The sequence below is a fragment of the Symphalangus syndactylus genome, chromosome 12 (assembly GCF_028878055.3).
Source record: "Symphalangus syndactylus isolate Jambi chromosome 12, NHGRI_mSymSyn1-v2.1_pri, whole genome shotgun sequence".
Lineage (NCBI taxonomy): Eukaryota > Metazoa > Chordata > Mammalia > Primates > Hylobatidae > Symphalangus > Symphalangus syndactylus.
This window is the reverse complement of record NC_072441.2, coordinates 141,673,200-142,132,913: the sequence shown is the minus strand read 5'-3', so window position 1 is coordinate 142,132,913 and position 459,714 is coordinate 141,673,200. Positions and strand designations below refer to the sequence as shown.

Genomic DNA, 459,714 nt, shown 5'->3' with positions numbered 1-459,714 from the left:
GTTAATTCCCACACTACAGTCTGAATTTTTACTAAGTTCAGCACTTTGGCTTCTGCAAAACTTAAGGCTCTATTTATATAACCAATTCTACATATTTGAATCAAACAAAATTATAAATTCTTCACTTGTGCTTATGTGTATATCAGTAGTAATCAACATCACAAGAATCCATTGATATTTTCACTATATTGAAAAATGGGGCTGGGCACGATGGCTCATGCCTGTGATCCCAGCACTTTGGGAGGCCGAGATGGACAGATCACTTGAGGTCAGGAGCTCGAGACCAGCCTGGCCAACATGGTGAAACCCCATCTCTACTAAAAATACAAAAATTAGCTGGGCGTGGTGGTGGGTACCTTTAATCCCAGCTGCTCCAGAGGCTGATGCAGGAAAATCACCTGAACCTGGGACGCAGAGGTTGCAGTGAGCCGAGATCAGGCCACTACACTGTCCAGCCAGGGCAACAGAGTGAGATTCTGTCTCAAAAAAAAAAAAAAAAAAAAAAAAGGAAAGAAATGGGCATGTATATCAGTATATATAGGAACAGCATATGATAGAGTTTATTTGTTTTTTTCTTTATATTTTGTTTGTTTTGAGACAGAGTCTCACTGTTGCTCAGGCTGGAGTGCAGCAGTGCGATCTTGGCTCACTACAACCTCCGCCTCCTGGGTTCTAGTGATTCTTCTGCCTCAGCCTCCCGAGTAGCTGGGATTACAGATGTACGCCACCACACCTGGCTAATTTTTGTATTTTCAGTAGAGACGGGGTTTTGCCATGTTGGCCAGGCTGTTCTTGAACTCCTGACCTCAAGTGATCTGCCCACCTCAGCCTCCCAAGTGTTGGGATTACAGGTGTGAACCACCATGCCTGGCCAATATTTCTTTTTTTGAGATAGAGTCTTGCTCTTGCCCAGGCTGGAGTGCAGTGGCTCGATCTTGGCTCACTGCAACCTCTGCCTCCTGGGTTCAAGTGATTCTCCTGCCTCAGCCTCCTGAGTAGCTGGGATTACAGGTGTGCACCACCATGCCCGGCTAATTTTTGTATTTGGTGGGGGTTTCACTATGTTGGGCAGGCTGGTCTCGAACTCCTGACCTCAGGTGATCTGCCTGCCTCAGCCTCCCAAAGTGCTGGGATTACAGGCATGAGCCACCACACCTGGCCTATTTATATTTCTTTGCATATGAATGCCAGGTCATAAAGTTATTTTTTAATTGGGAGAAAAAGCTTAAATCTATGAAACTTCTTTTACTTGGTAGGTTATATATGTCATCAGTTTAGGAACAAGACAACGGTACAACAGCAATCTCCCCATGCTTCACTTCATTAACAGAACTGCCCCTTCTCCACAAGTTTTAGCTAGGCAGTGTCTCCCTTGGTTAAAAAATGTATTTTCAGGCCGGGCGCGGTGGCTCATGCTTGTAATCCCAGCACTTTGGGAGGCTGAGGCGGGTGGATCACGAGGTCAGGAGATCGAGACCACAGTGAAACCCCGTCTCTACTAAAAATATAAAAAAATTAGCCGGGCGTGGTGGCGGGCGCCTGTAGTCCCAGCTACTCGGAGAGGCTGAGGCAGGAGAATGGCGTGAACCTGGGAGGCGGAGCTTGCAGTGAGCCGAGATTGCGCCACTGCACTCCAGCCTGGGCGACAGAGCGAGACTCCGTCTTAAAAAAAAAAAAAAAAAAAGTGTCTTTTCCAGGCTAACTTGTAGTTAGGAGTGACCATGGGACGAAGTTTTGACCAATGGCATGGAAGCAGACATGAGTTTACATCTCCCAGGCTACATTCCTAAAAGGAAAATGCATGCTGCTGAGCTCCTGTTTTCCCTTTTTCATCTGATCTGGAGCATGAACGTGGTCATGGCAAACCAGTTTTGTCCATGTGGGAAAGGGCAGCATACCAGAAGCACATTAACCTCACGGACAGAGCCACCTGTCTCTCCTGGTCTGCCTACTAGCTCAGACCTTCACATAAGAGAGGAACTTTAATCTTTTTTTCTTTTCTTTTTTTTTTAAAAAAAGAAAATACATGCTTTAATTTTTCTGTGATTACAAACACAACTGAATATCAAATGCACAAAGTAAGAATTATATGGGGAAAAAAATGAGATACGTTCATATATAGATCACCTTTTCAAGGCTATTTCCATCCAGAATAACCTTGGTTTGCCACGGCCAATAGAAAGAAGTCACAAAATCGCCTTTAGTCAAATTTGTGTGTTTGCTTTCTTCTATAATTCCAATACCTCCACCATCAAAGACTTGAGATAGCTGTCAAGGTGTTATATAATCAGTGCCAGTGTCTTCATTCTACAACGAAGCCTGTCACTTCACACTTGGAAGATTGCACAGCGGCCAGGCAGAGGCGCTCCTCACTTCCCAGACGGGGCAGCCGGGCAGAGGCGCTAAGAGAGGAACTTTCATTTTATTTAAGCCTTTTTTTTCCTCTTCATTAAAGTAGACAAACCAGTATCCTAACGAATACACCGGTAATGCCCACTGTCACATTACCACTAAATGGAACTGGAACTTCTCATCACAACAAAAAAGGTTATCAATATTGGAAGGTTAGAAAACACATTTGTGTTGTTGTGTGTTGTTGTTTTCGTTTTGAGATGGAGTTTCGCTCGTTGCCCAGGCTGGAGTGCAGTGGTGCGATCTCCGCTCACTGCAACCTCCGTCTCTCAGGTTCAAGCGATTCTCCTGCCTCAGCCTTTCAAGTAGCTGGGACTACCGGCATGTGCCACCACGCCCGGCTAATTTTGTATGTTTAGTAGAGTCGGGTTTAACCATGTCGGCCAGGCTGGTCTCAAACTTCTGACCTCAGGTAATCTTCCTGCCTCAGCTCCCAAAGTGCTGGGATTATAGGCGTGAGCCACCACACCCCTCCAACAAACAAATAAATTTGGCCAGCCGCGCTGGCTCACGCCTGTAATCCCAGCACTTTGGGAGGCCGAGGCAGGTGGATCACGAGGTCAAGAGTTGGAGACCAGCCTGACCAAGATGGTGAAACTCCGTCTTAACTAAAAATACAAAAATTAGCCGGGCGTGGTGGCTTGCGCCTGTAGTCCCAGCTACTCGGGGAGGCTGAGGGAGCAGAAGGAATTGCTTCAACCTGGGAGGCAGAGGTTGTAGTGAGCCGAGATCACGCCACTGCACTCCAGCCTGGGCGACAGCGAGACTCCGTCTCAAAAAAAAAAAAAAAGTGAGTCCATCTAAGCTTGTTAGATGCAGAATAAGTTTATAAGAATTTTAAGCAATTTTCTACAAGAGCAATAACCAATTAGGGAATATAATTAAAAGGATAGGACATTATTCACTGTAGCAATAAAAACTGTTTAGTAGGCCAGGCACAGTGGCTCACACCTGTAATCCCAGCACTTTGGGAGGTCAAGGAGGGCAGATTGCCAGAAGTCCAGGAGTTTGAGATCAGCCTGGGAAACATGGCGAAACCCCCTCTCTACAAAAGATATGCAAATTAGCTGGGTGTGGTGGTGCGAACCTGTAGTCCCAGCTACTCTGGAGGCTGAGGCAGAAGGATTACCTGAGCCCTGGAGGCAGAGGGTGAAGGTTGTAGTGAGGACAGTTCTCACCAGTACACTCCATCCTGGGCGACAAAGCGAGACCCTGTCTTTAAAAAAAAAAAAAAAGAAAAGTAGTTATTAAATAATACACAAGACCCTTGTTTATTTTAGTAGATGGTGTTGGGAAACTGACTTTTTACATGAAAGAAACAGAATCCCTCACTAGCATTATGTCCAAAGGTGGACTCTGGATATTGACCTAAGATCTAATTGTGGAAGGCAAAATTACAAAATAGAAAACGTAGGAGAACGTTGTTGTGATGTACGCACGGGGATAAATAAGCTTCTTAAATAAAATCCCCAAAGCACAAACCATACCAGGAAAACAAAAAAGATTGATTTTATTATATCAGAATGTTCAATGAAGGATAGGGAGGACATAAAGGACAGAGTGAAGACGCTTGGAATGTTTAAAACCACCAAAGGATTTATATGTAAAATATACAAGAAACGGGCTGGGCATGGTGGCTCACGCCTGTAATCCCAGCACTTTGGGAGGCTGAGGTGGGTGGATCACCTGAGGTCAGGAGTTCGAGACCAGCCTGGCCAACATGGTGAAACCCTGTCTCTACTAAAAATACAAAAATTATCCGGGCGTGGTGGCACACACCTGTAATCCCAGCTACTGGGGAGGCTGAGGCAGAAGAATTGCTTGAGCCCAGGAGGCAAAGTGGGGATGCAGTGAGCCGAGATCGTTCCAATGCACTCCAGCCTGGGCGACAGAGCGAGACTCTGTTCTCAAAAAAATATATATACATATGAAATATATATACGAAATATATATACAAAATATATATATACGAAATATATATACGAAATATATATGAATATATATTCATATGTATGAAATAAGATATATGAAATATATAATATATATTATACAAAAAACGCCTGAATCATAAAGATGAACAAAGGATAATGAACAGATAGTTCATAGAAGAACAGCCCAAAAGGATAACAAGTGTATCAAGAGAGACTTTTTAAAGAGCTATCACTGTACACCCTTAAGATTAACCAGAATTGGGAAAATAAAATGCCACGTGTTGGTAATGTAGGAGTGTAAAAACTGCACACAGGGCAAGAGTTGATGCAGACCTGCATATCCATTCTGGAAAGCAATCTTCAACATTATCAAGTTAAAGAAGTTTAATAGCTTTATAGTAAGAGATTCCCCCCCCATTAAGTAAAAGATGAACATTATCAAATGCCTTTTTTCTGTGTCTATGTAATCATATAACTTATCTTTAGTCATTTAGCGAAAAACATTGGTGGATTTTTCTGGTATTGAACAATCCTTGCATTTCCTTAAGTCCTAATTGATCACGATGTATTATATAAATAACATTAACACATGTATATGCATGTCACATGTATATATGTATACACACGTATATACACACGATTGGGTTAAATAACCTTTATCAATAACATTCCCTTCTGATCCTAGTTTTTCTTTTAATTATAAATGTGTTGAACTTAAATGCTTTTTTTTGCATACATTGTAATAGTCAAATCTTAATTTTTCTGCCTTGATGATACTGATTTTAGATGCAAAAAAAAAAAACAAAACTAAGGCCGGGCACGGTGGCTCACGCCTGTAACCCCAGCGCTTTGGGAGGCCGAGGCAGGCGGATCACGAGGTCAGGAGATCGAGACCATTCTGGCTAACACGGTGAAACCCCGTCTCTACTTAAAAATACAAAAAAATTAGCCAGACGTGGTGGCGGGCGCCTGTCGTCCCAGCTACTCCAGAGGCTGAGGCAGGAGAATGGCGTGAACCCGGAAGGCGGAGCTTGCAGTGAGCCGAGCTTGCGCCACTGCACTCCAGCCTGGGAGACAGAGCGAGACTCTGTCTCAAAAAAAAAAAAAACCTATTAGCGAGCCAACCTAATTCGTGTGTGTGTGTGTATTTCACACAAGTGAAATCTTAATTTTATTTCTCTTGATTCTGGTGTTTTGTCCCCTAAGGGGAGGTCTTTGCCATTTTTATTTACTTAATGCCCATTGGTCTACTCAAGTTTTTAATGTCTTGCCAATTTGCATTTTAACTTCCTCATTTTCATCTATATGTTCAGGTTTATAACATATAGTTCATACTTATTTCCTTTTTAAATTTTGTATTGTGTTTGCATCTTCTCATTTTCCTGGTCATTCTTAACCTTTTCAAAGAACCAGCATTTGGCTATGTCAGTCTTCATTTCATGTATTTCCAATTTTATTAATACTTTTCTTCTCTTTTCTTGTTTTTTTTTCCAGTTGTTCATTCTTTAAATGATTGAATGATTGCTTCATTCATTGTTAATCTTTCTTGTTTCCTGAAAATGATTTAAAATCTACTTTTTCATCTCAGTACTGCTTTAGGTGTGTTTCCCGATTCAGACATAATGACATGATCATCAGTCTAAAAGTGTTTTCCCATTTCCTTTTTTAACCCAAGTGTTTGTCCACCCTCCTTTGCCTGCTAGCAGCCTTGTTAGTTTTCAGGCTGTGTTTGAGGTATACTAATACTCATCATATTTACTTTTTTTGTTTCATTGTTCTTTACCTGTATATCCCACCTTTTTTCTTTTTTGCATTGGATTGTTTTATCAGATACTGTAAATATTGCTCCCCCAGTTTCTCTTGGTTAATATTTGCCTGTTTTTTTCCCCATCTTTTTTGTCCTATAATTGTTAGATTGTTTAAAAATGTTTATATTGAGAGTCTTTGTTATTTTTTATTCATTTATATGTCATTATAGACTCTTAGGTTCCCATCTTATTCAGTAGGTTGTATTCTGATGCTCATTTATTTTGATACTCAAATTGTCATATATTTGACCAATGGAAGCCCCTTCTAGCTGGCTTTTATGTCCTTCTGACATGTTCCTGTCCGTTTTTCAGCATTTCTTAAGATATTCCACGATTTTGTGGTACTTTTTTGGAATCAGCCATCTCTCTATAGAGCCATAATGCCTTAGCACTTGGCGTGCTCGCTGTGAGTTTATTCCACTTTTCCAATTTCAGTTCAACACCTCAGGATTCTCTGCAGCCTTCTCTCCCTTTCCACATTCATAATACTTTCTCAAAAAGTGTGAAACCTGGCTCCCATTATCCTCAGTATATGTACTTATTTTCTCAAAGAGGAACTTGTTTGCACAGTGTAATTAACCTCCCAACCCTTCCAGCCACCCACTGCCCTTCTTACCCTGCTGCTGGGTGGTAGCTGCCTCACCAGGAGACCCCTCACCACGTGCACATGCGTCCATGGTTTGAGGAGGCCTTCACCTCCTCAGAGGCCACTGTCTCCATGCAGGGAGGGCAGTGGAGATTGGAAGGAAGAGACGAGAGTCTGGTGTTAAGTTCATATGTAAACACCTTAAACTTAATTACGGCTAATAGAACTTATTTCTGCTGTTTAGTTTTGTGGGTTTTTTTTTTTTTTTCACAATTTCTGTTTACTTAACTTTTTGGTTTATCCCCTTGCTTCCCACTGAGTAACAAATTTTCTTCTACCTGTTTAAAAAAGTAATACTTTCTACCTTTATTGATATTACTTTTTTTTTTTTTTTTTAATTTGAGACAGAGTCTCGCTCTGTCCACCAGGCTGGAGTACAATGCTGCGGTCTCAGCTCACTGCAACCTCCGCCTCCCGGGTTCAAACGATTCTCCTGCCTCAGCCTGCCAAGTAGCTGGGACTACAGGCACATGCCACCATGCCCGGATAATTTTTGTATTTTTAGTAGAGACGGGGTTTCACCATATTGGTCACACTGGTCTCAAACTCCTGACCTCGTGATCCACCTGCCTCATCCTTTCAAAGTGCTGGGATTACAAGCCTGAGCCACTGCACCAGGCCAAAATGCAAAGCTAGTCAAGCGTGGTTGTTGGGGGGAGACAATGGTAAATCAGCTTCACAATAACCCACAACACTCGGACCAACATATTACTCCTAGTACTAATCATGTTTGTTTACCCCTGTTGGTTTCTTTAACTTACCATCTAAATCTTCTCCTAGTAAGACTTTGTTAGACTTTTATGTTCCTTTGGTCTTGCCCACTCTTACTTACTATGTTAATTATTTTATTATAACTTAACAGGTTTTTTTCCTTTTTGTTAGTCCTGTTTCAGACTACAAACTTTGCCAGGGTATTCTGAGGCACTGACTACTCCCAGATCATGTAGCTCGCGTAAGATGTTTTAATATCTGTGCTGTATTAGAGGTAAGAGTGTTGCAAAACAGACGTTACGGGTCTAGCCTCATGAACTTGCAAGCGGGTTGAGGACAAAAGGCTGAGTGCTGCACAGTGGCTGAAAGCACAGAAATTGTCAACAGCCCCCATATAGAGCCCCAGGTTTCAGAGGGCGAGGATTCCGGGCTCCTAGGATCCACTTGAAGACAGGGGCGTGACCTGGGGAAAAGCTTCGACTGCTCCAACAGGACGGCACTTTCTTTTAATGCTTTATTTAACCAACTAATAAATGCCAAGAAAAATCGTGACTGGCCTGTCATCCCAGCACTTTGGGAGGCCGAGGTGGGTGAATCACCTGAGGTCAGGAGTTCAAGACCAGCCTGGCCAACATGGTGAAACCCCATCTCTACTAAAAATGCAAAAATTAGCCGGGTGTGGTGGTGCATGCCTGTAATCCCAGCTACTGGGGAGGCTGAGGTAGGAGAACTGCTTGAATCTGGGAGGCGGAGCTTGCAGTGATCACACCACTGCATTCCAGCCTGGGCAACAGAGCAAGACTCTATCTCAAAAAAAAAAGAAAAAGAAAAATCATGATTGCCAGTGTTCCCAGGATTCAGCTCCCCATTTAAGAGCAAAACTCCAACTAAAATATATATATGTATATATATATATAGATGTCCTTCAGTGGGTTGTAGCTGAGATAAACAAGATGGAGAAAAGAGGCCCAGAGGAAAAGGGAAGCCTCCCTTTTTTACTACAAAGCCAGTAAGTGGTCGGGTCTTGTGGTTCCTTCCCAAATCCTTTGAAGCTATTCCCGATGCACCAACCTCACCAAGGCCTTATCGCCTTCCACCCAGCTATTCTGTGCAGTCTGGCCTGTACCCAGCTCCACTGTTCTGTTGCCTGAGCTGCCAATGGCTTCCACTGTGTGTAGGCCAACTCGTTTTTCATCTGGCCACTCTCTGGAGTGCCCTCCGCTCCACAGAGCCTGTCTGCTATGGCTGTGTTTGGGCTGCAACGCTGCCCCCCACCTCCACCCGTCAACTGAGCAAACCTGTGCCCTTAGCTTGGAGGACACTCCTTGGCAGATTCAAGCCCTCCCTTTTCTAAACTTACTTCTTTCACCCTCACTCAGGACGGGACATGTGCTGGCTCCTATTCATGTGGCATTGACTATGAGCTTCTAGGCCAGAGGTTCTAAAGCGAGGCCCAGGACCAGCGCGTCAGCATCTCCTGGGAACCTGTTAGAAAGGCAAATTCTTATGTCCTCCCCCTTCCCCAGCCCTACTGAATTAGAAACCCAGCAACCTGTTTGAAGAAGTCTCTCGTGCTGAGGTTGGAGACTGCTGCAGAGTAAGGCTCCGCCGGGCCTGAGTTCTCCTCTGTCGCCATCTGTGTAGATTAAATTACTTCATCTCACTATGCCTCGGCTCTCTATCTGTAAAAACAGCCATTGCTGCCCTCCTGCAGCAGGGTTTTGTGCCCAGGGCCCTAGAGGGAGCATGAGCTCAGTGGTCCTTCCCTCCTCCCTGCCTTGGGAGTGCTAGGCTGTGCACCAGCCCTCCCAAGCCACATGCCCAGCAAAGTGCTCTGTGAACTAGGTACAGTCAACATATTTGGGGGCATGTGGCCAACTTCTACTATTTGGGAACCCCAAAGGGAAGATGAGTGGTCAAAATTTCTAAAGCCATACCCTGGACTTTAGGACACTCTGTGTCCCCCCAGCTTGGTCACAGGTGGACATGATCATTTTTGTGTTAACAAAATATATGGGAAGAAGGGACATCAACCCTCCTCCCTTAAAGCCAGCAGGGGTACTGGGGTGGTGCACTCCCACCCACCAGTGGCAGGCAGGGCTTGCATGTGCTGATGCCAGGCCCAAAACTTCCTTGCCAGAGGCCATGACCTCACAGGGCTGCCCGGGGGGTGGGAGCTGTGCATAGGTCCGAGATGTAGCGTGAAGCAGCACACCCAAAAGACACAGTGCACAGTTAAATACCATGTTTAATCATCCCACAATGGACAGTAGTGCAGTAGTAGAAATTGTAAGTGTCTCTTTAAAAAGTCACTCCCCCAAAGTTTCCATTCCCCAACACCCAGATAACCATGGTGGAAAAGAGCCAAGGCGAGGGGGACTCAGGAAGTCTTGGTTCCAAGGAGCTGAAAGTCTTTCCAAGTCAAAGTTGCCTTGTGAGCAGCCAAGAGCCCAATGAGTTGATGCATACGCGCTCACTCTAACACGCACACATGCAAGGGACACAGAGAGAAAACACACAGATGGAGGGACAAAGGGGACTAAGGTGGGGCCGTCGCACACATGCGCTCTCATGCCACAACATTCCAGTCCATCTGGGGCTATCTCCTCTGGGGACAGGGAGCGGTGGCCTGAGCCCCGAAGCAGCAGGTGCCGGTCAGATGGAGAGGAGGGAGGCCGTCTGTCCAGCCTGGCTGCTCTGACAAGGGCCCTGGCAGCGAGAGAGGCCACCCGCCATCCCTGACACAGTCAATCCTCCCTAATCTCGGGCCGGATGGGAGAAGGGAGTGGGGCTCCAGTGTTAAGGGGGGCCAGATATCATTTATATGCTATCATCTCAGCATCTGTGGTGAGGGGAGGGGTGCCACTTCCTCTTTGCCTAGCGAGAGGGTGTACTCTACCCCAGAGAAGGAAACGCCATGCCCACAGTGCTTGGTTTTGCACTCAGGTGTGCGGGCAGCACAGCAGGCCTCGCCCTGCAGCACTCCGGGCACAGTGACCCTGCCCACCGAGGAGCTGCAGAGGCCAGGAGCTGGCCCTCGGGGGAGGGGAGGAGTTTGCAAAAAAAGGAGGCCCTGAGGTGAGGATATCTGGGGGCCCACCAGACAGGTTTAAAGAGGAAACCTCTTCATTCACAGCTTCGTTCAGGGATTCCTGGAGGATGTCTCTGGATTCAAGTCCCAGGGGTTCTGGTTGGGGCTGTCAGGGTGAAATGACCAGCAGATGCTGGGACAGCAGCTGCCCACAGACTCGGGAGGTAGGAGGACTGGCCAGGCAGTGTGTTGGGCCCTGCCCTGAGGAGACAGACCAGGTGGCTACAGGATCTCCTCCCGCGGGCTCCTGGCCTTCAGAGGGGTCTGCCCGTTGGGTACAGAGCCATTCTGACCATGCAGGAGTTTGCCCTTCTCTCGGTCTGGCCATGTAAAGATGGCGTCGTCGCTGTCCAGCTCTGACTCGGAGTGCATCAGGCTGCTACTTAGCACCAGGCCTTTCTGTTTGATGCCTGCAGGGAAAACAAGGAACCCAGCATCAGGAGACTGGCCTCCAGGCTGGAGCCACCCCCCACACCTTACCCAGCCTGAGGAGCCAAGGAACAGGGCAAGTCACAGGCTCCTCTCCAGGCTGGGAGGTACAGATGGGAAGGAAGCTTCCCTAGTCCTTCTCCCAGGCCCAACTGGCTCGAACAGTCCACTAAGGGGTGTCACAGAGTATGGATGAGAGCACACCTGGGGTCTCCTGCTGGTTCTTCATCTCCAGTATCCATGAGCTTTGGTTCAGGCCACCCAGTGACATTCTCTTTTCTTTACCTTTCAAATTTGGAATATTTTATCATCTCCCTCTATGGGTGGAGTAACATGGTAGGCAGGAAAGCACAAAGAACTCAGGCTCTGGAGAATGAGCTTTTAGCTGCATCCTAGGTCAGCAGGGCCGCTGAGTCCTGGCACAGCAGGAGTGTGCCATTTCAGTCCATGTAGACATTTGCTCTGTGGGCTCCTGTTTGCTCTGGCTTCACTGGATGCTAGCGTGGCAGGGCAGGTGCATGCTTGGAGAGGTCTCTCCTGCTGGGAGAGCCTGACTGAAATGGGGACTCTCAGAAGCAGTCCCAAGCAGCCAAATCACAGAACACACAAAGCAAGAACTGTAGGAAGCACCTGGGGTCGAAGAAGACACCTGCGATTCTGCAAGCCATGGCAGTCCCTTCACTACTTATCCCTATAGATGCCAAGAGGCCACAGACATGAAATGTGGTCTGATAAGAAGAGCTCCAACAGCAAAGATGGCTGCCCTCCGGCTACTGCAAAAACTCCTGCCCAGGCCCAGGAGCTAACCTCCCTCCTTTCTAAAAAACATAACCAGGCCAGGCGCGGTGGCTCACGCTTGTAATCCCAGCACTTTGGGAGGCCGAGGCAGGCGGATCACGAGGTCAGGAGATCGAGACCACAGTGAAACCCTGTCTCTACTAAAAATACAAAAAATTAGCCGGGTGTGGTGGCGGGCGCCTGTAGTCCCAGCTACTCGGAGAGGCTGAGGCAGGAGAATGGCGTGAACCCGGGAGGCGGAGTTTGCAGTGAGCTGAGATTGCGCCACTGCACTCCAGCCTGGGCGACAGAGCGAGACTCCGTCTCAAAAAAAAAAAACAAAACACATAACCAGTCAGGTGAGGGGTGGACATCTTAGGGAGAGGGGAGAGCCCTCTCCAGCACCACAATCTCATCATCCAATAATCATTCTCCCTTCTCCAGGGAGAAAGATCCAGATCTCCCTCACATTACTGAAAGTGTCTTGAGAGGATTCCCAGCCATTCAGCCCTTCCTGGCCACACCTGACTTAAGGCTGGGAGTGCCCCGAGCTCTCCAGGCTGAGCGCATCCAGACCCTGATGCGCCTGCCATTCAGGAACACATGTGCCCCGAGGACCTTGCGCATGTGCAGCTGTGCCTGTGCCACATGCTCTGGGGCTTGGGCAGGGAGCGTCCTCACCCGCGTCGGTGTCAGGTTACAGTTCTGGGTCTTGACTGAACCTCTCCTACTGAGTCTTCGGGCAGCGGAGCAGCAGGGCCACAGAAGAACACTGACCGCTGGGACATCTCTAGTGTGGTGGGGACAGTGGAAAAGGCCCAGGGAAGGGCCCAGGTCCTCCAAAGGCCCTCGCTCGCCCCTTGAAATACCCACCCGTTCACAGCTGCCTCCTTCCCAAAGCCCCTCTGGCTATAGCAGTGAGGACAGGAGCCTAGGTTCAACCTAATATACTTCAATAGAAAGGTTTAGGAAAAAAAAATCAATAGAATAGAAAACAAAAACAAAAACAAAACAACAACAACAAGAGAAAACAAAGCCATAGCTGCTGAATGTAAAGGGGGCCTCCTGAGGGGGGCAGCTCTACACTTAACCAGGTGGCACTGCTCTCCTTCCTCAGCTACTGCTCATCCTCAGCCTAAACTGGCTCCTGGCAAACGGTCCGTCCAGGCTCCTGCGCACACACATCCTCTTTCCCCGCCATAGGCCCACTCAATTTACCCTTCTTCCAGCTAAACTTCTTCAGTTCCATACCTGACACCATATGGTCTTGAATCTCATTCTCCTCGTCCTCCTAGTGACTCTACTCTAGGCTGGACCTGCTAACCCACTGAGCCCAGAACAAGAACCAGTTTGTCCGGCCTGCTCAGACCCACACCGAACCTGAGCAGGCTCTCCCAGCTCCCTTCGGTAGACACTGCCCACAAGAGACCAGTCCTGCTGCCCTCACCTGGTTGCATATTGTTGGTTTTGGTCACCTAGATGCCACTGGAACACCCTGTGGCTCTCCCCTCTCCCTAAGATGTCCGCTGTGCTGGGCTCAGGCTCCCATCCAATCTCGCCTCTGCAGCGCGGCACTTCTCCGGGCCATCACCCCTTGTTCCTCCCCTCCTGCCTCAGAAGAGGCATCTGAACTCCATGCTCCCTTTCTCTCCTCTCTTCCCTTCTCCCTCCTTCCTCCTCAGTCAGGAAGCGCCTCTCCAACACACCACTCCTCTACCCGCATTCGACATTGCCACCCACAGATCTGTTCATGAGCCCTTCCCCGAGGAAGAGGAGGCCCTTGCCCTCTGCCTGCCATCCTGCTTCTCTAGCTTTCACTGCTCAGCTTCTAAAAGGATTTTTAAATATTCAGGGCCTTCATCTCCTCACTTCACTTCCGAAATCACCTGCGCTTTCACTTCCACTGTCAACCCCCACTCTACCGCAGCTCTCTGCTGGGCCAGGAGCTTCTCTGGTGCTATCAATTCTGATTCTTCGGCCTCTGCAGCAGCAAACACTGATGGCTGCCCCCTAATGAATCCCCTCCTCCCTCCTGGATGGTCCTTCTTGGGGTCCTCAACCCTAGGCCTCTTCTTTTGTCCCTCAATGTTCCCCCATAAGGGACGTGACCCTTTGTGGTGCTGATCCTCACCAGCAGATGGGAGATTCCTATTTCTACAGTTCCAGGTCTGACTCTTCTGCTGAGTTCCATTTAATTCATCTTCTCTTACCCAGTCACTGCATCAGAGGTTCTGATTCTGTCAACAGCACTATCATTCTCTATCTCTCGGTTGGAAGTCGGCCCTGACCTTGCCAGGCCTAGCTATAACCCACTGACACCACACTGTGTGAACCACTGTCAGCTCCTCCTTGGACCAAAAATCTCCTTGCTGGTCTCCCCACTTGTAGCCACTCCCCTTCAATTATTATATGCTGTCACCAGACTGATTTTCCTAAACCAGCATATCCAAGACTTTGCTCCCCAGCATCACCAGGAGAAATGCTTAACTCTGCAGGCTGGTAGTCAAACTTTCACAATTTGGGCCTTGTCAATCTTTCCCTCTCATTTCCTCCACTCCACTCAACTGTCTTGAACCAAACACTTGATCTCCTCCAACACTTCTTCTCCAGTCTCTCTCATCTCAGGGACACCACCACCACCCAACCCTCAGTGCTGAAGCTGTGGGCCATCCTTCTTTTCTCCCTTCTCCCACACCCCTCGGCCAGCAGACCACTAACCTCATCAAGTCTTCCTCAAAAATGTATCTAGAATCTATCTGCCTCTTAACCCCAAGGACATTCTATCTAGCCTTTCCCCCTCCAACCCCTGCATCTGTCAGCCACAGTTATCTTTTTTTTTTTTTTTGAGACAGAGTCTTGCTTTATTGCCTAGGTTGGAGTGGTCTCAGCTCACTGAAACCTCCACACCCCCAGGTTCTAGCAATTCTCCTGCCTCGGCCTCCCAAGTAGCTGGGATTACAGGCACCCGCCACCACGCCCAGCTACACAGTTGTCTTTTTAAAATATAAACCAAGACCGGGTGCCATGGCTCACACCTATAATCCCAGCACTTTAGGGGGCCAAGGCAGGCGGATCACTTAAGCCCAGGAGTTCAACAACAGCCTAGGCAACATGACAAAACCCCGTCTCTACCAAAAATACAAAAAAAAAAAAAAACCTGGGGATGGTGGCGCATGCCTGTGGTCCCAGCTACTTAGGAAGCTGAGGCGGAAGGATCACCTGAGCCCCAGAGGTCAAGACTGCAGTGGGCCTTGATCGCACCACTGCACTCCTGCCTGGGTGGTAAGAGCGAGACTCTGTCTCAAATAATAATAATAATAAATGTAAACCAAATCCCACCATTCATCCCCTTAACAAGCTATCAGTGGCTCCCCATTGTGCTCAAGAGGAGTCCTCAGCAGGGCCCCTGCTCATCCATTAAGCCTTGGGTCACTCACCCCTTACTCCATGGGAAGGTGAACCTGTCCAGCATGTCACCTTCTTCTACCTCCTCAAATGCTCTCTGCCCCTTCCAGCAGCTGGGTCTGCACCAGTTTTGTTCCTTTGCCTGGAATGCTATTTCCTGCAGCTTTATCTGGCTAGCTCCCACTTATCCAGGTCTCAGCTTAAGTGTTTTTCTTCATAAAGGCCTTTTATAAGCATATTTTATGTACTTGCGAGTTTGCTTAATGTCTGTCTGACATAAGCTACACAAGAGTGAAGTGTGTCCATTTGATTCACCACAATATAAGCAGTGTCTGGCACAGGGCCTGGCACACAGTGGTCCCGCTCCATACCCAAAGATGAATGAGACACAGCCCCTGCCCTCAGGGATTTCACTGATGGGTGGGGAGACAGGTAAACATAACTAATCATGAGACGGCGAGAGAAGTGCCGACCCAGGCATGTGGGAGAAAGGTGAGCACAACTTGAGGAGGTTAAGGGAGGGATAAGAAAGAGCTCTCTAGGGCTGGGTATGGTGGCGCATGCCTGTAGTCCCAGCTGCTTTGGGAGGCTAAAGCAGGAGGACCACTTGAGCCCAGGAGTTGGAGGTTGCAGTGAGCTATGACTACACCACTGCACTCCAGCCTGGGTGACAGAGCAAGGCCTTGTCTCCACATTTGAAAAGAAGAAAGAGATTACTGGATGAACCAGCAGAACTTTTTTAGAAAAGAGGGAGATCAGCAAAGAGAAAGATTCTAGAAAAGCAAACTGATGTAAGCTCACAAAGGCCACATCTACCAGACCAAAAGTTCTAGCTTTTTGTGCTAGAAATAGTAAGTCATTGAAGAATGTCAAGGGGTGAAAAACATGATCAGAGTAACATGATAAAAACCCTGGCTGCAGTGTGAGGGGTGGGTTTTGCACATTTCACCTCCAGACCCTCATTCTCAATATTCCTGGGTGAAATGCTCCACCCACCCTCACTGCTCTGGTTTCCTGGGCTCATTTTAAGCCCCACCACCTCCAATCTCCATCTTGACAGTGCTGGTGGATTGAGCTGTTGGTGCAGAGTCCAGACTGCTGTGAGCCTGTTCTTTTCTGCTACTGTGTGTCTTTTCTCCCTCACTAGACTGAGGGCACAGCCTGTGTCTGATGACTCCCTGTACCCCACAGCCTCTCCCTAACACAAAGCTTAAGCATGAAAGGTGTTTAAGAAATGCTTTATATAAAAATAGTTCTACTTGCAGAGTGTTTAGGAATTGCTTTATAGAGTCTAGCTCTCATAAACCAGTGATACCTGTCCCATAGCATCCATGATGAGTGAAACCTTCGCCAGGTGACCCAGCCCAGCCGAGGAAGGAAGGCCCACTACCTGCCCTGATCTCCCAGTGCCATCACTCAAAGTCATCTTAGTGTTTGTGCGAGGAAATGCCCTTCTATCTGCCCTAAGACACTGACAGAAGCTGAGGACTTGCCAAATAATAAAGATAGGAAGACAGGAGAACAAGGCTGGCTGAAAGGTGGTCAGCTGGCAGACACGGGCCTGGGTCTCATCTCTGCCCATAAAGGACAGACTGGTCAGCAGTAAGAGTCAAGTCCAAGGTCCCTGACCCTGACTATCCGGGGCAGTTGGAAAAGTGGAACTCCAGGTGGGAAACATGAGGAGAATGCCCAGGCAAAGGAAAACAAGAGGCCCTGCACCCTCGCCAAGCGGAAGTAGCACGCGAAGTGGGTCCTGGAGGCATTTTGTTCAGTGCAGCTCAGGACAAATCTGACCCTCAGTCTTCATCAGGCAAAAGGGAACAAAATGCTTTGCAAGCACAGTGGGCTGTTAGTGACACACTCAGGAGGGGCTAGTGACAGTGGCCTTCCACAGAGAGTGCACAGACCTAGAAGCTCTGGCGCCAGGGCCCCTACCTGCTCGGGAGGTTGGCTTCAGCTCCAGGCTTTCCTGATCTGTGGCATCCAGGATCTTGTACTTGCTTTTCCTCTTGGGTTTTCCTTTTTGCCTAAAAAACACAACCCCCACCCTTGCTCAGGAAAGAGGTTCTCTAGGAGGATGAGGATGAGGGCCAGATGTGCATGCAGGGCCCTATTTTGGTGGGGCACCTACTGGGAGGGGTATCCTCTCCTCATTTCTCAGCCAGGAAAGGTGGCAACTGTGATTTGTTCCTCAAATGTTCCTCAGCAATTCTGGAGAAGGGCAAGGGAGCTATGATCACCTTGGCACGGACTCACCATCCCACAGGGGCAATGAACGACAGATTGGTTAAAAACATAAAGAAAACAAAATCCTCTGCTTGAAGGGTGTGAGAGGAGAGAGGCATTACATTAGCAAAGTTGGTAATGGTGGTTGTCTTAGACTGGTGGGAATTTTTAAAAATCCCTTTCGTTCTAAGTCTTATAAGAGGTTATACTGGAAGTTGAATCTCCGCTCTGTCACCATTAACTGGTCCTCAGACAGTGACGTACGTTTCCTGAGCCTAAGTTTTTTTATCAGTAAAATGGGAAAAGGTTATGTGTATTAAAAACGATATTACCTATAAAAATATTATGGCACACGGTATACACAGAAATAATATTATTAATAATGAAAACATAAAATAAATGTAACCATTCCATCTTAGAAGACTCAATAGGAAGACTCAAATGAAAAAACACAGGACGCCTGAGCCTGGCTAGCCTAAGTGCATACCTGTGTGGAAACATGCACACTCACGAATCCCGACTAGAAAGGAAGGCAGAATTAAAAACTCGCGGGCTATGCTGGTGAGGCTACGGTGTGGTGCACTAAAGAAAACGCACCTTACAGATGTGATCCAGGTCTGTACCCCTGGCCCTCACACTCACCTCCCCGCCTTGCCCTGCTCCCGCCCAGCCATGTTTCCCAGGTTCCAAATCACTGCAGTGGCTGCCACTCACTGGAGGAGTGTGCCTCTGCCCTCAGGAGAGTCTCAGGGTGAGCAAAGCTGCCCATGCATGCCTTAGGTGGGTCAGAACTCTCTAATGCTGACTGAGGACCCAGCCCAGTCCTTCCACGTGGAAGGTGCCAAATACCTCTCTGAGGAACGAATGTATGACAAGAAGCCCGAATGAATTTCAAAGGAAAATCCATCTTACCTCTTACAACAACAGATCACAGTCCAAGACAGGATTCCCAAGGCAACAACAATGACAAAGGTAGCAATGATAACATATAACACGCTCCACTCTGCCAAGAAAATCAAAATGGTGAGGGCTGTGGAGGGAGAGGCTGGGAGGGAGGTCTGGGCTGCTCCCAGCTTGGGCAGGTGTGGCTTCACTCTGGACACAAGAATGCCCCAGGCTCCCCAGGAAGGTGAGACCTTGGAGTTAAGGGCAGCTGAAGCTTTAAACCTTTTGAAATGTCCCTGCTTTCCAGTCCCTGCTCCAGGCAAGCCCTGAGACCCTGCAGCAGTGGTGCAGGCTGGAAAGAGCTTTAAGAGGGAAACGAGGGCTTCCATTAGGCTACAGCATGGAGGCACTCCAAAAGACAGGAGGCTTTTCAGCTGGTGGGATTTAGGCTGTAACAGGCACTGGATCTGAGTTAAGCCTGGTTCTTCTTCCACGACTGCTTCAGGGCTTTCCTCTAACCTTGAGCAAGTGTGGAGGAAGGAAGTAAAAGTCCTCTGCAAACAGAAAATACACAAAGTTCTTCTCCTTGCCTGCTCATCTGCTTCAGAAACACCAACACCCACCCACTCAGCGCAGAACCACATTCAGCGCCAAACAGGCTGGCACTGTGCCACATAGAAAACTCACCACAGTTGCTGTCTCCATCCCTCAGCTGCACCTTGATGAAATTCTCCATCCAAAAAGGGTCACAGATACAGCGTTTGGTGAACGAGTCACAGTGGCCATGGTCGGAACAGTTCAGCTGACATGCTGAGAGTGGCAGCAAAGGGAAGAAAGTCAACAAGAGTCAGCTAGGGGTGACAAGCAGCACCTAGAGCCCATGAGGGCACCAAAGCACCCCAGATTAATGCTATGTGGTGAAATGTCCTCGAGACCCACCTTGGGCATGGTGCCTGCCTTTCTCATCTCGACTGGACAAAACTAGAGCAGTCAGAAGGCCACTAGAAAGACATTCCCAGCCTGTCTTCACTTGTTGTTTGTCTATATCAGCAATTCTTAATCTTTTATGTCCCACACATCCCCTTCTCAGAATTGCAAAAATAAAATACCTATAGTACTTCAAAAGGAAGGCAATCATTATATTAAACGTTTTTGAAATATTTAAGAAGACAGGCTGGGCATGGTAGCTCACGCCTATAATCCCAGAACTTTGGGAAGCCGAGGCGGGCAGATCACTTGAAGTCAGGAGTTCGAGACCAGCCTGGACAACATGGCGAAACCCCATCTCTACTAAAAATATAAAAATCAGCTGGGCGTGGTGGTGCATGCCTATAATCCCAGCTATTTGGGAGGCTGAGGCAGAAGAATCACTTGAACCCGGGAGGCGGAGGTTGCAGTGAGCTGAGATCACACCACTGCACTGCAGCCTGGGCGACAGAGCAAGACTCTGTCTCAAAATAAATAAATAAATAAGCATTAAAGAACAAGAGCTAGAAGTGGGTTTAAGAACTATCACAATTTTGAAGTAGTGATAAGTAAAAATGACATCACGTAATGTGATAGGAAATCATTTGCGATTTCTATTGCCTCAAAGCCACAGGTTCTGTTGATGCTACTGTAGTTTGTTGCCTACATTGATCATTGAAGGAAACAGTGAGTTTCAGCCAGAGGTTAGTGAAAACAAAGATGTAATTTTTCCCCACTCAAGCTCACAGCCTTCTGAACGCGATCTCAGGGGCCCACGGGCCCCAAGTTAAGAACCAAGTTAAGTGATGAATCAGGACTCTTTCATGATAATAGTAGTGCAAGAAAATGATTATCTCCATCTTCCCAGAGAAAAGGAGATGAAGGCCAAGGACAGAAAGGACCAACGGGTGAGCTGCAGGCACTGGGTAGGCTCTTGCTCCCAACTTCCCAGAATTACTCACTGACAGTGTTGATTTCCAGGGCTCTGAATATCAAAAAGTCTGCCTTTTGCTTCCGCAGCTCACTCTTGAGCATCGCTGCCACCTCATGGCCTTTGAAGATCTGGTGGGGAGGCTCGTTTTGAACAAAAAATACCATTTTGGTGCTGCAGAGACATGCAACAGTACTAATGAGCTGAAGCGGTCCATACCTGCAGCAACAGCTACCATTTACTAAGTACCTTCTGTTTGCAACAGACACTGTGCTAAGTATTACATGCATTCTGTCACTACAAGCCAGTGAGAAAGGTGTTATCAGGGTCATCTCCATTTTACAGAGAACAACACTGGGGCTTTCTAAGAGGGGTTAAGTAACTTGCCCAAGGTCACACAGTTGATTATGGCAGAGCCAGATCCCAACCCTGTTATGTCTGACTACAAAGTCTGTACTTTTTAAAATGCCCTAAGCTGCCCCAGCTAACAAAAGAACCCATTCCTCCAGCAAGAAGACCCATACCCTCCATCTAACTGGAGGATGAGACAAATGGGGATTTGGTATGGCTACATCCCTGCTGTCCGCCTTTTTCCAGCTAAGACTGCTGGGTTTGTGACTGGTTTACTTGAAAGACAAACTACAATGCTTTGTTAACGTAAATTGCTGGACAGCATCAAAGATTATCCATAGGTCACAACATAGCCAAAACAATTATGATGACAACAAAAAGACCTTATACTGTAGTATGGCTGCTATGAAATTACTCCATGCCCAGAATCTGTTTGCTGACTGTCAATTTCTGTCCAAGATAGGCCACATGTGAACTCACATCTGGGTAGTACCAAGTCTGTTCTATGCCTTAGCCTTAATTTTTAGTAGCTTGCCCCTTGAGCCCCATGTGAGTTTTACAATTAGAACCTTCTAAATCAGTGAGTCACACTGGTTTACAGGTGTGACCAAGATATTGATCCCCTCAGCATGCAGTGTGGCTGGGTGGGACCTGGGTATCCTAGAGGCCCTGGACCAGTTGCTTCCAGTACAAGCAGCCTTCTCTGTTTATCCCAAGGTGCCCTATAAATGGTATCATTTTCTAGGCATGCATGACATAAAAGTCTGAGAAGTACTGCCATAGACTTTCTAAAAGCTGGCTGCACAATAGGATTAACAATGTGGCATTATCAATTCCAGAAACAAACAAAAAAAACCTTTGCCATGAAGGATGTGTGGTCCGTTGCCCATTATCTTCTCCCAGTTACCTAATTCATGCTTACAGTTTCAATTTTGGTCTATATATCAATAACCCTCAGATCTTTATCTCCCTTCCCCACATCTCTCCTGAGCGACCAGTCTATATCTGCAAATACTTGTGTGAATATCTACCCCAGAGCTTTAACAGATACCTCAAATCCAAGTCTCAAAATCAACTCATAACCGTTAATTGAACACTATGTGTGAGGGACTATACAAACATTAACTTATTTAATCCTCATAACAATCCTATAAATAGGTACTAGTATTTTCACAGATAGTAAAACAGGTTCAGAGAGGTGAAGTAACTTTCCCACAGAGCTAACTGTGGGGCAGGGCTCAGAAGCTGGGTCTAATATAAGGGCCATGTTCTTTCCCACTGTAAAATACTATTTTCTTCCAACCACATGTTCTTCCTGAATTCCTTAACTAAGTCAATCCAGTCCAAGCCAGAAGCTCAGGGAAACCCAGAAGCTTCTCTCTTGCTCATGCCCCATATGCAGTGCTGGTGAATCTGAGCAACCCTGTCAACAGTGCTCCTACCAGCACTCTTGCTAACATCTTTTCACTGCTTGACAGCCAATTCCCGCCAACTTGGATCAATCAAGCAGCCATTTGCCCTGTTTCTACTCCCAGGCTGCTGAGTATACTTATCCCTAATAGTGCTGTCTCTGACCTAGTGAGCCCTGACTGTAGATTAAATTCACCTGGGGAGCTTTTCCATTCCAGATACCCAGGCCCCACTCCAGACCAACTGAACTATAATCTCTGGGGCTAAGGCTTGGGCAGTGCTATATTCAGACAATCTCCACAAGATTCTATTGTGTGGCTGGAGTTGGGAACCACTGCTCTCACCTCATGTTTCCAACTTGGCTGGTCCCTCAGATCTGCCTCCATTTATAACCCATCCCCTATCTCCACCACCTCCTTTTCCTCTCAGTCTATACAAATGCTCACAAATTTCCTATTTTAAAAAGATGTTCATGTTCCACAAGGACCACAATGAAAAAAAATTTTTTAAAGATATTCTTTCAATCCTACCTCCCATATTATTTTCAGCACCAACTTCCTCAAAAAGGTGTTATACTGACCATCTCTGTATCCTCAAACCATGAAATCTGTCCTCTGCCCCCCAACATCTAAGTAAAATGCTCTCACTATAGTTGTGCTGATCTACTAATCACAAACCCATAGGCCTACTTTGTGTTCTCAACACACCTCCATCCCTGCAGCTTCTGAATCCTTTGGAAGCACCCCTTTTGCAGATCACCCCTTAACTTCCAGCAGACCACTCTCATTTGGTTTTCCTCCCAATTGATTGCTGTTTCTTAGTTTCTTTTGCTACCTCTTCTTTCTCTGCCTCCTCCTTAAATAATGATGCCCTTCAGAGTTGTGTCCTCATCCATCTTAGCTCTCTCCTAGTGAGACTCACCCGTTCTCGTGGCTTTGGCCCCTGCTTGTATGCGGTAACTCCTATCTCGGGCTCTTCCTTCCACAAGTTCCAGCCTTTACTTGTGGCTATCTGACGGAACATCTCCTGACGCAGTCCGTAAGACACCCCAAATTCAATCATCCAAACTGGTTCCACCTGCCTTCCCAATCTCAGTTAATGACTTGAACCATCTATCCAGACATCCAAACCGAAAGCCTCACATTTGATATCTCACTCACCTTCACTCCTAAAGGGCCAAGTCCTGTTGAATTACCACTGAATTTCTTTTAATTTCTTCTCCTCTTCTTCCACTATCTTAATTCAAGTTTTATTACCTTTTTACTGGACTAGTCCAGAAGCTTCCTGATTGGTCTCCCAGCCTTTGGTCTCTCCCTGTTTTAGACTAGCTTCCACACTACTGATCTTTCTTTTAAAAAAAATCAAATTATGGTATTTCCTTGCTTTTAAAAACAAAACAAAAACTTCACACACATAAAACAAACCAACTTGGATCTGCCTACCCAAACTATTAAAACTAAGATCCTCAGCCTGCATATAACTGTTCTCAATCTCCACTACCAGTCTTGTCTTCTACCACATCTTGGGGCCACTAAGCTTGAACCAAGTGACTTCTTCTGGAAGAAACGGTGTACTTTCATACCACAGGGCCATTGCTCAATGCTGTTCCCCTGTTCTGAATTTCCTCCCCGTCCTCCCATGCCTGGTCAATACAAGTTTCCTTTTCTCTTTTTTTTTTTTCCTCGAGACAGTCTCACTCTGTCTTCCAGGCTGGAGTGCAGTGGTGTGATCAGAGCTCACTGCAGCCTCAAACCCCTGGGCTCAAGTAATTCTCCTGCCTCAGCTTCCCAAATAGCTTGGACTACAGGCGCACTGCACTGCATCTGGCTAATTTTTAAATCTTCTGTAGAGGTGGGATCTTGTTATGTTGCCCAGGTTGAAGTTTTCTTTCTTCTAGAAAAATCTTTGGATTACCCCTACCCCAACTCTCCTAGAAGAATTCATTGTCCTTTCCATAGTGTTCCACAATGCCACTTCTTGTATCAAACCCACCCTGTATTAATGTTCTATATTTACTTATCTCCTCTACTAGACTGTGGTTGTCAAAATAGTGGACCTCCTATACCCTGGAGCCCTGCTGAAGTGTCTAGTACAGTGCATGTCACCTGCACTAGAAGACAGAAGTCTACTGAAGAAAAGGCATCATGAGTGTTTCTGGTCAGAAAGCCCACCCTTCTCTATCTAACCACACTATTTCTCAGCTTACTCAAGAAGCCCGGGGGCCCCTGGTCTTTCCTTTGCTCCCCCCATTCATTGCCCAGCTACCTCTGCTCCGTGTACGGCTGAATCTTTTGCACAATGATGTCGGAATCCAGCACCCCCAGGAGGACCCCAATCTGGCGGATGAACATCCCCTTCAGCCTCTCAGTTAGCTGACTGACGTTGATATCCAAGATGATCTCCACCAGGTTGTTTTTCCTGGGATCTGGAAAGCATGTGGATCAGTCATGGCTTTAGAAGTAGGAGAGTACACACAGACCTGCCACTGTGCATTTGCTTTGGCACAGGAGAGAAAGGAGTGAGAACATTCAGATGTCCTTCAAATGGAAAGGGACAATAGTGAATTCCTGATCGGGCAATCTGGGGCTGGCTTAGAAAACTTCTAAAGCACTCCTGGTCTCTATACCAACCTTAGAATTCCCACACATGTGCTGGGGATAAGGCTGAAGCAGTGATGTAATGAGGGGTGGGGAGTAATGACGGGAGTGGGGAAGACAGAAACACTTAAACATTTGTTTTAAAAGCCTCTGCGCAACTGGCAGTGCTAAGCAATCCAGACCAAGTGGGGTATTAAGCAATCTCTCCTGACTCACATCTGATTTTCAGTGCCTCGCTGTATTTTGTGCACAACAATGGAAGGAAAAGTGTCCATCTCAACAATCTCCTCAATAATGGGAATGCATCTGTCCCTCCAGGTTTAAATACAGTTAACAAAAGAAAATCCAGTCAGCCAAAACACAAGGATTTCCTTAGAGCCACATCACAGCTGCACTATCTTTGTATAACTCTAAAACAGTGAGGCTATCATGTTTTACTTTTGAATATGTCCGAAAGACGTTCTACATTTGGAATTTCAAACTGATTGTTTGGAATGCCTTATTTACATACTTGAATGCACCATTTGCCTGTTCTGATGTATAATTTGCATAATTAGTAGACTATCTGTGATCTGACTTTAAACACCGAAGAGATTTTATAGTGTCTCAGCTACTGTCCTTCCTAGAGGCAGGACAAGGACTGGAAGACCTCCCAAGATCCCTTCCTGTCTAAAACATCCATATATGAGGTTGGCCTAGATAATAAAGACTAGGTTTAAAGTTAATACCATTTCATCAGAAGCTCAGGAATTTATAAAGCTCTATCCCACCTCCACATTCAGTGCCTCCCTATCACCAAATTAACCTCAAAGCAAAACAAAAACATGGTTCTATTTAAGAAGAAAATTTTTATTTCTGCAAAGCTGAAAAATGTAAAGAGCACTATTACTTTACCTTCCCTGGACTGTCAGATAAGGCCTGAGGCTCAACTTACAAAAATAAATTGTTTTCTGCATCTGGATGCTGATGAGACATCATGACTCAAGCTATTCCCATGCTCAGATTCCCAAGCACCCTGAGCCCTCTCTCATCAGTCACGAGGAGGGGAGAAAGTGCTGGACTAGGAGCACAAAGGCCTGGCTCTGACACAACTGCTGTGTGACACTGAGCAAGTCCTGCCCTCTCTGAGTTTGTTTCTCCATCTGAGATGAATAGGGGGAGGTCTGTATTTCTGCATGGGTAGGAGGTATTGTTGGAACAGACGGTCTCTATGGAGTTTTCAGCTTGGGGTTTCTCGATTATTTTTAAAGCTGGACATGCCATCTGGCTCTGTCCATGCTGGGGGGAAAGGGGTCTCAGGATAGAGGCCTTGACTGGCTGATTCAGCAATTCTACTCAGCCTCATCACTAAATGAACTCACCAGGTTTCACCTCCACAGTGGTCCGGTCTGTGTCACTCTCACCCTTTGCATCAGTCACTTTCAGGTGAAACGTGTAGGTTCCCTCAACCAGGTTTGAAAGAAAAAGGATAGGGTGATGGTCAGAGTGATTTAACACCTCCTGTAGGGTTGAACAACATGGCTATGTTACAGAACAAAATACCATTCCTTTCCTGGAGTCAGTTGCTGCTTTCACCGTAACTAGGCCCTTCAGGACTGAACTGTTTCAACCTTGGGCAGTTCCTGATCCAGAACAGCACTGCAGCCTACAACTGCTAGGATCAGGGAAGGGAAACCCATTCTGTGCTATACTAGCTTACAGAATGACCCTAAGCAAGTCACTTAACCTCCCTAGATTTCAGAGAACAATCTGGGTTTGATATAAGGGGCCACTTGATTAAAGCATATACGGGAATGCGTGGCTCCTCCTCCTCCCCACTCCTGTGTAGCTCTCCAGCTCCTCGCACACTTACCCCTGCTGCTGGGCTCCCCTCATCTCGAGTCCAGAGGTAGCTGACTATTCCCTTGTCATCTGAGGACTTAGAGCCATCCAGCTCTGCTGTGCTCGTCGGTAAGGTAATCACCACATTCCCAGTTATCTTGGCTATAGGTGGTTTGTTTATTTCTAATAAAAAGAAATCATTGACATAATGTGACATTCTGGAAAAGAAGAAATGTTTCTTCATGATGCTTATGGGGAAATTAAAACATCAAGAGTACCTTAACTAGAGAACCTTTTTAAGTGGCTGTCCCTATCACCAACCAACAGTGTAGATGAAAGCTACCAGCGCTGCAGTCCTGAGGTTACAGTCCTACCCAGAGAAATGTTTTCCTAACACTGTACAACAGAGGGGACGAGCGTGCTTTCCTCCCATATTCTCCCAGCAGCCTTCCCAAATGGAATCCATTTCTCTGCTTTGGAGGTATGTGATGATCAGAAATAATGGCCCAAACTGGCTTAAAACCTTGGAGTTTAGGTTTCACCTAGCTGATCTTGCAAATTCTCCTTCAAAATATCTTAAAATGTTATTCTCTGAATGTCTTTTTGGATGCCTTCCTTGGAACTTCACAAGAGAAAACAAAGAGCTACCTCTCTTATTCGGAGCCCCATGTGAAGCTTTGTATATTCAGATGTCTATGCAGTATTTAATCAGCTTGATATCTTATGTCTGGAGGTCTGCATATCTGATGGTTTTTCCTGCTATCAACTTAGGGCCCTCTCCCACAGCCCTCACTGGTCACCGTGCCTGTAAACTAGAGCAAGGCCTCTGGCTGGCCTCAGCTCAAAGGCTCAGGGCAAGCATAGTCAGCTGTAGTGCGGCCGTCATTCTCAGGCCTGACAGCAGGTGTCACTGTAGCTAACAGGAGTCACGACCCAGGTCTCAGCAATGCAGGGGCAAAATAAAAATGCAAAGAATAGAACCCTTAATTCTTTCCCTATTCAATTGAGAAAGAAAGTAAGGAGGGAAGGAGGGAGGACTGAAAAGAAAGTAAGAGGATGGCAGGGAAGGGAAGATGTAGGCAGGAGGAGGGAGGGAAGTTAAAATTCACCTTACAGTCCAATTAAAGGCTGTTTTAGAAAAGAAAATAACATTTGCCCTCACCCCAACCCTCTTCTCCACCTCTTGCTGTCTCTAATCAATTTCTGCACCCAAACATGACAGGATAAATTCTTCAGCTATCTGACCCTAAGAGGCTGCTACACAAACCGGAGGCAGAGAGGTACCTTCTTTGACAATGACATTCACAGAGCTCTGGCTTTGCAGGTTCCTCTCATCTTTGACCGTCAAGGTGAACACATAGGTCCCCACTTGCAGCCCAGTCACAGTGGCAACACTGCTGTTAGCATTCTCGAGCTGCACCCCATCAGGTCCCCTGCAAAAAGAGAAACCAGAGGGTGGAGTTGTACCTGTCTGCTGCTGTCCTGTCCCTAACTTAGCAGGAGGAGACAATGACTCCCTCAGCAAAGACACGAACTACTGTTACCCAGAACTCGACAAGACATGTTTAAAAATATTTCAATTGGACAAAGTGTCATTTGGCCTCAAAATACAGGCTGCCTGCTGGTCAGAAAATTCAAATAGCTTTCAAACACCTCTAGCCTTATCCTTTATATGAACCTCTAGAACACTTGAACTCTTTACCATTCTAGTTTGTAAAAGGAAGAAGGTCCTCTGAGCAAGTCTCTGATCAAAAGAATGATTTAAGAGTGATGTTCTAAAAAGCATTTCTGGCCCAGTAGTTGGTTTGACTCTTGCCAGCAAGGAAGCAAAATGCATTTCTTAATCACGTGCCCAAATCCCTCCTGATGAAAAGTCAAGGAAAGGAAATGGGGCAAGACTGCAGAGGAACTCTCAGGACAAAAACATCTTGTTTGTAGCAACTCTATAAGCAAAGTTCCCTTCAGCTCCTGGACAGGGGCCATCAAGCCCCTAGGATACCCTACATCCCTTCTTCCCCCTTGTGGCCTCAGAGAGTTGCCTGCAGCAGCCAAGGGAGCTCTGTGCCAACACTGAGGCTGCACACAGCCAGAGAGCCCTCTGCTCAAGGATCAAAATGCCCCAGAGCTTTTAACTACAGGAAAGCCAGAGAAATCTGCAGACATCCAGGATTTACTTTGTTTTGCCTTTTAAAGTTACATCCTCTGATCCTGGTAGCTCCTCCTGAAGCACAGTCTCCTTCAAGAAGCTATGCTAAGCATTATCTCTGCTGTAAACACTAATAAAACTCAGCTAAAAGGTCTATCAGCCATATCTTCAATAAACAATTATAATTAAAAACATCCTGGGCTGGGTAAGATTATGTTCTACAAAAGATAAAAACAAGAGCTGAGGGAAATAATTTCTAGATTCCAACTCAGCAATCTAAAAAGCAAGTCATTTGTATAGTCAAATTAAAGCTCTTTTCCACCCATCTCCAATGCCTTTGTCAAACAAACAAACAAACAAACACAAAACAAAAAAACCCAGACTGTCCTATGGTTGCTACCTTTGGAAACAGAGAATACTTTTAACTCTTCTTAGAATTCTTTTGCTGCTTGTGGGATCCTGCATATAATTTCAGTTGCATTAGTTATGGTTTAAAGGAGCTAAAAGAAACTATAGGAACTAAGAATGGTTCAGTTAGGTAATTTCAGTGTAATTAGAATTATTTTGATTACTGCCTTTGGCCTCTGGCTAACTTAATTGGTAAATGGTGTCTTCAAGAAAACAATAACAGAGTAATGCTTTCATTTTATGGATGTATTTTCAATTTCTCTTAATAGCTGCTCTGCCCCATCCCCCGTGCCAGCCTTACCCAGTTAATTCTGAGCAACAGTATTTTTCTGCTCCATTACCCCTTCCATCCTGCCTCTCAAGTGTAATTAAACTCTGCATTTCAGCAGATGGATTGTACCTGCAAAAGCACCAGGATCACACAGTACTACCTGGGGACTAGTTGATGGCAAGCATTCTTTTTTTCTTACAAAAATTGTTTATAATATCATTTTCTTGGAGTTGAAGTTTGGAATTGCAAACATTTCTTCCTCAGTCACCCCACTGGATAAGCCAATAAGAGCAACTCAACTCATAATAGCAAATAAAACCTTGCTCTTCCAAGGTCTGGAGGCTTTGCAAAAATAAGGATTTTGTGTCAATACTCACTGTGTTTTTTCCCAGAGATATGAGGTAATCTTCTGATCATCTGAGCTCTTGCTGCCATCCAGGGTTGTGCTATCCACAGGAAGGGTCAGCTCTTTATCTGGGCCTGCATCTGCCTGAGGAGGCTTATTGTTTTCTGGAAGACAAAGAGTTAGAGGTCAAAAGCAGCCAGTCCAGGTGGGAAAGGAGAGGAACCAATTGGGACACATGTTCTGGAAGCCATGGACTCTGCCTCTCAGGCCACAGAACTGTCAGATACTGTGGGAGATGTGGTTACCATCAGGGAGCACACAATAAAGAACATAAGACTGAAACATATCAAGCAATTCTGACAGAAACAGACAACATAATGAAGTTATAATGCCATACTAAACTTGAACTCTAATGCTAAGGGAGTTCAAATGAAAGGATTTGAGTGACAAGACAGGGCTGTCCTGAGGAAGTCAGTTTTAAGCAGGCCCTTAAAGGACGTGGTATTGGGTTGGTGCAAAAGTAATTGCTATTGAAAGGAATGGCAAAAACAGCAATTACTTTTTAGGATTTGGGATGGCATAAACTCTGTTTCCTATGTCTCCTTGAAGGGACCAACAACAAGCCAAGGGAAGAGCACAAGCTGAGGCTGGGAAGTATCCTTCATCTCTAGCTATGAAGAAAGCACAAGGGGAAGGGACAATAGAAGTCACCAGAGGCTCTATGGATCGGTGCCTTCTGCTTCTACCCTCATACAGCTCAGAACCCAACCCTCTTTTCTCCCAAGGTTAAATGGACCCACCAATAGAAGAGCCTGAACCACATGGCTGGAGCTTACCAGGCTGCACAATAACAGTCACTTGAGCAGTGGCCTGCTGTCCTATTGTGTCAGTCACTGTGAGTTGGTAAGTGTAGTCTCCTTCTTGCATCGCAGAGAGCTGTAAGGTTGGTGTTCTAACACCCTACAAATACAAATACAGAAGTGGAAAAGTGGACTGCAGGAATCACAACATCACACAATAATTCCTACTCTGGTAAAAAGGATTTAGTTTTCTAAACCTAAGACCTAAGATGGTACTGGGCTATTACATCCCAGTTCAGCACATGAGTGAATGTGGAGTCAGATATCATGAGGCACCTTGCTAAGGGTTTCCCCCTTCAAGGAAACAACCCTCTCTGACACAGCAGCAGTTTCAAATAAAGCCAGAACTCTCATAAGAGAGGGCAGTATCGGGAAATGTGCAGAGATTACCAAGGCCAGTCTCTATGACTCAAACCAGAAAGAATACCGTGAACAAACAATAAATGACCCAGTTTTAAAGACACTGTTTAAAAAGATCCTCTTCCTACTGAGGCTACACAGTGCTCCTAACAAAGCTGTCTCAGTGAAACACGGCAGCAGCTCAAGATGCTGTATAACACCATACTGTCTCCTTCAGGTCTGTACAGGTTCTGCAACAACCTAACACAACATTTAAACAAAAGCCAGGTAAAACGGAGGCTTTAAGGGGGGCCTGAAATTTAGAAATATAGAATCTTGAGTATCGGGACATTATAAATAATCTTGGGCAAACTTCCAATGCAGGAACTTCCTGTAGAGCAGTAGGCAAAAACTAGTAGCCCATGGGCTGAATCCAGCTTGCAAACATTTTGTTTGGCCTGTAGTGTCTCTCATATTGGAAATTTTCACGTAAAGGTCTCAATTTCTTTCTTCTCTTGAAAAGCTGGGCTATCAAGCAATGTTGGGACCATCCTTCCATGTGGCAACAACCAGCTGGACCTTAAGAGTAGATGACTCCTTTAGTCAGGGCTTAAGTTCAGCACAGCCACCATCCAGTTTTCTTTCTTTATGTTACCTGCCTGGTGACAGATCTAGTCTCTCTTCTTAAGCATCTCTAGAGAGAAGACACTCACCATCTAGTCAATCTACTCTAAGCTGTTAGAGAGCTCACTAAGATTTGCACCCTTGTAGCTTCGACATAGCTTGACTCTCTGGAGTCATCCAGAACAACTAACATTTCTCAGCCTTTTCCTCTAATACTAAACATTTAAGATAAAAATCTTTTTTTTTTTTTTTTTGAGATGGAGTCTTGCTGTGTCACCCAGGCTGGAGTACAATGGTGCGATCTCAGCTCACTGCAACCTCCACCTCCTAGGTTCAAGGGATTCTCCTGCCTCAGCCTCCCAAGTAGCTGGGATTACAGGCGCACGCCACTACGCTCGGCTAACTTTTTTATCTTTAGTAGAGACAGGGTTTCACAATGTTGGCCAGGCTTGTCTCGAACTCCTGACCTCATGATCTGCCCGCCTCAGCTTCCCAAAGTGCTGGGATTACAGGCGTGAGCCACCACACCTGGCCAAGATAAAGATTTTTGCTACCACGTTAATCAAAGGCCCCTAAAGCTTTCTCAGTTTGTTTGGAGGTTTCTAAAAATGCAGTCCAGCAGCTCTACTTCTCTTGGGCAAGAAAAAACAGGAACCATTCCCTCCTACCTGCATCTCCACCACTTTCCCTTTGCTGCTTGGGCTGAGTGACCACTCATAGCTGGTGATGCCATGATCATCAGTGCTCTGGTTCCCAAAGAGGGTGATGGAGTTTTGGGGCAGGGTGATCACTTGGTTGGGGCCTGCGTTGGCCACAGGGGGGTAATCCACAGCTTTGTTCACTGTCAGGTTTGCAGTAGTAGAGTTGGTGGCTCCATCAGAGTCTACTACAGTCAAACTATCACGGCAGAGAGAGGAGTGTGATCAGGGACGGGTTTAAGGAAAGAGGAATAAACACAGAAGACTGAAAATTAAGGCTAAGAAATACCAATGTGGCAAGGTTGCCTATTCTTATCCACTTCTATTGGAAAAGCAGAAAGTACTACTAGAAGCTAACACTGACTGAAGTTTTATGATGTGCTAGGCACTGCTCCAAGTTCTTTATATCTCATTAAATCCTCACAACAATTCTATAAAGTATTATCTTCATTTTACTCCTCACATACATAAGGAAAAAGGCAGAGAGGCCAGGTGCGTTGGCACACACCTGTAATCCTAGCACTTTGGGAGGCCAAGGCGTGTGGATCACCTGAGGTTGGGAGTTTGAGACCAGCCTGGCCAACATGGTGAAACCCCATCTCTACTAAAAATACAAAAATTAGCCAGGCATGGTAGTGCAGGCCTATAATCCAGCTACTTGGGAAGCTGAGGCAGAAGAATTGCTTGAACCCAGGAAGCGGACGTTGCAGTGAGCTGTGATTGCACCACTGCACTCCAGCCTGGGCGACAGAGGGAAACTTCATTAAAAAAAAAAAAAAGGAAGGAAGGAGGGATGGAGGGATGGAGGGATGGAGGGAGGGAGGGCGGGAAGGAAGGAAGGAAGGAAGGAAGGAAGGAAGGAAGGAAGGAAGGAAGGAAGCAAGCAAGCTTGCCCAAGGTCATACAGCTTGAGAGCAGTGGGGTCAGGTTCTGATCCAGGCAATATGTCTCCAGTGCCATTTTGTTCTGCTGCTGCCTGCACGCATCTGTGTCCTGGGATCTTTATAAGCATTGTCTGATATGGCCCTCATAACAACCATATAGAGTAGGCATCATTGATTCCACTTTTATAAGAGGCTTAGAGAGGCCAAGTAACCCACCCAAGGGCTATATAGTGAGCCAAGATGCACACTCAGTCCTCTGATTCCAAAGCTCAGAAACCAAATCTTAAGAAGAGGTAATTCTTGGTCCCTATTCCCAATTCCCTACACTATGTAGTGCAAGCTCTGTCTGCAGCAGGCTGTTTTCCCATCATCCTGTTCCAGCTGTTTACATATCACAAGGATGGACATCCTAGGCAGACAGCCTGCGGGACGAACCAGGAGGGCTGGCTCCAGTAAGGCAGGAGCTTGAGATGAAAATGAATTCTCCTACGCAACAGTCCCACAATTTGTGCCAGTGAGACACAGGATTTGCACAAAAAAAAAAAAAAAAAAAAAAATGTTCATTTATAAGATCAGGCTTTTACCTAAATGATGCCTTCCAGCTGAACAGCCTAAAGCTTCTCATGCCACCTCAAAATGTGAGCATAAGCAAGCAAGGAGATTTGGGATCTTTCCATTTTGCTGACAGAAAGAGGAAAAGCATAGAAAAGACATGTAGTTTGTTTAAATCTCACCACCAGCCACAGACAGGGCCAGACGTCAGTGAGGTTTTATCCTGCAATCTCACCTTTTACCTACGGTGTGAAGGGGATTTTTGGTATTACAGCCTTTAGGAAAAAAGCACAAAAACCTCAGACACACAAACATGTACCTATCAGCAGATATCTGAAAAAGAAAAATTTACAGAAGTTTTGCCTCTTTTCCTAGTTTCTCTGTTGTTTTCACAGGTTTGCAGTTTTTTGTTTTTTGTTTTCAGACGGAGTCTCGCTCTGTTGCCCAGGCTGGAGTGCAGGGGCGCGATCTCGGCTCACTGCAAGCTCCGCCTACTGGGTTCAGATCATTCTCCTGCCTCAGCCTCCTGAGTAGCTGGGACTACAGCTACCTGCCACCATGCCCAGCTAATTTTTTTGTATTTTTAGTAGAGATGGGGTTTCACCGTGGTCTCGATCTCCTGACCTCGTGATCCGCCCACCTCAGCCTCCCAAAGTGATGGGATTACAGGCGTGAGCCACTGTGCCCAGCCTGTTTTTTGTTTTTAACATATGCCGTTTGTCTCCTATGTCAGGACAAAAGCACCTTATAGACAGACAGCAAAATGGCAGCTGCCCATTTTCTCTTTCACCTCAAACAGTCCCTGGCTTACCTGCAAAGATCCTGAAACCAAACAGCAGCTGACTACAGGGCTGAGGAAAAAGGCTACAGCCACGTAAAAGTAAGAGAGATGAAAAGGTGAGTGAATTACAACCTCAATGCTAATCAAATCCAATCATATCATTTCATGGATTTTTTTTTAAATGAGGGCTAGGAAAAAAAAAATCACTCTCATACCCCATCCACTAAAAAACCTGTAGGTTACTCTTGTGGTTAAAAGCTTAGACTCTAGAGTTAGACTGTTTGTGTGACCTTGGGCAAGTTACTTAACCTCTTTGTGCCAAAATTTCCTAATCTGTAAAATGAGGATAACCATAATACCTGTTATAAGAATGAAATGCAATACTGCCAGCAAAGAGCTCAGAATAATAGTAAATGTTCAAGAAATATCAGCTATCATTGTTACTATTTTTTAAAAGGATCAACCTGGCCCAAGCTGAATTCTGTAAATAGAAAAATTCCTACATTAGAAATCTAAGGTGAAAACCAGCTCAAATTTCCATTTTAAGCGAAGTAGAAGGCTCCAATCTTGTTGTACTGGCAGCTACTTTTCATTCACCCGAAGGGTTGAATCAATGGAAATCCTGCTAAGTCAGAAGTTGCATATTGATTTATATGGTAGGTATTGTGCTAGGATACTCATTTCTGTGTCTCTGGCACCATCTAAAATTTGGTTAATCTCAGATTCATGGGAAGACAGATAGACATGAATAAACTGTCACACTATGGTAAATGCCACGTAGAGGCCCTGGGTGCAACAGGGAAAGAGGAGAGCCATATTCTCTCCTGTCTGGAGGGATCTCAGAGAACCTCATGGAAATTGAGGAGGTTCTTAAGGATGGGCAAAATTTGAACAGATTGAGAAGGGAATTAAAGGAAGTATGAACAAAATACATGGATCAAGTCAAGGAGTAAAGTAGAATGAACCCTGACTTCAGGATTAGAAAATCTGCATTTAGGGCCGGGCGCGGTGGCTCACGCCTGTAATCCCAGCACTTTGGGAGGCTGAGGTGGACCTCGGATCACGAGGTCAGGAGATCGAGACCATCCTGGCTAACACGGTGAAACCCCATCTCTACTAAAAACACAAAAAAATTAGCCAGGAGTGGTGGTGGGTGCCTGTAGTCCCAGCTACTCGGGAGGCTGAGGCAGGAGAATGGCATGAACCCAGGAGGCAGAGCTTGCTGTGAGCCGAAATCGTGCCACTGCACTCCAGCCTGGACAACAGAGCAAGACTCCGTCTCAAAAAAAGAAAATCTGCATTTAAGTTCCAGCTGTGAGACCTCAGAGAACTGTCATTTTTCTTAGCTGTCAAATGAAGATAGTATCATCTATATATCATGTTTGTATGATACTCATATATTAATACAAGTGCTTTTTAACATACAAGGAATTACGCAAATATAAGGAGGATTACTCTAGAGTCAGCTTCAAAGCTTTAGTAATCACTCTAGAATATCAATACTAGCTCCCCAAAAGTACTTTCTTTGAATCATATTCCCGAAAAGCCCCAGCAGAAAATGAAAACCACTAGTCAAACATAAACATTATGAGATATCATAAGCTGAGGAAGCATTTTCCAAAGGGAAGAAAAAAATGAGAGTAGGTCCTTCAGATTTTGCCTGAGAAAAGGCAAAGGAAGATAGGCCTTTTCATTTAACAACAGAAATCCTAAAAAAAATTTTTGGAGACCTGCCAGATAAGGCTTGAGAAAGATTAACTGTGGCAGATCCTGATCTACTGTACAAGAAACTTTGCCCTAAAAAGTTACCATTGTTGTAATCACAATCACCATAGGGCTCAGAGAACCAATGGAACCAAAAGCTGTATTATCAACCAACTCCACAGTGAATTTGATATTTGTCAAAGTTACTCATATAAGAATGTAAAACCCATGAGAGGAAAAAAAATGGCCTTTGGTAAACTTGAAGCTGAAGCCTAATTTACCTGAAAGTGTAGTTCCCAGGGACAAGTTTACTTAGTTTTAATATGGCTGTATCTTCAGAAATCTTCTCTTCTCTCAGAGGCCCCTTAAGTTCTTCCCAATGGTACTGAACGATTTTATCATCATCAGTGCTTTCTTGACCATAAAGAAACATCAGTTACAACATGAGAACGCTTGGTCTTAGCACTTATCCAGTTTACACAAACCAGGACAACTACCCAGAGATTTAAAGCTAGGAAAACTTCATGAAATTACAGACTATCTCTCCAGAATGTTGCTTCCCTAGGAATACTGGGTCATTCTGCCTCTCTATGTATATTCCAAGGACTCCAACACAGGCAACCTCTGGTTAAAATACTACTGTATGAAGAAAGGAAAAGCAATAATTCTTAAACACATGAAAAAATACCCAACCTCACTTAAAAGAAATGCAAATTAATTTACACTTCAGATAGCATTTTTTTAACCTATAAAATTGGTAAAGACCAAAATTTCATAACACATTATATTGATAAAGGTCTGGAGAAAGAGGAACTCTCATTAGTCATGGTATAAGCATAAACTGACACAACCTCTATAATGAGTAATTTGGCAATATTTATCTCTGCCCCTGCAATTCTTCTATGAATTTATCCTACAAATATACTTGTACATGTGTTAAACATCATGTTTACAAGATTATTCATGGTAACATTGTTTGTAATAGCAAAAGAATGAAAGTAATCTAAATGGTCATCAATAGAGATGGACTGAAAACAAGTAAAAACTCGTACAATGAAATTATACATCTATATGATGGAATGCTACTTAATCTTTTTTAAAAAAAAGAATAAGCATCTTATGTGTTAAGAAAAATTCTCCAGGCCAGGCATGGTGGCTCACGCCTGTAATCCCAGCACTTTGGGAGTCTGAGGCGGGCGGATCCCCTGAGGTCAGGAGTTCAAGACCAGCCTGACCAACATGGAGAAGCCCCATCTCTATTAAAAATACAAAATTAGCCAGGCTTGGTGGTGCGTGCCTGTAATCCCAGCTACTCGGGAGGCTGAGGCAGGAGAATTGCTTGAACCCAGGAGGTGGAGGTTGCGGTGAGCCAAGATTGTGCCATTGCACTCCAGCCTGGGCAAGAAGACCGAAACTCTATCTCAAAAAAAAAAGAAAAATTCTCCAACATACAAAAACAAGCATCACACATAACAGCACATATAATGTTCTTTTATTTGTGTAAACACAAGACAGAAGGACTATATATGTATTTTCTTATATATGTATAAAATATCTCTAAAAGGATATACAAAATAATAATACCACTGGCTGTCTGGAGGAAAACTGGACACTTAGCACACATGGATATTATGATTCTTTTCACTGTATACATTTGCATATTATTTAACTTTCATCTATTCAAAACTGTAAAATAAAACAGTACAATGTGAGCCCTTTCTACCACTCTCTATCACAAGGCCTTCTTCCTGTTCTCTCTCTTCCCTCTTGGCCTACTATCATCCTCCTAGCCTCCTCCTCTTGCCAGCACCATCAACATCAAATGCTTAACCTTGTTAGAGGGTCCTCTGCTAAAGCTGTAACTGCCTCTGCCAAAAATCATCATTGGTACCAAGATAGGGTACAGGACCTTAACTGGTCTCAAAAAATCAAAACAAAACAAAACAAAACAAAAAAACAAGCAAATACTGGTGAGAGGATAGGTCTGAAACCTCCTGCACCATACAGCCACGATTAAGGGCAAAGACCCAAAAATCCTCTCATGTCACTCACTGGATGACACTACTCTGAAGAGTAAAATGTTAAGGAGCCCAGACCAGGGTGTGGAGTGCATTCTGTGGGTGTCTCCAGGAGGCGGCCGATGAGAATCTTGTTAGGCAAGTGATGGCTGGGTAAAAGCTCCTCAGTCAGGCCTTCCAGTTACTTACCTTGCTATGTTTGGAAGGAACTCTGGTTCCATGAATGAAAAAGGCAACTCCAACTAAGCAAATCTGAAAACCAGTGAGTTTCAACTAAAATCATGCTAATTACATGCATAATTTCAGTTTCTTACCATCTCAAAGTGGAAATATTACTTCAAATAGGCTACCTGGGGATTTTAAAGAAGGCCTGTCTGGTGTGTTGCTTTTCAGTCAGTTGCTTCAGATGGTTGGCCTTCCCCTAACATGGTCAAGATGACTGGCCTAAACAGAATGCAGACATAGCTGGCCCCAAATCTTCTACTAGAGTTTTCTACCACAGTACATGGTGAATGTTCTTCTAAAACATCATACTTAGACAAGTACTCACGACTGCCATCAATGACTGTAGAAGTGGTTGGCAAAGAGATCTCCTGGAACTGAGGTGACACGATAGCAACGGGGGGCCGATTCTTACGGGGCTCTGCAAGAAAGTGACCCAAAAGAAATTGGGAAAGGGGCTTCAGAAATTACAGGAGCAGGCTGTATCTGAGAGGATTATAAATCAATTTCCATTACATCAGTGGTCCCTAACCTTTTTGGCACCAGGGACCAGTTTTGTGGAAGACAATTTTTCCATGAACAGGGGGTGGGGATTGGCGGCTGGGGTGCAGTGCGTGGTTTTGGATGAAACTTCCACCTCAGACCATCAGGGATTAGATCCTCAAAAGGAGTGTACAACCTAGATCCCTTGCGTGTGCAGTTCACAATACGGTTCATCCTCCTGTGAGAATCTAATGCCATCACTGATCTGACAGGAGGCAGAGCTCAGGCAGTAGTGCTCACTCACCTGCCATTTACCTCCTGCTGTGCAGCCCAGTTCCTAACAGGCCACGGACCGACAGTGGTCCATGGCTTGGGGGTTGGGGACCCCTGCATTACATAATTAATGATTAAAGCATCAACACAGGAGAGTTACAAGACCAGATTGCCATTCTAACGTAAGACACTTGGGAGTATAAAAGCCTCTTCCAAATCTGACCATTCCTAAGACCATGCCCTGTGTATTCTTTCAATGCTCATGTGCTATCTAGTTGATGAAAAGTACTATAGCAGCAAGTGGACTCCTTTCAGCCAAGCCTGACTACAGGCAGACAACGAACAAGCTGTGGGCAATAAACGCCTTGGCAATCAAACCATCCCTTGGCACAGACTGTGCTGAAAAGCTGATGGGTGGTTTCTCAACCATCCTAGAGCTCACTGCACGTGAACTAACTATGGGTTAAGTGATGGGAAGGTCACAAACCACTCTGGTCCACCCAAATGACTGTGTGCTACAAATCCATGGCCTTTTCTTTGCTAAATGACCATTGGTCTTGATGCTGACCACATTTTTAAGAAGGTGAAAGGATTATCTTGGCTACAAAGTAAAAGGAATGAAAAGAAAATCTATTACCAACACAGAAAAGAGCATTGAGAATTTATGCTGTATATGTACCACTGTTGATATGGTCTGGCTGTGTCTCCACCCAAATCTCATCTTGAATTATAACTCCCACAATTCCCACGTCATGGGAGGAACCTGGTGGGAGGTGATTAAATTATGGGGGCAGGTCTTTCCTGCGCTGTGTTCATGATAGTGAATCAGTCTCACGAGATCTGATGGTGTTAAAAACAGGAGTTACTCTGCACAAGCTCTCTTTTTGCCTGCTGCCATCCATGTAAGACGTGACTTGCTTCTCCTTGCCTTCCGCCATGATTGTGAGGCCTCCCCAGCCAGGTGGGACTCTTAAGTCCATTAAACCTCATTCTTTTGTAAATTGCCCAGTCTCAGGTATGTCTTTATCAGCAGCGTGAAAACGTACTAATACAGTAAATTGGTACCAGTAGAGTGGGGTGCTGCTGAAAAGATACCCAAAAATGTGGAAGCAACTTTGCAACTGGGTAACAGGCAGAGGTTCAAGCAGTTTGGAGGGCTCAGAAGAAGACAGGAAAATGTGGGAAAGTTTGGAACTTCCTAGAGACTTGTTGACTGGTTTTGCCTAAAATGCTATAGCAATATGGACAATAAAGTTCAGGTTGAAGTGGTCTCAGATGGAAATGAGGAAATTGTTGGGAACTGGAGCAAAGGTGACTCTTGCTATGTTTTCGCAAAGAGACTGGCAGCATTTTACCCCGGCCCTAGAGATTTGCAGAACTTTGAACTTGAGAGAGATGATTTAGGGATCTGGCAGAAGAAATTTCTAAAGAGCAAAGCATTCAAGAGGTGACTTGGGTGCTGTTAAAGGTATTCAGTTTTATAAGGGAAGTAGTGCACAAAAGTTCAGAAAATTTGCAGCCTGACAATGCAATAGAAAACAAAATCCCATTTTCTAAGGAGAAATTCAAGCTGGCTTCACAAATTTGCATCAGTAATGAGGAGCTGAAAGTTAATCCCCAAGAAAATGGGGAAAATGTCTCTAGGGCATGTGAGAGGCCTTTACAGCAGCCCCTCACAGGGGCTGGAGGCCTGGAGGCCTAGGAGGGAAAAATGGTTTCGTGGGCCAGGCCCAGGTTCTCAGTGCTGTGTGCAGCCCAGGGACTTGGTGCCCTGCATCCCAGCTGCTCCAGCCACGGCTGAAAAGGGCCAACATAGAGCTCGGGCTGTGGCTTCAGAGGGTGCAAGCCTCAAGTCTTGGCAGTTTCCATGTGGTGTTGAGCCTGCAAGTACACAGAAGTCAAAAATTGAGGTTTGGGAACTTCCGCCTAGATTTCAGAGTATGTATGGAAACACCTGGATGTCCAGGCAGATGTCTGCTGCAGGGGCGGGGCTCTCATGGAGAACCTCTGCTAGGGCAGTGCAGAAGGAAAATGTGGGGTTGGAGGCCCACACAGTCCCTACTGGGCAACTGCCTAGTGGAGTTGTGAGAAGAGGGCCACTGTCCTCCAGACCCCAGAAAGGTAAATCCACTGACAGCTTGCACTGTGCACCTGGAAAAGCCGCAGACACTCAATGCCAGGCTGTGAAAGCAGCTGAGAGGGAGGCTGTACCCTGCAAAGCCACAGGAGTAGAGCTGCCCAAGACCATAGCACCACACCTCTTGCATCAGCATGACCTAGATGTGAGACATGGAGTCAAAGGAGATCATTTTGGAGTTTTAAGACTTGACTGCCCTGCTGGATTTTGCACTTACATGGGGCCTGTAACCCCTTTGTTTTGGCCAATTTCTCCCATTTGGAACGGCTATGTTTACCCAAGCCTGTACCCCCATTGTACCTAGGAAGTAACTAACTTGCTTTTATTTTACAGGCTCACAGGCAGAAGGGACTTGCCTTGTCTCAGATGAGACATTGGACTGTGGACTTTTGAGTTAATGCTGAAACGAGTTAAGACTTTGGGGGACTGTTGGGAAGGCATGATTGGTTTTGAAATGTGAGGACATGAGATTTGGGAGGGGACAGGGGTGGAATGATACAGTTTGGCTGTGTCCCCACCCAAATCTCATCTTGAATTGTAACTCCCACAATTCCCACATGTCGTGGGAGGAACCCAGTGGGAGGAACCTGGTGGGAGGTGATTGAATTATGGGGGCAGGTCTTTCCTATGCTGTTCTTGTGATAGTGAATGAGTCTCATGAGAGTTGATGGTTTTAAAAATGGAAGTTTCCTTGCACAAACTTTCTTTTTGCCTGCTGTCATCTACATAAGACGTGACTTGCTCCTCCTTGCCTTCCACCATGATTGTGAGGCCTCCCCAGCCACATGGAACTGTAAGTCCATTAAACCTCGTTCTTTTGTAAATTGCCCAGTCTCAGGTATGTCTTTATTGGCACCATGAAAATGTACTAATACAACTGTCCATCTTCTCTTAAATTTCTCTGAAAATGCAAAATAAGATTCCTTCCTACTCCACTGTGATCTACCTACAGTGGTTCATTTTAAAAGAATGACAGGATTTTGTTACCAAGGTGAAAGAGACTGGTAGTGTTTAAATGAGGAACTCTGTGTACAAAGGCCCGCATCTCTGGAAAGAGATCAGAAAGAGCTGGTCACTTGGCTGGTTCTCCTTCTGCATGCTTCTCCTAGGCTCTTGGCTTCCCTGTGTCTGTTAATTACAACTCATGGTCCCTCTCAGCATGGCCCACTTGAAGAAGTAGTTCTCAGTAGATAACTTATTGCTTAGGCCATACTGCACTATGGGCCATGTGTCCAGCTCAGCATTCCAACTAGAGCACTGTTGGAACAAAGTCTGTATTTTGCTGTTATAACTATTCACCACATTGAACTAGGAATTGTTGAATAAATATATTACAAAAAAAAATGAGAATCAAAAACCCCAAATCAAATGTCTGTCTCCTCAGGAGTCCTGCAGAGGGAAGAAGGGAGACACAGCCAGGGCTGAAAACATACCTGGCTTGACTGTCACGTTCACATAGCCTTCACCATGGGCATTTTGACCCTCTACAATCACTTTGAATTCATACAGGCCTGGAGTGAGCTGCAGAAGTGAGAGAAGATCTCTTAGACAATCACAAAGAGCAGGAATTACATTTAAAATAAGATATATCTGAACTTTCCCAAGCTGAATTTTTCACTCTTTCCTTCCCCTGTTTCCAAAATGGAAAAGGTAAAGTAGCCTGTAATCCTAGCAATCTGGGAGGAGGCGGGTGGGATCACTTGAGTTCACGAGTTCAAGACCAGCCTGGACAATATGCCAAAACCCCATCTCTACCAAAAATACAAAAATTAGCCAGGTGTGGTGGCACACACCTGTAGTCCCAGCTACTTAGTAGGCTGAGGTGAAAGGATGGCTTGAGCCCGGGAAGTGGAGATTTCAGTGAGCCGAGATCATGTCACTGCACTCCAGCAAGAAAAGTAAACTAGCTGAAGAGATAAACAATGAACTGGAAAAAGAAAAAAAAAACAAAACCTTTTTAATGTGAATCTTATGACTAGCTGACTCTAGAACAACAGAAGGGATTTCAAATATCTCTGTACTCCCATTTTCTTTTCAGAAGAACATTAAGGGCCCCAATATCCCACTCCACAGAGTTACGAAATTAAAATAATCATCACTTCAAAGAAAAACATTTTGTAAAGATACTAAATAGTTCCCAAATATCTGAATATTTTTCCCTTCTGATTTTTACTAATTTATAAACTTAATATAAAAGAAAAAACAAAAAAGTACCCAGCATATCACTATCATAATACATCAACTCATCAAATTTCTCCATTTCCTTCCAATCCTTGACCACATATTAAAATAATAGTTGTGTACGGCTCATTCGTTTAACAAACATTTACTGAAACCAAATCATGTACCAGTCATTGCCCTAGGCTTGTAGTTTGGATACGAATAAGGTAAGATCTCTATCTTCAAGGAGCTCATATTTCAGTGGTATTCAAAGTTCTAGCTAAAATCAAGGTATCAAACTTTCTATTGTTCTTTCTTCCATTCATTTAGCACGAACATCTTCCCTACTATAATACACTCTTTTTTTTTTTTTTTTTTGAGAGAGAGTCTCACCCTGTTGCCCAGGATGGAGAGCATTGATGCAATCTTGACTCACTGCAACTGCTGCCTCCTGGGTTCAAGTGATTCTCATGCCTTCGCCTCCCAAGTAGCTGGGACTACAGGCCTGCACTACCATTCCCAGCTAATTTTTTTATTTTTAGTAGAGACGGGGTTTTGCCATGTTGGCCAGGCTGGTCTTGAACTCCTGACCTCAGGTGATTCACCCACCTCGGCCTCCCAAAGTGCTGGGATTACAGGCTTGAGCCACCGCACCCAGCCACAATCTTTTTAATATTTATTTTAACGATCACGGAGCAGTAGATGAATAAATGTGTCAAATTTCACATAAGCATTTCAAATTGTTGGATACTTGGGTTGTTTCCAAATTTTTACTATTATGACTAATGCTGTAATGAACATCTTCCAGGCAAATTTTTTTTTTCTTTCTTTCTTTCTTTTGAAGTATTTTCTTTGGGTAAATACTAATCGAGCCACAAGTAGCATCTTTGGCTACTTCCTCTTTATAACACTCTTCTTGGCTTTTACTTCTGTGCTTACACTTCATTTCCTTTAGTTTCCTCTACCCTCCATCCCTTAAATGATGGGTGTTCCCAGGATTCCAACCTCAGCCTGCTTATTTCTTCACTCTGCACACTCTCCCTGGTTGATTTTATGTAATGCTGTGGCTTCAAAAATCATCTATTTGAGGTTGATGTGCAAATATATCTCTCCAGCCCATACTTGTCTTTTGACCTCCAGTCCCTTTCCCCCAGCTACTAACTGGACAACTCAATTCAAATGTCTCACAGGTACCTCAAACTCACTCTGTCCAAAAATGAATTAATCATCTGCAAACTTCTCCTTAAAACTTGCTTCTCCTTCTGTGCTCCTCATTTCAATGAACATCCACCCAGGTACCTAAGCCAAAAAGCTAGAATTATCCTAGACTTCTCTTCCCCAACATCCCCAACCAGTTCATCAATCATCAAATTTTATCAAGTCCAACTCCATATTATTTTTCCAATCTACTCACATGTCTCCATCCACACTGCCATCATCTTAGTTCTTAACCACTTGTCATAGCACAATTATTAAAGGCATGGCCTTTAGAGATGGAAAGCTCCAGTTTAGACCTACCATTTAATACCTTTGTAAACTTGGCCAAATCACCTCATTTCTCCAGTTTTTAGTTTTGTCATTTGTAAAAAAGATAGTAATACCTACATCCTGGGATTGTTACAAAGATTAAAAGAAATAAGTGTATAAGATAATCAGCACTGGGTATGGCACATGGTATGCATTCAATAGGTGGTTTTTATTTTTATTTTTTGAGACATAGTCTCACTTTTTTGCTCAGGCTGGAGTGCAGTAGCATGATCATGGCTCACTGCAACCTCTACCTCCTGGGCTCAAGCAATCCTCCCACCTCACCCTCCTGAGTAGCTGGGACCACAGACACGTGCCACCACACCCGACTAATTTTTGTATTTTTTGTGGAGTTAGAGTTTCACCATGTTGTCCAGGCTGGTGGTTTTCAATTTTACTTATTTAGCTCTTTTACTCAGGCTACTATCATTTTACACCTAAATTTTTCAACAGATTGCTCACTGACCTCTATAGTTTGAGTCTTATCTCCTCCAATCTGTAGTCAGGTGATTTTTCTGATCTGAAGATCTAAACATGTGTTTCTCTTGCTTAAAGCCTTTCAAGGGCTCCATATTCCTTCTGGATGAGATTCAAAGTCCTTAATCCGGCATATAAGGCTTTTGCTCCATCTGGCCCCTGCATCTTTCCAACTTAGTCAGAACCACATATAAATTCCCCTTTCCCCACATTTTCTCTCTCATTTTTTTGGCCCAGTGGACATGTTGCTTCTTCTGCTTGAGGTATTATCCCTTCACCCTTTACCTAGTAAGTCAGTCACTCTAAGAAATCCACTCTACCTTTCCAAGGCTTCAATGACCCTCTGCACTGACCTAGTGTGCCACCTGTTATAATTACCTGCTTCCTATCAGTATCACCTACTAGACTCTATTGTTCTTGCACATTAAAATTATGACTAATTCACTGGTAAATCCCCAATGCCCCCCACATAACCAGTGTACAATAAATAGATGTAGAATGAATGACTAAATGAGACTGCTGGGCCAAAGAATACACACTTTTTTCTTAGAGAAAGGATCTCACTTTGTCGCCTAGGCTTTAGTGCAGTGGTATGATCATAGCTCACTGCAGCCTTAAACTCCTGGGTTCAAGTGATCCTCCCACCTCCGCCTCCTGACCAGCTGGGACTACAGGTATGAACCACCACACCCAGCTAATTTTTTATTTTTTGTAGAGACAGGGTCTCGCCATGTTTCCCAGTCTCGTCTCAAACTCGTGGCCTTGAGCAGTCCTCTCACCCCACCCTCAGCCTCCCAAAGTGCTTGGATTACAGGTGGGAGCCACTGCGCCCAGCTAAATACAAACATTTTAGAGCTGTCAATAACTGTACTTAAGCTGGGCATGGTGGCTCATGCCTGTAATCCCAGCACTTTGGAAGGCTGAGATGGGAGGACCGCTTGAGGCCAAGTGTTCAAGACCAGCCTGAGCAATATGACGAGACTCTATCTCTACAAAAAGTACAAAACTTAGCCGGGTATAATGGCATGACCCTGCAGTCTCAGCTACTCAGGAGGCTGAGGTGGGAGGATTGCTTGAGCCTGGGAAGTCAAGACTGCAGTAAGCCGTGATCACACCACTGCACTTCGGCCTGGGTGACAGAGCAAGACCCTGTCTCAAACAAACAAACAAACAAACAAAAAAACCTATACTGAATCCCACAAAGGCTGAGTCAATGTATGCAGTCATGTGGCCACAAATAACCTAGCTTATCCCAAATTCTAAAATCCTTAAGTTAGCCTTAAAAGCTGTTTAGTGTATATTTTCAGCCACCACTACCACGCTGGTACAGTCTTCTTACCATAAATGAAACTTTGAGAATCATAAACTAACAAATACTGGATGTCAGCCAGTCAGATTTTTGGAGGACTCATTTCTAAAAGAGTGCTTACAACTTAAGTGTAGACAGAAAATTGTAAGATATTCATTTTAGAAAACAGTCAACTCCTCTACCTTTGCCCTGCAAGTGAAAGGAGGCAAATTCACCTTCGATAGCTTGAGGATCTGGGAATGTTTCCCTTCCATTTCTCCACTGTAGTCTCTAGGATGAGTAATCAGCTGCCAGTTGTAGGTGTAGGTTTCTCCTATAGAAGGGCAGTTACAAAAATCATGAAAACACACACCTACACACAAAGAGGACAGCCACATAGCCTGCCAATAACAAATCTCTTCTGATCTTGACAAGGCTTTAGTTTTTAAGATTTCACCCCAAAGCCTGTAGGGAAACCAAACCATCTGCTGAAAGAAAGAGCAAAGTCTGCTGACTCAGCTACAGTTAGGGCTTCTTCCAACTCTCTCCCAACAATGCTTATTCCTGCCCTATACCGACCCTCTCAGGGCCAATCCTCCCTAAAAAATACCAGGTTGTTCATGGTGTGGCATACCACTGAAAATACATGTCCTACCAACCATTACAGATGAACTCATTGGGAACAAAGGCCATTTTCTTGAAAAACTTCTTTTGCAACAAAGAACAGCAATGACTTCTAAATAACATGGTTCAAAAATAGCTTTTTACAGAGTGCTAACAATGCTCGTCTCACTGAGGTCATCACACCCTGGTGAGTTAAAAGAGCTACTTCATTCCTGCTGAGCTAAATAACACACTGCAGAAGATGGTAGGGGATGGCCCATTTAAAACAGGCCCAGTGAAATTAATTAAAATCAAATGAAGCATTAAATGGTCTCCATTTGCAGGTCAGACTATATCACTAGGAAGGGCAAGGGTAGAATCCTATCTAAATGGCATCCCTCCCCAGAAAAAGTAGTCTTAAATTTTTTTGGATCAAAATGCATTTCTGGTTAGGGAAGGGAGGACTTTGGTAGGAAGGTTTAGTTTGTTATTAACCAAAAGTAAAAAAGAAAAAGGGGGAAAGAAAAAAACCTGAAATGCTTAGCAGAAAGTGGTCACCTTTTTCTTATCTCATGAGTTCAAATGTTAAAATCAGTACACAGAACCTAATTCCAAGATATCCTTCATCTGAAGACAAATTTTATTTTATAATTCTGGGAAACAAGATCTTCCTTCCTTCCTTCCTCCCTCCTCCAAAACAAGAACTTTTTTGGCCAGTTGTCAGCGCCAACAGCCCTCACAAATGTATATAGTATGTAGTAGTTAGGTTACAAGAGGAGACGGAAAGAAGCAGCACAAGCAGGACTTGCACTCAGAGACATTTCTTCCAACTGTAGCTGGAAATTCTTTTCCACATAGAAAACAGTTTGGGAACAGATAATTTTATAATAGCTAAGGCTAGCAACGTGAATTTCAAAACAGGACAATATTCCTAGGACAGAAAAGCTCAGGGGATGAATTATATACCTCATAGGCAGAAATATGTTCAAAGGTAGGAACAACTGAGTGTAACTCTATTAGAAAGAGTGCTGGTTGCAGTGATTGAGGACAGTCGTTTGTTTGTTTTATTGACTGACTGATTGATTGAGATGAAGTCTTGCTGTTGCCCAGGCTGGAGTGCAGTGGTGCAATTTCAGCTCACTGCAACCTCTGCCTCCCGGGTTCAAGTGATCCTTCTGCCTCAGCCTCCCAGGTGGCTAGGATTACAGGCATGCACCACCATGCCTGGCTAATTTTTGTATTTTTAGTATAAACAGAGTTTCACCATGTTGGCCAAGCTGGTCTCAAACTCCTGACCTCAAGTCAGGATCTGCCTGCCTCAGCCTCCCATAGTGCTGGGATTACAGGCATGAGCCACTGTGCCCAGACCTTTTTTTTTGAGACAGAGTCTTGTTCTGTCACCCAGGCTGGAGTGCAATGGCACAATCTTGGCTCACCACAACCTCCGCCTCCTGGGTTCAAGCAATTCTCCTGCCTCAGCCTCTCAAGTAGCTGGGATTACAGGTGCCCACCACCACACCCAGCTAATTTTTTTGTATTTTTGGTAGAGATGGGGTTTCACCATGTTGGCCAGGCTGGTCTTGAACTCCTGACCTCAGGTGATCCACCCACCTCAGCCTCCCAAAGTGCCAGGATTACAAGTGTGAGCCACCATGCCCAGCCAAAGAATCTATTTCTAAACTAATGTGTTTTGAAACACTGATCTACAAGATGATAGTAACCCACAGAAATGTACATGAAAATATGGGTTAGGAAAGAAAATACAGTAGAGCTAAACATGTCTTTCACAAAGAATGGTAGTAGTCAACAGCTCAAGGTAGTCCCTCACCTCCAACTTCAAAGGCCACTAAACCCCCATTCACCTTAACTTGTCACCAGAGGAAGAAAGGAAAAAACTTCTCTAGAGGAATGTGAAATGAATTGATAAGGAAACCTCAATTCGAGAGCAGAAATATAGAACAGACCGGGCGTTTTGCTTCTGGAAAAGTACTTTTTGCATTAATATGCTATTTGGTATTAGGCCTAGAAATTAAGAATACTGTATTGGAGATGTGTGTACCTAAAATGGAAGGACCCCATCCTAAATAGGGAAGGACATTCTACTTGACTAACCATTTAATGAGAATAACATAAACCCAACTCACTCAATTTCTATCAAAGTATGTACCACTCATGTCATAAATAGTGTTAAGAGAACCCATATGTGTTTATAAGTCAAACTTCGGTATATTAACATATACTTCAAAGGTGAAAGTAATGTTCATATTACAAAAGTTTTCTTAAATAATGAATTAATCATCCATACTTTATATATTTTATAAACCTGAATTTTGTATATCACATTAGGCTTATCTTTTTCTTCCCCCAGGGGCAGGGTTCTCATTATGGGAAACAATGGTCCTTACAACGGTCCTGTGAGGATAGGATATAACCTGGGTATGCACAAATATTTATGGAATATGAGAGGTACTATATAATGTAGGGTTTGAGATCATAGGCTTTGATGTCAAGCTTGGGTTCAAATCCCAGCTGAGCCACTCATTCTCTGTGTGAATCTAAGTAAATGACTTCTCTTAATTTCCATTTCTTTCTCAGTAAAATGGGGATAATAATTCCTACCTCATAAGATTACTTTAACAGAAAAATGAGATAGTAGATAAGTTACCAGTTAGTGCCTAGCACATAGCTGAGGCTTATTAATACAGAACATATTTATTAGGTTGTATTATATCCATTTTAAGAGAAAGAAACTGAGACTCAGATTAATCTGTTTATTCTGGCCAAACAACCAGTAAATAGCAGATGTAGAACTTGGAAAGAAGTTATTCAAGATGACTGCTAATATAAATTTGTAACTTAAAAAATTACATATTTTCCTGACAGGAAGTCAGAGGGAAAAAGATAAGGGCCAGGAGTGGTAGTGTATGCCTGTAGTTCCAGCTACTAGGAAGACTAAGGTGGGAGGATCTCCTGAGCCCAGGAGTTTGAGACCAGCCTGGACAACACAGCAAGACTCCATCTCTTGCAAAAACAAAAACGTTTATCCAAATGTAAGGGGATGTTTACCTTTAGGTGGTTCTTGGAGAACATATGCATTTAATTGAACTTCATTCTTAGGCAAGGTTATCTGGACACTCTCTCCAGCAGATACCACCAGTTCCTTTATAACTGGAAACAAAGTAAATATACCAGAGATAAGAAACAGATCCAGACTGTCTTACTTCTCTCCTTTTGTGATCAAACTCCTTTCATGATCAATATTCATCTACTGCCATCAATTACTAACCTTTTTTCTACTCTCTAATTGCTTGAAATTTGATTCTGTCCCCACTTTTCCATTGAAAAGGATCTTTCAAAACTACTTCTTAGTAAATCTAATAGCTGTACCCTAATACCCTCATTCTTCATCTCACATCTCAGTGGCTTCTACTACTGCTAACTGCCTCCATCTTAAAACTCTTGGGTATCATGACACCATATTATTCTATTTTTCCTCCTTTCTCTCTTTTCCTCCATTGTATTTTTACTACAGTGTGTCCCTAAGCCCTCCTTATATACTACATTCCGCAGAGTTCAAATTCTGTTTCAAGTATCACGTTTATGCTAACAAATAACTTTCTAATAAGATACATATATAAAGTTTCTAGAAGGGAAGGCAAATGGTTACAAATCTGCCTTACTTTCTTTCCATTCCAATTGCTACACGATTCATTGTTCACACTAGATTATTCCAAGAATTTTTTTTTTCTTTTTGAGTCAGGGCCTCACTCTGTTGCTCAGGACAGAGTACAGTGGTGTAATCATACCTCACTGCAGCCTCAAATGCCTGGGCTCAAGTGATCTCCCCACCTCAACCTCCCAAGTAGCTGGGACTACAGGCATGCACCACCACGCCCAGCTTGCTTATTCCAAGAATCTTATTTTATCTTCCCTCTGCTAGCTCTCTCTACTCCAATCTATTCTGTCTTCCTAAAACAACCAACACCATTAGTCTTTCCAAAATACTCACCCACTATGTTACTCTTCTATTTAAGACTCCTGCTCCCATATCATATTTAAGGACAAACTTCCAACCTGCCATTAGAGAACCATCATCTGATCTCACTGTCTTATCCTTCCTATCTAATTTTGCCTCTAGTTACATTGATTTTCCCTCTTGTGTTCCACAAAGCCATGGTCTACTCTCAGGGACTTTGCTAAAGTTATTTCTTTCAATTGGGGTGTTTGCCTTGCTTTATTCTAAATACAGCATTTTGTTTCTAGCTTAAACTCTGTCTCCTGTCCAAGAAATCTTCCCAGACCATTTCAGTTCAAATTGATCTAATCTTGAAGTATGCTAGCATTTTTGGAACACTCAAGTCAGCAAAGAGCTATATACTGTCTTTATACTATTCACCAGCTATTTCACATATGTCAGAGTTTCTCAAGCTCAGCACTCCTGATATTTTGGACCAGGTAATTCTTTGTCATGGAGGGAAATGTCCTGAGCACTGTAAGGTGTTTAACAGTATCACTGACCCATACTCACCAGATGTCAGTAGCATCACTCTCTCCCCCCAACTAAAAATGTTTGCAGACCATTGAAAGCCACCGATTATATAAATCTTATTTCTCTGACAATAAATGTTCATTTGCTATGAGACTTCGAAACTAGGAGAGCTTAAAGCAAACAATAGGCTAGTCCACTCATATTTCAAGCCTGAGAGGCGAGAAGGGCTTCCTAGACAAATATGAAACTTGAGATTTATCTGCCTCTGCATGGGAACATTGCACTTGGGGAGAAATGAAACCATCCTTAATGGAAGCTTCAGCATTTGGAGGGCCCAGGAGATGGAATAAGAACTCTCTGAAGTGACTTTCAAAAAAAGAAAAGAAAGAAACATGATACTCAGAGAAAGTATAATGAACCAAAAAATGGCTATTCAATACAGTTCAACCCAAACCCTTCACAATTAAACCAAAAATTACAGGCATCTTGACTGAATACAAAAATTACTTTGGTGCCCCAGGATTGAACCCCTAAAATTTCATGTTATATTACTACCAAAGGACACCCTGGAAAATTAAAAATTGGCAAAAATTCATTTTCACTGACTTTGCTTTTACCCTCTTGATTTCTTCAGGGGATAAAGACCAACTTAGTTTCTTGATTAACCAGTTCTTCCCAATACCTTAGAACAGCACTGTGAAGCACAGATTTATTTATACACTATGTATAAATCTACTTCTTATGAATGGCTTTAAAAATAAAGATGCTTCTCCAGGACACTGGTCTGAGCAAAAAAAAAATTCTTGAGTAATACCCCACAAGGACAGGCAACCAAAGCAAAAATGGACAAACGGGATAACATCAAGTTTAAAAGCTTCTACACAGCAAAGGAAACAATCAACAAAGTGAAGAGACAACCCACAGAACAGGAGAAAGTAACTGCAAACTCCCCATTTGACAAGGGATTAATAACCAGAATATATAAGGAGTTCAAACAACTCCACAGGAAAAAATTTAATAATCCCATTTAAAAATGGGCAAAAGATTTGAATAGAGATTTCTCAAAAGAAGACATACAAATGGCAAACAGGCATATGAAAAGGTTCTCGACATCACTGATCATCAGAGAAATGCAAATAAAAACTACAATGAGGTATCATCTCACCCCAGTTAAAATGGCTTTTATCCAAAAGACAAGCAATAACAAATGCTGGTGAGGATGTGGAGAAAAGGGGAACCCTCGTACACTACTGGTGGGAATGTAAATTAGTTCAACCACTATGGAGAACAGTTTGGAGGTTCCTCAAAAAAATAAAAATAGAGCTACCATATGATTCAGTAATCCCACTGCTGGGTTTATACCCAAAAGAAAGGAAATCAGTGTATCGAAGAGATATCTGCACTCCCATGTTTGCAGCACTGTTCACAACAGCCAAACTTTGGAAGCAACCTAAGTGTCCATCAACAGATGAATGAAAAAAGAAAATGTGGTGCTTATATACAATGGAGTACTACTCAGCCATAAAAAAGAATGAAATTTTGTCATTTGCAACAACAGGGATGGAACTGGAGGTCATTATGTTAAGTGAATAAGCCAGGCACAGACAAACACTGCTTGTTCTCACTTACTTGTGGAATCTAAAAATCAAAACAACTGAACTCATGGAGATAGACAGTAATGGTTAGATAGATGGATGGTTACCAGAGGCTGCGAAGGGTAGTGTGGGGGTAAGAGGGAGGGGGATAGTTAATGAGTACAAAAAAAAAAAAAAGCTAGAAAGAACAAATAAGACCTAGTATTTGATAGCACAACAGGCTGACTATAGTCAATAATATTTTAATTGTACATTTTAAAATAACTAAAATAATATAACTGGATTGTTTGTAACACAAAGGATAAAGGCTTGAAGGGATGGATACTCCATTTTACATGATGTGATTATTACACATTGCATGTCTGCATCAAAACATCTCATTTATGCCATAAATGTATACAACTACTATATATCCACAAAAATTAAAAGTTTTAAAAATAAATAAAAATAAAAGTAAAGATGCTATAAAAATGAGAGACCTACAACGAGACTTTCAGAAGGTAAGCAAGTACACTGATCCAAATCTTATCTTCCCAGTGGGCTCTGATTGATCAGTTGAACATTATACTTAAAATGGAATCACGTGCCTTTAAGTCACAGTGGAATCTGGATCTGTGAAAATTAGCCTCGTAAACTTCCATAAGCTGGAGGCTTGCTGAGGAAAGGCTCTAGAGCCCCCAGTCCATGACTGCAGGGGCACTGACAGAGTTATTTTTTCTCTAACACACAGTATTCAAGTTATGCCTCCCTTCCTTCTTTCCTCTAAAAGGGAATACTTTGATCAAATGTTCTACTTTTTCCTTCTACTCCAAGAGCAAAGGTCCTTACCTGGGTATGGTGCTGAGGTGCTCTGGAAAGAGGCCTGCGGGGTAGGGGTAGCATAACTGAAGGAGGGAGCCACTGGCTGGGGGACAGCAATCTGGGTTTTCTCAGAACTTTTTACTTGTTGAGTGCTGGGCGTAGTAGCAAGACCCTCTGATATTTCAGGTTGCATTGATACATTCTTTGGCCCACCAGACAGCTCTGCAGTCAGGTCTGTGGTTAGGGGACTGGAAATTGTAATCGCCTTGTGGACCTAAAGAAATAAAAAAACTAATTTCAGTAGGTAAAAGTTACACAATTTTTCAGGTTATGTCTCATGAAACAATCGTCTATTAAATGTTTTCTTGAAAAATGCAAAAATGTCAAAAATATTAAAGAAAATAATCTCACCACCCAAATAAAAGTGGTGTTAAATGTTGAGATAAATCTTGAGTTTTTTCCTAGCCAAAAAGTTTTGTTTAAAACAAAATAGTAATTTTCTGCATTCTAAGTGTGCTGGAAAAGCAAAACAATGTATACTTCTACCCTGTTAACATTTCTATTCAATCTTTCTACAAATACTTATTGAGCACCTATTATGAAATAGCCCTTGTGGATCCAAAATATAAATAAAACTAATCGTTGAGCACTGAAAGCATAATAAGCCAAAATAGTAAATACACCAGCTAAGCATGGTGGCTCACGCCTGTACTCCCAACAACTTTGGGAGGCCAAGACAGGAGACCACTTGAATCCAGGAGTTCAAGACGAGCCTTGGCAATATGGCAAGACCCTGTCTCTACAAAACATAAAAAATTAGGTGGGCATGGTGGCCATGCCTGTGATCCCAGCTACGTGGGAGGCTGAAGTGGGAGAATCGCTTGAGCCTGGGAGGTCAAGGCTGCAGTGAACTGTGATCATGCCACTGTACTCTAGCTTGGGTGACAGAATGAGACCTTGTCTCAAAAAGAAAAAAAAAAAGTAAATATACCAATAAATGTTTATGATGAGGCAAAAAAAAAAAACACAAGCTAAAGTTACTTAATCCATCTCCCTTTGAGGGAGAAAGGGTATGGAAAAGAATGATTTTTTATTATTATTAAAGAAAAAGGCTTCCTGAAGGAGAAGAGCCCTAAGCTGAGTTTTAGAGGATAAACAGTTGTTTACTAGACAAAAGGCAGAGGGCAGAGAACGAGTGTAGGCACAAGAAATGAAATTAACATGGTCTGTATTGGGAACTGACAGCCATAAGCAAAGTGAGAGGCAAAAGTAATAGAAGATGAGCTGAAAAGACAGAGGCAAAGACTAGATGGAAAAAAGCATTACATATTTTAAGAAACTAAGTAATGGTAAGCAATTTAAAGGTTGTATGCAAGGAAGTAACAAGGTTGGGTTTCTGTCTTCCAAGTCATTTCTTAGCGTATGGGTTTGAAGAAGTAAGGCAATAGCAGGAATATCACTTAGAAGAGTACAGCTTTCATCCAAATGGGAAATAATGAGTGGCTAAACAAGGGTGGTGGTATGGATTTTTTGAAAATCAAATTCGGCCGGGTGTGATGTCTCACACTTGTAATCCCAGCACTTTGGGAGGCCGAGGCGGGTGGAACATTTGAGGTCAGGAGTTTGAGACCAGCCTGACCAACATGGTGAAACCCCATCTCTACTAAAAATACAAATTTAGCTGGGCATGGTGGTACATGCCTGTAGTCCCAGCTACTTGGGAGGCTGAGGCACGAGAATCACTTGAACCCAAGAGGAGGAGGAGGCTGCAGCGAGCCGATATCATGCCACTGTACATCAGCCTGGGTGACAAAGTGAAAGTCTGTCTCAAAAAAAAAAAAAAATCGAATTGGTTGAAATATAATTCACATAAAATAAACTACACACATTTCAAGTATATAAGGTCAATGTTTTGACAAATAAATATACCCATGTAACCACAATTAAGAGAGAGAACATTTCTATCAGCCCCCAAAATTCATTCACGCCCCTTTATAATAAATCCCTGTCTCCATCTCTAGGCTCAGGCAACCACTGATTTGTTTGCTGTCAAAGTGAGATTAGTTTGGGTTTTCTTGTATTTCATATAAAAGGAGGCATATACATACTATTTTTGTTTCTGGCTTTCACTCAACATGTTTTTGAAACTCATTCATGATATTGTGCATATCAGTAGTACATTCTTTTTTATTACTGAGTTTTCCATTATAGAAATACACAAAAATTTGTTTTACATTTATCTACTGATGGAATTTTCAGTTGTTTTCTGTTCTTAGTTATAAAAGCTGCTATGAATGTTTAAGTATACATGTTTCTGTAAACATGTGTTTTAATTTATCTTAAGTAAATACTTAGGAGAATTGCAGGTTATACGTAAGTATATGTTTAACTTTGTAACAAACTATGAACTGTTACCCAAAGTGGCTGTACATTTTATATTTCTATCAGCAACATACGAGAGTTCCAGTTGCTCTACACCTTCACCAACACTTGGTACTCCTGGTCTTTTTTTTTTTTTTTTTGTCATTCTAGTGGTTATAAAGTGATATATCACTGATGACTTTCCTGATGACTAATAATATGGAGCATATTTTCATGTGCTTGTTGACCATTTTTTCTTTGAAGAGGCAAAGAGGTAAAGTTCATCCAAATTTTTACCCCCCCTTTTTAAAGCTTTATTAAGGTATAATTAATTTTAAAGCTTTATTAAGGTATAATTGACATACAGTAAATTGAACATACATAAAATGTACAATTTGATAAATTCTGATGTATGTATACACATTTGAAACCATCAGTACAATCAAGCTAATGCATATCCATCACTTCCAAAGATTCCTCATGCTCCTTTGGAATGCCTTCTCCTCCCCACCCTAAGCAACCATTCTCTGCTTTCTGTTTCTTTTTTTTTTTTTTTTGAGACAGAGTCTCGCTCTGTCGCCCAGGCTGGAGTGCAGTGGCGTGATCTCGGCTCACTGCAAGCTCCGCCCCCCAGGTTCATGCCATTCTCCTGTCTCAGCCTCCTGAGTAGCTGGGACTACAGGCCCCCGACACCATGCCCAGCTAATTTTTTGTATTTTTGGTAGAGATGGGGTTTCGCCATGTTAGCCAGGATGGTCTCAATCTCCTGACCTCATGATCCGCCCGCACTGGCCTCCCAAAGCGCTGGGATTACAGGTGTGAGCCACCACGCCCGGTCTGCCTTCTGTTTCTACAGTTTGCATTTCCTAAAAGGTTCTATAAATGGAATCACAAAGTAAGTACCCTTTTTTTTGAGAGGGGCAGTCTGGCTTATTTCAGTCAGCAAAAATTATTTTGTATGAATAACAAAATATACATAAAATGTTATATACACAAAATGTTTTGTGTATCAATAATTCATTCCTTAGCATTGCTAAGTAGTTTTCTGCTTTATAAATATACTATAATTTGTTTATTCATTCACCTATAGATGAACGTTTGGGTTTATTCTAGCTTTTGGCTATTACAAATCAAGCCGCTATATAACCACTCATCTACAAGTCTTTTTTTTTTTTTTTTTTTTTTTTGAGATGGAGTTTCGCTCTTGTTGCCCAGGCTGGAGTGCAGTGGCATGATCTCAGTTCACCACAACCTCCGCCTCCCAGGTTCAAGCGATTCTCCTGCCTCAGCCTCCCGAGTAGCTGGGATTACAGGCATGTGCCACCACGCCCAGCTAGTTTTATATTTTTAGTAAAGACTGGGTTTCTCCATGTTGGTCAGGCTGGTCTCAAACTCCAGACCTCAAGTGATCTACCCACCTCGGCCTCCCAAAGTGCTGGGATTACAGGCGTGAGCCACCGCGCCCAGCCTCTGCAAGTCTTTATATGGACATGTCCTTTTATTTCTCTTAGGTAAATACTTATAAATAGAACCCCCGATCAATGTACCTTTAACTTTTTCAAGAAACTGCCAAACCATTTTCCTAAGTTGTTATGACATAATATAGTACCACCACCAGTGTATTTCAGTTATCATACAATCTTGACAGAATTTGGTGTGGAAATCTTTTTAATTTTAGCCATTCTAGAGATATGTAGTGGTATCACTGTGATTGTAATTTACATTTTCCTAGTGATTAGTGATGTTGAACATCTTTTTATGTATTTATCGGACACCTGTATAACCTCTTTGGTGGACTATCTGTTCAAATCTTTTGCCTGCTTTTTAAAATGGGTTACTAGTTTTCTAATCAAGTTATAAGAGCTCATTTATTTCTATAAATGAGTCCTTTGTCAGACATATAATTTGCAAATGTTTTCTCAGTCTGTACCTTGCTTTTTCATTTTGTTAGTGTTAGCTTTTCATTAACAAAAATTCGTGATTTTGATAAGCTCCAATTTATCATTTGTTTCTTTTACAGTTCATGCTTTCAGTGACATGGCTAAGAAATCTTTGCCAAAGCAAGACCACAAAAATGTTCTCTTGGGTTCTCTTCCGTAAGTTTTATAGATTTTACTCTTAAATTTAGATCTATGATCCATTTTGAGTTGATTTTCCTCTAGAGGTAAGGGTCAAGGTTCATGTTTTTACGTATCATTATCTAATTGTTCTAGCACTATTTGTTGAAAAGATTATCCCTTCCCCACTGAACTGCACTGGCACAACAATGGACCATATATGTGTGGGTCTATTTCTGGACTCTATATTATGTTCCATTAACTTAGTCTAGTTTTATACCAACACCACTGCCTTGATTACTGTGGCTATATAGTATGTCTTCTAGCTAGATAGTTTAAGTCCTCCAACTTTATTGTTCTTTTTCAAAATCATTTTGATCATTCTAGATCCCAATCTGTATAACATGGTTATATTTGTTTCCTAGAGCTGCCATAATGAATTACTATAAACTTTGTGGCTTAAAACAATAGAAATTCATTCTCTCACAGTTCTGGAGGCCAGAAGTCTGAAATCAAGGTGTTGGCAGGGCCATACTGCCTCTGAAGGCCCTAGAGGAGAATCTTTCTTTGCCTTTTCTAGCTCCCAGAGGCTCTTAGCATTCCTCGGCTTGTGGCAACATTACTCTTCATGTGGCCTTCTTCCGTGTCTGTGTAGATGGATCCAAAGCTCCCTTTCCTTTCTCTTGTATAAAGACACCAGTCATTATACTAAGGGCCCACCCTAAATACAGGATGATTTCATCTGGAGATTCTCAATTAATTACATCTGCCAAGACCCTATTCCCAAATAAGGTCACATGCTGAGGTTCCAGATGGACATGAATAGGGGGAGGGGAGGACATCATTACTTATTTCTCAAATTCTTCTCAGCAGACTTTTGTAGTTTTCAGTATATAGTTTTTGCACACATTTTTTTAAGTTTATGCCTAAGTATTTCATGGCTTTGGGTATTACACATTTTTTAAAACTTCAAGCTAGGTATGGTGGTGCACACCTAGAGTTCCAGCTACTTGAGAGGCTGAGGGAGGATTGCTTGAACCCAGAAGTTCAAGGCCAGCCTAGGCAACATAGTGGGACCCCCATCTCTAAAATAAATAAATAATAAAACTTCAATTCCCAATTATTCATTGCTAATATAGAAACACAAGTGATTTCTGTATATTGACCTTATATCCTGCAATCTTGCTAACTTTACTTAATAGTTCCAGTGGCTTTTATGCAGATTCTTTAGAATTTTCTAGAAATAATCCAATCATCTGTGAATAAAGGCAGTTTTGCTTCTTCATTTCCAATCTCTATTTCTTTCCTTTCTTTTTCTTGCATTATAATTGGCTAGGACTTCTACTACAACGTTGACCAAAAGTGGTTAGAGCCACTTCCCTATTTGTTAAGTAACTGTCATCTCATTTTCCTTTAAACCTTTGAACACGATTTAAGTTTTTAATCATATTTTTTTTTTTTTTTTTTTTTTTTTGAGACGGAGTCTCGCTCTTTCACCCAGGCTGGAGTGCAGTGGCGCGATCTCGGCTCACTGCAGGCTCCGCCCCCCGGGGTTCACGCCATTCTCCTGCCTCAGCCTCCCGCGTAGCTGGGACGACAGGCACCCGCCACCTCGCCCAGCTAATTTTTTTTTTGTATTTTTAGTAGAGACGGGGTTTCACCGTGTTAGCCAGGATGGTCTCGATCTCCTGACCTTGTGATCCGCCCGCCTCGGCCTCCCAAAGTGCTGGGATTACAGGCGTGAGCCACCGCGCCCGGCCTAATCATATTTTTTTTTAACAGCTACTTTGAAGTCTCTGCTAAATCTAACAGCTGGGCCTATTCAGAAATCATTTCTATTAATGACTTTTTTTTCCCTGAGCACGGGTTGCACCTTCCTGATTTTTCCTTGCATGTCTCATAATATCTGGTTGAAAACTAGAGGCTTCAGATGATCTACTGGAGTAGCTATCAATCGTTTTATTTATCTGATGGGTTGTTGATTGTTCTTAATAACTTGCCTATAATTAAACTGCAGAATCTAATTCTCCCATACTACGTTGCGACTGATGGTCTGCTCAGTTTTTTTTTCTTGTTTTTATTTTAGCCTGACTTTCTAGGGCAGCCTATGCCTGCATCGTTTAGTAGTCAGACAATGATCCGGGCAGGGGTTGCTCATAGACCTCAAACCCATAAAGCTTTGCCATCTGCCAGTCTATCTGTGTATTGACTGAGGAATGCATTCAAAGTTACAGCCAGTTCTCAAGTCCCCCCTTAATTTTTACTTTTTATTGGGTTCCCTTGGGTCCCTCCTGCACATGCAGGTAACTTCCCAATCAGCCAGAGATATGTGGAGATCTTATCTTAGCCCTTCTATGGCTCTCTTATTTTCAAGATCTTCCCATTTAGTTTCTGGCAGGTTCACCACCTACTCCAACAGGCACTGCAACCTTCAGCTAGCAAAGCTGTGGATTCTCTCCATTCATTCTCAACCAAGTTTGCCACTTTTAGTTGGCAAAGCTGTGAGTTTTCACCTGTCCCACATTAAGTCTACCCCGGCAGAAAATTTGCTAGTGTTTTTTTTTTTTTTCCTTTTCAATTGAGATGGGGTCTCACTATGTTGAGTTCCAGGCTGGTTGGAACTGCTGGGCTCAAGCAGTCCTCCCACCTCAGCCTCCCCTGTAGCTGAAATTACAGGCATGTGCCATTGCACTCTGGCTCCTTAAGATGCTAGTTTTCATGTTCGGCCACACACTGGTAAAACTACAATTCTTGTCACCAGAGCTGAGTAACGGAGGTAAGGACAGACGGGAAACACTCCAAGAAGACCACAGACTTCCACTGTACCTACTCAAAGTATTGCCAGCCTTTTAAGAATAAATTCTTAGGCTGGGATGTGTGGTTCAAGCAAGCGCTTTGAGATGCCAAGGCAGGAGGATTGCTTGAGCCCAGGAGTTTTTCAAGAACCTAGGCAACATAGTGAGACCCCGTGTCTATAAAAAATAGAAAAAGTTAGCTGGGCGTGGTGGTGCACACTTGTAATCCCAGCTACTTGGGAGGCTGAGGTGGGAGGATGGCTCGTGCCTGGGAAGTCAAGGCTGCAGTGAGCCATGATCACACCAACCTGGATGACAGAGTAAGACCCTGTCTCAAGAAAAAAAAAAAAGAATAAATTTTTCTCAATTTGTTTCTGCTTCTATTTTATTTCTAGATATGTTAAAAATATTTGATTTTAACAATTTTGCCCAGTTTTATACTTGTTTTTTACATGAAAACTACAGATCCCTTCTTGCTGCCATTTTGCAAGCCCTCTTGTTTCTATTTTCCCATTTTTAACATTTCTTTTTTGAAATTCCTCATCTGTGTACTCATTGAAACTATTTTCTGGCCTGATACAGTAGCTCACACCTGTAATCCTAGCACACTGGGAGGCCAAGGTGGGAGGATTGCTCAAGGCCAGAAGTTCAAGACCAGCCTGCACAACATGGCAAGACCCCATTTCTACAAAAAAAAAAAAAAAATTATAATTAGCTGGGAGTGGTGGCACACCCCTGTAGGCCTAGCTACATAGGAAGCTGGGTTGGCAGGATCACTTGAGCCCACGAGTTTGAGGCTGCAGTAAGCCAAGATAGCACTACTGTACTCCAGCCTGGGCAAAAGAATGAGACCCAAAAAAAACAAAAACAAAACAAATATTTTCCTTTAATTATCTGAACATACATATGATAGCTACTTTGAAGTCTGACTACTAACTCCAACATCTGAGTCAACTTGGAGCCACTTTCTACTGACTGCCTTTTTTTCCCTGCATATGGATCACCCTTTCCTGTTCCTGTGAATGTCTGGTAATTTTTGGTTTAACATTGGACATTCTGATACATGCAGTGACTCTGGATTCTACTGTGTTTTCCTTGGGATTATTGGGGGAGGTTTTCCTAGTAGACAAATAACCTCCCTGGACTGAACTGTAGACTTTGCTCCTTACAGTGTTCAACAACTGATATCTCTGTGTAGTTCTCACAGCTTTTTTTTTTTCTTTTTTTTAAGACAGTCTTGCTCTGTTGCTCAGGCTGGAGTACAATGGTGTGATCTTCTCAGCTCACTGCAACCTCTGCCTCCTGGCTTCAAGTGATTCTCGTGCCTCAGCCTCCCTAGCAGCTGGAATTACAGGCATGCACCACCACACCCAGCTAATTTTTGTATTTTTAGTAGAGACGGGGTTTCACCATGTTGGCCAGGCTGGTCTCTAACTCCTGGCCTCAAGTGATCCACCTGCCTTGGCCTCTCAAAGTGCTGGCATAAGGCACTACGCCCGGCCTGGCTACTACAGGTCTGCCTGTGTAACTGATAATTGACCAAGAATTTGGCCAGAGATTTTACTTAGATTTGGGGCCTGTTCTCATTGTACTTTCTCTGTTTCTGGGGATTCCTCCCTAACTTTTCAGCCTTAAGATTATGTCCACTGATACCTCAAATCCATAAGACTTCATATATCTGCCACCTGGTTCCCCATGGTTGGAGAATGCATTCAATTTTAAAAAGCAGCAGACTCACGAAGTTCACCTTGTGTAGATTCTGTCTTTCAAAGACAGAACTCTAATCTCTGCCTCCCTAATCTCTGCCTGCTTTTTCACCAGGCCTCATGGAGTCTGCCCATGCAGGTGTAGTTTAGAGGTACATCCAGGGATTTTAGCAGACTTTACAGTCAGGTTATGGGGTTCCCCCTTTTCTGTGGTTTTCTTACTTTCAAGCCCTCCTGCTAAATTTTCAGATGTTTTTTCTATCATGAACTCTGTTTTTGCCACCATAAGAAAGTAAGGCTGGAGTTTTCCACTGCCACTTTCCTCTGCTGTGGGAGTTGTTGAATGCCCTCAGGAAAAAAATTTTTTTTAAGCTGCAAATTCACAATTCTTATCACTCTCAGTTGCCATTTTTCAAAAGTAAGTGCTCCTCTAGCTTCTAGCTGCTTTTGGAACCTTTCCAGTTCCTTTCAATACATTTGTTTACAGATTTTCTAATACTGTCGGTGGGAAGGTTTCAGAGACTACTTCACTCTGCCACCATTACTGGAAATTCCTCCTGTGGGATGGATTTTAAAATATTAAGAATCTAATATTTGTGGAGCTGTAATAGATCTGGGGTTTGGGGAAGAGTCTGAGATGACACCCATGTTTCTAGCCTGAGTGAGGGACTGACTACAGTAGTGTCAAAAACGAAATAGACTACAGAAGAGCAACTTTAAGGAAATTACAGGAAAGTTATGTTTTAGACAAACTGAAGCTAAAATACCTCTGGGAAATTCAAACAGAAACTAAGACTTGGAATCATGCTCCTAAAGCCATGGGAGTGGATGAACTATGACAGGAAGAACACGTAAATAAAAGAAATAGTAATTAAAAAATAGAACATTTAGGAATACAAAGGCTGTAAGCTGATAAAATGAGCAACAAAATTGACTAAGAAGGAATCATCAGGAAGAAGGAAAAGGACCAGGAATGTGTGGTCCCCACAAGAAAGAAGGGACAATTGCAACCAGTATGAAATAATGCAGATAGGGCCAATCAAATAAAGACTGAAAAGAATACACTGCAATCGGCAACTGAGAAGTCACTGGTGACCCTGGCAAGAGTAGCTTCAGTGGAAACCAAATTCCACAGGGCTGAGGATTAGAGGTAAGTGAATAAAGAAGAGACAGCAAGTGTAGACTACCTTTGATATTTCTAGATAAAAAGGAAGAGAGACAAATGAATGGTAGCTAAAGATGCAAGGAGATAAGATCAAGGACATATTTGCAAGTATCAAGTTTGAACAATGAGCATCAAGTTCTGAGACTGAAAATTTGATGATAGAGTTGACTATTATGCAAATATTTAGGAGAGCATCTGGGTCGAAACTTGGGAAGTAAATATCAGAGAAGGCTTTCAAAAAGAAGTAAAGCCTGGGAAGACTAAGTAGTAGTTAGGTAGGTGAACGCCACAAGGTAAAAAAACAAAACAAAAACAAAAACAAAACATTGTGGACTTTCTGTTCCAGTCAAGAAGAAGTAACAGCAAGAAGATTCATCCTTCTGAAAAAAATCTAAAAACCAGACAGAATATATTAAACAATGGCTTTCAAGACACCAGACATCAGGTGATAAAAAACAGTGATCCCTAAGAAATGAAAAACAAGTAAGGTGAACCCTATGATTGCCCCAGCTTACTGTCTAGAAAATGTTTTTGGGCCATGGCACAGGAAGAAGAAATCCAAGCACAGACCAGCAGTCTTTCTGAGTTGAAGAGCTGAGCTGGAAGTCTGGGAAAGAAGAGTGCTATACAGAGACAGAACTCTGAAAATTTGAAAGAGACCCCCTTAAGTACTCAAGGGAATACAGATAATCAGACGTATATGGAGAAACTAGAGGGTCAGGGAAAAACTAACCTGTATTCTTTGTTTTGTTTCTTTGGGTTTTTTTTTTTAGATGGAGTCTCACTCTGTCACCCAGGCTGGGGTGCAGTGGTGCAATCTCTACTCACTGTAATCTCTGCCTCCCAGGTTCAAGCGATTCTCCTGCCTCAGCCTCCCAAATAGCTGAGATTACAGGCACCTGCCACTGTGCCCAGCTAATTTTTGTATTTTGAGTAGAGAAAGGGTTTCACCATGTTGGCCAGGTTGGTCTCGAACTCCTGACCTTAAGTGATCTGCCCGCCTCAGCCTCCCGAAGTGCTGGGATTACAGGCATGAGCCACCATGCCTGGCTTTCGTTTGTTTCTGAGACAGGGTCTCGCTGTATCACCCAGGCTGGAGTGCAGTGACACGATCTTGGCTCACTGCAGCCTCGACCTCCCAGGCTGAAGCAATCCTCCTACCTCAGCCCCCCAAGTAGCTTTTTGTACTTTTTGCAGAGATGAGGTTTTGCCATGTTGCCTAGGCTGCCCTGTAGTTCTCATGATTACAGAGAAAAGTACTCAAGTTTAGATGGGTAAGAAATAGTACCTATTCCAAAAAGCTAGAATGGAAAACTTTGTAATTCATAGGGCATCAGTTAAAGTACTAATAAAAGTCTTGCTTTAGTAGGGTAGAAAAATTAACCCTAGACTAAATGCAGCTCTGGACTCACATGACAAAGCTTAAAAGCAAGACTCAAAAGTATCACTGTTTGCAAATAATTTAACCACAGCCCAGAACAAAGCTCAAGAATACTCATAGTGATACAAAAATAACCAACACCCCAGTAGCTAAAATTTACAATGTCTAGCATTTAATCCGAAATAACCAGACATGCAAAGAAGCAGGAAAATAAATACTATAATGAGGAAAAAAATGTAAATCAATTAAAACTGATCCAGAAGTAACAGAGATGACAGAACTGGTAGATAGGGATATTAAAATAAGTATTATGATTATATTTCTATGTTTCAGAAGTTATAGGAAAGGTTATAAGACATAAAAAAGACCTCATATCAAACTTTTAATATAAATATTACAATGTTTGATATTAAAGAAAATACACTTGATATGTTTTGGCTCTGTGTCCCCACCCAAATCTCATGTTGAATTGTAATTTCCAATGTTGTGGGAGGGACATAGTGGGAGGTGACCGGATCATGAGGGTGGATTTCCCCTTCCTGTTCTCATGATAGTGAGTGAGTTCTCATGAGATCTGATGGGAACTCAAGTGGCACTTCCCACTTGACTCTCTCTCTTTCCTGCATGTGAAGATTGTGCCTGCTTCCCCTTTGCCTTCCACCATGATTGTAAGTTTCCTGAGGCTTCCCAGCCATGCTTCCTGTACAGCCTGCAGAACTGTGAGTTAATTAAACCTCTTTTCTTCATAAATTACCCAGTCTCACATAGTTCTTTATAGTAATGTGAGAACAGACTAATGCAACACTGTAGGAATTTAATGGCAGATTAAACAATGCAGAAGAAAAGATTAGTAACCTTAAAGAATTTCAATAGAAACTATTCAAAATGAAACACAGAGATGAAAAAAGACTGAAAATAAATGAATAGGGCATCAGCAAACTGTATCACTGTTATACACTGTTATATCACTGTTATACACTGTTATATCACTGAAATAAATTCAAGTGGTCCCAAAGGGAGAGGGACAGAAAAATATTTGAATAATCGTCAATAATTTCCCAAATTTGAAGAAAACTATAAACCCACATTCTAATCCAGATTAAAGTTCAACAAGCCCCAAGCACATGAAACATAAAATTACGCCATAGAATAACATAATCAAATCACTTAAAAAAGTGGTAAGGAGAAAATTATATAAGCAGCCAGAGAAAAAAGAAACATCATATATGTGGAACAAAGATAAAAACTAGAGCAGATATCTCAACTGAAACAATGCAAGCTAGAAGACATTGACATGGTATCTTTAAAGTACTGAAAGCAAAAAAATAAACCTGTCAACTTAGATTTGTTTAAACAGGGAAAATATTAAATGTAATATTTAAAAAAAGGATTAGTGCAGAAATCAATAAAATAGAAAACAGAAAAACAATAGAGAAAAACGAATAAAACCAAACATGGTTGTTTGAGAAACACTAACTAGTCTAATCAGGATAAATGAGAGAGGAAGAGCCAAAGCTAGAGCAGGAGACAAGAAGACACAAATTACCAATATCAGGAACGAGACAGACGATGTAACTAAAGGTTCTACAGATGTTAAAAGGACAGTAAAAGACTACAATGAACTTTATGTGAATAAATTTGACTAATGGCATGAAATGCATAAATTCCTTGAAAGATACAATCTGCCAAAGCTCACTCAAGAAGAAAGAGACAGCCTACATAGCAATGTATCTGTCACATAAATTGAATTTCTAGTTTAAAACTTTTCACAAAGAAAATTCAAAGTACAGATGGTTCACTGGAGAATTATATTTAACATTTAAGGAATAAATAATGCCAATTCTACACAAACCCTCCAGAAAACTGAAGAAAAGGAAAAACTTCTCAACTCATTCTATGAGGCCAGCCGATAAACAGATGTAAAAATTCATGACAAAAATTTGATAAATCAAATATAAAAATACATCAAAATAATAATGTCATGACCAAGCTGGGCACGGTGGCTCACGTCTGTAATCCCAGCACTTTGGGAAGCTGAGGCAGGTGGATCACAAGGTCAGGAGTTCAAGACCAGCCTGACCAATATGGTGAAACCCCATCTCTACTAAAAATATAAAAATTAGCTCAGTGTGGTGGCATGCCCCTGTAGTCCCAGCTACTCAGGAGGCTGAGGCAGAAGAATCGCTTGAACCCAGGAGGTGGAGGTTGCAGTGAGCCAAGATCAAGCCACTGCATTCCAGCCTGGGTGACAGAGCAACACTCTGTCTCAAAAAATAATTAATTAATTAATTAATAATAATAATATCATGACCAAGCGGGGTTTACTCCAGGAATGTAAGGTTGGTTTAACATTTGAAATCAATCATATTATTCACCATATTAACATATTAAAAACAAAAAAAAAATCATCTCAATAGATGCAGAAAAAGCATTTGACAAAATCCATCAACTATTCCTGATAAAAACTCACATCAAACTAGGAATAGAAAGAAGTTCCCTAAACCTGATGAAAGGTATCTTCAAAAAACTTACAGCTAACATCAGACTTATAGCTGACTTACAGACTTGCTGCTTTCAAAAAACCTACAGCTAACATGTAGACTTTCACCACTTGGATTCAACATCGTATTGGAGGCCCAGCATGGCGGCTCACACCTGTAATCCCAGCACATTGGGAGGCTAAGGCAGGAAGACTGCTTGAAGCCAGGAGTTCCACACCAGCCCGGACAACAAAGCAAGAGCCCATCTCTACAAAAAGAAAAAATATATAAAAAACATTGTAGTGGAAGTTCTAGCCAGGGCAATAAGGCAAGAAAAAGAAATAAGAGGCATCCAGGTTGGAGAAGAAGTAAAGCTGTCTTTATTTATAGACGACATGATTATATATAGATAAAATCCTATGGAATCTATAAAAAATGCTAACAGAATGAATAAATAAGTTTAGCAAGATTACAAGATACAAGACCAATATACCAAAAGTAATTGTATTCCTATATATGAGCAACAAACAATCAGACACTGGGTTCTTTAAAAACACCAAATATAATAGCATCAAATATATGAAATACACAAATATATACACCTACTATGTACGTACCCACTAAAAAATTTTTTAATGAAATATGGATCTGACAAAAGATGTGCAAGATCTCTGTTGGAGGAGGAGGTGCAACAAAATAAAAATAAAGATGTGCAAGATCTGTACACTAGCTGGGTGCCAGTGTACAGATCCTGCACATTTTTAGATTTTTTTAGAATTACAGATAAACCTGACAAAAGAGTACAAGATCTGTACACCGGTGCCCAGCTGGTATACATATCTTTCTTGCACATCTTTCATCAGATTTATCCGTAATCCTAGCACTTTGGGAGGCCGAGGCAGGTGGATCGCTTAAACTCAGGAGTTGGTGACCAGCCTGGGCAACATGGTGAAGCAACAACTCTAAAAAAAATTAGCCAGATGTAGGAGTACACATTTGTAGTCCCAGCTAGTTGGGGGGCTGAGGCAGGAAGATCACTTGAGCCCAGGAGGTCAAGGCTGCAGAGAGCCGAGATCACGCCACTGCACTCCAGCCTGGGTGACAAAGTGAGACCCTATCTCAAACAGACAAACAAAAAGATCTGTACACCAAAACTACATCACTGAGAAAAATTATAGATTAATTAAATGGAGAGATACACTGCTCATGGGCCTGAAAATGGAACATTATTATTAGGCTGTTGAGTGTCTCCAAATTGATCTACACTCCCAATACAATCCCAATGAAAATTCCAGAAGACTTTTTAAAAAGAAACTGACAAGATAATTCTAAAATTTATATGGACATGCAAAAAACCTAAAATGGGCAATTTTGATCAAGAACAAAGATTTAAACATCATCTGATTTAAACATATATTACAGCCAGGCGCAATGGCTCACACCTGTAATCCCAGCACTTTGGGAGGCCGAGGCAGGTGGATCACGAGGTCAGAAGTTCAAGACCAGCCTGGCCAACATAATGAAAACCCATCTCTACTAAAAAATACAAAAAATTAGCCGGGCATGGTGGTGGGCACCTGTCATCCCAGCTACTCGGGAGGCTGAGGCAGGAGAATCGCTTGAACCTGGGAGGCGGAGGTTGCAGTAAGCTAAGATCACGCCATTGCAGTCCAGCCCAGGCAACAGTGCGAGACTCTGTCTCAAAAATAAATAAATAAAAATAAAAAATAAAATAAACATATATTACAAAGCTAGAGTTAGGCCGGGCGTGGTGGCTCACGCCTATAATCCCAGCAGCTTGGGAGGCTGAGGTAGGTGGATTGCTTGAGTCCAGGAGTTTGAGACCAGCCTGGGCAACATGGTGAAACCCCATCTCTGCTAAAATAACAAAGGGAAAAAGAAAAACTAGCAGGCATGGTGGTGCATGCCTATAGTCCTAGCTACTTAGGAGGCTGAAGTGGGAGAATCACCTGAGCCCGGAAGGTCAAGGCTGCAGTGGGCCAAGACTGTACTACTGCACTGCAACTGAGCAACCACAGTGAGACCCTGTCTCAAAAAAGAAAGCTACAGTTATCAAGACAGCGTGGAACTCATGTCAATACAGGCAAACAGATAAATGGGACCAAACAGTGAAGAGAAGTAGACCTATAAACATATGCTTAATTGATTTTCAACAAAGGTAAAATGGCAATTCAGTGTAGAAAGGATGGAAAAAATATGGTCCTAAAACAACTGGATACTCGTATGCCAAAAAAAAATTCCATCCACAGCTCTCACAATGTACGAAATAACCCTAGACCTAAATGTAAAACCTAAACTTATGAAACTTTTATAGCCGGGCACGGTGGCTCATGCCTGTAATCCCAGCACTTTGAGAGGCCGAGGCAGGCGGATTGCCTGAGGTCAGGAGTTTGAGACCAGCCTGGCCAACATGGTGAAACCCCATCTCTACTAAAAATACAAAAATTAACCAGGCATGGTGGTGCACACCTGTAGTCCCAGCTACTTGGGAGGCTGAGGCAGAAAAATCTCTTGAACCTGGGAGATAGAGGTTGCAGTGAGCCAAGATCATGGCACTGCACTCCAGCCCAGGTGAGACTCTGCCTCAAAAATTAAAAAATAAATAAAATTATGAATCTTTTAAAAGAAAACTTAGGAGAAAATCTTTCTCAGATACAACACCAAAAACACAATCCATAATAGAAATATTAATAAGTCAGACTTCATCAAAATTAATATCTGCTCTTTCAAAGACACTGCTAAGAGAATGAAAAGATAAGTTACAGACTGGGAGAGAATATTTGCAAATCACATATCTGAGAAACAGCATGTATGCAGAAAATATATATGTAAGAAAATAACACAGTTTTTTTGTTTGTTTGGTTTTTGTCTGTTTGTTTGTTGTTGTTAAGATAGGGTCTCACTCTGTCACCCAGGCTAGAGTGTAGTGGCATGATCAAAGCTCACTGCAGCCTCAACCTCCCAGGCTCAAGCAATTCTCCTGCCTCAGCCTCCTGAATAACTGGGACTACAAGTGTGCACCACCACACCCAGATAATTTTTTCCACTTTTTAAAAATGGGGAAAAATATTAACACTCTACAAAAAACAAAACATGAATGGCAAATAAGCTCACAAAAAACATTCAACATTAGTCATTAGGAAAATGCAAATCAAAACCACAATGAGATTCAATTAAACACGTATTACAACATATAAAATTAAAAAGATTCACCATACCAAGTGCTAGCAAGAATGTGGAGCAACTGGAAATTTGATACATTAATCACAGAAACGTAAAATGGTACAACCACTTTGGAAAACACTTGGGCAGTTTGATAAAAAGTTAAATATACCCATACAATATAGGCCGGGTACGGTGGCTCACGCCTGTAATCCCAACACTTTGGGAGGCCGAAGTGGGTATATCACTTAAGGTCAGGGGTTCGAGACCAGCCTGGCCAACATGGTGAAACCCTGTCTCTACTAAAAATACAAAATTAGCCGGGGATGGTGGCAGGTGCCCGTAATCCCAGCTACTCAGGAGACTGAGGCAGGAGAATCTCTTAAACCCAGGAAGCGGAAGTTGCAGTGAGCTGAGATGGTGCCAGTGCACTCTAGCCTGGGTGACACAGTGAGACTCTGTCTCAAAAAAATAAAAAATAAAATAAAACATACAATGTAACCCAGCTATTCTACTCCCACATATTTACCCAGGAGAAATTAAAATATATGCTATACAAAGACTTGTACACAAATGTTCCTAGCGTCTTAATCTGTAATAACCAAAATCTGGAAGCAATCCAATATCCATTAACAGGTAAATGGATAAACAAATTATATCTATACAATGGAATACTACTTAGGAATTTTCAAAAGCCAGCCACTAGGGGCTGGGTGCAGTGGCTCATGTCTGTAATCCAACCACTTTGGGAGGCCGAGGTGGGCAGATCACCTGAGGTCCGGAGTTTGAGACCAGCCTGGCCAACATGGTGAAAACCTGTCTCTACTTAAAAAAATACAAAAATTAGCTGGGCATGGTGGCGCATGCCTGTAGTCCCAGCTACTCGGGAGGTTGAGGCACAAGAATCACTCGAACCCTGGAGGTCGAGGTTGCGGAGAGCAGAAATAGTGCCACTGCACTCCAGCCTGAGCAACAGAGCGAGATTGTGTCTCAAAAAAAAAAAAAAAAAAAAAGCAGCTACTGGCATATGTTATGACATGAATGGACATAAAAACATTATATGCTAAGTAAAAGAAGCTAAACACAAAAGACTACATATTCCATGATTCCATATTAATGCAAAGTCTAGAAAATGCAAATTTATAGAGACAGCAGATCAATGGATGCCTAGGACTAGGGGTGGGAATAGAGATGGCACACAGGAACTTTTGGATAAATGGGGAGAAGGGAAGTTTTGGGGGGTGATAGAAATGTTATCAAACTGTACTGCAGGAAAAAGGCAAAAAAAAAAAAAAAGAAATGTTATCAAACTGGATTGTAATAATGATTTACAACTCTATGCATTTACTAAAACCACTGAATTGTATGCTTAAAAGGAATGTTTTCTTATATAAATTATACCTCAATAAAGTTGTTAAAAAGAAATACGTATGTAATGTATGATTCAATTGATTTAAAAATTACAGAAAATCTATAATGACTAAAGGCAGATCAATTTTCTAGAGGGGGGGTGAGAGGGACAGATTATAAAGTGGCAGAAGAAATTTTGGAGTTGATACATATATTCGTTATCTTTCTATGGTGATGGTTTTATAGACATAGAGATGGATATAAATAAACTAACCAAATTGTACACTTTAAACATGTACAGTTTATGATATGACAATTATACTTCAAAAAAGCTGCTTTCTAAAAGTATGGCACCCACAGAAGAACAAGTATTCCATGTGGGTGGAGTGGAAAGGAGAAAGGAGTAACAAAAGAGCCATTCATGCACCCAAAAGCGTATTTATAACGATTGCACAATGTCCATTTTCCCCTCATTAGACAGATTGCTTTCATTTTTTTCATAAAATAAGTATAATCTCACCATTGTGTGCAAAGTTTTATTTAGAAACTATTGCTTTAGACAGATTCCCAGAAGTAGAGGAACAGTGTGACTATTTTAAAGTTAGGCAGACAGATTTTCATTTATTAAAATAATTTGTTTTAAAGAAAAAGCTTGTTTATCATTTTAAAAAACTTATGTACTGTATTTTTAAGGAAACAGAAACAGGAGACATGGAACAAATTATTTTATTTGAGAAACTATGAAGTAGGCTGGGCGCGGTGGCTCACGCCTGTAATCCCAGCACTTTGGGAGGCCAAGGCAGGTGGATCACCTGAGGTCAGGAGTTCGAGACCAGCCTGGCCAACATGATGAAACCCTGTCTCTACAAAAATACAAAAATTAGCTGGGTATGATGACGGGTGCCTGTAATCCCAGCTACTCGGGAGGCTGAGGCAGGAGAATCACTGGAACCCAGGAGGCGGAGGTTGCAGTGAGCCGAGATTGCACCACTGCACTCCAGCCTGAGAAATAAGAGCGAAACTCTATCTCGGGACAAAAAAAAAAAAGAAACTATGAAGTAATACTAAAAATTTTTAGGGCATAATAAAGGCTTGGGTGGAATTTCCTTGAGCAATTTTTTCTGGCACTGGATAGAAATCATAAAAACTAAACCAATTCTGAACAAACCTGTTTCTTCTTCAAGAAGTCTTATTCATAATGATGAAAGGTTATCAATTAATATTCTCTTTCTCCATCTCTCCAATTCTCTTCTCTTTTTCCTTCTCCCTTCCTCTCTGCCTCCACTCTGAGGCTACCCTCTCCAAATCAAGTAAGCCAGGCCCAGCAATTAATGTCATAATTAAAGATAACAAAAGAAAACTCTCCATCACTATCTATTCCATTTTGAGTAGGAGTCTGTAAGGCCACACACAGGATGTTCACACTTACCTGGTTACATAATCACAATCCACATAGGGGTCCTCCTTGGTAAGGCACATGCTATCCTAGTTTCTACTTAATATTAAATAACAATTTATAAAAATTCAGCTTTCAATACATTTTGATTTGAGACACAATGGTATTGAAATAAAAACCCACCACTGTCACTAATAAAAATCCTACCAATGGAAAGGAATGTCTTCCTGCAGTGGCATTAGTTGGGTCTTCTTCCTGCATTAGTGGGATCTAGTGACACACCACATCCCAATTCTCAGCAACTAAAGCTGAGACTGGAGAATATGGCAGGGTTTATCCTTATAGAAACTGATTTAAAAGTTAGTCTTCTGAGAGTCTCCTTAGAGAAACTAAGACCATCCACTAAACAGCAAAGAGAGGGATGACACCTGTGCTGTTAACAAGAGATGGTCAAGTTCTGCCAGTTAGTAAGGAGTTGTTAAGGGACCCACACCAAAATCCCCATCAACTCTTGCTTTGTAGGTGCTACAGACTGAATGTCTGTGTTCTCCCAAAATTCGTACGTTGAAATCTAGCTAACCCCCCAAAGTGATAGTATTAGGAGGTAGAGCCTTTGGAAGGTAATTAGATCATGAAGTTGGAGCCCTTGTGAATGGGATTAGTGCTCTTAGAAAACGGACCAGAGAGAGTCTGTCTTCCTCTTCCACCATGTGAGAACATAGCTAGAATGCAGTGTCTATGCAGATGGCCCCTCACTAGACACCAAATCAGCCAGCACCTTCAGTTGGGATTTCCCAGCCTCCAGAACAGTGAGAAATAAATTTCTGTTGTTTATAAACCACCCAGTTCATGGTATTCTATTATAGCAGCCTGAATGAATTAAGACAATAAATTAGCTTACAAAGTAGCCAATAAACACAATTTCAAACTCACTGCACATACTAAAAACTAGATAAGTAGATTAAAGAACCAGAACTATTAGATTAGGGGAGAAAATGGGTAGCTATGAAGGGAAAAAAATAAGGAAGGGGTGTGTGGTCCAAGAACTAACACAACAAAAACAAGCAAACAAGTAAAAACAAGTAAAAAAAAAAAAAAAAAAAAAAAAAAAAACCCTGAAAAACAAACCCAAAACAACAACAACAAAACACGAAGGGAAATAGCACTACTTAGGTTTCTGTCATCAGTTACGTAAGGTTATCCCTCTGTGGCTGCCCACACCCCACACCTCTATCTTCTGATAAGAGGTAAGCTCAGGCCTCACATGGAGCCAGCACAAGAGTTCTCAGTAAAAGAAGGCAGCAGACGGCTATCTGGGTGCTTGGCTCATTTATCCTCTAAGTCATTTATTTGTTCCACAGAAAGCCACTGGCTTGCTAAGGGTCAAAATGCCGTGTGTGATTATTGACTGGAAACAGGGAGATGATGCTGTTAGAGAGAAGAACACTTCAGTCTTCCTACAGCCAAATCTTACATGCAGGGATACCTAAGTGGACTTTCATTTCCTGCACTCAAATAAAGAACTTTTTTCTCTGGCACATAGCAGGATTGGCAGCAATTAATTGTCAGAACTGCTTAAGCTGTACACGTTCTTATAATGTACACAATTAATTGGCTGAACTGCTTATACTGTACACGTTCCAGGACCCAATCAACAAGCCTCTGTGCTCCTCCTGCCAACAATTCAGAGGTTCATGGTGCAGAAAGGGTGCAATACTTAAACTAAGCAGGACAGGCTTCTCCCTCTTTAAGTTGAGAAACGGAAATAAATTGATGACATTCCTTTCTACTTTTGGAATTGCAAAAGGTCCACAATATCTGCCTTTGGATTCAATATATGTATATTTCCAAAAGAGTGAAAAATGCAGACTGACAATCCAAATGCCTTTGCAGCTCTGCAGGTAGGCAAGACAAAAGCAATTTATGATACAATTTCTCTCCACTTTGGATGCAGAGTTGCTTGACCTACCTTAGTGAAAACAGCACAAACTAGAAACTGGTGCTGCTAGCCAGTCATCCCTAATTAGAATGAGATCTGCAGTGCGTACTTTTCTCTTCCCTTCCCTAGTGCATTAAGCAGAAGTTTGAACTCTCAAGTTCTCTCCCAAAAGAAATGCCAAGGCAATTCTAAATGCACAAGGCAATCTTACCACCTTTCCAGAGCTATACATGGCCTTCAGGGTAAGAAGCTAGCTCCTAAGCATGATATATAAGGTCAAATATAACTTATCTGGATCTGAAGATTTCACTTTGCCCCATTTTTTTTTTTAGCAATACTTGCAGTTCTCAATATGTAATGCCAACCTTTGTAATGCCTCCATGCAACACTGCATGCAGTAAAAGGCCACTCCCACTCCTGAGGTTCATAGTTCAAATTCAATATTCCTCCTCTCATGTCTACCCACTCTCCATATTAGACCACAAAGGTCTTGAAATCCTACTCACTAGCAGCAATTTCTTGCCACTTCCCACTAATGGTAAACTAGAAGAAAGAATTCTCTATAGTCAACACATCCTCAGGATCTTCCTTCCAGCATACACCTGGATTCTGTAAGACCCAAGTCTGAATTTTCACCATCCTCCAGGAGACTGTCAGATCTAAAGGTACCATATTTCTAACTTGTCCATTTCTAATTTCACTGGCCATAATTATCCTATAGTATGCTGGAGCTATTTTCTTTGCTGCCCCTTCCCAACGTCCTCTGCAAACCATTATTCTTCTACCTCCCTGTAAAAACCTCTTCTCCTTTGCCATCTTGCTGCCACTTCAACTCTTATTGCAGCTATCATCTCCCAATTTACTCGTCACTCTTCCTATTTTACTGGTGACTTTAACATCTGGCTTTCAAAAGTCCTCCTCATCCCAAGTCTTACCTGAACAGTAAGAAAGTTAAGAGGACAGGCCAGGCGTGGTGGCTCACACCTGTAATCCCAGCGCTTTGGGAGGCCGAGGCAGGCAGATCACCTGAGGTCAGGAGTTCGAGACCAGCCTGACCAACGTGGAGAAACCCTGTCTCTACTAAAAATACAAAACATTAGCTGAGCGTGATGGCACATGCCTGTAGTCCCAGCTACTCGGGAGGCTGAGGCAGTAAAAATCACTTGAACCTGGAGGCAGAGGTTGCAGCGAGCCAAGATGGCGCCACTGCACTCCAGCCTGGCAATAGAGTGAGACTCTGTCTCCAAAAAAAAAAAACAATAGTAATAGTAATTCACAGGATTTGTTGTATAGATTAAGAGTTAATACATGTAAAGGGTTCTGAATGGTAACTGGCATATAGTAAATGCTCAGTAAACATCAGTTATTGCTGCTACCATCATCATCATCACCATCACCATCACCATCATTAAAGACTACCTCAATGTCCACATGGGTAACTCATTTAACATGTTCTTTGAGCTTGCTGGGTTCTTTGAGCTCCTTGCCTCCAATAAACTTCTCCACTCTACCCCAGCAATCCTTTTCCACAGCTCACCCTAGATTCTGCCATCAGAACTTTTCCACCTCCAAAATCTTAAATTCAAATATTACATACTCTGACCACCACCTCCTATCCTTCCAGCACTCACAATTGCCCATTCCTCCGACATCTGCTTCCCATCATGGTAACCTCTAAATGCCAAACTTGTCTACTTCTGTAGCGCCTTGCTATCTTTGCCTCTTTTTATACTTTCTCATACTATCTCTCATCCACTCTTTTTACAACAACCTCGATTTCCATACCTCATTTTCCTTCTGTACAAACTACCTAGCAAAGTTCCTATCTTGGATGAATCAAATTATCAGGCTTTTCTTGACAGAGTTGCTGAGAGCTACTGAGGAGAATCACACAACTGTAAAGATCAATACCACTGTTATAAATGCATGGTCTCCACCTTCAAGGCTACCCAGCAATATTTCTATTTCCTTACCTAGTTTGCCATCTTCTGTCCTTCACGACGGCTATTTTAGACCTTTACCCCACTCCCTAAACCTCTGATTTTCCTGTCTATTACCCACTCCCCCTAATCCCATCTACCTCTACCTCTGTTTCTACTCTCCATAAATGATCTATCACACTTAAGAAAAAACAGGACTGAGATGAAAACTACAATTTCCTTCTACCCAGTATATAAACCCACCATAGCTGTGTCCTACCCAATCCTTTCTCTCTGTCCCAATGAAGGAGGTATCCTGCTTAAGACTAATACTGTACTCTGTGCTCAGTATTCTAACCCTCCTGCCCTATAAGGCAGTGGGTCTGGTGCCTGGGCAGCAGCATTGGTACACTCCAGGAACTTTTTGGAAATGCAAATTCTCAGAACATACTCCAGACCTACTGAGTCAGAAACTATGGAGTTGGGGCCCAGCAATCTTTTTTATTTCCATCTCTTCAGAGCAAGAAACAAAGACCAATTTATTTTTAACAAGGCCTTCAAGTGAGTCCGATGCATGCTAAAGTTTGAGAACCACAGCTCTAAGGGATTATTCATTATTTATCCCTTTTCCTGTCTTTAATCTCCTTTTTTAGTACAATGGTTCTCTTGCCTGAAGAGCCTCCTATTTTACTAGGCCATATACAGTTGGCCCTTAAACAATACAGGCTTGAACTGTGCAGGTCCACTTATATGTGAACTTTCTCGTGCCTCTGCCACCCGAGACAGCAAGACCAACTACTCCTCTTCCTCAGCCTACTCAACGTGAAGACAACAAGGATGCCTGTAAGATGATCCACTTCCACTTAATGAATACTAAATATATTTTCCCTTGTGATTTTCTTTTTTCTTTTTCTTTTTTTTTTTTTAGACAGAGTCTTGCTCTGTCACCCAGGCTGGAGTGCAGTGGTGCAATCTCGGCTCACTGCAGCTTCCACCTCCTGGTTCAAGCGATTCTCATGCCTCAGCCTCCCAGGTAGCTGGGATTACAGGTGTGCACCACCTCGCCTGGCTAATTTTTGTATTTTTAGTAGAGGCGGGGTTTCACCATGTTGGCCAGGCTGGTCTTGAACTCCTGACCTCAAGTGATACACCTGCCTCAGCCTATCCCAGTGCTGACATTACAGGCATAAGCTGCCGTGCCCGGCCCCTTATGATTTTCTTTCTTTCTTTTTTTTTGAGACAGAGTCTTGCTCTGTTGCCCAGGCTGGAGTACAGTGGTGCAATCTTGGCTCACTGCAAGCTCCACCTCCCAGGTTCACGCCATTCTCCTGCCTCAGCCTCCCAAGCAGCTGGGACTACAGGCGCCTGCCATCACGCCCGGCTAACTTTTTGTATTTTTAGTAGAGACAAGGTTTCACCATGTTAGCCAGGATGGTCTCGATCTGACCTTGTGATCCGCCCGCCTTAGCCTCCCAAAGTGCTGGGATTACAGGCTTAAGCCATCGCACCCAGCCAATTTTCTTGACATTTTCTTTTACCTTGTTTAAGAATACAGTATATAATGCATATGACATACACAATATGTGTTAATCGACAGTTTATCTTAGTGGTAAGGCTTCCAGTCAACAGTAGGCTTTTAATAGCTACATTTTGGGGGATTCAGAAGTTTACGCAAATTCCCAACTGCACAAAGGGTTGACATTCCTAACCCCCACACTGTTCAAGGGTCAACTGTATATTCTCGCCCTTTCCAGTCTATTCACCACATAGCCACTATCTGATTATGTCATTCTCTACTTAAAACTCCCTAATGGCTTCCCACTGATCTTCAGATAAAAACCAGTATTTTAATAAGGCCTCAAGGTTCTGCACACCTCTCAAGACTTCTCTTCACCACCAGCTCTCTTTCTCCATTTGCCCAGCAACACCAGTCTCTCCCAATTTCTTGAGCATGCCATACTCTAGGGCACCTAACAGACTTTGAAATTGTTATTTCCTCTGCTTGAAATACTCTTTTTCCCTGTTTCTTTTCTGCATTCCTACTTCAAATATCAGCTTAAACTTTCTTTCTTTAAAGTGGCCTAACCTGACACCTTAGTTTGTATTAGGTGCCTGTTGGATGCTTTCACAGCACTCTGTATTTACCCTCTCGTTACCCACATCAAGCTTATAATTATTATAATAATTTAATTATTAGAAATGTAATATTCCTTGCCAGAGTATAAGCCTTGTTAGGTCAGAAATCATATTCATCTTATTTATCGTAATATTCCCAGTACCCAGCTTAGTGTAGTACCACTGTGGGTCTGTCCAGAATGTTTTTTTACCACCATTAACCCTAACCCAGTACAATCCTACACATCCTTCAAGAAATGTTAAACATCTCTGAGAAGTCTTACCTGGACATACACACCACCTGCCTGCTCAAGTGAATCACTTCTTCTTTGTGTTCTTACTGTACTGTGTACATAAGTATGTTAATGCAATAATTATACACCACTGTAAATACCTATCTTTATGTATCAGTCTCCACTAGTTTATAAACTCCCTGAGGTCATGAACCATTCTTATTCACCTTTGTATCTCTAAGGCTTAGAAAAGTGCCTGACATTGATAGTAGGTAGCCATAAATGTTTATGGGCATATTAAATCTAGGATTGTTCTCTAATACTGCACTAAAAAGTTTTTTTCTTAATATTAAATCTGGGTTCCAATTCTAGCTATGCTGCATGATCATTGGCAAACTGTTTAACCTCTCTGGGCCTCAGTTTTCTCACCAGGTAAACAGGGCTAATAATGCCTACTTGGAAATATTGCTATGAAAATTAAACAAAATGACACAGTGCAACAATTAGTACACAGAGCGCCTGGCATGTGGTAGCCCACTCTGGCTTCAACTTGGTAGAGACAACTAGGACAAAACAAATACAAAAATAAGTCACAGCAATCAAGGAAGACTGAGCAGAGAGTGAGTCATTCCTTTTAATCATTTACCCAAGGAGATCAACAATAAAGAAACATAATAAGCAGAATAAACTCTACTGGTGGTATCTCCCTTGGCATATACAGCTTGGTGAGAATTCACTCCAGAGACCTCTTGGCTAATGGCCACACCCTGCTCCACAGCCCAGCAGGTCAGATCTTGATCTGCAGTACCAAGCATGGTTAATTCTGACTGGAATGGAAACTACCTCATAAAGAATGTGTTTACAGGCGAGAGATGGAGGAGGAGAACTTGACTGTAACCACATCAATCAGCTGTTTTGCAATTTGGCAGAAAATACTGCAGAATGGTTGGTGGTACTAACAGCCACACAACTGTACTTACCTGTAGCCAAGAACCAGCTTAGACTAGATAATGAGCAGCTTTCTGCATTTACCAAAACAATGGTCAGACCTACATAGAATGAACATCTCTAGGGTCAAATTACCTTTTGTACATCTGGGCAGCAGCAACGAAGCTGACACCAAGCAGCTTTATACATACACTCCTCAGCCTATGAGCACCGCCCGCAAGCATCAGCTTCATTGCTCATGTATACCAAATGTAAGAGCAGATTTAACCATTTCTCTGCTCCTTATTCATAGCATGCTTACCTCTGCAGAGCCACTGGTAGTCACATCACCTAATTCGTTGGAGTCATTCACTTTAGAATGCTGTGTCACTATAGGTGTAACTACTTCACTGGGACTACCTCTCTTCTGAAGCTTCCTGATTAAGTTCTGCTGGTCACTGGAAGATACAGCAGGTCTGAGTGCAGCTCTGGGTGGGCTCTGCCTCCAAGATGCCCAGTTCCAACCTAGCCCCAGAAGATGTGGTACATCATCCTCAGGTAGAAAGCCCAAATCATCTGCAGTTTGGAATTTTTTTAAAAACACCAGCATGGAATTGAAGGAGTGTGTCCTAAAAGCCCGGCAGCTCTGGGGCCTGCTGCAGTCTGCCTGAATGCACATCCCTTCTAGCCACCAAAAGACATGGCAAGCAGAGTCCTGGCAGCAGGCAGCCCAACACGACTGGAGAGAGGGGGTTCCTTCAAGAAGCCAGAGGTGATTTTCTCCCCCAGATCTCAGGCCAACTCCAAATTGTGTCTTCCCCTGCTGGCACCTGCTCTCACTGGCATCTAAAAACAAAGAATGAAAACATTTTCAGACGAAATAAAAACAGAGACTACTGCTCCATAAAGAGCCCTGAGTACCAACATTTGAGGCTATTTTGAAGATGAGTTTTTAAGAGGGTGAGAAAGCCATCTAGTGAGTGGAACAAAGGAAGTGAAACAGAGTGTTTTATGTCTTTGGATATTTTAGGTTCTAGAAATACTGCTCCACATTCATTAATGGTTCTCCTTCTCAATGAGTTCCTGCCATGGAGACCTTTTACACAGAATTTCAGTTCATAAACAGGAAAAAAAAAACAAAAACAAAAACAAAAAAGAGGTATTCTGGTGGAAGCATATGCAGGGAAGTGGCAAGCTGGGAGGAAGAGGGCAGAGTCCCAATAGCTGATGACCTCCCACTCACCTCCAAGGTATTTCTCAGGGACAATGTGAGAACTGTGGGACCAGAAGAACAGTTTCCCCAGCAAACTGGCAGCAACACAGACTGAGTACTCTGAACCTCATGCAGGTTATAGGCACATTCATCTTTAACCAATCATTTGCCAAAGTCAAATGGTTTTGCATATCATAGTATCAGCCAGAGTAGTAGTCAAGATTACCAAAAATTTTAATCATGAGAGCAATTCCGCTAGAAAGAACTTCCTAATGACAAGTCATGTCATGATAAGAAATAATGGAACATAAGTACAACAGTGACATGCTATGGGTAAACTAGATAATACGGTCCAAAATTTTGGCTAATGTTGCTTATGGATAAACTTTGGACTGTTTTAATTATTTCAAGTATGGCATTGACTTTTCTGAAATAGTATCTCACCTCTGTTTTCTTAGATGAAGTCAAAACTTGTTCTAAATGGAAGTGATTATGTGAGTTCATTTTAAGGTACTGCCTCTATAGGTGTCTATTACTAGCTATCTTCAGGGTTATATAGAAACAGAACTAGGGTGAGGCAAGAGAGGTGCCTCAGGCACAAAATTTAAGGAGATGCTCACTTTCAGAGTCATTACAGTGCAGGGTTGGCTCACAGGACCTTCATAGTGAGTGTCTCTTTAAATTCTGTGCTCTGGGCACCTCTCTTCTTACCCTAGTCCTGGCCTTGGGGTAACAACATAAAATATATGTTAGAATTACATAGAAAAAATATGCAATAGAATCAAAACACTGAAGATATGGATAATCATGTCTGCATGTACACACAACTGAAAAGAGCTCTAACGAAAGCAACTGACAATCAGCCAAAGCCAATCTGACTCCCACAGAATACTTACTAAATGTCCAACAGACTAAATGTGGAAACTAATCAAAGACAAAAGGAAGATAAAGGCAAGCTTCTAGAGTATTGAGTCAGGGGCACTATGGAAGCCAGCACTGGCACCAACCTAACACCAGACCAGGCAATTTAGAAGGCCACAGAAAATAGAACTCCCTTAAAAAAAAAGATGAAGAAATAGCAACTATGAAAAAAAAAATCAAGCTATCAAGAGATACAGAAATACCCCCTCATTTTTATTTACCCTTCCACACAGGCACCAATAGTAAGAATCTCAGTAACAGCTGAGTGAACAGACTTTGTTGAAATCAAATTGTTTTATCAGTAACTACTATTTTTACCTTTATATCAACTTTCCCTCATTCTTCTCATAACAATTTTCTCATACTTAAGAAGTCAACACAGATGAAAATTACCTGTACTTTTTTGTAAGCTGATATATTATTTAATTTTTAAAAATGCAATGCAACTTCCACTTCTGCTCTTGAAGAAGGAATTGCTATGGGGCTTGCCTTCCCACCATGAATAACTAGAAAACTAGACAAAATATATAAAGCAACTGTTTCCAGACACTGGACAACAGGCACTGCAAGACTACAATCCCTGAGAGAAAGGAAACAAACCAGGTGAGCTCTATGAATCCCTTGGCTTTCTGCTGGAGGCATGCTCCAGACTGTGGCACAGGCAAGGAGAAGGCAAGCATAACAGGGCAGTTGCTAAATTGAGGAGACAGAGTTCAGGGTGACTGGTAGCTAGAATGTTTTAACAAAGTACCAGAAAGTAGGAAGCTACACAGAGAAAGAGCTCCAGAAATCTGAACAGTAGTCACCTTCAGTTTTGGCTGAACACTGATTTACTAAGGTATAGGTTGAAACTGCATGAGGGAAATCAGAAAATATTTTGAACTGAATGAAAATAATACAATATATAAAAATTTGTGGGATGCAGTTAAAGCAATGTCTTGAGGAACATTCATAATTTTAAATGCTTATTTCAGAGAACAAAAGTCTATAAAATCAATGATTTAGAGAGACACATGGAGAAAACAACATGTGATGACAGAGGCAGAGATTGGAGTAATACGGCTGCAAGCCAAGGAAGGCCAAGGATTGACAGCAACCACTAGAAGCTAGGGGTAGGCAAGGAAGGAATTCTACCTCCAGTCTCCAAAGATATCAACCCTTCTAACACCTTGATTTTGGATTTCTAGCCTCCAGAACTATTAGCATACACAGGGTTCTCTGCTCTTATCTGGGAGACAGTTCAGGAGACAGATGGCCCAGATCCAGGGATCACTGACATGTGGGGATGTGGCTGTGGCCCGTACCCAGGTTGAACGGAGATACCCTAACACACTTAACAGGACCTGTACAGCCATGTGATGCTGGAAAACTATGGGAATCTTGTGTCTGTGGGCTTCTCTCTTTCAAACCAAAACTAATCACCCAACTGCAGCAAGGAGCCTGGATGGAGGCATCAGAATTGCGTCAGGTACCTCTGCAGTTCAGGAGTACTAGTTTGAAACAAAGATCTTAACCCTAAAGCAAAATACTCTGAAGTTCTGCAAAAGCAAACAAAAAGCGTCATGATAGAAAGAGGCCTGGATTGAGAGGGAGGAGGTTCCACAGAGATGCGGTGCTATACATGCAAAGAATGTGGGAAAGTACAATTCGAATACAACTCTTCCTCTTTTAGCCACCAGAGCAATCATACTAGTGAGAAACGCCATAAATATAAGGAATGTGGAATAGTCTTTATGAGCAGACTATCCTACTATCACCCCTTTCAAGTCATCATAAACTCACATAGGCGAGCAACTTTATAGATGTATTGAATGTGGCAAATTCCTCAAGCACTCAACATTTATTAATCATCAGAGAATTTATTCTAGAGAGAAATACCAATAAACGTGAAAAAGCTTTCAGAAAAAAACAGCCCTTTTTTTTTTTTTTTTGAGAGGGAGTCTCACTTTGTCACTGCAGAGCAAGGCGTGAGCCACCGCGCCTGGCCAAAACTGTCCTTTCAAGTCATCAGAGAATTCATACAGTCAGGAACTCTGCAAACACGACTGCGGGAAACGGTTCAGAAGGCAGTCCTTACTCATGAGGAGAGAAAACACAGTGGAGATAGGCCTTTTAAAAACATTTATTTATTTATTTATTTAGAGACAGGGTCCCACTCTATTGCCCAGGCTGGAGAGCAGTGGCACATCACGACTCGATGCAGCCTTGACCTTCAGGCCCAAGCGAACCTCCTGACTCAGCCTCCCAAGATGCTAGGACTACGGGTGAGCATCACTGTGTCTGGCTAATTTTTTAACTTTTTGTCAGAGATGGGGTCTCCCTATGTTGCTCAGGCTGCTCTTGAACTCCTGGGCTCAAGCAATCCCCTGACCTTCGCTTCCCAAAGTGTTGGGATTACAGGTGTGAGTCATTGTGCCTGGCTGAAAAAAAAGCCTTTTAAATGTAAGGAATGTGGGAAAGCTTTCAGAGATAACTCAACTTTGTTGGAGTATCAGAAAAACCATCTTAGTGAAAAAGTACATTGGTGTAATAAATACAGAAAAGCCTTTAGTAAGAGCTTGACTCTTAGTCATCAAAGATTTCATACAGGAGAGAAACTCTATCACCATATTAAATGTGAAATCTTTTTCAGGTATAGAAAGATATGCTGGGCAAATCTCCTTTGCTGGGCATCAGAAAACTCATAGTGGAAATAAACCCTATCAGGGCAATGACTGTAGGAAAGCCTTTACAAAGAGCTCAACTCTTATTGGACATCAAGGAATTCATACTGGGGGGGAAAAAAAACAAAAAACCTTTCACTATAAGAAATGTGGGAAAGCCTTCGGGCACAGCCAAGGCCTTGCTGAAAATCAGAAAATCCATATCTTATGAATGTAATGAATGCGGGAAGCTTTTCCCCAAAGTTCAGCCCTTAAACAACATAAGAAAATTTATAACAAAGTCATCAAGCCAGGCATGGTGGCTCATGCCTATAATCCCAACACTTTGGGAAGATGAGGTGGGAGGACCACTTGAGCCCATGAGTTCAAGACCAGACTGGGCAACATAGTGAGACACCATCTCTACGAAAGATAAAAATTACTAAAAATTAAAATTTTTAAAAAGAATGGGTCATTAAATGTAGTGTGGTAAACATGCAAAAGTAGTTTATGTCTTCTGACCATCAAAGAGGAGATATTTAATAAGTGCACCTCTATCTAGAAACCTTCTCACTTGTAAGGATGTTCACCGTAGTATGGTTTGTATTAGTGAAATAGCTGAAGAACCTAAATGTCTGTCAATATGGAAACAGTTGCTGCAGAATACTATGTATCATTTGAAAGAAATGGCACAGAATTTTATATACAGCCATAGAAATATCTCCCTTGATAACTTAAGTGGAAAAAGCAAGTTGCAGAAAATCTATATATTATGTTCTTATTTATATTTTTAACAATGAAGCTATTTTTGTTTGTCCACATGTATTACCTGGATTCAAAAAGATCTAAGCCAGGCGTAGTGGCTCATGCCTGTAATCCCAGCACTTTGGGAGGCTGAGGAAGATGGATCACTTGAGGTCAGGAGTTCGAGACCAGCCTGGCCAACATGGCAAAACCTTGTCTACTAAAAAGACAAAAATTAGCCAGGTGTGGTGGTGCACATCTGTAATCCCAGCTACTCAGGAGGCTGAGGCAGGAGAATTGCTGCAAATGGGAGGGGGAGGTTGCAGTGAGCCAAGATCATGCCACTGCACTCCAGCCTGGACAACAGAGCAAGACTCTGTCTTGAAAAAAATAAAATAAAATAAAATAAAAAGATCTGGAAAAATAAAAGCCAAACTTTGACAAAAAAAAAAAAAAATCAATGATCTTTGCTTCCATCATAAAATCTGGGGAAAAAAAGAGTAAATTAAACCCCAAAGTAAGTAAAGGAAAGAAATGATAAAGAGAAGAGAAACAAAAAACAATAGAGAAAAATCAATGAAACAAAAGTCTGGTTGTTCAAAAAATCAATAAAGCCGATAAATCTCTAGTCAGACTGACCACAGGCAAAAAAAGGAGTAGTCAAAAGTTACCAGAATCAAGAATGAAAGAAAGGACCAGGTGCAGTGGCTCATGCCTGTAATCCCAGCACTTTGGAAGGCTAAGGCAGGCAGATCACTTGAGGTCAGGAGTTCGAGATGAGCCTGGCCAGCATGGTGAAACCCCATCTCTACTAAAAATACAAAAATTAACTGGGCATGGTGGCATGCACCTGTAATTCTAGCTACTTGGGAGGCTGAGGCAGGAGAATCGCTTGAACCCAGGAGGTGGAGGTTGCAGTGAGCCGAGATTGCACCACTGTACTCCAGCCTGGGCAACAGGACGAGACTCCAACTCAAAAAAAGAAAAAAAAAAAAGAATGAAAGAAGGGATATTACTACAGATTCAATAAACCAGGGGCTATACACTATAGCCCAGGGGCCAATTTAGGCTGCTGCCTATTTTTGTAAATAAATTTTTATTGGAACTCATTTATGTATGTGTTATCTATAGTTGCCTTTGCTCTACCATGGCAGAGTTAAGTAGTTGTCATAGAACTTACAGCCTACAAAGCCTAAAATATTTACTATCTGGCCCCTTAAGAAAAAGCTTGTCAACCTCTGGTCTAAGAGAATGTACCTTTGTTTGATTCACTATTTACTACTGAGTAGAGCTTAAATTTAGATGTTAACTTATAGAATATAAGTTACAAATGATAAGTTACAAATGATTTTGATTTTTTTATATATATATATATAAATCATATCTATCTAACATATATATATATATATTTCTGTCCAGTATAAAATATAACCCCTGGCTGCACATGATGGCTCACTCCCATAATCCCAGCACTTTGGAAAGCTGAGACAGGAGAATTGTTTGAGCTCAGAAGTTTGAGACCAGCCCAGGCAACATAGTGAGACCTTGTCTTTACTAAAAAATTTAAAAAATCAGTCAGGTGTGGTGGTGTGCACTTGTAGTCTCAGCTACTCAGGGGGCTGACGCAGTAGGATTGCTTGAGCTTGGGAGATACTGGCTGCATTAAGCTATGATAATGCCATCACACTCCAGCCTGGGAGACAGTAAGATCCTGTCTCAAAAAATAAAACAAAACAAAAATAATATACATAACTTCCAATGTTTTAGTTTTAGTGTTCTGTAAGATATTAATATTTCACATCTAACTTACAAACTTATTTCATCATTCTTTTCCTGACAACATAAATCTGTGTTTCTTAAAAGCAGTTTTACTGCCCACTGATTCCCTCATTCATGAGTTAAATCTCTGACAGACGTTTCCTTTGTATTTGTGAAAGTGATGTCTTTAACATTTTGAAATTTATATACTCAAACACACAAGGTTCACACTCATTTACAGAGGCCACAAAACATAGGAGAATTACCAAATTTCAGAGAAAGAAATATTTTAAAAATATATTTAGTTCAATTCCCATCTAGAGCTAAAATCCCCTCTAAAACAATTCAAAGTATTTTCCAGCCTTTTTTTTTTTTTTTTTTGAGACGGAGTCTTGCTCTGTTGCCCAGGCTGGAGTGCAGTGGCGCGATCTCGGCTCACTGCAAGCTCCACCTCTTGGGTTCACGCCATTCTCCTGCCTCAGCCTCTGGAGTAGCTGGGACTACAGGCGCCCGCCACCACGCCCGGCTAATTTTTTGTATTTTTTAGTAGCGACGGGGTTTCACTGTGTTAGCCAGGAAGGTCTTGATCTCATGACCTCGTGATCCGCCCACCTTGGCCTCCCAAAGTGCTGGGATTACAGGCATGGGCCACAGCGCCCAGCCTTTTTCCAGCCTTTTAAATTACCTCCTGTAGTTGAGAATTCATTAACAACGCAGGCAATTCTAAATTTATATATTCTAGTCTATTAGTTCTTCCTGGGGTAATGGTTAAGTGAATTACGGCATAGCAACTTAACGACTATCATTAAAAGATCATTATAAAGACCAGGTGGCAAGATGGAAAATTGTTTACAATGTAACCCTAAGAGTAAAAAGCTAAATATAAAAGTGCACACATAGTCGGGTTGACAACCAAAATGTCTATAAATGGGCAAGAAATGAAAGTAAACACATAAGAAATCAACAAACATTTACTGTGTTGGAAAGTATCATCGATGCTGGGATAAAAAAAAAAACTTACAAAATGGGCATAATGCCCCCACTTAAAAGGCACAGAGTGGCAACCTGGATAAAAAACAAGACCCAATGGCATTCTGTCTTCTCACTTCTCACTTGTAAGGATGAGCGACACATAACGACACTCATAGGCTCAAAATAAAGGGATGGAGGAAAGTCTACCAAGCAAATGGAAAACCGAAAAAAGTAGGAGTTGCAATCCTAATTTCAGACAAAATAGATTTTAAACCAACAAAGATCAAAAAAGACAAAGAAAGGCATTACAAAATGGTAAAGGGTTCAATTCAACAAGAAAACCTAACCATCCTAAATATATATGGACCCAACACAGGAGGACCCAGATTCATAAAGCAAGTTCTTAGAGACCTACGAAGAAATGTAGACTCCCACACAATAATAGTGGGAGACTTAAACACTCCACTGACAGTATTAGACAGATCACTGAGGCAGAAAATTAACAAAGATATTCAGGACCTGATCTCAGCATTGGACCAAAGGGATCTGACAGACCTCTACAGAACTCTTCAACCAAAAACAACAGAATATACATTCTTCTTATAGACACATGGCACATACTCTAAAATTGACCACTTAATTGGACATAAAACAATCCTCAGCAAATACAAAAGAACCAAAATTAAGGCCGGGCGCGGTGGCTCACACCTGTAATCTCAACACTTTGGGAGGCTGAGGCGGGTGGATCACCTGAGGTCAGGAGTTCGAGGCCAGCCTGGCCAACATGGTGAAACCCCGTCTCTATTAAAAATACAAAATTAGCCAGGCGTGGTGGCACACACCTGTAATCCCAGCTACTTGGGAGGCTGAGATAGGAGAATTCCTTGAACCTGGGAGGCAGAGGTTGTAGTGAGCCAAGATCTGCCATTGCACTCCAGCCTGGGCAAAAAGAGTGAAACTCATCACCAAAAAAAAAAAAAACAAACAAAAAAAAATTGTATCAAACACACTCTTAGACCATAACACAATGAAAATATAAGTCAGGCTGGGCGCAGTGGCTCACGCTTGTAATCCCAGCACTTTGGGAGGCCGAGGCGGGCGGATCACGAGGTCAGGAGATCGAGACCATGGTGAAACCCCGTCTCTACTAAAAATACAAAAGATTAGCTGGGCGTGGTGGCAGGCACCTGTAGTCCCAGCTACTCGGAGAGGCTGAGGCAGAAGAATGGCGTGAACCCGGGAGGTGGAGCTTGCAGTGAGCCGAGATTGTGCCACTGCACTCCAGCCTGGGCGACAGAGCGAGACTCCGTCTCAAAAAAAAAAAAAAAAAAAGAAAATATAAGTCAAAACTAAGAAAATCACTCAAAACCATGCAATTACATGAATTACATGAAAATTAAACAACATGCTCCTGAATGACTTTTGGGTAAATAATGAAATTAAGGCAGAAATCAAGAAGTTATTTGAAATAGCGAGAACAAAGATACAACATACCAGAATCTCTGGGACACAGCTAAGGCAGTGTTAAAAGGGAAATTCATAGCACTAAATACCCACATCAAAAGGTTAGAAAGATCTCAAATTAACAACCTAACATCACAACTGAAAGAGAAGCAAGAACAAATCAAACCCAAAGCTAGTAGAAGACAAGAAATAACCAAAATCGGAGGTGAATTGAAGGAAATCAAGACACAAAAAAAATTCAAAAGATCAACAAATCCAGGAGCTGGTTTTTTGAAAAAATTAATAAGATAGGCCACTAACTAAACTAATAAAGAAGAAAAAGAGAGGATATCCAAATAAACACAATTAGAAATGATGAAGAGGATGTTACACTGACCCCCCAGAAATAAAAATAACCATTAGAAGCTACTTGAACACCTCTATGCATACAAACTAGAAAACCTGGAAGAGATGGATAAATTCCTGGACACATACACTCTCCCAAGATTGAACCAAGAAGAAACTGATTCCCTGAACAGACCAATAATGAGCTCTAAAACTGCATCAGTAATAAATAGCCTACCAACCAAAAAAAGCCCAAGACCAGATGGATTCCCAGCTGAATTCCACGAGATGTACAAAGAAGAGCTGGTACCTTCCTATTAAAACTATTCCAAAAAATGGAAGAGGAGGAACTTCTCCCCAACTCAATCTATGAGGCCAGCATCATCCTGATACCAAAACTGGGCAAAGACACAACTAAGAAAGAAAACTTCAGGCCAATATCCTTGATGCATATCAACACAAAAATCCTCAACAAAATACTTGCAAACTGAATCCAGCAGCACATCAAAAAGCTAATCCACCACAATCAAGTGGGCTTCATCCCCAGGATGCAAGTTTGGGTCAACATACACAAATCAATAAATGTGATTCATCACATAAAAAGAACTAAAGACAAAAACCACAGGATTATCTCAATAGGTACAGAAAAGGCTTTCAATAAAATTCAACATCCCTTCATGTTAAAAACTCTCAATAAACTAGATATTGAAGGAACATACCTCAAAGTAATAAGAACCATTTATGACAAACCCACAGCCAACAAACATCATACTGAATGGGCAAAAGCTGGAAGCATTCCATTTGAAAACCAGCACGAGACAAGGATTCCCTCTTTTACCAATCTTATTCAACACAGTATTAGAAATCCTAGACATAGCAATAAGCTAAGAGAAAGAAATAAAGGGCATTCAAATAGGAGGCGAGAAAGTCCAACTATCCCTGTTTGCATTCAACATGATTCTATATCTAGAAAACTGCATAGTCTCAGCCCAAAATCTCCTTCAACTGATAAACAACTTCAGCAAAGTTTCAAGAGACAAAATCAATGTACAAAAATCACTAGCATTCCTACACACCAACACCACTCAAGCCAAGAGCCAAATCAGGAAGGCAATCCCATTTGCAATTGCCACAAAAAGAATAAAATACCTAGGAATACAGGTATTCCAGAGAGAGGTGAAAGAGCTCTACAATGAGAATTATAAAACACTGCTGAAAAAAATCAGAGAAGACACAAATAAATGGAAAAACATGCCATGCTCATGAATAGGAAGAATCAGTATCATTAAAATGGTCATACTACCCAAATCAATTTACAGACTCAATGCTATACCTATCAAACTACCAATGACATTCTTCACAGAACTAGGAAAAAAAACTATTTTAAAATTCATTATGGAACCAAAAAAGAGCCCAAATAGCCCATACAATGCTAAGCCAAAAGACCAAAGCTGGTGGCACCACATCACCCGACTTCTAACTATACTAGGGCTACAGCAACCAAAACAGCACGGTAATGGTACAAAAATTGGCACATAGACCAATGGAACAGAAGAGAGAGCCCAGAAACAAAGCTACACACCTACAAACATCTGAGTTTTGACAAAGCTGACAAAAACAAGCAATGAGGAAAAGACACCTTACTCAATAAATGGTGCTGGGATAACTGGCTAGCCATATGCAGAAGATTAAAACTGGACCCCCTTCCTTATACCATATACAAAAATCAAATCAAGATGGATTAAAGACCTAAATGTAAAACCCAAAACTATAAAAACCCTGGAAGACAATGACAACCTAGGCAATACCATCCTAGGAACATAGAAACAGACACAGATTTCATGACAAAGACACCAAAAGCAATCACAACAAAAGCCAAAATTGACAAATGGGATCTAATTAAACTTAAGAGCTTCTGAACAGCAAAAGAAACTATCAACAGAGTAAAGAGACAATCTACAGAATGGGAGAAAATACTTGCAAACTATGCATCTGACAAAAGTCTAATATCCAGCATTTATAAGGAACTTAAACAAATTTACAAGAGAAAAACAACCTCAATAAAAAGTGGGCAAAGGACATTAACACACACTTTTCAAAAGAAGACATACAGGCAACCAACAAGCATATTTTAAAAAGTTCAATATCACTGATCATTAGAGAAATGCAAATCAAAACCACAATGAGATACTATCTCACACCAGTCAGAATGGCTATTATCAAAAAGCCAAAAAATAACAGATGCTGGCAAGATTGCGGAGAAAAGGAACATTTATACACTGCTGGTGGGAGTATAAATTAGTTCAACCATTGCGGAAAGCAGTATGGCAATTCCTCAAAGAGCTAAAAGTAGAACTACCATCAGTTCAACAATCCTATTACTGGGTATATACCCAGAGGAACAGAAATCATTCCACCATAAGACATATGCATGTGAGTGTTCATTACAGCACTATTCACAGCAGCAAAGACATGGAATCAACCTAAATGTTCATCAGTGACAGATTGGATAAAGAAAATGTGGTACATATATACCATGGAATACTATGCAACCATAAAAAAAGAGATCATGTCTTTTGCGGGAACATGGATAGACCTGGAGGTTATTATCTTTAGCAAACTAAACGCAGGAACAGAAAACCAAATTCTCACTTATGAGTGGGAGCTAAATGATAAGAACTCATGAACACAAAGAAAGGAACAACAGACACTGGAATCTACTTGAGGGTAGAGGTGAGAGGAGGAAGAGGAGCAGAAAAAAATAACTGTTGGGTACTAGGCTTAATACCTAGGTGATGAAATAATCTATATAACAAACCCCTGTGACACGAGTTTACTTATATAACAAACCTTCAGATGTGCCTCCGAACCTAAAATAAAAGTTAAAAAATTGGCCAGGCACAGTAGCTCACGCCTGTAATCCCAGCACTTTGGGAGGCCGAGGTGGGTGGATTACTTGATGTTAGGAGTTTGAGACCAGCCTGGCCAACATGGTGAAACCTTGTCTCTACTAAAAATACAAATATTAGCCAGGCGTGATTACACCTGTAATCCCAGCTACTCGGGAGGCTGAGGCAGGAGAATTGCTTGAACCCAGGAGGCGGAGGTTGCAGTGAGCCAAGATCAAGAGCAAGACTCTGTCTCCAAAAAAAAAAAAAAAAAAAGGCTTGCTTGCTCAAATTCTCCTTACAGTTTTACTAATGTCAGAGGATGATGAGTTATGGGGCTATTTCTTACTTAAAATGAATTATGTGGCATATTTGGTGTAGCCCATCTGAATGTCCTAAAATTATCTCCATTTAACAGATAGAGAGACAGGTACAAACCAGGCAAATCTGGTGTCCTTGGAACATGAAATTTTGAGAGGAAAATAAATCAAAACAGGTAGGAGGTAGAAACTAGAATACTCAAACAAAGGCCCAGAGGCTTAGAAAGAACATGGTAAGAATTAAAAGTGATTGTAAGCTATATTTGTTTTAAAAAAAAAAATTAAAAGTGATTCAGTACAGTGAAATATAGTTTTTTTTTTTCCCTGTATAACTTCAACCATATGATGGCTTCTAATTCTATGTAAACTTCCACTGCTCTCAAATGTGGATCCACATTTCCAGCCCAGGCTGCTTCCCTGCTGCCTTTCAGTGACAATTAAAACACCCAAATTATTTATCTTCCTGTTACATGAAATAAAAGTAAAACCACTTAACAGAGCAGACCTTGATTATATGGTGCTTAGGTGACCTTCCTGAACCTCACACAGTGGCCTTCAAAATTCTGTGTGGCATGGCCTGACCTCTGTCCCAGACATCTCTTATCATTCTCCAGACCAGGATCTATGTGCTCAAACCAGACCAGTGAAAAGAACTCTTTTCAAAGTTCTTTTTAAAAAGAACTTTGCTCTGTCTTTCTTCCCACAGGAAACTAAAACTATGAGCATAGATGAGATTATTCGGAAGAGAAAGAGAAGATATGTTTCAGATTCATCTTCGTATCTGTCCTTATTCAGCTCCAATTCTATAGTCCATCACTTCAACCTCTCCAGTACTGATATTCTCCACTCCTTTGCCCTGGCTATCTGGGAAAATGGCAATCATGGATGAATCTGTTCTGAGAGCTGGGAAAAAAATGATCCAACTTCACAGACTGATCTCACTCTAAGTAAATGGTCTCCATTCTTTTTTTTTTTTTTTTTTTTGAGACGGAGTCTCACTCTGTCACCCAGGCTGGAGTGCAGTGGCGCGATCTCGGCTCACTTCAAGCTCCGCCTCCCGGGTTCACACCATTCTCCTGCCTCAGCCTCCAGAGTAGCTGGGACTACAGGCGCCCGCCACCACGCCTGGCTAATTTTTTCTATTTTTTTAGTAGAGACGGGGTTTCACCGTGTTAGCCAGGATGGTCTTGATCTCCTGACCTTGTGATCCACCCACCTCGGCCTCCCAAAGTGCTGGGATTACAGGCGTGAGCCACCGCGCCTGGCCATGGTCTCCATTCTTATCAGCAGTGGGCTTCCTGGCCATTCTCCGCGTTTCTACCTTCATTATTTATTTCATTTCCCACAGTAGCCACCCTCAAATCTTTTTTCTTTTTTTTTTTTTTTGAGACGGAGTCTCACTCTGTCACCCAGGCTGGAGTGCAGTGGCACGATCTTGGCTCACTGCAACCTCTGCCACCCGGGTTCAAGTGATTCTTCTGCCTCAGCCTCCCAAGTAGCTGGGACTACAGGCATGTGCCACCACGCCTGGCTAATTTTTGTATTTTTAGTAGAGATTCGGTTTCACCATATTGGCCAGGCTGGTCTCAAACTCCTGACCTCATGATCCGCCCACCTCGGCCTCCCAAAGTGCTAGGATTACAGGCATGAGCCACTGCACCCGGCCTCTTTTTTTTCTTTAAGACAGGGTCTCATCCTGTCACCCACACTGAAGTACAGCAGTGCAATCACAGCTCACTGCAGCCTCAAATTCCTAGGCTCAAGCAACCCTCCCACTTAGCCTCCCAAATAGCTGGGACTACACATGTGTGCCACTATACCCAGCTATTTTTTTATGTTTTTTTTTTTTTTTTTTTGTAGAGATGAGGTCTCACTATGTTGCCTAGGCTGGTCTTGAACTTCTGCCCTTTAATAGTTCTGCTGCTTCAAGCATGAGCAACCTCAATGACTTCCATTCTTTTCAAAATTGAAGCACCCCTACTTCCCTCCTAGCTATTATCCTCATCCTCTTATTCATTCATCCATTCAACAAGTATTTTTGAGCACCTGCTGCATGCTGGGCATTACTTTGGTAGAGTTTATAACTTAGATGGGGGAGACAGAGATTAAAAGACAATAAATATATAGGATTGGAGACTAATATAAATGCTCTGAAGAAAAGAAATTCAGCCTATATAAAATAAAGGTAGCTAAACTTGGAATTTATTGTACAAATAAACTAGCACTATGTGACACGATATCAAACACATTCATTGCATACTGTTTGAGATAGAAAATAATTGGAAACAACTTAAACATTCATCAGTTGATAACTGGTTAAATAAATTATAGAAGGCTGGGTGCAGTGGCTCACTCCTGTAATCCCAGCACTTTGGGAGGCTGAGGCGGGTGGATCATTTGAGGTCAGGAGTTCAAGACCAGCGTGGCCAACACAGTGAAACCCCGTTTCTACTAAAAATACAAAAAGTTAGCTGGGCAGGTGCATGCCTGTAATCCCAGCAACTGGGGGAGGCTGAGGCAAGAGAATCACTTGAACCCGGAAGACGGAGGTTGCAGTGAGCCGAGATTGCACCACTACACTCCAGCCTGGGCGAGAGAGCGAGATTCAGTCTCAAAAACAATAAATAAAGCCGGGCGCAGGGGCTCACGCCTGTAATCCCAGTACTTCGGGAGGCCGAGGCGGGGGGATCACGAGGTCAGGAGATCGAGACCATCCTGGCTAACATGGTGAAACCCTGTCTCTACTAAAAATACAAAAAATTAGCTGGGCATGGTGGCGGGCGCCTGTAGTCCCAGCTACTCTGGAAGCTGAGGCGGGAGAATGGCGTGAACCCAGGAGGCGGAGCTTGCAGTGGGCCGAGATCTCACCACTGCACTCCAGCCTGGCGAGACTCCGTCTCAAAAAAAAAATAATAAAATAAATAAAAATAAATAAATAAACAGGCCAAGGGCGGTGGCTCACGCCTGTAATCCCAGCACTTTGGGAGGCCAAGGCGGGCGGATCACGAGGTCAGGAGATTGAGACCATCCTGGCTAACACGGTGAAGCCCCATCTCTACTAAAAAATACAAAAAATTAGCCAGGCATGGTGGCGGGCGCCTGAAGTCCCAGCTACCTGGGAGGCTAAGGCAAGAGAATGGCATGAACTCGGGAGGTGGAGCTTGCAGTGAGCCGAGATCGCACCACTGCACTCCAGCCTCGGCGACAGAGCGAGACTCTGTCTTAAAAATAAAAAATAAATAAAGAAGGAAGGAAGATCCATGCAACTGCTAAAATAAATAAGGCCACTCTGTATAGTTCTAACATAGAATGATATCCAGGATACGTTATGTGGGGAGGAAAAAGGTTCAGAGCAGTATGTGTAGCAAGCTACAATTTGTTGCGGGGGGGGAGAAAAAAATATATATATATGCACATATAGGCTATTTTTGGAAGAATATTCATGAAACTTTAGGAGGGGAAGCTAGGTGACTGAAGATGAAAGTAGGAGACTTATTTGTTCTTTATCCATTTATCTATTTATTTGTTTGTTTATTTATTTATTTTTGAGACAGAGTCTCACTCTATCACCCAGGTTGGAGGGCAGTGGCACTATCTTGGCTCACTGCAACCTCCGCCTCCCAGGTTCAAGCAATTCTCCTGCCTCAGCCTCTTGAGTAGCTGGGATTACAGGCGTGCACCACCATGCCCAGCTAATTTTTGTATTTTTAGTAGAGACAGGGTTTCACCATGTTGGTCAGGCTGGTCTCGAACTCCTGACCTTGTGATTCGCCTTCCTTGGCCTCTCAAAGTGCTGGGATTACAGGCGTGAGCCACTGTGCCCAGCCTATCCTTTTATATCTTTTGAATTTGTACAACGTACCTGTATTATTTTCTTTTGAAAAATAAGTTTTAAAAATTTAAACAAAAATTTCAATGACTTCCCAGGCCTCTTAGAATGAAAACCAAAATCTTTAACATAACTTAAAAAGATCTTGCTGGGCCGGGCACAGTGGCTCACACCTGTAATCCCAGCACTTTGGGAGGCCGAGGTGGGCGGATCATGAGGTCAGGAGATTGAGATCATCCTGGCTAACACGGTGAAACCCCATCTCTCCTGTAAATACAAAAAAATTAGCCATGTGTGGTGGCAGGCACCTGTAGTCCCAGCTACTCGGGAGGCTGAGGCAGGAGAATCGCTTGAATCTGGGAGGCAAAGGTTGCAGTGAGCTGAGATCGCACCACTGCACTCCAGCCTGGCAAGAGTGAAACTCCATATCAAAAAAAAAAAAAGATCTTGTATGGTTTGGATCCTACCTACCTTTCTAGCTCCAGCTTGTATCACACATTCCCTTCTTCCCTATGTTCCAATCCACTAGCCTTCTTCCACCTCTGAAATGGACCATTCTCCCTCCCCTTACTGTGCCTTTGACATGCTGCCTCCTCTACCTAGAACTCTCTTGACTCCTTTCTCCATCCAGTTAACTCCTCACATGAGGTTTCAGCTCAACAACCACTGGCTCCATGTCTTTGCCCCTCACTACACTGTAACCTCCAGGACTATGTTTGGTTTTCTGTCTTCTTTTATTCTTTTACCCCTGCATCTCTAATTCTAGCATAGAGTTTGGAATATTACATTGTAGGTGCTCAAAAAATCTTTTTCAACAAATGCATAAATAAATGCATGTGTGTATATGAATGAAGTACTGAAAGAATGAATGAACAAACGAAATGTGAGGAAACCAGATGGCCTGGTATCAGGCGGGTCATACTGAAGACATCCAGGTTGATGATGGGACTTTGAAAGGAGATGAGGCCCATATGCTACAATAAATGAGGGTGGTAAATGACGGCTGGTAGATGAGTAATGATTACGGGTAGAACGTGGTATAAATCTCAAAGAGCAGAAGTTTTTGCATGAAAGTGGAGGAGGAATATTCAAGAAGTGACAGTGAAGAGTGTTAAAGACATTAACCCTACCTCCCAACTCAGAGATACATGGAATATGAGAGAATGAATGGCTATGGCCTGCATGCCAGAGGAAAAACAGTGTCTTTTTCTAAGAGAAAGCCAGTCTCAAAATATTCTATCTAATGTCTTAACTAATAAGTCTAAGTATAGTTGCGGTTTATTAACTCAATGGATTCTAGTCACAGTTTAAAAGTCGGGAGGGGAGGGAGAGTTAAGTGCAAGTGAGTCAAAAAGCACCAAGTTACACAAGAATGTCAAATGAGACTGACAAATCATAATGGTTAAGGCACTTTATAGCAAGAAAAAGAAGAGGATGGAAAACTAAGAGGAACTAATGACAGGATGACTACCTATTCGTCCTTGGTATAAAATGGCAAAAAGCTCTGAGGCAAATCATGGGGCAAGTCTTACCAATTGAACTTGGTGGAAACAGATTTAGACTCGGGGAAATAGTCACAGGGACTAACGGATTACTAGGTCAAAGAAAAAATAACAAAAAATTATATTCCCTGGTTGTTGCTAGCAGCTCTGGTAAAATTCAGACCTTTGAAATAGGAGACAAAAGCAGGGGAGAAAGTTGTAAGACTGGTTTGTCCTGAAAATGCCTTCTTTTGTGTCCATGGTTCCCTCAAGAATGTCACATAAGCTATACAATTATCGGGGTATGAAAAAGAAATGTTTCGTAACCCCAACATTGTCCAAGCTTTGTCAGGTGACCCTGGAATCCTCTGTTAGAGACCTCATCCATTACTCTAAGGCTCAAGCGAACATGTTCAATGAGGGAAGAAAGAACTTGAAGAGTCATACAGAATGTCCCCAACTCTCCCTACTTGACTGTACCTCTTAACTGTTTTATTCCTAAATTAATGCTAGAACTTAGTACTGGGTGAGATCTCTGACTTCGGCAATTTATCTGACAAACTGGATCCTTTGCCTTATCTCAAGGGAGTAGAGCCTAGGAAAAGATGGTGAGAAGCACATCTTTTTAAAAAATGTTTTATTGATAAAGTTTGTACATATTTATGGGATACCTGTGAGTGTTTGTAACATGCATAGAATGTATAGTGATCAAGTCAGGGTATTTAGGATATCCATCACCACAAGCATTTATCATTTCTATGTGTTAAGAACATTTCAAGGCCTCATTTCTAGTTATTTTTAAATACAATACATCATTGTTAACTATAGTCACCCTACTCTACTATGGAACATTAGAATTTGTTCCTTCTATCTAGCTGTGTGTATATACTCATTAATCAACCTCTCCTCATCCCCCCACTTGCCCTACAACCACATCCTTCCCAGCTTCGGGTAATTATCATTCTACTCCCTATCTTCATGAGATCAACTTTTTTAGCTCCCCCATTTGAGTAAGTATATGCAATATTTGCCTATGTCCGGCTTATTTCACTTAACATAATGACCTCTAGTTCTATCTATGTTGCTGTAAAATACACGATTTCATTCTTTTTTAAGGCCAAATAGTATTTTTCACTGCATAAATATACAACATTTTATTTGTCCATTCATCTGTTGACAGACACTTGTTAATTCCATATCTTTGCTATTGTGAACAGTCCCGCAATAAACACGGGAGTGCACATATCCCTTTAATATACTAGTTTTCTTTCCTTTAGATAAATAATACCCAGTAGTGGGATTGCTGGATCATATAGTAGTTCTATCTTTAGTTTGTTAAGAAATCTCCATACCACTTTACATAATGGCTGTACTACTTAACATTCCCACCAATAGTATATGAGAGTTCTCTTTTTTCCACATACTCGCCAGCATGTTCTTTTTTGCCTTTTTGATAATAGCCATTCTAACCGGGGTAAGATGATATCTCATTGGGGTTTTGATTTGCCTTTCCCTAATAATTAGTGATGTTGAACATTTTTTCACATATCTGTTAGTCATTTTTATGTCTGGATATATAGATCCTTTGCCCACTTTTTAATGGGGCTGTGTAGGTTTTTTTGCTGTTGAGTTGTTGGAATTGTGTATTATGGATATTAGCCCCTTGTCACAAGACAGGTATTTTGCAAATATTTTCTCCCATTCAACGGGTTCTCTCTTTACTTTGTTGTTTCATTTGCTGTGCAGAAGCTTTTTAGCTTAATATAATCCCATTTGTCTACTTTTAGTTTTGCAGCCTGTGCTTTTAGGGTCTTAGCCATAAAATCTTTGCCTAGACCAATATGTGTGAGTGTTTCCCCTATGTTTCTTCCCAGTAGTTTTATAGTTCTAGGTCTCACATTTAAGTCTTTAATCCATTTTGAGTTGATTTTTGTATATGATGAGAGACAGGGGCTCTAGTTTCGTTCTTCTGTGTATGAATATCCAGTTTTCCCAGGACCATTTGTTGAACAAGATATCCTTTCCCCAGTGTGTATCATTGGCACCTCTGTCAAAAATCAATTGGCTATTAATACGTGGGTTTATTTCTGAGTTCTCTGTTCTGTCCTATTAGTCTATGTGACTGTCTGTTTTTATACCAATACCATGCTGTCTGTTGTTTTGGTTACTAGAATTTTATATACAAATATATATATATGTATATATTAAAAACCCACATATATATGTACATATATACATATGTGTATATGTGTGTGTATATATATATGTATATATGTACATATGTGTGTGTGTATATATATGTTTGTGGGGTTTTAGAGACAGGATCTCGCTTTGTTCCCCAGGCTGGAGCGCAGTGGTCCAATCTTAGCTCACTGCAGCCTCAACCTCCTGGGCTTAAACAGTCCTCCCGCCTCAGCCTCCCAAATAGCTGGGACCACATATACATACCATCACCCTTGTCTAATTTTTAAAATTTTTTGTAGAGATGAGGTCTCACTAAGTTGCTCAGGCATGAGCCGCTGTGTCCAGACTATAATACATTTTGAAGTCAGGAAGTGTGATGCCTCCAGCTTTATTCTTTTTGTTCAAATTGCTTTGGTTATTAGGGGTCTTTGTGGTTCCATAAAAATTTTAGAGGCTGGGTCATGAGATCATGCCTATAATCTCAACACTTTGGGAGGTCAAGGCAGAAGGATTGCAGGAGGGTCACATGAGGCCAGGAGTTAAAGACCAGCCTGGGCAATATAGCAAGATCCTGTCTCTGCAAAAAATTTAAAAAATTATTCAGGCGTGGCGGCATGCACCTATAGTCCCAGCCACTCAGGAGGCTGAGGTGGGAGAATTGCTTAAGCCCAGGAGGTTGAGGCTGTTCCTTCTATGCCTAACTTGTTGGGCATTTTTATCATGAAGGGATACTGAATTTCATGTATATACACAAAAATTTCCAAAAGCATTTGTGGAAACAAAGGTTGTTGAATTTTATCAGTTGCTTTTTCTCTGCCTATTGAGATAATCACATGGTTTTTATCCTCCATTCTGTTGACATGACGTATCATTTTATTTATTTGCATTTGTTGAACCATCCTTGCATCCCTGGGATAAATCCCACTTGATCGTGAAGTATTTTCTTGATGTGCTGTTGAATTTGTTTTGCTAATATTATGTTGAGGATTTCTGCATCTATATTTATTGGGGATATTGGCCTGTAGTTTTCTTTTTTTGTTGTGTCTCTGCCTAGTTTTGGTATCAGGGTAATGCTGGCTTCATAGAATTATGAAGAATTCTATGAATTAGAGGGAGTTTCTGCCTCTTCTATTTCTTGGACTAGTTTGAGAAGAACCGGTATTAGTTCTTGCTTATTAGTCTGGTAGAATTTGACAGTAAAGCCATCAGGTCTAGGCTTTTTTGGTTGAGAGACTTTTTATTATTGATTCAATCTTGTGATTTGTTATTGGTCTGTTCAGGTTTTCCATTTCTTCCTTATTCAATCTTGGTAGGTTTTATGTGTCCAGGGATTCATCAATTTCCTCTAGGTTTTCCTGTTTGTTCATTTATGGTTCATGTTCTCTGATATCTTTTGCATTTCTGTGATATCAGTTGTAAGGTCTCCTTTTCATTCCTGATTTTGGCTCTTTTTTTCTTGGTTAGTCTAGCTAGTGGTTTATTGATTTTGTTTATCTTCTCATTAAACCAACTTTTCATTTCTTTTTTTTATTTTTTAGTCTATATTTTGTTTATTTCTGCTCTGATCTTTATTATTTCCTTCCTTCTACTAATTTTGGGTTTGGTTTGTCCTTGCTTTCCTAGTTCCTTAAGGTCCATCATTAGGTTATTTGAAATCTTTCTACTTTTTTGATGTAGGTGTTTATTGTTGTAAACTTCCCTCTTAGCACTGCTTTTGCTGTATCCCATAGTTTTTGGTATGTTTTTTTCCATTTACATATAAGAAATTTTTTTTCTTTTTTTCTTTTTAGAGACAGGGTCTAACTCTGTCACCCAGGTGGAGCAAAGTGGCACAATCATGGCTCACTGCTACTTCAAACACCTGGGCTCAAGTGATTCTCTTGTCTCAGCCCCCTGAGTAGCTAGGACTACAGGCATGTGCCACCACACCTGGCTAATTATTTTTGTAGAGACAGAGTCTCAATATGTTGTCCAGACTCATCTTGAACTCCTGGTCTCGAGTGATCCTCCTGCCTCAGCCTCCCAAAATGTTTCAAGAAATTTATCTCTTCCTAATTTTTTCATTGATCCAGTGGTCACTCAGGTGCATGTTGTTTAATTTCCATGTATTTGTATAGTTTCTAAGTTCCTCTTGTTATGGATTTATTTTATTCAATTGTGGGCTGAGAAGATACTTGATATGATTTTGATTTTTAAAAATGTGTTGAGGTTTCATGGTCTGACATATGGTCTATCCTAGAGAATGTTCCATGTGTTGATGGGAATGTGTATTTTGCAGTTGTTAGATGAAATGTTCTGTAAATGTGAGATCCATTTGATCTAAAGCATAATTTAAATCCAGTGTTTTTTGTTGATTTTTCTGTTAAGATAATCTGTCTATTGTTGACAGTGGGGTGTTGAAGTCCCCAACTATTATTGTATTAGAGTCTACCTCTCTCTTTAGGTCTAATATTTGCTTTACATATTTCGGTGCTCTGGTGTTGGGTGTATATATATTTAGAATTGTTATATCCTATTGCTGAATGGATCCCTTTATCATTATATAATGACCTTGTCTCTTTTTACTAGTTTTGACTTAAAGTCTGTTTTACCTGATACAAGTAAAGCTATTCCTGCTCACCTTTGGTTTCCATTTGCATGGAGTATTTTTTTCCATCCCTTTACTTTCAGTCTATAGTTATCTTTACAAGTAAAGTGAGTTTCTTGTAGGCAGCATATAGTTGGGTCAAGTTTTCTTATCTATTCTGACAGTCTGTTGTTGTTGTTATTGTTGTTGTTATTTGGTAGAGATGAGGTCTCACTATGTTGCCCAGGCTGGTCTCAAACTCCCAGGCTCAAGTAATCCTTCCCACCTTGGCCTCCCGAAGTACTGGGACTAAAAGAATGTGCCCACATGACTGGCCCAGTCCATATCCTTTAAGTGGAAAATTTAATCTGTTTACATTCAAGGTAATTATTGATATGTGAGAACTTACTACTGTCATTTTGTTAACTGCCTTCTGGTAATTTTCATATCTTTTGTTCCTTTTTGTTATGGTTTGATGATAAAATGAGTGAGTCCTTTCTCTTTCTCATCTGTGTGCTTGCTCTACTAGTTAGTTGTATACTTTCACGAGTTTTCATGATGGTAGCTATTATCCTTTCACTTCCAAATGTAGGACTCCCTTAATCTTTTCTGGTAGGACTGGTTTAGTGGTGATGAATCATCTGTTTTTCCCTGTCTGGGAAAGTCTTCATTTCTCCTTCATTTATGAAAGATAACTTCACTAGGTATAGTATCCTTAACTGGCAGGTTTGTTTTTTTCCTTCAGCACTTTGAATATATCATCTCATTCTCTCCTGGCTTGCAAGGTTTCTGCTGAGAAATCTGCCGTTAGTCTGATCAGGAGTCCTTTAGATGTGAATAGATGCTTTTCTCTTGCTGTGTTTAGAATTCTTTTTGTCTTTACTTCTGACAGTTTGACTATCATGTGCCAAGGAGATCTTTGTGGGTTGTATCTGGGAATCTCTGAGCTTCCTGTATCTGGATGTCTAAATCTCTTCTTAAATTTGGGAAGTTTAAAGCTATTATTTTGTTTAATCAGTTTTCTATGCCATTAAACTTCTCTTCACCTTCTGGGATACCCAAGACTCAGATTTTTGGTCACTTTATGTTATCCTATATGTCACAATGGCTTTTTTTTTTTTTTTTAAATCTAACTGGGTTATTTTTAAAGACCTGTCTTCAAGTTCTGAAATTTTTTTTTTGAGACAGGGTCTCATTGTCACTCAGGCTGGAGTGCAGTGGCACAATCACAGTTCGCTGCACCCTCGGCCTCACAGGTTCAAGCAGTCCTCCCACCTCAGCCTCCTGTGTAGCTGCGACTACAGGCATGCACCACCGCACCCAGCCTTTTTTTTTTTTTTTTTTTGCAAAGTCAGGGCTTCACTATATTGCCCATCTAACTCCTGGACTCAAGCAATCTGCTTGTTTCAGCCTCCCAAAATGCTAGAATTACAGCCATGAACCACTGCACCCAGCCCAAGTTCTGAAATTCTTTCTTCTGCTTTATCATCTAGTTTATTGCTAAAGCTCTCAATTGTCTTTTTTATTTCATTCACTAAGTTCTTCAGTTCTAGGATTTTTGTTTGTTTCTTTTTTATGCTACCTCTTTGGTGAATTTCTCATTCATATCCTAAATTGTTTTTCTGATTTCTTTGTGTTGTTTATCTGTGTTCCCATGCATATCACTGAGCCTCTTTAATATCATGATTTTGAATTTTCAGGCAGTTCATAAATTTTTCACTGAAGTCTGTTATTGGAGAATTATTGTGTTCTTTTGGAGATACCATATTTCCTTGCCTTTTCATGTTTCTTGAGTCCTTTTGTTGATAACTGCATATCAAGTTTAACAGTCACTTCTAATTTTTTGTATTGGCTTTCACAGGGAAAGATTTTTTCTTACAGATATATCTACAGTGTTGGTTGGGTAGCGCACTTTGGCTTTGATTATGGGTGCATGCGGCAGTGCAGTCTCCATATGATTTCTTCAGCAACCAACACCATGAGTGGCATCTGTGATTTTCTCAGTGGCTTAGGCTACAGTTGTTAGTGGGCAGCATACTTGACTGGCATGGCAACAGCAGCAGCAGTGGGCAGGGAAAGGCTGTCCTCAGGGTGCGTGAAAGTGTGCAGCAGCCCTACTTGTGGGAGACAAGGGGGAGGCAGGGCTGCTGTCTGTAATAGTCACCCCAGGCAGGTAGGTTTCAGGCTCCAGGGAGCATAAACTTCAGCTTCTGGCAGCAGCAGTGGCTGTAGCAGCTGGCAAGGAGATCCTGTCCTCATGGCACATGAAAGTACATGGCAGCCTGCTGCTGAAGGGGATGGGGTTGCTGCTAGTGGCGGTGGCCCCAGGCAGGCAGGTTTCATATTCTGGGGAGCTTGCACTTTGGCACCCTTTGTCCTGGCAGCAGCCTCCCTGATACACTGCACTGCCCTTTCCCTGGTATGCAGAGCATTGTGTGGACCCTGTGGTTCCTCTGGGCCCAACCAGTGTCTTGCTGCTAGAGCCCTCTAGGCAGATGTGAGGGAATGTCAGGGGGGCTCCAGGGATGTAGAGAGGCAGGGACTATTGGGCCCCAGGGCAGGATACAGTTTGGTGAGAGCTGGACTCTCAAAATGGTGCTGTGTCCCACTAGGGACCTGGGGGATGCATGAGACTCAGTGTGCATTCCCTCTCTGGAGCAATGCCATCACACAGACTCCAGGGATCTCCCTCTGCCAGTATCAGGGCCCACAAGGGTCAAAGCGCTCTCTCGTGGCTAGGATTACAGGAGGTGGTGAGAACGTGGACTGTTGGGGATTGCTCACTTATTCTGTCTCCACGCTGGGAAGCCCCTCTGGCTCTCAGCCAATCTTGCCTGAGTTGTCCACCTCGCTTCCCTCTCCCTCAGTGCCTCATGTGTTTTCTGTCACTTCTCTACTGAATTCTATATCTGTAGTCGGTCATCTTGAAAGACTCAGGCCCTTATATCTTTGACAATGACTACAAGTAAAAAATGTGAGGCCTACACCCATCGTCTGGGAGGTGAGGAGCGCCTCTGCCAGGCCACCCATCGTCTGGGAGGTGAGGAGCGCCTCTGCCCGGCCACCCATCATCTGGAAAGTGAGGAGCGCCTCTGCCCGGCTGCCCCATCTGGGAAGTGAGGAGTGCCTCTGCCCGGACACCCATCGTCTGGGAGATGAGGAGCGCCTCTGCCCGGCCGCCCATCGTCTGGGAAGTGAGGAGCGCCTCTGCCTGGCCACCCATCGTCTGGGAAGTGAGGAGTGCCTCTGCCCGGCCACCCATCGTCTGGGAAGTGAGGAGCGCCTCTGCCCGGCCACCTATCGTCTGGGAAGAAGTGAGGAGCGTCTCTGCCTGGCCGCCCCGTCTGGGAAGTGAGGAGCCCCTCTGCCCGGCCGCCCCGTGTCTGGATAGAAGTGAGGAGCTCCTCTGCCTGGCCGCTCCGTCTGGGAGGTCTACCACGGAGGCCAGAAGCAATGTGGGGGCTGGACGTGGTGGCTCACGCCTGTGGTCCCGGCACTCTAGGGGGCGAGGCGGGTTGATCACTTCGGACTAGGAGTTCGGGACCAGTCTGGCCAACTTGGCGAAACATGAAGAATACAACAGACAAACCAACCAACCAACTCAATGACAACAAAACAGGTCTACCCTGGAGTCATACTCTAATTTTTTCTATTTTCCTCCCTTTCTGATCCTTTATCCCACTTTCTTTTTCTTCCTCTTCCTTCTCCCTCTTCTTTGTCAAATAGAGGATTGAGTTATTATCACTGATCCATATAAAGTCCCTCTCTCATTTATTTTAACTCCCACCCCCATTTCTATTCCCCGACTTCCCATGTGCAACCTTCCTAATATGTTTGATACGCATCTTTTTGTTTGTATGTATTTTTAGAAAATGTTTATTGTTTTTGTATGCAAAAAAAATTAATAAAAAAAAAAAAAAAAAAAAAAAAAAATGTGAGGCCTAGGAAAAGCTAGCTCCTATAAAAGAAATGTGAGGCCCAGGGGAGGTTAGCGGGCTATAGTGTTGGTAATAAAACTAATCTCAATGGTTTCCAATAAGAGGAAGAGGTAGGCCTGGCGCGGTTGCTCAGACCTGTAATCCCAGCACTTTGGGAGGCCAAGGCAGGCGGATCACTTGAGGTCAGGAGTTCAAGACCAGCCTGGCCAACATGGTGAAACCCCAACTCTACAAAAATACAAAAATTAGCCAGGCGTGGTGATAGGCACCAAGTAGCTGAGGCAGGAGAATCATTGAACACAGGAGGCAGAGGTTGCAGTCATCAAGATTGTGCCACTACACTCCAGCCTGGGCGACAGAGTGAGACTCCGTCTCAAAAAAAAAAAAAGAGGAAGAGGTACTCTGATCTCTCAGTTCATATGTTTAATTCGTGGGATTCTGACTGAGTTTTTAAAAATTAAATGTTATTTAATGTTGTTACATCATGTGTTCAATAATAAAAATACGAAAAGAAAAAAACAGTTCTTTTTCATCCATTCCCTGAATCATAGTTCTTTGTCTTAGGTGGTTAAAAGACGGTTAACGTCTTAAATGATTCTAGTTTCAGCTCTAGGTCCATCATTTACCAGATAGTTAACCTTTGAATAATAATTTAACCTAAGATTAAATTTTCAGTGTTGATACTCTTGGGACAAAGAGTTCATGAAAGGAGGAAGCAGAAAGGCATTGGTAGAGTCAATATTGGATTCTAGAAGTAACTGGGATAAAAGGTAAGATGAAAATATACTCCAATTTTAGATCAGTTCCTCTCCCTGCCCACGCTGCCATACCCTGGCTCTGCTCCCAGGGCCCAGGCAAAAGCAATATTAAATCTTTACAAAAAATGGCTTACAGTTGGTAGAACCTTAGACTGAAAATCTTTTGGGAAAGTCTGGAATGCACTGTTGGTAGGAGCATGTAGAAAGCTTACCCAGGGTGAGAACAGTGGAGCAAAGCCAATCCCCCTTTTTCTAAAATCATAGCAAAGCAGAGAAAGCAGTGTTCCCATATGTACTACCTGGAGGATCCCCAAAACAGGAGGCTCTGGAACTAGCAATGCTTACTTACATCACCACCTCTTAAAAGACAGAATTCTAATATATCTGGCACAAAATCTAGACCAGGTTTCATAATTCCAAGTAGCAGAGTGGAAAAGTCTACAGGATATATGAATTATTGCCAGAAGGAAATTCATTAAATACTTTTAGAAAGCTGTGAACAACTCTGGAAATATTTAAAGACAGTGTTGTTGCCTCTGGCATTCTTAAATCTCAGGTAATAAGCTTGGCTTCTCAAGCAAACTTGAAAACTGCCCTGGTTAGCAACCAAGTAGGGAGCAGAGACAGAACGTCCCCTCTTTCAGGAGTCATACTGTTAAAGTGTCCAGAAATGTACATTCTAACTAAATTCATCAGACTGTATCCCAAAGGAAAGGCTGTGATGGTGGAAATAAGACTAGAGAGAATGAGCTACCAGTGTTATTTCAAAAAAGAAAAAAAAAAAGCAGTTGATAAATTCTTTTCTTGGGTGGGGTTTTTGCTGCAGAAAAAAATACATGGTTAGAGTATTTTGTAGACAAAATTTGCAATTAATATTTACAGTCATTGAAGCTAAAATTCTTTTCTTGAAATCTCGCAATTTTCTAATATGGTCAAGACTTCATTCAAAGCCTTCCCTTGATAATTATACCTATAAATGAACTATTATCAAGGAGAAAGGCACAGCCTTAAATTTGTTTCTTTATTCAGTAATTGAACTATGGCTCTACACCATCTGTCTCTCTACAGCTATCATCAAAAGTATGCATTCTCTCAGAAGCAGTGGGTCTCAGCCAAGATGGCTGCCACATGAAAGTGAGATAAGCAGGCACATTATCAATCCCAAAAACAACTCACAGGAACCATTCAAAAACAAACCTCCTCAGGGGGCACCCTCCACCTTCCTTTTGACTGTCAGCATGTCTGTCACCTGCACACTCACTAATAAACAAATACAAAAAAATGGTTCCACTTTACTCTCCACATCAGTTCTACCCTGCAGGGGTTAGCACACCAGAAACAAGGCAGAGGAGGTAACTAAACCCTTTGAAGGACACAATCAGGTATTACGAAGTTTGAAAAAAGCCAGGGTAATAACCATTGCCCTCTCTCCTCCTTTTCAAAAGGGGTAACATTTTTTTCCTCAACTACACACAGGTTGGATTGAAAGGTGGCAGCTGCCTCACAAAGCAGTCCTTTGAAAATAATTACTATTCAGTGCCTTTGCTACGTGCCTAGCTTTGTTAAGAGTAGTTTTTTAAAATGTATGGTGTAGATGATTTGCTGAAACTACACTAACTGCTACACAAGAATTAATACGCTTTGTGTACATATTCTGACTTCTTTCCCTTCACTGTGGTATTTCCATTTTTCCTAAAGATCATTATGAACAAAAACAAACTCCTCATGGAACTACTTGCCCAACAGATACATATCAGCTACTATTCACGTTAACTCTTGATTATCTGCTAGATGGAAAACAAGCTTCCAAGGACTCAATCACAAAACCTGAATCTTGCAGCACTTTGCTGGTTAAGAATGCTTAAAACAGCAAGTCTTTTTCTATAACACTGTCACTAAAAAGCCTCAAAGATACTGGATTGTGACAAACTGTTGAAAAGAATAACAATCGGCAGCCGGGTGCAGTGGCTCATGCCTGTAATCCCAGCACTTTGGGAGGCCGAGGCGGGTGGATCACGAGGTCAGGAGATTGAGACCTTCCTGGCTAACACAGTGAAACCCCGTCTCTACTAAAAATACAAAAAATTAGCCAGGTGTGGTGGCAGGCACCTGTAATCCCAGCTACTCCGGAAGCTGAGGCAGGAGAATGGTGTGAACCTGGGAGGCGGAGCTTGCAGTGAGCTGAGATCGCGCCACTACACTCCAGCCTGAGTGACAGAGCGAGACTCTATCTCAAAAAAAAAAAAAAAAAAAAAGAATAACAATCACAAGGTCAGGAGTTCAAGACCAGCCTGACCAACATGGTGGTCAAAAAATCAGCCGGGCGTGGTGGCATGTGCCTGTAATCCCAGCTACTCAGGAGGCTGAGATAGGAAAATCGCTTGAACCCAGGAGATGGAGGTTGCAGTGAGCCAAGATCGCACCACTGCACTCCAGCCTGGACGACACAGCAAGACTCCGTCTCAAAAAAAAAAAACAAAAAACCAAAAAAAAAGAATAACAGTACCCAGTACCAGAACATCTCCCTAGAAGAGGGCAATATTTATAGACAAAAGAGTAGGGGAAAGTCCTTTTACTCTACCTACTTAAAACAGAATACCTATACTTTACAGGCTAAAGAAAATATGAAAACCACCCTCATTTAGTCTAGGTGAGAAAATAAATTCATTCCCCAAGGTAATGTTTGTACATGTCCCTCATAACACTGAGCTGAAATTTGTTTTCAAACAAAATCCCCTATCAAGATCAACAGCCCTATTCCACAATTGCTCTCATCTATCTTTTGGCCTCCACCTCAAAAATCTGTGGTTAAAGCTTTAGTTCCTAAAGCTGAGATTCCTGCATTTGAATCTCAACCCAGTCACTTCCTAACTGTGTCATCTTGGGTCAAATTCCTTAGTTTTTTTTAATGTGTAAAACAGGAATAATTTTAACAGTACCTACCCTACAGAGTTATTAAAGATATAAAGGAGAAAATATATGCAAAGTACTTAACACGAGCCTGGCATATAGTATTAAAAAGCTCAGTATATATTAGTTGCCATTATTTTTGTTGTTGTTATTATACTTCATTTTAGCTCAGCCACCACTTTTTCCAGGAAGGCTTCTCCCACGAAACCTTCACCCCAAGGTGCCTCTCTTCTGTGCATCCTACATATACCTCTATCACAGCATTTCTCTCACCAGATCATATTTGTTTGTCTACCTCACATACTCTGCTCTCTTTAAGTGCTGGGGTTGTATATTGTATGTGAAGGCCCAGAAAGATGCTTAGCACATAGTAGACATTCAAGGAGCTTTCTTGTTAATTTTAAAAGTTCACCCAATATTTAAATAAATTTGTGGGATTTTTTCTATACTAACAAGATCAAGCAAAAGATGTCAGCTCCAATATGGAATATCTTGAGTTATAGTCATTTGAATCAGATCCTTAATTTTAATTTATTTCCTTGGCTGAAAGAAAGAAGAGGCAAGAGAGAAAAGTAAAGTTCCTGGTTCACTAATAAATTAGAATGAGCTTTTCCAATTAAACTGGGGAGTGCACTGAATAGGAAATATGAGAGATGTGCAAAGAAAGAAACTGAAGAAAAGCAGAGTGGATAAAAAAGAGATAACCGAATAATACAACCAGCTGGGAAACAGCCTTTCCTGTCTAAACTCTAAACTAGAAAATCCTTTCAAATCCGAAAGAAATCTTTCCTCATGAAAGGACAAACCAAATTTCAGCACCCTGAGCTATCTATTTCAGACCATTCGACTTCACTCAAAGGTGACATAAGCCTTCACCATGAAAATTTCTGAACAAAGCAACAGTGGAGAATAGGTTCCCAGTTCACCTAGGCAAAGAGCCATGCATCACTGATGACATCTAGATCCATTCACCTTCCCTTGTCCTGAGTAATGATGAAAAAGGAAAAACAGAAAAAGATACCTCAAAGTTCTGGTCACCTAGGTGAAAACAGGGAAACCACTCTGTCACAATTCTAATGCCTTTAACTTCTACCTGAAACAACTTAGTAAGTCAAAAGTTTGCATTAATTGGATACAGGTGCTACTCCATTTCAAAAGACCCATCTGCCAAGGTTTAGCCCAAAGGCATTTTTCACAGCCAAGTATTAACCAAATCACTGGTGTAGCTGAAAATAGCTCTCCTACCATAAAGTCACCTGTTCAGAAACAATCCAGTCATCAAGGGCTTTATAATATTTAAAGGCAGATTGAAGGTAAACGATTAAGCTATGCACTTAAAAAAAAAAAAAAACTGTAACTAGGGGTTACACTGCTGCATATGATGTACTCAGAATCTCCTGCTTCGCTTTTTCTCCCACCACCTTATGACTAAAAGACTCTGGAGAATGCTGTCAGCAAGGAGAGCACGCCTCCAAGCCACAGCTTGAAGGAGCCCACACCTCTCTATGTAATACTGTCTTTGTACTTCAAAAAGCACAGGTATTAAATTATAACAGATAAACTTTGGCCTATACATAAAAGTGGTTCTAAAAAGAAAGAATTGCTTTCTAAAAAGAAAAGCACCTAGATATGATGTCGTGAATCTAGCAATTCCCTGTGTAGCCCACTTGTAGATGGTATTGTTAAGAATCTGTAGTTCATTGCCATCTCTCATTGCAGTTATTACTGGCTGATAAATTATTTGCATTCAGCACAATCATACCAACCTCCCTTGGAAACCCACACAAAGAACCCTGAATCAGAACACTATTTTGTTTTTTGGGGTTTTTCCTTTCCTTTCCTTTTTTTTTTTTTTCTGGCTTGTTTTGCTGTTTTTAAAGAGAAGGTCATTTAGAGGGCCACAGCAGAAGTACGTAAATTAAACAGAATAGTAGGCTTGGGAGGAAGTAAGGAAATAATATAGCTAGCCATGAAGTGTTATTTCAGCAGATATGGCCAATAGAGGAAAAGTTTGTATCAATTTATCCATTGAAACTCTCTCTTTTTGGAGCATTATGTAAGCGCCATAAAAAAAAAAAAAAAAAAAAAAAAAAAAAAAAAAAAAAAAAAAACCTGCAGTGGGCTGAACTGGGACATGTGAGGACTCAATACAACCAAGCTTCAGATACTTAAATATCTCGAACCACTTTTTGCTTATAGCAAATAAAATGCAGAGCTACAGATGCTTTCTCATCTGTGTGTAAATGAAAGCAAAACTGTGTGAGTAGTTAGTATTCTTAGAATTTTTGAGAGCCAGTTTATTTAAATTAAATCAAAGCCAATCTGTATCTGTACAGAAATAATTTCTTAGGGCTCTTATTCTCTAGACTTACAGAGCTGTACAAACTCTTCCCTCTATCCCTCCCTCTAAGATAAAAAAGTGAAAAGAGCTCTGCGGGTTAAAAGCCACTTCAGATGAATCTGGGAGGAGGAGGTTCAAAGGGATCAGAATATCCCATGTCTTACCAGCCTGCTATAAAACAGGGTTCAGCTATTCTCTGCCCCATTCTTTGTGTTCCCACAGCTCATCTTGGAATTGATCATGCTTCTTTATGTTTCTACATCTATCTCTGCCTCCATAGTGTGACCTCTCTGATGGCAGGAACTGGGTTTTATTTAGCCTGGTACATTATTTGTTGACCTAAAATGTGTGTATCTATAGTATATATATATATATATATATATATAATACCTAGATATTAATTATCATTAATAATGTGAATTAAGCATCCTAGAGAAGGTACAAAAATGCAGTTAGGCCAGGCACAGTGGCTCACACCTGTAATTTCAGCACTTTGGGAGGCCGAGCCTGGTGCATTGACTGAGGTTAGGAGTTCAAAACCACCCTGGCCAACACAGTGAAACCCCATCTCTACTATAAATACAAAAATCAGCCAGGCGTGGTGGCGCGTACCTATAGTCCCAGCTACTCAGGAGGCTGAGGCAGGAGAATCACTTGTACCTGGGAGGTGGAGGCTGCAGTGAGCTGAGATCATGCCACTGCACTCCAGCCTGGGCAACAGAGTGAAACTATGTCTCCAAAAAAAAAAAAAAAATGCAGTTAGCTTATTTTAAGGCACTGACTGAATGTGAGATAACACATATAAAGGGCCAGAGACCACAAATACTAGAAGAATGTAATCTAAGTCAACACCATAATGTGGCACTGACGTTCAGGTAATTTCATATTGTTTGGTTTATTTATTGCAATCATGTGGCTTTTAATAGATTTCATTTTTCTGACATGTTTTTACTTTTCTGACATGTTTTTACATGTGTTTTTTTCTTATACCTCCATTTTCAAGTTAATTGTAAGTCACACTCTACTGACAGAAATGAAAATTTGGGCAAATTGGTCAACACTCCTGACTCCCAAATTATCTAGTATAGACTATCTCTAACTGCACGGAAACTGGCGTTTCCTTATCCTCATCTGTATAATGGCAACATTTCTCTGCTGCTTCAAAAAATGGTATTAATTCTAGGCAGGAAAATAAGAACACCCAAATGTTCTTCAGTGTCTCTTTCTTTCACACACACACACTCCCCACAGGGACACAGGAAAGCCCTGGAAACATATCGTACACATACAGCCTTCACTCTCCACCACTTCCTCTCCACTGACAGAGGCAGCCATGCTGCCAAGGTAGCAACCCCCACATGAAATACAAAAGAGTGGAGGCGAAACAGCTCAATCAAAACAGCTTGGGAACGGAAAGGAGGGTATGCTTGTCAGAGAAAGTCTCCAGGGATAGGCCAGAAAACTTTTGTTTCTGCCTTGAACATCCTGAGCAAATAACCCTGTTCCAGGTCTGCAGACCTCAGCTCAGAGGCCAACTCCTCCCTTTAACCTTTCACAGAAGGCGTAACAGGAAAACTCGCTGTTATTTGAAAAGTCCGTTGTGAGAAATGTCAGAGTGCAGCTTATAAGCACACCCTGGGGAGCACAGCTGAGAGCAATTTTGAAAACCAAGCAGTTAGAAACTGATGAAGTAGAATGCACAGGTAGAAGGCAGCTTGGCACTGCTTCAGCATATGGGGCTGCTTGCTTCAGGCCAGATGCCACAGACTGACCCAGCAGGATGCAGATTACTCAGCTTTCTGAGATGGAAGCTGGCTCTTCAGCTTTTCTCTGCAAGGCTGCTTCATTTATTCTGATTAAGATTCATTCACTCTAGCCACCCCACTGCCATAAGCCTCCAGCTGACTCAGGTTGCCCTCAGTTAAGGACAATAAACATTGAGCTGTATCAAAAACAAACAAACAAAAAACAGAGGAGCCATTTCTTAACAGGCAGGATGGCAGTCCTCTTGAAATTGTGAACTTGAATCTGAAATTAAGGCTACAGAAGTGAAACTGAATCAATGTTAACCCCCGACTCCATCTCCCAGCTCTGGTAATATTAGTCATTCCCCTTATTACCTAAAAGTGAAAGAATTCATAAGCATATATTTATTTCAAACTCAAATGTGCTGCTGGATTAGAATCAAAACATAATGTTAAGCCAGTTGGAAGAAAGAGAGCATTCCTAAAAATCCTGTCATCTGCTGAGAGAGTTTAAAAAGGGGAACTGAAGTGAGATGCACTGGGCACCCATCTTTAGGGGCAGAGTCTGCAGTGGGTAGAGTTCCAGATAGGCCTTGGCTGGCATTCCTCCCTGCTTCTGTTTCCCTTTGGACAGCGTCTGTGATGGCTAACTCACCATTCAGGGACATTCGTAATTCTTTCTCTTCTTAGGGCATTTTATAGTTTCTTTTTGTGATTGGCCAGGGAAGTTCAAGATTTACATAATTGGTGCTTGCTTCATGCTAAGCATTGGAATGGTTCACCTGAGATCCTGAGTAACAAACCTGATGCCAAAAGGGCAGGAGCACCCTAATGCAGAAGACTTTTAAGTGCTGATGGGCTGGGTGTATCTAACGCCCATGAAATCACCACAGGAACACACTTCCAACTTGGGGGCAAAGGCTGCAGCTATAGCACTCTTTCCACATTTCCAAATAACCACTCTAACTGCTTATTTAGGAAATGCGGATTATTAAAGGTGAGACAGAGAGAGCACTGGATAGAAAGGAAAACTGGAGATATACCATCTTGTGGACGGGAACTTCACCTACGTAATTCTTGGCAGAAGGTTTTTCTATTAAGACCAGCTTGAGACATCAAATTGTCTAGTCTCTTACATTCCCAGGATTCTGCAAGGAAGACTAGGCCTCTATTGTCATGGCATGACCTTGGGACCCTAGGGAACCCTCAAACTCCTTGAAGGGAATCTTGATGTCAGCAATGCCATCACTCTCAAAGGGAATTTCTGTTCCCTAAGAATGGCAAAGGTATTAACAGACCGCAAGCTTCATGAGGGCAGAAACCGTATCTGTCTTGCTCACCAATGTATTCATTTTCCTTTTTTTTTTTTCTTGAGACAGTCTCACTCTGTGGCCCGGGCTAGAGTGCAACAGCGTGATCACGGCTCACTGCAGCCTTGACTTCCTGGGCTCAAGCGATCCTCTTACCTCAGTCTCTCAAGTAGCTGGGACCACAGATGCACACCATCAAGCACAGCTAACTTTGTATTATTTTTTTGTTACAGGGTCTCACTATGTTGTCCAGACTGGTCTCAAATTCCTGGCCTCAAACGATCCACCTGCCTCGGCCTCCCAAACTGCTGGGATTACAAGCATGAGCCACTGCGCCTGGCCTTACCACTGCATTTCTAATCCCTAGGATAGCAGGCACCTGATAAATATGTTTTGAAGGAAGGAAGCACAGGACAAACTCTGCAAGCTACTTCTTTTTTTTTTTTTTTTTTTTGAGATGGAATCTAACTCTGTCATGCAGGCTAGAGTGCAACGGTGCAATCTTGGCACACCGCAACCTCTCCCTCCTGGGTTCAAGTGATTCTCCTGCCTCAGCCTCCTGAGTAGCTGGGATTACAGACATGTACCACCACACCTGGCTAACTTTTGTATTTTTAGTAGAGACACGATTTCACCACGTTGGCCAGGCTGGTCTTGAACTCCTGACCTCAGGTGATCCACCGGCCTCGGCCTCCCAAAGTGCTGGGATTATAGGCGTGAGCCACGGCGCCCAGCCTACAAGCTACTTCTAACCCAAAACCCAAAAGTGTTGTTGAATCAGCCCCAGTCAAAACACTGTCCTGACCAAAGACAGAGCCGACCTGGCCTACCACAAGGCCTTGCCAAGCAGGGGCACATATCAGCTTTGGGGGAAGTGAACTAGGGCAGAGAGCAAGGTGGAGTCGTGGCAGCAGAACAGAGTCCTCTTCCAGAGGAAATGTTTCCTTAGCTGGGGGAAGAAACAAGTGGCCCATCATGCTCCTCAGTGGCATATTACAATCATGGTAAATGCACAATACAATTCATTCTGTCATGGGCTTCAATTAGTCTCAGACCTGTAAAGCTGTATGAATGAAGGCCTACTTTCCCCAACAATACAGAAAGGCCAGCTGCCTACCTCATACTTAATAATGTGCAGACAAAGCTCCCACTGGACAGAGGTTTAAGAAGCCAGCAGAGAGCTCAACCCTCCTGCCTGCTGGGTCATCTGGAGGCTAGACAAGAATTTAACCATATTAAACTTTTACGTTATTGCTAACAATTGCTGAGTTTTATTTATGTACCTGGGAGTAGGCTAAGCCCTTTGCATGAATATTTTATTTAATACTCACAATCCTGTTAAGAGGTGCTGTCATTTCCATTTTATAGATGAAGAACCTGATGGAAAGTAGGTTTCAGTAACAGCACCCAGTACATAATAAAACCAGGACTGAGACTTGTCTGACACCCAAGTCCATGCTCCACGCCCTTGGCCACTCTGTCTCCTATCTCTTGCTCAGTTGATGAAAAGGCAGGTGGTCAAGACCAATTCTTACAACTTCTCTCTGGAACTTATCCAGTACTATCTGGAGTCGAAAGTGGCTGGATCTTAACCACATGGGCTTTTCTTAGGAAAGCTGTTGGAAGAAGGATCAGAAAGAAAGTTCAAAAGGCAGGTCCTCAAATCAATGGAGGCTATCCATTCTGACCCAAACCCTTCACTACTGTTCATCTGAAAATAGGTGTCCATAGGGAAGAGCTGAGGCTTTAAAAAAATACAGAAGTGTCCAAACACTAACCACACACATAGTTCTTGACTATGTTCCTGACAGTTCCACACAATGCCTTGAATTAGAAGCTGTTCCAATTACTGAGATTTTTATAAAATCTCCAAAATAAGCCAAAAGGCTATGCTTTGGCCCTGCAATTGTTGTTTGTTTTTATAAACTCCTCTGCTGTTTTATTATTTCCTCCCTTAAGGAATTCCTGAGGAGAATAAATTTAAGATAGTTTTTAAATTGAGTTGGATTTACTGCCCAATTATGCTAATTTTCTCATCTCTCTTCATTTTGTCACACAAATGGGGAAGTAAGTTTATATGTGCACAGGTCTTCTAAAGGGCAAAAAGAACCCACCAAAATTATGGTTTTCCAAGATAGTAGGATTTAAGATGATTATCTTTCACTAAAGTGTTTAAGCAAGACACAATGATTTAATTTCACAGAGAGAGAGACCAACTTTAGCAAATTCTGATTGGCCTTACTTATGTCAATTAAATCATGATATAACAAGATCCCATAGACTTGCTCAATGCTAGCTGAATTTTAGAATCAAAAACCTTGCATGGTTTGTGTTAACAGCCAGAAAACTCTACCTTCCCCCAACTGACATGTACTCAAGTCATTATCCTACAGTCTGAGGAGACAGATTTAGGATTAATAATTTATTACCTTCCTGTACTGCAATGTAGTTAAGAATATAGGACAATTTGGCAGGAGAAAGTTCCTGTTGAAGACTCATTGCTGTAAGATATATTCCATTAGTCATCTGCCTCAATTTGGGTGCCCAGCAGATACATGAAGAGCAGAGATATAATGCCACCTAAAAAGTCTCCTGAGGCTGGGCGCGGTGGCTCACGCTTGTAATCCCAGCACTTTGGGAGGCCGAGGCGGGCGGATCACGAGGTCAGGAGATCGAGACCATGGTGAAACCCCGTCTCTACTAAAAATACAAAAAATTAGCCGGGCGTGGTGGCGGGCGCCTGTAGTCCCAGCTACTCGGAGAGGCTGAGGCAGGAGAATGGCGTGAACCCGGGAGGCGGAGCTTGCAGTGAGCCGAGATTGTGCCACTGCACTCCAGCCTGGGTGACAGAGCGAGACTCCGTCTCAAAAAAAAAAAAAAAAAAAAAGTCTCCTGAAAATGCTTTTCCCCTGAAGATTAAGACCAATGCACATTCAAAATATACCATTCTCTTAAAGGAAAAAGACACCACTAGCTCTGACTGGTACAACAGAGGCTACAGCCCTCAAAGTAAGGGCAAAGGAGGCAAGTGAAGGCAAGGCCTACAGGTACCTTTTGCCTGCCAGGGACACTTACTTGGGTTCAGGAATACAGGCAGGTATGAGAACAACAACAACAAAAAAAGGCAACTAGTGGTAAAGAGACTTCTTGCTAAGGCAGGAGGTGATTTTTGTCCCATCTGCAGTCTCTGTAGAGGTTGAGGGTGATAATTAATCTCTCCCACCCAGAGTTTGGGAATAATTAAAATATAAAGCATGGCAGTTAGGTGCAGATGAAGATCAAAATATTATCTCTATAGTAAGTGATAAGGATGACTGGAGAACATGGCTGAGATGTGTAATCACAAATGGCCTTTCTTATACTTTCCTATACTGAATTAAACTTACCTAACTGGACAAAATGCAGGCTGACCTGCCATGCGCAGACCGGCTAGAGCATGGAAGTGGAACAAGACATAAAAATCCTGAAGACTGGCCACTCCATACAATGGGATTCTTTTCTAATCTCATCAATCAGAAAAATCACTCTGCCACTCACGGAGTGAGTCAGAGGAAAGGCAGAGTATATAGCAAAAATTACTCCCCAGAACTTGTTCCCTCCTGGGGAGTGAAGTGCCCACTTAACAGGCTGAGGTTGAAAAACAGAGCAGGAAAGAATGATGTTCCCTAACATGTATATTCCAAGGTACATTATCTTTAATCCAACAAACCTTTATTGCTACCTACTACAGCAGGTATAGTGCTAGATGCTAGAGATGTAACTATGAGTAAAATAGTTTCATGGAGTAGACAGACACAAAAACAACTAATCAAAGTAGACTTCTGCTCGAAGCCATAATGGAGTAGCTGATATCAGACTCACCGTCCTGCCGTAAACAACTACAAAACTGGACAGAAGATACAATCCAACTGTTTTTAGTCAGGAGATAACAGGCAGGGCAAGGTTGCAATCCTGAGAAGGGAAACCTGAAGTAAGCCCCGTAACTGCCCAGCTGTATGTTAAGGGACAATTTCCCAACCATGACGTAGGAAGCTGGAACCCAAACAGAACACATGGGTCTCACTGAGCCCAGGAAGCAGAGATGTGAGTTTGGCTAGAAGTTGAGGGCTGAGAATTTGAGAGGAAGGAGCTGTGAAGGAAGGGGGCCCCAGAAGTCCAGTGGGAGGATCCCCTGCCAGTCTGTGGCTAGACTGTAAAGGCATGCGGCAAGACCACATGATGTTTATGCTACAAGGCTGAGCATAAACATGGTAGATGCTACAGGGCTGAGAGGGAGACTCACTAGAGGTCAAGCAGTGCCCTCTAGGGGGGCAAGAGGAGTGTGCTGGAACTCTGGCTCTGCCAGAGTGAAGAGTGAAACAATCACGTTAATGCCATATACCAGCAGAGACACCAGAAAGGCTTACCTTAGGAGTAAGGACCACACTCTAGGGCAAAACCTACTCTGAACCTCTCCTCACAAAGCCTAAGGCCACACAGAGTATAACATGGTATAATCATAGAGACATGCACAGACATTATGAGAACATTAGAGAAGTCCACACCAGGGGTCTCAGGAAAAGCATGAGAAAGGAGCTTATGTTTACCTGAATTGGAATACATCAGGCAGAATGGTAATGCCATATGCAGAGAAATGGAGCCCTCTACACAGATATGTGAGATGAACTGTGACACGCATGTGAAGGACAGAAAAGAATAGAGAATGACTCAGGCAGCCGGGTGCGGTGGCTCACACCTGTAACCCCAGCACTTTGGGAGGGTGAGGCAGGCGGATCATTTGAGGTCAGGAGTTTGAGACCAGCCTGGCCAACATGGTGAAACCCTGTCTGTAGTAAAAATACAAAAATTAGCTGGGCGTGGTGGCGAGTGCCTGTAATCCCAGCTACTCAGGAGGCTGAGGCAGGAGAATCGCTTGAACCTGAGAGGCAGAGGTTGCAGTGAGCCAAGATCGTGCCACTGCACTCCAGCCTGGGCGACAAAGCAAGACTCTGCCTTGAAAAAAAAAAAATAGACTCAGGGATTTCTACCTCAGAATATGGCTAGAGGTGGTCTTTTCATGGTTATAGGGAATAAAGGAGAAGAAAGGGGGTAAAAGATCACAGGTTCAGTTTTGCTATACTAAGTTAGAGGTAGCCGTGAGACATCTTGGCTGGAGATGTGCAACATACAGATGGCTAAGTGGTCTGGAGCTCAGGAATAGTTATAAATTTGGAAGTAGTGAGCACATAGGTTACAAGTGAGGAAATGAATGAGACTGCCCAGGGAGACCACAAGTGGGACAAAAAAGCGTGAAACAGAACCCTGACAAACAAAAGATGTAAGGGAGAGAAGGGAGTGGGGGAAAAATAATTAGAAAGTGCTGTGCATTGGCTAGGAGGAGGACAAAACAAAGCATGGTGTAACTTAAGGCAAGTGAGGAAACGGTCTCAAGAAGGTAATCAATGGTGTCAAATGCAGCAGAGATGTCAAGTAAGGTAAGAAGTAAAGGCGTCCAACTAGGAAGGTCACTAGTTACCCTGGCAAAAGCCAAGGTTTGGGCAGAAGCCAGATCTTACTGAACTCAGAAGAGGACGAAGGTGGGAGAATGGAAATAGCAAATGTGGTCTACTCTTTCAGAAAGCTTCACTGACTGCAAAGATCAAGTCAGGGAACTGAACGGCAATCTTTCACGAAGAACAGTGCCTGCCTCAATAAATATTTATTGACTGAGTAAGTAATTTTAAAAATGAACAAAAGAATGAAGAAATCTATACCCATCTAGTTGTTTCCCTAGTCCTTGTCTCTTACTGTGTCAGTTTGTCCATCTATAAACCGAATATGTATTAGGCCCAAGCCAAGTTCCATTTCCTCCATGAAGCTTTACTTGATTTTTCTAACCTTCGACAACCTTCCCTACTATAATAAAAAAGATGAACAATAACAAGTGTTGGCAAGGATGTAGAGAAACTGGAACCCCCATACTTTACTGGTGGAAATGTAAAATGGTGCAGCTGCTGTAGAAAACAGTTTCTCAAAAAAGTTAAACCAAGAGTTACCATATCATCCAGCAATTCCATTCCTATGTATAAATATATATAAAGGTGAAATTTTATATATAAATTTATATACATATATAAATAATGGAATTGCTGGATCATATATACATTATTACATATTTATATATAAATAGTGGAATTGCTGGATCATATATATTATTACATATATTATATATATGATCCAGCAATTCCACTATTTATATATGTAATTATACATATATAATTACATATATAATTATACATATATGTGATTATATATAATCCAGCAATTCCACTATTTATATACAAATTTATTTCATATATATTTATATATAAATTGCATATATATTTTAATATAGTGCAATTGGATATATACATATAGTGGAGTGGAATTACATATATATGGTTTTATATATATATATATATATATATATACACACACACATGACCCAGCAATTGTACTATTTGTATGTAAATACATGTATTTATATATACAGATACCCAAGAAAATTAAAAACATATGTTCACACAAAAATGTATACATAAATGTTAAGAGCAACATTGTTCATAATAGCCAAAAAGTAGAAACAACGCAACGTCCATCAACTGATGAATGGATAAACAAAAGTGACATATCCATAAAATAGAATATTATTAAGCCATAAAAAGAAACGAAGTACTGATACCTGCTAGGATATGGATGAACCTTGGAAATATTATGCTAAATGAAATAAGCCAGACGCAAAAGGCCACGTATTGTACGATTCCATTTATGAAATGTCCAGAATAGGCAAATCCATAGAGTCAGAAAGTAGATTTGTGGTTTCTAGTAGCTGGGGGAGGAGAGGATAGGGAGTGACTGCTAATGGGTACAGGGCTTCTTCTAGGGGTGAGAAAAAAAGTTCTGGAATTAGATAGTGGTATATCTCAATTTTAAAAAACTTCTTGGCCAGGTGCAGTGGCTCACACCTGTAATCCCAGCACTCTAGGAGGCCAAGGTTGGTAGAATGCTCAAGGCCAGGAGTTTGACACCAGCCTGGCCAACATAACAAAACCCCATCTCTACTAAAAATACAAAAATTAGCCAGGTGTGGTGGCGCACCCCTGGAGTCCCAGCTACTCAGGAGGCTGGGGTACGAGAATTGCTTCAACCCCGGAGGCTGAGGTTGCAGTGAGCTGAGATCGTACCACTGCAGTCCAGCCTAGGCAACAGAGTGTGACTCTGTCTCAAAAAAACAAAAAACAAAAAACTTCCTCTAATCTCTTTACTACAGAACACCTAAATTCTACCCATCTATTTAGGACTACCTCTACTTGTTTGTATTGACTGAAATTACCGAGAGGTTCCTTGAAGACAGAGTCTCATCAACTTTCTCCTGGACTATTTCATTAACACCCTAAAGGATACCCTAACCTCTAACCCTGACCTCCCTCCCTTTTCCATCCACCTCCATCTCCACAGTTAACATTCTTCTACACTCCTGCAAAAATTATTCAGAAATTTACCAGTATTATAGTATATTTAATACAGTATTAATAGTTTTATATTTAATACTAGCATTAAAGTATTATAGTGTTTGCATTAAGAGGTGCACAAGACAAATCCCTGGGGCATGAAAAGAAAATATTAGAACTCTTCATATTTGCTTCTGTCGATCCCTTTAACATTTTGTTTTTGGCATCTCTTACACATACATAAGACATTAGTACAAAATTACGTGTTATAATGTATAAATTTATATACGGGGTACATTCTCAATTTTTCAATGGATTAAAGTGCATCATGAAAAAAATTTATAGACCATCTACCTAAAAAGATTAAAATTGAAGCTTCTTAGCATAGCATACAAGATCCTTTGTGACCTAGCCACCACCTACCTCTTCTGGAGCTGCCATACTAGCTTTGCTCTTTATATTCCAGTAGTGCTAAACTGCTTGTGGAGTTTCTTCTATATACTAGGCTGTTTCACTTCTGTGCCTTTGCTCTTGCATTCCCATTGCATGGGAATACCCTTTGAATCCTTCAAATTCAACCTTCACAACTCTGTTCAGGCATCAGCTTCTCTAGAAGATGCCTCTCTAGAAAGAACTTAGGGCACCCTCTTTGCCTCCGAGCTAAATGCTTCTCCTGTGGTTCCAGTAGCACTCTGTGCGTTGCATCTCTTTTTCTTTTTTTTTTTTTTTAAGAGACAGGGTCTCCCTCTGTCACCCACACTGGAGAACAGTGACATGATCATAGTTCACTGCAGTCTTGAACTCCCAGGCTCAGGTAATCCTCTCAACTCAGCCTTTCAAGCAGCTAGGGACTACAGGTGCCCACCACCACCGGCTAATTTTTTTTATTTTTGTAGAGATGAGGTCTCACTATGTTGTCCAGGTTGGTCTTGAACTCCTGGCCTTGGGTGATCCTCCTGCCTCAGCCTCTCAAAGTGCTAGGATAAGCCAATGCACCTGGCCTCTACCTTTTCACTTGCTACTGGTAATTATTCCAGAGAAAGGATTGTATTGTACTAATCTTTGTTATCCTGGTGCCTAGTCTAGAAGCAGACTCCTAGTAAGTTCTCAAAAAATGGTTCTGAATTGAATAATTTTTCTCTGTACTCAAAATACATATTAACTAACTATAATCTCCTTCCCAGAGGTAGGGAAATGTCAGTACAAGTTTTCATAGCCAATTGTTAGCTTTGGGCCTAAGGACATTAGCTTCAGTGATTCTCCTCGTTTTAGATTTCTAAGGCCAATTAGGTCCTTGCAATTAGGTTTGTAACTTCAAGGTTACAAACATGCACACATAACTCTTCAGATGTATACATTCTTTCTTTGTATGTGTTAATATATTTGTTAAGATTTTAGTCAATCTTGTTGGTCTCAAAGGCATTGGTCTCCTTAAAGTGCCTTTCCATATCTCTGCTCTGATTTTGTTGTTTTTAAAGCTTAATTCTCAAAGAACAATTCCCTTATTGGTAATTTATTAATTTATTCAGTCAACAAATATTTTATGCATCTACTATGTGCCAAGCTCTTGGTACCCGCTAAGAATATCCAGCATAACTAAAAGAGGCAACATGTCTGCTCTCAAGAAACTGACAATCTATTGTAGGAATTTCCAAAACTCCTGGGATCACTTCCTATTTGTCTCCAGATGAGAATCCCCAGGTCCAAAACGCTATTTTTCAAGCCACTTAACAATAAAATTAAACAGAAAAATAGCCATTCAATGGCACACAAGGAAAACACAGACAGACCATCTTTTATCAAATTGTAATCAACACTTTCTAACAGCAGGGCTTCAGCACTGAACCCAAAAGCGGAAATGAAAAAGCTCACCATGTATAAGTTAACAGTTGCCCGGGGCTCTACCGAAGATGGAGCAAACTCCTAAGTGGGAAGCGGGAGTGGAGGATAACTGCAGAGCTGCCTTAATTTGGTTAGTTTTTCAGAAGCAATCCATGAGCTAAATAACAGCAGGAATCAAGAATGTATTTTATCTGGAAAAAATGTAAAGACTCAGGCAAACACTGAGTAAACTCATGAGTAGAGAAATACTGACTCAGGCTCCCACCAATAGGTTTTTGCTGTTATTATTTTGTTGTTGCTTTTCCAAGTAGGTTGTTTTCCCCCTTATATAAAAAGGTATACAAGTATACCAAATAAAGGCCTGGAAAACACAGAAAAATATAAAGAGATAATAATTCCTCTAGTCAAAAAAATACATAAATATTTAGTTGTACATCTTATTTCAGACTGTTTTCTATTATATAATTTTTTCTTCTTTTCACAAAATTGACACCATATTGAATATGTAGTTGCATAACTTGATTTTATCATTTAATATTAGGAGCATTTTCCCGTGTACTTTTTTTTAAAATTATTAAAACATTTTAATTCTCAAGAGACAGGGCCTCACTATGTTGCCGGCTGGTCTCAAACCCCTAGGCTCAAGCAATCCTCCCATCTTAGCCCCTGAGTAGCTGGGACTAGAGACGTGTGCCACCACACCCAGCTTTTCTTTTAAAATATGAATTTTAGGACTGGATAGTATCCCACCATGTGGAGATGCAAAGATTTCACCACTCTCCTATAATTAAGCAGGTTTTAGCAATATTTTGCAGCACAGAATAAATGAGTGTTGATGGGTGCTCTCATTCACAACTATCTAAATGTATCCTTCAGATAAATTCTTAAATGAAGAATTAAGTCGAAAAATATGAATTTTTTTAGGGCTCTTGATATTTATGCCAAGAAGTTCTCTGTTCAAACTCCTCAGCACTATATGAGGACAACCACATCACCTCTTGGCAGCACTACATATTTTTACTTTAATCTTCATCAATATGATAGATTTAAAAGGACATCTCATTTTAATCTGTCATTTTGATTGGCAATGAGAATGAACATTTTAAATATATTCATTTTAATTTCTTATCTATGGCACTCTGTTTATGCCTTTTATTTATTTGTTCTTTTTTCCTTTTAGATGGAGTCTCACTCTGTTGGCCAGGCTGGAATGCTGTGGTGCGGTCTTGGTTCACTGCAACCTTGGCCTCCCAGGTTCAAGCGATTCTCCTGCCTCAGCCTCCTGAGTAGCTGGGATTACATGTGCACGCCATCACACACAGCTAATTTTTTGTATTTTTAGTAGAGATGGCGTTTCCCTATGTTGGTCAGGGTGGTCTTGAACTCCTAACCTCAGGTGATCTACCCACCTCAGCCTCCCAAGGTGCTGGGATTACAGGCATGAGCCACCATGCCCAGCCCTATTTATTTTTTCTATTAGGATATTCCTTTAAAAAAAAAATGGGAAGGAGCTCCAATTAAATCAAAGTATGTAACAAATATGTCTGTCACATGTTGCTTGCATGTTCCCTCAATTTGAACATACATGGCTCTTGATCTTTTAATTTCCATGATAAAAGCTCCAAATTTTTCTAAAATAGAACTGGCATAACCTAATCCCCACCAGAACTACTCCTAACACCACCACCTTTGCACTTCTATACTTAATTAGGGTGCTGTTTTTAAGCACCAAGCTCAAGGTTACTAAAGACTTGCACAATGAGCCTACAATGCTGTGTTTAACCAAGTGCTAGATTGGAAAGCACAGAAAGACTTGGAATTGCTTCTTCATCCTCTATATTTTAAATCCCTCAAATAGCAAGCTGCTTACCATGGTACTGGGTAAAAAAAAAATTGCCGCCGGGCATGGTGGCTCATGCCTGTAATCCCACTTTGGGAGGCCTAGATGGGCAGATAACGAGGTCAAGAGATGGAGACCATCCTGGCCAACACGGTGAAACCCAGTCTCTACTAAAGATACAAAAATTAGCTGGGTGTGGTGGCACGTGCCTGTAGTTCCACCTACTCGGGAGGCTGATGCAGGAGAATCACGTGAACCTGGGAGATGGAGGTTGCAGTGAGCAGAGATCTTACTGCACCACTGCACTCCAGTCGGGTGACAGAGTGAGACTCCGTTTCAAAAAAAAAAAAAAAAAAATTGCCTTTGGTCCTCCAAAACATCACCTGTGGTTGGAAGGCAGAGTACCAGAAGAGAAACAGTATGAGCTCTACAGTGGACAAACCTGGATTTAGAATCCTAGCTCCATCATGTTCTTGCTGTGTGACCTCGGCCAAGTCATTTTGCGTCCCTAGGCCTCAATTTCCTTATCTATAAAATGAGGAGAAAACTATCTATTTTGGGGTTATCATGAAGATTAAATGAGATAAGGTATGTAATGTTTATAATTAGGAGTCTGGTATGTGGTAGGTGTGCTTCAAAAAATGTGATTTACACCAGGCATGGTGGTTGGTGCCTGCGATCCCAGCTATTCAGTAGGCCAAGGTTGGAGGATCGACTGAAGCCAGGAGTTCAAGACCAACCTGGGCAAAACAGCAAGACTCCATCTCTTAAAAAAAATGTAAAAATTAGCCAGGCAGGCCGGGCGCGGTGGCTCACGCTTGTAATCCCAGCACTTTGGGAGGCCGAGGCGGGTGGATCACGAGGTCAGGAGATCGAGACCACGGTGAAACCCCGTCTCTACTAAAAATACAAAAAATTAGCCGGGCGTGGTGGCAGGCGCCTGTAGTCCCAGCTACTCGGAGAGGCTGAGGCAGGAGAATGGCTTGAACCCGGGAGGCGGAGCTTGCAGTGAGCCGAGATTGCGCCACTGCACTCCAGCCTGGGCGACAGAGCGAGACTCCGTCTCAAAAAAAAAAAAAAAAAAAAAAAAATTAGCCAGGCAGACGGGTGCAGTTGCTCATGTCTGTAATCTCAGCACTTTGGGAGGCCGAGGCATGCAGATCACTTGAGGTCAGGAGTTTGAGACCAGTGTGGCCAACATGGCAAAACCCTACCTCTACTAAAATATAAAAATTATAAAATATAAAAATTAGCCGGGTGTGGTGGTGTGCGCCTGTAATACCAGCTACTCGGGACACTGAGGCAGGAGAATCGCTTGAACCCAGGAGGCAGTTTGCAGTGAGCTGAGATTGTGCCACCACACTCCAGCCTAGGTGATGGAGTAACACTGTCTTAAAAGAAAAAAAAAAAAATTAGCCAGGCATACTAGCTCATGCCTGGAGGCTGAAGCAAGAGGACAGCTTGAGCCTAGGAGTTTGAGGCTGCAGGCAGCTATGATCACACCATCGCACTCCAGCCTGGGTGACAAGACCCCATCTCTTTTTTTTAAAGAAGTGATTTTTCCCTACTCTGATGGTGCTAAATCAATTACTTATTTAATTCTAATGATCTTATATAAAATGTTGACCTGAAATAGTCAGCTGTCCCAGCAAAGCATCATCTGGGGTAAAAAAAAAACATGTAGATCAGCTTTCTGTCAAGTACAACTTCCACTGCTATAATTATGCAATCATCAACCATCACTGCAAGACAACAAAAACCCCAAAGCTGATGTTCCTGAAATTGCTAAATACAATAATTACTAGGGTCTCAAAATCATGACCACCAATTCCTTTAGGAAAGCAACAGAAATCTTTGTAATTATAAGGGAAAAAGGCTGATTAGTTATCCCAGACGGTGGTCTCTACAGCAGAAGGTTTTTGGTCACTGGCCAGGATGGCAGCATACTCAGAAAGCTTTCTCAAATTGCTGTTTTCTCACACTCATACTATGAAAGCACAATATCAACAAAAGAACTTAAAAGAAAGAAAGAAAGAAAGAAAGAAGGAAAGAAAGAAAGGGCATTCTCCTTTGAAATTTAGCCTTCTTGGCACTGATTCCTGGCAAGAAACTTTACCCTGGTGAAATAATCTCTAGGAGGAAAGCATAGTCTACAAAATCTATCAACATAGCCCCTTCCTATGGAAAAAGTAAGGAGCGCATTTTTCCCATAAGTGTAGATTCCTTTAGGAAAGGAAAGGAAGCTCAAGACCAGCCTGGGCAAATAGCAAGACTAAGCACCCATGCTGAGTGCTGTGCTACATGCTTTAATTATACTATCCCTCAAATCAAACCATGAGGTAGATATAACCCTTCCTCAAAGATAATAGGTAATTTGCTCAAGGTTTTATAGTCATTAAGTGGAAATACGCAGTTGACTTTTATCAAGTCTTAAAACGGTTGTGCCAATTCTCCCTTATGAAAAAGAATCCAATTTAAATTCTGGTTCCAAAACAAAACAAATAAATAAACCCAACAGACTGAGTATTCACCAAAAGGATGACCATTTCTGTTAATTAGCAGATTGCTTTTCTGCCTCCTAATAGTCCTTAAAATGAACTGAGGGACTCACATAAAGTGCCCTTTTCCAAAAAAAAATCTTAAATCTATAAAGAAAATGGTACCTGTTGACAACCACAGAACGCTGAAGCAAAAGCAAGTATAAAACAGGTACAGGCTTCTCAACCACTTCGCAGATGTCTGCCAATAATATCCTGATAAAATCCAGGAAGCAGGATTTGGCTTGACTCCCAGCCTCTTCTCCATGGCCCTCCAGACAGGCAGAACCAGTACACTAGAAGGACAGAAAGAGAAGAAATTACATGCCAAGTAATTAATAATTAATTCCTGGAAATGTGGAATGCTAGAAAATATGACAGATTAGGGGAAAGAAAAATTTCAAGTTTGTCTTTAATGGCTCAACCCTGCCTATAAATTTTAAACCTGGGCTTTGAGGTAGCCTGTAATTATCACAATAACAACACAGCAAGGGATATCAAATGAATCCACTGAAAACTGAAACTTTATATTTCTTTTTTTTTTTTTAATCTAACAGTAAATCACCTATGTGGTAGAATGGAAACAGCACCAGCCCGCAGACAAGAAGATCTGAGTTTTAGTTGCAGCTCTGCTACTAACAGCTTTGTGACTTCGACCAAACACACTTTCTTACTTTTGAGGAGAAGAGGTTGCACCCTCAGAGGTAAAGTAACCTGAGGGTTATGTCTGGCCCAGTATTTTTAAAATTTCTGAATGCAAATGTCTTTAGGCAGGGCTTGCACTCTCCAGTCTGCTACTGTCCCCGCCCACCACTATTATCGTGAAAATCTATTCAATTTACACCTCAATGCTACCCACCCCAATCCCTGCATTCAACAAATATTTATGTCAGGCACTATGCTGGCTACTCCAGAATCTAGGGGCTGGATTATTTAGGTCTCTTCCAGCAGAAAAACTCATTTACCATAAATGTCTTCCCTCATATAAAACTTTGCTATATTGTCTAAATTAGTACGTAAATATTGGCAACATTATGAGGGTTGACTGAGTTCTGAAGAAGCAATTCAAAAACTTCTGTCCAACTATGTACCTGTCATCTACATCCAGCAAATGACACAGGCTGCCAACCCCTAACTCCTGTCCACAGCCAGCATACAGGGAAATCAGCATTTCCTGGGCTGGATACCAATGCTGACTAATACCAGGAAACAGACACAGACATACACACAGCTGCAAAACTAAGGTGCAGCCCACCCAAGAAAAGGCTTTCGCAGAACCACACTCATCTGAAGGACTGCATCGTTCTCATTCACTTCCATCCATTCCTATTTCTAGTTGTTTTGTAGTTGTATTTCAGGGAGCAGGGGGCAGAAAGGAGGTGTGTGGGCCAGAGACATGTTCAAGAGATTATGAAATGGAGCCTAAGTTAGAAAGTACATCCAGCAACTTCTCTAGCCTCCCAAGACGGAACGAGTGAGTATGCATGTGTGCGTGTATGTGTGTGTATGAATCTTACCCAACACATTTCTGCCTACCACAAAAGGATTTAAAACTCAAGGTGACTCAACAGCTGTCATCAATAGCCTGACAGGTGGGTGGGAGAAGCAGAAAAGAAATGAATAGCTTTTGAAAAATGGAGTAATAAACACCATTGGACTAACAAGCTGATTAGAAGTGCCATGTCTAACAAATCCTGTGTAAGAGAAAGGCAGAGTTAATTTCATTTGAACTCCTAACCAGTCATTCCTCTGAAACCTATAATTGCCTAAGGGCACAAATCACTGCTAGGGTCCAGTTAAAGGCTTGCTGACCAAACGCAAGAACAACAACACATAACCAAGATCCAAATAGTTCGTTATTGAATCAAAGGGTAACAACCCAGGGAGAGAACACACACCCCCACAATACTTGACAAATGAAAATCTAGAAAAGCTCACAATAGTTCTGGCATTTAGGGCGTTACAAGTACACCCAAAATAAAAGCACTCTGTCGCAGCAGCTGTTCAGACAGAGCAGGGGGTAACGTTTACTTAGTACTTCAGGTTGATGGGGGATGTATCATAGTTCAGTCTGTCAACTACATACGTGGAACTCCATTTATGTACAGAGCGATAAGATATGTTTGAACGATGGCGCACGTCTGAAACAGCCTATTCAGCTGGTATGAGTAATCGAGAATAAAGCTCTTTTTTAAAAAGTCTCAGATACTTGGGAAAGTTACAGAACAGACTGCCATGAATAGCTTTGCTTGTATTTGCAGACACTGTTTTCCAAATAGCTGGAAAAATGAACAGATTGTTCTGGGAGGTCGTCTTTCCAATTTGTTCCTAGTTTTCAGTCTGTTAATCACAGGAGAGAGCACAAGGAGAGTCAGCTAATGCTCTTCACTAACTGCAACTACTGTCAGCTGGACACAACCACGATGAGACCAGAAGCCAAAGAGTTCCTGGAATCCCGCCAGAGGTTATCAATTTTGACTTCCTTCATTTCACCTTTGTGCTCACTGCAGCCACTACAGGACCCTCTGTGGGGCATAATTTTCAAAATCCTGGATGAGGCAGGTTTCACATTATCATGGACACATCGTGCTCAACCCCGTCCCCTCTTCATTCTGCATCAACTTTCTATCTTGGTGGGGAGACCAAACATCAGAGACAGCAATTAAAGGCTAGGCTGCAGAGGTCGAAGGTGGAAGAAGGACGGCAGCGCCCCGAACCCTGGCTGTCTGCCTGGCTGTCAGGGGATGGAGGGAGCTGCATGCCTAGGCCCAGGCCCGACAGAAGCGGGGTTCAGCCTGGGACCCAAGCTGAGCACCTGCAAGGACAGAAGCAGCTGGCTGCCCTGGCCGAGCCAGGGGCGCCACCTCCGGACCCAACATCCGGCCAGCGCACCCGCTGGCATCGCCCGTCCCGCTTGCCCCTCCCCTGAGCCCATGGTCCTCGGCCTGGCAGCCAGCCGCCGCCGGCCACCTACCGGGGCTCAGGGCCACATAGCGGGGCCCCGGCTTTCGGCGGCCTCCGCCTCCTCCTGGTCCATGGGCTCGGGGACCCCCAACCTTCGCTCCCCTCACCCGGAGGAGGAGGAAGAGGAAGAAGGTAGTGCGGGCTCCCCACCCGGACAGCTACCTCTCGCCTCAGCCTCCCTGGACAGCGACGGCGGCCGGAAACGCCGCCTCCTCCCACCTCCCCGGGACCAACCCGGAAACACACTCTCCATGCTAACCAAGCCCTCCCGCCCCTCCCCCGGGAAGCGCAATGCCGGCCGCGAGCCCAAGGGGGGAGGACGGGCAGTGCTGGGCGGGTAAAACTACGCACAAGCGAAGGAATCTGGGCCCCCAGCCTCTCGCCGCCCGCTCTCCAGAGGCAGTCTGCACCTTGCCTCCTTCACGCGAGCCCCAGGCCCCAGACTCGGGCAATACCCACAAGCAAGATGGCGGCAACGGCGGCACCCCCTACTGCTTAGCGCCCTGACTTGCCATTGGCCAGAGCCCGGAGTGAAGCAGCCGCGGATTGGTCAAGAACGGTGCGGGGGTGGGGGTGGAGCTGCAGCAGCCTGGAGCCAGGAGTGGGCAACGCGGCGTGAGCAGCGGCCCGAGGCTCCCGGAGCATCGCGCTGGGAGAAGACTTCGCCGCTCGGGGCCGCAGCCTGGTGAGCTCAGCCCCCTTCGGGCCCTCCCCTGCATCCCAGCCGGGGCCTCTCCGAGCCGGCGCTGATCGATGCCGACACACCCGGGGGACCCTATCGCGACTCCATCGCGCCATATCGCGACACCATCGTGCCCTGTCGAGACTCCATTTTGTCACAGCCCTTTTCAATATATATCTTTTTTTTTTAATTTGCCCTGTCATCTTTGGGGGCTGTCTCCCATGTCGTGATTTTGACGTGATCTCTCCGTGACATCACCGCGCCATCGTGAAGTGTGATCTCATCGCCGCCCTGTCGTGACTTCATCAATGTCGTGTTGTGACCTGGCTGCGGCGGGACAGGTGGTGACCGCCAGGAACCCTCCTCCCCTTCTCATCTCCCCATCTCAGCAGCCCCGCTTCGATTATCCGGCTTTTGGATTCTCCGTTGTCCTGGGAACTATCCAGGACCCCCTCTTGCTTCTCCAGCCCCTGCCGGCATCCACAGGCTGGTAGCGGGACGGGGAGGGCGAGAAGAGGGAGCGCAAGGGGTTAATTCTGCTGCTGCCGCTGCTGCTGCTGCTGCTGCTGCTGCTGCCGCTGCCGCTGCCGCTGCTGCTGCTGCCGCTGCCGCTGCTGCTGCTGCTGCTGCTGCTGCTGCTGCTGCTGCTGCAGCCTCTACCCGAGGGAGGGAAAGGAGAGGAGGCAAGGAGCCTGCGGGGGCGACTGAGAGCCCTGGCTGGAGGGGTGGGGTCCCCAAAGGGGCCTCCAAGCCTTCCCTGTGGAGCATCTTGTATTCTCACTTCTGAAGCGTATCTCTGCCTCTGAAGAAGGGAGGGGAAAGGAAGCCTAGGGTGTCCTTTTCTCCCATGTCAGCCTGAGTCCGGATAATCGAACTTCACCCATGTATGTCTCCATTCCTCCCTGTCTGTCCTCACCACTCACTCCCTCTGTGTCCCTGTGGAGGGAGATAAAACCCAGCCTCTGGTGCCAGGGGTACAGCTGAGCAGTGGGGCCAGCCCCCGCCCACCCCCAGGAGACTGGTGAGGAGAGCTGTCCAGCTGAGCAGCAGCATGCATGGTCCTTCTTTCCCGCTTTCTGGAGGTGACCTTGGACCAGGGTCCCTTCTTTATCCCTAAGGATTTGCAGATCCAGCCCCTTAAAGGGGCTTCCCCGGGGGAGGTCAGTCCTGAGGAGCCCACCCCTCCAGATCCTCTCCTCCCCTCCCTCCGTGCTAATCCCTCCCTCCCTCCATCCTCCACTCTCACCCCCACCCCACCCCCGTCCCTCCTCTGCAGAGGGATGCTCAGTCCCTCTTGTGTTCACAGTTGGGCAAGGCGAGCATCATGGCCTCGGATTGCGAGCCAGCTCTGAACCAGGCAGAAGGCCGAAACCCCACCCTGGAGCGCTACCTGGGAGCCCTCCGTGAGGCCAAGAATGACAGCGAGCAGTTTGCAGCCCTGCTGCTAGTAAGGAACTGGCTGAAAATTGGGAGGTGGGAAGGGCTGGGTGGTTGGGCCCCCAAGGAATGGGGTCAGTGAGTCCCCGAGGATATGTACGCAGTGCTAGCAACCCTGGAGGCACCAAAGAAGGCCCAAGACCCCTACCTTTGTGCTCTTTTTTGCTCCCCCTGAGAATGGGGGCAAAGGGGAGAATGGGACTGAATAAGGCTGTGGCACTAGGGGCTGCCTGGGTCTGTTTTCTGGGGCGTCCCAGAGCAGATGGGAGCTGACTCATAGGGTAACAGCAGCAGGTAGTAACTAATGCAGAGTACTTGAGGGCCGGGGATGGTTGTTCTGGGCCTGGAGAGAGTAGCAGGCCTAGAAGTGGCTGGGGAGGGTCCTAGGGGAAGGCCAGGATGGCAGTAGGTAGGTTAAGGAATGGGAGCTAGTTCGGGGCTTAGCCTTTTTGGAGGAACCCAAGCTGGGGACAGCAGAGCAGAAGCTGCAGTGCTAGGAAGGGGGGGTTGTGTGGGGGGGGTGAAGGGAGGAGGGAGTACAGCTGCTGCTTGTTTGCCATGGCAACAAGGAGAAGGCTCTGGAGTGAAGGGCTCACACTGCAGCAGAGGAGGTGTTTAGGTGAAATGTTTTGACAGGCGGAGCGGCGAGACACAGGAGCCATTTCCCCTGAGAAGGTGGCAGAAATGGATCAGGGACTTCTCTGGAGGGAGCAATTAAGGAAGGACTTTAAATCCTTGGGAGATCTTAACCACTGAGTTCTAAGCCCCTTGCATCCCAGGTTGTGGGCATTTAGACATCAGGAAGAACTTCTCAACCGGCCAGGTGTTGAAATGCTCAAATGAATGGTTGAGGAAGACTAGACCTCACTTCCATGGGACAGTCACAGATGAGAGGGATCCCAGAGGTCACATTTATCTGCCTCTAAGGAGAAAAAAGGAGCTGGATGAAATGACCCCAGACGAGTCCTGTTGCATAACCTCATCTTGCTAGTCCTCAGTGCCCCGGGATGCAGGAGAGGGACAGTCTTTGCCACTTCTTCCTTTCATCCTGATGATAGCACATACCCCCTATAGGTGACCAAGGCAGTCAAAGCAGGTGACATAGATGCCAAAACTCGGCGGCGGATCTTCGATGCTGTCGGCTTCACCTTCCCCAATCGTCTCCTGACCACCAAGGAGGCGCCTGATGGCTGCCCTGACCATGTTCTGCGGGCTTTGGGCGTGGCCCTGCTGGCCTGCTTCTGCAGTGACCCCGAACTGGCCGCCCATCCCCAAGTCCTGAACAAGATTCCCATTCTTAGCACCTTCCTCACAGCCCGGGGGGACCCGGACGATGCTGCCCGCCGCTCCATGATTGATGACACCTACCAGTGCCTGACAGCTGTAGCAGGCACACCCAGAGGGCCTCGGCACCTCATTGCTGGCGGCACTGTGTCTGCCCTATGCCAGGCATACCTGGGGCACGGCTATGGCTTTGACCAGGCCCTGGCACTCCTGGTGGGGCTGCTGGCGGCTGCCGAGACACAGTGCTGGAAGGAGGCAGAGCCCGATCTGCTGGCCGTGTTGCGGGGCCTCAGTGAGGATTTCCAGAAAGCTGAGGATGCCAGCAAGTTTGAGCTCTGCCAGCTGCTGCCCCTCTTTTTGCCCCCGACAACCGTGCCCCCTGAATGCTACCGGGATCTGCAGGCCGGGCTGGCACGCATCCTGGGAAGCAAGCTGAGCTCCTGGCAGCGCAACCCTGCACTGAAGCTGGCAGCCCGCCTGGCACACGCCTGCGGCTCTGACTGGATCCCGGCGGGCAGCTCCGGGAGCAAGTTCCTGGCCCTGCTGGTGAATCTGGCGTGCGTGGAAGTGCGGCTGGCACTGGAGGAGACGGGCACGGAGGTGAAAGAGGATGTGGTGACCGCCTGCTATGCCCTCATGGAGTTGGGGATCCAGGAATGCACTCGCTGTGAGCAGTCACTGCTTAAGGAGCCACAGAAGGTGCAGCTCGTGAGCGTCATGAAGGAGGCCATAGGGGCTGTTATCCACTATCTGCTACAGGTGAGGGTGCAGTGACCCACAGAGGGGGCCCAGTATGGGGGGAGCCAGTGCTGGAGCTGGGAGGCAAGGGGAAGGAGAATAATGGGGAGACAGCGAAGCTGCATGTCCACACAAGCTGATACTGTAGCCAGCACTCCAAGGAGTAGCGTGCGGCCCAACCTCCCTCTCTCTCCCTCCCTCCACACAAGCACCATACCACACACCATATGTGCACTCACATCACAGTACACACACACACGCACACACACAACACAGTAACCTCCCACTCAAACGCTCCCCCCAATACACACACACTACACGCCACACACCTCTCCCCAACACATGCACACAAGATTGAAGCAGTCTGTTCTGCTCACTCCATAGCATTGTTTTATACACGCACACACCCGAACTTCTAGTGGTGCAGGGGAGAGAAGCAGGGCTGCCTGGTTCCCGGCCTCTGTAGAGGTCTGGCTAGATCAGTTCGCCTGCCTCCCCTACATCCCCTCCTGCCTCCCCGCCTCAGAGGCCAGCTGTCCTGTCCCACAGGGATTCAGTCGTGACTCTGGTCTCTTTAATGGCCTGCTTCAGCCACCGAGCTCACCAACCATATATTCCATGGACCACGCTAAGCTCATGTCTTTTTTCTGACTTAGCCCAAAAGAGAGCATCCCCTCACTCCCACCATTGGGAGCAGTTACACAGTAGCCAGGAACCTGCCCTCCTGCCCCAGGTCAGAGCTGCTGTAAAGGGTGTTTCACTTCGCTTTTGACCTGTGAATTTCCTTCTAGCCTTGAGACACTCCAGAGGTGGGGAGTTAGGGAGATGTGACCGGAGCCTCAGCAAGTACGGGGGCAGGTCACTCAATTCACTCAGGCCCAGTTCACTCAGCAGACGTGCGTGGAGGGCCTGGCTCACTCTGTGCCAGTCCCTTGTGTGCGTCCCTACCACATGCTGGGTGCTGGGTTCGTGGGTCAGAATAAAGGTTGGGGCCTGCCTTGGAAAGGCTCACAGGCCAGAATTTCCTTCTAGTTGTATTATTTCTAGCTGGCTGGCCTCTGGCAAGGCAGGGAGGGTCCCTGGTCCTGCTCCATCTCAAGGGGGTCCTGTGGCAACAGGTGGGGTCAGAGAAGCAGAAGGAGCCCTTTGTGTTTGCCTCGGTGCGGATCCTGGGTGCCTGGCTGGCCGAGGAGACCTCATCCTTGCGTAAGGAGGTGTGCCAGCTGCTGCCCTTCCTCGTCCGCTATGCCAAGACCCTCTACGAGGAGGCCGAGGAGGCCAATGACCTTTCCCAGCAGGTGGCCAACCTGGCCATCTCCCCAACCACCCCAGGGCCCACCTGGCCAGGAGACGCTCTCCGGTGAGTCTGTAGTTACAGTCTGTCCAGCTAGATGATTCTACCGAAAAGCGTTAACACAAGGACACCCCTCCCCACCAACTGAGCTGTGCCAGGCTTCCTGATTGGGCCATGAGATTTCCCTTAGGGTTATTTCTGTTTTGGGGGGCTTATTCCCACAGGACTCCTCGGCTGCCAGGTGTCACTTGCCAACCCCAGATTTCTCAGTTAAAAGAGAACTTATACTTATTGAGCACCTACTACGAGCCAGGTATTTTGCCATACCCTTTACCAAAACGATCTCATTTGGTCCACGTGGTAAATCTAACAGAAGTCTCATTCACATATGAAAGATTAGGAAACTGAGGCTCATAGAGATTAAAGTCACTTGCCCACAGTCACACGTTGTGGCAGAGCCCAAGTTTGGTCCTAGGTTGTGCGACTCTGAAGCTTGTACTTTTTCTGTGGTACCTGCGAGGATGTGTCCTTCTCTCCTACTTCCATTTCTCTTAGGCAAGGTGCCCTGAAAAGGGAATCTATGTGCCTTCATCTCTCCCAATCCCACACACGTCTGTCCCTTCCACATCCCCAGGCTCCTCCTGCCTGGCTGGTGCCACCTGACGGTTGAAGATGGGCCCCGGGAGATCCTGATCAAGGAAGGGGCCCCCTCGCTTCTGTGCAAGTATTTCCTGCAGCAGTGGGAACTCACATCCCCCGGCCACGACACCTCGGTGCTGCCCGACAGCGTGGAGATTGGCCTGCAGACCTGCTGCCACATCTTCCTCAACCTCGTGGTCACCGCACCGGGGCTGATCAAGTGAGGGGCTCGGGAGAGGTGGGGGAGGAGGCCGGAGGAGGCAAAGGAGGCTGCCCAATTGCCTCAATTCTCAGTCTCCTACTTTGCCCCCCCATGCCCATGGATTTGTTAGTGGTAGCATGGGGGTCTCAGAGTAGACATAGCCAGCCCCACAGAAGGATTCGGCATGTCTGGAACCCCCAGGTACTATCTCAGCATGTCTGCTTGCTCCAATCTCTGCCCTCCAGATGCTATGTTTGGGACCCAAAGTTAATTATTCACCCTAGTGCCTAATTTCTTGCCAAGGGCTTGATTTGGCTGTACTAGACCCCTACCTACCTCCATCCTTCCCCCCTTTCTTTTCCAGGCGTGACGCCTGCTTCACATCTCTCATGAACACCCTCATGACTTCGCTACCAGCCCTAGTGCAGCAACAGGGAAGGCTGCTTTTGGCTGCTAATGTGGCCACCCTGGGGCTCCTCATGGCCCGGCTCCTTAGCACCTCTCCAGGTAAGAACTGGGGATCCAGTCCTAATGGGTGAGGGCAGAAGACCTGGGTGGACCTCCTGTGTTTGGGGCAAAAGTCACCATTTTCAGAAGATGGTTTTGCAGCATTTTCTAAGCAAGAGGAAATCTTTGCAGTGTATCTCCATCCCCCACCCCCACCGTTCTTCCCAAAATGCTAACATTCTCTTTCTTCTGAAGACTTTTAAGGCAAAGTCTGGTGGGTGTTAAGTACAGACCTGCTCACAGGCACAGGCATAGGCACCTGGAATCCCTGGCAGCCAGAGGAATCTGAATCCAGTGTTTTCAAGGTGGAGCCGCCCCCACCCAGGCCTTGAGTCAGAAACCTGACTTCCTTCCATTGATGTTTTTCTCTGCTCTGCTCGGTACCTCACCCCCGTCAGTGACAGGCTTCAGCACTTGGTGTCCCTCTATGCACACCTTCTCCCTCGCTCTGCCTCACTCTGGCTGTTTGCAGGGGGAGGGACGTCCCCTCCAGCCCCTGGCAGCCCTCTGTGTCTCCCACTTTGGCCGTGGGTGTCTGCTTGGGTCCCTCTGTCCCTGCCTGTTCCCTGTGCCCCATCTGTCAGGTTGGAGGAGCTGAGCAGATGCCTGGGAACAGGGCGTAACGTGCCCGTACCCTCCACTGCCTCTGTGTTCCTTTTGAGGGGTTCCCAGCAGGGTACCCAGTCATGGGAAGGGGTGCACATCCCTGTACACCAGGAGCCCACTCTGCACTCTCCGTCCCAGGCTGCATCTCTACAGCCCCCAATTTCATGGTCCCAGTTCTGGCTCACCCTCAAATACCACCAGGTTAGGTTGACAGCTTCCTGGAGAGCACCTGCAGTGTGAGGGTCACCCCCTGAACAGCCCGTAAGCAAAGCAGGGTCACTTGCTCATGTTCCTCTCTGGCGCCCTCTTCTGGCCCAAGGATCAAATGGTGAAACTCCCTTAACCTGTGTCTGAGCTCTGTGTCCAGAACCCTGAGGGGTTGGTTCTCTCTCCCATCTGACCCTGTGACTCACCCCCACCTCCTGTGCCAGTAGAGGTCTTGGTGGTTGAGTGTACCAAGATGATCACATTTAATTCTCACAACAAATTTCTGAGATGAGCACTACTGGTCCATTTTACAAGTAAAGAAACAGACCCAGAAAAGTTAATTATCCAAGGTCACACAGTGAGCATGTAAGGCAGGGTTTGAATGCAGGCAGTCTGATTCCAGGCTGTGCCCTGGCTCCTGCATGTGTCTACACAGAGGGCTAGGGAAGGGTCTGGCACAGCAGCTGGCCTGTCCGATTCATGCCCCCACTCCTTCCGTTACCTTGCAGCTCTTCAGGGAACACCAGCATCCCGAGGGTTCTTCGCAGCTGCCATCCTCTTCCTATCGCAGTCCCACGTGGCGCGGGCCACCCCGGGCTCAGACCAGGCAGTGCTAGCCCTGTCCCCTGAGTATGAGGGCATCTGGGCCGACCTGCAGGAGCTCTGGTTCCTGGGCATGCAGGCCTTCACTGGCTGTGTGCCGCTGCTGCCCTGGCTGGCCCCCGCTGCCCTGCGCTCCCGCTGGCCACAGGAGCTGCTCCAGCTGCTAGGCAGTGTCAGCCCCAACTCTGTCAAGCCCGAGATGGTGGCTGCCTATCAGGGTGTCCTGGTGGAGTTGGCGCGGGCCAACCGGCTGTGCCGGGAGGCCATGAGGCTGCAGGCGGGCGAGGAGACGGCCAGCCACTACCGCATGGCTGCCTTGGAGCAGTGCCTGTCAGAGCCCTGAGGGGTGTCCACTGGGGACAGACCCAGGGGCGGGCAGAGAGGGAAGGAGGGAGGAGGCATCTTCCCTGAAGCCCCCAAACTGGCCCCCGCCTCCCCAGCCTTCCCCCGCAAAACACCCCAGCTTTCTGGCTTTTCTGAGGGCAAGGGCATGGTGCCCACCCCTCAAGTGTAAGGCACTGCGTTCCGCCCCTCAGGCCCCCATGGGGGCAGGGATCGGCTTGGAAATCAACGTGGTTGTCCCCGCCAGGCCGGGGAAGGTTGGAGCAGCCCCCAGGGAGGGGGGCACTAGGTGTCATTGTGCCCGACGTCTGGCTCCCCTGCAGGAGGGAGGCTCCAGGGTAGGACAGGGCTGGCAGGAGGAGACTGCCTCAGCCCATGTGCCCTGCCGGCCAGGGCGTGGGCTCCCCTCGGCTGTGGTGCCTCCTCTGGCCCCCCAGGTCCACGTCCTTTAAATTGGCCCTTTGGCTCTTGCCCTTGGCTCCCTTGGGCAGAGAGCAGGCTTAGGCCATTGATATCGCAGTTCTTCCTATCAACTTCAGTGACCCAGAGTCTGAACTGCCCCCATCCTAGGGCAACCTGGGGCAGACAGGCCTGGTGTGGGGGTGGGGAAACCTCCTTCCACCTGAGCTTGCTTGAAGGGACCCAGGAGTCTTTGGGCCCAGATCTTTAAACCTTTGTGTCGTGTTGCAGCAGAGTGACGATGGGGGTTGGGGGATTATTTATTTTGCCTGTCCTTATCCCTGCTTGGACACCTGAGCATCTGATTCCTGTTCCCCTGGTGCCATCTGGCCTGGCTGGAGCCAGGAACAGGAGGGACACTTCCCCAGAATCCGCATGTTTCCCCAGTGATTGCACCCCCCTGCCACCGTGGTGCCTGGCTTTAACTCCCACCCCTGCTATGACTCCTCTCTGCAGAGACGCGACTGGCGGCTCCAGCAGGGACTACCTTTCTTATAAACCCAGGGGGACCGCGCACACACACACACACACACTTGATCCCTTGCTTCCCTCCCCACTTCCCTCCCCCAGTGCGTTCTGTGATCGCCAAGTTCAAAGCTGTGCACATGTGGACACTCAATAAATGTTCATTGGTGACAAGAAGCCTCCTGCGTGGTCTGCCCTGCACCTGCTCTCTCCCTTCCAGGCTCCATCAGTTCATAGCTACCAGGTGCGGAACACGCCCTGCTAAACACATCATGAGTCTTACCTCATTCAGCCCTTCCAAGAATCCTCTGAAGGGTTCTGATTTTACAGACACAGCAACTTTGGCACGGATGAGTGATTGGCTCAAGGTGTTGCCGCTAGTCAGTGCCAGAGCCAGGACTCCACACAGGCCGTCCGACTCCCCAGCCCACATCTTTCACTTGTACAGCAGGTTGCCAAACTCATGTTGACGTGGCCAGGCCTTGTGGGGGCTCTGATGCTCTCAAGTACAGATGAAGCACTCCACCCCGCCCCCCATGTCACTGGGTTGCTGCCAAGTGGCCCTGCCATATCCTCCCATTTTTAAAGAAGTCGGAAGTCCTAATTTGTATGTGAAACCCAACTTTTGAATGTCAGTAACTATCTTTAATTAAATAACTACTGATCCAACAAAACATGCAGTCCAAATGTAGCTTCCAGGTTACCAGCTGTTGATCCTGTATGCCAAATGAGAAGCCAGAGGGCCTGCGAGCTTCAGCAGATGAGCCAAGTACCCACTATGGGTACTTCACCAGTCCTGAGCCAAAGCTGTGAGGTTAGAGCCAGACAGGCCCCAGACCCATACCCTCTGCAACCTCCTTCACCTAGGCCCTCAAACCTATAAGCATGTGCTGAGCATAGCCTACATGCCCACCTGTGGTTGGCTATGCATAGACAGGAATATTTGTTTATTGACTGGATGTACTGAAAGCCATCTTCTTAGCATGGATTCTCTGGGGTAAATATGAAAAGACATAGAGGCTAGGTGTGGTGGCTAACGCCTGTAATCCCAATACTTTGGGAGTCTGAGGTGGGAGGATCACTTGAGCCCAGGAATTCAAGATCAGCCTGGGCAACACAGTGAGACCCCATCTCTACAAAAGAAAAACAATTAGCCGGGCATGGTGCCTTGTGCCTGTAGTCCCTGCTACTCCCGAGACTGAGACGAGAGGATCTCTTGAGCCCAGGGGTTTGAGGTTATAGTGAGCTATGATCACACCACTGCATTCCAGCCTGGAAGACAGGGTGAGATCCTGTCTCAAAAAAAAAAAAAAAAAAAAAAAAAAATAGTGTAAGCAGTGGCTTCTATGTAGGTCCAAACACAGTGTGGCTGGAGTATGAGAGCCCCTCAGACTGGCCAAACAATTACAGGAAAACTTACAGCAACTATGTGCTCTGAGACTTCAGGGTGAGGAGGGGCTTGCCAGGCAGACACGAAAAGGAACAGCAAGGTCTGAAGGCATGCAAGCTTGAGAACTGCGAGTAGTTTCTCATTCCATGGTGTATAGAGTGTGAAGTGTGGAGTGGTGGAAGATGAGGTTGAACCAGCAGGCATGGACCAGATCCTACTGTGCTGTGCTCAGAAGCTTAGACGTAGAATCATGCTGAGAGATCAAATTGCAGTTTTGTTTTTTTTAGAAACAGGGTCTCACTCTGTTGCCCAGCCTGATCTCGAAACTCATGGCCTCAAGTAATCCTTCTGCCTCAGCCTCCCAAAGTGCTGGGATTGTAGGCATGAGCCACCATCCCTGGCTAGACTGCACATTTTTTAGCAGTTTGCATTTTGGGAAGATGATGCACCGCAAAAGGAATGGCTGAGCCGGAGAGCTCAGAGGGGAGGTGCTAAGTCTGAACTAAGCCAGTGGCAATGAGGCTGGAGAAGATATAGGTAGGAGTTAATAGGACTTGGTGATTAACTGGAAGTGAAGAGGGGTAAAAAGAAGGGCGGGTAGAACCAAGGATGACTCCCAGATTCCTGATCTGAGAGACTGAGTGGATAATGGGGCATTCATTGTCACTGGGAACACTGGGACACAGACAGATTTGTGCATACCATACACAACTCAGCTTGGTAAATGGCGAATTTGTGCTGCTCATGGAATATCCAAGGGGTAGTTGCTTTCTGTGGTCTGGAGCTCAGGGAGAGTCTGGGCGAGTGACAGATTTGGGAGCTGTCAGTATAGAAGGTCCCTAAAGTCATGGGAGGAACTGAGATCATCTGGGGAAGTGAAAAGAGAAGAGAAAGGTCCCAAAGAAAGTGACAGCCACCCATGGTCCCTGCTGTCAGGGTGCTCTCCCTCCCACAGTGGAGAAGTCAAACCCTGCAAAGCTTCCTAATACAAGGCAGACAGAGTTCTGTGCTTAAATGAGGTATGGTCAGAGAGTTCTGGCTTGCTCTTGGTATTTCGGCGGAGTGGGGAAAAGGGAGATCTGAGCTGCAGTTGTGAGATCTAACCACGAGATGGCGCCTTGGTATCTCCTTGTGCCAGATTTCCCTACCCTGCCAACACTCGGCCTGGCCGGGAGCAAGAGGTGATCACAGGCTGGGAGGATGAGGGTGGCTGTGTCAACAATAAATGAGGCAGATCAGAGTTTTTTCTTAACATAAAATCCAAATGCAAGCTCACTTTTTGAAAAGAGAAGGAGCCTTAGAGAAGAGCAGTATGCCAAGTGTGCCAAATGGGAGTCCATGTATGTTTGAATGTGCAACCCTGTATGTCAATATATGTCCTATGTTCCTATGTATGCTTATCAATATATGTCCTCTGCCCCATGTGTACTTGTGTTTCCCATGAGTGTCTCTGTGCAAGTTGTGTGCCCCATGTTCCCAAGGCTGTCTGCATGTGTACCCCACTGCACCCCAGGCCTTCACATGTGTGCATGTGTCCCAGGGAGCAGACAACCAGAAATCTCCACCTCCATGCCTCAAGAGTGAGGAGTCCCTTGGCACTGAAAAGTAGTCCTGAGTCTGAAATCATGGGACTATGATGTTTTAGGAGCCTCAAAGCAGCAGCAGACCATGGAGAACATCCCTCTCCCCAGTAGCCATAATCAAAATCACTCATTTATCAGATGATCTCTTCAGATTATACCTGGGTTCTGTATGTAGATACCCAGGATCATGTTCACATAGAGCCTTCCTAAAGGATCCCTTAATAGGCCAATGGGATTCATAACATCATCCATTGATTTGTTTATCATTTACAGTATTTAATAAGCATTCATCGATTACCTGCCATGCACCAAGCACAGCGCTAGATACATTTTCTGTTTCTCTTTTAATCTTGCGAAGCAGTTCCTGAAAGAGGAAAAGAAAGTCACAACTGCAGAGTCTGGAATGCTCATTAGAATGTTTGAAATTTTTTTTCCCCCGAAGATGGGTCATGGGGAGCCCTAGGAAAGTTTTCAGTAGGGAGGTAACATGGTCCAGTCACTCTTGTGGAAGTTGGAAATGGATCAGAAGAGATATGAATAAAGTCAGGAGACCAGTTAGTTGTTGCAATGGCCTAGATAGTGGTTCTCAAACTTTAGTGTGCCTCTGAGTCACCTTAAGGACTTATTAATAACACAGGTTGCTGGGCTCCTCCCCCGGAGTTACTGACTCAGAAGGTCATGAGTGGGATCCAAGAATTGGGACTTCTAGCAAGCTCCCAGATATTGTTGGTGATGCTGGTCCAGGAACCACTCTTTGGCTGTGTTGCCCAGGCTGGTCTCAAACTCCTGGGCTCAAGGGACCACACTTTGAGAGCCACTGGTCTATGAGTAAGAGTAAGGTAGTTTAAGGTGCTGAGACAGGGTGCCATGTGCCCTCTGGGATACCTGCCTCAATTCTCCACCACATACCTTCTGTGGGTGGATGTTTAAGGGTTAGAGATGGCAACACTCCATAAGGATTAGCTTGTGGGGGTTAAGGAAAGGTCCTAGGCTCTTCTGGGATGACTAGCAAGTTTTGAACTTGAAAGAGAGTGGTGTCATTTATGAAACTACAGAGCAAAGGAGGAGAAGCAGGTTGGGGTTGGTGGTGGGGATAGAGGAGATGTTGAGTTCAATGTTGGACTTGGAAAATTTCAGATGGCTGCAATGAGATGTCTGGAGAAAATACGCAGCTGGCAGCTGTGTCTATGGGTCTGGATCTCTCACTAGTGATCCAGGCCAGAGATAACACGATTGGGAGATAACAGCAGACAGGTAGTCATTAAAGACTTGGGCCGGGCGTGGTGGCTCATGCCTGTAATCCCGGCACTTCGGGAGACTGAGGCGAGTGATCACTTGAGGTCAGGAGTTCGAGATCAGCCTGGCTGACGTGGTGAAACCCTGTCTCTATTAAAAATACAAAAGTTAGCCAGGTGTGGTGGTGGGCCCCTGTAATCCCAGTTACTCAGGAAACTGAGGCATGAGAATCGCTTGAACCCAGGAGGTGGAGGTTGCAGTGAGCCAAGACTGTGCCACTGCACTCCAGCCCAAGCAACAGAGTGAGACTCTGTTATCAAAAAAAAAAAAAAAAAAAAAAAAGACTTGAGAGGGGATGAGCTCACTCAAGAAGAGTGTAGGAAGAAAAAGAGAAGCTTCTCTGCTCTCAGAAAGAATTACTGACATGAAGCATGTAGGTGAAAACAGAAACAGAAAAGAAGACAGAAATGGTCGGAGTAGGACAATGAGGCAGAAAGGGGCTATCAAAGGTGTAGGAAGTAGATTGAGGAAACCCAAGGAAGCCACAGACAGGCAGCACATCCCGTCATTCTGGCCTTCCCAAGCTGCTGGAGAGAGCAGGGGCATCCCTGCAGCTGGGCACAGGCATCATCTCCTTTGCGGCTCCTAGACTTCTCCCAAAGGAGTTCACCAATTTCTATTCATGCACTGACACCTGTCCTGGAGCTTGACTTCTGATGCCCCGTGGCTGGGGTTGAGGGAGGGTGGAACAGGGCGTTGCCACAGACTTCCTCATATATAGATACACACACAAACACACTCCTGATCTCTGACCCATCTCGGGCAGGAAAGTTGCAGAGCTTCCCAATTCTGCTTCATCCACCACCCTCGCTGGTGGTTCCAGACTTCAGAAAGTTCTTAATGATGAATCCTTGACTTCTAGCCTCCTTCTTTCCCCACCACTCCCCAGGCTGAGATCATCCAGCCCCGAGCTCTGCACCTGCCATGTGCCTTCTGGGATACCCACTTGGAAGCATATATTCCATGAGTTAATGGTGTCACTATCACCTTCTCTTCTATATCAATAATTTTACCTTAATCTTCTCATTTAGTACTTAAAAAGGGACCTAAAAAAAAACTAGTCTTCTCTGCCTTCCCCTACTTTTTTATTGGTGTTGTCGAAGTTGCAGAAACGAGATCACAGCGGAAACAGGATGTAGCTAGGATCACACAGTCAGCCAGAGTCAGGACTAAATCCAAGCCCCGGAGTCTGAGGCAGTAGAGAATAGTGATTCTGAGCAGAGAGAGGCCAGGGGCAGATCACCCCAACTCTGCCACTTAGCTGCTTGACCTTGGGCAAGCCATTTAACCTCTCCATGCCTCACCCTTCCCCTGAAAATGGGGATGATATGGGTATCTCTTTCATAGAGCTGCTGTGAGGGTTAAATAACCCAATATTTGGGAAGCACTTTGCACAGAGGCTGGCACATTCTGTAATAAGTCTACTGTGATTATTTCTACTTTGCCCTGGTCTGCATATCTTGCTTTTAAAAACATCTTTCTTCTGCTTTCTTTTTTTTTTTTTTTTTTTTTTTTTGAGACGGAGTCTCGCTCTGTCACCCAGGCTGGAGTGCAGTGGCGCCATCTCCGCTCACTGCAAGCTCCGCCTCCCGGGTTCACGCCATTCTCCTGCCTCAGCCTCTCCGAGTAGCTGGGACTACAGGCGCCCGCCACCACGCCCGGCTAATTTTTTGTATTTTTAGTAGAGACGGGGTTTCACCGTGGTCTCGATCTCCTGACCTCGTGATCCGCCCGGCTCGGCCCCCCAAAGTGCTGGGATTACAAGCGTGAGCCACCGCGCCCGGCCTCTTCTGCTTTCTTAATTCCCGTTCTCCTTAGCATTCCTCTCATTTATCCATCTTTAATCCCTGTCTCTGCTTCTCAGGAGGGGAGGGTTGGGTTTGGGGAGAAAGAGAGAGTGACTATAGAGACTGGAACTTGCTTGACAGCCAGGGAGTGCCTGCCGTGGTAACACAGGAACATGTAGCCTGCGCATGTTAGTGTAACAATCACACGGCATCCATGCTAGTCAGTTACACACTGTCACTCAACAGTCTCTGGGTATCTCATGCCCACCCTCAATCAGCCCAGAACCCTGTGGCTTCAGAAATATCTTGGCCCCTCGTCAGGTGGAGCTCATACCCAAACCCATCCCAGGCAAGTCTCTCTCTGTCTGGCCAGCTTGTGTCTCCAACTCCCTCAGAGCCTGGCTTGGCGTTGGAAGTTTTCAGCCCAGGAAGCCTGAGCGAAGTGGGCACCTTCGAGGGATTTTGATCCAGAACCATTCAGGAGAGACTGTGATGGTAGACCCCCCTACACACACGCACTGCCACTTGTGTGCACATGAGCAGATAGGCTTGAGTCTTCAGCTCACAAACTTCTTCCACGTTCCCGATTGCCCACCTCGTCCAAAGTCTCTTGAGGTGCTTAGAGAAAGGATTGATACCTATTTGACTGAGGAAGCTGAGGCCAGCGAAGAATAGTGCTTTGCTTAAAGGCAAGGATGTGATAGAGTCGAGCGAATGTAGGGCCCTTGCGTCCCAGCCTCGAACATTTCTGTTTCACCGCAGCTGCGAGCTGCGAGCCCAGAAGGCGGCTCAGATCAATGTGCCTGAATTCACGCCCCCTACCCACCCTACCCGATCCCGCCAAAGCCACTGCCTCCCCTGTGGCGGCCGCTGGGGAAAAGGGAGAGAACTGCCATAGCTTGTCTCTTTAATGCGCGCCCCCAGAGGCCCAGCGCGCCCCCGCCACTATAACCGGAGTGCATGGAGCAGGCTACGCTCAGAGGAGGAAGGGCGGGCGCTGGGCACCCGTTGACTGACTTTTCCAAGTGCGATCAGTGCCCATCCGTCCTGCCTCCATGGACCCGCCCGGGAACGGCCACCGCTGAGGACCCCACGCCCACTAGGATCCCGGCTGGGTCTCACCCGGCTACCGCACCGTGACCCCCGCGGGCTGTGCCGGCTCCCGGCGCCTCTGCCCGCAGCGCTCGCCGTCGGGCTAGGGCTCCGCCACCGCCACGCCTCGCGCCCCGGACTCACCGCCCCATGCTGGTGCACACCTACTCCGCCATGGTGAGTAGTCTCGGGCCCGGGACGTATTCGGCCGGAGGATCGGGGCGCCTGAGTGCTGGACTTTCCAACCCTCCTGCCCCGCGCCAACGAAATCTCGGAGGGAGGGGGCCGCAGGGACTCCGCCAGCTGAGAACACGATGCGCAAGTGACCGCTGTCCCCAGCCTGAGGCTCCTGCGCCTGCGGGTGGCTCGGAAATAAACCTCGGGCCGCAAGAAACGGGGGGGACGGCAGCTGAACCCTCCCGAGCTGAGGAGGATCCTTTCGGGCTGGGGTCCTTTCAGCTGCCAGTGGGTCACCTAAGGCACCCCTCTCCTTCCCCAGGAGCGCCCCGACGGGCTGGGCGCAGCTGCCGGCGGGGCCCGCCTGTCCTCTCTGCCCCAGGCTGCCTACGGGCCGGCGCCCCAGCTCTGCCACACGCCGGCCGCCGCAGCTGCCGCCGACTTCCAGCCGCCCTACTTCCCGCCGCCCTACCCGCAGCCACCGCTGCCCTACGGTCAGGCGCCCGACGCCGCCGCAGCCTTTCCCCACCAGGCAGGGGACCCGTATGGCGGCCTGGCGCCCCTGGCGCAGCCGCAGCCTCCTCAGGCCGCCTGGGCCGCTCCCCGCGCAGCCGCCCGCGCCCACGAGGAGCCTCCCGGCCTGCTGGCACCGCCCGCCCGCGCCCTGGGCCTTGACCCGCGCCGTGACTACGCCACCGCCGTGCCCCGGCTCCTGCACGGCCTGGCAGACGCACCGCTCGGCCTTCCGGGGCTGGCGGCGGCCCCCGGTCTGGAGGACCTGCAGGTGAGACCCGAGGGGTCCGGGATGGGTTGGGACTGGCCGCGGTGGTTTACTACCATGGCTGGAGGCAGAAGGTGACAAATGCAGGAACCCGACTTTTCTCCCAGCTCGCCACTTCTCACTGGTGACTCCGAGGTTGTGTCCCACCTCCTGGGTTAGACGTTGCCTGGCCATTAAGGCTGCCTGGCACTGAGTCCGCCAACAGTGCCTGGGTGGCAGCAATCCTCGGCAGGGACTGAATCACTTCTTTTCTCCCCGCTGGGCCGTTGAGCCACGTGTGGCATCCATGGGGCAGCCTGCACCTGGAGCGAAGAGAAGCATAGTAGTTACCAGTCTAAGGTTCAAAATTCCCTTTTTGCACTGCAAGGTGAGATGCCCAGGGCTCCAGCTCGGTGCCTGGACATAGCGATTCCTGGGCCTGCCCGTCGCCGCCCGAAGCGAAGGTGGTGCGCGTTGGGCGGAGCAGACAGAGACCGTGGGTGGCAGGGGCTTGGGAAGCCATGGGCGGCTAGGGCTTTATGCGCCCTCACTGCCTCCCTCTGCTATTTGCAGGCGATGGACGAGCCGGGAATGAGCCTCCTAGACCAGTCCGTGATCAAGAAAGGTAAGGAATGGTGTGCATCTGTCAGGGCAGAGCCGGGCGAGATGGTGCAGGCCCTTGGTGCACAGATCCATTTTCTTCACCGGCCATGCCTCCTGTGTGTCGCCAGGCTGGGTGTCCACCAGGCACTCTTCCTGGTCCAGCCAGAGATTAGGCAGAGGCGCGGGCTTGGTGAGTTTGCCCAGCATCCTGCGGCCTGCGGTGGGCCTAAGCGGGTCAGCGTTCACTGGGCTGCAGCACTGGGAGCCTGGCCTCTCTCCGAGGAGGGGGAGGGCACTCTTGTGGATCTGGAGTTGATTTGCAGAACGAGTTAAACCACTTCCCTGTTTCCCTAAGAGGTGGGAATGGAAGTGCTGTTCCCACGGAGTTCGGGAAATGATTTTCATTTTACAGTGCCTTAGCATTTCGGAGCCTGGCGGGCACTTTCTTCCCCTTCCTTCCAGGCAGGGCTTTGGAGGTCTCTGGGGGAATTTTCTTTCTGTGGGAGTCTCTTGCGGCATTTAGACTTAGGGGATCTTGTGTGTGAATACTGTGTGTTAGGCTGTATGCACCTGAGTCAGGGCCCACCTGCTCCTGGGTGTCTGTGTCTATGTGAGTTCAGGGTCCTGTGTGGGTCTGAAATGTTCCCTTCATGGGTGTCTTAGTATTTCTTGGAGTGTGAGTGTGTCTGTTTCTGTGAATGTGTTTGTGAGGTGTGTCTCTGTATGTTGGTGTGCATTTCTCTGCATTTGCGGGTCTCAATGTGTACAGTATCCCTGTTGTGTCCTGCACTTTGTTCTTTGGTATCTGAGGATTTCCAAGCATGCACGGGTCCTCTCTGTGTATATATAGGAGTATTTGTGTGACTCCTGGAATTAGTAAAATCCTGGGACACGGGACCCACCTTTTCTGGCCTGAGGACCAAGTACTGGCCATGACAGGGGAAGGTGAGAGACAGACAAAAAGAGAGAGACAGCCAGAGAGGAGCAGAGACTCAGAGGGGCCCAGGCATTGGGCAGCAGCCTCTTTACATTTGGGGCAGGTGCCCGAAAGAATTCAGAGGTGCACATGAGCCTGCGGTGCCCCAGGCAGACACTGCTCCCACAGGGTTTGGCTCGAATTGTTTTTCAAACGAGTGAATTCAAGCCTGGGCTCTATTTGCCCTCCACTTGTTCTCAAGGGAGGCCAAGGTGGAAGTGGTGGTAGCAGGGCTGGGGCTGGACTTCCAGGAGCTGGGGCTGAGTTGCCAGGAGCTGGGGGTTAGGTGGATGGCCTGGAGTGTGTAGCAGGGAAGATGAGGCAACAGGGCAGGAAGTGGTGGGGAGGGGGTGGAATTGGGGCTGTGTCCTGTGTTGCTTGGAACTGGGGGTGTGGGAAAGACACTAGGAACCTGGTTGCAGCGCAGCTCTGCTGGTGAGGCTTGGTTGGCTTACTGGACAGAGCCTTTCTTGACCCCTGAAGAAAGAGATCCGTGTGCAGGGGGCAAAAGCCTGCCTGGACTTCCTGGCCACCAGAAATATGAGCATGGTGGTGGTCCCCAGTTCCCTACTCATGCTGGGCTCAAGAGACTGGGAGTCTAGGTTCACTGACTCCCTGAGAAAGACTAAGACCCTGCATTTTAGAAAGGGGTTTGGGGATCTCTGCCCTGCGCAAGGGTAGAAGGATCAGCTGTTGCTCTGAGCACCTTAACCCGGTCCAAAGCCGAGACAGGAGACTGGATGCCAGGCCCTCCCAGAGCTGGTTTCTCTCAAACAACTTCCAAGACTCGTAGATCCTAGGGGTGCGCTGAAATCTCCCAAAGCAGTCCAAAGAACACAACGACAGCCCTAACATCCCAGGTGCGGCGCGCTGGCTCCTTGGAGCGGGGCGGGACGCGGCCGCGCGGACTCACGTGCACAACCGCGGGACCCCAGCGCCAGCGGGACCCCAGCGCCAGCGGGACCCCAGCCCCAGCGGGACCCCAGCGCCAGCGGGACCCCAGCCCCAGCGGGTCTGTGGCCGAGTGGAGCGAATGGAGCGCCGGCGACCTGAGCGGAGACTGCGACCTGAGCGGAGACTGCGCCCTGGACGTCCCAGCCTAGACGTCAAGTTACAGCCCGCGGAGCTGCAGCAAAGGGGAAGGGGCAGGAGCTGGGCACAGTTGGATCCGGAGGTCGTGACCCAGGGGAAAGCGTGGGCGGGCGACCCAGGGCAGCTGCGGCGGCGAGGCAGGTGGGCTCCTTGCTCCCTGGAGCCGCCCCTCCCCACACCCGCCCTCGGCGCCCCCAGCAGTTTTCACCTTGGCCCTCCGCGTCGCCGCCAGCCCAGTGGGGAGTGAATTAGCGCCCTCCTTCGTCCTCGGCCCTTCCGACGGCACGCGGAACCCCTGTCCTGCCCCACAGACCTTCGGCCTCCGCCGAGTGCGGTACTGGAGCCTGCCCCGCCAGGGCCCTGGAATCAGAGAAAGTCGCTCTTTGGCCACCTGAAGCGTCGGATCCCTACAGTGCCTCCCAGCCTGGGCGGGAGCGGCGGCTGCGTCGCTGAAGCTTGGGGTCCTTGGTGCGAAAGGGAGGCAGCTGCAGCCTCAGCTGCGGCCTTCGCATCGCGGCGGTGGGCGTTCTCGGGCTTCGACTTCTCCAGCGCCGCGGGGCAGAGGCACCTGGAGCTCGCAGGGCCCAGACCTGGGTTGGAAAAGCCTCGCTGACTGCAGGCAAGCGTCCGGGAGGGGCGGCCAGGCGAAGCCCCCGCGCCTTCCCACACACTTCCGGTTCCCCCGCCAGTTGCACCCGCGGTATCGGGCAGGAGATGGCAGGGCTGAGGCCGACCCTAGGCATATAAGGGAGCCCTCCATTTCCTGCCCACGTTTGTCACCTCCAGTTTTGCAACCTATCCCAGAGACACAGAAAGCAGGCAGGACTGGTGGGGAGACGGAGCTTAACAGGAATATTTTCCAGTAGTGAGCAGGGGCTGTATGGGACGCGGGAGGAGCTCAGAAGAGGCGCGGAGAGTGCCCGAGGTTGGGTGAGTGCCTAGAGGAGAGATAGTTGAACCGGGCTCAAGAGGTGCTTAGTGGGTGTTTGTTGAATGAATGAGTGATGGGTTTTGAAGTCTGAGTGCATTGAAAGAGGGGGTGTGTAAAAAGGGCTACTTTCATCACACAGGACACAGCAGGTGCAAATCCTCTCCCTGTGGAAAAGCGAGACAGGTTAAAAAGGTTACAAACAAATTAGCCGGGCATGGTGGTGCGCCCCTGTAGTCCCAGCTACTCGGGAGGCTGAGCCAGGGGAATCGCTTGAACCCGGGAGGCGGAGATTGCAAGTGAGCCAAGATCGCGCCACTGCACTCCAGCCTGGCAACAGAGCGAGACTTCGTCTCGAAAAAAAAAAAAGTTCCAAACCGTGTGTGGGTTTCAGGTTATACAATCAGAGCTGGAAGGGAGTGGTCAAGGATGAGAACGGAGATGGATCCCTCGTTCCCTCTGGAGGAGAGTGGGTAGTTGCCTACTTGAGGGTGGGGAATCCCTCTCCACGGGATCAGCTGTCCGATCTCGGGATATCTAGGACAGGAGCTGATGTAAACAGTCGCCCTCTTCCTTGCTGTCTTTGGCCCTGGAGAAGGAGGAGGGAGCTGGGGAGGGTCTCCACTTCCCAGAGAATCTCTAAGCAGCCAGGACATGGGTGAGATGAGTGAGATACTGACCTCTAGGACAGTATTTGAGAGGGTGCCAAAAAACTCAGTAATCAAGATAAACAGGCCAGGCGCGGTGGCTCACGTCTGTAATCCCAGCACTTTGGGAGGCCGGATCACTTGAGGTCAAGAGTTCCAGACCAGCCTGGCCAACATGGTGGAACTCCATCTCTACTAAAAATACAAAAATTAGCCCAGTGTGGTAGCGCTAGCTTGTAATCCCAGCTACTCGGGAGGCTGAGGCAGGAGAATTGCTTGACCCAGGAGGCAGAGGTTGCAGTGAGCCGAGATCATGCCACTGCACTCCAGCCTGGGCAACAGAGTGAGACTATCTCAAAAAAAAAAAAAAAAGAGGCCGGGCGGCGATGGCTCACACCCTGTAATCCCAGCACTTTGGGAGGCCGAGGCGGATGGATCACCTGAGGTCTGGAGTTTGAGACCAGCCTGGCCAATATGGTGAAACCCCGTCTCTACTAAAAATACAAAAATTAGCTGGGCGGGGTGGCGGGCACCTGTAATCCCAGCTACTCCGGAAGTTGAGGCAGGAGAATCACTTGAACCCGTGGGGCGGAGGTTGCAGTGAACCGAGATCACACCATTGCACTCCAGCCTGGACAACAAGAGCGAAACTCCATCTCAAAAAAAAATAATAATAATCTTTTTTTTCTTTTTTTTTTTTTTGAGACACAGTTTTACTCTCTCGCCCAGGTTGGGGTGCAGCACCACGATCTCAGCTCACTGCAACCTCTGTCTCCCAGATTCTCGTACCTCAGCCTTCCAAGTAGCTGGGATTACAGGTACCTGTCACCACACCCAGCTAATTTTTGTATTTTTAGTAGGGGCCGGGTTTCACCATGTTGGCCAGGCTGGTCTCAAACTCCTGACCTCAAGTGACCTGCCCGCTTCAGCCCCCCAAAGTGCTGGGATTACAGGCGTGAGCCACCATGCTTGGCCTTTTTAAATGAAAATAGTGCAAAAATCAATGATAAACAAAATATCAAAAATTTACTGAACTTGCACTTCCACAACCCTTTCTCACTTGCCTCCCAGGCTACTCTCTGCCCCAGAAAGCAACTTAAAAAATGTGCAGCTAGAGTTTGGACTTTACCTGAAAACGGTGGGAGCTATGGAAAATCTTGGAGCAGGGGAGTGAAGGATAGAAATTATATGTAAAAGAAACCCTGGGCCGGGCGCAGTGGCTCATGCCTGTAATCCCAGCACTTTGGAAGGCCGAGGCAGGTGGATTACCTGAGGTCAGGAGTTTGAGACCAGCCTGACCAACATGGTGAAATCCTGTCTCTACTAAAAATACAAAAAAATTAGCCAGGCATGGTGGTGCATGCCTGTAGTCCCAGCTACTCTGGAGGCTGAGACAGGAAAATCGCTTGAACCCGGGAGGTGGAGGTTGCAGTGAGCCAAGATTGTGCCATTGCACTCCAGCCTGGGCAACAAGAGCGAAACTCCATCTTAAAAAAAAGAAAGAAAGAAACCCTCTAGCAGTTGATGAGAAGGAAACTTAATCAGCAGGTCCCAGCAGGGGAGATGAAGAGACTCTAGGGAGGGCATTTGCACATGCTGTGCCCCCAGTGTGGGGTGGGGAGCAGGTCACTACTCCTCCTGTCTACCTTCCTCTTGCTCCAACCCCTTCAAGCTTTGGACCAGTGGTACCCTAAGTGTAGTCTAAGGAACCACATGCATCAGGACCCCCAGGGGGTGCTTGTTAAAAATGCAAATTTTGGCCGGGCGCGATGGCTCACACCTGTAATCCCAGCACTTTGGGAGGCCGAGGCGGGCGGATCAAGAGGTCAGGAGATCGAGACCATCCTGACTAACACGGTGAAACCGCGTCTCTAATAAAAATACAAAAAAAAAAAAAAAAAAAAGGCCGGGCGCGGTGGCTCACGCTTGTAATCCCAGCACTTTGGGAGGCCGAGGCGGGCGGATCACGAGGTCAGGAGATCGAGACCACGGTGAAACCCCGTCTCTACTAAAAATACAAAAAATTAGCCAGGCGTGGTGGCGGGCACCTGTAGTCCCAGCTACTCGGAGAGGCTGAGGCAGGAGAATGGCATGAACCCGGGAGGCGGAGCTTGCAGTGAGCCGAGATTGTGCCACTGCACTCCAGCCTGGGTGACAGAGCAAGACTCCGTCTCAAAAAAAAAAAAAAGAAAAAAATTAGCCGGGCGTGGTGGCGGGCGCCTGTAGTCCCAGCTACTCGGGAGGCTGAGGCAGGAGAATGGCGTGAACCCGGGAGGCGGAGCTTGCAGTGAGGTGAGATAGCGCCACTGCACCCCAGCCTGGGCGACAGAGCGAGACTCTGCCTCAAAAAAAAAAAAATGCAAATTTCTTGGGCACCACCCCACATTGACTGCATGAGAACCCCTGTAAGTATGGCCCTGGAACTTGCATTTTTTAACTGATTTTTTGAGGTAAAATTTACATACCTAAAATTCGCACATTGTAAGGATACAATTTGATTATTTTTAGTAAATGTAGAGTTGTGTAACCATTATCACAATCCATTTTGAGGCATTTCTGTCATCCCCAGAAGTTCCCATTTGTAGCTACTCCCCATTCTCACCCCAAGCCTTAGGCCACCACTGATCTGCTTTCTGTCCATAAATTTGCATATTCTGGACATGTTCTATAAATAGAATATATAAATATGCAGACTTTTGCGTCAAGCTTCTTTTGCTTAGCATAATATTTTTGAGGCTCGCCCCAAACATTATGCTAAGTAAAAGAAGCAGCAATAAAAAGAAACAAACTATTATCAGCAGTTTGTTTCTTTTTATTGCTTCATAGTATGCCATTGTATGGGTGTAACATATTTTGTTTATCCATTGGTCAGTTGACGGGCACTTGGGTTGTTTCCACTTTTTAGCTGTCTTGAATAATGTTGCTGTGAACATTCACATACATGCCTTACTATAGACATATATTTGTAGTGCTTTTGAGTAAATTCCTAGGAGTGGAATTGCTGGATTATATGGTCGGTTTAGGTTTAATTTTTAAGAAACTGTCAAGCTGTTTTCTAAAGTGGCTGTATTATTTTGCATTCTCACCAGCAATGTGTGAGGGTTCCCCTTTTCCACATCCTACACTTAGAATTGTCTTTTTTTTTTTTTTTTTTTTTCGAGATGGAGTTTCACTCTTGTTGCCCAGGCTGGAGTGCGATGACGTGATCTCGGCTCACTGCAACCTCCGCCTCCTGGGTTCAAGTGATTCTCCTGCCTCAGCCTCCCAAGTAGCTGGGATTACAGGTGAGCGCCACCATCCTGGGCTAATTTTTGTATTTTTAGTAGAGACAGGGTTTCACCACGTTGGCCAAGTTGCTCTCAAACTCCTTACCTCAGGTGATCTGCCCGCTTCGGCCTCCCGAAGTGCTGGGATTCCAGGAGTCAGCCACCACACCTGGCCTATCATCTTCTTTTATGGGCCTTGCTTTTGGTGTTGTATCTAGGAACTCTTTGCTCAACCTGAGGTCACGAAGATTTTTCTCCTAAGTTTTCTGTTGTTGCTGTTGTTGTTTGTATTTTTAGTAGAGAGATGGGGTTTTGCCATGTTGGCCAGGCTGGTCTCAAACTCCTGACCTCAAATGATCCACCTGCCTTGCCTTCCAAAGTGGTAGGATTACAGGTGTAAGCCAGGACGCCTGGCCTTCTATGTTTTCTTCTAGAAAAAACTTGCAATTTTAACAAGGCTTCTTGGAGAGTCTGTTGCACACTTGCCTAGGTTCAGAAGTCAGACCATATCTACCACCTGTGGACAGAGTGCCTTGTCTGACAGGTTAAATAACTGGGAGCTCTTGTGTCTGCAGGAGTGAGTGTGTGTGTGTGTGTGTGTGTGTGTGTGTGTGTGAATGGCTTCTGCATGTGTGACCAGCAGGACACCATTAGATCACTTCAGCTTCAGGAGTTACCACAGGGAATCCTGTCCTGTGGGTGTGGGAGACAAACTTTACTGTCTCGGCTTTGCCCTCTGTGCTAGTTTAATTCCTACTTCCATCACTGCCCGTCCCTGACCCACCTGCTTCCCTAACCATGGATTCCATCCCTCTTGCCATTTTCAAGGGAAGAAGCTCTGAGAAAAAAAGGGACTGGTGGGGGAAGCAGCCAGGTCTGTCACTCATATTCACAAACACATGAGCAATGTCATGTCTGCCCTTATATCTAGCAGCACCTATGTTTGCATAAATCTGGCATCAACAGGAGAAAGCACTTGCAAATATCCATATCTAGGCTACCACGTTCCTCCATACTCCAGCTCATCCTCATTGCTGTATTTATCACAAGGGCATACAGTTTTTGTATACAGTCATCCTTTTTTATTTTTTTTGAGATGGAGTTTCGCTCTGTCGTCCAGGCTGGAGTGCAGTGGTGCAATCATAGCTCACTGCAGCCTCAAACTGGCTCAGTCATTCTGTGGCCTCAGCCTTCCGAGCAGCTGGGACTATGGGCACATACCACCATGCCTGGCTAACTTTAAAAAAATTTTTTTTTTGTAGAGATGAGGTCTCACTAAGTTGCCCAGGCTGGTCTCGAACTTCTGGGCTCAAGTGATCCTCCTGCCTCAGTTTCCCAAAGTGTTGGGATTACAGGTGTGAGTTACCATGCTCAGCCAGCCTGGGCTCAACTGATCCTCCTGCCTCAGTTTCCCAAAGTGTTGGGATTACAGGTGTGAGTTACCATGCTCAGCCAGCCTGGGCCCTAGGTTTTAATAGCAGTTGAATGGAGAAGGCTGCTCATCCTGTTTCTCCAACCCCTACTTCTGGTGAGGGGTGATGGGAGGGAAGACAGTTACTTTGCCCTTCTTTTTATTTTTAATTTATCAATTTGTAGGATTTTGGTTTTGTTTTTGTTTTTGAGACAGCGTCTCACTGTGCCACCCAGGCTGGCGTGGTCGGCTCACTGCAACCTCTGCCTCTTGGGCTCAAGCAATCCTCCTACTTCAGCCTCCAGCATAGTTGGGACTGCAGGCGTGTGCAATCACGCCTGGCTAATTTTTGTATTTTTTGTAGAGACAAGGTCTTATTGTATTGCCCAGGCTGGTCTTGAACTCCTGGGCTCAAGCAATCCTCCCACCTCGGCCTCCCAACGTGCTGGGATTACAGGTGTGAGCCACCGTGCCTGGCCTAATTTGTAGTTTTATTTGTTTAAAGTCAAGCTCGAGGTATAATTTTTTTATACATACAGTATAGTTCAGTTCGGGTTCCCAGGGCCCTTGCATCATTAGCTTATTTCATATTCACTCATGGCCACCTGTGCCAAGACCCTGCCCTCGACACACTCATACTTGGTAGGGAAGACACCCGTGGAAACAGACCAGGAAGGTTCAGTGCGGTAAGGCCAGGGATGGGGGTGAGAGGGAGCTGGGGGGCAGGGGAGGGAAGTTCTGTGCAGGGGTTGGTGCCTAAACTCAGTAGCGTAGAGAAGGACCCCTGAGAACCAAAGGAGCACTGTGGGGCTCAAAGAGCTCACACCCTGGGAGGCACCACGTCGCAGGAGGCACTTCACACTTGTTCCATTTGGCCTGTGCTGGGTTTTTCAATCTTTGAATCACTGCCAATGCTTACAAATCCAGAGATTTCACATAAAAATCCAGAATCCGAGTTTCAAAAACCAGCAAAACAAAACAAAAACACAAACAAACCAGGAACTTTGTGTCCTGCTTGGCGGGACTTTGCATAAGGTGCCCCTCTAGCCTGCCAACCTCCCCACAGCCCACTTACTATGTTACCTGTTGAGCCCTTCCTCCCTTGAAGCCTGGAGCTGTGCTGTCCACCAAGTGGCCACTATAACCACCATTGAGCACCCAAAATGCGACTAATCCGAATTGAGATGCACTTAAGCATAAAATGTCCATTGGATTTTGAAGGCTAATTTCAAACGATGTAAAATATCTCACTAATAATTTTAAAAATATTGATTACATGTTGAAATGATTCTATTTTGTATATATTGTGCTAAATAAAATATACTAAATAGTAATATATTATTTACTATTATATTGACTAAAATTAACCTCACATTTCTTTTTACTGTTTAAAATGTGGGCCAGGCCTGGTGGCTCACCCCTTTAATTCCGGCACTTTGGGAGGCCAAGGCAGGCGGGTGGATAGCTTGAGTCCAGGAGTTCAAGACCAGCCTGGGCAACATGGTGAAACCCCATCTCTATGAAACATACAAAAATTACCCAGGCATGGTGGCACGCACCTGTAGTCCCAGCAACTTGGGAGGCTGAGGTGGGAGGATCACTTGAGCCTGGGAGGTGGTGGTTGCGGTGAGCTGTGATTGTACCACTGTACTCCAGCGTGGGCAACAGAGCAAGACCCTGTCTCAAAAAAAGATGGTGGACACTAGGAAACGTAAATGTATACATGTGGCTCACATTATATTTCTCTTGGTCAGCTTGGGTCTAGAGCGTAATGGACAAATGGGGACCCAGCAAGAGGGGCAGGCAGAGCCAGAACACAAGGGAGGGTGAAGGAGGCCATTGTAACATGATGGTTAAAGCTGTGAACTTCGGAGTCAGTGCTCAGAGTTAAAGGTTCATTTCTGCTCCTTACTTGCTGTCCCACTTTAACCTCTTTGAACTTTCAGCACCTGGCACTTACTCATTGACAGGTGACATCATTTTGTCTAGCTCTGGAGCTGGGGTTTGATTTTCAGAGAACTGACCAGGCTCTGATGAGTTTTAGGCTGAGTTTTTGGCTGCAGAATGGTGCATGCAGATGGAAAGATCCCTCTGGACTGGGGCAGGGAGATCAGAGCAAGGTCTGTGGAGAAACTCACATGGGAAGTGAACCTGTGTCTGTGTGCATGCAGAGGAGTGGCCACATCCAAGGCACATAAAGAAATGAAAGTCGTGGGATGGGCAGGGGTGGGAGAAACAAAAAAAGAAAGCTGTAGGATCTAGTGATGGATGGGATGTGGTGATGGACAGGATGTGGTGATGGATGGGATGTGGTGATGGATGGGATGTGTTGGGGGAGAGGGTTGCAGAGGGTATCACAGAGGTTTCTGGCCGGGCTGCTGGGTGGAGGTGGGGAGGTTTATCCAGAGAGGGAGAGACTAGACGTTCTGCCAGGCTAGGGATCAGGCTAGCCTTTTCTACTTTTGTATTCCTCAGGCCTGGCACCATTCTTGGCATGCAAGTGCTCAGCCAATATTGCCAAATGGCTGGAAGGCAAAGAGCACCACCTTTGAGACCGCAGTCTTGGGTTTGTGACTGGTTCTCCGTCTACCAGCTGTGTGATCTCAGGCATATTACTTCACCTCTCTGGATATCAGTCTCCTCATCTGTAAAATGGGAATAGTGATAAGTGTATCCTCTTGTGGGTTGTTCCAAGGACTGAGTGGGTTTATCTACCGGAGCACACAGCAGTGAGTGCTCAGTAGCTGTTAGTCCCAGACTCCACACTCGAGCCTCACTCCTGATGTACACACGAGGCCTTGTCTACCAAGGCTGTCACCTCCATAAAGGAAGAGAAGGCCAAAGGGTTCCGCTAAAGAAGCAAGTGCTTCGATATTCTCCCTTCCCCCGAGGCTAAGCAGGAGGATGGAGGTTAGACTGCAGGAAGAACTTTCTTTCTCTTATAGCCAAGAATGTCTAAGTGAATTTTAGAAAATTAACTTCTGGCCAGGCACGGTGGCTCATGCCTGTAATCCCAGCACTTTGGGAGGCTGAGACAGGTGGATCATGAGGTCAGGAGTTTGAGACCAGCCTGGTCAATATGGTGAAACCCCATCTCTACTGAAAATACAGAAATTAGCCAGGCATGGTGGTGGGCACCTGTAGTCCCAGCTACTCAGGAGGCTGAGGCAGAAGAATCTCTTGAACCCGGGAGGCGGAGGTTGCGGTGAGCCGAGATGGCACCACTGCACTCCAGCCTGGTGACAGAGCGAGACTCCATCTCAAAAAAAGAAAAGAAAAGAAAAGAAAGAGAGAGAGAGAGAAAGAAAGAAGGAGAAAGAAAGAGAGAGAGAAAGAAAGAAAGAAAGAAAAAGAAAGAAAGAGAAAGAAAGAAGGAAAGAAAGAAGAAAGAAAGAAAGAAAGAAAGAAAGAAAGAAAGAAAGAAGAAAGAAAGAGAAAGAAAGAAAGAAAATTAACTTCTCAGATTCCCTTCTCTGGTCTTCAGTTAGTAGATAATTAGGGAGTGTTTGGGGAGGGGGTATAGGGCCTATCTCCTGGTCTCCTTTAGCATTCGCAGAGTGACTTGGCAGGAAGAGAGGGCCAGGGCTGAAGGCATTAACAGGGCAATAACTTCCCTGTCTCTGGGATGTGGAGCCCACAGTCTCCAGACCCCTCACTGATGCAGGGGTCAGGTGGGATGGGAGGGCGGAGAGGAAAAACGTGGGAATCACGAGTGGGAAGAGGGAATCTGGGGACTCCCTGTGATTGCCCAGCCGTGGCCTAGCCCTGCTGCAGGGCCCCAGGGGTCCTGCCTCCAGCTCACACTCATATCCTTACATGCAAGTCCCTCTCTGATGGCATCTGCTAAAACACCAAGATTCCGCTGGAACTGTTTGAGTTTAAGATAGGACCAGCCTGGTTCAGTGAGGGGGACACAGATTCAGGAGCCAGACGACTCAGAGTTCAGTCTCTGAGTTCACATCCATCAGTTGAGGGAACTCGGGCGAGTCACTTTCACCTCACCGTGGCTCAGTTTCTCCCTTCATAAAGCAAGGATACCAGACCCTCCCTTGAGTGGGGCCGTGTGCGGCAGCCACTGGCTCAGTGTTTCCCTCTTCTCCACAGTGCCCATCCCCTCCAAAGCCAGCAGCCTCTCAGCCCTCTCCTTGGCCAAAGACAGCCTGGTGGGCGGCATCACAAATCCTGGTGAGGTCTTCTGCTCCGTGCCTGGCCGGCTTTCACTGCTCAGCTCAACGTCCAAGTACAAGGTGACGGTGGGGGAGGTGCAGCGGCGACTCTCGCCTCCCGAGTGCCTCAACGCCTCCCTCCTGGGGGGTGTCCTCCGCAGGTAGGAAGGCCAGCCCACAATTCCCCGCCTGGTTGGATCCCTGGCCTCTTCAGGCCTTCTCAAGGCATCAGAGAGGAGGCCAGTCTCACCTAGGCCTCCTGCCTCAGTCTCCCTGGGAGGGGAATCCCCGGGGACTCTGGATTGTGCATGTTGTAGGGGCCGGCCCAGGTCCCTGGTGGCTGCCACATGTCTGTGGGTCTGGGGTAGGGAGGAGGGCAGAGAAAGAAGCCTGGGCACAGAGTAGGGATGGAGAACTCATCTACACTGGTCAGGACGAGACTGGGTCTGGGGAAGAGAGAGGGCCATCCTCACCCCCTCTTCCAGGAAGTGAACCCCAGGACCCAAGGCCCATTCTGCGCGGCAGCATAGGCCCTGTGTGTTTTGGGGTGCAGAGCATGGTAGTCCATGGTTCGTCTTCCTAGACCTGTCTCTCTCTCTCTCTCTCTGTGCATGTCTTTGTGCCTGGGAAGGGTATTTCTGCTTCAGGGTCATGAGCTTGGATGAGTCTGAGGATGGTGTGGACATGTGTGTGCATGTGCGTGTGCATGTGAGTGTGCGTGTGTCTATAGTAGCGGATGGCCAGGAGCGTGTGTTTTCATGAGTGTGAGTATCCTGTTTCTTCTAGTGGGATGTGTGGCCTACAGTGTGTCCTGCTGTGTGTGTGTGATTGCCTGTGCATCTGGAGCTACTCACATGGATGTTCACGTCTGTGCCACTGTGTGGGAGTGGCATTTGTGCAGTCATAGGGGGTATCTCCTTACTCCTAGCATCTTGGAGGGTCTCTGTGAGTCCCTGAGTGTCTGTACATGTGTTCCTGGGACCCTGACTTGGTGTGATCCTGTGTCTCTGTGTCCCTGGGTGTCTGAGTCTGTGTCTCTGCATATGTCTGTCTCTATTGGTTCTACGTGTCTGTGTTCTTTCACGTGTGTGTGTGTGTGTGTGTGTGTGTGAGTCACCAGGTGGCTGTGTGTGTACCTGTGTCTCCCCATGTGGCTCTCTTTCTGTATGTCACTGTGTGTCTCTACATATAGGTCTGTGTATCCCCGGGTAGGTGTGTGTGGCCATCTGGTGTGCTAAGGACCCCAGGATGCCCCACCCTGGCTGCCCCTGCTGTTGAGAGGATTAGAGTGAACTGAGAGGCTCCTGGAGCTGGGTGCTGGCCCCCCTGCCTCTGTCTTGGCTGCAAAACCATGGAGATTAGGAAGAGGTTGTGCCCTTGCTGAAAGAGACCTCAGAGCATCCCCAGGACCAGACCCAAACCTCAACAGGGGCTGGTGGAGGCAACAAGGCCCTTTGGCAGCCACTTAGCCTCCACGTGTTTCTCTTGTCTTCATAGTTGTATGTCTGTCTGTCTCTGTGCATGTCAAGGGCCAAGTCCAAAAATGGGGGCCGGTGTTTGCGGGAACGGTTAGAGAAGATTGGGCTCAACCTGCCAGCTGGCCGTCGCAAGGCCGCCAATGTGACGCTGCTGACTTCGCTAGTGGAAGGTGAGTGAGGCCTGAAGATGGGCATGGGAGTGGATGCAAGGGCAAGTGAGTTGTCTGGTGTGACTGTCTCTAGTGCAGGAGGGTGTGTTTAGTGGTGTGTGTGTATCCGTGTAAGTGTTGCAGTATCTGTGTGCGTACTCTCTTTCATGTATAAGGTGTGTTTGTGATTTCTGTGTGTAGTCTTTGTACATGTGTGCATGCACGTGCAATGGAGACCTACTTGCAGTGTGAGTATGTGTATGTGGGTGTGGGTGTGGGTGTGTGGGTGTGTGTGTTGGCGGGGAATAGCCAGTGTTTGGATGTGGTAAAGGGATGAAGGGGGTGACAGTCCCCTCCCCTGGAGGTTGGTGCCTCTGGAATACATGGTGGGCCCAGCTCCCATCTCTGAGCTCAGAGCCCAACCCTAATGGCCCCAAGGGAGAGCAATGTAATGGGAGCTGGAGCTGGGCTGGGAAGGAAAGTCAGAGGGGGCATCTACACAGGCAGGATAGGGCAGGATCCCTCTGGCCAGGGGGTCAGAGGTTCAAAGCTGTGTTCCAGGCGCAGAGGTACACCCGGCAGTAGTGACAGCTCCCCTCCCCCCAGGAGAGGCCGTGCACCTGGCCCGAGACTTCGGTTATGTCTGTGAGACGGAGTTCCCAGCCAAGGCAGCCGCCGAGTACCTGTGCCGACAGCACGCTGACCCAGGGGAGCTGCACAGCCGCAAGAGCATGCTGCTGGCCGCCAAGTGAGTGAGGGCACCCTGCACAGGCACACGTGGGTGCCATGCACAGACAGACATCATGTATGGGCACAACGGACACCACTGTGTACATCAGCAGTGAGCACACACGTACATGCACACCACTGTGTACACAAGCAGTGAGCACACACATGTACCTGCGGCCCATGTGGCACCACACATGGGCACACCTAGGCTCCCTGCTTAGGCTCTCCTGGGCACATGTGTGCATGCCACCTGGGCACACTTGGGTGCCACATATGGGTATATTTGGGCATCATGTTTATCACTCAGACATACATGAACACTCCTCACAAGCTCCTGGAGCACACATGGACACTACATGTGAACATATCTGGGCTCCTGCATCAGGAACAGTGATGTCAATACTGGCTCACACAGGCTCACGCATGGGTCCTACACTCACATACACTCCCAGGACACCACCAGCCCCAGTCCCCATCGCAGGTCTGAGGCTCCCTCTCCTAGCCTTGCCCATCAACCCTCTGATCCAGTGACGTCCATCAGGCCACCAAGTCACACCTGACTGCTCTACAAGCCCATTGTGCCTCCCTCACCACCGTTCACATGCTGCCACCTCTACTCAGGTCTTCATCTCACTCCTGGACCTTCACCCCAGAGTCTTCCTGTTCCCAATCTCCCTGCACATGCACCCGCCCCACTGCATAAGAATCTTCAATGGTTCCCGCTGCATTGATTTTCAAACTAGGTCTGTGAGGGCACCTCAGGTCCTGTTTAACAAACTAGTATTCTATTAAGATTTAGTTTTGTTTTTGTTTTTTGAGATGGAGTTTCGCTCTTGTTTCCCAGACTGGAGTGCAGTGGCACGATCTCAGCTCACTACAACCTCCACCTCCCAGGTTCAAGCAATTCTCCTGCCTCAGCCTCCTGGGTAGCTGGGATCACAGGCGCCTGCCACCAGGCCCAGCTAATTTTTGGTATTTTAAGTAGAGACGGGGTTTCACCATGTTGGCCAGGCTGGTCTCGAACTCCTGGCCTTAGGTGATCCATCCGCCTTGGCCTCCCAAAGTTCTGGAATTACAGGCATGAACCACCGCGCCTGGCCCCAAGATTTAGTTTTTCAGGCCAGGCAAGGTGGCTCACATCTGTAATCCTAGCACTTTGAGAGGCTGAGGCTGGTGGATCGCTTGAGCCCAGGAATTGGAGACAAGCCTGGGCAACACGGTGAAACCCGGTCTCTAGTAAAAATACAACAATTAGCCAGGTGTGGTGGTGCACTCCTGTAGTCCCAGCTACTTGGGAGGCTGAGGTGGGAGGATAACCTGAGCCTGGGATGTCGAGGCTGCAGTGAGCCATGATTGCATCGCTGTACTCTAGCCTGCGTGACACAGTGAGACCCCAATCCCAAAAAAAAAAAAAAAGGCGAAAGGCAAAAGATTTAGTTCTTCCAAAAGAGTTCTTATCTTAGCCCATTTGGGTTGCTATAACAAAATACCATAAACTGAGTAGCTTATAAACAACAGAAATTTTTATTTATTTATTGAGACAGAATCTTGTTCTGTTGCCTAGGCTACAGTGCAGTGGTGCAATCTTGGTGCACTGCAACCTCCAGCTCCTGGGTTCAAGCAATTCTAGTGCCTCAGCCTCCTGAGTAGCTGGGATTACAGGTGCCTGCCACCACATCTGGTTAATTTTTGTATTTTTAGTAGAGGTTTCACCATGTTGGCCAGGCTGGTCTCGAACTCCTGACTTCAGGTGATCCACCCACCTCGGGCTCCCTAAGTGCTTGGATTACAGGTGTGAGCCACCGCACCCGGCCAACAAATTTATTTCTCATAGTGCTGGAGGCTGGGAAGTTCAAGGTCAAGGCAGATTCCACGTCGGGTGAGGGCCTGCTTTCTGGCTCATAGACAGCACCTTGCTGTGTGTCCTCACATTGTAGAAGGGAGAAGGGGTTTCTCTCTGGCTTCTTTTATAACAAGGGCATTAATCCCATTCATGACGGCTCCACCTCCATGACCTAATCACCTCCCAAAGGCCTCACCTCCTAATACTATCACCTAGCGGGGTAGGATTTCAACATATGAATTTTGGGGAACATAAGCATTCACACCATAGCAGTCCCACTGCAAGAAAAGACAGAGAGAGGAAGGGGATAGAGAAAGAGAGAAAGAAAGAGAGAGAGGCTGGGTGCAGTGGCTTATCCCTGTAATCCCAGCACTTTGGGAAGCTGAGGTGATCAGATCGATTGAGCCCAGGAGTTCAAGGCCAGCCTGGGCAACTTGGCGAAACTCCATCTGTGCTAAAAAAAATTAGCCAGGAGTGATGGTGCGCACCTGTAGTCCCAGCTACTCGGGAGGCTGAGGTTGAGACTGCAGTGAGCTAGGACTGCGCCACTGCACTCCAGCCTGGGTGACAGAGCAAGACCTTGTCTCAGAAAAAAAAGAAAAGGGAGAGATAAATCTGAGAACTACCAATTGGTAGGCTAAAGTTCAAACTCTTTTGAGGGCCCCACAGTCTGGCCCACACAAACTCCACCCACTTCTGCCAACCCTGTCCTCACATCCTTGGGTTTGTCTGTTTCCGGCTTAGAACATCCAGTCCTCCCACCTAACGCAGTCCTTCAAACTGACAACTCCACCTTCCTGCCTTTGAGGCTTTCCTCAAGTGCCCAAGGCAGAAGAGGAAGCACAGACTCCTGGGACTGCCAAATGGAGAGACCTCTGAGGCTGCTCATACTGTGGCTGGAGAAACCTAGCCAGGGCGGGGCTCACTTCGTTCACTAATCAGCTCATTCATCAAGCACTTCGTGGGTCTCAGTCCTAAGATACTGGCTGGCTTTCATGGTGACACAAAGATGAATGATGAGTGATTCTCTTTCCTGAGCCACACACAGGACGCACAAAGGAATGAATAATGAATGGCTGCAAACTAGAGCTAGGTTCAAATCCCAGCTCGGTCACCTTGACAGGTCATCCAACCTGTCTGAAACCAGTATCCTTGTCCGTATGATGGGGATAATAATAGTATAGACTTGTTATGAAGATTAAGATGATGCAGACAGTGTGGTTGGCACAGCATCCAGCCTTCAATTATATTCACTGCTAGTTATTATTTCTGGCAGATTCTGGATTGTTTCCTAATAGCTTCAAAGACAAAGTTCTGTGAAGCATTGGGTGTTTGGGGTTGGGAGAGGGAATCCAGGAAAGTTTCCTATATAAGGTAGTAAGTAGCTGAGCTGCACTTTGAATATGGGCTGGACATCCAAAAAAGAAAGATTATAGGGTGATCGACATGTGCTGTTTATTAGCTGTGTGATACTGGGCTAGTCAAATGACTTCTCTGAACCTTAGTTTCCTTTTCTGTAAAAAATAGTATGGTCATCATTTGCAGACTGTTGGGAGGGTCAGCAATTGTGTAGCTAATGTCTGTAAAATGCCTAGCACATAGTAGGTCCTTCTCTGGGCTCAGACTTTTGTCCTCCAACCTCTGACCCTCCTTCTCCCACCAGGCAGATCTGCAAGGAGTTTGCAGACTTGATGGCTCAGGACCGCTCACCGCTGGGCAACAGACGTCCAGCACTCATCCTAGAGCCCGGAGTACAGAGCTGCTTGACACACTTTAGCCTCATCACCCATGGCTTCGGTGGGCCTGCCATCTGTGCTGCCCTCACTGCCTTTCAGAACTACTTGCTGGAGTCACTCAAGGGGCTGGACAAGATGTTTCTAAGCAGTGTGGGCAGTGGGCATGGTGAAACCAAGGCTTCGAAGGATGTCAAGCATCGGAAATAACTGCTTCTCCCACCCCATCCCTAAGGGGCTCCCAGGCCCGGAAATAGGGACTTAGCTCTTGGGGGTGGGCCTGGAAGGACTGAAAGGTGGGATTAAGTCAGGCCAGAAAGAGAACATTCATCCAGAGATCCCAGAGTTGGGGATCTGGCTTGGAGTAAGGGAGGGGGCCTCTCTGTGGTGGTGTGTTGGTAAGTTAAGGACCCAAGTATTTGTCTCATGTGTGCAATTTTCTGACCTTTGATGGTTGAGAAGGTTTGGACAGAAAATTGACATGAAAAGATCTGGCTCATGGGGCAGAGCCCTTTCCATTAGCGTGCCTGGGTGGCCGTGGGTGCTTCTAGAGGCCAAAGCCTTTGTGTTTTTCACTGGTGGCAGGAGGAAAATTGATAAATCAGAGGTGCTACTGAGGAGTTGGTGCCCCTCATTCCAGAATCTCCTACCCCCAGAAAAGGGGTGCTGGAAGGAGGCCCCAGTGGACTCTTTGTACCCTTCCTACTCTCAGAAAGAAGTGGGCAGGAGGGGTCCTCAAGGAACAAAGAAGATAAAGCACAAATTGCAGAACTTGAATCCAGGCTGCTGCTCATCACAGTCCCGTTGCTGTCTGTCCCATTTATTTATGTATGTTGTGATTAAATTTGAAATTTTAAAATGTCCAGTGCAACTTATTTATCCCAATGAGTTGGGGATGCATTTCACTGTTTTCTGGCCATACACTGGTATGTCCAGCTGGACCAGGAGGGAGAGGGTGTTTTTGCTCGCAAAGGGCTGTGGGTGGGTTGGGAGGGAAGAAAGGTGTGTCAGGCACCCTGAGGTTGTCGCTGGGATCTTGTATTTGTGGTTCTTTTGCCCCTGCAGTTGATGTACCTCCCCATCTCCCCATCTCTCATTCTCTTAATAAAACCTTTCATTGGATATGAAGCCCTCCCTGTCCTTCTTTAGCCCAGGCCTGGATTTGCCTCTTAAGAGGGCAATGTCACTGGGGAGAGGCAGGGCCTGGGAATTGGGCAGGGGGTAGGATTGGAAGGGGCTCCTAACAGCATGGGAGGGAACTGGGGGCCCCTCTGTGTGAGAGGAGGTACAGATGTTGGTCTATCTGGCATGTCAGTGTGGCTATTATTTGCTGTGTCTGTGGGTGTGTGTCAAGTGAATACTGTATGTGTATTCCTGTGATTTGGTGGGCTGGAGGGTGCATGTGTCAGTTTGGCTGTTACCATGCCCAAAGGTGGTGGATTTGTTACCATGCCCATTGGTGGTGGTGTGTAGGTGTCAATCGGAACGCTGGTGACTGTGTGTGTCCATCAGGCCAACGCTCATCCAACTCTCGTCTGGAGGATTTCACTCTTCAGTCATCTTTTCTGTCCCCTATCGTCAGTGTCTCCCTCTCTACGGAATCATTACTGGATCACCCCCAGAGTACAAATGTTCTAGGATCTCTTACCTTACAAAACATAAATCTTTTCCCCATTTCTTTATTTCCTTTGCAGTTAAAGTTCTTGAAAGATTGCTACATCTCTACCTCCATTTCTTCACCTCCAATTTCCTCTTCAATCTGCTTTTTTCCCGACCAGTCGGCTGAAGTCCACTCAGCATGGTCATCACGATGTCAAATCTCAAGGCCTTTTTTTCTGGATTTAACAGCAGCAGTCAATGGATATGGCTGACCACTTGCTCTTTTCTGCAACTCTGTTTCCTCTGTGCCTCCTAACTTCTGGATTCCTATGACCTCACTGGTCCCAATTCTGTCTACTTAGCTGGCTACTTCTCTACTTGACCTCTAAATGTTGGCTTTCCTCAGGTCCCTCTCTATACTGTCTCCTTAGATTGGTCTCATTCAATCCCATGTCTTTCCATATCTCAATACTGCCAATTCCTGAATGTTTATCTTCAGCCCAGGCTGCTGCCTGAACTCCAGACTTGGAGGTACAGCTATCTGCCTTATGCCTGCCGGCTTGGCTAGTAGGCATCTCAAAACTCATGTCCAAAATGGAGCACATGACTCAAGTACTCAAATTGTGACCTCTTCCAGACCGTCCCACCACAGTAGATGACACCACCTTCTACCCAGTTGCTCAAGCCAGAAACTGGGGAGTCCTATTTGGTTCTTTCTCTATATTCAATCCTTCAGAAAGACTATGGATTCTGAGTCCATCTTCCTTCTTCTATGCCAACACCCTAGTTCTCTGGACTCCTACAGTAGTCTCCCAACGGGTCTGTTTTCTCTGGTACACCTTCAAAGTCAGGTCTGGCAATGATCTGACTTTGCCTAATTCTCCAGCCTCATCTTAAACTACTCTCTTCATCATTCACTTTGCTCCAGCCACAGTGGTTTCCTTTCTGTTCCTCAAACTACCACTTTATGCCCCAGGGCCATTGCATTCACTGTTGTTTGCCTGCACTGCTGTCCCCATGTCTTTGCAAGTGTGCTGTCAGGGAGAGATGTTGGGGTGCTTTGCAAGTGAAGATTGTGCTAGAAACATAGGGTCTAGGCATCATCTTTCAGGACAAGGGTCCAAAGATGTGACTTTTTTTCCCAAGAAGCTGCAATGCCTCAACATACCCATGTGTCCAGTGAAAGCTCTCCGGACACAGTGGGGCCTCCTCTGGGGGCCTGTCCCTCATGCTAAATGCATGGGGACCCTCGACATGTTCTAACCCTGCCCCTGCCACTCACTTGGTGTGCCACCCTGAGCTTCAGGTCCCCTGGTATGTACCCCCGCCCCCCCCCCGCCAGCAGGATGTTAGGTGGTGCTAATACCTCGAGGCAGTATCCGGATGTGGCACTGAAGAATTCTGAATCATGCGGGAGAAGTTCTGCCTCTCTCCAGTCCCTTTCAATCAGTCCTTCTGAATACATCAAGAAGAAAGTCTGCATTTGGGGCTAGCATGACTTTAACACTTAATATTTGCTTTTCCTCATTTTAACAAAGAGGCTCAGTGCCTTCCCCAAGTATCCCTATCTGGGTTATTCAATCCTTTCTGCAGAAAGGAAGAGAAAGGAATGTGGGGGAAGGCTGAAGTATGCTCTGCTTTAACTGAAGCCTAGGGCCTGGCAAGAAACATCCTACCTCTAGAATTATCTTAGACTATGGGAAGTTGAGGGGATTAAATAAGATATACAGCACTTCTATATAATGCCTGGAATACAGTAACAAATCAATAAAAGGTTATAAATACCCAGAAGAAATTAGTTTATCAAAAACTTTTCAGGGGCTGGACAACTTTCCCTAAGGAAGGACGATGTAGTCCTCAACAAGTCCTATTTTAGAAACAAGAAAGTTGTAGATCAAAGCAACTTGCCCAAAGTCACTAAGCAAGTGATCACGCATACGTGTGTGATCCGACCCTCCCTTCATTTCCACTGTATCACATGGCCCTCTACAGAAGGGCTCACAGGCCTCACTCCAGCAAGGGGAAGCAGGTCCTCCCAGGCCCTTGTGCCCCGAGGCTCTGCTAATCCAGCATATGGTCAGGACAGTTAACAGTGCAGAGGAAGCAGTATGGTATGGACACTAAGTGGCCTAAGAAGCTTCTAATGAGGTCTCAGCATTTGATTCTTCCCATTAAGTTGTTTTTCTTTTCCCCACAGCAAAATAAATCACGTTTTAGCCTCTAACTGGGTTTAGCCCTACGGAAAAGTAGATGATGATTAAAGTTTACATGGGGGCTGGGTGCAGTGGCTCACGCCTGTAATCTCAGCACTTTGGGAAGCCAAGGCAGACAGATCATTTGAGGTCAGGAGTTCCAAGACCATCCTGGCCAACATAGTGAAACTCTGTCTCTACAAAAATATAAAAATTAGCCGGGTGTAGTGGCGCACGCCTGTAATCCCAGCTACTCAGAAGGCTGAGGCAGGAGAATTGCTTGAACCCAGGAGGCAGAGGCTACAGCGAGCCGAGATCGTGCCATTGCACTCCAGCCTGGGTGACAGAGCGGGATTCTGTCTCAAAAATAATAATAATAATAAAAAATTAAAAATTAAAAAATAAAGTATACACAGATTGTTTACAAGTATCTGTGAATTAAACAGAGAGTGTTTAGACTGGGTAAGCATTCCAATTTGGAGTTTAAAGACTTTCCTACTTTCTCTTAAAGGATCATAGTGTTCCAGAATAAATATGAACAGTTCAGTCTTTGAAAACATTCCCTCCCATGAAGGAAGGTAAGTGAAGGCAAGTTGCAGGTTTCTTCTCCCAAACACACTAACACATAATTCACACACTGGACTAAGCAAGCAGCAGACATTTAGAGAGAACCCAAGAATGCGCCGCTTTCTCTTGCTTGGGCACTGCTGCTGCTTTGGTCAAAAGGCTGAGGGGAGCAGAAGTGAAAGGACTCTGGGCTCCAGGCAGGGCAGACCTAGCGGTTGCTCAGCTAGCAAGACCAAGCTCTTGGGCCATTTCAGTGGCATCTTCCATCTCTTAAAGGTTTCTGCCTTCCCATCCCCTCTCTAGTAGGGCTAAGCTTCCCTACCCTGAGGCAAAACAGCTGCTCTCTTCTCCAACCTATCCCCCCTCCCACCCTGAGCCTGGGAAGCAATAATTTGTTTTTCTGTGTATTAATCACCTGAAAGCAGATGGGAGCTAATCAGAACTCCATTCTGAACAGTGTTTGGCCAGGAGTGTTAAATAATGGGTACATTCCCAGTGTTTTTTAAACTTCAGGAAATTGATTTAGGATACAGCTGGCATTTTAAAAACTAAAATCCAGCGGAAGAAAACAGAAGTTAACAGAACACACTACATCATGACTCCACACACACATACACACACATACCCCTCTGTAAGAAAAGTTCCAGAAAGCAACGCTTACCCTTCTTATAGTAGTATACATAGGTGTGAAGTCATGAGTGAATGACGAGGCCATGTAAATTTAGTTGGAACACAGGCTTTATGAGGTGTAAAAGAGGGAGAGGAAAGTGGGGAGTTAGGTTAGGAGAGGATTATGGAATGCCTAGCATGTCAAACCAAAGAATTGGGCTTTATTCTCTTAAGCCATGGAAAGCCACCAGAAAGTTTTAAGGGCAGAGAGGAATGGATGGTGAAACTAGTTTTTTAAAATATGGAGAAAGACCTGGAGAGGGAAGAGATTAAAAGTAGAGTGAAGTTAGGAGGCTGTTAAATAGTCTAAGAAACGATAGGGAGTGAACCAGAGTAATGGGGATGGAGACTTATAAAGATTAGGCTGGGTGCAGTGGCTCACACCTGTAATCCCAGGGCTTTGGCAGACCAAGGTGGGAGGATCACTTGAGGCCAAGAGTTTGAGACCAGCCTAGGCAACATGGTGAGACCCTGTCTCTACAAAAAATTTTTACAAACTTAGCTGGGTGTGGTGGTGCACCCTTCTAGTCCCAGCTAGTTGGGAGGCTGGGGTAAGAGGTTCACTTGAGCCCAGGAGTTCAAGGCTGCTGTAAGCTATGATCGTGCCACTGTACTCCAGCCTGGGTGATGGAGCAAGACCCTGTCTCTGAAAAACAACAATAAAAATTTTTAATAAAATTAAAAGATTTAGGATGTAGAAATGCCAGAATTTGGTGGCCATGTAGACAGGCAATAAAGAATGGCACAAAAATGATGCCCAGCTAAATGCAATGTTGTATCTTGGATTATATCCTAGAACAGAAGAAAATTAGTGGAAAAACTGGTAAAATCTGAATAAAGCCTGGAGCTTAGTAATACTAATACACCAACCAATGTTGGTTTCTCAGTTTTGACAAATATACCATGGTATACGGAAGGTGTTAACATTACAGAAACTGAATAAGGGGTATAAGGACACTGTATTATCTTTGCAACTTTTCTGTAAAACCAAATTTATTCCAAAATAAAACGTTTATTAAAAATAAATGATGCCTGGGTTTCTGACTTGGACACTTGGGAAACCAGGTGGCTCTAATTCTCTAAGACAGAATGTCATAGAAGAGGTTTGGAGAGTGGCAGATGGTAAGGCTCAGTTTTAGACATATTGAGTTCGATGTCCCTAAATCTGGAGGGTGAGCTATCTAGGAATGAGTTGATTTGGAGCTCAGGAAAGAGATCCAGGTTGGCAAAAAAACACTGAGAGTCAGGATGGGTTTGCAGGCTTGCCTGAGATTGCCCAGGGGACACTTACATTCAAAGGCAGAGAACCGTATGTCATCCCTGGTGAGGCCTGAATGCAGAATAACAAGTTTACCAATCATTATACACTTACTGAGCACTTACCACATGCCAAGCCCTGAACTAAACGTTTACCTATATTACCTCATGGAATTCTCATATCTACCATATGGAATAGGTGCTATTTCAGTCATTGTACAGATGGGAAAATCACGTAGCAGGATAGCCTGTGCTTTAGTAGCAGCACTCCACTGGGTAGGGCATCAGAATCACCTGTGGCGCTTTTTTTTTTGTGGGGGGTGACAGAGTCTTGCTCTGTCAGCCAGGCTGGAGTGCAGTGGCACGATCTCGGCTCACTGCAACCTCCCTCTCCCGGGCTCAAGCAATTCTCCTGTCTCAACCTCCCAAGTAGCTGGGTTTACAGGTGTGTGCCACCACGCCTGGCTAATTTTTATATATTTTTTTAGTAGAGACGGGGTTTCACCATGTTGGCCAGGCTGGTCTTGAACTCCTGACCTCAGGTAATCCGCCCGCCTCAGACTCCCAAAGTGCTGGGATTACAGGCATGAGCCACCGCGCCTGGCCAACCTGTGGCACTTTTAAAATAGATGCCTTACACTCAGGAATCTAGCTAAAAGCTCAAGCCTATGCATATTCAAGGTGGTGTTGGAGGTTGAATCAACTGTAGTGATGTGAATCATCTCTTTTCTCCCATTTACTCAATGATTAGCTTTCTTCTTATGGTATAAGGTATTTATCATTGGTGTATTAAATAGTGTATAAGACACCCAAATCTAATGTTAACCCAATACTTTAATATGAACGTTATGATCAGTAGGTAGTATCTTAGATGATACATTTCATCACAGACAAAACAAAAATCTATCTGTAGATGATATTAAGAGGAGCACAGAATTGGATAAAGTAGGGTTTATCTTAGTCTGAGACCAAATGGTTTTGATATGTGGTTCCTAGACCGGCAGCATCAGTAGCAACTGGAAATGTGAGATGAACATTCTGAAACACACATCTGGTTAAGAACCACTGTTTTAGTGGCTGTAACCACAAAACATCCACACTGTTCTCTAAAGGTAGGCTGAGTAAAACAGGTAACTGCTTAACTGCCCGTGATCCATCAATTTAATGGAAAATATGCAACTGTCAACAAGAATAAGCATATCTATATGTAATGATATAAAACAATCTCTAATATAGTGTTAAGTGAAATAAGCAATGTGTAGAACATTAAAAATACTTTTTAGCCGGGCACAGTGGCTCACACCTGTAATCCCAGCACTGGGAAGCCAAGGCAGGCAAACTGCTTGAGCCCAGGAGTTCAAGACCAACCTGAATGACATGGTGAGACCCTGTATCTATGAAAAACACAAAAACTAGCTGGGCATTGGTGGTGTGTGCCGGTAATCCTAGCTACTCAGGAGGCTGAGATGGGAGGATCACTTGGACCCAGGAGGCCGAGGTTGCAGTGAGCCAAGATTATGCCACAGCACTCCAGCCTGGGCTGGAGTGAGACCCTGTCTCTAAGTAAATAAATAAATCTAAAAAATTTAAATGGAGCATGTGTCTGTATGTATGTATACTTTACACAGTAACAGAATATCTCTTAAAAAAACATAAGAAATTAGTAGCTGAAGTTTCCTCCAGGGAGGGAAGCAGGAAGCAGGTGATTGGATTATAGGGATGGGAGAAACATTTTTCTTTCTTTTTTTGAGATGGAGTCTCGCTCTGTTGGCCAGGTTGGAGTACAGTGGCAAGATCTAGGCTCACTGCAACCTCTGCCTCCCAGGTTCAAGCTATTCTCCTGCCTCAGCCTCCCCAGTAGCTGGGACTAGGGGTGTGTGCCACCACACCCGGCTAATTTTTGTATTTTTAGTAAAGACGGGGTTTTACCATGTTGGTCAGGATGGTCTCACTCTCTTGACCTCGTGATCCACCCACCTTGGCCTCCCAAAGTGCTGGGATTACAGGCATAAGCCACCACACCCAGCTCTGGAAGAAATATTTTTCACTACATGTTTTCGTACTGTTTGCATGTTTTATTAAGTGCATGTATGATTCATTCAGATTAATTAATTAAAAAATTTTAAGTTTAAGGGCAAAAAGAACCACTACTTTAGAGAGAATGGCGATATTAGCAAGTAAAATATATGAAAGAGCTAGTTGGAAAGGAAGCCAAGCATGGAGTAGAACGTGGGGCCATCAGCTGCTAAAGGGTATTGAGCATTAACGGAGGGCGGAGCAGGAAGAAAAGTCAGACCTGGCAAAAAGATCATTTTCCCTCCATATCCTTTCTGAGGTAATATTAGGTAAACTGAGACCTGGACCAGAGGGCTCAATTATATCCATAGTCACCTTTATTCTGAATTAACCATTTATCAAGAGTGCACCTGAAAACAGTAGAAAAAAATAAAGGAGCCCATCAAAAAAAGTTCCCTGGCAAGTGGGAGGGAGGACATGATGTTAGGAGCCCTGTTTGGGGAAGGAAATATTGTCCAGGTCATGGATGCCATTTTTGTCAATGATTCGAACACTGAAGGTTGGCAGATTCAGGATGAAGCGTTTCTGGAGCTGCAGAGAGACATGGAGGAAATCAGTCAACAAATAATTACTAAGTACTATGTGCCAGGCTCTGTTCTAGACACTGGGAATACAAGCAAACAAAAATCCCTGCTTTTGTGGGACTGATATTCTATTAGAGGCAGTTGGCAGTAGGGCACTAGTACTCTAGTGGTAGAGGGTACCCAAACGGCAGCTGGAGGATGACTGGGAGGCAGGGAGGCTGAACTGGGAGGTGCAGCTAAGAGCCTGTCTCTGGTCAGTCAGCCGATGAAAGAATGAGACAATCCAGTGTTCTGTTCCCCATAGTCTGTTACCTATCAGTCTGGTAAACACAGACGTCTCTCTTAAAATGTCTCAAGATAATAAGCTAACAAAGAGTGATTGTCCTCAGAACAAAGCAGAGGCCAGGAGCCGTGGCTCAGGCCTGTAATTGGGAGGTTGAGGTGGGAGAATATCTTGAGCCCAGGAGTTCAAGACCAGCCTAGGTAACATAGCAAGACCCCATCTCTTAAAAATAATGAGCTGGGTGTGGCAGTGCCTGTCTGTAGTCTCAGCTACTTGGGAGGATCGCTTGAGTTCCAGAAGTCCAGGCTGTAGTGAGCTATGATGGTGCCACTGCACTCCACTCTAGCCTGGGCAACAAAGCGAGACCCGTCTCTTAAAAAAAAAAAAAAAGGCGGGGGGGTGGGCACTGTGGACTGAAAACAAAAGGTTTGTGTAAGAAGCAAACTGACATTACTCCCAATGCTCCTGCTCTTATCTTCCTACTCTCTTACTAAACCACGAGTTCAAGTTCATCCTTAAGCCACAGGAACAGTAAAATAATGAAAAAAAACTAATGTGGCTGGTTTTTGACCTCCCCATTCTCCATCCGTACCCAAAGCCTTAGACTCTAAGGGGTAGTATTAGAAAGGGTGTGTTCTGTAATCCTGTCCTCGAAAACCAAAGTCTACTCTCCCCTTCTACCCAAAGCTTCCTAGTTGCTTTCTATGGTCCTCCTGAATTCTTAGGGAAGGCTTTTTCTCACAGATTATAAAGACTCGTACACTATTAAGGGAGCAGGCAGTATGGCAATTACAGGTGGCACAAGAACAGAGCAGGTATAAAGTCTAGGGCAGGGCCGGGCATGGTTGCTCACGCCTGTAATCCCAGCACTTTGGGAGGCCGAGGCAGGCGGATCACCTGAGGTCAGGAGTTCAAGACCAGCCTGGCCAACATGGTGAAACCCTGTCTCTACTAAAAATACAAAAAATTAGCCGGGCATGGTGGTGGGCACCTGCAATCCCAGCTACTCGGGAGGCTAAGGCAAGATAATTGCTTGAACCCAGAGGCAGAGGTTGCAGTGAGCTGAAATCATGCCACTGCACTCCAGCCTGGGCAACAAAAGTGAAACTCCATCTCAAATAAAAAAATAAAATAAAGTGTAGGGCAGAAGTTCTTCAAGTACAGCCTCAGTTACCACCTGTAGCAAAATCACCTGGGACTGCCAGTTAAAGCAGAGCTTCCCAGTTTGTACCTCATAACAGTGGACTCAGAATTGAGGGTTGGGGCAGAGATGGCAATCTGTTTAACAGGTTTCCCAGGTGACACTTATACACACTAAAATTTGAGAACCACTGGTTTGCATAAACCAGAAAGAATTAAATCATAAAACTGACATTGAGGAGGTAATCTGTGAGAGAAAAATGAGCTTGCTATCCACACCAAACTCTATCCCTGGTAGCAACTTCACATCTGGTTAGTGGGTATGTATTACACCTTCTGGCAAAAATCTGAAAAAGTATAACTGAGGAACAGGAACAACACTGGCAAACAGAGAGACAAACATTCCTTTCAGGATCCTATGGGAACTACTCACCTCCTCCAGACATTTCCTAAGGAGCTCCACTGCCCTCTCACGTGAGATAGCTGAAAGAGAACACAGAGACCAAGTACTTCCAGTGCTGTCATTATAACCAACTCTCAGCAGCTTTTGATTAAGTTTCAAATCTTAATCAAAGCTGGCTTCTTCAGGTCTGAGTGCCACACAAACGGAAAAGGCAAAAAATACTTTGCCTTCTATACTGCAACCAACTTACTTCACATGCAGCTGGGGGTGCCCCAGACCCAGTGCTCCAGCAGCTACAAGCCACTGCAAATTGATTTGCTACAGTGAAGGGTAAGCATGAAGGAATTCTGCCTCCCCTCGCCAGGGCCCGCCTCTGAAGAAGTCCAGCAGCCTGTCTCTCTTTATCATAACCCACCCCTTTCACTCCCCCTTAGTCCAGAGTTTAAATCAATTCCATCTGCCCTAGTCAGCTGCAAATCAGGGAAAGAGAGGACGGGTCAGAATTTCAGCCTTGTTTTCCCAGCTGGGTCTCTGTTTAACAATGGGAAGAGAATTCATAGGATGGGGCTGAGACTTTCCCCAAATAGGAGCCAAAGGAACTGTCTGTGGGCATGGCAAACTGGGACGACGTGTTATGCACTCAGGCTTCAGGGGTGGCTAGTGGTTATTTTGGTGGGCAAATCAGCTGTATTACTGACAGATGCCAAATCAAGAAAGTCACTGGGAAGCCAGGCTAATTCTTTTCAAGATGTGGCCTGGAGCTCTAGTGTGGCTAAGGTTGAGCGAGAGGGCAGTACCAAAAAAGAATGAACATGCCAGATTCTTACAATACTGACAGTGAAGAATGGAATGTAAGGAGAAAAGTGGTTATCTGTGCTTCATCTATAGTCTGTAAAAGCTAAGAATTCCAAAGTACCCACTGCCCACAGAGGCTAAAGTCGAGGTTAAGACTGGGGTCAGAAGATGGAACTTAGCACAAAAGCATCCCTGTGTCTGGGAAGTCCTAACCAGAGCACTTAGGCAACAGGAGGAAAGAAAGAGCACCCAAATTGGAAAGCAGGAAGTCAAATGTCCCTATTTGCAGACGACATGACCTTCTATATAGAAAAACCTAAAGACCCCACCAGAAAACGCTTACATCTGATAAATGAATTCCATAAAGTTGCAGAATACAAAATTAATATACAAAAATCGGTGTTTCTATACACAAACTAGCTGAAAAACAAATCAAGGCAATCCCATTTACAACAGACACAAAAATCAAAGAAAATAAAATACCTAGGAATAAATTTAACCAAGGAGGTGAAAGACCTCTATAATGAAAACTATAAAACACTGATGAAATAAGCTGAAGAGGATACAAACGAATGGCAATACATCTCATGCTCATGGATCAGAAGAATTAATATTATGAAGATGACAATACTACCCAAAGAAATTTATATATTCAATGCAATCCCTATCAAAATGCCAATGACATGCCTCACAGAATTATGGAAAAAAATCCAAGATTTGTATGGAACCACAAAAGACTGTGAATAGCTAAAGCAATCCTGAACAAAAAGAACAAATCTGGTAGTTGATACCACTACCAGACTTCAAAATATACCACAAAGTTGTAGTAACCAAAACAGCATGCTACTGGCATAAAAATAGACACATAGACCAATTAAACAGAATAGAGAAATTAAGAAAGTAAGCCACATATCTACATTTGACTTTTGATGAAGGTACCAAGAACACTCATTGGGGGAAAGGACAGTCTGTTCAATAAATGGTGCCTCAGGACATTGATCTGGAAAAAGATTTTATGAATAATCTCATGAACACAGGCAACAAAAGCAAAAATAAACAAAGGGGATTATATCAAACTAAAACGCTTCTGCACAGCAAAGGAAACAATAAAGTGAAAAGGCAACCTAAAGAATGGGAGAATATACATGCAAACTACTCATCCAACAGGGAGTTAATATCCAGAAAATATAAGGAACTGAAATATCTCAATAGAGAACAAAAATTCGATTAAAAAATGGGCATATGATCTCAACAGACATTTCAAAAGACATACAAATGGCCAACAAATATATGGAAAAAATTCTCAACATCACTAATCATCACAGAAATGCAAATCAAAACCACAATGAGGTAACATCTCATCCCAGTTAGGAATAGCTATTATCAAAAAGACAAAAAACAACAAATGCTGGCAAGGATGTAGAGAAAAGGAAATTCTTTATATACTGTTGGTGGGAATGCAAACTAGTATAGCCACTAGGGAGAACAGTATGGCCGTCCCTCAAAAAACTACAAATAGAACTACCATATGATCTGGCAGTCCCACTACTGGGAATTTATCCAAAAGAAAGGAAATCATTATACTGGATGAAATCATTATATCACTGGGGAAATACTGCACCCCAGTGTTTACTGCAACACTATTCACAATAGCCAAGATATGGAACCAACCTAGGTGTCCGAGAACAGATCAATGGATAAAGAAGATGTGGTATATATACACCATGAAATACTATTCATCCATAAAAAAGGAAATACTGTCATTCAACATGAATGGAACTGGAGGATATTCTATTAAGTGAAATAAGCCAGGAACAAAGTTAAAACACTGCACGTTCTTACTCATATGTGGAAGCTAAAAAAGCTGATCTCATAGAAGTAAAAAGTAGAATAGAGGATACTAGAGGCTGAGAAATCCTCTGTAAGGGATGGGGGACATTTGTTAAAAGATACAAAATTGGCAGGGTGTGGTGGCTCAGGCCTGTAATCCCAACACTTCGGGAGGCCAAGGCGGGTGGATCACTTGAAGTCAGGAGTTCTGGACCAGCCTGGCCAACATGGTGAAACCCCATCTCTTCAAAAAATACAAAAACTAGCCAGGCATGGTGGCACACGCCTGTAATCCCATCTACTTGGCAGGCTGAGGCACGAGAATCGCTTGAACCTGGGAGGCGGAGGTTGCTGTGAGCCAAGATCACTCCACTGCACTCCAGCCTGGGCGACAGAGGGAGACTCTGTCTCAAACCAAAAAAAAAAAAAAATTATGGATAGACAGAGGAATGTAAGTTCTACTGTTCTATACCACTGTAAAATGACTATGGCTAACAATATATAGTTTCAAATAGCTAGAAGGAGGATACTAAATGTTCCCAACACAAAATGATAAATGTTTGAGATGACTGATGTACTAACTACCGTGATCTGTTTACATTACATGTATTGAAACATCATGATGTACTCTATGAATACATGTACAATTATTATTTGTCAACTAAAAAATAAAATTTTAAAAAAGCATCCCTGTATCTGAAGTTTTGCCAAGCTGACGCTTTATGGACAAGTAGAGCAACAGCTTTTTCTTTCAAGAGGGGGCAGCCATTAGGTGACAACCAAGGGAAGGCTCAGATTTGTAGCCTTAGAAAGCTTTGCTGTTTAAGCAAAGAAACCTTCAGTTGTCATGCTGGGGACCTGTTCATCCTTGCAAATTCCAAACAAATACACAGCTACTTGCTTTACACACTCATTCTTTACTGAGATGCCAAAAAGCATCTAGGCAAAGCAAAATAAGTGAAAAAACTTGAATTCTTAGAACTGAAGAACTTTAGAACCCAATAAAAATGTTTTATTCACTATGACATCTATTCCAATCCTCCTTCAAAACAAAACCCAGCTCTAGAGATATGTACTATCTCATTTTGACTGGCAAAAAATGGGACTTACATCAGCTTTTGGAAGACCCTACTGACCGACAGAAGACTGCAGCTTCCAGAGGGGGACCTGCTTATGCTTCTTAGGATCCATCCTATTCAAGCCCTGGCCACCCACCTCCAAGGGTGGACAAACCTGGGAAGCAGCTGAGGGCAGGGCTCTGCCACTGCTCCCTCCCTAGAGTATTAATACTTACTCGGTGTGTAGTATCGGTCCAGGATACTGAGAGTCAGGAAGGCACCATAGCCGTGGGCTGCAAAAGGGGCCTTGGCCAAGGCTGCCAGGTAGTCCATGTAATACAGCGCTGGACCTTCATGCTCATCATAGCCAGCCAGGAGGAGGTTCACATGATATGGGGTCTGCAAAGAAAAGATATGGCAAAGTGATAACTAAAGCAGAACACCAACATCTCTTCCCATGGCAAATGAGACTATTCTGACTCTTGATGAGAAAGCAAATATTAGCAGCAACTGAGTAAATCATAATGAAAGTAAAAATGTAGGGAAATCTAGAGGACCTGGAGTATGGTAACAGGTCAAGGGATGTCAGCTTGTTCTCTCTGAACAGAAGGGCATTTGGAGCACTTTAAGGTATGTGAAAAAGCTATCTTCTTAAAGTCTACGGATGAGAACCTGTAAAAAAGCACTTCTTCAAAAGTATTTGATAGCAAAACAGAGTGACTATATAGTTAATAATAGCTTAATTGTATATTTTGAAATAACTAAAAGAGTATAATTGGATTGTTTGTCACACAAAGGAGAAATGATTGAGGTGAGAGATATCCCATTTACCCTGATGTGATTATTACACATTGTATGCCTGTATCAAAATATCCCATATACCCAATATATATATACACCTACTATGAACGCACAAAAACTTAAAATAAAAAATTTTTTAAGCACTGCAAGGGCAAAGTATAGGTGCTCTTTTGTCATTCCTAATTGTTGAAACCAACAAACAATTCTGAGAGTGCCAGGCCACGGACTGAAAAAAGCAGATGCTCCAACCACATCAAATGAAATAAACTCAGTCTAGGCATCTGGACCAATCCCAAATGGCAAACTGTATGCCCACTACTAAAGAAACAACTTACACCTGGGTGCAGTAGCTCACAGGTATAATCCCAGCACTTTGGGAAGCTGAGGTGGGAGGCTTGCTCGAGCCCAGGAGTTTGAGACCAGCCTAGGTAACATAGTGGAACTTTGTTTCTATAAAAAAACTAAAAAATTAGCCGGGCATGATGGCGCACACCTGTGGTCCCACCTACTCAGGAGGCTAAGGTGGATCACTTGAACCAAGGAGGTCAAGGCTACCGTGAGCCATGATTGTGCCACTGAACTCCAGCCTGGGTTCAAAAAAAAAGAGAAAGAGAGAGAAAAGAAACAACTCATGAGGTGGGGAGGGATAGTAAGTCTCTTTTTTTTTGTTTTTGTTTTTGTTTTTTTTTGAGATGGAGTCTGGCTCTTGTCCCCCAGGTTGGAGTGCAATGGCGTGATCTCGGCTCGCTGCAACCTCTACCTCCCGGGTTCAAGCGATTCTCCTGCCTCAGCCTTCCAAGTAGCTGGGACTACAGGCGCCCTCCACCACGGCCAGCTAATTTTTGTATTTTTAGTAGAGATGGGGTTTCATTATGTTGGCCAGGCTGGTCTCGAACTTCTGACCTCTTGATCCGCCCGCCTCGGCCTCCCAAAGTGCTGGGATTACAGGTGTGAGCCACCGCGCCTGGCCATAAGTCTCAAATATTTAAATCAAATCACCAGACTTAACTGAAAAGTAATTTTGAGACAAATAAAAAGCAATAAAAAATAATTATAACTTGGATTTATAGGTATCCTTTCTTTGTATTACCTGCAAATCTAAAAACATAAGTTTTATAGAGAACCATGACTGAGTCTGCGTTGCTCTTCATCTCCAAATGGATGATTATTTTTTTTCTACACCAGCTGCGCCATTTACCATGTTAAATTCAGTCTGTCTATGCCCCCAGGCATCAGGGGTGGGACTTCCATTTTATATGGCTTTCTTTTTCTCTGCAGGATGTGTTTCTCCTCTTGCATTTGCTTCAGCAGGTAGTAAGCAGGCCTTGCCCATGGATATGTCCCCATCCCTAAATTTGTGTATGTATTTAATTAAACGCACAGTAAGTGAGACACCTCATTATGAAGCATGAAGTGTAATAGCTAATAGTCCTAAAAGTGTCATTTAACATTCTTTGAACACTGATTAACATGGCCACTTGGCAGCCTTAAAAAACTCATGGTTTTTGCTTTTTTTGGGGAAGAGGGGTTGGGAGGGGAGTAACAGGGTTTTGTTCTGTCGCCCAGGCTGGAGTGCAGTGGTGCAATCATAGCTTGCTGCAGCCTCAAACTCCTAGGCTCAAGCAAATTTCCCACCTCAGCCTTCTGAGCAGCTACGACTATAGGCACCTACCACCATGCCCTGCTAATTTATTTTTTTTTTTTTTAAGAGATGAGGTCTTGGCCAGGCACGGTGGCTCACGCCTGTAATCCCAGTACTTTGGGAGGCCGAGGCGGGTGGATTACTTGAGGTTAGGAGTTTGAGACCAGCCTGGACAACATGGTGAAACCTTGTCTCTACTAAAAATACAAAAATTAGCCAGGCGTGGTGGCACGAGCCTGTAATCCCAGCTACTTGGGAGGCTGAGGCATGAGAATCGCTTGAACCTGGGAGGCAGAGGCTGCAGCAAGCCGAGATCATGCCACTGCACCACTCCAGCCTGGGCAATAGAGCAAGACTCTATCTCCAGAAAAAAAAAAAAAGAGAGAGAGAGAGAGAGAGAGAGATGGGGTCTCACTATGTTGCCCAGGCTGGCCTTCAACTTCTAGGCTCAAGCAATCCTTCCACCTTGGCCTCCCAAAGTGCTGGGATGATAGTCTTGAGCCGCCGTGCCTAGCATGAAACTCATATTATATACTTACTTGGAATTCTAAGCCAGCTGTGCTAAGTAGGAAGAGTTCCTAACGTTGCCTGGAGATTACAGAGTGCTCCTCACCTCCAAGTAGGTTTCTGTTAGTGATAAGACAGTGGGTAGTCCCAGAGAGAAATAAGTTGAACTGCAGTCAAAACTTCTGAGAAAACAATTATCTGCCTATCGTATTTCCCAATGAGTAGTGTGCGGCACTCTGCCAAGCTCTGGAATTCTCTATGCATTCTGAGTACCTTCTTAGTAAACCTGACCTTAGGCAAAAAACTTAACCCCTATGAGCTTCTGGGTATTTTTTTTTTAACATGTAAAACTGGGTTAATTAATCTTTCTCCTATCTTCTAGGAAATATAATGAGAAAAAATAATAACGCTAAAGCAACCCAAACTCTGGAAGAAAAGATGCTACCAAAATTCCTACTACATTAACTACATCCCAGTCTCTTTTTGAAACCTTATAACTTTAAACAACAACAAACCTGCTTAAATTAGCTACAGATTTTAAAAATGCTATTAGTTATATACAAGTGTGAAAACAGTACTGCAAAATCTGGCAGACATAGAATACCTTGGTGTTCTTACAGTTAAAATTAGAAGAGCGAAAGAGGGAAGAAAAGAGGCAGAATAGCAAAGAGAAACTGGTTTCCCTCCTCAAGAGAATTAATAATACAGTCTTTTACCTATCACAAAGTAAGTTAAATCTTTTTGCTAAGAGGATAATGTCTACTCTTCTCTACTAACTAGCCAGAACACTCACTGTATAGTTAGCCAAGACAATTTCATCAAGTTGCAATGGTATATTAAGTATTCCCCCAGATACTCAGAGGCCTTAACAAGCAGAACCCAGATGTTTTGTCTTCAACGAAGATCTTGTCCATACTATGAGATTAAATTGTTTAGAATAATAAATGTTATTTAAAATCCACTACCAGAAAATTTTAGATGAAATAGGATGTCAGCAGAATTCCAGAAGCAAACTGCATCACTTAATTGGTCTCCATAGGATCATTTACTCATGCTTAGGCATCTGACGCACACATACACTTACCAAAGTTGGTATTCAGAAGCTACAACTCCTGATATTGAAGATAACTCACAAATTATTGTGTGACTTTGAATTACCAACTTTTGCATGTGTGAGATGCTTAAGCATAAATAAATGGTGTTATCTAGACTAATTAAATCAATACATCTGTGCAACAACTTGCAGTTTGTGAAATTCTTCTGACAATGCTCCACCAAAGATCTCTGGCTTGGCTGGGCACAGTGGCCCATGCCTGTAATCCCGCACTTTGGGAGGCCAAGGTGGGAGGACTGCTTGAGCCTAGGAGTTCAAGACCAGTGTAGGCAAGATGGCAACACCCTGTCTCTATGGGGGAAAAAAAAAAGCTAGGTGAGGTGGCTACTTGGGAGGTTGAGGCAGGAGGATCCTTAAGCCCTGGCATACAGTGAACTATGATCCCCCCACTGTACTACAGACTGACTAGCAACAGAGTAAGACCCTATTTCTACCAAATAAAAAGAAAAGTACTAAACAAATGTGAGTAAGCACTAAGTGCTATTTCTGAGAAGTGGTTCAAGTTTAAGTCAACTGCCAGCATCTCCATGAATGTACCTTTATTGTTGCATTTTGCTAGGCTTGGGTCCTTCTCTTTCTACCTCCCTCTAGACACAGGATGCTAAGTAAAGAAAAGCTTAGGGTACAGGCCAGCCATTCAGAACTGAACAAAGAGGAGACCAAAAGCATAAATAAGTAAGAAAGAGTTGGGCTGTGACTTTAGAAAAGTTAGTCATTTAATCTCTCTGAATTTTAATTTCTCATTTAAAACATGGGATGATCCCTACTACAAAAGGGCTGCTGCAGTAAGGATTCCAAAAGATAATGCATGTAGATAATAAGCATAATGCCCGAAACAGTAAAGACTCTATAAACAATGCAAGTACTCAGGAGAAGCCCAACTACTTCTGGCACTGAGATAGGAGGGAAATTCCTGTGTGTCTTCATAAAGGGATATGGAGGGATGTTAGTGCCCAGCACAGGGCCTGACACATGTAGAAAAGCAGTAAATGAGTTTCCTCCTCTCTCATTCCTGGGACTCTTTCCAGGGGCCCTGAGGTAATGGTGTTCAGGGTCACAAGCATTTGTACTAGACACTTAGAGCATATCTACTTCATGGTCAACCCTCCCTAACCATGTTATTTCTTCCCTTGCAAATGTGTCTATTCTGAGTGGTAAAGCTACTTTCTAGACACTTTTTCATCAATTCCCTTAGTTCCCCATGATCAATATTACATACTTAAGGATTTGCCTAATTATTCTGGGGAAATGAAAACATTAATCAATAATGAGAGCACAGCCAGGGATCCTCTTTAAAAAGAATCTCTTACAAAGTAATCCTTTGCAAAGATTACCAAGAATCTTTTAAAATGAAATCTCTATTCTGTACATGATATAATCTAGCCTTTGGTTGTCTCCACTAGTCTAATTGTTTAGATAGTAAGTCTAAGTAGTAAGACAAAGTTTTGAGGTCCCCAAGGGGAAGAACTATAACATATAAGACTAGGCTTCTTCCACACCATAAGCTAAGACTGAACATTATATATAGTATTGAATTAACCTAAATATCCAAACATTCATCCAAGTGAACCAAACATTTAGCTAAGATACTCTCTACCCAAAGGCCTTGGCAATCACCATCAATGGTCTGCAATGCAAACACCAACATGTTTAAAGTTGTGTCTAATTGATATACAAAGAAAAAATTTTAAATGAACCAGCCTGGGAACTCAAAATGAACTTTAGCTTCTAGCATGAGGTATCACCAAAATTTTGCCTCTTAATCGAAGGCAGTGAGGGTGGGGTGAGGACGAAACTAGACAAATCTATGTTTTCCTCCTTTAATGAGTACGTGATATGAGTTTATTTTCACAGTGAAGTGCATTTAGGTCATTTTGAGATTTCTTCATCTGTACAATAAGGATAATAAAAGTACCCATCATTACAAGGTTGTGGTAAGGTTTAGATAAATACATGTAAAGTACTCAGTGCAATGCCTGATACATTGCAATAATGCAGATTGACTATTACCACAACACTACCACCACCACTTTTAGGATTTGACTGCATTATCAACAGATTTGACTAGACAGTAAGATCAAGAAGTGGGCTACAGAGAGCCAATAAAATTGTCCAACTTGTGTTGGTTACTAAAAGATCAAATTTAAGAAGACAGGGGAATTGGCCAATAAGCACATCTCTTATGTACTCCTGAGACTGAAATAGACTTCTTAAGTACCTCTGAGCATCTGAGTCCTACAGAACTGAGCTCAGTGCCACTTTGGACTCTTGTACATTTGGGGGTGGGGAGTGTGCACTGCACACATGCAAACTTTACTTAAGTTAGATGAAGTGTTTCCTTCCCTCCAACTCTTGTGCATATGACTTCTTGTATATTCCCTCTCTTATGAAAAAGAAACACTGTAGTAATTAAGAGCGTGAAATTCCATAAATTTTACAGTGAAAGAGAACAGTTGTGATAAACACAAACAACAAAATCAGCGACAAGAGTCTGGGTGGTGACAAGCAGCGGTGTGACATCTGGCGGAAGCTAAAGTCACAGCAAGGGGGAGAGAGGTGGGCGTGAGGAAGCATCCTGCCAAGCGTGGACACAGAAAAAGAGGGGAATTGACAGTCTTCCTTTGGAGCCAGGCCAGCCTTTGCACCTCTGATTGAATGGGATGATACTGCTATGAGTGAGGTGCTTTGGAGAATGGTGCAATTTCTTTTTTGATGTGTTGCACCTTGGAATGCTAAGCAGTGTGTGAGGTCAGTAATTTGGAAGAAGATGCAGAACCGCCAATGAGACAAATGAGTTTGTCTAGAGATGAGTGTTTTCATAAACAGACTTCTAAATATACTAAACAGAGACTGGACTTTGAAAGGAACAGTACATCTGCTATTTCTTTTAGTCCAGGGGATTTTCAAAACTGCCTAAAATTCCATCTTTAGCACTGAAAAGATTTCATGAAAATGCAGTTTACAGACTTAGATGGGATAGAAAACCTCAACTAGTTTACCCAGTATCCCTTTCACAAATGTGGGGACTAAACTTCAAAGAGGAAATAGTAACTTGCCCTAAACCACACAGGCAATTAGCATCAAGAGTCAGGTCCAGAATTCAGGCCTCCCAACTGCAAGTCCTACATGCTTTTCCAGGAAATCATGCTACTTCCACAAAATGGAAATTAGTGTACAAATATGATTTGGTATGTAAATGCCAGTTTCACACTCAAATATTTCAGAATGCGCTATTTTGCATACTAGCATCTACTTCTCCCTATTTCACTTATCACATCTTTATATGACCAATAACATTTTAAGGATTTTATTTATTTTGGGAGACAAGGTCTTGCTGTTTTGCCCAAGCAAGTGCAGTGGCTATCCATAGGTGCAATCATAGCACACTATAGCCTCAAACTCCTGGGCTCAAGGGAATCCTTCTACCTTAGCTTCCCAAGTAGCTGGGACTACAGGTGGCTGCCTCCATGTCTGCCTAATATTTTAAGTTTTAAAATGGCAAGTTTAAAATATCATACAATTATGACTCCTCTATAGGATCTAAAACTATGTAGTAGTTCAATAAATACCCATGATGATAGATTACCAATACCTTAACTGCTTTGCCAACCCCCAATTTTTCAATTTCACTAATAAATAAAATGAATCAATTGTTATTTTCTTATACCAATGTTCTGAACTCTGGACTTTGTTTGCAATAACCAACAAAATTCACTAGCTATCTTTTTTGGGTGGGTTTGGTGGTATAATTTTAAAATCTCAATTTCAATTTTGCCATTTTAATTAAAGAAGGACTTCATATGTGAATTGGAATCCACTATTTCAAACACTTAAAAAAATCTCAAAGATTTCCGCAACTTCCAATTATTGTGACCTAGTACCTTTCCTAGCTCTAGAAGACTATGGTTCTATGGATGGGGAAGCAGGTGGAGAACTACCTATCCTTAATGCCTAAGCAATATGGAATCATTTATACCCTGACTTTATTATTATTTTTTTTGAGACAGAGTTTTGTTCTGTTGCCTAGGCTGAAGTATAGTGGCACGATCTTGGCTCACTGCAACCTCCGCCTCCCGGGTTCAAGTGATTCTCCTGCCTCAGCCTCTGGAATAGCTGGTATAACAGGCGCACGCCACCACGCCCGGCTAATTTTGTATTTTTAGTAGAGAGAGGATTTCGCCATGTTGGTCTGGCTGGTCTCGAACTCCTGACCTCAAGTGATCCATCTGCCTCGGCCTCTCAAAGTGCTGGGATTACAGGCGTGACCCACCATGCCCATCCTCATACCCTGACTTTAATCCTCTTGGCTATATTCCTTTTTAAGGAAACCCATGTGTAGATTCAATCTCTTTTAGCTTTAAGTAAAAAATATGCACTTTATAAAAGGCCTCAACCAAATTCCATGAGTTCCCTGGGAGTACAACATAGAATAATTATGAAATGGGCAGATGCCCCAACTAACTTCATTTCCACATTTGGAATGTGAGTAAGTTCAATAAATGTTTATTTAGCATTTAATGCATAAGAAGCATCGTGCCACATGATGAAGATGGGAGTCTGGATCTGGAAGGCACTCATAAGGTAGATGTGGATAGGAAGGACTCTAGATAGAGGAAACAGTATACGTGAAGACAAAGAAACAGACAGGAATATGCAATGTCTGGATACCGGTGAACATGGGACACATACACCTGGAGAATTAGGTGACTTCAGCAGGAAGTAGGCAGAGAAACTGGGATGACACTGTCATTGGCCTCCTAGACTAAAGAATATTTACATTAGTATGTAAACCATAGAGCAACCAGTGAAAATTTGCCACTTCCATCCCTCTGCTGATCCAAGCCTTTTTTCATGATGTAGCACATTGGTTAATTGGTGCCAAGGAATCCTGATGTCTCAGATTGATATTTCACCGGTCCCAGCCATTTTCCCTGCTTCTCTTAGACAGAAGACTTTTAGAAAGGAAATACAAACAGATTGCCATTTTATATGGAAGACAGACTGAGATTAGGACTGAGAGGAAGGGGGGATGGTTACAGGATCTACAACAGTCTACTCTAGACAGACGATGAGGACCAAACTAAGGAAAAAGTAGAGGGGGTGGAGAGAGAGGTATGAAATATGAGATATATTTAGAAGGTAGAAATGATGGAACTTCATAACTAGTAGAAGAGGTGAGGGAGAAAGAAGAGTTAGGACTCTCAAGAAGGGGGACAGTGGCGGTGCAAATGAAAAGAGCTCAATTTGGACCCAATGAGCTTAAGAACAGCTGTCCAAAGACAGATGGGAAGAGAAAATAGTGTAAAACCCAGGTCATGAGACCGAATGAAGAGCCAGCCAGTGAAGAGGTTTCATTCATATGAACACACACACTCTCACAGTGGCACAAGGAAGACAGTAAAGAAAATGATTACAACAGGACACTATGGCAAAGGTATACCTAAGTTGCCATAAGAAATTGAAGGTGACATATGTGGTGTGGGGTGGGGGAGCAGGGTGGGGAGCAAATACAGAAAAAACTTCCCTGATAAATGTGGAGCTTAACTGGCACTGAAGAGCTAGCCATGTGGGGATGTTGGTGCATTCAAGGGAGAAGAGTAGCAAAGTGCTGGAGTGACAAAAGCAGAGATGCGAGAGAGAACCCAGGGCCGGTTAGGGTCCTGTTATCTACAGTTGCCAGTAAGAGTGGAGAAGGTATGGAATTGGAAGTTGAAAACAATTTTCTCTTAATCTTGTGACAGAAAAAAAGTACAAACGTAAACTGATCAAAATCAGAATACTATAATGAGCTTCACAAACAAAAAGTTAAACACCTGACTTTCTTGTTCTCTCCTGTTCCAAATGCATTTATTTTTTGTAGCACTAAAGAACAAACTGGCCCACGTTTATAAATTCTCATACTAAATTGGGAAATAAGGAGGCAAGTGTGCCTCAAACAAAGCAAACCTTTCATTTTCAGAGGACCAAGACAAAATAAAAGAAACACTGCTCTGAAAATGAGACTGTCTAAATAATTTTTTTCCTTTTTCTTGTCCTTGCCTTAGGTCATTCTCCAAAAGTATATTTGGTAATACCTGTTTGATGCTGGCAGATCCAAAATAAAAATATAAAAATCGTCTTTGTTTTTCTTTAATAACAATTAGCTCATGTTCAAATGTTTTTGCTTAATACACTGGTAAAAACTCATATAATGGTTAAGTTCTTGAACTTAAGCTCAGGAATGTTACTGCATTTACAACCAATATTTTAAACTTTAAAAGAAAAACATCTTTTAAATTACTACTTGGATAAACTCTGCTTTTAAATGCCGTAAGTCATATAAGATAGTCATGTACTTTTGTGACAAAGCAATGAAAATCAAATGTGGCTTTATCACCTTACAGTTGTGTTACTTGAGATAGGCCACTTGGAGCCTCGAGTGCCCCATCTGTAATGTGGAGGACAGTACTGCTTGCTTGACAGAGCTGTGAGGAATTCAAGTACTCACTCGTGTTAAAGTTCCTGGAAGAAGACTTGCTAAGTAGTAGGTGCCCAATAAATGTGAATTTTACAACCAAAAAAAATTTAAATATTGTGTATATTTCAATTTTTAACTAAATTAGATTTTAAAGGTCTCCTCAGTAATTCCAAAGTTACTATAAATTTTACTTCTCTAAAGCTATCAATGACTCCAAGTTTGATTGGTTTTCCTATTACAGTTGTAACTTATCATAATTAGAAGTTTAGAAATTTAATGAGTTGAAATGCAACATGGCACAGATGCCTTATTATACCAAATAGTTAACACAGTATTTGTTTTCTACATTAATTTTACTTGCTAATCAAAAATACTGCTTCCCCCCAAACAACGTCAAAATAAAATTGCTGATTGTGCAATGATAAAACCAACACTATGAACACCAGGTTTGCAACAAGGACACTTGAATTCTTTTTTTCATGAGCTGGCAGTTTCTAGGAAAATTTAAGATTCCATATACCATTAAGTCAGTTTTTAAAAATCTCATGCAGAAACCATGCTTTGCTACACACTTACACACTACAAGGCATATATTAAGTTGTACATGCTAAGCATGCCCATGAATATCTAATCTATGAATTCTGAACATCAAAGCTGATTCATCTCTCTGAGCTAATAAATAAGATGGTCTTCTAGAAAAGAGTAGTTAGGACTATATATGATGGTATATGTTTTCAGATATCCATAGAATATTAAGGAAATTCTGAGGAAAAGACTATTTAGGAGCCCTTCTATTAGAACAGCGTTCCCTATTAGCATCCCAGGTCCAACAAAAGTTACTGCTACAGCTTTAACTGACATGGAGGCCCCTCATTGGTCTCCCCGCTTCCTTCATTCTTTCCCCAAATGCTCCATCAAAGAACAGCCAACGAGCTAATGATCTTAACAATCTCATCTAATCATGCTAACCCCCTCTTAGCCAACAGGCTTCCAGAGAGGCCCACTGCTTGTATTTATTTATTTATTTAGAGAGAGAGTCTCGCTCTGTCACCCAGGCTGGAGTGCAATGGCACAATCTTGGCTCATTAAAACCTCTGCCTCCTCGGGTGCCTGTAGTCCCAGCTACTCAGGAGGCTGAGGCAGGAGAATGGCGTGAACCTGGGAGGCAGAGCTTGCAGTGAGCCGAGATTATGCCACTGCACTCCAGCCTGGGCGACAAGGCAAGACTCTGTCTCAAAAAAAAAAAAACAAAAAACCCTCTGCCTCCTGGGTTCAAGCGATCCTCCTGCCTTGGCCTCCCGAGTACCTGGGACTACAGACACCTGTCACCATGCCCAGCTAATTTTTGTATTTTTAGTAGAGACGGGGGTTTCACCATGTTGGCCAGGCTGGTCTCGAATTCCTGGCCTCAGGTGATCCACCTGCCTTGGCCTCCCAAAGTGCTGGGATTACAGGTGTGAGCCACTGTGCCCGGCTGACTTTAGATTATCGATTTTATGTATGTAGTATAAAATAAATAAATAAATATATTTATATTTGTTTTTAATCAGTAGAGCCCTATTTTGTACACAGTATCCCATGACAGATAAACTTATGAGGAGTCCCAGAGAAGTATTTATCCCTGCCCTGCCTACTGTTAACAAATCACTGTGCCTAACCTAACATACTCTCAAACACCTTGGTCTGTGCTTTCAGTTTGCCCTTTTGTTTCATCTTTGCATTCACGAGAGCAAGTCTTTTGAGGCTCAGGTTAGGCTCTGTGATCCCAGAGTACCCTGTGTATACAGCTATCTTAGCACTTGTCACTCTGCAGTGCAATTGACTGTTTACTTCTCCATTTCTCCATCTGAAGGCCCACATTGAGGTGTGCACCTTTGTTTCCTCAGCCCCAAGGACAATGCAGGCTGGAGACCGGCTGAATGAATATCAGCCGGTATGGAACAACCTGGCTGTAAGAAACCACATCCATCAGGAAGCGTCAGAAAAGGAAGTTTAGAATTCTGCTGGATCATTTCAGTTTACAAAGACCCAGAGATTATTATCTCCTTTCTTCTTTCCAATCAGTTAATCCTATTTGCTCTGTTGTCTACATTCAAAAGTAATGGTAAATCTGGCCCTTTTTTTTTATTTTTAGGTTAAAAAGTAATATGTTTTCCTGGCCTTTTAGTCTTTTCATTTTCTTATACCTTTTTATGAAATAACTCGTACACATAAAAGTGCATAAAATAGGCAAAGTGCAGTGGCTCATGCCTGTAATCCCAGCACTTTTGGAGGCCAAGGCAGGTGGATCATGAGGTCGGGAGCCTGGCCAACACAGTGAAACCCCATCTCTACTAAAAATACAAAAATTAGCCAGGTGTGGTGGCATGCGCCTGTAGTCCCAGCTACTCGGGAGGCTGAGGCAGGAGAATTGCCTGAACCCAGGAGGCGGAGGATGCGGTGAGCCTAGACAGCACCATTGCACTCCAGCCTGGGCGACAGAGCGAGACTATGTCTCAAAAAGACGAGAAAAAAAAAAGCATAAAATATACATGGTATAGCAAATGAACATAGTAAATATACATGTAACGACCTCTCAGGTCAAGAAATAGAAAAATCCACCTTTCCCTTTGTGAAAAGCCTTCCCACTGCGCTTCATTTTAGGTAACTGTTTTTTGGGAGAGAGTAAAGAAAACCTCATGAGGTTGTTGGGATCAGCCCCTAAATTCATATTCCTACATGATCTTGGGCCAGGGCAGGTAAAAAGAGGCACCAAGATGCCAGGATATTGTGTGTGTTTGTATCTGTGAGTATGTGGGAGGGCGTGCCCACACCTATGCTTACCCAGGCTGGGGCAAGTGATTTAAAACAATCTTAAAAGTTGGGGGTAAATCTGCACTTCTAATAGTAAACATTTTTTTTTTTTTTTTTTTGAGACGGAGTCTCGCTCTGTCACCCAGACTGGAGTGCAGTGGCGCGATCTTGGCTCACTGCAAGCTCCGCCTCCCGGGTTCACGCCATTCTCCCGCCTCAGCCTCTCCGAGTAGCTGGGACTACAGGCGCCCGCCACCACGCCCGCCTAATTTTTTGTATTTTTAGTAGAGACGGGGTTTCACCGTGGTCTCGATCTCCTGACCTCGTGATCCACCCGCCTCGGCCTCCCAAAGTGCTGGGATTACAAGCGTGAGCCACCGCGCCCGGCAATACTAAACATTTTAAAAGTAAAAGCACATGCCTACTAAGCAGACACAGCACTCTCCTGCTTTAGGCTTAAACCAAACCTTAATAGGAAATCACAAAATTTTTAAGACACGAGTTTTAAAACAATACAAATCTAGACCATGTACATATACTGCTTTCCTATCCACTCCATTGTGGATAGGAAAGATGCTTTAAGTGAAAAGTTGGCATTATGGGGCTGCAAAATTCCAGCCATCCAATAGGCATATTCCATTCAATGAGAACAGGGGTTCTCTGTGCTCGCAGCAGGCATCCAACAGGGTAGCACATATATGCTCTCTCAGTGAGAAGGCAACACCTTCTCACATACAACCCCCTGGAGAGAGACAGGGAAAGGGAGAGGGAGGACTTTACACCTGCAAACTCCTAACTCTATCAGCTAGGGCTGGGAAAAACAGCACATTTAAAAAAAGGAAAAAGAAAGAAAGAAAAAGAAAAAAAAATTTCCTGATAAAGCCAGTAACTTTCAAATAATCTTCCCAAGTTATTTTTTTTAGGAGCCTAGTAAGTGTAATGATTCAACAGCCAGTCTTTGTCTTCCTAATGGATTTAGTCAAGCTTTAACAAATGCATAAGCATACTGCTTAAAAGGGCAGCTGTCAGAATGCTTACTCCTCCTAGCAGAAAAACACTATAAGCACAAAGTGTTGTCATATTAATTGAGACACCTCAACTTCAAGGCACATCTGTCTCTGGGCCTTTGGATAATCAAAATGACCACTAAAAATAGAACAGCGGTGTCTCCAATGGGGCCAACATGAGCCACCCCCAATCCTAAGAGACGCCTGTGAGATGGGACCTGGGATACACACGTTTTGCAGAACCAAACTGAGTATCCATCTAAATGTAGCCATTTGTTTCCAGTTTTTGCTTTATGTCCTGTTAAGGCTGGGAGACAAAAGTAATGAACAGACATATAACTCTTGGCCTACAGTGAAAATCCAGTTAGCTCACTAGCTGACTAAGGTTTGGTAGGGAAGAAAACTGCTCCCCAGGTCTAAAAGGGCTGCTGCTTGCACTGAAAGTCCAAGAGCTGCATAATGAACATCTTGGTTTTCGTTTTTGTTTTTGATTTTTGAATTTCCCCATCACCAAAAGTAAGCTGGCTCTGTCTGTCAAGATGCCCAGGCTGTGTGGCAGCAGTGTCAAAGGCTGCCTCTTGCTCCAAGGCACTGCCATCTGCAGCAGCACAACATTTTGTCTCCGGAAAATAAACACATCTGCCTTTGCCAGTGTCCTCCCACTGTGCTGCCCATCTGGAGCAGGTGAGCTGAAGGCAAGCCTCGGCATGGGTGAGACGGGGCAAGTAGAGAAGATGAGGCCTCAAGGGAGATGGCACATGGAGGAAGAAGGCAGTGCTGCGTCATGTCACATCCTGCTAACCACATTTGCCAAAAAGCATGTGAAATTACCCTTGTTAGTGATATTTCAATCACATGTAACAAATGGTTGGTAGTGTATAAGGGACGAGACTTGCAAAGTCAGGGTTTCACCTGGGCCATCTGTTCACATGACCTCATTGATACCAATAAACAGATGAGGTCTTTGTGCCAGCCACCTAAGCCATGAGAAGAATAATTCTCACGGTCAGAATAGAAGGCTTAAAGCAACAGGCTTCTTCTAGGACAGGAGCACGCTATACATGCCTACTACTAACCAGACCAAACACCCTTGAATTAAGGCCAGAGTGTGGGGATAAGCTTTGGTCACTGCTGGAAATGACTAAGACCTGAAATCCTTTCCTACATATTCTTTCCCTTTCTCTAAAGAAAAATAAAAATAAAAATTCAAGTCTGGTTATGGTCTTGACATGAGATTTTTAAATCATGCTATTTGAGGGCTGGAAGAAACCCTAAAAACCATCCAATCAAATGCTTGCTTTCTCCCAAGGTTTTCAACTAACTCACAGCAGAGCTAGTATTAAACCTCCTGTTGCAGGGCTCTTTGGTGGTAAGGGAACAGTGATGGCACCTTTTCAAATAAAACTTTACCTAGAATTCCTATCTGTCAAATAGATAAAAGCTGAGTTGAGCTATATGAAGCAGAGCTAAAGTGCTGAACACTTGGCCGGGTACAGTGGCTCATGCCTGTAATCCCAGCACTTTGGCAGGCTGAGGTGGGCAGATTACTTGAGGTCAGGAGTTCCAGACCAGCCTGGCCAACATGGTGAAACCCCGTCTCTACTAAAAATACAAAAATTAGCCAGGCATGGTGATGCATGCCTGTAGTCCCAGCTACTCAGGAGGCTGATGCAGGAGAATTGCTCCAACCCAGGAGGCGGAGGTTGCAGTGAGCCAAGATTGCAACACTGCACTCCAGACTGGGTGAGAGAGCAAGACTCTGTCTCAAATAAAAAATTTTAAAAAAGGCCAGGCACAGTGGCTTCTGCTTGTAATCCCAGCACTTTGGGAGACTGAGGCAGGTGGATCACAAGGTCAGGAGTTCAAGACCAACCTGGCCAATATGTTGAAACCCCGTCTCTACTAAAAATACACAAATTAGCCAGGCATGGTGGTGCACACCTGTAGTCCCAGCTATTCGGGAGGCTGAGGCAGAAGAATCACTTGAAACCGGAAGGTGGAGGTTGCAGTGTGCTGAGATTATGCCACTGCACTCCAGCGTGGGCGACAGAGCGAAACTCCATCTCAAAAAAAAAAAAAGGCATTGCACACTGGTCTTCCTTGGTGAGTATCCTGAAGCAGCTTCACAGAATAAAGTTTGAAAACCACTACATCAGGCTGGATATCTTTTCAACTCATTATTTCTACTGTTTACTTGCTAAGCATTTACAAATAAATAGATAAAAAGATAAATTACCAAAGGCTCATGAAACACTTCAGAAAAAGTTCTATGAAAACTCTTTGGCCAGTGTGGCAGTGAAATGCAATGATTACACATCATGGAGGCCAGCATCCTACTCTAAGCCTTGCCAAAAATTTCACATTCCCAAGGACACCAGATTTGCCTGGTTTATACCTGTCTCTCTATCTGTTAAATGGAGATAATTTTAGGGCATTCAGATGGGCTACATCAAATATGCCACATAATTCATTTTAAGTAAGAAATAGGCCGGGCATGGTGGCTCATGCCTGTAATCCTAGCACTTCGGGAGGCCGAGGCAGGTGGATCATGAGGTCAAGAGATCAAGACCATCCTGGCCAACATCGTGAAACCCCGTCTCTACTAAAAATACAAAAAAATAGCCGGGCATGGTGGCGGGCGCCTGTAGTCCCAGCTACTCGGGAGGCTGAGGCAGGAGAATGGCGTGAACCCGGAGGTGCAGCTTACAGTGAGCTGAGATCGTGTCCCTGCACTCCAGCCTGGGCGACAGAGTGAGATTCCGTCTCAAAAAAAAAAAAAAGAAAGAAATAGCCCCTAACTCATCATCCTCTGACATTAGTCAAACTGTAAGGAGAATTTGAGCAAGCAAGCCTTTTTTTTTTTTTTTTTTAGACAGAGTCTTGCTCTGACACCCAGGATGGAGTGCAGTGGCACGATCTCAGCTCACTGCAACCTTCACCTTCTGGGTTCAAGCTATTCTCCTGCCTCAGCCTCCTGAGTAACTGGGATTACAGGTGTGTGCCACCACATCTGGCTAATTTTTTGTATTTTTAGTAGAGATGGGGTTTCACCATGTTGGCCAGGCTGGTCTTGAACTCCTGGGCTCAACTGATCTGTCCATCTTGGCCTCCCAAAGTGCTAGGATTACTGGCAGGAGCCACTGTGCCTGGCCGAAGCAAGCAAGCCTTGAGCATAGTATAAGTCCTTTTTCTGCTCTTTGGGGTCTAACCAACAAGAAGAGACCATCTTAAATGTATACAAGCATTTAAATAAACAACTAAAATGAAGGCTTCTGAATTTTTCCCCCATCTGTCTTTTTTCGTCTTCTGATGATTTCATGTCTTTAATTCCTATACAAATTAACATTCATTTATTAAGAATACTTCTTCCGGTATTCCATTCATTAAGAATTCCCTTCTAGTGTATAAATGCATAATTAACATTCTCAGCAGAATATATAGACCTAGCTGGATGACATTTATTCAGCAAACACTTATTGAAAACCTACAATGGACATATATTCAAACTTATCTATATAATACTATGTGCAATTTTGACATTTTAACAAAACTGAACATTTCATGTTTCCCTAAATGCACAAATATACTTGTATATTAGTCCACTAATTAATAAAGAAGACACCATGAAAGAGTTTGATATTTGAAGCTGGAATCTTAACCTTTAACATAGTATATTATATGTGCTTTGGAAACATATCTAAGAGAAATACTTAACATCCTTGTAAGTAAAACAGGGATAACACGCATCTTATGGTGTCATAATAAGGATACTTAATAACAGATACATACGTAAGTATTTAGAATAGCACTGTCCAAGAGAACTTCTATGATGATGGATATGTTCCAGATCTGTGATGTCCAATACAGTAGCTGTGGCTATTGGGTACCTGAAATATGGCTGTAACTGAGGAATGGAATTTTTTTTTTTAAGAAACAAAAGTTGATTTAGCATTCAGGCAAAGTCTACCAGGAGATTTTCCTCCAGAAACTGAATTTCAAGTTTTATTTAATTTTAATTAACTTAAATTTAAATAGCCCCATATGGCTAGTTGGCTACCATACTGGACTGTGTAGATCTAGAAAAATCCTAGCACATAATATATGTTCAATGTTATTTTACTTCTATTTTCCCTATCAATACCAGCATGGTGGCTTGGCGCCTGTAGTTCCAGCTACTTGGGAGGCTGAAGTGGGAGTACTGTTTGAGCCCGGGAGGTTGAGGCTAGCTGTGAATGTGCCACCTCTTAGGCGACAGAGCGAGACCCTATCTCAAAAAAAAAAAAAAAAAAAAAAAAAAGCACAACAAATGATCCCTCATGAAAAACTAACTTATAGCCATTAAATTGCTAATTGCTTCTTCAACCAAACAGCAATCACAGCATAAAAACACAAGTGGGCTGGGCATGGTGGCTCATGCCTGTAATCCCAGCGTTTTGGGAAGCAGAAGCGGGAGGATTGCTTGAGCCCAGGAGTTTGGGACCAGCCTGGAAACATGGAGAAACCCCATCTCTACAAAAAATTAGCCAGGCATAGTGGCATGCACCTACAGTCCCAGCTGCCAGGGAGGCTGAGGTGGAAGGATCATCTGGGCCTGAAAGGTCAAGGGGCTGCAGTGAGCTGTGATCATACCACTGCACTCCAGCCTAGATGACAGAGTGAGATCCTGTCTCAAAAAAAAATTAAGAGCTTTGCATCATTACCTCATTTAATCTCCATAATAACTTTTTGAAATTAGTAAGTAGGGAAATTAAGCTTAGAATTTGTCCAAAGACATCCAGCTAGTAAGTCAGTAAGCAAATATTCAAACCCAGGTAGTCCAATTCCAGAGACTATGCTCTTAACCACAATGCTAAATTGCCTACATTTTAATGAACCAGTTTATGTAAGATTCATTACATACTCAGTGGTAGTAAATGTCCTCTCAACCAAACCACCACACATACACAGAGCAAATTAGAAATCAAACAATTTGAGCTACAGACACAAAAGTTATACATGGTAACTGGCTGACCCAAAATGAGTCACATCTGCCAACTGGTGTGACCATGTAAATATACTAAATTTGGTGACTTTGCACTTATTAGGAACACTAACAAACTATCATCTCTCTTCCCAAAATAAAATGACTAAAATATAAATTCACATTTTAGAACTAAGAATCTATTTTGATAAGCAGATGGGGGAGCAGAGATTGGACCTATTGGAAAAGCTCAGGCAGAGGTAGTCTACAAGGGATATTTGTTAAGACATCAAACATTTCTGCTAGGAGAAGATTAAACCAGATTCACTGCATTTGCATGAAGCACACTGCCATTCTTATCTCAATTCCAAAAAGGAGCTGAATTCACTTAATGTCTGTGGTATTTATGACACAGTATTTATTGTGCCCAAAGCTGGAATTCTTATTCCGGTTCTGCCTGATAAGTCAGAGGAACATTGTACATGGCAAGCCATAAGATGCTGAACACCACAGGAACTTCTAGGTGACAGAAAAACTAATATCTGACCCATTTTCCTTTCTCAAGGAGGAGTGAAGAAAAGACCACTTGGTGACAATGACTTTCTTGGAAGAGAAAAATAAATGAATAATTTTTTTTTTTTTTTTTTTTTTGAGACGGAGTCTTGCTGTGTCACCCAGGCTGGAGTGCAGTGGCGCGATCTCGGCTCACTGCAAGCTCCGCCTCCCGGGTTCACGCCATTCTCCTGCCTCAGCCTCCCGAGGAGCTGGGACTACAGGCGCCCGCCAACACGCCCGGCTAATTTTTTGTATTTTTAGTAGAGACAGGGTTTCACCGTGTTAGCCAGGATGGTCTCGATCTCCTGACCTCGTGATCTGCCCGCCTCAGCCTCCCAAAGTGCTGGGATTACAGGCTTGAGCCACCGCGCCCGGCCAATTTTTTTTTTTTTTAAAGAAAAGACTACTGATCTTTCACCCAGCTCAAAACAATGTATGTAAATTTGCCTCTTCCTCTCAATCCTACATGTCTCTAGCTTCTCTTCAAACTTCATGATCCCTCAGATTGTACAAGCCCTTGGTCAAAGCTAGCACTGAGAGGTACTATTTATTGAGAAACTATCAGTCCAAAATTATTAGGCACTAGAAAATAAACTGCTTTATATCTGTAGTAAGTAACTTTAAAAAAAGTAACTTGTTATTTTAAGCAAGTACAGATGAAAACGCAAACCATAATAAAAATATGAATAGCATCAGTATTCTAGAAACACTACTGAAGAACCAAAAGCAGAATAGTCAAATAATTATGGCACCATTATTTTAGCTTTGTCTGACCTGCTGTGTGACCTGGAGCTAGTCCCTTTGCCACTTTATGCCTTTCACTTCATCTCAGTGATAGAGAATCAACTACTATCTTTCTCAGTGGAATAGTGAGTAGATTAAATTATTAAGCAAAATGCTTTGGGCAAAAGTCATATGAATGTTAAATATTATGATTTACAAGTATTCATTTTCCTGGCACTCCTGTGGGGTTAGGAAGTTATCTCCATTTCATAGATGAGTAAACAGGCACAGGGGGTGAGGTCACATGGTAAGGCTCTATTTATTTAGTCCCTGTGGGAAGGGAATAACACACACCTTTGGCAACCATATGAACTTTCCTAGCACAACCTACACAATCTTTAATGCATTCAATCCTTAACTTAGTGTTGCATCTTTTAACATGCTGCCGATGAAATTGAGTGAGCTCTAGAATAGCAACAAGGCTAGAATAAGTAAGGAGGAACAATGCTGTATGCTTTGGAAAAAAGTCATAGAAAAACACAGGGAAGTATGCCAGGTACAGTGGCTCATTCCTATAATCCCAGCACTCTGAAAGGCCAAGGCCAGCAGACTGCTTGAGTTCAAGAGTTCAAGACCAGCCTGGGCCACATGGTGAAATCCTGCCTCCACTAAAAATACAAAAAATTAGTCAGATGTGGTGGTGCACACCTGTAGTCCCAGCTACTTGGGAGGCTGAGGTGGGAGAATCACCTGAGCCCGGGAAGTTGAGGCTGCAGTAAGCTGAGATCACACCACTACACTCCAGCCTGGGCAACTAGAGTGAGACCCTGTCTCAAAAAAAAAAGAAAAAGAAAGAAAAGAAAAAAAGAGAAACACAGATAAGTAATCTCGAGATAAAAATCGAGATTATTGGCCAGGTGCGGTGTTATTATTGGCCAGGTGCGGTGGCTCATGCCTGTAATCCCAGCACTTTGGGAGGCCAAGGGGGGGCAGATCACCTGAGATCAGGAGTTCGAGACCAGCCTGACAGCTTGACCAACATGGAGAAACCGCATGTCTACTAAAAATACAAAATTAGCCAGGCATGGTGGCGCATGCCTGTAATCCCAGCTACTTGGGAAATGGAGGCAGGATCACTTGAACCCAGGAGGCAGAGGTTGCGGTAAGCCAAGATTGCACCATCGTACTCCAACTTGGGCAACAAGAGTGAAACTCCATCTCAAAAAAATAAAAATAAAAAAAAATCTGAATTACTATTTTCAAAGTTCTACTTTCACTAACACATAGAGACTTCCAGTCACAGGTATTAAGTAATATGGTTTGCTACAAAAACACTTTGAAAAAACTAAACGTACTCTTACTATATGATCCAGCAATCACACTCCTTGGTATTTACACACACAAAAAAACTTATGTTCAAACAAAAACCTGCACATGGATGTGTACAGTAGCTTTATTCATATTGCCAAAACTTGGAAGCAACCAAGATGTCCTTCAGTAGGTGAATGGATAAATAACCTGTAGTATATCTAGACAATGGAGTATTTTTCAATGTTAAAAAGAAATGAGCTATCAAGCCACGAAAAGACATAGGGTAACCTTAAATGTGTATTACCAAATAAAAGAAGTCAATCTGAAAAGGCTGCATAATCCACGATTCCAACTACATGACATGATGGGAAAGGCAAAACCATGGAGAAAGTAAAAAGATGAGTGGTTGTCAGGAGTTGCAGGGATGGGAAAGGATGAATAAGTAGAGTACAGAGGATTTTTAGGGCAGTGAAAATACTCTGTATCCTGTAATGGTAGATACATGTCATTATACATTTTCCCAAACCCATAACATGCACAACAGCAAAAGTAAACCCTAATGTAAACTATGGACCTGGGTGATTATTGTCAATGTAGGCTCATCATTTGTGACAATGTACCACCCTGGTGGAAGATGCTGATAACGGGGAATGCTATACATGTGGGTGAGGAGGAATGTGGGAAATCTTTATACTTCTTCTCAATTTTGCTGTGAACCTAACACTGCTCTAAAAAATAGTTTTTAGGGGAAAAAAAAAAGGGTAAGTTGTCACAGGCCTTCATATTGGTGTGTCCCAATCAATTCTCTGGGAATGAATATTTGCCCTTTGGGCTGTACCTATTAATAACAACTGTGCACAAAGACATTGGACTTAAGAATGAACAAGTAGCAACAGGAAGGGTTTTGGAAGGCCAAAAAAGGGCAAAAATACTACTCATGTATAATGAGAATATAAAAGAAGCACAAAGGACTTTTCTGCTCTATCTAACAATGTCTTGATATATTACTTACCCGACTCCGAAGACAGTCAGCCAGGTTTCGGCGTGTGAAGTTAGCTGCTGCCGTGGGAGACAATTCATATCCTGGTAGAAGAGATAAAGAGTCATACTTAAAGTAAAGCAGAAGGAGTAACAGTGCCCCAAATTATTCACTACCCCTGTTCCTAAAGCCCACCATCTTTTGTACACTCAGAGTAAACAAAGCATAGACTGAGGGGTACAATCTACTGTAGTCCCTTTCCTCATGCAACAGCTATGAAATAGCTGGTTAGTACTGACAGCAATTCTTGGCCACAAACAGAACCAGTTCTATAGTGGAATGAAACTTGTAGCAGCCTTGCTTAAACTATTTATTCATCAACACACTGTGGTTTCTGCCGTAGAAGGAAAGGGGCACGAATACACAGGAAGTGAAAAAAAAGAAAGACGTCTTAGATGCCAATCTTTTAAAAGTTTATTTTAAAAAGGATATTGGGGGCCAGGCACTGTGGCTCATGCCTGTAATCCTAGAGCTTTGAGAAGCCAAGGTGGGAAGATCGCTTGAGCCCAGGAGTTTGAGACTAGCCTGGGCAACATAGTGAGACCCCATCTCTAAAAAAAAATTTTTTTTTAAATTTCTAGGCATGGTGGTACATGCCTGTAGTCCCAGCTACTCAGGAGGCTGAGTGGAGAGGATCAACTGACCCCAGAAGTTCAAGGCTGCAGTGAGTTATGATTGTGCCACTGCACTCCAGCATGGGTAACAGAGCAAGACCCTGTCTCTAAAAAAATGAAAATAGGAACAAAAAGGATATTGGGAAAAGAGAGGCTAGAAGTTAGGACTACCTCAGAGTCATAGTTTATTAAAAAAATTTTTAAATGTAACTTTATTAAGAAGTATAATATGACTTTCAAAAGTATAAGCCACAGAAAAAGAACATTTCCATCATTCTGCAATATTTTTAAAAATAGAGTATCTCAAGTGTTAAAACTTCAAAAATAAAAGTTGTCATACCAACAAAGGTACAACCCAGAGGAATGGCATCAGGTGTGCATGTAATAATGCATTCACTTTGGAGCTTAATCCCCCTGTAGAATGGGACCAGTGCCAAAAGGCACAAGAATGATCCATAACTCAGTGGGCCAACACAGAAAATGTCAGTATGGAAAGGCACACAGCAGTGTGGTTAAGTAATTGCTTACAACATTTCAAATACCACTGTCAAATTAGGAGAGATTCAGATTAAAATCCTAACAAATATTTATTGAGCAGCAACTATGTTTCAGGGTCTATGGTGAGTGTTTTCACAAGTATTATTGTACTTTATCCTCACAAGTCTATCAGTGCATATTAAATCATAATGAAAGCAACCCTTGGCCAGGTGCAGTGGTTCATGCCTGTAATCACAGCACTTTGGGAAGCCGAGGCAGGCAGATCACTTGAGCCCAGGAGTTTAAGACCATTCTGGGCAACGTGATGAAACCCCGTCTCTACTAAAAATATACAAATTAGCCAGGGGTGGTGGTGCACACCTGTTTTCCCAGGTAGTTGGGAGGCTGAGGTGGAAGGATCACCTGAGCCTGGGAAGTCGAGCCTGCAATGAGCCATGATTGTGCCATTGCACTCCAGCCTAGGCGACAGGAGTGAGACCCTGTCTCAACAACAACAAAAATAAAAAAAATAAAAAAGAGGCCGGGCACAGGGGCTCACACCTGTAATCCCAGAACACTTTGGGAGGCCCAGGTGGGTGGATCACTTGGGGACAGGAGTTTAAGACCGGCCTGGCCACCATAGCGAAACTCTGCCTCTACTTAAAATACAAAAAATTAGCCAGGCATGGTGGTGCATGCCTGTAATCCCAGCTACTCAGGAGGCTGAGGCACGAGAATCGCTTGCACCCAGGAGTTGGAAGTTGCAGTGGGCTGAGACTGCGTCACTGCACTCCAATCTGAGCAACAGAATGAGACCCTGACTCAAAAAAGAAAAAAAAAAAAAAAAAAGAAGGAACCTGGACAAGTGGGAATACTATTCAATTCTTTACTTAACCCCCTAAACACCACTAAAGATCTGACCATTATCCTAAAGGCAGAAAAGTCACGCCTGATTATCTGCATATAGATTTTCTCTTTCTTTCCCTTATCTTAGCTCAGTTCTTTAACTCATATAAGAATTACTCTATAGAGTTACATACACAAAACTGTACTTGGCAGGTAATTTAAGGGTCTTTAAGGGCAATTTTAACCAAATACAGTTTTTGTCTGTGCACTGACTTTAGACCCTAAAACCCAAGTAACAAACAACTCTTGCTACTCTTGTTCACTCTTCTCCCTCTCTCAGGACAGCCAGTGAAGGCATACAGTACCTACTGGACTTCAGAAGCATTACTGACATACTTCATTTGTTATGCAGGCAAAAAGTGGAACCACTGGAAAAAAAAGCAGAATTCTTGAAATATTCTAAACCTGCATAAACCTAAGTACCATGTACTTTATGTTCCTGAATGTCAGGACTAAGCCTTATTCATCTTTGAATTCTCTGAAGTATTAAGCAGAATGCTTACCATAGAAGAGGCCCTCAAAAGTATTTATGGAATAGAATACGAATGCTAAATCCACTGCCCAAAAAACAATGTGAATAGATCTTTGGTCATTTTACACATGCAAGTATATTCAAATTAACTTCCTTCATAGCTCCATATTATACCAGTGCAATGTATAATGTTGTTATTGAACTGTGAAGTAAGTGGAAATAAGGTTTTCTCTGCCAGACCACCACTACAAACATTCCTGGATCAGAGGCCTAGTGGCTAGTATTGTTTGCTAGGGAGGCTTTCCCAGTGGATAAGAGTTCATTAGCCCCAGAGAGAGCTCACAAAATACTTCACAAAAGTCTTAATTATCTCTCTAGAAGGGAACCTACCAGAGAGTAGGGTAGAACCCTATTATGGCACAGTAAATACTTGCAGTTAGTTACACAATGCTTTAAGTTTACAAAACATTTTCATATGTATTATTCATTAGTATTATAATTCATTTTACAGATAAGGAAAATAAAGGCCCAGAGAAGATAAATGACTTATCACATAAAAATTAGTAAAGCCAAGGTTTACTTAGGTTTTTTGACACTGAGATTCAGATTTTTTTGTTTCTTTGTTTTGAGACAGGGTCTCACTCTGTCGCACAGGCTGGAGTGCAGTGGCACTATCATGGCTCACTGAGACCTTGAACTCCTGGGCTCAGGCGATCTTCCCACTTCAGCTTCCTGAGTAGTTGGGACTATGAGCGTGCACCACTGCACCCAGCTAAATATTTTTATTTTTTATAGAGCCAGGGTCTTGCTTTGTTGCCTAGGCTGGTTTCAAACTCCTGATCTCAAGTGATCCTCCCATCTCAGCCTCTCAAAGTGCTGGGATTACAGGTGTTAGCCACTGTGCCTGGCCAGATTCAGACACTTTTAAACTCAAACCACATCCTCTGAAATATCTAACACTTAAAAAGTCTGATACTACCATCCTTACCTCCAAGATGGTGTTGGGTTTTTTTTTTTTTTTTGGTTGGTTGGTTTAAAAAAGTTTTTTTTAGAGACAGAGTCTTGCTGCCTTCCAGAGTGCAGTGGCACAATCATAACTCACTGCAGCCTCGACCTCCTGGGCTCAAACGATCTTCCTGCCTCAGCCTCCTGAGTAGCTAGGGCTATAGGTGCATGCCACCACACTCAGCTAATTTTTAAAAACTTTATTGTAGAAGGCTGGGTGTGGTGGCTCACATCTGTAATCCCAGAACTTTGGGTGGCCGAGGTGGGCGGATCACCTGAGGTCAGGAGTTTGAGACCAGCCTGACCAACATGGAGAAACCCTGACTCTACTAAAAATACAAAATTAGCCAGGCGTGGTGGCACATGCCTGTAATCCCAGCTACTTGGGAGGCTGAGGCAGGAGGACCGCTTGAACCTGGAAGGCAGAGGTTGCAGTGAGCCGAGATCATGCCATTGCACTCCAGCCCGGACAACAAGAGTGAAACTCCATCTCAAAAAAAGAAGATTTTTTTTTGTAAAGATGAGGTGTCACTACATTGCTCAGGCTAGTCTTAAACTCCTGGTCTCAAGTGATCCTCCCACCTTGGCATCCCCAATTGCTGGGATTACAGGCATAAGCCATCATAACAGGCCGATGGTGTTAGTTTTATCTACCAGCTATCAGTGTTACAACAGTTCTCTGCTCTAGGATTTTTGTAGAAAATCTTTTATGAAGGATTAGAATCTTTAGGGTCTAGACAACTTCTTAAACATAGAAAACTCTAATGAAAATATGGGCTGGGCATGGTGGCTCACGCCTGTAATCCCAGCACTTTGGGAGGCCAAGGCGGGCAGATCACAAGGTCAAGAGATGGTGAAACCCCGTCTCTACTAAAAATACAAAAATTAGCTGGGCATGGTGGTGCACGCTTGTAGTCCCAGCTACTCAGGAGGCTGAGGCAGGAGAATCGCTTGAACCTGGGAGGCGGAGGTTGCAGTAAGCAGAGATCGAGCCACTGCCCTCCAGCCTGGGCAACAGAGCGAGACTCCGTCTCAAAAAAAAAAAAAAAAGAAAAGAAAATATGACCACATTAGTCTTAAAGAATATTATTTTTCAGTTCAAATTTAAAGACAAACCAATTGTTATAGGCTGAATTTTGTCCACCAAAAATTCATATGTTGAAGTCTTAATCCCTAGTACTTTAGAATGTGACTGTATTTGGAGAAGGGATGCTTAAGAGGTTATTAAATTAAAATGAGTTCCTAATCCAATATGACTGGTATTCTTAGAAGAGGAAATTTGGATATAGCACAAAGGAAAAAATCATGTGAAGATACAGGGAGAAGATGGCCATCTGCAAGCCAAGGAGAGAGGCCTCAGAAATCAACCCTGCCAACACCTTAATCTTTGACTTCTAACATCTAGAACTGTGAGAAAATACATTTCTGTTGTTTAAGCCACTCAGTCTGTGACTTTTGTAATGGCAGCCCTAATAAACTCATATGCCAACAAAAACTCTAAGTCTTACCCACCATTTCGCATCTTATAAAGTTGCACGTTTTTCTGAATATATTCTGCAAACTGTACAGTGTCTCCAGCCTCTCCAACACACAGGAGTAATATCTTTTCACTCATCTTAAACATCTTGTCATGATCTGCTCAAAGAAAAAAACTGTGTTAGAAACTGCCTTAACAGAAATTGACCATCATTATTTATGTAACCATAAACAGGTTTATTAATTACTACAGTTGGCTTTCCATATCCATGGATTCTGAATCCACAATTCAACAAACTATGGATCAAAATTATTCAGAAAAAAAAAATGGATGCTTGCATCTATCCTGAACATGTACTGCCTTTTTTTCTGGTCATTATTCCCTAAACAATATGGTATAACAACTATTTACATAGCACTTATGTCATATTAAGTATTATAAATAATCTAGAGATGATTTGAAGTACACAGGAGTATCTGCATAGGTAATATGCAAATACTAGACCATGTATATAACGGACTTTAAGCATCTATAGATTTGGGTATCTGCAGGGGTTCTGGAACCATCCCTACAGATACCAAGGGACGACTGTATATTGAATAATTTCACTAATCATTGCTTTTAGAAGATTTTAATAGGTAATGGTATCAATTTATCTCTTTCACTCTTCATGTGAAACCATCAGCATATTGTGTAATGCCAATTTCAGTTGGAGAATATACATGAAAGCTACCAATTGAAAATACAATTTAAAGCATTTAAAGGCATTTGAAATGCAAGGAACAGAACAATAGAAGAAACTGAAGGACTCCAGCCAATGGCGATTACCTTTAGGCTCATGATAACAAAGCCTTAAAATGTTTCCACAAATGTTAGTTATTATTTTTATACACATACAAAAGCATATATGAAAATAACTGGTGCTACAATTAAAATTAAGCAACCATCTCAAGAAAGAATAGAAAATCAACTGAGAATATTAATCACTTTAAAAAGTAAACAAATTCCATTTCCAAAGAAAAAGAGAAAATTAAAATGATTGCCAAAGCAAAAATTCTAGTGAATATTTTGACAGTAAGCTATTTAAAATACCTCACAAAAATCTTAATACTCTAATCTTATCTAGCTGAACCAGACTCATTCAGATCAGACAGATAAATAAATATTCAGGTTACAGTTATTGCCTAAGGAAGAAAACTCCACATTCAGTCTGCAGCTTCAGAAAAGGACTAAATCTTCCTATCTCACTCTCACTTTCACTTTTCATTTTTCAAATAGTGCTGAATAATCTTCCCTGGGAGACATGTTTCCTGTTTGAAAGCTTCTGAAATGTCAAAATCCTTTAATAGGATTTAAAGAACAAAATGCTACTGTCAAATACTTTACAAGTGTTTCAGAGTTGTAGATACCAGTAATATGGCTTCTTAGACTTGGAGGGAAAAAACACACAAAATCCACCTGTAGATAGTATCAAATTGCCTCAAAACTCCTAAACAAACACACTTTTATTTGTTATACAGGCTAGATTTAAAGATTGTTAGTTTGCAAACTTGTTAATAAAAGAAAAACATTCACTTATGTATGCAAAGAAAAAGAAGCAGAAGGGTATATTCTTTTTTTTTTTTGAGACGGAGTCTCGCTCTGTCGCCCAGGCTGGAGTGCAGTGGCACAATCTCGGCTCACTGCAAGCTCCGCCTCCTGGGTTCACGCCATTCTCCTGCCTCAGCCTCTCCGAATAGCTGGGACTACAGGCGCCCGCCACCACGCCCGGCTAATTTTTTTGTATTTTTAGTAGAGACGGGGTTTCACCGTGGTCTCGATCTGTCGACCTCATGATCCGCCCGCCTCGGCCTCCCAAAGTGCTGGGATTACAAGCGTGAGCCACCGCGCCCGGCCCAGAAGGGTATATTCTAAGTGCTTGCCAGTGGTAAGAGTATGGGCAGTTTTCGTTTCCTTCTTTTTGCTTGTTGGTATTTCCTAAAACTTCTATACTTAACATGCCTCACTTTTATAAGAAAACATTATTCAATAAGTTCGCATTATTTTCATAATAAGAAAAAAGCTATTTATTTGAAGGGGGAGCTTGTCTACAAAGAACTTATGTCACACTTAGAAGAAAGGCTAAAATTCTAGGCAGTAACCTGTTGAACTTTAAAATTAGCTTAATACAAGGCCAAAAATGTTTTCTAAACACTGAATATGTCCAATGAGTAGCAGAGGGCAACATATTTAATAAAAACATAAGAGATAGATACTTAGAGACCCCTGAGTTGTACGGGAAACTGCCTGTGTAGCTCTGGGGAATTTCTGATTCTTGACAAGGAACTTACAAGATCCACATACATGAAACAAATGGCCAACAAAATAAACAACATTAGCATGTTATACTGTGGAAAACCAACTGGACTAGAATCCAAGAGACCTTGGTTATGATGTGAACTTGGCACTCTGAACTTCGGCAAATTACTTGTCCTCTCTAAGCCCCAGTTTCCAGATGTGTGAAATGTTATTTCCAAATGTGTGAAATGTTAATAATATGACTTACCCCTGTCTAACTCACAAGTGAGAAAAACTAATGAATTCTATACATGTCCAATATTATGATACTCAGTGTTAGATAATGTAGTTCGGATTATACAGGCTATAGGAATTCAGAAAAGAGAGAATTCTGTGTGGGCTGGAGTACTCCGAGTAACTTAAAAACAATGCTACATAGGCCAAGAGAAAACAGACATGAAATGCAGCATATAAACAAACCAAAAGTTGTACCATTTAATAAGGTGTCAATCCTCAGCAAATGTCTACTCTATAGTATCAAAATGTTTTTACAAAGTGACATACTGGACAATTGATTGGAAGTTGTATTATCATTTTATACTTGGAGAAAGGAGTCCCAAAAGGTTACTATTTTTTCAGAATTCTTGCCTACTCTAAACAAGCTCCATCGTGAAATCAATGATTAGAAAAAAGTCATCATACGGCTGGGCGCGGTGGCTCACGCCTGTAATCCCAGCACTTTGGGAGGCTGAGGCAGGTGGATCACCTGAAGTCAGGAGATTGAGACCAGCCTGGCCAAGCTGGTGAAACCCCGTTTCTACTAAAAATACAAAAATTAGCTGGGTGTGGTGGTGGGTGCCTCTAATCCCAGCTACTCGGAAGGCAGAGGCAGGAGAATCGCTTGAACCCAGGAGGTGGAGGTTGCAGTGAGCAGAGATCGCGCCATTGCACTCCAGCCTGGGTGACAGAGCGAGACTCTGTCTCAAAAATAAATAAACAAAATAAATTAAAAAGTCATCATACAATACTAAAATTTCTATTATAAATTGTTTTATACCAGAAAAGACTATAGGGAAAATTGGAATGTGCAGAGTGCAATTATTTCCAATTATTTTTCAAGAACTAACTCAAATTCATCTTTCTCCCATACCATAGTTATCTTTCTTTTATTACTCTTAGGATTTGCTCTTGAACTCATTAATTTAAAAACCAACCTACTACTAACTAGTAATACTTCTTTTATTATATGAAATCATCTTGCAGCATTTATTTCCTTGTTTTCTTAATGTCTTGGACTCTTCTATGGGTTATAAGTAATATACTGCATCCCCTATAATGACTAAAAGTACTGTGTATATAAGTAGGCTTAAAGCACATTCTACTTTTCAATGTGATTTCACATACATTATTGGGATGAAACAAAAGACCTGTAAAGGTAATGATTATTGTTCGACCTAGACATGACTTAATGCTAAAATCACTTGCTTGTCAAAGACCTTAGTATTCAAAATAACGGACAAATTTACTCTCAAAACAAATTCACTCCTTTGGAAGGACTGGCTTACAAACAAAACTTCTACAAACTAATCATAGAATTTCATAAAGTATAAGGTGCTATGTTAAGTGATTTACATTAATTCATTAACGTTTTGAGATAGGTGCTATTACATTACCACCTTACAGATGTTAGCTCTAGGGCACGGAGTTAGAGAAATTTGCTTAAGGTCACAAGTGGCAGAACCTGAGTTCAACCTATGCAGTGAGTCCAGATATTTTGCCTCTAACTACTCTACTCTACTCTACTCTACGTCTCTCTATAGTAAATTACTCAATACATAATTTTAAGAAGATTTTGGTTGTTTTTCTGCAGAATCTAAGTTTGTTTTCCTTAACTGATCAAAGACGTGCTACTGTTGAAAAAAGTATTAAGCTTTGGTTCAGATGACTTAATGTTCATTTGACTAATATGTTTGGGCACCTACATACACTTAGTACTATTAAGTACCTGCCTAGTGCTAAGGATTTGCACATAACTCATTTACTCAATCCTCCCGACAAGTTTGTGAGTTTGGTATTGCTAATCTTAAAGATGAGGAAATCTGGGCACTGCGAAATAACTTATACAAACTCATAAGGCAAATAAATGACAGGGCTCCAATCTCTTAACTCCATTAACTACTTAAATATAAGGAAAACCTGGCAGTCATTGCTCTGGAAAACCGGAAATGAAGAATCGGGAGCCACGGGGCGATACGGGCAGCGGAAGGAAAATGCCAAGCTTCTGGTCCCACAGTCTCACTCTCCCCAGGATCCCACCTTACGCGGCCAACAAACCAACCTCATTACTAGCGACACCAGGAAACTTATCAGAGATTCGGGGATCTAGACAGCCAGGTTCTGGGCAGGAGCTTAAACATTTATAAACTGATTCCCTTTAGGCAACTCTCACCAAGCAAGAAGCATTTAGCGAAGGCCAGAGCAGAGCACTGACCCAGGAGCCCTGGAGGAGCAAATGCCAAGGTCCCAGACCTGTCTGCCTGTTTCGCCTGTAATCCCAGCACTTTGGGAGGCCGAGACGTGCGGATCTCCTGAGGTCCGGAGTTCAAGACCAGCCTGACCAATATGGAGAAACCCACATCTCTACTAATAATACAAAAATTAGCCAGGCGTGGTGGCGCATGTCTGTAGTCCCAGCTACTCGGGAGGCTGAGGCACGAGAATCGCTTGAACCCGGGAGACAGGTTGTGCTGAGCCGAGATCGCGCCATTGCACTCCGGCCTGGGCAACAAGAGCGAAACCCCATCTCGAAAAAAAAAAAAACATAAATAAAATAAGTATGGGCAGGGCAGGCCGGCTTCTATCTCTCAGATCCTCCCTGGTACTTATTCAACCCCCGACAAACTCCTTCTGGCCGCTCCTACACCCCAGGCCTGGCCGGGCCTCCCCTGCTTCCTCTCACCGTCCTTCATCTGGACAATATTGCTGGCGGCCACCCGGTCGGAGGCGACAAGAACATAGTCGGGGCCTTGGATACCGATGAGGTACTCCATGGTGGCGGAAGGCCAGGGGCTGCAGGTCCGACACAGCGCGAGACTCGCACGCTTCCAGGTCTCACCGGTGAGACAGCACCTCAGAGCGAAGACTGGCGCGACGCCTGCAGCGCGACTTCCACGGCGCTCTCGGATGACGTACAACTGTCGCGAGAGATTGCAAAAGCGGGCGCGGCGCCGGGTGCCTTACGCTCAGCACTTGTCTCTGGGATCGTACCGGTCTCCTCCGGGGCCGGCTGTGCAGGTGACTTACCTTATGTGACGCCCAGTTTCTCTGTCTACACACTGGGATTTTAAAAGTCGCTTTAGGATAAAATCACGCAGTGTATGTAAGGTGCCGAGCAAGTGTGGGTGTCAAAAAGGAGTAGGTCGCCAGGCAGCTGTTTCCCTATGTTGCTCGGTAAAATCTCCACAGAAACCCCTTTCCTGCAAGCCAGATTGGAGAAAAATTAACTTGAGGGGAGCCTTACTTCCATCCTTCACAAAAATAGTATATGGTTGGATTAAAGATATAAGCATGGCCGGGCGCAGTGGCTCACGCCTGTAATCCCAGCACTTCGGGAGGCCAAGGCGGGCGGATCACCTGAGCTCGGGAGTTCGAGACCAGCCTGACCAACATGGAGAAACCCCGACTCTACTAAAAATACAAAATCAGTGGGGCGTGGTGGCGCACGCCTGTAATCCCAGCTACTCTGGAGGCTGAGACAGAGAATCGCTTTATCCCGGGAGGCGGAGGTTGCGGTGAGCCGAGATCGCGCCATTGCACTCCAGCCTGGGCAACAAAAGCGAAACTCCGTCTCAAAAAAAAAAAAAAAGAGATATAAACATGGAAGAAAAAGTAGAAAAATATTTCTGTAATTTGTGGAAGAGATGTGTTTCTAAGCTTGACAGGGAACCCAGAAGCAATATGAGAAAAAACTTGACAGATTTGACTACATAAAATTACAAGTCTCTGTGTGGTGAAAGTCATTATCATGCTCAACAGTAAATGTACACTGGGGATGTTTCAATTGTAGAAATAGTTACTATTTTGGGCCTTATAGACAGACAGAAAAAAGGAAAAAGTTAATATCTATAACTTAAAAGATATTCCTACAAACCAATGGGAGGGGGGCAGGGTGAGACAATATCGTTTTTTTAAAGACCCGGCGGGGTGCGGGGGCTCACGCCTGTAGTCCTAGCACTTTGGGAGGCCGAGGCGGGCGGATCAAGAGGTCAGGAGTTCGAGAACAGCCTGGCCAATATGGTGAAACCCCGTCCCTACTAAAAATACAAAAAATTAGCTGGGCGTGGTGGCAGGTGCCTGTACTACTCGGGAGGCTGAAGCAGAATTGCTTGAACCTAGGAGGCGGAGATTGCAGTGAGCCGAGATAGCGCCACTGCACTCCAGCCTGTGCAACAGAGAGACTCCCATCTCAAAAAAATAAATAAATAAAATAAAAAAAGACCAAAGACTAAGAAAAACAATTCACAAAAGAAGCAACACGTGCCGGGCGCGGTGGCTCACGCTTGTAATCCCAGCACTTTGGGAGGCCGAGGCGGGTGGATCACAAGGTCAGGAGATCGAGACCACGGTGAAACCCCGTCTCTACTAAAAAATACAAAAAATTAGCCGGGCGTGGTGGCGGGCGCCTGTAGTCCCAGCTACTCGGAGAGGCTGAGGCAGGAGAATGGCGTGAACCCGGCAGGCGGAGCTTGCAGTGAGCCGAGATTGCGCCACTGCACTCCACCCCGGGCGACAGAGCGAGACTCCGTCTCAAAAAAAAAAAAAAAAAAAAAAAAAGAAGCAGCACGAATGGCCAATAAACATGAGAAGATCCTCAACCTTGATGGTAATTAGGAAAATGGGAAATAAGAAACAATGAGAAAGTATAAATTGGGGGTAAGGTTCTAAGTTGTACAACCTTTTTATAGAGAACAATTTTAATATCTGTTGAAATTAAATATGCATAACCTTTTGAATATGTCCAAAAGAAATGTTTGTACACACAGTCCAAATATTTGTGTACAGAGATACTCAGTGTTGCCAGGCGCAGTGGCTCACGCCAGTAATCCTAGCACTTTGGGAGGCCAAGACGGGCGGATCACGAGTTCAGGAGTTCGAGACCAGCCTGGCCAACATGGTGAAACCCCGTCTCTACTAAAAATACCAAAATTAGCTGGGTGTGGTGGTGCAGCACCTGTAATCCCAGCTACTGGGGAGGCTGAGGCAAGAGAGTCACTTGAACCCAGGAGGCAGAGGTTGCAGTGAGCCAAGATCACACCATTACACTCCAGCCTGGGCAACAGAGCAATACTCTGTCTCACAAAAAAAAAAAAAAAAAAAAAAAGATATTTAGTGTTGCAGCACTACAACACAAAAGAGGACCAACTTATGTGTCTAAAAGTGGAGACATTGTTGGGCCAGGTGTGGTGGCTCATGCCTGTAATCCCATCACTTTGGGAGGCCAAGGTAGGTGGATCACGTTAGGTGAGGAGTTTGAGACCAGCCTGACCAACATGGTGAAACCTGGTCTCTACTAAGTACAAAAAATTAGCCAGGCGAGGTGGCAGGCGCCTGTAATCCCAGCCACTCGAGAGGCTGAGGCAGGAGAATCGCCTGAACCTGGGAGGCGGAGGTTATAGTGAGCTGAGATCATGCCACTGCACTCCAGCCTGGGCAACAAGGGCAAAACTCTGCTTCAAAAAAAAAAAAAAATGTAGTACAGTCACAGTGGAATATTGTGCACCCATAAAAAGAATGAGATGAATCTAAATATACCTATATATTCCATGGCCCAAGATACATTAAATGAAAGTAAAAATGTTTTTTTATATGTAGCCTGATGCCATTTTGTTTAACGATGAATATTTGAATATGAATGGAAATACCTGTAAATACCTACTTACAGGTATTCTAGTGTCAAATTATATGCAGTTATTACCCTGGTGAGTGTAATTTGAAGGGAGAACTTTCACTTTTTATTTTATACATATGAGTATTGTTTGAATGTTTTTCAGTGCTCATGCATTATTTGTATTTTTTCTAATAGAAAAAAAAACCCAGCCATCCCTTTATATCTTGAAGCAATTCTGAAAAAAAGGTGAAATATTTCTTGATTGGGTTTCTGACATCCACAACTGAGTCTTCATACTAGCTTATTGAGAAATGAGAAAAGATTTGCAGTTGTATCTTCAAACACAACTATGCAATTCATTTGCCTCTGCAGAAATTGTAATACTTACTTTATTCTGAATGTTTCTTCCAGCTCCCTGCTCATAAAGGAACACAGAGCCTGAGGAGTTTGAGGCAGCCTATCAATCATGGGATGGATGCCGGGGGCAAGTGAGGTCATTAAGTCAACCATCCACTATGAACACAGCTGCATCCATCATTCTAGAAAGATTCTTTTCTTAAATACCACTTGGAGGAGGTAGGTCTCTCTCTCTCTCTCTCTGTCTCTCGTTCTCATTGTGTGTGTTTTTTTTTAATTGCAAAAAGTACATAGTAATACTATATATACACACATACACAAACTATAGAAGAAATAAAGAGTTAAATACCTTTCCTTCCACCAAAGGTAACCACCTACTGTATGTCTGTATCCTTCCAGACTTTTCTTTTGTACATACCAATATTCATTCATTCACAAACGCTGCAGATTTCTGAATTGGAAGATCCACAGTATTTTTATTATTATTTTTAAGGACTATCTTTTAAGCTGATTCATCCTTCTTTCTTTCCAGGCTTTTTTATTTTTATTTTTATTTTTTTTTGAGACAAAATCCTGGGTTCAAGTGATCCTCCTGCCTCAGCCTCCCAAGTAGCTGCACTACAGTCACATGACACCACACCCAGCTCTCCCTAGGACTTTTCGAAATCTCCTTTAGCTAAGTAGCACTAGAGCTGCCCTCATTTCTTGTTAGTATAGAAGAAAGTAGGTTTTCAAGACCTACCTTGTGCTGTGTCACTCTCCTCCAACTAAAGTCTTAGAATAACTGAGTCTTAGAATTAGAAGTCTGTGGAGGTTCACAGAAGTAGCATGATGTAGCCAAAATATTTACAGATAGTAAATTTTTTTTTTTTTTTTTTTTTTTTGGAGATGGAGTCTCGCTCCGTCACCCAGGCTGGAGTGCAGTGGCGCAATCTCGGCTCACTGCAAGCTCCGCCTCCCGGGTTCACGCCATTCTCCTGCCTCAGCCTCTCCTAGTAGCTGGGACTACAGGCGCCCGCCACCACGCCCGGCTAATTTTTTGTATTTTTAGTAGAGACGGGGTTTCACCGTGGTCTCGATCTCCTGACCTCGTGATCCGCCCGCCTCGGCCTCCCAAAGTGCTGGGATTGCAAGCGTGAGCCACCGCGCCCGGCCGATAGTAAATATTTTTGACTTTGCAGGTCTTACTTTCTCTGTAACAACTACTAACAACTAACAACTGCCATTATAGTGGGAAAGCAGCCATAGACAATACATAAACAAGAGAGCATGGCTGTGTTCCAATAAAACTTTGCTTAAAATACAGGTAGGGGAAGGGGGAAGGTGGGCTTGGCTCACGGACCATAGTCTGCCTCCCTGATATAGTGGAAGGCCTGTAAGTCAGCACCTAAGTGTGGTCCCAGCTTTACCTTTTTCAGCCTTGTTGCAAAATTTGTTTAGCCTCCCTGAGCCTCAATTTTCTTATTTATAAAAGAGGCATTCAGAAGAGAGGTTTGCTTTGTGTTTCCCTTGAGATGGGACAAAGATGCAGGTCTGTTTGGTTCCATGAGTATAAGGAACCATATGCTGCGAGAGTTTGGCAGAACCTTGATGCAGAATGACTGCAGTGTTGGGGAACATGGCCATAATGTGGAAGCTACCAACCTTGCCAAGACTCCCAAGCCCAAGCTTGAGATAAAAGCATCAGTGTAGCTCACCCTCAAAAGACCCTGTGAGGTTAGACAATAGGATTGGGACAAGTGTAGACTGGAGATCAGAGGCACATCCCTAAACATTCAGGACAGTTACTGTACTGCATACTGTTGATGCCCTGCCCATACTCCCTTTACCTACCTGGGCACCCATTTCCCAGCTGTTATAAATGTTGGTTGATAACAACTCACAACTACCCTTTTCTTCAGAGAATTTCCCTCAGCCAAATAGGAGTCCCCCTTGCATAGGAGGCTGTTTGCCGATACCCACTCCTTGCCAGTGATTGACTGATTGTCTGACACAGGGATAAAAAATCAGTTCCCTGAATTTAAGTGGGATACAGTTTGTTCTCCCAAGTCTCCCTGTGGGATCAGTCTAAAGCTGGTCTCCAGCCAAGACCAAGTTCTTGCTTAGCTTTTTCACCCTACCCTATCTTGCTTCTTAACTCTGCTTCTCCTGAGAATACGTCCCCAATTAATTACTTGAACTAGCACCCTCATTTTGGTTCACTTCTAGGGAACTCAAACTAAAAAACATTTGGCACCACAAGTCATCCTAGAAAGCAGTCTCCAAGGGATTCTGGGGTGAGCTCACTCACCAGCTAGAGGATGACGAGGACACCAACGCTGGCAGTAGAAAGAATATTGATAGTTCCCGACCTCCTGTAACAGTACTACAGCAGGTGAAAGCTCAGACTTTCACCTGTGTTTAACTGGGATGGGTTACGGTGAAAAGGGATGTAGTAGCTGGAAAACTCTTGGACACTTGAGAAATATGAGAAAAACAGTAATTGTCTGGACCAAAGAATTGGGTGGCTATTGCTGAGTGCCATTGATTCATTAAAGAAAGAAAGTGAAAGCTGGACACAGTGGCTCACAACTGTAATACCACCACTTGGGGAGGCCAAGGCAGAAGGATTGGTTGGGGCCAGGAGTTCAAGACCAGCCTGGAACATAGCAAGATCACACCTCTAAAAAAAAAAAAAAAAAAAAAAAAAAAAATTAACCTGGTGTGGTGTATGCCTAGCTACTACTGCTTGAAGGGAGGCTGAGGCAGGAGGTTTGAGGTTACGGTGAGCTAGGATTGTGCTACTGTACTTTAGCCTTGGCAACAGAGCAAGACTCTGTTTAGAATGAAGGGGGAGCAGGGAAAGAGGGAGGGGGAGAGAGAGATATATATTTGTATGTCTTTAAGAGAATTGTTTAAAGCAAAAATAACGTATTGTAGGTCGGGCATGGTGGCTCACACCTGTAATCCCAGCACTTTGGGAGGCTGAGGTGGGCAGATCACGAGGTCAGAAGATCGAGACCATCCTGGCTAATATGGTAAAACCCCGTCTCTACCATAAACACAAAAAGAAATTAGCCAGGCGAGGCCAGGCGCTGTGGCTCACGCCTGTAATCCCAGCACTTTGGGAGGCCAAGGCAGGTGGATCACAAGGTCAGGAGATCAAGACCATCCTGGCTAACATGGTGAAACCCCGTCTCTACTAAAAATAGAAAAAATTAGCAGGGCTTTGTGGCTGGCACCTGTAGTCCCAGCTACTCGGGAGGCTGAGGCAGGAGAATGGCGTGAACCCAGGAGGCGGAGCTTTCAGTGAGCCGAGATTGCGCCACTGCACTCCAGCCTGGGCAACAGAGCGAGACTCTGTCTCAAAACAAAACAAAACAAAATATATTGTAGGATTTATAATGTATTTCGAAGTAAAATGTAGAATAACAAAGCACAAAGGCCAGGAGGGGAGGAATTGGAATACAACTGCTATAAAGTTCTCATACAGTACGTAAAGTAGTATAACATTACTTGAAGGTAGTCAGTAAAAGATGTATGCAATAAACCCCAAACATACTAAAATAATACTACAAAGGGTTATAGCTAATGTGTTAACAGAAAACAAAATGGAATAATATACTCAATCCAAAAGATGACAAAAAAGGAAGAAAAGAAAAAGCATAAGAGACAAATAGAAAACAAATAGTGGCCGGGCTCAGTGGCTTATGCCTAGAATCCCAGCACTTTGGGAGGCCGAGGGGGGTGGATCACGAGGTCAGGAGATCAAGACCATCCTGGCTAACACGGTGAAACCCCGTCTCTACTAAAAATACAAAAAATTAGCTGGGCGTGGTGGCGGGTGCCTGTAGTCCCAGCTACTGGGGAGGCTGAGGCAGGAGAATGGCGTGAACCTGGGAGGCGGAGGTTGCAGTGAGCTGAGATCATGCCACTGCACTCCAGCCTGGGCAACAGAGCGAGACTCTGTCTCAAAAAAAAAAAAAATAGAAAACAAATAGCAAGATGGTAGATTTAAATCCAATGATATCAGTAATCACATAAATATAAATGGTCCAAACACCTCAATTGAATGGCAGAAATTTTCAGATAAAATGAAAAAGGAAGACCCAACTATATGCTGTCTACTAGATACCCAATTCTTGTACATAAATGTTCATAACAGTTTTATTTGTAATAGTAAAAAACTGGAAAAGACGGAGAAAGAGAGTCATGCCTATCAGAGGAATAACACATTGTGGTATCCAGACAATGGAATACTACTCAGCAATAAAAATGAATGAACTATTGCACACAGCAATATGGATAAGCCTCAATTATGCTGAGTGAAGAAAAGAGACAAAAATCACTGTATGATTTCATTTATATAAAATTCTAGAAGTGCAAACTAATCTGTAATGAAAGAAGATCTGTAGTTGCCAGGGGATGAAAGAGGAAGAGAGGGTTCAGATGAAGGGATGCAATACACATGAGGAACTTTTGGAGGGTGATGGATATGTTCATTATCTTGATTATGGTTATGGTTTCATAGGTGTATACATATGTCAAAATATTGTATGTGCATATTATTATATGTTAATTATATCTCAATAAAGCTATTTTGAAAATAATACTGTACTAGGGGATTAACAGAAATTGATGCCACCTTCAAATATGTGAAGAATTCAGTGGTGGTTGTCCCATCATAACTCAATTTAACTGACCAATCTGCCTCACGTAACGACTGGATGGATTTTTACAAATAATAGCCCCCCATGCTGGGCGCAGTGGCTCACGCCTGTAATCCCAGCACTTTGGGAGGCCAAGGCAGGCAGATCACCTGAGGTCAGGAGTTTGAGACCAGTCTGGCCAACATGGTGAAACCTTGTCTGTATTAAAAATACAAAAATTGGCTGAGTGTGGTGGTGCATGCCTGTAATCCCAGCTACTCGGGAGGCTGAGGCAGGAGAATCACTTGAACCCAGGAGACAGGGGTTGCAATCAGCTGAGATCAGGCCGCTGCACTCCAGCCTGGGTGACAGTGATACTCCATCTCAAATAATAATAATAGCCCCCCATTACATCTGCTGTGTTGGGTTTGGTATTACTAGAGCAGAATAATACAATCTTGGGTACATGGGTTTCAGCTATTGATCTGATAATACATTATTTCTGAGTCATTCGAGAAGGAGAATCAGAAATAGTTGGCATTCACATGGAATAAGCAGTATACATTTATGGTATTTCCTCTAGGCTATATTAATTCTCTTACAGTATAGTAGCCCATGCTCTTGTAGAATTCAATTCCTTGACCAAAAGCCAAATCAACTCAAATGACTGAAATGTGACCCTCTCTAGGCATAACAAATTGCTAAAAATCAGACAGTAAATATATGAACTGGGAGCTGATATGTTTAATGTCTTGATGCTACCCAAAGAAATTACTATTGGTAAAGGTAGAGACCTAGAGTAAATGAGATACTAGAAGCAAAAGGAAATGCTTTAGCAGATCCTCAGGTAACAGGCTGCTATATCTAAATTCCTTAAGCAAGAATCTGTTATAGAATAGAAAAACAAATTCATGAAGAGGCTCAGAGATTACATCATAGAGGCACAAAATCTAGTCTCTGATTTCGTATTGTACCTAGATTAACAGCCCAGGTAAAAGGGAACAATTTACATATAAGCTAAAAGAAAACACAACCTAGCTATCTAAGGTAGACTCAAGGAGTTGTTTAAACATGTTTTCTTAGGCCTGAAAAATCTTGCGCCATGTGTCCAGAGTGCCTTTCAGATTCTTCTTATATTTCCAGTCATTTTCTCACAGTTGCTTGATGTCTGTTTTCTAGAGTCATCTGCATCTACACAGCTGCTGCCCTGATAGATGATTCAGTATATGACTCAAAGACAAAAACAGGATAAAACCATGTTGATTGACACTTGAACTAAAAATTAGCCCTTTCCAAATGAACCTTCGTCTTCAAATAAAATCAACAATAATGGTAAATATCTAGATAATTTTTGTTGGTCTCTCCGAAAGCCTTGGCTGAGTGAAGACCAAAAGGGAAAATCGAGAAGTTAAACATTCCCACACTCTTATGAAAAGACTGACTGTTTTCTGAGGCCATGGTATCAAGTCAGAGTCTGTTTTAAACCCGTCTAATCAATAAATGAGAATTCCATGCCTTTAGTAACAAGTAATTACCAGAACTGGTTTTAAAACCTTTTAATTAATCAACAACACCCATCAGTGACCATACTTTTTTTTGCAAGCAAACCACTCAGTGACAACTCCTTGTTTCTAAAAGCCAGTCAGGATTTAACTAATTCCAGTGAACATACTTCTGAATGTCAACCAGTGAACTGTCTCACCTGAGTAACCACACTTCTAAAGATTATATCAACCCACTCATGCCTCTGAAAATCCACTAGTCCTTGAATTTCATGCTTTGCCCAAACTCTAAGATTAGCAATCTGCTCTTAGAGGAAGCTGTGCCTGACCAGCATATACTTATGTGAGCAATAAATTAGGCTTTGTATTTTTTGTTTCGGATATTGAGTGGTAGTCTCATCTATTGACATGTGGAAGACTACCAGCTTTGAGTGTGCCCAGAGCAAGAAAGGGCTGTGCAGCAGCGGCAGACTGCAATATAAATAGCCCTGCCACTTGGGCCATTTGACTCAGCTGATCACATGTTACTAGAAGTATCTTTGGTAGAGGAAAATGCCGAATGAAAGTTCTGTTAGTTTTTAATGGAAGAATTGTACCTCAAACTTCAAAGATATATCATCCTGTAGAAACTGAGTGTTTGACCATAGCACATTAAATGGCCACGTAGCTTCATCTTTCCATGTTGAGTTGGATTCTGATAAACCCACCAAGTTGTAAATGTCAAGTGGGCCCAGCTGTAATCCATCATAAAATGGAAGTGTATATCTTGGATCAAGCTCAAGCAAATCCAGAGGGCACAGGTAAAAGTGAATGAGCAATTTGGCAGGGGTAATTAACCCTAATCATCATGAGGAGATAGGACTGCTGCTGCATAATGAGGGCACAAGGGAATCTGTCTGGCACTCAGGTGATCCGCTGGAACATCTCTTGGTATTCTCATGCCCAGCTGAACTATAAATGGGCAATTTTAGCAACCATGGCCTGATAAGGATCTGGTGACCAGGATAACATGAGAATGAGAGTGTGGGTCAACTCATCAGGAAAGGCTAAATGGCAGAAAAGGGAGATGATGACTATCAGTTAGGGCTCAGGACCAAATGCAACAGCCTGGGCTATATTTCATTCCATAAACCCTCCTCTTGTAAGTTTTCTCAGAAATTGTGACCAACCAGGATGCAGGAGAAGCTATGCCTAGACAAAGTGAATTCAATGTGAGAAGCCAGTGAAGCTGCTAGGTGCAAGGTGTGGACTTTAGTGGATCTATCAGTGCACCACCCTTCAGCTATGTTGATTGACAGCAACTCACTGCTGCCCTCTCTTCTGGAAAATCGTCATTCACCTCATTGGGGAAGCTAACCCCACCTTGTCCAATAACAAATTGACACAGGGATAGAAAAGACAGGCTCTCTTGCCTCAGTGGGGAACTAATTCTATGGCCAACTTGTGCTCCAGATATTTCTTATAGAATCAGCTGAGATCACATTCTTGCCAACCTTTTACTCCCTGTCCCATCCTGCATCTCCCACACCCTTCCTCCAGAAATTACTCCCCTAGTAAATCACTTGAACAAGAATCTCTGTCTCAAACTCTGCTTCTAGGGAACCCAATCCAAGCCAGTGTTCTTTGTTCAGAATTGTTGTATAATCAATTCTAGGGAGAGGGACAGCGCTCAAAAATATTTCTGAAATTTAATTTCCTGTTAACCAGCACGAGTGAGGGCTTAAATGATATTTACACAATGTAGAAAAATGTGCCACTTCTTACACATGAGTGTGTGTAAAGTTCACACCCATTACTAAGGTATATTTTCTTGTCATATGGTTTATACCCCGTCCCTTCCAGTAAATACATTTATTTTCAACAAGGTACATCTTTCCATTGCTAGGTGTAAGTCAGCACTTTTAAAGCAGTCCATGGCTTGACAGGAAGCAGTCTCATGCTAGCAAGACATCATTTGCCAGAATTATGGTTAATTAAATGACCATTCCCTTCCTCCTCAAGCTTCCATTTCTCCTGCCTCATTTCTTCAGCCAGTGATAGCCAGGTCACTTGACATCTTCTGACTGGACCCTCAGCGACTTTAGCTTTACTCTTTGGTCCTACCTTTGCTTCAGAAGCTGGTCTTGATGTTGAACCACTGATACTCATTAGTTGTGCTTGGCTTCACTTCTCAGTGCTGCCCTTGCCTCCTCTTTTGCATCTGACATACGCTAGCTGCCCCTCTGGAACAGGCCCTATCTCTCAAGGTTTTGGCCTTATTAGGCCCATTTTGCATAAAAACACTGTCTTGCATGCTAAAGTGAGGTGCTCCGTTCTACAAAGTCTTCGTGGTACCTCTGAGGTTGTTTGTACACCCGGATTGGGTAATATGATAAGTTCATTTTTTTATCATCCATATTCTATGGATGATTAGACACCTAAAGTCATATGCAGCATTTTAAAATCCTCTTTATAGGCATTTTTCTGCATGAATTACCAACCTCCTCCTTTCCTACAAAGCGCCTTTATCACATCTTTGTCCTTCATGTTATCTACTTTTACTTTAGTCTGGACGGTCATCTTTCCTCATCACATTTCTATTTAGAACCTTCTGCGTTGGCTCAGAAGTCTTTCTTCCAAACACATATATCTCGATGGTCCATAGAATGCTCTGTGCTCACCAGTGATGTTTGTCATGTTCCAGAAAACTCAGTTCCTCCAACTTGGATAAATAATGCAACATGATAGTTAAAAGCTTGTATCTGGAAATAAAAGAAGCCTGAATTTGAGTCCTGACTCTACCACTTACTAGCTGGGAAGCCTTCACCAAGATGATCAACTTTTTTTTTTGAGACAGGGTCTTGCTCTGTCACCCAGGCTGGAGTGTAGTGGTGCAATCAGGGCTCACTACAGGTCCGACCTCAGTTTCCCAAGTTGGAACCACAGGTGTGTGCCACTACACATGGCTAATTTTTGTATTCTTTGTAGAGACAGGGTCTCACTCTGTTGCTCCAGCTGGTCTGGAACTCCTGGGCTCAAGCCATCCTCCTGCCTCAGCCTCCCAAATTGCTGGGATTACAGGTGTGAGCCACCAAACCTGGCCAGTCAACATTTTTGAGTCTCAGTTTCATTTGATATAAAATGGGAGATGATCATTTTAGTTCTTACCTTACAGAGTGTTGTAAGGATGAAATGAGATAAATCAAAGTGCTAAGCCTAGTTCCTATAGGTATACAGTAGGTATTCAATAAATGTTATTATTAGTATTATTCACCACCTTCAAAGATATTCAAGCCCCAGAGCCATCCAGTAGTTATTTAAAGAGCCAAGCAATGCCAGGTAAGAACTGTCTATGAGAGCCATGTATCAGTGTGGGAGCAATAAATTAGGCTTTTCAGAAGGAAGTCCATCACTGAAGAAGTTGGGCCAGAGGGAGGTCAGGCCAGATGGAAGGAAGAGTAGCAAACCAACATCTGGAAAGGGGAAAGCAGCCCATCAAAGCCTCAACTAGAAAGGCAGGGCAAAGGAGACGGCCAGGGATGGGTGAGGGTGTTTTGGGAGCAGCTGGGGAAAGAGTAAAGTACAAATGAGTAAACTATGGAGATTTGGAATAAATACCCTGAAAGGCAATATCCTTTGTAGCCCAGAGTACCTCAAGGTGATAGAAGCAGAGTCTTAGAGGAATAGAGTCAGAACAGATACTAGCCTTCTTTAGGCTGGGTGTGGTGGCTCACGCCTGTAATCCCAGCACTTTGGGAGGCCAAGGCGGATGGATCACGAGGTCAGGAGTTCAAGACCAGCCTGGCCAAGATGGTGAAACCCCATCTCTACTAAAAATACAAAAAATTAGCCGGGCATGGTAGCACGCGCCTGTAATCCCAGCTACTCTGGAGGCTGAGGCCGAGAATTGCTTAAACCTGGAGGGGCAGAGGTTGCAATGGGCTGAGATCGCGCCACTGCACTCCAGCCTGGGCAACAGAGCGAGACTCTGTCTCTAAATAAATAAATAAATAAATAACCTTCCTTAATTTCAAATTATTTCTCCTGCTTCCTTGGTACCGACCCAGGAAAAAGAAGTTTGGGATTAAGTTTGAAAGCTTTGGAATGGAGCCAATTTTAAGATAGAAGTTAAACTGAAAATCAAGGGCCTAGAGATTGGATAAACTTTGTGGCTAGGTCTTGCACTGCATGCTAGGCTTTAGCTTCTCCACGTGAAAGTAAGACCTCTCCCTAGAATATCTCATCTTTGCCTCCCCTCATCCCTGGAGCGCGTGGTTGGCCTAAAACGCAAGCCTCAGGGTTACCTGATGTCTTCAGCAGCAGGCTCCAGTATCCCAGGGGATTTCAGACAAATGGCACCTTCCTACTCCTTGCATTATACCCAGGGATCAGGGCAGTCACATCTGCTGATGACCAAAAACACAACACTTGTAGGCCTCACAGGAGCTAATGCAGACCCAGTAGAACTGAAGTGGTCCATGATCAGAGACTGGTTGTGTGGTCTGAAACTACCTGCACCAAGCACCTCACTGGCAAACAACTGTTATTTGCCATCTATAATTGTTTCAACCACTTTCCCAGAGGCAGGGAAATAGACCTGACTTTTAGAGAATTCCAGTCACATAGGAAACCTATAATCATTCAATATAGTAATTCTGGAATCCTTCAGGAAAAGTCATAGAGAACATAAGAGGATTCTGCACAAACATCAGAAGTATTATTTGTGCCATCTGACTTCTGGTACCCAAAGAGATTATACAGAATGAGAAAGCCTAAGATGCCTCCTCCCAGGGTATGGTACTATGAAGGCACTCAGAACCATGTTAACCCCTGCCTTACCTGTTCCCTTCTATTCTCACCTCAGACCCAACTTCCGTGGAGCCCACCCCATACACTCAGGCTTTCATCCAATGAAAGTTGATGAGTCCTCTTGTTCAGGGTCCTTTAATTTGGTGACTCCTGCTCCATAGCATCCCAGTTCTCCATATCCCACGCTTAATATATCTAGGGCTTTGAACCTCAGAGACAGGAGTAAGATGCAAATGTGCACTGGCCCCAGCCACCCAGAGCTGATGTTTGGATTGCTGAGACTCAGAGCAGAAAGCTCAGCCTGAGTCTGGTCCTCCTTGCTGCTCATCTTCTAGGAGCATTTGCCTCCCTGATGCTTCTCTTGCCATGAGGAAGTGTGACAAGCCAGTTTGCTGCTGGCACCTGCCACACTGCAGCAGAAACACCAACACTAATGGCAGATATAATCACAGTGACAAAGATGGTTTGGTCTACATGCAGAAGGCACTTGTCATCTCCCCAGGAGCCTCCTGGCCTAGGGCTCGACTCTGATGAGGTACCTGGCCCCTGGCTCACAGCCCACACTGTCCCAGTCACACACCAGACTCATCTGAATGGTTGACATTATCATTACTGTCATCACAATTTTTGATAACTATTCATTTATTCATGCAAAGCACATTTACTGAGGACAAAACACGTGGTAGGTACTGTGCAAGATTCTAAAGGAGCTACAAAGATTAATAGCTTGAAGATATAGTCCAGAGGGAGAGAGAGATCAACACATCATTCCAATACAGGATTACACAGAGTATTGCAGATGGGTAGATTCCCAGTGGCTAGAAAAAAGATACGACATAGTGAGAGCTCAGTATATGTGTTCTGATGAATATTGAATGAATGAGCATCTGAATGAATAAATGAATGAATATACAAAGGGATATGGAATCTGAGAGTGGAGAAGACAGTAACTTTGCTGGAAATGAATCAAAGAAGGCTTCCAGGGGAGGTGATACTTAAGCTGAACTCTGAGAGCTGAAAAGGCAGCAAGCACAGTGTCCTCGTTAAAAGCGTAAAGTCTGGATCTACACTACCTGGGTTTGAATACCACCTTTGTGTGGTTTGGGGCATGTGTGGTTACTGAATTTCTTTGTGAATGCCTTAATTCTCCCATCTGTATAATGAGTTAACAATAGTAGCTCCTTTATGGAGTGGTTGTAAAGATCATATGAGTTATGTGTTAAGTGCTTTGTACACAGTTAAAAATTCTATACATGTCTGATAAATAAATACGACTGGTTAGGAGCTCCTCAGGCTACCAGGGTAGAAAGTTAAGGGTATGAAGAGCACTCCAAACAATGTATGGGTATTGAGGTTTCCAACAGGATGACACCCTCAGGGAATGATGAGAAGGCAGCAGGGGTCGGGGGCTTGACACAGCATCCCAAGTATCAGAGTAAGTGATGTAGTGAGTCATTACTTCTTTAAACAAGCTTTTTATTTTGGGATAAGTTTAGGTTTATAAAAAACTGCAAAGGAGTCCTGACAGTTCCAATATCACACCCAGTTTCCCCTAATGGTAATATCTTTTTTTTTTTTTTTTTTTTTGAGACGGAGTCTCGCTCTGTCGCCCAGGCTGGAGTGCAGTGGCGCAATCTCGGCTCACTGCAAGCTCCGCCTCCCGGGTTCACGCCATTCTCCTGCCTCAGCCTCTCCAAGTAGCTGGGACTACAGGCGCCCGCCACCACGCCCAGCTAATTTTCTTGTATTTTTAGTAGAGACGGGGTTTCACCGTGGTCTCGATCTCCTGACCTCGTGATCCACCCGCCTCGGCCTCCCAAAGTGCTGGGATTACAAGCGTGAGCCACCGCGCCCGGCCCCCCCCAATGGTAATATCTTAAGGGGACCCATTGTTTTTAAAGCAAGAGCATTACATAGGCATGTATTTTAAAAAGTTCATTGTAGCAGTTGTGAAGAAGAAGAATTCAAAGGAGAGAGACTTGGCCCCAGCAGACCCATGAAGAGGCTGTTAGCACCATCCCAGTGAGCAATGATGCAGTCAGGAAATGAGGTGAAAAGGCAGGCATGGATGTGAGAAAACTTCTGAATCAGAGCAGCTGCCAATGGATGCTCTGGAATAGAAAGAACCCAGAGTACGGTCAGGAGATACAGGCCCTGAGCAGAGCAACCCTCTGTTTGGAGGCATTTGCCAAACAGCTAGCCATGAGACCTGGCATCCCTCACCAGGAATCTCTCTGAAGACCTCAGAAATCTGGCAGGTCTGGGGAGTTCAGATGGCTGTGCAGGGCCTAGGGTAGGATGGGCACTGACCAGAGCTCCTTTCCAGTAGCTTGGGCCCAAGTTCCATGCATTGCCCTAGTGCCAGAGGTAGCTGATGGGGTTCCCTTCAGTCACTCTTAGTAACTGGCTAGATATGCTCAGCTTCCTGGCCCTCATCTGGGGAAATGGGCCTACCCAAGAACAGAGGAATCGGTTCAGATTCATCCCTGACCTTAGAGTGTTATTCATTTGTATTGAGAGGGAGTATGATGTGATGGTTAAGTATGGGTGATGGCATCGAGCAGACTAGGTTCGAATCCCAGCTCTGCCACTTAACAACTGTGTAACCTTGGGCAGGTTACTTAACTTTTCTGTCCTCCAATTTTCTAATATGTAAAAAGAGATATGATAATAGTATCTGCCCCAAAAGGATGATGTAATTATTAAATGAGTTAATTAATATGTGAAGTGCATGTATAACATTTCCTAGGAGATATCAGGTATGATGTTATGTATGTGTTTCAATCATTTGATTAATGTGCTTAAATTAAATGTGTTTAGGGTTAGCCCAGTTGAAAGCAAGCTTCAAATAAGCAGAGACTGTATTGCTCCCATTGTATGTTCAGTACATAGTATGGTACCCGGAACATAGTAATTACTATCAAGTATTATTATTGAATACTTTTTTAAATGAATAAATGAGTGGCAGTCTAACCCCAGGGTAGATGCAGTGTGCAGACACTAATTCAGCAGCACTTTGGAAGACCTGTTCCATGGCCAAACAGCTTCTAATTCATTGTTTGTAATTGTCCACTTAACATGTCAATATTAATACTAGATGGTTTTTTAAAAAAGTTAAAGGAGCAGTTTCACGCTTTGGGTCTGTTCTAGCTAGAGTCTGGCTATTAGACTCTAACAGAGCAGAAATGCATGCAAACCAGCTTTATAAAAGGTTGTTTATAGTGGACCAACACAGGGACAAAGAAATACAGTTGATATGCTCTGGAACTAGAAAGTCATCATGGAGCAACTCCCCACATTGCTCTCTCAGGGCCTCCTGAGTTCTTGCCTCTGCATTTATCTGCATGTCTGCTCCAGTCTCCTCTCAGTAAACTGGCTTCCTCTGTTTTCACATGCACTACTATGGCTGCCCCCAAATGGTTATTTCCTCTTTACCACAGTGCACATGAAGTTAGAAAGAATCTGATTGGCCCAACTTGGGCAAATGTTTCCTACTCCTGTATAATCATTTATGACTGGAAATAGGATTGAGGAAGAAAGAAAGCGCTGCCTTTTGGCAGAGAATATGTATGGGAAGAATGTGAAGAGCATCTCTAGAACGTGATCCTCTTTTCTGAAATTAAATAAAACTGATGAGTACTGTCAAAATATATGTGAACATGGGGCTGGGCATGGTAGTTAATGCCTATAATCCTTGCACTTTGGGAGGCCAAGGCAGGAGAATCACTTGAGGCCAGGAGTTTGAGACCAGCCTGGGCAACATGGCAGGACTCTGCCTGTATGAAAAATTTAAAAAAATTGTTGAGGTTCACATCTGTAATCCCAACACTTTGGGAGGCTAATGCCGGCAGATCACTTGAGCCCAGGAGTTTGTGCTCAGCCTGGGCAACATAGCAAAACCCTATGGCTACAAAAAAGTAGCCGGTCGTTGTGGTGCATGTCTGTAGTCCTAGCTACTCGGGGCCTGAGGCGGGAGGATTACCCGAGCCTGGGGTGGTCAAGGCTGCAGTGAGCTTTGATCGTGCCACTGCACTCCAGCTGGATGACCGATACAGATCCTGACTAAAAAAGAAAAAAAAATTAGTTGAGTGTGGTGGCATGCACCTGTAGTCCTACCTCCTCAGGAGACTGAGGCTGGGGGGTCACTTGAGCCCAGTTCAAGGCTGCAGTGAGCTATGATCACGCCATTGCACTCCGGCCTGGGCTACAGAGGGAGACTCTGTCTCAAAAAATTACATATATATATATATGTGTGTGTGTGTGTAGATATATATGATATAATATATGTGTTTGTCAATATGGGTGGGATTTTACTTCTGAGTGTAGGAGGTAAACCTAGAAATTTACCCAGAGCCCTAGAAACACCCTTTTACCAGGCACTCCACCTGGGTTGGCTGGGTCCAGCTCCTGCCTACCTGGTTTCTGCTGCTTCTAAGCTCAGTTTCCAAAACTCAGAGGTCCCCGCTAGAAGGTCTGATCATGTCAGGAAAACAAGGGATCAAGAGCTGTTTTGGGCCACTTAACATAACCTGAGAGAGGAGACAACCTCTCCTAGATTTATGTCAACAGAAATGCACTCCCAGTATTGTCAGACCTCAAAAATAGGGCTTTAGGTGAAAGGCAGGGGGCTGGGTTTAGGGAAGAACCTATTCTAGGAACAGCATCCTGGGCTTTATATTAATTACATTTTGCAGTTTTTCCCCATGTTACATTCACTAACTATAATTGAGTCCTCACAGAAATCCTGCAGAGTTGATATTTTTATCCCTGCTGCATAGCTGAGAAAATTGAGGTTAGAAGAGGTGAAGTGACTGGTCCAAGGTCACACAATTAGCTGCTGATCTAAGAGTGGAACCCAGGCCTGTTGGACTCCCAGCCTGGAGTTCTGCTGTACTGCTCTGCCTGGCAATGGTTCAAGGAGTGAGATTGTACCTGTAGGAGAATATAGAGAAGGGCAAAGCTCACAGGTGGCCAGAGGTGCAGGGAGTTAACCAGTTTCTCAGTCCCTCAAGGACAGATGGCCTGATGAGGCTGGTTGGGGACTGCAGAGAATGAGGAATCGATCTGCCATTCCATGTGAAAATGGATTGTAGCCCCAGCCTGTGTGTGTCAATGGAGCTGATTAGCACTTGCGTGAGTCTCCAGCCATCGATTGGCAGGTGAGAATCGTTCTGGGAGCAGCAGGAAGCCAGTCCTCTCCCACTCCCATTGCCACCAGATTCTTCCCTCCACAGAGGTTTTCTCCCCATCCCTACTACCTGGAGTCTCCAGACCTCCTCCAAACCCCAGAGCTAATGGGTGCTCAGAGCCACTTTAGCTGCATCCAACCAAAGGTGGGGGCATAAATGGTACCCACGTCATTCAGCCATGCTGGTTGCAGCTGGTAGAAGGACAGATGGCTTTTCAGGAAGGCACTGCCTGCTTGGAGAGTCCTGTGTGAGTGAGTGGGTGCAGGGTTCAGCTGGGTGCTTACATCATAAGATGAAAAAAGCAGAGACTCTGCCACATACTTATCATGTGACCTTGGGCAAGTCATTTGCCTTTCTGGGCTCCAATTGCTCTACGTGTATGGGATTAAAAATACCTTCCTCAGTAGATTGTTGAGGCCAGGCACAGTGTCTCATGCCTGTAATCTCAACACTTTGGGAGGCTAAGGCTGGTGGATCCCACATAGTAGAAACTAAAAATGTTAGTTGGAAATGGACTCTCCACTGTCTTCAAGAGGCACTCTGGGGACCCCTGTCTGGTCCCACTTCTACCTCTCTTTTCATCATTTGAATGTTGAAGACAAGTGACAGCAAGAGCCTCAGTGTTTGCCCTAACTTGGGGCAGTTCTGCCTTCAAGGAAGCTCAGCCCATAGTTTTGGGTTACCTTTTGGGGAGTGAACTGTCAAGTAACAGCAAGGGAACCAGACAGGCTCAGATTCATCAGACCACCAAGGTCCATCTGGACTTACAGGTTCTTTCTAAGCTTGGCACATGGTATCTGGGGAGTGTTCTGACATTCTTGTGCCTGCCAGAATAGGACCTCTTCCATTACCTCTAATTGTACAAAGTCCACATGGCAGACTTCCTTCATTAGTTTTCTCTCTTGTCCCTCCAAGGCTAGAACTCTGCCCAATTGGCACTGACCCTGATCTCCTGCCTTGATCTTGCCAGACTTCTCCCCAGGGACCCGGACATGTCTACTGATGGCTGGCCTTCTGCCCCAAGTTTGTCAGGCCATCTGTTACCAGAGCTTGGCTTCAGCCTTGACAGAGTTAGGCTTTGCAAGACCACTGAAGGTCTCTGATGCCACACCCAGAGGGAAACATCATCTGGAGTCTCTATACATAAAGAGTGTGACTAAGAATTATAAGCTCTGATACAGACCACTAGGGCTGTAGTGGCAAATGAGGATTGTGGTCAAGACCATGGACAGATGCCGTGGGATTTAAGGATGCCTGGGATTGAGGATGAACGTAGTGGGCTTGGCTCCATGCTGAAGAAATGGATAGGGGGTCATGTCAGCACCATGGACAGACACCACTGGCTCTGTGTGTGTGTGTGTGTGTGTCTGTGTGTCTGTGGTTTTTTTTTTGTTTTTTTTCTGTTTTTTTTTTTTGAGACAGGGTCTTGCTCTGTCATCCAGGCTGGAGTGCAGTGGCACAATCACAGCTCACTGCAGCCTCAAACTCTTAGGCTCAAGCAATCCTCCCACCTCAGCCTCTGGAGTAGCTAGGACTATAGGCGCACACCACCACACCCGGCTAATTTTTAGATTTTGTGTTTTTTTGTTTTTTGTTTTTTGTTTTTTTTTCGGAGACGGAGTCTTGCTCTGTCACCCAGGCTGGAGTGCAGTGGCGCCATCTCGGCTCACTGCAAGCTCCGCCTCCCAGGTTCACGCCATTCTCCTGCCTCAGCCTCCCGAGTAGCTGGGACTACAGGCGCCCGCCACCATGCCTGGCTAAATTTTTTTGTATTTTTAGTAGAGATGGGGTTTCACCGTGTTAGCCAGGATGGTCTTGATCTCCTGACCTCGTGATCTGCCCTCCTCGGCCTCCCAAAGTGCTGGGATTACAGGTGTGAGCCACCACGCCCAGCCTTTTTAAATGTTTTTGAAGAGACAGGGTCTTCCTATGTTCAATATCAGGCTGGTATTGAACTCCTGGTCTCAAGGGATCCTCCTGCTTTGGCCTCCCAAATGTCTGGGATTACAGCATGAGCCACTGCACCTGGGCCCAATGCTTTTGAATAATTCACTTCGCTTCACTTCAAAGCCCTCCTCCACCATATGACAAGCATTCACATCTCTAGAGTCATCGCCCACTTCTCCTGTGCACAAACCCTCTTCTTTTCCGATCAAAGAGGGCCATTTGTCATCCACAGCCTATCTAGGTGATTTCTCAGCTCTGTGCTTCTACAACTCTTCAGCTGCTGGCTGTTGAGGGAAGAACATAAGACTTGGAGTCTGAAGGGCAAGGTTGAAAATGTTGGTTATTCCATTTATGGGCTATATGACATCATTTATTTCATCTGCAAAATGAGGCAATGATGCTTGCCTGGTGGAATCATTCTTAATTCATTCAGCAAGTACTTGTTGAAGGAATATGCCCTGAAGCTTACCTGCATATGTGTGTGCATATGTGTACATGTATGCATATGCATGATAGGAAGTAATGCTGACGCTCCAGCATGAAGGGATGTACCCTGAAGACAAACACAAAGAACAATAGTAGATAGCATTTATTGAGTGCTCAGTGTATTTATTCGAGTGACTTCTATACTACAGCAGTGAGCAGACAAGACTGCCTGACCTATTGGAGTTTGCATTTATTTATTTATTTATTTATTTATTTATTTATTTATTTTGAAATGGAGTCTCGCTCTGTTGCCCAGGCTGGAGTGCAGTGGTGCGATCTCGGCTCACTGCAAGCTCTGCCTCCCGGGTTCATGCCATTCTCCTGCCTCAGCGTCTCGAGTAGCTGGGACTACAGGCACCCGCCACCACGCCTGGCTAATTTTTTTGTATTTTTAGTAGAGACAGGGTTTCACTGTGTCAGCCAGGATGGTCTCGATCTCCTGACCTCGTGATCTGCCCGCTTCGGCCTCCCAAAGTGCTGGGATTACAGGTGTGAGCCACTGCGCCTGGCCTGGAGTTTCCATTTAATCTACATTCTACTCTTGCATTTTAATCTTCTGGAGATCTGAATCATAGGCTACATTTTGTTTTTTAAGAAAATCAATACATGTACATTGTTTTTAAAAGCAAACTAGTGCTACAAGTCTGGCTACAAAAACAGCAGTTCATATCCTTATCAAGTCTCACTCCCCAAAGCAACCTCAAAAACATTTGAGGCCAGATGTGGTGGCTCATGCCTGTAATTCCAGCACTTTAGAAGGCTGAGGTGAATAGATCATTTGAGGTCAGGAGTTTGAGACCAGCCTAACCAACATGGTGAAACCCATCTCTACTAAAAATACACACACACACAAAAATTAGCCAGGTGTAGTGGCACATGCTTGTAGTCCCAGCTACTTGGGAGGCTGAGGCAGGAGAATCACTTGAACCTGGGAGGCAGAGATTGCAGTGAGCCGAGATCACACCACTGCACTCCAGCCTAGGTGACAGAGTGAGACTCCATCTCAAAAACAAAAAGAAAAAACAAAAACCATTTGAGCTCTGCCTACTGGTATTTACCTCTGAATATCAAAATAATATACTTATAATGCTTGTTCTTGGTTTATAATGGAAGATAATAATTTAATAGTTTATATCACCCCACCCCCACTCCTCTCCTTTCTCCACCACTCCAATATAGTTACATCATAATTTTTTGTCAAATCAATATTCAGTGTTGGCCTTACTGATCTCACACACACGATTTACTGCTGAAACTAATCTTCCATTACCTTTCTTGTGCTGAGTTTTTGTTTTTCCTTATGTTAATGATCTTGTTTTTTGCTTTCTGCCATTTTCTTAGTTTTCCATATCTTTATCATGAATTCATCCCCAACTCTTCAAAAGAATGTAAAAATCTTCTGAATGCTAATTTCCACATGATGAAACACATCAGGCAAGCTATTAATTCCCCCGTTTTGTTCCCTTAAGGAGACCTGGAGCCTTCTTCCATCTCCCTCTGGGCCTTCTGCGCAGAAGTTGTTCAGAGGATTCCCTTTGACACTTTTCTTGGGTGGGTCCCCTTTTCCTGGATCCCACGTATCTTTTCTTTCTTGGCTTAGTCTTCCATTTTAGTGAAGCACATCCTTATCTCAGTGTGATAGGGCATGTCCTTTACTGGCTTCCTGAGAAAGAATGCATGAGAAGAGCCGGGCACAGTGGCTCACGCCTATAATCCCAGCACTTCCGGACGCCGTAGTGGGCGGATCACTTGAAGTCAGAAGTTCGAGACCAGACTGGGCAACATGGCGAAACCCCATCTCCACTAAAAATACAAAAATTAGCCAGGTGTGGTGGTATGTGCCTGTAGTCCCAGGTACTTGGGAGGCTGAGGCACAGGAATTGCTTGAACCTGGGAGGCGGAGGTTGCCATGAGCCGAGATTGGGCCACTGCACTCCAGCCTGGGCAACAGAGCAAGACTGTTTCAAAAATTTAAAAAAGAATTCATGAGAAGTAAAATCTTGATACCTTGTATTTCAGAGAATTCTTTATTCTACCCTTACAGTTGGCTTATAACTTGAATGATATAGGAATTCTTTTTTTTTTTTTTTTTTTTTTTTTTTGGACAGAGTCTCACTCTGTCACCAGGCTGGAGGGCAGTGGCGCGATCTTGGCTCACTGCAACCTCCACCTCCTGGGTGCAAGCAATTCTCCTGCCTCAGCCTCCCAAGTAGCTGGGACTACAGGCGCGCACCACCACCCCCAACTAATTTTTGTATTTTTAGTAGAGACGGGGTTTCATCATGTTGGCCAAGATGGTCTTGATCCCCTGACCTCGGGATCCACCTGCCTCGGCCTCCCAAAGTGTTGGGATTGCAGACGTGAGCCACTGAGCCCGGCAAATATAGGAATTCTTTAGACTTTTAAAGGCATTGCTCCAGGACGGCTGTTGAGAAGTCCATTGCCATTCCTGATTCCATGCTATCCTTTGTGTGCACCCTCTCCTTTCTGTAAGGAAACTTTAAGTATTTTATCCATATCCTAGTCCATCTAAAATTTCATGCAAATGAGACTTGGTTTGGGCATATTTTTATATATTATATTTGTAGGTCTTTGGGTAAGTCTGTTTGTTCTAGAAACTCATGTCTTTTACCTCTGAGAAACGTTCTATTATTTCTGTGCTCTCTCTTCTCTCCATTTTCTCTGATCTCTTTCTCAGTATCTAAAGGGTTTTATTTTATTTTATTTTATTTTATTTTTTGAGAGAGAGTCTTGCTCTGTTGCCCAGGCTGGAGTGCAGTGGTGCCATCTCACTCACTGCAACCTCCGCCTCCTGGGTTCAAGCAATTCTCCTGCCTCAGCTTCCCGAGTAGCTGGGATTACAGTCGTGTACCACCACACTCGGTTAATTTTTGTATTTTTAGTAGAGAGTAGAGTAGTTTTACTATATTGGCCAGGCTGGTCACGAACTCCTGACCTCAAATGATCCGCCTGCCTTGGCTTCCCAAAGTGCTAAGATTATAGGTGTGAGCCACCCACCATGGTCAGCTAAAGATCTTTTCTCTACTCAGTTGCCCTAGTAAAAAAATCCCCTAGTCTCCACCTGAGAGGGTGGGTATTCACCTGGCCATCAGTATTCTACAAACTGTGTCTCACGAGCCTAGGGTCTTATCGTTCAGACTGTCTCCTAACACAGCTGTTTTCATTATGACATCTGTCACCTGCTTTCCACTGTGCCTGGTGTTTCTGAACTGAAGTATCCCTGGTTCACTTTAAAAAAAAAAAATTATAGATGAGGTGTTGCTAAGTTGCCCAGGTTGGAGTGCAGTGGCTATTCATAGGCACGATCATAACTTACCACATTCTAGAATGCCCTGTCTCAAACGATCCTCCTGCCTCAGTCTCCTGAGTAACTTTGGTGGGTTTTTAAATATATATTTTTAATTTTTTTTACTTTCTTGAGACAGAGTCTCACTCTGTCACCTAGGCTGAAGTGCAGTGGCACAATCTTGGCTCACTGCAACCTCTGCCTCCTGGGTTCAAGCGATTCTCGTGCCTCAGCCTCTCGAGTAGCTGGGGTTACAGGCATGCACTACCATGCTCGGCTAATTTTTGTATTTCTAGTAGAGGAGGGGTTTTGCCATGTTGGCCAAGCTGATCTCAAACTCCTGGCCTCATGTGATCCGCCCACCTTAGCCTCCCAAAGTGCTGGGATTACAGGTGTGAGCCACTGCACCTGGCTTATTTATTTATTTATTTATTTATTTATTTATTTATTTATTTATTTTTGAGACAAAATCTTGCTCTGTCACCAGGCTGGAGTGCAGTGGTACGATCTCAGCTCACCACAACCTCCGCCTCCCAGGTTTAAGTGATTCCCCTGCCTCAGCCTCCCAAGTAGCTGGGATTAAAGGCACGTGCCACCACACCCAACTAATTTTTTGTGTTTTAGTAGAGACACGGTTCCACCCTGTTGGCGGAGATGGTCTCTATCTCCTGACCTCGTGATCCGCCCGCCTTGGCCTCTCAAAGTGCTGGGATTACAGGTGTGAGCCACCATGCCCGGCCTTATTTATTTTTAATTAGAAACAAGGTCTCACTATGTTTCCCAGGCTAGTCTCAAGCTCCTGGGCTCAAGCCATTCTCCCACCTCAGGTTCCCACATAGCTGGCACTACAGGTATGTGCCACTGCGCCTGGCCTGGTTCACTTTTTAACTAGAATAAAACCTCCAGTCCTTGACAAGATATGGAAGATGTAGTTATTTGCCTGTGTATGTTATGGAAGGGACCCGGTTCTTATGCAGAATTTCAACCCATTCCCTTGTTCTTAGCCCATACCTCACTCCCACCTTCTGCAATAACTGGTGCCTCCAATATCTAATCTTTCCCTTGTCCTAGGTCTCCAACTGACTGACTTCTCTTTGGCATCTTTTGCTATAGCACTTGGTATGCAGCTATCTCAGCTCTGCCAACCCGTCGATCCACTTGCCATCTTCCAAAAATGTGTTGACATCTGTGGTCCACCATTGGCTTCTTTACATCGCTTTACTTTTATTTTTGTGAGGTTTGTTGAGGGAGCAGATATAAATGCAATTATTCCATCTGCCACATTTAACCAGAAATTCAAAAACTGCACTCTTAATTACTATGCTGAATTGCCTCTCAAATTAGACAGTACCTCTGGGATCCCATAGGCCAATGAGGATGAAATGAGATTACACATGTGAACAGACTTTGTAAGCTTTAAAGAGCTATGTGCAATGAGTAAGAGGGTCTGTGTTAAATTCCCCACCAAAATGCCCTCCGTTTTTCTCTCTGTTCTCTGATTCCTCCCATCTCCAAAGTACAGATCAAGCTTACCTCCTCCTGAGGCCTTCCCTGATCAACCCAGCTAACAGGGATGTCCCGGAGCTCTGACCACCATGAGATTCTCTTTCACCTCCCTTGGCCCTAAGCAGTGCTGCTTTGTTCTATTGTAAGCACAAAGTTACTAAGATGCATCTTCAAATGTAGTTCTGCTGGTGTACAAAAAAGAGCTTTCCTCCTTCCTACAGGCAGGGGACACAGGCTTGACTAAACAAGGATGCACTTTGGGAGCGGAGGAAGAAGGGTTTTGTTCCTTGGGAAGTGAGTTTAGAAGACAAAAGTGGCTTCTCTTGCCCTGCAATCTGAGCTGTGGATGTGGCTCTCAGAGCCCACCTTCTTCCTCTTGCCTCCTCTGCCCTCCCTATACCTCTCCTCTGGGCAGTGGAGCCCATGACAGTGGCTGCACCAACAAGTCCATGCCACTGGCCAGGGGCTGTGGTCCTTTCACTCCCTCACTCTTTCCAGAACTTTGATGTGGCTTCTGAGGGATTCAATTCATCTGTGGAGAACTTAAGCCAGAAATGCTGTGGAAGATGGACTGGTCTCTGCCTAGAAGGGGTTGATCTTCACCTCAAAAAGATCCTGATCATTTTCCAAGAGACAAATTTCCTCTGACAGCCTTTCCAAAACATTCCATTAGAGTGAAATGTGCCATCTCTTGTCCCTTCCCTGACATGATTATTGAAAGAAACTGGGCTTTTCCCAGGGACTGAGGCTGCAAGAGGCTGCCTGAAGGTCAGTGCTGGTGTGTTGAAGCATCTCCGAAACACACAGGTGCACAGACACAATCGTGCTCCCAGACTGCAGGGCACAACTCTTTGTGCAGCAGCAGTAGCACTCCCCTGCCCCATGTGTATGCACCGGAGCAGGAATCCATTTCCTCTGGATTCTTCTCTGTCCTTCCCAGAACCTTCATCTTTAGAGAGCCTTGAAAGTGAGGCCTGGGGGGAGGGGGTAGGGATAGCATTAGGAGATATACCTAATGCTAAATGACGAGTTAATGGGTGCAGCACCCCAACATGGCACATGTATACATATGTAACAAACCTGCACATTGTGCACATGTACCCTAAAACTTAAAGTATAATAATAATAATATAAATAAATAAATAAATAAAACATTAAAAAAAAAAAAAAAGAAGAAGAAAGTGAGGCCGATTTGGTTGGAAACAGCCAGCCAGGGCAGCGAGGTGGAAGAATGGCCAAGGAGAGAAACACAGACAATGAGGAGGTCATGTCACTCTGATTGCCCCCACCCCCGCTGCAGATTGTCCCAGGGCTTAGTATCCCTCTCCTCTACTTCTTTTTATATCTGGAGCTGTGTTGCCAAATACAGGAGCTGCTAGCCATGCATGGCTATTGAGCACTTGAAATATAACTAGTCTGAGTTGAGATGGGCTAAAAGTGTAAAATACATATGGGAATTTAAAGACTTAGGAAAAAAGAATGTAAGATAGCTCATGGCCGGGCGTGGTGCCTCACGCCTGTAATCCCAGCACTTTGGGAGGCCGAGGCGGGTGGATCACGAGGTCAGGAAATCGAGACCACGGTGAAACCCCGTCTCTACTAAAAATACAAAAAATTAGCCGGGCGCGGTGGCGGGCGCCTGTAGTCCCAGCTACTCCGGAGGCTGAGGCAGGAGAATGGCGTGAACCCGGGAGGCGGAGCTTGCAGTGAGCCGAGATCGCGCCACTGCACTCCAGCCTGGGCGACAGAGCGAGACTCCGTCTCAAAAAAAAAAAAAAAAGATAGCTCTGACCATAATGACAAAATACTTGCATTTTGGAAATACTGGGTTAAATAAAATCCATAATTAAAATGAATTTCATCTGCTTCTCTTTATTTAATTACACTTGTGGCTCACATTATGTTTCTGTTGGTCAGCACTGGTCTGGAGCCTGCCATCATCCAGACTGCTTGACTGGGCCCTGATTCCCTATTTGGATCTTTTCATTTCTTTCCACAGAAATGAGACCCTTGTCATTCTTAGAGTCCTTTGTTGAATGGAATAAGAAATGGAATAATGCCATATCCACCTGATGGGGACATCACCTCCTACCTGGATGGTCAGAGGACTCCTATCCATCCCACTGTTCCTTCTGGTTTGGGGCCCAGAGGTACAGAGCCCTCCCTCTCCCCCACAACCTCAGTATCCATTTGGATTGAAGTACCAGCATGGGCTGGGCCTCGAGCCTAGACAGGCCCAAAACTCTCCAGGAAGCCCCTCTAGGCTGTGCCTGCCCTGTCTGGTAGCATAAAGCCAGGTGGCCCCAAATGCCTGTCTTATTCTTCTCTTATTTTTCCTCCTTCCCTCTTATCTGTCCTCTCCTCCCCCCACCCTTCTCTTCTTTTTTAAAAGTCTAATTCTGAGCAGCCGGCTCTGTTCAACCTGACTGGTTTGTTATGGCTTATAATCTGCGCCAGGATTAATTAGCTAATTACTGACAAACGTCCGCTGGCAAGATTCCGCTCCAGCTTGTCAGCTTGAAGTGTTTAATTATTTTAATCATTTACTTTCATCTTCAAAATGTATGCTGCCAAGAGAGTTGCAGGGCATCTTTTAATTATGATTTGGGGTTTCTGCTGGGCTGTGTTCTATTCCTGAGGACAGGGGACATTATTTATTTATTTATTTTTTACCAGTCTTCCACCAAAGCCTGAACACGCTTCTACTCCCAGGGCCTCCACATTCCACGGATGGCTGATGGAGAAGAATCCCAGGTCATCTATGGACACCTCTCCTTCTGTATCCCCAGAACGTGATGTGCACAGGTGCATAAAGGAAATTTAAATTTGTGAGTACTATTATGTGCTGAACATCATGCTAGTTGTTTTTCTATTTTATTTCACATTTGTGAGCACAGAATATGGAAACAGCCTGAGAACTGGACAGAGAGGCCTGGGGTGATCAGCGGGGTGAAAAAAGTAAGAAAGGGGTTCTTTTATTGATTGACTGATTGATTTTTATGATATGAATTAATTATAGTAAACTGAAGTCGTCTTAAATATCAAGCTCTGTGAATTGTCACATATACGTACACCATCACCCAGTCAGTGTACCCGAGAGGCTCTGTAATGCCCACTCCCAGGTTATTCTTCCCAACAGTAACCACTTCTGACTTCTATCACCATAGATTTGTTTTTCTAGTCTTCACTCTTATGTAAATAGGAATCTGCAATATGTTCTCTTTCTTTTTTTTTTTTTTTTGAGATGGAGTTTCACTCTTGTTGCGCAGGCTGGAGTGCAATGGCGCTCTCGGCTCACCGCAACCTCCGCCTCCCAGGTTCAAGCAATTCTCCTGCCTCGGCCTCCCGAGTAGCTGGGATTATCGGCTTGCGCCACCACACCCGGCTAATTTTTTTTTTTTTTTTTTTTGAGACAGAGTCTCACTCTGTTGCCCAGGCCGGAGTGCAGTGGCGCGATCTCGGCTCACTGCAAGCTCCGCCTCCCAGGTTCACGCCATTCTCCTGCCTTAGCCTCTGGAGTAGCTGGGACTACAGGTGCCCGCCACCACGCCTGGCTAATTTTTTTGTATTTTTAGTAGAGATGGGGTTTCACCGTGTTAGCCAGGATGGTCTCGATTCCTGACCTCGTGATCCACCTGCGTCAGCCTCCCAAAGTGCTGGGATTACACGCGTGAGCCACCGTGCCTGGCCTAATTTTGAATTTTTAGTAGACACGGGGTTTCTCCATGTTGATCAGGCTGGTTTCAAACTCCCAACCTCAAGTGATCCACCCTCCTCGGCCTCCTAAATTGCTGGGATGACAGGCGTGAGCCACTGCGCCTGGCTGATACATTCTCTTTTATGTGAAACTTCTTTCCCTCAACATTTTGGCTGTGAGAGGAAGGGGTCTTTAATATAAATCATATTCTCTGGCCAAGGCTTTGGTTTGGGTCCAGCTGAGAGATTCAACCCGCGTTCTTAGAAAGACTTTGCCATGGTTTCCTCCTATAAGCATATCGAAAGTGAATTTGGAGGCTGATGCCTGTAATCCCAACACTTTGGGAGGCCGAGGTGGGCGGATTGCTTGAGCTCAGGAGTTCGACACCAGCCTGGGCAACATGGCAAAGCCCCACCTCTACAAAAAATACAAAAAATTGGCCAGGCATGATGGCACACACCTGTGGTCCCAGCTACTCTGGAGGCTGAGGCGGGAGGATCACTTGAGCCTGGGAGGTCGAGATTGCAGTGAGCTGTGATTGCACCACTGCACTCCAGCCTGAGCGACAGAGTGAGACCCTGTCCTCGCCAACCACCTCCCCCCAGAAAAAGACAGAGTTTGGATACGATTTTTCTCCTTCATTCCCTCTCCTTCTCTAGTTTCTCCTTTTTCCTCTCTTCCCCCTCCTCTCCTTGCTCTTCCCCCTGGCCATAGTCATGACTTTCACTACATCCTATTAGGAAGTTCTTTCTGAGCTCAAATTCATGCCATTCTGGATACAAAGGCTTATGAGTTTCCTAAAGACACATGGTGTTCAGAAGAGGGTTTTGAAGAACAAAAGATTCCCACATTATGGGTTGAATTGTGTCCCCTAAAAAAGATATGCTGGATTCCAAGTCCCCACTACTTCAAAATGTAGCCTCAACAGGAAATAGGGTCTTTCAGATGCCGTCAAGTTAAAATGAGGTCATCAGGGTGGGCCCTAATCCAATAAGACTGGTGTCCTATGAAAAGGGGAAATTTGGACATAGACACAGACACACACACACACGTGCACGTGCGCGCACACACACACACACACACTGAGAACATCATGTGAAGATAAAGGCAGAGATGGGGGGATGCATCCTCAAGTCAAGGAACACCAAAGACACCAGCTATCCACCAGAAGCCGCAAGAGAGGCATGAAACAGATTCTCCCTGGAGCCCTAACAGGGAACCATTGTCCCTGGAGCCCTAAGAGGGAACCAACCCTGCCAATACCTTGATCTCAGACTTCAAGCCTCCAGAACTGTAAGACAAAACCAAACTTACTTCCTTCCTTCCTTCCTTCCTTCCTTCCTTCCTTCCTTCCTTCTTTCTCTCTCGCTCTCTCTTTCTTTTCTTCTTTTTTTGAGACAGAGTCTCACTCTGTCACCCAGGCTGGACTGCAGTGGCGTGATCTCAGCTCACTGCAACCTCCGCTTCCTGAGTTCAAGCGATTCTCCTGCCTCAGCCTCCCAAGTAGCTGGGATTACAGGTGCATGCCACAACAGCCAGCTAATTTTTGTATTTTTAGTAGAGATGGGGGTTCACCATGTTGGTCAGGCTGGTCTCGAACTCCTGACCTCAAGTGATCCACCCATCTCAGCCTCCCAAAGTGCTGGGATTACAGGCGTGAGCCACTGCACTCAGCATCTTCTTTCTTTCCCTTCCTTCCTTCCTTCCTTCCTTCCTTCCCTCCCTCCCTCCCTACTTGCTCTCTTCCTTCTTTCTTTCTTTCTTTCTTTCCTTTTTTCTTTCTTTCTTTCTTTCTTTCTTTCTTTCTTTCTTTCTCTTTCTTTCTCTTTTCTTTCTTTCTTTCCTTCCTTCCTTCTTTCTTTCCTTCTCTCTTTCTCTTTCTTTCCTTCTTTCTTTCCTTCTTTCTTTCTTTCCTTCTCTCTCTCTTTCTTTCCTTTCCCTCCCTCTCTCCCTCCCTCCCTCCCTTCTTTCTTTCTTTCCTTCTTCTTTTTTTTTTTTTTGACAGCGTCTCACTGTGATTGCCCAGACTGGAGTGCAGTGGTGTGACTTCGGCTCACTACAGCCTCGACCTCCCCGGGCTCAGGTGATCGTCTCCCGTCAACCTCCCCAGTGGCTGGGACCACAGGCACCCACCACCATACCCAGCTAATTTTTTGTATTTTTAGTAGAGACAGAGTTTTGTCATGTTGCCCAGGCTGGTCTCGAACTCCTGGACTCATGTAATCTACCTGCCTCAGCCTCCGAAAGTTCTGGGATTATAGGTGTGAGCCACTGCACCAGCCCAAGACCATACATTTTGTAATTTCAGCACTCAGTTTGTGGTGCTCTGCTGCAACACCCCTAGGAAAATACTGCACCCCCAAAGGGAGCTCTGGTCGGGTCTTTCTGAATCTGTGTCATGAGACCGACAGCAACCTCTGAGGGATCCTCCGTGCAAACCCAGCCCCAGGCTGGGAGTGACTGAGGTGACAGCTCCAAGTTGGAAGACTAAGGAGAGGAGAAAAAATCAAATTAATGAGCTCAGCAATGCCATTAATGAGGCACCAGGCAATATCCAGGGGGCTTCTGCGATGGCCTACACCAGGGCAAGATTAGCCAAAGGATGCCGGGAGCCAGCTCGTGCCGGGTTCTGACATGATGTGATCTGTCCTCTTGATGCCTCCCTTCCACAAAGTCCAGGGTGGGGCTGGGAGTAAACACAGAGAGTCCTCACCCAGCGGCTGAGATGGCTTGGGAGTCCCCTCCCCTTCTCTGGACCTGGTACATGACCCTGCACATGGCATTGCACTTTCTACCATGCAGGTTCATACCTGAGTCCACCCTCAAACACACCTATTCCTATGTGCCAGGCTCAGTAAAGCCACCCTATCTATGTGTGTTTCCCTCCTCCTACTCCCACCCACCTTGAAAGTTCCATCTGGAACAATTTGCTTCATAGGAATGCAAGCAAGCAGCTTGCTAGCCTATCTGGCAAATGCATAGGGAACCTCCTGGCCAAATCCTACAAAACCCTCTTTCTCTGGGCCCCTGCTGGTCCATGCTAAAAATCCATCCCCACCTCTCATCATCCCACCTCCTTCTGATGATCCTGTCCTTCAGGTCAGAGCCAGCTCTCACTGCCTTCTGCCAGAGCTCAAAGTTTCTGCCTAACAAGCCCCCTCCTTACCGACAGCCACAGGCTCTCCCTGTTTTGTCCGTAGAGGTCTGTATGGGGTCTGAGTCCCTGTCACAGTCTGTGTCTTCTATAGCTACGTGTAGCTTACGATGGCTTGTATGATGACGGGCATGGTCAGACCCCCTCACCACCATGCGCTGTCTATGGATCTCAAACACAGAGGAGTGTGAGGCCTGTGCCTGGGAAGACTTATAATGAAGTAAGGCGTGAGGAGGAGAAAAAATAAGATGGGGTCTGGGTCCTAGCCCTGGGTCTGTCTCTAGCGCAAGCCACTTTCCTTCTAAATCTCTTTCTTTGCCTGAAAAATGGGGACATAATCTCCACTGTATGAAATTATACACCCAAGTAAGTATATAAAAATGTAGACTGCATGTGGTATATACATACTTTTTCAGCTTTAAAAAGGAAGGGAATTCTGATACATACTACTACATGAACCTTGAGGACATTATGCTAAGCAAAATAGGCCAGTCACAAAGGACAAATACTGCATGATTCTACTTTTTTTTTTTTTGAGACAGAGTCTCGCTCTGTCGCCCAGGCTGGAGTGCAGGGGCACGACCTTGGCTCACTGCAAGCTTTGCCTCCCGAGTTTGAGCAATTCTCCTGCTTCAGCCTCCTGAGTAGCTGGGATTACAGGTGCCCACCACCATGCCTGGCTAATTTTTGTAATTTTTGGTAGAGACGGTGTTTCACCATGTTGGCCAGGCAGGTCTTGAACACCTGACCTCAGGTGATTTGCCCGCCTCGGCCTCCCAAAGTGCTGGGATTATAGGCATGAACCACTGTGCCCAGCCTGCATGATTCCACTTATAGGAGGTACCTAGACTAGTCAAATTCACAGAGACAGAAAGCAGAATGAGGGTTTCCAGAGTTGTGGGAGGGGCGGTGGGGAGTTATTGTTTAGTGGGTATAGAGTTTTATTTTTGCAGGATGAAAAGAGTTCTGGAAATAGATGGTGGTAATGGTAGCACAACAATAAGAACGTCCTTAATACCACAACACTGTACACTTAAAATGGTTAAAATGGTAAACTTCCTGTCACTTATATTTTACCACAATTTAAAAGTAAGCAATAAAAACAAAATGTAAACTGCAAAGCTCTGAACAAATGTGACACTATTAGTATCACAGACACTTTGCACTTGGCTCTGGAGACCTCAACAGACCTCCTCCACCACAATAAAAGCCCCTCCATTCTCATTTGTTATCATTTTCAAACAATTTCCATGAAAAACACATTTACAGTTGCTATAGGTTTGGTCTTCAGTCCTCACTTTCTAGACATAGTAACACAGGCGTTAGAGTAACAGTGAGTCAGCAGATCTGGGTTCCAATGTGGCTCTGTTGTTTATCAGCTGCACAAGATACTTCTTCAAGCCTTTTTTCTCATGAGGTGAGCAATTATACCAATCTCATAGCACAGGTGTACTAATTAAATAAAAGAATGCATGGGGCCTGGGTGCGGTGGTGCAAACCTGTAATCCCAGCACTGTGGGAGGCCAAGGCGGGTGGATCACTTGATGTCAGGAGTTCGAGACCAGCCTGACCAACATGGTGAACCCCCATCTCTACTAAAAAAATACAAAATAAAATTTAGCTGGGTGTGGTGGCACACGCCTGTAATTCCAGCCACTCAGGAGGCTGAGGCACAAGAATCGTTTGAATCTGGGAGGCAGAAGTTGCCGTGAGCCAAGATCATGCCACCGCACTCCAGCCTAGACCACAGAGTGAGATTTTGTCTCAAAAACAAACAAAAAAAGAATGCATGAGGCCGGGCGCGGTGGCTCACGCCTGTAATCTCAGCACTTTGGGAGGCTGAGGCGGGTGGATTACCAGGTCAGGAGATTGAGACCATCCTGGCTAACATGGTGAAACCCCATCTCTACTAAAAATACAAAAAATTAGCCAGGGATGGTGGTGGTGGGCGCCTGTAGTCCCAGCTACTCCGGAGGCTGAGGCAGGAGAATGGCATGAACCCAGGAGGTGGAGCTTGCAGTGAGCCGAGATCGCGCCACTGCACTCCAGCCTGGGCAACAGAGCGAGACTCTGTCTCACAAAAAAAAAAAAAAAAAAAAAAAAAAAAAAAAAAAAAAAAAGGAATGCATGGGGGCCAGACATGGTGGCTTACACCTGTAATCCCAGCCCTTTGGGAGACTGAGGTGGGAGGCTCGCTCGAGCCCAGGAGTTTGAGACCACCCTGGGCAGCATAGTGAGACCCTGTTTCTACAAAAAGTTTTTTTAAAAATTAGCTGGGCATGGTGGTGTAAGCTACTTGGGAGGCTGATTAGGGGGATCCTTTGAGGTGGAGGCTATAGTGAGTGGTGATCATGCCACTGCACTGCAGCCTGGGTGACAAAGCAAGACCTTGTCTCAAAAAAAAAATTGCAATGGGGTCTTGACACAGGGATGCAACTGTGCTTAATATCCCTTAGACAATGCTGTCATTAGGTACATGGAGTCTAAATGGGGATCTTGTCAAAATTAGTTTTCCATTGCTGTCACACACACATGTGCATCAAACAACTGAGCTCAAAGTCAGAGGAGAGGGTAGGAATGAATGAGGGTAAATGTGAATGCTTTCCTCTCTACTGCAGTACAGTTCTCTGGGTGGCCTTGAATCAACCCTGTTCTCTTCCTGTTTTTGCCTGTAGTTCTCAAGAATAACTGTAGAATATGCTGGGAATACAACATCCTGGGATAGGGAGGAACTGGCCAGAAGAACCCAGGCTTTGTTCCAGTTGCCCCTTAGAAACAGAATAGCCTTCAATGCTTTAGTCCAGTGAATCATCAACCTTGGTGTATAAAACCCAGGGCGGGCTGCTTTCTGGGGTCCCTCAGCTGCAGTGCAAGTGAGGCCTGCACAGATGAGATTTCATCCACTCTGGGCAGCTTTCCTGAGCCTTGGGGGACCAGCTCCCAATGAATCATAGGCTTTGGTTATCCCTTGCTGCCTATCTGTAAGTCATAACTCCGCTTCATGTAACCTGCTGTGTGTGTGGGTGTTCTTTCTCACCAGACCCAGACAAGTTGGTAACCAATGCACAGTGAATCTGCTTCACTTCTCCCTTCTTTCCTCCCTTCCTCCCTTCCTCCCTCCCTCCCTTCTTTCCTTCCTTCCTTCCTTCCTCTCTTCCTTCCATCCTTCCTTCCTTTCTCTCTTCCTTCCATTAATGATCCCCCACTAGATTTACCTAGGATACTGCGCACTTTGCCAGGGCAGTGGGGCATAATTTGATTCCTGACCTCAAGGAATTCCTAGCCTGATGAGGGAAACAGAAAGAGAGATTATAGTGTTTTGGGAATATAGAGAAAAGAACATTTTTAAGATGCATACATTTCTGAATTTCATCTATCAAATGTGAATAATAATACTTGACTTACAGAGTTGTTCTGAAGATGTTGTGTGGCATTTAGTGGTGGCTCAGTAAGCATTTGTTAAATTTAAAATGTGTTGATGTAGGCTGAGTGCGGTGGCTCATGCCTGTAATCCCAGCACTTTGGGAGGCCGAGGCGGGTGGATCATTTGAGGTCAGGAGTTTGAGACCAACCTGGCCAACATGGTGAAACCCATCTCGACTCTGTCTCAAAAAAATAAAATAAAATGTGTTGATGTAGAATAAACAAGACTTGGTGCCTAAGAAAATAGGGGTTTAAGAAAGGAGAGAAGTAGAGGATGATTCCTAGGTTTCTGGCTTGGGTAACAACTGGGTTGGTAATGGTACCAGGTGGGGTTAGAGAAAGAGAAGGGGAAGAAGGTTAGGGGCAAGATGATGCAACCAGTATTGGACACACTGAGTTGTGAGAAAGATGATGGGGAGGGCGTCCAATAGGAACAGGCTAAAAGTGTCTAGATTGCAGGAGAGACATCTGGGCTGAAGACAGAGACGAGTGAGTTAGGAGAACATGACTCAGGCATAGGTGAGATATAGATGAACAGAAAAGGATTGGAGCCCATGCCAGCATTTAAAGAGTAGGTGGGAGGAGCACAGGACCCTGAACAAGTATCACAAGGGAGGAAGAAGAGGAGCAGAGAGTGCTATCACAGAAGCTAGGGAAGGAGAGAGTTCCAGGTGAGAGGAGAGGGTCTGCAGGGTCAAGTGTTTCAGACTGGCGGTGAGAAAGCCCACTGGGTTTGGGATCAACATCTGTATGTATGGGCAGCTCTATCAAGAGTGTGGGTGGAAGTCAGACCACACTGTGTTGCAGAGACAATGAAGGGGAAGTGTATCTACGGACTGCAACTATACTTCCAAGAATCGTGTTAGTGAAGGAAAGAAAAGGATTTGAATGATAGCTTAAGGAGAGGCAAGCCCATTTTGGAATGGAGAAAACCTAAGCAAATTTTTAAGCAAAAGAAGGTTTTACACGCCTGTAAAACCAACATTTTGGAAGGCCGAGGCAATAGGATCACTTCAGGTCAGGAGTTCAAAACCAGCCTGGCCAACATGGCAAAACCCTGTCTCTACTAAAAACACAAAATTTAGCCGGGTGTGACAGTGTGCGCCTGTAATCGCAGCTACTCAGGAGGCTGAGGCAGGAGAATCACCTGAACCTGGGAGGCAGAAGTTGCAGTGAGCCGCGATGACGCCACTGCACTCCAGCCTGTGCAACAGAGCCAGATTCCATCTAAAAAAAAAAAAAAAAAAAAAAAAGAAGGGTTCAGTAGATTGGGAGAAGGGTGAGGATCCAGGTTGAAGAAGAGTGAAGGGTTGACCAAGAGCTAGATATTTCCAGCCTCCCTTTGGGCATCTCCTTGTCCGTTCTGTGTGCATAGTGAGAGAGCCTAGACCAATTCAGGCTCTGCCTGTGCGAAAAGGGGGCCCCATTGCCCTTTGATACAGGCAGATGAGGGCATGTGAAGGGGTGTGCCTCAGTGTCCAGGTCTACATCATCCACACTTGAGACTATCCACATACACTCTCATTCCCACCCCTAGACTCATATATACCCTTTATTTTTTAACTTTTTTACTCTTTCAATAGAGACAGGGTCTCACTATCTTGCGCAGGCTGGTCTTGAACTCCTGGGCTCAAGCAATCCTCCCACCTTAGCCTCCCAAAGTGCTAGGATTACAGGTCCCTCCTAGGCTTCCCAAAATGCTAGAATTACAGGCATGGGCCATTGAGCCCAACCACATATACCCTTTCTAACACACTATTTATAGTAGACATCATGAAGGTACGTGGAATTTTATTTTTGAGATGGAGTTTCACTCTTGTTGCCCAGGCTGGGGTGCAGTGGCGTGATCTCGGCCCACCGCAACTTCCACCTCCTGGGTTCAAGCGATTCTTCTGCCTCAGCCTCCCAAATAGCTGGGATTACAGGCATGTGCCACCATGCCTGGCTAATTTTGTGTTTTTAGTAGAGATGGGGTTTCTCCATGTTGGTCAGGCTGGTCTCGAACTCCCGACCTCAGGTGATCCACCCACCTCGGCCTCCCAAAGTGCTGGGATTACAGGCATGAGCCACTGCGCCTGGCTGGTATGTGGAATTTTTATAGAATGTTCTCTCCTATGTTATTCACAAGGTTGTGAGGATCAAATAAGAAGCATATCTAAATGCTTTGTAAAAATATAAATGATACAAATATTAAAAATTAATATTTATTAATTAATAATTCTTACTATTATTGACAAACAGGCTCCACACCATGTTGGCCAGGCTGGTTTTGAACTCCTGACCTGAGTGATCCTATTGCCTTGGCCTCCCAAAGTGCTGGCATTACAGGCATGATACACACATAAGCCCACAAACATATGCAGAGGCTCTCATATGTCCACCTTGCTCATACTGTTCGGCTAGGGCTTATGTGTCCACACGAGCTCATGAATTCACAAAGACACACTCACCCACTCCCCTACAGGCCCACACAGATCTTTACAGGCTAACACACACTTACACACTGTCCACCACATTCTCAGACAGACCCACACATGTCCAAGTTCACAAACACACTCTCACAAACAAGCATACTCATACACTGCCATTTAGGCTCATGTGAGTATGTGTGCACGCACACACACTCTCACGCTCACAGAGGCACATGTGCCCACACACAATTAAACTGAGAATCTTCCAGCCTAAGGAGGGCTGAGTTGACTGAATATCCACGAGCCAGGGAGAATACCTTGGTTAGCGAATGATTTCACCACAGACCTGCAGCTTTGCTCCAGGACATTTGTTTCAGCAGAGAATCAATGTGTTTGGGGCCAAGGCAGAGAGAGAAGGGAGCAGGTTTGAAAGAACAGAACTCTCATCTCTCCCTCCTGGTCTGCCTCTCCTCAGATGCCCAGGGGCTCCCACTCTCACCCTCCTGAGTAGAAGCTGGGAATCTTCTGAGCTGCTGTCCCTGACCTTAGAGAGCCCTTATCCCTGAGACCAATGCCAGTCATCAAATACATCTCATAGGATGTCTGCACAAAATCAGCTGCCCCAAGCCCCTTGCCTCCCTCCTCCTGGCTTCTCTGATGCATCCCCCACAGGTGAGCAATATGCACCTGGGTCCCCACTTGGGTGATTTTAAAAATGTGTTCAGGGAAAGGAAGAGCTTTATCCAAGGAGTGGCATGTGTTAATTGTTCTTTCATGAGGGTCTCAGCCTTTCACAAGCCCCCAGTAGGTGTCCCACCATTCCCCATAACAGCTGCTTCAAACCCCCACATCTCCAGGCCTCCTGGCGTCGTTCTCACCACAAAACCTCACCTTTTTCTGTTTGTTTGTTTGAGTTTTGTTGTTGTTGTTGTTGTTGTTGTTGTTGTTTTTCTGAGACAGAGTCTTGCTCTGTCACCCAGGCTGGAGTGCAGTGGCACGATCTCGGCTCACTGCAACCTCCACCTCCCAGGTTCAAGTGATTCTCCTGCCTCAACCTCCCAAGTAGCTGGGATTTCAGGCCCGCGCCACCACGCCCAGCTACTTTTTGTAATTTTAATAGAGATGGGGTTTCAACCTATTGGTCAGGCTGGCCTCGAACTCCTGACGTCTTTTTTTTTTTTTTTTGAGACAGTCTTGCTCTGTAGCCCAGGCTGGAGTGCAGTGGCACAGTCTCGGCTCACTGCAAGCTCTGCCTCCTGGGTTCACGCCATTCTCCTGCCTCAGCCTCCTTAGTAGCTGGGACTATACGTGCCCGCCACCACACCCGGCTAACTTTTTGTTTTTTTGTTTTTTTTTAGTAGAGACGGGGTTTCACTGTGTTAGCCAGGATGGTCTCGATCTCCTGACCTCGTGATCCGCCCGCCTCAGCCTCCCAAAGTGCTGGGATTACAGGCATGAGCCATCACGCCCGGCCAGAACTCCTGACCTCTTGATCTGCTCACCTCGGCCTCCCAAAGTGCTAGGATTACAGGTGTGAGCCACCGTGCCTGGCCAACTTCACCTTTTTCTTTACAGAGAACATAAATAGATTACAGACAATCAGGAGACCCTTTTAACTTCCTGAGCCACCACCACCATCGGGAGAAGCTATTCACATTTGTCTCATTTTTCTCTTCTCCCATATCAGAAGGGTGCGGGGCTGATTGCTCACTGACGCTCTACATCCCGCCCCTCCCACATTACCTGAAAACCTGCTCCATCAGCAGTTTCTCCCCTTTCTCCTGCGTCTTCAGTCTCTTGGTCTCTACTAGCTCCTTCCCTTCACAGATAGATATGGTGCTGTCTCTTCCATCTTAAGAAAATGAGTTCTCTTGGCCAGGCACGGTGGCTCACATCTGTCATCCCAGCAATTTCAGAGGCCAAGGTGGGAGGATTGCTTGAGTCCAGGAGTTCAAGAGCAGCCTGGGCAACATAGTGAGGCTCCATTTCTACTAAAATAAATTTTAAAAAATTAGCCAGGCATGGTGGCACACAGCTGTAGTCCCAGCTACACAGGAGGCTGAGGTGGGAGGCTGAGGTGGGAGGATTGCTTGAATCCCACAGGTCAAGGTTGCAGTGAGCTATGATCGCATCACTGTACTCCAGCTCTGTGTGACACAGCAAGACCTTATCTCAAAAAAAAAAATAATAATAAGTCTTCTACACCACATTTGCTTCTATCTGCCACCCAGTCTCTCTCCTTTCATTCATTGCCAATTTTCTTAAAAGAGTTGCCTCTACTCCCTCTCTCCTATCACCCCCTCATTCCCCAAATCACTGCAATCTGTCTACTGCACCCCCCCCACACACACACACACAATTGTTCACCAGGGGTTCCAGCTAGACACAATGTTCACTTCTCAGTCCCTCCAGTAGGGACACCTTAGCAGCACTGAATACTGTTGACCATTCCCTTCTTCTTGGAACTCTCTTCCCCTGGTTGTCTTCTCTCCTGACAAGTCTCGGCTCTCTTGTCTCCTTACCTCTCTGACTACCACTTATTGCCTCTTTCTTCCTCTGCACTCTTCCTAGACTTCCCAGATCCAATTAATTTTTTTTTTTTTTTTTTTTTTTTTTTGAGACAGAGTCTCGCTCTGTCGCCCAGGCTGGAGTGCAGTGGCGCAATCTCGGCTCACTGCAAGCTCCGCCTCCCGGGTTCCCGCCATTCTCCTGCCTCAGCCTCTCCGAGTAGCTGGGACTACAGGCGCCCGCCACCACGCCCGGCTAATTTTTTGTATTTTTAGTAGAGACGGGGTTTCACCGTGGTCTCGATCTCCTGATCTCGTGATCCGCCCGCCTCGGCCTCCCAAAGTGCTGGGATTACAAGCGTGAGCCACCGCGCCCAGCTACTTTTTGTATTTTTGGTAGAGATGGAGTTTGGCCATGTTGCCCAGGCTGGTCTCAAACTCCTGAGCCCAAGTAATCTGCCTGTCTTGGCCTCCCAAAGTGCTGGGATTTCAGGCATGAGCCACCATGCCCGACCTACACTCAGTTCTGTCCTCTGCATTTCTCCTCTCTTTCTTCCCTCTGTCTCCTGTTATCGAGGAGCTCAGTGCCAAGATTGAAGTGCGGCTTGGGGGTTATTTTGTGAAGGGCTACTTCTGAGGGCTGGCGCTGGGGTGGGGGGGCAGCTTCAAGGGTGCTGGGCCCCTGTATGCAGCTGAGGCCAAGGGGGAGAGGGGGAGACAGAGGCAGGGTGCCCCGGGCCTGAAAGCTGCAGAGGTGTCAGAGGTAGAGACTTAATGACAAGCCCTGGGTCCACCTGCACAGATGAGCAGGGCTGGGAGGGAAATTGGAAAAGGGACACATTCATTTTTCAGCACAGTTCTCTCTCCTTACACACACCTTTTCTCTCAGTAAAGAGCTGGAGCCTGTCTCTGTTCTGCCTCTCACTCCATTTCTACAAAGGACCCCTGGAAAGAGGTTGTAAAGTTGGTAAAGAGGGGAAGGCATGGGGTTGCCTTCTCCACTGGGACTTGCAGCTGTCAACGCAGTTGCCTGGGGGACACCCAGCAAGTCCTGTGGGCTTGAGCTAGCTAGGGTGGGGGTGGGGAAGGGTCGAAGAAGCAAGAACAAGGCTGGGAGGCTGCAGGGTGCCCCACACTTGAGCAGGTACTCAGCCGGAACCCTAAGCCTCTGGAGCCCCAGGTTGGCCCCTCAGAGGAAGCCTAGCTGCAGCCCAGAAGACTTCTCAAGAACCCTCCCCACCCCAACACACACAGGGCTACAGGAACCCTCCCCATCCCAACACACACAGGGCTACGGGAACACTCTTCACCCCAACACACACAGGGCTACAGGAACCCTCTCTACCCATAGACACTCACGAAGCCCAGAGCTGTTAAGTCCTACACTGGAGATTGTGCCTGTAATCCCTGCAACTTTGGAGGCTGAGGCAGGAGGATTGCTTGAGCCCAGGAGATCGAGACCTGCCTGAGCAACATAGGGAGACCCCCCCATCTTTTAAATAAATAAATAAATAAATAAATAAATAAATAAATACTGCCACACCTTGTTCTCCTTCTCCTACTCCAAATCGGGACAGTGGGAGCGCTCAGCTGAACCTCTGGGCCAGGGAGAGGCTGAGTTGCCTCTGAGGTCAGCATCTTAGGGCACAATTCCATCCCTCACAGCCCCAACAAAACTCACATCTGTTCCAGAAGAGTGGCTACAGCTGGTCAGAGTTGTCTCAACACTGTTCTAAGAACCAGGGGCATACAGCCAACTCCTGGCACTAGGGAGAAAGCCGCTTCCTCCACCCCTCTGCTTGAGGAGGAGCTGGCGTTGGTATCCAGGAAATGCACACCTGTCCACACATAAACTGGAGGCTCCCTAATGTAACTACAATCAAATAACAATTATCCCGACCCCGACCCAGAGGTAAAATTGCTGGATCATATGGTAATTCCATGTTTAATTTTTTGAGGAATTGCCATGTCATTTTCCACAGGTGCTGTACTATTTATATTCCCACCAGCAATGCACAGGGGTTTCAATGCTGCACATTCTTGTCAAAACTTGCTATTTTCTGGATTTTTGTTTATTTGTTTTTGACAATAGCCATCCTACTTTACTAGGGCAATCACTTCTGAATGTGGTCAACACTCATAGTCTTCATTTCCTTAAGTTCTGCTCACTCCATCCGTCTCTCTAATCGGGCTCCCATCTGTATCAGTCTACTGACCTTGCCTTGCTGTGATGGTTAATGTGTCAACTTGAGTGGACCCTGTGGTTGCTCAGATTAAACATTGTTTTCTGTATCTGTGAGTGTTTCCAGATGAGATTAGCATTTGAATCAGTGGACTCCCTAAAGTAGATTGCCCTCCCCAGTGTGATTGGACATCATCTACTCACTTGAGGGCCTGAATAAAACAAAAGGCAGAGGAAAGAGGAATTTGTTGCTTTTTTTCCTGCCTTGCTGCTTGAGCTGGGTCATCCTGATGGCAGCAGCGGGCCATCTCTGTCCAACATATTCCATCTTTCCTTTATGGGCTCCTCTTCTCAGCCCACAGATGGTGCCATCAGCCTCTGACTGCCCTGGGAGCCTAAAGCCAGCTTGAGAGAGTTTTAAGGCCAGGCATGATGGCTCACGCCTGTAATCCCAGCATTTTGGGAGCCCAAGGTAGGAGGATCGCTTGAGCCCAGGAGTTTGAAACCAGCCTGGGCAACATGGCAAGACCTCATATCTTAAAAAAAAAAATTGAAAAAATTAGCCAACCGGGCGCAGTGGCTCACGCCTGTAATCCCAGCACTTTGGGAGGCTGAGGCGGGCAGATCACCTGAGGTCAGGAGTTCAAGACTAGCCTAGCCAACGTGGTGAAACACTGTCTCTACTAAAAAATACAAAAATTAGCCAGTCGTGGCTGTGGACGCCTGTAATCCCAGCTACTTGGGAGGCTGAGGCAAGGAGAATTGCTTGAACCCAGGAGGCAGAGGTTGCAGTGAGCCATGATGGTGCCACGGCACTCCAGCCTGGGTGACAGAGCAAGACTCTGTCTCAAAAAATCAAAAATAGAAATAAAAAAATTAGCCAGGCATGGTGGCACATGACTGTGATCCCAGGTACTTGGGAGGCTGAAGTAGGAGGATCACTCGAGCCCAGGAGATCAAGGCTGCAGTGAGCCGTGATCATGCCACTGCACTCCAGCCTGGGCAACCCTGTCTTTAAAAAAAGAGAGAGATAGAGGTTTAAGCTGAATGATGCTGTGATTACAGCCAACATTCTTATCTTCAACAGTATGGCTCTAATGTAGGCCCCCTCAGACATGACTGAAATCAAAGTCACCTCCTCATTGCCTAAAGGCATTTCCCAAATTCTGACTAGGTCACACTCTGCTAACTGCAAGGCCTAGTGCAGGGAAAGGTGGGACAACCAGCGGCTAGGAGAGACTTTTGGCACAGGCATCATATTCATGAAGCACCTACATTTTATACTTTTATTTTCAATTAAATTATACATAGATTCATTTGACGTTTTTTTTTTTTTTGAGATGGAGTTTCGCTCTTGATGCCCAGGCTGGAGTGCAGTGGCACAATCTCGGCTCACTGCAACCTCTGCTTCCCGGGTTCAAGTGATACTCCTGCCTCAGCCTCCGGAGTAGCTGAGATTACAGGTGCATGCCACCATGCCCAGCTAATTTTTGTATTTTTAGTAGAGACAGGGTTTCACCATGTTGGCCAGGCTGGTCTGGAACTCCTGACCTCAGGTGATCCACCCACCTCGGCCTCCCAAAGTGCTGGGATTACAGGTGTGAGCCACCATGCCAGGCCAATTCGTCTGACTTTTAAAAAACTGTTAAAAGGACGAATTTATTAAGGTACTATGAACTAAATGTTTGTGTCCCCCGCAAAATTCATATGTTGAAGCCTAAATCCCCAGTGTGATGGTATTTGGAGGGGAGGACCTTGGGGGGCAATTTGGTCATAAGGATAGACCCTCACAAATGGGATTATGCCCTTATAAAGAGACATGAGAGAGATGAGAGATGATCTGTCTCTGCTCTCTACCACATGAGAACACAGCGAGAAGGCAGCCATACACAAACCACAAAGTGGTTTCTTCCCAGACATCGAATCTGCTAATTCCTTGATCTTGGACTTCCCTGCCTCCAGAACTGTGAGAAATAAACATCTATTGTTTAAGGCACTCAGTCTATGGTAATTTGTTATAGCAGCCCAAACTGGCTAAGACACAAAGTAAGCATTTAAATTATACCATACTTAAAACACATTGTTGGCTGGGTGTGGTGGCTCACTCCTGTAATCCCAGCACTTTGGGAGGCCGAGGAGGGTGGATCACCTGAGGTCAGGAGTTCGAAACCAGCCTGGTCAACATGGTGAAACCCCATCTCTACTAAAAATACAAAAATTAGCTGGGCATAGTGGTGCACGCCTGTCACCCTAACTACTCGGGAGGCTGAGGCAGGAGAATTGCTTGAACCCGGGAGGTGGAGGTTGCAGTGAGCCAAGATCGCACCACTGCACTCTAGCCTGAATGACAGAAAAAAAAAAAAAAAAAAAAAAACACTGTTTTGGCGTTACATACTTTTTTTTTGAGACTCTGTCACTAAGGCTGGTGGGCAGTGGCACAATCTTGGCTCATTGCAGCCTAGACCTCCCAGGCTCAAGCAATCCTCCCAGCTCAGCCTCTCAAGTAGCTGGCACTATAGGCAAGTGTCACAGTGTCACTGGTCCTGGCAACACTTTTTTTTTTTTTTGAGATGGAGTCTAGCTCTGTTGCCCAGGCTGGAGTGCAGTGGCGCAATCTCGGCTCACTGCAACCTCCACCTCCTGAGCTCAAGTGATTCTCCTGCCTTAGCCTCCCGAGTAGCTGGGATTACAGGCATATGCCACCACGCCCAGCTAATTTTTAGTAGAAATGGGGTTTCACCATATTGGCCAGGCTGGTCTTGAACTCCTGACCCAAGCGATCCGCCCACCTCGGCCTCCCAAAGTGCTGGGATTACGGCATGAGCCACCACACCCAGCCCCGGCAACATTTTTTAAATGTGCCCTGGACCTTCAAATAAACAAAGGTGGCCTGGGCTCTGACAGCCTAAGAGAGGCCCTGACTGGCTGCCCCTCCTGAAAGTGCCCACCTCGGTGCTTCACTGTAATTGTCATGCTTCTGCTCCCTCCTCTGCCTGTTCTTCCTTTTCCCACCCCGTAAATTAAAGCCTTCCTTTCCTAAAATGCAGCCTCCACTCTCTGGCTCTTCATCTCCCATTATCTTGCCCACTGCCCCATGTCCACCAACCTTGCTAGGATGAATAATCTCCAAATTTCTATCTTCCAAAAAGACTTTCCTCCCTAGCCTAGGCGTGTATTTCCCAACTGTCTAAAGTTGGTTTTCTGAAAACACTCTTAGGCGGAGACCTGCGGGCAGGAATTGTATTGAGGAATGCTCTTGGGATCAACACAGTGGGGAGGGAAGAAACAAGGACTGCGCAGATGAAGTCACTGAATGGTCAGAACAAAAGCCCCAAACAACCTGAAATGCGCTCTGTAAACTGAGTGGCCTTCAGACATGCTTCTCCTTAAGCAAGGGGACCCGGCCTTTATACCCGTACTTTGGTCAGTCATTGGATGTTGATTGCCTGGGAAAGCAGTGCGACCTTGGGCCAGGTGGCTCTCTTCTGCTGAGGGCAAAGGCAGAGGGGCACTCAGCTGAGAGCCCTCAGCTACCAACACTCCTAGAAACAGGGCAATGAGTGCCTTATCTCTGAAAGGGGGATGTGGATGAAGTATCACATCATCTGCTACCAGCCACCTGCTGAGCATCTCCACTTGGAAGCCCTCGGGCATCTCAAACTCAACATGGCTGAGACTGAACTGAATCTGTTCCTTTTCTGTGTTATTTGATGGTATGACCAATCTCCTAGACTTGGTAGCTGAGTCAATTATCCTCAACAACTCCTTCTCCTTTACCCTGTATCCAACCAAGACTTCATCCCATAGAGGATATTAGGCTTTGTCTAAACTCCCTTGAATTCATCATTCTCATCTCCTCTTTCCCCACCACTGACCTGGCTCGGCCCTCACCACCTTGTTATGGCATCGTACTTCAATGACCATCCGACAGATTCAGTGGAAAGAGCCTCTTAGCACGGCACATGCAGAGCAGGTGCTACATGAACAGTCTGTTGGGATACTGTAAAAAAAAAAAAAAAAAAGAAAAAGTGTGTGATACTCAACCTCCTAGGAATTAGTAAAGAAGGAAGGATAATGATTTTAATAACAAATATTGTTAATTGTAATATATATAACACCATATAGTATGTTTTGTTAATTGTTATATCTATACGATCATGTCTACTTATTAATTTTATATTTATTACATTTGCAAGGATGTCTTTGGGAAAATGGTTTTACAGTATTTCTCAAGAGCCATAAAGACACTTTGATCTGGGAATTCTGAGAAACTATCCCAAATAAATAGTTTGAAATATGAGAAAAAATATGAACAAAGATGTTCATTCTAACATTATTCACTATAAGCAGCTTAAATATCTAATAATAGGGAATTAGTTAGATATTTAAGAATGGGTGGTTCAATGGAACATGATGAAACTATTAAAAATAATGGTTTCCATGCTATGTAACAGCATGGAAAATTATTGCAATGTTAAGTCAAAAAATTAGGATTAATCATGGTTATGCACTATAATTGCAACTACGTAAAAAGTATTATTAGGGAAAACAATCTGAAAGAAAATACACCAGCGTATTAAGAGTTGTATTAGAAAAAAAGAAAAGTCATCCCTGGTATCTTCAGCCCCGTTCCCACATGGTAATTTTTACCATTGGTCTTTCTTTCTCTGATATTAACAACAACGTCTTCTTAGTATGTAAAGCACTCTGGAAGTGCAGCTTCAAGATTCAGTCTTTTCGATCAGGTTGCTATCCGAAGCCCCTCTTATGATCAGAGTAATTCCATAACCCTGCTTCTCAAACTTGTAATTGGTGGCCTTATAGCATAACATATAATATATAATACAATATAATTATGCTATAATAAATGACATGCCTTAGTATTTCACTTCTTTTTGTTGCTAAATAACGTTCTATTGTATGATTTACCACATTTTTAAATCCATTCATCATTTGATGGACATTTGGGTCATTTCCATTTAGGCTATTATAAATAATTCTGCTATGACATTGCGTACAAATTTTTGCGTGAATACTGTATACGTTTTTGATTCTTTGGGGTATATACGTACTTAGGAATGGAAATGCTGGGTTGTATGGTAACTCTATGTTTAAACACTTGAGGAATTGCCAGGTTATTTTCCAAAGCAGCTGCACCATTTTACATTCCCACCGGCCAGTTATGAGAGCTCCAATTTCTCCACATCCTCACCAACACTTGTTATTATCTGTTCTTTTGATTATTAACATCCTTGTGGGTGTGAAGGAGTAGTTTGATTTGCATTTTTCTGATGGCTAATGATGTTCACCATTGTTCCTTTTTTTTTTTTTTGTGAGACAGAGTCTCGCTCTCTCACCCAGGCTGGAGTGCAGTGGTGCAATAACAGCTCGCTGCAGACTCAAACTCCTGAGCTTGAACAATCCTCTCACCTCAGCCTCCCAAAGTCAGGATTACAGGCATGAGCCACTACACCACTATTATTCATTTTTAACCCAAACCAGTTTTTTATTTTAACAAAATAAGGTTGAAATGTTCCCATTATAAAAGTAATTATTGCATATTATTCTGTATTTGGGGGAAAAAAAATCCAAAAGACTTAAAAAAAATTTAAGCCACACCCAAATAGCACCATCTAGAGCTAACTACTATAAACATTTCAGTGTATTTCCTTCTAATGTGTTTTTTTTTTCCTATCCTTTCTAGGATACGGTTGAGGTCATGTGACATTTGCAATTTTGCTTCTGGCTTTTTCACTTCATATAATAAAATAGGAATTCCCCAACCTTTTCCTGAACATTACTGGATATAACAATTTCCTTAGCCATTCCCTTATGAATGGATGCTTGGTTATGTCCAGCTGTATTTAATATAGTGAATAATGCAGTAACATGGTGCTTTGATATTGCTCTTTAATGTCTGTGTTCCATTTGTCCAATAAGGCTCAGATCTTTGAAGAATCTGTCTTTTCTTCCCTTTCCATCCACCTACATCTTTCCAGGGTGGTGCCCAGTCCAGAGTAGACTCATTTAAGTCCTTATTATGGCCCTATTCTGAGCACTTGACACATAGCAAAGCATTTAATCCTCACAGCTTCCCTGTGAGGTAGGTAATATTATTACCATCCCTTTTGTCCAAGGTCATTGGCTAGTAATGATGCAGAGGCAGAATTTGAATCCAGGTAGCCTGGATCCAGAGTCTGAATGCTGAACCATCAGTCATCTTGCTTTCCTGTCATGCTAGTGGTGGAGGGAATTAAAAATGAGACAGCCAGCCATCCCAGCTCTGTGGGCGGATTGCTCCCATGTTCAAAACCTGTCTTCTAAGCTTCATCCTTCATTTGAAAATGGATAAGGGAAGTGATATGGTTTGGCTGTGTCCCCACCCAAATCTCATCTTGAATTCCCACGTGTTGTGAGAGGGACCCAGTGGGAGGTAATTGAATCATGGGGGCAGGTCTTTCCCATGCTGTTCTCATGATAGTGAATAAGTCTCACAAGATCTAATGGTTTTATAAGGGGGAATCTCCCTGCACAAGCTCTCTTTTTGCCTGCTGCCATCCATGTAAGATGTGACTTGCTCCTCCTTGCCTTCTGCCATGATTGTGAGGCATCCACAGCCATGTGGAACTGTAAGTCCGTTAAACCTCTTTCTTTTGTAAATTACCCAGTCTCCTGTATGTCTTTATCAGCAGTGCCAAAACAAACTAATACAGGAACTGATAAAGTCAGAAAAGCTGGGGAGTACAGGGAAAGTGATTCAGCTTCAACCCACAAGATTGGAGCTTCCAACTGTCCCCAGCCTTGCACAGTCCTCTTTCCCTGCACAGCACCAGAGAGTTGTTTCTCAAATGCAAATCTGATCCTGTCACCTTCCTGCAAGGATGTCTGTCGCACTCAGGATAAAATCCCCAAACCCATAACTGGCATGCAAGGTCATCGCTCACCCTGTCTCTCTACTCTTGGCCTGACTTCTCTCTGCCTCAGTTCTTTCAGGTCCTGCAAACCCCACCACTCTGTTTCATCTCTGTACCTGTTGTATCTTGGCCTGGAAAGCTTTTCCCTACCTCACCCCTGCTCACTGTCCTTTGGCCCTGCTCACCCTAAGTCTCTGTTTAAACACTCCTGTCTTCGGCCGGGTGCGGTGGCTCATGCTTGTAATCCCAGCACTTTGGGAGGCCAAGGTGGGCGGATCACGAGGTCAGGAGATCGAGACCACGGTGAAACCCCGTCTCTACTAAAAATACAAAAAATTAGCCAGGCATGGTGGCAGGCTCCTGTAGTTCCAGCTACTCGGAGAGGCTGAGGCAGGAGAATGGTATGAACCCGGGAGGCAGAGCTTGCAGTGAGCCGAGATCGCACCACTGCACTCTAGCCTGGGTGACAGAGTGAGACTCTGTCTCAAAAAAAAAAAAAAACAACACACACTCCTGTCTTCTATCTAGAAAGTCTTCTTCAAAGCCCTTAATTGGATCGTGTTCCCTGGTTAAACACATACCTTTCTCTTGACATGAATTACATTTTGTAATTGCTTTTCTTTAAAAAAAAATTTTTTTTTATTATGGAAAAATTCAAACATAAGAAAAAAAAGAAGAGTATTCTAATCACCCAACTTCAACAATTATCAACCCACAGCCAATCTGGTTTCACCTAACCCCCCATCTACTTCCCTCCTCCTGTCTTATTTTTAAACAATAAAACAGATCGTTTTATTTAATCTGTAAATGTTTTATTTAGCAAGTTTCTTTAAACGATAAGGACTTTTAAAATCATAGTTACAATATCATTATCACGCTTTTAAAAGGCCAATTATACTTGTTTTTTTCTTTTTCAACTTTTTATTTTGAAAAATTTAAAACTTACAGAAAAGTTGCAAACTATCTGAGACTAAGTTGCATATGTTATGATCTTTTATCCTTAAACATTTCCACATATATTTCCCCAAAACAAGGAAATTATTTGATATAACCAAAATATAGTGATCACATTCAGAAAATTTAAGGTTGATACAATAAAATATCTACAATACTATCCATATTCAAATTTTGCCATATGTCCCAATGATGTCCTTTACAACAGGTGTCCCCAACACTGGGCCATGGACTGTATAGGTCAGTGACCTGTTAGGAACCAAGCTGCACAGCAGCTCCGCCTCCTGTTAGATCAGCAGCAGCATTAGATTCTCCTAGAGGCGCGAACTCTATTGTGAACTGCACATGTGAGGGATCTAGGTTGTGTGCTCCTTATGAGAAAGTAATGCCTGATCTTGAGGTAGAACAGTTCCTTCCAAAACCAAAAATTCCTCCCCCAGTCCGTTGAAAAACTGTCTTCTACAAATACAGTCCCTGGTGCCAAAAAGGTTGGGAACCACAGTTTCGCAGAAATTTTTTCTTTTTTTGAGACGGGGTCTCACTCTGTCACCCAGGCTGGAGTGCAGTGGTGTGATCATAGCTCACTGTAGCCTTTACCTCCCAGGCTCAAGTGATCCTTCCAGCTCAGCCTTCTGGGTAGCTGGGACTACAGGCACATGCTACCACATCCAGCTAATCAAAAAAAAAAAAATTATTATTTTTTGTAGATATAGAGTCTTGCTATGTTGCCAGGGCTGGTCTCAAACTCCTGGGCTCAAATGATCATACTGCCTTGGTCTCCCAAAGTGCTAGGATTACAGGTATGAGCCACCGCGCCCAGCTCTTCACAGAAATATTTTTCCAATCCTCCAGTATCCAATCCAGAATCATGCACTGCATTTAGTTGTCCTGTCTCTCTCTCTCTCTCTTTTTGGAGACAGGATCTCGCTCTGTCACCTGGACTAAAGTGCTAGGCTTAAGTGAACCTCCACCTCAGCTTCCCAAGTAGCTGGGACTACAGGTGCAGGCACCAGACCTGGATAATTATTTTTATTTTTGTAGAGACAAGGTCTTGCCATGTTGCCCAGGCTGGTTTCGAACCCCTGGCTTCAAGTGATCCTGCTGCCTCGGCCTCTCGAAGTGCTGGGATTACAGGCGTGAGCTACCACACCCAGCCTCCTGTCTCTTTAGTGCCCTGTAATCTAGAACAGTTCATTCCTCTTTCATGGCGTTGATATTTCTGAAGAGCACCTGCCAACCCTGAATTTAGGCTTTGCCTGATGGTCTCCTCCTGGTTCTGCATTCCTCAGGTTCCGCATCATGGGCAGGAGTGGTACCTAGGGGAGTCTTCAAGGCTGCATTGGGAGGCAGATGTCCATTGCTCCATCATGATGAAGCTGATTGCTTAAGGTGTCCTATAATTGCTTTTTAAATTTCAAATGATCTGGGGCTTTTTTTCTGCTAGACTGTGAGCTTGATGAGGGCAGAAGTCATGTCTGTTATCTCCATCTTTGTATCCCTCAAGCATAGCAAGTTTAAACTGGAAAATCGAACCTGCAAATGCATATGCCGGCTAATGCCTCTCCCTTTATTCAGCCTCACAGCAGCCCCGGGAAGGACTAACCGAGATCTCAGATGGGGGAAAGGAGGCTCAGAAAGGGGCAGGCTCCCTAACAGCGCTGTTTTCCCAAACTTTTCCTGCCTGGGCTGTTTCCTCCCTTCTAAGACTCTCCCTTTGGATGGCACCTGGGAAAAACCTCCTCACCACCACCCCCTCCCCCGACTTCCCCCCGAAGTAATGGTTTCAAGGGAAACAAATTCCAGAAAGAAGGAAAGCAAAGCGCATTAGCTGTCCAGAGCCTAGGGGCTGGGGGAGAGGGGGGGAGGCCCTATTTGCATTTTTCCCATTAACAAGCTGGAGTTGAGCTAGCTTGCCTGGGGAGATCATTTGAGAGGAAAATTTTTGCATATTTTATTTAAAAGCACGCTGCGTTAGGCGGGTAATAATGCAGAGTGTGGCGATTAGGTGAGGCCTGCAGGGGGCGGGGGTGGGGTCCTTTCCCTCCCTTACCTCTACTAACCCACCCTGGAAACTCCCCTCAATCCTGGGAACCAGCCTCCCTAAAGGAACAGCCCTTTGGCCTCAGAGGCAGGTTGAGACTCCAGCCTCAGTAATTCCACTCTTTCTTGCTAAGACAGCCAGAGAGATAGGACGAACTGCCCTGGGCAGGAAGAAGGACAGAAGGGGGTGGGACAATAGAACAAGGACCAGTGTCCAAAGCTGGGACTCTAGCCCTGTGGTTCTAAGTGGTGGGGGTGGCCATGCGGGGAAGTGTAGGGAGATACTACCCCTATAGGGGGCTTTTAAATCAGTGAAAGAGATGTTTTGGTTTTCTCAATAATTAGGTAGGCAGTGCTATTATTAGTACTTCCTGTCTAGGGGACAGCGATGCTAATTGGGACCTTCCATTGCCCAGGAAGGCTCACTCAGAGAATTATCCAAATGCCAAAGGCACTCCCATTGGGCCAACCCTTCCTGTACAAGTGCAGGTGTGCATGCACACACACACATACGCGCACACACACACTCACAAATCAGACCTTTCCTTTAAGCCCTGCCATTCTGTGTTACCACGGACTTAACAGAGTCCTGGATGGTCAAATAGTTGAACAAACAGGGTCCCTGCTTCATCACAGGCTGTTAAGTTTGTGCAATTCATTTATCCTCTCTGAGTCTCTATTTCCCAATTTATAAAATAGACATATTGGCTGAGTATGATGGTGCATGGCTGTAATCCCAGCACTTTGGGAGGCCCAGGCAGGATTGCTTGAGCCCAGGAGTTCAAGACCAGCCTGGGCAACATGGCAAAACCTTGTCTCTACAAAAAAATACAAAAATTAGCCGGGCATGGTGGGGCACTCCTGCGGTCCCAGCTACTCGGGAGGCTGAGGTGGGAGGATCACTTGAGCCCAAGAGATTGATCCCAGGCTGAGGTGGGAGGATTGCTTGAGCCCAGGAGGTTGAGTCTGCAGTGAGCTGTGATGGTGCCACTGCACTCCAGCCTAGGTGACAGAGTAAGACTCTGTCTCAAAAAATAAATAAAAATAAAATGAAATAAAATAGACATGTCAATGCCTACCTCTCAGGATAGCCTCTACAAAACAATGGGATAATAGAGGGAAAGGGGTTTATACACCTTAAAACTAGAGCACACGGCCGGGCGCAATGGCTCACTCCTGTAATCCCAGTATTTTGGGAGCTGACGCGGGCAAATCACTTGAGGCCAGGAGTTTGAGACCAGCCTGGCCAACATAGCAAAATCCTGTCTCTACTAAAAATACAAAAATTAGCCAGGTGTGGCGGTATGTGACTGTAATCCCAGCTACTCAGCAGGCTGAGGCAGGAGAATCACTTGAACCCGAGAGGTGGAGGTTGCACTCCAGCCTAGGCGACAGAGCGAGACTCCATCCCCCCCCAAAAAAAACAACCAAAAAAACAAAACAAACAAACAAACAAAACAAAACAAAAACTAGTGCACACATAGGGGATGTTATTAGAATGGGGAGCAGAGCCTTACACTGCTGGTTTAGTAAGGGGCTCCTGAGGGTAGCTGTCCTCTGTGAGAGGTTTATAAGGCCATGGTGACCCCAACCATTCCTGCCTCACTGGGTGAGGGGCTCATATTCACAAGGTCAGCTTCCACAGTTAATGCTGTTTGACCATGGCCACACATTCTCCACTGAAAAATGGGGTTGCACCTACTTTATACCAAAAACCAGAAGTGAAATTAATTTGGAAAATGTTAAATATGATGAAGAGGCAAGGTACTAGAAAACTCCATAACGTAATTTGTCATTTCCAGATGAACCCAAAGAGTCTCCCATTCTCCTCCTGCTGCCTTAGTCTTCTGTCTGTTAGATGGTTACATATTCACTCTAACTTCTCCATCCCAAAACGCGTATGTGCGTGAGCCCACACGCAGACACACAAGCTAGAAAGTCCCATTAGGAATTAGGGGAGTATCTTAGTTTCTCACGTGAAAGAAGTTTTATGGCGGCCTCGGTGGCCCACACCTGTAATCCCAGCATTTTGGGAGGCTGAGGCGGGCAGATCACTTGAGGCCAGGAGTTTGAGACCAGCCTGACCAAGATGGCAAAACCTTGTCTCAGTATACTAAGAAGACAAAAATTAGCCAAAAATTAGCCAGGCATGGTGGCACATGCCTGTAATCTCAACTACTTGAGAGGCTGAGGCACGAGAATCGCTTGAACTGGGGAGGCAGAGGTTGCAGTGAGCTGAGATTATGCCACTGCATACCAGCCTGGGCAACAGAGTGAGACTGTGCCTCAAAAAATAAATTAATAAATAAATTAATAAATAAAATAATAAAATAACTTTCATTATGGAGATCAACACAGTGATTGTACCTAAGGCATGCAGGGAGTGGGAGCATCAAGGAAGTCTATTCAGAAGGATCTGCTTCTATCTGGTTGAGTATGGGGGTAGGAATAAATTCAGGCTAGGGTGGTTTGTGAGTCCTGGAAAGCTGTATGAGGATTTTACACACCCCAGGCACAGGAAGCAGAATAGGTAGCAGCTGTTAGCTATTCTGGGGGAGTGTGGAAACAGTAGTGTGTCTGTCCTCTCAGAAATGGAACTCACCTACAGCAACTTCAGTTTACTCACCTGTAAAATAGGACAATGGAGAAACCACCTCATGGGAAGTTTGCGAGGGTGAAACAGGAAGGCCCTGACACATGTTGTCAATTTTTGTCTTATCCCGTATCCCTTAGCTGCCCCTGTCTCCACTTCATTCCCATCCGCTTCTCCATTCTCAGTTCCCATTCCCATCACATCTTCCTCCCATCCTGTCCTAGAGCATTCTAGGAATGCTCACAATGGCTTTTGGGAGATAAAAGAGGGAATCTAGAGGCAGGACTTCCTGTGGAAAATACTGCCAATTTTGTTAACATAAGCAACTTTTACTTTCTTTTAAATTATTAATAATCACAATAATAAAGATTACCATTTCAGTGGCCTCCATCAAAATTAGTTTCAAAAGAGCACAACAGGGCCAGGTGCAGTGACTCACTCCTGTAATCCCAGCACTTTGGGAGGCCAAGGTAGTAGGATCCCTTGAGGCCAGGAGTTCAAGACCAGCCTAGGCAACAAAACAAGACTCTCATCTCTACAAAAAAAAAAAAAAAAAAATTAGCTGGGTGTGTGGCACCTGCCTGTAGTCCCATCTACCCAGGACCCAGGAGGCTGAGGCAGAAGGATCACCTGAGCCCAGGAGTTCAAGGTTGCAGTGAGCCATGATTGCACCACTGCACTGCACTCCAGCCTGGGCAACAGTGAGACCCTCTTTTTTTTTTTTGAGAAGGAGTCTTACTCTGTCACCCAGGCTGGAGTGCAATGGCACAATCTCGGCTCACTGCAACCTCCACCTCCCAGGTTCAAGCGATTCTCCTGCCTCAGCCTCCTGAGTAGCTGGGATTACAGGCGCGTGCCACCACGCCTGGCAATTTTTGTATTTTTAGTAGAGATGGGGTTTCACCATGTTGGCCAGGCTGGTCTCGAACTCCTGAGCTCAGGTGATCTGCCCACCTTGGCCTCCCAAAGTGCTAGAATTACAGGCGTGAGCCACTACGCCCGGCCTGAAACCCTGTCTTAAAACAAACAAACAAACAAAAGCACAAAAGAGCACAAACACTGTTTAGAGAACAAATGGTCAATTATTGAAATAAAAATATTTGCTCCTAGAGTGAAAAAAAATCAAGAAAAAAAACAAAAAACAACACATTTGGTAGTAAAATATTTTGCAATTTACAAAGCAATTTCGAGAGCATTATTTATTTAATACTCACATTGCTTCTGTAAAGTAGATGATACTTGCTTTCATTACCCCCTTCTTTCTTATGTGTGCGTGCACGTGCCAGAGTCTCGCTCTGTCGCCCAGGCAGGAGTGCAGTGGCACAATCCTGGCTCTCTGTAACAACCATCTCCCGAGTTCAAGCGATTCTCCTGCCTCAGCCTCCCAAGTAGCTGGGATTACAGGCCTGCACCACCACGCCCGGCTAATTTTTGTATTTTTAGTAGACACGGGGTTTCGCCATGTTGGCCAGACTGGTCCCGAACTCCTGAGCTCAAGTGATCTGCCTGCCTCAGCCTCCCAAAGTGCTGGAATTACAGGCGTAAACGACCGCTCCCCGCCACGAAGGCTCTTAAGGAAAGTCTTTGTGGATTTGTGAAACATCAGACCTTGGGGAAGGCTGTGCCAGCAGGGACGCAGGAAGCAGCCAGCAAAGCCCTTGCAAGCCAAGCTGAGCAACTTAAGCCCCTGGAGAGCCTTGGAAAGATCTTAAATTGGAGGAGGGATAGGGCCATATTTGCTTTTCAGAAGCCCACTCTAGAGTACTGTGTCCCGTGGATGGGAGGGGGTCAGACAGGAACCGTTCCACTTGTCCAGATGAGATTTGGCGGTGGCCTGAGGCAAGAGGGCATGAACAGGAGAGGGGCTGGGAGGCAGATGGGACAGAGCTTAGCCCTTGACTGGCACGGAGTGAGGTGGGAGGGCCTGAGGCTCGCCTCACTTCAGGTGATGAGCAGACTGAGCAGGTTGTGGCTGGGGAGAATACGAGCTCGGCTTCCAACATGGGAAGCCTGAGGTGCTTGCGGGTGACGTGGGTGGAGCTGTCCAGTGGGCGGGAGGATGTGCTGCAGGTTGGGCGGAAGGCAAAGCCCCTGCTGCAGACGGAGGTTTGGGAGCCCCGAGAGTGAGTGAGAACTGAGGCCCCAGGGTGGAGGAGATCCCAGGAGTGTGGAGGGAAGCGGTCCCACGACAGCCCAGGGAGACATCAAGGTCTAGGGAGCGGTCCTCACCCTGAGAGCTGTCACTGAATGTTGGGGGCCGGTGCTAACTCGCACCACTCAAGAACACACCCACAAACCCAGTCCCATCACCAGGTTCCCACCCCAACCCCCTACCCCCTGCAGCCCTCTCCTCCGTGGTCCCACCCCGCCCTGCAGACCCGGGTTAATCCTCCCCTCCCCGCTTTGTGCGCCCTCGCGCCGGAGGCCAAAGCCCTGGGCGGCGCGAGTGCTCCGGGCAGCTGAGGTGGCGGGGCGGGGGCCGCGGGGGAGGAGACACAAAAGGGGGAGGGGCCCGGGCTGCAGCTGCCCCGGACCCGCGGGGACAAAGGGCCTGCTGGCGGGCCGGCCCCAGCCGTTTTCATGCTTGTTGGGATTAGGGGCAGTAAAGGGCGCTCGGGACTGTGCGGATCAACAGTCGGTGCGGGGCGGCGCGTGGGGCGGGCTCGGCCCCGCCCGCCCCTGCTTTGTGCGCAGCCCCCAGCCCGCGCCACTCGAGGCGCCGCGGGGCTCCGGGGAGGCCGCCCCTTTGTCTGCGCCTTTCGGGGACGAGCCCCGCCCGGGGAGCGCCGAGCACCAGCTGAGCGCCGCGCTCCCGCCCGCTACCTCTTTCCCGGCGCGGAGGCCTGGAGCCCCCTCCTGGGGCGAGGTCGCGGCCCCCCGCCACGCCCGAGCCCCTCGGACGGCTCCCATTCCACAGCCCGAGCCCCCTTTCATTCACCGTGAGGAGGCCCTCGGGGAACCCAGCCCTCCCCCGGCAGCGACATCTAAGACCTTAGCAGGATGCACGCACCCCCCTTTCTCCAAAGCCACCGTCTCCCCCTCCCGCCAGTCTCCACCCGACGAATCTCTTCTCAAATCTATGGGTGATAAATGAGAATGGAGCGATTAGGGGATCGACTGGTTTAGAGCCTACGGGTTGGGGGCAGGAGTAGGGCTGGGAGGAGTGGGGATCTGGGCAAGGATAAGGTTCGGTTGGAGAAGCTTACAGGGTTGGAGTGGAGATGCAGCCGCATTTCTGGCAGTCTGGTGCCAGGGCTGGGGTGCGGAAACCTCCCCAGGGTGGGTCCAGTCATTTCTGCCAGGGGTGGGGAGGAGGAGGGAGTATGTATGTGGCTCTATGTCCCGGAGGGTGCATTTGTGAGTGTGAACGAATCATGGTGCATGTGTATGTGTGTGAACGGGTGTGGGGGCTGGTGCCTGAGTGTCTCAGGTGCCTGGTGGGCGTGAGTACGTATACCAGTGTGGATTTGAGGTCTGGCTCAGATCCCAGAACATCCCCATCTCAGGCTCCTCTTCTCACCACCTGCATCCTTTAAACTCCTGGGCCTGGGATTCCAGGCCCTTTAGCAATGCTTTTTGATATAGAGGTAGGAGATGCTCCACGCATCTCCTACCTCTGAGGGCCTTCTTGTCCTCTCCTAGTCAGATAAAAACAATTAACACTTGTGGACTACTTCTGTGAGCCAGGCAGGCTCAGGTCTAAGCCCTTAACATCTGTTAACTTATTTAACTCTCAAGTAACCCTGTAAGAGAAGTACTCCCATTGTTCCCATTCTACAGTGGAGAAAAGTGAGGCACAACTAATAAATGGAGGATCCAAGACACCTGGATCCACTCTGCACTAGAAATCACTGTCCTCTGTTGCCTCCACTTCTACTGGGTCTCCAGGCTCCTCTTCCTCCAGGAAGCCTTCCTTGACCAGGCCCTTACAGATCTCGCCTCTCTCCTGTTCCTGTCACCTGTTCATGCTGTGAGTAGGAGCAAACCTACCTACACAGGGTTTCCGGTGAGGCTTGAAGGCTAAGAGAGGCAGGTAGACAGGTCACAGGCTGCCACCAGGGGGCATTCAGTCTCCTTAGAGAGCCATTATACAGAGCCCTAACAAGCCAGATCCCCCACCGGGGAGCCTGCCTTTGATATTCTGAAGCCTTCTTCTGCAGTCTTCTAATGCTTTACCCTCTTACCCAGTTCCCAGTTCATTTTCTGCCTCCCTGCACTCAGGCTTTAACCCCATCTACTCTGACCATACTTGATGGGGCTGACCTAGTTGGTGTCCCTGGAGAGCAAGCAAGTTCTCAGTGGACCCAGCCTCATAGGCCTCTCTGCTAATCCCTTCCATGCTTTCCGTCCTGTACCTGCAGCCTACTCAGGCCTCTGCTGTGTGCCCTGACCGTGTTGGTCTCTGGGTCTCTGCTCCAATCTCATCCCTATGTCTCCTAAGCAAGACGACTCATGTCGCACCCAAAACCTAGGTTCGACTTCCTTGGGATTTTATTCTGGTGAGAGAGGTCAAGGGGTGGAGGTAGCTGACTGGCCAAACTCCTACCAAGTGCATGAACCTTTCCTACTCTCCTCACTGTCCCAGGGACTAAGGAATCCCCACCCCAGTGACTTTTTTTTTTTTTTTTTTTTTTTGAGACAATCTCACTCTGTCACCCAGGCTGGAGTGCAGCAGCACGATCTCGGCTCACTGCAACCTCCGCCTCCCAGGTTCAAGCAATTCTGCCTCAGCCTCCTGAGTAGCTGGGATTACAGGCATGTACCACCATGCCCAGCTAATTTTTGTATTTTTCATAGAGACAGGGTCTCACCATGTTGGCCAAGCTGGTCTTGAACTCCTGACCTCAAATGATCACCCACCACGGCCTCGCAAAGTGCTGGGATTATAGGCATGAGCCACCGCGCCTGGCCCAATGACTTTAAGACAACACCCACATATAGAAGTCCCTGACTGAAAACTAGACAGACAGCCAGTCCTGCATTACCCTCTCCTAGGTTACGAGTGTCTTGCGCATTAGGCTTTTGGGGTCTTTTTGTGGGAGAGGGGGTTGAGACAGGGTCTTGCTCTCTCACCCAGGCTTCAGTGCAGTGGTGGGATCATAGCTCGCTGCAGCTTCAAATTCCTGGGCTGAAGTGATCCTCCAGCCTCAGGCTCCTGAATGGCTAGGACTGCAGGCATGTACCACCATGACTGACTAATTTTTTTTCCCTTTTTGTAGGGATGGAGTCTCAAACTCTTGGCTCAAGCCATCCTACTGCCTCAGTCTCCCAAAGTGTTGGGATTACAAGCATGAGCCACTGTGCCCAGCCTGCATTAGGCCTTTGGATGCAAGTCTCCTCTACCTGTGCACACCACAGCTGCTCAAAGACAAGAGCAGGCTCCTCAGGGCCTCATGCAGGGGAGGCACACAGTCTTCTTAATCCATACAGAGCATCTTCACGTCCATTTCCTCATTCAGCCCTTATAGTGGCCACAGGTGAGGAAACTGAGTCTAGAGAGTGTAGCTCAGGTCTGCCCATGGGAGGTACTGTGGTCACCTTAGCACTTCCCATGATTAGGCCTTGTGGCCAGTGGACCTGATGGAGAACCACAATTCTTGGCTGAGTTGCTTCAGCCACTGGAGTCCTGCCTCCGTTTTCCTGCCCCAAACTCTGCCGTCCTAGCTGTGGCTCTGTTCTTGCCAGTCTCCTTCCCAAACCCATCACCCCCCAGGGAGTCTCTGACCTTCAGTGACTGGCAGGGGTCCTGTAAACCTACAATTTACCACACATTCCCTTGGTCTCACCTTCTTCTTTTTCTCAGCTCAGAGAGTTCTTTTCTGGAAAGGAATATTAGGCAGCTTTATTTTTTAAAATCCCCTTCCCCTTTAAAGATGACATTCAAATTTTAGATTCAGCCAGGCGCGATGGCTCACGCCTGTAATCCCAGCAGGTTGGGAGGCTGAGGCGGATCACTTGAGGCCAGGCATTAGAGACCAGCCTGGCCAACATGCTGAAACCCCGTCTTTACCAAAAATACAAAAAAATTAGCCTGGTGTGGTGGTGCATACCTGTAATCCCAGCTACATGGGAGGCTGAGGCACGAGAATTGCTCAATCCCGGGAGGCGGAGGTTGCAGTGAGCCAGGATCACACCACTACACTCCAGCCTGGGCGACAGAGCCAGACCCTGTCTCAAAAAAAAAAAAAATTTTTTTTTAGATTCAAATTTCACAAGAAAAAATGTTTTTCTATGAAAAAGTTGTATGTACCAAAAAAGTATGATTTATAATAATCATAAGTCATTAACGTAATTTACTATGTGTCAGGTACAGTTCTAAGTCTTCTATATATTACATATTTATTTAATCCTTGCAGCAACCCTGCAAAGTAGTTATTACTATTGTCCCAATTTGAAGATGAGGAAACTAAAGCACAGAAAAGCTAATTGACTTGCCCAAGGTCACAGAAACATAAAACAATGGGGACAAGGTCCAAATCCAGGGTGTCTGGCTTCGGGGTCTCTGTCCTTCACCAGGGGCTGTGCTCAAAAGAGCCCTCACACATTCAGAAAAGGGGCTCCTGGCCGGGCACGATGGCTCATGTCTGTAATCCCAGCACTTTGGGAGGCTGAGGTGGGCCTGAGGTCAGGAGTTTGAGACCAGCCTGGGCAACAGAGTGAGACTGTCTCCAAAAAAAAAAAAAGGCTCCTTATAAAAATTCACCCTCTTATGCTCTGAAGGTTTGACAGACGTCTCATTGACAGAAATCTCCATTCAAATTTAGCCTTAGCCCTTTGCCAAAACATCTCTTAGTAAGTGGAATTTGTTAAAATTGGTTCAATACTATTTCTGTTTAAGTGTCAAGTGTGGAGATGACAAGAATTATTAACTGTTTCAGTGAGAAGTATACTTTGTGAGATTTAAAATAAATATGTTGCCAGGCGCGGTGGCTCACGCTTGTAATCCCAGTACTTTGGGAGGCTGAGGCAGGCAGATCACGAGGTCAGGAGATTGAGACCACGGTGAAACCCCGTCTCTACTAAAAATACAAAAAAATTAGCTGGGCGCAGTGGTGGGCACCTGTAGTCCCAGCTACTCGGGAGGCCGAGGCAGGAGAATGGTGTGAACCCGGAAGGCGGAGCTTGCAGTGAGCCGAGACTGCGCCACTGCACTCCAGCCTGGGCGACAGAGCGAGACTCTGTCTCAAAAAATAATAATAATAAAAATAAAATAAAATAAAAATGTTGGCCAGGCGCAGTGGCTCACACCTATAATCCCAGCACTTTGGGAGGCTCAGGTGGAAGGATGGCTTGAAGCCAGGAGTTTGAGACCAGCCTGGGCAATAGAGCAAGAAGCCATCACTACAAAAAAACTTAAGAATTAGCCGGGTGTGGTGGTGCATGCCTGTAGTCCCAGCTACTCAGGGGCTAAGGTGCGGAGGATCACTTGAGCCCAGAAGTTCAAGGGTACAGTGAGCTATGACTGCACCACTACGCTCTAGCTTGGGCGACACAGCGAGACGCTGTCTCCAAAAATAATCAAATAAAATAAAAATAAAATACAGTATTTCAGGTTTGTGAATTTTGGTATCCCTGGGGATCCTGGAACCAATCCCCTCAGATAACAAAGGGTGACTGTATATTATAACTACATGTGTGTCAAAACCATCTAAGGACCCAAACTCATAGTCATAGTCAGAGCGCCCTTCAGGGAAGTGATGACACCAGGGTACAGTTTTTTGTTTTATTTGGTTTTTTGAGATGGAGTTTCCCTCTTGTTGCCCGGACTGGAATGCAGTGGCACGATCTCTGCCCACTGCAAACTCTGCCTCCCGGGTTCAAGTGACTCTCCTGCCTCAGCCTACTGAGTAGCTGGGATTACAGGCACCCGTCCCCACATCTGGCTAATTTTTGTATTTTTTAGTAGAGGCAGGGTTTCACCATGTTGGCCAGGCTGGTCTTGAACTCCTGACCTCAGGTGATCCACCCGTCTCAGCCTCCCAAAGTGCTGGGATTACAGGTGTGAGCCACCGTGCCCTGCCTAGGGTACAGTTGAGTATGTGAGAGTGTGTATGGTATGTGTCCCTCACAATTCGTTTAGGCCCAAAGGTGACACAGGACAAGGACAATCCCATATGGGGTTCTCAGGGTAGAAGTCACGTCTCCCCTGTCACACTGGGAGGCCCCTGAGAGACTTCTCCACCCCACTGGGTCGCCAGGCACAGCAGTCTAAATTCTTCAGTGTCTTTCCCCAAAATCACCTCCCTAGCTCCTAGTCCAGAACCCTACTCAAAAGGGGAGCTCAGATGGTATGAAAAAGAGGCCACCAGACAACAGGTAGAAGCAAAACACATACTCAAGAAATGTAATTCTCTGCCCCAGTTTATTCATCTTGGGTTGGTCCAGAGGCCAGGTTTACACACTCAATATGCAAGAGCTACAGACAAAAAGTCTTCAGAGCCCACCCCTCACCCCCACTCCCTGGATCTTTCACTCATCCACCTGTCAGGGATGAAACTCTTTAGAGATAGACAGGAAGAGCCCCCCACTTTGCCGATAGGGAGACTGAGGGCCAGAGGCTGCATCAGTGACTTCCATGCCACTGTTCACCCACCAGTGTCCCCTCTTCATACCACTGCTCACCCACCAGGATCTTGCATTCTCTTGGCTCCCCGGAACAAAGCAGAGAGCTAAGCTATCTTAGTCGTTGGTTCTCTCCAAGACTCACCCACTCTGTAACTCACGGAGCTTGCCAATCCCTGTTTGAAGGGCCATGCAGTGAAAGAAGGGGTTAAAATTCAGCATCCTAAGCATTTCCAGAGGCTTAGGCTGTCACTGTCCCCTTCCCATTCCAGAAAGCCAACCTCTGGCTCCCCCTGACAGTCCGACTTCAGAGAAATGAACCAAACCAATTCAACATCCAATGCTGCTAAAGCCAGAGAGGCACAGCAAGGTAGAGGCAGAGACAGGGAAGCGATATTTTCCTCATCAGCCTTGGAACATCTTGTCTGTTACTTGCAAGCTTATAAACATACATTGCTTTTCATCAGAAGCTTAAATGAACAGGGTTTGCAACAGCTCTTTTTCCAATGGAGAGATGGTTTGTTTGGGAACTGGTATTTTAGAATTCCCATTCTCCTGTTCTTCACAGCGTTCCACTGTTATCATCCCTCCTGTCCCCATCTCCCATGTGCCCAAAGGCAGAGTTCAAGAGGGACAGTCCCCTATGTCCTCTGTCCCCACCCCCACCATCATCTTCATCACTACTCCCGGTTCCCATTCCTGATACCAGTTCTCCACCCACTGCCAAAATTGCAGCCAAAATTCCATGGCAGGCCAGAGCAGCCACTAAACCTCCTACAAGCAAAGCCAACATCAGGGACAATAGCCTCAGCTGAGCAAGTCTGGGTTAAGTGAGGGAAAGGGAAAGGAGAGGTGGCCTGGGAAATCCCAGGAGAATGGGTCAGCCACAACCCTCAGATAAATGACAGCATGCTAGCCCTCTGTCTCCAGGGAACAGTGGGACCCAGTGGAGAAGAAAGGCTAGGGTAGGCCATGAGGAACACAAGGTGTGGGTGGACACCCCACAGTGCAGCTGGATATATATTTGCACACACCTGCTCATGAGTCTGCCTGCAAACACACATGCTCCTTACACCTTCCATGCCTGCGGCCAAACATGTGCACCTCTGCACACACAAAGGCTCCCTCACATACACCTAACACAAGCCTGCACAAACTCACTCATAGACACACACATCTTCTGCATATACATCCTCACTCATGCACATATACACACACTGCTGGCTACCTGTCTACACATGCACATACAGAGTTCCTCATTCTTACATACTACACACACACACATATGTTCACTCTTACATGCTCACATATAGGTCTGCAGATAAATTAGCTGTGTGTACACATGTGCACACAGCACACTTAAGCTCATTTATACATGCTTATTCACACATGCCTACACACACCAGCCTACATGTTAGCACATACACACTCATGCCTACCTGCAATCATGCCAGCAAATTATGTACTTACTAGTGCACAACCTCACACATGCCTGCAAATATATACATATACCCTTGCACACTTGTAGAGGCACACCCTTAGCCCTGGTCCTGGGGCCTGGATGGTGCTGCCCTCTGCTGGAGACAGCGAATAAGCTCCTTCCGGTTGTCTAGGATGGTGTCGAAGCTCTCCTGCAGTCGGGCCTGCTGGTCAATCAACTGATGCTGCAGGCCCCGGATCCATTGGAGCAGTGCCAGGCGACGGTACATCACCAAGTGCACGTGGTGCTTTTCCTTCTCCTGCTCTTTGTAGCGCTCCTGGGCTTGTAAGTGCTGTACAGCCTGGGCCACTGAGGGCAGACGGGGATCGGGAGGGCCAGGGCCTCTCGGGGTCCCACAGGCAGGCTCAGGACTGCTGCTAGGGCTGTCGATGCTCAGGGAACTGCTGGCATAGCCGTTGTCCTCCAGAGGGGAGCAGACTGTGCCAGCACCACCCATCTTCTCAGGCTCAGCCCCGGGAATCTCTGCCCCCTCTGGGGGGCTGCGCACCCCTTCCTCAGGGGATCCAAGGGCCTGGAAGGCTTGGTTGTCAGAGGGTGACTCCGAGGAGCTCCTCCTCAGGATAGGTTCCACTCTGCCTGGCATCCCATGCCAATTCTCATTAGCATCCTTGGCACTTGCCATGAAGTTGGAGTTGCTGTCTGGTTGGAGCTCAGGCTGACATACTCCAGGAGGTGGGTCCCCCAGGAATTGGCCCCCCTCAGCTAGCCCTGGCTGGATGGCGAACATCTAGTCTGTAAAGGGAAAGTAGGAGACCAAGTCACAGTAGGACAGGGTGGGGTGCCTGAAGTCAGGGCAACTTAGCTGCAGGGACAAGGCTGCAAGCAAGAGCCTGGCCACTCCCTGTCAAGCCCTTTCTCTTGACGCTGGTAACACTTCCCTTCACGGTTTTCGTCCTCCCTGTCTACCTGTTCATTCTCAGTCTCCTGCAGAGGGTTTTTCCTCAGTCCTCAGAGGCTGTCTTCTGATTTTGTGCATTTCTCTCCAGAGGACCTCATTCTCTGCTGTAGCTTCAAGGACCATCATATGCTGGTGACTCTCAGATCTGTCTTCAGCCCAGATCTAACTGCTATGCAACCCTGCAAACAACCATAGGCTCCTCAAATTCTACATAACCAGTCCAGGCATGGTGGCTCATACCTGTAATCCCAGCACTTTGGGAGGCCGAGGCAGGCAGATCACCTGAGGTCAAGAGTTTGAGACTAGACTGGCCAACATGGTGAAACCCCATCTCTACTAAAAATACAAAAATTAGCCAGGCGTGGTGACAGGCACCTGTAATCCCAGCTATTTGGGAGGCTGAGGCAGGGGAATCACTTAAACCCAGGAGGCAGAGGTTGCAGTGAGCCGAGATTGCGCCACTGCACTCCAGCCTGGGTGACAGAGTGAGACATCATCCCCCTCCACCACCGCCCCCCGCCAAAATTCTACATAAGCAAACAAGCTCTCCTTCAGTATCCTCAGCAAGATGGCTCCGTCCTCCATCCAGAAGGCTGGGAGCATCCTGGGCTCCTCACTATCCTTCCTTCTCCCATCTCATTAATAACCACATTCTGACCATTCTTCCTCTTCCAGGCCATTTCTGACCTGGATTATTGTCTCGGCCTTTTCACTGATCTCTCTGCCTCCAGTTAAAAATGTAAATTTCACTTGTCACCACTCTGAATGCCCTCCTTGAATTCCTGCTAAACCTCTACCTGGCCTACAACGCCCTGTTTGATCTGGCCCCTGCTCACCCCTCCATACCTGCCTCTTGCCACTCTGCCCCTCCCATCATAGCAAACTGCCCAGAGATCTCAAAACACACCATTGTTCTTACAGTATTCCTTTGGCCTACAATATCCTTCCTCTCTCCTCCCCTCAAAGCTCCTCCCTTCTCCACCCAGCAAATTCCTTTTTGTACTTCAAAATCAGCTGTAATATCCCCATGTTTCCATGTCCCCATGTCTCTGAAGCCGTCTTGATACTGCCCCAATCAATATTACATAAACAAGCACGGTTAGTTATGCCTTCTTCTGGGTCCCCACTGCCCTGGGTACACACTGTCTTATCCAACTTTGCGTCTGTCCCTGGCATACATGGTGGACGATCAGTGAATGTCTATTCAACTGGCATTTTCGGTTTGTGGTAATGATCTTGTAATAGCAGTTTGTAATCTGGCTTGGACCTCCTGTATGTATATATATATATCCTCCATCATATTCCCCAGAGTCAGCCAGCATAGAGCCCTGAACCAGGCCGTCTGTGCATACAGGTACTTGCTAAGTGAGTGAATGGGAGAAGAGACTGCAGTGAATTTCCATGCTCAGGAATCTACTCTCGACTCCCCAGGGTTGGCAGAGCTGGGTTCTGGAAGAGCTGGGTTTGGTTCCCTTTCGTACCACAGCCAGGGAGCCCCGCCTTCCCCAGTGACAAGCTTTTTTTCTGAGCCTGCCCCCTTCCCTCCCAATGCCTCTGGAACACGGCCACTATCTTGTGTCCCTGTCCCTAGCTTGCTCCATCCTGAGGCCCTGGAGGGAGGGCATACCACACCACTCTTCTCTCCTCCATAACCTGCTCCTAACCAAAATTAGGGTTTGAATTGACAAAGGGATTCTACTGACCAAACAGCACTGGGATTAGAACAATTGAAGAGCATGAAGAGGAAGGATATTGTAAGTGGAGCCGGCACTGGAAGGCGCTCCATAGGTGGCATGGACCCTCCCCACCCCCAGCAATGGGCAGAAGTCCTGGGGAGAAGGGTGTAGGAACAGTTCCTTTCTAATCGCCCTCTAAGCAAGGCTTGTGGGAAGGTGCCTAGAGATCTCCCCTCGCCCCAATTTTTTATTTTTCCTATACTTGGATGGGGCCGTGAAGGAAGCTGGGATGGGGTAGGGGTGGCGCTAGGGATCACAGGGTTCTCAGAGATCGCAAAATGGGAACCCCGACACCCCAGGACTAGGTCTCCACCCAAACAGGAGGCAGCCTCCTTTCCTGGCCTTGCGGGAGTGGGAGACCACCCCCGGAGGCAGAGACCATCCTTCCCTAGTCTCCTCGAAGGAGGCCGCTGTGACTCCCAGCTTCCCGCGGCTGGGCCCCAAGCCCCCCGCCTCGGGCCCCAGACTCGGACTCACGGCCTAGAGGCGCCCGCTCCGGCGCGTCTGGCTCTGGCTCCGCCCGGCCCCGGTGGTGTCTAGTGTCTGGGCTGGGGGTTCCTCGGCCTGGGCGTCTCCGCGGTCCAGGCGTGGGTGCGGTGCTCCCGGGCAGCGCGCCCAGCCCCAGACCAGGACTGCCGAGTCAGGCGGCGTCTGCGCAGCTGGGCGGAGCTGCCGGTCCCACGTGGGCCGGTTCGGTTTTCCGCGGAGCCGCGCGCCGGTCCCCTGCGCCGGAACCGCTTCGCTCCCGCGCGGAGCCGCGTTGATCCAGGCCTTCCAGGTCCGGTGCTCTCTCCTATTGGCATTCGCTGGGCCCTTCCCATCAGCTGGCCTCGCTGCAGACACCGTGCCATTTTCAAGTGAAATCTGATTAGTCACCACCTTCCGGCTTTAAACTCCTCAGTGGCTTCCCCACCACCGGGACAACCCCTAAGGCGGCAGCCGCGGGGCTCTGCGCGTCCTGCCCTCCGTCTGCCTCTCTGGCTTCGTCCTCTACCCTCCCTCTCCGCAGCTACCCTCCCGCACGCCCCTTTCCACCACGCGGCTTTGGCACGTGGTCTAGCATTCTCTTCCCCCTCTCAACTTACTCCTATTTCAGATCTCTTCTCGGAGAGATCTCTGACTCCCTAGATCACATTCGTTCCCTCCTTTGTCAGAGCACGTTACTTTTCTTCATAGCATTTATCACAATTTGGAATTATATATTCCTTTTTGTGCTTACTTGACTAAAGTCACTGAGGCCGGGTGCGGTGGCTCACGCCTGTAACCCCAGCACTTTGGGAGGCCGAGACGGGCAGATAACCTGAGGTCAGGAGTTCGAGACCAGCCTGGCCAACATGGTGAAACCCCATCTCTACTAAAAATATAAAAATTAGCCGGGCGTGGTGGCGGGCGCCTGTAATCCCAGCTACTCGGGAGGCTGAGGCAGGAGAATCGCTTGAACCTGGGAGGTGGAGGTTGCAGTGAGCCAAGACTGCACCACTGCACTCCAGTCTGGGCAACAGAGTGGGACTCCGTCTCAAAAAAAAAAAAAAAAAAAAAGAGAGAGAGAGAAAGAAGAAGATCCAAGTCTGGGACAGGGCTCAGGGCTGATGTCCTGTACCCAGGACGGGAGCTCTCCGCAGGACACAGCCCACCCACGATGCCTGTACAGTGGGCACCAGTGCTTTTGCCCAGGTGAGGAAGAACAACGTGATAAAAAAGGGTCCTGGGTTCCAAACTCCAGTGGATTCTTCTCAGAGCTCCACTCTACTGAAGCTTGATCCCCCTCACTCTTTTGCACCCTGGGGAAATGTGAAGTTGGGGACCCTGTTTGGAATAAAAGAGAACAGAGTTCAGTAATTGCTGACCCTAATATATGAGGTGCCCTCTTCCAGTTTCAATTTGATTCCAAGTCACCATTCTGCAACCTAGAGACTAATTGGCAAATTAAATCACACCAAGAAATCCTAAATGCAAAAACAGGGAAAACGGAAAAGAAATTTTTATGATTATGATGACTATTTTAAGAGGGAAAAGGAAATAAGAAGGAGAAAGCAGAAGTAATTCAAACTTTGCACACTCCTCCAGCTAAGAAAATACAGGTGGAGACGTCAGCCCCATTTCTACATCAGATCCTGTGGCCTAAGTCTTCTCCCTTCCCTTATCCACTTCAGGTTCCCCTGGCCTTCAGCCTGGGGTGACCCAAATCCTCACTTTTTTTTTTTTTTTTTTTGAGATAGAGTCTCGCTCTGTCGCCTAGGCTGGAGTGCAGTGGCGCAATCTCGGCTCACCGCAACCTCCACCTCCCGGGTTCAAGCGATTCTCCTGCCTCAGCCTCCTGAGTAGCTGGGATTACAGGTGCACGCATCAAGTCAGCTAATTTTTGTATTTTTAGTATAGATGGGGTTTCACCATGTTGGTCAGGTTGGTCTTGATCTCCTGACCTCATGATCCACCCACCTCGGCCTCCCAAAGTGCTGGGATTACAGGCGTGAGCCACCATGCCTGGCCCAAATCCTCACTCTTAAAGGCTCTCAGCTTTGGTGATCTAGGGTTGCACAGTTCTGCCCAGATCACAGAGCCATAAAGTCATCAATTGTTTGTTCTGCCCAGAATAGCCCTTCTCCGCCTCTCTTTGGACTCTGTCTCTCCCAGCTGAACCATGTGGGTCAAATGAAAGCCTGAAGAATCCAGGGATAGGAGCTCCACTCCAGGTGAGCCAGTCAGAGTCCTTCTCTGGGATCTTCTGAAATGAAATTAAAGGAAGATGAGATAGGGAAGAAACAGAGATGAGAGACAGAAGTTCTGATAATGTTGCAGACCCTGCTTCCTGCATCTAAATTTATAGTTTTGTATGCCTTATTTTGCCAAGCCTAACTTGAGTGGAATTTCTTTCACCGACAATCGAAAGAATGCTGATTAATACAATGGCACAAGGTGGTGACCCCAGGGTCTCTGGGTTCCACTCACGTACCTCTCAACTCTTATTAGGTAGCAGTAATTCCCTTTCTCCTTGATAGCCATGATCAGTCCAGTCTACACTGTGACCACCCCCTTCTCCTATTCCTCTAGTGCTACCAGGAGCCGAAATCCCAGGGAATCATCTTTGTGTTTCTTGGTTAGAAACATTCCTCCCATGATGTTATCACCATCTTTTTTTTTTTTTCCCCAAGACAGAGTTTCACTCTGTCACCCAGGCTGGAGTGCAGTGGTGCGATCTCAGCTCACTGCAACCTCCGCCTCCCAGGTTCAAGCCATTCTCCTGCCTCAGCCTCCCGAATAGCTGGGGTTACAGGCGCATGCCACCACACCCAGCTAATTTTTGTATTTTTAGTAGAGACAGGGTTTCACCATGTTGGTCAGGCTGATTTCAAATTCCTGACCTCAAATGATCCGCCCACCTTGACCTCCCAAAGTGCTGGGATTACAGGTGTGAGCCACCATGCCTGGCCCATGCTATCACCTTCTGATTTGCAATACTCAGAATCTCAGAGGCAGGAAGAAAACTCTTAGTCCTTAGGTAAATCATATAAGGTGCCACAACCACCGCTACCTCTTCTTCCTATGCATTCTGGCCACAAAGGACAAAGCATTATATACATTGATTTTTTTTTTTTTTTTTTTTTTTGAGACAGAGTCTCGCTCTGTCGCCCAGGCTGGAGTGCAGTGGCGCAATCTCGGCTCACTGCAAGCTCCGCCTCCCGGGTTCACACCATTCTCCTGCCTCAGCCTCTCTGAGTAGCTGGGACTACGGGCGCCCGCCACCACGCCCGGCTAATTTTTTGTATTTTTAGTAGAGACGGGGTTTCACCGTGGTCTCGATCTCCTGACCTCGTGATCCGCCCACCTCAGCCTCCCAAAGTGCTGGGATTACAAGCATGAGCCACTGCGCCTGGCTATATACCTTGATTTAAAGCCTATATTGGGCCTGGTGTGGTGGCTCACACCTGTAATCCCAGCACTTTGGGAGGCTGAGGCAGGCGGATCACTTGAGGCTGGGAATTCAAGACCAGCTTGGCCAACATAATGAAACCCCGTTTCTACTAAAAATACAAAAATTAGCCAGGCATGGTGGTGCATGTCTGTAATCCCAGATATTCAGGAGGCTGAAGCAGGAGAATCGCTTGAACCCAAGAGGCAGAGGTTGCAGTGAGCCAAGATCGCGCCACTGCACTCCAGCCTGGGTGATAGAGTAAGACCCTGTCTCAAAAAAATAAAAATAAAAATAAAATAAATAAAGCCTATTCCGTGCTCTGCAGGGCAGCACCCCAGCCTGGAATAGCTGAGTCATCAATTCCATTGTTCTAAAAAGCTAGTTATTCCTTTTATTTATTTATTTTTTTGAGATGGAGTCTCTCTCTGTCACCCAGGCTAGAGTGCAGTGGCATAGTCTTGGCTCACTGCAACCTCTGCCTCCTGGTTTCAAGCAATTCTCCTGCCTCAGCCTCCTGAGTAGCTAGGATTACAGGTGCCCACCACTGGGTGAATGTATTTTTAGTAAAGGCAGAGTTTCACCATGTTGGCCAGGCTGGTCTCAAACTCCTGACGTCAGGTGATCTGCCTGCCTTGGCCTCCCAAAGTGCTGGGATTACAGGCGTGAGCCACCACACCTGGCCTAAAGCTAGTTATTCCTAAATAATACAATACCTGCTAAGTCAAGTGAATTCATTTGAAGGAAATCAGATCGTAGCCTCTCTCTTTCTTTTCTTTTCTTTTCTTTTTTTCCTGAGACGGAGTCTTACTCTGTTGCCCAGGCTGGAGCACAGTGGTGTAATCTCCATTCATTGCAACGTCTGCCTCCCAGGATCAAGCAATTCTCATGCCTCAGCCTCCTGAGTAGCTGAGACTACAGGTGTGTGCCACTGCACCTGGCTAATTTTTGTATTTCTAATAGAGACAGGGTTTCACTATGTTGCCCAGGCTGGTCTCAAATTCCTGGCCTCAAGTGATCTGCCCACCTCGGCCTCCCAAAGTGTTGGGATTACAGGCGTGAGCCACCGCACCCAGCCTCTAGCCTGTTTTGTTAATCAAGGGCAGTGTTGTATGGAATACTCTAGCACTGTATAATTAATACAGTCAGTGCTCACACAGCAGTCCTGGTCACTCCATAATTTTCAGAGCTCAAAGCCTGAAGAAAAAAAAGCTCCAAATGCAGGGATGTCCATGTCCACAGGAAGACAAAAAAGCAGCTATAGAGATGCCTGTTATTCATTCACCAGAGGCTTTTCCAGTGAGGACACCAGAGAATAATTCACCCCCAAGTGAAAGGGTATCTGTGGCTGGGTTCACCTACCCACATATATGCCAGGGACTTAAGTGGCAGGGACGCAGAAATCTCCAGAGATGGCCAGTATCAGCCTGAACAGGGCTTTGCAAAAGGCCATGCCATCAAGACCCAGTGATGGACAGTGGGTAAGCCTCTTGGCGAACAGACAGATGTCAGAGCCAAGAGAGGCTAGCAGTGAGTAGCCAGATCCAGGTCCCAGGGCCTGGGGTGTCAGGCAAGGAGACCAGAGAAGATGATATGAATTTCTCATCCAGGAAATAGGACAGGCCTAAGGATTATTCATAGGTGGATAATTTCTCAATGTCAGTATTCTCAGGAAGAAAGGGGTGGGTAAGATCAAGGTGTTTCAGCTTCAAAGACCTTGTCCCTTCCTACCCATTCATTTACATGTATCATACAGTTAGAGTGCTTACTTTGTGCCAGGTACTGTGTTGGGAATTCAGAGCAGAATCAGAACTGGTCGTGGTCTTGGGGAGCTCCTTGTTTAGAAAGGGAAACAGAAGGCCTGGTGTGTTGGCTCATGCCTGTAATTCCAGCACTTTGGGAGGCCGAAGCGGACAGATCACTTGAGGCTAGGAGTTTGAGACTAGCCTGATCAACATGGTGAAACCCCGTCTCTACTAAAAATACAAAAATTAGCCAGACATGGTGGCACACGCCTATAATCCCAGCTACTTGGGAGGCTGAGGCACGAGAACTGCTTGAACTTGGGAGGCAGATGTTGCAGTGAGCCAAGATCACACCACTGCACTCTAGCCTGGGTGACAGAGCCAGACCCTGTCTCAAAAAAAAAAAAAAAAAAAAAAAAAGGAATAGACAGAAGAATGGGCTATAACAAGGTAATGGGCCCTGCAACAGAGCCAGGAGGCAAAAGTAGTACGCCCAAAAAAGGGTAAGGAAAGGCTTCACAGAGGTGATTTTTTTTTTTTTTTAAGAGATGGGAGTCTTGCTATGTTACCCAGGCTGGTCTCGAACTCCTGACCTTAAGTGATCCTCCCACCTTGGCCTCCCAACATTCTGGGATTACAGGCATGAGCCACTACACCCAGCTAGCACAGAGGTGATATTTGAGCCAGGCCTTGAGGGATGAATAAGAGCTCACCAAGAGAAAGCAAGAGAAGGCATAGGAGACTGCATTTTCAGAGTGAGTTCAGCAAACACCCCGTAGGCCAGTGTGGCTGGAGCTCAGTGGGAAATGGAGGTAAGGTGAGGCTAGAAGATAAAGTTGGCCCAGTTGTGAAAGTTCTTGACACCATCCCAAGGAGCTTGGACTCCATCCTGGGGGCAGCAGGGAAATAACTGAGGAAGCCCTCGGAGTTTCCATATCAGAACAAAGCACAATCCTGGATTACAAACTACATTGCTAACCTGCTTTCTCTTCTCTCTTCCTGAGGTCACATCATCTGTCAACTTCCCCACATGGCTTTGGGAACTTAGGCAAATCAAATCATTTTAACCTTTTTGGGCTAAATAAAATAATATGCCTTAAAAATTGTTCAATAACGTAGTGGTGAACATTGTTACTTGGGCTCCCAAGACCAGGCACAACCCCAGAGGACCTTTGACATGCCAAAGAGCCTTTAAAGCAGATTTGAACGAACATTATTCCCCAGAATTGGTTCATCTTGGGAAAGGAAGGCCTAGGAAGCTGGTGACCTACTTGTTTTGTTCATCCATTTCTCTACTGCTTCTTAAAGGTAAAGTGCCTCTTTAGTCTATCAAGAAATCACTATGTGTTTACCTTAGGTAAAATATGCCCATTCCCCTATCTTCCATTTTGGCTGTTTTCCCAGCTGTAAAATGACAAGGCGGTACATTGAGTTAGAAGTTTTAAAGCATTTTTAGAGCCTTGAAGTCATTTCCTTTTCCTCAACAAAATCTTTCCAATATATCCAGTTTGAGATCTGTCTTCCCCTAAACCCTCCACCTAAGGGTTCCGAGGGAACTTCAGAGAAGCTTTTAAAGTTCAGCAGGGCACAGCTGCAAATCCACTGCACCAGATGAACCTAGGAAATGAATCCTCCCCCTGTCCCCGACCCTGTTCCCCTTCTCACCCACCCCTTCCAAGGGAAAAGGGAGAAACAGGTCTTTTCAGAGCTGCTGGAAGAATGAAAGGTAATATAAACTCTTTCTCTCCAGTGCACTCAAGCGGTCACCAGGAGACCAGAAAAGCCAAATCCAAGGTCCCAAGGCTCTTGATCATCCAGTGCCCACGACAGAGGGAGTGAGCTAGACAGAGAAGCTGAAGTGAAGGAGGAAAGACAGAAGGCGGGGCCTGTTCCACCCCCTTCCTAGCAGCTGCCTCTGTGGGCTCCATAATCCCCATGCCCTCTCCCCCACCCCACCCTCCGGCCGCCGCCCACCTCTCCTCCACCCACCCCATTCATCAGTAGGAGGGCACTGTATCAGCACAGCCTTTCAAGGCCTGACAGTTCCTTTCTGGGTGCCCCCCACATGTAACCACTTAACCCCCAGCACAAAGGGCCATCCTGAATGGGCTTGGAGCTGGTGGCTCGTGCGGAGGGGGAGGCCTCAATAGGATTTGGGGAGCTGGGTGTATAAACCGCTCTGCTCCAGCAGCCCTCAATGGAGGAGCTGGAGTCGGGGCATGTGCCGAGGGGAGGAGCTCGGCAGCTGCATCCCACCCCTGAACAATGATTTATTCATTCTCCTGGCACGCACAGAGAAGGCAGGCTGGGGAAACATGGCCCCACAAATCGCCCTCAGCCTCGACTGATTCCCATGGCAATCATTGCAGTTCAGTGTGCCCCCTCCCACTTGTAATGTTTTGCCTCAAGCTTGCCCTTCCTGTTCCTCGTAAGGAAGTAGACTACATTACGGGAGGCCTTAAGTAGCCTTAAGTTCAGGCAAGCATCGTTCTTTGAGTTGGTTGCACCCAAACTCAATCTCTCTCTCTCTGGAAGCTTCCTGGCCAGGTTTTCCTCACACCCATTTCACAGCCATAGAAACAGATGCAGACAAAAAAAAAAAAAGGTGCATAGCAAAACCTGTCTCCAGGATGGCCCCCAGCAGAGAGTTGGGGAGCTTAGCCTAGAAGTAACTGACAGGTGATGGGAATGTAGTAAATGTTTGCTGGATGAGTTAATGGCTGCTAACAAAAGGTGGTGTGCTTGCTGCTCTCGCTTTTCTTCCCAGACCCTTTCCTCCTTCTTGTAGCCACATCCATCTGCCTCCAATTCCCAGAAGAATCTCTTAGAAATCTTTGGGGGTGAGGGGACATAATGAAGACAGGTAAGCAAAGATGCTAAAACCTGTAGATAAGCAATGCTGGGTGGTGGTTGGGGGGAGGGGCGCGGTTTCAAGAAGTCAAATTGTGACAAGAGGAAATTTGCTGTCGCCCTCTTGCCTCCATATGTCATGTCACCAGGGCCAGATCACACACACACATCATCATAATAAATAAAACTGAAAATCAATACCGTTAGCAGAACAGGGAGAGCCAGAATGAAGTGACCATCCTCAGACTGGCCCCTGGCCCTACTGGCCCCAAGCTTGTAATTACCTTGTCACACAGAAAACAAATCGATTGTGGGTGGTAAGTGTGAAAGGTGGGGGATCCCAGGCACGGAGCTTGCCAGCCAGGGAGCAGGGGAAGGGGCACAGTAGGAAGACTGATTGGCCTTCAGTGCTGGTGGTGCAGGAGCTTGAGACTAACAAAACTAAGGCCTGGACAGTTTAAGAATGTTTTGTTGTTTTAGTCAGGAGGGTGAACACCTTAAGGGAGGTGATCCTGCCCAGTACTGGTGTGGGGCATGAAGTAGCCAGGAAAAAGGCTTCAAGACCACTCCTGGAGCCTCAGAATGGCAAGTGGCTAGGATGCTGCTGCCCTCTGGTGGGCATAAAGAGACAGTATCCACACCTCCAACGCTGGAAATCCATTGCAAAGGAGTCTCGGTTCTTTGTTGTTCTAAAGGCTTGGCCACCAGGACTAGTGCATTCATAGCTTGGATTTCCCAGGAAGCCAACTCTGAGACTGTTTAATGTGCCGGATGTTTATTAAGAACCTCCTTTGGGATCAACAGCTGTGGAAGAATGAGAATGAGCAGGAGTGGGCAGAGGAAGAAGCTGATCTACAAGACAAGCCTGTGACAGCCTCAGCCAACTCCACAGAGAGCTTTGAAGCTAGAATGGCTCTTCAGAGTTGACCCAAAATGAGCTAAGAAGGCCGGGCCTTTATACACCTGTTGCCATTGAATGTGGGCTATCCTTGACCTTGGGCAAGGTGCTCTCTGAGGCAATTCCCACCCCGGAAGGCTGTCTGCATAGTGCTTCCAACAGCTGAGCCAACAAGGCCTTCATGGAAGGGTCCACCCTCCACACCATAACTCATCAAATATTTGTCAAAGGGACAGTAGGTTTAGATCATGCCTCAAGCTGCAGGCTCAGTTGGGACAGTCTACAAGTCAGTTACCAGGGCTGTTATGCACTGATCCCTGGAAATGGTGAGGGGGTCCTTAATGCTCAGATTCATGGATTCATTCATTCAATGAGCATTTGTTGAGATTTCCTGTGTGCCAGGCCTTGAGGCAGACAATTTACAAATTTTTTTTATTTAATCCTCACAACTGTGAAGCTAGTATTAACTCAGATTATTCAGATGAGATCAAGTTATTAAGTAGCTTTCACAGTACAATGACACTTTGAAAAAAATGCCATTCACAATGGGACAAGTGCTATTGCTGCCGCCAAAGATTTCTCAGGCCAGAAAGGGTCTTGGCTGTCTTCTGTGTGTGTGCATATATATGTGTATGAACGGGACGGCTTGCTTTCTGCTTCCAGCCAGAACATTTCCTCTATGGCAGCCAAAAGCTATGCCTCAGTAGCCTCCTGCTTTAATTCCTTCCTAAAAATGTTGCTGCCCAAGGTAACAAAACCACAAGGTTTTTGTTTTTTTTTTTTTTTCTTTTGAGACAGTCTCACTCTGTGACCCAGGCTGGAGTGCAATGCTGCAGTTTTGGCTCACTGCAGCCACAACCTCCAGGCTCAAGTGATTTTCCTACCTCAGCCTCCCAAGTAGTTGGAACTGCATGCCACCATGCACAGCTAATTTTTGTATTTTTTGTAGAGACGGGGTTTCGCCATTTTGCCCAGGCTGGTCTCAAACTCCTGCGTTCAAGCAATCCCCCCACCTCAGCCTCCCAAAGTGCTGGGATTACAGGCATGTGCCACCATGCCTGGCCCAAAACCACAAGCTTTACAAATTCCTGGTTGTAGCTACAGAGCAAGCCACCATTGCCCAAAAGGAAACTGGGCTAGCTCCTTCCCTGGATAGTCAATGGAGAGACAGCCCTGGATCCTCAGTGTTCTTTTAGCCATCTGATCATCAGAAGGTTGAGATGATAAGTTCTTCCCTAATGTCTAACCTCCATATTTGCTGCAACTGTTTTGGGACAATAGCATTGAAGGGACAAGAGGCACAGGCTTCTGCTTCAGAAAACTCTCAGTACCCTACACCTCTCACTAACCTGCCCACTCTGTGTAAGGGACTGAGGGCTGGAAAGATAGAGAAAACTGTCAGCTGCTGTTCTTCTATAGCCCTGATGGGTTCTCATCCTTGGTCAATCAAGACATCCAGCAACCAACATGAAGATTTTAATTTTCTCATTTAGATTCTAATCATAAAGAACTTGAAGGAAAATGAAGGAGGGAGTATGCTGGGAAGTCATGGAACAATTTCTGGGTCTAACTACAGAGACATTCACTCAACCCCACCCTCCCCTCAACCATACACACACACACATACACACACACAAACACACACACACACACACACACACACACGCCTTTCCTCCTGGGCCCCCAGAACCTAATTTTTCACGTTTGGAAAACCCAGATGATTTCTGCCTAGGTCCATCTGGTTTTCCAAATAACCTGTCTTTTTGATAAATAACGTAAGTTAAATTAGACAAGACAAACAAACAGAAGGGTGGGCAGTCAGCCTTTTTCCTTCCCTCAGCCTCTGAGAAAAAGACATGAGGGCTGAAAAACCCAAACCACAGGCTCACTCTCAACCCTGCCCCAGCACTTTCTACCCCTTGGACTAGGCAATAATTCTCCAGCCTGGAGCTGGGAGCTGCCTCTGCAACCCTACATCTAGCCCACCAGCCATCAAGAATACTGCGGACTATGGTTCTCTCTAAAATGAAGGGAAGGAACTCAGGTGTCCAGCCCAACTTCCTCCCATCACCCTTAGGCTGTAGCTACTTCAAACTCCCTTTTCCCATTATGAATCCCACCACAGGGAGGAACTAAATCAATAAACTGAAAATGAAAAACCTTTAAGGTGAGAGGAGAGAGGACAAAAAGAGGGGATGGGAAGGACATGGATGGTACAGACCAAGACGATAAAACTACTAGGGACAGAAACCAGGCACCTTGGTCTCAAAAGGTAAAATCTGAGGTGACACCAGCCATACACAAGCCATGTCTATCTCCCCAGTTCACTAGAGAGTCCAGGCATACATGCAGGCCTCCATTTCTACTGCTATAACAAGTCTCAGCACATAGCTAGCCACCAGGGGTGGACTACGGAGCTTTGTTGGGGCTTGGCTTCTCCTTCCCACTCAGCTCTACCCATTCCTCGGCAGTGGGTTAGCCTGCATTAGTGCAGCCTCTTAAATATGCACATTCACTTCACATTAATTTGTACCTTTGATCCTAACCATATAAACCAAGTCATTTCACATGAGCCCCATTTTCCAGTTGAGGAAAAAAGTTAAGAGACTGACTTACCCAAAGTCATGATGCTTACAAGCTGCAGAAAGAGCAAGGACTAAAGCTCTCCACCTCTATTCTGTCCTACACTAGAAAGCTCCTCTGTATATAATTCAGCTCTATGCTTTTCACCATTAGCTCTTCCAGGCCTCCCATCACTCATTGCTCAAAAAATTCATTGAATTATTTTATGTGCCAGGCATGGTGCTACTCAAAGCATACATTTTTCAACAAAACAGATATGGTCTGTTTTCACAGCACTTACAGTCTAGTAGGGAAAGCAAGCCCCAACAAACATTAAGGTAACACATCATGATGACAGACCCAAAAGAACAGGAAACTTAAGGCTGGGTGAGGTGGCTCATGCCTATAAATCCCAGCACTTTGGGAGCCTGAGGTAGCTGGATCACTTGAGGTCAGAAGTTCAAGATCAGCCTGGCCAGCATGGCGAAACCCCATCTCTACTAAAGATACAAAAATTAGCTGGGCACTAAAAACACAAAAGTTAGCCAGATGTGGTGGTGGGCACCTGTAACCCCAGCTACTTGGGAGGCTGAGGCAGGAGAATTGATTGCTCGGGAGGCTGAGGTTGCAGTGAGCCAAGATCACGTCACTGCACTCCAGCCTGGGTGACAGAGCGAGAATACATATTAAAAAAAAAAAAAAAAAGAATAGGAAACTTAAACAGAGGTAACCTAATTAAGAAGGGGGTGGCAATGGTCAGAGAAGGCTTCTCTGAAGAATTTAGGCTTAAGCTAACACCTTCCCTGTCTCTATCAAAAATACGAAAATTAGCCGGGTGTGGTGGTGCGTGCCTGTAACCCCAGCCACTTGGGAGGCTGAGGCAGAATTGCTTGAACGGGGGAGACAACGGTTGCAGTGAGCCGAGATCGTGCTACTGCACTCACTCCAGCTGGGGCGACAGGGCAAGAATCCATCTCAAAAAAAAAAAAAAAAAAAAAGAATAGGAAACTTACACAAAAGTAACCTAATTAAGAAAGGGGTGTTAGGCTGGACTCGGTGGCTCATGCCCGTAATCCCAGCACTTTGGGAGGCCGAGGCGGGCAGATCACGAGGTCAAGAGTTCGAGACCAGCCTGACCAACATAGTGAAACCCCGTCTCTACTAAAAATACAAAAATTAGCTGGGGGTAGTGGCGCGCGCCTCTAATCCCAGCTACTTGGGAGGCTGGGCAGGAGAATCGCCTGAACCCGGGAGGCGGAAGTTGCAGTGAGCCGAGATGGTACCACTGCATTCTAGCCTGGGCGACAGGGCAAGACTCCGTCTCAAAAAAAAAAAGAAAAAAGAAAGGGGTGTTAATGGTCAGAGAAGGCTTCTCTGAGGAAATTAGGCTTAAGCTAACGCCTTGAGAATTATGCATTAGTCAGAAAAAGAAGAAGGATGTAGGGGAGGGCATTCCAGGAAAAGAAGACACTTCAGATGCTCCTGAGGCTGCATGTCATGAGAAAGAAGAGTAGACAGGAGGTTGGGAGGCAGAGCTATGTCATGCAGCGGCCATGAGAAGTTTGAACTTTGAGTGCAGTGGAAGACATTAAAAGATTTTAAGTAGGGGAGTGTCATCCTCCAAATTATATTTACATAAAGGTCGCCTCTGGCTGCTGTGCAGATTGGATGAAAGGGAAGCAAAAACAGAAGTGGGGAGGTCAGGAGGCTACGGTAGGACCCTGGAAAGAAACTGGAATCTTGGACCAGGGCGCTGGCCACAGAGCTGGAAGAAATGAGCTGATTCAAGATGCAATTTGGAAGTAGAAATAACAGAACTTGGAGATTGTCTGATTACAGGATTAAGGAAGGGGTCAAGAATGCTCTTCAGATTTCCAGTCTGAATGACTGGATATATGGAGGTACCTTTTACTGAAATGGCAAATACAGGAGGAAGAGCAGGTTTTTAGAGAAAATCACATTTTCATGTTAAGTTTGAGATATTTGAGAAACAATGGGCCTTTCAGAAGTGGCCTACAGTATATGATATAATTGTGATACTGGTAATTTCTTTCATTCTCAAAGGAGGTGAATTTCTTTTTTCTGGGAGCTACTGGCAATTTCTTATGCGTACAGAGTGGCACTTGACATAATGCACCGACATACATTTTCCAACTGAAGCCCCCCAGCAACTCTGAGACAGCCATGACTTAGTATCCTCATTTTATAAACAGAGGCTCTGAAAGGTGTTATTTATTCAAACTGTGGTAGGCACCACTACATTCCAAGCTGTGTGCCAGGCGATGAGTAGGATATAAGGGTAGAAGATACAATACCACCTCAAGGATGACATAATCGAATAGTATCATGGGAACACTCCTCCCAGAAATACTCTCCTCTATCTTTAGGTGCACAAATCCCGGACAGGATGCCCCAAGAGTGATTAGACATAACCCTAGGAGATAAAAACCGAAAACACCCCCTAAAAAGTCTTCCAGCCTGAGCATTAGAAACTCTCAAAGTGAGGAGAAGTTTGTAGAGAAGCAGTTGAGAAAATGAGGGATGCCACAGAGATCTGAGCACCTTGTCTCTAGAGCTTTGGTGAATAAAATCTTATGGTTTATGGGAGGCCCTAGTATGGCTGTGCAACTGTGAATTAATGAGATGAAATTAGAGACCGGTTTAAAGAGGTTAATACCATGTATCCCTACTCAAGCATACGGAACAAGGAAGAAACAAAAACACTGACACTGAGCCTACCCTATCTCCCACACTCATGGGCTCTCATCCCTCCAAATATGTAATTTCCAAGCTGGTGAAGCTGAGTCCTCCTGGGAGCCATAGTGGCAGGTCCTGGGGCTTCAATTTCATTAAAACGTAGCTGATGCTGCTGGCTCAGTGCTTTGGGCAAAGGGCATATGGGTCAGATGGAAACTGTCCATGTCAATCCTGTTACCGAGATCAAGGCTTAGCTGACTTTAGAGCAGCCATCCCGGCATAAGGAAAAGTAACCCAGAGTTTGACTCAAGTTTTCTTTCTCCAAAGAGTGCTTTCTCCCAGGAGCCTCAATCAGAAACCATTTTCTTTCTCTTTTTCTTGAGAGGTAGTCTCACTCTGTCGCCCATGCTGGAGAGCAGTGGCGCGATCTCGGCTCACTGTAACCCCTGCCTCCCAGGTTCAAGCAATTCTTTTGTCTCAGCCTCCCAAGTAGCTGGGACTACAGGCACCTGCCACCACCACGCCTAGCTAATTTTTGTATTTTTAGTAGAGACGGGGTTTCACCTTGTTGGTCAGTCTGGTCTCCAACTCCTGACCTCAGGTGATCCAGCTGCCTGAGCCTCCCAAAGTGCTGAGATTACAGGCATGAGCCACTGCGCCCAGCCCAGAAACCATTTTCTCCCTGGATTTCTCAGTTCTCTTTTGCCCAGCAAGGGCTACCTTGCCTTGGGAACTGTTGAGAGAGTTCAAAGAAAGAGGTAAAAACACGTATCTGGAACCCATGGATAAAATGAAGTACATACAAACTTAGCTAAAGAGAAAGGCCAATCAAAGCTGTAACAGGCTGGGCATGGTGGCTGAGCCTGTGACCCCAGCATTTTAGGAGGCCAAGGTGGGAGGATTACTTGAGGCCAGAAGCTCAAGATCAGCTGGGGCAACACAGCAAGACCCTGTCTCTACTAAAATAAAATAATTAGCTGGGCACGGTGGCATGTGCCTGTAATGTGGCCCAGCTATCCCAAAGGTTGAGGAAGGAGGATGCTGAAGCCCAGGAGTTCAAGGGTACAGTGAGCTATGATGGTGCCACTGCACTCTAACCTGGGCAACAGAATGAGACTGTCTCTAAAAAATAAATTTTTTAAACAAAGAGCTATAATAGAAGGTACCATTTATGTAAACTCAATTACCCTCTTCACCTGAGCTGAACCCAAACCACTTGGTAAGTTAACTTGATCAGTTCACGAGGACTAAGAAGCCAGTGAGGGGACAATTGCAGCAGCCTCTCACTTTAGACCCAGAGGGTTTCCCTGGGATGGAGATAACCTGAAAATGAAATGCTCCTCAAGGTTAGACAGGCACTGACCTAAGAATGAGCATTCAAGCTGGACAGCAAATCTTCCCTTCAAGGCATTAAGATTTATTGAAAAACTACATACATATTAAAACATCTTTATACATATTTTCCCCATTATAAGATTACAAGTATACAAACATAAGTATTGTCAAAGTCAATATCTTGAGTATTAGAAAGCCGTAGAAAACCGACCAGGTGCGGTGGCTCAAGCCTGTAATCCCAGCAATTTGGGAGGCTGAGACGGGTGGATCACCTCAGGTCAGGAGTTCAAGACCAGCTTGGCCAACATGGCGAAACCCCATCTCTAATAAAAATACAAAAAATTAGCTGGGCGTGGTGGCAGGCGCCTGTAATCCCTGCTATTTGGGAGGCCGAGGCAGAATTGCTTGAACCTGGGAGGCGGAGGTTGCAGTGAGCCGAGATCGTGCCATTGTATTCCAGCCTAGGTGACAGAGCCAGCCTATGTCTCAAAAAAAAAAAAAAAAAGAGACAGAAAAGAAAAGAAAAACTGTAGAAAACCTACAACCTAATTGCATCAATTAAATTGGTGTTCCCATCTCCCAATAAAAAACTGGCACACTCTCTTCCAACTGCCCAAGTCCAGGTCCTGACACTGAAACCACAGTATTCACATGGAATGTTTTTCCAAAGCAGCACTGATGCTCAGTTCTGAGGGGAAAAACATTTGTCTAAAATTCTGAGAAGCTTGTGGTAGTTCGGGGAAATGGAGAATGATGGCAATTCTCTTCAATAATATTTTTATTAAATTCCATGGTGGTCTTCTCTCAAAATTAGTAATGAAATACTGAAATGTTCACTGATTAGTGAGGGCAATGTATGTAAGCCAGGAGAATGCAATAAATAATGGTTATGTTTCTTCTTGTCAGATCCAGAAGGGAGATCTTTGAACAACAGTGCTTCAAATTGAGAATTCAGTCCCAGGAAGGGTCTCTCTGCCCCATAGACTGTGGTGGACAAACACTGGGTGTAACACTTTATCTTCATCCCCAAGCTCCAGAAAATTAGAGGCACAGTCTTTCTGACTTGGGTACCAGTTTAAGTCCTTAATAAGCAGCAAAAATTAATTGAAAATTTGATGCTGCCTTGGGAAGAAGCATACAGGAAAATGAAAGGGGTAAGAGTAATACAGCAGCCCATCTATTGGTTCCTAGATCCTCCATCTAAGAAATAGTTCTTTTGGCTGGGCACAGTGGCTCACGCCTGTCATCTCAGCACTTTGTGAGGCTGAGGCAGCTGGATCACTTGAGGTCAGGAGATTGAGACCATCCTGGCCAACATGGTGAATCCCTGTCTCCACTAAAAATACAAAAATTAGCCAGGTGTAGTGGCATGCACCTGTAGTCCCAGCTACTTGGGAGGCTGAGACAGGAGAATCACTTGAACCTGGGAGGCAGAGGTTGCCGTGAGCCAAGATTGCGCCACTGCACTCCAGACTGGGCAACAAAGTGAGACTGTCTCAAAAAAAAGAAATCTTTCTTTCACCGAACCCCGGTCATCATGGTACATATCTCATGGGTGTAAAGGAGTCACTATGGTACTGATTTTCACTGTTTAATCTGTAATGTCACACTTTTCCCTACTCTTCCTCTTCCAACCACTTCTATCACAAAGAGATATTAACCCAGAAAGCTGCTACGATAAAATGTCAAATGTTTAATGGAGGAAGTGAAACCTAACCCAAGGCCAGGTGCGGTGACTCATGCATGTAATCCTAGCACTTTTTGGGGCCGAGGCGGGTGGATCATTTGAGGTCAGGAGTTCAAGACCAGCCTGGCCAACGTGGTGAAACCCCATCTCTACTAAAAATACAAAAATTAGCTGGGCGTATTGGCACATGCCTGTAATCCCAGCTACTCGGGAGGCTGAGGGAGGAGAATCACTTGAACCTGGGAGGCGGAGATTGCAGCGAGCCGAGATCACGCCACTGCACTCCAACCTGGGCAACAGAGTGAGACTCCATCTTAAAAAAAAAAAAAAAAAAAAAAAGGAAACCTCACCCAAGTATTCTATGAGTTGTTGATGTTGTAAATACTGCAGAATTGAAATCTGTGGCCAATCCAGGGAATAATACTAGGAAAAGAGATGTCCAGAGCTGTGCAGTAGAAATAACTGGAATTTCTGTCTGCAATCTTATTGCATTGATTATGAAAGAAGGAAGGATCATTGGCTGGAGTGTCAATTCCAACTTTCAGTGCTAGAAACTTCTCAAAGCAGTCTCAATGTAGATTTTGGCACCTTTGATGGTGTTAGCTCTCCAAATATTTGAAGATGCTTCGCGTCAGTCCTGAAGTGCTATCATCTGTTTTGAGGCGCTTAGGTGAAGCAGAAGTCATGAAAGATGGACCCCTTCTCTTTACCTAGAGAGCAGAGAGGGAGTCAGGGCCAGCTTAAGACCTTCATACAAGTACTTATCTTCAATTAGCTCTCAAGCAACTCATAAATTGTGGATGATTAACAACAGAAAAAAAGAAAGAAAGATAAACTTTCTAGGCAAGTTTAAAAGTTGACTACCTACTGGGGTAGCAATTCTCTTGTACCTTATCGGGGACTGCAAGATTTCAACATTGCAGCATAAAGAGGTTAAGCCAGAATGTTTGTTTTTAAATTTAAATAAATAAATAAATTCTAGTTTGGGAAGCCACTGTATTAGTTCTCAAATTCCATACCTGAGACTTCGACGATTCCTTTGCCGCCTCAGCCTTGACAGGAGAAAGTGTATGAAAGACAAAGTTTCTTGAATTTCGAGGAGCACTGGGGTTACGGTCAGAGAGAGCAGCCAGTTTCTGAAGCACAGCTTTGGGCTGGTTTAGCAGTGAGCCTGTCTTCACCTGAGGAAAGAAGAGTCATCTGGTATCAAATCCCAAGTGCCAATTAAAGAATGAAAAGTCCTTCCCTCCCTGCTTCCCCCCAGATATCGAGGGTACATATTCCTACCCTATTCAAACAGAAAAGAAATAGCAGACTCCTTTGACATTAACTTTTTCCCTGCAGCCACCTCCTTCCTCTAATGACAGAGACTATTCTCTAAGCTGGACCTGGGCCTTTATAACCTGTAGACTATGATGTCAAATTAACAAGGTTCCCAACCAACCTGTTGAGCACTTCCTGGTCTGATGGCTTCAAAAGGATTTCTGAGCAAAGAGTTTGATTCCTGAATAACCACAGGGCGACTGGCTGGAAAGAAAAGACAGAGAGGCCTATTCTGGGAAAAGCTGATTAGAATTACTTTTAAATCTAAACAAGCTAAGAAATCTTGTAACTAAATCAATATGCTAAAGCCATGGGAACTCTGTTCTATACAATGGTGACTTTGAAACTATAATAATTGGCTCCAAGAAGAGACACAACTAAGTTGAACAGTAATCATTTAAGAAAAACAGAAGTGGTCAGTGTATGGAATAGTGAAGAGCTTCATTTCTGGAGTTAAATATTCCTGGATTCAAATCCCACCTCTAACACTTAGGTATACAATCCTGGGCAACTAAATAGAGAAAGCCAGAATTAACTACTCTGAGCCTTAGAACATAAAGTAAAACTAGCCACATATACTCACGAATACAGTCTCTACTGCCCAATAGTCTAAGATCTAAGTACACTGTCTCCCACCACCTCTGTGAAGCCTCTTTAAGACAGTATTAGACACAAGCTTATGATTAAGCTGCAACAGCTCCTGAAGGTTAGAGTTACCTCCAAAGCTCTACCACGAACAATCCAGCGGGCTAGACCCTAAGGAGAAACAAGAGCTCACCATTCTTCTGCAGTGCTTTGGCTGTAACTTTCTTGGCCAGTATCATAAACTGACTGTCCTCCCCAATTTCTTCTTCTTCTTCAGCTGTAATTTTCCCCTGCTGTGCCTGAAAAAAAAAAATTATCCAGCATTAAAAGTCTATAGCCTTCCTAAATAGTTAGCATGGCCTGGATTGTGAAACTAGAGTTCCTGGGGTATTTGTTTTCCTTTTTGCAGCCTTTGATGCTTTAGACAAAAAAAATTAATCTTAGACAAACATGAAGAGAACTGTCCATGGTATAGCCTTCTCAAAACACAAAAGATAGCTCAAGGATTAAAAGAGATAGCAATATGTTGCCTAAGATTTTGAAACTATCATGACAAGCTAAGATTTTGAAACTATCATGACAAGCTAAGAGACAGACTCATAAACTAGGGTCAGAGTATGTGAACTCCTACCATGTCCCGAAGCCACTGTTCTCGTTCAATTCGCTCCTTCCTCCACCTGGCTTCTGACTCATCAAGCTGTTCTTCGGTCTGATCATCATCAGAGTCTCTGTGGAACAAGTCCATCTGGGAAGCATCATCTAAACAAAGAGTGAAGGTAATCAGCATTCGGCAGTCCTCACAAGAGAGGGTGCTTGGACAGACAAAAAATAAAACTTTATCATTTACTACATAATGATGTAAACTTTCCCCATCCACTAACAGAAAACAGTTACAACTAGGTCTTCACATAGCCTGTTATAGTTTTGCTGCTTGCCATTTGCCATCTGAAACTGGACAAATGTGCATTGTAACTGTTTGCTTTTTTTTTTTTTTTGAGATGGAGTCTCTCTCTGTCGCCCAGGCTGGAGTGCAATGGCGTGATCTCTGCTCACTGCAACCTCCGTCTCCCGGGTTCACGCAATTCTCCTGCCTCAGCCTCCTGAGTAGCTGGGATTACAGGCGCGTGCCACCACAGCCGTCTAATTTTTGAACTTTTAGTAGGGACAGGGTTTCACCATGTTGTTCAGGCTGGTCTTGAACTCCTGACCTTGTGATCCGCCCACATCTGCCTCCCAAAGTGTTGGGATTACAGGTGTGAGCCACCATGCTCAGCCCATAACTGATTGCTTTTAAAGACAACAACCAAGATACCTATGTTTTTCCATCGAAACTTCCTCATTCGCCCAGGACCATCGCTGTGCAGATCCCCATCAGCAAGGTACCTCTCTTGGTATAAACGTAGCTGTCGCTTATCATCATCCAACATAGCTTTCCTGCAACAGGAGAAATAAGGTGTTCAAAACAAGGACCATTCTGGCTGGTTATATGGCTTGTCTTAAGATGTACCCTATTACTCAGAAGGGCTTGTTGGGATACTGACATGTGTATTTTCTTGATTTGACTCTGCAGTTCCTCATCAGAAGGAAGTACTTCATCAATTACGTCCTCTTCATATTCATCAATTTCTTCCCCATCATACTCATCTTCGCTTCCCACATCACTTCCTGACACCTCTGCCTCATCCTCCAGGTATTTCCTCAACCTCCTAGAAAGCAATTTTGAGGATTAGAAAATGCGACAATGAATATACTCACAGAATATGGAAGCAGAGAAAAGCAGAACACAGAGTCACTTCTAATAATAATAAACATAATACATTTGATAATATTTAAATTTTTTTGGTAATAGTCTCCTACTTATGATGGTTTTTCAACTTTACGATGACATGAATGTGATATGCACTTAGTATGCTTCTCAATTTACGATGGAGTTATATCTGGATAAGATGAAAATGCATTTTCAACTTATGATGGATTGATCAGGATATAGCCCCATTGTAAGATGTGGAGCATTTGTATTTAAAAGTCGATCACTTAATATGTCTTGTGTGCTAATAACTGTGCTTTACAGGCATTAACATATTATCTTAGGAATGGGTACCATTATTCTCTTCATTTTACAGTTGAGGGAATTGAGCCTCAGAAAGATTACATTTACCCAAGGTCACATAGCTAGAAGGTAGCAGAGCCTGGATTCAACTTAGATTGGGTGATTTGAAAGCCAGAAAACTCTTAATCTCTTCTACATGTATTAGAATACCTGCTGGAAGATTCAAACTATTTCATTTTGCATTTGAGCACACCAGCTTTAAGAGACAAACTAGAGATGGTGTGGTGTAGAAAGGTAATAAACTGGGATCTTCTTACAGCCTAACAAATCTTGACCCCCACATCAGAAGGAAGACTAAGGCTCAGGGCTCTACTGGTAATCAAAACAACTACTAGTTACTTCTTCTGACTTCAGCTCCCCCTGAGAATAAATCTGGTGTCACCCTGGATTCAAAGTCATCTTGGTCCCATGTGGTCCAAAATGGCAGAAGTTTGGTGGCTTTCTGAAAACTGATTTTTATCAAAGACCTATATACTGTATTTTCTTTCTTTCTTTCTTTTTTTTTTTGAGATGAAGTGTCGCTCTGTCGCCCAGGCTGGAGTGCAGAGACGCCATCTCGGCTCACTGCAACCTCCACCTCTTGGGTTCAAGCGATTCTCGTGCCTCAACCTCCCCAGTAGCTGGGATTACAGATGCGTGCCACCATGCCTGGCTAATTTTTGTTTTTTTACTAGATATAGGGTTTCACCATGTTGGCCAGGGTGGTCTTGAACTCCTGACCTCAGGTGATCTGTCCATCTCAGCCTCCCAAAGTACTGGGATTACAGGCGTGAGCCACCACGCCCAGCCTATACTGTATTTTCTTAAAGCTAAGTTGTTCTAAATCCTAGGGTTTCTGGAAAATTCCTTCAGGGGCCACTAGTCACTAAGTTTCCCAAACTTCCCACTTACCATCTTTGAACAGTTCAACTTTTATCTGTCATTCTTTAAAAGATTTTATTTGAACAAAGAGCTCTGCAGATAAGAACCACTACCTTAGAAAAATCTATGGATAACCTAAAGCTGTATGAGAGTTAATTTGATAGGTGACAAATTAGAAACCAAAGTGAATCTTAATAGAATGAAATGATGGGATAAAAGCAACCATATAAATCTAATAGGGATCAATATAATGTCCTATATGTGAATTCCAAATCATTCACATACAATATAATATTAAATACCTATTAGAATTGTCTTTATAAAACTTTTTTTTTTAACATCATAGGAAAATGTTTCTGGATATGCTAAGTAGGAAAAAAAAAGATGCAAAATTATACATATAGACAGATTGTACAAATCTCAACTATATAAAAATATATGCATAAAAAGGATTAAGAGGAACTAACTAACTTTCATTTATATCCTGGATAGTGGACATGGATAAGTTTTTATTTATATCTTTCTGTATTCTTTTTTTGTGGGGGTTGGGGGAAATGGAGTTTCTCTCGTCACCCAGGCTGGAATGCAATGGCACAATCTCAGCTCACTGTACCCTCCACCTCCCGGTTCAAGCGATTCTCCAGCTTTGCCTCCTGAGTAGCTGGGATTACAGGCACTGGCCATCATGCTTGGCTAATTTTGTATTTTTAGTAGAGATAGGGTCTCGCCATGTTGGCCAGGCTGGTCTCGAACTCCTGACCTCAGGTGATCCACCCACCTCAGCTTCCGAAAGTGCTGAGCTTATAGGCGTGGGCCACTGCACCCAGTTTGTATTCTTTTAAATATCCTAAAATAAATATTTTACTTTCATGACCAGAACAACATATCAAAAAAATGAGCTGGGCCAGCCGGGTGGGGTGGCTTACGCCTATAATCCCAGCAAGTTGAAAGGCCAAGGCGGGTGGATCGTGAGGTCAAGAGATCGAGACCATCCTGACCAACATGGTGAAACCCCGTCTCTACTAAATATACAAAAATTAGCTGGATGTGGTGGCACGTGCCTATAGACCCAGCTACTCAGGAGGCTGAAGCAGGAGAATCGCTTGAACTCGGGAGGCGGAGGTTGCAGTGAGCCGAGATCATGCCACTGCTCTCCAGCCTGGCGACAGAGCGAGACTCCGTCTCAAAAAAAAAAAAAAAAAAAAAAAAATAGCTGGGCCTGGTGGCTCATGCCTGTAATCCCAGACTTTGGGAAGCAGAGGCAGGAGGATCACTTGAGGCCAAGAGTTTAAGACCAGCCTGGGAACAAAGCAAGGCCCCATCTCTACAAAAAATAAAAAGAATTAGCCAGGTGTGGTGGCACATGCCTGTAGTCCCAGCTACTTGGGAAGCTGAGGCAGGAGGATTTAAATTAAAAAGTGGCAAACTATTAACTTGACTGTTAGGGGAGATTTCACCTAATCTAAGTTGAATCCAGGCTCTGCTACCTTCTAGCTATGTGATCTTGGGTAAATTTAATCTTTCTGAGACTCAGTTCCTTCAACTGTAAAATGAGGAGAATAATAGTACCCACTCATAAGATAATTTTTCTTTTTTGAGATGGAGTCTTGCTCTATCACCCAGGCTGGAGTGCAATGGGGCAATCTTGGCTCACTGCAACCTCCGCCACCCGGATTCAAGCAATTCTCCTGCCTCAGCCTCCCAAGTAGCTGGCACTACAGGCGCCCGGAACCATGCCTGGCTAGTTTTTGTACTTTATTTTGTATTTTGTATTTTTAGTAGAGAGGATTTCACCATGTTGGTCACGCTGGTCTCAAACTCCTGACCTCAAGTAATATGCCTGCCTTGGCCTCCCAAAGTGCTGGGATTACAGGCGTGACCCACTGCGCCTGGCATAAGATAATATGTTAATGCCTGTAAAGCAGTTATTAGCACACAGGACATATTAAGTGATCAACTTTTTTTTTTTTTTTTTTTTTTTTTTTTTTGAGACAGAGTCTCGCTCTGTCACCCAGGCTGAAATGCAGTGGTGCGATCTCGGCTCACTGCAACCTCTACCTCCTGGGTTCAAGTGATTCTCCCTGCCTCAGCTTCCCGAGTAGCTGGGACTACAGGCACCCACCATCACATCTGGCTAATTTTTATATTTTTTAGTAGAGACAGGGTTTCACCATATTGGTCAGGATGGTCTCGATCTCTTGACCTGTGTCACCAAGACCAGGCTGGTCTTGAACTCCTGACCTCAGGTGATCCGCCTGCCTTAGTCTCCCAAAGTGCTGGGATTACAGGCGCAAGCCACCGTGCCTGGCCTAGTGACCAAATTTTAAATACACCTGAAGGAATGGACATATTGATAACACATACATTTGCCTTTTCAACTTCTCAGATCGCTTCAGGAGTTCTTCTTCATCATCACCTTCATGGTCTTCCAGTGCCAGATCATTATCAGAGTCACTGTGTTCATCCTACAAAATCAGCATCATATCCAAATTAAGCAGAATAAAATGTGTCCTCAACGAAAAAAGGATTTATAAACATCTGCCCAAACACCTCATTCTAGGAAATTGTTTCTGATAAGATGCCAAACTTAGAATTCTCAAGAACTGAGGGGAAAAAAACACTTGAGGGCAGCAATACATGGAGCTCAGTTATGATTACTTTGTTCCCTTCATACTCACCTCATCACTATCAAACTCATTATCATTTGAAACAAGCCGAAAGTCTCCAAATTCCTCCTCCTCGTCTTCCTCTTCCCTAAAATGTAAATCAATGAATCAATAAATAAGTTGTTGAAAGCAAACTACAAGTAGTCAGCCAAGTTAGGAATTAAAAAAAAATTTTGTGTGTGTTAATTTTTTTTTTTCCCTGAGACAGTCTTGGTCTCTTACACCACCTGGAGTACAGTGGCACCATCTCAGCTCACTGTAACCTCCACCTCCAGGGCTCAAGTGATCCTCCCACATCAGCCTCCTGAGTAGCTGGGACTAGAGGTATAAGCCACTATGCTCAGCTAATTTTTGTATTTTTTGTAGAGACAGATGTCACCATGTTGCCCAGGTTCATCTTGAATTCCTGGGCTCAAGCAATCTACTCGCCTTGGGCTCCCAAAGTACTGAGATTATAGATAAGAGCCACCTCGCCCAGCCAAATTTAAAACTTTTATTATCACCAATAATCTCTTCAATTAAACAGGAAGAAAATTTTTTAAAATTTCAATTGTGGTAAAATACACATAATATAAAATTTGCCCTTTTAAAGATCTTTCTATAGTTCAGTAGTGTTAAGTACATTCATATTGTTAAGCAATCTCCAGAACTCTTTTCGGCTTGCAAAACTAAAACTCTATACTCATTACACTCTCATAACCTCAGTCTCTGGCAACCACCATTCTACCTTCTGTCTCTATGCATTTGACTACTCTAAGTACCTCATGTAAGTGGACTCCTAGTATTTGTCTTTTGGTGACTGGCTTATTTCTTCTAGCATAACATCCTAAGATTCATCCATGTTGTAGCAAGTGTCAGAACTTCTTTTGAGAGAGGGTCTCGCTCTGATGCCCAGAGTGCAGTGGCACAATCATGGCTCAATGCAGCATCGACCTCCCAGGCTCAAGCAATTCTCCCACCTCAGCCCCCTGAATAGCTGGTACTACCAGCACACGCCTAGCTAATTTTAGTATTTTTTTTATAGGGATGGGGTTTTGCCATATTATCCAGGCTGGTCTCAAACTCCTGAGCTCAAGTGATGCACCCACCTCAGCCTCCCAAAGTGTTAGGATTACAGGTGTGAGCCACCATGCCCAGCCAGAATTTCCATTTTAAGTTGAATATTCCTTTGCATATATATACTGTATTTTGTTTACCCATTCATCTGCTAATAAACATAGGTCGCTTTCATGTTTTGACTACTGACTGTGAATAATGCTGCTTTGAACTTAGGGGTGCAAACATCTGTTCAAGTCCTGCTTTCACTTTTTTGGGGTACAGACTAAGAAGTGAAATTGCTGGATCATATGGTCATTCTATTTTTATTTTATTTATTTATTTATTTATTTAGAGATGGAGTTTTGCTCTTGTTGCCCAGGCTGGAGTGCAATGGCATGATCTTGGCTCACTACAACCTCCGCCTCCCGGGTTCAAGCAATTCTCCTGCCTCAGCCTCCCAAGTAGCTGGGATTACAGGCATGCACCACCATGCCCAGCTAATTTTTTGTATTTAGTAGAGACGGGGTTTCATCATGTTGGTCAGGCTGGTCTCGAACTCCTGACCTCAGATGATCCACCGTGCCTGGCCTCCTGGCCTCTATTTTTAATTTTGGAGGAGCCATCATACTTTCCCTGGCAGATGCACTATTTTACATTCTCACCAATAGTACACAAGGTTTCCAATTTCTCCACATTCTTAATAACACTTTTTGGGTTTTTCTGATACAAGTCATAATGGGTGTCTCACTGTGGTTTTGGTTGGCATTTCCCTATTAATGATATTAAATATCTTTCATATTCTTGCCTTTTTTACCCTGTTCTCCACCAAAGCATTAAAATTTGCTTACTAGGCATATATGAGACTCAAATCCACTGCAAGATTCTCAGAAAAGGTGCAAAGCCCTTAAGATGATCAGTTATTTTGATTTTATCAAAAGGCCAGGCCTTCCCAAATTCCCAGCAATCTGAGACTTACTTGTCTGTGGGAAAAGAGCCTGAGCAAAGAGCAAGTGCTTCTTCCATTGGATCACCCATGCTGCTCTCCTTCTCCTGTTTATTTAACTCTGATGAGGCTGGAGTGGAGGCATCTACATCACAACAAGGAAAAGATGTGTCACCAAGGAATGATAGCTTTATACTCTTTTCCCAGCCATCTAAAGTCATGCCAGCTCGATACAGTTCTAAGGTAAGCTTGCCAAGAAGAGCCTACCATCTACTCATTCAACAAATCCTTATTTAGTGCTTACTATGTGCCATATGTGCCAGGCCACCAGGGATACAGTAATGAACGAACCACTATCCCAGGTCTCATAGAGCTTATGTTCGATCTAGCAGTTGTGTGCATTGGGGGCAGGGAACAGGAAGTTAACATTTATATGAAATTTATTATATATCAGATGCTGTTCTAAACTTTGTACATACATTAATCATAAATGATGTATCATATGGGCAAAGCTAAAGCAGTCTTTTTTTTTTTTGAGACTTTTTTTTTGAGACAGTCTCTCTCTGTTGCCCAGGCTGGAGTGCAGTGGCACAATCTTGGCTCACTGCAAACTCCACCTCAGGGGTTCAAGCAGTTCTCCTGTCTCAGCCTCCCAAGTAGCTGGGATTACAGGCACAGGCCACCACGCCCAGTAATTTTTTGTATTTTAGTAGAGATGGGGTTTCACCGTGCCACCCAGGCTGGTGGCGAACTCCTGAGCTCAGGAAATCCCCTGCCTTGGCCTCCCAAAGTGCTGGGATTATAGGCGTGAGCCACTGCGCCCGGCCTAAAGTAGTCTTAAGTTGATACTTTACCACTCTAAGAAAGTAAGAGTTCTAAATGTCAGGGCACTAAGCAGTGAATTCAGTTTATACACAGATTCCACCACAGCCTTGTTTTCTGTGAACTTTTCACCCGAGGGTAAGGGGCTTCTTTTCTTTCTTTTTTTCTATTTTTAGGCAGGGTCTCTGCCACCCAGGCTGGAGTGCACTGGTGTGATCTCGGCTCACTGCAACCTTCACCTCCCAGGATCAAGAGATCCTCCCACCTCAGCCTCCCAAGTAGCTAGGACCACAGGCACGTGCCACCATGCCTGGCTAATTTTTTTTTTTTTCGTAGAGATGGGGATTTGCCATGTTGCCCAGGCTGGTCTCAAACTTCTGAGCTCAAGCGATCCATCCAACTTAGCCTCCCAAAGTTCTAGGATTACAGGCATGAGCCACCCCACCAGCCCAGGGAATTCTTTTCAAGGACACTGATACTTGGGTGTGGTAAGCCTGATACTCTCGGTTGGATATTTACCCTGAGAAGTGAATTTTCCTGAACAAAGGTTCAGAAGTTCCTCCATGTTCTCTTTCTTGTCACTCTTCCTGGGTAGATGTTTTTCAGCCTGAGATGTAAACTTTCCAGTACACAAATCCAACAGCTCATCCATGTTGGCATCCATGGCATTCTCATCCATACTGGCCAATGGCAATCGAGGCTTCAAAGCTTGGTACTGATTCCTGTGGTTTCTAACATTTAAGAACCTAAGAGCCAATGAGCACAACGAATAGTGTAAAAAATTCCTCAGAGAAATGGCAAAGTAGGGGGTGAAAAACCTCTGAATTCATTTCCTACATCAGTTAAAAGCTGAATCTCAAACCAGAAAGCAAAAGATTCAAACTTTAGGCTTGTGTTAATCTAAAGAGGGAGGGAAAAGTTTTGTGAAAGAATAAAATGTTACTCAGAAGGTAAAGTGTAAAGGATAACTTTTAGCCTCAGATGATGCTAGAGCAGGGCTTGGCATTATGTCCTGTAATGTGCCACCAGTCTGTGAATTCTCAACCTTACCCAACAATAATAACATAGCAGGATGGATACAGGGAAATTTGATGACCTTACAATACAAGATCTATGCATTTCAAATAAGACAGAAATTTAAGGACCAGAATGTTAGCAAGAGCTATTTATGTTTATTTTCTGGACAGACTTTGTTCAAACTTATAGAATGTAATACTAATGGTCTGTACACCTTCTCTTTCTCAGAAGAGAAAGCACAGATGGAGTGACAGAAGCTCACTTATTTTTAAACAAAATTAAGCAGTACCCAGCACCATTCCCACCCACAGAAACACAAAACTACCTACCCATCTGCATCCAACAGTTGGCTCTGAGTGTCATCTTCTAAACAGAACTGGAAGTCTCCTGCTCCTAGGAAAAGTGACTTAGGCTCTGGGGAGGCGTTATACAGATCCTGGGAATCCTCTATGGGAAGTGAAGGCTCAGACAGTTTCCCTGAACTCTGGCACCCAAACAAAAACAAACAATAACAAAACATTTTACAAATGTCATTCATTGTCATGACAATAACAGAAGTTGCTATTTGCAATATTTAAGCTACTCTCAGGAAATTGTAGTTGAGGAGGACAATACACAGCCATGAGAAGCATAAAGAAAAATACCTCCAAGAAAGTAAGAATACTGGATGAAGCTTGTTTTTAATACACAAAGGGGGTGGATTTTTTAAACTGAACACACATAAGCTCAGTACCAACGTGGTGGGAGTTGGTTGGCTGGGACAAACTTTATTTAGCAATGTGGGAAGCAAAGAGAGGAGGAGATTAGAAAAACCATCACCATCTTACCTTAGAAGCTGAGCTGACCAAACTGGCTCGAAATAGCCCAGGGGAAGGAGATCTGAATCCTCCTGCTGTAGGGAAAAAACTGGTCCCACGGCCTGTTTGTCTGTTGCAAGGCTGATAGGATGGAATCGTGGAGCCAATCAGCTCAAAGCTGCTATTGTGGCTGCTCTCCTTTGTGAGCAAGGAACATGAATCATCCTCATCTAGAGAAAGAGAAACACCTTTTAAGCGCATCAAAGCTGCTATTGTGGCTGCTCTCCTTTGTGAGCAAGGAACATGAATCATCCTCACCTAGAGAAAGAGAAACACCTTTTAAGCGCAGGATTACAGAAATAAGGTGGATTTGTTTAGGAAAAAGAGTTAAGGATGAAACTGTCAGATAAAATTCATAGGCAAACCCCTCAAGTTATATGTTCCAAAACATTAAGTTAAAGGTAAATTACAGTACTAAGATAGCATTATATAATCAGGGCTTATTACTCTGAGCTAAGTGACACTTGAAAGTTCTTTTTTTTTTTTTTTTTTTGAGACAGAGTCTCGCTCTGTCACCCCAGCTGGAGTGCAGTGGTGCGAATTCGGCTCACTGCAACCTCCGCCTCCTGGGTTCAAGAGATTCTCCTGCCTCAGCCTCCCAAGTAGCTGGGACTACAGGCGCGTGCCACCACACCTGGCTAATTTTTTATATTTTTAGTAGAGACAGGGTTTCACCATGTTAGCCAGGCTGGTCTCGATCTCCTGACCTCATGATCCACCTGCCTCGGCCTCCCAAAGTGCTGGGATTACAGGCGTGAGTCACTGTGCCTGGCCGAAAGTTCTCTTCCTTCTCTTATCCTTCCTAATGCCTATGATCACACTCTTTATTATCCAATCAATTATACATCTTCCTTTGATCTACATACAGAAACATTTCATTGCTCACTCAATCAACACACATTCACTAAGGACATTATGTACCATGGTCTACTATAAATAAACTGCAAAAAATAGACCAAGAAAAATATTCTAATTCATAAACCCTTTTCATAGCTACACATGAAACTGGGAAGTGACCAGATTTAAAAACATGGAAACTTACCGTACTGCAGTCCTTAAATATCAAAGCTGAGGGACAAAAGAAATGTCAAGTTCTGCACAAGAATCACTACTTACCCAGTTTGCTAGGCTGTTTGCCTGAGTTTTCATCTGTTTCTGATTTTTCTTCAGTAGGAAAGTAACTGCAAAATAAGAAAGTAAATTGGTTCAGTATCTGTTCCTAGTTTTTACAGGAGGGGCAAATCCAAAGCAATTTTAAGTTTTCTTAGAGAGAATCACTTACCCCATCTTCGAAGAGCTGTCCTTAAATAGAAGTAAAGTAGAATCTGATGAGAGAGACTTGGGAACAGAGAGGAAGCCAACTGCCTTGCCAATTTCACTACTGCCATCATTATTTTCTTTATCCATTTCTTTTTCATCTTTGGTTTCTATTTCTTCACTACTAAGGAATTCTGCAGTCTTTACCAATCATGCCACCACAAACAAAAAATACAAGTCAAAACATTTAAAAGCAAATACACTGTTAGCCTGAAATATGGCTGATTGGTTACAGATCACATCTTAAATTCAAAAAGGTAAACTGAAGGAAGTTCCATATGACCATTATCAACATAATTTTCCCTGACACTTCTAGAACTTTTTTGTATTTTTTTTTTTACCTTTTACCCTCCTGAAATTGCTAAGATTATAAAGGACGACTGGATTATCATTTTATTGAGGCAGTAAGAGGTTAATTAATCAGTCTAAGATTGCAGGCTGACTACTGATCTCAAACCAAGCACAGACCGAGACAGGCTGTATAGCTCAGCCATTGCTTTCTTTCTCCTTTACCCAAAATTAAATATTAACTCAAGTTGCTGGGCATGGTGGCTCATGCCTGTAATCCCAGCACTTTGGGAGGCCACAACGATGGGAGGATCACTTGAGGCCAGGAGTTCCAGACCAGTCTGGTCAACATAGTGAGACCCTCATCTCAAAAAAATTTAAATAAATAAAATAAAATAAAATAAAATAAAATAAAATTAAGTGATCCCAGCACACAAAAAGGAAAGCTTTTTTTTTTTTCTTTTTTTGAGATGCAGTCTCACTCTGTCGCTCAGGCTAGAGTATAGTGGCGCAATCTTGGCTCACTGCAACCTCCACTGCCTGAGTTCAAGCAATTCTCCTGCCTGAGTAGCTGGGATTACAGGTGTGTGCCACCAAACACAGCTAATTTTTGTATTTTTAGTAGAGATGGATTTTCACGATGTTGGTTAGGCTGTTCTCAAACTCCTGACCTCAGGTGATCCACCCACCTCAGCCTCCCAAAGTGCTAGGATTACAGGTACGAGCCACCCCGCCTGGCCCAAAAAGGAAAGCTTTTTAATACTTAACAATCGTATCATCACCAGTTTTCCCTAGGCAGAAAACAGTACTACAGAACAAGGGCAAGAGGCCCTTCTACAAATGCCGTCTTCAACGAAGAACGAAAATAACTTAGAAAGGCCTCTACCTCCCTGAGAATTTACTCCAGGCCTCAATCTAGCCAAGGTTAGGACTGCTTTTTAATCTGATAGAGAAACCTAAATAAACAACAAAGATAAAATTTCCTACGAATACAAAGCCATTTTTAATGTTAGTATTATATTAAAATATATAAATAAACAGGTGGAAGCCCAGGCAATGGTATTCTGTCAGTACCACTGCATATCTGTATTCAGATATATAATGATGATCTACAGATATTCAGTGGTACTGACAGAACTGAAGGTCCTAAGATTTAGGGATGTATGAGGTAGTTACCCTCATCATGCCCCTAAAACCTCTTATACAATTGAACATGCTTATTATACTCTTTTTCAAGTCTGACTTTTTCTCTCATATTCACCATGACAAGGTAACAAAACAACATAATTGCCAGAAACCTCCTGATTTCCTCCTTCTTCCTCCTCCTCTTCTTTCTCTTCCTCTTCCTCTAGTTCTTCCTCTTCTTTCCCTATCTCCTCTTCTCCATCTTCCTCAGACTCATCTGTCATTTCTTCCTCTTCCTCCTCCTCTTCCGCAAACCCATCTTCATTATCTAATTTAAACAGTGCTTGGCGCTTCTGGCGCTCCTCAAACCTTCGGAGTTTCATTGCTTCTTGCAGTTTAGCTTTTAACACCTGAAGCTTTTCACCTGAACAGAAATATGTAGAAATGCTTTGGACATAATACAATAATTAGGTGTGCATTTTAGGCAACTCCAGAAGTATTCTAGTCACATCCCAAAAGGAAAATCTGAGACTCTAGTATTCTGGGCTTTTTTGTTATTTGAACACAAGATTATTATTATGAATTGAAGTATCAAAGAGAACTTCTGCACCCTGGATAGTATACTACTCAGGGATTATAAAATAATTGTTCAAAAGAGAGAAAAGGGGCGTAGGGAGTAGAGCTTCAAAAGTCTGTGGCTCAAAAGCCATGAAGAAAAACACTGATAAATTTACCTATATTAAAGAAAAAGAGAAACAACTCAAGAGTAAAATGAGCTAATGATATGAACTGGCAGTTCACAGAAAAATAAACATATATTGTTAATAAATTAAAAGTAATGCTTAATCTCACTTCTAATTAAAGAGCTACAAATCAAAATAACGAGATACATTTTCAACATGTTAGTTTGGCAAAAATTAGAAGGTTTGATAATACCTATTGTTGAGAGGAAACAGGAATTCATACACTGTGATTCAGAGTGCTATAACCATTCTGAAAGACAACTGGATGATATATATCAAAATGTGATATATATCATGACAATTCCACTGTAAGGAATTTCGCATCTAATATACCACCATATATCTGGCACTATAATATAACACTGTATGCAATAGCAACAACTGGAACAAACAAGACATCTGTCAATACGAGTATGGTTTAATGAGTCATGTTGTATTAATTCAATGGAATATTATGCAGCCATTTTTAAAAAAGCCTCAAGGCCGGGCGCAGTGACTCACACCTGTAATCCCAGCACTTTGGAGGGCCAAGGCGCGCAGATCACGAGGTCAGGAGTTCGAGACCAGCCTGGCCAACATAGTGAAACCCCATCTCTACTAAAAATACAAAAATTAGCCAGGCATGGTGGCGGGCACCTGTAATCCCAGCTACTCGGGAGGCTGAGGCAGGAGAATCGCTTGAACCCAGGAGGTGGAGGTTGCAGTGAGCTAAGATCGTGCCATTGCACTCCAGCCAGGGTGACAGTGCAGGACTCTGTCTCAAAAAAAAAAAAAAAAAAAAAAGAGCCTCAAAAGCAATATAAAGTAGATCTGAGCTCTGGAGTTAGGTGGTCTGGATTAGACCACTGGTCCTACCAATTATTAGCTGTGTAAACTTGAGTAAGTGGTTTAAGTGCTCTGCATATCAGTTTCTTCATATACAAAATAAGGATACTAATGTTATTTACCTCATAGGGTTGTAAGGATTAAATGAGATAGAACATATAAAGCACCTAGAGCAATGCCTGACAGAGAGTCATGTTCAATGTCACACACATTCACAAAAAATGGTATATGGATAAAAATACTCCTATAAAGACATACAAGAAATTGTTAATAGTTATCCTTGGGAAGACTAGTTATTTGATACCTTTTTTCAGTGTTTAAAACTGCTTTCCAAGTGATATATTACTTGTGATTTCAAGAGGGGGGGTGAGAGCTGTCCTTAATACATTTCTAAAACACAAAGTAGAATGCATGTTATGATCACATTATTAGGTGGGTTGTTTTGTTTTGGGTTTTTTGTTTTGAGACAGGGTCTCATTCTCTTGCCTAGGCTGGAGTGCAGTGCCACAATCATGACTCATTGCAACTTCAACCTCCTGGCTCAAATGATCCTCCTGTCTCAGCCTCCCAAGTATCTGGGGCCACAGGTGCAGGCCACCATGCCTGGATAATTTTTTTTTTTTTTTTTGGTAGAGATGAGGGCTCACTACGTTGCCCAGGCTGGTCTCCAACTCCTGAGCTCAACAGATCCTCCTGCCTTGTCCTTCCAAAGTGCTAGGATTATACGCAAGTGCCACTGCACCCAGCCTGTTTTTTTTTGTTGTTGTTTTTTTTTTGAGACAGAGTCTCGCTCTGTCGCCCAGGCTGGAGTGCAGTGGCGCAATCTTGGCTCACTGCAAACTCCGCCTCCTGGGTTCACCCCATTCTCCTGCCTCAGCCTCTCCGAGTAGCTGGGACTACAGGCGCCCGCCACCACGCCCGGCTAATTTTTTTGTATTTTTAGTAGAGACAGGGTTTCACTGTGGTCTCGATCTCCTGACCTCGTGATCCGCCCGCCTCGGCCTCCCAAAGTGCTGGGATTACAAGCGTGAGCCACCACGCCCGGCCTGTTTTTGTTTAAATACATATACATATGTGCAAAGAAGAGAGTTTAAAAGGACACACAATATGGTTATAGAACCTGTTTCTGATAGAAGATTAAGTTTTTCATTTATTCTATATATTTGTCTATAATGGGATTTGTTTTTTATAATAAGACAAATGATATTTAAAAAAAATAAAGCCAGCGTGTCCACCCCCCACCTCTAGGTGTGCTACATGTGAATCATGCCAGAGATACTGCTGTCCAAAGCCTCCAAGGAAAAAGATTCTATAACTTTTCATTATAAGGTTTTCAATAGCCTTGAAGATCTGTTAGAATACAAAGCAAAAAGGAAAAAAACAAAACCTGTGGGCTCAAATACCTGGTTTTGTGTGGCTTGCTCCATCCAACTTCTTAGGTGCTAAAGTCACAGGTACCACATCTGCTTTTAGTTCTTCCTTTCCATCAGTGCCCATGTCTTTCACTATGACGTTCACATTCACTGTCTGACCAGCCCTGGGTTTGGCTGCTGGATTAGCATGCTTCCAGAAACGCTGCTTCAAGGCTTCCAGTTCTAAACCCAAACGCCAACCAGTGGGTCAGTTTGCCATGCTCAAAGCTCTTTCCTTTAAGACTTATAAGCTAAGTTTTTTTTAGCTCAACAATGATGAGGGAAACCACACATACACAGAGAAACCAAAAACCCCTTGCTACTAACTCCTGAGTCAAATTCATACAACTTAACCCAAACTAATGGACTACCACAACTATTCTTCCTCAACGTTTCAAAAATCAGACTTTAAAAAATCAGACAGAAATTTATACCTGAAATTTCTAAACATGTGCAATTCTTTTGAACATTCTTTAAAAATTCTTTAAAAGTATTAAACTGGTAGGAAAAAAGATTATAATCTCATCTATTCAAGGGCTTAATTTTTCATGGGTTTCGGTCTCCTTTTAAAATTCCCTATTTGTTATTGCTGGTTTTTGTTTTTGTTTTGAGACAGAGTCTCACTCTATTGCCCAGGCTGGAGTGCACTGACGTGATCTCAGCTCACTGCAACCTCCATCTCCCGGGTTCAAGCGATTCTCCTGCCTCAGTCTCCTGAGTAGCTGAGGTTACAGGTGAACACCACCATGCCCAGCTAATTTTTTTGTATTTTTAGTAGAGACAGGGTTTCACCATTTTAGCCAGGCTGGTCTCGAACTCCTGACCTCAAATGATCAGCCCACCTTGGCCTCCCAAAGTGCTGGGATCAAATTCCCTATTTTGAACGTTTCATTATTGGCAATCTTACTAAATATAGGCAAGGTCAATTTTTTTAAAGAAGGGAAAATAAAATGACAATCCAGTCAGTGATATAACTAAGCAGCAGGACTGTAAAAAGTTTTTTGGTGAAAACTGTTACACTAGTACAATTGGTACAATGAGAAAGGAAATACTGTAGCCCCAGTACCACATGCTCAACTGGTATACAAATGGAAATATATATATACTGGGAACAGTAAGTTCAGCAATCCAATAGTGATATAAACTTACCCCTCTTCCCCATTGCAATATCTTAGAATTTCCTTCTCCTTTCTCCCTCAGCCAGCTGTTACCTGGAACTAATCCCTACTCACTCTGCTTAACACTTCATATCATAATAGAATCTGTGATGAGAGCTGGCAGTTTTAAGGAGCAAGTTCCTTTGGAGTTGATGCACACTGGATATTTTCAGGCGGCCTTCTCGTCCATGATAAAATGGTTTATTTTTAAATGGAGTCTCACTCTGTCACCCAGGCTGGAGTGCAGTGGTGCAATCTTGGCTGTCATTGTAGTCTCAATCTCCCCAAGCTTAGAGGTGATCCTCTCACCTCAACCTCCTGAGATAGCCAGGACTATAGGCATGTACCACCACACCCAGCTAATTTTTTTTTTTTTTGAGACGGAGTCTCACTCTGTTGCCCAGGCCAAAGTGTAGTGGCACGATCTTGGCTCACTGTAACCTCCACCTCCTGGGTTCAAGCAATTCTCCTGCCTCAGCCTCCCTAGAAGCTGAGATTACAGGCGTGCGCCACCACACCCAGCTAATTTTTTTATTTTTATTTTTAGTAGAGATGGGGTTTCACCATGTTGGCCAGGCTGGTCTTGAACTCCTGACTTCAGATGATCCGCCCACCTCGACCTCCCAAAGTGCTGAGATTACAGGAGTGAGCCACTGCGACTGGCCGATTTTTGTATTTTTTGTAGAGACAGGTTTTGCCATGTTGTCCAGGCTGGTCTTGAACCCCTGGACTGAAATGACCCACCCTCCTCAGCCTCCCAAAGTGCTAGGGTTACAGGTGTGAGCCATTGTGCCCGGCCACTTTTCATTTTTCTTTTTAGAGACAGGGTCTTGCTCTGTTGCTCAGGCTGGAGTGCAGTGGTGCCATCACAGCTCACTGCAACCTTGACCTCCTGGGTTTAAGCATTCCTCCTACCTCACCCTCCCAAGTAGCTAGGACTACAGGTGCATGTCACCACATCTGGCTTTGTTATTTTTTGTAAAGACAAGAACTCGCTATGCTGCCCAAGCTGGTCTCAAACACCTGGCCTCAAAGCGATCTTCCCACCTTAGTCTCCCAAAGTGCTGGGACTATAGGCATGAAACTTTGGCTAATTTTCTAAAATGCACTCAAATCATACTTCAGTGTTTTTGTGACTAGCATCTAGATGTGTGTTTTTTTTCCTCTAGACAGTCTTACTAGAAAAAGAGAAAAATGAAGGAAATCTTTTTATCCTGAAACCCCAACATTATTAGCAGCAAAAACCCAACTCTAAAGGATGGTATGTTTACATTGCAAACAAAAGAGTACAGAGACAAGCTGTAAGTCTGCCTCCTATTTTGCAGTGGTTCAGTAAAGCTGAAAGCAACAGGTGGTGGCAGGGAAAGGGGAATAGAAATAGGCAGGTTATTATGGGTGCCACTAGAGTAAGAGAAATGCTTGGGTGGGAAGATTACCTGGGACTTAAAATAGTAGTCAGGCAAGAGGTACCTTCATTCATAACTGGAGAAAGCTAGGATCCTCAAAGCTCTTCCTCCCCCAACCCATTGGTGCAACCACTTTCTTTGGCCTTCATTACATGATGCAACCATCACTGTCTTTATCCTAAAACCCCTGTTCAAGTTCCTCTCCCTCCATTAGTCTCTATTAGTCCATCACCTCTCATCCTCCATCACCTCTCATCTCCTCTCTTAAGTGAAAAGTCTCTGCCCTAGCTTGTCTCTATCAGCAGCATGAGAACTGTTCTCATTCACATTGCTCTTGTCCAGAAAGTAGAGGAATTAGAGGCAGGGATTATTCCATATGCTATTGCAAGCTCAACAGAAGTAATGTATTTCTGACATCACAAAATTTAAATTTACATGCATTTTCTCATGGAAACCTTATTCTATATGAGGTAAAGAAACTGAGCTGTTCCCACTGTTTTTTTTTTTTTTTTTTTTTTTTGAGACGGAGTCTTTCTCTGTCCACCAGGCTGGAGTGCAGTGGCGCGATCTCGGCTCACTGCAAGCTCCGCCTCCCGGGTTCACGCCATTCTCCTGCCTCAGCCTCCCCCCACTGTTTTTACTCTTAACCCCTTCCAATGCATCCACCACACCAGCTACCAGATTTAACTTCCTAAAATGAGTATCTGATTGAATATTTCCTTTGCTGAAAACCTTTCAGTGGTCCTCTACTTACAAAGAGCTAAAGTCCAAGCTCCTAGCATGGCATAAAAACCCTGAATGATCTGGGCTCTGATCACCAATGTCCTTGCTATCTTCACTTCAGCCAGGGAGAACACCCTGTGCTTTCTATTGTCTCTGACATCTGCAGGTCCAACCCCTCCACCAAAAAAGCCCTCCCTCACCTCTCTGCCTTGGTATCTCTACTGAGCTCATTTCAGAAACTTCCCTGACTTCTAGGCTCCAAGTGAGGTACCTTTCCTCTAGGTTCCCAATGCACCCTCAATTATATACCTTGATCGCAGCACGTACCATTCAGTATTGTAATAGTCTGTTTGCCTGCCTATTACTCCTATTACACTTTAATTTCTTTGAGAGCAGGGAGTGTTTTACGTGTATACACAACACCCAACACAGTGCTAAATAAAAGTTTATTGCACGAATGAATGAATGTTGATTCTAACTTCATGTATATTATGGCTGGTCTGGAAACCCAAATTTCATGTCAATTATTTCTAAAGGAAAACATGTTCCAAGTTAAAAAATAAGTGCTCACTATATGCCAGCCACTGTATAGGTCCCTTTATAAGCCAAGTATAATGCTGGAAAAATTACCTAACCTCTCTGAGCCTCAGTCTCTTCATTTTGCAAAATAATACCTGGTGCTATGAGAATTAAGAAAGACAACTAATAAAGAATGTACCAGTGTCTAATATAGTTGGTACCCAAAAAATGTTTCTCCCTTTCCTATCAGTCTAGGACTGTTTAGGTAACTTTTAGTACCATATAACAAAAACTTTCCCTCAGTGTTCCGGACAACAGCTTATTCTCATGCTTCTTTGCTAATGGAGCTATGCTAGTTCTGTTACACAACTCTGCCACCTCAACCTCCAGCCCTGGTCAAACTGACTTTCACATCTTCCCAATATGCACCAGCATACAGAGCTCTTTCTATCCTTCTCTCCATCTCCAAAGTCAACCCATTCACTTATCAGACTCACTGAGCATATTTTATACACCAGATACAGTGGCTGACACAGCACCTGCCAACAATAAGCTGTTTAATGAAACAGAATCTTTTTTGTGTGTGTTTTGTTTTTGTTTTTTTTTAATGAGACAAGATGCTCTTTCTATCTTCTCCATCTCCAAAGTCAACCCATTCAATTAACAGACTCACTGAGCATATTTTACACACCAGATATAGTCACTGACATAGCACCTGCCAACAATAAGATGTTTAATGAAAGATAATGTTTTTTGTGTTTTATTTTTTTTTAAGAGACAGGGTCTCATTCTGTCTCCCAGACTGGAGTGCAGTAGTGCAATTTCAGCTCACAACTCACTGCAGCTTTGACCTCCCGGGCTCAAGCAATCCTCCCACCTCAGCCTCCTAAAGTGCTAGAATTACAGGCATAAGCCACCGACTGTGCTTGGTTTAATGAAAGAGTCTTGGCTGAGTGTAGTGGCTCACACCTGTAATCCCAGCACTGTGGGAGGCCGAGGCAGGCAGATCACCTAAGGTCAGGAGTTTGAGACCAGCCTGGCCAACATGGTGAAACCCCGTCTCTACTAAAAATACAAAAATTAGCTGGGTGTGGTGGCGGGCACCTGTAATCCCAGCTACTTGAGAGGCTGAGGCAGGAGAATTGCTTGAACCCAGGAGGCGGAGGTTGCAGTGAGCTGAGATCGCAGCACTGCACTCCAGCCTGGGTGACAAGAGCAAGTGAAAGCCCGTCTCAAAAAAAAAAAGTCTTGATGTGAACCATTTCACTAATAACAGTAGAAGCAGCAACAACTTTTTGAGTGCTTCTTTATACTATCCATTTGCATGCATTATTTCAACAAATCTTCACCATAGCCCACAAGCCATATAGTGCTTTTTTCTTTTTCTTTTTTTTCTTTTTTTGAGACAGGATTTCATATGCTGCCCAGGATGGCCTTAAACTCCTGGGTTCAAGTGACCCTCTTGTGCCTCAGCCTCCCGAGTAGCTGGAACTACAGGTGCGCACCACTGTGCCTGGCTTTCTTCTCTTTTTTTAAAAAAAGATGCTCGAAGAGGTCAAATGGCATATACAATGTTAAACAATTACCATGATAGTTCAGGTTCAAATCCTGGTCTTGCTACAAAGTCTAAGCTCTTAACCAACATGCCATACTGCCTCAAGGCAGAGTGGGGAGCATCCAGCTCTATCTAAGAGTCAGGAAATTTATTCAACGTGGTAATACTTGAGTTCAGTGTTGAGGGATCATTCATTCATTTGATAAATACAAGTGCCTACAATGTGTCATTCACTGAGGAAGCACTAGGGATAGAGTAGGGAACAAGGCAGGAGATACCAACTCGCAGTATAAAGGGAAGGCAGTGAACAAGTAATTAATCCACCTATTCTTCAAGCTGTCCTTTAACCATTCATTGGAAGAAATTTATCCTTCTCTGAATTCCCACAGTACTTTATTCTAAATGTTCTTTAAGAAAATAATACTTGGCCGGGCGCGGTGGCTCACGCTTGTAATCCCAGCACTTTGGGAGGCCGAGGCGGGTGGATCACGAGGTCAGGAGATTGAGACCACGGTGAAACCCCGTCTCTACTAAAAATACAAAAAAATTAGCTGGGCGTGGTGGCGGGCGCCTGTAGTCCCAGCTACTCGGAGAGGCTGAGGCAGGAGAATGGCGTGAACCTGGGAGGCGGAGCTTGCAGGGAGCCGAGATCACGCCACTGCACTCCAGCCTGGGTGACAGAGCGAGACTCCGTCTCAAAAAAAAAAAAAATAATAATAATACTTTTCCTTTTTCTTCACGTTATTTATTTTCCAATTATCAATGACATATTCATTATCAAAGACATCATTTACCATTTTCTCCTTTGTACTTGTTATTTGCATACTTCTTACCTTGCCCATTAGAGTAAAAGCATCTTAAGTATATCTTAAATGTCAGATTTGTCTTGATATGCCCCACAGCAACTTACTCATAGTAGATACTTTAATATTTGTTGAATGAGTGAAAACAAAAGAAATTCGGTTTCACAGATAATTTAAGTGAACCAAAATGTTTCCCTTTAGCAGTAAAAAACTAAATGATGTTTTCATCAATGTCTTAAGATTTGACTCGGCCGGGCGCGGTGGCTCACGCTTGTAATCCCAGCACTTTGGGAGGCCGAGGCGGGCGGATCACGAGGTCAGGAGATTGAGACCACGGTGAAACCCCGTCTCTACTAAAAAAAAATACAAAAAATTAGCCGGGCGTGGTGGCGGGCGCCTGTAGTCCCAGCTACTCGGAGAGGATGAGGCAGGAGAATGGCGTGAACCCGGGAGGCGGAGCTTGCAGTGAGCCGAGATTGCGCCACTGCACTCCAGCCTGGGCGACAGAGCAAGACTCCATCTCAAAAAAAAAAAAAAAAAAAGATTTGACTCAGGATTATAGAAAAAACCTAATTTCAGATTGGAAAGGCAGAAATAATAAATTCCTAAATACCATAACACAATAGCAATATACCTCTTTTTTATATTAACTATCAACAACTTTTTTTTTTTTTTTGAGACAGAGTCTCGCTCTGTCACCCAGGCTGGAGTGCAATGGTACAGTCTCGGCTCACTGCAACCTCTGCCTTCTGGGTTCAAGTAATTCTCCTGCCCCAGCCTCCCCAGTAGCTAGGACTACAGATAAGTGCCACCATGCCCGGCTAATTTTTGTATTTTTAGTACAGACGGGGTTTCACTATATTGGCCAGGCTAGTCTTAAACTCCTGACCTCATGATCTGCCCACCTTCGCCTCCCAAAGTGCTGGGATTACAGGTGTGAGCCACTGCATCCGGCCGGCCAACAGACTTCCATTTTAAACACGGCTTAGATCATTCTGATACCCTGCCAAATTTCTCTAAAAGAGACTCTGCCCATATCTGGAACAACTGCAGGATAAGATCAAATGTGTTTATTGGTTTCTCTTGTGTTCTCTGTCCTCGACAGTAGTCAATAATCAAAAGCTACCAGGATAATCACTCCAGGGAGGCTCCCCACAATTTAAAGGATTACCTCTGTTGGTTTCAGGTTCAAGTATCACAAAGGAATCTTCATCAGCACCTAGCCGTGGTTTAATGGAAACATCTACTCCCAGTTGCTTAAGTCTATCCAGAGTAAACCGTCTCACTTTTTCAGGTGGCACAACTGCTGATGATTTATTTTGCTGCCCAGGCTCTTCCACTTTCTCATCTGTTTCTTCTGGATTTTGGGGGCCTTCGCCCTCCAGGGCATGAGGTTCAAATGCTACAAGCCCTCCAACCTGACATTCCTCACTGTGATTGTTCCCGAGGAAGTTGGATTCCTGTTGTAACACTGAGCTGTCCCCAGGTGAAGGTCTAATGTCACTCTGCTTCTGTTTCTCCTGAATTTCTAGCTCTTCATTTTTTACCAAATCCTTCCTGCAAGACTCATCTGATCCAGTAATGATCTGGGTTTCCTTTGAAACCACAGGGAGTGCATTAGTTTCCACTTCATTTTCTGCACCTGTTGTCTGCTCAGAACCTTTACTATGGTGATCACTGTTCATTTCAGTAGTATTTGCAGTGTCTGTGATTTCTTTGTGATGGCTTGACTGATATTTAGATGACCTAGAGAAGAGAAAATGAGCTGGAGTTGAAAATTATCCTAAATGTGAAACATTCTCATCCCTTAGTATTTATCAGTTAAATCAGTTTTAAGGGAGTGAGAAATCTGAACTTTTTATGCCAGATGTTTGCCACAAAACTAAATGTTCATGAAAATTATAATAAGGAAAGAGGGTTCTTACTTCAATAGTGCCATGGCATTTCCCTGGCAAGTGGGCCGGGGTTTACGTTTGAAGAAATCGTGAATGGTTTTATTCTCAGGCATATGATATGGAAGGTTAAGTGCAGACTCTATAAAATGGAATAAAACAAGCAAATATATATACTGTATATTCTGAAAGGTCACTTCATATTCAGTTAACTAAACATAATAACCAAAGCCATCACTAGAAATAGAAAACTCCCCTTTAACAAAGGCAGAGGAGCTAAGTACAAAAGAGCTCCCTGAAGACCAGTGGCTTTTAAACCTAGATGTGAAATCAAAATGATCCAGGAAGTTTTTTAGAAATACAGATTCTTGGATCCCATTTCAAACCTACTGAATCAGAATCTCTGTGGGACCTAAACATTTATATACAGTAGTCCCCGCTTATCCAGAGAGATACATTCCAAGACCTGCAGTGGATGCCTGAAACTGCAGATAGTACTAAACCATGCAGTGTTTTTTTGATCTGATAACTGAGAGGGCTACTAACTGACTAACAGGCAGGTAATGTATACAGCGTGATACTCTGGACAAAGGGATGATATTTTTAAATTCCATGGACCATGGCTGACCACAGGTAACCAAAACTGCAAACAGGGAGGGATTACCACCTCTCCAAAGAATCCTGACACAATCAGTCCATAGACAACCATTAAAAAATTTCCTCCTTAGGCCGGGCGTGGTGGCTCACGCTTGTAATCCCAGCACTTTGGGAGGCCGAGGTGGGCGGATCACGAGGTCAGGAGATCGAGACCATGGTGAAACCCCGTCTCTACTAAAAATACAAAAAATTAGCCGGGCGTGGTGGCGGGCGCCTGTAGTCCCAGCTACTCGGAGAGGCTGAGGCAGGAGAATGGCGTGAACCCAGGAGGCGGAGCTTGCAGTGAGCCGAGATTGCGCCACTGCACTCCAGCCTGGGTGACAGAGCAAGACTCCGTCTCAAAAAAAAAAAAAAAAAAAATTTCCTCCTTACCTGCACTACAGTTCTGAAAATTTCTTCAGTTTATACTAATGTTCCAAGGGCTTTAGAACAATGACCTTTCACCAACATCAATTCTAAACTTAATATTATAACCTGAGTTCACATTAGAAGTGTTAAAAAAATAAAAGTCCCCAACATCCAAGTTGAGCTTACAAAGAAATGTTGTGATTTTGCCTCAAAGTTTACTGGGTTGCATTACCTCGAATAAGGCGCTGAGTCTCACTATGCAGTTGTTTTAATGCTTCTTTACTTAATCTGGCTGCCTTTCTTTCCTTAAAGAAAACAAAAAGTGAGACTACATTAATTATATGAATATCCAGAAAGATAGATATTCATCCCTCAAGAGTTTGCTCTCCCAAGAAAAGAGGAAAGGAAATAGTAAGCATGAGTAAGCCCAAATGCAGTATAAACTCAAGGAATTCATTTATTCCCAAGTCTCACAGAATTTGTTCAATCCAATCCACATTTTGTTCCTACCATGTACAAAGCAATATGATGGGTAACAGAAAAATATGATAGACAAAATAAAATATTTATCCCTAAGAAATCTATAATCTCCTGTGTAAAGAGATTAGTGTGACTAATATACAGGGCTCTACCTCACCTTCCTCGTGGTTCCTTTTGATAACTCACTTTCTTCCTCAAATGAATAGACCCCACTCTCCAAAGATGGTTCTTTGTTCTAAAAGAAATGGCAGGTTGATTATTAGGACAAAAACGAAATTCAAATAAGGGGATGCTTTAGTTGAAGACTACTTTTGTAGTCCAACACCACATCATGCTACGTTAATAAATCAATAATCATCAAATAGAAATTATTAAACACACAGCATCCTATTATGCTTAGAAAACAAATTAGATACCTCAAATGGAGTCTGCACTCTTATTTCTTTTACCTCTGCTTACATCTTTCCCTGAAGAGGGATAATAACTCGCAGGAAGCTAAAAAAAAATCTTAGGAAGAAAAATTATGCTTCCAAACACTCGGGACAACAATGTTTTGACTGATGCCTCTCTTTGATACCCTTCCTGAAACCCTATAGGGTTCATTTCTCAAAGGCTATAGGATTGCAAAATTTACATCTCTTCCCTATTATTTACCTGCATCTTACTACACCATCAAATATCTTAGTGTTTTTTTTCAGCATTCCTAAAAGGGTAATAATAAAGCACTAGTTTCCAAAGAAGTTAGCATGTCTATCACTTGTACTGCAAGTCTCCAAAATTAACAGCTGAAAAACTTAAGTCAACTGACACATGTTTTTCTTCAGTTAAAAAAAAAAATTAAGGTTCCAGCAGTAAATTAAAAATATAGCAAAGGTTAGAAGCAGTTGATTAACTCTTATTACAATCATGCTTTACTTGCCTTGTACTTTTTTACTTTGTTTTTTACAGCTGCTCTTATTGATTCTAATGACTCTTCATCTTCCAATGGAGAGTTATTTTCATCCTCCAACCCAGTTTCAAAAAGGTCTTTATCCACAAGAAGACAGCCACTGTCATTAAATGGCTGTTCTACATCATCTTCCTAGGTAATACATAAACAAAAAGCATAATCCAATCATTTAAAAATCCAGTATTTCACAACATCATATGGCAATTTGGATCAGGCCAGAAAAAGCCCATGTTTCATCAACAGACAAGCATATAAAATCTAGAACATTCTCACTGGTTCCTAACTCACATGTATCCTTTGAAGTCCAAGTTGTGATTTTATGCAACTGTCTAAAACTAACTGAATAAACAGTAAATATTTTTTTGAAGTAAAATACTTGTTAAGCAACTAGTTTATAAATTTGAGGATGGTTTTTCTAGTTAGCAAACAAGACTACTGACTGATAGATGCATAAAAAAGCCTTCTCTCAGTTAATTTTCATCAGCTCAGAGATAGCAAAGAATTACTCCATGTGCTCATAAAGAAAATCAAAAACCCATTTATTTGGAAATGTCCTCTGCATACCCAAAATAGAATAAGACCAATAAGTTTTGTTTTCTTGGTTTTTTTTTTTTTTTTTTGAGACAGGGTCTCACTCTGTCATCCACGCTGGAATGCAGTGGTACATTTTTATTTTTTATTTTTTTTTTTTGAGACGGAGTCTTGCTCTGTCCCCCAGGCTGGAGTGCAGTGGCTCGATCTCGGCTCACTGCAAGCTCCGCCTCCCGGGCTCACGCCATTCTCTTGCCTCAGCCTCCCGAGTAGCTGGGACTACAGGCACCCGCCAACACGCCCGGCTAATTTTTTGTATTTTTAATTTTTAGTAGAGATGGGGTTTCACTGTGTTAGCCGGGATGGTCTCCATCTCCTGACCTCGTGATCCGCCCGCCTCGGCCTCCCAATGTGCTGGGATTACAGGCTTGAGCCACCGTGCCCGGCTGCAGTGGTACAATTACAGCTTCATTGCAGCCTCGACTTCCTGGGCTCAAGTGATTCTCCCACGTCACCCTCCCAAGTAGCTGGAACTACAGCTGGGACTACGGCCACCACACCCAACTAATTTTCAAATTTTTTGTAGAGATGGGATCTCACTCTGTTGCCTAGGCTGGTCTCGAACTCCTGGGCTTAAGTGACCCTCTGGCCTTGGCCTCCCAAAGTGCTGGGATTAGAGGTATGCACCACTGCACCTGGCCAAGACCAGTTAGTTTTAAATCATATACCTATTGAGAATAATTCTCAACACAAAATAGTCAATTCAAAGCAATAGTCAGAGAGCAGAAACAACCTCAAGTACTAACAGCAACCTTTTCTAAAATGTTAACCTACCCAAGCAATAGCAAATTATTCTTTAAAATGTACCTGGTTTTTTGTTTCCTTCTTTTTTAGCTGTCTAATTTTTTCCATTTTTCTCTCCTCTTTCTCAAGTCTTCTTTTTGATTTTACTTTTGCTTTTCCTGCAGTTCCTTCTTTATCATGTATGTGCCTTTTGGAACTCTTTCTGTCAGTGGTAAAGTCCATAGAGTTTCTAGACTGAAGACTCAGCTCTAAGCAAGGTTTCACTTGTGCTTCAAGATTTTCCTGATACAAAGACTTTTCCATGTAACTTTCATCACTGTCTGCCAGAGTTTTGTAAATCCTTTTGATTTTTGTATTTTTCCCAGCATATAAATTCTCTTTATTTTCCTCCTCGGCACTGTCATAGGTAGTTTTCTCTGGAGAGGCATTTGTGTCCTCTGTTTCCGAATCACTGTCTTGTAGAACCTTCCTGTTTTTCACCTTCTTACTTACAAATATCTCTTCATCTGAATCTGGAGGAAACAATTTTCTTTTAATTATACCATCATTTGATCTTCCTCCTAGTCCCACTACTCCTCAAAAATATATTCAGTTATACAAGTGATATATTACCTTGTGAAATTATGTAACTACTATTAAGAACTGATTGTAGCAAAGCAAATCTAAAAATACATTTTGAAAAACATTTTCCCTGGGAAAAATATTTCTTACTGGGAAATGTAATTTTACGTATATTTACAATGTGTAAAGTTGTTCTAATCCTCTGGCAGGTGTTAAAATTCCTTTTATTATAGGATGAATGCAATTAACCAGGCAATATGGTAGCTATTAGATATTCAACAATATAACATAGTTTTGAAAAGGTACAAGCTCTGTTATTTTGCTTTTATAAGAAAACAAACAATAAGGATGGGGCATTAATAATGTAATAAATCAAGAGAATAATGAAATCAATCCAATCTACTTACAACGGAGGCTCCCGCAACCTATTCCTAAAAATAAAAATACTATTACAAACCTCCTTCACTCAAGGGTCCAATTGTTTCATAGCTTCCCTGTCCACTATCTGAAGGACTATCTGCTTCCTCTTGTGAAATGACTTTTGGATCACTGATTTCTAGGTGAACCTAGAAAATGACAATATACTTTGTATTAACCAGCAGGTGACCGAAAGCTCCAAGTACATAATGACACACAAATCATCATGGGATCATCAACCTGAACTAAGGAAAGAACCAAATACAATGGTTCCTTGAAGGGATGACATTTAGAATTACTGGACAACAAACAAACAAAAGTTCATTTTTCACCTTTGAAGGATGCTAACAGAACCAACTCTTTTAGTAATGGTAAAAAAAAATGAAAAGAATCAACCATTTATTATGCCTTTTCTGTGTGAACTGTTCCCCAATATATCCATATGATTGATGAGGGGAAGTTTCTATTTAGAGAAATATCCTAATGAATTAATAAATGATAGAATTAGATTATCACAATTTTATCAACCCTCAATTAAATAACAGACCTCGGCAATTATCATTAATGGCTGCTAACAGCACCAAAAGAGAAACAACCAGACATTATGTGTTGCCTAATAGAAGTACCCAATACTAGCTATAAAGTATTCCTGACAGAACAATCAAATTTGAATCCTATCAAGTCTCTAGATCTAACTAGCAAGTTACAAGAAATAGAGGGAATAGGGGAACATGTTGAATAATACCACAGATGTGCAATCTAGATGTGGGAAACTCTACAAGTCAAACTGGGTGGTTTCTTTCTCCCTCTCTTTTTTTTTGAGATAGAATCTCGCTCTGTCACCCAGGCTGGAGTGCAGTGGCGCAATCTCGGCTCACTGCAACCTCTGCCTCCTGGGTTCAAGTGATTCTCCTGCCTCAGCCTCCCGAGTAGCTGGTATTACAGGCGTGTGTCACCACGTCCGGCTAATTTTGTATTTTTAGTAGAGACGGGGTTTCTCCATGTTAGTCAGGCTGGTCTCCAACTCCTGACCTCAGGTGATCTGCCCGCCTCGGCCTCCCAAAGTGCTGGGATTACAGACGTGAGCTACCAAGCCCGGTTATGTGTATATTTCTTTTTTTCTTTTTTCTTTTTTTCTTTTTTTGACACGGAGTTTCGCTCTTATTGCCCAAGCTGGAGTGCAATGGCACGATCTTGGCTCCCTACAACCTCCACCTCCTGGGTTCAAGCGATTCTCCTGCCTCAGCCTCCCAAGTAGCTGGGATTACAGGCACGTGCCACCATGCCCGGCTAATTTTTTGTAGAAACGGGGTTTCGCCATGTTAGCCAGGCTGGTCTCGAACTTCTGACCTCAGGTGATCCGCCTGCCTCAGCCTCCCAAAATGCTGGAATTACAAGCGTAAGCCACCACAACCGGCCCTGTATATTTCTATATACATAAATGTATGCTTTATATATGTATGTATACCTTAAAATACATACATATATGCATATATACACATATATAATATAAACAATTGCAATATGCCAACTTTGGATGATGATTCAAAAAACTAAAAATGTAAATAATTATGCTAACATGGCATATAAAAATAAATGAAATATCTCTGAGTCAAAGAAATCTGAACACTGACTAGATACTTCTTAGGTGCGGTAATAATATCGTAGTATCTATTTTTGGAAAGCTCTTGTCTGTTAGATATGCACACTAAAATATTTGTGGTTCAAATAATATGATATCTGGGATTTTCTTCCAAATAATCCTGTGAGAGGAAAAATGGGTAGCTGTATGAATAAAACAAGATTGACCATGATTTGAAAATACGGGTTGAACATCTCTAACCTGAACATCTGAAATGCTCCCAATTCCAAATATTTGAGCACTGACATGATGCCACTAGATGAAAATTCCACACTTGGCCTCATATGATGAGCTGCAGTAAAACCTTTGCTTCATGCACGAAATTATTTTAAAATGCTGTATAAAATTACCTTCAGACTATGTGTGTAAGGTATATATGAAATATAACTGAATTTCATGTTTAGACTTGGTTCCCTCCCCCAAGATATCTCATTATGTGTATGCAAATATTCCAAAATCCAAAATAAATCTGAAATTCAAAACCCTTCTGGTCCCAAGCATTTCAGACGAGAGATATTCAAACTGTAGTTGAAGTAAGGTGATGGGTTCATTATACCATCCTTTCTACGGTTGTATAGGTTTGAAAATTTCTAAATAAGACAGTTTAAAAAGTCGCAAATAAAAACCTAAGGAGGAGGGCTGTGTTAGGTGACTCGATCAGTTAGTGACCTTAAAGCTAACCCTAGATGCCAAGTCTACCTCCTTAGTGTACTCAGGGCTCTGAATCAACTTATTAATAAAGGGAGAAATATGAACATCAGTAATGTAACAGGGCACAAGGCCTCACCCTAGTGGTTTCTCAAAAAATTATTAAATTGGTCAGACATGGCGGCTCACGCCTGTAATCCCAGCACTTTGGGAGGCCGAGGCGGGTGGATCACAAGGTCAGGAGTTCGAGACTAGCCTGGCCAATACAGTGAAACTCCATATCTACTAAAAATAGAAAAATTAGCTGGACGTGGTGGTGTGTGCCTGTAGTCCCAGCTGCTCAGGAGGCTGAGGCAGGAGAATCGCTTGAATCCAGGAGACAGAGGTTGCAGTGAGCCGAGATTGCGCCACTGCACTCCAGCCTGGGCAACAGAGCGAGACTCCGCCTCAAAAAAAAAAAATTACTAAATTGATTTGAATACGAGGTACAAATTTTTTTTTTTTTATACAGCGTCTCACTCTGTGACCCAGGCTGGAGTGCAGTGGCAGGATCATGGCTCACTGCAGCCTTGACCTCCCAGGCCCAAAGGATTCTCTCACCTCAGCCTCCCGAGTAGCTGGGACCACAGGTGACGCCCGGCTAATTTTTTTTTTTTTGTAGCGGCGGGGTTTTGCCACGTTTTCTACGCAGGCTGGTTTCGAACTCTTGAGCTCAAGCAATCTGCCGGCCTTGGCCTCCCAAAGTGCTGGGATTGCTGAGAATTAATATATATGCACTGACGATCCTCTCAACAATCCAAAGCAGTAAAACTATTACTTCTGTTTGTGAATGTGGAAACCGAATTTAGGTAACCAGACAGCTCAAGGAATAGGGCTGCTTTGAATGACGATTATCTTCTAGGCAATTTGCAGCAACGTCAAAGGGCAGGGCCAGGAACAGGGTGGGGTGAGGTCTCAAAAAATTCAGTAATCAAAATAAATAACATATTAATGCAATATTTTTTTAAAAAATTAAATCAATAATCTACGGCCCATGATGTAAATAATACGCCCGCTTTTGTAAATAAAGTTTATTGGAAACAGGGATGGGATTAGGGTGAGGTGAGTGAGGCAGGGTCGTGCAAATGACCGGTCGGACCTTGTCTTTGTTTAAACGTCTGATATTTTGTTCAATATCAAATCATAAAAAGTTTTTGCATTCATTTTGGTTTTTAAAAAATATTGCATTAAAATATGAGTTTGATTGAGGGTTTTGGCGCCCCTTTAAATTTTGCTCCTAAGGCGGGAGTGCCTTGCCCGAATCTGGCCCCAGAAAGGACACAGGTCTGGAAACATCTGTTTTCTATGCCCAATTTCGCCAGGGAGCTGCCAGCCACCAGCCAGGAGCCCCAACGGTGACTTCCCCACTCGGGGCCCCGTCGGAAAACGCAAAGGGCCTGCGCGCGATGACCTCCAGGGCCCCTCCCAGGCCCAGTGTGGAACTCCCTAACACCCTCGCTCGCCCTCTCTTTGCGGAGAATCCCCCCGCACCGCTGCCGCCCGGTTCGGCCAGAGCCTCCTGGCTTTCAGGGCACCCTGAGGGGAGGAGCTTCCGCGACAGGAAGCGCGCGAAAGGGGAGGGCTGGCGGCAGGAACCGGCTGAAGAGGGGCTGGGCTGCCGGCAGCGCGCGCCGCAGAGACCTGGAGCTCCCCGGCCACGGAGCCCGAAGCGCGGGAAGCCCGGCGGCGGGACGGGACGCCCGGTCGGAACCCATCCCGGCCGAGTCTCGAGGTCGCGGGAGCCGGCGCGGCGAACGCTGGGAGCCGCGGTCCTCCCGCCCGGGCGCCTCGGGTCAGCGGGGTCTACCCCGGCCCCACCTAACCTCTCGGTGCCCGGCCTTCGCAGCCCCCGTGGGGGGCGTGTGCATAAACTCACCTCAGAACCCACCTCGCCCGTCATGACTCCTGCCTCCCCTGCGCTCCACTAGGGACGGAGCTGTCTCTGATTCCCTCAGCCGGAGAGCAGCGGCTCCCGCCGTCTCCAGCCCAGCAGTGCTGTTCTTGCTTTCCCGCCCAGCCAGAGTGGAGGTCCCACCCAGATGGTTTTCACCAATCCAGAGGGGGCTTTCCAGCGAGTCCCCGCCCCCTTCCGACCCACCAATCACGCAGCGCCTCCGGCCGCCCAATCTCATATAACTCAGGCTGAGTTGGCGGGTCGCAGCTGCTGGTAGCGGAGCCTGGGGGAGCTGGAGGTGCACGGGGGCGGGGCTGTCGGTACCAGGCGAACCCTGGTCTCTGACCTTTGACACTTGCCAAAGCATCAAGTGCGCTTGGAGGGGTGAGTCTTTCGGGGGGAAGTGAGCTGGGAAACGGTTCCTGGGCACCTGGGAGTGTCCTGTACCTGAACTTTTTAGAGGAATTCTAAGGTCCCCGTGGGGATTTTCTCCACTGACTTCGTTTCTGGAGCAGCTAGATCCTGTCTGCCTCTTGTACATGACACTTACCACTGAATATATCTATATATACTCACACACACATATATATACACACACACGTACACACATATATACACACACACGTATATATGTATACACACACACCTTTTTTTTTTTTTTTTTTTTTTTTTTGAGACAGAGTCTCCCTCTGTTAGCCAGGATGAAATGCAATGGCGCGATCTCGGCTCACTGCAACCTCCGCCTCCCGGGTTCAAGCGATTCTCGTGCCTCAGCCTCCCGAGTAGCTAGGATTACAGGCACCCGCCACCAACCCCTGGCTAATTTTTGTATTTTTAGTAGAGACAGGGTTTCACCATGTTGGCCAGGCTGCTCTCGAACTCCTTATCTCAAATGTTCCTCGTCTCGGCCTCCCAAAGTGCTGGGATTACAGGCGTGAGCCACCGTGCCCGGCCCAGTTTTATTTTTTAAAGAGGGCCAGGCGCCATGGCTCACGCTTGTAATCTCAATGCTTTGGGAGGCCGAGGTGGGAGGATGGCTTGAGTCCAGGAGTTTGAGGTTAGAGTGAGTTATGATCGCACCATCGCACTTCAGCCTAGGCGACAGAGCAAGACCTTGTCTCTAAAGAAAAAAGTTTTGTGGGCTGCTCAGATACCAAAGAATATGGTTGGATAATCTTTATAATTTTATGTAGGGTTAATTTGAGGATGTAGAAAGCACTCATCACTCCTAGAGGGCATTCTACCTTTAAACAAGGCTGGAACAAAACTGAAGCTCTGAAATCAGGTTTATCCCAGACACAGTTCTTTGTTGTTGTTGTTGTTGTTGTTGAGACGGAGTCTCTCCCTGTCACCATGGCTGGAGTGCAATGGCGTGATGTCGGCTCACTGCAACCTCCGCCTCCTGGGTTCAAGCGATTCTCCTGCCTTAGCCTCCTGAATAGCTAGGATTACAGGCGTGTGCCACCACGCCCAGCTAATTTTTTGTAACTTTAGTAGAGATGAGGTTTCACTGTTTTGGCCAGGCTGATCTTGAACTCCTGACCTCGTGATCCACCCGTCTCAGCCTCCCAAAGTGCTGGGATTACAGGCTTGAGTCACCGTACCTGGCCTATCCCAGACAATTCTAATCCCAGTTTTGCCACTGTGCTGGCCATTATTTTTTGCCCCTCCAGGTCAATTCTCTGTCCTTCCTTTACCCTGATGTGTGTCAAGGCAAGGCTGACCTCTCTAGACTGTATTATCCCAGCTCCCTTGCCCTCTGGCTTCTGGTTGGGTCAGGACCCTGTAAAGGCACCTTATAAGGTTACTGTAAGGAGATGAGAGGCCACCAGGAAAGAAAGGTCAGAGTATTTATTGCTCACTTCACCCTCCATGGTCACATCCACTGCCAGGGCGGCCAGCTTGGCCCAGCTTGCCCAGGAGTTTCCTAGTTTTAGCACTAAAAGTCCTGCATCCTGAGAACCTCCTCAGTCACAGGCATACCAAATGGTTGGTTCTTCACCCAATCCACTGGCCTCCTCTTCCAAGTTTCCACCTTTAGCTGGGTTCAGAAAAAAGCTCCCTCTCCACGTCTTCATTTTTTTACCTCCCCACCGTGTCTCAACCCACTTCTGTCCCCACCAACAAGAGCCCATCATCCGTCCCCTTCTCTTTTTGTGTCTTGGTTTATCCACCTTTTCATCCACTTTACTATTAATTTCTACATCAACGATTCCCAGATATACATCTATGGCACTCCCCATCATATGTGGAGGGCTAACGTTTATTGAAGCCTTACTCAGTGGCAGAAACAGTTGCAAGGATTTTATAAGCGTTATCTTATTTAATCTTCAGAGTAAACTTGTAATATTATTATCTCTTTCTTAGAAGATGAGGAAACCAAACTTTTAAAAGGCTAGAAACTGGTGGAGCCAATTTTTAGACTTGATGTGACTTCAGAGCTCATACCCCTCAGAGAGACCCTGCCTGAGCATCCTCTGTGTTCTCCCTCCTTCTTCTGTGTTGGTTTTCCGGGTAACACTTTCCTTTGCCTGAAATTTTATTTATATATATTTGTCTGGTGTTGCTCCAAGAGGACAGGCACTTTGTTTTCTTTGCCTCTGTATCATTGCAACCTAGAATTGTCTTTCTTAAACTTGAGCATGCATCGGAATAATCTGAAAGGCTGGTAAAAACAGTGATTGTTGGGTCCTAGTGCCAAAGTTTCTGATTCAGTATGTCTGAAGTGGGGTCCAGAGATGTATACTTCTGTCTTTCCTTTTTCTTTTTGTCTCCCTGAGTGCAGTGGCATGACCACAGCTCACTGTAGCCTCAACCTCCCAGGCTCAAGCAACCCTTCCACCTCAGCCTCCCAAGAGGCTGGGACTACAGGTGTGCACCACCATGCCCAGCTGATTTTTTATTTTGTAGAGACGGGGTGTCACCATGTTGCCCAAGCTGGTCTCAAACTCCTGGACTCAAGCAATCTGCACATCTCGGCCTAGCAAAGTGTTGGGATTACGGGCGTGAACCACCGTGCCCCACAGGAATGTATATTTCTAACAAATTCCCTGGTGATGCTAGTGTTGCTGATCTGGAGACCACACTTTGAGAACAAAGGGCTTAGAACATCCCAGGTTCAAGGTAGGAAAACTGATAAATATTTGTTGAACTAATTAATTCATTCACTTGACAACTTCTTGAGCTCCCTCTGAAAGTGAATAAGTGAAATAATATTCCTTATATTAGTATTTTAAAATATCTTTGGGGAGCACCTCTTCACTCATCACAGAAGCTAAGAGAGAAAGCTCCAATTTGAACAATGGGTGGACAGGGGTAAGCTAGGAAAGGAAAACCTTTGATTCATTTTTTATTGTGGTAAGACATATATAACATAAAATTTGCCATCTTAACCATTTTAAAGTATGCAGTTCAGAAGTACATTCAAATTGTTATGCAACCCGTCTTCAGAATTCTTTTTTTTTTTTTTTTTTTTTTTTTTTTTTTTTTTTTTTTTTTTTTTTTTTTTTTTGAGACGGAGTCTCGCTCTATCGCCCAGGCTAGAGTGCAGTGGCGCGATCTCGGCTCACTGCAAGCTCCGCCTCCCGGGTTCACGCCATTCTCCTGCCTCAGCCTCTCCGAGTAGCTGGGACTACAGGCGCCCGCCACCGCGCCCGGCTAATTTTTTGTATTTTTAGTAGAGACGGGGTTTCACCGTGGTCTCGATCTCCTGACCTCGTGATCCGCCCGCCTCGGCCTCCCAAAGTGCTGGGATTACAAGCGTGAGCCACCGCGCCCGGCCCAGAATTCTTTTCTTTTTTTCTTTCTTTCTTTTTTTTTTTTTTTTTTTTGAAATGGAGTTTTGCTCTTGTTGCCTAGGCTGGAATGCAATGGTGCTATCTTGGCTCACTGCAACCTCTGCCTCCCGGGTTCAAGCAATTCTCCTGCCTCAGCCTCCCAAGTAGCTGGGATTACAGGCACCTGCCACCACGCCTGGCTACTTTTTTGTATTTTTAGGAGAGATGGGGTTTCACCATGTTGGCCAGGCTGGTCTTGAACTCCTGATCTCAAGTGATCCATGCACCTCAGCCTCCCAAAGCGCTGGGATTACAGGTGTGACCCAACATGCCTGGCCTAGAACTTCTTTCATCTTGCAAAACTGAAACTCTATGCCCATTAAGCAACAACTTCTTATTCCTACCATCCCCAGGAAACTTTTATTTTACACATTAACTTGTGCCAAGATAAAGTGAGTCTGTATTTAGAATTAGTAACCTGTATTCTCAATTTTGGTGAATGGAACCATAATCCACTCACCAGTTCAGAAACCTGTGAATCACCTTGACCTCTCTGTCCCTTCATTGTTGTAGTCATTCAACAATCCTTGTTTATCAAGTTGATAAATGGCAACAAAGGAAACATCTGGAGTGCTCACTTTACGGGGATTAGTCTGAACCTGTCCCATAGAGGGCTTCATAAACTTACGTAAGTAATTTAGTTTCTCAGAAACGTGTTCTCTTTTGGAGGTTGGACGCAGTGGCTCATGCCTGTAATCCCAGAATTTTGGGAGGCTGAGGCAGTCAGATCACTTGAGGCCAGGAGTTCGAGATCAGCCTGGCCAACATGGTGAAACCCTGACTCTACTAAAAATACAAAAATTAGCCGGGCATGGTGGCGGGCACCTGTAGTCCCAGCTACTCGGGAGGCTGAGGCAGGAGAATTGCTTGAACCTGGGAGGCGGAGATTGCAGTGAGCTGAGATCGCATGCCACTGCACTCCAGCCTGGGTGACAGAGCAAGACTCCATTTCAAAAAAAGAAAAGAAACTTCTTTTTTGTAACTAGAAAACATTGGATGAGATCATGATTCTCAAATAGGTTTAATGAGTAGGGCACTCAAATAGGTTTAATGAATAGGAAGCATTTTGCAGTACGGATGCTGTTAATCTGGTCATTTGAATGACGAAACATTTTAACTAGTAGGATATATTATTATATCACAAAAAAAAATTAAAAAGCAATTCTGACATTCTAAGTCTGGGAAAAAATCAGCCATGGAACTTAACATGCTCAGCCAGTTCTAAAAGTGCTCTGTTTATATGTGCTCCTTGGCAGACAAAAGCAGAAACCAAAGGCTTAAGAAAGTTTGGAGGAAGATAATTGACTGAATTATGTCTTTTATTTCTTTTTTGCAAATTGAGGAAGGATACCATGTTACATTTTTAGTACTGCTATTCCTCTCTAGTAAAGTTTGAGAACTACCTGCTTTTCCAAAGTCCTGGGCTGCTAAATTACCTTCGTCCCTGGAGAAACACTGCCACTGTGTGGCAGACCTTGGTTATGCCACTCTATCCTAAAACCATTTGAGACGTGGGGTCATTTTAAGATTATTCAAGTTATTTAAATGTTCCTTTGGTGGGGTAAAATAACTGCATCTCCCAGTATCTTATTTTAAAAATAATTTCGGCCAGGTGAGGTGGCTCACGCCTGTAATCCCAGCACTTTAGGAGGCCGAGGCTGGTGGATTGCCTAAGCTCAGGAGTTCAAGACCAGCCTGGGCAACACGGTGGAACCCCGTCTCTACTAAAAATACCAAAAAAAAAAAAAAAAAATTAGCCGGGCGTGGTGGTGTGTGCCTGTAGTCCCACTACTCGGGAGGCTGAGGCAGGAGAATCGCTTAAACTCGTGAGGCAGGGGTTGCAGTGAGCCGAGACCGCACCACCGCACTCCAGCCTGGGAGACAGAACGAGACTCTGTCTCAAAAAAAAAAAAAAACAACAAACAAACAAACAAACAAAAATTCATATTGTCATTGCATACAGTTATGAAGCTTCTCTTAGAGAGTACCCTGCTTGAAGGCCAGAACTGTTTTTTCTTGCTTATCATAGTAGCCTCTGACTTTTAAAATGGTACAGGGCCTCGGTGCAGTGGCTCAGCCTGTAATCCCAGCACTTTGGGGAGGCTGAGGCAGGTGGATCACTTGAGGCCAGGAGTTCGACCAGAATAATAGGAGCTAGACCAGTTGTTTAAGTGGGAGATTATGGGAACCTGAACTAGATCAATGGTAGTAACAATGGAGAGGAGAGGATGGTGAAACTCTGTCTCTACTAAAAATGCAAAAATTAGCCCAGTGTGGTGGCACATGCCTGTAATCCCAGCTGCACCGGAGGCTGACACACAAGAATCACTTGAACCCAGGAGTCAGAGGTTGCAGTGAGCCAAGATTGCACCACTGCACTCCAGCCTGGGTGACAGAGTGAGACTGTCTCAAAAAATAATAATACACTGGGCACAGTGGTTCATGCCTGTTATCCCAGCACTTTGGAAGGCCGAGGCAGGTGGATCAGTTGAGGTTGGGAGTTTAAAACCAGCCTGGCCAACATGGTGAAACCCCGTCTCTGCTAAAAATACAAAAATTAGCCGGGTGTAGGCTGGGCGTGGTGGCTCACGTCTGTAATCCCAGCACTTTGGGAGGCCGAGGCGGGTGGATCACGAGGTCAGGAGATCGAGACCATCCTGGCTAACACGGTGAAACCCCGTCTCTACTAAAAATACAAAAAGCCGGGCATGGTGGTGGGCGCCTGTAGTCCCAACTACTCGGGAGGCTGAGGCAGGAGAATGGCGTCAACCCAGGAGGCGGAGCTTGCAGTGAGCCGAGATTGTGCCACTGCACTCCAGCCTAGGTGACAGAGCAAGACTCCATCTCAAAAAAAAAAAAAAAAAAAAAAAAAAAAATTAGCCGGGTGTGGTGGCAGGTGCCTGTAATCCCAGTTACTCAGGGAGTCTGAGGCAGGAGACTTGCTTGAACCTGGGAGGCAGAGGCTGCAGTAAGCCGAGATCGCGCCACTGCACTCCAGCCTGGGTAACAGAGTGAGACTCGGTCTCAAAAAAAAAAGAAATAATAATAGAATAAAATAAAACGGCACAGGTCCGGACACAATGGCTCATGCCTGTAATCCCAGCACTTTGGGAGGCTGAGACAGGAGGAGGCTTGAGTTGAGAAGTTCAAGACCAGCCTGAGCAACATAGTGAGACCTCACCTTTACTAAAAATTTTTTTAAAAATTAGCTGAGAGTGGTGACGAGTGCCTGTGGTCCCAGCCACTTACGAGGCTGAAGTGGGAAGATCACTTAAACCTGAGGCTGTTGGAGCAAGATCCTGACTCAATTTTTTTTTAAAGGTATAGGGCCTGAAATATAGTGGGTGCTTAATAAATAATTGTTGAGGCCAGGTGCAGTGGCTCACGCCTATAATCCCAGCACTTTGGGAGGCCAAGGCAGGTGGATCATAAGGTCAAGAGTTCAAGATCAGCCTGGCCAAGATGGCGAAACCCTGTCTCTACTAAAAATTCAGAAAATTAGTGGGGCATGGTGGCAGGCGCCTGTAATCCCAACTACTTGGGAGGCTGAAGCAGAGAATTGCTTGAATCCGGGAGGCAGAGGTTGCGGTGAGCCAAGATTGCACCACTGCACTCCAGCCTGGGCGACAGAGTGAGACTCTGTCTCAAAAAAAGAATAAATAAATAATAAATGATTGTTGAATAAGTGGTTAAAATACTAGAGACTAAACAAAAACAAAAACAAAAAAATGCCAGGGCCTTTTCCCAAGGTATATATGCACACACCATCAGCTAGTCTGTGTGCAGAAGCTCCCTTAACCATGACACTGGGCAAATCTAAAGTACCTATAAAACATTCATCCATTTGAGCACCTATTTTAAGCCCCTACTAGATACAAAGAATATAAAGACAAATAAAATACAATCTTGTCCTCAGAGAGCTTCCCACTGCAGTCAGAGACAGGCAAGCAAATAAGCATGTGTGATATGGAAGTGTGTACAGGTAGCTGCAGGAGGGAGCTATTTGTCCTTGAGGGAGGGACAACTGACTGTGCCTGGGGTAAGTCAGTGGGGAGATGACTCCTGAACTGAGTTTCAAAGATGAATTGAAGTTCTCCAGGCTGGTATAGGGAGGAGAAGGCATTCCAGGTTTGTGAAGGGGCTTGAAAAAGCATGTTGCGTTTGAGGAACTAAAAGTAGGTCAGTATGACTAGAGCATGGTGTGGAGGTGTGGCCAGAATAAAGGCTAAACAGGTTATGAGCAGGTTAGATAATGAAGGTTAAACCAGGAACAAAAGGTCTGGAATGCTATGCCTAAAAGTTTAGTTTTTAGACAGCATGAACAGAGCAGATGGGGTGTGGGGAGGGACTTTGTTAAGGAGAGTGATATGACCAGATATATGCTTGAGAAAGATTATTCTAGCAGCATATGAAGCATGGATTGGAAGGGGATTAGACTGGAGGCAGGAAGACCAGTTGTCTAAGTGGGAGATTATGGAAACCTGAACTAGGTCAATGGTAGTAACAATGGAGAGGAAAGGATGGATTGGAAAAAGAGGCAAAGCTGACAGGGCTTGATGGATGATTCACCTTGAGGGGCGAGGGACAGTGGAGTCAGTCTGACTCCAGTGACACCCACATTTCTGTACTGGTGAGTGATGGATTGTGATGCCATTCACCAAAATTAAGAATGCAGGTCACTAATTCCAAATACAGACTCACTTTAGCTTGGTGCAAATTAATGTGTAGAATGAAAGATTTCTCCTTCCTAGCTCTCCCCGGTCTACTCATTGTCCAAATTGGAGTCACTTCTGGTGACTAAAGAGGTGGTCCCCAGGCTCAGCCTTTCTCTGCATTCTATTTCCAAACTGCTATCCTCACAGCACCCCAAACCTGAACTCTTTTGCATTCCATTCACATATTTTCTTTCTTTCTTTCTTTCTTTTTTTTTTTTTTGAGACGGAGTCTCGCTCTATTGCCCAGGCTGGAGTACAGTGGCGTGATTTCGGCTCACTGCAACCTCTGTCTCCTGGGTTCAAGCGATTCTCCTGCCTCAGCCTCCCGAGTAGCTGGGACTACAGGCACCTGCCACCACGCCCAGTTACTTTTTTGCATTTTTTGTGGAGACGTGGTTTCACCGTGTTAGCTAGGATGGTCTTGATCTCCTAACCTCATGATCCACCCGCCTTGGCCTCCCAAAGTGCTGGGATTACAGGCATGAGCCACCATGCCTGGCCTCCATTCATATATTTTTTCTTCAATTCCCCTTTTCGTTCTGGCTTCCTACTCAGGAAAAGTGAATATGAGAAATTCTTCTACCCTGCTGTATTCAATTTTTTTCTCAAGCTTTTTACTTCAGTTTTTATAAAAACCCAAGTGTTTTCATGACTCCCACCTCCATTAAAGAAACTTAATGGCTTGGTGGTGACAGTAGTGTTTATTTAGACATTAGCATCCCTAGCACTTGTCAATTATACTTCAGTTACATATGCCTCAACCAGTCTAAAGAGACTATTCATTTATGTATGCTTGGGGAAAAAGAATTCTACCACATAAGGACAAATGGAGTCTGGTCCATTCCTACCTTTTTTTTTTTTTTTTTTTTGAGACGGAGTCTCACACTGTCGCCCAGGCTGGAGTGCAGTGGTGCAATCTTGGCTCACTGCAAGCTCCACCTTTGGGGTTCACGCCATTCTCCTGCCTTAGCCTCCCAAGTAGCTGGGACTACAGGTGCCCGCAACCACGCCCGGCTAATTTTTTGTATTTTTAATAGAGATGGGGTTTCACCGTGTTAGCCAGGATGGTCTCGATCTCCTGACCTCGTGATCCACCCGCCTCGGCCTCCCAAAGTGCTGAGATTACAGGCGTGAGCCACCGTGCCCAGCCTAATTTTTGTATTTTTAGTAGAGACGGGGTTTTGCCATATTGGCCAGGCTGGTCTTGAACTCCTGACCTCAGGTGACCTGCCCACCTCGGCCTCCCAAAGTGCTGGCATTACAGACATGAGCCACCGCGCCCGGCCCATTCCTACTTTCTATTACATTTCAGCTCCCGCTTATAGATTGGCTAATATTTGACCCCCTTCAGGAATGCCAGATAATTCAACTATACCTAGAAGGGTAGAGCCTTATGAGAATATAGTAACTCCAAACACAATATAGTTGGGATAGGGGAACACTTAGGAACTTCTAAGACAGGAGGTGTTATTGGACTGACAATATAATTTTGTGCTTACTATAGGCCCAAAGGATGGTTTTACCAGTGTTATTCAACCAGGGGATTTATCATGATTGTCAGAATGGCCCAGACTCTCTTGGCATTTTGTGGATAAGACCAAGGCTGCTAAATGTCAGTGAGAAACATTACAATAGGCAAAGAGGAAAAGGAGAAGTATTTTAGGCAGAGAAAATAAAATGCGTAAAGGCATGGAGACAGGAGTAATAGTAAGATATTAAGGGAAATGTCCAACTAATGACTTTAGAGGGGACTAGTAGGTGATGATGGTAAGGAAAGTAGGGAATAAGATCTAAAGATTGTTTAAATCCAACTCAATAAGCGTCTACAGAGTGTCTATTTGGAGCCTGAATATCTGCTAGACTCATGAGATATAAGAGAAAACAAGACACGTTATCTTTCTCTGAGGATAAAATATCATTACAAATAAATAAATTGTGAAGTAGACTGTGATGAGTGTTATAGAAAAGATATGAGATTTGTGCTCCAGAAGCAGGATCATAGCAGACCTTGAATATGAAGAATAGAACTATAAGACAGACAGTCATTCATTCACCACACAAACCTTTATTGAACATTGTGGTAGACTGAGAGAATAATCTTGGCTGTGCCCTCTCCTTTTTCAATGTGATTTTGCTGTACCTCCCATCTCATTCAACATCTCTTAAATCTGGCTGTCCTAGTTACTTGTATTAATCAACAGAATAGGCTGAGTATGGTTGCTCATGCCTGTAAACCCAATACTTTAGGAGGCTGAGGTAGGTGGACAGCTTGAGCCCAGGAGTTCAAGACCAGCCTGGGCAACGTGGTGAAACCCTATCTCTACAAAAAATACAAAATTTAGCTGGGGCTGGTAGTGCATGCCTGTGGCCCCAGCTACTCAGAAGGGTGAGGTAGGAGGATCACCTGAGCCCGGTGAGGTCAAGCTACAGTGAGCCATGATTGCACCACTGCACTCCAGCCTGGTCAACACAGCAAGACCCTCTCTCCCACTCCCCTGCCCTCCCACATCAACAGAATGTATTGCAAGTAGCTTTGTACTAGGCACAGTGGCTCAAGCCTGTAATCCCAGCTACTCAGGAGGCTGAGGTGGGAGGATCACTTGAGCCCAGGAGGTCAAGGATGCACTGAGCTATGATCACACCACTGCACTCCAGCCTGGGCTAGAGAATGAGACTCTGTCTCAAAAACAACAACAACAAAAAGAAGGTAGCATTGTTTAGTTTCTGAGGCTAAGCTTCAAGGGATTTTGCAGCTTTCAGTTTCATTATCTCAGAACACTGCGGCCGCTATTTTTTTTTTTTTTGAGATGGAGTTTTGCTCTTATTTCCCAGGCTGGAGTGCAATGGCATGACCTTGGCTCACCGCAACCTTTGCCTCCTGGGTCCAAGCAATTCTCCTGCTTCAGCCTCCCAGGTAGCTGGGATTACAGGCATGCATCACCACACCCAGCTAATTTTGTATTTTTAGTAGAGACGGGGTTTCTCCATGTTGGTTAGGCTGGTCTGGAACTCCCAACCTCAGGCAATCCTCCCACCTCAGCCTCCCAAGGTGATGGGATTACAGGAGTGAGCCACCACGTCTGGCCTGTGGCCACTATTTAAGAAACCAAGTTATCCCATTGAATGGGCCACATGGAAGAGAATCAAGACACCTCAGCCAACAGCTAATTGCCAGACATGACCATCCTGGACCACCCAGCCCCATTTAGCCACCAGATGAATACAACCATGTGAGTGACCAAAGATGAGACCAGGAGAAGAATCAACCAGCTAAACCCAGCCAAATTACAGAATTATGGGCCCGGCTCAGTGGCCCACGCCTGTAATCCCAGCACTTTGGGAGGCCGGGGCAGGCAGATCACCTGAGGTCAGGAGTTCGAGACCAGCCTGGCCAACATGGTGAAACCCTGTTTCTACTAAAAATACAAAAATGAGCTGGGTGTGGTGGCGCATGCCTGTACTTCTGGCTACTTGGGAAGCTGAGGCAGGAAAATTGCTTGAACCTGGGAGGCAGAGGTTGCGGTGAGCCAAAGTAGCGCCACTGCATTTCAGCCTGGGCGACAAAGCAAGACTCCGTCTCAAAAAAAAAAAAAAAATTACAGAATTATGGGCAAATAAATGATTGTTGTTTGTTGTTTAGTATGGTTTGTTATGCAGTAATGGATAATTAAAAGAAGCTCCTATCATGGGTTAGACATTGTTTGAATGAGGCCTTCCATATATATTATTTAGCTGACACAAGAAACCTGTAGAGTGGGTAACTCTTACTATCCCCGTTTTTATAAATGGAAACTGAGGTCCAGAGTAGGAGAGAGGGTTTATTATTCAGGATCACAGAGCTAATTAATAGCTTAGCTGGGATTTGAATCTCACCTCTCTAACTCCAATTCCAATGCTCCTTTCACTCTTCCAGGATGCTTCTTTGCTGTATTGACAGATGCATGACCCTGTTATCTTCTTGAAAGATAGATATCAACTCTTGTCAGGAATGCCAAGTTTTAGGAGAGTGTTAGATATAATAGTTCCCAATATAAGAATATGTATTTGATCAATAAGCCCAGATGCTACCAGTAATACTCAGAAAATCACCAAATGTAATGCCTGACACAATGATGCTATAATTTTTCCTTCTAATGGAACCAAATGATACTTACATATTGTGACCATTAAATACAGTATTGTTGTCACAACCCCTCTGCCATTTCTTATATCTACATGTCTGTATTGAGAGAGAAGGATAAACGAATGCAAATGTCCGCCTTTTTTTCATTTTTTTCTTTTTGAGACAGGGTTGCCCAGGCTGTAGTGCAGTGGCACGATGTCGGCTCACTACAACCTCCGCCTCCTGGGCTCAAGCCTGCCTCCTGCCTCAGCCTCCCAAGTAACTGAGACTACAGGCATGTACCACTACATCTGACTAATTTTTGTGTTTTTTGTAGAGACGGGTGTTTGCCATGTTGCCCAGACTGGTCTCGAACTCCGAAGCTCAAGGGATCCTCCTCCCTCAGCCTCCCAAAGTGCTGGGATTACAGGCATGAGCCACCGCGCCCGGCCTTTTTCTTTTTGATTTTTATGAGTACATAATAGTTGTACATATTTATGGAGTACATGTGATATTTTGAGACAAGGGTACAATATGTAATAATCAAATCAGGATAATTAAGTCTATCATCTTGGTATTTGTCTTCTCTTTGTTTCATCTGTTTCTCCTTTCCCACCTTTTTTGGGTGAACTTAATATTCCACATATTTTCTCTATTGCTTCTTAGCTATATTTTGTTTTGTTTTTTGTTTTCTTGAAACAGAGTGTCACTCTCTTGCCCAGGCTGGAGAGCAGTGGCATAATCATGGCTCACTGCAGCCTCAACTTTCTGGGCTCAAGTGATCATCTTGGTTTAGCCTCCCAAAGTGCTGAGATTACAGGTGTGAACCACCGCATCCGGCCTTACACTTCTTATAATAGCCATTTTAATTTTTCATAGTCAGCTGGACACAGTGGCTCACAGCTGTAATCCCAGAACTTTGGGAGGCTGAGGCATGAGGATCACTTGAGCCCAGGAGTTTGAGACCAGCCTGAGCAACATAGCTAGACCCTGTCTCTATGAAAAAAAAAACTTGCCACAGTCTACTTTGAAATAATACTGTGCTCCTTTATAAATAATGTAAGAAACCTTACAGTGGTATTTTATTTACTTACCTCTTCTCCTTTGAATCTTTGTTATATATTTATTCTATAAATCTCACAATATATTATATACATATATAAATATATAAAATATACTTTATTAAAGATCATTTTTGAAAAGGTCTTTTATATTTATTCAGATATTCACCATTTCAAGTTTTCATCTCTTCCTGCAAATCTGGACTTTCTTCTGGTATCATTTCCTATCAGTTTCTAGAACTTACTTTGGCATTTCTTATAATACAAGTCTGCCTGGAACAAATTCTCTTAGCTTTTGTCTACCTGCAAATATTTTTATTTTATTTTCGAAGCATTTTTTTTTTTCTTCTAGCACTTTAAAGGTGTCATCCAGGCCGGGCCCAGTGGATCACACCTGTAATCCCAGCACTTTGGGAGGCCAAGGCAGGCAGATCACCTGAGGCCAGGAGTTCGAGACCAGCCTGGCCAACATGGCGAAACCCCATCTCTACTAAAAATACAAAAAATTAGCCAGGCGTGTTGGCAGGCACCTGTAATGCCAGCTACTTGGGAGGCCGAGGTGGAAGAATCACTTGAACCCAGGAGGTGGAGGTTGCAGTGAGCCGAGATCGCACCACTGCACTCCAGCCTGAGTGACAGAGCAAGACTCTGTCTCAAATAAAATAAATAAAAAATAAAAGTGTTATCCATTGTCCTCTGGTCTCCCTTGTTTTTTCCTCTGTCTCCCTTCCTCCCAGCCCCCAGTTTTCTGGTCTCCATTTCTTATGTCATTCATTCTTTGTATCGTTGTTTTCCTAGAGGCTCTATGTCCATTTTCACTGGCGACTTTAAAAATGTTATTTTTAATCTTTGGTTTCAGTAGTTTGACTATATGTCTAGGTGTGGTTTTATATGTAGTTATCCTGCTTAGGATTTGCTAAGCTTCTTAGATCTGTGCATTCTGTCTTTCATCTATTTTAGAAAAATCTCAGCCATTATCTCTTTAAATACTTCTTTTGCTGATTTTTCTCTCCCCTCTCCATCTGGGACTCCAATTACACATATGTTAGAATGCTTAATATTGTCTCCATTCTTGGACACTCTGTTCCATATTTTCACTCTCTTTTTCTCTTTGTACCTTAGTTTGGATAATTTATACTGACCTGTCTTCAAGCATATTGATTCTTCCCTCTGCTGTGTTCAGTCTGCTAAGCCCATTGAAAAACATTTCCTTTCTAATTTTTCATTTCTAGCTCTTCCATTTGGTTCTTTTTTATAGTTTCTACCTCTTTGCTGAAATTCCCCCATCTGTTCATGCATTTTATCCACCTTTTCCACTAGAACCTCTGCATATTTATCAGAGCTATTTCAAAGTCCTTGTCTGATAATTTAAAATCTCAGCTATCACTTCATCTGCTTCTAGTACTGTTTTCTCTGTTGACATGGCCATACTTTTTTTTGTCCTTTGTGTGTCTTTGTGTGTTCTTTGTGTTTTTTATTATATGCTGGGATATTTTATGTAAAAGAACTGTAGAAACTAACAAAAATTTTAAAAAAAGGGAAGCCCCTTTTTGTCAGATTACTATTGTCGGCCAAATTAGTCAATGTGATCTGTAGTAGAGCTGGATCTGAGCTTTGCTGCAGCTTTAGTTAGATTCACTTCACCACTGGCTTCACATGTTTTGAGGGCATATCAGGATTCCTTTCAGCAGGGCTTAGACTCTGAGCACCAGCAATATTCTAGTAAACTCTTTATGCTTTAAAGTGGGTTGCCTGTGTGGGAGGATGGCTTGAGGCCAGGAGTTTAAGACCAGCTGGGCAACATAGTGAGACCCTATCTCTAAAAAAAATTTTATAAAATTAGCCAGGCGTGGTGGCACAAGCCTGAAGTCCTAGCTAGTTGGGAGGCTGAGGCAGGAGGATCTCTGGAGCCCAGGAGTTTAAAGTTACAGTGAGCTATAAACACACCACTACATTCCAGCCTGGGTGACAGAGGAGATCCTGTGTCTAAAAAAAAAATAGGGCCGGGCACAGTGGCTCATACGTGTAATCCCAGCACCTTGGGAGGACGAGTCAGGCGGATCACCCAAGATTAGGAGTTCAAGACCAGCCTGGCCAACATGAAGAAACCCTGTCTCTACTAAAAATACAAAAAATAGCCAGGCGTGGTGGTGTGTGCCTGTAATTCCAGCTACTCAGGAGGCTGAGGCATGAGAATCACTTGAACCCGGGAGGCGGAGTTTGCAGTGAGCCGAGATTGCGACACTGCACTCCAGCCTGGGCAACAGAGTGAGACTGTTTCAAAACAAAACAGCAACAACAAAAAACGAACCAACCAAACAAAAAAACCAACAGGCCGCCAACTTTCTGAACTGTGGAAGATCTCTTTCTACTTTATAGCTCAGCTGCTAAATTTGGGGATCACCTGAGCTTTATTCTCACCCCCAATTTTCTGTGCCTCAGGACATCCCTCTCCACCTTGCTGCCCTGCGTCTAGCTTTTGCAAAGTGGCTTCTGTACCCGTGGCTAATGCCTGCAGTGCCTGCCCCTACTAATTTATTTTATATTTTATTTTATTTTGATTTTTTGAGACAGAGTCTTGCTCTGTTGCCCAGGCTAGAATGCAGTCTCTGCTCACTGTAGCTTCTGCCTTCCAGGTTCAAGTGATTCTCCTGCCTCAGCCTCCCGAGTAGTTGGGACTAGAGGTGCACGCCACCATGCCCGGCCAGTTTTTGTATTTTTAGTAGAGACGGGGTTTCACCATGTTGGCCAAGCTGGTCTCGAACTTCTGACCTCAAGTGATCTGCCTACTTTGGCCTCCCAAAGTGCTGGATTTGCAGGCATGAACCACCGTGCCCAGCCCCACCTTTTATTTTATTTTATTATTTATTTATTTATTTTGGATGGAGTCTTGCTCTGTCACCCAGGCTGGAGTACAGTGGCACGATCTCTGCTCACTGCAACCTCCACCTCCCAGGTTCAAGCAATTCTCCTGCCTCAGCCTCCTGAGTAGCTGGGATTACAAACGCCCACCAGGACTGGCTAATTTTTGTATTTTTAGTAGAGACAGGGTTTCACCATGTTGGTCAGGCTGGTCCTGAACTCCTGACCTCAGGTGATCCACCCACCTCAGCCTCCCAAAGTGCTGGGATTATAGGCGTGAGCCACTGTGCCTGGCCACCTTTCATTTTTTAACAGATGCATCCATAAGTAGATTAAGACTTTTTCCTTCATATCTCCAATAAGAAAAAAAGGAAATTGTAATAGAATTCACTATGGACCCACAGACTTTGTCCACTGGGAAAATCATGAAAATGAGAATGAGCCTTCCTTCTAGTTGGTACCACAACTCAGACCAGGCGCTCAAGTACTCAGAGACTCCGCTGCAAGGGTGCAGGCATCTCTATCAGTAACCCCAACTACAGAGAAGCAATATGACCTCTGGGATTCAGAACTATTCAGATAGTGGAAGAACCTCATTTTTAAACAGAGGGCTAAAATCAGTGAGGGTACTATTGAGATACGGTATAGGTGTTAAATATATAGAAAATAAATAGTATATAAAAGCCTTTGATTGGTTTCTGAGACTTGGTATCCTAAAATTTTCATCTTATGAATTAGACAAAACAAAATACAACCTAAGAAGAGAGGCAGCATAGATTGGGGGTTACGCACATGGACTCTGGAGTGACAGCCCCTTGCCCTAGGCTTGTATTTAACTACTTTGTGCTTTGGTTTCTTTAGCTATAAATTGAAGATAATGGCAGTACCTCCTTCATAAGGTTATTGAAAATTATATAGTTAACCTATAATTATTTATTTTATAAATTAATAGACAAGCACGTAGAATATTACTGGCTTATAACAAGTATTATGAAAATGTTTTAAATTATTATCAGCACTAACTTTGGCAGATTTAGAAACACCAGGATGTGTATACAATAATGTAAGTTAAGATTTGGGGCCCAGGGTTGGGCACAGTGGCTCAGGCCTGCAATCTCAGCACTTTGGGAGGCCGAGGCGGGTGTATCACTTGAGGTCAGGAGTTTGAGATCAGCCTGGGCAACATGGCAAAACTCCGTCTCTACAAAAAATACAAAAATTAGCCAGATGCTGTGGTGCACGCCTGTAGTCCCAGCTACCTGGGAGGCTGAGGTGGAAGATCACTTGACCCTGGAGGGCAGAGGTTGCAGTGAGCTGAGATGGTGACACTGCACTCCAGCGTGGGTGACAGAGAGGGACCTTGTCTCAAAAAAAAAAAAAAAAAAGCTTTGTGGCCCAAATTGCCTTCACCCACTCCATACACATGTTCTCAGCCCAAAGTTTCCAAATATTCTCTCCATATAACTTAAAGATGACTTTTCCTAACTACCCTCACTTTAAGGACTTAATATGGTTGTACATATATTTCTGCTATGTGGATCTCAGACACATAAGGCTTGGCAACAGGGAGGAGACAACCTCAGTTGGCTCCTCGGGAAGTAGGACATGCCTCCACAGTCAGATAGCTGGAAAACAGATGGATGAACCAGGCAGAAATGCTTCTGGACCATTTCTAGCCTCTGGGAAAAAGAAAACAAGGAACACTCTGGAACTTCAGAGGTACCAAGAACTCCAAGGAATGTGGCTTCTACAAGGGAGAACTTATATCTTTCCTGAAATTGTGGTCCCAGAACTTGAAAAATTGCTGGATATTTGATAATCTCAAAATACCCCTGTGAAGGAGGAACAATGGTGGTTTGAACACATGTGTTTATCTCCTTTTTTTCCTGGAGCCCCAGAAAAAATGAGAGCAAATGAATAAAACCAGAATAAACCCACAAGAACAAAGAGAGTGGGAGAAAAACATCAGAGGATGAGAAGATGGAAAGCTAAGTGGAAAAAATCAGCTGTGGTGAGAAAGCTGTATACCAAGTGTCTGCCGAGGTGGTGCTCATGAGAAGCTAGCCATTTCCTGCCACAGAGTTCCAGCTAGGCTCAAATACTAGGGGATCCAGGAACCCAGGAAGAAGAATGGGTGAAAGACAAGAGGATTGGTTGAAAGTCTCTAGGCCTGGAGCGGTGGCTCACGCCCGTAATCCCAACACTTAGGGAGGCCCAGGCGGGTGGATCACGAGGTCAGGAGATCAAGACCACCCTGGCTAACATGCTGAAACCCCGTCTCTACTAAAAAAAAATACAAAAAAAAAAAAAAAATTAGCCGGGCATGGTGGCAGGTGCCTGTAGTCCCAGCTATTCGGGAGGCTGAGGCGGGAGAATGGTGTGAACCCGGGAGGCGGGGCTTGCAGTGAGCCGAGATCGCCCCACTGCACTCCAGCCTGGGTGACAGAGCGAGACTCCGTCTCAAAAAAAAAAAAAGTCTCTGTAAGGATTAGTTAGCCTCTACAGCCCTCTATGATCTAGAACCTTTCAGGAGTCTAGAGGTTTAGTCTGTGGAGCAACTGAACCGAAGGGGAGCTTTAAGAGAAAGAGAGAGCGAGCCACTGGAAGTCTACATACTGAACCATGAGACACACACTTCTCTGTCCATTCCTACCCCAGCCCCCACAGTCTCCTTATCCTGGTGGCTAGGCTGCTCCCTCCCTAGGCATGCAAATGGGGAATTTTCTGGAGAAACTAAACAGCCCCAGAGAAATGACCTAAAGTTGGGGCTTCCATTATGAAAAGCCACCAACGGACAAACGTCATACATAGATACAGAATTCAAATCAGTCTTTTAATACCTGCCTCTTTGATGCGAATGGACAAAAAAGGATCACCAGACTTTTAAGGAAAGCCTGAAAATAAATGGGGGAGATGAAAACAAACAAAAAGAAAAAGACTAATAGAACATGTAACTCCCTTTGTGTCTGGGGTTTCGCACACTCTTCTCTTCCTTCTACCTCCCTGGCTGATCCTCTCCAATCACCTTTGCTGGATCACCTCCTTGACCTTTACATGTTGCAATGCCCAGGACACAAGGACCTCTTCTTTTCTCCATCTACACTCACTCTTTTAGTGAGCTCATCAGCCTCATGGCCCTAAGTATTCTTTATATGCCGTTGACTCCCAAATGTATATTTTTAGACCAATTTATCCTCTGACTCTAGACTGTACATCTCTATGCCTACTCAGCCTCTCCACTTGGTGACCTTACAGGCACCTCAAAACTAATGTGTTCAAAATATATTACCGGCTGGGAGTGGTGGCTCATGCCTGTAATCAGTCCCAGCACTTTGGGAGGCCAAGGTGGGCAGATCACCTGAGATCAGGAGTTCGACACCCGTCTGGCCAACATGGTGAAACCCCGTCTCTACTAAAAATACAAAAATTAGCCCAGTATGGCGGTGCATGCCTGTAATCCCAGATACTTGGGGACTGAGGCAGGAGAATCGCTTGAACTTGGGAGGCAGAGGTTGTAGTGAGCCGAGATCATGCCACTACACTCCAGCATGGGTGACAGAGTAATACACTGTGTCAAAACAAAACAAAACAAAAACCCAAAATATATTACCGATCTTCTCCCAAGAATCTGTATCTACTAAAGTCTCCCTCATCTTAATAAATGTCAACTTATTAATAATTTTTTTTTTTTTGAGACAGAGTCTCTCTCTGTCCCCTAGACTGGAGTGCAGTGGCACAATCTTGGCTCACTGCAACTTCCGCCTCCTGGGTTCAAGCAATTCTCCCACCTCAGCCTCCTGAGTAGCTAGGATTACAGGCACATAGCACCACACATGGCTAATTTTTTTGTATTTTTAGTAGAGATGGGGGTTTCACCATGTTGGCCAGGCTGGTCTCGAACTCCTGACCTTGTGATCCATCCACCTTGGTCTCCCAAAGTGCTGGGATTACAGGCATGAGCCACCGTGCCCGGCCAATAAATAAATGTTAATAAATATCTTTCCAGTCGCTCAAGCCAAAAATGTTATGTATTAGTTTGTTCCCCTAAAAGTGTTCAAGTAATTTATTTTAGAAGTACAGGGACCACTTGAAGGAGAGTGGGAAATGACATGTGGAAGGGACAGCAGCCAATAAAGGGTATGTTATTAAGCCAGCTACCACTGATTGACTGGATCTCAATCCCGCAGGGAAACTCTAGGAAATAGTGTAGAACACATGCCTCAGAATTATCCTACCCGAGGGAGACAGAGCCGGGAGTATTTATACCTCAGCTCCTGAGAATCGCTGGTTGAGGGCTTCCCCCAGGCAGGATAATTTTTCAGCACTTTCAGTCTAAGGTAGGAACTGTTAGAGTGGCTTTCCTTTTGTACTTCTGGGAAAGGCCTCAGGCTCAGAAATGCAGATGTCTGGGGCACTGACAGCACTGAAATTTTTGAATGATTTTTAATGCCTCCCCTTTTCTCATACCCCATATTTGGTCTGTTATCAAATTCTACCTTCAAAATGTAGTCAGATCCATAGTGATGACCTTCACTCAGGCCACCATCAACACTGACCTGAAGCCAAGCACTAGTTGGCCTTGTGGTCTCCCTGCTTTCGCTCTTGCTCCCTGGATAGTTTCCTAGGACTGTGTAACAAAGTACCAAAAACTGGGTGGCTTAAAACAACAGAAATATATTGTCAGACTGGGTGCTGTGGCTCACACCTATAATTCCAGCACTTTGGGAGGCCAAGGCGGGCGGATCACCTGAGGTAGGGAGTTCGAGACCAGCCTGACCAACATAGAGAAACCCTGTCTCTACTAAGAATACAAAATTAGGCCGGGCGTGGTGGCCCGCGCCTGTAATCCCAGCACTTTGGAAGGTCGAGGCGGGTGGATCACAACGTTAGGAGATCAGGACCATCCTGGCAAACATGGTGAAACCCCGTCTCTACTAAAAATACAAAAAATTAGCTGGGCATGGTGGCGCATGCCTGTAGTCCCAACTACTCGGAAGGCTGAGGCAGGAGAATCGCTTGAACCTGGGAGGCAGAGGCTGCAGTGAGCCGAGATTGTGCCACTGCACTCCAGCCTGACGACAAAGCGAGACTCCATCTCAAAAAAAAAAAAAAAAAAAAAAAAAAAAAATTAGCCGGGCATGGTGGCACATGCCTGTAATCCCAGCTACTTGGGAGGCTGAGACAGGAGATTCACTTGAATCTGGAAGCTAGAGGTTGTGGTGAGCCAATATCATTCCATTGCACTCCAGCCTGGGCAACAAGACTGACACTCCGTCTCTTAAAAAAAAAAAAAAAAAGTTAAGCCGGGCACAGTGAACTTTGGGAGGCCAAGGCAGGCAGATTGCCTGAGCTCAGGAGTTTGAAACCAGCCTGGGCAACATGATGAAACCCCGTCTCTACTAAAAATACAAAAAATTAGCCGGGCATGGTGGTGGGCACCTGTAATCCCAGCTACTCAGAAGGCTGAGGAAGGAGAATCGGTTGAACCTGGCAGGCAGCAGTTGCAGTGAGCTGAGATCACACCACTGCACCCCAGCCTGGACGACAGATCACGACTCTGTCTCAAAAAAAAAAAAAAAAAAATTAGCCAGTTAGGGTGGAGTGTACCTGTAGTCCCAGCTACTGGGAAGGCTGAGGTGGGAGAATCACTTGAACCAGGGAGGCAGAGGTTGCAGTGAGCCAAGATTGCGCCACTGCCCTTTGCCCTGGGCGACAGAGGGAGATGCCATCTGAAAAAAAAAAAAAAAAAAGTTTTGTCTCACAGTTCTGGAGGCTGGAAGTCTGAAATGAAAGGGTTGGCAAAGCCATGCTCCTTCTGAAACCTCTGGAGAAATCCTTGCCTCTTCCTAGCTTCTGGTGGTTTGCCGGCAATCTTTGGTGCTCCTTCGTTGATAGATGCATTACTCCAATCATCTGTCTTTACATGGTGATCTCCTTCTGTGTCCTTACATAGTCTTCCCTCCATGCATGCCTGTGTCTGTGTCCGTATTTCCCATTTTTATAAGGACATCAGTCCTACTGGATTAAGGCTTATTCTAATGGCCTCATCTTGACTACATCTGCAAAGACCCTGTTTCCAAATAAAATCACATTCTGAAGTACAGGAGGCTAGGACTTCAACATATCTTTGTTTAGGTACACAATTTAACCCATGACACTCCCACCCCCCATAATCTATTGTGGTCCCTTTTTTTTTTTTTGAGACAGAGTCTCGCTCTGTCGCCCAGGCTGGAGTGCAGTGGCGCAATCTCGGCTCACTGCAAGCTCCACCTCCCGGGTTCACGCCATTCTCCTGCCTCAGCCTCTCCGAGTAGCTGGGACTACAGGCGCCCACCACCACGCCCGGCTAATTTTTTGTATTTTTAGTAGAGACGGGGTTTCACCGTGTTAGCCAGGATGGTCTTGATCTCCTGACCTCGTGATCCGCCCGCCTCGGCCTCCCAAAGTGCTGGGATTACAGGCGTGAGCCACCGCACCCGGCCTCATGGAGGATTTTCACAGTTCTTAAATTTATTTCTTGGTTCTTTATAAACTTTACAGCAATTGTGAATTGATATTCTTTAATGACATAGTCTAATAAATTATCGTTGGTCATAGGAAAGCCATTGGTGTTTTCTTGTTGTTTTGAGATGGAGTCTCGCTCTGTCCCCCAGGCTGGAGTGCAGTGGTGCAATCTCAGCTCACTGCAACCTTTGCCTCATAGGGTCAAGCAATTCTCCTGCCTCAGCCTCCCGAGTAGCTGGGATTACAGGTGCCCACCACCATACCCAACTAATTTTTGTATTTTTAGTAGAGACAGGGTTTCACCATGTTGGCCAGGCTGGTCTCGAATTTCTGACCTCAGGTGATCCACCCACCTCAACCTCTCAAAGTGCCGAGATTACAGGCGTGAGCCACCGTGCCTGGCCAAGCTATTGATTTTTATATGGTAATTTTATACATAATAATTGTATTAACTCTCATTCATTCTAGTAATTTTCAGTTGATTTGCTTGGAGTTTTTTCTTTTCTTTTTTTTTTTTTTAGACAGGGTCACTGCAGCCTCTACCTTCCAAGCTCAAACAATCCTCCTGCCTCAGCCTCCTGAGTAGCTGGGACTATAGGTGTGTGCCATCATGTCCAACTAATTTTCTGATTTTTTGTAGAGATGGGGGTCTCACTGTTGCCCAGCCTGATATCAAACTCCTGGGCTCAAGTGATCCGCCCCTCTTGGCCCCCCAAAGTGCTGGGATTACAGGCATGAGCCACTGTACCTGGCCTCTTTTTCTTTTCTTTTCTTTTCTGTATCTTTTTTTTTTCTTTTTTTTGAGACAGGGTCTTAGTCACCCAGGATGGAATGCAGCAGCATGATCATAGCTCACTGCAGCCTTCAACTCTTGGGCTCAAGTGATCCTCCAGCCTCAGCCTTCTGAGTAGCTCGGACTACAGGAGTGCACCACTAAGCCTGGCTAAATTTTTAAAAAATTTTTTATAGAGACAGAGTCTTGCTGTGTTGCTCAGGCTAGTGATTTGCTTGAATTTTCTAGGTAGTATCTTTAATCTTCAAGTCCAGCTACTGGGGACTTGTATTATCTCTTTTTAAAAATATTAATACCTCTTCTTTTTCTTGTCCTTAGTCAATATAATGTTGACTAGAAGAGATGAAAAATTGGCATGTGTTTCTTGTTCTTTATTTTAGTGAGGTTTGCGGTTTGCCTTTTTTTTTTTTTTTTTTTTTTCTGAGACGGAGTCTTGGTCTGTCGCCCAGGCTGGAGTGCAGTGGCGCGATCATGGCTCACTGCAAGCTCCGCCTCCCGGGTTCACGCCATTCTCCTGCCTCAGCCTCCCGAGTAGCTGGGACTACAGGCGCCCGCCAACACTCCCGGCTAATTTTTTGTATTTTTAGTAGAGACAGGGTCTCCCTGTGTTAGCCAGGATGGTCTTGATCTCCTGACCTCGTGATCTGCCCGCCTCGACCTCCCAAAGTGCTGGGATTACAGGCGTGAGCCACCGCGCCCGGCCGCGGTTTGCCATTTTTATTATAACATAATTTGGAGGATTGACCCTCATTTATGAGAAACATGCATGCATTTTCCATTCAAGCTGTTTACTTAGAGATGCCTCATTCAGCAGATGGCAAGACATCATGGAAGAGATATTCTTGGTCTCATATAAATGTCCTGATCAGGTGACCAAGATGTTAACAGTTTATATGAGGTGAGTTTCATGGAGACTGACGGGCTGCCCAAATACTTTCCCAGTTACCACTTATACCTTGTCCTTGCATGGGTAGGACAGCTTGTGCATATTACAGTAACATGTGCAACTTGGCAGGATGTATCTGTATTTAATGTAAAATATTTAATAGAATACATCTGTATTTAACATTCAGATACTTATTTAACCCTGAATTATTGCCTTTGTGGGATTCACAGTGTGGGCATTCCCTTATGGGAGACCTCCACTACAAACATAATGTTTGCTTTTGGTTTCTGGTAGATACTTTTTATTTTGTTTTATTTACTTATTTTTTTATTTACTTATTTTCTTTTTTTTTTTCTTGAGACAGAGTCTCACTTTGTTGCTCAGGCTGAAGTGCAGTGGCATGATCTCAGCTCACCGCAACCTCTGCCTCCCGGGTTCAAGTGATTCTCCTGCCTCAGCCTCCGGAGTAGCTGGGATTACCGGCATGCACCACCACGCCTGGCTAACTTTCGTAATTTTAGTAGAGACGGGGTTTTACCATGTTGCCCAGCCTGGTCTCAAACTCCTGGCTTCAAGTGATCCACCCACCTCGCTCTCCCAAAGTGCTGGGATTACAGGTGTGAGCTACCGCGCCCGTCCTATTTATTTACGAATTTATTTTGAGACAGCATCCTGCTCCGTCACCCAGGCTGGAGTGCAGTGGCACAATTATAGCTCACTGCAGCCTCAATCTCCTGGGCTCAAGTGATCCTTCTGCCTCAGCTTCGTGGCTGACACTACAGGCGTGCACCACCAGGCCCAACTAATTTTTTTTTTTTTTTTTTTTGAGATGGAGTCTTGTTCTGTCACCCAGGCTGGAGTGCAGTGGCACACTTTCAGCTCACTGCTACCTCCACCTCCTGGGTTGAAGCGATTCTCCTGCCTCAGTCTCCCCAGTAGCTGGGACTACAGGCACGTGCCACCACACCCGGCTAATTTTTGTATTTTTACTAGAGACAGGGTTTCACTATGTTGGCCAATCTGGTCTCGAACTCCTGACCTCAGGTGACCTTCCCACCTTGGCCTCCCAAAGTGTTGGGATTACAGGCATTAGCCACTGCACCCGGCCATTTTTTTTTTTTTTTTTTTTTTTGAGACCGAGTTTCACTCTGTCACCCAGGCTGGAGTGCAGTGGCGCCATCTCAGCTCACTGCAACCTCTGTCTCCCAGGTTCAAGTGATTCTCCTGCCTCAGCCTCCCAAGTAGCTGGGATTACAGGTGCCCACCACCATGCCTGGCTAATTTTTGTATTTTTAGTAGAGATGAGGTTTCACCATGTTGTCCAGGCTGGTCTCAAACTCCTGATCTCAAGTGATCCACCCACCTCAGCCTCCCAAAGTGCTGGGATTACAGGTATGACCCACAGTGTCCGCCCCGCCGCCTCTCCTTTTTTTTTTTTTTTTTTTAAGACAAGGTCTTACTCTGTTGCCCAGGCCAGAGTGCAGTGGTGTGATCATGATTTACTGCAACTTCTGACTCCCAGGTTTAAGTGATTCTTCCTGCTCAGTCTTCCAAGTAGCTGGGACTACAAGCACATGCCACGATGCTGGGATAATTTTTGTATTTTTAGTAGAGATGGGGTTTCACCATGTTGTCCAGGCTGGTCTCAAACTCCTGACCGCAAGTGATCCACCCACCTCGGCCTCCCAAAGTGTTGGGATTACAGGTGTGAGCCACTGCACCTGGTCTCTACTTCATCTTCCTCTACCTTTAACAACATTTCTGATCTGCTTCAAGATCCATATTCTCTGGTTTTTCCCCAAATCCTGTCTGATTGTGTTGGTATCATGGGGACTCCTATTCCTTCTCCTCCTCTTCTTCCTCACCCTCCTCATCAACCTTTTTTGTTACCCTTTCCATCTCCTCCTGCTCTGCTTTCTCATTACCTTCCTTTGCCTCCTCCTCTTTACATCTTTAAGTCGTGTTTTCACTCATTTATACTTGCAGTAGGGTAATCCAGGACTGGGAAAGGAAAGAAAAATAAAGTGTTTTGTTTGCTGTTATAGTTATCTACTGCTGGGTATCAAATTACCCCCAAAGCTTAGTGGCACAAAGGAATGACCGTTTTATTATGCTCATGGATTCTGGGAGTCAGAAATTCAGAAAAAGAACAGTTGAGGCCGGGCGCAGTGGCTCATGCCCGTAATCCCAGCACTTTGGGAGGCCGAGGCAGATGGATCACGAGGTCAGAAGTTCGAGACCAGCCTGGCCAACATGGTGAAACTCCGTCTCTCCTAAAAATACAAAAAAAAAAATTAGCTGGGAGTGGTGGCGCACTCCTGTAATCCCAGCTACTTGGGAGGCTGAGGCAGGAGAATTGTTTGAACCCAGGAGGTGGAGGTTGCAGTGAGCCAAGATCGTGCCATTACACTCCAGCCTGGGCGACAGGGCAAGACTCTGTCTCAAGAAAAAAAAAAAAAGAAGAACAAAAAAAAGAACAGTTGATATGGTTTGTCTCTGCTCTGAAACATTTGGGGCTTCAGCTAGCCAGACTCAAGTAGATGAGGGTAACTCAACTGGGTGGTGGCTGGAATCATCTGGAGGCTTTTTTATTCACATATCTGGCTCCTTAATCAGGGAGAGCGGGAAAGCTGGGCTCGGCTGGGACAGTTGACTGGATCACCTACACAGGGCCTCTCCAACATGGTGGCCTCAGGGGGGTAATCAGACTTTTTTTTTTTTCTGACAGAGTTTCGCTCTTGTTGCCCAGGCTGGATTGCAATGGCGCGATCTTGGCTCACTGCAACCTCCGCCTCACGGGTTGAAGCAATCCTCCTGCCTCAGCCTCCCGAGTAGCTGGGATTATAGGAATGCGGCACCACGCCCGGCTAATTTTGTATTTTTAGTAGAGACGGGGTTTCTCCATGTTGGTCAGGCTGGTCTCGAACTCCTGACCTCAGGTGATCCACCCGCCTCAACCTCCCGGAGTGCTGGAATTACAGGCGTGAGCCACCGTGCCCAGCAGTCAGACTTCTTACATGACAGCTCAGGGTTCCCCTGAGAGAGTGCTGTACTGAGCAAGGTAAAGCACTAGATGGCCTTTTATCACCTAGCCTTGGACATCACATAGTATCAATTCTGCCATTCTCCATTGGTCAAAGTGGTCATAAGCCCATCCATATGAAAGGAGAGAGGACATAGACCCTACCTCCTGATGGGTGAAATGTCAAATAATTTGTGGCTCTGTTTTAAAACCACCAGAAGTGCTCAGTTCAAATCAGTGAAATAGCCTCCCTGTATCAGAGAGGCAATCCCTTTCTACTTTTTCTAAAATTGCCTCCCCTAGGTAAACTCTCTCATTTAGTTTATTTCTGCTACAATGCTTGTCACACTTTGTAGTGATCTTATTCCTTTGTTTTGGTTTTTTTGCCTTTTATTGTTAGTCTCATTCAAGACTGTGAACTCCCAGAGGACAGGAACCCTGCTTCTCTTGCTCACTCTTGGATTCCCATTACTTAGCACGGGGTCTTGCACATGGTAGATACTCAATAAATAGTTGCTGAAAAAACAGAATAACACATTAGTCAATACATATCTTCACACAACTTAGTAGATTCTATGGAACCACGAAAGTCATCTGACTTTACCTTTTCATCATCTCAAACACTCCAAATATAATCTCAAGCCCCTCAAACATCATGCTTGAACAGCCCCTAAACTTGGAGTTCACTATTTCCCAAGACCCCTTCCTTCTTTGAATCACTCTGGGTATTAGAAAGGTCTTTTTAAAATTATAGCTGGGTGCAGTGGCTCACACCTGTAATCCCAACACTTTGGGAGACCTAGGCAGGAGGATCATTTGTGCCCAAACAAAAATTAGCTGGGCATGGTGGTGCATGCCTATAGTCCCAGCTACTTGGGAGGCTGAGGTAGGAGGATGACCTGAGTCCAGGGTGGTCGAGGCTACACGAGCTGTGATCACGCCACTGCACTTGAGCCTGGGTGACAGAGTGAGACCCTGTCTCAAAAAATAAAATAAATAAATGAATAAATAAATAAATATCAGTCATTTTTCCCAACCTACAGATAAAAGATGCTTGTTCAGCACTAGGGAGGAAGTGAAAGGGATTGGGCACTTTTTGAACCCTTTCAAAGTCCCAGGCACTCTGTTAGACGCTTTCCATTCATCATCTCCTTTAATCCTTTCAATAACCCTATGAAACGATTGGTGTCATCTCCATTTTACAGTTGAGGAAGCTGAGTTTCAGAGAGGTGAGGAGACATAGTAACATGGCCTATAAAATTGAAATTGGAGAATTAGAATATAAATTGGAATTTGAATGCAGGCTTATCTCATTTCATAATTCATTCCCTTTACTTCATCTTAAGGAAGAGAAAGAAAAATCAATTGGTGTGGTTAAAAAGTGTAGTAGAAATAAAGGCTGAAAGTAAAAGCAAACATATTCATTGATTGTTTGTCAATGCCTGAGGCATTGCTCTCCTTGCTAGCTATGCCATCTCATTGACAAAGATGGTAAAATCAAATACAGTTGCCAAGTCTCTTTATTCCTGGCGTTTATGAATATGCAGAAAGCTGCCTATGAAATACAAAAGAGACATTTCTATTCAACCTTGTACTGGAGGGTAATTAAGCAAGAACATTTTTTTGAAGTATCTATTTTGAAAAGGAAGAAGTGAAACTATCTCTATCTCTATTTGCAGTTGACATGATTTTTTATATATATACTTTAAGTTCTGGGATACATGTGCAGAATGTGCAGATTTGTTATATAGGTATACATGTGCCATGGTGGTTTGCTGCACCCATCAACCCATCATCTAGGTTTTAAGCCCCGCATACATTAAGTATTTGTCCTAATGCCATCCCTCCCCTTTCCCCCCACCCCCTGACAGTCCCCGGTATGTGATGTTCCCCTCCCCGTGTCCACGTGTTCTCATTGTTCAACTCCCACTTATGAGTGAAAACATGCGCTGTTTGGTTCTCTGTTCCTGTGTCAGTTTGTGGAGAATGATGGTTACCAGCTTCATCCATGTCCCTGCAAAGGACATGAACTGATTATTTTTTATGGCTGAATAGCATTCCATGGTGTATATGTGCCACATTTTCTTTATCCAGTCTATCATTGATGGGCATTTGGGTTGGTTCCAAGTCTTTGCTATTGTGATTTTTTTTTTTTTTTGAAGACAGAGTTTCACTCCTGTTGCCTAGGTTGGAGTGCAGTGGCGCCATATTGGCTCACTGCAGCCTCAACTTCCTGAGCTCAAGTGATTCTCCTGCCTCAGCCTCCCAAGTAGCTGGGACTACAGGCACGCACCCCCACACCTGGCTAATTTTTTGTGATTTTAGGAGAGATAGGGTTTCACCATGTTGCCTAGGCTGGTCTTGAGCTCCTGGGCTCAAGCAATCCGCTCACCTCGGCCTCCCAAAGTGCTGGGATTACAGGCGTGAGCCATTACGCCTGGCTGACATGATCTTATATATAGAAAACCCTAAAGAATCCACACAAGGCCGGGCACATTGGCTCACACTTGCAATCCCAGCACTTTGGGAGGCTGAGGCGGGCAGATCATAAGGTCAGGAGTTCGAGACCAGCCTGGCCAACACAGTGAAACCCCATCTCTACTAAAAATACAAAAATTAGCTGGGCATGGTGGCGGGTGCCCGTAATCCCAGCTACTCCTCGGGAGGATGAGGTAGAAGAATCGCTTGAACCCAGGAGGCGGAGGTTGCAGTGAGCCAAGATCGCACCACTGCACTCCAACCTGGGTGACAGAGCTAGACTCCATCCTCACCTACCCCAAAAAACAAAAAAAAAGAATCCACACAAAAAACCTGTTAGAGGTAATAAGTGAGTGCACTGAATCCTAACCAGTAGACTACCAGGGAGTGTCGTGTTAGATGTAATAAATGAGTTCTGTAAGGTTGCAGATGCAAGTTTAATATAAAAAATCAGTTGCATAATATTTCTAAACACTAACAATGAATAATCCTAAATGAAATTGAGAAAACAATTCCATTCACAATAGCATCAAAAATAAGAAAATACTTAGGAATAAATTTAACCAAAGAATTTTTTTTTTTTTGAGAGACAGATCTTCGCTCTATTGGCCAGGCTGGAGTGCAGTGGTGCGATCGCGGCTCACTGCAAGCTCCGCCTCCCAGGTTCACGCCATTCTCCTGCCTCAGCCTCCCTAGTAGCTGGGACTACAGGCAAGTGCCATCACAACCTGCTAATTTTTTGTATTTTTAGTAGAGACGGGGTTTCACTGTGTTAGCCAGGATGGTCTCGATCTCCTGACCTCGTGATCTGCCTGCCTCGGCCTCCCAAAATGCTGGGATTACAGGCATGAGCCACCGCGCCCGGCGGGTTTTTTTTTTTAAACACTGAAAATTATAAAACATTGTTGAAAGTAGTTAAAGAATACATAAATAAATGGAAAGATATCCTGTGTTCATGAATTGCAATACTTAATATTGTTAAGATTGCAATACTTAATATTGTTAAGATGGTAATACTCCCCATATTGATTTACAGATTCAGTGTAATTCGTATCAAAATTCCAACAAAAAGGCTGGGCTCAGTGGCACATGCCTGTAATCCTAGCACTTTGGGAGGTCAAGGCGGGTGGATCATCTGAGGTCAGGAGTTCAAGACCAGCCTGGCCAACATGGTGAAACACCGTCTCTACTAAAAATACAAAAAATTAGCTAGGCATGGTGGCACGTGCCTGTAATCCCAGCTACTCAGGAGGCTGAGGCATGAGAATCACTTGAACCCAGGAGATGGAGGTTGCAGTGAGCTGAGATCGTGAGATGGCGCCACTGCACTCCAGGCTGGGCCACAGAGTGAGACTGTCGCAAAAAAAAAAGAAAAGAAAACACACACACACAAGTTCCAACTGCCTTTCTTGCAGAAATGGACAAGCATATCCTAAAATTCATATGGAAATGCAAGGGACCCAGAATAGCCACAACAATCTTGAAAAAGAAGAACAAAGTTGGATGACTTGCACTTCCTGATTTCAAAATTTACTACAAAGTTACAGTAATTAAGGCAATGTGATACTGGCATAAGGATAGACATAAGATTGACAGGATAGAATTAACAGTCTAGAAATAAACCCTTACATGTATAGTCAACTGACTTTCTTTTTTATTTATTTTATTTTTTTTTTTTGAGACGGAGTCTCACTGTCACCCAGACTGGAGTGTAGTGGCACGATCCCGGCTCACTGCAGTCTCCGCCTGCCAGGTTCAAGCAATTCTCCTGCCTCAGCCTCCCAAGTAGCTTGGATTACAGGTGCCCGCCACCATGCCAGCTAATTTTGTATTTTTAGTACAGACAAGTTTTCACCATGTTGGCCAGGCTGATCTCGAGCTCCCAACCTCAGGTGATGCACCTACCTTGGCCTCCCAAAGTGCTGGGATTACAGGTGTGAGCCACCGCCCCCAGCAGTCAATTGATTTTCTTTTCTTTTTCTTTTCTTTCTTTTTTTTTTTTTTTTTTTTTTTTTTGAGATGAAGTCTTGCTCTTGTCCCCCAGGCTGGAGTGCAATGGCGCGATCTCGGCTCACTGCAACCTTCACCTCCCGGGTTCAAGAGATTCTCCTGCCTCAGCCCCCCCGAGTAGCTGAGATTACAGGCATCTGCCACCATGCCTGGCTAATTTTTGTATTTTTAGTAGAGACGAGGTTTTACCATGTTGGCCAGGCTGGTCTAGAACTCTTGACCTCAGGTGATCCACCTGCCTCGGCCTCCCAAAGTGCTGGGATTGCAGGCGTGAGCCACCGTGCCCAGCAGTCAACTAATTTTCAACAAGGGTGTCAGGCCATTCATTAGGGGAAAGAATAGTCTTTTCAACAAATGGTGCTTGGACAACTCAGTATTCATATACAAAAGAATGATTTTGAACCCCTACATCATGCTGTATACAAAAGTTAACTCAAAATGGGCCGAAGACCCAAATGTAAGAGCTAAAACTAAAACTGTTAGAAGACAACATAGGAATAAATCTTCATGATCATGGATTAGATTTCTTAGATAATAACAAAAATCACAAGCAACCAAAGAAAAAAATAAACTGGACTTCATCTAAATTAGAAACTTTTGTACTTCAAAGAACACCATTAAAAAAGTGAAATAGTTCAGTGTGCAGGAAGGAATGTTAAAAACAAAAAGAGGAAAGTGAAATATCCAGCAGAATGTAGGAAAGTTTTGCAAATCACCTGATAAGGGACTGGTATCGAGGATGTATGAAAGACTCCTGCAGCTCAATAACAAAACAGATAAATTATCCAATTTTTAAAAGGACAGAAGATTTGAATAGACATTTCTCCAAAGCAGACATACAAATGGCAGTAAGTACATGGTGTTCAACATCATTAGTACTTAGGAAAATGCAAACCACAAGGCGATACCACCTCACATCCAGAGAAATGGCTATAATTTTTTTTAATCTAAAAATAAGTGTCGGCAAGGTGCAGTGGTTCACGCCCATAATCCCAGCACTTTGGGAGGCCAAGTCAGGAGGATCAGTTGAGCCCAGGAGTTCAAGACCAACCTGGGCAACAGAGTGAGATTCTGTCTCTACTCTCTACAAAAAATACAAAAATTAGCTGAATGTGGTGGTGCACGCCTGTAGTCCCAGCTACTCAGGAGGATGAGGTGGGAGTATGAGGTGGGAGGATTGCTTGAGCTGGGGTGGTTGAGGCTACAGTGAGCCATGATTGCGCCACTGCACTCCAGCCTGGGAAACAGAGGGAGACCCTGTCTCAAAGTAAATAAATAAATAAAATTAAGTGTTGGCAAGAATATGGAAAAATTAGAACTCTCATACATTGCTGGTAGAAATGTAAAATGATACAGCTACTGAGGAAAAACAGTTTGGCAGTTTGTCAAAAGTTAAACATAGAGTTACATATGACCCAGGAATTTTACCTCTAGGATTATATCCAAAAGAACTGAAAATGTATGTCCACACAAAAACTTGTACATGAATGTTCATAGCAGTATTATTATAGCCAAACAGTGAAACAACCCAAATGTCAACCGACTAATGAATGGATAAATAAAATGTGACATATCCACACAGTGAAATATTATTCAGCCACAAAAAGCAATGAAGCCCAGGCGAGGTGGCTCATGCCTGTAATCCCAGCACTTTGGGAGGCTAAGGCAGGAGGATCACTTGAGCCCAGGAGTCTGAGACCAGCCTGGGCAACATGGTGAGACCCCATCTCTTAAAAGAAAGATGCAAAAGAGCAAAGCTGCCAATTGAGTAGGAGCAGGTGGGCCGAAATTCTATTCAGATGCCAGGTGGTGGCTCGTGGCGAGCTGGTCTAGTTCAGTAGTGTTCAATGAAGGTCTCTGTCCATCTCTAACAGAGTGGCTCCACTTCAGTTTACATTGAAGATTTTTATTTAAATAAGGGGTTCCCCAGCTAAAGAAGAATTAAAGCCCCTGGCCCAATTGATAAACCAAAGAAGCTCCTCCTCAACTCCTAAGCTCCAGACTTTGAGGAAAGCTGGGGTGAGGAAAGGCTGGGGAGTCAAAGCACTGACAGAGACCAGTGGCTCAGAATGCCCAATGCAGCACTGGTGGCTGGAGCCCTGCTTTCTAGCACAGCATCCACTAGTAAGGCTCCCCCTGGCACAGCCTAGCTTCAGGGGAGCATTGATATATTCAAGAAGTTCAGTTCCACTTATACACCTTGATCAAGGATGTTCTTTGTGCCTGGCTCTCACCCCAAGAGGGGTGAGCCAAGGCCCTGTTTTCAGGTGGCTCAGGCATAAGACATGTAAACATGCTCAGTTCTTGAGGGTTCTGCTCTCCTCTTTTTTTTTTTTTTTTTTGAGACAGAGTCTCACTCTGTCCCCTAGGCTGGAGTGCAGTGGCAGGATCGCGGCTCACTGCAACCTCCACCTCCCAGGTTGAAGTGATCTCCTGCCTCAGCCTCCTGAGTAGCTGGGATTACAGGTGCCCGCCACTACGCCCAGCTAATTTTTGTATTTTTAGTAGAGACCAGGTTTCGTCATGTTGGCCAGGCGGGTCTTAAATTCCTTACCTCAGGTGATCTGCCCACCTTGGCCTCCCAAAGTGCTGGGATTACAGGCTGCTTTCCTCTCTTGACTCACCTGAGACCTTGAGCTCAGTGTCTCTCAAAGAAAGCATGACAGTAGCATGGGAGAAGAGAGACATCACATTGTGACTTTTTGCAGGGGGAACAGTAGGAAGGAAGGAGAACTAGTAACTATCTCTGTGCCAGATACACAGGAGCAGGCACATATATAATTTAACTTCCTCCTCAAGACATCCTTAAGCAGTAGGTGATGAGACATACCTAAGACACTCAGAGCTTGTGCATTGAGGAACTGGGATTTGCACCCAGGACCATCTGATTTGAAAATCTGTGCTCTACAGAAGCTGGCACCTCACCCAGAGTTTTTCACCTTGGCCCCTCTACTGGACCATTTTTAGCTTCCACAATTTACACATTCACTTTTTCATTCATTCACTCCATAAATGTCAGCAAATAGTCATTTGGTGCCTGGTAGGTTGGTAGACAACAGAGAACAAACCTGAATACTTGAATGAGCCCTGCCCTCAAGGATTTTCACTATCATGGGAGCCAGGCCTGGAATGAAACATAAGACCAGGAGTTGAGTTAACTACATCCCCAAAGGAGGCTCTGTGATGGTGTGGCTAGATGGCAAATGGTTTTATTTATTTATTTATTTATTATTATTTTTTTTTTTTTTTGAGACGGAGTCTCTCTCTGTCACCCAGGCTGGAGTGCAGTGGCGCAATCTCAGCTCACACCGCAACCTCCACCTCCGGGATTCAAGCGATTATCCTGCTTCAGCCTCCCAAGTAGCTGGGACTACAGGCGCGTGTCACCACACCTGGCTAATTTTTTTGTATTTTTAATAGAGACGGGGTTTCACCATGTTAGCCAGGATGGTCTTGATCTCCTGACCTCGTGATCCGCCCACCTCGGCCTCCCAAATTGCTGGGATTACAGGCGTGAGCCACCGCGCCCGACCGGCAAATGGTTTTAATATGAAAATAAGGATTCAAACTTTCGTACGATGGGGGCAAATATGTTGTCAATTCTTTACTCATGCCCTACCCTGTCCTGGAGGCATGTGGGATGTGGAAGAATGAGCAACCACCATCAGAGAGAGCTGCAGGGGAAGTAACATTCTGGGTCATGGCTTCTTAGCCACAGCAGGAAGTGGAGGGAGGGTTTGCTGAGCAGGCCGAGGTTTAGAGGAGTTTATTGACTACAGAAATTTGGTTTGGGAGGGTTCTGTAGGAATAGTTTTTGGAAAAGGAACAGTGGGTGTTTGAGTGAGAGTGAGTTTTGAAATAAGAAGGTAGATGATCAGAGTAATCAAGAATCAGTCTGTTGAGTGAGACATTTCGGTCCCAACTGGAACTATGGGGTAAATAAATTTCATACTTCAGTCTCTAAAGCTGGTGGAAAAATTATTTTCAGTCCAGGGAACAAGCTATGGTCTCTGCTCAGGGTAGCAAACAGAATATGGAGAAATTTTGTTAGGAAGTGGGGTTGGGAGAGTCAGCCACAAACCAGGGTATTGGAGACACCAGCATTGTTTAAACTGTAGGTGGAACTTAGCGTGAAGTGAAAAACTTGAACTTTAGTTGGTTTTTCTTTTTTTTGAGACGGAGTCTCGCTCTGTCGCCCAGGCTGGAGTGCAGTGGCGTGATCTCAGCTCACTGCAAGCTCCGCCTCCCAGGTTCACGCCATTCTCCCGCCTCAGTCTCCTGAGTAGCTGGGACTACAGGCGCCTGCCACCACACCTGGCTCATTTTTTGTATTTTTAGTAGAGACAGGGTTTCACTGTGTTAGCCAGGATGGTCTCGATCTCCTGACCTCATGATCCGCCCGCCTCGGCCTTCCAAAGTGCTGGGATTACAGGCGTGAGCCACCGCGCCCGGCCAACTCTAGTTGGTTTTTCTTTTCTTCTTAGCTGTGCAGCAGTCTGATCATTTAGTAAATACTTCCTCCCCTTTGAACATTCTGTCCCCTATTTCTATTTCCAGTTACTATCTGGTTTAACAGAGAGGTAGCATGATGCTGTGAAAAGAATATAGAGTATGGTGGCTGGGCGTGGTGGCTCACGCCTGTAATCCCAGCACTTTGGAAGGCCGAGGCGGGCGGATCACGAGGTCAGGAGATTGAGACCATCCTGGCTAACATCGTGAAACCCCATCTCTACTACAAATACAAAAAATTAGCCGGGCGTGGTGGCGGGTGCCTGTAGTCCCAGCTACTCGGGAGGCTGAGGCAGGAGAATGACGTGAACCCGGGAGGCAGAGCTTGCAGTGAGCCGAGATCGCACTGCTGCACTCAAGCCTGGGAGACAGAGTGAGACTCCGTGTCAAAAAAAAAAAAAAAAGAATATAGGGTGTGATATCAGTAGACAAGAATGTAGACACTAGATTAAAAGTCCCAGTTCTAGAGCCAATCAGGGAGAGAATTAGCCAGGACTTAAATGCAAGATTTGAACTCCAATTTTTCCCATGCTTCACTGCAGCATCATGTAATGCAAAGCCCAACTTACTTAACTTCCCTGAGCTTCGGTGTCATCATCTGGTACAAATCAAAGGTACAAATACCTTTCTTAACAATATCTACCTTACTGGTGGTTGTAAAGATTGAGTGACAATGAGAAGCCCATAGCAGAGTGCATGGCCAGGGTGTGATGCTAATATTTTTTATCATTACATAAAAAATCTACCTGGCTCTATGACTGCACATGGCAGGTGCTCAAATGAATATCCCACCACACATGCTAGGGGCCTAAATTGTCCCCCACCCCAATAATTTGTAATTGAAGTCCTAACTCTAGCACCCCAGGATGTGACTGTATTTGGAAACAGGGTCTCTGAAGAAGTAAATTAAAATGAGGTCACTAGAGTGAGCCCTACTCTAATAGGACTGCTGTCCTTATAAGAAGAGGAAATTTGGACACAGGCACGCACAGAGGGAAGACCATGTGAAGTCACTGGGAGAAGGCCACCAACTAGCAAGTGAACTAGATAGGCCTCAGAAGGAACCAACCCTGCCTACATCGTATCTCTGACTCCCAGCCTCCAGAATTGTGAGAAAATAAATTTCTGTTGTTTAAGCCACCCAGTCTATGGTACTTTGTTACCTTATGCCCTAGCAAAGGAATACTACACACACACACACACATACACTCATCGTAACTTTTCAATTGGTGGACAAGGCGCTCCTTCATTCTGCTGACTAGAAACTGCTTCTTGGTCTGTTGTCCAGTGTTCTCCCACTCAAAGTCCTTACTGAAAGCCCTAAAGATGCTGGGCCTGCTGGGCTGACCATGCTGCCTTGGAGGTGGTGCTGCTCCCTTGGCTTTTGTCTGCTAAGGGGAAGGCATCCAAGAAAGCAAGACCTTTCTCTCTCTCTCTCTCTCTTTTTTTTTTTTTTTTTTTTTTGAGACAGAGTCTTGCTCTGTCGCCCAGGCTGGAGTGCAGTGGCCCGATTTCGGCTCACTGGAACCTCCGCCTCCCGGGTTCAAGCTATTCTCCTGCCTCGCCTCCCAAGTAGCTGGGATTACAGGCGCCTGCCTCCACGCCCGGCTAATTTTTTGTGTTTTTAGTAGAGATGGGCTTCCGCCATGTTGGCCAGGATGGTCTCAAACTCCTGACCTCAGGTGATCCACCCGCCTCCGCCTCCCAAAGTGCTGGTATTACAGGCGTGAGCCACCACGCCCGGCCAAGACCTTTCTCTTCTAAAGTGACTGGTGATTTGCTGACCAGAGGCGCTTGTCATGGGACCAGGGAGGGAATGCATCATTCATCAAGGTCCATTCCTGTGGTGCCTTACGGCTATACGGAGAGGAACGCACAGTTGGGTGTGTGGTGCTGGATGAAGGGATGAAGGAGGACTGCTAGCGTCTAAGGTGACCCTAAAAGACGGGATGACAGAAGCGATCTGGGGTGGGAGGAGGGAGGAGGGAGGCGAGGTGGCTCCTGTGAATCTCAGTACACTTTCCACTCACAGAAGTGGAAAACTGAATCTGTGGGTCAACGGAACTGGAATCCAGATCTTTTGCAGGACGTCCTGGGGGGATGGCACGTAGCCCCCAGAGCCGTTGGCCACCGGACGGCCTCCTCGGGTGGACGGGGCAGAGCGGGCCAGCGGGCGCGTGCCCGACACGTCCACCGGGCTCTGCCCCCTCCGGGCGCGCGCCCGTCCCGCCGACCCGCCTCGCCCCCCGCCGGGCTCTGTGGACTCCGCGCCTGGGGCCGCGCACGCCCCTCCGCCCGCCGGGACCCCGGGCCCGCGCACCCCGCGCCCCCTTCCCTCCCGGCGGGCGCGCGCGCTGGCTCCCGCTCCCGCTCCCGTTGGCGGCGGCGGCGGCGGAGATTGTTTTTGTTGTCGCTGAGGCCGGAAGAGCCGGAGCCGGGTCCCTGTCCCCGGGCCGGGCGCCGCCGCCGCCCCCTGCCCAGCGCCCGCGTCTCCGCGGCGCCACCCCAGCGCCAATATTCCGGAGATCAAGCGTTACGCGGCGGCGGCGGCGGCGGGGCCCGGAGCGGGAGGCGCCGGGGACCGGGGCGAGGCGGCCCCCGCCGCCGCCATGGAGGCGTTGGGACCCGGTAAGGAGCGAGCTCGGGTCGGGGCGGGACCCGGGGCCCGGGGGCCCTGGGCGGGCGGCCGGGACTTTCGCTGCCCCGTCGCCTCTCCGGGTTCGGGCCGCCAGGCCTCGGGGAAGGGGACCCCAGCCCCGCAGCACGAAGCGGAGGGAACTGACCCGGGCCTGGGGGGCGGTGACCGCGCCCCAGCGGGCCGTTGGGTGGATCCCGAGGTCCAGCGGGGAGGTTCGGGAAGGTGACCCGCGCTGTCAGGTGGAGGCCACTCTTGGCCCCACCTCGGGGAGATGATATGTGCCCGGGGTCGCGACGAGGGTAGTTTGGGCCTCAGAAGGGACGGTCCACTACCCAGTGCGCGCGGAGGCCTGGCCCAGACCGGGAAAAGGGCCCCGCCGCCTACTACCAGCCGGCAGTCCTGGTTTGGGGCCGCGCCCCTATTTTTCTTTGCACTGGCAGACGGTCCAGAGCCTTCAGATGAGGAAGAAGAAGTTCATCCAAACACCTCTCATGATCTCTGAAGGTCAGGGGATAAAATGCCCACCTTTTCTGAAAGGCCCTGATGTCCCAAAGAACATGGTCCTGTGCCTCTATCTGTCACTCAGTCTGTGTGTTAGTCCCAGAGTGGTCTGAGCCAGCCTTTGAGTGACACGGGAGTTGCCAGTCAGTCTGCTCCAGCACAGGCTTCAATGCCCTGAGTTCTCTTCTAATTGGGTTATGAGTGGTTGTGAGGATCAAATGAAGGAGAAAGTGCTTTGGAAACTGTAATTTGTTGTGGATATGGATGGCCTCTGGTTATTTCTCTCTATCCAAACCAGAGGAACCATTCCAGGCTGTAACAAGTGCCCTGAGTATTGGGGCCTGGTGCTTCCACCTCAAAGCCCAACAGGTTTCTAATGCCTTGGCTAAGTAGCGCAGGGTTTAGGGGCTGTGGTGGAATTAACTTTAATATTCAAACCTTACCTACATAATGAACTTAGTTGTAGAGTGTTTCATCTTTTTAGTGCGTAGAAAATTCGAGTTGCCACTTGAGTTTGGAAACTTGGCAGGTTTGTTTACTTAGCACTTGTTTGCATAGCTGAGTGATTAAACCCCACCCTAATTTGCTTCTTAAAGTATTGTTTAAAGGCCCTCGTAATCAAATTTCATATGCCTTTTAAAAATAAATTGGCTTGCCGCATTAATATTATTTGATAAACTTCAGTGTATTATGCCAGGTTAACTTCAGATATGTCGCCTGGCTAAAGACATGATCAGGTCTTTAGGAATGTAACAGATTCAATCTAGTAATGTAATAGTTGTATGACCCTGGGCAAATTACTCAATTCCTTTGAACTTTCATTTTCTCGTCTATAAATTGAGGGTAATAATAATTATGTTCTGTAAGATTGTTGAGAGAATAAAATGAGAGTATATGATAAGTCTTATTATAGAGACTGTGCTTATAGATGCTCAACAGATATTTCTTCCCTCCCCCTAGAAATTCATAATTGAAACAACTGTTGCATTTATGATCTGATATCAAAAGAAACTGTGTAACCGCGGGCATAAACTGAATTTCATGGAAAGGATCAACCTGGTGATATTGGGCACTGCCCAGGGACTCTTTATTTATTTATTTTTTTTTTGGTTTGATTTTAGCTTTTGCAGGTTTGAGGACTTAGTGGTTCACTCAGGATTGTTCAGATTGTGGAAAATTAATTCTTACTAACCACATTTATAAGACACTGATGAATAAGCCAAAATGTCACATGGATCTTTTCTGTTGTGTGGAATATTTTGCTGTCTGCTCTCTAGCAAACTCCTTTTTTGGTGTTGCAGTACCTTGGAAACCCAACTAATAAGTAGCTGCCTGCTAAGCATAGAATCGGAGCAAAGGGAGTTGATCGTCTTGTGGGATGATTCATCCAGGCTGTTTTAGAACCTAGAGAATCATCGCTGCTTCTTTGGCAGACCACACCTGGATCTAGTGCTTTGTGCCCTCCTCGCTTGAACAGTCCCTGAAGCCTTCTAGTCTTGTTCTGTCCTTCCCTGCCCACTGCCCCCCTGCAACCTATTTCAGTTTCTGCCAATACTCAGAAATATAATTAATTAGATTTCCACTTATTTTGGTAATATGTTGTTTGCAGTACTTTATAGTTTGTAAAGTGCTTTTATAACTATTAGCTCATTTGATCCTCTGGGAGGTAGGCAGGGCAGGTAGCTATCCCATTTTACAGATGAGAAAAGTGAGGTTCAGAGAGGATGAAGTGACTTCATTAGGGTTTCAAAGGGCCAAGTGGTGAAATAACGACCAGAGTTTGGGTCATTTGACTTCTAATCTAATCATCTCCTCTTCATTAAGGCTGACTTCATCTATTCTATGTTAAGTCATATCAGTTGCCCTTTCAGAGAATGCAGTTATCTGACTTTGTCACCACATTTTTGGGATACCCTGAAAATAAAACTGTGGTGGTTCATGCCTGTAATCCCAGCACTTTGGGAGGTTGAGGTGGGCAGATCATTTGAGGCCAGGAGTTCGAGACCAGCCTGGCCAACATGGTGAAACTCCGTCTCTACTAAAAATATAAAAATTAGCTGGGCGTGGTGGCATACCTGTAGCCCTAGCTACTCTGGTGGCTGAAGTGGTAGGATGGCTTGAGCCTGGGAGGCAGAGGCTGCTGTGAGCTGAGATCGCACTTCAAAAAGAAACTCTGCCTCAAAACAAAACAAAACAACAAAAAACCAACCAAACAACAACAAAAAAACACCTCAGGGGCTGGGCACAGTGGCTCACGCCTGAAATCCCAGCACTCTGGGAGGCCGAGGTGGGCGGATCACCTGAGGTTAGGAGTTCGAGACCAGCCTGGCCAACGTAGTGAAACTCGTCTCTACTAATAATATAAAAATTAGATGAGTGTGGTGGTGTGCCCCTGTAGCCTGAGGCTGTGGCAGGAGAATCGCTTGAACTCAGGAGGCGGAAGTTGCAGTGAGCCGAGATTGTGCCACTGCACTCCAGCCTGGGTGACAGAGCAAGACTCCATCAAAAAAAAAAAAACCAACCACCTCAGGGACCTTTGAGCACTAACAATGATTATAACATTTACAGGCCGGGCGCGGTGGCTCACGCTTGTAATCCCAGCACTTTGGGAGGCCGAGGCGGGCGGATCACGAGGTCAGGAGATCGACACCACAGTGAAACCCCGTCTCTACTAAAACTACAAAAAAATTAGCCGGGCGTGTTGGCAGGCACCTGTAGTCCCAGCTACTCGGACAGGCTGAGGCAGGAGAATGGTGTGAACCCGGGAGGCAGAGCTTGCAGTGAGCCGAGATTGCGCCACTGCACTCCAGCCTGGGCGACAGAGCAAGACTCCGTCTCAAAAAAAAAAAAAAAAAAATTTACAAATGCAATTATAATAGCTAACATTAACTGAGCATTTACTATTGCAAGGCACTATGTTAAACGTTTTTTGTTGTTATTGTTGTTGTTTTTTGAGACAGAGCCTCGCTCTGTCGCCCAGGCTGGAGTGCAGTGGCGCCATCTCGGCTCACTGCAGCCTCTGCCTCCCAGGTTCAAGCAGTTCTCTGCCTCAGCCTCCCGAGTAGCTGGGATTACAGGTGCCCACCACGCCCGGCTAATTTTTGTATTTTTAGTAGAGACGGGGTTGCACCATCTTGGCCAGGCTGGTCTTGAACTCCTGACCTTGTGATCCACCCGCCCCGGCCTCCCAAAGTGCTGGAATTAACAGGCATGAGCCACTGCACCCAGCTTTTATGTTAAACCTTGAATACACATCATCTCATGGGATAGATGCCGTTATTATTACACACATGCCCATTTTATAAATGAGGAAACCGAGATGCAGAGAGGCCAAGAAACTGGCCCAACGTCATGCAATTAGGGAGTAGTGAGACCAGGATTTATTTTTATTTATTTTTTTTTTTTTGAGACAGAGTCTCGCTCTGTCGCCCGGGCTGGAGTGCAGTGGCGCAATCTCGGCTCACTGCAAGCTCCGCCTCCCGGGTTCACGCCATTCTCCTGCCTCAGCCTCCGAGTAGCTGGGACTACAGGCGCCCGCCACCGCGCCCGGCTAATTTTTTTTTGTATTTTTTAATAGAGACGGGGTTTCACCGTGGTCTCGATCTCCTGACCTCGTGATCCGCCCGCCTCGGCCTCCCAAAGTGCTGGGATTACAAGCGTGAGCCACCGCGCCCGGCGAGACCAGGATTTAAACCTAGGTAATTTGGTTCCAGAGCTTTAGCCACTGTGCTTTATTGCTTCATTAAGTAGATAGCTGGCTAAATTCAAAGAAACCAGATTTTTCCCAGCCTTCAGAGCTGTAGAAATAAATGTCTGTTGTTTAGGCCAAATTAAAGAAAAAAAAAAGAAAAAAGAAAAAAAGAAAGAAAGAAAAGAAAAAAGAAATTAGCTTCTAGAATGAAAAAAGTTATAATTTTCAAACTAAATCTTCTAAGCTTATTAAAAGAAATTACCACTCACCATCTAACTTTTCTGTTTGCCAAGGAAAGGAGATAAAAATATTTACTTTTTGCCACTTCTTAATCGTTTTTCTTTCAATTCTTCTGCCTCTGCCTCTTTGACATCAAGTACTTCAGATAATAATACGTATCACAAGATTATGAAGTATATTGGGAAGAAAAAGTGCTAGGCTAGGAGTTAGGAGATTTGGATTCTAGTTAGTATTTAAACTCAAAAGTCTTACGTCCTTAAGCAAGTCATTTGATCCAAGTTTCTATTTTCAAATTTCTATTATAAAGCTGTATTTCTTACAACATTTTTTTCTTTTTTTTTTTTTTAAGACAAGTCTCATTCTGTCACCCTTGCTGGATTGCAGTGGCATGATCTCGGCTCACTGCAACCTGCACCTCCCAGGTTCAAGCTATTCCCCTGCGTCAGTCTCCCAAGTAGCTGGGATTACAGTTGCCCACCACCACACCTAGCTAATTTTTGTATTTTTAGTAGAGACGGTGTTTCGCCATGTTTGCCAGGCTGGTCTCAAACTTCTGACCTCAGGTGATCTGCCCGCTTCAGCCTTCCAAAGTGCTGGGATTACAGGCATGAGCCACTGTGCCTGGCCTCTTACAACTTTATGAATGATACAGTGATTGCTTAAGTGTATCTTGAAATATGCAGAGTTGACTTATTTATGTGATTTGATTGGCTTAATTCAGTATGTTTATCACCTCTCACATTATTTACTATTTACTTCTTGTTACCTTGTTTGTAATTGTCTTATCAGTTGTATTGATAGGTCCCCTTGTACACTAGAAGTAGAACTCAACTCCAAGCAATAAGAATACTTTTAGTGGGCCGGGCACGGTGGCTCACGCCTGTAATCCCAGCACTTTGGGAGGCCAAGGCGGGCAGATCACAAGGTCAGGAGATCAAGACCATCCTGGCTAAGATGGTGAAACCCCGTCTCTACTAAAAATACTAAAAATTAGCCGGGTGTGGCGGCATGCGCCTGTAGTCCCAGCTGCTGGGGAGGCTGAGGCAGGAGAATGGTGTGAACCTGGGAGGCGGAGCTTGCAATGAGTCAAGATTGCACCACTGCACTCCAGCCTGGGCGACAGAGCGAGACTCCGTCTCAAAAAAAAAAAAAAAAAAAAAGAATACTTTTAGTATAAATTATGTGCTTTTGCTTCATTGAAAAATAATTGTCAGCTGGGCATGGTGGCTCATGACTGTACTCCCAGCACTTTGGGAGGCCTAGGTGGACAGATTGCTTGACCCCAGGAGTTCAAGACCAGCCTAGGCAACATGGCAAAACCCCAAACCTCGTCTCTACCAAAAATACAAAAATTAGCTGGGCGTCGTTTCCCAGTTATGCTGGAGGCTGAGGTGGGAGGATCAGTTGAGTCCAGGACGTCGAGGCTGCAGTGAGCCATGATTGACCCACTGCATTCCAGCCTGGGCAACAGAGCAAGACCCTGGCTGAAAAAAAGAAAAAAGAAGAAGAAGAAGAAGAAGAGGAAGAGGAAGAGGAAGAAGAAGAAGAAGAAGAAGAGAGAAAGGAGAAGGGAGAAGGGAGAAGAGAAGAAGAAAAGAAGAAGAAGAAGAAGAAGAAGAAGAAGAAGAAGAAGAAGAAGAAGAAGAAGAAGAAGAAGAAGAAGAAGAAGAAAGGAGAAGGGAGAAGAGAGAAGAAGAGAAGAGAAGAAGAGAAGAAAGAAGAGAAGAAAAGAAGAGAGACACTTTGGAAGGGCGAGGTGGGCAGATCACAAGGTCAGGAGTTTTAGACCAGCCTGGCCAATGTAGTGAAACCTCATCTCTACTAAAAATACAAAAAATTAGCTGGACGTGGTGGCGCGTGCCTGTAATTCCAGCTACTTGGGAGGCTGAGGCAGGAGAATCTCTTGAACCTGGGAGGTGGAGGTTGCAGTGAGCCAAGATTGCACTACTGCACTCCAGCCTGGGCGACAGTGCGAGACTCCATCTCAAAAAAAAAAAAGAGAGAGAAAGAGAAAGAAGAGAGAGAGAGAGAAAAGGAAGGAAGGAAGGACAGAAGGGAAGGAAGGAAGGAGAGAGAAAGATAATTATCATTTTTGTGTTTAGATTCTATCTGGGATTATTGATACTGTTCAGTTCAACATTTATTGAATTCTTACAACATAATGGTTGTTGCATTAGATATTGAGAAGATTAACAGGAGGTTCATTTTTTTTAAATTTTTTTTATTATACTTTAAGTTCTAGGGTACATATGCAGAATGTGCAGGTTTGTTGCATATGCATACATGTGCCATGTTGGTGTGCTGCACCCGTTAACTCACCATTTACATTAGGTATATCTCCTAATGCTATCCTTCCCCCCTCCCCCCACCCCACAACAGGCCTAAGTGTGTGATGTTCCCCTTCCTGTGTCCAAGTGTTCTCATTGTTCAATTCCCACCTATGAGTGAGAACATGCGGTGTTTATAAGAGTTTGCAATCTAGTGAAGGAGACAGAGTAACTTAACAAGTGGTTTCTTATACTTGCTCTATGGGTTCCCCTATAGAGAGAGTCTTTTGAACACAGAGGACGGATCCTCTAGTCTGGGATAATCAGGAAAAGCTTTCCAAGGAGGTTACATCTAAACCTAATTCTGAAGGATAAGTAGAATATAGTAGGAAAATGAATAATTAATATGTAAAATGATTTTTAATACTTTAAGCGTTAGAATATGGTGATCTGTAACCATAAATATCATAAAGTATTTGCTCTAATTTTCCTAAGTGATGTTGGAACAGAACAGCTTCTTTTTGTTGTTGTCATTTTAGATTGAGTCTCCTTCTGTCACCCAGGCCGGAGTGCAGTGATGCAATCTCAGCTCACTGCAACCTCCGCCTCCCAGGTTCAAGCGATTCTCCTGCCTCAGCCTCCTGAGTAGCTGGGATTACAGGCATCCACCACCGTCCCCGGCTAATTTTTGTATTTTTAGTAGAGACGGGGTTTTACTGTGCTGGCCAGGCTGGTCTCAAACTGCTGACCTCGGGTCATCTGCCTGCTTTGGCCTCCCAAAGTGCTGGGATTACAGGTGTGAGCCACCATGCCTGGCCCAGAACAACTTCTTGCTTCCAAGTTTTCTCTCCTTAGTGAAGTCTTTGTTCTCACTGAAATGCCACTGCAGTAACAGAACCTGTTGTAACTTTCCATTGTAACCACAGCCCACTTTGCTCAATGCCTATTCATAGCAGAAAAGATGTTCATTTTTTAGGCCAGTATCCACTTGATATTGTCATCCAAAAGGAGTAAGATTTTCTCTAAACAAGTGTCTCCCAGACTGTGCTCCACAAGATCTTTCTCTGCCGAGTATTAATAGATGTTCAAGTCTTAGAGAGAGAGAGAGAGAGTTCTGTGGGGAAAAAAAACAGTTAGCTAAATGATGAGGTAAAGTTAACCAGTTTTATTTATTACATGACTTTTTAGAGAATTTAAGATGATAATATGCATTGAAATTTTAAGAGGGGAGAGAGTATGCAAGGTTTCTTTAACTTATGGAACCTTTTCTTTTTTGAAATAGTTTGGAAAATCTACACCAGGGTTTCTCAACCTCTTAGCACTATTGATATTTTGGACTGGGTAATTCTGTGTTGTGGGGGGCTGTCTTAACGCATTGTAGAATGCGTAGCTGTATCCTGGGTCCTTTCCACTAGATGCCAGCAGCACTCCTCAGGTTGTGACAACCAAAAATGTGTCCAGATATTTGCCAAATGTTTCCTGGGGAACAAAATTGCCCAGGTTGAGAACCAGTGGTCTAGACTGTACATTCTTTGAAAGAAGGGGCTCTGTCTTCGTTCTGAGTCCATAGTACAGGTTAGGCATGTTATAACTGAATAAATAAATAAATGTCTGTGGAATAAACTAGATCTTATGAGCAAGAAATCTCAGATTGTCCAGGTTCTAAAAATATCAAGTTATAAACGAGAAGGTCTAGCTTTATTGGCATTGTTTCACTATCGAAATTAGCAAATAAATTGATAAATAGAGCTGTGGTTTAATCTCCTATATGTACAATTTATAATGATGGAGGCTAATTTGTGAGAGATTAATAGGTCATTTCCAACTCTGGGGATGGTGGCTCCAGAGTTTAGAGATGGTTTTTAAAATGCATATAATTTTGTAAGTCTAGCTATAGAGCTTTACTAATGCTCATGCGAGATTTTATACTGTAGCCTATGCTTGAGAGGAATTTGTCATTCTAATTTTGATGTCCTTATATTAAAAATAATAGCAACTTGGCAAAATATTTAGAAATCTAGAGAAGCTTAGGTCAAAAGACACCCCAGGTTCTTTATATTAGAGTACATACAGTGAATAATAAGATCTCAGTAATTGTAGCCATCATCATCATCATCAACAACAAGAAGAATAAATAGCACGGCAGGCTGGGCGCGGTGGCTCACGCCTGTAATCCCAGCACTTTGGGAGGGCAAGGCGGTTGGATCACGAGGTCAGGAGTTCAAGACCAGCCTGGCCAACGTGGTGAAACCCTGTCTCTACTAAAAATACAAAAATTAACCAGGCCTGGTGGCAGGCTCCTGTAATCCCAGCTACTCGAGAGGCTGAGGCAGGAGAATCGCTTGAAACTGGAAGGCAGAGGTTGCAGTGAGCCAAGATCAAGCCACTGAACTCCACCCTAGTGAAAGAGCGAAACTCTGTCTCAAAAAAAAAAAAAAAAAGAAAGAAAAAAGAAAAAAAATAGTACAGCAAATGTCTTTCAATCTCTTTAGGACCTCCAGCTAGCCTGTTTCAGCCACCTCGTCGTCCTGGCCTTGGAACTGTTGGAAAACCAATTCGACTGTTAGCCAATCATTTTCAGGTTCAGATTCCTAAAATAGATGTGTATCACTATGATGTGGATATTAAGCCCGAAAAACGGCCTCGTAGAGTCAACAGGTAAGGATTAGAAAGAGTGGATTTCTGTATATTTAAGTGCATATAATTTATTTATGTATCATATTGTTCTCTAAATTCATCTAACATGTAGGCTTTGTTATTCTCTAAGATGATAGGTTTCTTAATAGCAGGTTTGCTGTCGCATGCTTGGTTATCCTCTGTGGGTTCTAGCAAAGTGCTGGATATATTATTAGTCAGTAAACACTTATTTAATTATGAGAAAGAAAGGTCACTCTTTCATTGACCAAGGGTAGCAACAATTTACTAAAATAGGTGAAGACATTAATGTCTATGGGAAATAGAACTATCTGGAAATTCAAATTTTATTATTATATGTTGGTTTTGGACATGATAAAGATATATATATATATATATATATATCAATACAGAAGATTACTTGCAGATGTTTTCTTGGGGGAAAAGAAAGACAGAAAAGTCATCTTGGAGTATTGAGAAAACTAAGCACAGAGAGAAGCTCTAGTTATTTCTAGCATTATCTAAGAGTGGTCCTGATGAGATAATGTAAGTGTTGTGGTCTCTATAGCAGGAATTTACCTGGTGTGAAGACAGCCCTGTAGCAAATATTCTTACAGTGTGCCGAGTATACATCCACTTTCATTTTCTCTGTTTCTATGCAGTGACATTTAGGCAATATTTGATATTAAGATTCTTGCTTTTTTAAGATTGCTTTTTGCTGTCAAGTTAAATATTTTGTGCCGCTTGATATTTTTCTCATTATGGATCAAAATTTGGCTTTCTGGTATAGTTCATTCTCGTGTAAACCCATTATTGGCTATTGTGTAACTGAGATTAATAGTAGTAGAAGTGGTGGTAATGGATAACATTGATCCATTCAACAAATATTTTATTGAGTGTTTATTTTGTGCCAGGTATTGTCCTATGCTCTTGGAATTCACCATGAGCAAAACAGGCAAAAGTTTCTACCTTTCAGGAGCTTATATTCTAATGGGGAAGACCAAAAATAAATGAAGAAGCAAACAAAACATATATTTTGTTAGTTGGTAATAAATGCAATTGAGAAGAAGAAAGTAGAGATGGAAGATAGGAAATGGGGATAGCATGAGCACTGAGATTTATATATGAATGAATATATATGTTTATATATACATATACATGCATATGTAGATATACACACATGTATGTATATGTATATATGTATGCAAATAGCTAGGGAAAGTCTCACTGAAAAGTGAAATTTGACCTAGAGGAGGTGAGGGATATCTGCATGAAGAGTGTCCCAGGCAAAGTCAGAAGCTTGGTGAATTCAAGAAACAGCGGGCTGGGCGTGGTGGCTCATGCCTGTAATCCCAGCACTTTGGGAGGCTGAGGCGGGCAGATCACTTGAGGTCAGGAGTTCGAGACCAGCCTGGCCAACATGGCGAAACCCTGTCTCTACTAAAAATACAAAAATTAGCCGGGCGTAGTGGCACGTGCCTGTAATCCCAGCTACTTGGGAAGCTGAGGCAAGAGAATCACTTGAATCTGGGAGATGGAGGTTGCAGTGAGTGGAGATCGTGCCGCTGCATTCTAGCCTGGGCAACAGAGGGAGACTCTGTCTCAAAAAGAAAAAAAAAAAAAAAAGAAAGAAACAGCAGATAATTCTGGATTGCTGGAGCAAGTGAGTGAGTAGGGGAGGGTGATAGGAGATGAGGTTGGAGAAATTTCAGACGGCCTCTATCATGCAGAACTTGTAGGCATTCATAACACTTTGTCATTTATTCTGGTTAGGTGAGTTTTAAATACTAAACCCACAACATGACTAAATAAATCTAAGACATGACAAACTTATATTTTTAATGGATTGCGCTGGATGCTGTGCTGAAATTAGACCCTAGCAGGTAAGGATGAAAAGCATGGAAATTAATTAAGAGGCACCTGGAATGATTCAGGTGAAAAGTAATGGTGGTTTAGACTTGAGTAGTATAATTGATAGTGATGAGAAGTGGTCAGATCCTGCAAATATTTTCACACTAGTGTCAATAAGACTTACTGATGGATTGAACATGTGGTGTTAAAGAAAGAAATGAGTCGTGATTAATTCCAGGGTTTATGTCCTGAGCTACTGGAAAAAAAGGAGTTATCATTTATCAGATGGGGAAAAGTGCAAGAGAAGCAGAAGCAGGGAGTAGCAGATCAGGAGACCTGTGCGTTTTGGACATCAGGGTTGAGATGACTATTAGACATGCTAGTGGAAATCGGCTGTGGTAGCTCGTACCTGTAATCCCAGCACTTTAGGAGGCTGAGGTGGTAGGACTGCTTGAAGCCAGGAGTTTGCAGCAAGCTTAGGCAACATGGCTAGACTCTGTCTATATTAAAAAAAACAAAAGGCTGGGCGCAGTGGCTCACATCTTTGGATGTGAGCACTTTGGGAGGCCGAGGTGGGTGGATCACGAGGTCAGGAGATTGAGACCAGCCTGGCTAATATGGTGAAACCCTGTCTCTACTAATGATACAAAAATTAACTGGGCATGGTGGTGTGTGCCTGTAGTCCCAACTACTTGGGAGGCTGAGGCAGAAGAATCACTTGAACCCGGGAGACGGAGGTTGCAGTGAGCTGAGATCGTGCTACTGCACATCAGCCTGTTCGACAGAGTGAGACTCCGTCTCAGAAAAAAAAAAATAGCTAGGCACGGTGGCACATGCCGGTAGTCCCACCTCAGGAGGCTGAGGCAGGTGGATCGCTTGATCCCAGGGGTCAAGGCTGCAGTGTACCATGATTGCACCACTGCACTCCAGCCCAGGTGACAGAGTGAGACTCTGAGTCTTAAAAAAAAAAAAAAGGAGATTGAATACAGTATTAAGGTTGGATTCAGGGAACAGATCGAGGCTGGAGACGAACATTTGAGAATCATGAGCTTATTGATGATAAAGCCATGAGACTGGATGAGATTATGTTGAAAGTGAGTGTGTGTGGAGAAAATAAGGCTTCTACGCTGGGTCTTGAAGCACTCCAATATTTAAAGATTTAACTTAAAGATTAAAGGCGATGAGGAAGTATCAGCAGGAAGATTGGCATGGAGAGAACACTGGGATAGGAGAAAACCAGGGGAGTGGTGCTCTGGAGGCAAAGGAAGAAGATGTTTTAATTTGGAAGGATGGATTATCTAATGTTCAAAGAGCATTGAATTTAGCTATATGGAGCCCACTGGAGGACTTTGATAAGAGTAGTTTGGTAGAGAAAAAGCCTTACTGGAGAAAGTTCAAGGGAGAAAGGGGAAGAGGAATTACAGACAACTCTTTCAAGGGATTTTCATACAAAAGGGAGCACAGAAATAGAATGTTCAGACGAGGAGAAACTGAGATTAAGAAAGTTTAATTTTTTATTTATGTATTTTTTTTTTTAGATGGAGTCTCACTCTGTCACCCAGGTTGGAGTGCAGTGGTGCGATCCTGGCTCACTGAAACCTCCACCTCTGGGATTCAACTGATTCCCTTGCCTCAGCCTCCCAGGTAGCGAGGATTACAAGCATGCACCACCACACCTGGCTAATTTTTGTATTTTTAGTAGAGACGAGGTTTCACCATGTTGGTCAGGCTTGTCTCAAACTCCTGACCTCAAGTGATCTGCCTGCCTCGGCCTCCCAAAGTGCTAGGATTACAGGCATGAGCCACCACACCTGGCCCAAGAAAGTTTGATTTTTTTTTTAAGATGAGAAAAATTAGAGCATATTTGTATGCTGAAGGGAATAATCCAGTAAAAAGGAAAAATTTGATGATTTAGGAGAGAAGACAATTCTTGGAATGATATCCATGAGCAGATCAGAGTAAAAAGGCTTATTGTGGGACAAGCACCATTCTAAATACTCTATGTGTTATGCCTAACACTGTATAAATAAATAAATACTCTGTGTATTTGCTCAATTAAGACAACCACTTTTCAAGGGAAGTATTATTATTATTATTATTATTATTATTATCATAACTTTACATATGAAGAAACAGACATGTGAAAGATTAAGTAACTTGTCCAAGGTCATGCAGTTCTGCCACTTAATCATTGTGTGACCAGGGGCAGGTCACTTGCCCATTCTGAATTTTTCTTTTTCCTTTTCTTTAATATGAGGACCATAATCATTTTCCTATTTGTTTTACGAGGTTGCTGTGAAGATTAAATGAGAATAGAGGTGAAAGTAGCTCTTTACTCTAAAACTTTTTGGTCAGAATTTAAGAATGTAAGATGAGAAATTACTCTTTTCTAGTATGAAAATGTATAGTTCTTAAGTTAGCTCTTTATTTTTTTATTTTATTTTATTTTATTTTATTTTATTTTATTTTTTGAGACAGAGTCTCACTGTCGCCCAGGCTGGAGTGCAGTGGCGTGATCTCGGCTCACTGCAGGCTCCGCCCCCCGGGGTTCACACCATTCTCCTGCCTCAGCCTCCTGAGTAGCTAGGACTACAGGTGCCCGCCACCATGCCCGGCTAATTTTTTGTATTTTTTTTTTTTTTTTTTTTTTTTTTTTTTTTTTTTTGAGACGGAGTCTTGCTCTGTCGCCCAGGCTGGAGTGCGGTGGCGCAATCTCGGCTCACTGCAAGCTCCGCCTCCCGGGTTCACGCCATTCTCCTGCCTCAGCCTCCGAGTAGCTGGGACTACAGGCGCCCGCCACTACGCCCGGCTAATTTTTTTTTGTATTTTTAGTAGAGACGGGGTTTCACCGTGGTCTCGATCTCCTGACCTTGTGATCCGCCCGCCTCGGCCTCCCAAAGTGCTGGGATTACAAGCGTGAGCCACCGCGCCCGGCCAATTTTTTGTATTTTTAGTAGAGACAGGGTTTCACCATGTTAGCCAGGATGGTCTCGATCTCCTGACCTCGTGATCCACCCACCTTGGCCTCCCAAAGTGCTGGGATTACAGGCGTGAGCCACCGCGCCCGGCCAAGTTAGCTCTTTAAAATGGAGATTGTACAATACCACGTCTCTCCATCAATTTTTTTCAATTGCATGATTTGGTTTGTATTTTTTTATTTATTTATTTATTTTTGAGACAGAGTCTCGCTGTCGCCCAGGCTGGAGTGCAGTGGCGCGATCTCAGCTCACTGCAGGCTCCGCCCACTGGGGTTCACGCCATTCTCCTGCCTCAGCCTCCCGAGTAGCTGGGACTACAGGCGCCCGCCACCTCGCTCGGCTAATTTTTTGTATTTTTAGTAGAGACGGGGTTTCACTGTGTTAGGCAGGATGGTCTCGATCTCCTGACCTCGTGATCTGCCCACCTCGGCCTCCCAAAGTGCTGGGATTACAGGCGTGAGCCACCGCGCCTGGCCTATGATTTGGTTTGTAAACATGACTTTCCCACAGATTTTATTCGTAGTAATATAAATGTGTTAGCTAGTCGTGATGTATTTTGGCTTTTAAGATATCGTTCCCACACATGAAACTCACAAATGTTGCCAAGTCAAAGCACCTAACTTTTCATTGACTCTAGCATTCAGAAATCTCACAAACCCTGGTCTGTCCATATCTTAAACTCTATACACCAGTTTTTTTGCCACTGCATTTATTCCACAGCCTGCATACAGTGTGATCTGGCATATATGCAAGAACACTTAAGTAAAGCTCTGCATGCTTGATTGAGAAAAAGACTTCCATTGTAAAAACAAAGAAGCTATATTAATAATCTTTTTGGAAAGAGAATATTTTACATCATTCCCTTGTCTACACTGCTTGGAATAAGCACTTTGAAATTAGACAAGCACTTTGGAATAAGACAAGACGGTATACAGAATAATAAATCACTAGCATTAGGCAAAGGGGTTGACTTATTTGTTTGTGTATCATGGATCTTAGGTTTACTGATCCTCAGATTTTTAAATTCCTGCTGATTCTCTTTCTCAAAACCAATATACTTGAATAAGGATTTTTTTTTTTTTTTTGACAGAGTTTTACTCTGTTGCCCAGGCTGGAGTACAGTGGCGCGACCTCAGCTCACTGCAACCTCTGCCTTCTGGGTTCAAGCGATTCTTGTGCCTCAGCCTCCCAAGTCCCCGGGATTACACCATGCCTGACTAAGTTTTCTATTTTTTTTAGTTGATACTGGGTTTCACCGTGCTGGCCAGGCTAGTCTCAAACTCCTGACCTCAGGTGATCCACCTGCCTCAGCCTCCCAAAGTGCTAGAATTGCAGGCATGAGCCACCGCACCCAGCCAGGATACTGATTTGATGACAAACTTATCATCATTCAGTGATGTACCTCTGTGTCAAACTTAGAAATCCAAGATAGGTTATTCTTTTTTTTTTTTTTTTTTAAGACGGAGTTTCGCTCTTGTTGCCCAGGATGGAGTGCAATGGCGCGATCTCGGTTCACTGCAACCTCTGCTTCCCGGGTTCAAGCGATTCTCCTGCCTCAGCCTCCCGAGTAGCTGGGATTACAGGCACATGCCACCATGCCGGCTAATTTTGTATTTTTAGTAGAGACAGGGTTTCCCCGTGTTGTTCAGGCTGATCTTGAACTCCTGACCTCAAGTGATCCACCCACCTCAGCCTCCCAGAGTGCTGGGATTATAGACGTGAGCCACCGCACCCAGCCAGGTTATTCTTATAAGGCTGTGTTTATCACAGGAGAGGATTTTGGAAAGAGGAGGTTGAGAGGATACCATAAATGTTATTCTCTCTTTTATTCCCCATTTCCGATATCATCTTATAGTTGTTTTTGTACACTTGTTGCTACCTTTCTTTAGTTAACTATTTTTTAAAGTACTCGAATCAATTGTAACCTTAACTCTTACTTTTTCCAAGTAATACTGAATCAAATTTAAATGATTAAGGTGTGATGATGCTTTTCTTACTGTTCACCATTTCTGAAAGCTAATTGCCATTATCTCCATTACCGTGAAGGGAGGTAGTAGATACAATGGTGCGGCACTTCAAGATGCAAATATTTGGTGATCGGCAGCCCGGGTATGATGGCAAAAGAAACATGTACACAGCACATCCACTGCCAATTGGACGGGATAGGGTAAGTTTAAGAGCAAGAAATACTTAGTTCATTTAGTAGTAATTATACATGACAAAAATGTTTCCTTTTCTTCCCAGCACACGCAAAAAACATAAATGTTTGAGGTGATGGTATCCTAATTACCCTGATTTCATTATTACACATTGCATACAGATATCAAAATACCACATGTACCCCAAAAGTATGTACAACTGTCATATATCAATTTAAAAAAATCTGTATGTGAGAAGAAAGAAAAGTTTCTGTAATAACACATCAATTCTTAGAATTTTTTTTTTTTTTTGAGATGGGATCTCACTCTGTCGCCCAGGCTGGAATGCAGTGGTTTGGTCTCCGCTCACTGAAACCTCTGCCTCCCAGGTTCAAGTGATTCTCCTGCCCCAGCCTTCCAAGGAGCTGGGATTACAGGCATGTGCCACCACACCTGGCTAATTTTTATTTTATTTTTTTCCTTGAGAGACGGAGCCTTGCTCTGTCGCCCAGGCTGGAGTGCAGTGGTGTGATCTCGGCTCATTGCAACTTCCACTTCCTGGGTTCAAGCGATTCTCCTGCCTCAGCTTCCCAAGTATCTGGGACTATAGGCATGTGCCACCACGCCCAGATCATTTTTGTATTTTATTAGTAGAAATGGGGGTTTCACTATATGTTGGCCAGGCTGGTCTCGAACTCCTGAACTCAGGTGATCCACCCGCCTCAGCCTCCCAAAGTGCTGGGATTACAGGCATGAGCCACTGCGCCTGGCCTTAATTTTTATTATTATTATTATTTTTAGTACAGATGGGGTTTCACCACGTTGGACAGGCTGGTGTCAAAACTCCTGACCCCAGGTAATCCACCATCTCAGCCTCCCAAAGTGCTGGGATTACAGGCATGAGCCACCACACCCAGCCAGAGTTGTTTTTTATAGTGATGATAGATTTGTTATTCTGTCCATATTCTCTTGTCTCAGTTAACTGATAATTGAAAATGAGATGAGCATTAGGATTTAGGTTGATTATGTCATCTTTACGTAATTTCTCACATTAACCATGCACTTTAACAAAGTACTACCTGAATCTGAACAGGGTTTTATAAATTATAGAAAACTATGTAATACTCACTTATGAAAATAGATTATAATAGCACAATACTTTTTTAAACATTTATTTTTTAAATTAGAAAAGTACTGTGTGAACATATGCTCATAATAAACTTATCCAGACAATCTAGAAATGCTGTGATTTACTGCCTCCACCACTTATCTGCACCCTCACTACCATCTTCCTTTTCAAAGGAAACTACTATAGTAGTTTGGTATGTATCTTTTTAGATATGTTATGTATATTAGCTATTTATACATCTGTTGATGTGTATTCTTATTGTTTTGCATGTCGTTCTATGATTTGCCTTTCATTTAACAATATGCCTGAAAGATCTTTCCATTTCTATACATTTATATCTACCTTATTTTTTTTTCAAATTTAAGTTTTTTATTGTTGTAAAATAACATATAACATAAAATTTACCATTTTTGGCTGGGTGTAGTGCTTCACCCAGCCAAAAATCCCAGTGCTGTGGGAGATTGAGGTGGGAGGATTGCTTGAGGCCAGTAGTTTGAGACCACCCTGAGCAACACAGGGAGACCCATCTCTACAAAAAAAAATTTTCAATTAGCCAGGCATGGTGGTGTGCACTTGTAGTTCCAGCTGCTTGGGAGGCTAAAGTGGGAGGATCCCTTGAGCCCAGGACTTTGAGGCTACAATAAGTTATTATTGCACCACTGCACTCCAGCTTGGATGACAGAGCAGGACCCTGTTTCAAAAAAAAAAATTATGATTTTATGTTACAGTTTAATGGCATTATGTACATTCACATTGTTGTGCATCCATCACCACTATCCATTTTCAGAACTTTTTCATCATTCCAAACGAATTTAAACAATAATTCCCCACACCCTACTGTCCCTGGTCCCCGATAACCACTATTCTACTTTCTGTCTCTTTAAATTTGACTATTCAGTGTACTTCATAGAAATAGAATTATGAAATATTTGCCTTTTTGTATCTGGCTTGTTTCATTTAGCATAATGTTTTCAAGGTTCATCCATGTTGTAACATCTACCTTATTTTTTCACTATTGTATAATGTTACATATTAAATTATACCCCTACTCATGGACACTAAGTTGTTTCCAATGTTACGCAATTGTAAAAAAAAATGTTAAAAGAAATATCCTTATACATATATCATACTGTATATTCTTGGGATTTTTCCCACAGCCATTGTAAACATTTATGTTTGTATTCATGTATTTTTTTCCTTAGGTTGATATGGAGGTGACTCTTCCAGGCGAGGGTAAAGACCAAACATTTAAAGTGTCTGTTCAGTGGGTGTCAGTTGTGAGCCTTCAGTTGCTTTTAGAAGCTTTGGCTGGGCACTTGAATGAAGTCCCAGATGACTCAGTACAAGCACTTGATGTTATCACAAGACACCTTCCCTCCATGAGGTTAGTACCTTGGTTTGGATTATTTCCTACAAATGTCAGACTTTTTTGGTAGGTTGTACTGTAGCCATTGAAAAATTTCTGCATAAGTCATAGTTCAAATTTGATTTCAGCTCCCAGAGTTGAGAGTGAAATGAAGGACCTTTCACATGTTTAATGTGACACATGCAAACTTTTATTTCTTCAGGTACACCCCAGTGGGCCGTTCCTTTTTCTCACCCCCGGAAGGTTACTACCACCCTCTGGGAGGGGGCAGGGAGGTCTGGTTTGGTTTTCATCAGTCTGTGAGACCTGCCATGTGGAATATGATGCTCAATATTGATGGTAGGAAGTAACTCTCTTTATCCAGGAACTCTTTGGGCTGGTTTTTGTTTGTTTGTTTGTTTTGGCCCTTCCCTTTTCCCTGAAGTGAAGTATCCTTCTCTGTTTGTTAGTATCTGCAACCGCTTTCTACCGGGCTCAGCCTATCATTGAGTTCATGTGTGAGGTTTTAGACATTCAGAACATCAATGAACAGACCAAACCTCTAACAGACTCCCAGCGTGTCAAGTTTACCAAAGAAATCAGAGGTAAGTGTTTGCATTAATGTAGTCTTGGAGAAGCAGCTCAGCATGCTGCACGTTGCCTGTGCTCTGGAGTCACACAGACCTGGGCTTCGGTCTCCGGCTAACCAGTTCTATCAATGGGACCTTGGTCAAGTTCCTTAACCACTGTGAACCTTAGTGTATTCATCTCTAAGGTAAAAATAATAATATATACCTTGTAGAGTTGTTGTGAGAATTAAATGCAATTAGGCTTATAAAGCTTTCTCGCATAGTACCTGTCACATATCAGGCACTCAGTAAATGCTACCCTTACCCACTTAAAAACTTCCATTTTAATAAAATAACATAAATTCATTTATTATCCTTCTGGAATTTCTTTTCTTCTTTACTTGTTATTAGTTAGCTTCCCTCACTAGAATATAAACTTCACGAAAGCTGTCTCCAGACCTGAAAATAAGCGTCAGAACATAGTTGATGCTTAATAAATATTTATTGGATGAAATAATGAACTAAAGGAGATTGAGCATCTTAGGTCATCTGAGTTCTAATTTATTCTGCTTAGCTCAGATTTTTTGCCTATAATGATGAAATTGTCCCCATATTCTTGCAATTTTTATCCTGTCCAATGTCATGACATTTTGAAGACAACATTTGAATCTGTTTTTGTCACTATGATTTTAATTAACTGATGTTTTGCCTTTTAAAAAAAATTTCAGGTCTCAAAGTTGAGGTGACCCACTGTGGACAGATGAAACGAAAATACCGAGTTTGTAATGTGACTAGACGGCCAGCCAGTCATCAAACGTATGTTAACCACATCTAAAGTAATACAATTACATTTTTAGTAACAGAGGGAGCTACTATAATTGTTTAAGAAATTGGTTATTGGCCGGGCACAGTGGCTCACACCTGTAATCCCAGCACTTTGAGAGGCCGAGGTGGGTGGATCATGAGATCAGGAGTTCAAGACCAGCCTGGCCAAGATGGTGAAACCCTGTCTCTACTAAAAATACAAAAAAATTAGCTGGGTGTGGTGGTGGGCACCTGTAACCCCAGGTACTCGGGAGGCTGAGGCAGAGAATTGTTTGAACCTGGGAAGCAGAGGTTACAGTGAGCCGAGGTTGTACCACTGCACTCCAGCCTGGGCAACAGAGCAAGACTCTGTCTGGAAAAAAAAAATAAATAAAAAGAAATTGGTTATCTTGGCCGGGCATGGTAGCTCACACCTGTTATCCCAGCACTTTGGGAGGCCAAGCCAGGCAGATCACTTGAGGTCAGGCATTCGAGACCAGCCTGGTCAACATGGTGAAACCCCGTCTCTACTAAAAACTACAAAAATCAGCCAGGCTTGGTGGCAGGCGCTTGTAATCCCAGCTACTTGGGAGGCTGAGGCAGGAGAATCGCTTGAACCCAGGAGGCAGAATTTGCAGTAAGCCAAGGTCACGCCATTGCACTCCAGCCTGGGTGACAGAGTGAAACTCCATCTCAAAAGAAAAAAAGAAAGAAATTGGTTATCTTATACTGAAATTTTCAAGATCACCAGAATCTTTGCTTTTAACACCAAAGTTTTAAAACATTTTCTGAATGTTTTTGGTAGAGATATTTATAAAACACATTCCTTGCCTTTAATTCAATTTACCTCTTGAGTAGAGTATGTTAAATATAGATTAACTTTTATTTAATCTATGTTTTATTTAATCTTTTTATTTAATGATGCAGAGTCATTATAAGCTTTTTTTTATTATACTGTTGTCATTCTTTTTTTTTTTTTTCTTTTGGAGACAGGGTCTCACTCTGTCACCTCCTGGGCTCAAGTGAACCTCCCACCTCAGACTTCCAAGTAGTGGGATTACAGGCATGCACCACCACACTCGCCTAATTTTTTTTGTAGAGGTGGGGTTTCGCTATGTTGCCCAGTCTGGTCTTGAATTCCTGGGCTCAAATGCTTTGCCCGCCTCGGCCTCCCAAAGTGCTGGGACTACAGGTGTGAACCAGCACACCCAGCCTACTGTTATAATTCTTAATACATGGCTCAAAAGGTCTGTTAAGGCCTAGATATCGTATAAGGCTGTCAGGAGAAGACATACATATAAATAAAATATATGAGAAGGCATTTTATATGTATATATGTATCTTTAAAAAAAATACACACGTATATATATAGTGCTTGGCACCGTCATGGCCCACTGCAGCCTCAACTTCCTGGGCTCAAGCAATCCTCCCACCTCAGCCTCTTGAGTATCTGGGACTACAGGCACGTGCCACCACGCCTGGCTAATTTTTGTATTTTTAATAGAGACGGGGTCCCACTTTGTTGCCCAGGCTGGGAGAAGACATCTATTGCTTTGTGTTTTGTGTGGATTTCTCTCCCTCCCTTTGTAGGTAGCTGTCACTTCTTACAGCTATTGGTGTCTATGGCATCCTCCAGCAGCATACTCCTTTCCATTTCCCCAATCTCATTTTCCTAATTACTCAACACTTCTTTTTTTTTTTTTTTTTGAGACAGAGTTTTGCTCTTGTTGCCCAGGTTGGAGTGCAATGTCGCGATCTCTGCTCACTGCAACCTCCGCCTCCCGGGTTCAAGCGATTCTCCTGCCTCAGCTTCCTGAGTAGCTGGGATTACGGGCACCTGCCACCATGCCCAGCTAATTTTTTGTATTTTTGGTAGAGACGGGGTTCCTCTATGTTGGCCAGGCAGGTCTTGAACTCCTGACCTCAGGCAATCCACCCGCCTTGGCCCTCCCAAAGTCCTGGGATTACAGGCGTGGGCCACTGCGCCCAGCCCATCACCCAATACCTCTAATCTACTGAAAACTGTGCCTCAGTGAGACACTATATGTGAAAGTGCTTTAAAAATTATATCTATATCTTATTGTTGTAATCAAGATCATGTTTGACTAAACATAAATATTGGCTCTTCTAAATAAAGAGTTAAATATACAGTATACGCTTTACTACATTTACATTATTTTGGTTACTCAGAGCCCCCCCACCACACACACCTTTTTTTGCTTATATTCTAATCTGACTTTGTTTTAGATTCATGATTCTTAATTTTCAAACTTTAGTGCATATCAAAATCACCCAGAGGGCTTTGTCTAGATAGTTGAAATTTTCAGATGGCTTCTGGATAAATAAAGTGTATTATTTCAGTCTGATTTGAATAAATTCTTCAGTATGACCTCATGTACACACTACATGAATTTCTTAAGAGTGGTAAATTGATATTTCATGTATTATTTTTATTATACCATTGACTTCTTTCTCAGAAAAAAAAACAGTTACCAAAACCTTATGAAGTCACTGTTGAGAATTGTAGCATTTGTTCAAGAACTGTGCTCTTTTCATTATTTAATTATTTCACATAACCCTGCTAGAATAATTAGACTTATAGACGTATATAATCTTTGCTGAAAGATTATAACTCATATATTTAAATATCACATAGATGACCCTTACTGCATCATTACTTTGTAAGGCTGTGGCAGTTAAGAAAGCAAGATTAGCGGGCTGGGTGCAGTGGCTTACGCCTCTAAATCCCAGCATTTTGGGAGGCCAAGGCAGGCAGATCACTAGAGACCAGGAGTTCAAGACCAGCCTGGCCAACATGGTGAAACCCTGTCTCTACTAAAAATACAAAAATTAGCTGGGCATGGTGGCAGGTGTGGTGGCAGGCGCCTATAATCCCAGGTACTTGGGAGGCTGAGGCAGGAGAATCACTTGAACCCGGGAGGCAGAGGTTGCAGTGAGCTGAGATTGCACTCTAGCCTGGGCAACAGAGTGAGACTACGTCTTAAAAAAAAAAAAAAAAAGCAAGATTAAAACCCGGCATAGCGGCTGACAACTGTAATCCCAATACTTTGGGAGGCTGAGGAAAGACGATTCCTTAAGCCCAGGAGTTCGAGACCAGCCTGGGCAATGTGGCAAGACCCCTCTACAAAAAATACAAAAAAATTAGCCAGGCATTTGTCCCAGCTAGTTGGGAGGCTGAGGTGGGAGAATTGCTTGAGCCCAGGTGGTGGAGGTTGCAGTAACCCAAAATCATGCCACTGCACTCCAGCCTAGGTGACAGAGCGAGACTCTGTCTCAAAAAAAAAAAAAAAAAGCAAGATTAAAGTTATTATTGTACTAAGTATTTGAGATAATTTGCCCACTGGAAAAGCCAAATAGAGTATCTTAATTATGCCAAATATTCTGGCACAGTCTCAGATTCATGTATTTGGTCTTGTTTTCTCCAGATCCACATGTATTTGTTCTAGTTTTAGGATCTGAAAATTTGGGAATCTAAAAATGTAGCCCCAATAACTATGCTACACTCATTTTACAAAAAGTTATCTTAAGGGAACAGAACACCTACATGGATTACTCCAAGTCCTTATGTTAATCTGAAGCCAGCAAGAGGTTGTATTTGTACCTGTAGGTGTTACCTGACCTCAAGTGAGTCTATGTATGTTCTGGTTCTGCAGTATCTTCTTGTTTATTTTTTTTTAATTCTTTTTAAATTTTAATTTTAAAAAATTTCTCATCCAAGCTTTAACAAACATGGAAAATTTCAATGGAATCATTGTTCTGGTTAAATACTAAACTTACTTAAGTGAAAATGCTCAAATAAAGATTAACTTTTGTTTTTTGGCTTGGCATGTGGCTCACACCTTTGATCCCAGCACTTTGGGAGGCTGAGGCAGGTGGATCACCTGAAGTCAGGAGTTCTAGATCAGCCTGGCCAACGCGGTGAAACCCCATCTCTACTAAAAATACAAAAATTACAGGTGGTGGCGCACACTTGTAATTCCAGCTACTCGGGAGCCTGAGGCAGGAGAACCACTTGAACCCGGGAGGCGGAGATTGCAGTGAACCAAGATGGTGCCACTGCACTCCAGCCTGGGCAACAGAGTGAGTCTCTGTCTCACAAAAAAAAAAAAAAAAAAAAAAAATTGACCTTTGTTTTTGTTTTTGTTTTTGAGACAGAGTCTCGCTCTGTCGCTCAGGCCGGAGTGCAGTGGTGTGATCTCGGCTCACTGCAAGCTCTGCCTCCCGGCTCACTGCAAGCTCCCAGGTTCACGCCGTTCTCCTGCCTCAGCCTCTCCGAGTAGCTGGGACTACAGGCACCCGCCACCACGCCCGGCTAATTTTTTTTTTTGTATTTTTAGTAGAGACGGGGTTTCACCGTGATCTCAATCTCCTGACCTCGTGATCCGCCCTCCTCGGCCTCCCAAAGTGCTGGGATTACAGGCATGAGCCACCGCGCCTGGCCTGACCTTTGTTTTTTAAGTGACTGATGAAGGTAGGAATTATTAGTGGGCTTTGTTTGTTTATTGTTTAGAAAAGAAAGAATTTGGCCAGACACAGCGGCTCATGCCTGTAATCCCAGCACTTTGGGAGGCCGAGGTGGGCGGATCACCTGAGGTCAGGAGTTAGAGACCAGCCAGGCCAACGTGGTGAAACCCTGTCTCTACTAAAAATACAAAAATTAGCTGGGCATGGTGGCACACGCCTATAATCCCAACTGCTTGGGAAGATGAGGCATGAGAATCCATTGAACCCGGGAGGCGGAGGTTGAGATCACGCCATGCACTCCAACCTGGGCGACAGAGTGAGACACTGTCTCAAAAAAAAAAAAAAAAAAAAAAAGAAAAAGAAGAAAAGAAAGAACTTGAAGAAATATTCTAAAAAAGACATTCTCTCCTATAGTTTTCCTTTGCAGCTAGAAAACGGTCAAGCTATGGAATGTACAGTAGCTCAATATTTTAAGCAAAAGTATAGTCTGCAGCTGAAATACCCCCATCTTCCCTGTCTCCAAGTGGGACAAGAACAAAAGCATACATACTTGCCACTCGAGGTAAGTTAAATTTTCTTTTGCCAATTTGCCGATCTCTTGAATGAGTATATATTTTTAAGTAGAGTTCTAAACTAGTGGTAAAATTTAGTGTTAATTTCTAAAATACTTTTGGCAGATGATTTCACTATATAACCAAATTTTAATTTTTCTGGAAATAGAGGATATAAGATATGGTTTGGCAAAGGTTTAAGATGTAGAACCCTTTACACAAACCAATTTCTCTTTGTCTCTTGGCAGGTCTGTAACATAGTGGCAGGACAGCGATGTATCAAGAAGCTCACAGACAATCAGACTTCCACAATGATCAAAGCTACAGCGAGATCTGCTCCTGACAGACAGGAAGAGATCAGTAGACTGGTCAGTAAGGCATGGTCTTCAAGATGAGCTAGCTTTGAGATGACAAAAAACAAAAGAATAGAAAACTCCTCCTGGGACACAGTTACTCTCTGGTTTTTATATATGCAGGCTTTCCTGTTCTTTAGGTGAAGAGCAACAGTATGGTGGGTGGACCTGATCCATACCTTAAAGAATTTGGTATCGTTGTCCACAATGAAATGACAGAGCTCACAGGCAGGGTACTTCCAGCACCAATGCTGCAATATGGAGGCCGGGTAAGCTTTTTGTTTTATTCAGCAAGCTTCTTCCACAACCAGTCAAAAAGAGAATAATCCAGGGTTTCTCTACTCTGCCACTGCTGAATTTACCCATAGTTTTGTTCATTATTGCCTTTTGTGTTCTGGCTCATACCTAATAGAATTTTGTTTATTCACTCGTCAATAGTAAAATGGCCTTAGATTGTAATGTCTTTTCTCTTTTCTTTTGTTTCTTCTTCTTCTTCTTCTTCTTCTTCTTTTTTTTTTTTCAAAGAATAAAACAGTAGCCACACCCAACCAGGGTGTCTGGGACATGCGAGGAAAGCAGTTTTATGCTGGCATTGAAATTAAAGTTTGGGCAGTTGCTTGTTTTGCACCTCAGAAACAATGTAGGGAAGATTTACTAAAGTGAGTATCTTCATATTTTCAGCTTAGTAATATCCCTTCCAGATATGAAAATACTGTCTTTATGTGAATGTGCTGTGTACACTGGCACTAAATCCCTGACTCCCATAGTGACACCATCTGGCTATATGAAAAAGACCTTGTATTATAGTAATTTGCAAACTTGGGAATTACATTAAGAATCTGACTCAGCTTCCTTATATGTAGAGCAGAAATTTGTGAGTGACAAGGCAGAGACAATGTTGGTTGGCAAATTCTTGAGTTCTTATTGAAGCTTCCTTTGGTATTAATTGTATCTTTTCAGCTAAGATCAAAAACTAGCTTACTTTTAATCATTATAATTTACTAATGAGCTTGTTTGATTGCAAGGTCTCTGGGTAAGAGTAGGTTCACATCTTACAGATGCAGCTATCTATATAAAAGAAGTTAGCAGCCGGGCTCAGTGGCTCACGCCTGTAATCCCAGCACTTTGGGAGGCTGAGGTGGGTGGATCATGGGGTCAGGAGATCTAGATCATCCTGGCCAGCATGGTGAAACCCCGTCTCTACTAAAATACAAAAAATTAGCCAGGCATGGTGGCACGCACCTGTAGTCCCAGCTACTGGGGAAGCTGAGGCAGGGGAATCACTTGAATCCAGGAGGCAGAGGTTGCCGGGAGCCAAGATCTCGCCACTGCACTCTAGCCTCGCGACAGAGCAAGACTCCGTCTCAAAAAAATAAAAATAAAAAAATAAAGTTAGTGAGAAGAGTGAAAATAAATTAAGAAAAGGGAACTAGAGTGAAAGAAAGGAATTCTACAAAATATTGGCAAATGCACCAAAGGAATATTCTGAAAGCTTTGTACATAGATTGAAGTAACTTCTTAAATCTAAAATTTAAAACTTCAAAGTGAATTTTGCTTTTTTTAAGTGATGATTTCTTTTGACATTTTTATTGAACCAAATCTGTTCCAAGTTTGAATGTAGTCCTAAATACACTGATTTTGTAACAGCATGTTTCTGTGTTCTCAGTTGAGCACAAGCTTACCCAGCTATTTCTGTATCAGGCTTACCAAAATGCATGTTACCTGAAATTTTGACCCTGCTTTTCTTCAGTCCAGAATTATTGATTCGAATGTTTAAAAGATCTTTGAACAACAATGCGATTCTAGTTCAGCTGCGCATAATTATTTAAAAATTTCAGTTGATAATCTGACAGCTTAGTAATACAGATTCTTTTCTGTTTAACTGCAAGTTAAATTGCAAGTTTAATTGCAATTGCCCGTCCATTTTTGGCAACCAGTTAAAGATTTTTATTTATTTGTTTACTTGTTTCTAAATTTGGCTAAGAAATTTACAAAACTGAAGGAAGTATTTCAGAGGAAAATGAATGCTAGAAATATACTCTGAAATGAAAAAACTGTGCTACTGGTTCTATTTTAACAGGAGTTTCACTGACCAGCTGCGTAAAATCTCTAAGGATGCAGGAATGCCCATCCAGGGTCAGCCATGTTTCTGCAAGTATGCACAAGGTGCAGACAGTGTGGAGCCTATGTTTAAACATCTGAAAATGACTTATGTGGGCCTACAGCTAATAGTGGTTATCCTGCCTGGAAAGACACCAGTATATGGTATGGACCCTTTTAATGCTGAATGAGAGATGATTTCAAGCAGTAGATATAACAGTCGGGATAAGCCAGGTTATGCTGCAGTCACAAACCTCAAACTCTCAGTGGTTCACAACAACAAAGATTTGTTTCTTGCTCCTGTTATGCATCCACTGAAGATAGACTGCGGCCTCTGCTCTGTGTCATCATGTCATCTCCATTTGGGGACCCATCTTGGCAGAGCAGCTGCTATTTGGAATGTTGCTGGCCCCACATTCTTTTTTCTCTCTGCAACTCCTTGGCCACAACCAGCCATATGGCCTTACCCAACTTGCGTGGGAGCAGTGGGGATGGGGGTTGAGAATGTAGTGTGATACTACCATAGTCCTGGAAGCTGAGAGAACTGGAAATATTTGGTGAAAAGCACTTAGGAATATGAGAGTGAGGAAGAGTGCCACTTCCATAAGAGGATTTGCTTAGTTTGTATCTATTATAAGAAGAATGATACAAAGTTATTTTGGCTATCATTTAAGTAAACGATGGAGGAACTATTATTATTGATGAGACAGAATCTCAGCTCTGTCACCCAGGCTGGAGTGCAGTGTCATGATCACTGCTCATCTCAGCCTCAAAATCCCGGCCTCAAGTGATTCTCCCATCTAGCTGGGAGTACAGGTGCCCGCCACCACACCCAGCTAATTTTTGTGTTTTTTATAGAAATAGGGTTTTGCCATGTTGCCCAGGATGGTCTTGAACTCCTGGGCTCAAGCCGTCCCCCTGTCTTGGGCTTCCCAAAGCATTGGGATTACCGGCATGGGCCAGCATGCCCAGCCAGTTTTAAACTTTTTTTTTTTTTTTTTGAGGCAGGATCCTGCTCTGTCATCCAGGCTGTGGTGCAGTGGCGCAATCTTGACTCACTGCAGCCTCCGCCTCTTGGGTTCAAGTGATTCTTCTGCCTCAGCCCCCCAAGTAGCTGGGACTACAGGCACGTGCCATCACACCCAGCTAATTTTTGTATTTTTAGTAGAGATGGGGTTTCACCATGTTGGCCAGGCTGGGCTTGAACTCCTGACCTCAAGTGATCCACCCACCTGGGCCTCCCAAAGTGCTGGGGTTACAGATGTGAGCCACTGTGGCTGGCCCCAGTATTAAACTTTATAAAATATCTTTAGCCTTCTCTCTACAGTTATCTCTAGTAATTAAAGAGAGAGAAAAAAAAAGCAAAAAATACAAAATAAAATAAAATTCAAAGAGCCAGTGTGTGTACTGGTGTACTGAGAGGGAGGAGCTGGGAAGATTGATTCTTTTGCTAAATCAGTCATGTGGGAAGAGGAGCATCAAGGAGCTGAGCAAGTCGTGGCAGGCAGCACAGAGAATAAAGGAAGCAGGCTGGCTGCAGGGCCTGCAGGAGGGAAAAAAGGAGAGAAGGGAGGGCCTATCCAAACACAGGCAAAAAATTGCCCTGGGGGTTTAGCAGTTAAAAGGAAGACACATGAGAAGCATCTAGCACAGTGTACGGTATATAGTAGGTTATAAAGTTAATGTGTGGGTTTTTTTTCCTTTTGCTTTTAGTAATTAGGAGACCATTTAAACATGTTAAAATTAATAAATTGTTTTTGTAGCGGAGGTGAAACGTGTTGGAGATACCCTTCTAGGTATGGCCACACAGTGTGTCCAGGTGAAAAATGTAGTGAAGACCTCACCTCAAACCCTTTCCAATCTTTGCCTGAAGATAAATGCAAAACTTGGAGGAATTAACAATGTGCTTGTGCCTCATCAAAGGTAAGATTCTGAATGCTTTCCCCACTTTCGTTGAAGATCTAACTTACATAATTTATGGGAAAGCACACAAATATTATATATGCATCTAGATTACCTTTTCTCTTGTATATATATGCACCCATATACCCAACACCCAGATAAAGATATATAACATTTCCAGCACCCCATCAGCCTTCCTTATGGCCCCTCCAAATAGATAACCCCCAAAGGTGACCACCATTCTGATGTCTATCACCTATCCAGATTACTTTTGCCCATTTTTGAGCTTCATATAAATGGAATCATACAGTATGTACTATTTTGTGTTGGTCTTCTTTTGTTCAACATTATGTCTGTGAGATTAATTTGTGTTGTTGCACTTAGGAGTAGTTTATTCTTTTTCATTGTTGTGTATGATTTCATTACATGAATAAACCACACAATTTTAATTTATTCTACTATCGATGGATCTTTTTCTTTTTTTTTTTTTTTTTTGAGACAGAGTCTCGCTCTGTCCCCCAAGGCTGGAGTGCAGTGATGCGATCTCGGCTTACTGCAAGCTCCGCCTCCCGGGTTCACGCCATTCTTCTGCCTCAGCCTCCCAAGTGGCTGGGACTACAGACACCTGCCACCATGCCCGGTGAATTTTTTGTATTTTTAGTAGAGACGGGTTTCACCGTGTTAGCCAGGATGGTCTCAATCTCCTGACCTCGTGATCCGCCCATCTCGGCCTCCCAAAGTGCTGGGATTACAGGCGTGAGCCACCGCACCCGGCCCTGGATATTTTCATACATTCATTATACAATTCTACATTTTTGGTGAACTGAAACACCCTTTCTCTTGTGTGGAATTCCAGGAGTGTAATTACTGAGTTACAGAGAATAGAGTTACAGAGAATACATATATTTACTATTAATAGATACAGTCAAATAGTTTTCCAAAGTGGTTGTACCAATTTACACTTACACTGAGAGTTCTACTTGCTCTATATTCTTACCAACACTTGGTAGTATCAGTCCTTTTAATTTTAGCCATTTTGCTTGGGGATAATAGTATCTCATTATAGTTTTAATTTGCATTCCCTTAATGAGTAATGATGTTAAGCACATTTTCATATGCTCATTAGCCATTTGAACATCTTTATATTTTTGTTTGTTTGTTTTGTTTTGAGATGGAGTCTTGCTCTGTCACTCAGGCTGGAGTGCAATGGCATGATCTTGGCTCACTGCAACCTCCACCTCCCAGGTTCAACCAATGCTACCACCTCAGCTGCTTGAGTAGCTAGGATTACAGGTGCACACCACTGTGCCCCACTAATTTTTTTTGTATTTTTAGTAGAGACAGGGTTTCACCATGTTGGCCAGGCTAGACTCGAACTCCTGACCTCAAGTGATCCGCCTACCTTGGCCTCCCAAAGTGCTGAGATTACAGGCGTGAGGCACCGCGCCTGGCCTGTTTTGTTTTTTGGGACAGGGTCTCACTCTGTCTTCCAGGCTGGAGTGCAGTGATGTGATCATGGCTCACTGAAGACCCAAACTCCTGGCCTTCAACTGATCCTCCCACCTCAGCCTCCCAAGTAGCTGGGACTACAGGCTCATACCACCATGCTCGGCTAATGTTTTTATTTTTTATAGAGACAGAGTTTTGTCCTGTTGACCAGGCTGGTCTAGAACTCTTGAGCTCAAACAGTCCTCCTGCCTCAGCCTCCCAAAGTGCCGGGATTACAGGCATGAGCCACCATGCCTAGCCTAAACATCTTCTTTTATAAGGGACCTGTTCAGTCCTTTGCTCATTTTTTTATATTGGGTTGTGAGTCTTTTTCATTAATTTGTAGTAGTTCTTTGTGGTTTCTGGTCCTTCACAAGATACAGATATCCTATAGGCAAACAGGATAGGCAGATTATCTTCTCCTAGTCTGTGTTTTGCCTTTTCACTCTCCTAAATTGTGGGTTTTCTGTTTTTTTCTTTTTAAGACAAGGTCTCACTCTGTCACCCAGGCTGGAGTGCAGTGGGGCAATCATGACTCACTGCAACCTCAATCTCCCCAGCTCAAGTGATTCTCCCGCTTTAGTCTCCTGAGTAGCTGGGACTACAGGAATGTGCCACCATGCCTGCCTAATTAATTATTTATTTATTTATTTACTGAGATAGAGTCTCACTCTGTCACCCAGACTGGAGTACAGTGATGCAATCTCGGCTCACTGCAACCTCTGCCTCCTGAGTTCAAGCGATTCTCCTGCCTCAGCCTCCCGAGTAGCTGGAATTACAGGCGCACGCCACCATACTTGGCTAATTTTTGTATTTTTAGTAGAGACGGGGCTTTACCATGTTGGCCAGGCTGGTGGTCTGGAACTCCTGACCTCAAGCAGTCGGGCCACCTTGGCCTCCCAAAGTGCTGGGATTATAGGCATGAGCCACTATGCCCAGCCTTAAATTTTATTTTAAAGATGAGGTCTTGCTATGTTGTCCAGGCTGGTCTTGAACTCCTAGGCTTAAGTGATCCTTCCACCTTGGCCTCTCAAAGTGTTGGAATTATAGACGTAAGCCACCATGCCTGGTCAATAGTGGCTTTTGATGAACAGAAAATGTTAATAGGACTGAGTTGAATCAATCTTTTTATGTCCTTTTAAGAAACCCTGTCTGCCCCTCCCTTCATAGGTTTTTTTTTGTTTGTTTAAATTTGAGTTTGTCAGATTGACTCTAGAGTAAACAAACACCAAGGCAAGACAGGGATATAATAGACAAAGTGCTGGCTGGGAATTGGGAGATTTGAGTATTGTTACGCATGTGAATTTCTAATATCTCTGGGCCTCAGTTCCTTATCTATCAAGATAATAATATCTGTCTTGTTAACTTGAAAGTGTTGTTTTTCTGTGAAATACTATGTGTGGAAGTGATTTGAAGAGTTAAATTTAGGGCTGTGATATTAGTCATTGCCATACTTGAAGATGAAATTGAGTGCCTTGCTCTTATGCAATCATATCACAGTTCTCTTTTTTTTAATTTAATCTTAGCATATTTTGTCAACTTGATTAGTTGATTTCTTATTTATTTTTTTTTTTGAGACAGGGTCTCACTTAGTCACCCAGGCTGGAGTGCAGTGGCACAATCTCGGCTCACTGCAAACTCCGCCTCCCAGGCTCAAGCAATCTTCCCACCTCAGCCTCCCAACTAGCTGGGACCACAGGCGTGCACCACCACGCCTGGCTTATTTTTTGTATTTTTGGTACAGACGAGGTTTCTCCATGTTGCCCACACTGGTCTCAAACTCCTAAGCTCAAGCAATCCACCCGCTCAGCCTCCCAACACAGTTCTCATTTTTGTCCTTGAATGAAACTTCTAGGTAAATAAATCCCTCCTTAAACATTAGTGATGAGATATATGGGCCATAGGGGAAGTTAACCTAAAGTCTGTCTTCATTTAATTTTACCCCAAACATTTGAGACAATATAGCTTAGTGGCTTAGAGTGCATACTTTGGCGTTAAACTTCTTGGGTTTGGATTCCAGCTTTTCCACTCCTAGCTGTGTGATCTTGGGAACATTCTTTATCCTCTTATGTCTTATTTTTTATCTGGAAAAATTGAGATAATAATTGTACCACCCTCATCAAATTTTAAATGAGTTAACACGTGTGAAATGCTTAGCATAGTGGCTGGTATATTGTATATGTAAGCTGTTACGTTATGTATATGTATGTTGCCTATATATGTTCACTGTTATTAACTTCTCTGTGCCAGGCTTATGTTCTGTGATGATACAGAGAGATAAATGGGACACAGCCTCTTCTCCCATGGGACCTCACCTTTAGTACCTATTACATGAGACTGTCAAGTATGGTATGCCTCTAAATTACACTTGAAGAATTAACACTCGCAGTCCCAAATCCTACTTTTAAGAATTTATCCCAGCTACCTGGAAGGCTAAAGTGGGAGAATCACCTGAGTCCAGGAGGTTGAGGCTACAGTGAGCTGAGATCATGCCACTGCACTCTAGCCTGGGCAACAGAGTGAGACTCTGTCTCAAAAAAAAAAAAAGGGGGGGGGTATTGTTTTGTTTTGTTTTGAGATGGAGTCTTCCTCTGTCACCCAGGCTGGAGTGCAGTGGCGTGATCTTGGCTCACTGCAACCTCTACCTCCTGGGTTCAAGTGATTCTCCCGCCTCAGCCTCCCAAGTAGCTGGGATTACAGGTGAGCGCCTCCATGCCTGTCTAATTTTTTTTTTTTTTGAGACAGGGTCTCGCTCTGTCACCCAGGCTGGAGTGCAGTGTTGCGATCTCAGCTCACTGCAACCTCCACCTTCCTGGTTCAAGTGATTCTCCTGCCTCTTCCACCTTCCAAGTAGCTGGGATTACAGGCACACACCACCACACCTGGCTAATTTTTGTATTTTTTTTTTTTTTTTTGAGACGGAGTCTTGCTCTGTCGCCCAGGCTGGAGTGCAGTGGCGCAATCTCAGCTCACTGCAAGCTCCGCCTCCCAGGTTCACGCCATTCTCCTGCCTCAGCCTCTCCGAGTAGCTGGGACTACAGGCGCCCGCCACCATGCCTGGCTAATTTTTTTTGTATTTTTAGTAGAGACAGGGTTTCACCGTGGTCTCGATCTCCTGACCTCGTGATCCGCCCGCCTCGGCCTCCCAAAGTGCTGGGATTACAAGTGTGAGCCACCGCGCCAGGACTAATTTTTGTATTTTTTAGTAGAGATGGGGTTTCACCATGTTGGCCAGGCTGGTCTCAAACTCCTGACCTCAAGTGATCTGCCTGCCTCAGCCTCCCAAAGTGCTGAGCCACCATGCCCGGCCTTAATTTTTGTATTTTTGGTAGAAACAGGGTTTCACCATGTTGGCCAGGCTGGTCTCCAACTCCTGACCTCAGGTGATCCTCCTGCCTTGGCCTCCCAAAGTGCTGGGATTACAGGCGTGAGCTACTACGCCCGGCCTCTTTTCTTTTTTTAAAGACAAGGTCTTACTCTGTCGCCCAGGCTGGAGTACAGTGATGTGACACAGTACAATGTAGTATAGTATATAGCTCACTGCAGCCTCAAACTCCTGGGCTTAAATGGTTTTTTCTGCCTCAGCCTCCCAAGTAACTGGGACTACAGGCAGGCGCTGCCACGCTGGGCTTTCTTATTTTTTGTAGAGACGTGGGTCTTGATATATTGCCCAGGCTGGCCTTGAACTTCTGGGCTCAGGCAGTCCTTCCTCCTTGGCCTTCCAAAGTGCTGAGATTATAGGTATGAGCCACGGTGCCCAGCCTAGGCCCTGTTTTTTAAATCTTCTCTTCCTACTGTTATGGAAGAGCCATATTCACTTCTTCAGTCAGTCCAGAGTCACTGTACTGGGTGACATCAATATTCAGTGGTCCGTAGTGTTCTTTCCCAATGGGGTTAAGTCTTTGTTCTCTCTTATAAGGTTATATCTGATTATATCTGGTGATATAATCTTGCTAAACTCAAACGTTTTCACTTATATGTCTGAGTGGCAACATCTCCTTAAATCTGAGCAGGCCCTCGGTGTTCCAGCAGCCTGTCATCTTCCTGGGAGCGGATGTCACACACCCCCCAGCAGGGGATGGGAAGAAACCTTCCATTGCTGCCGTGGTTGGCAGTATGGATGGCCACCCCAGCCGCTACTGTGCCACCGTTCGGGTGCAGACTTCCCGGCAGGAGATCTCCCAAGAGCTTCTCTACAGTCAAGAGGTCATCCAGGACCTGACTAACATGGTTCGAGAGCTGCTGATTCAGTTCTACAAATCCACACGCTTCAAACCCACTCGGATCATCTATTACCGTGGAGGGGTATCTGAGGGACAAATGAAGCAGGTACTCTCATTATCCCTGTTGCCCTTCGGGGCCTCTAGGAGTCTGAGGGAGATTCCTCTCATCTACCATTCTGGGTAGATCTGAGAGATACTAGGCAAATTCTCAATTAAACATAATTCCATTTCTGCCTTCTAGGTAGCTTGGCCAGAACTAATAGCAATTCGAAAGGCATGTATTAGCTTGGAAGAAGATTACCGGCCAGGAATAACATATATTGTGGTGCAAAAAAGACATCACACACGACTCTTCTGTGCAGATAAAACAGAAAGGGTAAGAAGATAGAGTATAAGCTTTGTTATCTGAGGCTCTGGCAAGAGATGTGTATATACCATTTTTATACAATTTTTTTCTTAAAAGCAGAAATGCCTGATAAAAATTTAATAAATACAATAACTGCAGTTGGGTTTAGATGACCAATTCTGAATGATATGAGTTTTGAGACTGAATATTTTATTTCTCTTGTATAACAGAAACGCTGATTTCTCAAGTTGTTTTTGTGTCGGGAGGAGTAGGTCAGAAACATGCCAGGTACATTGTGATGATATAGGCAACCTTCTAAGGGGTGCTTTTTGTTATTTGTTACTTTTTGCTGCACAGTTCTAGGATATAAAGAAGAATTTATCTTCCAAATAATTTTATATCAGCATAGGACAGGGATCCCCAACCCCCAGACTGTGAACTGGTAACAGTCTGTGGCCTGTTAGGAACCAGGCTGCGCAGCAGAATGTGAGCGGTCAGTGAATGATCATTACCACCTTAGCTCTGCCTCCTGTCAGATCAGCAGTGGTGGAACAGTTTCATCCCAAAACCATCTCCCCCCACTCCCCTACCCTCATCCATGTAAAAATTGTCTTCCATGAAACCTGTCCTTGCTGCCAAAAAAAGTTGAGGACTGCTGGCATAGGAGATTCATAGGGCACAAACTTTGAATATTTATAGTGTCACACTTAAACCACAGTCAAATTACTCAACTTCTCTAAGCCATAATATTCTCATCTGTAAAATGTGGTTAAGAACAATATCTGACCGGGTGCTATGGCTCACGCCTGTAATCCCAGCACTTTGGGAGGCTGAGGCGGGTGATCACTTGAGGTCAGGAGTTTGAGGCCAGCCTGGCCAACATGGCGAGACTCTGTCTCTACTAAAAATACAAAAATTAGCTGGGCGTAATGGTGCACGCCTGTAGTCCCAGGTATCCAGGAGGCTGAGGCAGGAGAATCGCTTGAACCCAGGAGCCAGAGGTTGCAGTGAGCTGAGATCATACTACTGCACTCCAGCCTGCACAGAGCAAGACTCTGCCTAAAAGAAAAAAAAGAAAAATTAAAATCCAAAACACCTCTAATCCCCAGGCATTTCAGATAGAGAATGCCCAACCTATATTATTAATAGATAATCTTGCTTCTTTGATATTTTTTAATGACTTTACTTCATCTTGTCCAGGCCCTCTCTGATTGACCCCTAGGAAGACCAGATCTTTCTGTTGCCTAATCATGCAATCTTGTTTGCCACTCCCATTATTTTCTAGTACACTCTAGTTTTTTTGTCTCTAATCCGAGGATGAACTGTTTCTTTTTTCTCTTTTTTTGAGAAGGAGTTTTGCTCTTGTCACCCAGGCTGCAATGCAATGGCACAATCTTGGCTCACTGCAACCTCTGCCTCCCGAGTTTCAAGCGATTCTCCTGCCTCAGCCTCCTGAGTGGCTGGGATTACAGGCGCCCACCACCATGCCCAGCTAATTTTTGTATATTTAGTTGAGACGGGGTTTCACCATGTTAGCCAATCCAGTCTTGAACTCCTGACCTCAGGTGATCCACCTGCCTCGGCCTCCCAAAGTGCTGGGATTACAGGTGTGAGCCGCCATGCCTGGCCTGAACTGTTTCTTTTTGTTTTCTGAATCAAGGGTGTTTTTCTCATTGGGCCCCAGATCCAATCAGCTTAGATTAAAAGGACGGTCTTAAATTAAAAGGGCTGTTTTAAATTAAAAGGGCTGTCTTTAAATTGCTGAAACCATGAGTTAATAGTACTTCTTACCAACTGGGCTTTACCTCTCTGTAACATACACATATAAGAAATCTGGGCTGGGCGCGGTGGCTCACGCTTGTAATCCCAGCACTTTGGGAGGCCGAGGCGGGCGGATCACGAGGTCAGGAGATCGAGACCATGGTGAAACCCCGTCTCTACTAAAAATACAAAAAATTAGCCGGGCGCGGTGGCGGGCGCCTGTAGTCCCAGCTACTCGGAGAGGCTGAGGCAGGAGAATGGCGTGAACCCGGGAGGCGGAGCTTGCAGTGAGCCGAGATCGCGCCACTGCACTCCAGCCTGGGCGACAGAGCGAGACTCCGTCTCAAAAAAAAAAAAAAAAAATCTGTACCTGTGCCCCCAAAATATATAAAAATTTAAATAAAAAGTAGACCAGCGCATGTCAAATAAAATAAATAAATAAAAGATATGCTGTGCAAAAAAAAAAAAAAAATAGTACTTCTTAGACTTTGCTAATACAAATTCTTTGAACTCTTGCCTGACCTGTGGGCACAAAACCTCCTGCCACCTTCTCCTTAACTGTTGTCATCTCTCCACCTGTCTGTCAACTTGTTATCCATGTAGATTTAAGATCTTCTTTAGGCTTGTCTTCCTAAACTATCTATTAAGCTATTATTAAGCTATCTCATAGTTTTATTCTTTAAACCTTTCAAAATTGACAGTCCCAGTTCTTGGTCTACTTTGTACCCTGACATTTACTAATATCTTCTATTCTCTAAGCATGCCTCTTGCCAATCCACTTGCCCATTTATTTTGCCTCTACTCTTAGGCTGATAGAAATTGCTGGGGGAAAAGTGGTGGATTTTATTTTTTTGAGACAGGGTCTCACTCTGTCACGCAGGGTGGAGTGCAGTGGCATGATTATGGCTCATGGCAGCCTAGACGCCCCCAGGCTCAGGTGATCCTCCTACCTGAGCCTCCCAAGTAGCTGGGACTACAGGCACTCACCATCACTCTTGGCTAATTTTTTTGTATTTTTTGTAGAGATGGGGTTTCGCCATGTTGTCCAGGCTGATCTTGAACTCTTGGGCTCAAGTGATCAGCTCACCTCAGCCTCTCAAAGTGCTAGGATTACAGGCGTGAGCCACCACACCTGGCCAAAAGTGTCTGTTTAATAAAGAACTATATTACAAATTCATGAGAGCAAATCTCAGCCAGGCCTTGGATGCTGCCGTTTTTTCATTTGCCCTATTCCCCATAGCATCTGTTCCACACCTTTATACTCTTCTCAAGTCCTCTACCCTATTCATAATAACTCTATTGCCAACAAAGTCCTATCGTCTATTTCCCTCCAAAAACAAGATCTAGAAGGCAAGAGTTTTCTCAGCTGCCTCTCCTCTACTTTCAAACTCAGTTACATCTTGTATTTTCTTATCTCCTTCCTCGTATCTCTCCACCTATGCTTTCTTTCCCCCATCCTATGCTTTCAATCCTAATCCCCCTTGACTTCTCTAGAGCCTTACTTGGTTAATTACGCATTATTTTTCAAAACTTCACTCTTTCGTGTTCTATTGCCTCCTTCTCGCCCTATAAAGGTGGCTTAAATCTTCCTGAGTTCACCTCACCCTGCTTCTCCCTCAGTCTCACTGCTACCTTATCTTTTCTTCCTTTCACGACTAAACTTTGAGAAAAACAATCACTTGACTTTCTATCTGTACTTTCTCACATCATACTTTAATTTTCTGTAGCCTAACTTCAATTTCAGTGACTCCATTGAAGTTGTTGTCTCAATGACTTGCTCATTTCAAATCTAGAGATACTTTGTCAGATTCCCACACTGACTTCTTTGTAGCACTTAAGACAATGATTGCCTTATTTGGCCTTAACAAAATGACTTTCCAGCTTTACTACCCACCTTTGTAATCAGACTTTTTTTTTTTTTTTTTGAAATGGAGTTTCTGTAATCAGACTTTTTTTTTTTTTTTTGAAATGGAGTTTCTATAATCAGACTTTTTTTTTTTTTTTAAGATGGAGTTTCAGTCTGTCATGATCTCGGCTTCCTGCAACCTCTGCCTCCCGGGTTCAAATGATTCTCCTGCCTCAGCCTACCGGGTAGCTGGGATTACAGGTGCATACCACCATGCCCAACTAATTTTTGTATTTGTGGTAGAGACGGGGTTTCACTATGTTGGCCAGACTGGTCTCGAATTCCTGACCTCAAGAGATTTCACCCACCTTGGCCTCCCAAAGTGCTGGGATTACAGAGGTGAGCCACCGTGCCCAGCCTGTAACCAGACTTTTTTGATTCCTCTTTCTCCTTCTGTCCATTAAACACTGATATTTCCCGACATTTCATACTTCTCTCTCTTCTCAATTTCAGCCCTCTCTATAGTGTTATCCACTTTTCTGGGCTAATTCCCTTGCTTGTAGATTCCTAAATCTGTATTTCCAGCCCCAATCTACTCTTCAGCTCCTGATCTGTACTCCCAGTTATCTATCAGACATATTTGCTTAGATTCTCTATAGGCACTGCATCAGTCAAGATAGGCCAACAACAACAACAAAAACCCATATCTTAGTGGCTTACAAAGACTTGTTTTTTGATCACATTACACATTCATTGTGGCTCTGCTGCAGCTGTGACCCTGCTGTCCTCCCTTTGGAACCTAGGCTGACAAAGAAGCATCTATCTGGAACATTGCCAGTCATCCTGGCAGAGAGGAAAAAAGATACATGACAAGCCATGTGCTGGCCCAGAAGTAACACATTTCAGGCCACATTTTATCAGCCAAAGCAAGTCACTCCTGAGATAATTGGGTGTGGATGTATAATCCTCCCCCAGGCAGGGGCATGGGAATGTTTGGTTGGCACCAGTAATACAATCTACCACAGGCATTTCAACCAAAGCCTGTCTAAACCTTCTATTTATTGTTTTATCCCCTTCCAAAACCTATTCCTCCCCAATTTTCCTTTTATTCTATTACTTGGCATCACTGTATATAAAGTCGGCCAAGCTAGAAACTTCAGAGTTGTCTTTAAATTCTTTTCCCCATTTCCAGTCCCTCTATACGCATTTTGAAAATAGTCCTCTGTGGGCCAGGTGTGGTGGCTGACACCTGTAATCCCAGCACTTTGGGAGGCCAAGATGGGTGAATCACCTGAGGTCAGGAGTTTGTGCAACTGCACTCTAGCCTGGGCAACAAGAGTGAAACTCTGTCTCAAAAAAAAAAAATTAAAAAGGCCAGGTGTGGTGGCTCACACCTGTAATCTCAGCACTTTGGGAGGCCAAGGCAAGTGGATCACCTGAGGTCAGGAGTTTGAGACCAGCCTGGCCAACATGGTGAAACCCCGTCTCTACTAAAAATACAAAAATTAGCCGGACGTGGTAGCATGTGCTTGTAATCCCAGCTACTCAGGAGGATGAGGCAGGAGAATCGGTTGAACCTGAGAGGTGGAGGTTGCAGTGAGCCGAGATCGCACCATTGCACTCCAGCCTGGCCGACAGAGCAAGACTGTCTCAAAAGAAAAAAAAAAAAGAAAGAAAGAAAAAGAAAATAGTCCTCTGTGTTGTGCCCTGAAATCTCTCTTGTCTCAGTTCTTCCTGTTGTATGTTCCCACTGCTCTAGGCAGAACTGTTTTATTGCAGGAGACTCCTAGCAGTCTCCTTGTCTCCATTCTTCCTTCACAAATGCATCCTCTACCCTGCTGTGAAAACACAGATCTTTTTGTGCCACTGCACTGCTCAGAAATCTTCGGGTATTCCCCATTGCTTACCAAATGCATTCCTGTGGTGTTTAGTGTTTTCCCAAGGTAGCCAAAACAACATTTTCATTTTATCTTTCACCATAACCTTATACATCTTCTACTTCCCATATCCACTGTACATTCTTATCCCTGGAACCAGTACATCCATTCCATCCACTGTTTTCATTATTTTTATTAAGGTATAATATAGATACAGTAAAATGCACCCTAATTTTTTAGTGTCTAGTTTTAGTTGAGTGCATACTTAAGCTTTTTGTTGTTTTTTTTTTTTTTTTTTTTCATTTTTTTGAGATGGTCTTGCCCTGTCACCTAGGCTGGAGTGCAATGATGTATATAATCATGGCTCACTGCATCCTCAACCTCCTAGGCTCAAGCAGGCCTCGCATCTCAGCTTCCTGAGTAGCTGGAACTACAGGCCAGTGCCACCACACTTGGCTAATTTAAAAAATATATATATTTTTTGGCCAGTGTGGTGGCTCACGCCTGTAATCCCAGCACTTTGGGAGGCTGAGGTGGGCGGATCACAAGGTCAGGAGATCGAGACCATCCTGGCTACCACGGTGAAACCCCGTCTCTACTAAAAATACAAAAAATTAGCCGGCTGTGGTGGCAGGTGCCTATAGTCCCAGCTACTCGGGAGGCTGAGACAGGAGAATGGCATGAATCCGGGAGGTGGAGCTTGCAGTGAGCTGAGATCATGCCACTGCACTCCAGCCTGGGAGACAGAGCAAGACTCCATCTCAAAAAAAGATACATATATATATATTTAGGGACAGGGTCTAACTTTGTTCCCCAATTTGGTCTTGAGTTCCTGGACTCAGATGGTCCTCCTGCCTCAGCCTCCCAAAGTGTTGGCATTACAGGCATAAGCCACCATACATGGCCCTAGTTTTGACAAATACATACAGTTCTGTAGACATCACCACAATAAAAATACACAGTCATCCCTCAGAATCCATGGGGGATTGGTTCCAGGACCTGCTGCAGATACCAAAATCTACATATGCTCAAGTCCCTGATATAAAATGGTACAGTAAGCAAGGTGTGGTGGTGCATACCTGTAGTCGCAGCTACTTAGGAAGCTGAGACAGTAGGATCACTTGAGTCCAGGAGTTTGAGACAAGCCTGGGCAACATAGCAAGACTCCATCTCAAAAAACAAAAATGGTATAGTAATTGTATATAACCTATGCACATCCTCCCATATATTTTAAAACAGGGGTGTCCAATCTTTTGGCTTCCTTGGACCACATTGGAAGAAGAATTTTCTTGGGCCACGCATAAAATACACTAACCATAGCTGATGAGCTAAAAAACAAAATCACAAACAAATCTCATAATGTTTTAAGAAAGTCTACAAATTTGTTTTTGGTCTTTTTTTTTTTTTTTTGAGACTGGGTCTCGCTCTGTCACCCAGGCTGGAGTGCAATGGCTCAGTCTCAGCTCACCGCAACCTCTGCCTCCCGGGTTCAAGTGATTCTCCTGCCTCAGCCTCCCGAGTAGCTGGAATTACAGGCACATGCCACCATGCCCAGCTAATTTTTGGATTTTTAGTAGAGATGGGGTTTCACCATGTTGGCCAGGCTAGTCTTAAACTCCTGACCTCAAGTAATCTGCCTGCCTTGGCCTCCCAAAGTGCTGGGATTGCAGGCATGAAAGCCACTCCTCCTGGCCCAAGTTTACAAATGTGTACTGGGCCACATTCAAAGCCGTCCTGGGCTGCATGCAGCCCACGGGCTGCGGGTTGGACAAGCTTGCTTTAAAAGATCTCTAGATTACTTATAATACCTAATATAACATAAAGGCTTACATAGTTGTTATACTGTATTTTAAAATGTGTATAAGTTTTTACTGTTGAATTATTTTAAATATTTTTCTAGGTTGCTTTAGTACCGAATACAGTGTAAATGCTATGTTTTATTGTTTTTAATTTTTTCATATTAAAATTAAATTTTTAAACATGTTAACAATTTTCTGTATTTGTGTCAGGTCTTTAAAATTTGTATTTTTATTTATTTTTTAATTGACATAATAATTATACACATTTATGGGTTACATAGGAGTTTTTATACAAATAATGCACAGTGATCAAATCAGGGTATAATTAGAATATCCAAACCTTTTTAAAGAATATCCACAGTTGGTTGAATTCCTGAATGCAGAACCTGTGGATACCAAGGGCTGACTGTATAATAATTCTGTCATACCAAAGAATCTTCAGGTGTCCTTTTGTAGTTAACCTTTCTCCTTCACTCCCAGCCCTTGGCAACCACTGATATGTATTCTGTTCCTACAGTTTTGCTTTTTCCAGCACATCATATAGATAGAATCATAGCCTTTGAGTCTGGCATTTGAGATTCATCCAAGTTGTGTATATATCAGTAATTTGCCCCTTTTTATTGCTGAGTGGTATTTCATAATATGGATGAGCCACAGTTTGCTTATCCATTTCTGAGTTTAGGGGTATTTCGAGTGTTTCCTGTTTTTTACCCAACTTCCCTTTTCAGCTCCTACTTATCTTATAAGGCATGGCTCACCTATTTCCTCCTCATCAGCTTTTCCCAATGCTTCCCATATGCCCTTATGACATTGTGTTACAGTTTATTGTGTACACTTTTCATGAAGTCAGGAAGGCAAGTTTATTAGTTCTCTTGATGCCCCTGACTGTCATCCCCAACATCTGCTGCCGAGCCTAGCAGTCACATGGGTGCTCAAGCAATAACTGGTGAATTGAAAAGGCCTGGATTCCCTTTTCTCCAAGGCATCACCTCTTCAGGCTGTCATATGTAGAACCAGAGAGAGTTTTTTTTTTTTAAGGGTAAAATAAATTTAGAAAATGCTATATACTCTATATCCCTTTTAAAGATTATACATGACTAAATAAAGGTTTTGAGAAGTCATACAGTAGAAAAATACTTTTAACTTTAATTTGATCCCATATTTTTCAGGTTTGTTCCACCATAAAATAGCTAAACACATCCTGCAAAGCTAATATTCCTAAAGAACACACTTTGGGGAAAAAAAAATGCTAGAACCAATTAGATTTCTTCTGATCCAGCTAGGAACCCAAGATGACATATGCATTTGATGGAAGGAAATTTTTCTATTCTCATAGAGTTATGTATGCATAGGTATATGATCTTCAGCTGAAGGTAACAATAGTTAAAATGGAGCCAAATAAACTCCCATCAAATTTGTGCCTGTATGCTAAATAAATGTGTTCATACTGAACTCTGCTGTACAGCAGAAGAGGGTGACCAAATAGCAAGATGTAATTCCTTCCCTTGTAATCCATTTCTGAAGTTCCCCTCTTGCCTTCCTAGAAGTTTGATTTTCAAATTTTGTCTGTAGAGTTTTTGCTTGGAATTCTAAAAGGGTAAGAGAACATCATCTAATTTTACAGTTGATTAGATTGAGGTGTAAAGATAATAAGCTTTGTTCAAGGTATATAGTTGCAAGGCTAGGCCTAGATCTGAAACTGATTTTTTAGTTCCCATTTCAGTGCTTTCTTCCTGATAACCATTTGCCAGTGACTTTTTATTATTATTAATAAAGTATTTGCTATCGCCAGGTGTGGTAGCTCACACCTGTAGTCCTAGCACTTTGGGAGGCCAAGGTGGGAGAATTGCTTGAGCCCAGGAGTTTGAGTCCGCCTGGGCAACAAAATTAGAGCCCGTCTCTCAAAAAAAAAAAAAAAAAAAAAAAAATAGACATGATGGCATGTGTGCCTATAGCCCCCGCTACTCAGGAGGCTGAGATGAAAGGATTCCTTGAGTCCAGGAGTCCAAGGTTGCAGTGAGCTGTGATCCTCCCAGTGCACTCCAGCCTGGGGTGACAGAGTGAGACCCTGTCTCAAAAAAAAAACCAAAAACTACTAGTTATGTTGAACCTGGTAAACCAGTTTAAAGATTCCTTAATCTTTTACTGGAAATTGTGAATTTTTTTTACTCCAAGTAAGGAATAAAACTGTTTTTTTCTCAGAAAGTTTATCTATCTTAAATGTTAAATGTTTTTTCCCTTTGTGAACATACCACTGTGTCATCTGTAAATATATAATAATGTTGTAGCCCAAAGGCACAGGTAAAATATTTTTTGTCCGTATCCTCCTGAAGAGATCCTGGAACATATTTGTTTGTGAAAATACTATAGGTTAAAATGGTTGGGCTAAGGGAAAGTTACAGAAGATTCAACATCTTGAATGAAAGTGATTTTCAAGACAACTAACTTAAGAGACATTTACCAACTTGCTCCCAATTAACACACAAAAGAAAAAAATGGCCTGAGCACAGTTTGGCACTTTGATGACTAATTACTTTTTTTTTGTTTTTTGTAGGTAGGGAAAAGTGGCAATGTACCAGCAGGCACTACAGTGGATAGTACCATCACGCATCCATCTGAGTTTGACTTTTACCTCTGTAGTCATGCAGGAATTCAGGTAATTTGGAAGCTGGTTCAGATCTTTGACTTGATAGGGAGATGTTTGCAAATTCAGCAACTAGCTTGAGTAGACTTGTTATTATTTTTTTTTTTTTTTTGAGACGGAGTCTCGCTCTGTCACCCAGGCTGGAGTGCAGTGGCGCAATCTCGGCTCACTGCAAGCTCCGCCTCTGGGGTTCACGCCATTCTCCTGCCTCAGCCTCTCCGAGTAGCTGGGACTACAGGCGCCCGCCACCACGCCCGGCTAATTTTTTGTATTTTTTTTTAGTAGAGACGGGGTTTCACTGTGGTCTCGATCTCCTGACCTCGTGATCCGCTCGCCTCGGCCTCCCAAAGTGCTGGGATTACAAGCGTGAGCCACCGCGCCCGGCCTTAGACTTGTTATTTAACACCATGCCTAACTTTGTTAATGCTTGTATCCTAGAATTGTTATCTTTTGGTCTAGATATCTGCTTGTAGGTGTGCTAGGCAGAAGTATTTCTGAGTTTAAGGAGTAGGTTTCAATTATTTTCTCTTCTCGTGTCATGTCAGAAATATATTAATCAGGCCAGGCATAGTGGCTCACGCTTGTAATCCAAGCACTTTGGGAGGCTGAAGTGGGCAGATCACCTGAGGTCAGGAGTTTGAGACCAGCCTGACCAATGTGGCGAAACAAAACCCCCATCTCTGCTAAAAAAACAAAAATTATCTGGGCATGGTGGTGTGCACCTATAGTCCCAGCTACTTGGGAGGCTGAGGCAGGAGAATTGTTTGAACTCCAGAGGCGGAGGTTTCTATGAACCAAGATCGTACCACTGCACTCCAGCCTAGGTGACAGAGTGAGACTCCATCCCAAAAGAAAAAAAAAAAAAAAGGCCGGGCGTGGTGGCTCACGCTTGTAATCCCAGCACTTTGGGAGGCCGAGGCGGGCGGATCACGAGGTCAGGAGATTGAGACCACGGTGAAACCCCGTCTCCACTAAAAATACAAAAAAATTAGCCGGGCGTAGTGGCGGGCGCCTGTAGTCCCAGCTACTCGGAGAGGCTGAGGCAGGAGAATGGCGTGAACCCGGGAGGCGGAGCTTGCAGTGAGCCGAGATTGCGCCACTGCACTCCAGCCTGGGAGACAGAGCGAGACTCCGTCTCAAAAAAAAAAAAAAAAAAAAAACATTAATCATAAAACTCTCTCCCCAGGGAACCAGCCGTCCCTCACATTACCAGGTCTTGTGGGATGACAACTGCTTCACTGCAGATGAACTCCAGCTACTGACTTACCAGCTGTGTCACACCTATGTGAGGTGCACTCGCTCAGTCTCTATTCCAGCCCCTGCATATTATGCCCGGCTTGTAGCATTTAGGGCAAGGTATCATCTGGTGGATAAAGATCATGACAGGCAAGTTTCTTAGGCACAATAAAGTCTCTTTATATTTTAGTAGCATGTTAAAAAAATGAGCTACGATGGAAAACTTTTTTAAGGATTTAAACTTTCAGAGTTTAAATTGTAAGGAGCAAATAAAATTGCATGTGCCTCTGAGAGCTTGTAATGTGACTTTTGGTCCAAGAAGTGCTCAGGCTTGTTTATACTTGTATTGTGTCTCTAAAGGAGTTTAATTTGGAGCTGCTTGTGGTTCTCCCATGGAGCCAAATGCATTTCAGTTCTGCTCAGGTCCTAAGTAGCCTCAAAAAGTGGTCAACACAGTACCCTGGCTCCGGTCAAAGCAGTCACAGGGCTGTGGATTCCACTTCATGCAAGTGAGGAGGTCTGACCAGTTCACTTTGCTTTTGGTACATTCTGGAAAAATACCCCAGAGTGAACCTGGATGTGTGTGTGGGAGTGGGGGCGCAGACGATTCTCACTCTCAAATAGGCATCTCAGGAGAATCAGAGAATCTGATATTTTGACCTATTCCTGAGCTACTATTAAATAGCTACACAAGCTCTCTGCATTAATTTCCTTTTCCAAATGACCATCTGTGAAGTGTAGCAGTTTCTGGGCTCTTCCCCAAGTCTGAATTCAGCTGCTAAATAGTAGACATTCCACTGCAAGTCTATTTCTGTAAGGGTTGAAAATACACTATTATGGAAAATGTCCAACTGTGGCTTTGTACCTTCCATTCTGTAATGTGCTTTCATTTATTCGGCATATTTATTAGGTATTGACTGTGTGCCCAGTACTGTGCTAGGTGCTAGAAATACTAAGATGAGTAAGACATGTTTCTTGTCCACGGGGATTTTATGTTTCAGTATGGGAGACAATACAGGCAAATATACAACTAACAAGTAGCCCAAGTCAGTACAGATAAAAGTGCAATGGGACACCAGAGGAGAGGCTTTTAGAGAAGATTTCATAGCTGGGTGGGTAGAATGGCTCTACAAAAAAGAGAAAAGAATTTTCAGGGCAGAGAGAACAAGGGACACGAAGGAGAGAAAGCAAGTGACATGTTTGTACAGTAGCAAATTTTCTTTGGCTGGAGGATATTAAAGGGGAACAAGGAGGTATGAGGCTGGAAAAGTATGTTAGAGCAAGACTGTGTTTGTTAAATGTAAAATGCTGTTCCTAGGATAGAATAGATAGGACTTAACAGTTAATTGGATATGCATGTCAGAGGAGAGGGTGAAGTAAAAGATGGCTAAGATTTTGAGCCTAGACGATAAGGATAATAATCACTTAAAGAGACAGAAGAGGGATGGGGATTTACAGCTTGTCAAGCCCTTTATATCACATGGTATCCTTAAGTATGTTTAGAAGTTGTTGTTACTCCAAAAGACCACAGTTCAGAGGAGTTATTATGTGTCCAAGGTTATATAGTTAGTGAGGGGAAGACAAGAAGAGACTGGTGGCACAACAGCATCTGCTGGGAATCTCCTATATTCCATCACTGTGCTAGGTACATAGATGCATTCATTCAACTAATGGTTGATTGAGACTTTGTGGTATTATGTGCTAGACACCAAGGATACAGTGGTGAGCAAGGTGGACAAAATTGCTGCTTTCTTGGAGTTTATATCCCAGTGGGAAAATAAATAATTACCCAAGTAATAATTTAATTTCAATTGTGTTTAGTACCATGAAAGAAAAATATAGGATTCTGTTAAAGCATGTTCCAGGTGGCTCTGACCTGGACCTTAAAGGCAAAGAAGATTTCTGTGGGGAAAAATGACATTTGACTGGAGCCTAAGGAAATTAGCCAGACATAGTGGGCAGTGGAAATCTTCATATGGATACTGTTAAGGATTGTGTCTTTGCAGACATTATATTATTTAATTCTTGCGGCAGCCCATTAAAGAAGTTCAGTTGGCTGGGCGCGGTGGCTGATGCCTGTAATCCCAGCACTTTGGGAGGCCGGGCAGGCAGATCACGAGGTCAGGAGACCGAGACCATCCTGGCTAACATGGTGAAACCCCGTCTTTAGTAAAAATACAAAAAAATTAGCCGGGTGTGGTGGCAGGTGCCTGTAGTCCCAGCTACTTGGGAGGCTGAGGCAGGAGAATGGCATGAACCCGGGAGGCAGAGCTTGCAGTGAGCTGAGATTGCACCACTGAACTCTAGCCTGGGAGACAGCGAGACTCCGTCTCAAAAAAAAAAAAAAAAAAAAGAAAGAAATTCAGTTGAGTCAACTGATATTTAGAGGGACATAACAAATTATTCAAGAAGCTAAATCTTAAGCCTGAGATATTTTAGAATCTAGTACTGTTTGTGCTATTTGAAACGTGTGAAGTTTGAAGTGGTCTTCTGTTACACCTGTTTTTTGTTTTTTTGTTGTTGTTTTTGGTTTTTTCTTTGTTTGTTTTGCTTTGTTTTGTTTTGTTTTGTTTTATTCTCTTTACAGTGCGGAAGGCAGTCATGTGTCAGGACAGAGCAACGGCCGGGATCCTCAGGCCTTGGCTAAGGCTGTGCAAATCCACCATGATGCCCAGCACACCATGTATTTTGCCTGAGAGTCTCAGAACAAGAACCCAACCAGTCTGGCACCCCATGCAGCCTCAAAATGTTTCAAATGCCTGCACCTCTAGATCGAGCCAAGTTGACTTCAGGTGGCCTTCTACCAGCAGCTCGGAATAGTTGCACTGAATCTATACTTTGCAGCACTGTCTGATGCGTCAACAAAATTGAGCCATTTTTTTAAAGTAATAGATACTCATAGATTATCTTTTCTGATGCACTGGACTGAATTTTTACCTCAATGTGCAAAGGCTGATCAGCCTGAACTTTCTAAAGGACTTTACAAGAAGGGTTTCTATGGAATATTTTGCTAGCTGTGGTGTTCACCGCATCCCTCTAGTCTTAGAAGAGAAGATTATTCCTTTTTTCTGTAGTCATTGAGTGGGGTATATGCATAAGTGGGAGAGAAAAACCAAACAATCTACTTCAGTTCAGTGTAACTATTTAATTGTGTGGGTCCATAGACTTTTTAATGAAGATTTCTGACTTTGCCACTGTAAATGCCTTTAATGAGCATTAATTTTTGAAAGTTTTACAGAGTTTTATTAGTTTTACTACTTTATCTTATTGATTTCTGCAGACTTGTGCTGGTGCAAGTACACGCTGCCAGGCAATTTGCACTATATTTGGCTGCAGATTCAAATAGGCAGTTCTCTTATTTGGTCGACTTTTGTGAATGTGTGACATAAACAGATGTAATGCATGTCACAGTGACAGAGATAACACTGCCATGATAAAAGTACTCATGTTTCCCCTATTTGGAAAAAAAAAAAAAATGCTTTTAGTATTTTTCCAAGTTTTCAAAAGTGCCCATTTTATGCTGCTGTGTGGTTTGTTAGATCTAAATGATTTTTAAACTTTTCTCATAGAAACTTAACTTTGGCAATAAACATTTTTTAAGGTCTCTCCTCTTCCTTCCCCAACAATGTAGTTTTCTAAATGAGATTTCGGTATGATTTTATCAGCTATTTCTTATATATCATAATCTGGCAGTTTCTGAAACCAGTCAGAAAAGACATATATTTCCATGCCTTTTTAAAGAATTATTTTTACCTGTTTTATATTCACAGTTGGTGTCCTGTCACTTTGTTTTAAAATAAGCTAGAACCAGGATGCTTCCTTATTGGAAAGGCTTTGCCAGTCCTTAAGGTACATTGAGTGATGCTGCAACTTGCAAAAATGTACCAGCATTTAAAATTTCTTTTCCTGGGAATCAAGGTAACTCACACAACTACTTGCAGTACAAATTTTTTGCTTCTCTTTCGACCTGAAATGTACTTGGTGGGTTTTCCTTCCTTTTATTAAACTAAAACTGTGTGGAAAAGGTTGGTTTTTCTTAATAGATTCTGGATTCCACTCACAGGGAGATGGGATTCCTTTCTTGTCCAAACAAAGGGAGTTGCTCTAAAGTGAGCATCAGTTAAGATGTAGGGGACAATGTATTCTGTATGTAGTGTAGATAATACTTTGTGAATGGACAACAGTTACATAGTGTCTTGGTAGCACCAGCCAGTGTTTCCCAGCCCAGAGTTTACTGACTTGTAATTCTCTATCCAGGACATCGGGAGTGAGGGATGGAAAAGGGGATAAAAGGCCTGGAGCCACACTCCATATGGCTGAGGAAGGAGCTAGGGAAAGAGATAGACACAATGGGGTGAAAACAATTTTGCCGCCCCTGCCTGGAAACTGCTGGTGGGGAAATGATGGTGAAGGGTGTTTGCTTGAACTCATGAGACGGTCCAAATCTCGTAAACTAGCCTTCTCAAAATCCCAGCAATATAAAGCACTGTTTTGCTTCAGTCGTTTAAATAAACTTGTAAATACATTGAAGTTTACATTTCCATGTGCTGTTGATCAACGGCGCCACCTGTGTTTGCTGAGACCGGTCTCTGAGAGAGAGTTTTGTAATGAGGCCTGTTGCTCATTAAGATGAGTGCAGACGTCCTTAATCCCTGCAGATAGTGGGATGAAAGCAAATTCTGTAAAATGAAGCACAACATAGCCAGGAGTGAAGAGATGGCAGATGTTAATTTCTTAAAATTTTCCTTTTTTTTTTTTTTTTTTGCAAATACCTCACTTGGATAATACAAATCAGGACATGTTGGTGAGGGGCTGGCTGCTTGGCTGCTGCTTTTATTCACACTTGTTCAGGGAGAGCGCAGAGAATACCCTTCAGCATGGCCACTCTGGACCCAAGAGGAGGAAAAAACGGAAGCTTTTTTAGGAGAAGGAGGACTCGCTGGAATCCAAGATGTGAAGAATTCTTGGTGGCTGGCTGGCTGGCCAGCGGGCACCACACCTGCACTTGAGTGCCTCGGGCTTGCTTATTAATAACGCACAGAAGAAGCGCCACTTCTCACCATCTCCTGGCATGTATGGAGCAGGGAGCAAGGCCATGTTCCAGAAAGCCCTGATTAGCTTGTCTTGCTCTACGCTTGACCTCGAACAATACAGCTTGTAAGACCTCAGTCAGTCCTGGTTCACTGGGGTAAATCAGTGTGGGGGTGGAAGAAAAGCCGGGAGGCCTATTTTTATAGGAAAATAATACCATTAAAGGTGCAATGCTGTCATTTGGGACAAAAGGAAAGAAATTTGGAAGAACTGGGATTATTGGCAAAAACTTGCTGAGGGGTGAATCTTTAGAGCTAATCACTGCAGAATCAGAGTTGCAGCAATATGATTGCAAGCAAGTCTGAATGCATAGTTTTACTTTAATTCGGCTTGACAATTTGAATAGGTAACCCCTCGGGACTGACTGAATCGTGATGCATGTGTCAATCAGTGGGAGGTGTGCATTCTCTAGAAGTAGTTTTAGGCTGTTTGGTTTTGTTTTGTTTTTGTTTTTTAAATGCAGCCTGTTTAGGCACTGTCATGTGGTGTGAAAGATTTAAATGTAGCAACGCTAAAGAGTAATAATTTGGGGATAAGAAGTGGGGACATTGGCCGGGCGTGGTGGCTCACGCCTGTAATTCCAGCACTTTGGGAGGCTGAGGTGGGTGGATCACCTGAGGTCGAGAGTTCGAGACCAGTCTGACCAACATGGTGAAACATCATCTCTACTAAAAATACAAAAAATTAGCTGGGCCTGGTGGTGGATGCCTGTAATCCCAGCTACTCGGGAGGCTGAGGCAGGAGAATTGCTTGAACCCAGGAGGTGGACGGTTCAGTGAGCTATTACTCCAGCCTGGGCAACAAGAGTGAAACTCTGTCTCAAAAAAAAAAAAAAAAAAAAAGTGGGGACATTAAGGGTGGTGATGACCCAAATGTTGAACCAGTTATGTTTTGGTGGTGGTGTTCTTAGCTATTGAATCCTGAGTGGTTTATAAAGTGAACTAGCTGGCTTAATGCAGCCAGCGTTCTGGGCAGCAGAACATACTCATTCTTACTGTAAATTCTATTTGCTGCTTCCAAAGGTGATGATTTTCTAGCAGACACGTTCTATATGGTCTGTGTTTTAGGATCTGGTGCCCAGCCTCTACCAGAGCTTGCCTACCTGGCAAAGCTGCCTACCCTTCAAGTGGGAAAATATAATCCACTGTTTAACAAGGCTTACCCTCTCCACCCTGTCCTAACGACCTTTTGTGAATGTGCTGTAATATTTTCTTGCTCAATAGCAAGGTGGTAGCTCTGCTTTCATTTTAAGAAAGTGGAGGCTGAGGGCATTGAATCAATACTGTTTCAACTCCAAGAAGCTTTCCTTGTAAAATTAAAGGAAAGATCTTGTTATTGATTAACCATTTTCTTATGCCTTGCTATTGACATATTCATGCTCTTCCTATGTCTAGTGGCTGAAAATGTTTGCATTTGTTCATTTGACTAATGGTGTGATTTTTTTCTATATTATTAGACCTGTAATGTTTTAAAATGTATTTTATTAAATTTGGACTGGATGTATGTCTCTAGCAATACGAGGTACTTTCTAAAGTATTAAGGGAGGGGTTGTATCCTCATGTTGAGATAAGATGATGGTCGTTTAAATTTTGCAATTTTTTTTTTGGCCTGCAGGGATATTTTGTGTTTATGTGTCCAAAAAAGGAATAAATTGGCATTCTTGTGCCAAAAGTTGTTTTTCCTGTCAATTGTCTGATAAGTATGCAGTACACTGTAATGGCAACATACATGGTTGCTTTTTAAAAATAATTTCCTCAGTATGAGAAATTTTACAAAGAACAGTGGAAAAACTTTGTGTTTTTAACTCTTGGGTCTCCCTATTTTTAAAAATTGCTATTTGGTATACAATTATTACGTGTCAATTAAAACTAAAATAAAACTTTTAAAAAAGAAATTGCTATTTGAGAATTTAAGAAGAGCTTTTCAGCAATACTTCACTTATGAAAACTTTTACAAAATTGATCAGAGTTCTGGATATGGCTCTTAATGGGAAGATCTATTTAAGCAATGCTTGAGAAGAATCTGCAGTCTCCAGAGGGCAGTGTGGCCACACACTTTATAAGACTTAACTTCTCCAGAGGAGAAGCTGCTCAAATTCATCCAACCTGGGGCTATCCAGTCTCATCTTTAGAAAAATTGTCACCAGCAAGTCCTTTTGCTAAGTCATGGGAGGGACAATTCCTTAGGGAATTTATAGTTTGCCAGAGGAGAAAGTTCTGCATATAACTCTACTAGAAGGCAGTTGTTTTTTCCATCTGTGTACTATCTCCACCATATTTATCAGTTATCAAACATTTATCATGAACTGGGTACATGCCATGTACTGCCTAGGTGCTGGGAACACAGAAGAGTAAAAAATTATTCAAAGAATTCATTCTAATTTGGCATGAGATGGAGGAAGAGGCAGCGAGATTAACACTGAGTGCCTACTATATGTCAGTCACTTTATTTATTTATTTATTTATTTATTTTTTTGTTTTTGTTTTTGTTTTTGTTTTTTTTGTTTGTTTGTTTTTGAGACGGAGTCTTGCTCTGTCGCCCAGGTGCAGTGGCGTGATCTCGGCTCACTGCAAGCTCCGCCTCCTGGGTTCACACCATTCTCCTGCTTCAGCCTCCCTAGTAGCTGGGACTACAGGCGCCCGCCACCACCCCTGGCTAATTTTTTGTATTTTTTGTAGATTTGGGGTTTCACCGTGTTAGCCAGGGCGGTCTCAATCTCCTGACCTCATGATCCACCCGTCTTGGCGTCCCAAAGTGCTGGGATTATGGGCATGAGCCACCATGCCCGGCCTATTTTTTAGATTATTTTATGATTATTTTTTAAACACAGGGTCTCGCTCTGTCACCCAGGCTGGAGTGCAGTAGCCCGATGATAGCTCCCTGCAGCCTTTGACTTCCCAGGCTCAAGCAATCCTGCCACCTCAGCCTGCTGGGTAGCAGGGACTACAGGAGGTGCACGTCACCGTGCCCTGCTAATTTTTGTACTTTTTTGTAGAGATGGTGTTTTGCCATGTTGCCCAGGCTGGTCTCAAACTCCCGGGCTCAAGTGATCCTCCTGCCTTGGCCTCTCAAAATGCTGAGATTATAGGTGTGAGCCACCTCACTGGGTCTGTCAGTCACTTTCTATTGATATCTTTATCCCAGGAACAGAGTGTTGCTGGGCATTGTATCAATACTGCTTCAACTCCAAGAATTTTTCCTTGTAAAATTAAAGGAAAGATCTTGTTATCGATTAATCATTTTATAGTCAGAAACCATGCGGTAGTCAGAAAATAGAAAAAAAACAGTGTTGCTGGGATAAAGATATCAATAAAAAGTGACTGATAGGCTGGGTCAAATGCTTTCCCTTACTCCTTCTTTGGGAGATAGGATCTCTCTTTTTTATAGAAAATTTGTCGTTGTTATTATTATTATTATTGAGATGGAATCTCACTCTGTCACCCAGGCTAGAGTGCAATGGCGAAATTTTGGCTCACTGCAACCTCCGCCTCCCTGGGTTCAAGCGATTCTCCTGTCTCAGCCTCCCAAGTGACTGGGATTACAGGTGTGTGCCACCATGCCCAGGTAATTTTTGTATTCTTAGTAGAGACGGGGTTTCACCATGTTGGCCAGGCTGGTCTCAAACTCCTGACCTCAGGTGATCCACCTACCTCAGCCTCCTCATATGCTGGGATTACAGGCATGAGCCACCACACCCAGCCAGAAACCTCATTATTTTGTATGATTCACGTGTGTCCAAATGGCCTTATTCCCCCCTCACCCCCCACCACTTGTGTCATACTCATGTCCATCCCTGAATTTCTGGGGGATGCATTACATCAGTCAGGAATGGCTTGTGGGCCCACTCCACCATCCTAGGGGGACGGTGGCCACTAAGTAGGGGAATGACAGACTGATCAGCACCATCACAAGGCATGTGTCCCTTTTGTTTCTCTGTTTCTTTGTCTCTTGCCTCTGATTTCTTCTGTGTTGGCTATTCTCCAGAAGCTAGTGGCAAGTCTTTTTTTTTTTGACAGGGTCTTGCTCTGTTGTCTAGGCTGAAGGTGCAGTGGTGCTATCATAGCTTACTGAACCTCATACTCCTGGGCTCAAGCGATCCACCTGCTTCAGTCTCCTGAGTAGCTGGGACTACAGGAGTGTGCCACCATTCCCAGTTAATTAAAAAAATAATAATTTGTAGAAATGTTGCTCAGGCTGACATTTTTTAAAGAGATGAGATCATGCTATGTTGTCCAGGCTGGCGTCAAACTCCTGGCCTCAAATGATCCCCCATCCGCAGCTTCCCAAGTAGCTGGGATTATAGGGTGCGAGCCACCACACCCAGCCAGTGGCAAGTCTTCAAGGAGAAGAGGGACAAAATCAGGGGTAGGTGGGTTGGAAGAAAACTAGCAACTATATTACAAATTGAAGAAGGAAGAAAATAAATTTGGTTTACCAAACATTTCTGGAGTTTCTATGACATGCTAGGAAATACAAAAATGAAAGACAGAAGTTAAAAAAAAATCATGGTATGTTTGAATTACAAGTAATCTTAGTAATTTTTGATTATAACGGATGAGGGAGGAATTGGACCCAAGGTAGGCACCAAGTCCTGAAAGGACAGGACAGAAGTTAAATGGCATTTTACGGAGCTTAGAGTTTATCACATAGGTACAGGGGAATAACGGACTCTAATCTGTGTTAATTTTGCCAGCAGTATTGTGAGTAGGTTGAAGCTAAAGTTCTGCTGAAGAGAGAAGTTCAAGTTTTATTGCAATAGCCAAGCAAAAGATGATGAGGCTTGAATTTGAGCAGTGATACTGCCGTTGAAGGAAGGAATGAACACATGAGGTAGTCAGAAAATAGAAAATGCAGAACTTGGTGACAAAATGGATACACAGAGTGAGGGAAGGAGGCAGACTCATTAGGAGGGCTCCCAGGTTTCTGGCTTGGGCAGCTGGGTAAAAAATAGTGCCACTGAGAGAATGAACAGAGGAGAAGCAGATTTTTAGGAAGGAGGAAGGTGATAAGTTCAGTTTTGTACAAGCTGGAGATGAGAGCTGGTGCCTATGGAATGGAGAAAGAAATTGGAAGCCTTAAATACATAGGTGGTAATTAAAACCATTCAAATGTGTGCCCAGAAAGATCATGCAGGCCAAGAAGAGGTGAAAAACAGACAGTCCTAAGGGGACACAAATATTTAAAGGGTAGACAGAGGAAGAGAGATGTCTAAAGGAAATAAAACATGGATGGCCCTGCGCAGTGGCTCATGCCTGTAATCCCAGCACTTTGGGAGTCCGAGGCGGGCGGATCATGAAGTCAGGAGTTCAAGACCAGCCTGACCAACATGGTGAAAACCCATCTCTACTAAAAATACAAAAATCAGCTGGGCTTGGTGGCAGGTGCCTGTAATCCCAGCTACTAAGGAGGCTGAGGCGGGAGAATCACTTGAACCCGGGAGGTGGAGGTTGCAGTGAGCCGAGATTGTGCTGCTGCACTCCAGCCTGGGCAACAGAGGGAGACTCTGTCTCACAAAACTAACAAACAAACCCCATGGACAAATGGATAAAAAAGAACAAGTTGTCTTAGAAATCAAGGGAAAAGAGCATTTTATCAAGTATGTACAGGATGGGCTATGTAGGAGTTAGCTGTATGACACTGGGCAAGTTAACCTCTCTTAGCCTCAGTTTTCTTATTCATAAAATGGAGATAGTACTAGTACTTACATCCCAGGGTTGGAAGGATTAAATGCAATCATATATGTAAAGGCTTGGAAACACATACACACAAGCTACAAAGAAGGAGGAAGTGGCTAACTATCCAATAGTGATCTAAAAAGACAAAATCTGAAAAGTTTCCATTGGAATTTGCAGCAAGGAAGTTATAGGTGACCCTGGTGAAAGCAACGTCTGTGGCTGGAGAAGGAAGAAGGTTGACTATAGAGATCCGAAGAACCTATAGTACTGTAGTTGGTAGGTTGGATATAAAGGGAAAGAATGAATTCTGATATTAGCTGGGTGGGAAATGGTTCGTTTTTCAGAATGGGAGAGATTGAGCACCTTTACACACTAGCGAAGGAGTCAGTAAAGCGGGAGAAATTGGAAATGCTGCAAAGAGAAAAGACGCACAATAGAGGGCAAACTTGAAGGAAGTTGGAGGGAATGAGATCTGATGTACAAGTGGAAAAAAACTAGAAGATGAAAGTGCGAGAAGACTCTACTGTATTGCCTTTTCTAACTTTTTTGATGTATACGTATAGTAAAATATACAGATCTTCAGTGTGGAGCCCAGCTTGTCACAAAGCAAAGACATCCATGTAACTAACTTCCACCCAGATTTAAAAACAGAAGCCCTCCAGGACCCCTTCTGAGTCACTACCTGAACCTATTCTGGTCAAAGATAACAACTATCTTTTTTTAAAACAGTTTTGTGAGGTGTCATTGATATAGAACAGCTGCACATATTTAATGTTACAATTTAATGGGTTTGAACAGATGCATCACCATAATCAAACATATCCACTGTCTTGACCTGGGTGTGATGGCACAAGTCTGTAGTCCCAGCTACTTGGGAGGCTGAAGTAGGAGGATCTCTTGAGGCCAGGAGGTCAATGCTGCAGTGAACCGTGATGACACCTGTGAATAGCCACTGCACTCAAGCCTGGGCAACAGAGTGAGACCTTGTCTATTAAAAAACAACAACAGGGCCGGGCGCGGTGGCTCATACTTGTAATCCCAGCACTTTGGGAGGCCGAGGTCAGGAGATCGAGACCACGGTGAAACCCCGTCTCTACTAAAAATACAAAAAATTAGCCGGGCGTGGTGGCGGGCGCCTGTAGTCCCAGCTACTCGGAGAGGCTGAGGCAGGAGAATGGCGTGAACCCGGGAGGCGGAGCTTGCAGTGAGCCGAGATTGCGCCACTGCACTCCAGCCTGGGTGACAGAGCCAGACTCCGTCTCAAAAACAACAACAACAACAACAACAACAAACAAACAAAAAGGCGGGATGCAGTGGCTCATGCCTGTAATTCCAGCACTTTGGAAAGCCGTGGTGGGTGGATCCCTTGAGCTCAGGAATTTGAGACCAACCTGGGGAACGTGGCAAGACCCTGTCTCCACAAAAAAAATTTAAAAATTAGCCAGGTATGGTGAGGCATACCTGTAGTCTCAGCTACTCTGGAGGCTGAGGTGGGAGGATCGATTGAGCTGGGAGGTCAAGGCTGTGCATCAAAAAAACAGGAACAAAAGCAAAAAAACACTATCTTGATTTGTCACACCACAGGTAGTTTTGCTCGTTTTGAATTTATATAAATAGAATCTTTTGTTTCTGGCTTCTTTTGCTCAATTTTATGTTTATGAGATTCAACAATGTTGTTGTATATAACCGAGATGTATTCCTTTTTGTTGCTATATGGTATTCCATTATATGAATAGACTACAATCCATTAACCAGGTTTTGGCACCGTGGTTGTTTCTATCTTTTGTGAATAATGCTCCTATGAACATGGGCATACAAATACTTCTTCAAAGTCGCTTTTCAATTTTTTTAAGGCATATACTCAAAATTGCTGGCTCACATGGTAATTCTAGGTTTAATTTTTGAGGAACTGCCGTACTGTTCTCTGTAGCAGCTACACCAGTTTACATTCTTAGCAGCATGTAGGGTAGCTTGGGTTCCAGTTTCTCCACATTCTCACCAATGCTTGTTATTTTCTGTTGTTTTTATTTTTTAATAATAACCATCCTAATGAATGTGAAATGGTATCTCACTGTGGTTTTGACTTTCATTTCTCTAATTGTTAGTGATATTGAGCGTAATTTAGTGTGATTACTGGCCATTTGTATGTTTTCTTTTTTTTTTTTTTTAATTTGCCTTTCCTTTTTAATCCTCTTCTTACTCCAACTCTTTTAAAAAAAACTGCCCAGAAAACCCAGTAGTTAAGCAAAAGGGAGCTCAAAGAACCAAGGCAAGCCAGCCCAAGAGTAGCAGGGTCCCTCCTGCAGGGGCCAAAGTCTGGATGCTGGGGTCTCCACTCAGAGCCTGGTAGTAAAAGCTGGTGCAGAATAAGGTCGTTCCGGAAGCTAGCAATAACCCGGCCCAGAGTGGCTTTCTGCAATGGGGCACCCCTAACAGGGCCAGGCTGTGTAAGAAGTGGTGTTTGCCGCATGTTCTCACTCATAGGTGGGAATTGAACAATGAGAACTCATGGACACAGGAAGGGGAACATCACACTCCGGGGACTGTTGTGGGGTGGGGGGAGGGGGGAGGGACAGCATTAGGAGATATACCTAATGCTAAATGACGAGTTAATGGGTGCAGCACACCAACATGGCACATGGATACATATGTAACAAACCTGCACATTGTGCACATGTACCCTAAAACCCTAAAGTATAATAAAAAATAAAAAAAAATAAAAAAATAAGAAGTGGTGTTTGTTGGCCTTATCAAACAGCTCCTTCCCGTAGGCATCTGGGAATTGGGCACCGTGCGCCCCGTAGGAGGCCAAGCCTAAGGCCGCAGCTCCGGACAAGGCGCCCAAGCGGCGGAAAGCTGCAGAGTCTTTCTCTGTCCCCCAGGCTGGAGTGCGGTGGCGCGATCTCGGCTCACCGCAACCTCCACCTCCTGGGTTCACGCCATTCTCCTGCCTCAGCCTCCCGAGTAGCTGGGACTACAGGCGCCCGCCAACACGCCCGGCTAATTTTTTTGTATTTTTTAGTAGAGACGGGGTTTCACCGTGTTAGCCAGGATGGTCTCGATCTCCTGACCTCGTGATCCACCCGCCTCGGCCTCCCAAAGTGCTGGGATTACAGGCTTGAGCCACCGCGCCCGGCCTCATTTGTATGTTTTCTTTGGAGAAATATCTATTCGAGTCCTTTGCCTGTTTCTGTTTGTTTGTTGTTTTGTTTTGTTTTTGAGCTAGGATCTCTGTCTGTCTCCCAGGTTGGACTGTGATGCTATGATCATAGCTCACTGGAGCCTCAACCTCCTGAGCTGAAGAGATTCTCCTGCCACAGCATCCCAAGTATTTGGGACGACAGGTGCACGTCACCACCCCCAGCTAATAATTTTTTGTATTTTTTTGTACAGATGGGGGTCTCACTATGTTGCAGGCTTGTCTCGAACTCCTGGGCTCAAGTGATTGTCCCACTTAGGTCTCCTAAAGTGTTAGGGTTACAGGCATGAGCCACCGTGCCCGGCTCTAGTTCCTTAATCTCTGAAGGACAATTTTGATAAGTAATATTGTTTGATGACTTTTTCTTTCAGCACTTTGAAAATGTTATTCTGTTGTCTTTCAGCTTCTATTGTCCTGTTGGAAATTTAGCTATAAGCTCCTTTGAAGGTCATTTCCCTTTTTCCTATGGTTATTTTTAGTATCTTCTTTTTGTCTTTGATTTGCAACACTTCTACTATAATAGGCCTAAGTATTTTTGTATTATCCTTCTGAGGACTTTGTCTCATTCATCTTTGTGAAACCAACACACAGTGTCTGGCATATAGTAGGTGCTCTTTATTTTTTTTTTATTTTTATTTTTTTTTGAGACGGAGTCTCGCTCTGTCGCCCAGGCTGAAGTGCAGTGGCGCGATCTCGGCTCACTGCAAGCTCCGCCTCCGGGGTTCACGCCATTCTCCTGCCTCAGCCTCTCCGATTAGCTGGGACTACAGGCCCCCGCCACCACGCCCGGCTAATTTTTTTTTTGTATTTTTAGTAGAGACGGGGTTTCACCGTGGTCTCAATCTCCTGACCTCGTGATCCGCCTGCCTCGGCCTCCCAAAGTGCTGGGATTACAAGCGTGAGCCACCGCGCCCGGCCAGGTGCTCTTTAATGTATGGTAAACAAATGAAATCCAGAGGCTCCCACAGATACTTAAAGAAGCAATACTCGAACTTCTCTCTGCCCTAAACCTTGCTGTCCTGGTAATACTGTCTCATTTAACCCCGAACTCCAGGCCTTGTGATCTCTTTCCTTGTCCTGCCTCCTGGCCCCTGCACTTGGCATTTGGGCTTGGTTTCTCTTATGTTTAGTCTTCTTCCTCCAACTGCCTTCAGAGTCTCAGTGTCCCATGTGATATTAACCCTCCAACTCCAAGTGTGTGTCAGGGTGTGGGGGAGAGAATTCATACATTAATAATAATGAAGAGTTTAAAAATTTTTTGTTAAAAAAGATCCCAAATGCAATGACAATTTATTTTACATATTGCCTTTCAATACGTAACATTTTATATAGTTGTAAAGTTAATACATTTAGGATTTTATATTCTGATATTTGCATTAACTGCCACATAATGAGCAGTCATTGTTTTTCAAGACTGAAATCATGTGGTCATAATTTATTTGGCAAGCATTTACTGAACATCTATGTCCTGTCTGACACTGTGGTAGACCCTGGGGCTACAAAGATAAATAGTATATGGTTTTCTTCATGCTTTTGAGACTTACATGTTTAGTGGGAGAAAGAGGATGAGGAAGAGGAATGCTATGTCAACAAAGGACACCAGCAAAGTGTTTTATATTTTGCACCACAGGAAGTGCAGGAAGGAGGGAATGTCAGGAAGTTGTCATGAAGGCAGGAAGACATGACCTGAGTTTTGAAATACAAGTGGGTTTCACTAGTCAGATGGAGATGTTGAAGTTGTAGGGTGTTAATAAATCATATCCTCTTCTCTGTACCAGTTCAGAACGAATTGAAAAGTAGATATCAAAAAGTTGGAGGAAGGGCCGGGCATGGTGGCTCACGCCTGTAATCCCAGCACTTTGGGAGGCCAAGGTGGGAGGATCACTTGAGGTCAGGAGTTCAAGACCAGCCTGGCCAACATGGTGAAACTCCATCTCTACTAAAAATGCAAAAATTAGCTGGATGTGGTGGTGTACACCTATAGTCCTAGCTACTCAGGAGGCTGAGGAAAGAGAATCGCTTGAACCCGGGAGTCAGAGGTTGTAGTGAGCTGAGATCATGTCACTGTACTCCAGCCTGGGCAACAAGAGACTCCACTTCAAACAAAAGAAAAACAAAAATAAATAAAAAACAAAACCTGGGCGTGGTGGCTCAACTTGTAATTCCAGCACTTTGGGAGGCCGAGGTGGGCGGAACTCAAACTCCCAGGCTAGTTTGAGACTAGCCTGGCCAACATGGTGAAACTCTGTCTCTACTAAAAATACAAAATTAGCCGGGTGTAGTGGCGCACAGCACACACCTGTAATCCAGCTATTCGGGAGGCTGAGGCAGAAGAACCTCTTGAACCTGGGAAGTGGAGGTTGCAGTGAGCTGAGACTGTGCCACTGCACTCCAGCCTGGGTGACAAGAGTGAAACTCCGTCTCAAAAAAAAAAAAAAAATTGGCTGAAGAGCAAGGTGTTGGCTTACTCGCTAATAAGACTTAGATAAGAGGGCATGGTTAGAAGTGAGGACAGGCCGGGTGTGGTGGCTCATGCCTGTAAGCCCAGCACTTTGGGAGCCTGCGGTGGGCCGGTCACAAGGTCAGGAGTTCGAGACCAGCCTGGCCAACACAGTGAAACCCCCCTCTCTACTAAAAATACAAACATTAGCTGGGTGTGGTGGCAGGTGCCTGTAATCTCAGCTATTGAGGAGGCCGAGGCAGGAGAATTGCTTGAACCTGGGAGGCGGAGGTTGCAGTGAGCCAAGATTGTGCCACTGCACTCCAGCCTGGGTGACAGAGCAAGACTCCATCCTGAAAAAAAAAAAAAGTGAAGGCAAATGGTAATGCTAGTATTTCTCTTTATTTCATGTGCTTTGCCTACCTACCTAGTCACAGTAAGTGCAGGACAACCTTGGCTTTCCACACAGTGAAGGTGCCTGCTTCTCTAAGCCTATTGACTAAGCATGGTAGGATAAAATTGAAAATAGCACCAGCCAGCTGTGGCGGCTCATGCTTGTAATCTTGGTACTTTGCGAGGCCAAGGTGGGTGGATCACTTGAGCTCAGGAGTTCAAGACCAGCCTGAGCAACATGATGAAACCCCATCTCTACAAAAACAAAGAAAAAAAAGGCCGGGCACGGTGGCTCAAGCCTGTAATCCTAGCACTTTGGGAGGCCGAGGCGGGTGGATCACGAGGTCAGGAGATCGAGACCATCCTGGCTACACGGTGAAACCTCGTCTCTACTGAATATACAAAAAATTAGAAGGGGGTGGTGGCGGGCGCCTGTAGTCCCAGATACTCGGGAGGCTGAGGCAGGAGAATGGCGTGAACCCAGGGGGCGGAGCTTGCAGTGAGCCGAGATCCCGCCATTGCACTCCAGCCTGGGCGACAGAGCGAGACTCTGTCTCAAAAAAAAAAAAAAAGAAAAAAACAATAGGCATGGCGTGCTCCTGTAGCCCCAGCTACTCAGGAGGCTGAGGTGGAAGGATCACCTGAGCCCAGTAGGTGGAAGCTGAAGCCATGATTGTGCCACTGCACTCAAGCCTGGGCGACAGAGTGAGAGTCTCAAAAAAAAAAAAAAAAGAAAGAAAGAAAGAAAAAGAAAAGAAAGAAGAAAGAAAATAGCACCAAAAATGTAAAATACTTAGGGATAAGTTTGAAAAAAAAAATGTGCAAGACCTGTGCATTGAAAACCAGAAAACATTACTGAGAGAACTGAAAGACAACCTACCCAAATGGAAAAATACACTATGTCCATGGATGAAAAGACTCAATATTGTTAGGGTGTTATTTGTCCCCAAATTGATTTGTAGATCTAACACAACCCTAATCAAAAGTCAGCTGGCTTTTTTTTTTTTGGTAGAAATTTATGGTTGATTCTAAAATTTATGTGGGAATGAAAAGGACCTAGAATAGACACACACACACACACACACACACTTTAGAAAGAAAAACCTAAAAACATAGTTGGATAACTTATACTACCTGTGGAGGGCAGATTCTAAGGTGGCCCCATGACCATCTATTGCTTCTAACCAATAGAATATGATGAAGGTGATGGGATGCCATTTGTGATTGCGTTAAGTTATAAAAGACTCTCTTGCTAGCAGATCCACGCTAGAGTCTCTTCCTCTTCTCCTTTCTGGCCATGTTGAGGAAGCTTATGTAGCAAGGAACTGGGGAGGCCCCTTGAAGCTAAGGGTGCCCACCAACAGCCAAACAACAAAAAACTGAAGCTCTCAGTTTCCGTTTACTAACTACCATGTGAGCTGGAAAGCAAATTATTTTTCAGTCCAGTCTCCAGATAAGAATCCAGCCCTGGCTTATATACACCTTGACTGCAGTCTCTGGGATTCTTCACAGAGGATTTAACTAAACCATGCCCGGATTCTTGACCCACAGAGACTATGAGATAATAAATATGTGTGTGTTAAGCCTCTAAATTTTTCTTTTTTTTTTTTTTTTTGAGACGAAGTCTCACTCTGTCGCCCAGGCTGATGTACAGTGGTGCGATCTCGGCTCACTGCAACCTCCACCTTCCAGGTTCAAGTGATTCTCCTGCCTCAGCCTCCCGAGTAGCTGGCATTACAGGCTTGTGACACCATGCCCGGCTAATTTTTGTATTATTTATTTATTTTTGAGACAGAAACTCACTTTGTCACCTAGGCTAGAATGCAGTGGCGCAATCTCGGCTCACTGCAATCTCCGCCTCCCAGGTTCAAGCAATTCTTCTGCCTCAGCCTCCCAAGTAGCTGGGACTACAGGCATGTGCCACCATGCCTGGCTAATTTTTATATTTATTTATTTATTTTTTTTAGTAGGGATAGCGTTTCACCATATTGGCCAGCTGCTCTCGAACTCCTGACCTCGTGATCCGCCTGCCTCTGCCTCCCAAAGTGCTAGGATTACAGGCGTCAGCCATCATATATATATATATATATATATATATATATACAAAAACATAAAAATTTTTGTATTTTTAGTAGAGATGGGGTTTCTCCATGTTGGCCAGGCTGGTCTCAAACTCCTGACCTTGAGTGATCCACCTGCCTCAGCCTCCCAAAGTGCTGGGATTACAGGTGTGAGCGACTGCACCTGGCCAAGCCACTAAATTTGTAGTAATTTGTTATGTATCAATAGATAACTACCTTACACTATCTGATCTCAAGATTTATTATATAGCCACAGTAATCAAGACAGTATGGTATTTGGCATAAAGAGATATGCGGAACAGAATAGAGAGTCCAGAAATAGGCCCAGACATACATAACCAGTTAATTTTCAACACAAGTGCTAAGGCAATTTAATGGAGGCAATGCTTTCCACAAATGATGCTGGAACAATTGGATAGCCATGAGCAAAAAATTGAACATTGATCTTTACCTTTCACCACACACAAAAATTCGCTGGAAATGGATTAGGGACTTGCTGGGCATGGTGGCTCACATCTGTAATCCCAGCGCTTTGGGAAGCCAATGCTTGAGGCCAGGAGTTCAAGACCAGCCTGGGCAACGTAGCAAGACTCCATCTGTACAGGAAAAAAAAAAAAAAAAATTAGCCGGGAGTGGTGGTGTGATCCCAGCTACTCCGGAGGCTGAGGTGGGAGGATGGCTTGAGACTGGAAGGGCGAGGCTGCAAGCTGCAGTGAGCTATGATGGCACCGCTGCACTCCACTCTAGCCTGGGTAACAGAGTGAGCCATTTCTCCAAAAAAAAAAAAAAAAGGAAATGTTTAAAAGACTTTTATAGACAAATGGTCATAGTAATTTCATTTGTAATGGCATCAAGCTGAAAACAACCCAAATGTCCATGAACATGTAAATGAATATACAAATTGTCATATATCCATACAATGGAGCACACTCAGCCGTAAAATGGAACAAACTTTTTTTTCTTCCTTTCTTGTTGGGAAAAGTGATGGTCAGGTCCAGGGAGATGAACTATTGATTTACACAACAACATGGGTGAATCTCAAAATACTTGTAGTGAGTGGAACAAGCCAGACCCCCTCTCCCCCAAATTATTCCAGTTATATAAAATACTATAAAATGAAAACTTATCTATGGCGACAGAAAAGAGATTAGCAGTTGCAGAGGGAAGGGCAGAGGGGGAAGAGAGGCAGGAAACAAAGAGGCAGGATTAAAGTTTGGCGGGGAATGAATAGGGTCGTTATATTGATTGTTGTGAAGGTTTCATGTGTGTATATTTGTTTCAAAACTCATCAGACCGCACACTTTAAACATGTGTAGTTATTTTATTTTTTAATTTTTAGTTTGACTCTTGTTGCCCAGGCTGGAGTGTAGTGGTGTGATCTCGGCTCACTGCAACCTCTGCCTCCTGGGTTCAAGCGATTCTCCTGCCTCAGCCTCCCGAGTAGCTGGGACTACAAGTGCCTGCCACCACGCCCGGCTAATTTTGTATTTTTACTAGAGACAGGGTTTCACCATGTTGGTCAAGCTGGCCTCGAACTCCTGACCTCAGGTGATCCACCCGCCTCCGCCTCCCAAAGTGTTGGGATTACAGGCGAGAGCCACTGCACCCGGCCATGTGCAGTTTATCGAATGTCAATTATGCCTTAATAGAAGTTGGGGGCTTGGGAAGGGGAAGAACTCAAACTTTCAGCTACTCCAGGATCTAAATTTAGGGACGGAGGGAGGAGCTGGGTCGCGCATGCTCAGTCCTTCCTCCACGCTCACCAATCAGATGCCAGTTGCGTGACGGCGTGGGTGGAGCCAAATGTGGACCTGTGAGGACGCCACGTGAGAGGGAAGCCCGTGAGGCCCACGCAGAACTCGGGAAGCCTTTTATCCTGAGGACATAGGGGAACAATTGAAGGACTATATTCAGGCAAGTAATTTAATCCGGTGTGCATTTTAAAGCAGCAGTTTGTAGCTGTGTTGAAAATGGGCTCAAGAGGACGGGGAACGACCTGTTGTTGGCAGGCTGTGGAGATACCTATATATTTTTCTTTAATTTTTAATTTTTATTTATTTAATTTTTTTTTCCTGTCAGCCTTCTCTTAAACCGTGGACTCTAGAGGGAAAGGACCTCATATTTATCACCCAAGCGTTCCTGCCCTGCGTGTACCCCTGCGCCTGTGGCTGGGAGTCCATGTTTTTGTTGAAGGGGTTGACTAATCTCAGGTCACACTGCTTGTTAGAGCTTGGATTCAAATCTAGGTCTTTTTGTCGTCAAACCCTGAGGTCTTTCCTTTAAAGCACAATGAAAATCTAAAAATATTTGGTATTCGTTTTAGGATTCGTCAGTCGAATCCCTTCAATGGCATTGCTGACCCTAAAATGCCCACCTTAAGAAATGCGAGACCTGTGAGGGGGATTTGTGTGTTTTCAGAAATTACACAAGATCGGCCCAGCACGGTGGCTCACGCCTGTAATCCCAGCACTTTGGGAGGCCGAGGTGGGCAGATCACTTGAGGTCAGGAGTTCGAGACCAGCCTAGCCAACATGGTGAAACCCTGTCTCTACTAAAAATACAAAAACTAGCTGGGCATGGTGACAGCTGCCTGTAATCCCAGCTACTCGGGAGGCTGAGGCAGGAGAATCTCTTGAACCTGGGAGGCGGAGATTGCAGTGAGCCGAGATCGGGCCACTGCACTCCAGCCTCGGCGCCTGAGTGAGACTTTGTCTCCAAAAAAAAGAAAAAAAATTAAGAAAAAGATTATAACGTATGTTTTTTTTTTTTTTTTTTTGAGACGGAGTCTCACTCTGTCGCCCAGGCTGGAGTGCAGTGGCGCCATCTCGACCCACTGCCCGCTCCGCCTCCCAGGTTCACGCCATTCTCCTGCCTCAGCGTCCCTAGTAGCTGGGACTACAGGCGCCAGCCACCACGCCCGGCTAATTTTTTGTATTTTTAGTAGAGACGGGGTTTCACCGTGTTAGGCAGGATGGTCTCGATCTCTTGACCTCATGATCCACCTGCCTTGGCCTCCCAAAGTGCTGGGATTACAGGCGTGAGCCACCGCGCCCGGCCGTATGTATGTTATAAAGGAGAGTATTTGAACAGACACCTATTATCCACCATTCATTTTATCTCCTCCCTACTGAGAGAGAATATGAATATTATTTTTACCTTTATTTTGTTTTTTTACCTTTATCTTTTGAGATATTCTGTGTGCTACTTCATAATCCATTCCCATTCTTTCCCCTCTAGGATGTAACTACCATCTTGACATTTGAGTTTACCCTTGCTTTTTCTGTATTGTTTAATATGTATATTTGTATCCTTAAACCACATAGTTTACTTTTGCATGGTTTTGAATTTTACAAATTAGAGTCATACCATAAGCATTCTTCTGCAGCTGGTTTGTTGTCACTCAGTATCATGTTTCTGAGATTTATGTATATCACAATTCATTTATCTGTTCTATTATGGATGGATTTAGTGTAGTTTTCAATATTTTGCTATTACAAACAGTGCTGCTAAGAACATTCTTGTGCCTATCTCCTCTTGGCGATGCTGAAGATTTTCTGTAGTGGAATTGCTGTTTTATAGGGTGTGCACATCTTCAACTTTACCAAAGAGTCTATTGGTTGTACCAGTTTACACTCTCACCAACAGTATCTAATAGTTCTCATTATTCTACTTCCTTAACTTTTGCCTGATTTAGTGGGTGAAATTGATGTCTCATTGTGGTCTTTGTATTTTCCTTATAAATAATGAGATTAGGCTGGGTGAGGTGGCTCATGCTTGTAATCCCAGCACTTTGGGAGGCCAAGGTGGGTGGGTCACCAGAGATCAGGAGTTCAAGACCAGTCTGGTCAACATGAAACCCCATCTCTATTAAAAATATAAAAATTAGCCAGGCATGGTGGCGCACACTTGTAGTCCCAGCTACTCGGGAGGCTGAGGCAGGAGAATCACTTGAACCCAGGAGGCGGAAGTTGCAGTGAGCCAAGATTGTGCCACTGCACTCCAGCCTGGGCGACAGAGCAAGACTCTGTCTCAAAAAAAAAAAAAAAAAAAAAATTAAACTTTACAAACATGATTTTTAGTCTGGGTGTGGTGGCCCATGCTTGCAATCTCAGCACTTTAGGAGGCCAAGGTGGGAGGATCACTTGAGTCCAGGGGTTCAAGACCAGCCTAGGCAACATAGTAAGACTCCATCTCTATAAATAATGATTTTTGCCCTTTTCTTCTTCTGTGAAATAGCTGTAAATAACTTTTGCCTTAAAAAAAAATAATTGTTGGCTGGGTGCGGTGGCTCACGCCTATAATCCCAGCACTTTGGGAGGCCAAGGTGGGTGGATCACAAGGTCAGGAGATTGAGACTATCCTGGCTAACACAGTGAAACCCCATCTGTACTAAAAATACAAAAAAATTAACTGGGCGTGGTGGTGCGCACCTGTAGTCCCAGCTACTTGGGAGGCTGAGGCAGGAGAATGGCATGAACCTGGGAGGCGGAGCTTGCAGTGAGCCGAGATTGTACCACTGCACTCCAGCCTGGGCAACAGAGCGAGACTTAATCACAGAAGAAAAAAAAAAAAAGACTGAAGTGTTCTGTTATTCCTTGAACATTTGGCAGAACTCACCTGTACCATTTGTATTTTATTTTTTGTGGGAAGATTTTAAACTACTGACTCAATTTCTTTTGTTTTGTTTTGTTTTTTGAGATGGAGTCTCGCTCTGTCACCCAGGCTGGAGTACAGTGGCATGATCTCGGCTCACTGCAGCCTCCGCCTCCCGAGTTCCAGCGATTCTCCTGCCTCAGCCTCCTGAGTAGCTGGGATTACAGGCATGCACCATCACACGCGGCTAATTTTTGTATTTTTAGTAGAGACGAGGTTTCACCACATTGACCATGCTGGTCTTGAACTCCTGACCTCAGGTGATCTGCCCATCTTGGCCTCCCAAAGTGCTGGGATTACAGACGTGAGCCACCGCGCCTGGCCCGACTCAATTTCTTTAATCATCCTGGCTAAACCATTTTAGCTAATGGTTTGAAAGTTTTATTTCTATTCTTTTAAATTTTATTTCTATTCTTTTTTTTTCTTTTAGAGACAGGATGTGGCTCTGTCGCCCAGGCTGGAGGGCAGTAACGTGATCATAGCTCACTGTAACCTCAAACTTCTGAGCTGAAGTGATCCTCCTTCCTCAGTCACCCGAGAAGCTAGGACTATAGTGATGTGCCACTGTGCCCAGCTAATTTTTTAATTTTTTTGTAGAAACAGAGTCTTGGTATGTTGCCCAGGCTAGTCTTGAACTCCGGGCCTCAAGCGATTCTCCCACCTCAGTCTCCCAAAGCACCAAAGCACTAGGATTATAAGTGTGAGCCACCATGCTTGGTCTATTTCTGTTCTTTTCAGTTTTTATTTTGTGTGTGTGTGTGTGTGTGTGTGATGGGGGCCTTGCTGTTTTGCCCAGGCTGGTCTTGAACTCAGGGCTCTGGTGATCCTCCCACCTCAGCTTCCCAAGTAGCTAAGATTACAGGATTGTGCCACCATCCCTGGCTACTTTTTTTTTTTTTTATTGGAGTATTACTCTCTATGCTTACCAAAGTCTAAAGTTAATCAATACCTTTATCCTTGTCCTAAACAGTACAAGGACCTCTAGAACACTTTAGCTCTGATCACCCCATCTCCCAACTTACATGCTGTTGACCAATATTTTAGTTCTGTCCCATTAAAAAAAAATCTCTTTTTTTTTTGATATAAAAAAGTTTTATAACCAAGCTGTATGGACATTAGGGGGCTTAGGTCTTAGCAGCAGGGCACTGGATATGTCAAAACTGATTGCTTACTCTAATACCTCAGACCACTGGTAGCACTGGATGTCCTGGAAGCTCTTCTTAATGGGCTGTATTGGTCAAGAGTAGATCTCACTCATCTCGATGATGGTGATGAGTTGAGATAACTTATATCGTGGTGATAGTCCCTCAGTTGTTTTGTTTCATACCAACTCTTGGTTTCATAGCTATAAGCTTCTTTCAGTAAAGGCAAATTTCCTCTTTCAGTTCCTTGTTGCCCCCTCTGGTCTGTTGAGAGCACTGTGGTATAACTTAGGGGTATGACCAATCAATCTTCCTGGTTTTTCAGTCTGTCTTGGCAGTTCTTTCAAAAGCCTCTGTTTTCCCGATCAGCTTCACCTCTTCTCTCGTGAAAGAGTACTTTTCCTAGATCAAAGTGATGTTTTTGCAATCCTTTTTTTACCTAATTGCAGGAAAGCTTCAAATCTAGTCTTGTCAGCTTCTTCAGTGCTCTCCAAATATCCCTCCATACTTCTTGACCACTTATATCAAATATGCATACCTTGTTTTATCATGCTTTGCTTTACTGCACTTTGCAGATACCGTGTTCTTTTTATTTTGTTTTGTTTTTACAAACTGAATGTTTTTACCAACTGTACATCAAACAAGTCTATTGGTGCCAATTTTCCAACAGCATGTGCTCAAATTGTGTCTTTTTCTCACATTTTTGTAAATCTCATGATATTTCAAATGTTTTCATTATTACTGTATCTGTATGGCAATCTGTAAGCAGTGACCTGTGATGTTACTATTGCAATTGTTTTGGGGCACCATGAACCATGGCCAAATAAGATGGCAAATTTGATCTATCAATGTCATGGGTTTTGTTGTTGTTTTAGAGACAGGGTCTCATTCTGTCACCGGGGTTGCTGAAGTGCAGAGGCACGATCATGGCTCACTGCAGCCTTGACCTCCTGGGCTCAATCAATCCTCCCACCTCAGCTTCCTGAGTAGCTGGGACTACAGGCATGCACCACCATGCCTGGCTCATTTAAAAGTTTTTTGTTGTTGTTGTAGAGATGGAGTCTCACTATAGTGCCTAGGCTGGTCTCAGACTCCTGAACTCAAGGGATCCTCCTGCCTTGGCCTCCCAAAGTGCTGGGATTATAGGCATGAGCCAACGTGCCCAACGTGTCCAACCTCATGTGTATTCTAACTGCTCCATGACAGGCCACTCCCCCACTCTCTCCCTCTCCTTGGGCCTCCCTATTCCTTGAGACACAACAATACTGAAAGTAGGCCAATTAGTAACCCTACAATGGCCTGTAAGTGTTCAAGTGAAAGGAGGAGTTGCACATGTCTTGCTTTAAGTCAAAAGCTAGAGATGATTAAGCTTAGTGAGGAAGAGATTTAGAAAGCTGAGACAGGCCAAAAGCTAGGCCTGTTGCACCACACAACTAACCAAATTGTCAATGCAAAGGAAAAGTTCTTAAGGAAATTAAGAGTGCTAATCCAGTGAACACATGAATAGTAAGAAGCAAAATAACCTTATCTGATATGGAGAAAGTTTTAGTGATCTGGAAAGAAGATCAAACCAGCCATAACATTCCCTTAAGCCAAAACCTAATCCAGAGCAAGGCTCTAACTCTCTTCAATTCTGTGAATGCCAACAGAGGTAAGGTAGCTACAGAAGAAAAGTTTGAAGCTAGCAGAGATTGGTTCATGAGGTTTAAGGAAAGAAGCCATCTCCATAACATAAAAATAGAAGGTGCTTATGTAGAAGCTGCAGCAAATTAGCCAGAAGATCTAACTAAAATAATTGATGAGAGTGGCTACACTGAACAACAGAGTTTCAATGTAGATGAAACAGCCTTCTGTTGGAAGAAGATGCCATCTAGAACTTTCATTGCTAGAGAGAAATCAATGCCTGGCTTCAAAGCTTCAAAGCACAGGCTTACTCTTTTATTAGGGTCTAATGTAGCTGGTGACTTTAAATTGAAACCAGTGCTCCGTTACCAATATGAAAAGCCTAGAGCCTTTAAGAATTATGCTGTGTCTACTCTGCCTGTGCTCTGTAAGTGGAACAACAAAGCCTGGATGACAGCACATTTTTTTTTTCAGCATGGTTTACTGACTTATTTATTTAGTTTTTGAGACAGAGTCTTGCTCTGTCACCCAGGCTGGAGTGCAGTGGTGGGATCTTGGCTCACTGCAACCTCCGCCTCCTGGGGTCAAGTGATTCTCCTGCGTCAGCCTCCTGAGTAGCTAGGATTAAAGGTGCATGCCACCATGCACGGTTAATTTGTGTATTTTTAGTAGAGATGGGGTTTCACTATGTTGGTCAGGCTGGCCTTGAACTCCTGACCTGGTGATCCGCCTGCCTTGGCCTCTCAAAGTGCCGGGATTACAGGCATGAGCCACCGCGCCCAGCTGGTTTACTGAATATTTTAAGTCCATTCTTTAGATCTACTGCTCAGAAAAAAAGAGTTCTTTCAAAATATTACTGCTCCTTGACAGTGCACCTCGTCAGCCAAGAGCTCTGATGGAGTTGTACAAGGAGAATAATGTTGCTTTCATACCTACTTATACAACATCCATTCTGTAGCCTATGGATCCAGGAGTAATTTCAACTTTTAAGTCATTATTTAAGAAATACATTCCATATACAATGATTCCCATAATGGATCTGGGCAAAGTAAATTGAAAAACTTCTGGAAAGAATTCAGCATTTTAGATGCCATTAAGAACATTCATAATTTATGGGAGGAGGTCCAAATATCAACAAAAATAAGAGTTTGGAAGACATTGATTCCAACTGTCATGGATGACTTTGAGGGTTTCAAGACATCAGTGGAGGAGGCAATTGCAGATGTGCTGGAAACAGCAAGAGAACTAGAATCAGAAGTGGAGCCTGAATATGTGACTGCATTGCTCAAATCTCATGATAAAACTTGAACAGATGAGGAAATCCTTCTTTTTGTTTGTTTGTTTTTGGTTTTTTGTTTTTTTTTGAAATGGAGTCTCACTCTGTTGCCCAGGCTGGAGTACAGTGGTGCGATCTCGGCTCACTGCAAGCTCCGCCTACTGGGTTCACACCATTCTCCTGCCTCAGCCTCCCGAGTAGCTGGGACTACAGGCACTCGCCACCATGCCCAGCTAGTTTTTTGTATTTTTAGTAGAGACGGGGTTTCACCGTGTTAGCCAGGATGGTCTTGATCTCCAGACCTCGTGATCCGCCTGCCTCGGCCTCCCAAAGTGCTGGGATTACAGGTGTGAGCCGCTGTGCCCGGCTGTAAATCCTTCTTATGGATGAACAAAGAAAGTGATTTCTTCAGTTGAAATTGACTGGTGAAAGTGCTGTGAACATTGTTGAAATGTCAACAATATATTTACAATATTGCATAAACCTAGTTGATATGGCAGTGACAGTGTTTGAGAGGATTGACTCCAATTTTGAGGGAAGTTCTACTGTGGGTAAAATGCTATCAAACAGTATTGCATGCTATAGAGAATTTTGTTTTTTTTTAAGAGACAGGCTTTGGCCGTGTCCCCCAGGCTGGAATGCAGTGGTGTGGTGATGGTTCACTGCAGCCTCGACCACCTGGGCTGGGCTTAAGTGATCCTCCTGCCTCAGCCTCCTGAGTAGCTGGGACTACAGGCATGCTTCTCCACACCTGGCTAATTTTTGTATTTTTTGTAGAGAGGGATCTCACTCTATTGCCTGTGCTCATCCAGGGAAGGCTGTCCAAAGCTGCTAGGCTTTCCTGTTCTGCCAGGCCAAGTTTAGGGTTTTGGGGCCTTCATGTATGCCAGAGAAGATGCAGGAAAATAGGCTTGATCTGGGTCAGTTCGGTTTCAGGCTGGGTGAAACTGAACTGTGAATCTGCATAGAGTGTCAGAACCAGGGACAGCTCCTCCTGTCACCTTTGCTGCCTTTCCTCTGGCTTGGGCTAGGGAGCGAATGGGCAGATTTCGTGATGGTATACTTCTCTAGCTTCTTTTCTCACTGCTTCTTGCTTCCATTTTTATGCAAGAATATTACTACTGATAGTTCCTGGTGTAATGTGCTATTTCTCACTTCATACTTTCTGTTAATGCTGCTTAGTACAGCTTTCTCCCATCTTTCCTTTGCCTGGCTAATTCCTGCTCATCCTCACAGGCCTGTTTAAGTAGATATCTCTTCTATGTAACCTACCCTGATTATCCCAGACTAGATTAGACATACCTCCTCTTAGTTCCCATGTCACCCATGTGCCTCTGTCATTACACTTAAAGTTTCATTGCAATTATCATCTATACTGTCCAGTACAGTAGCCACTAACCACATGTATTAAGCATTTGAAATGTGACTAGTCTGAATTGAGATGTGTTATGTGTAAAATACACACTGAATTTCAGACTTACATAAAAATATAAAATATTAGTAATTTTTCTTTTTGAGACGGAGTATTGCTCTGTCACCCAGGCTGGAGTTCAGTGGCATGATCTCGGCTTACTGCAACCTCTGCCCCCGAGTTCAAGCGATTCTTCTGCCTCAGCCTCCCAAGTAGCTGAGTAGCAGGCGAGCGCCACCATGCCCGGCTAATTTTTGTATTTTTAGTAGAGATGGGGTTTCACCATATTGGCCAGGCTGGTCCTGAACTCCTGACCTCATGATCTGCCCACCTCAGCTTCCCAAAGCGCTGGGATTACAGGAGTGAGCCACTGCGCCCGGCCCAATATTAGTAATTTTTATATTGATATGTTGATTTGGGGGGTTAAATGTATTACTAAAATTAATTTCACCCATTTCCTTTTTATCTTTATTTATTTATTTATTTATTTATTTTTTGAGATGGAGTCTCGCTGTGTAGCCCAGGCTGGAGTGCAGTGGTGCGGTCTTGGCTCACTGCAATCTCTGCCTCCCGGATTCACGCCATTCTCCTGTCTCAGCCTCCTGAGTAGCTGGGACTTTAGGCACCCGCCACCATGCCCGGCCAATTTTTTTTGTATTTTTAGTAGAGATAGGGTTTCAACCTGTTAGCAAGGATGGTCTCGATCTCCTGACCTCATGATCCTCCTGGCTCGGCCTCCCACAGTGCTGGGATTACAGGTGTGAGCCACCACGCCCGGGTCCTTTTTAATTTTTATAACGTAGCTAAAAGAAATTCTAAAATTACATATTTAGCTCATATGATACTCCTGTTGGACAGCACTGATATATGTATTTGTTTCTTCTTAGCGCTATGGACTGGCTCAGTTACATCCTTGTATCTTTGAATTTCTGGGGCACACTACATAGGGATGGGTAGGGATACCTGATGCTCATCCTCAGAACTTGGAGGCTGGAGTAGCAAATGTCCAATAGACATTATTACATTATTTTCCGTCCAGGAACTCGGCCTCTTTCTCTTCTTAACTCAGGTTATTTTGTATGTCTTCTTATTGGTTCTTATAGATTTTCTCATACAAATCACAAACATCTCATGAAGTTTATTTCCAAGAATTTTGAATTGGATTTTTTATCATATAGTTTCTAATTAGTTATTACTGGTACCAGCAGTGAATTGTACAGATTTTTGCTTATTTTTTTAATCCTTTTATTTAATCTGTTAATTATACTACATTGATTTCTTTTTTTCCTCAGGTTTTTTTTTTTAATATGAAAAAGAGGAAAATGTAGATGGGGATGCAAAGTTTTCTCAGGCCATTCTTATTATATTGGCTCCAGGAAATTCTTCGTATAGAGAAGATATCTAGGTAGAAGACTCTGGCCCACACAGCAGAGGCCCTTAGGTGTGAGTTGGCTATGGACTGAGATGGAAGGATGAAATGGAAACAGAAGGAGCCAATAGGTTTGGTGGAACATATATCAGGGATTACTGAAAGAAGTTTATCAGCATAAAAAAGTAAAATGCAGGGGCTGAGCATGGTGGCTTATGCCTATAATCCCAGCACTCTGGGAGGCCGAGGCGGGTGGATCACCTGAGGTCGGGAGTTTGAGACCAGCCTCACCAACATGGAGAAACCCCGTTTCTACTAAAAACACAAAATTAGCCGGGTATGGTGGTGCATGCCTGTAATCCCAGCTACTCGGGAGGCTGAGGCAGGAGAATCGCTTGAACCCGGGAGGCAGAAGTTACTGTGAGCCAAGATCACGCCATTGCACTCCAGCCTGGGCAACGAGAGCAAAACTCTGTCTCAAAAAAAAAAAAAAAAAAAAAAAAAAAAGTAAAATGCAGCTGGGCGCAGTGGCTCACGCCTGTAATCTCAGCATTTTGGGAGGCCGAGGTGGGCGGATCACCTGAGGTCAGGAGTTTGAGACCAGCCTGGCCAACATGGCGCAAAAATTAGCTGGGTATGGTGGCATGTGCCTGTCACCCCAGCTACTCGGGAGGCGGAGGCACGAGAATTGCTTGAACCTGGGAGGTGGAGGCTACAGTGACCCAAGATTGCACCCCTGCACTCCAGCCTGGGCGACAGAGTGAGACTCTGTCTCAAAAAAAAGAAAAAAAAGAAAAATACTATCTGGATTTCCATTTTACTCTGCCACTTTGCCTAGCTGAGAGTGAATTCCCTGATTATAGGTGCACTCTGCAGAAAGACTTTAAGAGGCTGGGGCCAGGCTTGACTTCACTAGCCACTTTGGAGATGGGTCAGATTAGTGACTACTGCCTTTGCACAAAGTTAAGTATGAGGTTGAGTATTTAGAATAGGGGAGTCAGACTCTTCTTATGGAATGCTGAGGTTCCAGCTCAATTACATCAGGGCAGAGGTCCAGCGCAGAGGTCTTTCTGAGACCTTTGAGAGTTTTTTGAGAGAGTTTTTCTGAGTGCTTTTTGATGCCATCTTGTTGATTCAGGTAAACCTAAATTTACTGATCATTCTAGGCACAGCTTGTGCCAAGCACTAAAGGAGGACAGCAATGCATCTGATATTGTCCCTGTTTTTAAGGAACTTATAGTGTGGAGCCAGGTGTGGTAGCTCACCTTTGCCCTGGTGTAACTGAGCTGGGACCTTTGCCCTAGTGTAACTGAGCTGGGACCTCAGCATTCCATAAGAAGAGTCTTTGGGAGGCTGAGGCAGGGGGATTGCTTGAGCCCAGGAGTTCAAGACCAGCCTGGGCAATATAGCAAGACCCTCATCTCTACAATAAGTAAGTAAATAAATAAATAAAAAGTCAGAGGCCGGGCGCGGTGGCTCACGCTTGTAATCCCAGCACTTTGGGAGGCCGAGGCGGGCGGATCACGAGGTCAGGAGATCGAGACCACGGTGAAACCCCGTCTCTACCAAAAATACAAAAAAAAAATTAGCCGGGCGTGGTGGCGGGCGCCTGTAGTCCCAGCTACTCGGAGAGGCTGAGGCAGGAGAATGGCGTGAACCCGGGAGGCAGAGCTTGCAGTGAGCCGAGATCGCGCCACTGCACTCCAGCCTGGGTGACAGAGCAAGACTCCGTCTCAAAAAAAAAAAAAAAAAAAAAAAAAAAAAAAAAAAAGTCAGGCGTGGTGGCATGTGCCTGTAGTCTCAGCAACTCAGGAGACTGAGGTGGGAGAATTACTTGCGCCTGAGAGGTGGAGACTGCAGAGTCCAGACTGTGCAACTGCACTATAGCCTGGGCAACAGAGTAAGACCCTGTCTCAAAAAAAGAATATAGTGTGAGAGGCAAGTAATGATTATGATAGCAGCTGATACTTTGCTTGCATTGTTTTCAGGCACTGTTCTAAAGTGTTTTTGTTTCGTTTTGTTTTTTGTTTTTTGAGATGGAGTCTTGCTTTGTCGCCCAGGCTGGAGTACAGTGGCATGATCTTGGCTCATTGCAACCTCTGCCTCCTGGGTTCAAGCGATTCTTGTGCCTCAGCCTCCTGAGGAGCTGGGACTACAGGCGTGTGCCATTATGCTCAGCTAATTTTTGTATTTTTAGTATAGATGGCGTTTCACCATGTTGGCCAGGCTGGTCTTGAACTCCTGACCTCAGGTGATCTGCCCGCCTTGGTCTCCCAAAGTGCTGAGATTACAGGCGTGAGCCACTGCGCCCGGCCACTGAAGTGTTTTTATGTATTAACTCATTTAATCTTCACAACAGCCGAATGAGGTAGGTACTATTACCACTGCCATTTTACAGAGGAGGAAATTGAGACACAGAGAAGTTAAATAATGTGCCCAATATTACATGTCTAGTAAGTAAATGCAGGGCCAGTATTGAAACCGAGACAGTCTGGCTCCAGAGTCTTTGTTCTTCACCTCTACTTCGAATGTAGAGCAGTAATTCTCATAGTCCCCAGATTGGCAGCATTATCAGCCTTATCTGGAAACTTGTTAGAAATGCACATTTTTGGGTCCCACCCAACACCTACTGAATCGAAAACTCTAGAGGCAGGGCTTATCAATCCAAGTTTTTTGTTTGTTTGTTTGTTTTTTGTTTTTGAGATGGAGTTTCACTCTTGTCGCCCAGGCTGGAGTACAATGGCGTGATCTCAGCTCACTGCAACCTCCCCCTCCCTGGTTCAAGCTATTCGCCTGGCTTAGCCTCCTGAGTAGCTGGGATTACAGGTGTCTGCCACAACACCTGGCTAATTTTTTGTATTTTTAGTAGAGACGAGACTTCACCATGTTGGCCAGGCTGGTCTTGAACTCCTGACCTCCGGTGATCCACCCACCTCGGCCTCCCAAAGTGCTGGAATTACAGGCATGAGCCACTGCGCCCAGCCACCAATCCAAGTTTTAACAAGCTTTCCAGGTGATTCTGATGGTTGCTGTTTGAGAACCTCTAGAAGCAAGGCATGGTATAAGTGTCAGAAATTAATCTCCTTATGAGTAAGGACTGGTTATGGTCCACCCATTAAGTTCCCAGCCTCTGCATGGCATCTAGTGTAAAGCAGGCATCAAAAATTTGTGTGAGTTTATGGGAAAGTGATGTTTGAGCTGGGTTTCTTACCCCACCTATCACTGC

The 459,714-nt window shown here is 44.4% G+C and overlaps 8 protein-coding genes and 1 long non-coding RNA gene across 26 annotated transcripts; 4 read left to right on the top strand and 5 right to left on the bottom strand.

Moving 5' to 3' along the window:
• Window positions 1–9,738: 9,738 nt before the first annotated feature.
• On the bottom strand, window positions 9,739–134,531 carry KIAA0319L (KIAA0319 like). 5 transcript variants are annotated; one of them, XM_055254698.2, is made up of 21 exons: window positions 134,402–134,531; window positions 131,213–131,382; window positions 81,413–81,936; window positions 54,111–54,357; window positions 50,265–50,366; window positions 46,832–46,929; window positions 42,577–42,664; window positions 38,579–38,671; window positions 36,292–36,424; window positions 32,060–32,288; window positions 30,405–30,528; window positions 29,600–29,732; window positions 27,682–27,830; window positions 26,429–26,580; window positions 25,938–26,076; window positions 24,245–24,404; window positions 20,250–20,392; window positions 19,009–19,131; window positions 18,349–18,439; window positions 17,146–17,237; window positions 9,739–11,009 (listed from the first exon to the last, which is right to left on the bottom strand). In XM_055254698.2, the coding sequence occupies exons 2-21, from the start codon at window positions 131,352–131,354 to the stop codon at window positions 10,822–10,824; spliced, it is 3,150 nt and encodes a 1,049-aa protein (XP_055110673.1). In that variant the 5' UTR covers window positions 131,355–131,382; window positions 134,402–134,531; the 3' UTR covers window positions 9,739–10,821. The 5 variants fall into 5 exon arrangements, with proteins under 5 accessions (XP_055110673.1, XP_055110674.1, XP_055110672.1 ...); XM_055254699.2 differs by lacking the exon at window positions 134,402–134,531 and adding an exon at window positions 134,213–134,289; XM_055254697.2 differs by lacking the exon at window positions 134,402–134,531 and adding an exon at window positions 134,061–134,288.
• NCDN (neurochondrin) lies at window positions 134,510–143,692 on the top strand. 4 transcript variants are annotated; one of them, XM_055254703.2, is made up of 8 exons: window positions 134,510–134,735; window positions 135,006–135,073; window positions 136,039–136,179; window positions 137,244–138,212; window positions 139,310–139,551; window positions 140,120–140,344; window positions 140,691–140,833; window positions 142,156–143,692. In XM_055254703.2, the coding sequence occupies exons 2-8, from the start codon at window positions 135,041–135,043 to the stop codon at window positions 142,590–142,592; spliced, it is 2,190 nt and encodes a 729-aa protein (XP_055110678.1). In that variant the 5' UTR covers window positions 134,510–134,735; window positions 135,006–135,040; the 3' UTR covers window positions 142,593–143,692. The 4 variants fall into 4 exon arrangements, with proteins under 4 accessions (XP_055110678.1, XP_055110677.1, XP_055110679.1 ...); XM_055254702.2 differs by having other exon boundaries at window positions 134,510–135,073; XM_055254704.1 differs by lacking the exon at window positions 135,006–135,073 and having other exon boundaries at window positions 134,626–134,735.
• A 7,068-nt stretch (window positions 143,693–150,760) lies between these two features.
• On the top strand, window positions 150,761–171,497 carry TFAP2E (transcription factor AP-2 epsilon). 2 transcript variants are annotated; one of them, XM_063627923.1, is made up of 7 exons: window positions 150,761–150,840; window positions 151,163–151,624; window positions 152,174–152,225; window positions 164,628–164,850; window positions 166,219–166,337; window positions 166,923–167,064; window positions 169,633–169,708. In XM_063627923.1, the coding sequence occupies exons 1-7, from the start codon at window positions 150,814–150,816 to the stop codon at window positions 169,652–169,654; spliced, it is 1,047 nt and encodes a 348-aa protein (XP_063483993.1). In that variant the 5' UTR covers window positions 150,761–150,813; the 3' UTR covers window positions 169,655–169,708. The 2 variants fall into 2 exon arrangements, with proteins under 2 accessions (XP_063483993.1, XP_055110686.1); XM_055254711.2 differs by lacking the exon at window positions 169,633–169,708 and adding an exon at window positions 170,552–171,497 and having other exon boundaries at window positions 150,799–150,840.
• Window positions 151,574–218,337, bottom strand: PSMB2 (proteasome 20S subunit beta 2). Of its 4 annotated transcripts, XM_063627931.1 has the most exons (7): window positions 218,111–218,326; window positions 212,910–213,032; window positions 207,897–207,967; window positions 185,251–185,413; window positions 181,362–181,411; window positions 154,480–154,631; window positions 151,574–151,923 (listed from the first exon to the last, which is right to left on the bottom strand). In XM_063627931.1, the coding sequence occupies exons 1-7, from the start codon at window positions 218,199–218,201 to the stop codon at window positions 151,740–151,742; spliced, it is 834 nt and encodes a 277-aa protein (XP_063484001.1). In that variant the 5' UTR covers window positions 218,202–218,326; the 3' UTR covers window positions 151,574–151,739. The 4 variants fall into 4 exon arrangements, with proteins under 4 accessions (XP_063484001.1, XP_063484002.1, XP_055110687.1 ...); XM_063627932.1 differs by lacking the exon at window positions 151,574–151,923 and having other exon boundaries at window positions 154,461–154,631; window positions 218,111–218,324; XM_055254712.2 differs by lacking the exons at window positions 151,574–151,923; window positions 154,480–154,631 and adding an exon at window positions 179,277–179,512 and having other exon boundaries at window positions 218,111–218,337.
• Window positions 218,338–218,379: 42 nt separating this feature from the next.
• LOC129468903 (uncharacterized) lies at window positions 218,380–308,597 on the top strand. Of its 3 annotated transcripts, none has more exons than XR_010117722.1 (4): window positions 218,380–218,445; window positions 221,450–221,614; window positions 247,425–247,576; window positions 308,483–308,597. It is a non-coding gene; the product is annotated as an uncharacterized lncRNA (long non-coding RNA). The 3 variants fall into 3 exon arrangements; XR_008652860.2 differs by lacking the exon at window positions 308,483–308,597 and adding an exon at window positions 247,646–247,787 and having other exon boundaries at window positions 247,425–247,553; XR_008652859.2 differs by lacking the exon at window positions 308,483–308,597 and having other exon boundaries at window positions 247,425–247,787.
• On the bottom strand, window positions 282,967–288,833 carry C12H1orf216 (chromosome 12 C1orf216 homolog). Of its 3 annotated transcripts, XM_055254852.2 has the most exons (3): window positions 287,798–288,833; window positions 285,593–285,763; window positions 282,967–285,418 (listed from the first exon to the last, which is right to left on the bottom strand). In XM_055254852.2, the coding sequence occupies exon 3, from the start codon at window positions 285,411–285,413 to the stop codon at window positions 284,724–284,726; it is 690 nt and encodes a 229-aa protein (XP_055110827.1). In that variant the 5' UTR covers window positions 285,414–285,418; window positions 285,593–285,763; window positions 287,798–288,833; the 3' UTR covers window positions 282,967–284,723. The 3 variants fall into 3 exon arrangements, with proteins under 3 accessions (XP_055110827.1, XP_063484004.1, XP_055110825.1); XM_063627934.1 differs by having other exon boundaries at window positions 282,967–285,763; XM_055254850.2 differs by lacking the exon at window positions 285,593–285,763.
• CLSPN (claspin) lies at window positions 289,822–340,122 on the bottom strand. 3 transcript variants are annotated; one of them, XM_055254847.2, is made up of 25 exons: window positions 339,944–340,122; window positions 335,779–335,887; window positions 334,824–335,272; window positions 333,396–333,557; window positions 332,634–332,711; window positions 332,229–332,301; window positions 331,025–331,133; window positions 330,271–330,845; window positions 322,928–323,119; window positions 320,130–320,380; window positions 318,509–318,684; window positions 318,343–318,407; window positions 317,197–317,396; window positions 316,699–316,853; window positions 315,872–316,098; window positions 314,564–314,675; window positions 312,562–312,637; window positions 312,248–312,348; window positions 308,454–308,618; window positions 308,225–308,346; window positions 307,544–307,671; window positions 307,106–307,211; window positions 306,449–306,531; window positions 306,024–306,185; window positions 289,822–290,045 (listed from the first exon to the last, which is right to left on the bottom strand). In XM_055254847.2, the coding sequence occupies exons 1-25, from the start codon at window positions 339,965–339,967 to the stop codon at window positions 289,848–289,850; spliced, it is 4,098 nt and encodes a 1,365-aa protein (XP_055110822.1). In that variant the 5' UTR covers window positions 339,968–340,122; the 3' UTR covers window positions 289,822–289,847. The 3 variants fall into 3 exon arrangements, with proteins under 3 accessions (XP_055110822.1, XP_055110823.1, XP_055110824.1); XM_055254848.2 differs by lacking the exon at window positions 289,822–290,045 and adding an exon at window positions 303,379–305,714 and having other exon boundaries at window positions 339,944–340,110; XM_055254849.2 differs by lacking the exons at window positions 289,822–290,045; window positions 322,928–323,119 and adding an exon at window positions 303,379–305,714 and having other exon boundaries at window positions 339,944–340,110.
• Window positions 340,123–378,968: 38,846 nt separating this feature from the next.
• On the top strand, window positions 378,969–432,901 carry AGO4 (argonaute RISC component 4). Its single transcript, XM_055254948.1, has 18 exons — window positions 378,969–379,367; window positions 388,569–388,734; window positions 395,586–395,706; window positions 398,009–398,190; window positions 398,375–398,511; window positions 398,622–398,756; window positions 399,449–399,536; window positions 404,424–404,571; window positions 404,809–404,928; window positions 405,054–405,182; window positions 405,439–405,572; window positions 406,994–407,178; window positions 408,777–408,936; window positions 414,417–414,732; window positions 414,868–415,002; window positions 424,810–424,911; window positions 426,086–426,285; window positions 428,723–432,901. Exons 1-18 carry the CDS (start codon window positions 379,349–379,351, stop codon window positions 428,829–428,831), a joined length of 2,586 nt encoding a protein of 861 aa, XP_055110923.1. The 5' UTR covers window positions 378,969–379,348; the 3' UTR covers window positions 428,832–432,901.
• A 6,148-nt stretch (window positions 432,902–439,049) lies between these two features.
• LOC129468967 (transmembrane protein 256-like) lies at window positions 439,050–448,424 on the bottom strand. Its single transcript, XM_055255007.1, has 4 exons — window positions 448,381–448,424; window positions 446,778–446,890; window positions 439,643–439,772; window positions 439,050–439,365 (listed from the first exon to the last, which is right to left on the bottom strand). The coding sequence occupies exons 1-4, from the start codon at window positions 448,422–448,424 to the stop codon at window positions 439,158–439,160; spliced, it is 495 nt and encodes a 164-aa protein (XP_055110982.1). The 3' UTR covers window positions 439,050–439,157.
• Between the last annotated feature and the right edge of the window lie 11,290 nt (window positions 448,425–459,714).

Bases quoted from the DNA above. Each gene is read 5' to 3' on its own strand.
- KIAA0319L (XM_055254698.2), bottom strand. From the start codon at position 131,354: ATGGAGAAGAGGCTGGGAGTCAAGCCAAATCCTGCTTCCTGGATTTTA. The intron at 42,665-46,831 runs GTGAATTTGCCT...TCACTTCTGCAG, and splicing joins AGATCCTCAAGCTATCGAAG to CTCACTCCAGGCCTGTATGA. The intron at 30,529-32,059 runs GTAGGAGGGAAT...TTGTATTTGTAG, and splicing joins GGAAAGTGGTGGAGATGCAG to GGTGTTAGAACACCAACCTT.
- NCDN (XM_055254703.2), top strand. From the start codon at position 135,041: ATGTCGTGTTGTGACCTGGCTGCGGCGGGACAG. The intron at 138,213-139,309 runs GTGAGGGTGCAG...CTGTGGCAACAG, and splicing joins TTATCCACTATCTGCTACAG to GTGGGGTCAGAGAAGCAGAA. The intron at 140,345-140,690 runs GTGAGGGGCTCG...TTTCTTTTCCAG, and splicing joins ACCGCACCGGGGCTGATCAA to GCGTGACGCCTGCTTCACAT.
- TFAP2E (XM_055254711.2), top strand. From the start codon at position 150,814: ATGCTGGTGCACACCTACTCCGCCATG. The intron at 152,226-164,627 runs GTAAGGAATGGT...TCTTCTCCACAG, and splicing joins CCAGTCCGTGATCAAGAAAG to TGCCCATCCCCTCCAAAGCC. The intron at 164,851-166,218 runs GTAGGAAGGCCA...GTGCATGTCAAG, and splicing joins CTGGGGGGTGTCCTCCGCAG to GGCCAAGTCCAAAAATGGGG.
- C12H1orf216 (XM_063627934.1), bottom strand. From the start codon at position 285,413: ATGTTCGCCATCCAGCCAGGGCTAGCTGAGGGGGGCCAATTCCTGGGG.
- CLSPN (XM_055254847.2), bottom strand. From the start codon at position 339,967: ATGACGGGCGAGGTGGGTTCTGAG. The intron at 318,408-318,508 runs GTAAGTGATTCT...CTTATTTTGCAG, and splicing joins GACAGCTCTTCGAAGATGGG to TTACTTTCCTACTGAAGAAA. The intron at 308,619-312,247 runs GTATGTGTTATC...ATTGCTTTCTAG, and splicing joins GAGAAGTTGAAAAGGCAAAT to GAGGTTGAGGAAATACCTGG.
- AGO4 (XM_055254948.1), top strand. The intron at 399,537-404,423 runs GTATGTTAACCA...TCTCTCCTATAG, and splicing joins CGGCCAGCCAGTCATCAAAC to TTTTCCTTTGCAGCTAGAAA. The intron at 404,929-405,053 runs GTCAGTAAGGCA...CCTGTTCTTTAG, and splicing joins AGGAAGAGATCAGTAGACTG to GTGAAGAGCAACAGTATGGT.
- PSMB2 (XM_063627931.1), bottom strand. From the start codon at position 218,201: ATGGAGTACCTCATCGGTATCCAAGGCCCCGACTATGTTCTTGTCGCC. The intron at 213,033-218,110 runs GTGAGAGGAAGC...TTCTTTGAGCAG, and splicing joins TATTGTCCAGATGAAGGACG to ATCATGACAAGATGTTTAAG. The intron at 185,414-207,896 runs GTAAGTAATATA...TTTTCTTTGCAG, and splicing joins CTGACTGTCTTCGGAGTCGG to ACCCCATATCATGTGAACCT.
- LOC129468967 (XM_055255007.1), bottom strand. From the start codon at position 448,424: ATGATACTGAGTGACAACAAACCAGCTGCAGAAGAATGCTTATG. The intron at 446,891-448,380 runs GTATGACTCTAA...CTATGTCCTCAG, and splicing joins GCTGCAGAAGAATGCTTATG to GATAAAAGGCTTCCCGAGTT. The intron at 439,773-446,777 runs GTGAGCGTGGAG...CCTGGGGGACAG, and splicing joins ACGCAACTGGCATCTGATTG to AGAAAGACTCTGCAGCTTTC.